At 37.1% G+C, this 576716-nt stretch overlaps 3 protein-coding genes, 1 long non-coding RNA gene and 1 pseudogene across 11 annotated transcripts; 2 read left to right on the top strand and 3 right to left on the bottom strand.

Annotated features, from left to right (window-relative positions):
- Nucleotides 1–10760: 10760 nt before the first annotated feature.
- LOC105478214 (dnaJ homolog subfamily A member 1 pseudogene) lies at nucleotides 10761–12095 on the bottom strand (annotated as a pseudogene).
- An 8145-nt stretch (nucleotides 12096–20240) lies between these two features.
- On the bottom strand, nucleotides 20241–28723 carry LOC139360861 (uncharacterized). Its single transcript, XR_011618412.1, has 3 exons — nucleotides 28605–28723; nucleotides 22589–22689; nucleotides 20241–20305 (listed from the first exon to the last, which is right to left on the bottom strand). It is a non-coding gene; the product is annotated as an uncharacterized lncRNA (long non-coding RNA).
- On the top strand, nucleotides 27236–80098 carry LOC105478213 (small muscle protein X-linked). The gene is made up of 5 exons (XM_011735343.2): nucleotides 27236–27460; nucleotides 31403–31459; nucleotides 41862–41948; nucleotides 48104–48252; nucleotides 79676–80098. The coding sequence occupies exons 2-4, from the start codon at nucleotides 31415–31417 to the stop codon at nucleotides 48236–48238; spliced, it is 267 nt and encodes an 88-aa protein (XP_011733645.1). The 5' UTR covers nucleotides 27236–27460; nucleotides 31403–31414; the 3' UTR covers nucleotides 48239–48252; nucleotides 79676–80098.
- Nucleotides 80099–128192: 48094 nt separating this feature from the next.
- LOC105478210 (kelch like family member 34) lies at nucleotides 128193–132230 on the top strand. Its single transcript, XM_011735338.3, has one exon. It carries the CDS (start codon nucleotides 128734–128736, stop codon nucleotides 130669–130671), a length of 1938 nt encoding a protein of 645 aa, XP_011733640.2. The 5' UTR covers nucleotides 128193–128733; the 3' UTR covers nucleotides 130672–132230.
- LOC105478211 (connector enhancer of kinase suppressor of Ras 2) lies at nucleotides 131823–420020 on the bottom strand. Of its 8 annotated transcripts, XM_011735340.3 has the most exons (22): nucleotides 419449–420019; nucleotides 362024–362187; nucleotides 355768–355970; nucleotides 347192–347279; nucleotides 316579–316620; nucleotides 296630–296749; nucleotides 289426–289485; nucleotides 285671–285739; nucleotides 269018–269164; nucleotides 258653–258786; nucleotides 253573–253784; nucleotides 224050–224139; nucleotides 222144–222358; nucleotides 194986–195034; nucleotides 194408–194580; nucleotides 190239–190312; nucleotides 189885–189956; nucleotides 183693–183760; nucleotides 178494–178594; nucleotides 175455–176001; nucleotides 137495–137691; nucleotides 131823–134203 (listed from the first exon to the last, which is right to left on the bottom strand). In XM_011735340.3, the coding sequence occupies exons 1-22, from the start codon at nucleotides 419510–419512 to the stop codon at nucleotides 133988–133990; spliced, it is 3105 nt and encodes a 1034-aa protein (XP_011733642.1). In that variant the 5' UTR covers nucleotides 419513–420019; the 3' UTR covers nucleotides 131823–133987. The 8 variants fall into 8 exon arrangements, with proteins under 8 accessions (XP_011733642.1, XP_011733643.1, XP_024647445.1 ...); XM_011735341.3 differs by lacking the exon at nucleotides 224050–224139 and having other exon boundaries at nucleotides 419449–420020; XM_024791677.2 differs by lacking the exon at nucleotides 269018–269164 and having other exon boundaries at nucleotides 419449–420017.
- Nucleotides 420021–576716: the final 156696 nt, after the last annotated feature.

Raw genomic sequence — 576716 nt, forward strand, 5'->3', positions numbered from 1 at the left:
ACTGCCAAAACCACCTAGTGCATGGTGACAAGAAGAAAGCAATAGAAGAAGAGTCACGGACTAGGCAAGTGATGTGCCCAAATGGCAATAATGAAGTAAACTGTGTATATTAAGAATGACTATCTTTCAGGTTTTCAAAGCTGATGTTTACCTGGTTCTTATTTCTTCAGGACCACAGGAGTGGCTTTCTAAGGTCTAACTCAAAAACAAACCAAGGGTTTTTTCTGCCCTAAAACCTAATTCAAATGTTAAAGGATAGCAAACCTGTTGGTTCTAGGTGTAGTGATGATTTTAAAAATACACATGAAATAATACTTGGCAGAGAGGAAGAAAGTTCATGCTACCATCTGGTTTAGGCCACATGGCTGTGGCTCCAGTTTTTTGATGATCACAAATACCAGTGTGGGATTAATCCAATGCCAACTCATATCTTGGTTTCTCAGAGGTTTTTTTTTTTTTAACTTCTGGATATTTGCTATATTCAAAGAGTAAATGGTAACTGAAACCAGCCTTGGGTCTAGTGCAGCTGTCCCAGAGTTATGTTTCAGTATTTGTGTGGGCTACATTCATAATACACTTTGTAAGAGCTTAATATAAATTCTTGGAACTCAGATAATACCTCTATGTCTATTAAAAGAAGTTAGAACTTTGGGATTTAAGATGAGGTTGCTTGGCAATAATAACACAGAATAAAGCAAGTCACCTTAATGCAAAGCAATTATTTCTTCTACAAGACAGATTGTCATAATTTAAGGAGAAAAGCTTTCATCTTTAAAAAAAAACTGGAAAAACACAAGTTACCACATGGCAGAATGAATTTTTTAATTTATAAAAGCAAAATTTTATTTCCAATAATTTAGTAAAATAGAAAGCAATAAATAATAATTATGATTCTGTGTTATTTTATTGTTGGAAGTGTTGAAAACTTACCATCCTGTGTTTTTCACTCAATTATAAAGAATTTTTTTGAATGACGGGTTTTTTTCACATGTGAAAAAAACAGTCATTCTCTACAGGGAAAGAAAAAAGATTCAGGAGAATCGAGTGACCCAGGGAACATTTGAATGACTCTATATATCAGATGTTGGCAATCTTCAGCTGTAAAGGGAAGATAGGAAATATTTTAGGATTTGCAGGCCATGCCATTTTGGTTGCAACAACTCCACACTGCTTCTATAGGGATGAAAGCAGCCATAGGTAATAGGTAAATGAATGGACATGGCTATGGTCCAATAAAACTTTATTCACAAACACAGGCAGCAGTCTGTGGTTTGCCAACCCTTGCTATATATTATTAGGAAGAGCTTTATGATCAAGTAATAAATAGTGAAAATAATACAGAATTTGGTGCTTTACAACCTTTTACATAATTTCACATGTATTTTTTTCATTGAAGCACTCTAGATTTCAACACTTTTTTCCATCACTGAGGGAAAAACCTATAATGAACATTGTAGGAAAGCCTCCACCAAACCATGAGTTCCTTGAAGACATGTTTCAAATCTTATTTTCCAGTACCTGGCAGTGTCTATTGAATTGAATCAGTGCATTTCCTATAAACTCCATGTACTTATTGTATTTCCTTGCCTCTTCCTGTCTCAGTGATGCATTTTACTCTCCCCAGCAGCTGTTCCCTTGACCCTGTACACATTTGGAATCTTCCATACTTATGCTGAGTATCTACATGTATTCCTAAAGATATTTCAGTTGACCTAAAGAACTAGGGTGGAGTCAATGGCTTTTCTCCCTCATATCTAACTGGCCTATGTGGATCAACCTCATTGAGCATCTATCATCAGGCACTTAAAAAGGTAAAGGACTATTTATACTGGCACAGTGGACAAAAAAGGAAAAGACAGAATCCCTTATTTCTCTACTCCCCTAGTTTGGAATCAAGGCAGGATGCTCTTTCCATCTGGCCACCTCCCTGAGATGGGAGTGACTGGAGAGGATGAGGTGCTAGTGAGTGCTTTTGGACCCAGTTGTGACTTCTGCTGGTCCCCACTCTGAGTCATTTATTCCTAAGCAAGAAGCACCCAGTTGTAGTAACAGAAAATGGACTAAGACATATATCCACATAAAATAATGTATAATCACATGTGTGTGTGTGTGAACATATATATATATATGTTCAATCAAGTTTTATAATTGTAGTATAAAATAAAATCTTTAACATCCATTTTTAGCTAGATTTTTCCAAATTTAGAAGAGGTGTTTTATCAAAACTTTTTCTTTTGTGTTTATAATAGTCTCTGCTCTGTGTATTTTGACAAGCATCTCTTAATTCTTCAACCTGGTTTGGGGGTGATATTAAGAGGATGAATCTAAGAAAAAATTCTCAAGGAGATTCAGGAATACCCAAATAAATATTTTACTAGTCATTATTGTCCTCCTCCCCGTACCCTGCCAAATATGGTCCTAAAGGTAAATAGATGCACACAAGAGGAAAATCAGGCTGTATTACTTCCTGGGGCTGTGTCTCCAGACTACACTACAAACTCACGGACATCATGCAATATTCATTTGCCTGGGCCAGGCTCACCTAAAAAAATAGTCCTGTTTTCTAAGTCCAAACCTAAGTTTAGTCTTGACCCTCCTAACTGAGGAAGGCCACAGCTTTCCACCTGTGCAGGAGGAAACAAGGTGAAAGAGACAGAGAAAACAAGCTTGTCCCAGGGATTAGAGCTGCAGTCCCAAATTTTTTAATGCAGTGACAAAGGCCCCTGAGGTGGGCTGTCATGGGGAAGACAAGGAAATTGAAAGGAAGAGTGAAAGGGTCAGGGAAGGGGAGACAGACAAGCAGACAGAGAGAGATAGTGATAAAGAGAGGCAGGTGCAGACAGAGCCACAGACAGAGACAACTACGATAGTGGGTGTGAATGTCAGACAGAGCAACGTGGCAGAGAGCAGAGCCAGGGGAGAAAGGAAGCTAGTGACAAAGTGCTCACAGCAGGAAGAGCCAAGGACATTCAGGACAGCAGGACAGCAACTGAAAATTGTTTATTGAGCCGCACAGTGCTATGATCCTCCTCCATTCTTCCCAAACCTACCCACCCCAGAGTTTTGTACATGGTGATTTGGGGGTATGAAGGAAATAGGGGTGATTTGCAGAATGGAGCCTGTGGCAGGGCTGTTAGATATATACAGGGTTGGACAAAGGGCAAGTGGAGCTGAAATCAAGCCAAGCATGTTCCATTTGCCAAGCCCTGTGCCCATGGGGCTGCATCTTTTTGTAGTGGGGGTTACAGTCAAGACACGTTTTTTTTTTTTCTTTCTTTTTTTGAGACAGAGTTTCACTCTTGTTGTCCAGGCTGGAGTGCAGTGGTACGATCTCGGCTCACTGCAGCCTCCACCTCCCGGGTTCAAGCGATTCTCCTGCCTCAGCCTCCTAAGTAGCTGGGATTACAGGTATGTACCACCATGCCTGGCTAATTTTGTATTTTTAGTAGAGACCATGTTGTTAGTTTCACCATGTTGGCCAGGCTGGTCTTGAACTCCTGACCTCAGGTGATCCACCTGCCTTGGCCTCCCAAAGTGCTGGAATTACAGGCTTGAGCCACCGTGCTTGGCCACGTTTTTCTTGAAGCTCTGTCTTTTTGCTCATCTAGGTTGTACTTCTTGTCATTTCCATTGATGTGAAGCAGCCCAGGCTTGAATTATTGAGCTGCTACCATACATTGTTGGGCATTGTGCTGGCTACTGGGGATTCCATCATCTACAAAGCAGGTGTGCTTCCAGACTCATTGTTTTCCACTTTCAAAGGTGAATTCATACCCATTCTTTAAATTCCAGCTTAAACACCATAACATCTTTGGGGAAGCTGCAGCAGCTGGTGTTGATGCTGGCCTCATGTCCCCTGAGCCTTCCACTCTTCTCCAGCATCATTCTTCTCTAATTGAGGGCATTTTTTGGCATTGTGGATCCTTGCTCAGCTGCACATAGACCAGAGGATGTTTGGCAGTGTCTGGAAATATTTTTTGGTTGTCACACTTCGGAGGAGCAGGGGGTGATGCTACTGGCATCTAGTGAGTAGAGGCCAGGGATGTTGCTAAATATCCTACAATGCACAGGACAGTCCCAAAACAAAGGATCACCTGGATCCAAATGTCAATAGTGCTGAGGTGGAGAAACCCTGATGTAGATACACCCAGAAGTGTGTCTGCATGTTGAGGGGGGTGTTAAGGCTCCTGGGAGACAGCCCTCAAGGAATGAGGAACAGCGCCAGTGGATAGATACCTGAAGCTCCTTGGCTTCTGGTGAGAGAATTCTGAGGTGTATTCCACGTAGTTTCTCAAAGGGTCCTCCGCAGGACTGAGCCTCAGTTGCCCACAAAGACAAATTGCTCCTTTCATTGGCTTTTTCTTTTTCTTTTCTTTTTTATTTTTTGAGACAAGGTCTTGCTCTGTCACACAGGCTGGAGTGTAGTGGTGCAATCTCGGATCACCAAATCTTCGACCTCTCTGGGCTCATGTGATCTTCCCACCTCAGTCTCCCAAGTAGCTGGGACCACAGGTGTGCACCCCCACATCCAGCTAATGTTTTGGTGTTTTGTAGAGACAGGGTTTTGCCATGTTGTCCAGGCTGGTCTTGAACTCCTGGGCTCAAGTGATTCTCCCACCTTGCCCTCCCAAAGTGCTGGGATTGCAAGGTTGAGCCACTGCACCCAGCACCTTTCACTGGGTTTTAAAAACATCTTTCCATCTTACTCTCTTCATTTCCTCACTCCTGCTTTTCGGGGTCACCTCCCAAATCAACTAATTGCACTCAAGTCTTTCTCTCGTGGTCTGCATTTAGAGGCACCTGGACTAAGACAGAAGCCTTCCTGGATCCCTAGGTATATCAGGTTTCTCCACCTTGAGTGCTCCTCTCTCTCTTTGAAGTGACTACTTATTCAGTGTTGGTCTCCAGCATAGGCTGTGAACACTAAGGACAATTTCCATGCCTGTCGTGTTCAGTGCTTTGTTTTCGTGGCCTAGTGCAGTTTCTGGCACATAGTAAATGATCAAAAAAGTTTGTTGACTGACTGAATAAATAAAGGAGCAAATTTAGGCTGTTTTCTTCCTTTGAATTCATAGCTCCTTTAATGTGTGCCTTCCTCTATGCTTGAATGGCTTAAGGAGACAACAGGAAAACTTCCAGAAAGAGTGGGAGGGCAGGCCTTGGGTGAATTGATGGCAACATTCTTTGAGCTAAAATGGGGCCATCTTGTCAGATTCTTCAGACTCAGGGGTAGGATCTTGGAATATTAAATAGTCTGAGACCATTCACAATAGATTTCTTTAACAGAGACTCAAGGTCTAAAGCATAATAAGGAGGATTATCACAAGACTCACAGGAAATAGACAAGTTGGAAACAATGGGAGATTTTTGTGAAGGAAAATGAAAGAAAAATAACATTGTGTAGCACCTCCTATATGCCTTGCCCTGTGCTTTAGTTCTATTAGCTCACTTCAAGTTAGGTATTATAATACCCATTTTGCAGATGAAGACATTGAAATTTAGAGATGGAAAATGGCAGACCCCAAATTTGAACCTCGACTGCCCCCTCTCCAAGGCTTATGGTATTTTCTATTACAGTGGAGGGTGGTGGTGGGGAGGTGTCTAGAGACTACATAGATTTGGGGCAAGTGTGGTGGTGGGGGACAGCCATTGGGTGAGGGATTGGATACGGTGCCCTTTCAGGTTCTTTTTTAGTTATTTATAAAGGTTTTTAAAATCTAATTATAAAGGTTTCTTTTTCCCCCATAAGTTTTTGGGGTACAGGTGGTATTTGGTTACATGAGTAAGTTCTTCAGTGGCGATCTGTGAGATTTTGGTGCACCCATCACCCGAGAAGTATACACCGCACCATATTTGTAGTCTAGACTTTGTCCCCCTCCCACTCATCCCCGCAAGTTCCCAAAGTCCACTGCATCATTCTTATGCCTTTGTGTCCTCATAGCTTAACTCACACATATCAGTGAGAACATATGGTGTTTGGTTTGCCATTCCTGAGTTACTTCACTTAGAATAATAGCCTCCAATCTCATCCAGGTCACTGCAAATGCTGTTAATTCATTCCTTTTTATGGATGTGTAGTATTCCATATATATATATGTATGTATAAAGTATATACATATATATGTATGTATAAAGTATACAAAGTATATATAAAGTATATAAAGAAACTGTTATATATATGCTAGTGACAAAGTGCTCACAGCAGGAAGAGCCAAGGACATTCAGGACAGCAGGACAGCAACTGAAAATTGTTTATTGAGCTGTGCAGTGCTATGATCCTCCTCCATTCTTCCCAAACATATATATATATATACACACACACACACCACAGTTTCTTTATATACTCAATGATTGATAGGCATTTGGGTTGGTTCCACAATTTTGCAGGAGTTAATTGTGCTGCTATAAACATGCGTGTGCAAGTATCTTTTTTGAATAATGACTTCTTTTCCTCTGGGTAGATACCCAGCAGTGGGATCAAATGGTAGTTCTACTTTTAGTTTTTTAAGGAATCTCCACACTGTTTTCTATAGTGGCTGTACTAGTTTACATTCCCACCAGCAGTGTAGAAGTGTTCCCTGATCACTGCACCTGCACCAACATCTGCTGTTTTTTGATTTTTTGATTATGGCCATTCTTGCAGGAGTAAGGTGGTATCACATTGTGGTTTTGATTTGCGTTTCCCTGATCATTAGTGATGTTGAACATTTTTTCAAATGTTTGTTGGCCATTTGTATGTCTTCTGTTGAGAATTGTCTATTCATGTCCTTAGCCCACTTTTTGATGGGATTGTTTGTTTCTTTCTTACTGATTTGTTTGAGTTCATTGCAGATTCTGGATATTAGTCATTTGTCAGATGTATAGATTGCAAAGATTTTCTCCCACTCTGTGGGCTGTCTGTTGACTCTGCTGACTGTTTCTTTTGCCATGCAAGAGTTCTTTAGTTTTATTAGGTCCCAGCCATTTTTCTTTGTTTTTATTGCATTTGCTTTTGGGATCTTGGTCATGAAATCCTTGTGGAAGCCAATGTCTAGAAGGGTTTTTCCAATGTTATCTTCCAGGATTTTTATAGCTTCAGGTCTTAGGTTTAAGTTCTTAATTCATGTTGAGTTGATTTTTGTATAAGGTGAGAGATGAGGATACAGTTTCATTCTCCTACATGTCGCTAGCCAATTATCCCAGCACCATTTCTTAAAAAGGGTGTCCTTTCCCCACTTTATGTTTTTGTTTGCTTTGTCAAAGATCAGTTGACTGTAAGTATTTGGGCTTATTTCTGGGTTCTCTATTGTGTTCCATTGGCCTATGGCCTAGTTTTGTACCAGTACTATGCTGTTTTGGTGACTATGGCCTTATGGTATAGTTTGAAATCAGGTAGTGTGATGCCTCCAGATTTATTCTTTTTTCTTAGTCTTGCTTTGGCTATGAGGACTCTTTTTTGGTTCCATATGAATTTTAGAATTGTTTTTTCTAATTCCGTGAAGAATGATGGTGGTATTTTGATGGAGATTGCATTGAATTTGTAGATTGCTTTTGACAGTACGGTAATTTTCACAATATTGATTCTACCCATCCATGAGCATGAGATGTGTTTCCATTTGTTCATGTTGTCTATGATTTCTTTCAGCAGTGTTTTGTAGTTTCCCTTATAGAGGTCTTTCACCTCCTTAGTTAGGTATATTCCTAAGTATTTTTTTTTTTTTTTTTGCAGCTATTGTAAAAGGTGTTGAGTTCTTGATTTGATTCTCCACTTGGTTGCTGTTGGTGTATAGAAGAGCTACTTATTTGTGTACATTAATCTTGTATCTGGAAATTTTGCTAAATTCTTTATCAGTTCTAGGAGCTTTCTGGAGGAGTCCTTAGGATTTTCAAGGTAAACAATCATATCGTCAGCAAACAGCGACAGTTTGACTTCCTCTTTACCAATTTGGATGCCCTTTCTTTCTTTCTTTCTTTTCTTTCTTTTCTTTCTCTTTTTTTTTTGTCTGATTGCTCTGGCTAGAACTTCCAGTACTACGTTGAAGAGGAGTGGTAAGAGTGAGCATCCTTGTCTTGTTCGAGTTCTCAGAGGGCATGCTTTCAACTTTTCCCCATTCAGTATTATTTTGGCTGTGGGTTTGTCATAGATGGCTTTTATTACCTTAAGGTATGTCCCTTGTATGCCGATTTTGCTGAGATTTTTAAACATAAAGGGATGCTGGATTTTTAAAATGCTTTTTTGGCATCTATTGAAATGATAATGTGATTTTTTTTTTTTATTCTGTTTACGTGGTGTATCACATTTATTGATTTGCGTATGTTAAACCATCCCTGCCTTGGTATGAAACCCACTTGATCATGATGGATTATCTTTTTGATATGTTTTTGGATTGGTTAGCAAGTATTTTGATAAGGATTTTAGCATCGATGTTCATCAAGGATATCAGTCTGTAGTTTTCTTTTTTTGGTAATGTCCTTTCCTGCTTTTGGTATTAGGGTGATGCTGCCTTCATAGAATGAATTCCTTCTTTCTCTATATTGTGGAATAGTGTCAAAAGGATTGGTACAACTCTTCTTTGAATGTCTGGTAGAATTGTGCTGTGAATCCATCTGGTCCTGGATTTTTTTTGTTGATAATGTTTTATTTACCATTTCAATCTCACTGCTTGTTATTGGTCTGTTCAGAGTATCTAATTCTTCCTGATTTAAGCTAGGAGGGTTTTATTTTTCCAGGAATTTATTCATCTCTTCTAGGTTTTTTTTTTCTTTTTTTTTTTTTTGAGATGGAGTCTCACTCTGTCGCCCAGGCTGGAGTGCAGTGGCCGGATCTCAGCTCACTGCAAGCTCCGCCATTCTCCTGCCTCAGCCTCCCGAGTAGCTGGGACTACAGGCGCCCGCCACCTCACCCAGCTAGTTTTTTTTTGTATTTTTAAGTAGAGACGGGTTTCACTGCGTTAGCCAGGATGGTCTCGATCTCCTGACCTTGTGATCCACCCGTCTCGGCCTCCCAAAGTGCTGGGATTACAGGCTTGAGCCACCGCGCCCGGCCTCTTCAAGGCTTTTTAGTTTATGTGCCTAAAAGTGTTCATAGTAGCCTTGATTGATCTTTTGTATTTCAGTGGTGTCAGTTGTAGCATCTCCTGTTTCGTTTCTTAGTGAGGTTATTTGGATTTTCTCTCTTTTTTTCTTGGTTAATCTTGCCAGTGGTCTATCAATTTTATTTATCTTTTCAAAGAACCAGTTTTTGTTTCATTTATATTTTGTATTTTTTTGTTTCAATTTCATTTAGTTCTGCTCTAATGTTGGTTATTTCCTTTCTTCAGCTGGGTTTGGGTTTCGTTTATTCTTGTTTCTCTACTTCCTTGAGGTGTGACCTTAGATTGTCTGTTTGTGCTCTTTCGGTCTTTTTGATGTAGGCATTTAGGGCTATGAACTTTCTTCTTAGCACCACCTTTGCTGTATCCCAGAATAGGTTGTGTCATTTTTGTCATTCATTTTGGATAATTTTTAAAATTTCCATCTCGATTTCATTTTTGACCCAGCGCTCATTCAAGAGCAGGTTATTTAATTTCCATGTATTTGCATGGTTTTGAAGGTTTCTTTTGTAGTTGACTATCAGTTTTATTCCACTGTGGTCTGAGAGAGTGCTTGATATAATTTCGATTTTCTTAAATTTTGAGGCTCATTTTATGACCTATCATATGGTCTGTCTTGGAGAGAGTTCCATGAGCTGTGGAATAGAATGTGTATTCTGTGGTTGTTGGTTGAAATGTTCTATATATATCTGTTAAGTCCATTTGTTCCAAGGTACATTTTAAATCCATTGTTTCTTTGTTGACTCTCTGTCTTGATGACCTGTCTAGTGCTGTCAGTGGAGAACTGAAGTCCCTCACTATTATTGTACTTCTGTCTATCTCATTTCTTAGGTCTATTGTAATATTTTTAATTCATAATCTATTTATAAATAGTTGATATATCTATTTATAAATTTGGGAGCTCCAGTTTTAGATGCATATATGTTTAGAATTGTGCTATTTTCCTGTTGGACAAGGCCTTTTACCATTATATAATGTCCCTCTTTGTCCCTTTTAACTGCTGCTGCTTTAAAGTTTGTTTTGTCTGATATAAGAATAGCTACTCCTGTTCACTTTTGGTGTCCATTTGCATGAAATGCCTTTTTTCATGCCTTTACTTTAAATTTATGTGAGTCCTTATGTGCTAGGTGAGTCTACTGAAGGCAGCAGATAGTTGGTTGGTGAGTTCTTACCCATTCTGTGGTTCTGTATCTTTTAAGTGGAGCATTTAGACCATTTACATTAAATGTTAGTATTGACATGTGAGGTACTGTTGCATTAATTGTGCTCTTTGTTGCCTGTGTACTTTGTTTTTGTTTTTCGTTTTTGCTTTTTAACTTGTATGTTTGTTTTATAGGTATTTGGGTGTCTAGGTCTCTAGCAAGGCCAGGGAAGTTTTCCTTGATTATTCCCCCAAACATGTTTTCCAGGCTTTTAGAATTATCTTTTTCCTCAGGAACACCGATTATTCTTAGGTTTGGTTATTTAACATAATCCCAGACTTTTTGGAGACTTTGTTCATATCTTCTTATGCTTTTTTCTTTTTCTTTTTGGATTGTGCTAAATTCGAAGACCTTGCCTTCGGGCTCTGAATTTCTTTCTTCAACTTGTTCAATTCTATTGCTGAGACTTTCCAGAGCATTTTGCATTTCTTTTTTTTTTTTTTTTTTGAGCTTTTATATTTGTGTTTATTCTTCATTTAACTTTTTAAAACACTACTATAGTTAAATATTAAAACAAAACCAAGAGAAAGTAGTGAGCATATTATGATTACAGTCCTTCACTTATTCACTACTGCACATTAAATGCCAGCAGTGAGTGTTATTCACTGGCGCATTAAGAGGTCTGACACTGAACACCACCTCTGGGATGATGTTCATTATCCTCATATGCTTCTCCATTGTAATGGCGCCATCTTTCCTGATTTGGATCAAAGTCCACCAGTTCTACTTGATCCGTCTCATCAGTCTCTTCCATTTCCTTCCTCTCTGGTAGGAGTTTTTCCAGCAAAGACAGTTTATCAGGAGAGAGAAAGCCATTCTCAGGAAAGTTTACCTTAAATTCAATGATTAGGCGACCCTTTTCATATGGTCTATGATAAATTGGCATGCCTTCATTTAGTACACACTTGATATCTCCATGCTTGACAGTCTGACCTAGATGAGAGGTGATGACTATGGTTCGGTTGTCAAGAGTAGATATTGGCTTCTGGAAGCCACACAATGCTTCAACCAGCCGTATGTTCATACACATGAAAAAGTCTTCTCCTCGTCGAGTAAAAACAGATGGTCCTTCTGATCTAACACAATGATAATACCGCCTGGCTCCAGTCCTGGTTCTTGGTCTCCTTCACCATGGAATGTTATCTTCTGGCCATCTTTCATGCCTTTGTCAATATGAACTTCTAGAATCTTCTTCTCTCGAGCTATCTTCCTTCCATTGCAGCTTTTACATCTATCTTTAGGACTGATCTGCTCCCCATGGCCCTGGCACTCCATGCACACAGATTGAATTTGCTGAACCATTCCAGATCTTATCTGATGAATTCTTATTTGCATTGCAGTACCTCAGCAATTGGGGCAGCCCTCTACTGCTCCTTTCTTACCTCCTCTACCTTCACATTTGTCACAAATCACATTCTTTTGCAGAGCCAGTTTTATTGTTGCACCATTATATAAGTCTTCTAGGGTTACTGAGAGCTGATGTACAATATTTTTGACTCTCCTTTCTCTCTGCATCCTTCCTCCTCCTCCAAAAAACATATCAAAGATGTCCATGGGGGAACCAAAACCGCCACTTGCTCCACCCTCTTTAATTGCCTGTTATCCTCCTTTGTCATATAATTCCCTTTTCTTTTGCATCAGAGAGAACTTCGTAAGCTTGAGAAATCTGTTTAAACTTCTCTCCTTCATTTGGATTCTTATCAGGATGGTACTTCAAGACCAGTTTCCTATAAGCCTTTTTCAGTTCTTCCTGAGTAGCATTGGGTTTGACCTCCAAAACATTGTAGTAAGTTGTTTCTTTCACCATCTTCTACTGCTGGTGTGGGCTGAGGCCAGTGTGTGAGGGAGCAGGAAGGAGTGCGGAGCTGTGCGCAGCTCCGGCAGTTACCGCTCCTCTGCCTCTCACTGAGCATTCTGGAAAGTTCCCGCATTTTGCATTTCTAAAAATGTGTCCGAAGTTTCCTGAATTTTTTATTGTTTTTTCTTTAAGCTATCTATTTCCTTGAATATTTCTCCCTTCACTTCTTGTATCATTTTTTGGATTTCCTTGCACTGGGCTTCACGCTTCTCTGATCCCTCCCTGATTAGCTTAATAACTAACCTCCTGAATTCTTTTTCAGGTAAATCAGGAATTTCTTCTTGGTTTGGATCCATTGCTGGTGAACTAGTGTGATTTTTGGGTTGTGATGAAGGGCCTTGTTTTGTCGTATTACCAGGGTTGGTTTTCTGGTTCTTTCTCATTTGGGTAAGCTCTGTCAGAGGGAAGGTCTAGGGCTGAAGGCTGTTGTTCAGATTCTTTTGTCCCAGGCTGTGTTCCCTTGATGTAGTACTCTCCCCCTTTTCCTATGGGTGTGGCTTCCTGTGAGCTGAACTGCAGTGATTGTTGTCTCTCTTTTGGGTCTAGCCACACAGTGAGTCTACCTGGCTCCAAGCTGGTACTGGGGGCTGTCTGCACAGAGTCCTGTGATGTAAACTGTCTATGGAGCGCTCATAGTTTTTGGGGGGTGCCCTGGGTTCTGCAGGCAAAGTCTGCTTCCTTCAGAGGGTCTGTGGATCCTCTCAGGATTGCTGCCCTTTCAGGTTCTTGATGATATTATTATTCACTGACTGCAGTGACTGCAGGTTCTCCATCTAGCCTACTTAGGGTGCTCATTAGTTTTAGCTCAGAGGTAGCAGGAATTTTTATATCCTTTAATTTCTTTTCATTGCTTCTCATTAACTAAGGATTTATCTAGTAGCCATAGCATCCCTGGCATTTCCTGTATTTATTTAAGAAGCTACTGGTTGGATGATACACAGTTATCTTATGTAACCTAAGAAAGAAAAACACTGTAAATATCATTGCAAGGCCCATACATTTTAATGAGTGTTAATTCCAGACATGTTAAAATGTGAAAAATGTGCATCTTAGAATCCACAAACTGTTGCACACTCAAATTCCCATGACCATAGACTCAGTTCTTCTCAAAACAGGAACAATATTCCTGTCTTCTCCCTCTCCTTATCATCAATACACACTTAGTGTATACCTGCTGTGGATAAGGCTCTGGGTCTGATGGTTTGAAAGGAATGTAAGATATCTGGAACCAGAGTCCCAAATTATAATCATGGTGGAGGTGGATATAAAACATGGCCAGAAATTTTGTGACACTTCTACCAGAGAGACGGAGCTCCATTCCTCTTCTCTTGAATCTGTGCAGGCTTGTGACTGCTTGAACCAATAGAGTATGGCAGAGGTGGTGCTATGTGATTTGCAAGGATAGCATAAAAGGCTATGCAGCTTCTGGTTTTATACTGCATCATTTGCTCTCACAGCCCTGAACCTCCATGTAAGAAGTCAACAGTCCTGAGGCCACCACCCTGGAGAAGCCACATGTAGGCACTCTGGTTGATAGTCCCAGCCAAGCCCAGCCTTCCAGCCACCCCTGCCAAGGGGTGCCAGACATGAGTGAAGCAGCCATCTTTGAAGTGGATCCTCCAGCCCTAGCTGATCCAGCTCCCAGAATAAGGGCAATAATTCCATGTATAAGTCAAATAATCCTAGGCTGTGCTTCAGTTAATAAACCCAAATTTCGGTGGCTTTTTATAGTAAAAGTTTATTTCCCACTCATGTTGGAGTCTCATATGGTTTGGGTGATCATTTACCATCCTGTAGTTATGACATCTAGGACCAATGACTGCTAAGTTGCTGCAGATGGGGAAGAAAGGTCTGGATCGCACAGGATGTTTTTAAGGGCTGGGCCTGGAATGGCTTACAAGCAGTGCTTCTTAAACAATTCAAGGACCAAATTTTAAAACATTTTAAATTCATCACAGACCTATACTTTTGTAAAATGCAACAAAAATTAATTACTAGAAAAGGAAATGGTGCTTGACTGTAGTGGCAATATCAAACAGCTATAAAAGTACCTAATTGCTTACTTTTAAATTTCTGTATTTAGTTCACTGCAAACTGGTAACGGTTTGCAAATGGCACTGGTGCATGGACCACACTTTGAGTAGCACTGGCTTAGAGTAATTAGGCTTGCATCTTATTGGTTAGAACTCAATCACATGTCCCCAGTCCAATTGAGAGTGAGCCTGGAAAGTATAGTGCCCTGGGTGCCAGGAAGAGGGGCCATGTGCTGAATTCACTGCATTGTCTCTGTGATATGCTTTAAGTTCAGGTTTTATTCGTTTTTTTCCTCTATGAGGACCCAGTTGTTTACAGGTTTATTGTCTCATTTGTGGCCACAGATCTAGTTGTTTTTTTTTTTTTTTTGGAGACAGAGTCTCACTCTGTCGCCCAGGCTGGAGTGCAGTGGCACATGATCTCAGCTAACTGCCTCCTGGGTTCAAGTGATTCTCTTGCCTCAGCCTCCTGAGTAGCTGGGATTACCAGTGCCCACCACCACGCCTGGCTAATGTTTGTATTTTTAGTAGAGACGGGGTTTCACCATGTTGGCTAGGCTGGTCTTGAATTCCTGACCTCAGGTGATCTGCCTGCCTAGGCCTCCCAAAATGCTGGGAATACAGGCATGAGCCACCATGCCCGGCCAGATCTAGTTATTTTTAAAAGCCTTTGCAGGGCAGGAGGGAAAGGACACTGGGGAAATTGTCCTGCATAGTGTGTGGTGTCACTGTGATTCTCTCCAGTCTTACAGATCCTGACCTTAGGTAAAATTCCAGTGGGGTAAAAATCTGGTTCAAGGGCACACAGGCTGCAGTGATGTTTCTGTGACATTCCAGATCTCTGGTACATGTGCCAGGGTAGCTACTGTTACTGCTTCAGTCCCTGGAGGAGGATCCCCCCTTACCCCATCTACCATGTGTCACCAAAAAGAATAGAATTACCTCATTTTTGAAAAAGAGCCAGATTATAGAGGTCTCACGTAACAAAGCAGGAAAATGTAACTCTAAATATATTTATAGGATGCCTAAACCCTGCAATAATTGTCCATTTCAACACTCATTGGAAAATGACCAATAAGAAACAGATCCCAACATTGCAATGATATAACTTTGGAAGACTGATAGAAATAAGTTCGGCTTTTTCAAAATGAGATGCCATTGTAGTTAAGAACAACTGTGCTGAGGCCCATATGCCATAATAGATAGCTGTGCTGGGGCAGATAATGACTGTAACCTGCCCAGATCTTCTTCCCCTGTTTGTGATCTGTTCCTGGCTTCAGTGTGCATTTGCTTCTAATACCTTAGCTCTCTTTTGGAGGTTTGGCCTAGGGCTTCTGGAGCTATCTTTCCAGCTGGTAAGGAGAGCCAGAAGCTCTGGGAATTTATTCCCCTGGGTAGCACTCAACCAATGACTAATGGGCACAGGAGTATGGTAGCTTCCACTCCTTTGCTTGGGTTGGGACAACTTTATGGCATAACTTATACTCCAGAGCTGTAGGATAAGACAGAAGATATCCTCTGTGGGACTTGAGATTGCACCCTTGTTTCCTGGTTTTTCCTGGAAATACTCTTAAAATAAATCACTTACACACAAATCCTCATTTCAAGATCTGCTTCTGGGGAATCCAACTGAAGACATGTGTTCTTTAGAACCAGTGTCTCAGCAAAGCAGTCACCATGCTGATAGAATAGCTATCTCCAAGGTAGCAAGGCTTCCACCCTCAGCTGGACTGTTAACCACTGCTGGGCAATCCTTTTGGTGTTTCTCTATTCCCTATACCTGATTTCCTCTTCAAGACCCTTAGAAAGTTGAGACAGGCCATCAGGAGACCTCCATTCTCCCTGTTCCTCCTCTGTCAGCTCCATAGACCCTCTTACAAACATTTTGGTATCAGCCTTCTACTTCAGCTCCTTCTCGGAGGAAATAAGCCATCTTCTCGCCTCTGGAGGCTGGATTTCATTCCCTCCTCTTGGCCTTTATCATCCTCTTCACCTTGGCTTATAAACATAGGTAAATATTGCTCAGATTTAAATAAAATACAGCCAAAAACCTTTCTCTCCATTTTGTATATCTTCAAACCCAGCTATTGTCCTTTTTAATTCTTAGTCAGGGGTCTGAGGAGAGATGAATCCACTTGCTGCCTCAACCCTTCATTCACACCACAACCTGCAGTGACCTGGTTTTTGAGCAGCCCCACAATCTATTGAAACTCTTCTCTCAGAGGTCAACAATAACTTTTTATGTCTTCATGCTCCACCTTGAGAGCTTGCTATATGCCAGGCTCAATGTCAAGCACTTAAGTTGTGTTTCAGATTCTCATTGGTACCTCCACTCCTCCCGCAATGTAACTCATTCCTTTAAATCTCATTATCCAAGCCTGAAATGTAAGACACCCACCATTCTCCTTTTCCATCCTACCATATCCCATTCATTAGCAAGGATATTTTGATTCTATTACTCAAATACATTTTGAACCTGTGTTCGTCTCTTTATCTCCACTACCAACACCTTTGTTCGGGTCATCATCATTGCTAGCCTTTTCATCATTCTTCCTTTTTCCTGTTTGTTCTAACACAGTCCATTTTCTATATAGTAGCAATAGTGAGCTCATTAAAGCTCAAGCCAAGCAACTCCACTGCTTAAAACCCTCCAAGGATTCCCACTACACCTAGGACAAAACCAGTACCTCTTGCCAAAATGGCCTACCAAGGCCCTGCTAGCCTCTCCCTAGTTTTCTAACTCATCTCATGCTACTCTCCTGTATGCTCAGGCCATATTGTTTTTCTTTGAGTCCTGAGAACATACTTTTCCATCTCAGGGCCATTGAACATGCAGCTCCCTGTGCCTGAAGTGTCCTTTTCCTCAGTTCCTTCTTAGCCTATCACATCTCAGTTCTTCTTGGACAGATGCATCTTCTGCCACCCCTCTCCCTATTATTCTCTTCCTTAGTCTTTTAAAAAATGTTTATATCACTTAACAGGATTTATAATTATCTTGTTTATTTATTTACTTGGCTTCGTCTCCTCCTATCCCCATGATCACCTCCAAGGGTGGGGACACACTCAGTCTTATCAATTGTCTTCTCTATAGTGACAGTGGGGATGGAACAGTGCTGGCACATAGGTGCTCAGAATTCAGCTCAAACATTTCCTTCTCTGTGAAGCCCTCAGCACCGTGGGAGAGTCAGAGATTGCTTCCTCTGGAGTCCTATAGCAGTTTTTATAGTTACTTTTCCCACAGTACATAAAACTAATAATCACGTTATTGTTTACTTGTTTGTCTCCTCTACCAGACCATGGTGAATACGCTCATAGAGCACGGAACTATATTTTTCTCATTTTTAAACCCTCTGCATCTAGCACAGTGCCTGAATCACAGTAGGCACTTGACAAAATATGTGATGAATGAATGAAATGCTATTCTCATGGAAAACAGTGAGTTAACTAAAAGCAGGGAGTAACTGAGAGGTGGATGCCAGCTTTTTTTTTCTGAAGACAGAGGAGCAGTTAGCATGTTTTTGGAGACGGAGGTCGGAATTCACTTCTGAAGCTAGATAGCTCCTTCATTTTTGGTAGGAAAAAAATTTGGGTTGGGGGAGAGAATAGCTATTGAGCTACACAAATGTGAAAAAAGAGTTCCTTTCTAAAATGAGATGTTTGGAGATAAGGAGATGCCAAACCATTCTGCACAATAACGTAAAAGATTTTTCCTCTGTAACTAGAGTTACAGCTCTCCACATTGCTTCTGTTTAGAAAAAGTATGTTTTCTTTCTGTGGGTACTCATGGAAGTAAGCTAAATTCCCAGGAGGGAGACATACACATGGCTACTGCATCATGGCATAGGACCAGGGGCTAAGGGGAGAAGGAGCTTGGCTCATGTGATCACAGATAATAGTCCAGTTTTGACTTTTTGTTTGTTTTGGACTTTGCCATTATTTGGTTAGTCCAAATCTTTAATGAAGTTTTACTGAATATTAGAATCTTGTCTGGGTTGTACTTTTAGTAATGAAGGGATGGGCCTGGATTTACATTTTGGACAAGGAAGAATGGTAGTTTGGGAGAAGCGGGCTTCAAGCCAGTAGGAGCAATGGTATGGATCCAGGCCATTAGTAAGGAGGCATGTGGCCACTGGAAGGATTTCTTCCAGAAATTCTGGATGAGCCTTAATTCTTGGGGATTCTGAGAAACACTTGAAAATGGGAATCTGACAAAACATGGGCAAACAGAAAGAAAGGAAGGAAGGAAGGAAGGAAGGAAGGAAGGAAGGAAGAGATTGATTCTTCCAGATTGGAAAGGAGAAAGTAAGATGTCTTTATAGACAGATGATATTTTCTTAAGGCAACCCTAAGGAACAGACAGACAGACACACACACACACACACACACACACACACACACACACACACACACACACACAGAGACAACTATTAGAATTGATAAATGAGTTCAGCAAGGTTACAGGATACAAAATCAATATACAAAAATCAGTTATATTTTCATGAACTTAACAATGGACAATCCAAAAGTGGAATTAAGAAAGTAATTCCATTTATAATAGCGTCAAAAAGAATAAAATACTTAAAAATAAATTTAACAAAAGAAGTACACTTGTATAACAAAAACTATAAAAAAATGATTTAAATAAATTAAAGAAGACCTAAATAAATGGAAAGACTTCCCACTTTTATGCATGGCAATATGCCCCTAATCAATCTGCAGATTCAGTGCAAACCCTATTTAAAAATTCCAGCTTGATCTTTCTTTCTTTCCTTCTCTCTCTCTTTCTCTCTTTCTTTCTTTTTGCTGAAAAAGATAAGCTGATCCTAAAATTCATATGGAAATGCAAGGGACCTAGAATAGCCAAAACAAGCTTGAAAAAGAAAAAGAAATTTGGAGGACCCACACTTCCTGATTTCACAACTTATGACAAAGCTACAGTAATCAAGATGGTATGGTACTGGGATAAAGATAAATATCTGGATTGACAGAATAGACTTGAGAGTTTAAAAATAAATCTTTGCATTTATGGTCAATTGATTTTCCAAAGAGTGCTAATATAATTCAATGAGAAAAGAATAGTATTTTCAACAAATGGTGCTGGGACAACTGGATATCCACATTTAGAAGAACAAAGCTGTGCCTTTACCTCAGACCACATAGAGAAATTAACTCAAAATGGATCAAAGATCTAAATGTAGGAGCTAAAATTATAAAACTGTTAGAAAACACATTGGTGCAATTATTTGTGACCTTGGATTAGGCAATGGTTTCTTAGCTGTGACACCAAAAGAACAAGCAACCCAAGAAAAAATAAATTTTATTTAGTTATTATTTAAACTTAAAAAAGCTTTTGTACTTCAAAGGACACCATCAAGAAAGTGAAAGACAACCCAGGTGATACGGTTTGGCTGTGTTCTCACCCAAATCTCATCTTGAATTGTAGTTCCCATAATTCCCATATATCGTGGGAGGGAACTGGTGGGAGGTAATTGAATCATGGAGGCAGGTCTTTCCTGTGCTGTTCTTATGATAGTTAATAAGTCTCATGAGATTTGATGGTTTTATAAAGGGAAGTTCCCCTGTACACACTCTCTTGCCTGACGCCATGTAAGACGTGACTTTGCTCCTCATTTGCCTTCTGCCATCATTGTGAGGCCTCCCCAGCCACATGGAACTGTGAGTCAATTAAATCTCTTTCCTTTATAAATTATCCAGTCTAGAGTGTGTCTTTATTAGCAGCGTGAGAACAGACTAATACACCAAGAAATGGGAGAAAATATTTGCAAATCATATATCTGATAAAGACTTGTATCCAGATTACATGAAGAATGCTTACAACTAAATAATAAAAATGACAAATAGCCAAATACAAAAATGGGAAAATGATCTGAATAGACAGTTCTCCAAAGAAGATATCCCATCAGACAATAAGCACATGAAAATATGCTTGATATCATTAGTTATCAGATAAATATATGTGAAAACCACAATTAGATACTACTTTATGCCTACTGGGTGGCTATAATAAAAAAGATGGACAATAGCAAGTGTTGATAAGGTATAGAGAAGTACAGAACCCTCATCCACTGCTGGTAGGAATGTAAAATGATGCAGCTGCTTTGGAAAAGGTCCTGGTAGTTCCTGAAAAGATTAAACAGTTGCCGTATTACCCAGCAATTCTACTCCCAAGCATTTACCTAAGAGAACTGAAAACATGTTCACAGAAAAACTTGTACATGAATGTTCATAGCAGCACTATTCATGTTTGCCCAAAAGTAGATACAACCCAAATATCTCTCAACTGATGAGTGGATAAACAGAACGTAGCATACCACACAATGCATTATTCAGCCATGAAAGGGAATGAAGTCCTGATGCATACTACCACATGGATGAACCTTGAAAATATTATGCTAAATGAAAGAAGCCAAACACAAAAGGCCACATATTGTATGATTCCATTTATATGAAACGTCCAGAACAGGCAAATCCATAAAGAGAATGCAGATGAGTTTTGCCAGGGGAAGGAGGAAATGGGGAGTACTCATGGGTAGGGGGATTATTTCGGGGATGATGAAAATGTTCTAGAATTAGATAGTGGTGATCAATGCACAACTTTGTGAATGTGCTAAAAACCAATGAACTGTATACTTTATGCCTTCTAAGGGTGATTTTTTTTAGTATGCACATGTTATTTTTTTTTAAAGCATTGAATCTTAAGATGGAGAAGGTACCTCCTCACATGCCAAAGAATAAGTAAGAAGCTGGTTCCCAGAGGCCATAACAAATCCTTCTATGCAGTGATAATGAGAAAGGTGGCTTCTGAGGCACTGGGGACTAAGGGGATGTGGAACAGCAGAGCAGGACTGTGGATGACCTATGAGATACATCTCTCTGTGGGAACCCCTAGCGAGATATAAGGAAGGAGAGTGGAAGTCCTGCCATTTGGCTCATGGAGGGATAGTGAATCACCCACTTGGAGACACACCTTCAAAGTGACTCCTACAGGTGCCACAAAATTATGGTGCCTAGGAGACATTTGAGTCATATTATTTAGCTCCAATCATAGTTAATGCCAGAACACATAAAAATAAATCATTTGGTTGTAGAATTATTGGGCAACGTGCCTTTAGTGACAATGATAATCCATTTATAATCTATAATACCACATGTACATCATGCCTAATACAAAGGGCCCACTGCAGTTATAATTGATTCAAGATGATAATACTGCATAGAGAAATGGGGATTTAGGCATAGGTGAGAGAAAAACAGGAAACAACAATATTGGTAAAAAAACAAAGGATAAAATTATCCTTGGTTGGTATCATTCTAATGATCATATTTTAATCACCTGTATTTTATCTGATAGTAAATTTACTGAAATCCATATCCTCTCTAACTTTCTTGTTCCTAAAAGCTACTGGCCTTGGGAGGGTGGGTAGTGCCATTACCTGATGCTATAATATAGAGAACTGCAACCAATTCCTCAGTCAGAAAGCATCTATCTCATTAGTTGGGTCTTACCAATATTGTGATGTGTTTTATTTTTATTGTTATCAACTGATTATGCCTTATGAAATTTTGACTCTACTCTGATAGATGTTATGGAAAAATTTGAATTATTTTCTGCCAAAGCTGGAGATCTGGCCTGGCCAAGCGAAGCTGTGGGCCAGATGGGGGTGAGGTAGACAGGGTGGGCCACACTTGCACATCACTCTTTTTTTTTGACAGCTGAAATCCTTTATTACATTTTTGTGATGAAATACTTCAAACATACAGAAAATTACACACAAAATAACAAAATGGCACCCATATACTCACAACTCAGTCCTTCCAAAGTCTAATATTTTGCCTTAGTTTAAATTATTTTGAGGATATTAGATATAATGGAAACTATTAAAGTTATTTATGAAATCCTCTTGCTCCCTCTTCTTTCCCAGGGATGATCACTTTTAAAATATTGTGCTTACTTTCTTGCAAGTTTTTACATTGTTAACTCTTTTTGAATTCAGTGTGTGTGTGTATGTGTACATTTTAAATTCAGTTTGATTTTGAAATGTATAAATGTATCTTTTTTGATAAATGTTGCTCTGGCTCACTTTTTTGATTATTTGGATTCAATCAAATGAATAAATCATTATTTATTCTCTGTTGATAGGCATTTAGATTGTTTTCAGATTTTTTCACTATTATAAGCAATACTGCAATGAATATTCTGTTATCTGTCTTCTTGTACACACTTGCCAAAAATTACAAATACTGGCCAAATCATGAAACTGGTCAAAAGATATGCACAACTTTAGCTTCATAAAATATTGAGAAATTATCCTCCAAAGTAGTTGTATGAGTTTATGCTTCCATTATTAATGCATAAGAGTATCAATTTCTTTAAAGATAATGACAACAAATTTTTTTTCCTACCTTGCACATCAGTCTTTTTAAAGGTGCCAGCATCTGCTGGGGAAGGAGGGATGTCATCACGCAGCATGCAACCCAGGGGACAAACCTTGTCACCTGCTCTCCTGGATTAAAAACAGACATTGATTTGATCACAGTCATCCTGTTAGAATTCAAATTGAATATAGAAGTAAATATTATGGGAAAAGTGTTTTCATTAGATCATAGCTAGTTTCTTTTTCATAATTTTTTCTTCCTAGCTAACCATTCTTTATTTGTTATTTTTTATTCTCTTTGTCAGCCTATAATGTTTTTTGGAGGTTACATGTTTATACATAATGGTACAAAGAGTTATCTATTAATTCACTTACAAAATTCTGTAATATGGTTTATTTTACTCTTTGCCCAAACTGTAGGTAGGCCTAAGATTGAGTATAACCAAGCAAAGACAAACCCAAAAGAAGCCTGTAATTTGGGGCACATGCCAAGAGGGCATTCACAGATGGGACAATGGTATGAGCAGCCTGGCTCCTCCTGTTGGTTTGTGCATGGAGGAATAGGGGAAACACATGAAATTTGGAGCCTGCAGACCTAGATTAGAGTTTTGACTAAGCCACTTCCTAGGCATGTGACTTGACCTTTTCCAGTGTGTTTTGTCATTTATAAAATAGAGATAGACAAACAATACCTGCTTCATAAGGTGGTGAGAATTAAATGAGATTGTGTGTGTGGAAGCACATTTTCCATTAAAGCTCTGTATGTGTGTGCACGTTTTGTCTGTGTCACTGCTGTTTCCTTTCTTCTTCATTGCTAAGAGCATCCCAATTTTATATGGGACATTTGATCTTAGCTAATCATTTCTATTCCATCCACCTGTTTCCATTTATTTCTTTTCTTAGCCTCCTTTGCAGCCATGAGACCCAGTTCCAGCCAAAGAGATGTAAGGGGAAGTCAGCTTGGGGCTTCTGGGAAAGAGTTTCCTCCTTGGGAAGAAAAGCCCCTTTTCCCATCATCACTGCTATTCCTTCTTGTTTGGATGCTTGTAAAATGTCCTAACACTTGGAGCTGTGGCAGCCATCTTGGGAACACACGTTAAGAAGCATGAGGATGAAAAGCTGACTTGTTGAGGGTGGCAGAGTAGATCCACCTTCCCAAAGAGGATCTGGGAAGAGCCCGACAGTTTTTGACTTTGTAGAATTTCTGAACCAGCCCATAACTACCTTCCTTTAAGTTCCTAGGTTTGTGAGATGATTAAATGACTGTTGATTGAGCCACTGCTAGTTAGGTTTTCTGTTACTTGCAAGCAGATGCATCCTGTTACCATATTTGTATGTGCTTATGTGGGGCATACAGATGAGTGTGGTTCCTTGAGGGCACTGTGGTATAACAGGAAAGAGCAGTAACTTTGAAAGTCAAAAGCTGGGGATAACTGGCTCTGAAATGACAGTCTGAGCCTTGGCTTACTGATCGATAAAATTGGAAGAATGCCACTGAACCCACAGGGCTGCTGGGAGGACTAAATAAAATAATACAAATGAAAGCACTTTGCAACTGAGCAAGGGTTCTATACATGTAAGATGTTGTTAGATATCCTGCTCTTTGACCATAGGGGAGGAGGGGTGAAGGCATGCAGGTAGGAATGACTTAAGTGAATTTTGATTTTGTCAACACCCCCCCAACCATACCCCTCTTTGTGATCTCCACTGAAATATGCCCAAAGGACTCAGGCTACCCCCTCAATGCCCAGTACCCCCAGCTCTCCATTTTTCATACTTTAAGGCTATGTTTTTCCAACTTCTCCTCCTATCTCAATCCTCTCAAAAAGAAATGGACTCATCTTGTGCCCCATCCCTTCAGGCCCAGTTAATTGTCACTCACCAACCTGGTATGTGTTGGTGTGTGTCAGAGACTTCTTCTGTTACCCTTGTCAAACAACATGTGTTTTTTTTATTTGTTTGTTTTTTGAGGCAGAGTCTCGCTCTGTTGCCAGGCTGGAGTGCAGTGGCATGATCTTGGCTCACTGCAACCTCCGTCTCCCAGGTTCAAGCGATTCTCATGCCTCAGCCTCCCAAGTAGCTGGGATTACAGATGTGCACCACCATGCCCAGCTAATTTTTGTAATTTTTTTTAGTAGAGATGGGGTTTCACCATGTTGGCCAGGCCAGTCTCGAACTCCTGACCTCAAGTGGCCTGCCTGCCTCGGCCTCCCAAAGTGCTGGGATTACAGGCATGAGCCACCGCACCCAGCCAGCATGTGTCTTTTTATGGAGTCTTAAATCAATAACCTGACAACAGGAGTAGAAATTTCAGGCTATTGCAAGAAGTCAAGGAAAAGCACTTGGCTTCTTGGTGCCTCTTGGAGACCCAACTGGGAGAGCTGCTCAGCTCACAACTATTCCCCTTTCTGGGAAGGACCTAATGCACAGGTATGTACCCCAATGGCCTCCTCTATGCTCGGTAACCTTGCTACTAACCAGGAGTGCGGTATTGACTCAGGCTGGGGCAACCAGAGCCCTGAGGTCTTTAAAATTGGAGCTGCAGAAATAGATTCATCATTCTCTAGTGAGGTCCGAGTTCTTGGTTCTGGTAATTGATGAGGTTCACCTGCACCCCTGCCCTTCCTCTCTCAATATGAAACCTTCCTAATAAATTATTTTTTCTTAGTTTGGGTTGCCTCAACTCCAAATGCTGAGACAAGGACTTGGTTGTAGGTGATCTACTTGGGGGATGATCCCAGATAATGCAAGCGGGGGAAGTGAGGGAAAAGAGGAAGCCAATAAGGGTATATTAATGAGCAAATCCCCATGGTGGGCAGCTGGGGCTTGGTCCTGCTGGGGACCTCTGGGAAACTGTAGATCACACCTCAGAATCTTCCGACCACAGGATGAGGAAGTGGGGATGTCTATCGCTCGACTTCCATTCCCATTGGTTGAGGCTTGTCCCTAGGGGTGTTTTTTCCTGGCACTTATGGGTTATGTCTCCTGCTTCTGGATGATATGCAGCGCCCCAGTGTAGAGAAAAAGAGAGAGGTGTGAAGCTGACAGTGTACTGGAAGCTGCCTACAGCTACAGAACTCAGGTGGACAAAAGTGATACTGAGAAAGACATTGACCGTCTGCCACACCCCTCCTGGCTTAAATTAGTTCCCTTTGGGTTACTGTGACTTATGACCAACAGAGCCCTGGTTATGCATCTCACCTTAGTTTTTCCCACAGAGGCAGCCACACTCATATTGGGCCAGCTCTGTGTACAAGGCATTTCTGCCAGGAGCAGTTTCCTCAATGTATACACCATCACTGGGGCAAAAGGACTGTGGCAAAATGCATGGGCTAACTTCAGCACAAGGGGCCAAAAATGGCTCATTGTTGGTCCATGGAGTGATGCCATCATTTGTCTGGTGAAGAGCTCTGAACACACAGAAGTAGCGAAACACTTGGAGAAATATTAAGGTGCTCACTATATTCTCTTCTCCAGTGTATAAATAACTCACTTTTGGCACCATGTGATCTCAAAGGATGATGTCTAAACTGAATTTTAAAGATACAATTCTTTTGAACAGCACATGAACAGAACTTAATGGTGAACCCCAATCTAAAATGAACCAAAATTATCTGTTGACCTCCTAAACTCCCAGAAAGTTGGTTTTCCTTTTACAGTTCTGAAAAAAGCCAACTACTTCCATCTGGAATGCATTCAGCTACAGGGAACAGAAGCCTGATGTCTAGGGTTCCTACAAATTGGAGCTTTTTTTCCTCATGTAACAAGAAGACTGGTAAGCAATGATTGCTGGTAATATAGTTCAGTGGCTTGACCATACTGTCAAGAACTCAGACATGGAGCTCACTTCCACAGTGGATGGATTTTAAGTCTCTCCACTCTGTTTAATGCTTCTACTGAAGTACAACTCTATGTAAAGGTAATTTCAGAGACTGGAGAGGTTAAAAAAAATTAAAAGTAGTGTTAAAAATAATGAGCATATATCTTAGGATTTGGAAGTTTTCTCTTTAAAAAATGTTTTGCCTTGTAACTGCTCCTGGCCCTTGTCATATTTAAAATAGACATTTCTTCTTTGTTCTGTTGTCTCATGTGCTCTAGGGTCAAAATCTTTGTCACTAGTAGAGGCAGTAGAGCAGAGTGGGCAGGGCTCTGGGCCCTGGAAGCTCACCAGCCTGTCGGTCTTGGACCATTTTTGACCTACAAAAAGGGCAATGTCATATAGTTCAACTTAATAGGATAATTATCATTATTTGGTGACCATTTGTTGAGTACTTATTATTAAGTAACTTTAACAGCTCCCAAGTGACCAAGCTAGGATTCAAGCCCTGTTTAATGTCAGTACCCCTGCTGAGAGGCATGGTGCCATGCTGACACCCCCCCCCCCCACAATTTTTATTGAATGCTCATCTTCTGGCATCCAGGTAATAAAGCTAAAGATAGACTTTTCCTACTTTTTGAACTTTGCTATACCCCCTCAGAATATATGAGAAAATGCAGCCAGCATCTTCTGGAAGATTAGGAGGGCACGTAAGATACCATAGCCACCTCCCGGCTGACATTTGAGCCCTGCTTTCCGCACGGTCAAGCCTTTTGGAGGCAGCCAGCGTATGGCTTGTATCAAACTCTATATTTAGGAAGAACAACTGTGAGCTATGACAGGAATTCTCTTTAACACTTAGCCTTAACGGTTTAAGTTCCCCTCCAGCCCCGAGCCAGGAGCAGCTCTCAATACTGGGAGAGGCACAGAGCACTTGAGCTATTTCAGCCACATGAAAAGCATCGGAATTGAGATCGCAGCTCAGAGGACACCGGGCACCCCTTCCACCTTCCAAGGAGCTTTATATTCTTGCATCTGGCTGCCTGGGACTTTCCTTAGGCAGTAAACAAATACATAAAGCAGGTAAGCAGAAGGACCCAGCTCCCGGCAACTGGGTTTTCTAAAGGAAATTTCCTTGATACCTAACTTGAAGTGACTACTTTTAACTTTGTAGGCTTGTAACCGTGAGTATAGCTTCCTTGTAAATTCATTTTTCATTGGTGGTATTGCTGATTCTGTTTATAAATTGTGAGGGGTGAGGGTGCTGAAAGAATATTGAACTAGGCAAATACTGAAGGGCAGTTTTCATCGATAGTGGCAATAATAAAATGTCCACAGTCTAGAAATTATAACTGTGACCTTGAAGCTGTGCTGGCCAGGATTAGTCGGTCAGCTGCAGATTGATTGAAGCCCCAAGCCAAGAAATCATCAGAATTTGGGCCAGAGAAAAGCTATAATGCTAATTCTTTGATTCACCAAAATGCAAATTATTGCCAGAGTTTTTATACAGTACAAGTTTAAAAGGATTTTCTCCTTTCCCTAAGCACCAGGCTTGGTCTTAATGATAAAGTTCTATCAATGATAGAACCATCTTTTAAAATCTTCACTTCGGTCACAGTATTCCCATACTCAGCAGGGTAGAGGGCAGCACTCACTGTCCCTTTCTATGTGGGCACCAGGTTCTGAAGCATGAGAACACTAAGAGTACCTCTTTCCTCTCAGCATATTTAAAGCAGAGTGAATAAGGAGTTAGTCAGTTCAGACAGCTGAACATCTTTCTACACCCTTCTCAGGAATTATTTTTAGCTACAGGACAGAAGATAATTCCCTTTGAGATGGAGCTTTACCCACTTATTCGACCTTTAAAAAGAACAAACAAAGCTCTTATCTCTGAATAGTGATTGATTTTCCTCTGAATCCCTTCTTATTAAATGAGTGATATTACTATTGACAAATTTTTAGTAAGTCAAAGAGTTCTATTTAGAAGTCAGATATTAGGTGCTACCCAATCAAAGACAAGTAGGGATATATCAGGTGACTCAGCATACAGACCATTAATGGTCCCCACCGACTTAAAGAACTGCCAGGAAAACTCAGCGGTGCTCAGCTGGCAAGCGTTTTCATTATATTATAGGCTTTGTAAAAGTCAGTATATGCCTTGTCAAACTTTCCATGTTTCAAAACTTTAGCCAGAATCAGGAGACAATATGAGTGCTGTAAAGAGTACCTCTTTGGATGAAAAGCGGTGGCCCTCATGGGAGTGGAGTGTGTATCTAAGGCATAGTTTTCTTTTCTTGGTCCGGGGATGAAGCATGCAGATGAAGAAGGAAGGTGTGTTCCACACTCTACATCTCTGATAGAGGTGACTGCATGGCCAGGGAAACAGGGAACACTGTCTATTTTTAATTCATCAGTATGCTTTGCCCTGATTTCTCTGAAAATAATGAGGACAGCAGGAACTGCTGCTGAACTGATTTACACAAATGTTATCCAGCCTGTTTGTGAGGAATGAGAGTTGGGATCTGACCAGCTTTTTATAGATGTCTCTTTCAAAGATTGACATGCATGTTAAGAGATTTGTATGCAAATTAGAATATACCAAAATTGTACAGGAGACAAGGCCCATTCATTCTTGAGGTTCAGAGGTTCACACAAAAGCAGCAATCCAGTAGTAAGTTAAATCAGTCCATTGAAAATATAAAATTGGTTTTTAAAAAAAATACAGTATAACATTCACTAATTTAAAAAAATATTTCAACTTGCTATTGTCATAACATAAAGAAATTTTCTAATCCCTGTTTCAAATTGATGTACAATAACTTTTTGGACAAGTTCCCAAGTGATAGTTAAACTTTAGTTGTACACCCACAGAGAATACCATATGCTAAGATATTTAAAGTTCTGTGAAAATTATTGCTTTGTATGACTTCTAACAGCTTTTGAGGAATAAAAACATTAAAAATTAAGCCACCAAGCTTTTCTTTTTGGAATTAAGCTGTGTGTCCTAGATCCACAAATTAAAAATCCTTCATTTCTTTTTTTTTTTTTTTTTTGAGACAGAGTCTCGCTCTGTCGCCCAGACTGGAGTGCAGTGGCCGGATCTCAGCTCACTGCAAGCTCCGCCTCCCGGGTTTACGCTATTCTCCTGCCTCAGCCTCCCGAGTAGCTGGGACTACAGGCGCCAGCCACCTCGCCCGGCTAGTTTTTTGTATTTTTTAGTAGAGACGGGGTTTCACCGTGTTAGCCAGGATGGTCTCGATCTCCTGACCTCGTGATCCGCCCGTCTCGGCCTCCCAAAGTGCTGGGATTACAGCCTTGAGCCACCGCGCCCGGCCTAAAAATCCTTCATTTCTTTATGACGCTGCAGGAAAGACAGCAATCTATTTGAAGCATATCATAGAGAAAAATGTATCCTTGACTGTTCCATTTGTTGTTGCTTTTTAATTTTGTAACCATATTAAAAATAATTCTACCTAGACCCTTATGCGTGGAGGCTAAATCTATATGTTACAAAGACATTCAGGTGAAACTTTTAAAAAAGAGTCCTATTGTTTTCATGTATGTGGCTCCAAAAACTATATATTTGGATGCCCTGAGTATAGAGGTTTTTAAAAAATATGGAATTGTTTAACTTCACATAATAGAGCCTAAGACTTTGGAGATTTCAAAAAACTTTTTTTCACAGAGTTCTTTTCAGATCTTTTATCTCTACAGGTGTTGGGGAACATACCTATAAAAATTATTACTCTGAACTTAAAGCTGGAGATGAGTACAGCACTCCAAAGTCATTAGCTATGGATGATGGTAATAAACAATAAATATTTGCATCATGCTTTACAGTTCACAAGGTCTTTTCAGGAGCATGTATGTCATATGGATTCTTACCACAACCTGTGAAGCAGGTAAAATTTAAAGAAGAGGAAATGGGCTTAGAAATATTGAGTGACATTGCCCAGGTTACACAAGATGTGTGGCAAATGCCAACACTACTTTTTGCATTCTTTTACTCACCAGTGAACACATCACTTACACCAGTCCATAGACCTCGATCAACCTGTTTTACAGTTTGGGTTTAAAACACAGCATGCTTTGAATTCAATGAATTTTTAATTTTTCAGTTGGTCCTGCTGACATTTAATAGGCCAAGCTACAAAAACAGGCCAGAGCTGGGCCATTCCCTTCTCCCCTATCTCCAGTAAGTTGCATCCCACATCCCCTAATGTGCTGTAGTCACTGTGCTCTAAATCAGGTCTCACATGCTTAAAGAAAGCAAAAGTCCTTTGGGAAGGAAGCACTTCTACATCTTGAGGATTTGATATGGTCATGTGTAAGTCTTCCTTGCCTCCTAGAAAGAAAAGTTTACAGGTGAGGCTTGCTGTCTGCCTGTTTACAGAGCCTGGGCTCTGTATGAGGCACCTGGTTGAAAGCATAGGGTAGGGGCACACACAGCAGGAGATGGGACCTACGTCCTCAGAGCATCTCCTAGGTTGCTGGGCAGAACAGATACTGCACAGCAAGTAGAGAGCATTGCAGCAGTTAAGGAAGTGGTACAGGCCATTTCTTTTTGGGTGTTCAACAAAGAGGAGGCACTCCCAATGAACTATAGCAGCCCTGGCAATTATGAATTCAGATTAAAAGTTCAGTTTCAAGCCAAGAACTTCAGAGGCCCAGAACAAAGGTGTTTTATTCCCACAATCTCTTTGCTTTGCTGCTCTTGGCAGAAGGTCAGGAGGGCAGGGAAGGAGATGATAGCACCTTTCAAGTTTCTGATTGTATATCATTAGCATCAGGGGCGAGGCGTCTCACCATTTCTCCTCCTGAATGATTTATCCTGGCGATCTAGTGTTCCCTCACCCGAGGCATTAGGAAGGAGAGTCTCTTAGTAACTTTGGAAACTGAGACTGAAAGAATATATGGCCAGTGAAAGGGGTGACTGCCCAGTTGAATCATGAGTTAAATTCTAATTTATCAAGACTGAGAATCTGAATGCTGCCACCTCTAACAGTTTCTTACTTGTTTTTTTAGGGATAAGACTGCATGAATATGTCGAAACAGCCAGTTTCCAATGTTAGAGCCATCCAGGTAAGTAGGTATATTTGTATTTTAACAACAGCTCTGCAACTTCTTGCCTGATTGCTTAGTAAGTCATATTTCTGGTGATTGTTCACTCCTAGCACATGATGAACTTCAAGAAGAAAATAAAGTTCTTCGTAAGATTTGTAAGGTACAATTGAGAAAGGATATAAAACCAGTTAGGTACAACTGAGACAGGAGAAGTAAGCTATTTTTGTTTAATTGTTCTGAATTATAAGACAATCAGTCTATAAGTGAGAATTAAATTATCTTCTAAAAAATGTAGTGTGTATGTTTTTTGATATGTTTTTGATGTGTTCATTGATAGAGGATATATTCAATTTTATTTTTAATTTCCAATTGATATGTGCACAAACAGATGAGTCACAGTTTGTTGACTCATCTGTTTGAAATATATCTTTCTTTAAATAATATCCTTTTGTAGTTAAGTGTTCTTCCCAGGGCTTGGGTATTTATCTTTTAAAATTCACATGTTATTCGTTCTCCACATGCCCTCCAGCAAACAAATTCCTTGGTTGTTTAAACTGACTTAAGTGTCACCCACAAAAAGGGAAGGAGGAAGCAGGCATTTGGAAACAAAAATACAATTATGAAAATAACTTTCAGTATTTGTTTTTACTCAATACTTAATTTGTTATTTCTCTTAAGGGCTCTGTATTTGACTCTCAAGGGGCTTCCACCCTGAAACTCTGGGCACAATGCTTTATTGTAAAATTCCATCTTTCCATCAACATGGAGCCTGTCTGTGCTTTCTCCAAAGGAACTTTTTCCTTGGACTTTTCTGAATACTGCAGGTCATGTGGCAGTTCCTGAATATTTTAGGCCTGATGTACTATCACAACAGAAACACAGTCATAAATGGTTGACTGTATTATGGAGGGCTGTGCTTGTGGCCAGGTTGTAAACACGTCATCAAGGGGTTTAGAAATCCTAGCAAACACCACTGATAGAGGTAGGTGGAAGGACAGATCTTTACTTGTCACGATTAATACAGATCCTTAAATTGAAGAGGTTCTTAAGTGGCAGGATGTACAACAACCTCTGGAAACATGTCATTGAACAAACCACCAAGGAAGGGCCTATGCATTTGGCAAGATTCCACTCTGCATTGTCACATCCAGCCCTCTGGTGTCTACCTAGTGAGCCTCTGACTTCCCTGACAGTGGTAGTGGAATTATATTTTGTCTCCCAGACCTGTGGACATCCTTGAGCCTTTGAATCTTCTCTTTTACCCAGTGTAGAAGCAGTTAGTAGCATGGGCTCTGAAACTATATTACTAGGGTCCTTAATCCATCCTGGACTGGTGTAAGATCATGGGAAAATTACTCTCCCTAATTGACCTCTCTGCGCCTCTATTTCCACATCTGTAAAATGGAGATAAAATAATAGTATTCACTTCCTAGGGCTACATGTATAAAATGCTTAAAACAGCATAGTAGGCCGGCCTCAGTGGTTCATGCCTGTCATCCCAGCACTTTGGGAGGCTGAGGTGGGCGGATCATGAGGTCAGGAGATCAAGACCATCCTGGCTAACACAGTGAAATCCTGTCTCTACTAAAAATACAAAAAATTAGCCAGGCATTGTGGCACACACCTATAGTCCCAGCTACTCAGGAGGCTGAGGCAGGAGAATCGCTTGAACCTGGGAGGCAGAGGTTGCTGTGAGCCGAGATTGTGCCACTGTACTTCAGCCTGGGCAACAGAGTGAGACTCCATCTAAAAAAGAAAAAAACAAAAAAACAAACAAAAAACAAACAGCATAGTAAGCACACATTGAGTGTCAACCATTATTAGAATTATTATCATCATTCAGGAATACTTTATGTTAAAGTTGTGAGAAGTAATATCTTTTAATCACTGAATTTGAACCTCTGGAAGTGCTAAACATAAAAATTCCTTTTTATTTTTTCAGGACACAAAAACAGTCTTCTCTCGGGCTGCCTTTTTTCCCTCTTACTTTTAAAACGGAAAGTGTGTTGGTTTTTCTTCCTTAATGGTCCCTGGCCTCCCTCAAATCCACACTGAAAATTCACTAGCATTTTATTTACTAATTTTGACCTTGATATATTTTTAGATTTGTAATATTTTAAAAGCTGCGACTGACTGTTCTCAGTAGCCATTATTATATCGCATTACAAAAGATCCATCCATTCTGCCAACAAAGGCAATACAGCGGTTCCTTATAGATGTGGTATTGCCTCTCTCGATATATTTTATGCCACACAAAAGGCCCAATTTAATGCACCTTCAAATGAAATATTATTTCTTGTGGGTAAATAGGATCAGCACTATCTGATATTTTCCTATTATCTTTGCATTAACCTTAAGTAGGGTACATGAAATAAAATATGAACATGGTTACACCATACACAATGGTTTATAGTAGGGACATTATCTAGATTAGTCTTGTCTGGAACAAATAGAAGCCCTGATTAATAAGGGACTCTCCTCACTGTAAATACCATTTAAAGCTCTGAAATGTTCTACTCCATACCTTCTAGTCACTTATTTTTATTAGGATTTTATCTCCAATTCAGTTCATTTGTTATTTCCTGAGTGCATAATATGTGCCAGGCACTGTGCTAAGTGTAGGGTATACACAAAGATGAATTGATCTCTGATTCATGTGTTTGAGGCGCTCAAGGTCTCCAGTACTTACTAGCTGCAAGACTTTGGGAAAGTTATTTAGCCTCTTTGTGCCTCAGTTTCCTCATCTATCAAGAGAAGAATTAGTAACAGTCTTTATCTCATAGGATTACTATGAAGTTTAAATGAATTTAATGCTTGTCAATACTCAGCTCAGTGCCTGGCTCACCGTAATTGCTTAATAAATATTAGCTATTATCATCATTCACCACCATCATCTACTTCAACAGCTCCCAAAGTGTGTTCCTTGGCATACTAGTTTTATGGGATGCTGTTCTAGATTAGAGGCTAATATGGTTTAATGTTTGAAATTTTTTCTCAGAGTCCATAACTTGCGAATGGCATCAAGTTATTTCTAAGAGGGCAGAAACATATGCAATGTTTTCTAAACATATGGGACCTTTTCAGTGACTATTTTACAAGATAGTGTTTTGCAGTGCAAACTTCTAGAAACAATGACTTAGATTTCTAGTGTGTCTGGCTTGGGTGAATTTAAGTTACTTTTGACCATAGTTTGAACAGTCAGGCATTTCAGGAGTTGAATTAATGCACCTCCAGACAACATGGAGTCAAACAGTTACAAATCTTTGCAATGTTAGTTCACCTTTAGTCCACCTTTCTGTAAAATGGGGGCAATCATACTACTTAATAGGGTTATTATAATGAATAGACAAAATAATCTATGGCAAGTGCCTGGTTTATTGTATACAAATTGCTTCAGAGATGGGCCTTCTAACTATCCAAATAATGCATGGAATGGCCTTGGCTTTGTCTTCAACTTATTCTATCTCCTCTGTACACCAGAATAAGAGGGAGGCCAGAACCAGAACCACCCTTACAGGAGGTAGACAGTAGTCTTTCACATCCACACTGAAGAAGAGATGACTTTTGAATTGTAAAGGGATTCTAAGCCTACACTTCTCTTTAGTTGTATTAGTTAAATCTCTGCCAGGGGCATAAAAATATCCTGAAAGAATCAGTTGATTCTTTCTTAGCCTGGAGAGGGCCTTTGTCCCCTAAGCAGCTGATAAAGTTCTATGCCAGAGGTTGACAAATCTTTTATATAAAGGACCAGATAATAAATATTTTAGGCTTTGTGAGTTGTTTGGTCTGTTCCTGCTACTGAGCTCTGCTGTTGTACCACAAAAGCAGCCATAGGCAGTATGTAAATGAATGACTGTGGCTATGTCCCAGTGAAACTTTATTTACAAAATCAGGTGGTGGACTGGATTTGGCCTGTGGGCTCTAGATTGCCAACTCCAGTTCTGGTCTCTCCAGGCTGATTCTTACAACCCCATTGTTGGTGGGAATTGAGCTGCAACCAAGGTAACATCAGCACACTCTGCATATTGGGTCCTCTCCTTCAAATGAAAGAATTTGACATGACAGGTGGTGGGGAAAGCTAGAACTGCTGGAACCTAATCCCATCAGCGATCTGTTTGGTGACTCTCTCTAATGAGACCAAGTGACACCAGCCACTGGCAGCACCTGCCTGTCCTTTCTCCTGAACACACCCACTTTGGGAACCACCACAGGCCTCCTTAGGGCCCCAGTTCACACAGAGCCAATCTTCTCTGGATTGTCATTGATCCTTTCTCTCCACCGTTAATGAAAGTAAGCTGAGTATTATTTGTCCTCTTCCATGAGATCTGAGAACTTCATGGCTAACCAGAAAGAGTCCTGTGCCCCAGTCTTAGCTCTACTGTGTAAATTCACACCCCTGGTCCTTGTGATCTTCAAAGGGAGAGGCTTCAGTTAAATGACTTCTAATCTCTGTCCAGCTTGTAAGTCTGTGAACTTCTTGAGAATAACTTCTAAGGTTTATTATCAGGATGACAATAACAGTTTCAGTTTATTCAAGGTTTACCATATACCTGGCCCAGTGCAGTGGGATTTCCATGGATCATAATGTCAGGTCTAGAAAAGGGAAGTAACTCCCCCAGGATTATACAATTTGCAAGTAGGATAGTCAAGCCCTAACATCAATTATTCAGTCTGATCCCAAAGCTTGTGTTTGGAACCACTCTACAATGCTGTCTTTACTTACTGTCCCCACCATTGCCACAGAGAGTAAGGCTGGAGGAGTGGGTATGGACCATCTTAAGGATAATCATAAGCAGCAAGGCTACTTGAGAGGCAATTACCGTTTTATGGATGCTGGGTGCCTCCCTTTTAAAGAACTCAATATTTAGAAACAGTGTCGGCATATAAGTGAAGAAGATAGTCTATACTGATTAAAGTCACCTTAAGAGTAAGTTGCCTTGGAGTTAAAAGTACAAAGTAAAGAGACTCAATGATAAACACGGTCCTGAAATTCAAACAACCATGGCTAAATCAATGTAAGGCATTTGTAAAACTAAATCTAACTTATCATACATTTGAAAAAAATTATATGAGTCCTGCATCATTAGTGAGTGTGTGGCTTCTTTGCATGGGAAGTTTTCTGTTGCTACCCAATCTATGTGTAGAAGAGAAAGAGAATATTCTGACGCTCCATGTTTCAGTACTTCTTTCCTTTCCCCACTAGTTGTCATTGTTCTTCCACTCTCCTTTATCTAGGGCATAATGTGGAAGAAGAAAGCAGTTTCCATGGAAGATGAAAATATTTACAGATAGGCATTAAAGACTCTAAGTGTTTCCTGTGTAGGATTTCCAGTTTAAAAATGATTCCAAATATATGACAATCATTGGTATAGAGGAATAGACTATCACCATCCATTGTTAATCTGATAGATTAAAGCTAAAAATCATAATGACCATACATGCCTTCTTTCAATATTTTATATAAATTTAAAACATTAAAAATTAACTTTCATTTGCCATTTGTTTTAATGTAGAGACAAGGCCTTTTCTTTGATCATAGATCTACTGTTTCTTACATAAACCACTATAATACATTGTTTATGATTTCCAATGCTGGTTTCTTTTAAGTGTATTAAGAACTGGAATGTAGGAGTCTTACTCTCAAGTGGGTTCAGTATTACCTCCAGCTAATGACCATTGCGGCTCTGCCTAGCTCTACATTTGTGATATGAGGCAAAGCAGTCATACACTTGCAAAAAGATGTCATGTTTTTTTATGTTGACATCCAAAAGCACTTCAGAAATACAACCTACCCCCGACCAATTGTGCACATTATCTTAATAGCTGTACAGTATATTCTTGAAATCTGCCTTTCCCTGGATGATGAGATTACAGTTGAGTCATTCAGGAAATTATTGAAGAGAACAAAAAAGTGTTGAGAACAGAGCAAAAATAAAAACATTTTCAGTGTGAAACATCATGGGTGAAGAACACTGGCAAAGTAGAAGTTTCTCAAAATTGTGTTGTGTGGGAAAGTTTTCCGTGTTTTGAATCTACTCCACATTTCAAGAATCCCTAAGCAGTTATGCATTCCAGTGATATAGAATTTTATTTTAAAATAAGTTGACTATATTTTAGTAGGTAGATATGTATGTGTCTCTCATTTTCTGTTAATATATCAAACAAGAATCTCATTTTCTAATCCGTTATGAAAAAACAAACCTCTTTCTGAAGTCTTCTGTAAAGATGCTATAAATCTCAAAATGTCATATCTTGCTCCGTTCAGAGAACGACTGAGAATAGGAAAGAGCAGAAAGAAATAATGCAAAATGCAACCCCGTAGGATTTCCTCTGCCCATACTACAGAAGAATGGCATGGGGGAGGCTATAGATTCTGGCAGGAGCTGCTGGAATCCTTTGAAAAGTAAAGATCGAATCAGTATGGGGTCATCTGAAACAAATAATGCATTGGGAGGAAACTCCAGAAGCCTCTGAACTGTTCAGAAAACTCACAGTGGGTTCAGAAAAGGAGAGACAGAGTGGGGACAAAAAGGGAGGGGGAGATAAGAGAACAATGGCTGTGGAAAGCAAAGTTCAATAGGAATTGTCAGTACCCAGCCGGCTGGCAGCTATCAGAATCCAACCCACTGGGGAAAGAAGATGTCATTCCATTGTAAGCTACACAGAAAGGGGTGTGGAGGAAATATTGTTTCCAGAATCCTCTGGGCTTAAAGCCCGGAGCCAAGCAAAGAGAACCATACAAATAATTAAGGGAGTAGTGGAATTAACTTACAGGGAATTCTTTCTACTTTTCTTCACCTAGTGAGATCAAGTGTAGTATTAATTTCACATCAGATAGGTCTTCTATCAGGGAACTGTATCCTATTCTGGCAAAAGATGATCTAGTGGATTTTTTTTTCCATTCCCAACTTGGAGGATGTAACAAATTATATATAGCTTGGGAAAGTGATGCACCAGGTCTGCTGCATCAGGGGCATATTTTTAAATCTCTAAAATGAATAAACCTCAAGGAGGGAAAAGAAATACAAAGGATTGCATTACAAAAGGAAAAAAAGAGACTGCTTCCTTTGCATTTACATAGAATCTGTGGGGAGAAGGAAGCCTAACCTAATATCAACTCTAGGTCATTGATGTTAAACATTTTCTGTTTGTTTATTCTTTCATAAAAGTTTAGCTTGTATTTTAAGCCTATTTTGAGTAGCAAATACCATACTCAATTTGTAGGTAGAAAAATTAGTCGCTGAGAAAGTATTTCATTTGTGTTTAAACACAGAGTAAGTCAGTGAAAGAGACAAAATATGACCCAATTTTCTGGCCAATGAAATAAAAACCGAGAGCTACAGATCTACATATTTTTATCAAATTCAAATTATAAGGAATTTTTCTTATGGCTATAATTTATTCTATGACTTGTCACTCAAAGATTACTGCCCTACAATTATACTAATGAAACATCTCTAATCGTCTTGTTAATAGTATAATGCATGCCTCAATTGACAAAGCACGCCTCTTATACTCCCTTATTGGTGCACATTATGATTCAATGTTCGACATATTTTCAGGCTGCTTTGGTTCCTGTCAATATCTGCTGTCAAAAAAAAAAAAAACTCCATTTAGGTTTTTCTGATTTCTTGAGTGATGCTTTTAAAGAAGAAAAAGTGTCAAGTCGGTGAGTTAATGGCTCATTTTTCAATGTGGCTTTTCTTTGGTATCTATTATGAAATTATCCATTTTATGTGCCCCTTTTCAAAGGCCACTCTCAAAGTGTAAGTCTCCAATATCAGAGCTGCTTTAGAGAATTTTAGAGCTGGTGAGAGCTATTTTTGGCCACGTGAAAAGAGCTCTTTAGAGACGGGTTTGAGAGAGTGAGAAGGTCTGTCCCTAAAGTCAGGCAGCTTCAATTTGGAATCTTGCCTTTTCCTGGAACTATATGTATGACCTTGAGAGAATTAGCCTCTCCGAGGATTCATTTCTTCATCAGTAAAATGAAGATGATAACACTAACCTCAAAAGTTTGTTGTGAGGATGCAGGTATTTAAACCCTCTACCTCTGCCTGCTTTGCACTGTATATATTCTTACAGTACTTCATTTGAAGGAAGGAAGGGTTCCCTGGTTAAGATGTTTGAAAACCATTGACACAGCCTAACATTCATATTACAAATGGGGACAATGAGACCCAGAGCAGTTGTTAGTTTTTCAAGCACAGATAACTTGTGGCAACTGCTAGCATTAGGCTCTTTTCACTACTGTAAGCCACCCATGAAACATGGAGAGGCCACATGGGGGCACATCACTAAAATTAATCTCCAAACAGGAAAAGTAGTCATCTCATAACATGCCCTTCACAATATTATATTATTCTGGATGACCTTTACATGTCCCCTTACTAAAAACTACAATCTACTATAGAGCATATATACTTGATTAAATGAGTTAATTTAGCAATCAAGTCTTTCAGAAACAATATGATAACTTGAGCTCACTATTAGGAAGATGCCCCCTGTAGATGCTTAATAAATGGGTTGGGGTAGGGACAATTTAACTAAACTTTTAACTGGTTAACTTTTTCCCCAAATAATCCCTATATTGATTTTTCCCCTCTTTCATCCAAACTGTAGTGATGGAAATAGTCTATTGGTCCAATATGGATTATCTTCTGTATTATTTACACTGTCTTGATCTTCTTTATTCAGGCCCCTATGATATTTCATCCAATCTAAGACGCTGTCAATTGTAAAATACCATTATTTTACATCCTGCCAAAATAAAGCAAATGTGCCAACTAAAATTGTAGGACACTGCTGGTTGTAAGACACATTCTGACCAGAGATATTAAAAGAGATGCATCTTGGAATTCATGAAGTATGGCTCCATATTTGCCACCATATAAGACAAATCTTTCTCCTCTCTTATGCTCCCTCCTCCTCCCACTCTAGGCCACCTGGTATTTCCATTACACGTAAGAATAGCATAGAAAGCTCAGCCTTAGGTTTTTAAAATGCTTTTCTCTAAAGTTGTGCTGGGTTTATATTTTAACATATGTGGTACATACTGATTAAAAATACTCCTTGGCTTGTTGGTACTAGGAATGGCTCCACAATGATGTACCTCTCTGGTTACTTTCCACAAATACTTTGGATCTATTTCTTTCTGTGGTATCAGCATTATTCTAGTAAGGATGGGGTGTTTTAAAGCTCCTGGGTAGGAAAAGTCACCTCCTGCTTTGCTCCTGAAGGGAGCACAACACAGACTTGCCATGTTGCATGAACATGGACACTGGATGCTTCCTGTTTCATAGGGTTAATCATTCCCCTGGCAACAGAGCTTGTACCAGGCAGTTCCAAATGGGACTTACCACACTTCCTAATAACTTCCTTTGGTGTGGTGCCAAAATCATACAATGCATGTCATAAGATAAAAAAATACTTTGCTCCCTTTGTTCAGGCATCATTTACATGCATAACATCTAAACGAAATTTCAACTTTTCAAGCCCACATATCCAATTACTCATAAGGCAACACTTTATCTTCAGTGGAAAAATATTGTATTCTACTTTAAAATGGTATTTGATGGTTGTTTTATGTGAGTGATAATACTGGTTAAAGACATTTTTGATCTGCATTACATATTTTCACCATTTGACATCAAATAAGTATGGGAAAAATTCAAATTTACACATTATCTCACCAAGTTCAAATTACAGTGTCAATATATCCCTACCTAATTTAATGTTTAGAGGATGTCATGAAGGTATTTTATGTTTACCACTGATGGAGATTAGTATGTTATCAACATAAAAGAGAAGAGTCAATGAGTGGTGATACAAAGGGAGCTTGGCCAAGCACCCTCTTTACTCCTTACTGACCCACACAAGTACATGTTGGGAAAAAGGTAGAAGAGTGTCAATTTCAGAGACTAAAGCAATAAAGTGCAGGACATTATGGAAAGGAGGAGGTAGCTTAGGACGTGTAAATGTCTCCCCTCCCACGTGGTAAATTTGAAGGGACTGGAAGGGGGGCTAAGGTGTGGGATGACTTATGCAGATGCTCTTTCCTCCTTGCCTGTCATTATATGTTCCCTCCTTATCCCCAAGAGAGAAAAATAATATGCACCTCAGGAGGGCAACAGCCAGAACAAACTGTCTTCCAATTCTTCCATCCAACAAGAAATTGTAAAATCACTGCACAGACCTAAGCATGTATAATAAATGAAATCTGTAATAAATGTAATCTGTAATAAGTGGAAGTCAAATTTTCCTTTGCATATTTTTATGCTGTCATTACAGCAATTTTCCTGAGATAAAAAGCTTTGAAGATGTACTTTTCAGATGCATTTTTCTTCACAATGATTACTGTCTCAGAATGTCATTGCAATTTCTTACTTTTCTTGAGCTAAACCTACACTGTTTTCTCTTTTAGGCAAATATCAATATTCCAATGGGAGCCTTTCGACCAGGAGCAGGTCAACCCCCCAGAAGAAAAGAATGTACTCCTGAAGTGGAGGAGGTGAGGAAACCTCAGCTCTCAGAACACAGCAATGTTTTTCCTTTCTAAAATCTTCACCAGAGGCGGCAGAGGCAAGGCAAGGGCTGGCTCTCCAGGACAAGGGAGGGGGCAAATGACTGTGTGTCAAGGAATCACATACAGTATGTACGTTTCTTTAGTTGTCTTGCTTAGTCCGCCCTGAAATGCACTGCCTTCTCCCTTCCCTTCAGCCAAATTTAAGTACTGTACCTGGCACCATTATTTGAAGGTACTGAGTTTAACTTCCAGTCTGTTGATTGACTGATTATTTGATTGATTGTGTGTATGCGTGTGTGTGTGTGCACATGTGTGTGGTGGGGAGGATAAAGCCTCTGATAAGTTTTTGGTCTAGCAGTAGTCACTAGATTGGCAAGTTTTCACTTGGGATCATTTATCCAACTGAGCAGGATGTAATAATATTTAGTAGAGCTTCTGATAAGTGGGAATGCAGGAAGTAAGCACATTAAATTATTTGAGGATTCAAATAAACAACAAACAAACAAAAACTCAATCTCTAAATGTTTCCTTTGAAAAGGGTACTTTGCAAGGGAGTCTATCAAGCCTCCATTTCTGTATTTTTCCTCTTTCTAATTCTTTACTTCTCCCCCAAATTCAAGTACCCAGTCTGCTAAATTGGAGGCTACAATTAATAATGAATGCCATAAAAAGGGAAGAGTTTCTTCCTCAGATGTTTTTATTTCTTACCCAATTGTAACTTTTCTGCTGAAACCTGGAAGGTCTGATTCTGAAAAAGATAGTGAAGGTTTTGGAATATTTTATCAGCATAAGACATGGAAAATGGAATCAAATAAAGCCACAAGGCACAGCAAACTATATTTCATCTTTTTAAAAAGGTAAAAAGGCTTTTAAACTTTACCAAGTGACATTTTTGGTATTTGTCCCAAAAGAATATCTATTACCATTTCAAAGGTTCCTAATAAAACTTTGTTCTGCCTGTAACCTTTTTTCCTGTGAATATTCCTGATGTGGTCCTAAATTAGTGGTTCCAGTCTCCTATCAGTAGAAAGATAATTTTTGAAAGGAGCAGATGGAGTATTTGAGTGATATCATCAAGTGCTGGAATTGCAGCCACTAAGTCACTCTTGATGAATACAAATTTTGAACATATCAGTTGGAAAGACCTGGCCCTACTCTGCTTTTATAGTTACATAATCTCAAGTTCTGGTGCTGTTAACTTTGCCATCAAGTTTACTCATGATCATGAGGTCTCCATCTGGGACTTGGGCCAAGCATTTCAGAGTCTGCGTCTGCAAAATAGGATCCCCTCCATTCCTCAGAGGGTCACTGTGAGGGAAGAGGCATGATATAATGGACATAGCATAGCCTAGTAGGTATTCCATAAACTATTTTTCATCACTTGATGTAATTATCCAATTTTCATGAAGCACTCCTGGGCCTATTGTTTTTGCATGTTGTAAGGAAAAGGCATGGGGAGGTAGAAGGGATGGCGGTGGAATTCTTCTATACCTTCATTTATCTGTAATTAGATTTTCTTTGCTTCCTGTGCTTCCTCTTAAACTGTGTCTGTCACTACCATGGCAATCAGTCGGAAGGTAGTTTGACCCACTTTTCTCACTAAATTGACTGATGTAACAGCTGTTTTGGAGGCTCACATTTCATTTTCCACCTGTGGTACAGATGGCCCCTGGTTCTTCTTTGTACAACTGGTACTTTCCTCCACACAAGTGTCTCAGGGGACTGGGGAAGCACTTTGCTCTCTCTTGCCTTGTATCTAATCTGATGGTTGCAGTGCATTCTAAAATAGACAAGAACTGATACAGCTTGGTTTGTGAACAACCACTTTATAATTAACCACATATACAAATGGCCAACTAGTATTTTTCATAGGATGGAGGGAGTGATGTATTCACAAAGATACAAAGACCCCAGGGATGTTTCTTTTTTCTTTTTGTCTTTCTTCCTTTTTTTTTTTTTTTTTTTTGGAGCAACTTATTGCCCAACAGATGGAGTGTTTCTTGAACTGTACCATACCTTTCTCATAGAGCTCATTGGGCAGGAGGGTGGAGCTAGGGATGGTATTTCTTTACCATAAAAGCAGAAATAAACTCTCAGGATTTGTGGAGTCTTGGGGAGGGAGTGGGATCTAATGATTCAGTCTCTGGCCTGGACCTCAGATTAAGTTTCTTAGGAAGACAACATTGTGAGGGGAGTAGTTAGACAGCTTGGCTTGGCCACAGGGTGGGTTAAGCAGGATTTTGCCAATTAGCTTCAGGCCCCAGCCACATTTTAAGGCATAGTTTGAAAGGGAAAATAAAATGTGGATTTGAAATAACATATACATCCACATTTATTATCATTATCTAGTTTGCAAACTTGGAATTGCTTAATTTTGTAGACTTAAAATTCGTTCATTGCCTAGCTTTGCATGAGGATAATTACTGTTTAGAGATCATAACATACCATCTCTGAACAGAACAGATCACCTCTATCTATCACATTCAGTAGGTTCCTCATTTAAACTCAGAAGGATTTTTGATCCTGACACCCTCTCAGATGTGAAGAGGATGTTCCCCAGCAGGAAGCCAGAATGAATCTTTGGCTGTCTGCCAAGGCCTGTGAGCACTGACCCTGTCTTTGGCTCACCTATGGTTCTGGTAAGACATTTGCTCTGCTCACAGAGCTGGAGTACACCTATCTGCTTGGCCCAGCCACAGATGGGCATGTGCCCAACTCTGAGGCCTTACAGCTAAACCTTAATAAACAGGGCTGGTCTTTTGCGTAAGACAATCAGCTGCTTGCTTGAAGTGATTTGAAGGGTATTGACAAGCCTCTACTAAGCTTCCCAAATCTCTCTTTTGACTGAAACACTATCATCATTAAGCCACAAAATAGCATGTTGGGATTTTCTGTTAATTATTTCCCTCTACACCTGGCTCCTTTACAAGATGCAAACATTTAATTCTGGTCTAGCCACTTCCTAGCTGTGTGGCCTTGGGGCAAGTTTCTTAGCCCTTCTTTGCCTGAGTCTCCTCAACTGTAAGACAGGGATGATAATAGTACCAGATTTATATGGTTGAGATGAGGATTAAATGAGTTAGTACATGTAACTTAGAACAGTTAACAGTGTGCCGTTATTATTAAATCTTTGGTGTTTGAGCATGAATGAGCAGGTCAGATTGTATTGTCTCACACAGGAGAGTTTAGGGAAAAACTCAGTAGGATATCTGGCAATAATGAGGGAGATGAATATGGTTCACTATTTTGCCAAGTTTTACAAATACTCTGTGACCCCCAAGGGAAACATTTCCCTTCACAACAGCCATTCCTGAAACTGAGAATGCTGCTGTAGCTGGTAAGGCTTCTTTTACACTCTCTTTATCTAAGCCAAAGAATGTCTTTCATGTCCCTTCTTCATTCAAACATCCACTTACAAAATTAAAAAAGGACTTATTTATTAGCCAAATGGGGCCATCTGGAACCCTGTTTGTTTATGCCTTAACTTACTATAATTCTTACAATTACAAATCCATAAAATAAATGGAATCTGATTCCTGTTATGTTTTTAAAAGATGAGAGAAGTTTCATTTAAGAAAATGCACCATTAACCCCCTTCTTCCTGAGTCAATATCATGTCTAATTACTAAATGTATTGAATTATAATTTCTCATTATATGTGACTTTATCAAATCAAGTGGTAAAAGTCTTACGCTGATAAATTAAAAAACACAATGCATTGAAGTTTTAATAACTTGAGAGGAAGGTACGTATTAAATATTATTAATCTGCATATGTTCACTTCAAAATTTTTGCATATAAACATGTAAGTACAGACATTGGCTTTAATGTGTTAAATGTGCCAATACAGAACATTTTGATGTTACAAAGTTAGTAAATGTGAGTTATCCAGGAACTTAACAGAAGGAATTGGAAACATTTTTCTCTTTCATGCTTCCTTATTAAGATCTACTCACCTAACAGCCGTGGGAACATTTATTTAAGTGAGGAAACATTTTTTATTTCACCACTACACGTATATAAAACACACACACACACACACACACACACACACACAGCACTTTATAGCCTTGTTAAAAAATTCTTTCTGAAAGCATAGCAAAGAACATTTTGGAATATCTAGTCCTCCAAGTGGATGCTTTATGGTTTTAATTATTGCTTCTAAATCTACATTTATAAGTGATAAATTTGTATGCATGACAAAACAAAACAAAACAAAAACAAAAAACCAGCTGCTTCTAGGGCTCTGTACACTGACCCAGGGAAACAGTATTTTCCAGATATTTACAGCAGGTATAGTCTACATTGAAATACTTTATCATTTTGTTTGGGTGAAACGTTAGCTATTTCATCAGCACTGTACCAGATCTAAAGAAAATGACTGTAGGAAAAGCCATTAGCCCTTAGTAGAAAAATAGCACCTCAATATTTTATGTCTACTTATCCCCTCCGATAAACAATTTTAAAACATTTCTATAAAGGACGTGTCTACTAAGCAATTTGTTAGAGTTTGGGGAAGCTTGAATACTTTCTTCCTTTAGGTTCTAACCAATTTGAGAACTAGACATAGGATCCAGACAGGGATTAAAACACACCATCAGCTTTAATACCCAACTGACAGGGCTGCTGGTGGGGGTTGAGGGTAAGGCTGGGGTGGAGGCGGGGCATAGAGCATAGGGCCCACCCTCTCTGGTGAGAGGCAAACATGCAGTTACTTATTTCTTTTCCCGGGAACTGTATTGGTTCACCCAGTTGTTGGCCAAGCAGATGGAGCTCTCCGCCAGTCTGTGTTAGTTTGGGTCCTTCAGGAAACTGACCCAAAGATATTTGCTGGGGAAAACACTTGTAAGGAAAAATGGGAGGGAGCTGCATGAGGCTGGGAGGGAGAGAGGGATAGAGGGTTGGGTGGAAGCATCTCAGACTTCAGTGCTGTAGTGAGGCAAGTTCTCCAGGTGAAGTCGCTCCGCAGACGAGTCCCATGTTTCCCAGGAATGGGCCCGCCTTAGAATTCCTGTCGCACTCACTCATTGGCTACAAGCAGCCGTGGGAAGTGTGACCTCAGCTTGGTGATGGATGGCTGGATTTCAATGTGAAGCAGCTGGAGCCGTCATTCAATTATCCTCTCTGCAGTAAACTGATCCGAGAGGCGCGTTCTCAAGGCTGCCACGGTGATCAAATGTTCTCCAACACCTTTCCCTGGGGCCACAGAGAACAATCCTCCCCTACCCACCACCTCTAGCAAATAGAAGGAAGGGGCTAATAATCAACCTTTTTTCTGTACACATGAGTTGAAGTTCTCGGAGCCACACACAGCAACTGATCTTGTTTTATAGTTACCATTATATGTGTGTTTGGTGTATGCACATAGAGGCATAGATTTTCATTATGGTACATTCTTGGGATTGATCCAATTAAACAACAATCAACAAGTATGCACGCGCACCTCTGTGCCAGACATTGGAAATGCCACAGAAAAGGATAGGATGTGGGTCCTGCCCTAAAGCTGCAACAAAAATATAACATTCAATGAAAGGAAATTTAAAATACTTCTCAAAGCAGGAGAGAGCTGGGCTTCCTCTGCCGCTCTCCCTTGTGGTGCCCATATTCAAAAAGGTTTTGCTTACGTTTGTTTCAGTTTGTTTATGCATCCCAAAGATGTTATTTGAACAAAGACTGGCAGCCACTACACCCCAAACAAAACAGGAAGCTCCTGGACTAAATTATTGTTAGAGCTTGCTATGCTCTAACATTGTACAAATCTTTGCTGTCAGGCATATTATAATTGTATGATTACAAATTAAAGTCAATCTTGTAAGATGTTTCTCTTGGAAACACAAATCCTTTGAACTAGTGGTAATTTTTGTTAGTTATCAGAAGTTGAATGTACTCTAGTGTTTTCTAAGTTATGTGGAAATTACTTGTTTTCTTCTTCCAACTTTATTCCACACTTCACAACAAACTTTAGGAGATTTTATTGAAACTCTAAGGCTGTCTCAACAACACAAGGGACAGTCACTCTGCTAGAAACACACTTTGACATCATTGTTGCTTTAATTTTTTTTTTTTCTGGTTCATGCTCATGGCCCAAAGAGATCAAATGTCTTTTTTGGTGAGTTGGATTTCTTCTCCTTTCTCTTCAGGGTGTTCCTCCCACCTCAGATGAGGAGAAGAAGCCAATTCCAGGAGCAAAGAAACTTCCAGGACCTGCAGTCAATCTATCGGAAATCCAGAATATTAAAAGTGAACTAAAATATGTCCCCAAAGCTGAACAGTAGTTGGAAGAAAAAAGGTGAGTGAGAAACTATCTTCTTTGTCTCAAGAAGGCCTCTGTAAAATGATTTAAGGAAGCCTTCCACTGAAGAAATCTGGAAAATTCTACAAGAGTTCATTAAATACCAGGGGCCTTCAATTTAAGTCAGTATTTCTGGTGCAGTTTTCTGGTAAAGCCAAGTTTTGGGGCCTGTCTTATTCCATCACCAGTCGTAGATCCATTGAGGATGTTAGCCTGCCATTCTCCTTCTGATCATCCTTCTTAGTTGTGGAAGGATGAAGTTGGGAGAGGAAAGATGCTTGGGAAAAGGCCTTGAGGTTTTGATCTTGAGGTCCAGGGAGCCCTCCCTCACTTCATGCTTCAGTTTCCTCACCCAGGTATCACAAAAAGCAACAAGCTATTCATGAGCTAGAGGATCAGAGGATCAAGGAACTGAACAAGTTTGGGAGTATAAAGAGGCAGAGACCCAGGAGTTCAGTCCTTTAATCAAGTAACCCAGGTTTGTGTAAGGCAGACCAAGAGGATGCCATAATGACTCTAGGGTAGGCTCAAAACTTGCATGCTGCCTTACAAGGCACTGCAAGCAGGGCTTGTGATCTTATTTTCATTTTAATTGCATTTGTTCAATAATGATCCCCTGGTGAGGGTTCAGACAACCCTCCACCTGGCTCCTGTGGATTGGTATGGGAATTCTGCCAGCAGGGGAGTGTGGAATTGGCCCAAGTCATCACTCTTTCTCCTAGGAGACCCTGGGAGCAAATCTACCCTTTTCCAACATTACTAAGCCCACAATGTACAATCTATTCCATTTCTTAAGCAGAAATTTAAGTCTAGAGGAGAGGAATCTGTATTGGGAACATAAAACAGGTTTTTATCTGGTTGATTGTCCATTCATTCATTTAGTCACTCACCCATTTATTCAATCAATATTTATTGAGTGTTCACTACATGCTGAACACTAGAAACATTTATTCATCACTTACCATGAGCAAGATATTATGTGAAGAACAATATGTCCATTTTTTTTAAGCCTCATGATACCCAATTATTGCTCTCATTCTTGAGATGAGTCTTAGAGAGATTGAGTTTCCCCATCTATCACGTATTCTAAAAATGGAGTCTGCCTTCAAAGTTAGTGCTATCACCTACTTGTTATATTGCTTCAATCCCTTCCTCCCACCACACCTTACAGATGGATTGCATGCTTCCTGTTGGTGTTGGGGTGAAATCTTCTGACTGGATGGCAGAGGCAAGCAGTGGGGCAGACAGGGCCCTGCTGTATCTTCTCCTCTAGACAGAATAAGGAACAGAATGTTCTGTGAGACAGTCCAATGCATTGTGGCAGTGTTATTTGTGTCACTTACACTGACTTACTTGGATGTTTACAAGTTAGTTCTGCCGAAAAGGTTTCTTTATAGTCAGAGAAAGTGAGGAGCCGTTTTGAGTTAAAATAAAAGAACAGTAACTGGTGCTTTCAGCACAGTTACATAAAAGAACACAGGAGTAAGAGTAAAACAGAGTGGATCTATGACCATAGATTGAATCCCAGGAACCTGGATGGGGACAAATTGATGTGAGCAGGAACTAACCTGACACGTGGCTACATGTACTTGTTACTACTGATGACAGAATGGAACAAATTGATGAGTGAGTATCACATTCAGTCCTGCTTGTGTTGCCAAGTTGAGATGAAATATTTCAGTGTGGTAGGGATGAAGTTTCAGAACTTTCTTGTTAGAAAGCCTGGAGAGGGGAACTTAACTTTTTGTCATATTGATTATCATCACCCAACCAAGGCTGTTCAGTTGGACACATGAATTTTTAATGCAAACTTTAAAGGTTTTTTCTTTTATGAAATCCATGTTGACCTAAATTTAACCTCAGTTCCGGTTTCAGAAGAATTTGGTTTTGAAGACTCAGAGGAATGCTGTTTTAAAATGAGCTTAGAGAGGATCTTGCAGTGTTACTCAGCAGTGGGGTTGATTCAGTAGCCTTGGCTGTGTGATTACAGGGAACAAGGAAGAATAACAACTCAATCAAATATTAAAAATGTACCAGAATATCCAGAACACATTTTTGTTACTTTATTTTCTCAGAGAAGACTTTAATGATTCTTCTCTCCTTAACAAATTCTAATGCAAAACCACTCAGAGAGACCTATTTTTCTTTATTCTTACGGTAATGTGAAAATCTAAGTTGTCAGGGTAATTGATCTGAATTCCAAATGAGTACAGTCATTGTTTTAAGCCAAGGAATGATCTTTACTTTTTGTAGCAAGCTGTTTTGCTTTTGACTTATTTTTCTCCTGCAGATATGTCAGAGATTTCAAGACTTCAGTAGTCATAGTCTGTGGTTACAGAAGGAGAACATTTCTTAACATTGATTGATTCAGTGAACTCATAAGCAGTAAATACCCTGGACCAGCCATCACTTAACCCTTCACTGGTTGGATTGATTATTTTTCTTCTTGGGTCACCACTTTGTCACCCACCCTCACCCTGTGTTGTCCAGTTATTTGATCAAACAGATCATTGGTTTGAAGATTGAATAAGTCCATCATGTCCATAGTGTCAAATGCAGTGAAAACCACAAGGCTCAAGGTCCACATAATACTATCACTATTACAGTACTTTAGACATATAGGACAGGTTAGCATCTCATTTTAGCCAAGATGAGTGCCTCCTTTTATGTGGGATTTCAAATTCTTTCCATGCCCTGTGTCATGGATAGAATTGTTAACAGGAATCAATTAAAAACATTACAGAACAAGAATCAGAAAGGCCAGTGACTACCCCGTTGGGCACCAGAAATGGTGGCTTATGGGAAAGGACTTGGGGCCTAGACCCAAACTGGAACCAGACCAGGCAATATAGAGACAGCACATACCAAGTCAAAGCCAAAAGACACAGGAGTGTCCCAAATGGGGCCTCAGTCCAGGCTGGAACTGGCATGGGACAGGGAAGGTAGGATGTTCAGCCATATAAATTTTGGAATCCTCCTGGCTGTGATTTAAGGTAGCCAGATGGTGACTTAAGAAAGTCCAAGAACCAGATGAAGAGGAAGGACCAGTGGCAAAATCTAGAAACCAGGTGTCCTCCAATACTTCCAATCCTGCTTGTTTGCTGCATTATCAGGAATCCCGCAGGGCCACTATCAGAAGCCACTGTCAACTTGTTTGCTTACAGTTGTAGCAGATACCACCTCAGGCTTCATGGACAAAGGTCTGGGGAACCTGCAGAACTGCTCTGGGCTGGTGTCCAGACTCTGTGTCCATTTCTGTTTGCTCCCGACCCTTAGATCAGAGCATAGGTACTCAGTAAATAACCCTTGAAACTAGCTTCTATACCATGAGCACTTTCTTCTTTCTGTAGTAAAATGTATAGATATAAAACTTGGTCCCTGCTCTCAGGATACTTAAGTCTTGATGGAAAGATAAAATACTTCAAAAGGTAGCTAACAATTCAAAAATTAGATAGCAGCTTAATTATTAAAGATATCCCAAGGCTGTTTATGACCCACTAACAACTAGGCAGTAGAGATAATGCTATGACTTTTGAGGGGCTAAGGTATGATTTGGGGTCAGGGATAATTTCAAAGAGGCAGTGGGAATGGAATGGTTTAAACAGAGGCTCAGAGATCACCTCTGGACATATGGAGCATTCAGGGTATTGTTAATAATTAGACCAGCCTAGTGAGACCAAAGAGTTCCTCTAGGCACTACATCTTAAACTTTTGGAGCATAACAAAATAAAACCCACAGCCCCCCTACATCATCTCATCTCTTTTTCCAGTGGTAAAAGAATTCAGTGATATCAAAGAATTGAAGAGGAACAAAATAAGTATCAAAATGGTAATGATGCATCAATTATAAGAAAAAGAAATGATTAACAAAGGTAAAACCTAAGAATAATTCTACAATGATGCTGATGAGCACCAAGAAAGTTGCAATTGAAAGCCTTGGGACTGATGAAGCTCTAAAAAGAAATTCTCATTCTGAAGTTGCAGGAATCCCTTCTCTCTGTGTTGGACATTTCAGCATGGCCACATGTGTGGTAGTCAGACTTCATGGTTATATACTAAACTAGGGTTTTAGAAAAATGTGAAATTTTAGTGATTCTTGATAGCTCACTTAGCAGGTTTTGGTTGTGTATAGAAGTGAAAATCTATGGAATTAATCCCCATTCGTCATTAGGAACTGAAGAAAGCACTTGCGTTTTTGCATCGAGAAGTCTTTTGAGGTCAACCAGTGGGCCTTGGACCATACTTTGAGAAACATTGCTGTAGGGCAGTAAATGAGAGTGAGTTGGAATGATCTGCAGCGCCTTTTGTACCCATATACAGCCTCATAATATCAAGTTAGTCTCCATCTCATACCCCACATCAGCTAGCCAGCCCTGATTTTGGATTTTGTAGATTTGAAAAGAATCTTTATAATGCCCTGTTGGGGGAGGTGTGCCCTTATCTTAGTCTGCTCGGGCCGCTATAACAAAATACCATAGACTGTGTGGCTAAAACAACAAACATTTATTTCTCACCGTTCTGGAGCTAAAAGTCAGAGATGAGGATGTCAGTATTGTTACGTTTTGGTGAGAGTTCTCTTCCTGGCTTGCAGATGGCCATATTCTTGCTGTGTCCTTTGATGTCTCTTCCTCTTCTTATAAGGGTGCTAATTCTATCATGGGGACCCCACACTCATGACCTCATCTAAACCTAATTAACTCTCAAAGGCCCCACCTCCTAATATTATCACATTGGGGATTAAGGCTTCAACATATGAATTTGGGGGAGGGACACAAACATTCAGTCCATAACAGTCCTCTTCCTCCAGCACTCTGCCCCATCCCTAGCATCTTCTGTTTATCCTGTCACAAACTTACCGAATCGTAATGTATTTATTTTCTTGTTTACATCTTCTTTATGATGCTATTGCATAGCTCCTTTAAAGGTTGCAATTCACATGATACATATTAGGTACACAGGGCAAGTCTGGAGGATGTTGCCAGTGCCCTGACCACAGCAAGTGTGGGATCACTTAGAAATGTAGACATTCCAAGTCCTTGTAATCTTAGGGAGCTTACCACTTTAAAAGAAAGACTTGCTTCTCTCACAAAGGTCCATAGTTAACATTGTTGACGAAAATCAGTAATGGGCCCAGAAATTTGACTTTAAATTAATTGATTGTATTCCTCTGGGAAACTAAAAAATTAAGGAAAATGTCAAATTTGTCTCATATTCCTCAAAAGAGGAGAAAGACGTGTAAACCAGAAGAAAACTTAGTATTCGAGAATTCTTTGGCTTTATTTTTCAAATAACATCTATGTCTAGATAAGACATATTTACCAACCTGTCATCCAGAGAGTTGTCATCTCTGATAGGGGAGAACATAAGGCGCTCATTACTCTTAAATGTTAAGCATTATCATCATTCCTACTGATTCAAGGGCTAATTCTGAGAGTGTTGGCAGGAAGGCAAATTGATATACCCAGACAATTGATAAAAAGTGTATTTAGTATGTAACAACAGACCTCCAAAACACATGAAGCAAAAAGCGACAGAAATGAAGGGAGAAACAGACAATCTAATGATAATAATTGGGGACTTCAATATCCCATTTTCCATAATGGCTAGAATAACTAGACAAAAGATCAACAAGGAAATATAAGACATGGACAACACCATAAACCAACTAGACCTAACATATATAATATATATAATATATACACACACATGTATGTATATATACATACATATACATTATATATGTGTATATATACATATACATTATTTATGTATACATTCTATATGTATATATACATATATACATTCTCTATACATGTATGTGTGTATATATATTATATATAGTGTGTGGATATGTATATATACACACATATAAAACACTGCCCAACAAAGCAGAGTACATGCATACACATTCTTCTCAAGTGTACATGGAACATTGTCCAGGATGGACCATATGTTAGGCCATGAAATAAGTCTCAAATTTAAAAGGATTGAAATCATACAAAGTATGTTCTATGACCATAATGGAATGAAATCAGAAATCAGTAACAGAAGGAAGTTTGGGAAATTCACAACTTGTGGAACTTAAACAACATGCTTCTAAATAACCAATGAGTCAAAGAAGAAATCACAAGGTAAATTTAAAACTATTAATACTTTGAGGCGAATGAAAACAAAAATACAGCATACCCAAATTTATAAGATGCAATGAAAGCAGTACTTAGAGGAAAGTTTACAGTTATAAATGACTATATTAAAAAAGGAGATCTCAAATCCCATAACCAACCAATCAAATCAATATTAGCACCTATTCCATATTTGGGAAACATGCCCTTTATCATCTTATAGTAAACTTATGATTAAATTGATACGTGAATGGAAATATCATTCCTTTTAAATGGTAAGGCATAATAAATGTAATAAATCTATTTGTATAAACACTATAACAATGTAACAGAGGCTGGGAAATAAAAAATGATTGCCCAGTAGATCACCATTTTAGCAAAATACTGACTTTGGTATTTCCCCTTCTAGTCTTTTCCTCTGGGTTTACATGTGGGATGCAATACAACCAAGTTGCTAACAATATGTTGATTTGGGGTTGTGAAGACTTGGTCTCATTTCCTTCTGTGCTTGCAACTTTGCACTCTATGTCTCTATTTTCTTGTTTGGTAAAAGCAGAAAATGGTACCTCTCTCAGTCAGTAGTTGTGAAGGGTTAGGGAGATGTATTTTTGAAAGTATCTCCAAGCACAGTACCTGGGATGGGTAATTACTCAGTAAATAGGAACTGGTTCTTATATATTTTCTTACATAGCATCATTTATAGCACTTGTATAGTTTTGTATCTTGCTTTTTCCACTTTACATTTTATCACAAGATTATTTTTCATGTTGCTTTTCAGCCTTCAGAATTAAGATGATTTATTTCTCATAGTCTTTGACTTATCATGATTTCATAACCTTTTCCTTTTGCCAGAAGACAGAGGACTGATTTATTGTTTTACATAGAACTAGACTTAAAAACACTTCTCCAAATGTCTTCTGTGTGGTTTGTGGAAATTTTTTGTCCTCATTTTTGAAATGTTACCTGCTTTGACCCAATTACAGAGCTCTATTCACTTTCTCTGAAGGAAATGGTTTTATGCTGAAATTTTTCATTCTCTAGTGAAGCCACATTTCTTTTGATTTGTGATGCTCTTTTTAAATTTTTCCTGATCTTCACTTGCTTGGATAAAGACAGGTTCTGCAGTGATTCTGAACTGTATCAAGGTCTTGTTCATTTGTTTTCCTGGCTGGCAAAACTCTTGTTTTAGACCCTGGTTACAGCCTTTGTAAAGGTGGGTGTAAAGGACTCTTGAGAGTGAACGCAAGAAGACTTTGAGTTGATTGTTGCAGTTGCTTTAAGAGCCTCTCAACAGTAAACACACAGAAACTACCAGTGTAGTTTCTATTAAAACAGAGGTTTGGAGGGTGTAGTGTGTGAATTATCAGGAAGAAGTTGGAATTGGTGCGAGAGCTTTTAGGAAGTAGACGTGAGACCAGAGAAACACATTTGCTTCAGCCAGCTTGGTGGAAAGCAGAGGTGACTCAGAACCCAATTCTGTTGATCTTCCTATACTGGCACACACATTTCCATGGGCCAAAAGACAGTTACACCTGGCACCTGTTCTACTGTCAATGTAATGGAACTCATTAATCTATCTAATCTGTTCTCAGTGGGCGGGGGGAGGGTGTGGATTTTTCCTCCCAGGGGACATTTAGCAATGTCTGCATACAGTTTGAATTGTCACAACTAGGGGTGGGCTGCTACTGTCCTCTAGTGAGGAGAGGCCAGGTATGCTATTAAACATCCCACAATGCCAAGGATGGCCTCCTACAACAAAGAATGATCCAGCCTCAAATGTCAGTACTGCTGAGAGTGAGTAACCCTGATTTATCTGCTTGAAAGGTTGATGTCAGGTCCATCTTGCTGCAGACTTTTCTTTCCAAGCAACCAATGCATTGCATTTCACAGAAATTAAGACAGTAATAAAAAGAGTAAAGTAATTAATTGCCCAATATTTATAATCTCTTCACAGTAATCAAGACTTAGGAATGAAGCACTCTTAAATATGATTCTTGTCAATTGGCAGATTAAACATATTTATGGTATATGGTCTATGTGGAATTGCCTCTAACCCAACTATTTTTATAGGTTATCTTTTCATCTCAAATGTATCAGAAAGCAGTAGGTTATCTCAGCAGTTCTTCAAGTCTTCTAAAGTATTAATGTGAAGCATTAGTAGTCACCAGCATCAATATCAATGTCATCATTTTGATTGTCTTCATGAGCATTCCCATTTATTATATGCTTGTGATATGCCTGGTACCATATTTTGTACCTCACATGCATTATTTCATTCATTCCTTGGGCTGATTGCATGAGGTATATACTACAATGCTCATTTTATTTATGGGAGAGTGAAGGCTAAGAAAGTTTATGCAACTTGACCAAGGTCACCCAGATTGTAAGTCACAGAGGTGAGGTGCAAACCATCATCTGTCACACTAAACAGCCAGTCCTTTTAATCACTATCACCGACTGCATTCTTTAAAAATGTTCTTTTAGTTATAGTCTTTGCAAATAATATTTCACCATGTTGGGTCAGAGCAAAGCAAGCAAAGGCTAAAGAGATTACAGAAACTGTCACTGTCACAAAGATGAGCACTGAAACACAACCCTGGCATGTTGGTTGGTGGGTTCCTTTGTTTGCTCATTTGTTTATTCATTCACATATTCATTCTTTTAGTTAGTCAGCATTTACTAAACACAAAAGATGCACCAGGTGCTGAGTATATCAGGCATTAGGGATTCAAATATGCCAGAGCATCTACCCAAGTTCACAGTTTAATGGGCAAAACATTGCATGGCAGCACAAATAATTTGCTGTTTTTAAGGATTTTGACAAAAAGGAAGAGTTAATGCCCATAAATATCAGAGAAAGTATGAGAGAGAAAGAGAGAGAGAGAGAGAGAGAGAGAGAGAGAGAGAGAGAGAGAGAGAGGAAGGGAGGGGAGGAGAAAGGAGAGGAGAAGTGACAGAAAAACACTGATTATGGCAGTGCTGGGGATGACATGGACTTTGCCCAGTGCTGACAAAACTGCAGCAGAGGAATACCAGACCGCTGCAGAGCCCACCTGCCTTTGCTCCGGAGATGAGCAAGGGCTTGTCAGGAGTCTCTGTGTCATTCATGGTGCAGCAGTCTCCGACCCATGAGGCCTTTTCGCTCATTCCCTCTCACGCTGTGTGCAGCCCACGCAGAAAACTGGGGAAGTGAATTCCAGGCTGTCTAATCAGGGTTGGCTGCATCGTGACAATGCTGCTCATTTTAACTCCCTGCACATGCTGTGGCATTTGAGAAGGAGAAGGAATCACGAGGAGCAAATCAAGACTTGCAAATTTAACTTGTACTCCCTTGCCACTGCTCCCTGCCTGTGAACTGATCATTCCACACCCTCTGGTTTAGGACTTTATGCAGATGGCGAGGGGGTGGCTGGTTTAATCGGAGGCAGGGTCAGTCAATTGGCTTCTCACTGAGGGAAATTTCTATTAAGCAGTCGACAGATTGGAGTCTCTTTCGTCTAGGCAGGTGGCACAAAGGTTGCTCAGAACAATTCATCTAGACTGCTGGATAAACAGCAGAAAGCAAGTATGTCCTATTGCCAGAAAGTCATTGGATGCCTTCTATAGGAAGGACAGTGGCACTTCCTTCTACCCTAGAAGATAGTGGCACTTCCTTCCACCTGTCACATTTAATAGAATCCTTAACAAGTAATACACATTTTACTGCCTAGCTCTTACCTGATCCCCCAATTTTGGATACAGATGATAACAATCATGGCTGCAGTTTAGTTTCAGAGGCAACAATTAATTCCTGAAAACTACCCCAACAGGTTTATTAAATTCTGAGTGTTCAATCATCCATCTATTCAGACTGTTTTCATTGCCTGATCATTTTGTACATGGGCTAGTTGGAATTTACCTTGGCCATATTAACCTTCTTCTTCATAATGCAAATTAGCAGCATGAATTGGATTTGAGTGGGAAGGATTAAAGTGCTGGGATAAATTCACTCATTTATGAAATGAACATCTATTCACTGACTGTTTCAGGCACTACTACATTAGAAATAGGTGATACAAGACAACATCCCTCAAGGGACTCACAGTCTAGTTGAGTAAGGATGTGAGAGGGGATATTAGCACATAATGGTTGCAGCAGGAATGGAGAAGAAATGACAAGGTACAGCCTTTGAACACAGGTGACAAAGAGTCTAGACAGGATGTTGGAAAACAGTTATTCCACTGAAAGAAAGGTGGAAGAGAGGTGATTCAAGTGTAGGTTTATACCCTGGCTTTGCTATTCCCTTGTTTTGTGATTTTATATAATTGCTCTGCCTCGGTTTCTTCATCTGAAAAATGAGAAAAATACCTAACTCCCAGAGGCAATTCTGCTGTCCACCCTGAGGAACATTTAGCAATGTTTGAAGACATTTTTGATTGTCACATCTCAGGGTGGGTACTCTTGGCATTCAGGGGCTTGAGACCAAGGATGGTACTAAACACCCTACAACACACAGAACAGTCCTCACAACAGGCACCGATAGTTCCAGGGCTGAGAAGCACTGAATCACATAGTGTGTATATCTAAAGTTCTGTGTACCACGGGAGCTATTACCATTATTAACTACAAAATGTTACCATTAGAATGAACTTAATTTAAGATCGCCTATCTATTAGCAGTGAGTCCCAGGAGCAATGGAATCAAGGTCAGTACCAGTCTAAAATCCCAGTGTCCTATTTCCCAGTTTTGTGTTCCTACTTTATAGGAAAGGCAAACAGTTTTCATTTTGAGTGTTGTATCTGTTTCATTGGTACTGACTGCTGAGAAGGGTTGGGAGCCTGAGTTCTGCGGGAAGAAGTGGGGCAATCATAGCAGAGTGGGCTGTGGCTGTGTCAGGTGGCATGGACAGGCTTTCTGCAGCACATTTGCTCACCTTACAGCAGCCACTGGACACTGGATGTGCTGGAAAGAGTGGGATACACCTGTCCTTCACTTGCAGCTCTGGCACGTAGTAATTCAGTGACCTTGGGCAACTTCCTGACCACTCTGAGCCACATCTATAAATAGGAATAATAATGTAAGTCTTGAGGGGACCGTAAAGATAGTTAATTGACTTAGATAGGGCTCCTGGTACACAGCAGCTTCCAGGAAGTCTTCATTCCCTTTGCTGTTCTCACAGTCTGCCCATACCTTCTGCCCTGTGCCCCTTGCTTCCAAGGCTAGGAGTTGATTGGTTTTTAAGTGAAATACTGTCTGAAGAGTAGCTCTGCACATTTCCCCAAAGAATATGAAGAAAGCTCACTGAAAATTAAAATCCATTAATTATCTTATCTGTAACTAATATGAGCTCACTGAAGCACTTGCAAACATCTGGGAGGATCTCTTTCTCAATCACCTGAATCCTTTGAGCTTGAGCCAGTTCATGAGATGATTTCTAACCTGCAACTATCCTCTTTCTCCTGGAGGAGGCATTGCAGTTCCAGTTTTCAAAACCTGCAGCAGCTCATGTTTCCAAGGCCTTTGTCTCAAGACAGCAAAATTACAAACATTTCACTTTAGCATTTTCATTTTGTTTTGGAGACTTCAAGGAGTTTCCCTCCTCTCGCCCTAATTTTTAACTAGCAAATGCATCTGGTTTGTAATTTCTGATTTTTCTCTGAAGAGAATCAGTTTAAGAAATACTCAGAGAGTTGAGCTGCCATTGCCCTACTCTCAAGGAAAAGTTAAATAATGGACTTTATACAGCATTTTCCTGAGCATTTTGAATGGGCTTTATGGCCAGAAATAGACATTTCACCTTTTTAGTAATCTTTCATACATAGGCTATGCACTTTTGGAGTCTGGTCCAGAAAATAAAATGAGAGCTATGTCGATCTCAACGTCCAGAAGTGCCCTGGGTGTCTTCTCTATGACACCCTGTCCTGGGTTATGCCCCATTCACATTCAATTTCCAGCTATGATCACCTTACAGAAGTGTTTTCTCCCTCTATCTGACATTACTTAATTTGATAATCAAGTTATGTCTACGTTGCAATAACAGGTAGGCAGTCGCTAGTAAATACAGGCGCCAGAGAACCCGGCAGCCTGGAGACTTTGTGAAATGGCTGCTTAAGGGGCATCACACAGGCCAGGCAATGCGGAAATAGGTTTATTTGGAAGTTTTATAACACATACAAAATCACATCTTTTAACTAGGGGATAATAGTAGCAATAATATTAACAAACCCTTGCACTTGATTTTAAGAATTGCAAAGTACTTCCATGTCCATTCTCTCTTTTGAACTTCATAACAGTTCTGTGAGATAGGTAGGGCAGGAATTGACTTTGCAGTTCATTTTTACATGACTTCCAACTTCACAAAGGGTGGAATATTGTGGGTTGTATTGTCTTCTCCCTCCAGAGAAGGTTCATTTTAAGACTAATTATTAATTAAGCCTATTGAAGTCCATCTGTAGAAAATGGTTGTAATCCCTTTTAATCAGAAAAGTAGGATCACCGTGTAGTCTGCAACAGGTGCCAAGGAAGGGGATTAGTTACAATCCATTCCATGGGCCAGAATTGAACAGATAATGGCTCTGCTTATACCCAGATGGACTTTTGTCACTGACATGGAAAGATATTCAAGGTTAATCTACCCACCTTTATCTATAGATATATTTCAAAGGAAATGTATTATCTCAATTTACCTCTATTTACTATTCTACCTCTATTTACTATTTTCTTGTTTAATTTAAAAAAGTCATACTGTAATCTTTATACACATACAAACATACCACATACACACACACTTGCACATACATGCTCACATATGGTAGAGGACAGATTTGATCCAGGATTTGGAAATTGGGTTGAAATGTCTTAATTTCAGAAAGACCAGGTGGCAAACAAATGGGTCTGGGGAAAACTTCATTTCAAGATGTCCCCAAACCATTGCCCTAAAGGTCAACTCTTCTGGAAAGCTCTTCATTTTCACTGACAGCTAAGAAATGGTGTCCCAGACACCCTGCGAGGTCATATACAAAGTTTACTGCTTGTTATCCATCAGGAGAGAGAGAGCCTGGGAGTCATTCTGAGCCAAATCCAATCCAATTATGGGCCAATTATAGACCTGCTTTCACTGCCAGGAGCAGGCCACCCCAGCAACCCAGCTGGTGTCAGAGCTCCTGGTTGGCAGGGATTCCCAGCACATAGGAAGACAAGCTCATGCCCCAGATAAGACAAAACAGCTGATAATGCTCTAGACCAGCACAGATGGCAAATGCAAGTGCATTAGAATGGTTCTTGATCCTCCTTACCACCCTCACTGCCATCCCTTCATAACTGAGTCCAGATTCAGTTTTCTCTCCTGTGTGGCACCATTTTTTTTTTTTTTAACTATGTGATCGAATTCTGAAATACCAAGAGGTGGTAGGCCAGACTTTGCTCCTGTACTCAGGGCCAACCTTCCATTACTGGTTGGATTTCTGAAGCCTATGCTATGGTGCTAACTGGGGTCACAGTGCCTGGATACCCACAGCAGCACTGACAACCTCACTGAACATGTAGGAGCTAAAATGCCAAGAAACTTGAGTTAGAAACTTGACTTAGGTAAAAATAAAGCTATCTCTATTAAAAATCAAAACAATTTTGGCTGGCATTTCCAACCTACGGAGATCATTTCAGGTCCATATTCTAGCATCAAATAGTGTCATTATTCCTGCAGGCTGGCTTTGCATGGATGACCTGCCAATTTGAGAAGCCAGCATTTTTGCATCTTTAACTGAGACTTTGAGGATAGTGGGGACAGGGCAGCACCAAGGACAGCATCCTGTGGGTGGCTGCAAAGGACACCCTTTTCAGATTGGCCTAGAGCTGTGGTTCTCAAACTTTCACATGAATCAGAATCATTTAGACGGCTTGCTGAAACTGAGATTGCCAGGCCAAAGCCCTAGGGTTTTCGATTCAGTAGGTCTGGGATGGGTTCCAGAGTATGCATTTCTGACAAGTTCTTAGGGAATGCTGCTGCTGTTGGTGGTGGTTTGGGATCGCACTTTGAGAACCACTGACCTAAAGCCATCAATCAGATTGTTTAGGTCTGGACATTCAGAAATCCCCTAACTATCCCATCACCTCCTCCACAGTTTTCAGGCTAGTTTCCAAAAGTACAGTGAGAAGCTTGGTCAGATTTCTTTGCTGGAATTTATATATACTAAGCATCAATGAAGCAATAATCACAAATGCTTGTAATAGTGCTTCTAATGGTCAGGCACTGTTGCAAGCACTTTACCTTGTGAGACGTCAGTGAGTTAGTACACGTAAGAGCTCCATTTTACAGATGAGAAGACTGAGGCACAGAGATGTTAAATGACTTTCCGCAAGGTCATACAACTAGATAGTGGGGCAGCCAGGAGTCAAATCCAGGCTGTCTGACTTTTAATCGTTACCCCAGTCTGACTCTCAATGTGGCAGAGAGGTCCAGGGGGTGAAATGAGCTGGGTAAATTATGAGGGACAATCCTAATGTAAAGGATGAGGAATTCTACATCATCTTACCCACCAGTCACTTAACCTTACTGATACGATGTTCATTTCTGTAGCTGTTTAGTAAGTGCTGACACTGTTACAGTTCAAGGGTTGGAAAACCAGAGCCCACAGACCAAATCCAGTCCATCACCTGTTTTTTTCTTAACTTTTTGAGATCGTTCTAGATTTACATGCAGTTGTAAGAAATAATAGAGAGAGATGCCTGGATGAAATGACTGGGAATAATGAAGTCATTTTTTCCAATCTCTAATGAAAGTATTTCTAAATAAGGCTTTGCCAAGGTTCAAATATATGCTGAGACAAAAAAGTTGGGTTTGATAATTTTAATTCAAGTATACTTTTGTGGATCTCTAGGTAGTGGAAGTAAAACACAAAAGATTTTCTAAATTTGAACACTTTTCAAGTCCAAGAAAAGACAGGACCAAAGGATCACAGCTACTTGGCAGGCTGATAGGCAGCTTTATCTTAATTTTTTTAGAGACAGGGTCTCACTCTGTTGCCCAGACTGGAGTTCAGTGGTATGATAATGGCTCATGGCAGCCTTGACCTCCTGGGCTTAAGAGATCCTCCCACCTCAGCCTCCTGAGTAGCTGGGACCACAGGTGCACACACCATCACACCTGGCTATTTTTTTTAGTAGAGATGGGGTTTCACTATGTTGCCCAGGCTAGTCTCGAACTCTTGGGTTCAAAAGATCCTCCTGCTTCAGCCTCCCAAAGTGCTGGAATGACAGGTGTGAGCCACCGCACCCAGCCTGATAGGCAGCTTTATAGCTTTTCTCAAATATTATGACAGAAGAACTGAAGCTAGTTTCTGAACAACTCAGTTGTCCAGCCTTGGGCTTTGGGTGAGAACCATTGTTTTTATTCTAGTTTTCTTAGCTACAGAGTCAGGCAGCAGCAAAACGCTGGATACAGTTAGCTCTATGGTCCTCAGCACTGAGTACACATTAGAATCACCTGGACTTGCTGAGTGCCACTTGCTATCAGTTAATTCTTGGAGGTTGGCAGGATAGGCCTGGGAATGGGTATGTTCCACAGAATCTTCAGGTGATCTTTATGTGTGTCTTGGTCTGAGAAGGACTGAGAAGGTGTTTCTCAGAGTGTCCTTTGATGAACTAGACTGAAATCTTTCTTGCTTGGAAAAGTATTTCTTTGGTTGAATGTTGCTGAGATGAAAGTATCCAACGGTGGAAAACAGCCAAGCAGTCTTGGAAAGTTCATGCAGCATACATGTGTATTTATTTATAGGGTGAACCAGTGGTGAGCCATAGCCTTTATTTGGGATAGACATGGGAAAGAGATACTAAGTTCAGGACTGCCAATATGAGTCCAAACAATAGCCATATTAAGCCTAGAAGGGGCTGAGGATACTCTAGCTCCCACTAATAAATGTGCTGCCTTGTCAGGGTTGTGGCTCGTGTCTACCCAGCAATATGTAGAGTCATATTCTCACAGGTTAGGGGACCATCAATGTCACTTAGTCCAACCGAGACCCAGCCTAATGCAGCAATCTCTCTATACTCACTGCTTTCCAGATATGTACTCTACCCTGGAGAACCATGTGGGTTTAACTATGAACTCAGCAATTTTTAACCCTTATCTAATTCATCTCCCTCTAAAAACTGCCAGGGCCACTATTCCCTTCAGATAATCCCACTTGTACCCTTTCGGAATAACTCATTATAGGGAGAACCCAAGTAAGTCCCCATTCCATTGGAGGTTTTTTTTTTTTTTTTTTTTTTTTTTTTTTTTTTTTTTAACAAGTTCAGTCTCTGCATGTATAAACATAAGTGGGTTATGTTTGTGGTATGACATGCTAAGGACTAATCACTGGGTGCTGAACAGTTGCACTGTAAACTTTGGTTCAAGGTCAGCCAGCTGTGTTGGCCCACTCCCACAAAGCTGAATCCATAAGTTCTCAGGATGCCAGCTCTCTAGAGTCTGGCTACTTATCTTTCTTCCCCATTTCATAAATGCCCAAAGCAATATGGTCCTACCCTGTAGCCAGGATCCAGTTTTTGACATGTCACACTAAACACGAACTTTTCATGATTTCCATCAATTTGCCTATTCCTTGACACATAAAATACAAGAGCTGAGCTTGAGCTAAGGCAGCGTATTAGTTATCTTTGGCTGTGTAACAAATTATTCAAAACTTAAAAGAACAATAAATATTATCTCACAGTTTCTGTGGATCAGGAATTTAGAGTGGCTTAGCTGGGTGGTTCTAGACTAGGGTCCCTCATGAGGTTGTAGTGAGATGTTGACTAAGATTGAAGGATCTACTTCCAGGATGGCTCACTCACATCACTGGCTAATTGGTAATGACTGCTATCAGGAGGAGGCCTTGGTGCCTTCCCATGTGGACCCACCCATTGGGCCTGCTTGAATGCCCTCACAACATGGCAGTCAACTCTCCCTGGAGTGAATAATCCAAGAAAAAGCAGGGCAGAAGCAGCAAAGTCTTTTATGGCCTAGCCTTGGAATTCATACTTTGCCATTTTTGTAACATGCTACTGATTACTCAAGTCAGCCCTATTCTGTGTTGAAGGGGACGACACAAGGATGTGAATACCAGGAGGCAAGAATCACTGGGAGCCATCTTGAAGGCTGCCTACCATAGCCACCTACCCCCCTTGTTTTTTAGATGATAAAACTGAGGTCCAAAGAAGTGAGATTCTCAAAGTTACATAGCTGTGACATTTCAGTATTTGCTTTTCTTTCACCCCTCCTGAGCCTTACCACCCAGAATTTCTTATATTTATTTAAAACACCAAACGTTGTTTATCTTTGGGGAGATTAGGAAGATTATTTCCAAATGTGAAGCCAGTTTCTCTGATGCTTCTAACAGAGAAAGCCCTTATAAATCAGACAGTACACAAGCACAGTGCATAGTGTGAGCACTGAGGAAAGTCTTTTCTTCATGTCCTTGAGTCATTAGTGGGGAAGGGCTCCAAAAGGAGGGATAGGAAGGCAGAACCTCTACAGGGAGGCAAACCCAGAAGTGAACTAAAAATCCATTGTTTGAGTGATACATCTTAGCTTTTGCACACTGTTCCCTCTCCTCAGCTTGCTCCCATATGCAACGGTTTTCCTGCTCTCTCTTTTGCTTGCTTGCTTTTCTTTCCCTCCCTCCCTCCCTCCCTCCCTCCCTCCCTCCCTTCCTTCTTCTCTCTCTCTCTCTCTCTCTCTCTCTCTCTCTCTCTCTCTCTCATCTTTGTCTTTGTCTTTATCTTGTCCCTGTCTTGTCTTGTTTGTCTTGTCTCTTTTCTTTTCTTTTTGAGATGGAGTCTTTATTTCCCAGGCTGGAGAGCAGTGACACAACCTCTGCTCACTGCAACCACCCCCTCCCAGGTTCAAGCGAGTCTCGTGCCTCAGTCTCCAGAGGAGCTGGGATTACAGGCATGTGCCACCACACCCAGCTAATTTTTGTATTTTTAGTAGAGATGGGGTTTCACCATGTTGGCCAGGCTGGTCTCGAACTCCTGGCCTCAGGTGATCTGCCTGCCTTGGATCCCAAAGTGCTGGGATTACAGGCGTGAGCCACTGTGCCCGGCCTGTCTTTTGATTTCTGAGGATCAAAACCAGAACAACAAGAAAAAAGCAGAGGATATTATGAACAATCCAACCAATGGGAGGGAAATCTCTCCTCAGGAGTTGGAGTTCCATTAATCTCAGATGAAAGTGAATGAATCCCAAGTAACTTCCTAGGAGAAGCACAGAATTTTTTTCTGTGAAAACGTATGTTTCTGAAAACACAAACACACACACTCAGGCCAACATACACACATGTTTTAAAGCACAAACCTCAAAATTGTGCTAAATATTATCAAGTTCCTTTTCAGGATCCTCTTTGAAATAGCCATCTTCTATGAAATGAAACAAAAAGAAAGCAACCTCTTGTATATTCTCTATCCTTTTTCAATCAGTTCAAAAATGACAAGGCTTGTCATGTCTGATCAGCTTAACTAGTCAGGAAATGACAACTTTCTCCCCGCCTGACCTATTTTGTCTAATGGGGCCCACTCCTCTGCCCTCTGACAAGCTACCTTCTCTCCTGAGTTCCATTTATAGCAGGGCTTTATTAATGGTTAAATCGTTAGGAATGGAACTGTCTCCCTCACAAGGCTTATTTCCCCTGTTCAATAAATTAAGCCAAGGGATCTGAGAGACTGCCCATTTCTGCTTTATTTAAGCTCAAATTCCTCACAGCCCACAAAATACTGCAAATTGCCAGAAGAGAGCTCAGTATGAGTTCCCACTGCTTGCCCAACAGTATGTGGTCACTTGCAGGTTGTCTTGGATTTACTGCTCAAAGTAATGTTTGTGTAACCTGTGGGAATTTTCCTCAGCCCTCGATGGAAGTTTGAGATCTGGAACTGAAATGCTTCAGTGAGGAGCCCCTGAGCCTTTGCTAATGGACAAGGGACTCCCTTCTCAATCCTCAGGCATGAGCCATTGGACAAGTGCTGTGATCTTCTCATATGTTTGACCCCTCTCTTCACCTTGAAATAAGGTTTGCAAATTTCATTCATCCACTGCATATTCTTGTTGCTGTCACACAGGTGACCTCGCTGAACAATTGGAGCATTAATGGCCCACAGCTGTCAAAGTGGCCCGTGCACTTCAGTACTCAAAGCCTTTTCTCACTTGTTTTCAGTTGCCAGAGCCCTGCAGTCAGCGGATCTTTAAAAAAATACAAAACCAAACCCCACAAAATGGATCGGGTCACTGCCTCGCTGCACGTCCTTCAGCAGCGCCCCATGACCCTTCTGGCCTGTGTTAACTGTCTCAGACTTGGCAGGCTTTTTTCATCTTACATTTCTGCCTGCGCAGGACATTCCTCGCTCCAACCCTAGTGAACTTCTCCCAGCTGATGGAGGTTCCATGCTGATTCCAGGCCTTTACACATGCTCAGAATGTTATTTTTTTATCTTTATTCCCTCCTGTACTCATTATCTGGCTAACTCCTACCCATCATTCAAGTCTCAGTAAAATACTATTTTTTAAAAACTTTTCTGTTGCCTCTTAAACTGGATAAAGCATCCATGGCTCCCTGTGTTTGTCCCAGGATAGCAGCACCCATCACAATGGAGGACTGGATTGCCATTATTTATTCTCTCTGATTTTCCTTCTAGATCTTAAGTTCCATGAAGGGGGTAACTTGTCTGACTTGTCCACTAGTGTATCCACAGTGCCTAATACTTCTTCTAGCATATAATGTAGCCCAAATAAAACTAGGAATTCTGCTTTCCACTTTTAAGACCATTTAAGCATATTTAAGCACAGAATTGTGTCCAAAAGAAACATACATTGATTTCTAAAAATGGCCCCTGTATTAGTCTGTTCTCACACAGATAATAAAGACATATTTGAGACTGAGTAATTTATAAAGGAAAGAGGTTTAATTGACTCACAGTTCAGCATGGCTGGGATGGCCTCAGGAAACTCAATTATGGTGGAAGGGCAAGCAAACACATCCTTCTTCACATGATGCAGGAAGGAGATGTGTCGAACAGAAAGGGGAAAAGTCCCTTATAAAACTATCGGATCTCGTGAGAACTCACTGTCATGAGAACAGCATGAGGATAACCATTCCCATGATTAAATTACTTCCCACCGGGTCCCTCCCACGACATGTGGGGATTATGGGAACTACAATTCAAGATGAGATTTAGGTGGGGACACAGCTAAACCATATCAGCTTCCAGAAGGAATGTAAATCTTCACCTGAGAAAGATTTACATTGTAATCAGGTACAGGGTACACTTCTTTGGTGATGGTTACACTAAAAGCACAGACTTCACTTCTATGCAATGTATCCATGTGACAAAATTGCATTTGTACTCCTTAAATTTAAGCAAATAAAAGAAAAAAAGAAAAAAAAAGATTTACATTGTAAAACACATAGTAAAACTACCTAAAAATATTCTCATTGGCCCAAGATTCCCTCATCCTAGAGCCGTTTTACCTCAAATCTCTTCTTTGTTTCCAAGAAATCGTATTTTCCACTGAGTCCCCAAGCCCTTTTTCTATGTAATTTAGACTCAGTTCACTTTTTTCAGTTCCCTCTCTACACATTTAGATCTCCCCAACCATCAGCACCACAAAGAGCTTGAAGCCAAGATGACAAAGATTGAATCTTGTTTGGAAGATAGAAAAGGAGGAAGGGATGTTTTAATTTATAAGCTCTTTGTGGACCTTTGTCCTTGAATAATAGTAATAGTATATGTTGACTATGTCAGACGCACTCTGCTAAATGCTTTACCATGTTATCCTCCCAACCACCCTGTGAATTTGACACTACTATTTCTCTATCCTTTGAAACACTGGGGTTCACGTTGTTGGGTAAGTTGCCCAAGGTAGCATAGGTGGAAAGCTGGAAAGCTGGGTTTGAAGGCAGAGTGGGCTGTGAAAATGTCTCCACAGTAGGCACTCAGGAAACATTTGTTGACTGCAGAGACAGGGTCCCACTTGGGAACCAGCCTGGAGACTGGCAAGGCAAAGGGTGTAAAAGCAATTTCTCTGATGAATTTATTGGAAACACATGTCAAAGCTTTATTTCAAAGTTGCTTAAAGCGGCTTCAAAAATCCAGTTCTAAAACTTGGAATAGGAAAACATGTGGTTAGATAACACTGTGAGACGAGGTACAAGTGATCAGTAAACTCTGTTACAAGGTGACTTTAGTGAGGCAGGTATATCAGATCTCCCAGAAGGGGCTCTTAATCTTATTGAAGTTGATTAGAAAATTACTAATATGTTTTATCAGCAATGCTTCCCAGAAGGGACCACTTAACACACCAGTGCACAAAGCTCTGTTCTAGCTCAGGTTTGAGATCATTTTCTTTCTTTTCTTTTTTTTTTTTTTAATTTTTACTCCAGTTTTATTTTCCAAAACAAACTGACAATAACAAAAAAGACCTGAAGCAAATATAAAAATAAGCCAACATATTCTGTTTTGGGACAGTGGATTTTTTTTTTTATTATTATACTTTAAGTTCTAGGGTACACGTGCACAACGTGCAGGTTTGTTACATATGTATACTTGTGCCATGTTGGCGTGCTGCACCCTTCAACTCGTCAGCACCCATCAACTCGTCATTTACATCAGGTATAACTCCCAGTGCAATCCCTCCCCCCTCCCCCCTCCCCATGATAGGCCCCGGTATATGATGTTCCCCTTCCAGAGTCCAAGAGATCATTTTCTTTCATCAGAAACAGCTGTCTCTAAACTGGCATTTTTTTTTTTTCCACCTCAGCACTATTGACAATTGGGCCAGACAACTCTGTCACTGGGGCCGTTCTGGGCATGCTAGGATAGTTAGCTGCATCCCTGGCCTCTACTCACCAAATGCCAATAGTACCCTCCCCTTCCTGATTGTGATAACAAAAAATGTCTTCACATGGTGCCAAATGCTCACCACGGGGTGGGGGGCAAAAATCATTCTCTCCCTCTATTGAAAACTACTGGTCTAGAACCTTCATTTTCAAGTGGTCCATGGACCAATAGCAACAGCATTCCCTGGGTAGTTACTAGATATGTGTGGTCTCAGGCCTCTCCCCAGACCTCCTGAGTAAGAATCTGCAGTTTAACAGGATCCCCAGGGATTCATATGGATGTTGAAGACTGAGAAGCCCTTCTAGGCTTTGGTTCTCAATCTTGTCTGCATATCAGAGCACCTGGGAGCTTTACAAATTACTGATCGCACTTCCAGAGACTCTGATGTAATTGGTTTGGGGCAGCCTGGGCTTTGGGATGGTGAAAAAAACTCCCTCCAGGAGATTTAATGTGCGGCCATGTTTGAACTCCCATTCTAGGTGGTTTAAACCCCCATCAGCACACGCACGTGTGCATGTACATACATACATACACACACACACACACACACACAGAGCAGAGTGAGTTACAACAGCCTATAAACAAGATCTCAAATCTCCAAATCAATTATGCTTTCTTCCTTTCCATAAACATCCTTCTTTATTTGGCCTCATCTCTTTTAAGATTATAAAATTAAGTCATCTGATGATAGCTTCAAAAGGTAAGATTTGGATATAAGTAGCTTTTAAAATAATGGTTGGAATGATTTAGAGGAAAAAACGAAGGCATTGATTTAAACTTCCCCGGGTAGCTTTTAAAACAAGAGCCATCAAAATCATCCCTCAAATTCTTGATAATTAAAAAAAAGGTACTTGAAAAAAAAAACAACCAAACATTAAATAGCAAACTCTATCAAGAAAATTGTTTTGCATGAAATATATAATTATAGAAAGAGCCCGTGTAAATTGGAAAGCAAAATGGTAACACCTTAATAGACAAAGGAAATGAACTCACAATTCACAAAAGTGGATGTATAATTAGTAGAGAAGCCTAAGAAAATGTGCAACTTCAGTAGAAATCAATGGAGTGCTCAAGAAAACAGTTACTGATTTTCCTTTAAGTAAATCCACAAAGATGAATAGGAAAGTGATCGTGAAAAAGACATATGCACATTCTCAAAAAATATTGAGTATCTTCTGTATAGCAGGCACACAGTAGTATAAATGATGAGGGTTGGGGGGGTTAATAAATGGAGAAATTCCCAGTCATTGTGGATTTATATCTCTTCCAATCCAGTCGTGTCTTGATGGAAGTCCATTCTAAACAAAATGTTCCCATGGAAAAGGTTGTGTTCATTTATGGTAGCAAAATTGATTAAGAACCTAAGTGTCCAATAATAGGATTCCAATTAAGCAAACTCTGGTGCAGCCACCTGATGAAATGCTATGAATACTATTTGTGATATAATGAATGATAAATAATTTATACAGTATAAAACTGGAAAAATGCTTCAGTGATTGAGTGAATTTTGAAAATGATACAATGGTATGGTCCCCACACCCAACACACACACTATATATTTGTATATTTAAAGTTCCAAGGAGCCCTTAAACTAAGAAGGTTGTTTATCTTTGCTTAATCCAGTGTTTCTCAATCTATCTGATGATTGATGGTTTCCTTTTTCTCCCTCTTTTCCTCTCCCTTTCTTTTCAAAGGAAAACTTGTTTTATCATCTCTTGAAACTAGTATTTCTCAAATGAACAAAACCTCATGGATTTGCTGGCATATACAGTAGTATTTAAGAGCTATGTAAAAATAAAGGCCTTACATGGGTATATACATGGTAAAAAATTTATCAAGTTCACTTAAGATTTGAGCATTTTACTCTATATAAAGTATTTTTAGAAACACTGCTAGATTCTGAGAAGGCAAGAAATATTTTTAAGTGAAATTTTGGTGTTCATTAGAACAAATGCATGAATATTTGTTAAGTCAACGTTTTGGTACACTACAGATACATTTCTGTGTATCAGTTGTTAATGTGTGCCTCTAATGTACTGTCAATATGTACAGATTACTTATTGATATGGTTTGGTTGTGTCCCTACCCAAATCTTGAATTGTAGCTCCCATAATTTCCATGTGTCACGGGAGGGACCCAGTGGGAGGTAATCGAATCATGGGGGTGGGTCTTTCCCATGCTGTTCTTGTGATAGTGAATAAGTCTCATGAGATCTGATGGTTTGATAAAGGGGAGTTCCCCTGCACGTGCTCTCTCTTGCATGCTTGATACCACATAAGACATGACTTTGCTCCTCCTTTGCCTTCCACCATGATCATGAGGCCTTCCCAGCCACGTGGAACTGTGAGTCCATTAAACCACTTTTTCTTTATAAATTACACAGTCTTGAGTATGCCTTTATTAGCAGTGTGAGAACAGACTAATACATGTATGCTAATTTTTACAAGTTTTTCAAAAGAATTTGGTGTAGCAGAAAGAGCTCCAAAACTCATCCTGGATCAGCCAATAGCTAGCTGTGTGATCCTGGACAAGTGACTCAACCCCTCTGGATCTCAATTTCCTAATTTCTAAAATGAGGAGCAATACCAAAACTCTAGTTCCATTTGTCTTTGAAAAAGTTTTACTATTTTAAAAGATTATAAAGCCTTATAGTTACATCTTTGCCTAATAATACATCAAAGGCCATCTTTTTATCTGACTACTGAGTCTTTGGACCACTCATTACCATCACTGTGACTGTGAAAACAATCAATCAGCTTTAAGGTGATCTCTATGACAATGTGCTTTCCAGGAATGCATTATGGGAAGAAGGCAGGGAGGCCTACATTTGTTTCACATGCTCTGTTAGTTAAATGTCAAAAAAATTAGTTTTCCGTTTGGTTGCTCCGGAACCCCTGGCTGCCACAGATCATTGCTGGACAGTTGTAGGAGGATTCTTGGTACTTCTGATATAATCACCATTGTCTCTAGGCCTTGAATGCCAAGGCATAAACAATATAGAAAGATTTTGTCATCTTTAGAAAAGCTGAGAACCTCTTGGTTAAGACAGCAGTCTCCTTGGCTTATTTATCACTTTGTCTACTTCTAGATGTTATTGAACTCTGCCTTGGTAGGGAAATCTTGGGTCAATATTTCTCCAATGAAGTCAGTAGCCCCTTTGAGACAGGGAGGACTATGTTCTGATGGATGAAGAGAAATTTCCCACAAAATCTGGAGCTGCCTATGGTGACTGGTCTTTGATGATGCCCCTTTCTCCACCAAGATCTTACCAAACAAATGTTGTATCTCAGTTGCCAGCCCCTAACTCTGAGTTGATATCCAATATAACAAACTCTCAATACAATAGGATTAATAAAAAATATTTTAATGAGATTCAACCTGGATATGCAATTTGCCTTTTCTTTAAGGTCACTTGAATTCTCCAGGTCCTGCACTTAACACTACTTTAATCTGGATTTCAGGTGCAGGATTTGACCAAGGCAAATATTCTGGTCTTTGTGCCTTCCTCTTCTTCCCTGTTTTTATACAGTTATTGTTAGAAGCATTTCAATTTTCACTTTAACCACCAAAGGCTTTATGAGTTGCAAAGGCAACTTTGGTGGATGTTTCACAATTTAGGAAAAAATGTTCCTAATTTTTACTTAGAGTTTTATTTCTCTGACTTTACGAGTACCTGTTTGGGACAAAAGAAAGAGTTTGGGTTTGGAGTTGTTTGGGTGCAATTCCAGGCTGAGTGCCTCTCTGACCTTGGGTGTGTGTTGTTCCTTACAAACCTTAGTTGTAGCTTGCACCACCTTCCTTAGGGTGTGGTCCTGATGAGTACAAGGGACAATATGTGTGAATGTGCTCTGTAAACTCTAGAAGACTTTACAAATGCTAGGTGTTTGTCTTATTTCTGATGCACTCTAAGGAACTCCAGAGCTTTAACCAGTTTGCTCTGGGTGCATGGTTGGCCATTGCATATGGAACCAGACCATGAGGCACTGCCTTCTCTCAAGTACTTTTGAGTGTCACTGTGTTTATGGCTCTATGATTTAGCACCATGTAGGAGGAAGTAATCATTGCACTGCCCCCGAGTGTGTGGTTAAAGGACCAAGTGCAGACAAGTGTTGAGTGGACTCCATTTCCCACATGATGTATGTGGGGCCACGGCGACTATGAGTAACACAGCTATAAATGGGTCACAGCAAGGCGTAAACATCACATGTTCCTCAGTCTGGACTTACGGTGACACAAGGGAGATATCTGGTGTATCATCCCCACACCAGCCAAGATGTACCCTTCCCAAATGTAAACTAGAGGTTGTGCTTCCATGCCATTTTTGGTCTGGGTACAAAAGGTATGTGGGGTAGCTACAGAAGGACTTTTTCAGCTAGTTGCTGTACCTTCCCCATCATTCTCACAAATGTCTCCTACAGGAGAACAGGGCACAGGAGAATAGCTGACAACTGTTGTCTAGGCAGCAAAGCAGCGTGGCCCTGGAGACAGCCCAATACACTTGCATTCCAACACCCTGACAAACAAGAGTGCTTTACAGTGTGGGCAATTTTAGCTCTGGATCCCTTCCCATTGTTTCTCATTTCTAAATTCGAGCCCTGATGCAGAGCAGGGAGCTCAGGTCTCTAGATTCCCGAATTTTTGTATTCTGGTATCATGCCAGCATCCCGAGCACACGCTGAGTCCCACAAAGCCAAGGATGGAGATTCTTGCCCTCTGGGGACTTTGGACTCTGGGATGGACTATATCTGACCTTATCCATCATTGCCGTCCTGTTTCCAGGCTTGTTGGGCCCTCTTGAATTATACTGGGACCCGGGAGTGGGGGAAGCTGAGGGACAGGGTGATCTGCACGAGGACACCTGCAATGGCTCCTGCTTCATCTGTCACCTCATGCCTGGCTCCTTCTGCAAGGAAGAATCAGGTTTATTTTGTAGGCTGAATAAGGTAGCTGTGTAGTCAGTTGGTGGAGTGCCTGGCACATAGTAGGTGCTCAAAACTGGCACTGCCACCATCAGCTGTTTCTCCACTCCCACGTGAGCACAGGCTGATAGCATTGGCCCAGCTTCCCCCTCTTCACAGTTTTTTTTCAGGTCTCCCTTGGCTCTCAACTGCAGTAAATAAAGAGGAAGAGCAAAGTTCCCCTGGGGCTAATGTTATATTAAGAATTCCATGCATTTATTTTTCTAAATATAGTCGTCTCACAGTAGTCATGGTGGTCTGGGAAAACTGGATCAAGATTTCTCTATTTTTAAAAAAATGCTTACTTTCATAGCTTTTGGGGCACAAGTGGTTTTTTTGTAACATAGATGAGTTGTATAGTGATGAATTTTGAGATTTTAGTGTACCCATCACCTGAGTAGTGTCTATGTACCTAATATGCTGTTTTTGTCCCTATCTCCCCTCCCACCCTTCCCCTTCTGAGGCTCTAAAGTTCATTATATCACTCTGTATGCCTTTGCATACTCATAGTTTAGCTTCACTTATGAGAACATACAATTTTTTGTTTTCCACTCCTATGTTACTTCACTTAGAATAATGCCTCCAGCTCCATCCAAGTTGCTGCAAAAGACATTATTTCATTCCTTTTTATGGATGAGTAATCTTTCATGGGGTATATATACCACATTTTCTTTATCCACTCATTAGTTCTCTGTTTACAAAACTGTCTCAAAGTCAGAGAGGGCTATAAGCTGAACCCAGTCGTGAAGGATATCTTACAGCTCTCCAATGCAAATGGCTCATTCTATGTTTCTCAGTATAGCCATAATTTCACCTATGTATCTGGGACAGATAAAGGATTATCAGAGTCCATGTCAAGCCTGCCATATAAATGGTACCTATTTCTGGGTTGCAGATGGTGCTTCTCAGTCTGGACACATCTTGGAGAGAAATCACACCTCATAAAACATGCTTCAGTGACAATTTCCTATGGATCATCACCCATTCCATGCTGCTCAGAGAAGCCCAAGGAATACCTTGGCTTCAAGGGAAGCTTGTCATGGGCCTCTTACTTAGCCAGAGAGACTGGCCATATGTCATCCAGCACAGTGACCATAGCAGTAAAGTGGCTAGAGCATACCCTGGCCATCATGGGGCCAGAGCTGGAACCTAGGGCAGAACTGGCAGCATAGCAGAAACATAGCACATCAATCCAACACTCCTGGATTTCTGCATCTATGGATCTTCACTCATTACTGCTGCCTCACATTGAAGAATGTGGGTTTGGCTACAACTGCAACTCCAGTTCTTTTCCTATTTTCATTTCTCCAGTAGTCCAACTCATCAATCACTGGACCCCTGCTATGTGTCAGGTGCCATGATAGGCAATGGGATGTAAAAATGAATAGAACATATTTATATCCTTAAAAGATCCCAGCCTAGTGGCAGGGCAGCTATAGTGGGAGACATGAGAGGAGTGAGATGATGCATATAAGCAAATAATCACAATTCAGCATGTTATATGGAGAGTCATGGGGAGGTGGGATTTTAGTCAAAAGTTATAACCAAAGAGGGAGAGGCCCAAAGCCTCTTGTCATTACAGGAGCAAAACGTGGTCTAGTGAACTCAGAGTATAGGGTACCTAAGAGAGAATGACCAGAGATGAGCCTGGATCCTGGTACCCCAGGATGAAGCTGTGAAATTGCTAGTCACTTAGAAACCATGGGCTGGGAAGGAGGTGGTGTCTTACCTCCACTTAGTGACTGGCATGGACTGAAAATTGATAATTTCTTAAAAAAATTAGTAAACAACCTAAATGTCCATTGGTAGATGTATGAATAAAGAAAATGTGATACACACACACTGGAATTTTTATCCTGGAATAAGAAGGAAACTCTGCAATATGTGACAACATGGATAAACTCTGAGGACAGTATGCAAAGTAAAATAAGTCAGTAACACAAGGACAAATATTGCATGATTCCACTTATATGAGGTGGCTAAAATAGTTAAACACGTAGAATCAAAGAGTGAAGTGGTGGTTACCAGGGGGGTAGGGGGAAATGGGGCGTTACTAATCAACAGGCATAAAGTTTCAGTCAAGCAAGATGAGTAAGCTCTAGAGATCTGCTGTACAACATTGTACTTATGGTCAACAATAATGTATTATACACTTAAAAATGTATTAAGAGAGTAAATCTCATATTGTGTTCTTTTGATAATAAGATAAGATGCTGGGGAAATACAAGAACCTATGCTGACTGCTGTTGATAGCATTTTCAGTTTTGCAATCATTAATAACTTCCTACTTTTTCCTCTGGTTCACAAACCATCCATACCCTGTTAGTGGAGTAGAAACAGCTCCAAAGTCAGGACACCTCTGTTAAAATCACAGTTTTTCTATCTACCAGCTATGAGACTTTGAGCTACCTACTTTGATTTTTGAACCTCTATGTATTTCATCTCAACAGTGAGTACAACACAACCTGCATCACAGCAATGCTAGAAATGTTCAATGACACTATGGGCTTTGTGATCTCTAAAGAAATATACAAGAAAGGGAAGCTTTCTTAGACAGATCTCTGCTGTAGACTTCTTCGGGCTCAATGGCCAGAACTGGGTCCCATGGCTCCCCCTAGCTGTAAGAGAGACTGAGAAATAGAGTGTAGTATTTCGCTCACCAGCCTTTGTAGTAGAGAAAAACAAGGATTATGGAGGGTGCCAAACCAGAGTTTCTGCCCCACCAGGGGGAAGATCCTTGTTTATGGAGTTTTCTTTCTCCAGCCATTGGCAATAAAAAAAGGTGAGCATTCTATTTTTAAGAAAAGATTCAGCTCATTCACATAAGTAAAACACACAAGGAATGACACCAAAGACTAATGGAAAACAAATGTGTAAATAGTGTTCAAGAATCCCTGCATTACAAGGGCTTTGAAAAGAAGTGGCACCATATCAGTTAGCTATTGCTGCATACCAAACCACCCCCCAAATTCAATGTTTAAAACAAGATAATTTCTTATTCTAACTCATGTGTTTTGGCCTCAGCTGATACAGGTTGGACTCAGCTGATCTTGGCTGGACTCACTGATGTGTCTGCAGGTCATCTGGGGGCTCTGTTCTACATGGGGCCTGGTTAGGGTGCTTTAGCAGGGGTGGTTCTGCTCCACATATTTCTTGTCCTTCTTCTGGGATCAGAAGGCTAACCTGGGCATACCCTTGTTATGGCAGCAGCAGAAATACAAGAGTAAGCAAAAACATGTGATATCTCTTGAGGCATAGGCTCAAAACTGGTACACCATCATTTCTGCCTCATTCTGTTGGCCAAAGCAAGATGTGTGGCCAAACTCAGGCATGAGGAATTATACCCCACCCACAGTGGTAGAAAACTACAAAGTTACATGGCAGTAGGGAGAGGTGAAGAACTGGAGCCATAAATGCAAATTTACCTCAGGCACCAGTGGTCTTACAAGCCATAATCATAAGACTAACATTATACTCTAATCCTTCAGGAGAAGCTATCCTAATTTAGTTTAGAATTACTTAAATCACTAGAGCCAAAGTTGATGGCCACAGCATCTACCCATAGTTCATTTACATTCATGGAATTGAGAGATGAAGTTTTCAAGTGAAAGTGGGGTCTTCAATTTTGACTTGTTCCTATCATATTGGTTTATAACCTGGAGGACATTATGCTAAGTCAAATAAGCCAGACACAGACAAATATGGCATGATCTTACTTATATGTGGAATCTAAAAACATTGAACTCATAGAGGCAGAGAGTCAAATGGTGGTTGCCAGGGGCTTGAGGGGTGGTGTGAATGGGGAGATGATGGTTAAAGAATACAGAGAATTTCAGATACATAAGGTGAATATATTCTGGAGATCTCGTATTAGTCCATTCTCACGCTGCTATGAAGAAATGCCTGAGACTGGGTAATTTATAAAGGAAAGAGTTTTAATTGACTCACAATTCTGCAGGGCTGGGGAGGCCTCAGGAAATTTACAATCATGGCAGAAGGGGAAGCAAACACGTCCTTCTTTACGTGGCAGCAGAAAAGAGAAGTGCAGAGCAAAATGGGGGAAAGCCATTATAAAACCATCAGATCTCATGAGAACTCACTTGCTATCATGAGAATAGTATGGGGGGAACCACCCCCATGATTAAATTATCTCCATCTGGTCCCACCCTTGACATGTGGGGATTATTACAATTCAAGATGAGATTTTGGGTGGGGACACAGCCAAACCATATCAGATCTGTTGTACAGCATCATGACTATAGTTAATAACGTATCCTTGAAAATTGCTAAGAGATCTTAAATGTCCTCCCCACAAAAATAAGTATGTGAGGTGATGGATATGCTAATTATGGTGACTTAAACATTTTACAATGTATGTGTGCATATATCAAAACATTGCATTGTACACTGTAAATATATACCATCTTCATTTGTCAATTATGCCTTAATGACACTGGACAGGAAAAACTCACGGTTCCTTTGGTTTTTCTTTTGCAGGCTTGATGTGAAGAATTAAAGAGGAGGAAGATGGATTCAATAGCTCACTAAAATTTTATATATTTGTATGACTATTACGAACCTCCTGAACGCCTGAGACTCTAGCAGAAATGACCTGTTTGTACATTTATATCTCTTCCTTCTAGTTGGCTGTATTTCTTACTTTATCTTCATTTTTGGCATCTCACAGAACAAATTAGCCCATAAATTCAACACCTGGAGGGTGTGGTTTTGAGGAGGGATATGATTTTATGCAGAGTGATATGGCAATGTGTCTAATGATTTTGATGAAAAGTTTCCCAAGCTACTTCCTAGAGTATTTTGGTCAATATTTGGAATGCGTTTTAGTTCTTCACCTTTTAAATTATGTCACTAAACTTTTTATGAGTTCAAATAAATATTTGACTAAATGTAAAATGTGAATCTAGACTAAATTAATTTTTATATTTCAGATAGCTACATATTCCCTAACCTGGAGAGAAATGAGATATGAGTCAGCCCAATCCCATATTGCCTAAGTGAGGGCCTCTCATTCTGAATTATTGAGTACCATGGGTAAAACCATGGCTGGCTGATCACTCATATGAAGTTAAATATCACTTGAGGAATTGGATATCATTGATATTCTTCCTCCAAGGATGAAGAGTTTTACAGTGAGTGCATTTTACATCTATAGAGGCTTAGAAACTCCCCTCACCCAGATGGAATAGAGTTCATTATAAGTTAGAAATTCCCCTCACCCAGATGGAATAGAGTTCATTATAAGGCACAATAAAGTAAAGCTGAGCAAACAGAACAAGAGAGGAGAAGAGCCGTCCAAAGATGAAACATGTCTCCTGCTGCTATAATGGAGAGTCTCTATGTCAACTGAATCAATGTCCAACACTATCATAGACCAAAAAGAATCACCTGTGCTCCTCTAGAGTCTTATGATCTTCTGAAAGGCTTGGGCAACTTCACAGTGTGAAGATTTGAGGGACCAGGTTATCAAGAGCACACTGTTTGAAAAGCAAGCATGTCACCTACCTGGTATGCAGAGACCTCAACGTCGTTTCTCAGGCTGAATGACTTTGATCCTTGCTTCAGAGTCAACCATTGTAAAAAGTCAGATGTACTTTGAAATATCCCAAGTGTAAATTACTCTCCCACTTTTCTGTTTCATAGAGCTCAGCTTCGAAAAGCAGGGCTATCATTGCCTACACATGTGACTGGCCACAGAGTCAGCAGTGCCTGATGAGTTTAAGTTTTCCCAAAAAGGTGCCTGTCTGGTCATAGGTCCCATGTGTTTCACCAGACTGTGATTTATCTGGTCATCTATATCTAATATATACATATGGCAGGGGGAATATCAATCAGAACAAAATATGCCAGCCTAATAATCTGTCAGCAGATGAGGTAAACAGGTTCTGAATAGGTGCTAGGTTGCCTCAGACTGTCTCACTCTATACTGATTAGAGTAGTTGGGTAGGGTTACCAAATTTACCTCAGTGTTCACTTTGTTTTAATGTAAATTATCTATGTTCAGTTTCAAAATTAAGTTCTGGTATAAAGTTATAAAAATTGTCTTCATATTTTAATGTCTTCCAAGGCAAATTTGCAGCACAATACATACCAAAGTCATTAGACAAATTCAATGGATTTTTTGAATTTTAAATTTAATATGTATTGTATTTTGTTAAGGCTCAAATTCACTATAGAGGAAAAGACAGTCTTTGCTTTCGATGAAGTTATAATTTTCAAACTTCACACATTCCATGCTAAATGGCTCTTTAAAAACCCATATGTCTCATGGAAACAGCCTTATTTATCTTATAGGTTTATAAACAACCAATCATGCAACTTTTCCATGAAGGAGAAGCAAACTACAAAGAGATGAAGGTTCGTTAGGAGGGAAACAACTCTGGTGTGAATAAGCATAAGGTACCATACCCAGTTGTTAGTGTGCACATTGTAAATGGTATGATAATCATACTCTACTATAAGGAGAGTGTCTTTGAGTACAATACAACTTTCACTCCACCCACATTTCCTGGATGCCTACTATGTGTCAGTCTATATGCTAAGTGCTGGGGGAACACAAAGCATGTTCGTCCAGAAAATCACCTTGCTTTAAAAAAAAAACACAACAAAAAACCATACCTCTCTGTTCCCCCTCCCCCATGTATGGGATTTTCCTATATTGTGCTTGAGGCATGAGTGAAAGAAGGCCCTGCTGGGTCCAGGACCTGCGGGACACTTGGAAAGCTTCTCTGTTTGGAGCAGAAGCCATTAGGAACACATAAGCCTCTCCAGAATTATCTCAAGCACTCATTTTGTATGATCTTTACATTTCAACAGTGCAGACTGAAAGGTAATTAGCTTTGTTTCCAAGGTTACTTACTGAATAGCTGAATGACACAGTAGTTTTCTAAGTTACGCCCAGGGCATGGGAGGTGATAATTATCCAAATGAATCCCTCATTTTTAACTAGAGCAGTTAGAGGATTTACAAAAAGCCTCCCATTATGATCAGGCCTATGTAAGGAACACTACTAATTTTAATGTGCCATCCTGTGAAATCCCCTCTCCTACATTCTTGAGCTGACCTAGAATTAGGGTTCCCCCTTTGGCGATTAGAACAGGGCTTATTTGGATTCCACGACTATGGGTTGATCAATTAAAATTAGTTCCCTTTGAGGGCCTCTGGCATTATCCCATTGCTTTGCAATCTAGCTTGAAATAGAAACTGCATTTAACTTGATAATTGATGCTCTCTTGGGATTTTAACCTGATGCTGAATGTATGCATCTGTGGCCCATCGCTAGTTCTTTGCCTCACATACCATTAATTACATTTCTGTGCTTCTCCAAAGGAGGATATATTACCATAATGTTCATATGCAATCATGTATTCATTCAGCAAGCCATACAAAGAGCACTCACGAAGACAGGAAGCAACCCACCAGGATGTTGCCAGACTAAGAAAATCCTTAGCGGTCATGTATTGAGTTCATTTTTTTCTCTACGCAAATAACCAAACTTGTTTAGATCTTACACTGAAGGCAAATCACACTGTCAAAATATATATATATATATGCCGATTATTAAAAGAGGGGATTCAGCCGTAAAATAAGATTGCAGCCTTAACAACATCATCACCTTTGTGTTCTTCCGAGAAAGAAAAACAACCTCAATTAAGCAATCATTTTCAGACTGTGGAATGCACTTGGCCTCACATCCTTCACCCCTGTGCTTGTTTATTAAAGGAGGAAATCAATCCCTTAACATTTGACTTCTTAGCAAAACAATTCAGTGACACCACCAACTAGGATAAACCACGCTATCAAATAACAAGGCTCTTTTTTATGACCAGCTCTTTCCCTGGCTCAGTGAGGATATATTACAATGCAGATTCTAGAGGGAAGGAGGCTTTCCCCTTGGGCTTCAAATGTCTGCAGATTAGCTGCAAAGCCAAAGCAGGTCTGCACTCTCAAATTGAATTTTTCAAATCTGATTGTTTGTTGGGAGGGCCATGGTTAGAGGAGGTGTGCCCACAGGTTTTATTCCAGTGTGGGGGTAGCTCATGGTCTCTAGACATACAGAATGGGGGTCTAGACTTCTCTGGAAACTATTCCTGCTGCTTAATATTGTTCACACATCAATGGTGCACTAGAAAAGACAGTATCCTGGAGGAATTTCTTTTCTGAAGTATTCGGAACACACCAACATCCAATCCACCCACGCAAGCCATGCTGCTTTATGGCTGATGGCAAGGTTTAGGAAAAACAAAAACAAAAACAAAAAACAGGGAAGGCTTTGTTCTTGATTTATGATTTTATTTTGCTTTGTTTCATACTGTGTCTTCTGGTCCTGACAACACACAGATTCTTGATCTCAGGCAATCCTTACCCTCCTCACTCTGATGGAGGTGAGTTTTCCTGCATTCAATGGGAGAAGAGGAGCATCAGAAGAAGCCAAAGGACACATCTCAACTTGTAGAAGGCCAGACACCCATGAGGGCATGGGATTTCTGCTTAGTATTGGAAATTAGGCCTTTGCTTAGCATTCTAAAATCATCTGGTGGATCCAACTTTATTATAATTTCCTTAAAATGGCATGTTGCATTTATTTAAATTTGCAGATGAGGAAACAGGAGATAGCATAGCTGCCTCCAGTGATATAATAATAGTGCATGGACCAAAACTCCTTATGTCTTTTTTTTTTTTTTTTTTTTTTTTTTTTCCAGATGGAGTCTCACTCTGTCGCCCAGGCTCCCAGGTTGGAGTACAGTGGTGTGATCTCGGCTCACTGAAACCTCTGCCTCCCAGGTTCAAGTGATTCTTATGCTTCAGCCTCCTGAGTAGCTGGGACTATAGGCACGCACCAGCACACCCAGCTAATTTTTGTATTTTTAGTAGAGACGAGGTTTCCCCACATTGGCCAGGTTGGTCTCAAACTCCTGACCTCAAGTGATCCACCCACTTTGACTTCCCAAAGTGCTGGGATTATAGGTGTCAGCCATCACGCCTGGCCAAGACTCTTTAAATCTTGAAAAAACAAACAAAAACTCCAAACTTTTCTTTCTCCCAAATTCTGAATTCATTGCTAGGCATCATGGTTGTGATCGTGATGGCCCAGGAGCGGGAGAGTGGGAGCTCTATTTGGAATCCGGACAAATCACACACATAGGGTAGGGAATTCAGAAGGAAGAATTAACCAGGAGAAATGACCCTTCAAGAGACACCATTGGACTTCAAACTCTGTAGTTAGATCCTGGTCTACTGCAAGAACCCCAACCAATACACCCAACATTTCAGTCCTACTTTGCTTATTGCTTATTTCCCCAGACTTTTATTGACATATTTTCTTTCCTAGCTTGGGAGGGGAGCCATCCCCTCTCTGTTGTGTGGCATTAATTTCCTCGGAGAGCATGCTTTCACTAGAGGATTTACCAATATCTGTCACCCTGGAATCATTGGTTCTATTTGGCCCTGCATATAAACAATAATATCTATTGCTGGCTAGAAAATAAACCGTGGGAACTGGAATGTTTTTCAACTTAACAATAACCCACAACACTTGGACCAACTATCTGGCATGTTTTTCAATGAGAGGTCATTGAGAACAGCACTGGCAATGGCCCGTTGTATCCCCCAGACCTTTCTTTTAGAGGCCAAACAGAAGCAATGATCTTTAACAGATGCACCATTAGGTTAGGCAAGACCTACATCTGAAAGCTTTGTTGATTCAGACACTCAAGACACTCAGTAATTAAGTTATGGGCCAGTGAGCACATTATCTGCAATGAAACATGTCCTTGATCAGCGATTAGATGGGTAAACATGTGACCTCATTGTCTCCACCAAAGGATGATCATGTAACAGTCTCTGGTCCTCAAACATCATGGTTATTTGCCAACTTTTGATCCTGGTAAATAAGCTGAAATCACTTGCTATGGTCTGGAAATCAGATTTTTAGGACAACAGACTCTTCCTCGGGAGGCCTGATGCATTCTGTCTGATTACAGATGTACTGGGAACTTTACAGATGCCCAAATACGAGGTGGATGGGTCATAGGGAGGTGGGAGCTGTGAAGAATGACTCAGGGGCAGTCTGGTGTCACAAGACTTTACCAAAACAAAGACATGTAAAAGATCATCTGTTTATTAAGCTTCAGAGCTTGCTTGCTGCATAAGACATAGTAAAGAGGAAGACATGTAGGAGGGCTAGGGGGAAAAAAAGGGAGGAAGAGAAACAGAATGAGAGAAAGGGAGAAGGGAGAGTGATTTACTCCTAGAGCCCTTTGGTGGGTCACCGAAGGTTTTGTGGCTTCTTTGCAGTCTAGCTGAGCAGAGGAAACCTATCTGCTTCATGCACAATCGAACACTCATCATCTATTTTCTTCTGATGTGTAAGGAGTATGGCAGGAACTTCCAAGTACAGCAAGGATTAGAAGAGAATCTGGCTTGGGGTGACCCGAGACATCTAAATGTCACATAGTCTTGATGCACATGTGACCTGGAACTGCCCTGGGATGACTCGGGCCCCAGCCCTTCCTTAATCCCCATTTGCTCTCCTTCCTCCAGTGACATTAGCATAGCCACAGCCCTCCCACCTGCTTGCAGCTTCTTATGGGCCAGAGCTTGGTCTCTCGCTCAGACTGATCTACATTTTAACCTTGGCTGCCATATTAGAAAGAGCAATAATCACTTTAAATGGCTGCATATGTTTTCAAAACTAAACCCACAGCAAAATCAATAGGCCGTGAGCCCTGATCCAGCACACGGCCATGTGCCATTGGAGGAAAGGATACTACGCTTTCCTTTGCCCAGACACTTCCAAAATAGTCTACTGGAGTTTTGATAAGCATTTTTGAGGGCTACATTGAGGACTATACTTGATGAGTATATGGAGGACTATTTTATATTAAAAAAAGACCAACAATGATTTAAAAATTAATCCATACTATATAGTGATTGAAGTCATGATTTAAATCATTTTGACTTAATTTCAGTATCTTCCATAATCCAGATTTCTCTATCTAAATCAGAAGTTACGATTCAGGCCAAAGTCCAGTGTAGTTAGCACACCAATAAGCTTTTCTTTTCTTTTTGGCTTCTGTCTTAGTTTGCTTTCCCCAGCACCAGACTCTGAGATGAGGGTTCAAGTGAAGGTAGCTTGTTTAGGCAGGAAAGGAAACACCAGTAGGGAACTGGGGAGGTGAGATGAAGCAGGGAAGGCAACTGGAGGGAGGGGCTGTGAAGTCAGATATGACTATGGGTAACAGGCTTAATCTCACCAGGGAAGCTCTGGGAGTCTGAACAGAACATACACCCCAGAGTGATCTCAGCTGAGGAGTGAGGGAGCTGAGGTACTTGTGTACCAACTCCCATCCTTCTTTTATTGAGGACTACCTGCAACACAGGGCAGGCAAAGTGTGCTTTGTGGGACACGGAAAGCCGTTAACAAGGAATGCAGTGGTTGGCAGTTTGGAAGCTGGGTCGTGTGCACTGAAACGTAGTAGCCAGGAGGATATGGGTGAAGTACAGGGCCCATTACAACTTCTACGTATAAATGGCAAAATAAAATACTTATTGTAGCAGATCACAGTACACATTTTCTACTGAAGATGTCACTTGCTAAGCATATGTCATTATTTTAATTCAGGAAGTGAATCAACGTGAATTATTCCTGGTATTTTCCCACTAAAAATTGGTGAGGGGTCTAATACCTGATGGATAGGGAAGTGGCATACTTGTTTTTGCCTAGCAGAGCTCCCATTTTGGAAACAGTATTGATGATGAAAATAATTTAAAAAATAGAAATTTGAAAGAACATCCTATGTCATATAATTCCACAAATATCTCTCCCCTCCTGCATATTTTCCAAACTACATTTTCATCATAATGATGTAGAGATAAAGCCAAGGAAGCATATATTTATCTATCCATGTATCTATATTCACCTAATATCTTTCTGTATAATAACATTACATGGTTGTATTACTAGCTCTTTCACATACTATTAACATATAAGATTACCATTATTACAAAGGCTTGTTTTTATTTTAAAAAATAGATGTGTCCCTAAGAAAACAGTTGATCAGATCCAAATGTCCCTTTGAAAAAGCGGCATGTTTTAATCTATTAGGATTTTTTGAAGGCTTCAATAAAATATCCTTATGGTTAAATCCCACAGTTCGAAAGCATACCAGACTTTCCCTCACTCTTATTTGTGCAAGTCATTACAAAACTGTACACGATTTGGGACTTAAGTATTAGTTCAATGAGAAAGCATCCTTGAATAAATTGATGAAAAGAGCAAAAGAGAAAGAGGACTTGAACAGAACATGTAATCAATATCAATGATTTGGTCGCCTGCTAGGCTCTGCAGTGATAAGGGCAAATGAGGTAATGGCATCGAGAGAGAATTAGGAAATGAAACTATCAGCAATGGAAATGTGGTTGAATAGATTGTCATATGATGTCCTGGGAAGCCCTGGGCTTGAAGGGCAGCGAGCAAGTCTTTCCAGTTGAGCAGCTTCCATACCATGGTGGTTTGGAGGTGATGGGGACATAGAAAAGGTAGAAGGCAGTTTCACCACTGTAAAATGTAAAAATATCTTAAAAGTGGCAGAAAGATCTAGGTGTCTCACAGTATGCATTCTCCCCTTCTTCCTCAGTAATAAAACCCCTGAATTTTAACTGACTTCTTACCAAAAGGAACAACTAAACAGAAAGCCAATTCTCACACTCTACTCCCACCTCTAGAGTCAGATCAGCATGTTCTGGGGGCCAATCACCAAGTCTCCACAGAAGAAGAAGGCTTACATGCCAAAATTATTGCAGGTTGGTGATTTACAATCTATAAAAATCTGGGAAATATATGTGGAAATGGATTCTGAGGTGCTAGAATGAAAATGAAAAAAACCTACAACTCTATATTGGGATGAATTAATCAATATGGGTCCACTTACCAGATATTCTTGATCCAGTAGGCTAACTTGAGGCTGAAAGTAGTTCTAATAGTTTACTTGGTTGCTTGGCTAAAACCTGGAGTCAGTTGTGGCTTATTATAAATAAAGTTGAGATGCAAGAAATTCATTTGCAATAACTCTAAAGACTTACGAACATAGTAATGTTTGAGTTGATTCATTTCCACATTTACACTGATAATGTTAGTTGAGAACCCCCAAAAGACAATTCCTTCCCTCATGGCCTTGAGAAATTAATTGGTGAGGGGAGTGCCTCTCCTCTGTCAACCAGAATTACTGACAGAAGATAATATGTAGAAACAGGCTTCATGATGTTAATGTGTTATGAGTATCTTGACATGATGGAGACCAGCAGGCAGTACTTAATTCCAGAAGCAAGATGATCATGGTTCCTAGACTGAAAATTAGAAGAGTCTAAGCCACAGGGATCTGTGGCAGTAATGGATTGATCATGGGATCCCCAGGTGTGAAGATCCTAGATAGTCTATTAAGCCACTAATTTGGATTCTGTAACACCACCACTACCATTCCATATCTGATGAACAGAGGTTAGACATATGCCAAAAAATAAAAATACCAAGTTGGGACCTCTCACTTACTTCTAAAACCTGGTCCCCGAACTTTCAGACCAGGGCTCCTTGAGTGAAAGGGAGGCTGTGTGCTCCAAGAAATAACACTGCAAACACTTCCTCAATTCTTTCTGGATCTCCCTTCTAGCCCTCATCAGTGAGACTCTACTGGGAGACTCATTTTACCTTAGTAAATGTGCACTGGGAAAGGGAAAAGTGTACATCTTTGGGGGATTATTGAACACTGGCTCTGAGATCTCACTAATTCCTAAGGACCAAGAAAGTTACTGTGACCCATTAATCAGATGGACAGAAGTTAAATGGAGTTTGGACAGGAGTCCACCTAATGGTAGGGCCTGTGGGACACTGAACCCATCCCAGGGTTGTTTCCTCAGTTTCTAAATATTACTGAAACATTCTCAGAAACTGTTTATGGCAGATTGTATTTTCCAAAGATGGTGGCAATGATATCTACAATCTTGATGGTGTTCTGAATGTGACTTTAAGACTCCCTCAGAGACTCCCTCCCTCAGTGGAGTCTATTTCTCCACCCTCTTGAATCTGAGAGGGCTCTATGATTGCTTTGATCAATACAGTAGGATAGAAATGACATGGTGTCAGTTCCAGGTGTAACCCTTATCTGGCCAGGCAGTTTCTGTTTCCTGACTCTTGGAAAACCGCCACCCTATAAGAAGTGAAACTGCTCTGAGACCACCATGCTGTGAGAAGCCCAAGTCTCAAGGAGAGTCTTAGAATATAAGATGTCACATGACAGAGAGGCAACTCTTATTTGACTAATTGGTTTGACAATGAGGATGAGCTTTTTTAGATTGCAGTATATGGCAGGCATCTTGAATGAGCTAAAGCTGCACTTCCAAGCTTTTAATGAAAATAGAATTAAAGCATGTGTTGAAATGAAAGTTCTTTAGAAATAATAATGTAGTCTTTGCTATTGTGAATAGTGCCGCAATAAACATACGTGTGCATGTGTCTTTATAGCAGCATGATTTATAATCCTTTGGGTATATACCCAGTAATGGGATGGCTGGGTCATATGGGATCACTTGGACTCGGGAAGGGGAACATCACACACCGGGGCCTATCATGGGGAGGGGGGAGGGGGGAGGGATTGCATTGGGAGTTATACATGATGTAAATGACGAGTTGATGGGTGCTGACGAGTTGATGGGTGCAGCACACCAACATGGCACAAGTATACATATGTAACAAACCTGCACGTTATGCACATGTACCCTAGAACTTAAAGTATAATAATAATAAAAAAAAAAGAAAAAAAAAAGAAATAATAATGTAGTGACAAATACTTAATGAAAAAAACTTGTGCTAACTTCTCTAAGTACATTAGGCTAAACAACCTGCCTGTTGAGAGACCAGGTATGGTGGCTCATGCCTATAATCTTAGCACTTTAGGAGGCTGAGGCAGGAGGATTGCTTGAGGCCAGAAGTTCGAGACCAGCCTGGTCAACATAGTAAGACCCTGTCTCTACCAATAAAAAAGAAGAAAGAAAAATGGTACCTGTTGGAGAAAAAAGATACATCATTAAAAATAATTTTTGGTTGATAGATTATGTAACATTTAGCATATACTCAGCAAGAGTTCAACAAATTGAGTGACATTTGCATAGCAAAACTCCTCCCTTCCTATATACATACTTGTAAAAGCAAGGTTTCTCAGTGCTTATGTCTACAATAATGTGCCAGTAATATCAAAATAGGGCAATATCAAAGTCATATCAAATAAAATATAAATATAAGGCACCTGCCTTCCAAGAGTCTAGAAGCCGGAACTGCCTAGTCATTTAAGGGTTATTCCTGGAACTGGCACGATAAAAATAGGAATAAATTGCTGAATTGTTGCTGAACCCTGCCTCATTCCAGCAATAAGTCCTATTCATCCATGAATACATGAACTAATTTTTAAAAGTCAGCCCATCCATATTACTAAGAAATGTAATTTCAATTCACTTCTTATATTTAATGATTATTTATCAACATTTATACTTGCACACTGTTTTTGACAATTGTGTGCAAATAATAACGGTAGTGATAATTCAGAAGAATGTTTTTAACACTTAGAGATGAAATTTAAAATTCCAGTTAATATGATGGTAATTATGTCAGGTGATGGATATGTTAATTAGTTTGATTGTGATGACCATTTCACACTGTTTATCAAAACATGTACACCATATATATACAATTCTTATTTGTCAGCCATACCTCAATAAAGCTGGAAACAAAAAAGAAAAAAATTCCAGCTGATAGTTATATATAAACACACACACTGAGAAGTATGATAGAGTACAAATAAAACTATAAAAATTATATACTTATTAGCATAAAATTCTATGGAAATCCAAGTCCAACAAGAAAAAGATGTAAAACTTTAATACAAAAAGCTTGTTTTAGGCTGAGCATGGTGGCTCACGCCTGTAATCCCAGCACTTTGGGAGGCTGAGGCGGGTGCATCACCTGAGGTCAGGAGTTCGAGGCCAGCCTGGCCAACCATGGCCAACATGGTTAAACCCCGCCTCCACTAAAAATACAAAAATTAGCCAGGCGCGGTGGCGGGTGCCTATAATCCTAGCTACTACAGGCTGAGGCAGTAGAATCGCTTGAACCAGGGAGGTGGACGTTGTTGCAGTGAGCTGAGATGGTGCCACTGTACTCCAGCCTGGGTGACGGAGTGAGACTCCGTCTCCAAAACAAAACAAAACAAAAGCTAGTTTTGGTATTTTTTAAATTAATGAAATCATGATATTTTGTTGATTGTCTAAAGAAAATGATGGAGAAAATGTTAATAATGCAGATTAAACTTAAAACCGCATTCTATCTGTAGCCATTAAATTGTGGATAGCACAAAAATTTGAGAAAATATTCTTTCAATATTTGAAAACTCATCTGATTCTGTAAAGCAGTAACTCATATCATTGATGAACAAATGAAGTTCAGTCATATATCTTCATTTTTTTAGTTTCTTCTTACTTGTTAATGCAAACAAAATTATCAACCAATATCCTTGTCATAACTATACTCATTAGTTAGCAATATGAGTAACTTTTTGGCCAAATTGGGTAGTAGGCAAGCCTTTATTTGCAGTCTGGTTTTGTCAGATCATTGTCGAATTGCAAACGTGGGTTGGAGAAAAAAAATTAACAAAAGTGATCTTTGACAGTCACTTGGCTCTATGGAATTTATAATATTTATAATAAAGAACATCATAAATGTTTTTTATGATGTAAATTTTGCACTAAATATCCTTTACATTAGTAAAATTTATAATTAATGTAATCTTTTTTTCTAGAGATCTGATAGTTAAACATTTACCAGCATATCACCACAGCCAGCCAAGATGGGACTGAAGGTAACTGCAATGAAATGGGTGAAAAGAAACTAAGTCAGAATGAACTCATTATCAGGAGCAGAAACTAGGACTACAGGCTCTACTCAGATTTTCTTCCTTGCTGTGCCGTGTACATATTTTCACATTTTGAGTGATTTCTCTTTCTTTCATCTTCCTTTACATCACTATTGTATATTAGTGAGCTGGTGGTGGAGAAGGGATCGTGACAGAAATAGTATCCCTCCGACATCTTGGATGAGGAGCTACAAAAAGTGATGAAATATTGGATTATTTTATTTGGGACTAGGGTAGTTTGCATTATTTGAAATGGGAACATTGCATATATGAGAAGATGAATCTTCAGAGATGTTGACCAGCCAAAGGGGTAGAGAGTTCAGTAAACCTTGCACCTTTTTCTATGTCTGGGAATGATCCACAGTGTAAGTTTTGGAGATGAGAAGAGTCCTGCTGCCTACTAGGGAAACTAAAATATGTGATTTTCCCACCCTTTCGGGCCTAGATTTTTTTTTTCCCCATATTATATAAGCTGAGAAAAATTGCATCCTTTCACTCAGGATTTCAGATCTGGAGAAAGAAATAGGGAACAGTTTAGAATTCTTTGCAGTTTTATCCACAGTAGCTGGCATCCAAAGGTGACAGAGCCAGGGGTAGCATCCATGGCTCAGAGGCAGCTTCTTTAATAGACTCTTTCTATGATGTAATTTTGGCAGTGGATACAACTGCCTGGCTTCCTTTGTTTCCTGCCCATTTTCACAGCTGATTCTCTAACCTTCCTGTTAATTCTGTGAGCTATTCGATACATTGCTATAAATTCATTTTCTCTCTAAGGTAAGTAGAGTTGGTTTCTGTTGTTGGAGCTAATAAAATATGCCCAGAAGGAAGTCTTTGAAAGCATCATGCTGTGATTTCAGAATGCAGGCATTTCCTAACGGGACCCCTGGCTAGCAGCTAGAAATCTGATGCTGGGAAGTTGAGAAGACCATAAAGACTGGGGACGTGTCCAGCTGCTTAGCATAATATCCACGGGCACGGAGCAAAATAAATTGCCCCAAAGTTCCTACTGTTCTTGTAGGTTTATTATAGGAGAGAATTATCTTGATGATGGTAAAATCTCTTCTAAATTCATGCATTTCCTTTCAACCTTTTTTTTTTTTTGCAATAGTCATAGCTTTGTCATGTTTTTAAAACATGGCTAGCCAGACACAATAATTTCTGAAATCCATCAACATTTTCCTTTATAGTGTTTCCGGACCTTTTAGAAAACAACATTATCCAAGTCAGGGTAAATGTTCCAGGAGCAAACTGACCTCCAAAACTCGCCAGGTCACTCATCTCTCAGCTTATGGTCTGTGTTCAGCAATCAAAGTCAATGTCACTAAAATTGCTTATCCGTGGGGTAATAGCTCAAAATTGCCTTGGCAGTTATATTCGTTTTCTATTGCTACCTTAAAAATCACCACAAATTTGGGCAGTTTAAAACAAGACAAGTTTATCATCTCATAGTTCTGTAGGTGAGAAGTCCAGGCGGGTGTCACTGTTCTAGGCCCTTACAAAGCTGAAATCCAGGTGGCAGCTGGCTTGAGCTCTTTTTTGGAGGCTTTGGGGAAAATCCACTTCCAAGATCACTCAGGTTATTGGTAGAACTCAGTTTTTTGCTGTTGTAGAGGTGTTTTTTTTTCCCCCGCCCTGGACTCTAATCTAACCTTTCTCATCTCCTTGAGGCTGTCTGCATTCCTCATCATGTTGCCTCCTTCATCTTCATTCTGGTGATAGTGCACAGAGCCATTTTCATGCTTCATGTCTCTCTGACTTCCCTTTTTGTCACATCACATCTTTTCCGACCCCAGCCAGAGAAGTTTCTCTGGTTTTAAGGACTCATGTGATTAGACTGCCACCCCATTCCATCCCCAGATAATCTAGGCTAATCTCTCTATTTTAAGGCTCATAGCCTCAAACACATCTGAGAAGCCCCTTTTGCCACGTAATATAATGTATTCACAGGTTCTAGGGATTAGGGCATGGACATTTTTGGGGAGACATTCTCCTTATCATAGCAATCCTCTGTAATTTTTAGCCAAAGATTCCAAAGATAAGGTTTCCTACCACTTCTAATAATTTCAATTCAGATTCTCAGGACATTGTAGGGTGCCATGGACTGAATGTGCCCTTCCTCCAAATTCATGTATTGAAGCCCTAACCCCCAGTGTGACAGTATTAGCACCTTTGGGAGGTAATTAGGTTTTGATGAGGTCATGAGGGTGGGGCCCCCGTGATGGGATTAGGACCCTTACAAGAAGAAGAGACTCTAGAGTTTCCTCTCTCTGTCATGTGGGGATACAGCAAGAAGATAACCATCTGCAAGCCAGGAAATGGGCCTTCACCAGGAACTGAGTCACTGGCACCTTGATCTCAGACTCCCAGTCTCCAGAACTTTAAAAAATAAATGTCTATTGTTTAAGCCACTTAGTCTTTGGTATTTTGTTATAGCAGCCTGAACTGACTAAGACATATGGGTAAAGTTTTGTCTGCTGCATTGTGAAAGTAGAATCAACAAATTTTTATTTCTTGGCTATAAAATTGGGCATCTTTAATAAAGCTTATGAAAGAAAGAATGAAGTGTCTGTCTTCTAAACTTTGGCACCTTCCTATCTCCCAGATGACCTGCAGCACAGTATCAGCAGTGAAGGCAGCTGCAGCTGAGACCTCCATCCCTAGTTGGAGATATTTGTCTTTGGTCTCTGGATGGCTCTTCCCATATTCTCTATGGAAGTGCTTTGTACTTTGGAGCCTCTGCCCACTAGCTCTGGAGGGTTCGGGCTTCTATAGACATAAAAGCTGACCCCCCTCGGCCCTCAGCAGAACAAATGAGTGGAAGGGAAAGTCCTCAAGGCCGTGCCTCAACAACACTGTGCTTTGGAATTACCTGGGCATGTTAAAAAAGTACCCATGCACAGAGGATCTGGTCCAATTGGTGTAGAGTGGGGCCTGAGTATAGGTATTTTTTAAAAAATACTTTCCATCACTTCCCTTTACTCCATAGCCACAGTAACTAGATTGAGCCAGGCTACTCTGAGGTATCCATTACAACTTTGATTGGGAGAAGCAATGCCAAAATGTTAAGGTTATTTCCAGAAGGTAGAAATGTGGGTGGTGGTTATTTTCTTCTTGGTACTTGTTTGTACTTTGAACATTTCTGTAGAAAACTCAAAACAAAATATTCTGTAAAAAAACAGAGACAAAATGTTGCCTTCTCAGAGGGGGTCCCCTCTCATTCCCCATTCCTACATTATTGTCTCTAGCAGCATCTTCTTATTTTCCTTTCTCAGTCTGTATCATATGTTGTACTAATACACATTTCATTCATTTGCCTGTTTATTGTCTCTCTCTCACTAGCTATAAGGTCATGAATTCATATTTATTGTGTTGATCACTATATGCCCAGGTACCCAGGCCTATGTCTGCCAGATGGTAAAGTTTTGATTTATCCAGGTATCCTTCATTATTTGAACTCTCACTCCCTAACTGCTCACTATAACAACTTGCAATTATTTTTATTCCAGATTTAATATTTGAAATAAAAATCTGCCATTGCAAATCAGCAAGTGAATGCCAGAAAATCTGTTTAAGTTGCAAGCGAACCCAAGTAAGAGGATGCAGATTGTGTTGCAGGCCCATCTCAGGTACTGTCTGACAGGGATACATGTTGTCTAGATGTACATCATCAAAATCCAGATCAGCATTCCCAATTGTTAAGTGAAAATGTCTTTTCACAAAGTAGAACTCAACTGAGTGCAGTGGCTCATGCCTGTAATCCCAGCACTTTGGGAGGCCAAGGTAGATGGATCACTTGAGGCCAGGAGTTCAAGACCAGCCTGGGCAACATGGTGAAACCCCGTTTCTACAAAAAACAGAAAAAATTATCCGGGTGTGGTGGCACATGCCTGTAGTCCCAGCTACTTGAGAGGCTGAGGTGGGAGGATCGCCTGAGCCTGGGAGGTCGAGGCTACAGTGAGCCGAGATTGCTCCATTGAACTCCAGCCTGGGCCACAGAGCAAAACCCTGTCTCGAAAAAAAGAAATTAGATAAAAAAAGAAAGTAGAACTCATTCAGAAAGTAGAACTCAGTTCATCATCCCTTAGGGGAAAGGGAAGAAGAGAAGCCATGAATACTCAATGCAGAATTTTCAGAAGAAATTGTAGATCATACCCACAAAACCATTGCTATAGCAAGTAAGTATGATCATGACGTTAAAGGAAAAACCACATTCCAGAAATGCAACGACAAACTGGGTCTTATGCTATCAGTAGCTGTATAACATTAAGCAAAAAGAACACGGACAGATGTCCGTTTTGAGAGCTTTTGTGCTCCTCACGCTGTTTCATCTATAGCTTCAGATGATGGTTCAGGGCCCCACCACTTCCAGAGTCTTGCATGCCAATAAAGCTGCCTTTCAGTTCTCTGCATTTGGACTTGGAGGATGTGAGACATCTACTGTTCCACTCATTCTCTTACTTACCCTCAAACCCCGACTGCGACTGAAGCTTCCACTGGTTGCCAGATTCTGCTGGGGCAACTCTCCCATTAGTCAATAACCATTATTTGAAAATTGCCGTATTATTTCATTTCATTCTTGTGAGTGTAATTTGCATTCATCCTTTGTAGTACCTTGAATGTATTACTTCCACTATGGTTATTTATGTTTTGTAATACTCACTGAATGTAGAAGAAAGATGAAATTCATATGCTCTACAACAGTCCATCTCTCAGTGTCCTAAACCAGCAGGATTAGCATCAGCAGGAGTGTGTTAGAGATGCTAACTCTTGGTCCTTACTCCAGACCTACTTTCTCTGAAACTCTGTGTCCCAGGATCTGTGCTTTAACAAACTCCTCAATGGATTCTGATGCATGCCAAAAATTGAAAATCCCTGTCCCACCATATAATGGCATACTGCACACAAATAATTAGGTACAGGAGTAGGTGTTTTAAATGTTTTCCATTATGTTTAAATCTTTGGTGGATGATTACATATGGGTTTAAGAATGTTTTAGTAATATTTGAGAAAATTGGTTGTGGCTTTTGGATGAACTGAGAATACATTATTTTTGCCATTTAAAATAATAGAATATAAGCTTCCTCTATATGAAAATTTGCTATCCAACGTGTTTTCAGGAATGGATTAGATTCAGATAGCATGGATGTTGAGAGATTAAAAGGCAACAGTCAAGAATTTCTTCACAGTATGAACAGCCTGCCTGGTTGAAAAGCTGCTCCACTGGCCAGGCGCGGTGGCTCACGCCAATAATCCTAGCACTTTGGGAGGCCGAGGTGGGCGGATCACCTGAGGTCAGGAGTTTGAGACCAGCCTGACCAACATGGAGAAACCCTGTCTGTACTAAAAAAGTACAAAATTAGTCAGGCGTGGTGGTGCATGCCTGTAATCCCAGCTACTCGGGAGGCTGAGGCAGGAGAATTGCTTGAATCCGAGAGGCGGAGGTTGCGGTGAGCCAAGATCATGCCACTGAACTCCAGCCTGGGCAACAAGAGCAAAACTCCGTCTAAAAAAAAAAAAAAAAAGGCTGTCACATCTTTGCCTCATTTGTAACTGCCTCATGACAGAATGTGTACATAGGCCAGATGGGAAAAACTATGCAGTGGTGATATGAAATACTTGGGAAAATTATGTAAAAGTTTTTTAGGATTTTTAAGAAAAAAGGATTGAAGGAAACATGAAGGGAAAACTCAAGGCTGTATGGAATGTTAGCTCAAATTCTCACTCCAAAAGTGTTATATAGAGAGAATGGCAGTTTGAAAACAGAAATGATGTGAACCAGATTCTTCAATTAACCCAATTTCTTCAGGTCACCATCAACCACAACCAGTCAAGAGCAGGTCTAACAGAAAACTCTGTTCCTAGTGAAACGCCACTTGTCAACCTTCCAAGAGCAGACACCATTAATCCAACAAGTCTACACTCAAGCCTTGCCATTTCTCAGAACAGTCATGAAACAGTCCACTGATTACATAAAGTTCAAAAAGACTCAAACAGCACGGTGATCCAAGAAGATAATTTCTTGTGGTGACAGGTGATCCAGAAAATCAGCTTTACCCTTCTGTTTCAATTATACGTAGTTCAAAACATACACGTTTTTCTTAACTCTGGGAAAATCTCTGTAAGAGTAACTTACAAATGCTTATCCACTATAGGTACGTTACATTTGGTCTGGAGCACTTACAAAAGGACCCTAGACATGTAACACTGAACAGGGCAACAACAGTATTGCTTTTAATCAGGCATTTATAAACCACGGTCAGGGCATTCAAACTTTGTTTATTCCATGACTATCTTTATGGCCCTAAATGATTTCAGAATTTGCTCAGCACATATTGAGTTACTGGAATGGATCAATAGTAACTTTAAAGAAGAGATTGTATTGTTCAGCAAACCTTGATTGCATCAATAGCTGCAAGGAATGAGATGACATGATGCAATACTCTTTGTCTATCTCTGCCTGAAGACTCTGTTCTAAAAACTCTGAAGGTGAGCTGAAATTAGTCCCACTGTAACAATTGAGGCCATATGTCTTGATATTGACAGCTTACCATATGTTCACTGGAAATGTGCAATAAAGGCAGATAATTCTACAAAATCACAAGTTAATATATGAAACTATATTGTCTCTAAAGCAACTTTTTATTTCTTGATACAGTACTTGATCACCATTTCATTCCATTTAAATCAATCTAACTCTATTCATAGGCACAGAATTTTCCTATGTGTACACATACTACTCGAGTGTAGGGTCCAGCCCTACAGGGCTTAGCAGGTGCTCTCCCTGTGTGCGGAGACAAGAGATCATAAGAAATAAAGACGCAAGACAAAGAGATAAAGAAAAAACAGCTGGGCCCAGCGGACCACTACAACCAAGACGCGGAGACTGGTAGTGGCCCCAAATGGCTGGGCGCGCTGATATTTATTGCATACAAGACAAGGGGGCAGGGTAAGGAGGGTGAGTCATCCAAGTGATTGATAAAGTCAAACAAGTCATGTGATCATGGGACAGGGGGCCCTTCCCTTTTAGGTAGCCGAAGCATAGAGGGAAGGCAGCATATGTCAGCGTTTTCTTCTATGCACTTATCAGAAAGATCAAAGACTTTAAGACTTTCACTATTTCTTGCACCATTTTCTTCTAAGAACTTCAAAGAGGAACCAGGAGTATGGGAGGAACATGAAAGTGGACAAGGAGCCTGACCACTGAAGCACAGCATCAGAGGGAGGGGTTTAGGCCTCCAGATGACTGCGGGCAGGCCTGGATAATATCCAACCTCCCACAAGAAGCTGGTGGAGCAGAGCGTTCCCTGACTCCTCCAAGGAAAGGAGACTCCTTTTTGCGGTCTGCTAAGTATCAGGTGCCTTCCCAGGCACTGGCGTTACCACTTGACCAAGGAGCCCTCAAGTGTCCCTCATGTGGGCGTGACAGAGAGCTCACCTCTTGCCTTCTAGGTCACTTCTCACAATGTCCCTTCAGCACCTGACCCTATGCCCACCGGTCATTCCTTGGTTATATTAGTAATACAACAAAGAGTAATATTAAAAGCAAATGATTTATAATGCTCATACTAATTATTGATAATATCCATGATCATCTCTATATCTAATTTGTATTATAACTATTCTTATTCTAACTATTTTCCTTATTATACCGAAACAGTTTGTGCTTTCAGTCTCTTGCCTCAGCACCTGGGTAATCCTTCGCCCACATCAAGTTATTTCCCTTATTTGGAATATCGTCCATTCTTTTCATGAAAACAGATACATCTTCTCTTTCAAATCCTTTAAAACCATTTTCTTTTTCTTAAAACCTTCCCACACTAAACTTACCTGGCTGATCTTGTCAAAATATACTTCTTCAGCATTCACCATGTGGTGGGCACTGAGTTGGACTCCAGGATGGGCCAGAAAGCCCAAGGGTGGCTAATGCAGGGGGCAATGGATAATCCAGCAAGCAAGAGCCACACAATGTAATGGGGTTCAGAACTAAGCAGTACAGGGGCTCTGGGAGCTCTTGTGAAGGGCACTTATCTTTATGAAGTCCAAGGAGATTTTTCCTGATAGCACAGATTCTTGCTAGTGTCCATTTTGAAGACAAGACACCAAGCACCCCACATTCTAAAGTCAAGGAGTTTTCATAGGTTAGGGAAGCCTAAGGGCTTGCTGAGGAGCTTCAGCTTACACCCACCCTGTCCCCCAAGTCTGCATAAGATGACCAAGAGTGGGAGACATCGGAGGCCTTTTGGGTTAGTGCAGTGTTCAGGAGAGGCTAGTTTCTCTCCTTTTTGTGCGTCGAAGCCAAGAGAATCACTTGTACACAGTGTTGACAGTAAAGATGGACTTACCTTTCATCTTCTGGTTGGATTTTGGCTTAGTCACTGGACTTGTCAACTTATCCCTGGCTTCCCTGAACAAGGGCAATGAGAACAGGCAAAAGGTGACAGGGCTAAGCAAGGAGCTGGCAGCAGACCCAGCTGTCTACCCACCATTTGGAATACGGAGGATCTGAGAGTTTCCTGTGGATGGAGTGGGCACCTGGGAAGGTAAGTGGGCCTGAGCCATGTCGCTAGTAACACATTTCCTCTCCAAAGGGGTACCCTGAAGAAAGAAGCTAAAGGGTAGACTGTCTCTCTGGAGGTGATGGGTGGGGGTGAACGTGGTCCAGGTGAAGACTAGTAGCCAAGGGTAGGAAAGAAATGCACTGGGGAAGACCCAATCTGGTTCTGTGAAGGACCCAAGTATGTGCTCCATGAGACTCAGGTATCAGAAGCCTCATGAAATAGGACATCTGTTGTTGGTCCGCCAGTGTTAGCAAGAGAAGCAGGGGAAATCTAATAAGAGGAATGCCAACTTCTTCAGTAAAGAAAAGGGACATTTGCTATTTTCCGTCACTGTTCATCTGCCCTAACACCTGGAGAAGTTAGTCCCTTCAACAGAGAGAAAGAATGTGTATAAAAAGCAGACCACGTACCATCCTCCATTCCAAGCCTGCGCTGGAATAGAGGAATGAGTTTTAAATTGACCTTGAGACTGAAGTTCTAGAACGAAAAGGACTGAATATTTAAGCTGAGTGGAAATTATTCTGATAATCAAAAGTGACAAGTCAAGATGTTTTTAAGGATCTGCTACCCAGTGAGGAAGAAGAGGTAGGTAGCAATTGGACAAAACAAATGAAAACAAACTCCAACAAATTGAGACTCCTAAATAAACTAGTTCTATCTACTTAAAAGGCAAGAGAGGACTTCTCACTAGAAGTATTACCTTCTAATAAATATTAGTGCTGCTAATTGGTAATCCTGGTTTTCAAAAGTCTTGGCACATAGAAATATTTTGTTTATACCTCCCTGATGTTGGGTAGGGCGTTGGCCTTGTGACTATTCTGCAAGTGACATGTGTTGCTTCTAGGCCAGAACAATCACTGGTCAATGTGAAACCCAGCTCTTCTTTTCCACTGCCACAGTGACTGTGGAAGCACGTGCTGATATGGAGATTTAATCCTGAGCCATCCTGAGGGAGAAAGCTGCCCTGGAGAGTTTTCTAGGACTGCAAAGGACTCTGTGAGAAAGAGAAACAAACCCTCATTATTTTAAGCTACTGAGGTGAGAATTGTTTTTTACTGTAGCATGACCTAGCCTATCCTGGCTGATACACAAGTTAACCGAGACCCAAAAGATGAATAGTAGTAGCCAGTGGAAGGATGAAGAGGGGAAAATGAGAAGAAAGTGGGAAAAGTATTGCAAAGCAGTATGTATGAAGTCCAGGGGTTGAGGAAGAGAATAATACACTCTGTGATCTGAGTGAAGTATAGAAAACTACGGATTGTGGGGGTGGATAGTTTGGAGAGATGATACACCAGAAACGCATACTGATGGGATTTGTTAGCCATATTTCAGAGTTTGTGGAACTTTCAGGTCATGATTTCTGTAAAGGCAGGCTACAATATATCTTTCCCAGTGAACCTACTGTGGAGTTCGTTGGGACAGCAGGCAGCAAGTGCAGTAGATTGCTTCACTCCTAAGTTGAATCTTAACATGGTTTTTTTCATGGGTGAAATTTTACTCCCCTTACTAATATTTTTAGGGTCCAAGGAAGGGTATCAGAGACATTTGCATATTGGACATTAATTTGAAAAATACAGCGGCTGGCCCACTAATGGAGACTCCATGAACATTTATCAAATGGATGAGGCCATGAATAAATAGAAGACTGTTTTAATACAGCCACTAAGCCTAATGCATCTCTTGGTTTCACAAATACAAGTGGGGAAATCTCCATTATTTTGCTTTTGGCTAATGCCTCCAACATTGTGCTTATTAAGGCATGGCCCATATGTTATATACATGCACCAATAGTTCATGCAGTTCATAAGAGATTAATAAAATATATCATATCAATGTCACCACAATTGTGTAAAATTCTGTTGAATTGCTCCGCCTCACTAGAGTTGATACTCAGTTTCACCAGATTCCATACTTTGCTGATCTTCATAGCCTGGTTTGTGAAATTACCTCATCCTCTAAAAAAATGTTAATGAGCAATCTTTATCCTTTGAACTTGGAAGTATTGCTCAAACCCACAAAAGCTAAAAATAGAAAATTGGCCTTTTAAGTACCATGAGCACCAGATGCAGGAAGAGAAAAAACATTAGGCTTATGGCTGAGAAATTTTATATACACTTAAAAATAAAAACTGGAAAGGAGAAAATGTCAAAAGAGTGATTATTATACAAAGCTTCACTATGCAAGTTATTTCTGGTGCACCCTCTAAAACCACTGACCCTGGAATCAATTTCTAAATCAATTAGAAACCAATCTCATCCACAATGCATCCCATACATTCTCATCTAGAACCAGCGGATATCTTTCCATTGCTCTCCAATCATCCTTCTGTGAGTTATGTTTCTGTATGTGGAAAAGGGAAGAAAGGAACTGTCCCTTCTCATCTGCCTTCTTCCCAGGTTAGTTTTTAAAAGATATATATCATCCCCATGGCTCAAAACAGGTAGCCATATCAATTCTTTGGTTTTTCCCCCTTTTTAAAAAATATTTTTATTATGGAAAAATGTGAAACATGTACCAAATAGAAGAGTGTAATGATTCTCTGCACACCCAACACTCAGCTTCATTATTATCAACTCATGGCCTATCTTGTTTCATCTATGTCTCCATTTAGACCTCCCTCCCATTAAGTTTTGAAGTAAACCTCACTTCATTTGTAAATACTTCAGAATGTAGAGGGCTCTTCTATATGGGTAAGAAATTCATCACTTTCCTCCCAATTCTCTCCAGATAGTAACAACAGAAGGCTACCTAATGGTGCCAGGTAGGGAGTCTGCTCTTTGCAGGCAGCTCTGGAAGCACGTATCTCATTATGCTACCCACCAGTCTCATCTCAGGAACTCTACTTTTATTTTACAGGCAGGAAGAATGATGACCCACATGTATCTCTCAGCCAGCTTCAGCCTTATTCTAGCCCATGGCAGAATCATCAGGGATCCAAATGCTTTTAGTGAACTGTAAGTTTTTGCTTATTTTTCCTAGTTATATTTCTGTTACCAATTTCTCACTTAATCCATTGTAGTCAGAGAATTTACTCTGTATGATTTCTGCCCTTCATTTATTGAGATTCGTTTATGCCCCAGCATATTGTTCTATTGTGGTTAATGTTTCACATGATTTCTATAAATGTTCGAGGCGGGTGGATCACGAGGTCAGGAGTTCAAGACCAGTCTGGCCAAAATAGTGAAATTCCGTCTCTACTAAAAATACAAATAATTAGCTGGGTGTGGCGGTGTGCACCTGTAATCCCAGCTACTTGGGAGGCTGAGGCAGGAGAATCACGTGAATTCAGGAGGCGGAGGTTGCAGTCAGCTGAGATCATGCCATTGCACTTCAGCCCGGGGAGCCGTGCAAGACTCTGTCACAAAAATCAAATCAAATAAAATAAAAGAATAAATAAATTAATTAAATTAAATAAAAAATCTCTACTGACTTTTCGTACTTGTTCTGTCAATTAATGAGAGAAGTTTAAATTTGGCCAACTAAGATTGTGAATATAACTCTACTTTTAGTGCTGTCAAGTTTTCCTTTATATACCTTGAAGCTATGTTATTAGAGGTGCATTCATATTTAGGATCCTTAGGCCTTCTTGTTGAGTTGACCCTTTTATCATTATGGATTGTCCTCTTTGTTTCTTATAATAGACAGTCACATGCAATTTGTGACTTAAAGTAGTACTGTGTCTGGCATTGATAGAGCCAGGGAATTTATTTTTCAGTATATCTTTTCCATCCTTTCATTTTTAACTTTTCTCTGCCTTTCTATTTAAAGTTTGTCTTTCATAAACAGCATATAATTAGGTGCTGTTTTTTTCATCCAGTCTGCCTTTTGACTTTTCATTGGAATGTTTGGTTTATTATAATTTAATGCAATTATTATATAATTGGGTTTAAATCTACCAAGTTTTCTCTATCCCTAGCCTCCCTCATTACCCCAGAACTCACCAAAAGGCCCCTTGGAGAAAACTGGTAGGGAAAACTGGCTGTATTTTGGGGGCCCCTCTTGATACCAGTCATGCCAGCCCACACAGACCACACAGCTATTAGAAGCTTCTCTGACTTCTTTTTATCCCCACAATGTCTCTCTGCATACCGCAAGCCTAATCTTCAGTCCTTGCTGACACTTGTAGAATACTTCCTGAGAGGAAGGAGGAAAACAGTTACTGATCTCTGCTCACCTAGGAGTAATTCTTTCCTCTCTGGAATTTTATTTAATAATAATAAAAATAAAAGAACACAGAATACGTGAGGCACTGTTAAATAGTCTAATCTGCCATATATATTATACCTATATTCACAAATTGTTTAACATCTTGCCACATTTGCTTAATCTTTGCCCCTCTCCTCCCCAAACCACCTCTCTCTCTCTCTCTCTCTCTGTCACACACACACACACACACACACACACACACACACACACACGTTTTGTTTTGTTTTTGCAGAAAACATCATGGCATATTATATCTAAATGCCTCAGCATGCATCTGTTAAAAACAGACATTCTCCTACATGTGCATAAGACCATTGTCAAATCCAAGAAATTTAATGTTGCTACAATATTATCAAACGTACATTTCCTATTCAAATCTCCCCAAATTTCAGCAAAGTATCATTTAATTCTTTTCAAATTTTAGGATGAAATCTAGGATCACAAATTGCATGTGACTGTCATGGACTTTTGGGGGCTCTTTTAGTCTAGAAAAGTCTCTCCAGCTTTATTTGTTTTTCATGATCATTGACATTTTAGATTTGTCTAATTATTCCTTCACTATTACATTTAGGTTAAATAGTTTTGGTGCATGCATGCTACCTAAGTGATGCTGTGTTCTTCCCATTGCATCATATCAGGAGACACATGCTATCAGTTTGTCCCATTACTGGAGGTGCTAAGTTTGATCACTTGCTTAAGGTGAGGTCCACCAGATCCCTCCAGTGTAAGGATATCTTTTCTCCTTTGTAATTAATAAGTAATCTGTGGGGGTGATACTTTGAGATTGTGTGAATACCTTGTTTCCTAACAACCTCTTACCCATTGGTGTAACCATTGAGGATTTTTACCTGAATCAATGATTGTATTGTTAGATGTGAAAATAGGATTTTCAAATTCTGTCATTCTTTCTATATGTCTAAGTTGACATTCTTTTGTAAAGAAGAGCTTTCTCTCTTCCCATTTTTATGTAGTATTACTGTGGACTTATTGATTTCCTTTTGCTATAATCTATTACTACCATTAGTCATTATGATCCAAAAATTGTCCTAAATTTGACCAGCAGGAGGCCCTTCCAGCAGACCTTATGTCCTTTTGATGTATCCCCATTGTTCTTTGAGCACTTCCTTGCTTTCTACATCACAGGATGCTCCAGGCCCACCTTGATCTTTCTTTGCTCCATCCCTAGAATGAGCCATTTCTTTTTAAGAATTGTGGTGGTCTTCATGGTTGTGTTCAGCAGCTAGTGGTGCAGTGTGTCGATGCCCAGTGGCAGCACTAATGGAGGCTATGTGGTTCCAGTGCTGGGGTGTGATTTGGGGGCATTTTTTTCTGGTTGCTTAGCCTCCATGCCTTATTTTCTGGCTCTGCTGGGGATTTTACAAGCCACCTGATACCATTTAATCATTTCTTGCACATTAGGTGAGCCAGAGTGTCTGTTGCTTGCAGCCAAAGACTCTGATTGATATGAGCACCAAATGATTCACAAAATAAGCCTGAACTTCCTGTTCTTTGGGTGGCAGTAGACAATCCAGAGCCTGTGTAACAGTGTGATGTGATAATGGCTTACAAGAGCAAACTTGATAAAAATGAATTTAATAGCACTTTTCAGGTCCACAGTACCTTAAGCATCATCTTTAATACCCTTGACATGTTTGAGAGATGTATTATTTTCCTCATTTGAAAGATGAGAATTTTAAATAAATGTTATAAGAACACGTATTAGAACTGAATTGTTTGAAGACAAAAGGCATACTGAAAACTTAAATAGAAAAAATAGAAAAATACACCAAAATTTTTTTTTGGCAATCACTTCAAGAACTTAAAGCAACAAAAACATCCAAATGTTACTATCTAAAGCTAATTGCCCTTGAGTGGTCATTTATCTGCAGAGAGTTTTACACTGAATTCATGAAGATACGCCAGCAATAACCAAAAGGACTGTACTGAGAATATAGTAAGAAGAGTCTGGAGTATAAAGAAACAGGATATAAATTACTGAGCTAGAGCTTTAATTTTAAATGGTGGTGGTTTGTCACAGTCGATTGAATTGAAAATCTGATCCACAATAACTTCACTTTCTTTCTGTAAACTCCTCATAACTACTCTTGACATTTTCACATGATTTGTCTTGGCTCAGTGATTCTCCATGAAGGTGAACTGCCTAAAGGTGGCATGTATTAGTGCACATGAATCCAAGCATTAGCATTAGTTATTGCTCACTGCAGATAAATTACCCCACATCTTAGTGGCTCAAAACAACACTAACTGATTGTCTCACAGTTTCTGTGAGTTGGAAATCTTGGCCTGGCTTAACTGTCCTCTGCTTCATGGTCTCTCCCATTGTTGACAGAGGTAAGGATTCCTTGGTTTTGCCTTCTTTTATGAGACACTCTTACTTCCTTTGCCAGGTTTAATTTTCCAAAGATGGCCTCACAATAACTCATACCCCACAGGCTTGTGACTCACTTATAAACAATTGAATGTGGTGAAAGTAACACTGAGTGACTTCTGAGGCTAGGTCAGAAGCTGTGAAGCAGCTTCTGCCCTGCTGTTGAGACACTTGCTTTTGGAGCTGTGAGCTGATATTATAAAAAGTATGGCTACCTCAAGATGGCCATGCTGTGAAGAGGCCCACCACATGGAGAGGCCACCTTAAGTACTCCACTTGGCAACTTCAACTAAGGTCCCAGTGGACAGGCAATAAACACTAAGCACTAGACATTTCAGCAAAGAAGCCTCCAGACGCCTCCAGCTTCCAGCCATCAAGTTACCACCAGCCACAGAGTTTTCTCAACTGAGGCCCCAGGCATTGTGGAACAGAGACAAGCAATTCCAGCTGTGTACTTCTAGCATGCCTGATCCACTGAATTCACAATTAAGTGGCTGTATTGAGACGTGAAGTTTTGAAATAATCTGTCACACAGTAATAGTAACCGGAAGACTTCCCTTAACTGGAAGACTTCCCCCATCTCCCAATCCAGGGAGCTTTGAGAAATAAGAAGGCTCTTGACCTCTTAGGTGGAGTCTATATAGCTTATGCAGCATTGCCTCCAAAGTCCCGACAGGTAGATGAAGTCATTGAACCTTGTTTGGTGAACTACTTGGCAATTCTCAAAATCAGTAAAGCCAGCACAGTATATTAGTTATCTATTCAAGTTATTGCTTGCTGTGTAACAAATTACCCCCCATCTTAGTGGCTTTAATCAACACACGTTTATTATCTCACAGTTTCTATGGATCAGAAGTCTATACATGGCTTAAATGGGCTCTCTGTTTCATGGTCTTTCATGAGGCTGCCCAGGATCTGCCATCTCATCTGAATGTTTGACAGGGGAAGAACACATCTAAAGCTCACTCTGCGGTTGGCAGCATTTCATTCCCTGCTGGCTGTTGGCTGAGGCTGCTCTTAGTTCTGTGTCATGTGGACCTCTCCCACAAAGCTGCTTGCTTTATTAAAACATGCAAGCTGAAAAGTCAATAGATAGAGGCTGCTAGCAAGACACAAGTCACAACTATTTGTAAACTAATCATGACAGGGACATCCCTTCACCTTGGCCATATTTTATGGGTTAGAAGTAAATCACTAGGTCCACCCACACTTAAAGGGAGGGGATTGCCCAAGGGTGTGACTACCAGGAAGCAGGAATTATTGCTGGCATCTTAGAAGGCAGTCAACTACACCAAGGACATTGTTCTGATGGAGTGTCAGGGGCAGTACAAAAATGGGCTATTCTTGGTGAGATGGAAAACAAGTCTTGGGCTTACTGTGATTCAAGGTATCTTTGGATTATTCTTCCTTGACCTAAAAAGTGAGTACCTTGAAGAAACAGTGATTGCCAAATATTTTTGAGGATAGATATTTCTTAAACATACATTTTAATCAGCCAATCATCACAAAAAAGACACTAGGTTAGGAGCTCAATTTTATTCAGCCCAGGATCATATGTGCAGGGAAGCATGGGGCAGGATAGAAGGATGTCCTGCTTTAGTTTTTGCTACATGTAAATATAAAATACGAGGTTTAAAAGTGTTGTCACTGATCTTCCCACCATCTTTCCACTACCCTCTGCTGCATTAGAAATTTACATATTTTCCTGTTAACTAGCACTTACCTATAATTTCCCAATGAAGGGCTTTATACTTCATCAGAAATTTTCTTTATTAGGTGAACTGTTTACTTTTACCCTCTAAAATATCCACATTCTTTTCCTAAGCCATGTTTCCTTCTCTTATAATCTTATTTTTATTTAAAGAGACAAACCCCACATCTGTGAGTTATGAAAGATGACAGAAGAGAAAGAAGCTGTGGCTTGCCTAAAGGGCCTCCAGAAATCTAGAGGGATGCTTTACCTAGTTGGTTGAGAAACAAACAATACAGGGAGAAAATGGAAGTGAAAATAAATTCCCCTCATCTTAAGGAAACTGTCTCAGTCTACCACCAGCACATGAAGGGCTAGTAAAGTAATGCTGGGGTAACTGGTACTGGGGGCTGCAGTGACACACTGGAGAAAGTGGGAAGTGGAGGCCTGGGGGCAGGACCACCAAGAACATCAGGAAGGCCTTAGGAGGAGTTCAGGAAGGATCATTTGCAAGACTTCTCACCTATCCAGTCACTGCAGGTAAGAACGTGAAGGCCAACTAAATGGCCAATGTGAAGAGTAGAATACAACCATCAAACATTGGAAAAACGGGGAAAGAGAGGTGTGATGTAGTGTGAAAGTATTAACGTCCTCATTGCTCATAGCAGGGAGTCAATACTGTCTAAAACTGGAACAGGCAGTTAAAGAATTTCAACTCCAACCACTTAATACTTTTTTAGAAGAATCTTTTAGAAAATAATATCTTGTGGTGAAGAAATATTGATTAGGAATTCTTCTGTTTCACTTTAATTTCTTTTTTCTGTGATATTAAAGTACAATTAAAAGTAACATTTTAAATGAATAAGATTTAGCTATTTTACCCCTATGTTAATTAAGAAATAGCATCTTTTTTTTTTTTTAATGTCAGTGATAATTGCTTCTGGATGGTATTTTGTGGGTGATAGTCAGCTTTCTTAAATTTGTACTTTTCTAAACTATTTGAATTCCTAAAATAAGCATGCACTATGTGGATAAGACTAATTTTTCTATTAAAAGACAAAAAAGAGAGAAGGAAAGATGAGGGAGGAAAGAAAGAAAAAGAAGACAGAGAGAGAGAGAGAGAGAGAGAGAGAGAAGAAAATCCTGGAAGCAAATATGCCAAGATACTGTCAGTGCTTTGTTCTGGATGTGTAAATGTGGGCAATTCTTATTTTATCCTTTATAGTTTCGTGTGTGTGTATGTGTTTTAAATTTTCAAAACCAGTTATCTTTGCTACCGAGGACACAGGAGTTTTTGGTCTTTTGGAGCTTTTTCTCCTACAAGACAATTGTGAAGAGTAGAACCACTATTAAGGGAGAGGTTGTTCAGTATTTTTACTTTGTAAATGATCCTTAAAATGAAAAACGTTGAGAATGAGTGTATGGCACAGCCTGTTTTAAACTACTCATGCAAAATTCCTGAGGCAGTCTATGGGTAAGTTTTATGGGACAAGGGTGTAAATAATTGATTGCTAACATGTGTCACTTCTCGTTGATGAATCACATGCTTGCTGAATATGCTTCCCTTGGAAAGCAGGTGGCCACCTGGGGTGAGAGCCCTGTGAAGCTCCAAGGATATGAGCATATTGGCTTAGAACCAGTCATATGGACACGCTCCTATTTACATGTGAAAATGCAGTGGCCTTAAGTTTTGTTTTTAGAGTCACCCTTTGAGGTTTATACCTACAAAACTTGAAGATATTCAGATGTAAGCCTTGTGTAAATTTTAAATATTCTTGTAAAAACTAAGTAAATGTCAACTGGGAAGTTTCTGGTATTGTAACATTTTCTTTGAAGAAATGTTAAGCTTATCATAAAAGGAATTCTTGTGAGAAGAGAAAACCCAAGTCTGTGCTATTTTTGGAAGGCCACTGCGATCTGTGATAGGGCTTTTGTCTTAAATATATTTTAGAGCATGACAATCTTGATAAAGACCCCCTTATGCATAATTTCCAGTTTAACACATTGCTTCCCTATGGAAGAGTAAATCAGTTAACAAATACATGAAATGCATTAAACAAATAAAAAATTATTTTGTAAAATCTCAGTGCCCAAATCAAAGAAACAGCAGATTCATGATAGCAGATCATATTATGATCAGATCGAATTATGATAGCAGATAAGATTATGGCTTAGCAATAATTTTATCATAACCAAGACTAAAATGGTTCGAAATTTTAATATATTGCCAGGAGAGGCCACCAAGGAGCTGGGGTGAGTCTCAGAAGGCATCACTGGTGCCATCCAATCAGAATGTTGGAGCTGGAAGAACCTCTAGCTGGATACTAGAGGATGAGAAGTTGCTTCCAGCTGCAAATGGAAGGGAGGACTTGGACAAGCTGTCATTTGGGCAAGGTCTTGTGGGAAATCTTGAGTGATGAATTTCCAAGTCCGGGAATAGCTCTTATTTCCTATTTGGTGGTGTAAACTTATTGGAACAATCCAGATATTTAGCAATTTTGAGGAACTTGGTCTCTGTGCTAAATGTATCAAAAACTAGTGATGCAACACCCATTCAGATGGCTCTGGGAGCTGATTTCCTCAAAAAACTAGTGATGCAACACCCATTCGGATGGCTCTGGGAGCTGATTTCCTCCCTACTTTTGGGAGCTTGGGGAAAATCTGGCTCAGTATGTCTGAGTTAGCTCAAGTAACAGATGGGCTGATACCAACTACTGGGTCTGAAGACTTCCCCTTTCTAACAAGGCCATTCTTCCAACCAGGAAGTGTTTACTATGTTACATACTGGCATCAATATTCTGCAGCCTCCTGACCCTAGAACTACAGTAAGCAGAGGATGATAGGGAGGGGAAGGGTGTGCTCTCTCTACTGGAATGCTGCCTACAGTAAGCAATGAGATAATGCAAGTTTGTGGGGATTGCATTTGCTTCATCACTCATCTGCTTATTGACCCCTCAATAGATGCTATTTTTCACATGCACCATGTATCACTAGTGTGCTGACCTCTTTACACAATGGTCAGAAACTTGATTTTTTTGGAGGTTCGTCTTACAGATACATTTATTCACACCATGAGGTAAATTTTGCTTATACAAGTATACAGTGATGTTCCATGTTCCCATCTAACATAGCTTGCTCAGATTTACAATCATACTGACGTTTCATCTGAGATGTGATACAAATAAAGCTGGTTAATGATGACCCGACCTGAAGCTAGCTTGCTTTCTCCTTCCTTCCTTCCTTTCTTCCTTCCTTCCTTCCTTCCTTCCTTCCTTCCTTCCTTCCTTCCTTCCTTCCTTCCTTCCTTCCTTCCTTCCCTCCTTTCACTCTTTCTCTCTTTCTCTCTTCTCTTTCTTCCCTTTCTTTCTTCTTCTTTTTCTTTCTTTTTTTTTCCAGCACATCCCCAGGGCTAGTTGCTTATAAATATGATGAGCTAAGTTTTCTAAAAGTGTAGTCAAAGTAACTGTTCCCAAATGTCATAACTCTACATTTTAAACCTTTGTGTTTTGTTACAGTAATATCAAGGTAAGATATTTGTTATTATTTATTATATTTTAAATAATACTTGTTATTTTTCTATAATATAAAAATAATACATGTCATTATAAAGAATACGTTATATGTAAAAAAGCACAAAGAAAAACATATTCCTTGAATGCTCCCCCAGATATAACCATTGTTTCATTTTAATGCATATCTTTTCAGTATTTTCCCCCCTACTTTTTCTATATGTGTGCAGATTTCACTAGAATAATATTGTAATTACTCTTTTGTAACATGATTCTTTCACTTGACAACAATATATTATGAACAGTTTCCTATGTCACTAAAAATTCCTCTAAAACCAATTTTAAAGGTTATCTAGTATTTTGCTATTTGGATCTTTCTTGAAAATCACATATTTGAAAAAGTGTTTATAAATAATACTGTAGTAAACATCACTGTATATAAGTCTTATATACTCATCTGATTATTTACTTAGATTAAACTCCTAGGTATAGAATTGTTGGTTAATGAGTATGAGCAAGTCTGAGGTAACCTTATTATTTCCCCCCATAGATGCTTTTTGTTGTTTTCCTGGATAATTTTTTTTATTTCAAAATTAAAAAACTTAAAAAGAGAGTATGTCTCAACATTGAATGTTCTGTGTCATCTTTCCCTAGAATGAAGTATAACTTTTAAATCAGCAAATTTATTCATTTTGGGCAGATTTTCTTATATAATACTGATAAACATACCTTCTGTCATTAGTGGGCTTCTTCATTTCAGAGACATCAGTTATCCTTATCTTGGATCATCATTATGTGTCTTCCCCATATATCCAATTTTTAAAAATTGTCTTCATCTCTTATCCTTTATTCTGTATTTCTGTGATTACCCAAGTATTTATCTTATAGCCATAATTAGGTTTTTAGCTGTCCATTTGTTCATTGCTGTTTCTACTTTAGGTATTAGTATTGAAATGATACTAGTTTGATCCTTAATGTTTCCCTTAAAGCTGCAATCTCTCATTTCATTCCATTCTGCTGTTTCATCATCTCGTCTTTGAGCTCTTATTAAACGCATGCTCTCATTAAGTTTTTCTATAGCCTGAAGCAATTGTGAAGAATTTCCTCATATTATTTGTGCTATGTTTTCTTCTAAGTGGAATTCTTGATTTAATTGCATGGAGTACATTTGATCAGTTACCATGCTGTGGGTCTGGATCTGTTCTTATAGAGGATATCCTTGGGATTCCTTTTGTTTCCCTTAATTCAGCATATGACCTTTGAGTCATTATTTCTATCAGAGAAAGAGTAAGCCCTAATGGTCACTTTCCCCAATTCTCTCATTTCCCCCCAGCATTGATTTCCACTCTACTCAGTTACAGGCAAAAAAACAAGGCAGGTCATTTTACTTTCTTCGCATTTAGGGGTTATAGTAAAGATTCCTAGGATATGGGTAACTCAACAGTATGGCATTTGAAGATTGGTGACCATCAGTTTTTGGCCACCAGTGTTTTAAGTATATAAATATCAAAGCATTTAATTTTAAGAAATGGAAATATATGTGTTTCTGCTGTTTTTCCAGGTGTATCCAACAGCAAAACCAAAAGTTTTGTAAAACACTTTAATCTATCAGAAACATGGCTATTTTCTTCAATTTTTCAATAGTTGGCATAATCTCAATAAACACTAATAAAATGTATTTATATGTGATTAATTGGTTTCATTTCTGTATACCCAGTATTTTTGCTTCTAAAAACCTTTTATTTTAATAATATTTCCATGAAAAATTAAAATTGTGATGATAAAATTACCTATAACTCTACGAACATTAAAATATATGAGAAAGAAAGTATAGTCTTATGAAAATAAAAAATATAGATGACAGCACAATTACCTACCATTCACCCAGTTATGATTACTGATAATATTCAGCCTTATTCTCTTCTAGACTTTTATTTGCATATTCAAGTACATATATATGTACTTGAATATATATATGTATATATCCTCAGGAGCTGAACCCACAGGAGGGCAAAGAGGTTTGTACAATGATGTTCATTGTACCTTGGTTTATAGGAGTGAGTATAATCTGAATATACATTAGAAGAAGATTTGTTAACTTTATTATATCTATACAAAAACACTATACAAACATCAGAAAGGATATCTGGTATATATCCATATTTGGGTATTTGGAAATACCACTGTAAGATATAGTTAAGTGAAAAATTTGGCTTAAAAAACACATGTGGTATGATCCCACCCTTGCAAAATTACTTATTATAAACCTATATGAATATATAGTTTACTATGGTGTTAATGGTGGTTGATACAGAAATGGAAAGACTTCAGGTATTTTTGCTTTCTTTCTTATTCCTTTTTGTTTTAGTCAAAATTCTGAAATTTCTATATCCTTGAAAAGAAATTGGGAAAATTAACAACATAGCTTATTTACAAGGAAAACATGTATATGTTAGAAAATGCTATCAATTTTTATCATATATTATTATGCAATGAGTTAATTATAAGAAATGTGGTTCCAAACCCATAAGGACAGGAAAATGTTTGATCTCTTGCACAATTCTTAGTGTGAACACTGAGACAAAAGTGTTATTACCAGGCCAACATAGCTTTGGGTGCACCCTCTAATTAATAGTCACAAATCATTTCAAAATCTACAGGCAAAAATCAGTTGTATTTCTGTATACTAACAATGAACAATCCCAAAAGGAAATTAAAATAATTCAATTTCCAGTAGCATCAAAAATAATAAAATACTTAGGAATTAACTTTTCCAAGGAGGTAAAAGACTTGTTCACTGAAAACTATAAAACACTGCTAAAGAGAAATTAAAGACACAAATACAGAATGGCTATTATTAAAAAGTCAGAAAACAACAAATATTGGTGTGGATGCAGAGAAAATGGAATGCTTATACACTGTTGATGGGAATGTAAATTAATTCAACCTCTGTGGAAAATAGTGTGGTGATTTCTGAAATAATTCAATAGAAATACCAGGTGATCCAATGATCCCACTACTGGGTATCTACCCAAAGGAACAGAAATCGTTATACAAAAAAGACAACTGCACTCATATATTCAAAATAACAAAGTCAGGGAACCAACCTAAGTATCCATGAACAGTTGACTGGATAAAGAAAACATGATATATATATACTCACGACAGAGTACTAGGCAGCCATAAAAAGCATGAAATCATGTCTCATGCAGCAACATGGATGGAGCTGGAGGCCATTCTCCTAAGCAAACTAACATAGGAAGAGAAAACCAAATACTGCATGCTCTCACTTATAAGTGGGAGCAAAACAATGGGTACATAGGAACATAAAGATGGAAATAATAGACACTGGGGACTCCAAAAGAGGGGAGGGTGGAAGGGGGGTGCAGGGTAAAATAACCTATCTGGTACAATGTTCACTATTTGGGTAATGGGTACACTAGAAGCCCAACCCCCACCAATATGCAATATATCCATGCAACAAATAAGCACATATACCTCCTGAATCTAAAATAAAATAAAATGTAAAACAAAATGAGATAAGATAGACTTAAGAATTACAACCTCATGAAGCAACTACTTCTATTTCCGGCTCTATAGTTCAGTTCCAACAACAGTGTACTTATATTTCACACCATACTTTCATCTAATATAGTTAACTTCAAAAGTACCAACTATGATAGACCACCTAGTTGAAATATACGACCCAAAAAATAAAATATTCTTACTAAATACAAGTGTGTTTTTATATAATATTACTTATGGTATGTAATCAATGCAGAACTTGTTAGATAAACAAAAAGTCATCTCTTTTGTTTGAGGTTTAAATGTAGGCTAACAAACTTGCTATTTGTTCTTCTCCTACTGTCAGTGTTTGGTCTTTAGTTCAGATGTATATTAAAAACTATCATGTATAAAAATAAGAAATTAAAGACATAAATAATGGAAAGGAATCTCATGCTTATGGATTAGAAGATTTAATACTGTTAAGATGTCTATACTACCCAAAACAATTGACAAATTCAATGTAATCCCCACTAAAATCCTAATGATATTTGTTTACAGAAATAGAAAACTGCATCTTAAAATTCATAGAAATCTAGGGACCTCTAATAGGCCAAACAATTTTGAAGAAGAAGAATGGAGGACTCATACTTCCTGATTTCAAAACTTACTACAAAGCTACAGTAATCCAAACAGTGTGGTATTGGCATAAAGACAGACATACAGATGATTGGAATAGACAGCCCAGAAGTAAACTTTCAGATATGCTGTCAAATGATCTTTGAGAAGTGTGCCAAGACCATTCAATGGGAGAAAAGACACTATTTTCAACAAATGGTACAGAGAAAACTGGATATTGACCTGCAAAAGAATGAAGCTGGACTCTTAACCTTATATCATATACAAAAATTAACTCAAGCCTGGTCAGGGTGACTCACCCCTGTAATCCCAGCACCTTAGGGGCTGCAGCAGGAGGATCACTTGAACCCAGGAGGTCGAGGATGCAGTGAGCTGTGATTGTGCCATTGCCTTCCAGCTTGGGTAACACAGTGAGACCCTGTCTCAAAAAAAAAAAAAAAAAAAAAAAAAAAAAAAAAAAAAAAAATTAACCCAAAATGGATCGAAGACCTAATTAGCATAAGAGCTAAAACTACACAACTCTTATGAGAAAACATAGGGGAAAAGGTTCATGACATTAGATTTGGCAATGAATTCTTGGATGTGACACCCAAAGCACCAGCAACATAAGAAATAATAAATTGGAATTCATCAAAATTAAAAACTTGTGATTTTCAAAGAACACTACCAATACAGTGAAAGGGTAACCCACAGAATGGGAGAAAATATTTGCTAATCACATATTTGATAAGGGATTAATATCAAGAAAATATAAAGAACTCCGACAACTCAACCCCAAAAGAACCAAACAGTCCAATTCAAAAAACGGGCAAAGGACTTGAATAAGCATTTCTTCAGAGAAGATACACAAATGGTCACTGAGCACATGAAATGATCATATCACTAATCATTAGGGAAACGCAAACTGAAACAACAAGATATCACCTCACACCCATTACGATAGCCATTACAAAAAATAAAACAGAGAACAAGCGATGGCACGGATGTGGAGAAACTGTGCACTGCTGGTGGGAATGTAAAGTGGTGTAGTCGATGTGGAAAACAGTATGGCAGTTTTTAAAAAAATTAAACATAGAATTACCACAATATCCAGCAATTCCACTTCTGGGTATATACACAAAAGAACTGAAAGCAGGGACTGAAATAGATATTTGTACACCAGTGCTCGTAGAAGCATTATTCACAATAGGGAAAATGTGGAAACAACCCAAATGTCAATTCACAAATGAATGGACAAAAGGCGGCATATACAGACAATGGAATATTATTCAGTCTTAAAAAGGAAGTGCTGACACATGTAACTACATGGATGAATCTTGAGACATTATGCTGAATGAAATAAACCAGATATACAAAGACAAATATGATTCCACTTATATGAGGTAACTGGAATAATCAAATTCATAGAGACAGAAAGTAGAATGATGGTTACCAAGAGTGATGGGGAGAGGGAATGGGGAGTTATTGTTTAATGGATACAGAGTTTCTGTTTGGGATAATGAAAACGTTCTGGAGATGGATGATGGTGACGGTTATACAACAGTGTGAATGTACTTAATGCCAATGCACATCTACAAATTGTTAAAATGCTAATTTTTTAAATGTATTTCTTTCACTGTCACTCTCTCTCTCTCTCTCTCACACACACACACACACACACACACACACAAACACACAGAGTCAGGACTGGCCAGGCAAAACTGCTTAGGAAGAAAGGAGGCTGAAGTGCTCTGAACAATGAAATCGTATGTATTTTGGGTTTCTGTGGGACCAGTCTGGGAGAGAGGGGTAGTAGTGGTGGGTGGGGCAAAAGAGGAAAAGGGAAGGAGACAGGGCCAGGGCCAGCAACATGATACGGTGGCCCTGGGGAGGACAAGCTGACAAGTTTTAAAACAGGAATTATTGGTTATTGGTTTTATCTGCTACTCTACACTTTGCTGCTTTACTGTGCCCGTCCAGCCCAAGTCTTCAGTAAAAGCTTTCTTAGTCCTTCACAGGTTGTTTGAGAAATCAAGGGGGAGAATAAAGGCTTGGGACTGTGTTCCATGGGTGACTGAGTGCAGAGTGAAGAGTAGGGAATAATCCCAAGAAGCAAAACATGAGGGAGATAGCGGTGTCAGCAGAAGCCAGAATTAGAGCAGGGAGTTATCAGGAAAAATGTAAGCCCCCAAATTTCCTCAGCATTCTTGGGGCAATACTGAGTTTTGCTGCCATCTATGAGAAGGGAGCTGGTGCCATTTCTACTGAACTATTAAAGGCAGCTGGAGGGTTTGGGGCCAGCCAGGTGGCTGTTATGTTCATCGACTCTTGGAACTGTGGTGAGTGGTCTTCCTACAATGGGCAGGCTTTGGAAGCGCTTGCCCAGTGTCCTCACATTCTGGTGGCAAAATGCTCTTTGTAGGGTGACAGGGCAGGGCAGATCTCCTGCTTGGAGTTCAAACTGAGACTTCCTGAGTGACATGAAATATTGATCAGAAAATATTCACTTGGGCTGTTATTGTTTAATGACCATTTCTTGCTCATGATTGTACAGGTAACTCTTAATAGACACTTTTGGAGAATCTTTCTTAAGAAATAAAATCCTGGACAATCCCAGCACTTTGGGAGGCCAAGGCGGGCGGATCACGAGGTCAGGAGATCGAGACCATCCTGGCTAACATGGTGAAACCCCATCTCTACAAAAAATACAAAAAATTAGCTGGGCGTGGTGGCGGGCACCTGTAGTCCCAGCTACTCGGGAGGCTGAGGCAGGAGAATGGTGTGAACCTGGGAGGCGGAGCTTGCAGTGAGCCTAGATTGCGCCACTGCACTCCAGCCTGGGCGACAGAGCAAGACTCCATGTCAAATACATAAATAAATAAAATAAAAAATAAAACCCTGGACAAGTGGCACAAGATTTTGAGGCTGTTAATATTATGAATATCTTTAAGAATTATATAAGCAGTTGAGAGCAAACTATTCCATGATTTCTCCCCTGTTGGCAAGACCTTGGGTAGAATTTTTCCCGATTAGTCACTGACCAGCATCATTAGAAAGGGGTTCTGAAAATAGCAGAAGCAATTGGCACAGTTGACATATTGGTCATGTGTCAGACACAGGGACAGTTCAGGAAGGAGTATATCTCTGTTGAAGAGTGTTGGTTAAAAAAAAGCATTTGAAGTCCCAGCCTCTGCAACTCCTTAAACAGGTGAGTGATTGAAGACATTTACTAACACTCCAAGGCTGTTCCATGATTATATTTCTGTGCTCAGATGACATATCCGAACCACTTCCCATTGTATGACTTGGTTTGTACTATGCAGCCATTTGAAAGATGCATAAGAGACTCTGATATTGAAGTCAGAGTGTTGTGTCTTTCCAAAGAAAGTCCAACTATCAAAAGTCATGGGCTTGGTTTGTTGTACACATCTGCAAGTGGATGACAGCTGACTGTGGGATACAATACTAACAGCCAAGCCACTTCGCTGTGGGCTGATTTGGGGAACTCGTGCAGGGTGAGACTGGCTGATATCGTATGTTCCACCCCTCTCTAATAAACCCATCAGCCAGGTCCGAGGTCTGGAACTTAACACCAGTCGCTTGGGAACTGGCACTGGAGTCTTCTACTTAGACAGTTTATTGTCTACTGAAGTAGAAGCGGCAAAGACCTCATGAAAGGAACCATAAAGGCTGGATTGTCTTGAGAACCTAGAAGACATACTGAAGCAGCAACATGATATGGAATCCCTTAAAGCTTAAGCTCTTCAAGGGCAGGACCCCTGACTGATTTGCTCATCATGGTACCCTCAGTGTCTAGCAGAACGAGGTCTGCTAAACCATGGCACCTGGAACACAATAGACATATTTTTTGAATGAATGGATTGAAATTCTACATAAGTGGTTCTTAAACTTTAGAGAAATGTTTCTCAAACCTTAGTGTGCATCACAATCCCCTGGAGGGCTTGATAAAGTACAGATGGCTGGACCCCATCCCCAGTGTTTCTGATTCAGCAGGTTTGGGGTGAGGGTTGAGAATTTGCAGTTCTAAAAAGTTCCCAGGTGATACTGATGCTGCTTGTTGGCTGACCACACACACAGAGTAGCCCTGCTTTGGAGTGAGAAACACCTGGGAAGCTTGTTAAAAATTCTGCCACTTCCCACTCCTGCCACACCTGGAGATTCTGATCCAGTTGGTCTAGGGTGGGGCACAGGAACCTGCATCTTAACAAGTTCTGCAGATTCAAATGCTGGTGGTCCCCAGCCACACTGTCAGAAACACACATCCACAGGGAACTGACAAATGGTTTGAATCTCTCTTACTAAGAATGTTATCAAAGTCACCGATTGCCCCTTTGGAAACTACCAGGTACAAAGCTCAGTGGCAGCCAAGCCCTGGCAAGCCACATGCACGAAAACACATGAAAGTAGGACTGGGCATGTGAGCTGTTGTAGAATGAAGAAATGAACATGAGGTCATCCCATGTAGGAAGGAGAGAGAAATATTAGAAGAAAGCAGCTGAACACAGCTTCAAGCCATGTGAGGTGTGGAGAAAAGTTGGGGGTGGGTGTAGTGGGCAGTGGTCAGCCTGGGGATGGGCCAGGGAGGCAGTAACAAAGAACACAGTCAATCCTATAAAGCAAAGACTTCAGGTAAAGTTCACATTTAGATGCTAGTTGCAGATGGGACTTAAGGGGGCAGTGGCTCTCAACTGTGGCATGTTGGGTTTGAAAGGACTCTGGAGTTCATTTTGGCTTCCACAGCAGTCCTGAAAGACCAGAGGGGTGAAGGTCAAGACACCCAGTCTTGTTGTCTTGATTTCTGTGACCAGGTGTGCCACTGAGCTTACATGTCTACCTACACAATATATCAATTTTGTTTTATGCATGTCTGCAAGCAAATGACAGATGGACCTTTGTGGATGTAGTATGTGTCATGCCCACCCCGTGCCCCACCAACCACCTGAAACTGCCAGATGAGAGGCTTGGGGGGCGTTTAGCAAGGCAGGGGTTCCTTCTGAGGTGAGGATTTGTGTGAAAGTGATTTAGTAGGAAGTGTTTCTGGAAAAGATCGATAGGAAGCGGGTGGCAATGTGAGACAGGGAAGGGAAGGGAAGGGGATCAAGCCAATGTATGACACCAAGCATGCTCCCACAGAAGATAACTTTGGCTCAGTCCCATAGGGGAGCTCTGGAAATGGTGTGGGTCACACCTGGAAAGGGAGCTGGGGTGTTTGTATACCTGCTGCCACCCTGCCTGTCAATCGTTGGTTAAGGGAGGCCCCCCTGGAGAAGTATATTTGCAAGTGCTTTTGCTTCTCTTCACATGCACAGGCAAGGTGGACTCCAGCAGAACAGAAGGGTCTGCTCACAAAGTGACGCACGTGCTGGCTGCTGGGAGCAAAAGCCACTGAGATCGGTGGGCCCCCAAATGACAAATGGATCAAGCGTTATGGGCGGGGCTCCAATGGGGTCTGCTAAACCATGGCGCCTTGGACAAGTTCCCTCTCTTCTCCAAGCCTTAGGTAATTCTTCTTATGGACAGTCACATTCTATTTCTTCTACTTGTACCTCTTCTTACAAGATTCTAAATTGGCAAGAGGTCCTGATTTATCCCGTGACAACATTACTCTTTGTAACTTCTACTAACTGGTCCCAGGTCTGCCCTCTGTAGCCACGAGACCACCTCTACTTCCTACCCTTTGGAAAGTTGAAAATAATGAACATTTAACCCCCAGAGGGGCCTTTTCTCCTAGCCTAAAATCTCCAGATTCTTTACCTCCTCCCTAAATGAGGAAGAATGTTTCCAGTCCCCACCTCCTTTGGCTGGCCTCTTAGGGTATTCCCCAATTCATCCAGGAGCCTCTGAAAATGTGGCATCCAGACGGAAAATGGGGGATACAGGTACCTTCTGATTTGAATATTCAATCAAATGTTGTTTGGGAAAATGTGTTGCTTACCAAGCCATCATCTCATGCCTCAGTGATCCACTGTCATCTTGTGGGGGGGGGGGGGCGGTGAGAAGGGCAAAAGAGACCACAGTATATTATTAAGTCATATGACAAGGGGCAGTGGCCACTAATTTTTCCCCTCTAGGTCTCTGACTTCTGATCTTTTGGAACTAGTAGACTTCCTTTCTTTTTGGAAAAACATTGACATCATAGCCAGAACAAGTTGTCACTGAGAATGGTGAATTCAGAATGCAGCAGAAATTATTAATAATCCTCTGTGACAGTGGTTCTTAAACTTTCTCATGCATCAGAATCATGGAGAGTGCTTGTTAAAACAGATTACTGGGTCCCACTTCCAGAGTTTCTGATTTGGCAGGTTTGAGATGAGGCTGAGAATCTATGTTTCATAGCAGGTTTCCAGGTGATGCTATAGGAGGATCACCGACAACCCACTCCTCTATGACAATTCCTGACTGCTTGGGCTCTGGTAGCATGAGTTTTCAGAAGGCTTTAGTCAAGGGAAGGAAAAGGAAAAACTCGCATCTCTTGTGTATACTGTGTGCCAGGAGCAGTCAAATATATTATAATCTTATTTTAACAGTGCTATGAATGTAGGTGCTATGAATGTAGTCTCCTTTTAAAAATAATAAAATGACACAGAATTTAAGTTACTTGTTTTAAGGTCACATGAGGGTAGATCTGGAATTGGAGCCCAAGTCTGTCTGACTCCAAAGCCCAGTTCTTCCCCACTCACCACACTGCTCTTTAAACTGTCAGCTGAGCCAGAATGTCAAAATCCCTCATAATAAAACACACACACACACATATGCACACATACCCACACTCTACCTCTTGAAATCCTTTCACTTGAATTGCATATCACAAAAATACATTTCACATGTTCAAAAAATGGTCTCAGAAGGAGGTGCAGATAACAGAATTTTTTTCTACTGCATGTCTATTATTGTTTGCAATCATGTTTTCACAATAAACTTACTATGTGTCAATTTCTAATAATAGGCTCTCCACAGAGGTTGCCAGAAGCCATGTGTTGGAAAGAAGTATAGTTGGATTGAAAGGAGCCAGTAATGACAGAGGAGAAAGGATTAACCTGCCAAAACACTGCATCCTAAATACCAAACAGGCGAATTTCAGAGTTTTATGGTTTTGAGAAAAGGTTTCCAATATTATCCTTATACAAAGGGTTTTTCTTCCTCAAAAGTGCATTACAATGGATGAACCCTGAAAACATTATGCTAAGTGAAAGTAGTCACAAAAGACTACATATTGTATGATTTCATTTATATGAGATAAGGAGAATCTAAAAAGTAGATTAGCAGTTGCTTAGAGCTTTGGGGATTGGTGATATAGGGAGGTGACAGATAAAGGGTACGAAGTTTCTTTTTGAGGTGATGAAAATATTCTAAAATTAGACTGTGGTGATGGTTGCACAACTCCGAATATACTAAGAACCACTGTTCAATTTAAATGGATGAATTGTATGATATGGAATTATATCCTGATGAAGCCATTACCAAAAAGAGCACATTAAATTTGTAAAAAAAAAAATTAAATGGCCATTATACATGGAAGTTCATAATTTTGGATTTCTATAAACACATACAATTATTTTAGAGGTGGCAAGAACTGTGTAATTTAGATTTAGCTAGGAAGGGCCAATTGGAGAAAAGTGGAGTGCTCTGGCTGATGACCATTGCCGCCTTGATGTGGGAAGTGAGGTGAGTGCTTGGAAGACTTTAGTTCTAGGGTCTGTCACAGGATGTGAAGATGCATGAAGGGATCAGGGACAGCAATTCACTGTCCTGACGAGGGGTAGGGGGTTCAGGACAAATTGCAGGATCTCAATAGGTATTCTGGGGTGAGTAGCTGGGCCTTCAACAGAAGCCCAGCCATATAAATTGGGGCATGGAGGGTGCACTGGGGCAAGAGGGGCACCTGGGCATTTGGGGCCCTGCATCTGGGTAGGAGGAGTAGCAGTATGTGTGCCTGGATGCTGAGAGGCATGTGGGGTTAGACTGGAGTTGCAGGGCTGCACGAGGTAGTAAGGCTTTCTCAAAGGAGTTGAGTCCACCTGGACTCCTTAGTCGGGGGCCACCCATGGTCATCCACTTGATTCCTAGGGATGTAAGCTCAAGACCTTACCAGGATGTGCCCTAAATCCTAGCTGTGTGGGGGAAAGGAGAACAAGAGATAAGGAAGTAATTGTCCCTATCAAGTTTCTTTTAATAACTCTTTACTCCTTCCCTGTATCTGTTCAACTCAACATTACTTATGCCAAAGACCATGACAGAGGCTGCAGCTACAAAGACCAAGAAACAGTCCCTGCCCTCCGGAATTTATAGCCTAAAAGGGAGGGCAATTCATAAGTAGATCATTTTCAACATAATGACCTCATCCTGTTAGATCTGTCTATCAACATTCCTTCAGGTTGGGTCGCAAAGCGTGCTTCTAGGGAATCCAAATCGCTATGCTCTGAATGTATATGTCCTCCTGAAATTCATATGTTGAAACTTAATCTCCAATATGATAGTATTAAGAAGTGTGACCTTTGGGAGGTGACGAGTGTCATTACAAAAAACCCTGAGGGAGTCTGTTAGCCCCTCACCCCTCTGCTATGTGAGTACACAGTCAGAAGGCACCACCTATGAAGGAGAGAGCCCTCATTAGACACTAAATCTGCTGACAATTTGATATTGGACTTAGCCTCTGGAACTGTAAGCAATAAATTTCTATTGTTTATAAATTACCCAGACTAAGGTGTTTTGTAATAGCAGCCGACACGGACTGACATCAACTTAAGATACACATCTACAACAACTTTAAAAAGCACACATTGAAATTTTATTTAGCATACTTAATATTGCACAAATCAAAACAATTGAACTCACGGACACAGAGAGTAGAAGGATGGTTACCAGAGTCTGGGAAGGGTAGTGGGGGCTGGGGAGGTGAGGAAGGTTAGTGGATAAAAAAAAATAGAATGAATAAGACCTACTATTTGATAATACAACAGGGTGACTATAGTCAATCATAAGTGTGCATTTTAAAATAAAAAGTGTAAGTGGATTGTTGGCAACTCAATGGATAAATGCTTGAGGGATGGATTCCCCATTCTTCATGATGTGCTTATTTCACATTGCATGCCTGTATCAAAACATCTCATGTACTCCATAAATATATACGCCTACCATGTACCCACAAAAATTAAAAATAAAAAATGCACAGAAATTAAAATACTTATATTTTTCATACATATTACTCAAAGGACAATGATTTTTTTAGGTAGACTGACAGTTACATTTTCTAAAGAAGGTCTTATAAACACACCTAATATGAAAACATCTTCAGTTAACACAGTTCATCAAACCTTCAATGGCAAAATATGTTAAGGTAGCATGTTGGGTCAACAATAAACACATACTTGTTATGTAAAACTGGATTTTTGATGTTAAGAGTTTAAAGTCTCTCACGGCATCTTTATTCTCAAGTAAGCGTGACATTTTGGATCAATCTGGAAGTGTGGTGATGGACAGATCAGATGGGATAGGATCCAATTTCTGGATTAAATATATGCTGTTTTAAAAACCTACTTAAACAGCTTTAAGTTGAAAAGGGGATAAGTGTACTTCATCACCCTGACTATTTGGCTTAAATAAACTGTGTGTTGCACTATTTTATTTTTATCATACACAAGGTCACATAATATAGTGGGGAGGGAGCCCTTGATTCTAGTACAAACTTGGTAACTTAATATCCAAGTCATCCAGACAAACCGTACTCTCACTGGAGCTTGTTTGTCACATTTGTTTAAAAAGTAAAACAAGATTTCAGAGAAAAGGGACAAAGTTTGACTAAATGATCTCAAAAATCCCTTCTAGCAAAATTCTGTTAGGTTTGGTAAAGGCCATTTGAATTCAAAATGTAGATCTGTGCAAAGTGAACCAAGCTGCTATTTTACTTGTGAATCAATAAGTTTAATGCTAAAACCCCCAAATCCCCACAAAACCAGCACCCGCCCCCCCAACCCAGCTTTAGCTCTAACATTAGGAATTCAAATTGGAGTATTTTTAGCCTCTGGAGTTTAAGGAAGCCCAATTGGAGCCCCTGCCTGCACTTTATAATTTGGCTAATTTAAGTCATAATACAGTTTCATCTTTGACAGCAAAATCATTTTACTAATACTTTTATGCATTTAAAGAATTACTTCTAATTGGAGACTTTGTAAGTACTAATGGCATGCCAGGTAGGAAATGACAGAATTTTATCCTTCCTTGAACTGCTTTTCCCTATGAAATACAACCCCAGCTGTCAGAAATACGAGTTATTACAGATCCCCTCAAAAGGCTCACCTAAAAAAGGCTGCCAGAGGGGTTGCACTAGAAAATAGAAAAATCAATCCCTGATGAAAGCAAAAGAAGTCCCCAAATTGGCAAAAATAAAAAAAAAATAGAAAAAGACCAGTTATATTAATCATTTAGTTATTCAAGAACAGGATGGAGATGGAGAGATGCTCTCCTAATGTCCCAAGATCAGGGTGGTTTTAGTCATTTCCATGTTGGGGTGTTTCTTGTAAAAAATAACTTTATGAGGAAGGGCTCTAAGAAATTCCAGCTTTACCGAGCTTTGCAACCGTACTGCTCATTATTCCGGGATAACATCGAAGATGTAGTAGCCAGTAATTAGATCAGAGCGTGGAAAATCGGGGAGAGAAACTGGAAGGAATCGCTTTTTTTTTTTTTTTTAAAGGAAGTGGTCACTGAGTGGCAGAAAATCCAAGTCAACCACAGTTTCCTTGTTCATGCTGCAAAGGGATGGGTCGGGGGAGGGTCCAAGAATAGGAAGGGAAAACTCAGGTGAGGTCTGGGAACGGGCATGGGAACAAAGGTGAAATGAGCCAGCCTGGGAGACGCGAGCTGCCTCAGGAAGGGCTCAGAGTAGGCCCAGCATCTCGCAAGGGTGAGTCCAGGTGAGGGACATGTTACCTAGCGCTGCTGGCGGGGAGCCTGGGATTCGCCCGGGCGTGGTTCCCGCCAGTGCCTCTTCATCGCGCAGCGGCCTACTGGGTGTCACCGCGCAAAGTCGCAGCTTAATCCTCGCTCCCGCTGGATTAATTAGGGCCTCTTCAAAGCAGAAAGTTGAGCCAGGGCTTCTTTCCCAGACACAGGGGCACCGGGAGGTCGACACTCCTCCTGCCCAGCCGGGCGCCCCTCCGCGGACACTACCGGGTCGAGGGGATCCTGCGACTCGTGCCTCTCCAGTGAACTCCGGCTCCCGCAACCCCAGCCGGGTTCCTGGGACCCTCTGGTGACACTGGTGGCCAGTAGGGTCACTGGAGTCAAGCCCTTGGCCCGGGCTGCTTCACCCGTGCCCTCGGTTCGCGGCCAGCAGTCAGGGCGCCGGGCGGGGCGCGCCCGGGAGGCCGAGGCGGCGCGCTATTCCTGTCACTGTGAGCTACCGGCATGTTATGTGCGGCTCCCAGTCACGCCTTTGACCCGCCGCTCTGACCTGCGCCCTCCCCTCCCTAATCCCCTAGGCTTTCAGTTGATCCTCTGCGCGGAACAAGCTCACCCCCTCCCCCCACCACTGCCCCGTAACCAGTTGTCCCCGGCCTTTGCGGGTGCCCGCAGAACCCGTCCTCCTCGTCCACCCCCGAGAGGTCAGAGTCCTCGCCCTGCACTCCCCGGACGCCGCGTCTGCGCCGTCGGAGATCCAGCACCCCCGGAGTCCACCGCAGCTCGGTCCTTCCAGGTGATGGTGTGCGGCCACCGCCGCCCCTGGCGTGCAGGTGTGGGCTCTCCACATTGGGCCGGGGAGGGGACTTTGGGCAACGCGCTGGAAGCCTCCACAGTCGTGGAAACCAAGCCCCACATTCCCCAGAAGCCTCAGAATTCCGCGCCCTCCGTTACTAGGGACCTACGAAAACCGTTTCCAGACTGGATTTGCTCTGAGAGGGGCACTGGGCGATCTGCAGGTCTGGATGAAGGAGCCCTGGGCTTTAAACTGAACAGGCAGAAATGGGCCCCTGCTAGGGGCTCTGTGGCTTACGCGGGGGTCCCGGGAGTGTCGTGCCCTGGGATGCCTCCGGCCCTGCCCAGCAGGCCTCTGGTCCCGCCAGGCTGCTTCCAGCCCTGGGCAGAATGAGTTACTTCCTGTCTTACTGCAAAGCTCATGGCGGCGCGCTGCTCACCGGCTACCAGGCCCTGCGCGCCGAGGGCTTTCTATGCGACGTGACACTGGAGACCGAGGGCAGCGAATTCCCGGCGCACAGGTCGCTCCTGGCGTGCTCCAGTGACTACTTCAGGGCCCTGTTCAAGAGCCACACTCAGGAATCTCGGGCGCGCGTGATCCACCTGCACGTGCCATCGGCAGCCGGCCTGCAGCGCCTGCTGGACTTCATCTACACTGCCTGGCTGTCGCTTTCCATGGACACTGTAGAGGACACTCTGGAGGCCGCCAGCTACCTGCAGGTCACCGAGGCCCTGGGGCTCTGTGGGCGCTACCTGGAGCGCCAGCTGGCTCCAGAGAACTGCTGCTTCGCCGCCAACGTGGCGTCGCGCTTTGGCCTGGCTCACACGCTGGACGCGGCCGAGCGCTGCATCGTGCGCCACTTGCGGGAACTGCTGGCGCGGGGCGCGGGCCCCGCGGGACTGCTGGAGCTCAACCCTACATCGCTAAGGGCTGTATTGGGTGCCCCCGACGTGGCGCGGGTGCCCGAGGCCCGGCTGCTGGGCCTGGCGTTAGCTTGGCTGCGGCAGGAGCCCACTACTGAGCGCCTGGCACACTGTACAGAGTTGCTGGAGCATGTCCGCTTTGGCCTGGTTCCCGCCGACGTACTGCGACGCGTGTACTCGGGCTCCGGCCTCGTGCTGCCCGCCCGGGTCAAGGGCCTCATCATCCAGGCCCTCAACTACCACACGACGCCCTCCCGCCAGCCACTCATGCAGGGCGAGCAGACCAGCATCCGGAGCCCCCAGACTCGAATCTTGTTGGTGGGGGGGCGCAGGGCACGGGAGGTGGTGATTGAGGAAGTCGTGGCCCCGCAGAGGGCAGCTAGGGGCCGGGTCGCCGCCCCAGAGCCCGAAGAGGAAGAGGAAGAGGAAGAGTTGGAGGAAGAGGAGGAGGAGGAGTGGGAGCTCACCCAGAACGTGGTGGCCTTCGATGTGTACAATCACCGCTGGCGCAGCCTCACGCAGCTACCCACACCACTGCTGGGGCACAGCGTGTGCACCGCGGGCAACTTCCTGTTTGTTCTGGGTGGGGAGAGCCCTTCCGGCAGTGGAACCTCGACCCTGGCCGACAGCCCGCGGGTAGTCACGGCCGAAGTGCACCGTTACGACCCGCGCTTCCACGCTTGGATGGAGGTGCCCGCCATGCAGGAAGCGCGGGCCCACTTCTGGTGCGGTGCGGTGGGAGGGAGGCTCCTGGCCGTCGGGGGCCTGGGCGCGGGCGGTGAGGCGCTGGCCTCAGTGGAGATGTACGACCTGCGTCGGGACCGCTGGACGGCAGCTGGGGCACTACCGCGGGCTCTGCACGGTCACGCGGGGGCCGTCGGGGACCGCGGTGTTGTGTACATCTCGGGGGGCAAGGCAGGAAGAGGCGAGGGCGGAGCGAGCAGCCTCCGGGACTTATACGTCCTGGGCCCTGAGGAGCAGGCTTGGAGTAAGAGGGCACCCATGGGGACCGCACGTTTCGGGCACCACATGGCAGTGCTGCGCGGCGCTGTGTTTGCTTTTCTGGGGCGATACGAGCCCTTCTCTGAGATCGAGCGCTACGATCCCGGCGCCGACCAGTGGACTCGGTTGCGGCCGCTACCCTACGACCGCTTCTGCTATGGGCTGGCCGTGGTCGAGGAGACAGCGTTGCTGCTGGGCGGCCTCAAGTGGCGGGACTCGCGCCAGGTGCCTACCCGCAACGTGGTGGGCTACGACCTTGACTTGGACCGTTGGGAGGACATCGGCTGCGCGTTGCCCTGGGCCTGGAGTGGCCTGCAGTGCGCAGTGCTGCAGCTGGCCGACGGTGGGGACGAGGAGAGGGAGGGAGAGCCTGGAGAGGCGCTAGATTTAGTGCTAGGCTGAATGGGTCAGTCCAGTTTCCTTCCGCAATGGAGGAGAAAGTAGCGCTTGGCTAGTCTTACAGAGCAACGGACAGGCTTTTTTCTAAGAAAGGGACTCTGGGAGCAGAGTGGCTTCTGAAGGTTAACAGGCAAACAAGGCCTTGAGCAAAGAGAAACATTTCTCCTTGAGCTAAGAATGGGAGACAGGGGTGTTCAAATAGGAGGCTGTATGAATCAACTTCAGTGAGCTGGTGAAATAAAATTTTTAGAAAGGCTCACGCAAGGCTAGAAAAGGACTTTCACAAATAAAATATGACCTTATTTTCCCTCTTACAGTTAAAGTGTTTCCCTAGGTGCAAAACAGTGATTACTTATGTGCCAAAAAAGAAAAAAAAAAGGCCAAAAAATGTACCCCAGGAAGCTTATACAAAACTCAGAAAATTGTTGGTTATAAAGGCTGTAATTAAGTCCTAGGAGATGGCATTATCTGAATAAATAGTGAAAGGAGAGTGCCTTGGTTAAATACCATGAAATCATTGTAGGGGGAACTATGATTTTATGATCTGGAGCCATGGTTACAGTTCTGCTCTGATGGTTTGATATAAATATGGAACTGAGAGGGGAAAAAAATCTCTAAGCACTTTTTTTTTCCCTCTAGAAAGTATCCTAAAATTTTTCTGTCACTGGTGTCACCCTAGGCTGCTTTTGCCCTGACTTTAGACAGCTCACTGGTTTTAAGTCACATTTCATCAACCCTTAGCCATAATAATCAGGCTCCTCTGGTTAAGTGGAATGTCTAACCAAAACAAAACAAAAACTGATTTCTTTCATACTCTTAAATGTTCATTCTGCAGACATACTGTAGATTATATTTGTAAAAAAAATTAAGTTTTGGTGGTTACCCCCACTTCCCCCAAAAGAATCACAGAGAAAAGAAAGAGGAATAGGTAAAGTTTTAAAGTTTGTGTCAGGTAAATGGGAAACCAGCTTGATTTTTCAGGGTCTTAGATAAGATACTCATATATACTGAACAGGTGCTGCTTTTGGCTTGTATCACCAATGAGGCAGCAAAGTTAGAACTCGAAACTAGGGTGGGGGGTGGTGGCTGTATAATTAGGTCACAAAGAAATGTGGTAAGGACTTTGCATGAATAAAGTAGGTGCTTTATAAGGATTCATTAAGAGCTGAATTTATTTGACTTCAGTTTACAGTACTGCCTCTCCTAGATTTGAAACGAATGCAATAAAATGTACAGATATTATATAGTGTTAAAAGGTCTCTTTCATGCTAGGCTAGCCACGAGTCTTGTCAAATTCATTAGTTTAATTTTTACCATTTAAAACAACAGAGCTGACTTTACAAAAGTAAAAGCTGCTTAGTAGCAACAGAGCTAGTCTTCCCATCAACTGCTTGCTGTTTACAGGCCACAACCTGGCCACTGTAAACATGACACATCCATCAGGTACATATATTTTTAAGTGAACATACACATTTGGTCTAGTAAACATCAATAAGTCTAAACACCTGTAACAAGCACACTTCATTTTAGGACAAGAGGTTTTTTTTTTTTTTTTTTTTTTTTTAACATATACAAAATCCCACAAATTTAATGTGCGTCAATATCCATGCAGTAAATAAATGTTTTTACAAATAGAATTCTTTGTAAATGATAAAAATATTACACTGGACCCAAAATTCCATACAAACATTAATACATGATTTCTCATCCATTTTGACTAAATATAGGATTACTGAAAATGTGCTGTAGAAAGGCCACTCTCCTGTACAGTTGTGCAAAGTCTGCAAAACGATAGTGATTCAATGGTGGTTTCAAAAGCAAAGAAAAAGATCCCCGCTGTGGAGTTTTTACTTTCTCCTCTACAGCAAAAATATTCACTGGCATATATCTGAACTCTTAAAGATGAAAGTACATTCACTGAGCTGTACAGGCAACAGTATAAAGCTGATTAGAAGTAGATTTTAGGATATAGAATAGTAAAGGAGGTTCCCTTTCTCCTCCTGAAAAAAACAGCAAATTGTGACTTGTACGTTATGCAGCCAGACACTAAAAAGCAGCACAGTCATTTTCATGCTGTGATCACTTTCAAAAACAAGACGCTTATAAATGGAAATATATGAAGAGGACTTTTTCTTAACTTCATCCACTCTACAAAACAATTCATGAAGCTAGGAAAAAAACCTCTAAATTGTTTCTCTCATAATTCAATGTGACATCTCTCCGAATGACCATCACCCGCTTGCTCCTTAGTAGGGAAGTACATTTTTATTTTTCAATGTTGTTTTTTTGTAACACACATCAGCCTGTAACTAAACATATTGTACTTCCCTGCCTGAAGTATAATTACATAAGTTTAATTAGTGGACTAGGGGAAAATTAGAAACTAAGTGGAAAGTTGATTCATTTCAGTTTATACCTTGTTGTCTTTTAAGAGTTGGAGTTTAAAAACATGAGTTTGGGCTGAAATTTATATATATATATATAGCTGTTAGCTGCCTTTCTGGGTGTGTTAAGTCAGTTTTTAAAAATCCCCTCTCAAATTCTTCTGTACACAATCAGCATCTCATCACTACAAAAATAAAGGAAGATTTAAACCAAGAAAATAAAGCAGCTCTATCTTCAATTTTGGTCTTAGTTACAAAAACATCTTACAAAGCTTTGCCCTGATACACCAAGTGTTCTCATAGATTTGGAATAATATTTCCATTAACTAGCTTTCACAAGTTAATAGACTATTAAGACGAATATTAGATACCTGAACTTTTCTTATGTCGATGCTCTTCTATTTTGCTTAGCTCTTGTATGTGCATCTACATTTCACAAAAATAAAACTACAGCATTAAACTTTGTGCAATGTTTAAGAAAATTCTTAGAACATTTTAATAAATATAAAAAAGGTTTAAATTCTTTCCCACCCACAAGGATGTCTGCACCTGAAAAAATGTGATTTACTTTTGAAGTCTTGTTTATATAAAATTAACTTAAAGGGAGAAAAGATGACCATAGATAGAAAACTGCCTTTTGTGGTTTTACTACTTGAAGACCACCTGTATTTAGAATTGTTTGCAAAAGTTAATTTTAAGTCCTTAAAGACAGTTGATTTTGCACATGGTAAACATAAGCTGAGCACTGATTGCATATAAAATATACAAATGCTCATTAAAGATAGTGGTATTGTGACCATATATGGTTTGTTTCATATAGTTTGGTAACATTAAAGTATAGCTTGTCAAGTGTTCCACACATTGATATAAAAAACTACCTTATATATGTGTTCAGAGTACCAGCAGGTACTAGATGGCCTGAAGGCAGAATACATTTACACATGCGTTTCAATGTATGAATGAGTGTGTGTTAGAGAGGAAGTGATTACATCTACTTCAGAAGAAATACTCAGTGGGTCATTTGAGGTGGTATTTTGACAGATATCCAAGAAAAGGTCGAGGTACATCTGCTTCCATTGTTGGAATTCTTTAGAAGTCAAATCTGGATTGTCTAGGACTTTATCGATAATGGCTACTTCCCCTTCTCTGGCCTGAAAAGAAAAAGGAGTCAACAATTAAGACAGGGACAAAGTTTTATTCAAGTTTAAAATAAAAAGTTAATAGGCAAAACATTTAAGAAGCCCATAAGAGATGGCTTTGGATACTCACACCCACCCAGTTCTTTAGACTCACGTCCTAAGTGTACTTTTTTCTACACCCGAGGAATGCCTCCTTTTGCCCACTGTGTGGTTTGCTTTTTCTCTTTGCCTGTCCTTTTGCCCATCTCTGCTATGGAAAGCTTTTTTGTTCTTTAAGATCCAGTTCAAAAGCTTCTCATTTCTTTAAGCTGTGCTTAAACACTCAGAAAAGTTTTCTTCCTCATTTATGCCCCTTTACTACTCCATCACTGCCACTGAGTACATTTGTCATATTCTATTTCTTGAGTTACTTTTGCATGTGTTCTATCTCTCCTGCTTTATGGTAAGCTTCTCATATTTGAAAGAGACTGAGCATGGCCCCCCTGTTACCATAAATACATAATTCTTGCTGTGTAAATGCTATGGCTCCCTTTCTGTAGCACTGGGGGCCTGTAAGGGAGAATGGCACTCCCTTCTACGTTGGAAGCTGGGTCTTAGCTGAAGACTAAGCTTCATTTTGGTATAACTCACCAAGTTAAAACTATCACCTGGGGAAGACGAACATTTCCCAGGTGGAAGGTGGGATGGAGAAGTAGGGGTCAAGACAATCTGAGCAGCTCAGTCCTGCCTTTTAGGGACCCAAGCAAAGCTTAGGGAAGTGTAGAAAATGTTCTGCAGGAATTAAGGCACACACCTCTGGGCCAGCCAGAGTTGGGAGGCAAAGAAAACAGAAAGGTGCTTAAGAAGTTGGTCTGGCCTCACAGACCAGAATATGGAAGAGGGCTGGGACTGAGGATGTTGTGAGTTGCCTGTGGTGGGATCTGAGATCTGTGCTTGTTAAAATTCCAGGAACTAGACACGTCCAGGGTTGCTTGGCCAGCTGTCCTTCCCTAATGAAGGAATCCATTGCCTATTAATTTTCCATGCCAAAAAGCATAGGGTTCTGTAGTTCATTTGTACCAATGAGGGGCATTTTTTTAACAGTGACTTTTCGTTATCTTTCTTGGCCCCAGAGAATCGAGTGGAGCATTCATGTATCTGGTGATTCATCAATACTTAGTGAACTGAACATTGGCAGTAGCCACATATTTTGTCACTGGAAGAAAATACCTTGGGGGACTCTACAGAGCATAAAAAACAGAGAAAAGGGGCTGTGAGATAGAAGGAGAGAAACAGGTCTTTAAGATTCATGAATCTAACCTGCTTCAAAATGCCTGCCTGCCTTCTAAACCAGGCAGTTTAGAACTGAATGGGGGAAGTGGAGAGGCTCTATAAGGTGGGAGGGTGATAATATCTTTGAAGTAGGATTAGTCACTGGAACTATTCTTATGACTATTATAGCACTCTCTAAAAATTCTGCTCTTCCCAAAAGTCCATTATATTGTCCCCTGGATTTGCAGTAGTATTTGCATGACTACCAATTAAAAGCTAATGGAGTCTGAAAACTTTGCTGCTTGCTATCTGAAATTCTTTCAGGTCATTTTCTAGTTGGTCTGTCTCTTTGGTACTCACCTATATTTCAAAATTACAAAACCTCAGCAGCATGCTATGGATCTGAAATATTTCCCAAAGGAGCCCTTTGACCTTTTGTTTCCTGAAATTACTACAGCAATACTCTGTAGTTCTTTTCTGTGTTTTTTTTTTTTTTTTTTAAATTATACTTTAGTTCTGGGATACATGTGCAGAACGTGCAGGTTTGTTACACACGTATACATGTGCCATGGTGGTTTGCTGCACCCATCAACCCGTCATCTACATTAGGTATTTCTCCTAATGCTATCCCTCCCCTAGCCCCCCACTCCCCGACAGGCCCCAGTGTGTGATATTCCACTCCCTGTGTCCATGTGTTCTCACTGTTCAACTCCCACTTATGCGTGAGAACATGCAGTGTTTGGTTTTCTGTTCTTGTGTTAGTTTGCTGAGAATGATGGTTTCCAGCTTCATCCATGTCCCTGCAAAGGACATGAACTCATCCTTTTTTATGGCTGCATAGTATTCCATGGTGTTTATGTGCCACATTTTCTTTATCCAGTCTATCATTGATGGGCATTTGGGTTGGTTCCAAGCCTTTGCTATTGTGAACAGTGCCACAATAAACATACATGTACATGTGTCTTTATAGTAGAATGATTTATAATCCTTTGGGCATATACCCAGTAATGGGATTGCTGGGTCAAATGGTATTTCTGGTTCTAGATCCTTGAGGAATCGCCACACTGTCTTCTACAATGGTTGAACTAATTTACATTCCCACCAACAGTGTAAAAGTGTTCTTATTTCTCCACATCCTCTCCAGCATCTGTTTTTTCCTGACTTTTTAATGATCACCATTCTAACTGGCCTGAGATGGTATCTCACTGTGGTTTTGATTTGCATTTCTCTAATGGCCAGTGATGATGAGCTTTTTTTCATGTTTGTTGGCTGCATAAATGTCTTCTGTTTGTGTTTTTTAAGGGCACAGGGCCTGCTCAGGTGGCTTGTGTGGTGGGCCCTCTCCTTCAATCTCCCACACACACACCCCCACACACGGTGAGCAGGGCTCACTTGTCTGCCTCCTTTTCCAACTTCCTGCCTCTCTGCTCTCCTTTCCTCACCACCTCCCCCCGAACCTGGGGGCATATAATAAGGAGACTGGAAGCAATGTAAACACTTACAGAAATGTATAATAGGAGGGTAACATGTAAGTTGGGAACTGATAGCATAAACAGAATGATTATACAATTTCTACATGGAACACAAATCACCATGGCTTCACCCCAAATGCACTGTAGTTCATGCAGGAAACAATCGTGAAATATCTCAAACTCTTTTAGCACCCACTATTGCATTCTGCATGCATCCTGTGCTCTTTTAATAATGCTAATAATTATACCACATGGTATTTTTATCTTAGAAAATCTATAGACTGAGGAATAACACCAGCCCTGCATTTTTAGAAAACAATTTAAATCACATCCTGTTTTCTCCTAGAACTGAGTAAAATAACATTTAATCAGTGCTTTGAGACGTTAATGAAAAGTTAAGATGATCTCCTCTTTACCAATATACTTATTATGACATAGAAACAGCTCAGCTTCAGGTTCTTACTGCTTACCTCTTCTTCTCCCCAGTCCCCAATTTGTATTTCTTAACCTACAGTATCTGGTAATCCCCTTTTAGAATGAATCTCTTCAAAGAAATTTGTCCTTCCATTTCTTGTCTTACCTTTAAAGTGCTTTTGAGAATTCTCAGCCTGTGTAGTTTTTCATTCATTACAGGATCATTACATCTTTTTATAAATGATAGCTTGTATTCCATCTTGGTTGAAATACGATGTTCTCCTAGTGGTGACAGACTGGCCTGCTCCAGTGCCCTGTATAAATCTTGCAATGAGTCTCCTAACTTTTCTTCTCTACTTTCACCTGCAATGTCCAAAAAAATAATAAAAAAAAAGAGAGACAGAGAGATAAATGAATTCATTGCAATAAAGTTATTTGACACACTGAAAATTTATTAAAATATCAAAACTATCTGAAAAACAGGATAATGAATGACTATGAAAACACTATTATATTAAAAAACAACAACAAAAACCCACAGCTGCTAGTTATATTGGGTAACATTAGCTACAGACAGCTAATTGTTTTAGAATGATCAAATAATAGGATTATTTGATTAACCAAATATACTCTTGATAGCAAATTGCCATATATATCTTGAGTCTAGCAAGTTCAAAGAATTAGAATACAAAAGGCACACAACATGGAAACAATCCTGCACATTATCTTTTAAAATATTAATGAATATCCTTTATCATTATGCTGATAAGCATAGAAATGCTGATTAATAGAGCTTGCCTGGTTTAGCAACACCGAATGAACTTATTTTTACATTTTTCCAGATTTCATAAGATTGAATGGCATTCAATGGAGCATATTTGATTATAAAAATCTTCCAATTGTGCCATAGAGGATTATTAGGTTTCATGTGACTGCCATAGTAATGCCTTGTACATTGTAAATATAATAACTGATCATAAAGTATCAATATTCTAATTAAAATGAAATATGGGAATATGTTTATGTGCAAATATGGCATGTGCTAAGAGAAGATACTTAGTATTTGTAAGACCTGAGGAGAAAATACTCCAGTTAAATATTTTTGAGAAAAAAATGAGAGACTGGCTCAATAAGGATCTTAGACATAGTTGAACAAATAAAACTCCCATCTTGTTTTTTAATTGCCTGAACACTAATGTCATATCTTTCTCAACAATGATAAACAAAGATGAACTAGGATTTTGCTTGGAGTGGCAGATTGGAGTAGGGCTATATCATCTTTTTTTAAATAGATAGCCAGAGTCATATTTAAGTAATTATATTGGCCCAAAGAGTAAATATGGAATGTTGTTCATTCCACAATGGTCCATGTGAATATTTTAGGCTTTCTGACATAGTTTAAAAAAAAGATTCCTTAATTGGTAATGATGCCATTTAATATTTAGATGCGCCAGGCAGCAGGGTAAATGCTTAATCTTTATGATCTCATTTAATCCTCACAACAATACTAAGAGCAGATCTATTTGATCTTCATTTATAGCAGGGCAGTATCTTGCTCAAAGTCACACTTAGTATAAGTGGTGGAGCTAGAATTCTATGTGGGCAGTCTGACCCCAGAATCCACAATTTTAACAAGAATTCTATACTGCCAATTTTTTCAGTTGTCTTTTGAAATGTGTATTTAGCAGTAGATGCCAACAAATGTGAGACTCCCTTAAAATGCAGCATTCAAAAAATTTTTTAAAATGACTGTATGTAAAATTGTCAACAATGCCCAAAATGTACAGTACCTTAACCTAAAAAGATAATTTTAGGATTAAAAAGTAGCTTTATTTAAATTCCGCATTCAACTTTTGGCTCTGCTACTGAAGTTAACAACTAATGGTAGGTATAGTCATTGAGTCCTTCTATTAGAAAATTCTTTGTTATCATCAGCACATGCTATCACTAAGCCTTCTGTGATAAATTTTAACTTCTTAACCATATATCTAAGTTAGAACTATAATCTAAAAACACAAAAATCTCTTTAAATAACAGCTTTTAAATTCTCTGTTGGCCCATCACTGAATATATTCGACACCTAGAGGATTTTGAGGGATGGGGGATGGAAGACTGTAAAAAGGAGAAACTGCTTTGTGGGTTATGAACGAAATGGAAGCAAGATAGGGAATCCTAACTGAGAATGATTTGGAATGAGGAAGGCACAAAATCAGATGATCATTTAGAATAACTAAATTGAATTGTAAAAACAAGGACACATTTAAACAGCATAAGTCTATTTCAGAAAATCATAGGCCAGGAAAGATCCCTGAGGAATTACATAGTAGTTATTGCATTCTTTTTTTTCCTCAAGGCAATACTGCATGTAAAACCAGATGTAATTTCATAGAGTAGAGGGTGGGGTTGAAAATGGGAGGCCTAACAGATGTGAATTATAGTAGTTAAGGTATCAGGTGGCCTAATGTATTATTAGTTTTTTGGTTCTAGAAAGAAGGTGAAGGAAAAAGGGATTCAGATTTTAGTTTTAGGATTTAAGGGAGGCAGAAGTATTTTTACACAGTAATTTTTATTTTAAAAGAACCTTCCTCCATATTACCTAACATTGTAGAAGGGTGTATATATTTTGTTTAAAAAAATTTTGACCCAGTTTTCCCTCAGTTCTTAAAGCTTGTGAAATACTGGGGCAGATGACTGATTTTATAAAATTTTAATGTAGTTTTACTTTAAGAAGGATGAATGAAGATTCAATATATAAAATGACATACATAGGTATTAAACAATAAAAACTGAAAGTTTCTCCCCCTTCTTGCTCTTATGGGGGAGAAAAGCATTCAATCAAAAGACAACATAATTCTACAAAGAATCTGGTTTGACAGCTGTAAAAAGAATTGAGTGTGAATTTATCTCTGGGCAGCACACTTGAACAAGCAATCACAATGAGACGGAACACAGAAACATTTCCAAGTATAGTAATGGGATGGTGTGGCTCCTATCAGAGATAAGTAAGCCACCCCCTACCCCCATCCCCTACACATCATACACATACACTACATAAGACACAGTAGTGGGATGAGTAAGGACGAGGGACTGAGATGCCAGGCTACCACAAAATGCCACCAATTACTTAACATTTTAAGACTAGACAAAGAGTCTTTTTATTTTCAAAAGAGGGGTTGGTGAGGGGCAGAGTCACATTATAAATCTGATTCACTGTGCTCAACAGTCAAAACAACACAGAACTCAACATTCAAGACAAAAACAGACCTTTATTTTCTTTTATAATTTTCAATTGGTTTCCTTGATTTTTCTCAGATGAATACCAATTAAGTCAATTGGGGCTACTGTTGCAACTGAAAATATGAAAGCACCTTTATTTTCTTCTCTTTTTGCCCTCTTCTTCATCTCCTTCTCACTTCTCTTCAGGCTTCTCTCTTTTTTCAACCCTTGCTTTTTCTTCCTTTAGAAGAGGCTTGCTTTGGAAGAGGAGGCAAGCACTTGGTGAGGTCTGCTTCCTGATTGATTTTCTTTCAATGTGCCAGTACAGCCATTGGAACACTGGCTGAAAACCAGCTCTTTTGCAATTTGAATGAATGTTTTCTGAAAGTTGGCAAAGTGTAGAGACCACATTCAAATCACAGGACATATATAGGAACCTTCTGTGATTCCTAATGAGGAACTGTATCACACTATAATGGAATTTTAATCTGTATCTAATTTATTCAGGAAATCTGGGCCTATGCAGAAATAAATTTCCCCCAAAATTATATTTACGTTTACAACATGTAAATTAGTCCTGTGTCAGATTACATACTTTTGAATTCCAATTTTACTGAAGCAAAGAGTGCATATAAAATTTTCTTTCCTACATAAAATTTCATTGATTGATGGATTTGAGGATCATAATTAAGCTATTGATGAATTAACTTGTATTCTGTGCCGAGGGAGGGTCATTTATGGCTGTGTCATACTTGACAGGGTGAAAGAAGATCCTCTTTATTGTCCCTTTTATATTCTGCTCCACTATGAAATATTGTGAATCTAGGAATGTAGAGAGCATCATTATTTGTCTTTTTCAGGTTGCCTATGACCTTTAGGTAGTAAGTGATAAATGAAAGCTCAAAGAAAAGAATAGCTAACGAAAAATACCAGTTTGTTGGAATCTCTTGCAAATTGCTTATTAGAAGATAATAATGCATTTCTCAAATACCAAAAAGTCTTTGCTTGACGTATTTCTTACATTCAGGTTCAGTGGTTTCCAAACTTTTTCTGATTGCACACTCTTATTAGTTAAAACACTTCTGTTTTATAGAATAGAAACTTATATACATGTATTACTCTATAGTAATAAATAGATGTTATAAAACATACACAAAAAGAAATTCAAAAGGATGAGAGATAAAACTCAAGGAAAAATTCCAACGTTTTTTCTTCCTGTACCTTAATGGACCCTTGTGTGCCCTACTTCAGAGACTTAGACTGTGACTTTTCCACGAGTAGAATTTGTCCCACTCATATTTGCATTTCCCATTCTTCTACCTGGCACAGTGCCTCATGCAACCCAACACGTTCAAACAGAGTGATGGTTTTCTTTACTTTATATATGAACTACTCCAAAGAGCATTCCCTAACAGGTGACTGTGTAATTATTAGGACAGTCTATTGTATAATATTGTTCATGAAACTTGGCAACCTAAAATTTTACTCTAGTGTCCTCCCCATTTCCCCATCCCTGCAATGACAATGTTGAAGGAGCATAAAAAATGAAAACAAAACAAATAAGTAAACCAGTTGGGTTCTTGAGGAATGAAATCAATGATGGATAATGAGTTCTGTACATATTTCGGAAGGGATCTGTGATCTTGTATAATTGGACAATGATACCCTTGTGGAAACAGTTGTTCCTTCTGCAATACAGCTGTGTAATGAGCCCAGAAGGTTGGGAAAGACTAAATCACAAATGGGAGAGAAGACTGGACATAGTCAGATTTGAGAGACATTCATTCTTGTACAGCTGCAGAGTGCTTTAAGGCTTCCAGGCTAATGATATCAAGTATGTGAAACACTATTCTTGTCACAAAAGGCAATTAACATTTGCATTGAGAACACCTGAATATTTTCTATGAATATGAATTTACTAGCAAGCCATAATGAATAACTTATTTATATGTAAGGTGACAAAATTTTAATGGACTTAATGTCTTTGGAGGTTTTATGATAAGGATGATTAAGTATTCAGGGGTTTATACTATAATTTGAATGTTTGTAATTAAATACTAGCTCTCTTAATTCGTGCTTTTATATAAGTCAATCAGCTATGCCTACCATTATAAAACTGGGTTTGGGGAAGGCAGTTTGTTATATCAGAAAAAAACATAAGATTTTAAAGATTTTAAAAGCTGGCTTTTAGTCCTCCCTCTGTAATCAACTACTTGTTTCATATTTAGGGGTTATTTATTTTCTTTTAGGCAAAGTAACAATACACAAACATTACTATTGGGCAATACTTTCTCTGAGGAAAGAAAAATCTATTTTAGTGAGAAAAAAACCCTTCTCTTAAAAGAACAGCTTGAGTGACTCCACCAGCATTTGCTAAATGTATTTTTAAAGAACATATAAAGCCCATCCTTGTAAGAATGATAATGTGCTTCACTGAAATCAAGTACTTGTGTCTGTCAATTCTTTCCTTACAACACAAAGTCTTGCTCCGTAAAGATGTGACAAAAGAGATAGAGCTAAAGTTTATTCTATACTTCTTTCTCTGAACATGTAATTTCTGCTAAATTATGCAGTTTAATGATAAAAATACATGACAGTGGTTGAATTTTCAGGGCACTATGGTATTTATGACAAGTAGTTCAGATGGCAAAATCTTGGTGTCCTTAGTATTGATTTATTGCCTCAAAGAAGGGAAGGTTCTTTGAAGGACAATCAAAAATATAAATGACAGAGTTTAGGTTTACCCACAGAATTTAAAAAATTTAACCACTAGGAATATGGAGGCCAAAGTGCTAGCTCTCAGGCAGGAATTCATAAAGGATATAGTTTAAAACCAAAGCTAAGAGATGATTATTTTTGAAAATTAATGTGGAGTCACTATATTCCTTAATGAAAAAAAAAAACCCAATTCTCCAGATCACAAAATTTTACTTGACTTAAACAGGGAGAATGACCCAAGACAATCCCATAAATATTAAATGCCAATAAAATGCGTTTTGATGGATTTCCATATACCAGAACCATCATTATATAGATATTTAAAAAAAAACACATTAAAATGGTTAGAGCACAGAGGCAATTGTAAGGCAGATCAATGTGATTTTATTCACAGAAACAAATTCCATTTGTGAGAAAGAAGCACTGATTACTTCTTTTTAGAAAGATATTTACTATCAGGCATACTTAGCAAATTATTTAGCTATCTGAAAAGATCTGATACCAATTGGTCATATTTTTATTTTTAAGTAATTTATATTTTTACAGGTATTCACATTATGCAATACCACACACTGCGGTGACAGGAAGAAAAAAACATTTCAAAATACAGTGTTAAATTATCTGTTCATTGCACAGTATGAAATATCCATTAATTAGCATTAAAATTATTACAGTGTATCTTATCCAACTAAAGGAAATTTCACATCCACTACAGAAGAAAAATAAGCAATATTGATTGAGCCATAGGGGACCCAGTTACATAGTATTAAATAATATCTGAAGCTAGTTAGAAAGACATCCAGACAAAATACTTTTTCAAAAATGAAACCCACAGCCTATAGATTCAAAATATTTTACAGAAAAGAATAGCTCATGCCTGCCCTAAGAGGCAACACCACTTGTGTACAAGTGCCAAGAAATAAGGAGAAAGTTAGGATTTTAGCTGAAGATTCTATAATAAAGCCTGGCATGAGAAATTTTCTTCATTAATGTCACCGAAAGCAGTCTCTGTGTTGCACCTGAATACACTTTATAATAGAATAAACATATTAAGTTTCAAAGCAAATTGTGTATACCTTGCCTTAATAGATTACACTTAATTTAATACAATACAGCACGTCAAGTTTTAAAAATGCAAAATACACTTAATACATAATTTGCTTTCTCTGCTTTGCCTTAAAGAGGCCACCAAAGAGTCCATTAAACAGCCAGAATTTTCTAGTTATTGAAGCTGATCCCTCTCTTTTCCTGGTGTCAGGAGAACACAACTGAGGTGTCACCACACAGAGCCCTTTCCCAGTTAAGACCCTTTCCCCTTCTGTTCTCCCATAGAAACCGCAGTTTTCTGTTACTGTGCTCCATCTTGATTGGCTTTGATCTTATGCTAGTCCCAATGTAGAAAGCTCGCATTCTTCTTAAGAGTGGCCTGCCCCTCTTATATCCCTTTGGGAGGCCCCCAATCCAAAACACTTGATGATCTAAGCTTTATACAAGTCTGTTTTCTGTTATAAACAGCAAGGACGAGGCCATTTTAGTTGCTTGCAAGAGGTTGATGTTGAGTCTGCGCCGTACCGACTCTCTCCGATCTAAATTCTCTAAACATTAGCTTATCAATCTGTGAGTCCAATGGGTTGAGTGCCAACAGAAGTGGATCCGATTTGGCATGGAGAGGTTCTACCAACTCTCGCAGTGTATTAGCCTAATATGATAAAGCAGTGATACAATATGATGAAAGACCTGCGAGTGCCATTATTTCCAAAGCATATTAGTATTTGTATTAGAAATACCATCATGCAATACCCATGAAGAGAAAGTAGAAAAATATGGCTAGAATTGCATATGGTTTTAATACAATGTCTTTCTGTTGGCATGCAAGTCTACTTGGCCATAAATGGGACACTTTTTGCTTTAAACTTGGTTGTTTGGAAATGTTAATCTCCCAAATATACACAATAACACACAGTGCAGAAAAATCTTTTCCCACCACTATACTTGTATATGTATGTCTATAATTTTAATCAGAATACTTTATGTTAAAATGTTCTCCATATACATGTAAAATTACCATTTCTTTTGAGAAAATTAAAATTATTTCTATACGAATCTTTCCTCAAATTCATCCAATCAAGAAGCAGGAAGAAAACCTTTCTAGTCTTCTGACCAGAAGGGTATTTGATTAACCTGATATATATGCTACTATGTCCTAATCAGTGAGACAGTGGAATAGCCTAGCTAGTATTGCTCCGATGAGGAGGCCGCATGCTTAATAATGCAAAATGCCAAGAAATGAAAAGCTAAAACAGAGTGAATATGATGAAAGGGTGACTTTACACCTGAGCATAAGTCACATGCCAAGGAGTTAAGAAACTGGAAGAGACGGATATTTCTGAATGACCTGAGAAACTAACAACAATTTGGATAAAATAAACTGTACTCTCTTTTAGGTCATTTTATTTTGGATCTTGAGGAATCTAATAAATATTGTCAGCAGCAACAAACCAGCAATATTTTAAATCTCTAGCCTAGTGCAGATTTTTATCTGCAACATCCTGTAGTATCTTTTGAGTTATATTGAGAAAAGAAGAAACAAGTTGGGAGAGAGAATAGAGAAAGCATGTTGTCATTATGTCCTCCCTTAGAAAATGGGGAGGGACACATCTTGCCTATAACACTGATATCTAGCAAACAAGATATAGCATAGTTCACAAATCAGCAGAACTAATTTTTGTCTGTAATATTATACTCTTTTTGCAGAAATGGGGGTGGGAACTGAATAATCTTCATATATATATCAAATGAAACAAAACACAATACTTCAGTTTTTAGAATATTATAGTACTGGAATGCTAGCTTTAGCTTCTACCACTTTGTTTCACAAGGTCATGGAATTTCACACAGCAAAATCAGAAGGAATCCAACCTTGGGCACAAGGTCATTTCTAAGTTTAAACTGTTCTTCATTTATCCAAGCAATTCAAACATTTTGTAGTTATTTTGAACACATCCATTGTTTCCCCACAGAGATAAGGTTACGTGAACCTTTTAATTTCTAGTACACATTCCCTTAATGCCCACTTAACTCATACTAAACTGAACTAGAGCCCTGGTAAGTCACAATTGCTGAATTCTATTGCAAGAGACTGGAAACATCTCCTCAGTTTAGCTCCTACAGGATGGTGGAGGGAGAAGTACTATTTCAAAATGGCTACAACTAGTTACCAGTTAGGGTATGTTAGCATAAGAGAAGGTAACTCCCTAGGGCAAGGTATCTCTTCAACTACTAGTGGTAACAGTACCAGTGGTTACTGAATCTCAGCGTGGAGGTGCTTGTTAAACACAGATTTCTGGGCCCTACACCTTGTCTATTGAATCAGAATTTCTGGGTATGGAACTCAGGAATCTGCATTTTAAACAACTAATCCAGGTGATTCTTGTGCCCACTGCAGTTTGAGACCTCTTGCTTTAGGTCAATCACATTGGCTAGGGCTGGTTGGAGTAACACCAATTTTTGCACTGCATATACGAGTAGTTTCTAAGTCAGAAGCCCTGAGTTCAGGGACTTCACATAGAGCATTTTATTTTTAATCCCATCACCAGTCTGACACTGTATGACATAGCTTAAACAATTTCAGGATTTGTGCTGAGGAATCTGATGGAAGTATCTTTGTCTACTGAGATTATGACAAAATGAAAGAGGGCTTGGTAAATTTTAAATAATTTTTTTACAACTATACTTTTTATGTAGTGTTAAATACTGCCTATTTATATTTGAGGCAAACAAATAACTACAAAGGCACTCCTACACTCAACTCCACTATATGTCTTGGCATGTGCATTATGAATCTTAAGTGTAAGTGTACTGGCAAGCCAGGTGGGTCAGAAGCAAGTGCACAAAGGGCTGCTCGTATATGGCTAATCTAGATGAAATCTCCAAAACACAAAAACCTACTTCATGATACTGCCCTTCTATCTTGGACTTCTGAGAATCTCATGTTTATGTATCTTTAACCGTTTACAAGTCCCATTCTGATTCTGAACACTCTTTCCTTTTCTCTCCCTTTAGGTTTTCACTGGGCTTTTTCTTTCTTTGTGGTCAATTCCCAATTACTAGCCTTCTCCTTTGTAGTGGACAACTTCATTTATCCTGACACAAATATTTAAAACAGTCAAACCGATTGCATTGGGAGTTATACCTGATGTAAATGATGGGTTGATGGGTGCTGATGAGTTGATGGGTGCAGCACACCAACATGGCAGAAGTATACATATGTAACAAACCTGCACATTATGCACATGTACCCTAGAACTTAAAGTATAATAATAATTAAAAAAACAAAAACAAAAACAGTCAAACCAGTTAAAATTATACAGACTAATTTTATTCCTCTTTTCTAAAAGAGCAAATGGAAATTGCATGTTTTTTAGAAAAAGGCATGTTGGGCACAGTGGCTCATGCCTGTAATCCCAGCACTTTGGGAGGCCGAGACAGGAGGATCACTTGAGGCCAGCAGTTTGAGACCAGCCTGGGCAACATAGTGAGACCCCATCTCTATGGAAAAAAACAATAGAAGGCAGAAAAAACATAAATTATATAACTCTTGATTATTTTGTTTTCTTTTGGATGATATAAAAATATTCCCTACTGCTGCTGTTAAAATAAACTTCACCAAGCTTTTAGCCAATTACATTTTGAAATGACAGAAATATATCTATGCTACCACAAAGAAAATCAGTAATGCTTCTGTTTGGCATATTATTTAATAAATATTTATTAAGCTTCTACCCATCACTGAAACTTCTAATTGTGAGGCCACCAGCTTAGGTTAAGAAGAAACAGATCTTGTTTCCCTGTTACTATACTGGAGATCTGAACGATGAACCCAGATGTAATGCCATGTTGAATCGTGTAGAATGACTTATTCCAGTGAGATTCCATGTCCATGCAAGTTCCTTGAGACACAGATTGAATTTGCATAGGAAATCTTGAGGAAGATGTTTCTTTTTCTTTTTGCTTTATGAATTTAAACATTCCCCCAAATAAAATTTGACCACCCAAATAATAAGCAGAAATAGAATTCTGGAAACATAAGTTTTTAGAAATATAATCTGGCTTCTATTAGTGACCTGCTAAAAATAGCTGATGATACTTCAATCAAATGCCTGAGGAGGATTAGATTATAGAGGGGATAAGGGTAGAGGTACGAACATCTTCAAGAAAATGATTAAGGCTGAATATAAAACAGGTGAAAAGAAATATTTTCTTTAATGGATGAGAGAGAAGAAAATATTTTAAAATGGAAGTATTTAAGCCAGATGAGCACTTACAAAGATTCCTAATTCTGTTTGAGTACTAAGACAGAACTCGGTTCCATTTTACTCAGTTCCATAATCAGCATGCTTGAGGGCAAATTTAAGGGCAAAGTCAAAGACTACTTGTCTTAAGCTATTTGTGGATAACAAAGGCCATCAATAGCAGATATTCAAGTCTATCAAGAGTGTTTATTTTGAAAAATTTAAGTTTTTCTTTTTCAAAAACAAGGATATCTAACACCATGAAATGATAGTGATAATTACTTTTCTCTATGTAAGTACTGGAGAAAGTGGGCTCATACCTTGGTTCAGAATGTTCAGACCAAGACAGAGACTTGTTAATTGTGGTTTGAGTATTATCTGTACAAATTTTGAGTGCCTATTTTCTCATAAAAGGTTGACTTCAAAAAGACAGGATATTAAAGATTTTGTTTGTTTATTTTTTAATACCATAGGGAGGAGTTGGGAAATATTTTTATTTTATGAATGTGAAGCAAAATTTTCATGATAAAGTATTATTTTTCTTTTTTTTTAATTTTTCTTTTTTTAAAATTTATTATTATTATACTTTAAGTTGTAGGGTACATGTGCATAACGTGCAGGTTTGTTACATATGTATACTTGTGCCATGTTGGTGTGCTGCACCCATCAACTTGTCATTTACATCAGGTATAACTCCCAATGCAATCCCTCCCCCCTCCCCCCTCCCCATGACAGGCCCCTGTGTGTGATGTTCCCCTTCCTGAGTCCAAGTGATCTCATTGTTCAGTTCCCACCTATGAGTGAGAACATGCGGTGTTTGGTTTTCTGTTCTTGTGATAGATTGCTAAGAATATTTTTCTAAATAAAGTGGTAAGTAGTAAAAGATAATATAGTTTGTGCTTATACTTACAGCACCTATGGAGTTCTTTAATTCACAATTCCAGGTAAAATAAAATATTTGATGAACCTAAGCCATAGGCAAAACAGGTAAGAAAATACTGTTTCCAGATAATTTGAGTGTTCCTCTAAATTCCCAAATCACAATTCCATCCTGTGTGTATAAATCACAAGACATGGAGTATTTCCTTATGAAAATAGTATTTCATCTTAATGTACCTACTGTTATATTATGGTCTTAGAGTGCCATTTATGATTTAATTACTTATTCATGAGTCTATCATACATGCTGACTTTCTACAATCTGCATTAAAAACCACTATCTGAAATTAAGGCAGATCTAAAGTACCCTTTAAATGAAGTTTATACAAAACAACTGAAGACATCTTTCACATTTAATAGTTACAAAAGTACTTAACATGTTATTTTAATTTATAACCAGTTTATTTTCAATGAAGTGTCTATAGATATTTCAGGAAAATATACTATGGAATTTTGACACATGATACTGTCATTGCAAATGTCGCCATTCAGATTTTAAAATGGAAAACGGGAATAATTAATTTTTATAGAAATATACTATTCAGTAAAGGTTTAATGGGTGCCTCTGGGTGTACATATATATATATATATATATATATATATATATATATACTATATCAAATGTTAGGAATAAATATACAAAGATGACAGTTTCGCCTCAAAATGATTATGATATAGTTGTATACCTCCTTTCCACTTCTATCTTAAAATTTGATAGTTAAGAATTATCTACTTTATTTGACTTAATATTTGACTCCTCCATCATACTCCATCCATATTTTAAAATATTTCAGGAGATGTGATTTTGAGGTTATTAATAATCACGTTAAACTCCAATGAGACAACTTTAGTAAAAATAACCATTCCTGGGTAAGGTTTTCTTTCAGCAATGTAGGTGGACAGCAAGCTATTGGCAGATTGGGTTGCTTTTGAAATCCATTTTATGATGAATAATGACTTAATTTAAAATAATCTCCTTAAAGTTCTCAGTTCCAGTTGAAATAGCTATAGAGATGACATAGCTGAAGTCTGAGACATGAACCCCCTACAGAAAATAGTAGACTTTTTTTTTTTAAACTCCCAACTCAAATACTTTAGAGATGAACAGTGCAGGTTTTAAATTTATGTGGATTTTCTACCACCACTTTGTATGTTTGTATTAAAAGGATGTAATTAGATCATATTCAGCCTGGATGATAATCAATGTGAAGTAACTCAGTGATGAGAACTGCCAGTCTGGTGAACAAGTGAGTCATTCAACACTTCATTTGTGACTGTATCTGGTCTGCCAAAATGAAAAGGCAAATTGGGATCAACTCTGTCAACATAGCTTTCTTGCTGATTTCCTTTAATAGGTTCTTTTTGAATTTAGTATATATATGTAGTATAGTATATATATACACACACTAAAATAAATGAATATATAGTTATATTTTATAATATGTATAATATACATATTATAATATGATATATTATACATATAATATATTCTGTTATAAATAACAGTTACATAGATCTTTGTGAACTTTTGTCCTACAGGTCTAGTCCATCCTATTCTTACTCTCATACTAAATTCATATACTATCCTCAAAGTACTGCCATCTTGATTTTGGGAGGATTATTGTTATTTTTATTAGAAGAATATAATTCAGTATTTGCTCCAGTACTAATGGGGGGTGCTGACAGCAGAATAAGAAAATAATTGATTCTTATGCTAAAAATCTAAGATATTATTTCCTCCCATACTGTAACATTCTTTATGATTGTAGAAGCCTGAAATAAACTTCTGCTTACTCTTTATAACTGAGCTTGCAATATTATAAAAATGGTAATATTGATTTTCCTCCTTCAATAACTTCTAAATGTTAATGCCTTATTAATAACCTCCTTGGCACACCATTCTGACATTTGGGATCGTTTGCTTATTAACAACTCTGGCAAGAAGGAGCTGCTTTAGGGGCACTGCCAATTGAATTTAAGGACAATGAAAGATACCTTCCTTAGCAAAGCAAGTGCCAAAGAAAGGTAAGAAGAAAATTCAAGAAACATTTGTAAGAATCTAAAATTGTATCTTGACAGTTATTTGTCATTAAGATTTTTTCTTTATGTCAAATTTGTTATAAATCTAATCTCTCACCTTAACCCATGGTATTTTCACATTCTTTTATTTTCTAATCTAAAATAATTACATCATAAACAATTCTCAAAAATCCCCACTGTTAAGTCATCTGCATATTCCAACATTCAAATTATTATATTTTTAGGCATTCAAAACGTATTGTGTACATGACAAGAAGAAAAACATTAATTTGGTAAAAATCACTATAAAATCATGTTTGTAAGAAATATAGCATAGATGTAAACAAATTAGCATTAATGTTCATCTTAACTAAAAACCAAGTAATGAGGTTTCATATTCAGTCTTAGCTGTCTTAGAAATTGTTGGTTATTAAATTTTGGACCAGCAAAGTCATCTTGGATTTGGGATGGAAAGCTATTGAATCTAACAACATATGTGTTTTTTAAAAATACCCTATTATATATTAATTTTCATTTTTCCCTTCTGACAAAATTATATGGCACTGCCCTTTTAAAGAAAGTTCCACTAAAGAGTTAGAGATACGCTGACTCTCAATGTTCTTATGGAAAAATACAAATGACTTTATAGCCATTGCAAAAGGTTCCCAGCTATATCTGTGTTTAACATTTAGTATCACATGTTGAATTTCACACTCACCAGTGTAATTACAGAAAACTAGAATGATACAGGAACTTCATTGCAGTGAGAGTTCCTCTTGCAAAATTCAAATGTTTGAAATGTCAGAAAGTTCTCTGTATCCTACAACATAATTTGTATTCAAATATAGCAATGGATTGCTAACTTTTTGCTAGTACAAAAACAAAAAATTCATTTATGTTAATAAATTTGTTTCCCATCTGTAAACTAATTTACGGCACCTTTATGGTGCTAGCTTATTCACAATATATTTTAAAAATAAGAACAATTCTATGTTTCATTGAAGTCAGAATTTTTTGGAATTCCTATTTAGTATATGTATTTTATTAAGCAAGGACCATGTTGCCTTCTCTAGGGTAAAAAACACAACCATGAAAGTTGAGAAGTCATCCTAAGTCACTTTGAGGAATGTGCAAATCAACGGGTGAATTTGGGATTCCCAACACCACTTAAGACTTTCTACCATCTTATTTGACTGGTGCCATTTTCTGGGAGGGGATGGCAAAAAAATAATAGCAGCTGTAAAGTATTTAGTATCTCCATAACAAATATGATCTTCAAAGAACTCTGTGGAACTTTGACCCTATTTGTGGTACTAATCCGTGTGTGTGTGTGTGTGTGTGTGTGTGTGTGTGTGTAAGTGTGTATACACACAAACACATATATACACATACTAACATTACAAATTTACATATGCAAGAATATATTAAAAACTGGGCTATATGATCTTCTATAGCTAATTCATCAGATCTATCTGGATATGCTATAACTGGATTTGTAGTGATAAATTACATTAGTTCCTCCTTAAGTCCATGTATACTTATGATCAAGGTTCTAAAATAACTTCTCATACTGATTTTATTGGAAGTGCACAACTAATCTAAAAGATACTAATATTAGATTTAGTGACAAATTTAGAAAATCTCAAACTAAAAGTCACATTTTAAGCCCACCATCAAGTGAACATTAAATGTGTGAACTACTATTTAGGAATATTGTCATATAATTTGAAATGAAACATTATTCCTTAGTAATTGACTATACAGAGTACACACCATGAATACAGTACACACAAAACCAGAACCTGACCAAGGAAAATGTCATTTTCTTTCTCCTTATTTTAAAGCTTCAGCACCAGAAAGTTTGTTTTCTCTTTGTGGAAAATCAATAAACACTTTAAAAGCAGAAGCAGGAACTCTTCTTTAACAAAGCAATATACTTTATAAAAGGCCTTGGGAACCAAGGCCTTAGTTTTAGCCACATGAGGAATGGTTTCACATCTTAGTTGTGTGGGCAGATCTGGTCTCCATGGTGATGAAAAAGTCAGCCAGGAAAGTGGAAAGAACTGTGGTACATTGCTCCCAATAGAAACGGCCAAGCTGAAATCAAATGTAGCTTTTGTATTTAGCATGGACAAAGCCTGAAGCTCCAGTGAACTGGTACTTTACCTCAGGTTGTCATGGCAACCTGCTAAGAAGGGTGGGTTACAGATGCCCATATCAACTTATTACTAAGATGTAAAATCAAAAGCCAGAACATATGGGATAAAAGTAATAAGTTATTCACTAGTTCTGAGTTTGGTTTTCTTAAAGAGGAGCTAGGAATTTAATGGAGGTATTGCTGTTTTTGCAAAATATCATATATTCTAATTAGTATTCTTTTTTCAAGGAATCCTAAGAATTAGCACTGAAAAACCTTTACTCTTCAATTTCGTGTTAACATTTTGAAGGCAAACCAATTTAGCATGTTAGCTCAGTAATAATAATTATGGCACTAACATTTCCATTTCACTTTCTACTTTACAAAGTACTTTTATACGCAATATCTTGAAAGAAGATGCAGGAAATGTGAGAATTTCACTAAAGTTCACTTTAGTAGTGAGTTTTTATTTTATTCTACATACTGCATGAGAGATTAGAAGGAAATAGATTAAAGCATTAAATGTTGCATTCTTTAATAGTTCTTTTCAGATCACATGGATTTACTCTTCAGATTTGTAAGAGGTGATTAGAATTAATGTTTCATCATGAGGGAATATACAGAAACACACAATATATCAGATTTGGCATCTGTGAGTAGGAATTGGTAAAATCAGTGTTATCTCTGAATTTTACTCATAAATCTGCTTTTATATCTCTACCAAATGATAGATAAATAGGCAGAAATATTTGGATTGTTTCTATAAAAATGTATAAAGTAGAACTTTGAAGGAAAAATTGAAATAACTTCTGATTAGTCACCATATGAAATAATTTTCAAACTGGTATCCAGACTTAATTCTTGGGAATTATTTTATTTATTTATTTATTTATTTATTTATTTATTTATTTATAGACAGGGTCTTGTTATGTCGCCCAGGCTGGAGTGCAGTGGTGTGATCACAGCTCACAGGAGGCTCAACCTCCCACCCTCAAGTGATCCTCCTACCTCAGCCTCCTGAGTAGCTGGCACTACAAGTGCATGCCATCATACCTGGCTAATTTTTGTATTTTTTGTAGACACGGGGTTTTGCCATGTTGCCCAGGTTAGTCTCCAACTCCTGGGCTCAAGCAATCCTCCTGCCTTGGCCTCCTGAAGTGCCGGGTGTGAGCCACTGTGCCCGGCCAGTTTTTCTTTTTTTAAAAAAATCCTAATATTAAAAATTAGCTATAAAAGGAATCATGTCAAAGCTTAAAATACTAATAAAGGATTTTGACTCAAGTGGTGGACTCGTTTCACTGTTTATACATATCACAGTACATGATTTTTGGACACTGGTTAAAATTGGAAAGTACACTAATTACAATTTCTACTAATAAAAGGTAAAATGTTGTAAATGTGATTGGAAGATCAGAACAACATTTTTGCTTTACTTGATTAACCATATTAATGGTGCTGCCATAATAAAACCTAAAAATTTTAATTCCTTTTATGTAGGTCATATATATATGTATATGTATGTGTGTGTATTTTATATATATAATGTATGTATTATATATATAATGTGTGTATTATATATAGTGAAAAATATTTTAATAAATTTTAATCTGTATTAGAATTATAAGTCTGAGGGGCAATATACAATCAAGAGCATTCACTCTGCTGTCACAATGTCTGTCTGAATCTCAGGTCTGCTATCAAATAGCTGGGAGTCCTGGATTATGCTATTTAAACTCAGTTTCCTCATCTAGAAGATAAGGATAATAGTATTTCCCGTATAGAGTTGTTGTAAGGATTAAATGAATTATATTATGTAAAGACCTTAGAATAGTGCCTGACACATAGTAAGTACTCATTAAAAATGTTAGCTATTATTTGTAATAGATTAATGTGTTCAACAAACCTATAAAATTTAAACAAAATGCATCACACTATAGGTGTTTTGGCTTTACCTTGAGAAAGGCAATTCTACTTTAATATTTTTATCCATGTGTAAAAATATCTTCTTTTTCTATATGAGAAAAGAATAAAAGATTCAGATTTATGGGCATGCCTAGCTTTGCAGATTGCATTTCAAATCCAGACTATGTGGAATATCTTTATAAAAAAGATAAATCACTAAAATGTCTTTGACTTTAACAGAGAGGTATCATCTATAGAAAACATAAAAAGAGTCTTCCTGAGACAGCAGTGAAAGTAAAAGGACAAATACATATAATTCAGTCATTCTATTCAGAATCCCTTGACATCAAACTTAAAATTATTTTATTCAAAGACTGATCAGTTAATGATGTAAACCTGACTGAAATGAGTTGAGATTTGCTTTAGAATGGAAATAGCAAGTTAAAATAGCTTCAGTTTTCACTTCTTCATAATTCATTATATGTTCATTGAATATATTTCACTAAACAACTGAAACATAATAAATAAATTCTGTTAATATACATGAGATTTATTTTCCCTATCAATGGGTGTTTCCCTCTTGCCATTAGATAACCTACTTCACGCATTGACATGGTTTGGCCCATCCGAATCTCATCTTGTAGCACCCATAATTCCCATGAGTTGTGGGAGGGACCCAGTGGGAAATAATTGAATCATGGGGATGGGTCTTTCCTGTGCTGTTCTTGTGACAGTGAATAAGTCTCAAGAGATCTGATAGTTTTAAAAATGGGAGTGTCCCTGTACAAGCTCTCTCTCTTTACCTGACCCCATCCAAGTAAGATGTGACTTGCTCCTCCTTGCCTTCCACCATGATTGTGAAGCTTCCCCAGCTATGTGGAACTGTAAGCACAATTAAAGCTCTTTCTTTTGTAAATTGCCCAGTCTTGGGTATGTCTTTATCAGCAGTGTGAAAATGAACTAATACAGTAAATTGGTACCAATAGAGTGGGGCACTGCTGAAAAGATACCTGAAAATGTGGAAGTGATTTTGAAACTGAGTAATAGGCAGAGGTTGAAACAGTTTGGAGGGCTCAGAAGAGAGGAAAATGTGGGAAAGTTTGGAACTCCCTAGAGACTTGTTGAATGGCTTTGACCAAAATGCTAATAATGATATGGACAATGAAGTCCAGGCTGAGGTGGTCTCAGATGGAGATGAAGAACTTGTGGGGAACTGAAGCAAAGGTGACTCTTGTTATGTTTTAGCAAAGAGACTGGTGGGCGTTTTGCCCCTGCCCTAGAGAATTGTGGAACTTTGAACTTGAGAGATGATTTAGGGCATCTGGTGGAAGAAATTTCTAAGCAGCAAAGCATTCAAGAGGTGACTTGGGTGCTGTTAAAGGCATTCAGTTTTAAAAGGGAAACAGCATAAAAGTTTGGAAAATTTGCAGCCTGATAATGTGATAGAAAAGAAAATCTCATTTTCGGAGGAGAAATTCAAGATGGTGGCATAAATTTGCATAAGTAACAAGGAACTGAATGCTAATCATCAAGACAATGGGGAAAATATCTCCAGGGTATGTCTGATAGTTTTAAAAATGGGAGTGTCCCTTACATCACAGGCCCAGAGGTTTAGGAGGAAAAAATGGTTTTTTTGCAGCAGCCCCTTACATCACAGGCCCAGAGGTTTAGGAGGAAAAAATGGTTTCATGGGCTGGGCCCAGGGTCTCTCTGCTGTTGTGCAGTCTGCGGACTTGGCGCCCTGTGTCCCAGCCACTCCAGCCATAACTAAAAGGGACCAAGATACAGCTTGGGGCATGGCTTCAGAGGGTGAAAGCCCCAAGCCTTGGCAGCTTCCTGTGGTGTTGAGCCTGTGGGTGCACAGAAGTCAAGAATTGAGGTGTGGGAACCTCTGCCTAGATTTCAGATGTGTGGAAATGCCTGGATGTCCAGGCAGAAGTTTGCTGCAGGGATGGGGCTCTCATGGAGAACCTCCTCTGGGGTAGTGCAGAAGGGAAATGTGGGGTCAGAGCACCCACACAGAGTCCCTACTGGGGCACCACCCAGAGGAGCTGTGAGAAGAGGGCCACCATCCTCCAGACCCCAGAATGGTAGATCCACCGACAGCTCGCACAGTTATCCTGGAAAAGCTGCAGACACTCAATGCCAGCCCGTGAAAGCAGCCAAGAGAGGCTGTCCCCTGCAAAGCCACAGTGGTGGAGCTGCCCAAGATCATGGGAACCTACCTCTTGTATCAGTGTGACCTGTATGTGAAACATGCAGTCAAAGGAGATTCTTTTGGAGCTTTAAGATTTTACTGCCCTGCTGGATTTTGGACTTGCATGGGGCCTGTAGCTCCTTTGTTTTGGCCAATTTCTCCCATTTGGAATGGCTGTATTTATCCAATGCCTGTATCCCCCCAGTGTATCTAGGAAGTAACTAACTTGCTTTTGATTTTACAGGCTCATAGGTGGAAGGGACTTGCCTTGTCTCGGATGAGACTTTGGACTGTGGACTTTTGAGTTAATGCTGAAATGAGTTAAGACTTCAGGGGACTGTTGGGAAGGCATGATTGGTTTTGAAATGTGAGGACATGAGATTTGGGCGGGGCCAGGGGTGGAATAATATGTTCTGTGTCCCCACCCAAATCTCATCTTGTAGCTCCCATAATTCCCATGGGTTGTGGGAGGGACCCAGCGGGAGATAACTGAATCATGGGGGTGGGTCTTTCTTGTGCTGGTCTCATAATAGTGAATAAGTCTCACGACATCTGACTGTTTTAAAAATGGGAGTTTCCCTCCACAGGCTCTCTCTCTTTGTCTGCCACCATTCATGTAAAACGTGACTTGCTCCTCCTTGCCTTCCGCCATGACTGTGAGACCTCCCCAGCCATGTGGAACTGTAAGTCCATTAAACCTCTTTTTCTTCCCAGTCTCAGGTATGTCTTTATCGGCCATGTGAAAGCAGACTAATACACATCCATGTGCAAAGTGTTCCAAAGTTTTTTCTTCAAGATGCAAACTTAAAAGAGTCATATTGAAGAGCTGTTTTGTAATAAGTGCCCTCTGCGTTGAATTCTTACTGTCTAATCCAAAATCAACACACATTTGAGCTTGTCATCATGGTAAGCCACGTCACTTCCTAAATATTACAGCGTTCCCTGAATATAGCTTCCTCTCTTTCCATCTCTTTCATGATATGATGTCTAGTCTTTGATCTTATTAAGAACCAGCCCCCTCCTGAATTAATTTCCTTATCCAATTTGGACCCCTCTGACTAGACCCCTCAATTCCCTCTTGGATATGTATTACATGTACTTGTTCCAATATGTGCTTTCTTACTCCTGCCTGGCCACTGGGCATTGCTAGAAAAAACTGTATATGCACACTGATTGTCACCATTCTAAATTTGTGTTTTCTGACTTCAGGCCATTCAGGGCTACTTGGCAGACCTCTTATTAGTGCCTGGTTAGCCCAAATAGTTGAATTAATTCATATTTACTTTTAGAATACGATGTGCATTTAATTATAAATGCTTCCAATTCTTCATTAGGAGAGCTCCAAGTTTCCATTATACTCTTCAAGACCTACTTTCTATCTGTTGGATCTTCCTCTGAGAAGGTAACGTTTTGCCTTCACATTTGTCAAGGGAGGGTATCATATCTCTCATCTGGATTGTTGAAGTAGTTTTCTAACTGGTATCCCTATCACCTGTATTCTCCCACATCAATACATCTATATTGGCCAGAGTGAACTACTGAAGCTCTCTATCATGTTCTCTGGGATACAATCCAAACCTCTAAACATGACATATTAGGACCTTTTAAATTCATTTCTAACATAAATCTTTGTCTCATCTGTACTACCATATTTCTCTAAATTATTCTTTGTTTTTCTACCTGTCCACCTTTGCTGATGCCATTTTTTTTTTTTTTTTACCACCTAGAATGTACCCTCCTTTCCTTTTTATCCTGGTGAAACCTTATTCATCCAGCTTGAATGTCACATCCTCTGTGAGGTCTTGTCTGATTTCACAAGGTAGAGATAATCAAGACCTCTTAAGTGCTTTCATAGAACTTAATGTGTTCATTTCTCAAAACATCTAATATACTGTACTGTTACGTTTTTCTCTCCCATTAAATAATGAATTTATTGATTCTGTAATTAAAAAATTTTTGTTTTTCCAGCACTTAGCAGAGTGGGTACTCAGGACACTGTGCTGCCTCCATAAATATTATTTAAATTAATTAAATCACCAAAATACATCTTAATTCAAAATCTCAGTATTTGCGGGTACAAGCTGAACACTGAATAGACTTCTATTAAACAACTATGTAAAATGCTTTATACCTCACTAGATTTTCAACCGAAGTGAGAAGATCTACTTAAAGTTTTTGGGGTGAACTATGTAGCAGAGGTGGAAATATTAGGAAGCTAAGTCACTGAAGTCAAAGAATGCTATTTCTAGCACTGCTTGCTATGTCAAGGAAGAATGATTTTGACCTTATATGAAGTGATAGTGTAACCACTACTAAAGGGTGTTTTCTTTGAATGACCTACATTGTCAAGATATTAATATGTCATTAATGTTAGGAGTAGATGAGGTAAGACAAAATCTTAGACTCAGGATGAGATTTTAATTATAAATATAACTTATAAATATACTCTCTAAAGGTCCTTCTCTGTTGATAGGAGCAGATTGATGGAACTACTATAAAAAAAAACCTCACCACCCTACTACTTTGGGGAAACGTTGGAAGGGGCTGCAGACAAATTGCTTGATACAAATTTATTGCTATGTGTAAAACTTTGTCCTTTAAACACATTTTAAATGGCTAGGTTTCTGTACCACATGGATCAGGCAAAATAAATACGATTGTGACATAACCATTAGTTACTGTTTTAACATTTTAAAATGCCATGTTACATGTATTATATGTGCATTTCTATAAAATATTGAAAATGTAACAGAAAAAGTCACCAAATTTTGCCCAAATAGTTGAATTAATTCATATTTACTTTTAGAATACAATGTGCATTTAATAATCTTTTTTTGAAAACTGAGTTTAAATTCTAAAAAAGCATTCTCTAAAAGTATCTGATGCCTTATAATATTAGTGGATAAATTAAATGGCTTTTCTAAAAAGTCAATCATTTCATTAGAGACAATGAAAAACTAAGAATTAGTATTCTCCCTCACTCAATCAAGCCTCATGGCTTTTATCATTTAACTGGGTTACAACCACCTGAATTATGAGCTATTGGGGGATAATATAGAACTATATCAGATATTGTCAATTTCAGATAATCTCTGATTTTAGAAATTGTGCAATGAATAGAATAAAAGTTTGGTTAGGTAGATAAATTAATACATCATAATTCTACCTTTTGGAACAAGTCATGATAGAAAACTTAGGGGCAGGTGGGTGCAGTGGCTCATGTCTGCAATCTTAACACTTTGGGAGGCCAAGGTGGGAGGATCACTTGAGGTCAGGAGTTCAAGACCAGCTTGGCCAACATGGTGAAACCCCATCTCTACTAAAAATACAAAAATTAGCCGGAAATCGCTTGAACCCGGGAGGTGGAGGTTGCAGTGAGCTGTGATCGTGCCACTGCACTCCAGCCTAGGCAACAGAGTGAAACTCCATCTCAAAAAAAGAAGAACAAAAAAACAAACTTAGAGGCAGCCTATTTCTTTTTATATTAGAAAAAGATAGCAGTTTGTGCCCATTCTTTATCCATAGGAATTATGATTTTATAGGCAAAATTCTCATCATTTTAAACACTAAACTCAATTGCAAGTACAATAAATGGTTCTTGAGAGTTTAGGCATTGTTCACATATATGACCAGTCCAGTTTATGATTGTTTTTATTATTCACCTTTGGGATGATAGCTACGCCCTGCTTAGCAGACTTTTGCTGATTGTCAAGTAAAACAAACTAAATTATGTCTTTTTCCTTTGTTTTCTTTCTTTCTTTAAAATTTAAGACAAAAAGTAAAATAGAATATCTCTGCATTTTGTGAAAATTGCTTATCAACTGATTTAGGGCTCCTGATTAATATCAATCATCTTAATATATGAAAAAGGTAGTTCTAAATATCAGTAACGCATAGGATTTCCATACACACTTAAGAAATTGAAGCCTGATTTTATGCCACCAGTGGAAATATTATTGATGTTTAAACAGTGAATCATTTGTGTAATTTGGCTGTCTCAAACTCTAAAAACATGAAAGTAATTTTTAAATTCACTGCTCCATATAATGGAGGACATACGAAATTTTGGCTGGAATTGTAAAAAAGTTATTCCATTCTTTTTAAAATTCTCCATATTATAATTAATTAGAAACCAATTTTTGGACACCTATGCCTTTCTTCTTCTGACAATATGCAGTATTTTGTAAGCTAAAATCCATGAATGAGTTTCATTTAATACTTATTTAGTTTGGGTTCCATGACAATGAAGTACCTCTTATATGTTTTGTTTAATACATATAAGCTCGGTGAATTATAGGCAAATAAATTTTGAAGGGCTAAATCAAGTTTGTTTATTTTTACAATTGGCTATGTTAATTATTCAGTTGGGAGAGGTATATCAGTGGCTATGTGTGAAAATATCAAGAAGCATTGACAATGTGGTGCAACGCTACCCTTTATTAAACCATACATCCTGAAATATTACTATGTACTTTCTAAAAATATACTGAAAGAGATTACCTTTAGCAAACATCCTTTTCTTTTACAGACAGGCAGCAAGTATCTTGCACTAGATAGATTACAGCAAGATAATCTAATAAATACTCAAATATCACCCCAATTTCTATAAGCTCTTTAGAGCAGAAATTGGTAGTACAGTTTTATACTACCAAGTCATTATTACTTTAGGTAAAAGGGCTTAAAATGAAGAAGTCTGAATACAATTTGTTTCTGTAATTTGAAGCTATTATTTATAAAGAATGTAAACTGGGGCATAGTATAGAAATGATAATTCTTAGGAGCCACTGAATAGTTGACTGAAGAATATGGCTGATCAGGGTTAGGACTTGGATCTAACAAAAACAAACCATTAGAAATCTTTGGTACTCTCATTTTCTTACTCTTACTAGATCTGTAAAAGTCCAACCAGGTCTGTAGGGTTCCAATATTCTATACAAACATATTCTGGTATTGATTGAGGCATGCAAGAACAAAGGCTTAAAAATATTGTAAATTGTCCTAATGAAGTCACATAATTTTATAGTGTCACGTTTCCTATTATTTGTAGACTAAAAGTTGAATCGATTTCTATAAAATCTTCTGAAGATGAAAAAATACAAAATAATATAACCTGAACTTCAATATTTTCTGCTGAAGCCACCAATATACTAATTATAGGATTTAATGCATTGAAAATGAGATCAATACCTGTAAGTATTTACTGCATGCATTTAAACCCTGATGATTTCATGTTTCAGAAATACAAAGAAATATGTGGAACCTATTTGGGATCTAATGCTGAACAACAGGGAAGAACTTTTACGGCACAAAGAGAACTAAAAGAAACACATTCTGTAATTTTGCTTTTTTGTTTTTGTTTTTTACTTCTAGTGGTGAAGAGAAAGAACATATAGCTGGATATGGACCCTAGATTATTAAAGATATGATTTTAAAACTTTACAAAGACAAATGGAAAGTTTTAATGATCAGCAGTTTTTAAAAATTAAATTCTAGTAATACAAGCGTAAACTGTCCCAATGAGGGAGGGAAAGGGGATGCAGATGAAGTCAAGGTAGTTACAAGGAGCTTCTTTAGAACAAGCTTTAGTTTAAGGAGGATTTCTATAAAATATGGAATAAGAGGCTATAAGAAATGAAGAAGTAGAAAATAATACCAATTGTTTGTAAGAAAAGCACCACAAAGGCAAATGTTCAGCTGAAGCTTATGAAAAAAACTGAAGATACAAAGCTTTTGTAAAGAAAAATTAAGAAAACATTAATGACAAAAAGCAGAACCATAATGGCTTCAATGACATTTTAGGCTTTTCCTGCAAGAAAAAAAGTCTTCAAACTAGGGCATTAAAACATAAATGCTTCTAGAGACAAGGGACTACTAAGAACCACTCTGTGGTTCCTTTAAACTAGAAGGTTATAATCTTAGCAAGTGAATAAACTTTTTGGAAATTATCTTAGGGCTACTGTCAGCATTCCATGAGACTTAATGCTTAAATCTTAAGAGTCCTCTTATCCAAACAAACAAAAAAAGCATGAGTTCTCCGATGAACATATTGATAAACCTGATATAAATATAAAATTTTAAAAATAGATGATGAGTGGGTGCAATTTTATTTTTTAATTTTGTTTGACAAACCAACATGAATTTAATAAAAAAATGAAGCATTTTAAAATGACTTCTTTTGGGGACAGTATCTCTAAGTTGGAAGGGAAGAGGAAAACCCTGGGCAGTATGTCTTACATAAGATGAAATTTTGCCTGATACCCTTATGAATAAAGACACTGTAATATGGGCTGAATGATGTTAGTATTAGGTGGATCCATATAAGGACTATGAATGACTGAATAAAATTAAAGCATAAAGTTTAAAATTTAATGCTGTAAATCTCTGTCCTTGGCCCTTTCTTCTTTAAAATGTTTTCTTAAAAAATGTGCTTTCCTTGATGAATCAGTTAAAAACATAGAAAGGGTGCTTAGAATTTTGGAGGATTATTAAATGATAAGACAAATGAGTAATATCATATATGATAAAACTGAGATTCCAAACTTTGTAACAGAGTCAAATACTTTGGGTGAAACATGAGAAGCTAAAAATTTAACAGAAATAAATATAAATAGCTGCACTTAGATTAAAAAATCAAGTAAGTGGAATGCTTACCACTTGATAACATTAAAGCATTATATGAGCCAACAGTGAGCACGTTAAAGCTAATGTAATCATGTTAACAAAAGTATAGTGTCTAGATCACTGTAATAGTTCCAACACACTTAGCATGGGGATTCTATAAAGAAACAAGGAGTCCAGATGAGGGTAGCCAGGATGATGCGTTATCTAGAACTCATGTGTCACAGGCATAAAGATACCTCAAGAAGAGACAACACAAATTATGTTTGATAACACAATTCTATTTTAGAGTTTCAGAGATATATACAATGTGCAAGGCATATGGTGAGAGCAAAGGGCAAGACCATTATGCTGAAGAGAACTATAAAACTTTAGAGTTGGAAGAAACCATCAGGTTGAACTTTCCAGCTAACTTGGGAATTCCTGGCTGGTAGCTGATTATTCAGCCTCTTCCTAAACACTCTGAGTAATGAGGAGCCCACTAAACTTATAAGATCAGTTATAAACCTGCAAAAATTGGATTTTTTTCATATCAATCTAAAATCAGCCTCCTTGTGCCCTTTATCTATTATGTTCTCTGGAACTTCAAAGACTATCTTATCATCTTTCCACATGACAGGCTTTCAAATGCTTGCTCTGGATTTTTTGAATTTGCAATTTTAAGATCCACAATGAGTAGAAAGTTTAGCAGAAGTTTGTTTTTGTATCAATACAAGGAAGAACTCTGTAATGTAAGTAAGGCTCTTCAACATGAAATGCCTGCTTTTGGAGGCGGGAGTTCTGAGTCTCTAAAATATTCAAGCAGAGGCTCAATAACAATTTTTAAAATATGCAAAAGCTTCTGTTTTGGGTAAAAAGTGAAGATAAGTGCCTCAAAAACTCTAAGTTCTATGGTGAGAGGGCTATATGCATATTTACATACAGCATGACTCATGTTCCATGCCAAGCCCAATTAAAAACAATTCATCTATTAAATGAACCCGTTTCCTTAACATAAAACATTTTAAAATAGGTACTGTACTATTTGCCAGAGAGATATCACTGACAGTAACACATTAAAAAAAGATGCTTACAAATTTAAAGAAGCATTCAAAGTTAAGGCACGTTTTCAGTTACTTATTCAGCAAAACTATTCAGTATTTCTACAGAATTATTTTTGTAATGATAAACATCTTGCCTACCTCTAGTGCTGAGGCAAAATCCTTCTAATCAAGTTAAAAAAAGTGCATCATGAATCTAAGAACCCAAGATGCTAAATAAAGAGAAGGCAGCCCAGCAACTACACAGGATTTTAAAAAGATAACAGAATTCAAAGTGAGGGGTGGGGCTTATTGTCAGAGTTTGCTTATGTATTATATACTGATTCCAGCTGTCCCTCCTCCCCGTGTGTTTTCTTTCTTTCTTTTTTTTTTTTTTTTAAGAAAAGGCACGTGAACCCCTGTGTATTGGCATTAAGGAACAGGAGAAAACAGTAGAGATGATAGGAAAAAAAATGTGTACAGTTTAAGTCTAGTGACATCAAAGTTATAGGCTATTTTCTCTCACCAAGAATATCAAGGTATATGCTTTACAATGTCCATTTCATAAGTTACAGAATAAACTCTAAATTCAGTCACGGAGCAGTGGAAGGGCCACAACAACAAAAATTAAAAAAAATAATGAAAATGACCAATAAAATTTGGAGGTCTTAAGTGAACAGATCTTAGGCATTAAGTAACTACATTCTACGGATGATTTATCAAAAGAGAAATAGCACAGTAAAAGTAACAGATTCAAAATCATGGAAGATTAGGGATTTCAAATGTGGAAGGAAATGAAAAACTATTTAAAATTTTAAGGTTCAAATTTCCCTAAAATAGACATTCAAAATACAATATAATGTTCTGTATTTAACGCTCTGCTAATATTCCCTATATTAATAGGTTTTCCCAATAATCAAATTCTACAATGATTATAGCATAACATTAAGAAGTGCTTTCTCAATTATAAAAAAAATTAATCTATGGTCAGTATAATATGAAGTTCAGTTCATTGATTTTTAGAATCTGATTTGTGTAATCAGTACAACTGGGTAACCAGAATGCATATTCCTCAACCATGATGTTTAAGGAATAAGCTGAATCAGAAATAGCTCTTTAAGTGATCTCATCTGATTTTAACTAGTCTTATAAATTTTGCATAAGTGATAAGTAACAACATAAAAATAAAATATCTTGCACCATCTCTCAACGAATAAGTTTTATAAAATTATAAACTGGTTACTAGGGAAAATTACTGATACAAGGTAACAAAGATGTTGCATATTTGGAATTACTTGCTGTGTTTCATGTTATCAGAAAGAAAAAAATCTTTTATTTCTTAAAAATAATTTACACATTTCTGTTGTAAGTAGACTTACGTAAGAGCTAGACAGGCTCTTAACATGGTAACTTGTGTGTAGAAAAATAAACAATAAATGCATGTTGAATGCATGAATGCATGTTTGGAACTAATTGGATTATATGTTGATACAGCAAACCATATGTACAATACAGAGATTTAGTTTGCATTTTAGCTGGCTAAATCTAGATATTGAAATGTTAGAAAATCTGAGTAAGAACATTAAAGAGTTTGTATTTCTAAAAGCTCTGAAGTCAATCAGTGAGTTACACAACTGTAACTCTTATTTTCAAGTATTCTAAAATGTCTGCAAAATAATCCAGAACGTTGATTTTATTGGCATATTTTGTGTTTGTAGTAAAAACAAAAATATACAAAATTGTCATTCCTGAGACAAGAACCTGCTATAAGTTCTCAAGTATGAGGTTTAACTATTAATTTTTTAAGATCAAATTTTCCACTTAAACAAACAACCCCATCAAAAAGTGGGCAAAGGATATGAACAGACATTTCTCAAAAGAAGACATTCATACAGCCAACAGACACATGAAAAAATGCTCATCATCACTGGCCATCAGAGAAATGCAAATCAAAACCACAATGAGATACCATCTCACACCAGTTAGAATGGCAATCATTAAAAAGTCAGGAAACAACAGGTGCTGGAGAGGATGTGGAGAAATAGGAACACTTTTACACTGTTGGTGGGATTGTAAACTAGTTCAACCATTATGGAAAACAGTATGGCGATTCCTCAAGGATCTAGAACTAGATGTACCATATGACCCAGCCATCCCATTACTGGGTATATACCCAAAGGATTATAAATTATGCTGCTATAAAGACACATGCACACGTATGTTTATTGTGGCACTATTCACAATAGCAAAGACTTGGAATCAACCCAAATGTCCATCAGTGACAGACTGGATTAGGAAAATGTGGCACATATACACCATGGAATACTATACAGCCATCAAAAAGGATGAGTTTGAGTCCTTTGTAGGGACTTGGATGCAGCTGGAATCCATCATTCTTAGCAAACTATCACAAGAACAGAAAACCAAACACCGCATGTTCTCACTCATAGGTGGGAACTGAACAATGAGATCACTCAGACTCAGGAAGGGGAACATCACACACCGGGGCCTATCATGGGGAGGGGGGAGGGGGGAGGGATTGCATTGGGAGTTATACCTGATGTAAATGACGAGTTGATGGGTGCAGCACACCAACATGGCACAAGTATACATATGTAACAAACCTGCACGTTATGCACATGTACCCTACAACTTAAAGTATAATAATAATAAATAAATTAAAAAATATATATATATAATAATGGGCACTTTTTCCTTACTGAATGACATAGTAGTGGGAACATTTTCCCATTAAAAGAAAAAGTTTAGAGTGTAATAGATTGTGTTATTAAGACCAAATATTAGGCCAAGATGTACCTATGGCACGGCATAAGAAAATCTGAGTGGCTAGTAGTATGGAACTAGTGAGAACAATGGAAATAGAAGAGATTGTTTAGTAGAAGGTTCAGTGTTTTATAACTTGAAGCTAAAATCTGTAGGTAAACTGGTCACCAGACTCAGTGGCTATGAAGCCCATATCCAAGTTCTGCTTTCTGGCTTTTGGAGGCTAGACTTGCTAATTTTTTCTAACTGGCTCTGGCTTGGCTCTTTTCATCACAGAGCTTTGGTATAAACTGAAAGTACTGGAAGATCTTCATAAAGAAAGCGGAGCAAAATTCATAAGGCATTAAGGCATTAGGCAAGTAGGCAAGAGAACTTCTGATATATGAGTCGGGGTGTGTATGAGGGGGTGTGTTGGGGGGGCAGTGTATGAGTGTGCATGTACAGCCAATGCCATTTTTTTCTTCTCACATTTCTATTGTTTTTGAAAAGGTCAACTGCTACATTTTCGAGAGTAATAAATTTTGGGACTGGGCTGGGTTCTAAGGTGCTATGTAAGTTATTTCACAGGATGGTTGCTTACATTATAAACTAATGCCATATCTAAAAAGTTTTACAGGAACTCTAATGGATAATCAACTAAACCATCCTTCATATCCCTAACTCACATTGAGTTACAAGATAGAGATATATAAGGAAAATAAATTCATGCAAGAATTGATTTTTAAAACCTTAACTTTTGACAGTAACTTTGGAGAGTAAAGAAAAGAGAAAGTGGCTTTGCACTTTCATCACTGTACTATTTATTTTGCAATAAGCAAGTTATTACTTTGGAATTACACAACAAAAATAGGGTAGTTAAAAAATCTCCAATGTATGTTTTATGGTGCAATCCTATTAAATCTTAATCTATCATCTTCTGGTAGTTGGTAACCAACCACAGGAGGTAAATTGTGTATGCTGAGGGACAAAAATGAGGCATTTGTGACCTTCGGCCTACTCTAGCAAGGGTGAGCAAGGGAAAAAGAGGCTGTAGGTTCTCATACAATAAGCTAGAAAGTACTCTATGGAGAAATGAACAATATGCTATTATTGAGCTGAAGAGAAGTGATTTCTTTTTTTTTTTTTTTTGATGTGTGAAAATAGTAGCAGATAACAGTGTGGCTGAATCTAATAATCTCTCTTGGTAAGAAAAAACAACATAAATCATAACGTCTTACCTATGCTAGTGAGGGGTTGACATTGTTTTGTGTGAGCTTTAATTCTCTTCTGGCCAAATATTCTGCTGTTGTGACTTGACAGCATCTACAATTCCTTCTTTTGCCATTTACATCTGATGTCATTACTTATTAACACTTTTGAGATTATTTTCCTCGCTGATGCAGGGCTATTGGTTATTTGCCAAAGTACAAGTTACAGTTTCAACACTTTTTACAAACTAATTAAGGTGAAGCTAGGTGATGGATGACTAGGAATGTTAGCCAAGCACTGGTAGTGATTTGAGTTTTCCTTCCTTCTACAAGCAGTGGATTTTGGTGGGAAGAACAACTGCCTAAGAAAGTTGGAAGATCTGGTTTCTAACTGATTTATGACAATGAACTAGTTATTTCAGATGTCATATTCTTGTGGCCTTCATCTTTGAAATGGCAGTGAAACAGGAGGAAATGGTTTCAATAGTAGAGAATGTGACCATAAAAGAGCCATAACGCGAAGAGCAGTAATTCTAGTTATCAGCATCCCAGCTTTGTGGTCTCCAGCATAAAGAGGGTATGCTGAACACATGCAGTCCTGGCTTTCCCTTCACAAAATACCAAAAATGAGGAATTCTGCAATGTTTTGATTTCTTTTATGTCATATGCTGGATACAATAACTTTAGTTCTGTAAATAATAAAATTGAAAGCAAGTTAGTAACAAAAGGGGTTAGCTATTACTCATTCATTCACTCATTCATGCTTTCAATAGTGCCTGGGCTACTTTGGGCCATATACTGTTTTAGGTGCTAGGTGTATAAGACAGGAATAAAATCCCCGCTCTTCAGAAGCTTACATTCTGGTGGGTAGGGATGGAAAATAAATCTGTGAACAATATTTAATATTATACCCATAGTGATAAAGCTGGAAAAAATATAAAACAGGGTAACCATACAAGAGGATGAATGGTGGTGGCGGGTATCTGGGTCAGATTGGGTTGTCAGGAAAGGATCTCTGAGGGGAAAATATTTGAAATGAGACCCAAATGACAAGATCTATAAATAAATATTTCAGTAAATATATCTGATAAAAGTATTGCTATTTGGAATACAAGGATTCTTTTGAGTTCCCAAATGTCCAAAGTCAAAAAGGAAAGGAGTAGTGAGTGATAAGAATGTGAAATGAGAAACATTTCTATTTTAGCTCCCAGAACACAGCTAATATGTTAGGTTGAAACATACAAAATTGTTAATGTTTCATCATTTTGACCTACAAAAGCAACATGTCATATGGTTCGACTCGATGGCTAGAACTGAACAAAGATAGGACATGTAGTAAACATTACTTAATGAGGTTTGCCAGGCCTAATTCACTATTTAAGTATTGTAATTGCCCACTTTGCCTTAATACAAATCTACATAAAATATATATAATTATATAAATCTATAAATAAAACAAATATAAAATCTATATAATTATATAAAATCTATATAACATTTACTGGACAGAATTATAATGTGTCATATATGGATCTAAGGTGCTTTCTGACATCACTTCATTGAATACTCACGCAACCTCAAAAGCTGGGTATTATTACCATATGATTTGAAAATGAAGACATTGAGGTCTCGAGGTGTTAAATAACTTGATCAATCATACCAGTTGTAAGTGGGACAGTGACAAAGCTGGGATTACAGGCTTGAGCCACCAAACTCAGTCTAGATTTTTAAAAATAACCTTAAAATATATTTCTCAGCAGATCTCATTTTGAAAATGTCAATAATATTTCAGCCTGATAATCTAATGTGTACAGTGGCTCCAAGGTAATAGATTTTATTCCCCCTTAAAAGACCTAGGTTTTGCTTTAGATTTCTAAGACCAAGCTACATATATGTGTAAATTAAGTGAGAATACTGGTAGGTAATCTTGAAGACAATGATAAAGGACATTATGACTTCACTGAGTAAATGAAGGCACCACGAATGTGTGTCCAGGAGAGTTCCCTTATAATTGCTTAGGGGAAAATCAGCAGGATTAAGGGATAATGTTTTTCAAATCCTCATCTGAATTGGCTAGTACATACAGCAAAGGAAAGCGAGATTTTCTAAGCTGACTTCAAGCTGTATTAACCAAAATAGCATTTTAATGTTATGGCAGATTATTTCTGAATGAAATATATCTTCATATTTTGTCCCATACTTTCATAATTTATATTCCTTTAAAGTTGCATAGAATGACATAATTTATAATTTAATTTAGCTGATGTCTTATAAGGTCCATACCTAGTAAGGTTTGAAACTGCTAATTGGGATAACAGGAAATTACTTGTCTTTTCTCAAATGTCAGTGAAGTGGGTCAAGATAATTAATATGCAAGCTGACTTTTCAGTCAAAGGAAAACAAGACAGGTCTCATCTGTGTACTTTTAGTATCATCCATTTCAGACTAAAATGAGTTCAGCCTAAGAAAATCACAGTATGACTCAGTTAAATAATTGAATTTCAAAATAAGGCAAAAGGTAGTTCAGCCATGAGAACACAGATTGAAGTCTGTTCTAAGGAAGGCTAAATATACTTATAAGCAGGGCCAAATTCCATATCCATAAGGAAAATGAAAAACAGTTAAGGCATGGATTTAGGTATATCTTGCTTCTTAGATTGCTCTGTAAGCTCATAAGCACTATATAACATATATTGTGATACAAGGTAAGATAAAATATGAATGATAAGAAAGAGGACATAATTCTTCACCCTTAAAGCATATGACAGACTATATTTTCATGTTTTCTTCCATTATTTCTCTTGGCCACTTGTCTGATACTTCCTATTTTTAATTTCTTGGCAAACTGAGAAAAATGTTTGGAACTACACATTAAACTTATAATTTTGTAGTCATCAAGTTCTGTACTTGATTACTACAAATTCACTTTAAGAGGTCAAACTGAATGCTGGCCTGGAACAGCACAGTTAGTAACACACTGCCATTGGACTTTGATTTTTACAAGCACAGGTTGCCTGCTGAACTGGGTTGCAGCACAGTGAGCGCTCTGTGTTGGAGGACATGTACGGGAGGCTAAGGCTAATATAATGGCCACAGCTTCGTTCCCGTGTATAATTTTTGCTCTGCTGACATAACACCAAACAGCTTGATTTGAACAAGCAGCCTGAGAACTTACTCCTAATGGTCAATCCAGGGAAGCCATGAACATGACATCCTATAACTAGACCTTAAATATTCTTTTGAAAACACTGGTTTTTAAAGCTGATGTTTCCTGAATACGGTGTTCATCAAATTGCCTACTCCTAAATATTAGAAATAGCAATGCAGAAAACCATCATTAGAACAAACATACATTTCATTGAATAATAAGCATCTTCCAGGAAAGCATGAATGCACTACTCTGTTACAAACAGTCTGAAGTACATGGAGAAATCAAGTGGCAAGATTTATGGAAAAAATACCCAGAAAGAAATGGGGCCTGAAAGATAGTGCAAGGCCACTTTCAGTGAAGCAGATCTGACTGAAATAGCAAGAAACGTCCCACAATATTGTACTGTAAAGACAAAAAGTACAATACCAAATTTACTGACACACTTACTAGGTCTGTTCTGTCTTATAACAATTATTCTACAGAGAGCCCACTGAAAAAGATGGAAAGCACTGAATAACTACCCACTTAACTCATCTGAAATGTAAAGAAAAAACCCAACCAACTTAGGAGTGCATCTATTTGGCTAAAAAATGCAATCTACTGAACAACAAAAAAGAGACTCTAGAAGAAAAAATTGAACGCTATCTAACTAGAGGTGCTTTGTGTACTACTGGAAACCTGAAGAATGAGCAAGCATGGTGCCATATTTTCCCTTCATGTCTTAGGACACGCTTGCTTCTTTCTAGCCTTCCCTTATTCAATGACCAGGATGAACACTCTTAAGTGCCTAACTTATTCAAAACAAGACAACATTAGTGACTTAACCTGTAGGAATGATGAAATGTTTTCTGAACAGAATTCTCTATTTCAGAGGGCTGTGCCTAATTTCAACACAGTTTATCTTAAAATGCCTGAGATAAAGTGTTTTCTCCAATATGTTTGTAAGAGAATAAATAAACCTCACATACTTAGTCACAGCAGTTGTGTAGTACCTGAATGACAGTTGAAATGAAGTTTCTAACTCATCTTTAAATTTTAGAAGACAATTTATTAATTTTAGTAATCTTTAAAATATTAAACATTACTATTATGCTTGCCAGAACTCCTGCAGAGGACTAACATGGCTCCTAAATATTTCTTCCATAAGTCTTCCATAAACTCTGATAGATGTGAATGTTGAAAGGGCTTGACAAGTAATGAATGGTAATTACTTTTCCTGTACTAACAACATACCTTTTATAGTGTTTCTCATGGAGATTGCAGCTAAAATATACTTCACATGGAAACTGCCCCAGCATATGAATTTTATTACAAGCAATTCTTATATTTTGTTGGTAGATAATATTAAATAGTGCAATGAAGATCCATACCATAAAGGGAGGTCCACTGTATTTTCTTGTCAATCATTTCCAAAGAGACTATCATTTTAAATGAGCCAAGCTTAACACTGACATGGGGCTCTTGACCTGTTGGTAATCTGTGCACTTTGAGATACTTTTCCAGTTGTGATGAAGAACTTACACTAATATATCCTGTAATCAAAGTCCCATATATTTGTAAAATGGTCTGAGGGCTACATTCTGCTTTCATCTTTTAAAAAGAGAAGTCTATTGCCCTAGGGGTACCAAACAAGTAACTGTGATTTCATCACCATTTGCTCAAGTTATCTGCATTAATTGACCGAGACTACATTTTGAATAAAGAGATGTGAACAGTTTTATACTATTTCTTCTATATATTTTGTTTTGGGCATTTTATGTTCAGGACTTATAGCCAAACCTAGATTTTCTTTCTTACTAAAATAACTGAGTTGTAGCCTTTCCCTTAAACCAGCCTGGGTTTCTGGACTGATGTGTCACGTTAGTAATAAACAGAGGCTTGGTATGGCATGTTGAATAAAGAATTTAATAACCAGTAAAGATATTCTTTTTTTTTTTTTTTTTTTTTTTTGAGACGGAGTCTCGCTGTGTCTCCCAGGCTGGAGTGCAGTGGCGTGATCTCGGCTCACTGCAAGCTCCGCCTCCCGGGTTCACGCCATTCTCCCGCCTCAGCCTCCCAAGTAGCTGAGACCACAGGCGCCCGCCACCACGCCCGGCTAGTTTTTTGTATTTTTAGTAGAGACGGGGTTTCACCATGTTAGCCAGGATAGTCTCGATCTCCTGACCTCGTGATCCATCCGCCTCGGCCTCCCAAAGTGCTGGGATTACAGGCTTGAGCCACCGCGCCCGGCCCCAGTAAAGATATTCTTAATGTCAACAAGACAGAGGGTTACTTCATTGACTTGTCTTTTAAGAGTTGATTCACATAAATTGAGCTTTATAATCAACATACATACCAAGAAAGTAGATGGATGCTTTTGGAAAATTGGTTTCTAGAAACAAGTTCAGCTATTTGGAGTTGAAAGAAATGTTATGTCAAATCTCTCCTTGGAAAAAACTATCTTTTGGATTTTTCCTTTAAATCTTCTGACAATAAAAAGGAAAGATAAATATGTATATGTATAGATGTGAGTGGGTGTGTGTGTATATTCATTTGTTCAACCAAGGCTCTGCTAACAACCTGCTTGAAACATTTATAGTTTCTTAACCCAACTCAGGGGGCAACCACTGTGGGCCAGTGAGATGGTGCATGCTAGTGAGAATAAAGTGGATAACAGAAGGAAGGAAAAAAAAACCACCATTAACCTTAAAAGGCAAATGGCTTAGTTGGAGAAAAAAATTATTTGCTCCAGCTGTAGGTATCTTGGGATATAAGCTTCATTACTCATCTTGTTTTCCCAAGTTACTGAAGTTCTGAAAGTAGGTCACCAAGGGAGACCTAACTTACTATATAGCAATACTATTATTTTAAGAAACAAGGGAAGCAAGATTCTATTTTCTTCAAATAAGAAGTTTGAAAAGGTTAGGACTTTGTGTATACAGGCTAAGAATCTCCAGAAACATACTTACTTTTTTCTCCTATGTTTTCCCCTGCTGCCTCCCCTTCCTCCTCCTCCTCCTCCTCCTCTTCCTCCACCTCTGGGGGTTGCACGTCATCCTGTGGGTCACAGGCACTAACTGGAGCATTCAGACAGCAATGGTTGAACCCGCTATCTCGAGGCAGAGTAAAACTTCGAGGCTTGCCCCCATTTCCATTTAGCACTTGCATCCTCTCACTCTCAGCTAAGGGGTACGGCCCATAGTGATCCTGCAGGTGGCATTTCTGAGTTGGCAGGGTAGACTGCCGTCTGTGCTCTGGGGAGATGGCTGCAGAGTCAGAGAAGACAGAATCCTCCAGGGGCAGAGTCTGAAGATAGTGTAAGCCTGAACTTGTCAGTGGCGTCTCAATTAAATCCTGCCAGGAGCGGCGCTGACTGGCTGTCTTGCGAATGGGAGACACTGCACTGCTCCCAGTTACTTCCTGGCGAAACTCCTCATGAGAAGACTGAGACTGAGAAGTCTCCGTGGAGGAAAGTCGGCTATGTTTTGCTTCCACATAAGGACTGGCGCAACTCATCTGTAGAAAGGAGCCCCTGATTAGTCTCTACCAAAATAACAGACCACTTCTATTCCAAGGAACACATTCGGTTTCCACCAGGTAATATTTAAGTAGATGAACTCTTACGTAGTCAAGTTAATGACTAGGCAAGTTTGTAGACATCTCAAAGTTAGGCCCCAGCTTACATTTTAAGAGACAGACACATGGATGTATCGAAATGCGGCTATACCAAGCTTTCATGAAAAATCTGACATATTAATGCATAATTTTACAACAATGAAAATATAAGAGTTAGTGCTTACATAAGAAAATTCAGCGCCGGGCGCGGTGGCTCACGCCTGTAATCCCAGCACTTTGGGAGGCCGAGGCGGGCGGATCACAAGGTCAGGAGATCGAGACCACGGTGAAACCCCGTCTCTACTAAAAATACAAAAAATTAGCCGGGCGCGGTTGTGGGCGCCTGTAGTCCCAGCTACTCGGGAGGCTGAGGCAGGAGAATGGCGTGAACCCGGGAGGCGGAGCTTGCAGTGAGCCGAGATCGCGCCACTGCACTCCAGCCTGGGCGACAGAGCGAGACTCCGTCTCAAAAAAAAAAAAAAAAAAAAAGAAAAGAAAATTCAGCAACTACAAAAATTCCAAAGTTTAAAAACTCTACACATTTTGAGATCTTGAAGTATTGTCCCTGGATTCATATTCCTGATTTCATGTAGCTTGGGGTTGGGGACAAGGAAAGAGTCTTTTGGATATGAGAACAGGTTGCCTATAAAGCGACAGAACCCTTCCTTTTCTTGATAGGAGAATGTCTGCTCCTATGGGTGCCAGAGAAAAGCTGTCTGATGGTCTTACTTTCTATGGGGTTAAAAATGTTAGGCAGGATGAGATTATACCTTGCTGGGGATTACCATTAGCCTTGAGCATAGATGCTGCAGGGCACATAAATATAAAAGAAAAATGGAATAGTTTTATCCCTGGAATTTAAAGTTTGGGACTATATGTTATAGCACAAAACATAACCAAAAAAGGACTGGCATCAAGTGAACACTGTAAAATAGTTGCAGGCACCTCTATTGCCACAAGCCTTACTCTAGCTCTGGGGACTAACAAACACACCAGCCCAGGCTGAGCCTGATTTGTTAAATGTGATCATCACAAACAGGGCTGAGGTGGCAGCCAGGACATGCCTGACTGAGGTGAAGCTGCATACCACCCCTCCTGGTAAAGGAGGAGAAGTTACTTGGCATCCTCTGTGGGCAGTCAGTTACCTTCCCACATGTTAATAATAATATGAATAGTTTTCTTCTTGAAATTCACAAATTGCCATGTTTAAGCAGCTGTTCAGTGAAGATGCTGTTTCCTATTCTTCCTCTTTTATAGATATTTTAAAGAAATTATCCAGATCCTGATGTTTTAGAAAAAGAGAGAAAATATGAATTATCCCCCTGGAGTAGTACTGAGATGGAATTAGGTTGGCTGTTGTTGTCACCTAAATCCAGCTTCTATTTCCTATGTGGAAGACTTAGTCCCAAGATAGGCAGAATTGATTCTATGGTAATGTGACCATGGAATATTATTATTACTATTATTATTTTGAGACACAGTCTCACTCTTTCACCCAGGCTGGAGTGCAGTGGTGTGATCTCAGATCACTGCAACTTCCACCTCCCAAGTTCAAGCGATTCTTGTGCCTTAGTCTCCTGAGTAGCTGGGATTACAGGCGCCCGCTACCACACCTGGCTAATTTTTATATTTTTAGTAGAGACGGGGTTTCACCATGTTGGCCAGGCTGCTCTCGAACTCCTGAGCTCAGGTGATCCACCCGCCTTGGCCTCCCAAAGTGCTGGAATTAGAGGCATGAGCTACCATGCCTGGCCTGACCATGGAATATTATTGTCTAAACTGGAACACTACTGAGACACTCTTGGTAATTCTGATGGGAAAGGGACATAAAGTGGGATAGTCCCAAGTAAACTAGCTGTTTATCCTATTAAAAGATCAAAGTACAGTCTATACACAGAGTAATTTACAGAGAATTGTCTGACACGCCATACGAACATATACATTAAACCAGGTCCCATGGCTGCTGAGAAAGCTACATGCAAAAATATCTTCAATATAGTTATAATATTAATTTTTATGAGTTCATTCTAAAGGACATAGGAATAAACTTTATTAGTGTGGAATAAATAAGGTCATTTTATATATCTTTTTCTAAGAAAACTTTTTTGTTGTTGATTATCTCCACAAAGGCTACCTTAACACAAACAGTATATTTTGTTAATAAAAGTGGTGACATACTTATTCTGCCTGGAATCTGTAGTGACTGTTTTTCCTGGTTAAATATTCTTTGTATACTTAAAAAAATTAGCTTATTGATTTTAGACTCCCAGTTTTCTTTTCCCCTGAGAAACCTGAAGTTTGATATGCAATCTACTGCATATGTTTTTAACATACAAAAGGATGTTTCAGGTCAAAGAATCTGGTGATAAGTAATGTTCTTGTTGCTAACTTACCGAGGGAGGTCGTGGGTATGTATCATATGGGGGTGGAGGGCTATCCTGTTTTGGTGTTGATGGAGTATCTGCTTCTTCCTTGTCACTCTCACTCCAGTAATCTGAAAATTCACAGACATGGATATGTCAACATTCTACTAAATGCTTCTAGTCATATTTTCACAAACATAAACTACCCTTTAAAAAAAGGAAATTTAAATTCGGTTCCGACATCATGTTCCCCAGCACTACCTTACCCTTGGCCTACCAACTTTTATTTTCAGTTGAGTTTTGAGGAGAAAGTAAGTGTACAATCACCTAATTCTAACTTCCTTTTAAAGCAAGCAGTTATATGCAGCCATAATTTTAGAAAGTTAAGAAAAACGTACTGCATGAGCCCAATCAGGTTTAGGGTACCTTAGATTTCAGATCCAATTATTCTGAAGCTTCGATTAATGAATGATACCACATGATGCCTCTTAAAGGTATATAATTTTATCTTAAAGGTACTCAAAGAAAAGCAATACATACATTGCTGTAGATCTCTACAGATATAAACAGCTCTAAAAATAATGCTCTCAATTCTCTTCTCTGGCTTCAGTTCACTGATTATCTAACAATCACTGTTTCCAGACTCATGCCGACATGAATCTCTATAACACCATACTCCCACCTCTCCTTGGAAACACATGGCACATTCTGATTCTTGCCAAATGCAAAAGGGCAAATCTGCTGATGTGGGCTGCAAGTTCTAAACTTCCAGAACTACTTAAAAGGGTAGCGAATGTAAGCAGCTAGACAAAGTGACTTGGCAGACCTCAGGCAAGAGGGAGGGGAAAGAACTCTGAGAGATAAATTCAAATTACTAGAGTAAGTCAAATGCAGCAAAAGGAGGCCAATAATTGGAATCTGTTCCAGTAATATCCCATCCACCCTGTAACTGCTGGTTTTATTCTTTATATGATTTACAAGAAAAAACCTGAAGTATTATCCATCAGTTTCAGATGATAAGAAAAAACATATTATAACAAAAGTCTCCTTATTCTTATGAAAATTTAAATCACAAAAGAATCATCACAAGGCTTAACTAATATTCACACTTAGGCGAACAATCATGGCATGTGTATTTACAGGAACGCCTCTCCACCCATGAATTCCCATACTGTAATATTTTTATACGGTTTCCCTGCAGTGCTGATTAATATTAATGATAATCACAGCAAATATACATTAAGAAATTACTATATATCAAATAGAAAGTAATAGATCTGGGATTTGAACTAAGAAACTGCCTTACCCTAAAGTTCTGGAGACTAAGTTGCTGGGACTCTTTTGTAAAGTATAGCAGAAGAGTTTGATGTGTATATTGATGAACATTTTATCCCCCTATCTCCTCCTGCTATATACCTCTGGCTACTGTGAACATAAATTCTTCAGCAAAGGAAGTTGGAAATAAAATACATTCTCAATTATATTCAGGCCTCAAAATACAAGGACTCTGAAAATTCTATTGCTGCATTAGTTATTCCCTTTGAGTAAAAGATAAGCAAAGGCTAGTTAATCTTAATTTGATACCTATTTTTTTCCATTGGTTCATGCCAGTGATAGCCAGTATACCAAGTGTTCCCTCAAATATGAATTGGCACAGTTGCCCAGAAATGGACCCAGCAAATGATGGTGGAAAAACACATGAACTATATAGTCAGACAGGTGTAGATCTGACTCTTAGCTAGACCAGTTACCATCTTGGTGTTCTTGTGGTGGTTAACCTCTCTGAGTCTGTTTTGTTATCTGTAAAAGGGGTCTAATAATAACTGCCTTTCAGAGTTGTGTGTGTGTGGGCACTAAATAAGGTAATATATATTCAAGTGCCTTGCATCTTGATAACACTCAATAAATATTAGAATTGCTTATCTTCTTGGGTGTATTTGTAGTAGCATGACAGGACAGTGTGACCCAGATCACATAAGCGATAAATGCCTGGTGTTCTTCTTCTTAGACCTGAAGTTTTTCTTGTAGCAAGGCCCAGCAATGAAAAGTAAAATCTGGAGTCCTGGGGCCTGGGTTGGGTAGTTTTGTGAGAGTTTGAAATACTACTGGGAAATCACTCTGTAGGTAAATGGAATAAACAAACCCGCCCCTGCCAAGGAAAGATCACCCTGCCGGTATTCTTCCTACTATTTTTAGGAACTGTGGCACCTGTGCAGAGTACCTCCTTGATGTTTGCACTGATACCTTCAAGGCGTTAATAACTCAAGGGGTCCTTATTAGCACACTAAGGAGACGATCACGATTTTATCAAAGGTTCCATAGCTGTCACTACAAGTGACAGATTTTGGAAGGCTCCTTCTCTACTTTTTCCTTCTCGTTAAATTAGGAAGAATTTTAGTCCCACTATTTGATGGAATTCTTGGTTTATTGAAAAGTATCATCAATCCAAAGTTTTCTTGGGTTGCCTAAGAAAAGGCTGGAATACTACTTTGCAAATTAGTTTTTTTTTTTCTTACACTAAGCTGTGTGTCTCTGAGAAAGCAATGTCAGAGAAGAGGCTACACAGAAATTTTAGTTAGGCTCTTTTGGGTTTGTGTGGAAAATTAGAGACACACTGTTGCTTAGAGGACGAAAACTAGTCTGATTTTTATTCTAATAGCAAATTAATTTATTTTTCTTAGCTGTCTATATAGCACAAATTAAATGGATACTTTTACTGTCTCTTTCAATGATACACAATTTTATAAGCACTCATGAAAAAGCAGTGCCATCACTAGAAGAGGAAAACTTCTACTTTATTTTCTCATGTTGACACAAAAGGATGATTTGAAAAAAAAAAGACTTTTTCATTTAGAACTGTCAAAGAAATACAATATATTTCATTCATTTTTGTGTGTGATTAAGGCTTTAAAAAGACCTTATGTGTGACTGAAAATAATGTCATGAATGTCTTTCTTGAAGCTGGAAAAAATACAAAAATGATCAGTAGACAATTAGCCAAATTATTATCTTGGTGGCTGAATTTAGTGTAATTCTGTTTTCTCTAAGTACAACAATGGATGTTGAAAGAGAACCCCACATCTTTTATACTTCTGTAATCAAAGATAGCAATTCAATAAATTTTTATTTAAGTCAATGAAAGAGTCACTTCTAAGCTGTACTGGCTATTTAGATGGAAACAGTATCTGGCAGCTATGTCCTTGCATCTTGGAGAAATATTCCCAGTCCTCAAACAGCTATATTTTGTATTAAGCTTATCTTCATTACTTAGAATGGTACTCAGAAGATATAACTCTACTCAAATAACTCTACAGAAGTGTGAAGTAGATAAGTGCATCTAGTAGTTTTCTACGTGGAATACCATGCAACCTAATCATTCAAGAGGTAAGAAGTCTAATATGTTTCTGACCTATGCTAAAGTGACTGAGGAACACGCACTCTATGTGGAAATCAAAATTATTTCAGAGATTCTGGATGTATTGCATTAGCAAGATTCTTGTTGCATTAAATTGTAACTACTAGCTTCTGCCTATGATTTTCTACTCACATGATAGACCAATACATCATGAATCCACAGACTAAATACTTTTTGGAACCTGCATGTCCAATATAATTATATAACTTACCAGTTATTTCATCCATAATAAAATTTGGCTATATAATACCAAGTACAAAGGAAATTCACTAAAATCAAGATGAAGCTCAGGTTCATAGTAATGCCAAGTAATAAAATACAGAAGTTAAGCCTAAGAACCAAGCTCCCTTATATTTATGCAAATTGAGTCAAAGATTCATTTTCCTATCAGTACATTGCCCACACAATGTCTTTAACAAATCAGAAAAATATCTATAAACACTTTTAGAGAACTGTTTTATTCCTTTTAAAGAAATTTGTAAAGGAAGACTAATTTCTTTTCAGTACTCTTACCATAAATTTAGGCCTATGCAATATATAGTCTCTACTACATGGCCTGCAAAGCCCAAAATATTATTAGGTTATTTACAGAAAAAATTTACTAATCTGTGCTTAAACATTTGCTGACATACTGGTTTTGGCAACTGGCTGTCTTTTTTACATCTTTAAAAACTTTAGTTTTCAGGTGTTTTTTTAAAAAAGAGTTGGCTGAAGGCCGGGCACAATGGCTCATGCCTGTAATCCCAGCACTTTGGAAGATGGGCGAATCGCTTGAGCCCAGGGGTTCGGGACCAGCACGGGCAACATGGCAAAATTCCATCTCTACAAAAATCAACAAGCAAAAACAAAAACAAAAATTAGCCAGTTGTGGTGGTGCATGCCTGTGGTCCCAGCTACTTAGGAGTCTGAGGTGAAAGGATCGTTGAGCCTGGGAGGTCGAGGCTGCAGTGAGCCAAGATCAAAATCACACTACTGCACTTCAGCCTGGGCACTGGAGCGAGACCGCATTTCAAAAAAAAATAAAAAAATAAAAAAAAAAAAAAACACCTGGTTGAGATTTTACTCTAAGTCTAAAAGGAAACAGAAGGCTTTTAGAATCTCCACATCAATAAACTGGCTATGCCCACTGAAGACACAACTATGAATAGGTTTGTGTTTATAAGTGTGTCAGTCTATGGATTCTTTTAACAGATAATTTCAAAAACCTATTTATGTTTCCAAGGGATGTACAATAAACACCCTTTGGGAAATGTGAAGCCACCTAAGAACAATGACCACAGCTTTTGTTCTTAAGATTTCAATTCTGCACCATAACACTGTGTTTCATAAATCTGAGGTCAGTACCAAGGCAAATTGCATAGGATCACAGAGTTAGTAACAGAGCTGAAGAACATAACCAAATGAGAAAATTTATGAAAGAAAAGATCATTCATCTCATTTATTTGGATAAAAGGCCACTTAAATGTCTATAAAACTGCTAAATAGTAAAAATTGCTCACTGCTAAGGATCTGGACTTGGTTCAATCATAAGACCTATTATAGACTTTTTCCATTTTTAAGATTTTGTTTCTTCATAGGAACAAGACGGGAGGAGGGGGTAACAAATAGGAGAGAACTCCACATTAGCTGCTCCAAAAATTTGAGCATTCAGTTCCTATCTATACAAGTTGTTAAACCTCACTTAAGTGCCTAGAAGAGAAATAAACAAAAATTGACATATGTATTTTCTCTCAAGTGATAGCAATGAATTTCTGTATAGGATAACTGCAGGAAAAAAAGTATAACATAATTATTTTAAAAAAGTATTCCTTTACCTTGTTCCTGCTTAATCCTCTCTCTTTCTGCATATCCTGCCGTCAGCATATTAATTCTGTTAAGCCACCTGAAAAAACAAATATTAAAATAAATAACATTGTAACCTAATTTCTTATATTTTACTTCCTAGAAACATTTATTTAAAAATGTCTAAGAATATATGGAATAATCCTACATATAAGATGTGTTCTTTGCTACTATTGATACATAGAATCTTTAATGAGATACAATTTGCTATAGTACAAATTGCTCCCACACCAAAGATGTTACTTCAATAGAAAAGTCTTGGGCAAAGCTGTTAATATCTGTAACATAAAGGGTTTGGAGATGACCAAAGCCATATTAATTCTATTGTTCCAAATGTAGAAGTACTCCAAATATTCCTGCTGTTCTGTTTCTTCAGAACAAATGCTCCTTTAGAGATATTTAAACATTATCAGGTTCAATTTGTCCTGATGAGAGAAAAAAGTTATGAACCTTGCTTGTCAAAATAATAGTTTTATTACGAAATCATAGTTTTGATTAAGCTTATTTAACAATCTAACAGGAAACACATCTTGGGAGTACTTCAGACACTTGTCTCTAAATACAAGGGAATGGGGTTTTCCAAAGACACAATGAACTTACACAATTTTTAACATCTGTTTAGATCTTGGAAATGTATTTTCATGAGCAAGAGTAATTTAAAAATAAATCTCAGCTCTTTGCTCTTTCTATAGTGCTGCTATTGCCAATGTAGGGACTGCCTAAAGCAAAGCAGTTTTAACATCTTTCTTTTGTCCCATCAGGGCTCTCCTTATGCTCATTATTTCAACTATTTACACTATCAGATTATCTAATCACAAGTCTTTAAACAACATGAAAATTTCCCTTTGGTCAATCCTGAGCCATAACCCATACACTTTCCCAAATCAGAAATTGAGGAAAAACCTGCATTTCAAGCTATCTTGAATATGTCCAGAATCACTAGTATGGTTAATGTCATTAAGTTGTGGAATAATCTGATCTAGATATATTTTTAAGAAAAATTTGTGTTTGAGAACTTTTTCTCCTAAGACCTTTATCTTCCCTGTCAAGTGGAAGATCACATTCTTTGAAGTGACTCATATTTCATCATTTATGCCAAATGGTGTTAACTGTGCATCAGATACTTAGAATATCTTGAAAAGTGGGGAAAGTCGTATCTCTAACAGACAAAATCACATCTATGGAAACTTAAGCTTTAATTGTAAGAATAGGTCAATTAAAACCTAATTTTATTTGAGCAAAACCTACAATGTAATTATCACCTCAGGCACATTTGGGAAGTGGAGAAAGGACCGGAGTAGAACTGGAATAAAATAAAGATTATCAAATGAATTCAGTAGCACGATATGTGTGTGTCTATATATATATAGATAGATAGATACACACACGCATCCAGAAAATTATAAACTATAAATCAAGAAGTAAACTTCATGACAATGTTTTAAAAATGACTCTAATCATTACTAAAAGTTCAGAGTTAAAATTCAGTCTAAGTTGATTTGCAGTGAAAAAGGGGTTAAATTTGTACTACAAGGCATATCTTACCACTCTTGGGAAAGACTGGCCTGGTGCTTTTGGGTGAAAATGATAATACCACTAAAGAAAAATTTATCATTGAATTGTAATCCACTGCCTTGTATTTAGTACTTTAAAAAATATCACTGAAGGCCAGGCGCAGTGGCTCACGCCTATAATCCCAGCACTTTGGGAGGCCGAGGTAGGTGGATCACCTGAGGTCAGGAGTTCGAGACCAGCCTCACCAACATGGTGAAACCCTGTCTCTACTAAATACAAAAAATTAGCCAGGCATCGTGGCATGCACCTGTAATCCCAGCTATTTGGGAGGCTGAGGCAGGAGAATTGCTTGAACCTGGGAGGTGGAGGTTGCAGTGAGCTGAGATCGTGCCATTGCACTTCAGCCTGGGTGACAGAGCAAGACTCCATCACACATACACACATACAAAACAAACAAACAAAAAGCACTGAAATTTCATTTTATCAGAAATGTAAAGAACAATGAGGTCCTTATGAAATAAATCAGGAAACAAAAAAGGGGCTTGCTCAATTTTTCCCTTCAACAGCATTTATTAAGCGTCTGCTATGTGCTGAACAATAAGCTATGTTTTAGGGATACAGAAATAAATAAGACATAATTTCTGCCTTCAATTAACTCTAGATTTACTAAGTTTCATAACACAATTGAAAGAAGAAAAATTTTGTTCACTGAAGATAAATTGCTTAGAAAGTGTGTGGATATACTCAGGCCACTGTATAAGAGCCACAAGAGGCTAAATACAACACAATTGTTGGTGCTATCTTGGATAAACTTATCCTTTAGGCTTCAACTAGAAGATACTTACTGATTTGCTTGTTACAGTTACGATTTGGTATTTTAGGTTATTATGAAAGCAGACACATATGCATCAACTGATTCAAGCAATATTTATTAAGAGCCTATATGTGCCAGGTACCTGGGATACAGAGATAAAACAAAGTGCCTGCCTTCATGATTTCCATATCTTAGTGAGGGAGAAAAACAATAAACAGGGATACAAATAAAAATATGTGAAATAGTAGCAAATGCTATTTAAAAACAGACAAGCAAGCAAGTTAGAAAATTAGAATGTCAAAGATGCTGTGGATGAGGGAAGGCTATTTTAGGTAAGAAGGTCAGAGACACAATATTGAATTTAGAATCTATTCAATATATTTATGAGGAAGTTATTTAATAGCAGGTCTAAATTCAGTCAGTACCTTAACATATCACCAATGCTTTAAAATAGGAAAATATAGGTAAGGGGATATTGAACCTATAGTAAACATGCAAAGGAGATATTCACAACTGACAAAGAATAATGTGTTTAGAGGGAAATAAGAGAAAGAACCATGGGAGAAATGTATAAATAATAATTATCAAATAGGAATTGGTGGGTCATCACAATTACAAGAACATATGTACTGACATGGTAAGGAATATATAGGCCAAACAAATTCAGTAAATAAGTCTTCAGAATACTTGAGTAATATGATGTTTTGTTTTATCCCCATAGATTTTACACAGACCAGAAAAAAATCAGTTTTTAATGTTTCAGTGCTTATTTCTGATGAAACGGATGAATAGTAGTGGGGTGCCTAAAAGTGTTTTTGCAAATTACCTCACAATCAAACTTCCTGCTTCTCAAAATAGAAGGTGATATTTTAATATTCTATGTGTATGTGTATGTATACACATATATATATATACATATTTATTGTGTATATATATGTGTATGATTTTACAGAAGAAAATTAAATGTAAGGATAACTTTTTTTTTTTTTTTTTTTTGAGACGGAGTCTCCCTCTGTCGCCCAGGCTGGAGTGCAGTGACCAGATCTCGGCTCACTGCAAGCTCCGCCTCCCGCGTTCACGCCATTCTCCTGCCTCAGCCTCCCGAGTAGCGGGGACTACAGGCGCCCGCCACCTCGCCCGGCTAGTTTTTTGTATTTTTTAGTACAGATAGGGTTTCACCGTGTTAGTCAGATTGGTCTCGATCTCCTAGACCTCGTGATCCGCCCGTCTCAGCCTCCCAAAGTGCTGGGATTACAGGCTTGAGCTACTGTGCCTGGCCAATAAGGATAACTTTTTAACACCAATTACTAGGTCCTGTCACCACCAGCATTACATTTGTTTTTTTTAAATGAGGAACAGAAAAATATATTTCTCTGAAACATGGTGTATTTTCATAAGAAGTAGGTATGATATTAAAAAATGAAATAATCACATAAATTATGTATTTATAATAATTATTTTTATAAATATATCATCTCTTGAAGACTTAGATACATGCTTCTAAAAGATTACATAAAGAACAAACCAACACTCAGATCATCTTGCTGTTATGTAACAATCAGGTGACTTGACAAAGCTGTAGGTGGGTGTTCCTCCCCGTCGTTAATTCTCTGTGAATATTTTTAGCACCAACTCTTTTCCCCTTCTATTAACAAGTAATTAAAAATTTTCCCATTGAAAGTAGACATTAGGAATAGGGTTACTTTTTAGAAAGCAAAATTCAAAGAAAACAATAAAAATCAATTTTAATTAAATTAAAATAACATTTAGTATTTTGGGACAATTAAATTCTTAAAGTTGTAGTGTGCCATGGCAGCCTTTACATAAAACAGCACTTTTAAGTGTATAATGTGGAGATGGCCTTTTTTATGTTTCACTTTTTTTCTTTGACCTATTGCTTAGAAAACCAACAAAATGAACTGCATAAATTTGGTTTAGTTTCTGCGATATCCCGAACCAGATACAGCCACAAAATATTAGGAAAGAGCAGTGACATCAGCATCCTTTTGAAGCTATTGCTAAAAGGATTTTATAGTTCATAAAATGCACTTTTAAACAGGCAACTTCTAAGCTTAAAAAGATCCCAATTAGCATGTATCATGAATGATTACATTGTATTAATTCTTGGAGTTGGCTGGGTTCTAGTGCATAAGATAGGATACGCTCACGTATGCCACTTAATTTCAGTGTGGTCATGATGAAAATTCTTCACATTTATCCCAAGGGTATTGAGCTTAACATATGGTAAAATGGATAGTAAGTACTAGAACAGTGGAATTATAAAATAATTACAACAGAAAATGGAGTATCACACCTCTCCCTCTCCATGTGAATGTGAATAAATATTTTCATTTTGAGAATAAGGAGAAAAAACTTAAAATTTTATAGCTTAGTGTGAAATTTCAAGGATAAGTTATATGAATTAAGAGAAGATTATGGAAACTATATGAAAGGCTCAATTCCTTTATTAGTAATAAAAGTTTTAATCAAGTGTTCTCAACACCACCTTTATTTGCCATTTCCTTGTATTCATATCCTTGCTTTGAAAAAAAGACATGCTTGTATCCCCAAATGTCAAAGAACAAGATTATTTATAAAAAGACATTAAGTGTTCATTTAGTACGTTCAAGAAATTTATGCAGCTACACAGTTTTGTGCTTAAAAATGCCTGGGTACAATTGTTTTAGAGAAAGGTAAATGGAGTAAGAACCCAAAGTATATAAAAGGAATATATATTAATAGTAAACATTTATATAGCACTTATAATTTAGCAGGCACTGTTCTAAGTCCTTTATGTATGCTTATTTACTCCTTATAAAAGTCTTACTGATAGGTGTCATTATTATTTTCACTTTATTAAAGGGCCAATACCTCAGCATAGAGAGGTTTAGTTTCTTGCCCAAGGTCTCACAGCTAATCAGTATAGAGCTGAGATTGGGCTGATTATTATCCCCACCCACCTCTTGTATAGATTGGACAATACTATATTGGAATGAAGAGGTCGTGTTCTTTGTCCAAGGTTGTACAGCTAGTAAGTGGTAGAGCTGGGATTTAGAGAGTCTGGTTGCAAAGTCCATGCTCCTGACCATGATGCTATGCCGCCTCTCCCTAACTGAAGGCAGGTTATATTTGTAGTATGTACTGGCTAGTAAGTTATAGAAAGGGGAAAAATTTTTAATCTTTAACTCAATTTCTATAATTCTAGAAAAGGAAGAGGGGAAAGGAAAGAGAAAGGAAGAAAGCACAAAATTCATAAAAGCCAAAGTATTAACATGAAGCAGAATGTGGTAGGTGATGAGAAAAGAAAAAAATATATACATATAGGTTTTCCCTGAGCCACCGAATAACCATTGAGCCATCTGATTTGTTGGTTGTATGGCCCTGTCAGGTGAAAGATGAAAAGTGACAGCAAGAAATACTAATTTTTCTTAGGCCTGAATTATTGAGATGAATATTCTGTCGAAAATACTCAGTACTTGAAAAAGTCAGCTTTTTTGGTAGATATCTCTTTTTCCTCCATCTGGGAGTAAATTTTAAGACATATTTTTGAAATGAACTTAAAAAAAATCCCCTTTTTTGGTGGTAGATTTTTGGGGTCTGTATATGGTCTCTATTACCTTTTTGGTAAACTTGACAAAAATATTTAACAAGTTTATTTTGACTTTTTAAACGATGTTCTTTAAAATTAGATATGGCTGCATGGAGCTAGTCTGGGTCTATTTTATTTTAAAATGATCGATCTAAAAACTTCAGTGACATTATTCTGTAAGCATTACTGTAGAAAATTTAGAATTCTAGGACTCACTGACCTTCTACATATTCTGAAATAATTTACCTGTTCATATCATCAAGATGTTCAGCGGCAAAATAAAAGCTTTTGATTTTAGGATGACAGGCTTTGAATGCACTGCAAAAGTAAACAAAGCACATTTATTACAATTGGGAAATAAGTTTGAAACAAATAATTCTGATGGGCACAATTACCTCAACATCTAACCCGAGTTCACATATATAATGCTTCTATCATGGTGACAGAAATCAGTAAAAAGTTCAATTTTCTGCCCACAAAACTGCTTTCTTATTACCTCAATGTGAAAGCATTAAATGAGCAACCTATAATTTAAAAGCTGGAAATTAAAAAAAAAAAAAAAAAGCTATCGTTCCCTCTTCCCAAATAAAATCAACTTACTATTTTTTGCGGCATTCACTGGCTCTATCAATTTTAAATTCAGGCAGACTGATGAATCCTTCTGCTTTTTCATCCTAAAGTGGCAAGACTCTTGGTTAGGTTATTATATACAAAGGTGTGAAGGTAGTGATACTCTATAACTATGGCTTAAATATCTGTACTAATAAATCTGTTCCTTTAATTCCTTAAATTTGATATTTTAGAGATAAGAATTTGATGCTTACCTGTTGTATTCCATAAATTGAAGATATATTTTGAACACTTAGAATACTACTAATTAAAATATGCATAGAACTTCTAAAAAGTGTTTTTCATATTAAAATGAGAATGGAAAATTCTTTAATTCTCAAAGTGGAATGTGTTTTATAACTTATTTTCTGGTACATATAAAATAAATGTAGTCCACTTTTGTAATTCACCATTTTCTATTATTCGTAATGTTCAGATGTAAAATATAGGGATGTTTACTGATTCAATTTTCCTCCAACAAATCTCTTATCAAACTTGATTTTCTCTAATTATATAACAAAGATCTTTTATTTAATTATTTTTAACTTTTAGGTTCAGGGGTATACATGAAGGTTTGTTATACAGGTAAATGTGTGTCACAGGGGTTTGTTGTACAGATTATTTCATCACCCAGGCACTAATCCTGGTACCCAATAGTTATTTTTTCTGCTCCTCTCCCTCATCTCATCCACCCCCCTCAAGTAGACCCCAGTGTCTGCTGTTCCTTTCTTTGTGTGCATTGAGTTCTCATCATTCAGTTCTCACATATAAGTGAGAACATGTGGTATTTGGTTTTCTGTTCCTACATTTATTTGCAAAGGATAATAGCCTCTAGCTCCATCCACGTTCCTGCAAAAGACATAATCTCATTCCTTTTATGGCTGCATAGTATTCCATGGTGTATATGTACCACATTTTCTTTATCCAATCTGTCATTGATATGCGTTTAGGTCGATTCATGTCTTTGCTATCATGAATAGTGCTGCAATGAACATTCACGTGCATGTGTCTTTATGGTAGAAATATTTATATTCCTCTGAGTATATACCCAGTAATGGGATTGCTGGGTGGAATGGTAGTTCTGCTTTTAGCTCTTTGAGGAATTGTCACAATGCTTTCCACAATGGCTGAACTAATTTATACCCCCACCAACGGTGTACAAGTATTCCTGTCTTCTCCGCAAGCTCGTCAGCATCTTATAACAATTATTTTTTGCATTCAAGAGTTTACAAATGAAATAGGTCAATTTGACTTTCAAATATCTGGCTTGGGGTACGTGCTATATATATAAAAAAATATATATATATTTCCAGGTCATTTTTCACCTGGAAAATGGAATAAAATCCATAAAATCCTCCCTTCTCTAACACTGGATGGAAAAACAAGATAGAAGAATTATCTAAACTATTATGTTAGATACGAGTTATCCCAACTAAGCTAAAACTATCTTTTGCTAAATGCTTTAATCATTGTATCCCTTCTCCTGCTCATGATCAAGCTCCTCTGAGTTTTACTATCTCTAACTTTTATTTGATCTGTGCTATATCCATAGCTCCTTATATATCAAGTTCAAATGAGATTATACTCCCATCCACTATTACAGAGAAAAAAAAAGAGATTCTCGATTCTTTTAGAGTATATATTTGTATGAATGCTTTCACTGCTAAGCATCCATGCAAAACAAAAATCTGATGCTACTGACGGTGACTGAATGTGTGTGTTATGAAAAAGAGTAGTATTAAACTTTTTCAATATTTGAATATTTTTTATTCCAATCTTGGAGTAAGGACAATTTATTATTTTTATTTTTTATTTTTTTTTTGAGACGGAGTCTTGCTCTGTCGCCCAGGCTGGAGTGCAGTGGCGCTATCTTGGCTCATAGCAAGCTCTGCCTCCTGCGTCCATGCCATTCTCCTGTCTCAGCCTCCCGAGTAGCTGCGACTACAGGCACCCACGACCATGCCCAGCTAATTTTTTGTATTTTTAGCAGAGACGGGGTTTCACCGTGTTAGCCAGGATGGTCTCGATCTCCTGACCTCGTGATCCACCTGCCTTGGCCTCCCAAAGTGCTGGGATTACAGGCGTAAGCCACTGCGCCCGGCCAAGACAATATTTTTAAATCCTTTTCCCAACTTTAATTTCTATGTTATGTTACCCTTGACAGTCATAATGTAAACATTTAAAATTTTGAACAATTTAAAATATTTTGAGGTAGTTATTATCTCCTCATAATGATGTGATGAGGAATTTTTACATTTCTTCCAAAATATTATCATACTAAAGGTATTTCTTGCAATGTATACTGTAGAATTCTTCACTCATCTCTCACAAGACTAACAGTAACAATAACTTGCTGAATGAAACTTAGTTCAACAAAAAGGGGCCACAGTTTTTCACCACTTAAACTTTGAAAGATAGCATATAATCTAGTATATGGGAGATAAACCTGCAAGTGACCTTACAATAAAGAGAAACATAGAGATACTATATCTTGATAACACTTGATTGGCATATAAAAAGTATTTAATATATATCTATTAAATGAAACTGTAGGTAAAATTATGGTTTGTTTTCTATATTTAAAATAAGACACACTTAGTGAAGCAGAGGATATTTTAGGTAATTGTGTGATTTGCCACAAAAATGTTAAAAGTACAGAAAACAACCAAATATTTTTATATAGGTGATATAGATATTTACATTAAATAGAAAAATATTAATTCAAGATTTTATAAATAAAATGAGAGGTTCCTTTGAAAAATGTCACTAATAGCACACATATTTTTTTGAGATAGGGTCTTGCTCTGAGTGCAGTGGTGCAATCATGGCTCACTGCAGCCTCAACCTCCCTGGCTCAAGCAATCCTCCTGCCTCAGCCTCTGGAGTAGCTGGGACTACCGACGTGCACCACCACGCTTGGCTAATTTTTTAATTTTTTGTAGAGACAGGGTCCCACTATGTTACCCAGGCTGGTTTCAAGCTCCTGAGCTCAAGTGATCATCCTGCCTTAACCTCCCAAAGTGCTGTCATTACAGGTGTGAGCCACTGGGCCCGGCCTACCATATGTTTATTGAACACTTAGTATGTGCCAGGCATTGATTCATTTCATCCATATGGTAGTCCAGTGATAAGCATTATTATTACTCCCATTTTGCAGATGAAGAAACTATGGCACAGTAACTCAAGTGGTGTGATTTCTGAGTCTACTCTTAAACACAACATAACATTATATTATAACCTGTCTAAGGAACATAAAATTATCTAGATATTATGTGTTATAATCATAGGCATAATAATGTTGTTAAATTATATTTCAACAATATTCAAATGCAAATTGATGAATGTCTTAACATAATAGTATTGGACTATTCACCCAGCAAACTACATTAAACCATGTACATTTTTTTTATAAAATAAGGTAATAACAGAAATCATTGTTTTAAAAAACTAATAAAGTGAACTAATAGATGGCTATAGCAAAGGAATAAAAGCAAGCGCAGAATAAAGGGAATATCAACAAATGCTTTTGGCATATCTGTCAAGATATGTAATAGGTTTTGATATGACTACTCTGGATATAAATCTGTTGTACTAAAAACCCCCATAAAATCATAAGAATAATTTAAATGTATTATATATATACCCCTCATTGGGCCAAATGAAATGAATACTTGCAGATTTTCAAAACTAGTCTACTAGATCATTTTTAAAGAAAATGGAAATAAATTCAGGTGATATTAGTTTGCTTAAATTAGTAAAGGGCTTCCCCTTCCCCACTTCTAAAAAAAAGAAAAAAACAGAAAAAAGTGTAAAATTTTGAACAAAAGCAAGATATTTAAAAATTAATGTCAGATTTCCACATGTAATCCTTCTAGTTAAGCTACTGCTTGGATTAGCTTAGCATTTTTATTTAGCTATACAGAATTTTACTACACTTTATCTGTGTTTCAGATATGTTGCTATATTAGCATAATTGAGACATCTATCTTTCCAGAACCCCAACATGCAATCATTTTAAGAGGGTGGATTGAAAAATACCTAGCAGAAGTCTACTGAATTGGCCTTAAGGTGATTATATGATTTTAAAATATAAGCCTCAAAATGGTTCTTTTGATTAAAGATAGAGAATGGACGAGAAAACAAAATGTGCTTTATCTTACCTCCTCATTAATGTACCAATAAAGGGATGCATCCTTTAGGACAAACCAATATTTCTTCCATTTCTGTGAAAAATAACTCTTTGCATCTTTCTTTTTCCAAAGCCAGCCTTCACAGTCACCACGGCCAAGATCTTTGCAAGAAATTCGTCTTTTGCTCTTGCCTGCTATAGGACCTAAAGGGTGGAAATGCTCTTTCAATTTTGTAAAAGATATGAAAGTAGAGGATTAATCTATAGATACCAAAAAGACGTATGAGTACTTCACAACCTTAAAAATTCTTTTTATATTGTATTAGACTAGAAAAATATAAAAATCTTTAATAGTTTTCCCTCACATAAGTGACACACATCTTAATCAGAAATATGTAACACCAGTCTCAAAACTTATTGAGATCATTTGTTGTAAAAGGTACCTTGTATTATAATTGAATTGAAGAAGAAGCTGGCAGCTTTCACACTAGGGGGTTGTGCTCTTCTAAACCACACTGGGCTCAGGCAAGAAAGAGGGCATGGATGAAGTGTGCTGGGGATTATCAAAGAGCAAAATAAGCAGGTAAAGGTTTCATTTCCTTTTCTTACCTTTGTTTTTCTTCTTTGATTTGTGCTGCAGTGAGGACTGCTGAAATGTCTGAAATCAAAGATAAAAAGAATGTTAGCTGATACTCAGGGTGTGATCCAGAGGACCAGCATGCTACACAGAACTCTCAAGAGCCAAATGATGACTCTAAACTCTGTTAGAGGAAGTACTTTTTCCCTGCAAAGCCTCAAAACAAATTTGTATACATCATGTCACTTAACTGCCTAATCTCCTGTGAAGCAGGAAAGGATATTATATTTACCCGTATTTTGTAGGCAGAGAAATCAGGGCACAAAGCATTTGGTAAAACTAAAGGCTTTTATAACACACACTACTTTGTACCTTTTCAGGGATATACTGTGCTTTGTCAGACAGTATCTCATTTGAGCCTCACAAAATCTAACAAAGCAAGCAGGAAAACATGATTATCCCTTGTTCACATGAAGTTCATTCTATTACATAAGCCACCACCACCTACTGATCTCCTACTTCCTTAGTCCCTAAATATTTCAGCACTTGGAACAATATTTTCTTCTAATGCCTACTTCTGTCACTATTATTGGTGACTAATCTTCATGTAGATGATGTCAGCACCCTGGTTCCTCAGTTCTAATAACCTTTACTTCCCCACTCCTGAGCTACCCACCCCCATGATCATATGTGTGATATCTCAAGCACACTCCAGCCACTGCATGTAATACATATGGTTTACATAGTCTAATACCCTCATGTCATCACTTAAAAAAACACTTCATTGAGGCATCCAGTTCAATGACCTTACCACCCTCCTGTGCCTGTATTTCTTTCCTCTTTGTTTCCATGGGATACCATTATAATCGTTCCCTTGACCATGCTCTCTGCATCATACTTGCTGAGCTAAACATCCATCCCAGTTAAACCTACCTGTCTCTTCACTCCATGCTAAGTACCTGAACAGCTTGATATGTCTAGAGAAAAACCCACAACTATATTGATTGGTCTAACTTTCAGTTAATGACTACACATCACTGGCTCCAGTTAGTCTACTAAGCCATATTGTTCACCGGTATAATAAGATTAATTACATTCATATGATTAGCTAGCTAAAAGGGAACAGAGATAGCATGTGAGCTTTTAATTCACAGATATTCCTTCAAAATGAAAATCAGGTTATAGATTCTTCTTTTTCTTTACACAGATATATCTATAAGGGGCAACTGGATTTTGTTTATATAAAATTTGCTGATCTTTTTTCACAATAAATTCATGTTTTGTGATACTTTATTATTTAGTATCATTGCTCATTAAACAACATTCTACTTATATAATAATTTTTGTTCTATATATGATTTATATAAGTCTAACGAACATAGTATTACCAACGAGTATCAGTCCTAAAGATAAGGGTCAGATAATTTGCTGACATACAAAGTTTTCCAGAAATAATCACCCAAGTGTTAAAGCAATATAAATATGTATGTATGTGGTATATGTGTGTGTGTATGTGTGTGTACACATATATCAAACTTTGTAGCACCCATGGTTATAGAAAGTTACAAATTTTGAGAGAAAGCATAAAAGATAAAACCCATTATGCTATGTTGATTTTCTTGAATGCACTTTGCTTCAAAATAATAACTCAAATAATAACTCAGGCTAGTGTGCTTAAGTATAGCTAATTTACAGATAGTTATTTTCCCTAAATAGTTACATGATAAAATTACCGATTGGTTTTTTTTCCCTTTTGTATTTCCGCAAGTAATCATTATAGTTTCACAGCTCATTATTTTGAAAAATGACAAAGATGGAGGTGGTTTGTTTTTAGAAAGCTACATAGATAACAGATAGCTTGAAAGAATTGGGTTATATAATGTACCTTCTATGCTTTTTGCATGCTATTCCTTAGAACCTGAATGTCTACTCTAAAAATCTACATGAAACATATTTTATACTCTCCAGGTTTTCTTTTTAACAAGATTATCTTTTCTTTTCCTATAAATATATTTCCATAAAGATCATGACTGCAGAGTATAATCAGTGCACTGAAAACCTGAAAACTCCTAGACACTAAATACAGATTTATCCATCATTCAAAGAAGCAAAGCCTTAGATGTCTTTTATAGATATTATAAATATTAAAATAAAGTTCTCTTAAGAGAGATTTTATTATTTTTCCAATCGGCTTGACATTTTCTAAAATGAAAAAGTTAATTGTATTATATGTTTTTGGAAGTAATGGGAAAATCTATTAAAACTATACAGGTAGGTCTCTGTGCAGAAAAGAGTTAATATAGCAGGCCTGAGGTTGCCATCTTAGAAAGACCTACTTGCAGTATTTGCCCTTGGTTGGCATCTAGGAACTTGGCTGGTAAACAGTTCCCCATACTGATAAGAAGCTCCCCTAAATGATAAGATTTTTTTGCCCACATGGGGCACTAAATACCTACTTGCCTTCTGGGAGTCTGGAATTTTGGTAGTTGCTAGGCAGAGGATGTCTACATGCCCAATTCAGTATCTTTGGGTACTGAGTCTCTAACCGGCTTCCCTGGACAGAAACACTGCACACATGTGATTACATTTTAGCTGCTGGGAGGAAAGTATGCTCTGTGTGACCTATCATGGGAGGGAGAGAGCACAGGAAGCCTACACACAGATTTCTCTAGATTCCACAGGTGTCTTTTTTCCTTACTGATCTGTCTGTATGTTCCTGCTGTTTCACTGTAATAAATCCTAGCTGTAAGTTCAACTATATGTTGAGTCCTATGAGTTCTTCTAGCAAATCACTGAACATGTAGGCGGTCTTGGGGACATCCAAAACAGCCTCACATTCAAAAAGATCCCTTACATACTTATATTAGAAACTGTTCATTATTCATAAATAATGGACGTAAATAATCTCCAGAAAGGGTTTTCCTTATGTCATCAGCCACAGTGTTATTAAGCACCCCTGAGGTGCAAATTTATCATCCTGTATTGCCTTTTCTAGTAGAACTGATGGAATTATTCATTGTCAGTGACAGAAATTTAATTGGCACATTTTTTTCCAGTTTTAAGATTATGCAAATTTAGTAAGAGCAAGACATTAAAAACAGGCATATGACCATAATTCATAACACAGCTGATCATATAAGGTGCTACAACAACTAACTGAAAAATGAAAGAGGCCTAGAATCTTTGCATTCATAAGTGTATTTCTCATGAGGTAACAATTCATAATATATCTCATTCATGTATATTTCATATTAGCTTCAGATTACCCTTCTTCCAAGTTTATGCTCAAGTAAGTATATTCTTTAGAAGTTCTTTCACAGCAGTCTGTGAGTGGCAAACTCTCCTAGTTTTAATGTTTGAAAATCCTTCCTCTTGAATAATAGCTTGGCTGGGTATAGAATTCTGAGTTGAAAATAATTTCCCTCAGCAATTTGAATATATTACTTTATTTTCTTTTGGCATCTATTTTTTTTTCTCTTAAGCCATCTGTAGTTACACCGTTATTTGCTTGTTTTAATTTGTCTTTAGTTTCTCTGTGGCTTTTAAAATATTTTTCTCTTTATCCCTAATATTCTGCAGTTTCACTATTATGTGTCTGGTTACAATTTATCTAATTCAACTCTATTTGGCATTTTTTGTGTTGTATTGAAAGTGTTATTTAATTCTGAAAATCTCTTCAAATGTTCTTCTTTACTAGTCCCTTTTTTAAACTCTAGACATATGTTGGTACCTCTCAATTTATCTTCCGTGTGTCCTTCTTATTTTGTATCCTTTCATATTTCTGTGATGCCTTTTAGGGGAATTCATTTTACTGTCTTCCAATTTCCTAATTCTTTCTCTGATTGTACCTAATCTAAAGTTTATCTTATCTATAGAGTATTTATTTCATATATTTTACATTTCCAGGATATCTAGTTGGTAGTGGCTCTTTTGAATATGCACTGTTTTAACCTTCCTGTTTTTACTTAAAAATTTATTTTAAGGGCTTTTGTGACTTTCCTGTAATTTGCATTTAGCGAAGAAAATCACCTCATTGTTTAGTTCATTGCCTTTTTAAAAAAAGTATTAATTTTCTCTAGATGCTCTGGAATTTTAGCTTGGGTGTAAGGTTCCTCCTCGGAGGGTGTTTCTTTTTGCACTCATCCCTCTTGTCTAAGCGTTTTGCTGTCTCTGCCTCTATTCCTTGGGACACTAACCAGTCGTTTCAGTGGTGGCAATGGGTTGCAGTTCCATCCATGAAATCAAGTGGGAGAGGCATGGCCTATGGTTCTGAGTATCTGTTTTTGTTACTTGTAGACACCTAGGAATTCAGTTTTATACAAGTAGCTGTATTAACTATATCTTTATTTAACCTCCTTACTCATGAATGAGGAAGCTCTGTTTGCCTTCCCAGTTGGTTACACCTCGTGAGTCAATTTTTAGATTCCTGACATAGCTGAGGTCCATTGGTTCTCTGATACTCATTAGAGAAGACTCTAGGCATCTCTACCTTTTTCTGGACTCGGTGCCTAAGATACGTGGCTTTAGGTCCCAATTATCACTGAGCATTTTTGTTACTTCTGGTACCTGGAGATTAGATTTCATTGTTGACCATGACCATATCTTTTATTTCACTTTATTGCTATGCGTTTAGGGTAGGGTGTGAGGGTGTGTATGTATGTGACTTTAAAGCACAAGCTTGTAATGCTTATTGATCACCAAAAATGGATTTCTCTTGTTAGCATTTTTGAAGTCCAATTCTCTAAAAAAATCCTATTTTCATTATTTCCTAAACCATCATTTATTAAAATCTTTCTAATGCCTTCACTAGCACTTTCTGTTTATTATAGTGAGCATCTGGGTGAAAGTTCTTTGAACTTTCTAAGAATGCTCTATAAATTCTGATCTTTAGCAACTTAAGAATTCATATTACTAGCCAGGACTTCTTGACTGAGCTAAAGCCTGACTACTGAGCGGATTTAATATGTACAAAACTGAGCTCATGATGTCTACCACTTGTCAGCCAAATCTGCTTCTCTCCTACTCTTCTATATCTTATTAAATAGTAATTACATTTTTTTCCTCCCTAGTGGCTCAGGTACAAAACCTTGGAGTCAACTTTAACTCTTTTCCTTCTCTTATACCCCATAGCCAATCCATCAGCAAGTTTTACCAGCTTTGTTTTCACAATGAATGTATTTATAATACGACTTTTTCTCACTAGCTCTATTATTACCACCCTGGTCTAAGCCACCACAATCTCTCACCTGGATAACTGAAATACCCCCTCACAGTTCTCCCTGCTTCTGTTCTTACCCCCTCTAATATATATATACACACACACATATATATGTGTATATATATTATATATATATATACATATACATATACATATATGTATATACACACACACACACACATATATATATATATATATATATATTTATCTTGAGACAAGGTCTTGTGTCACCCAGGCTGGAGTGCAGCGGCGTGATCTTGGCTCACTGCAACCTCTGCCTTCCAGGCTCAAGTGATCCTCCCACCTTGGCCTTCTGAGTAGCTGGGACTACAGGTGCACACCACCATGCCCAGCTAATTTTTTGTATTTTTAGTAGAGATGGGGTTTCGCCATGTTGCCCAGGCTGGTCTGAAACTCCTGGGCTCAAGTAATCTGCTTGCCTCAGCCTCCCATAGTGCTGGGATTACAGGTGTGAGCCACTGAGCCCGGCCGCCTCTAATTTTTAGCACAAGAGCCAGAGTGATCTGGTTAAAATATGATTTAAATCATGCCATTCCTATATGCAAAACTCTTCAATGGTTTCTCATGTCACTCTGAATAAATCCCTATATCCTTTCAAAGATTTGAAGGCCCTACATGATCAGGTCCCCTGTTATCTTTGCCTACTGCTCTCCCCTCGCTAATTTTGTTCCAGCTACCTTTGCTGTTCCTAGATTATGCCAAGTATAGTCCCATCTAAAGACTTTCACCCTTGCAGTTTCTTCTGTCTGAAATGTTTTTTGCCCAGATATTGTCGTGGCTCACTCCCTTAACTCCTTCAGGTCATGACACAAAGGCTTTCTTTGTAGTAAATTCTTCCCAAGCTTCCCTATCCCAAATTGTTATCCCAGTTGCCCTCAATACTTTCTGTTCTTTTTCCCAACTTTGTTTCCCCTCTGAGCATTTAGCATTATCTTAAGTACTTACACTTCTTGTTTAACACCTGGACTTCCTGCAAATATAAACTCCATTAAAAAAGGGCAATTCTGCCTGTTTTATGTATTGCTTTGTCCTCTGCCTAGAATAAGACTTAGCACAGTAGGCACTCAATAAATACTGGTTATGTGAATGGATGTTGAACAAACCATCAGCAAAGAATACAGGTTGTAATCTTAATTAGCTGATTGTTGTAACTTGAAGAAGTCTATGAATCCATGTATAATACATTATTGAAAATTCTGTTCTTTAATAGGCCATTCCTTTTGGTAGATAAGAAAAATTTCCTTTTATCTAATCTCGTTTAGTACTACTTGCACTGAGATTGTCTTAGTGCACTTAACAGTTTAAATTTAAATTCACAATATGCCTGGCAAAAGTACATTAAATCTGTGTCAAAAGATATTTATGCTAATAATTATATGAATTATGAATGAATGTGTTGAAATCATAATTCTTTCCATAAAAATAGAATGTGCTAAAATAAAAGGCCATTATGAAAGTATTTTTGATCTTCTTAACCATGGCGATGCACGCAACAGTATTCTGTTTGGCTATGAAAGATCCCTTTTTCAGACATTTGCCTGAAAAGACCATTTGTCTTTCATTCTGTCCACAGATGTTCTGTTCAAACTTCATTCCCCACTCTTTTGGATGGAGAAGTGTTGGGGGAGGGTAATTTGGGTCATTCTTATTCTCAAATTATCAGAAGGACTTATTTTAATTGTGAAAAAAATCAGTTTCTGTGTTACATTTTGAAAGCTCAGCTACTATTAAATTCTTCTCAAGTTGCAAATTGACACACTTATGGAAAAATTTGCAATCAAAGTATTCTCTTGTTGCAATAATAGCAATTTCCTCTTACTGTAATTTTCTGCAAAGTTCCAAGATTTCTTCAGTGACTAGTCAAACCAATAGCTTCTTTCTTATACATAAGAAAAGAAGGTGCTTAACAATTTGAAACACTTGGGATAGATGATAGCTGCTTCCACATATTTTTTTTAATAAACAAGTAAAACTCTTCGATATTTTAAATATTTTACAAAAAATGTTTTCTCTTAACTTTCTAATTATTGTATGTAGGAAGAAAAAAGTAAATATATGGAAGTGGGGTAAGATGACAATAGAACTAAATATTAAGTCAAAAAATTTCCACTTATAAGAAATAACAGCATAGAACTTAAGTCTGCTGTTGTTGGCGGCCTTCCTCATTCTGGTGCATGAAAGAAAAACTTGGAGTCAATCAGGGTGAAGGATGTGGCACTGCACACACCGTAGGTCTTTCATTAGAGTGGGATGAGGTAGCTCTGGATTCTGTCAGTCAGGTCGACCTGATTTTTTTTTTAACTTTTATTTTAGGATCGGGGTACATGTATAACTGAAAATGGCTCCACACTTACTCAAAAATAAGCATGCTTTATAAATATAAACCAGTAACTTAGCAGTCAAATAAGAACAAAAAAACACTAATTGGGAAGAATCTAGAGAAGGTCAGTCAAACTACTTAGGCTGGGCAGAGTCAATGTTCCATCAAAAAGAATGTCATATGTATCAGATTCTAAAGGAAAGATGTGATTGACTCTTATGCAGGATCCCATAAGGTGAGTCTTCCTGTTCCTATACAGTGGTAAGGTAGGAAGAATGGAAGTGATTACTTGGAAAATATTCAGGAAGGCTAACACGAATCAACACCCTTGGAAATAAGAACTGCCATCCTTAGCTCAAAATAATCATCATTTACTGAGGGATTAAGATGTGTCAGGCACAATATTAAGCATTTATAAGTGCTTATAAGTGATATAATTGATCCATTTAAATCCTTATAATACATCTGTAAAGTGGTTATCATTAACCCCATTTTAAGGAGAGGAAACTGAGACCCAGAATGCATAAATAAGATGCTCAGGATCACACAGGTAGGGGTAGAGTCAAAATTAAAAGCCAGGTCTGTCAACCCCAAAACCTATACTCCTACTACATGCATTACTGCCTCCCAAGTAAGTATTATGTACTCATAGTAACAGTTAGAGAGAAAAAGTGCTTCTGGCACTAAGACATCCATTTATGAAAACCTCTCATGACAGGTGATGCAAGTACATTGCTATGTGAAAAGAAAGGATTCTCCAAAACAGAAAGATACCAGTGAGAAAAACACTTTTATATCAACGGAGATAATTCAAACCAATAACATCTCATCAATCTCTAATTTTCATGCTTTGTCAATTTTATTTTAATTAGCAAGTTACATTGCTCTGTGGGTACAAAAGTTTCTCAGCAACAACTTATAATAATATGCGCATGAAAGGAAGGCTCATGTTAACATCTTAATTTTGCAAGTGAGACAGAAATTAAGGTACAATAATATTATAAGGCCCAGCCTAAGTAGACGGAGATGGGACTGCAATCACATTTCAATACAAGCCTATTAACAGAACTCAGTTCAATTAGAAAACCCTGTGCCAATACTGATGAGAAAATCATGGATCCAGCCTGCCTTTTGACTAATTCTTTACTTTCTTGAGCTGATTCATTGTGTTATGCCATTTTCCACCCAATACACTCCTCAATACTATGCAATGCTTTGAGATTACTTGGCTCACTTTCTGAAGGAATGGTTTTTACCTACTACATTAGTTCTATGAAGGCAAAAACCATTTGTTTAGGTCACCACTCTATACTCAGCTCCTAGCACAGGATGTGACATACAATTATCTGTTGAAGGCATGAATTGAATAGTTACTCACCACCTATGTGTGGGACACTGAGGTACGGGCTATGAGTCATGGCTTCTCATATGCAATCTGTCAGCACATCCTGTCCAGTTACCTTCAAAACATATCCAGAGTCCAACCCCTTTTCGCCACTTCCACTTTAACACCCAAGGTTAAGTCACTCTCATCTCTCACTTGAATTGACCAGATCCTATCTTGTCTCCCTGTTTTCACACTTACTGTTGGCCCCTTCAGGCTATTTTCAATAAATCAGTTGGAGTGATACACTTACAATGCTTATTTTTCAGCAAGAAAGGAACACACATTACCAATGCAGCAACACCATGGTAGGAATCAGGAGACCTGACTTCTAGTTCATATTTCAGTCTATATTCCAGCTCTACGACTTTGATCAAGCTACTGAACTACTCTTGACCTCTATTTCCTCAACTGCAAAATCAGGGATTTGGACCACATGTTGTTAGTATGCCTCATAGAACAACAACTTTCCATGATCATAATTTAAAAATGAATGGAAAACCAGTTAATGATCACCAATGGAGACCTAATTATTGATGTTTTAGGAAATATTATATGTATACCTGTAATCAGTGTTAGTCTTAACATTGAATGCTAGATTATTCATTGAAAATCACTTAGTTTATGTTTGAATTCCACCATGTATGGAAATAACTTATCACCAGCCATATTAGATACAGCTATTTTGGGGTGCCTGATTGATGTGTACAATTAACATAGATTTGCACTTGAGACAGAGGCAGAAAGTTCTAACAGGTGAAAAGCAGAACTAGGGCAGCTCCTACTGCTGACACTTCTGTTTGACAGAAACTGTTGAAATCTAGGTGTCAGAGAAATAAGAGTAGGCTTGCCTGTCTTTTGTGACAAAGAAATGTTTATAACCAGAAAAAATGGAGAGGACCAGATTTGCTACCTGCAGGCTAATGAATGACAAGGAAATAAACTATATGTAAAATAAATAGACAAATAAATAATATAGAAAGAATCACCTCTAATAGAGATGCATGAAACCCAAGAATCTCAAATGAAGTCACAGTTACGGTATGATTGATGATTCTGTCAGCAATGATGTGACTGAATCATATTTACTGAAAAACTTTTCTGGTGTGGACTTAATGGTTTTGTTTGTAAAAGAATCTGAAATCAAACAGTTTTTTCTGATTACTTTAACTTTATTTTTAGGTTGATTTCTCTGATACAACATACATATTTTCTCATTATGAAAGTCTGTGTCAGTATAATTTGTTCCAAGAATGCTAGCTTTTATCTAAATATCTTTATCATATTAATACTACATTTGTCAAAGTCTTATTCTGAGATTTTTGTGCTTATATAATAGACAAGCTCTCCAACACAACTACTTCAAATGTTTCCACATCTTGTAGTTTTAATAGTTTTCTTGATTTACAGACTTTTTTCATAACAAATATTTTTCAAAGACTACTGTATAAAAATAGAAGTTTAAAAAGTTTTCAAAAGTCACTATATGCAATTTATTTTATAATAAAATAATTGAGATATATAATTCAGACTGTTCCTTTTAATACTGAACTATATAGTAAAACATGATTTTAAGACTAAAAAAAGGAAAATTGGTTTTATCTAACAGAAAGGGAAAAAGAACTTGATGGGGAGATATTTTAACTTCTGCACTTGTAGCAGGAATCAAATCATCATTATGCTGTCAATTTAGATGGCATTTTTTCATAGTCCTCTCTGCAGTGCTACACTTGTCTTGTAAATGAGAAAACCGAGTAGGAGAAAGAAAGCAACTTATGCAATCTCAGATATAAAAAAAATAAATTTCTGGAGGGCTTGATGTTTGCTGCCACTTCCTCAGAACTGGTTACCTCAAATGCACCTAGATTACATTTTGCTTGTTCTCAGCCCACTGGTGAGGACATTTTGGTAGTATTGTTGTTGGAGGAAAAGTATACTATTTGTGCACTATCATAGTGCCAGACACTGAATCAGATCTTTACATATACTGTCACCACACAGAGCCAAAGCTTTTACCCAATTATAAAAATATATATGATGGAAGGTATAAAGAAATAGAAAATACAATATCAAAAAACATTCTATAGCAAATGAAGAAGTGTATTTCATATGGCTGTTTCTTGTAATAACCATATGATAAAAATTGAGGACATTATTTTAAAATGCGACTAAGTGAAGAAGATTCAACATTTGGCTAAGATGTATTTCTCAATATATGCTTTGGTAAATTAAAACAAGTAGGCTGTGGAGATGATACTCTCATAGAGGTAGGCTACACTCTTGAATCCACTCTAGATTTATGACAATTTATTATTTTAATTTTACCACTGAACCTCATACATACAATCAGTAGAGAAATTTTCAAAGCAGGTTTTACACAGTAAACACTGATAATGGCCACAGAGAAGGAAACCTCAGTTTGGTAGTTTCCTATTGCATCAATTTAGCTAAGCTGGAAGGAACCATGTGTTTTAGAATTCTTTTGTCTATATGGTTCTAGTTTAGGGTTGGCCACTACGTAAATTTGTGTCAGTTTTGGAGAATACAAGCAAAGCAGCAGCCCTTATGCTCCGAAGGTCAGGGCAAGGTGTCAGTCACTGCTGCAGCTGATACACATTGTTTTACTTTTCTGTTGGCTTGCCTTACTGGTGTGAGTGCAATAGCCAGGTCTACAATTCCTTCAGCTCCAATCGGATCTCCTCCTTAAGCACCTGAGTATTGGACCATGAACCTGTGAATCTCCATGGAGAAGGGTACCAGCTTCTTGTTGAAGGTGGAGGAAATGCTCTGGTTTGTGCTCATGGGTTCTAGTTTGTCTTGTTCTTCCTCACTTCATGTGCAGATTTTCTTCCCAACCACTGGCTCTGCTGAGGCATCTTTGCCAGCTCCTTAACTGAATAAGATCTAGCCCTTTATTCCATGCCACTTAGAGATTCTAGTTCCCTGACTGAACTTCAACGGATATACTCATTAATGCCCAAAAAGAAATGCATTGTATTTTAGTCCTAGAAGGCTTCCTGATTTGCTCATCAGGAGATAAATTCCCTTACATGCAGATTAACTAATTTTCTTTCTATATGAAGTTAAGAATAGTTACTATGTGCTCAGCACAGTGGAAAGAATTTTATATACAATGTATGATTTAATTCTGAAAAAAAAAACAGGTAAGTAGTCTTATTCCCTTTTTGCCTACGAGAAACTGAGGTTCAGAAATGTGCCTAGGTTCTTATAGCTGATTTAAATAAATAGCTGACTTAAATATACAGCTCACATTTTATAACTACAATAATATCCTTGGGCATCTGAATTTTAAAAAAGGCAATTCTCTTCTTAATGCTGAACTCTTATCTGGAGACTATCAGACACAAGAACCATTATGTCTTAGGACCACTCCAGATTTATGAAAATAAAAGAAACCATGGGAAGACAACTTATTCTCCTGTTTACTATGGCAGGAAAGTTTACACTAATTTACCTAAAATCAGTCACATATAAAGAACATGGGTTTGAAACACTGATCTATTTCTCAGCATTTCAGGTTGTTCTGGATTGAAGTCTATTAGGATCCTGTTCCTAAATTACCCTGATATTTGTAGAGATGTTAAGAGACAGATTTAGCAATATCATTTAGAACTGAGACTCTAGGTTGAGCTTATGCACTTTGGCCCATTGCCAAATGCTGTCAGAGTCAAAACCAGTGAAAAATCCATAATGGCTGCAAACAATTTAACATAGTTCTTAGAAAATTTATCTTTAAAAAACTAGAATCTAACAGTAACAAATTATTGTACCTTAATGTCATTTATTAAGAGGAAACCGGATAATTTTAGTATATACAGAAAATCATTATATCCATAGTTTTGTGGAAGCTGAGAGTGCTGAAACCATCAAGGGGGTAATATTAATAAGTTGTGGGAATTAAGTGAAGAAGATAATTTGGTACAGGTTACGACCTTCAATCAGAATAGGCTTTAAAGAATTCTAGGGGTAAGATAATTCTACTTGTAGTTTTATTAAATTCGAGATATTTGATTAAATGAGTTATGGTGGCAAGGTAATATGAGTAGGGTGATTATGGGAGCAAAAAAAAGCCAATTGCCTACAAAATTTGAGGACGTTTTCTGAGGCTATAAAGCTAGGAGACAAACATCTACAACATAAAAGGGAATGGGGCTTCTTTATGCTCTCTGATCAAAGCAACTAAAAAGGCAGGTATGTCCCCAAATAGTTTTTAATTACTGAACTTACCAACCAAGCCAAGAGTCTGTTATTGGAATTTATGTATCTTTTCCCTAAAGGCAAAAAAGGAATTAAAAATAAGACTTAAATTTAGTAATTTTATAATTCAATTCTTCTGCATCATGTTTTACATGGTGCCTCACTAATTAAGCCAAATTTAGTGTTTTGCTTCCTGGCAGTCATTTTCTATCCAGAACTAGCAGACTGAGACCCACATTTGTTCAAATGTGAAGCTGAAAGGGCTGGCTTCAGTTTATCAGTAATCTGGTTTATACAGGGAGCAAAAATCTTTCTCAAGAGTGAGGGCATATTTGTGAATCTTTTTGTTTGTTTAATGTTCAAATTTTAAAACTTAAAAATTGAGGAAATAAAAATTTCTAAACATTTAAACAACATTTTCAAAATTAATAAAATTGATGAATTTAATCAGTATCTTAGGAATTCCATTAAGTTACAAGTCTTGTACATCAAATCTCTCATAGGCTTCCAACACTTTAAAAGCAGCACAGAACATAACAATGAAAGCAAAATTGGTTATTCCCACACTCAATCAATACAAAAATATTAGTACTGTGGTTTCGCTTCTTTTGTTTTAAAGTATTTCTGTATTGATATTTTGGAAATTTTCATAGTTAATTAAATTTCTTTAATAGTTATGTAACTATTCAGATATATTTCATTTTGGGCGAGTTTTGGCAGTTTGTATGTTTTGAGGAATTGGTCCATTTCATCTGAACTGATAAACTTACACGCACAGAGTTGTATTTCTTTAGTATTCTTTTAATGTCTATGAGGGTTGTAGTGATATTGCCTCTTTTATTCTTGATATTGGTCATTTGAGTCTTCTCTCCTTTTTCCCTTTATCAGTCTTGCTAGATGTTCATCAATTTTTTAAATTAAAAAGCTCCATAGCTTTTGGTTTGATTTTACCTATTGTTTCTCTGTTTTCAACTTCACTGAATTCTGTTATCTTTATTAAATCTTCCTTCTACTTTTTTTTTTTTGTTCTTTTTCTAATTTCTTGAGGTAGGGGCTGAGATTATCGACATCTTTCTTCTTTTCTCATATAAGCATTTAGTGCTATAAATTTCCTCTAAGCATATGTTTTTATTTTCACTCAGTTTCATTTTCCTTTATACTTCCTTTAATCTATGGATTATTTAGAAGTATGTTCTTTAATTTCCAAGTGGCTGGAGATTTACTTGTTATCTTTTTGTTATTGATGTCTAGTTTGATTTCATTATAATCAGGGAATATATTTTGTATTATTTCAAGTTCTTTTAAAGTTAAGGTTTGTTTTTTGACTCAAGATCTTTTCTATTCTGATGAGTATCTCATGCACGTCTGAAAATAATGTGTATTCCGCTGTTGTTGGGTGTCAGAAACTGCTGGTGGATAGTCATTCAGTACTTCTGTACCCTTGCTGGTGTTTTGTTTAGTGGCTCTATGAATTACTGAGAGATGGATGTTGAAGACCCCAACCTTAATTGTAAATCTTTCAATCTGTCCTTTCAGTTCTGGGAGATTTTGCTTCTACTGTTTGAATCTCTGTTATATGGTGCATATATGTTTAAGATTGTCATGTCTTTTTAGTGAATTGAACCTCTTTATGCCTGTTGTGGTGGAGGAAGAGAAGCATGACTTTTTTCATGGTTTCTGCCTTGAGAAGAGGCAGGTATTGTTAAAGTATTTCTGTCATGTTGGGCTAAAGAGAGTCCATTGGCTGAAGAGAGAAGGCTTTTTGAGGGGCTGTATTTTGTCTGTGCCTACTGATGTTTTCAGGTTGCAGGCTTTTATAGCACCCAGGCCAGGTATACAGGAGGCAAGTAAAAAAGCCTGGGAATTCACAGCACTTCCTTGGGTCTAGAGGTCCCTAGCCTGTCTGCCTTCTTTTTTTTTTTTTTTTTGCACCTTTCAGAGTCTTCTGGTAGATGAGTTAATGTATTTTCTCCAGGTAATTTTTGGTTGTGAGTAGCAAGAAAAATAAAATAAAATGTTTGTACTCCATCTTATCTGGGACTGAAAGTTTATATTTATGAATTTTTAAACCTTCAAAGAGTAATTCTACTATTAAATCCTCTAGTCTGGCCAGTTCTAAGTATACCAGTTTGTGGTGAATGAGAATATGGGGGTATGGGAGGAGTACTGATAGTTGATTTTAAAAAAAAAAACAAAAACAATAAACCTTCCTAAATATGAAAGCAAAAAGAACCAATTATATAAATAAGTCAGAAGTACAAGTGAACTAATTTTTTTGTGGACTAGCTTTCACCAAAACTGTTTCATATTTATAACCAAGTAAAGCCAATATTTTTTTTCTTCTTCTTTTAACTATATATCTGTATCTAGGCAGTGGGTTTCCACATTTTTTGACTGTGGTTCCCTGAGACAGGCCAACAGATCCCTTGGGTCTATCTCTTTATCTCTACTTTTCAATGAAAAAAGTAACTAGGTATACCAATAGACTATTACTGTATAAGTACTGTTGGATATGCATGATTTACAGTATCATTCTTGAAAAATTATAGGTAAATATGAATCACTACATACTAGAGGGTAAAGCAAGCAACCTAAAACAAACTAAAATTGATAGTGATGAAGTCTAATGATAACTTATAATGAAAATAAACAGCAGCTAAAAACTATAGGTTACTTTTTAAAAAATCTCAATGATGTATCAATATAGCATTCTTCCTGAAAACCATAGAAAACTGTGCAATATGAACATGACTGCATTGTCAGGGCTACATGGGAACCAGGCGGATATGGTTTGGCTGTGTCCCCACCCAAATCTCATCTTGAATTGTACCCCACATGTGATGGGAGGGACCCAGTGGGAAGTAATTGAAGCATGGGGGCAGTTATCTCCATGATGTTCTCATGATAGTGAGTTCTCATAAGATTTGATGGTTTTATAAAGGGCTTTCCCCTCCCCTTCACTCTTGGCTGTCACCATGTGAAGAAAGACATATTTGCTTCTCCTTCTGCCATGATTGTAAGTTTCCTGGGGCCTCCCCAGCCCTGTGGAACTGTGAGTCAATTAAATCTCTTTCCTTTATAATTACCGAGTCTTGGGTATGTCTTTATTAGCAGTGTGAGAACGAACTAATACAGTAAATTGGTACCAGTAGAGTGGGGTGCTGATATAAAGATACCCAAAAATGTGGAAGTGACTTTGGAACTGGGTCACAGGCAGAGGTTGGAACAGTTTAGAAGACTCGGAAGAAGATAAGAAAATATGGGAAAGTTTGGAACTTCCTAGACACTTGTTGAATGGCTTTGACCAAAATGCTGATAGTGATATGTACAATGAAGTCCAGGCTGAGGTGGTCTCAGATGAAGATGAGAAACTTGTGGGGAACTGGAGCAAAGGTGACTCTTGCTGTGCTTTAGCAAAGAGACTGGTGGCATTTTTCCCCTGCCCTAGAGATCTGTGGAGCTTTGAACTTGAAAGAGATGATTTAGGATATCTGGTGGAAAAAATTTCTAAGAGCAAGGTGTTCAAGAGGAAGCAGACGATAAAAGTTTGGAAAAGTTACAGCCTGACAGTGCAATAGAAAAGAAAAACCCATTTTCTGGGGAGAAATTCAAGCCTGCTGCAGAAATTTGCATGAGTCACAAGGAGCCGAATGTTAATCACCAAAACAATGGGGAAAACGTCTCCAGGCGATGTCAGAGACCTTCATGGCAGCCCCTCATGTCACAGGCTGGGAGGCTTAGGAGGAAAAAATGGTTTTGTGGGCCAGGCTCAGGATCCCTCTGCTGTGTGCAGCCTAGGGACTTGGTGCCCTGCATCTCAGCCACTCTAGCCATGGCTAAAAGGGACCAAGGTATAGCTTGGGCTGTGGCTTCAGAGGGTGCAAGCCCCAAGCCTTGGTAGCTTCCATGTGGTGTTGAGCCTGCATGTGCACAGAAGTCAAGAAATGAGGTTTGGAAACCTCTGCCTGTATTTCAGAGGATGTATGGAAATGCTTGGGTGTCTAGGCAGAAGTTTGCTGCAGGGGTGGAGCCCTCATTGAGAACCTCTGCTAGGACAGTGCAGAAGGGAAATGTGGGTTCAGAGCCCCCACACAGTCTCCACTGGGGCACTGCCTAGTAGAGCTATGAGAAGAGGGCCACCATTCTCCAGACCCCAGAATGGCAGATCTACCAACAGCTTGCACTGTGCTCCTGGAAAAGCTGCAAGCACTCAATGCCAGTCCATGAAAGCAGTCAGGAGGGGGGCTGTACCCTGCAAAGCCACAGGGGCAGAATTGCCCAATGCTGTGGGACCCCACCTCTTGCATCAGTGTGACCTGGATGTGAGACATGGAGTCAAAGGAGATCATTTTGGAGCTTTAAGATTTGACTGCTCTGCTGGATTTCAGACTTGCATGTGGCCTGTAGCCCCTTCGTTCTGGCCAATTTCTCCCATTTGGAATAGGTGTATTTACCTAATGCCTGTGCCCCCATTTTATCTAGGCAATAACTAACTTGCTTTTGATTCTACAGGGTCCTAGGCAGAAGGGACTTGCCTTGTCTCAGATAAGACTTTGGGCTTGGACTTTTGAGTTAATGCTGGAATGAGTTAAGACTTTGGGGGACTGTTGGGAAGTTATCATTCTGTTTTGAAATGTAAGGACATGAAATTTAGGAGGGGCTGAGGGTGTAATGATATGGTTTGGCTGTGTTCCCACCCAAATCTCATCTTGAATTATAGTTCCCACAATCCCCATGTATTATAGGAGGGTCCCAGTAGGAGGTAATTGAATCATGGGAGTGGTTACCTCCGTGCTGTTCTCATGATAGTGATTTATCACGAGAGCTGATGGCTTTATAAGGGGCTTCCCCTCTCCCACTTTGCTCTGCACTTTTCCTTGCTGTTGCCATGTGAAGAAGGATGTGTTTGCTTCCTCTTCTGCCATGATTGTAAGTTTCCTGAGGCCTCCCCAGCCCTGTGGAACTGTGAGTCAATTAAACCTCTTTCCTTTATAAATTACCCAGTCTTGGGTATGTCCTTATAGCAGTGTAAGAATGAATTAAAACACAGGTATACTGAAAAAATACTAAATTAGAAGATTCAATAAATTCTATGAATATATTATTTTATGATTATTCCATTTGTAACCTTTTAAACTCATTTAGTAGGTTACTAGTAAGCAATATCTAGTCACAAGTGAAAATGGAAGTCTGTGATGTGTTATTTGCCCATAAGAATCAAAGAAAGGACTGTCACTTCTGGGTCAGACCTCAGTCATCAGAGCCGTTTGCCAAGGATGGCCTGTATTTTGGGAATCACTGCTGTAGGGAAGCAGACCACTGGGAAACACTTTTCATAGTGCAGACTGTTCCCATGTAGGGCTTTGCAAATGCTATTATGAAACATTTTAGAAATAATAAAGTCATCCATAGGAATCAGAGAATATACAAATGAATATGATAATATTTAGTGTACTGTTATACTCCACCATGTCTAAATGTACCTTGATTGGGAGAAACATCATGTCATTCTGTACTACAGCTGTCTTCTGGGTGAATAAAGTCAAAACGGAGAGAATTGGTTGTTATAAATAAGTGTTGGCTTAGAGGTGGCTTCTTTGCCACTAAAATAACTGATCTCTTCTTTTAATTACTTTTATCCTGAAAGAATGCAGCTAAGTCAGGCAGCCATTAGACAAACCAACCTTTATAACTTCAGGTAAATTTAATTATGAATGTTTATATGTTAATAATATCACAGATTTTCCATTATTGTGATAATAATAGCTCTGTCTTCCCTAATAGATGATAAAATCCTTATGAGCAGAAATGGCTTTAGTCACAGAAAGGTGTGAATTTTGGAGTCAGGCTGCTTGGACTCATTTCTAAACTCTGCTATTTTCTAGCTCTTTAAGGTAAGCTCTGTGTTCCAGTTCCTTTCAGTTCTGCAGAATAGAAATAATGATATCAACCTCATAGGATCATTTTGAAGATTCCAAGAGATACTGTATTTAAGTTCTTAGCATAGGAGCTTAGTAAGTAATCAGTAAATGTTAGCTATTAGTAATATTAGCAGTGGAAATATTATAGGGATACCTCCTTTTACTGTGTTTCAATTTATTCTTTGAAGATTGCAATTGTTACCAATGGAAGGTTCTGGCAATCTTGTGCTGAATGAGTCTATTGGTACAATTTTTCCAATAGCCTGTGCTCATTTCATGTCTCTGTATCATATTTTGGTAATTCTCACAATATTTAAAACTTTTTCATTATTATTATATCTGTTATGGTGATCTGTGATCAGTGATCATTGATGTTACTACTGTAATTATTTTGGGATACCATGAACAACAGTACACTAAATAACACATTTTCAATATAGATGAAACAGCCTTATAGTGGAAGATGATGCTATCTAGGACTTTCATAGTTAGAGAGGAGAAGTCAATGCCTTGCTTCAAAGCTTCGAAAGACAGGCTGACACAGAAGAAAACAGAAGAAAGTTTAAGTGGTCTGGATAGAAGATCAAAACCAGCTACAACATTCCCTTACACCACAGCCTAATCCAGGGCAAGGCCCTAACTCTCTTCAATTCTATGAAGGCTAAGAGAGGTAAGGAAGCTGCAGAAGCAAAGTTGGAAGCTAGCAGAGGTTGGTTCCTGAGGATTAAAGAAAGAAGCCATGTAAAACAATAGACTTAAAAAATGTTGTGTCTGTTTTTACTGTTCTACCAATGGGCTGTTCTCCCATCCCTTTTCCTCTCCTCAGGCTTCTCTATTCCCTGAGAAACAACAGCATTAAAATTAGGCCAATTAATTAACCCTACAATGGCCTCTAAGTGTTCAAGTGAAAGGAAGAGTCACATATCTCTCACTTTAAATCAATGCTAGAAATGATTAAGCTTAGTGAGGAAGGCATGTCAAAAGCCAAGATACACCGAAAGCAAGGCCTCTAATACAAAATGATAGGAAAATGAAACAGCCTTATTGCTGATACGGAGAAAGTTTGAGTGGTCTGGATAGAAGATCAAACCAGCCATAACATTCCCTTAAACCAAAGCCTAATCCAGAGCAAGGCCCTAACTCTCTTCAATTCTATGAAGGATCAGAGAGGTAAGGAAGCTACAGAAGAAAAGTTGGAAGCTAGCAGAGGCTGGTTTATGAGGTTTAAGAAAAGAAGCCATCTCCATAACAAAAAAGTGCAAGGTGAAGTTAAAAGTGGTGATGGAGAAGCTGCAGCAAGTTATCCAGAAGATCTAGCTAAGATCATTGATGAAGATGGCTACACTAAACAACAGAATTTTCAGTACAGATGAAACACCTTACAGTGGAAGAAGCTGCCATCTAGGACTTTCATAGCTTGAGAGAAGTCAATGCTTAGATTCAAACCATAAAACAGGCTGACTCTCTTGTTAGGGGCTAATGGAGCTGATGACTTTAACTTGAAGCCAATGCTCATTTACCATTCTGAAAATCCTAGGGCCCTTGAGAATGATGCTAAATTAACTCTGCCTGTACTTCATAAATAAAGCCTGGAAAACAGCACATCTATTTATAGCATGGTTTTCTGAATATTTTAAGCCTATAATTGGAACCTGCTGCTCAGAAAAAAAGATTCCTTTCAAAATATTACTGCTCATTGACAATGTACCTGGTCAACCAAGAGCTCTGTTGGAGATGTACAAGGTTAATGTTGTTTTCATGTTTGCTAATATACCAGCCATTCAGCTGCCCATGGATCATGGAGTAATTTCAAATTTCAAGTCTTATTATTTAAGAAATACATTTTGTGAGGCTATAGCTGCCATAGATAGTGATTCCTCTGATGGATCTGGGCAAGTGAAAACCTTGTCGAAAGAATTCACTATTCTAGATTCCATTAAGAACATTTGTGATTCACGGGACGAGGTCAAAATATCAAGATTAACAAGAATTTAGAAGAAATTGGATCCAACCCTCCTGGATGACTTTGAGGGGTTCAAAACTTTAGTGGAGGAAGTCACTGCAGATGTTGTGGAAATAACAAGAGAACTAGAATTGGAAGTACAGCCTGACCCCAATTTTGAATGAAGTTCTACTGTGGGTATAATGCTGTTAAACAGCATCTCATGCTGCTAATAAATCTTTTGTGAAAGGAAGAGTAAATCGATAGAGCAAACTTTGTCATTTTGTTTTAAGAAATTGTCATAACCACCCCAACTTTCAGCTACCACCACCCTGATTAGTCAGCAGACATCAACATTGAGGCAAAACCCTCCACCAGCAAAAAACAAAAAACAAAAAACAAAAAACCACACATGCACAATAATAATAACTTGCCGAAGGCTCACGTAATCATTAGCATATTTTAGCAATATTTTCTAATTAAGTTATGTACATTGTTTTTTAGACATAATGCTCTTGTGCACTTAGCAGACGACAGTATAGCATAAACATAACTATTATATGCACTGGGAACCTAAAAAATCTTGTGTGACTTGGTTTATTGTAATATTCACTTTATTGTGGTTGTCTGGAACTGAACATGCATTATGTCTGAGATATGCCTGTATTAGTTTTTGTATATACCACTGCACTTAGACTGGGATTTACACATGGCTGCCACTACTACAACTTGTTAGGTTTCTGTTAAATTATGGTATTTTTTGAGGGGCAATATAGTATGCTAAGAGCCAGACTTCAAATGTTCAAATCCTAGCTCTACCACATAACTACCTAATTAATCCATGTGCCTCAGCTTTCTAGTCTGTAAAATGAGGATAACACCAGCAACTGAGCTTCCTCACAGCATTATGAGATTTAAATAAGATAGTATTTGTAATCAGAATAGTATTTTCATAATATTTACTTGCTAAATTTTAAAAAATAAAAATGTTTTTTAACAGTTCTACCCCCTCTTCCCTCCATCAAAAAGAGCCACAAAACCTCACAAATTGGCCAGAGTGGCTGAAAGTACTTATCAGACATAAAACAATTGAATGTTTGCCATTATATCCTAAAAAAACAAAGACAGGCCACCCAAATGTTTGAATGTCATGAAAGGAATTATCCAGATTTTTGAATACATACTAAAAGTCTGTTTTTAATCATCCAAAATTACATCAATATTCAGTTTATGAAAGTATACCTACATACTGCTTGAATCTATAATCCAATTTTACTTGTTCTGGCATCTCAGGCATGTAGACTTAAAATAAATGACTATTATTATTATCACTACTATTTTTGGAGACAGTGTCTCACTCTGCAACCCAGGCTGGAGTGCAGTGGTGCAAACATGGCTCACTGTAGCCTAGACCTTCCAGGCTCCAGCGATTCTCTTGCCTTAGTCCCCCAAGTCACTGGGACTATAGGTGCATGCTACCACATCCAGCTAATTTTTGTATTTTTTGTAGAGATGGGGTTTTGCCATGTTGTCCAGGTTGGTCTCAAACTCCTGAGCTCAGGCAATCCACCCGCCTTGGCCTCCCAAAGTGCTGGGATTACAGGCATGAGCCACCATGCTCGGCCTAAGTAATTATTTTGTATATGAATTTAGTTTAGCAGCTTTAACGTGAGAGCAAGTTGTCATATGCACATTATATTGGGGAAAAATAAGTCACACAAGATTTAAAGATGAGATTTAGAATAATTCAGCTATTCTTTAAAGACTTTTCTTACCAAATCTGAATTTCACACACACACACACACACACCACACAAACTTCTGTCTGCCTTTTCTTCATGTACTCTCAGGTTAGATGAGGGTTTTGGCAGCTAACAGCTTCCACATTTTCAGACAGAATCAGTAAGTAGGTAAAATAAAGTTATGCTCTTTTGAAAAATGTCATAACATGCTTGGCTGATGGGCATATTGGGACCTTTGTAATGAGATGGCAGGGAAAGGAAGCAAGCAAGAATTAGCTGGAACTGAAGTTTTCAGCTGGAGTGAAGGAGGTAGGGTAGGGAATGTGAGGCAGCTAACCCTGTTGCACTGTTGGCCCCTGTGGGGTTGGCTTAGGAGATGGAGGGGGCTTTTTTTGCAGGTTGAAGACACTGAGAAAGTCACTGAAGTTCCTGTCAAATTTACTCACTCACTCATTAATTCACTTACTCATACCATTTTTATTGAGCGCTTATAAGGTACTACATTTGTACTAGGTGCTGAAATATAGTACTGAACAAAATGGAGAAATTGTCCCTGCTTATCATCATGAACATGGGCATACCTGTCCTACCATGTACAGGAGAGAAAGACACTAAGCAGATGTTCACATAAATATATCATTAAAAATCCCAACAAAGGTTTTGAAGAAAAACTACTGGATGATAAGAGAAAATAGGAGAACTGATTTATTTCAGAGGCTAGTGGTCAGGGAAGATCTCCTTGTGATTTCAGGTTAAGATAGGCAGGAATTCTTGAGAGAAAAAAGAGATAAAAGCATTCTCCGTAGCAGGAATAGCATGTTGAAAAGGAAAGTGGTGGCAAAGAGCTGGTCAATGACTAGGGTAGCTACAGCACTGTGAATACTTTCCTTTTAAATAAATTTAAGAAAAATATATATAAACTAGAATATCAGATATGTGGAATTAATAAAACACATATTTTATAATCCCATACACTTCTAAATCTTCATAATAAGATAATGAGTTGAACCCTGAAGCCAAACAATATTTGTCTTGCTTTGTGTATTTTCACTGGGCTGTTTTCCACAACAGAACAGTGAAGATTATACTCTAGGTGTGCTTATAAGGCATACTATATACATGCATGCACACACCCCTTTACTTTGCTGTTTAAGGGGGTTTGATGATGATATTATCTTGCTATTAAATTCATACTAAATTTTCTCTAACTTTTAACTCAAAATCTTTAGATTACATAGAGCTAGTATTACAGCAGAGATAGAAGCCCATGAAATGCAATACTCAACCTTCATAGTCCTCTTCCACTTAAGTCCTATTCCATTAAACATGGCCATGTTATCCAAAAGAGCAACTGGCAAAAATGAAGATCAGTGGTTCATCATGAAAGCGATTAGATTACAGATTGATACTGACATTGTGTTTTCAGGAAAATTTACCATAAGAAAAAAGCCTTTCATTTTTAAATAAACGTATATAAACAGGTAAAAATAAAGCAGAAATTCCTGTGAAATATAAAAAGTTATTATTTAAGTATATGTTGTTTTGTCTCCAAGGTCCAAGCATTGTTAACTGTAATATTCTGTTGTCCCAGCAATAGATCAAGCTAAATAACTATTTGTGTTTTATAACAGCGGCAGCTCAGTATGCTTCCCCTAACTTGATAAATAGTAACATAAAGTAAAATACAATTTTGGATAGAAATCAATCCAGGCACTGAAAACATTATTAACATCAACATATGAGGACACATGTTTTTTTAAGTCAAGCTTTTCAAAATGCACTCATTTATTCATTAAAGCACAAATTCCTCTGTATATGGCATGTGTACCATGCACGAAGCAATAGGATAGAGTGCGGAAAGACCCCTGGAGTAGGTGATTTGGGTTCTAGTCCTGACTATAGTACTTACATTTTTTTTGCAACACAGCTTTTGTAAATCATTTCTGAGTTTGGGTTTTGTTATTTGCACATTGGGTTGTTGTGAAGTTCAAAAGACATATTAAATGTGGAAACTCCCTTGCTAACTGTGAAAGCACTAAATAAGTGCAAGGTGAGATCCTCAAGGGAACTCAAGAGCCTAGTAAAAACCCCACCGATTAGAGTTCTCTCTTTTAGAACATTGGTTATAGATATCCAACATGCACTTGGGGGTTAGCGATATTTTCTTCTTCTAAACCTAAGAAATGAGTTAGGAAGTACCCAGCCCTCTACTCTGGAATTGGTGTATCAGCATTACAGGGGAAGATCTCCCCCAAAGTTAACAATATTCCTTACTCTATCCTGGTCCTCTGTCAAAAATTAGTTGAGATAGATGTCATCTATCTGGGAAATACCATGTTACAGATCCAAGACATACAATAAAAACAGGAGGCAAAAGTGGACTCTGATTTCTCTCTTAGAATAAATTTCTAGAGGTGAAGTTAGTAGACCAGATTCTTGATATACATAACTAAATAATGTCCTTCAGAGAGGTGGTAACAATTTATACTCCTCAAAAATATTCGCAATATTCCTGATTACCAGTTTGGCTCACCTTTTACTGTCTTTCCTAATTTAATACCTCATAATTCACAAGACTTAACTACTTTCCTTCCCCACACAGTGTAACATCTGTCAGGATACGCATGACAGAATGGAACAGGCTGAGTATTTAAATGTGCCTTCAATGGCTCACTACTCTCAGGATAAATCCAAATTTTTAATAATTTGTACACTCTGAGTCAAAGTGATGGTCTCTTCTTCCTTCTCTAGGTTCATCTCTCACTACCAACTACCCTCTCGAATAGGCCATCTGTCCCTCATCTTCAAACTTTTGTTCAGGGTATTACTTATGACTGGAACACCAGATTCTAGAAGAAGCTCAGTGCTCATACAGCTCTTCTGAATAGTGGTAATAACAAAAGTGGTCCCCTTTCAAACAACTAAGAGTGCTGATTTCAGGGTGACTCTGAATGTTTAGGGAAAAAAAAAATAATTCAATAGATCAGTCATTCAATGGAGCAGATTCTGACACAGGCACTAGTGTCTTAGAAAGAGACTTGAGAGTATGTAACTGGGGAGAAGGGAGGATAAAGAATGAGGCACCTAGGAGTGCTAATGACACTACAGTCCAAATAAAAACAATTTTCTACACTCTAGTTTTATGAAAGAGCTATAGAATAAGTAGATGATTTAAGAGATTTGCTCAGAGAAACAACTCAATTGTAAGTTATTAAATCTTTCACATTTTGAATGCCTAGATGGTATACCTTCTACAGCAGAAGCAGATTAAATTTTTTTTGATATTTTAAGCATTAAGCACAGTAATTCAAATTACTTAAAAACTTGCAGTCCATGTTTTTCAAGGGCTCCTAGTAAGAAGCTATAGTTCCAGTGACACAACAAACTCCTTTTGACCAAAATGGTTTAAAATGCATAATTTCGTGGATTGAATGTTCTTGCTGACATGATTCTCAGCCTCCACATGGCCATTATCCTAGTTTCTCATCATCCATATGGCCTGGACTTAATGGCCCTGCTTTTGATCTCTCAAATGATGCTCTGCACTAGAGAGATTCAACAGGCCGATTTGATCATGCAAGTTCCCAGTTCAAAATTATTCAATAGCTCTTTATTACTGCAGGAAAGAACCTAAGTACTTTATCATACAATTCCTGATCTAACCTTTACCTGTGTCTCCAGGCCCATCTACTACCCCTTCCTCATGCCACTTCCTCCAATTGTTAATAAACCAGCAATTATAAGCCACACGAAATCCTAGGAACATGCCACATTCTTACACATTTTTAGTGTACCTGCATATGCCTTCGCACTAAAATACTGCTACTTATATTTTATTCTTCATTCAAATGCTCCCCACTCTGAAGCCTTTTCTCACTTCCCCTAAAGACTAAGGCTCTATTTCTCCTATGTTCATCTTCTACTTTCTGCACCCACCCATTACAACAGTTAAGTTATACTGGGACTCTCAGCATGTCTTTCTCCCCATATAATGGTGTGTCATGTCTTCCCATTTTACCTCTAGCTCTCCTCTTCATGTCTAGCAGATAATAGATGCTCATTTTTCAAATGGAATCATGACTATATTAAAACTGTATCTTTAATGTTGAATTTTGCAGCTATCTGTGCATTGCATAGTATCACACTGATGATTAATCAGCTATTTATTATTGTTCTCCATCAATTTTGTGCATATTAAGTTATGCCATTAAAAATCCAACATGCCATAACTATGGACTCATTGAACACATAAACTTAGGAAAATAATCAATTACCCATCATTTTTTTAAGGGTATAAACTTTAAAGTTAGGCTCTTTTGTGAAAATCTAGTAAAAGGATAAAAATAACCTAGACTTTACCCAAAAGAGTCACTTGCCAGTCTCTCAACAAAAACTGTATCAAAGAGTCTTTGAAATTTTACTTACATGGTATAGTGTGGTCTCTGGCACAGGAGTGCCCATGATGTCTTGTCTCAGTGCATCCATTTGTAAACTAGGTAGCAATGAATAGTGAGTTGGGCTATTACTCTTATCACCCTTCTTTTTTGACTTCTTCCCTGTGTCCTTTTTGCTGTTTCTCTGAAACATGTATTCTTCTTGAGCAATCTTTTCATTGCTCATATACCGAAGTAGAGAGTTTTCTATATAAAAAGAGATAAATACACCAATGTAAATACACAAATACACCAAATTTACCATTCTTTCTCAATTGTGCTATTATTAGGTTGGTGCAAAAATAACTGCGGTTTTCCCATCCCTTTTAATCGCAAGAACCGCAATTACTTTTGCCCCAACCTAATATATTTCATTTCAGAACTTTAACTTGATTTAATTTATAAAATATGTAGTGAAATACGATATATCTTAATTATTTGGTATGATAAGACAATTAAAAGTAGACAGTCGATAGATTATTTATCCAAGTTTTAGCTTTGGACCAACTACATTAGAATCATCTCTGGAACTTGAATCAGAAGTTCTAGGTGTGTGGCTTATAAAATTTGTAACAAGCTCCCTCATGGGGATTTTGCCAAAGCCTGATAACAAACACCGGCCTGTGGTATGCAAGGTAGCATGCCTGGAGAAGTTGAGGCCCACACTGAGAACCAGTAGTCAGGAAATTTCGTTCAGGAATTCTATGCTTAAATTGGTAGTCAGCACTTAGTACTTCACATGGTCCCCCTCCCCACCAACAAAAGTCACTAAAATATGAAGTCTCAAAACAGTGACTCTGAGATAGCATGCGATAAGCATTTCTCTTTTGTATTTTTCTTGATTTATTCTATAGAACAAATGAGATTAGAAATTGAAGATTGGAAAATGGAGTGAATACACAGATATAAAGGAATCTGTCAATTTCTGTATTTATCAACATTTTCAGAAATGCTCACTCCATAAAACAAGTATTAAGAAGACTAATGAACCAGATATTCATGCTTGCTTTTCCATATGGTCTGCGGATCTGTGCAGTAATAAAATAAATTCTGTAAACTGGCTAGAAGTAACAAGAAAACGGGTCAAACATATCATGAAGGAAGCTTAGTGAACTTACATTCTATGAATAGTTTTTTGTTTTGATTTGTTTTATTTTCCACCTATGACCTTACAGCTCTCTACTGCAGAAAGTGGAAGTAGCAGCATGACCCACTGGACCCACCATACCCACACTTGATCAAATCCTATTTAGTAGGGAAACTTTCAGTTGCTTTCTATTGCTTATCTCTATAGCAGGATAAGTGAACATAAAAACTTACTTTTGGTAGATCCTTCAAGAGTAGCCCACCCCCATGTAAGAAGATAACTCTGAACAGCAAACAGAACAGGAAAAAAAAAAGCAAAGTTTTTTTTTTTTTTTTTTTTTTTTCCTTCTATTTCTACATGGTTTTTGTTAGAAGTCACTGGCCCGGTTTCCATTAGTTTTTAACCCATGTGCTTCAATGCTCATTTTTAGGTTGATTCCATACAAAATTGGTGAGGTTGCATTGCAGACTGATGAGGACTGATGATAAACTCTTCCTATTCACTGAACCTATTTTATGCAGTTTCACACTTCCGACCTTGTGTTTCAAATATTAACTTTCAAGTAACAATCAGATATTTACTTTTAACACCGTACTTATGTGCCTGGAATCCCTTAGTAGGCATTCAGAGACAATATCTGTTTAATAATGGGTCAAGATAGTCCAATGTTGGTCTTACTTGGTTTTGTTGCATAATAAAGTCAATGATAGAATAAGTTTTCCACTGAAGCCATAACAATCTATTTATAGAACATTTAAATTTGCTTATTGTTCAAACAACCCAGCCTACACTGAAATTCTAGAACACTTACCTCTTCTACTATCTCTCTTCATCTTATTTGGATCTTCATAGTCCCCCACCCAATTATATTCCACTGGCATAGATATAGGTCGTAGCTTGCCTAAACACAGAGAACAAAGTTCACATCACATTGTTTTTCTTCCCCATGTCTGCTCAAACTTACACTGATTTTTAGCTAAGGTCTACCAAACACACTCACTCTTATGCAACATTATGGTTGGCATTTGTGTAGATGGAGAAAATGTGTTTTGAGCCAGAAGGTGAAACTGCCTATTGGCCAGGTGATAAAGCAAACTTAAGATACTTTTTATAAATAATAATTAATAGCCTAGGTTAGCTCTCTCAGGAACCCCAGACTTTTTAAGGGTATAGTTTTTTTTTTTTTTTTTAACAAAGAAGATAATCATATAAGTGATTTTACTCAGTAACTGGATCTCTATCTTATTTCCTAGTGCCCAAGTGTCTATATCTTGATAGCCAACCTCCAAGATGGTAGCTTTCTGTGTTTAACCTGACTACCAGTCATTAACCCACTGTTTCATGTTGGAACACCACAAGAATAACTTTATATCTTTGCTGCTTCCTATCTCCTATCACCATACATTTTGGACACCACCATGTCTCAAAAATATGGTTAGATTCTCTTTCATGTCCTATAGCTGAGTCTGCTGCTAAGCATCTCTTTTGCTACAGTAAGCCTGTCCAGTATATAGATCCAAGTAATCACAGCTTTGGTTTGTCCCATTTCCCCCTGGGTCTGTATCCTTACTAAACAGCATTTCACTTCAGCAAGGAGAACTCATGGCAAATACTTCAATAATAACTTTTATTTTGGTGAGGCTGCAGTATATTATTTCTGTTCCACTTGAAATTCCTGAAGCCTAAAACAGCCAAAGAAAATAATTCAAAAGTTTTAACAGGATACCTAGCACAATGCCTGGCATGAAATAGTTGCTTACTGAATTTCTAGTGAATGAAAAGCAGAGACTCACACAGGACTGGATCGTACAAATAATAATGGTTATTATGATTATGATAATAGTACAAACATTTATATGTCATTTGCCATATAGCACATAGTAACAGTTTTATAAGGATTAAATTGTTTACTCTTGATAATTCAGAGAAATATACTATCATTATCCTCATTTTAACTGATGAGGAAACTAAGGTTATATAACTTGCCGAAGGACATATACTTGTTAAGTACATAGTATCAGGATTCAAACCCAGGCACTCACACTTACTTCTGTCATAATTCTTGGTGACTTCAATATTCACCCTCTGAGAGTCTGGTCTTTCAGTTTCTTGAGGTTCTCTCTCACACTCATTCCTATGGTCATATGCTTAGTCTCATCAGCAAAGGCTGCAATCCCTTTAAATATCCAACTTACCAACTACCACCTTTTGTATTTCTAGCACACTACCTACAGTACTCCAAGTCCAACAATTCTTCCTCGTTTAATGTATTAATACCTATCATACTACTTTTCAGTAACTATCAGTCACCTTCTGTCCCTGAAACTTCCCTCCTTGTCCAGCTAAATTTTATGATTATTATAATCATTCAATATGTTTTAAAAAATTCTGTTAGGAGAATTCTAATTCTGTTCTTAAGGAAAATGTATCAATCTTATGGCTTCTTATTGTTAACACTGATACAGTTTAGTCTGTTTTGCTAAGCTCTTTTAAAAGATTAACTAGACATGATAAAATTATTAATGAGCCAAAAATGTAGTATTTAATGGCTTCCTTTTAAGGTATGCAAACAACTTTGTAAATGATCACCTAATATTCCAAATTCTCCATCAGTATATCTCTGCTCTTTTACACAGAGGGAATTTGAGTGAGATGATCTGAGGCAGGATAGGTAGTCAAGGAAGTAAACATGTCCTCACACGACGACCATACAGTTAACACAATAAGCCCCAGCATTCACACTGTAGTCCAGCTCATTCAAACACAGCTATCTACAGTAGGGAATTTCCCCTGCAGGGAGCACATGCATTTTGATTACACCTGTCCTCAGACTGACCCTTTGCTCATTATAATAGTAAACAACACACCCCTGGACAGAGATTTAAGATGCTAATGAGACATGCAATGTATGAACAAGCATGTACAGCTACTGTGCATGTGCACCCAGAGGACCACCAAGATTATGCTTACTAGCAACACCTCTTCCCATTCCTTTATGAATAATTATGTAAGACTCTCATAAAGGGAGTCTCCCTAGTGCCAGTATTGGTGGTCTCATCCTTAGGAGCAGCTCGCCCTGAATCCTCTCTCAGGGTGTACTGTCTATTCTGTACCTAACTTTCATAACATTCTTTGTCCTTTGCAATAAATTGCTCTATGCTACATCTCCTTTGCTGTGGGTCTCTCATTTAAATTCTTTTAAGCTAAGAAGAACCGAAGTCTCACAACAGCCATCTACAGATCCAGGTCAATATTCTGCCCATCGAAAGTAGGGTAAGGGTTTGAGGGAAGGTCTCCTTTTGTTATGTCTATTCCCACCACTTTGCATAATCAGTCCTCCAGATTTTCAATGTTATGAAGGTTGTATTTTCAAAATATCTACAATTTATTTCTTTAGGATCTGGTTTTAAAAATAAACTCTACTTCAGCATGGGCACTGAAACTGAAGCAATTAACAGCTCTAGCACTGTTTTTACATGTCACCAAAAAATCCTTTGAAAAGTGAAAATCCAATATACAAGCAGTTAATTGTTTTACTTGCTCTATATGTTATATATATTAAAAAGCTAGTTAGATATTTTTTGAAAATTGGTTGTTTGGAATCAAACATATATGCACAAAAACAACAAAAAGAAACATACTTCACACACAGAATATGAAATACATAATTGTATTCATTGTATTTTGTGTCATCTCTGAAATTCTAATGGAGCTAAGTCATTGAAGAATGTAATTAAGCCCTTGATATGTCTGGTTATATAATTAGCCATAGAAACAATTATGCAGAAGATTTTTAACACTGACTTTTCCGGGGATGACTTTTTTTTTAAACAGAATTATACTGTATACTACTAATGCACAATTGAAGGAAAACATACTAAATTAGAAAAAAATTGAGAGAAAAAGCTTTACTGACATTTACTTTTGGAGAACATCAAGGTTTTGCTTTTATTAGTTATAAAACTATAGATTCAGCAATGCAAATAAAAATAAGTATTTTTTAAAATAAAGTATATTATTGATTTAGGTAGAACAAATAATGTTGCTTATAAGTACTGATTTTTAATTGTCCTAAAATATTGAAGTAGACTTAATAAAGCAGTTAAACCAGTAACATAAGGTAACATTCTTGTAAAAATATCAGTCCATGGCAGATTGAAAAATAGACCATGGCTTAAATTATTTCTAATTCCAAATATACAGATCATTGATTACAGCTTGAAAATATGTTTGCTACTACATGTATATACAGCAGCATTTTAATTTCACAGGACAGCAAAGTTCAAATGGAAAGATAACTTTATGATTCAATGTTTTAGTGCTGTTGGTAAAAAACAAGTGAAACAAAACACCAAAGGTAAGAGTACTATAAGCATTATAGACTTAAATCAAATATACACTATTATTAATACATGCAAAATATTTTTATACTCATATGACTTTGTAAGGCTTTAATACAAAGCCTTACAACGGATTGGTTGTATCCATTGGTTTACAATGGATTGGTTTAATAAAATTAAATACATCTGACCCATTCCTGTGTAAATGTACATAAATAAAACACAAATCTCTGAAAAGTAATCTGGAAAAGTTTAAGACATGTCTTTACATAGTAATACTTATATTGGTTTTTGAAGTTGTAAAGTTAAAATGACTAATTCATGATAAGAATAATAACAGCAAAGAATATAATCAAGAAAATGAGGATTAGAGCCCATTTAACAATTTTTGCTGACCACTTCTTAATGTTTTATTCCTTTAAGTATAAAGCATGTATTAATTGCAGAGTTCATTTGGCATCCTATCATAAGCCTTGTGATACCACTGTGCTAGTGCCTCATAATATAACCATTATTTTATTTGGTTTTTAATATCTGTTGCACATCTAGAGTTTTTTAATTGGTGCCTCCATAGAGGCAGGAATTTTGTGCTGTATTTCTTACTGTATTCTAATAAATGTGGTAAAGGTAAAAGATAAATATTTTTATAGAGGCACACAGAAAAAAAGATAAATATTTTTTGGATTTTGTCTGAATTTTATTATGATATTAATGGCAAGCAGCTTTTTAAGAATTATGGGCTATATTCAGCTGCAAGTAAGCAAATGGAACACAAAACACAATTTTAAGAATATAGACAATGATGAAGTGCTATATAATGATATATCCTAATTACTGTATTTTAATTCAAAATTGCTATGCTTGAATGTTACTGTACAACATTGCTTGAAAATAAACTAATTTTTACCTCAGATAACAAAGCATTTTAGGTGATATCACAAATGCTACAATCCCCTTTGGCAGAGTTAACTGCTCACTCTGTTGGGCTCCCTAAGCTTTTTCCTGGTGCCTTTAGCATATATACAATACTTATTATGCTGTATTGTGACATTAGGGAGATCTCAAACTACTGGGTTGCTCATTGGATCCTATTCCCTCTGACCTACTCAAGGGCATGCCTTGAGCAATCCTCCCTTCTTTCTCCTGCATCATCAACTTTTCTCTTTCTACTCAGTCATTCCTATTAGCATATAAACATGCTGTAATTTCTCCAATTGTTTTTAAAAAAGTAACTCTCCTCACCCCACAAACCTCTACCCAGCTACCACCTTATTTTTTGTTCCCCTTTACAGAAAACCTTGTAGAAAGCTTCTTTATATTTGTAGCCCCCAATTCTTCTCCTCCTCTTCTCTCTTGAATCTTCTCTGATTAAGCTCTTGCCCCCACTATTCCATCAAAACTGCTATTGTCAAAGTTTTTAGGGCCCCCATATTGCTAAATCCAATAGACAATTCTCAGAGTCCTTGACTTTTCTGATGTATCTGTAACATTAGCACCGATTATTACTCCTTCCTTGAAACACTTTCCTTACCCGGCACCCTAGGACTCTGTCTTCTGGTTTTCCTCTCTTCTTATCATAAATTCACATGCATCCTTCAGAGCTAAGCAAAAATGTCATTTCCTTAGGGATACAATCCTTGGCCTCTCATTCTAGGTCAGGATTCTCTGTGTTTGTCTCCTTTCCTCTCAAAGTTCTTCTCTGTAGCATGACAATTATAGTCACATAAGTATTTATTAATTTAGTTACTTGAATTCTGTCATCCTTCTAGACTGTAAATTTCATGGGGGAAGACAGACTTTTCTACTGTCTACTGTGGTATCTCCCACACTTAGCACAGTACCTTAAACACAGTAACTGCTCAATATTTAACTGATTGCAATGTTAAGAAAGTAAATAGGGGACTTTCCTCAGACACTAGACCAAAAAGGATCCAAGCTATATCATTAGTTTCTATTTTCACAGTTTCTTTCCCTTTCCTTCCTTCTAATTTTCCATTTCCTTATTTTCCTCCCTCTTCCTTCCTTCTAAGGCAGGTATGTTACCCTCACCAATTCTCTTCATTTTTTTGACAAATTGAGCTTTACAGAACTGTTTGGCAATCAAGTCAGAACTAGTTCTGTCTCTTGATTTCTTATCTACAAACATTCCCATGTTAAGTTGTCTGTTGAAACACCACTGAATTGCTGTCTTTTTCATTTGTATCGCTTTTAAAAACTCTCTAAAAACATGCTAGTCATTACGTTTCGGAGTAATAAACAGCACCTGAGAAGCAATCTTCTCTTACAGTTGTCAAAGGTTTAAAAAAAATTTCAAAGAAATTTCTCCATAAGTCTGACATGCCCTTTAAGGCTCACAACAAAGCTTTCTCTAGAGTCTCAGAAAAAGTATACGCATATACACATCTGTTCTGAATATTTTAGCCAATATTTTGATGAAAATGAGTATAGTAAGTAAAGTTAAGCTATATGCTTGTCACATATACCCATCAAAAACCCCACATACCAGACAGAAAAATTACTTTCAGATGGCTGACTGAATTTCTAGGAAAACACCCTGGGGTTATTTAAGGTAGAGAATCACACATTTAAAGAGGCAGTAAAACTGAATTAAATGGAAAGTCAGTAATTTTTAAAGGATAATGGTAACATATCTGGATCCAGTAAAATAAGTAAGAATGAACAATCTGATCTTTATAGCCATGTTTTTAAAATTTCATCTCTGGATAAAAGAGGTTGAAGAAATTGGTTTGTAAACATTTCAATGTGAGGATTATTTAAGGATTACCTTTAATGACTTATAAACAATACAAATCAAATATAAACTCTGTACCGATTAACTTAAAATCTTTTCGGTTTCACTGATGCAGAACAAAACCAGTTAAAATCTCATTTCCAAAATAACCCCATAAAAAAAGTTGGCAAAGGGCATGAACAGACACTTTTCAAAAGAAGACATACATGCTGCCAACAATCATATGGAAAAAAGCTCAACATCGCCAATCATTAGGGAAATGCAAATGAAAACCACAGTCATCATCTCACACCTGTCAGAATGGCTACTACTAAAAAGGAAAAAAAAAAAAAGAAAAACAGATGTTGGTGAGGTTGTGGGAAAAAAAGGAACTCTTATATACTGTTGGTGGGGTATAAATTGGTTTAGCCATTGTGGAAGACAGTGTGGTAATTCCTCCAGGACCTAAAGACAGAAATACTATTGGACCCAGCAATCCTCTTACTGGGTATATACCGACAGGAATAGAAGTCACTCTATTATAAAGACATATGTATGTGTATGTTCATTGCAGCACTATTCACAATAACAAAGACATGGAATCAACATACATGCTCATCAATGATAGACTAAAGAAAATGTGGCACATATAAACCATGGAATACTATGTAGTCATAAAAAAGAACAAGATCATGTTCTTTGCAGGGACATGGATAGAGCTGGAGGCCATTATCCTTAGCAAACTAACACAGGAACAGAAAACCAAATGCTGCATGTTCTCACTTACAAGTGGGAGCTAAATGATGAGAACACATGGATACACAGAGGGGAACCACATGCATTGGGGCCTTTTGGAGGGTGGAAGGTGGGAAGAGGGAGAGGATCAAGAAAAACAACTAACGGGTACTAGTCTAAACACCTGAGTAATAAAATAATCTGTACAACTAACCCCATGACACAGGTTTACCCATGTAACAATCCCACACTTGTACCTCTAAACTTAAAATAAAAGTTAAAAAAAAATCATTTCCAAGAATAAGCTCCATTGTGGTTGTGTATTTTCCTACTGCTTTCTAAAAGTGATATATACCTTAAATGGGGAATAACATGAAAGAATTGCTAAAGGAGAACATACTAAACTGTGTCAAAAATTATGTGGCACTTTTAACACTTAATTCCAAGGCTAATTATATTTTGAACCAAATTACCTTTTGTAAGTATTCCACCAGAAGAGGAAACAAGCTATACATACACATTGGAGTTTGGAAATGTGTTGAAATAGTTGAAATGTTGTCTCCGTGCATAGAGACAATTTCTCTACATTAGAGGGTTGTGGGAGGAATGAGAAAGGATTTAGATGATTTAAATACTGTTTAAGTGGCAAAAGAGTTCTGGGTCCTCTGAAGGCTCTGGTTGGTATAAAATGAGCTAGGCTAAAATACTTGTCTCTTTGCTGTGCTCAGCATTGATATAAATGTGAACAACAAAGATGACAGAGGCATGTAAATATTATTGGTTAAAAGCATGCAGTTCTCAAGTTAAAGAACTGCAAATTAAAGCAGTCTAGTTTTAAAAAATTGTAGTAGTGTGTCTTGCAAATCCTATCAGCATATGGAAGACAGTCACTCTTTCTCATGAAAAGTAAAAAAAGATAATAAGGTAACTAGTTGAATATTATTTGAAAATAAATGACATCTTGTAATAACTTTACAATTCCTTTCACCTATTTTTCTGAGACCATAACTTGTTAGTGAAGCCAGCAAGAAAGGTAGAGATGAAAAACTTAAGACAGACCAAAGTTGTTTTTCTTTTTGTAATGGAAACATCACTTTTATTGATAATTTAGGGCCATAATGGACACGTTCACAGAACAAAAATAAGACAATTCGAAGACAATGGAGTGTAAACGTACAGTACACAGGTTAATACTCTTCACCCTCATCCTCTCCCTGATTTCACAGATAATCTGATTTCACAGATATTCAGTGAAAAAAAACTGTAAAGAAGTTTCAGGGTAATAAACAGTTGGAGTCAGTCCATGAATACAGACTTTCAAGTTCCTATCCCAGACCTCTTTTCACTACATCAAATTGCCTCAGTGATGTATCATTCAAGACCATTAGACAAAAATCCAATTAATTTTTCTTCAAAAATTTAATGGCATGTATGATTACTGTTTTTTGTTTGTTTGTTTAAGTGTCCTCACAGCCAGTTTGCAACTCTTGCAAAATACTAAGGCTATGTGAACAACTAATGGAGGATTAGAGCATAAACTGTGGATGCAACTTTTTGTTTGTGGTACAATACCTTAACAATGATGGCAAATAAATTGGTATGACATGATGTGTTGCTTATAAAACAATGCTAAGTTGTCATATGTACATTTTAAAATGGTTGTATACTGTTTTAATTATTTGCTCTAATGTCTCCAGTGATTATTCAGTGTTTAATTTTTACTTATCTCTTTTTGAACACAGAATATTACACCTGACATTTTCTATCTCCAAGGGTCTACTTCTTCCATGATTTCTGGCAAATTGTTTTGCAGTGATAGCAGTAATTCCACAAGTGACTTGAAGTATAGAACACCATGTAATGATCTTTCTAGACAGTTTTTCTTACTTTCGTTTGAACTTTCATCATAAACAAGATTTACTCTAGAAAGTAGTTTACATATGGCTTTTCTACAAGATAAGAATGAAGAATGAAGATGACATTCAATAATCCAACTGCTGGGCAGGCTTAAATATTGAGAACAGAGGTTGTTCTATATGCTTATCTGTAAGTCAGCTGTTTGGAACCTAAGACACAAAGAAATCGTATCATTGGTAGTTGGGTCTTTCAGAAGAGCTGCAAAAGTCTTTTACAATATTTTCCAAAATACATTCCATAAAACATTAGTTCCATTGGGAAGCAGGTTAAGTATTATGTGACCAAAAAAGGGATTTAATATACAAACACATTTGGGAAACAGTAAATTAACCAAAATTCAACAAAACTTTCAAAGATGTAGTATGTGAATGTGAATTTATTAATCTCCAAGAGGGGCCTAAAATATGTAAAACTTCCCAATCTTATTTAACGATATAACCTCTTTCTTCTATAGGTTATCTTTCAGAACTGGTGGTCTGAAGAACATATTTAGGAAATTGCCAGATTACTTAAGTCATATTGTGATCTGAAAGCTAACATGAATAGCCCTATTTAAATTTTACCTAGATAGCATTTATTATAGTTTTTTCTTTTTTCTCATGGGGGAAAATGTATTCTGATTTTGACTAGGGATAAACATATTGTCTCTTGCTCCAGGGGATGTCATGATTAGATTTTCTATTGTAGAACAGGTTAGGTAATCCCAGACGCTCACAACCTTAAACAAATACTTCCGTCCAGAGAAAATGCTAACTGTGAATAAATGTTGGTGTATCCTTCCAGGGCAGTAATTTCCCAGGTTCTTTCAATTAAAAAATTATAAGGCAATCAGCTCTGTGCTATACAAGGTCTCTGACTTTGATTTTCTAGTATCTGCTTCTGTATTCAATTTATTTGTAAATTGATTCTTAAGTTAGCAGGGTTTCTCAGACATTTCAGGCCAGATCATTCTTGTTGGGTGCTGTCCTGAGCACTGCAGGATGTTTAGTAGCATCTTTGGTCTCTACCCATTAGATGCCAGTAGCAACTTCCCACCACAAATTTGACAACAAAATTGTCCCTGGAAATTGCCGAATGTCCCCTAGGGGACAATACTGAACCCAGAGAATCACTGAGTGAGACTGTTTCTCTTCTTGGCTTTCCCATTCTGTTTATAAGGGAACACTATTTCATCTAGTTGGTATCCTTTTGATTAATTCATCTGAAGAGGTTCCCCCCACTTATAGTTACATCAGCTATGTTTATTTGGTTTGCTAATCCTTCTATTTTATATACATATTAATACCCTCAAACTTTATTAAAAGTTATTTTTCTTTCTTTTTTTTAAATTATACTTTAAGTTTTGGGATACATGTGCAGAATGTGCAGGTTTTGTTAAATAGGTATACACGTGTCATGGTGGTTTGCTGCACCCATCAACCCGTCATCTACATAATGCTATCCTTCCCCTGGTCCCCCACCCCCCGAAAGGACCTGGTGTGTGATGTTCCCCTCCGTGTGTCCGTGTGTTTTCATTGTTCAACTCCCACTTATAAGTGAGAACCTGTGGTGTTTGGTTTTCTTTTCCTGTGTTAGTTTGCTGAGAATGATGGTTTCCAGCTTCATCCATGTCCCTGCAAAGGACATAAACTCATCCCTTTTTTTTTTTTGAGACGGCATCTCGCTCTGTTGCCCAGGCTGGAGTGCAGCTGCACGATCTCAGCTCACTGCAATCTCTGCTTCCCAGGTTGAAGCAATTCTCCTGTCTCAGCCTCTCAAGTAGCTGGGATTACAGGCACATGCTGCCACACCTGGCTAATTTTTTGTATTTTTAGTAAAGACAGGGTTTCACCATGTTGCCCAGGCTGGTCTCAAACTCCTGAGCTCAGGCAATCAACCCACCTCTCTCTCCCAAAGTGTTGTGATTACAGGCGTGAGCTACTGCACCCCGCAAACTGATCCTTTTTTGTGGTTGCATAGTATTCCATGGTGTGTATGTGCCACATTTTCTTTATCCAGTTTATCATTGATGGGCACTTGGGTTGGTTCCAAGTCTTTGCTATTGGGCATAGTGCTGCAATAAACGTACGTGTGCATGTGTCTTTATAACGGAATGATTTATTATCCTTTGGGTATATACCCAGTAATGGGATTGCTGGGTCAAATGGTATTTCTGGTTCTAGATCCTTGAGGAATTGCCACACTGTCTTCTACAATGGTTGAACTAATTTACATGCCCACCAACAGTGTAAAAGTGTTCCTATTTCTCCACATCCTCTCCAGCACCTGTTGTTTCCTGACTTTTTAATGATCACCATTCTAACTGGCCTGAGATGGTATCTCACTGTGGTTTTAATTTGCATTTCTCTAATGACCAGTGATGATGAGTTTTTTTTTCATATGTTTTTCTGCCACATAAATGTCTTCTTTTGAGAAGTGTCTGTTCATATCCTTTGCCCACTTTTTGATGGAGTTGTTTGTTTTCCTGTACATTTGTTTAAGTTCCTTGCAGATTCTGGATATTAGCCCTTTGTCAGATGAGTAGATTGCAAAAATTTTCTCCCATTCTGTAGGTTGCCTGTTCACTCTGATAGTAGTTTCTTTTCGTGTGCAGAAGCTCTTTAGTTTAATTAGATCCCATTTGTCTATTTTGGCTTTTGTTGCCATTGCTTTTGGTGTTTTAGTCATGAAGTCTTTGCCCATGCCTATGTCCTGAATGGTATTGCCTAGGTTTTCTTCTAGGGTTTCCATGGTTTTAGGTCTTACATTTAAGTGTTTAATCCATCTTGAGTTAATTTTTCTATAAGGTATAAGGAAGGGGTCCAGTTTCAGTTTTCTGCAGATGGGTAGCCAGTTTTCCCAGCACCATTTATTAAATAGGAAATGCTTTCCCCAGTGCTTGTTTTTGTCAGGCTTGTCAAAGATCACATGGTTGTAGATGTGTGGCATTATTTCTGAGGCCTCTATTCTGTTCCATTGGTCTATATATCTCTTTTGATACCAGTACATGCTGTTTTGGTTACTGTAAACTTGTAGTATAGTTTGAAGTCAGGTAGTGTGATGCCTCCAGCTTTGTTCTTTTTGCTTAGGATTGTCCTGGGCATATGGGCTCTTTTTTGGTTCCATATGAAATCTAAAGTAGTTTTTTTCTAAGTCTGTGAAGAAAGTCAATGGTAGCTTGATGGGGACAGCGTTGAATCCATAAATTACTTTGGGCAGTATGGCCACTTTCATGATATTGATTCTTCCTATCCACGAGCATGGAATGTTTTTCCATTTGTTTGTGTCCTTTTTGATTTCCTTGAGCAGTGGTTTGTAGTTCTCCTTGAAGAGGTCTTTCACATCCCTTGTAAGTTGGATTCCTAGGTATTTTATTCTCTTTGTAGCAATTGTGAATGGGAGCCCACTCATGATTTGGCTATTATTGGTGTATAGGAATGCTTGTGATTTCTGCACACTGATTTTGTATCCTGAGGCTTTGGTGGAGTTGCTTATCAGCTTAAGGAGATTTTGGACCGAGATGATGGAGTTTTCTAAATATACAATCATGTCATCTGCAAACAGGAACAAATTGACTTCCTCTCTTCCTATTTGAATACCATTATTTCTTTCTCTTGCCTGATGGCCCTGGCCAGAGCTTCCAATACTATGCTGAATAGGAGTGGTGAGAGAGGGCATCCTTGTCTTATGCTGGTTTTCAAAGGGAATGCTTCCAGCTTTTGCCCATTCAGTATGATATTGGCTGTGGGTTTGTCATAAATAGCTCTTATTATTTTGAGATACGTTCCATCAATACCTATTTTATTGAGAGTTTTTAGCACAAAATTCAGCATGCTGAATTTTATCAAAGGCCTTTTCTGCATCTATTGAAAAAATCATGTGGTTTTTGTCACTGGTTCTGTTTCTGTGACGGATTATGTTTATTTATTTGTGTATGTTGAACCAGCCTTGCATCCCAGGGATGAAGCTGACTTGATCGTGGTGGATAAGCTTTGAGATGTGCTGCTGGATTTGGTTTGCCAGTATTTTATCGAGGATTTTCGCATCAATGTTCACCAGTGATACTGGCCTGAAATTTTCTTTTTTTGTTGTGTCTCTGCCAGGTTTTGGTATCAGGATGATGCTGGCCTCATGAAACGAGCTAGGGAGGAGTCCCTCTTTTTCTATTGTACGGAATAGTTTCAGATGGAATGGTACCAGCTCCTCCTTGTACCTCAGGTAGAATTCGGCTGTGAATATGTCTGGTCCTGGGCTTTTTCTGGTTGGTAGGCTATTAATTTCAGAACTTGTTATTGGTCTATTTAGGGAGTCAACTTCTTCCTGGTTTAGTCTTGGCAGGGTGTATGTCTCCAGAAATTTATCCATTTCTTCTAGATTTTCTAGTTTAATTGTGTAGACGTGTTTATAGTATTCTCTGATGGTAGTTTGTATTTCTGTGGGATCAGTGGTGATCTCTCCTTTATCATTATTTATTGTGTCTATTTGATTCTTCTCTCTTTTTTTCCTTATTATTCTGGCTAGTGGTTTATTTTGTTAATCTTTTCAAAAAAAACCACCTCTTGGATTCATTGATTCTTTGAAGGGTTTTTCGTGTCTCTGTCTCCTTCAGTTCTGCTCTAATCTTAGTAATTTCTTGTCTTCTGCTAGCTTTTGAATGTGTTTGCTCTTGCTTCACTAGTTCTTTTAATTGTTATGTTAGGGTGTCGATTTTAGATCTTTCCCGCTTTCTCCTGTGGGCATTTAGTGCTATAAATTTCCCTCTACACACTGCTTTAAATGCGTCCCAGAGATTCCGGTACATTGTGTGTTTGTTTTCATTGGTTTCAAAGAACTTATTTATTTGCGACTTAATTTCATTATTTACCCAGTAGTCATTCAGGAGCAGGTTGTTCAGTTTCCATGTTGTGCAGGTTTGAGTGACTGTCTTAATCCTGAGTTCTAATTTGATTGCACTGTGGTCTGAGAGACTGTTTGTTATAATTTCTGTTCTCTTGCATTTGCTGAGGAGTGTTTTACTTCCAATTCTGTGGTCAATTTTAGAATAAGTGCAATATGGTGCTGAGAAGAATGTATATTCTGTTGATTTGTGGTGGAGAGTTCTGTAGATGTCTATAAGGTCTGCTTGATCCAGACCCGAGTTAAAGTCCTGAATATCCTTGTTAATTTTCTGTCTCATTAATCTGAATAATACTGACAATGGGGTGTTAAAGGCTCCCACTATTATTGTGTGGGAGGGGAGTCTAAGTCTCTTTGTAGATCTCTAAGAATTTGCTTTATGAATCTGGGTGCTCCTGTATTGGGTGCATATATATTTAGGATAGTTAGCTCTTCTTGTTGCACTGATCCCTTTACCATTGTGCAATGCATTTGTACTTTTGATCATTGTTGGTTTATATCAGAGACTAGGATTGCAACCCCTGTTTTTTTTTTTTTTTCTTTCCATTTGCTTGGTAAATATTCCTCCATCCCTTTATTTTGAGCCCATGTGTGTCTTTGCACGTGAGATGGGTCTCCTGAATACAGTACACCGACGGGTCTTGACTCTTCATCCAATTTGCCAGTCTGTGTCTTTTAATTGGGGCATTTAGTCTGTTTACATTTAAGGTTAATATTGTTATGTGAGAATTTGATCCTGTCATTATGATGCTAGCTGGTTATTTTGCCCATTAGTTGATGCAGTTTCTTCATAGTGTTGATGGTCTTTATAATTTGGTATGTTATCGCAGTGGCTGCTGCCAGTTTTTCCTTTCCGTATTTAGTGTTTCCTTCCAGGAGCTCTTGTAAGGCAGGCCTGGTGGTGACAAAATCTCTCAGCATTTGCTTGTCTGTAAAGGATTTTATTTCTCCTTAGTTTATGAATCTTAGTTTGGCTGGATATGAAATTCTGGGTTGAAAATTCTTTTCTTTTAGAATGTTGAATGTTGGCCCCCACTCTCTTCTGGCTTGTAGGGTTTCTGCCAAGAGATCTGCTGTTAGTCTGATTGACTTCCCTTTGTGGGTAACCTGACTTTTCTCTCTGGCTGCCCCTAACCTTTTTTTCCTTCATTTCAAACTTGGTAAATCTGATGATTATGTGTCCTGGGGTTGCTCTTCTCGAGGAGTATCTTTGTGGTTTTCTCTATATTTCCTGAATTTGAATGTTGGCCTGTCTTGCTAGGTTGGGGAAGTTCTCCTGGATAATATCCTGAAGAGTGTTTTTCAACTTGGTTCCATTCTCCCAGTTACTTTCAGGTACACCAAAAAAGACCCAATGTAGGTTTGGTCTTTTCACATAGTCTCATATTTCTTGGAGAGTTTGTTCATTCTTTTTCATTCTTTTGTCTCTAATCTTGTCTTCATGCTTTATTTCATTAAGTTGATCTTCAATCTCTGATATCCTTTCTTCTGCTTGATTGATTTGGCTACTGACACTTGTGTATGCTTCACGAAGTTCTCATGCTGTGTTTTTCAGCTCCATCAGGTCATTTATGTTCTTCTCTAAATTGGTTATTCTAGTTAGCAATTCCTCTAACCTGTTTTCAAGGTTCTTAGCTTCCTTGCATTGGGTAAGAACATGCTTCTTTTAGCTCAGGAGTTTGTTATTACCCATCTTCTGAAGCTTACTTCTGTCAATTTGTCAAACTCATTCTCCATCCAGTTTTGTTCCCTTTCTGGCAAGGAGCTGTGATCCTTTGGACGAAAACAGGCATTCTGGTTTTTGGAATTTTCAGCCTTTTTGTGCTGGTTTTTCCTCATCTTCATGGATTTATCTACTTTGATCTTTGATGTTGGTGACCTTTGGATGGGGTTTTTGTGTGGATGTCCTTTTTGTTGATGTTGATGCTATTCCTTTCTGTTTGTTAGTTTTCCTTCTAACAGTTAGGCTCCTCTGGTGCAGGTCTGCTGGAGTTTGCTGGAGGTCCACTCCAGACCCTGTTTGCCTGCCTATCACCAGCAGAGGCTGCAGAACAGCAAAGATTTGCTGCCTGTTCCTTCCTCTGGAAGCTTCATCCCAGAGGGGCACCTGCCAGATGCCAGCCGGAGCTCTCCTGTATGAGGTGTCTGTCGACCCCTGCTGGGAGGTGTCTCCCAGTCAGGAAGCACGCGGGTTTAGGGACCCACTTAAGGAGACACTCTGTCCCTTAGCTGAGCTTGAGTGCTGTGCTGGGAGATCTGCTGCTCTTTTTAGAGCTGGCAGGCAGGAATGTTTAAGTCTGCTGAAGCTGCACCCACAGCCGCCCCTTTCCCCAGGTGCTCTGTCCCAGGGAGATGGGAGTTCTATCTATGAGCCCCTGACTGGGGCTGCTGCCTTTCTTTCAGAGATGCCCTGCCCAGAGAGGAAGAATCTAGAAGAATCTAGAGAAGAATCTAGGCAGTTTGGCTACCGTGGTTTTGCTGAGGTGTGGTGGGCTCCACCCAGTTCGAACTTCCCAGAGGCTTTGTTTACACTGTGAGGGGAAAACTGCCTACTAAAGCCTCAGTAATGGTGGATGCCCCACCCCCCACCATGGTTGGGCATCCCAGGTCCACTTCAGTCTGCCGTGCTGGCAGTGAGAATTTCAAGCCAGTGGATCTTAGCTTGCTAGGCTCCATGGGGGTGGGATCCGCTGAGCAAGACTACTTGGCTCCCTGGCTTCAGCTGCCTTTCCAGGGGAATGAACAGTTCTGTCTCGCTGGCATTCCAGGTGTCAACGGGGTATGAAAAAACTCCTGCGGCTAGCTTGGTGTCTGCCCAAATAGCCACCCAGTTTTGTGCTTGAAACCCAGGGCCCTGGTGGTGTAGGCACCTGAGGGAATCTCCTGGTCTGTGGGTTGCAAAGACTGGGAAAAGCATAGTATCTGGGCTGGAATGCACCATTCCTCGTGGCATAGTCCCTCATGGCTTCCCTTGGCTAGGGGAGGGAGTTCCCCGACCCCTTGCACTTCTAGGGTGAGGTGATGCCCCACCCTGCTTCTGCTCACTCTCCATGGGCTGCACCCACTGTCTAACCAGTCCCAATGAGATGAGCCGGGTACCTCCGTTGGAAATGCAGAAATTACCCACCTTCTGTGTTGATTTCACTGGGAGCTGCAGACTGGAGCTGTTCCTATTTGGCCATCTTGCCAGCCACCAAAAGTTCTTTTTCTTAATCTTACTGTTTTATCCATTACCTAGTACCTTGAATTCTTTCAGAATGATCTTTTCTTCCTAGGTTTAATTTCTTTAAGGCTCTTCATTTTATTTATTTTATATATTATATTATTCTTCCATTTTTTAAGCAACTAATCAAAAACTTTAAAACAATGTGGGGGCTGAACTGTTTTCAGATTCCTGATGCTGAGAGGTTATAACTGGGCCCTTCTAATCCAGCATATGAGCTAATGATTTTTATACTGGAGCTTAAGAGGATTTGGTTAAGGGCAATTTGCAATGTTATTAACTATTTGAAAGATCTTCCTTCTGTTTTGGTTTGAAAAATCAAACCAAAAGAAACCAAAAAGCTCTACTTATATTTCATTTAACTGCTATAATTTAAATGGCCAGTTATTGGCTTGGTAGAGGGACAAAACATGTGGAAACACTTATAGTCACTTTGTCCTTTACTAACTTTGTCTTCTTCTAAGTAAGTCCTTCCACAGAAGACTTGAAAAATCTTTGGGACATTTTTATTGATGAGTAGCAAGCATTTATTATACCATCTAAGGCATCATTTCTTGAGTACTTTCTATGAGGCAAGAACTCTGCTAATTAGCCAGGCATGGTGGCGCATGCCTGTAATCCCAGCTACTCGGGAGGCTGACGCAGAGAACTGTTTGTATCCAAGAGGCAGAGGTTGCAGTGAGCTGAGATCGTGCCATTGCACTCCAGCCTGGGCAACAGGGTAAGACTTGGTCTCAAAAAAAAAAAAAAAAAAAAAAAAAAAAAAAAAGAAAGGAAAAAAGAACTCTACTAAGTACTTGACATATGTTGTCTAATGTAATCCTCATAAAAAAAAAAACACCATGAGTAGTATTACTATTCCATTTTACAGATAAGAAAACAAAAATACAGGGAAGTTAAGTCTCAAGCTCAAGGTCAATTAGCTATTAAAAACCAAGCTGTGATAGCAAATTCAAGTCTGTTTGACCTCATAATTCATGCTCTTCTATATCCATCAGTAAAACTGTACAAATTAAGGAAGAATGCCTTCCTTAGATGATTTCTCCAAGTTTTACATTAGAAACATACTACTTTCCAAGTCTATGTCAAAATATTGTTGAACTGCTTTTCCATCAATTACATGGTTCCTTACCACCATCAGCTTGATGCTCAAAATTATTTTGTGAGGCTAACCAACATGTAGTCTTTATGAAATTTATTAAATAAGTCTAAAGGAATAAGAATTCCCATGAATATAGTGCACATCCCATATTTCTTCATTTTTGAATCACTAATTTCTATTTCTATGGTTAGTTCTTCTTTGGAAATCATACATTTTACTTGAACACAAAAATTTCCCATGGGTAGAATCCTATTTTCTTTTGTCTCCAGAATAGCTGATTAATGACAGCTGAACTTTTACCTGATAAGGAAGATTATTTACATTTTAAAATCATAGGACAGAGAGACCCTGGGACCTACAGACACTATCCTAACTTCACATTGATAAAACTCAGTTTATGATGTCATTGCCCATAGGCCCTTCATCATACTGCTATAAGTCATTCAAGCCATTTGCTATTTATGTGGATAAAAAGGACATGGCATTTGATTTTCTCTTGTCCCAACTACTCGGGTAGAAAATGTTCAGGTATAATGTTACAGAAATTAATTTTCCTCAATGCACAATGTGTGCAAATAACATTTATGAGGATAATTTCTAAAATATCTACTGGACATTCATTCCCGTGCTTTTTGTGAGGTCCTGGATTTTCACTAAATCAGAAAAGGTCTGGATTCCTACCTTCAAACCAATACTATTTGGTGATATTATTGTTAAAAGATATGTTTTCCTCCTATTCTTATAAAATATGACCATTCATGGCCACAAAGGGACTCAGCCAACTGTGTCTACCTTTTGGCATGTTTCTATGCATAGAAATGTGTTATGATGAAACAGCAAGGGCAAGGAGTCCATGTACAGCAAGACGGAAAAGCTGATGGGAAATATTACCATTTTGAAAAGCTGCCAAGCAACTGATCTCATCAAATTTGAGCCTTTGCCTTTGAAGCCTGAGCAATGAAACCCTATATAGTTAAAATTATTTAATGCCAACTTTTCGCTGTTTCTATTTTCATGTTAAAGCTTCTATGTAATAATGACAATAATGAAAACAAACACCCAACATACTGGGCACTGAAGCAATTTACAATGTCTTATCACTAAATTCTCACAAAACTCTACAAGGCAGATATTATCATATTCATTTAATAAGAAAACTGAGGCCCAGAGTAACATCCCCAAGGTCACACTGGAATAATTAGATGGCAGACAAAATTACCAAGTATGGCTGATGCTACAGCCAATGCTAGTAACCACTAATCTAGATTGCTTCTGCTACTGGTATCCATATTTACAGAAATTATTCTTGTCTATCTGTTTAGGAAAGTAAACCTATTTTATGCTCTCTGATTTAAAAAGGATATAACACATTGTTGTTCATTTTACATCTCAGTTTAGCAGTCTTTTCCTAAGACCTGTCAGGTTCATATCTATGATCTATGTAAATACATGCTCATTACAGTGTTAGTAAATCCAAAACAACATACACAAGAACATATAAAATCAGACTTAGTTCTGCTTGCTGGAATCAAATTCTTGAATTTAGAATGAGGGATGTAATTTTTGGAAATTATTTACCTACAATTACAAAAGTATTTTCATCACATTTAGCTAGCATTACCTCTGGTAAAGGTCAAAAAAATATTCATGAGTACTTAATCCTAGCTCTATCACTTACTAGTTGGGTAAGTTATTTAACCTTTAAGTTTTTTAGATTTCTCATCTGTAAAACAAATATTTTATTAGTACATACCTCATAGGGTTGTTGTGAGGATTAAATGGATTAATGCTTTTTAAATGCTTAGAACTGTGTTTGGCATACCTGAACACTCAACAGGTATTACAGTAAGTCCTCACTTAATGTTGTCTCTAGGTTCTTGGAAACTGGGACTTAAAGTGAAACCACAGATTACAAAACCATCTTCTTCCTCATTGTTATAAGAAAATGACATTGAAGGAAATGGCATTGGGATCAGCTGTGCATCATTTTGCTTAAAGTCCCAGTTTCCAAGAACCTGTAGATGATGTTAAATGAGGGCTTATTGTATTTACTTATTTTCTAGAAAGGCCATCTACTGTCAATCTACATCGTATTTGTTTAATTGTTTAGGGTAAATACCTGTACTACTTTTTACTCATTCTTAACAACTAGAGGGTCCATGGTATAACATAAGAACCTTGGTTAAACAACATACTTTAAAAGCCACTATTAAGATATTTTCAGGCCGGGCGTGGTGGCTCACGCCTGTAATCCCAGCACCTTGGGAGGCTGAGGTGGGCAGATCATGAGGTCAAGAGATCGAGACCATCCTGGCCAACACGGTGAAACCGCGTCTCTACTAAAAATACAAAAATTAGCTGGGCGTGGTGGTGTGTGCCTGTCGTCCCACCTACTTGGGAGGCTGAGGCAGGAGAATCACTTGAACCCGGGAGGTGGAGGTTGCAGTGAGCTGAGATCGTGCCACTGCACTCCAGCCTGGTGACACAGCGAGACTCCATCTCAAAAAAAAAAAAAAAAAAAAAAAGAAAAAGAAAAAGAAAAAGAAAAAAAAAGATATTTTCAAATATTTTTCTTTATATCTGTGTTTGTCACTGTGTTTAATAACAGAATGTCTCTATTTTTCTATTATATATCTAAATTTAGAATATGAATGTACAAGGAAAATATAGCAACTACATACACATTCAACTGAAAGCACATATGAAGAACTGTGTCATATCTCTTTTGCTTCTCAAAATCCTACCCATATTCTTATAATCTTAACTCTAAACTCTCTTTGAGTTTGGGAAGTTAATAGGAGAGAAATGGTGGCTAAATTCACATACTTCGAGGTAAGGGTTTTTGTGACCAAGAACAGAAATTGAACACTCTAAGGATAAAAGACTTACACAGTGCATTTTAAGGTATCACACAAGTGCTAAGAGGTTAAATTACCATTATTTCCAGAAAATGTCAAGTATGTAGTTTTTTGTACTTTAGGTTTTTTTAAAACAATATATTTCAGCAGGATTACATACTTTCGTTATCATTATTTTCAAATACAAGATAATATTGTTGTACTTGGGAGTCCAGGTAATGGGACTATTTTGTAGGTTAAATAAATAAGTTGTCATTGATTATTGCTTATGAAGGTTTGAAGTTTATTTCTGTTAGGGTCGTTAGGGTCTGGGCTGAGATATTTAGACAAACCTTCAGATCTCAGACACAGGTTTGAGAAGGTACCAGGTATTTGGTGGGATGACTAGCATTAAAAAACCCTGGATGAAATGGCTATTCATCATTTAAAACCCAGCATAAATGTAATGTGTACTTATTTGATTTCCAAGGCAAACTATGAGGCTTTATTTCCTAGGTTACTACAGCACTTGGTGCACACCTTCCAACTTACCTGAAGTGACTGTGATGCATCTATTTACTTGTTTCTTCCCTTTGGGTAATTAGGATTTATGGTTTTATTCATTTCTGTGTCCCAGTGGCTGGCTGACTTTATGTATACAAGTATTAGTTGAATGACTTAACAAATAAATTGTTGGGAAAATTCTGGCCACACAGTCCTGTGCCTGACATATAGGTTTTATTATTTAACATTTAATTTTAAAAAGGTAAATGCATTAAACTGCTATTTACTTGAAACAATCTTCAGGTTATACTGAGAAATCTCCAGTAAAGTATCTACAAGTATCTACATTAAGGTTATATTTGTTTCAGGTTCAAAAGTTAAAAAAAAAAAACTTTGGAGAATATAAGAGTGACTATAGTCAAATAAATCATATGGAGACTACACTACTGTGCACACACACAACCAAAACAAAGCACCCTACCCAATTGACACTATAGAATGCAAATGCATAAAAATGTCTTTCCCTATGAAAGCAAACCCATAAAATTAGAAGAAGTGACTGCTTCACCAGATGCACAGATATCAATGTAAGGTCATAAGAAACATGAAAAAGCAAGGAAATATGACACTTCCAAAGGAACACAACTCCAGCAATACACCCCAAAGGAAAAAAAAAAAAAACAAAAAACAACTGTATGAAATGCCTGAAAAGCAATTCAAAATAATGATCCTTAAGAAAGGAAACTCAGATAGAAGAGAATACAGACAATTCAACAAAATAAGGAAAGCAATTCATGATCTGAATGAGAAATTCAATAAAAAATAGATATCATACAAAAGAACCAAACAAAAATCTTAAAACTGAAGAATTCAATGAATGAAATAAAAACATACAACTGAGAACTTCAACAATAGACTAGATCAAGCTGAAGGAGGAATTTCTGAATATAAAGACAGGTCTTTTGAAATAATCCAGTCAGAAAAAAAAAGAAAGAAAAAAGAACAAAAAAGAATAAAGAAACCCTATATGACAAATGGGACACCATAAAGTGACCAAACATTTGAATTTAAGTGTTCCAGAAGTAAATTAAATGGGCAAAAGCATAAAAAACCTATTGTAATAGTTAATATTAAGTGTCAATTTGATTGGATTGAAGGATTCAAAGTGTTGTTTCTAGGTATGTTGGTTAGGGTGTTGCCAAAGGAGATTAATATTTGAGTCAGTGAACTGGGAGAAGAAGACCCACCCTCAATGTGGGTGGCACCATCCAACTGGCTGTCAGCGTGGCTAGAAAAACCAGGCAGAAGGAGGTGGAATAAGCTGGCTTGCTAAGTCTTTCGGCTTTCATCTTTCTCCCATGCTAGATGCTTCCTGCCCTTGAATCAGACTCCAAGTTCTTCAGCCTTCGGACACAGACTGAAGGCGGCACTGTTGGCTTCTCCACTTTTGAGGCTTTGGGACCTGGACTGAGCCACTACTGTCTTCCTTACTCCTCAGCTTGCAGACAGCCTATTGTGGGAGTTCACCTTGTGATTGTGTGAGTCAATTCTGCTTCACAAACTCTCTTTCATATATACATATATCCTATTAGTTCTGTCCCTCTGGAGAACCCTGACTAATATACTATTTAACAAAATAAGAGTTAAAAAATTCCCAAGTTTTGCAAGCGATATAGTCATACAAACATACAGGAAGCTCAAAGTACCCCCAAAAAATCTTCTCCAAATCACATTATATTCAAACTGTCAAAAGTCAAAGACACAGAAAAAATTCTAAAAACAATAAGAAAAAAGTGTCAGATCACATAAAAAGAACCTTCATCAGAATAACAGTGGATTTCTCAGCAGAAACCTTACAGACCAAGAAAGAATGGGATGATATACTCAAAGTGCTGAAAGATAAAAATTGTTGGCTAATACTACTACATCCAGCAAAGCCATGATTCAGCAATGAAGGAGAAATAAAGTCTTTCCCAGATAAGCAGACTGAGGGAATTCATTACCACTAGACCAGGCCTAAAAGAAATGCTTAAGGGAATCCTACATCTATAAGCAAAAAGACAATAATTCCATCATGGAAGCACACAAAATAATAAAGTCACTGGTAGAATAGAAACACAAATGAGAAAGATAAATGAATCAAACCTTATCACTACAGAAAACCACCAAACTGCAAAGATAAAACAAAAAGAGAGGAAGAAAGCAACAAAAAATAAGCAAAACAATTGCCTAAATGAAGGAGTAATTCCTCCCCTATCAGTAACAACCCTGAATGTAAATGGTTTAAATTCCCCAATCAAAAGATAAAGACTGGGTGAGTGGATTAAAGAAAACAAAACGAAACAAAACAAAACAAGACCCATCTCTATACTGCATACAAGAAGCTGACTTCACCTGTAGACACACACCGACTGACAGTAAAAGGATAGAAAAAGGTATTTCATGTAAACAAAAACCAAACCAAGCATCAGTAGGTATACTTAGATAAAATAAACTTTAAGTCAAAAAATGTAAAAAGAGACAAAGAAGGTCATTATATAATGACAAAGGAATCAATTCAGCAAATGAATATAATAGATGTAAATATATATGTACCCAACAAAGGAGCACCCAGAAATATAAAGCAAACCTTACTAGAGCTAAAGGGAGAGACAGACCCCTATATAATAATAGCTATGGACTTAACACCCAACTCTCAGCATTAGATAGGTCATCTAGAGAGATAATCAAAACAGAAATGTCAGACTTAAACTGCACTATGGACTAAATGGACCTAACAAACATTTACAGAACATTTCATTCAACAGCTGCAGAATATACATTCTTTTCATCAGCACAAATAACATTCTCCAGGATAGACCATATGTTAGGCCACAAGTTTCAACAAATTTCAAAAATTGAAATTCTATCAAGTATCTTTTCAGATCATAATGAAATAAAACTAGAAATCAACAGTGAGAGAAGCTTTAAAAACTGTACAATTATATGGAAGTTAAACAATATGCTTCTGAACAACCAATGGGTCAATGAAAAAATTAAAAAGGAAATTTAAAAATTTATTTAAGCAAATTAAAACAGAAATACAATATAGAAAAACATGGGATACAGCAAAAGCAATACTAAGAAAGAAGTTTATAGCAAGAAATGCCTACATCAAAAAAGCAGAAAGATTTCAAATAAACAATCTAACATTGCACTTCAAAAAATTAGGAAAAAAAGAAATTGGAAAAGCAAAAATAAACTCAAAATTAGTGAAAGAAAAGAAATAATAAAGATCAGAGAAGAACTAAATGAAAGGGACAAAAAAAGAAAAAAAACAACCTACAGAAGACAAACAAAATGAAAAGTTGGTTTTCTGAAGGGTAAACAAACTATTGGCTAGACTAAGAACAGAGATTACCCAAATAAAGTCAGACATAAAAAGGAAACTTTGCAGCTGATACCACAATAATGGAAAGGAATATAAGAGACTATTCTGAACAACTATAAGCCAACAAATTAGAAAACCTAGAGAAAATGGATAAATTCCTGGACTCATATAATGTATCAAGATTGACTCAAGGAGAAATAAAAAAAAAAACTGAACAGATCACTATCTAGTAATGAGATTGAATCAGTAATAAAAATGATCCCAACACAGAAAAGTCCGGGACCAGATGACTTCATTGTTGGCTTCATTGCTGAATTCTACCAAACTTTTAAAGAATAACTTATACCAATTATTCTCAAACTATCTGAAAAAATAGTACAGGAGGAAATTCTTCCAAACTCACTCTATGAGGCCAACAGTACGGTACTACTAAAATCCAACAAGAACAAAACTAAAGAAGAAACTACAGACCAAAAAATATCCCTCATGAACATGGATGCAAAACTTCTCAGAAAATGAAATCTAACAATACATGAAAAACATTGTATACCATTATCAAAAGAGATTTATCCCAGAGTTGCAAGGATGGTTCAACATATGCAAATCAATAAATGTGATACATGAACAGAATGAAGACAAAAACCATATAAACATCTCAATAGATACACAAAAAAAAGCCACTTAATAAAATTCAACATCCCTTCATGATAAAAACTCTCAACAAAGTAGGTATAGAAAGCAATACACCTCAACACAATAGAGGCCAGATATGACAAACCCACAGCTAACATTATATTGAATGGAGAAAAGTGGAAAGCTTTTTCCCAAAAAACTGGAACAAGACAAGGATGAGCATTTTCACAACTCCTATTTAACATACTAGAAGTGCTAGCCAGAGAAATTAGATAAGATAAAGAAATAAAGGGCATTCAAATTGAAAACGAGAAAGTCAAATTGTTCCTGTTTGCAGACAACATGTTCTTATATATAGAAAAACCTAAAGACTCCACAACAAAACTCTTAGAACTGATTAACAACTTCAGAAGTTGCGGTATACAAAATCAACATACAAAAATCAGTAGTGTTTCTACATGCCAATAACAAACTATCTGAAAAAAATCAAGAATGCAATCCCCTTTATAATAGCTACAAAAATACTAAGAAAGAAAGTTAACCAAGGAAGTGAAAGATCTCTACAATGAAAACTACAAAACACTGATGAAAGAAACTGAAGAGAACACAAAAAATGGAAAGACATCACATTTTCATAGATAAGAAAAATTAATATTGTCAAAATGACTATACTACCCAAAGCAACCTACAGATTCAGTGGAATCCCTGTCAAAATACCCACGACATGCTTCACAAAAATAGAAAAAAAAGTCCAAAATTTGTATGGAACCATAAAATACCCCAAATAGCCAAAGCATTTGTGAACAAAAAGAACAAAGCTGAAGGCATCAAACTGACTGACTTCAAATTATACTACAAAGCTGTAATAACCAAATCAGCATTGTACTGGTATAAAAACAGACATATAGCCCAATTATTTGATTGGAGAATTATTTGAATGGAGAATTCAGAAATAAGTCAAGTGATTTTTGACAAAGGCAATAAGAATACACACTGGGGAAAGGATAGCCTCTTCAATAAATAGGGTTGGGAAAACTGGATATCCATACTCAGAAAAATGAAACTAGAACCCTATCTCTCACCATGTACAAAATCAACTCAAAATGGATTAAACGCTTAAATATAAGACCCCAAACCATAAAACTACTAGAAGAAAACACAGGGGAAATACTTCAGGACACTGGTCTAGGCAAATATTTTTATGGCTAAGGCTTACAAGCAACAAAAGAAAAAAACAGACAGATGGAATTATATCAAACTAAAAATCTTATGTAGAGCAAAGGAAAAAATTCATCTGACAGGGAACTGATATCCAGAATATGCAAGGAACTCAAACCACTCAACAGCAATAAAAGAAATATTTTTATTTAAAAATGGGCAAATGATCTGAATAGACATTTCATGAAAGCAGACACACAAATGACCAAGTGGTATATAAAAATGCTTAATGTCATTTATCATTAGGGAAATGCAAACTAAAACCACAAAGAGATATCATCTCACCCCAGTTAGAATGGTTATTATCAAAAAGACAAAAATTAAGAAATGCTGGCAATGATTTGGAGAAAAAGGAGCTCTTATACAATATTGATGAGAATGTAAATTGGTACCATCATTATAGTAATTAGTATGGAGAGTCTTTAAAAAACCAAAAACAGGACTACCATATGATTCAGCATTCACATTACTGGGTATATGTCCAAAGGAAAGGAAATCAGTATGTCAAAGAGATATCTGTACTCCCATGTTTATTGCAGCATTATTCACAGTAGCTAAGATATGAAAATTAACCTATATGTCTATCAACAGATTAATGGATAAAGAAAACATTATATATATATATATGAATATTATTCAGCTCTAAAAAAGAATGAAATCTTGTCATTTGCTGCAACATGAATGAACCTGGAAGACATTATGTTAAGTAAAATACGTCAGGCCCAGAAAGATAAATACTGCATGTTTGCATTCACAAGTGGGAACTAAAAACTTTGAGCTCATAGAGAGTAGAACTGTGGTTACTGGAGGCTGAGAAGGGGAGGGGTGAGTGAGAGAGGGATTTTGAAGAGACTGGTTAATAGATATAAAATTACAGCTACATGAGAGAAGTAAGTTCTGGTATTCTATAGTGCTATAGGATGGCTATAGTTAACAATAATTTATTATATAATTTCTAATAGCTAGAAGAGAAGATTTCGAATGTTCCCAGAACAAAGAAGTGATAAATGTTTAAAGTGAAGAATATGCTAATTACCCTGATTCGATCATTACCCACTGTATACATGTATCAAAATATCACTCTGTATCCCATAAATATGTACAATTATTATGTGTCAATTTTTAAAAGTTGAAAACAATACTGAAGGAAACAAATAACTCTGCTTACTTCTCTCTTTTAAGTATGTATATATTTCTTTTCTCCTAAGTTGTTTACAAAAAGATATCAAGTATTTATAGGCTATCTAAATTTTCTAATATTTAAAAAGTATTCTATTTTAGTCAGGGGAGATTTGTGGCACATGATGGCATTAGGTGCTTTAAACTGTAGTCCGAAGGGACAACCAATTTATAGCCATTCAAGTAAGAACTTAGTAAACATTTTTTAAAATAAAGTCATCAGTAATCAATCACTTTCATTTGGTGACTATAATTTCTCTTAAACACTAATTACTTACTTCAACATAAGTAGAAAATAGCCAGATAATACTGGGACACAAACAAAGAAGAGTTGATATACATTACTGCCTATCCAGTAATAGGCAGTCAATTAGTATGTGTGGAATGAATGAATAAGAATAAAAATTTCATATTATTTCATGGGGCAAAGGTAGGGATAGCAAAGATTACAGGCCTCTATACTCTATAGTATAGGTTTACAATATAGTAGAGGAGAAAAGTAAAGGTTCAAATATCTTCAATACTTAGCAGTTTAATTGCCACTAGAGTAGTATAGTTGAGAAGTTTATGTTAAAATGTATTATTTATTCTTATGATTAAAAAGCACATGTACAGAGAATAACACAAAGTAAGATAAGTATGGCTTCTACTATTTAGGATCATTTTGGGGAAAATTTTTCTTTCATACTTATTACCAAATTGCTGAAAGGAAATAAGACATGTATATGAAGACATGTGATGACTGCTCTTTTGAGACCAAAAGAGGGAGGTATATGGCCATGACAGACAAGTGAGGGGTAGGAATAGAAAGGAAGAGCTAAAAACAACTTTGCTTCTGCTCAGCTCCCATTGATCAAGTTTGAACTAATTAGCAAGGATGCTGTCCTTCCTCAAAGTATAAGCTCCTCACTAAAAATGATTAATTTGAAAAGTGGAAAGGGAGGAGCAGAGACTTTCAACTAAATTCATTCATTCTTGCAAAAGAACCACAAGCTTTACTACTTTAAGCAACTGTATCTGCAAATCTTTCAGATATACTATAACAATTTTAAGTATTTGTGACTGGGTTACTTTTTTGGTCAAGAATCAAAGATTAAAACAATCCTGTGCCCATCATAACTCTAGGTCCATTTTTGCCTTAAATACAGTATGTTCAATCCATTCTATTTAAAATCCACTTCCACTCTAATGTCAAATAAATTTTACAGATTCTTTAAAAAATACAAAAACTGAGGTGAGAATTTCCCTAGAAAATTATATTTCTTAAAATCCCTGAGGAAATGGAGATAATTTTATTTTAAACAAGTCATGTTAACAGTAAGTATTCATTTAAAAAACAGAAAAGGAAAAAAAAAAAAACAGTTGAATTTTTCCAAACTGGCAACATCTAACACACAAGAAGTACATGTGATGCTAAAAAGATTTTTATAAATCATTATGAACTAAAATGTTACCTACTGTTCTTTCTTATCTTTTGAAAATCTTGAATAATGTTTAATATCATGTCGCATATCATATAGAAATTCCACTTAGAAGCACATGAGAGAGACAGATCAATTATAAAGATTCAAAAGCTCCTAAGTAACTTTCACAACCCGAAAACTTATTAAAGGAAATTGAGATTCCCATGCCAGAAATATATTCTTACATAAACATAAGAGAACTCTTACCATAAGTTGGGGTGCTTTCTCGTCTTCCTTGACTACTTGATCTTCCTTTTTCATATTCATAGCAATATAAGACAGTATCTTCTTCGACAATATTAAATCTCTTTCGATATTCCTGATCCAGAAATGAATTTGGTGATTCAGATCCCTTATGCACTGGCTTGCCCACCATATGTCCTCTGAGGTCTTCACAAGGAAGGTTTCCTTTTTCATCCCTAAAGAAAGGTTAGAGTCAAGGAGAAGGATGTAGAAACATGTTAGGGTAGTAAATGGCCGAGGGTCTAAAATACTAATAATTTATTCCCACACAATATATCTCCTGACCTTTCCAAACTTTCTTTGAGATTTATAGGGCAATTTGTAATTATTCTTATTTTGCTGAAAACAAAATGGTGAGTCTCAGAAAGGCTAAACAACTTGCCTCAATGTTACACAGCTAACAACTGACAGAATTTGAAATAGGCCATGAAACATTTTACTGTTGCCCAAGTCCATTTTTCACCATACCATGTCATATATAAATTGCTTTTAGTGTTCAAGAGAGTAGGTATAATGCTAGTAAAGTTAACTTAAGTATATAGCTTTCTTCTGCCAGTTTACCTTTGCATATAAATTGCTTTTAGCGTTTAAGACAGTAGGTATAATGGTAATAATGTTAACTTAAGTATAATGCTTTCTTCTGCCAGTTTACCTTAGCACATAAATTGTTTTTAGTGTTCAAGACAGTAGGTATAATGGTAGTAATGTTAACTAAAGTATAATGTTTTCTTCTGCCAGTTTACCTAATTGATTCTTGGTAAAAATTTGCACTGCTTAAAAATAAAGATGTGTTTAAGAACTATCATAAGGAGCACTGTAGCCTTAGGAACCAAATTAGCATGATATAAACTTGTATTATAAGAAATTCACACAACATGTAATTAATTTTAAATAAACCTTAATAAAAAGAATTATTCTCAGTATTCAAACTCTACGGATCTCATTTAAGAGTAAAAAGACATATTCCTAGAACTCATTCTAAATGAATATATCAAAATTTCATTATACATCAATGTTTCTTGAGGAGAGAAAGTAAAATAATTTGATAAAATACGGAGTTTAAGAATGGAATTTAGGGTGATGGCAAGTTGATTTTTTTCTTCTATAGGATTCTAGAGAAAAACATCTCTAATAATTTATGAGCTCCCTAAAACCTATTACTCACACACTGTAATAGGTAAATTAAGCCCCAAAACTATTTTGATAGAAATAGTTCATTTGCTATTTGTTAAATTGAATCTTGTTTATTTTATGAAATGTTTCACTGATTACCTATGAACTTTTTGTCAGCAAAGCTTGTCTTCTAGAACATGACTATGAATGTAAATGCAATGTTTTTCCCCTTGTGGACCATTAGTTAAATTTCTTCCCTTTTCTTAATTGTTTCTGGTTACCCTAAACAGTGCCATGAATAAATGCTGTCAAACAAGAAAAATAATTTAATTTTATGTTAAGTGATAAGACTAAAATCTTAAATTCATAGAATAAACTAAATTATAACAAGACAGATAAAAAGAACAATTTTTAAATTAATTCCTATTATACCTTTTAAAAGGGTGATGAGCTTATAAAAGTAATGTGAATTCTAAAATATGAGCCCCAGTCTGGCAAAAGCCTGTTATTTCTGCTTCTGTGTGTAAATGTTTAGATTAGGTTTGTCCAAATGTAGAAAACTATATTCCCAGTATTTGAAATATGCAGAAAGTAGCAAAAAACATTCTCCAGACTGACAATCAGTGAGTTTTCTTATCTGTTTAACCCATCACAAGGTGTTGTTGCCATTTACATTACCATTTACTCTTTTATTTTCTAAAATAAAAGTATTGCTTATTACCAAAATAGAACTATATAAATAGTTCTTAGGCAACATGAAGGAAATAAATATAAAATCCAGGCAGAATTTTATTTCGGCTTGCTGAAAACTTTTCCTGAACAAATTGCCCGGTTAGTCCACTATCAAAAAGAAATTGACGCTGCAACTAGCTTGGAAGCAGCCCTAACGAATTTGTGGCACTGGAGTAAGGTTATGCCTATCTGTAAATGAACAGACCTCGCGCTATGAAGCTTGTGACATGAATGTTAATGCAGCTGAAATCAGAGGGTGATTTAGCCCTATTAATACACCATGCTATATTTATATGGAAACATCTTGTGGCAGGAAATTGAAAGGGATGGTATTTCCTACTGTATAATAACATAAGGGAGGGACCTTATATCAACAGGGTAGATTTTTAAAACAAATCTATATAGAATGCAGTAAAATACTGTTGAATTGAGAAAAGTACCAAGCAAAACCAAACTTTTCAGTAGAATGAGTAGATACATGTATTGTGTATGTAAATGTGTGTATGTGTATGTGTATGTGTGTGTGTGTTAATGTACATATTCATGTCATGAGTCCCTGGAGAATTCAATGTGTTAATTCATTCTGATGTAAAGAGTTTTTACACCTTTCTTAATGTTGTACGTTTATGCACATAAGTAATAAATCTGTGCCTTTGCTCTAGAAAGGATTTAAGGAAGAATTAAAAGAGCATTGATTTGCTGAACTAACTTTATATTTAATGGCACACAGTAGAGTTAATAAGAGAAATTAGTGCTTAAATGTCATAGTTGCTCAAAGACCTATAAATTCTTCATTTTCATCATAGAAAAAGAAATTTGGTTAAGTATAGAAATGTACTATATATAATGATAATGAAACTGTGTATAGTCATAAGACATATAATAAAATGCCAGCCAAATTTCACTCATTTCACAAACGAGTGTTTTATCTTTTAGAGAGAAAGGCACTTTTGCAATAACTTTTTTTCTGGAATAAATGTGTTCAAAAAATTGTAACCACATGAAAAATATTCTGTCTAACTTGAAAACTAGTCCTATCATTTTTCAAGTCTGTTTTCTTTTTGAGAGAGGTTTTATTATTTGCAATCCAAATCAAACATATATGTTCACATACCACCAAAATGCCTATCCTTTATAAACAAAGTTTTTTAATATGGGGGAAAATGTTCAGAAGAATTAAACTAGGTTCGCAACATTCATCTTCAAAATGAGAAAATGGGGAAAAAATTGCCAAGGCTGTATCTATAAAAATAATCACAAATGTAAAAAGTTTTGACTGTCAACTTAACATCAAGCCAGAAAATGCAGACACTTATATAAGGCTGTGGTTCAAAGGGGCTTTGATGCATGGATTGTTCTGACTCCTATATTGAAAGATTTTATGACTGGTTAAGTAACAATTTGACTCAAAATGTATTTAGAATATTCTGTTAAATTATACACTGACCAACTAAGAATCACTTATGGCAATACAGTAAACACTATGAATTTTACGGAAAAGTATGGAGCTTTCAAGCAATACTGACAAAACAAGGGTCACTATGTTGATATTTCAATTTCACATTCTCTAATATTTTAAAAGAGCATTTTCAAGCTTTTTATTGGCTTCAATATAGAGCCTTTATAATATGTCCATCACACTCAGAAGACAGAACTGGATCATTTTACTCTTTTGTCCTCTTAAATGTATTTTAAATATTTTCTGTAGAGGAGACACTTTCTTTGTAACAAGCTCCTCACCACTGAAGAGGAAAGAACATTTTAAAACTACAGAGATTTGATAAAAATAATCATTTGATGTTTATCTGTATATGTAGACCTCTGAAGAATAAGGCCTTTTAAATAATTATTTGCACTGAAATAAAAATCTTTCCAATTAAAATGTAAACAAATCATAAAAAGTCACTTCCTGTTTGGAACACACATACTTTCACTGCTCCTCATGCAAGAGTATGTGGAAAATCTGACACTGTCTTAATAGAATTAAAATGCAACTTGCATTTTACTAGGATACTGGATGGATTTGTATATTTGCTTGTAAATTGAACAAAAGATTGTAAATTATATATTAGATTTATGAAATGTCAGCTTAGTAAACCATATCTTATAAGTCATGTTCCAATGGCTATATTTAATTCTCAAAGAACTAAAATATACATAAAACTGACTATAGTTATATTACTAGATGACAACATGGTATTTGCAGATAAACCATATTGCCATGCAGCATTTAGATCATATAATGTCAGTAAACCATCATGTCTAATAGAATATAGATTTCTGAAACACTAAGTGTACTAAAGAATAATGGAAATTAAACACAGGGAATTCAGTTCTTTTATATATGAAAGAAATTTAATACTAATTATGGCTTGAAAACAAGAGACCTTAAATTATTGTTTTTGAATGCAGAACTAACTTAAAAATTGAATCAAGTTTTTTGTGATTGGTATTAATGATCCCCATTTAGTGCTAGTCCTTTTCCACAATTTTTGTATTTCACAAGGCTGGATATTAGAATGCTTTTAGGAAGAATGCATTATGACATAAAGCTGTATTCTTCTACATCTGCAAGGAATTTCAGATAAGAATCAATAAATGAAATAGAGATACAGCCTCAAGAAATCTAGAAAATAGACTTTAAGAGTAATTCATTCCCTTGTAAACTCTACTTCCTGAAAGAAACATTAATGAATTAATGAAATAAAAATTTCAGATACAGGATTATTAGGGGAAAAAAGACAATCTCCCTCATAATCATTATCAAATAATATCTTCCTCATTACTTACATTTAAGAAAGCATAAAAGTCATCTATAGCATGTTTTTTTTTTTTTTAAATGTATGAAATGCTTCAAAGTAACCAGAAAATTTCTGGGGCTTTTTAGCCAAAGAACCTCACTTATTCTTTACTTATTAAAAAAATCCTAATTGTTATTTAATATTACTTTCTTCTTCTTTCCTATTATGAGATAGTATAAAATACTTAATGCACAGCAAGTATTTATATACAAATTAGTCATTATTACTATTAACCAACATGCATTCTCTATAATGGGAATGATTTTGCAGAATGTGTTCAGAATTCCTAACTGTGAGAAAATATTCAAGGTGTTCCTTGAGAATTGACTTTGCAGTTTATATGCTGTTAAGTTTACCTTTAGCTAGAAGCTGCCTAGGACAACGTGATAGTTTTATACCTGGGAATATATGGTTCTGCAGGAGGAGGGGGAATGTAGAGATCCTGGAGGGCAGAACTGTCTCTTTTGGTGGGTGTACTGATGGTGCTGGAAGGCGTGGCAACGCTGCTTGTGGGACTTCTAGGTATAAGAGGCTAGTTAAAATGAAAAAGAAAATACATACGCACACAAACAACACACAAAACAACAACAACAACAATGACACATAGTTATCATTTTAAAATTATCTATTTCTGCAAAGTTTTTGAACTTGGCTGAAATCAAGAAACATGTTATTTAGTACATGGATATTCCTTTCAATCTCCAAAAACAAATAGTATGGTAAAGGTTTCCACTTCACTCCCAACTCACCTTAATCTATGGTATAACCACTGAAATACTATTTCTAAAGCAAAAATACCATGCAGTGTTTCAAAATGGGAAGACTTATCTCACAGTTAGAAACTTATTTAAATTAAATTAACTTTGTCAGAATTCCACCCTTAAAAGAACAATAATGATGAGTAACTCTGAAAAGAATTAGCTCACTCACATCCTGATTGATGTATGAGAAAGCTATTTCAGATCTTCTCCCAAAAAAGATAAACCATATTTCTAGGTTAGTAAAATGTTACAGATGCTCAGAAAAGGTTACAAAAGTGGGAGTATGAAAGGCCAATACGAGAGTATTTGCTAGAAAAATGTACTTTTTTTCTGTCAAAATAAGCATAGCTGTCTTCTCAAAGCCAGTTTATGGTATATCATCAAAAGTATGGTAATTATGTAACACAATCATTTCACCATTCATAGGCACACACATTTATCTATCATTTAAAATAATCTTTAGTTGCATATATAGATCTCATTTTCAGGCCTGTATTTAAGTATTAAATAGGAGGTTATTTTCTTAAAGTTAAGAAGTTAAGATAATATACATACGGAATTAAGCAGTACATGAGGATGCATTAACTTAAGAGCACTCCCAATTCCAAGCTTCACAGCATTTGAAAATAATCTAGTGGTTTGTGAAATTATCCTGAAGTGAAACTAAAATTCACAAGTTTTATGTTTATCTTACAGATCTTAATGATTAGCTATGTATACAATTAACATATTAAAAATAAAATTTTAATGTAATCACAAACACAAAAATAATGATCACAAATGAACTGTATCTTCACATGACAAGATGTTGCCATTTTAGCCAGTATGAAAACTCTCTTAGCATATTTATATAGACTCACAGTTCTATTGTTTTAATATGCATTGCTAGACACTCAAAAAGTGGCATATTACAACTATTTTATATTGTGACAATACTTTTGTACAGATAAACAAAATTTGTTTAAAAAGCCAAGCATAAATACAATGGAAAGTACAATGTAAGTCACTGGGGTAGGCTACACAATTTAGGACTCAGTTCATGGTTTTGACCTTCCCTGTTACACAGCTCACCTTAATAGCTTGAAATCACACATCCTACCAAAATGACAGTTAAATTTTAATGTAGTGAAGTAGAAATTAAAGAAAGAGAGAGAGAAAGGGAAAAGGAATGATAATGTAATTTGGGAGTTTACAATATTCCACCTTATATGATATTTTAAAAAAGGTCAGAAGTTTTACACGTTAATTGAAGAATTGTAAGATATTATAAAATTACACAGTAAAGATTATGTTTTACTATGCTAATTTTGGCATAGGGTCCAGTTCAACTATTCCTGTCTTTTAGAAACAAAACTTGAGGCAATGGAAAATCCTGAGATTATATAGGTAATCATAGGAGTCACCTGTACTGATGAATACCATAAATCCCAAGGAAATAAATAATTATTTTATTTCTAAGGATGCATTTCATGCCTCTACAACAAATCCTTGAATGGCAGATTCAACAATACATACATACAATCACTGTGATGTGACTCTGTTTATAACTGTTTTCCTCTCTGTCAGGACATCTTGGTTTTAAATACAGATGATGCTAAACAATAAATCTGACCAAAATTTTACCATAATAGAAATGTAGCAAAGAAAACATTCATTTAACAGAATATTATTTTCCAATTCTTTTAAACAGATACACCGTGAGAGAAAAACTAATATTCAGTATACTTTTAAAATGCTCTAATAGCTTTCTTACTTTTAAATATCCTAACACTGTAAATGAACTTAAAATCAAGTTCTAAAAACATAAACATGTAAACATAATCAAACTTAAATTTTTATTGTCTTCCCGCTCTCGTGGAGTCACTATTCTATTTTGAGGACTTTTCTTCTTTACTTTTACCATCTACAGAACTAAGGATAATTTTTCCTGGTTAGTACCTACCCTTCTTCTCCCCAAACAAAAAGGAAGGAAGGAAATAGTAGCAGTTAATGGTTACAAGCACATTTTAAAATAGATACACCTGAAGTGTGAGGTAATGACCAGGGGAATATTTTATTCTGCCTGAATTACCAGCATTGTCTACCTAGGGTACCTATGTCTTTTCCCTTCCAAGAAATGTAATTATTAGCCCTCAATTTCCTTCAAACTGCTATTTCTCTAGGTTTCTATTTTTAGCAAACAGTCCCTATCAATGTCATCAGTTAATGTTATTAGCCAAATTAGCACATACATAGAGGGAAAAGATTCTTAAATATGCTTAAATACATAACAGGTTTGATTATGCCATGCTGGTTCAATTAATTGAACTGGTTGAAAAAAATATTACTTCAGAGAAAAAAGAAATTAGTCAATCCTGTTGCTTAACTCACCTGGCTTGTTATTTTATTGACTGGTAAGTCACAGAAAATATTTCAAATGGTTTATCATGGAAATACTATCTGGCTCATCAGTATGCCTTGTGCCAAGTAAAGTTCATTGTAAATATTCAATATATTCAGTATATTTCTCTCTACTAATTGTGCTCTTTTTAACAAGCTAATCCAAGCTAAATAATAAACATTCGTTTTGAGATTCATATTTAAAAAACTAGACATTAAGCGATGGAAAAATAAAGTTTAGTAAAGTACAACCTTCATGGGAAAATAAAAATAACTACTTAACCCAAAGGGGTCTTTGTGATAATTTAAAATTATAATCTCTTTAAAAATTTTCTAACTTTGGACAAAAATTGAAAGAGCAAAAACTCAAATGACTAAATGAATGAAAAAGGCATTAAAGAACATTAGAAAGACAAGTAAAATGTGACCAAATCAAGTACAGAATAAATGATGTAATTAGCTAAAATTATCAGTGAGAAATTCCTAGTTGTAACAAGAGGCATTAAAAATACACCTACCACCAATAGCCACTTAAGTTTGTGAAAATGCACAGAAAGTAACAAATTTAGCTTCCCTCAACTCAAAACACAGAATTCTTTCAGCACAGGCATACTCCTTAGATTGAAAAAAAAAATCTAATGAGGAGGATGTAATACAAAAAGATAGCTTCTCCTATCCTGGCAACATTTACTTATAATCATTTGTTTAGAATACAGTATATGAAAAGTAGTTACTGTTGCACTACAAATAAATTTCAATTTAAGAAAAAAAGTAGAATTAAAGAGTAACATTCTTTTATCATTTTGACTTTCTCCTGTATTGACAAAATTTGAATGGGAAGAAAATTAGAACTATCAACACTATGGATAAAATGGATACAATACAAGGGGATTGTTTTAGGATTACATCTTGTTATTTAAAGTAAACATGAAGCTTCAGCATAACTTGATCTTCTGTGGTATGTAATCAAGTATGATATAGATCCATTTTTGATTCCATCCAAAGGGGTTTATTTTCTGGAAGGACTTTGTCATACCATTTAGTTTTCATTTCAATGGTCCTTTTGAGATGAAGCTCTCCTTCCACATATTCAATGAGACTCCAACAGGAAAGACACATTTGCATGTATGTTGTGACTCTTGTAAAACAAGTCTATGATAGATTTCTGGGGGCACTGGCATGCATCTCTTAAAATGTCCAAATCCTAAATAAAATGATCATATGTATCTCTTCAAACATATATTTATAACCTTAGGTCAATTAAGGATAACGTACTACTGTCAATTTGCTACTGTTAGAAATCTTCTAGGTAAAACTTATATTTTTCATATTGTCAGTTTGAATGTATAAATACTTCAAAATTGTGTCCTAAAATAGGGTATGACACAAACTTTCCTCTGAATTATTAGTGATAACTTCAGCAATAATATCCTACTCATCCAGCTTAAACATCATTGGAAGATTGTGATTGCTGTAAAATAAAATTTTGTAAGCTAAAGCTTTAAATCCTCTGATGGTTCAGGTCTCACTTTAAAGCCTCTGATTGCTGAGGTCTTTTCTTTGTGTGCCCCAATTTTAACATCTCTAAGGTAACTGAGCACATATGGAAGGTATTCGTGTACCTGTGAAATCTCTATAGTCTTAAAGACCATGAGAAAAGAACTTCTATACTTAAGAAACTACATTTGACGTTGAGGTTTTCCTCAAAACATTTTACATTTTAACATCTCTGGGCAAGCATATCTTAATTTAGTTGTCCCTCTTTCTATCAAGTGACCCAGCTTTGATAGAGCTTGAATGAAACCAATGGCATAAAAACAACACCAACGTTAAAAGATTAAAACAGTGCATTACACATTTATGTAGTTAGCTCTAAAATTCACTAATGCCAAGATCACACAGAACTTGCTTTGCCTTCCAGTGGGGAAATACCCACTGAAATACAAATAATTACATCAAGTATAAAACCTGGCCATTTATTTTATTCGCTCTTGGGAATAAACACAGACTCAAATGGATCACAATACCCCATCATTCTAGCACAGAACATTCACATAAGTCCTTACTCAGTTCAAACACATTTTTAATTCCCAACACTAGTACAAGAACATTATTTTATATTGACTCTCTAATAATCTAAGCAAACGCTTCAGAGAAAATGTATCCTGAATTTTAAGCGGCAAGAATTCATATATAATTTTGTAGTTTCTTGACCATGTAAAGAAGGTTAAATCTAATTTGGAAAATTATTGAGAATACTTTTTTCTGGCCAAGCTTTTCATAAGTAGTCAATTATTTGAAAAGAACTGAAGCAAGGGAAATACATATATTCAAAATTCTCCCACTCTCAGTTCTTTCACAGCTTTTTCTAGAATGCAAATTTATAAATACAAAAGGTTTGAGTCTCCTTTTATAAGCATATAATTTTTCCTTTCCTGTCAGAATACAGAGAAAACAAGTGTTTTTTCCAACCACAGATTTGATCAGGAAACCATATCTACCTAGATTTAAAAATACAGATATATATGCCTAAAATATGTATTACTTATACAGCATATAACTAATAAAGACTTAAGAGTCACATTATAAAATGGCTTTTTCCATCAAATCATGAAATATTGCACATTGTATTGAGGCTAACACTAGTGTCTTTAATCCTGCATTGTCCAGCCTTATGGGCATAATTAAACAGCAACATTAAAACTGGACTTCCATTTTTTCAAATTACAGTAAACATCATTTTTGGGATGTTAACTAAAGAAAGAATGGACAATTTCTACATTATAGGTGATTATCTGTAGCCACTATTAAAATCTTGAAAGCATGTGGCTCAAAAATACAAATGTGACTTAGGTCCTTTGACTGATTTGCTTAAACACTGGTGAGCTAAAATTTGACAATTACTTACAGCTATTTACTCATTTGAGTATGTAAAACATACAGTTGTTTCTGGCTCCCAGTCAGCACAATTACATTTTTAGTTAAAATTTTATTTTCTTCACTAGGGCCATGCCTAATACTAGTTATTGCTCTCTTTAAAACAAAACTCTCAGAAACATATACATTTTTTTGTCACTAATTTTTTTTTCAGTCACATCGACCTGCAACTTGAATATTAAATTTTATTGTTACTTATGTATTTTGATTTTTCCAGAATGACTTTAATCATTCATATCTGTATGTATTTGAAATTGAATGCAATCAACATTCTCCAGTTGTTACACCAGCTGATAGACAAAATCGACTGTTATGACTCTTTTCTATTTATTTTCTGCTCAAAGTTATTTAAATGTGCTGTAAAAATGGCATCAAGGTAATGCTAAACAATAAAATTTAAATGGAAAAACACAAAATCGTACAAGTAACTATGGCATCAATTGAGAGATTTATAAATGAGAATACAATTTAGGAACATAATTATAATGTTACAGCTTGATGTTATTTTATATAAAAATGTCTTGAACAATATATGTCATTATGTTGAGAATTCCAGCACTGATCTTAGTGATCATTTCTGAGATGCATTCTCACCAAAAAAAAAAAAAAAAAAAGCTGGGTTTTTAAATGTTTTAAAAATCATTGATTCCCAGTGATGATTCCAAGAAACATTCTTGGCAGTGTCCAGATAATTCTTCCACATATCTCTCATAAGAAGAAAGGGACACCACCCATCTATGCTCGTGGCCTACACATATTAATTTAAAACCACAAACATCTAAACGTATACCTTGAGGTTTATCCACAGTTCTCTGAGGTTTTTTTTTTTCTTTGAATTAGAAGAAATTGATGATAAGCAATCACCATGCTTACCAAAATGCAGAAAATTAGTAGAGTGCCACTAAAAAGATGTTTTGAAAAGCAGCTCCCAGAAAGCAAGGAATCCCTGGTTTGTTTTCTTAGAATAACAGATTCTATCTCAGATGAGACATCTCTGCTTTTTACAAATGGGTGAAAATGACAACAGAATTAAAGGTTCCAGATATTATTAAATTTGCTTGTAGTATCTAAGGGATGTTTAAGTCCTTCCGTTCTATCACAAAATATTTGAGAAATCAGGAATTCATCAAAAGAGTTGCCAATTTAATGAAATGTACTAATGAAATTGCTCTGTGAGTATGAAGTTGAATTGTATGCTTTTGTTTATTTGGCTATAATTTCATCAATGAATTTCAAAAGAAAATCCAAATCAAAATTCATCACCGTAGTTAATCAATATTGGAAGTCACTATGCTTTTAGTATTTTTAGAAATAAAACTACTACTTTAATTAAAACATGTGATATTCTTTGACAATCTTCTACCTTAGGATAGATAAGGTTGTTTTATTTGTATAGCTAAAAACAATTCCTTATAAGTTTAAAAAATTATTATTCCTTATGTTAGGATAAACTTGTTCATTAAAAAGATACATGTATTAGTGCCTACCTTCATACTACTACAAACTTTCCTATATTTTATCTATAAATGCTATCAGGTAAATTAAGCCTGGGATAGTATTTTCAAAAAGATTAAATAGACATATTGAGTTAAATAAATGCCACAGATTCTTTCCTTTTGTATCCTCTATTTTAAATAATTCTTGGTAGACTACTGGTACACCCTGTGAAAAAAGAAATAACCTCATTTCCATTTTTTCAAGTTTGAATGCTGAAGATTTATGTTTGAATGAGCTGATGGGCATTTTGGCTCCAGTGTATTTCTGCACCTACCAAAAGGAAGAATACAATAAAAATGGCACTCTTGTCTATGCAGAGGATTGTTACTACGTTTAGCAGTTACATTTCACGTCTGAGGTAGTTCCTTAGGTACTAGGAAGAAAAGGTGACCTGAGATAAAGTAATGATTTTATGCAAAACTGCCTTCGAGATCTTCTCATCTTAGTATTTCTTTAACTTTTCCCCCTCTGGAGACAGTGTACCTTCATCCTCCAGATCCTGGTATCTTGAGATTTTGTCTATCTTTTGTATCAAAATCTATGATCTATAAAAATTTTGACTAGATAGTTTTCATTATGTTTTCAGGTGTCTTTGCATTTTAGCATAAGCCAGAACTTTAAGATCAATGAAGAATTCTGTAATGGTTCAATTTCAGGTCTTCTTCAGGGAGATTCGGTAGTGGTGTGGTATGTTAGAGGACTTATCCATTGTCCTCACTCCTAAGACCTTGTTTTAGCCACTAGAAAATATTTAATTAATGCCAGTACTCTTTCCTCTGCTCTGTAAAAAGGCAACAACTGAAGTAATTTTCAAAAATGTTAGAAGCAGTCTCCCCTCCCCCAACCAATAGTATTATTTATCTATTGGTGGCTGACTTTGGCCAATAGATTTTAGGTGAACCAAATTCAGCTGAAATGACAAATTTACAAATATGTCAATAGATATAGCACTTATATAATGCTGATTTCCTCCTTTTCAGATTTCAGCACTGTGAAAAAGTAAATTTACAAATACATGCAGCATAGCTGAATAAGCAATGACGAATAAAAATAATTAGTGATCTGATGAGGCACATTTCTCAGAATTTGGAATGGATCTAGAAACAGTGCCTTAAGAGTAAGGCACTTACAGGGTAAGGAATGATATGAAGGTAATTTTTAAAATTCAAGTCCTTTTTCTCTAGGTTTGAATACATATACCAAATGTATATGTAACAAAAAAGTTGGTCTTTCAGTTATTTTAGCATTTTATATAAAAACGATTCTTAACTGGGTACTGCCATTACCTTAACTCTCCACTTCAGTTTGTGCATGTGGAAAAGAATATAACAGGGGAATAGATTACAAACGCATGTGCTAGAGATAATCCTTCAGAGTGCATGGATCAACAAGAAACTAGGGTATTTTCGGTGTTTAATGTGAAATATGAGGGACTAAAGAAGAGGTATTAAATTTCACCTCATATATATAGAGAAGATAACCTAATGACTGAAAGTACAGGCCTCTTTTTCAGGGTTTCCACACCCTTACACTTTGAAGAAGGATCTTTGGGGAAGACATGGCAATAGGAAACTCCAGGGGGAACAAAGCAAATTATAACGCAGTGAGAAAAAAAATGATGTAATGGGAAAGTCTGATCTACTCATCTATGACTTCGATAATGAGGCAAACACCGACCTCTGAACTGTAATGATCATCAAGTATCTTTTAAAATAAACATATATGCAAGTCAAATGGATTTGGACATGTTAATTCAGTTTTACATATATTAACTTGAAAAACAGATTCACATTAAAATGTTAAAGGCCTTAATGTTGACACATATATGCGTTTTTATATTACTTAAGTATAATGCCAACGGCCAATAAGTAGTAAAGTTTCAAACAATGAGAAATCATTATAATCTATAAAGCCATTCATGTATAACGGAGAATTTTGATTCTTAGGAAAAAAATCTATGAATAATAAAAGGTACTAATATAGAGCTTAATAACAATTTACATAGCAGTGACAATAATGCATTTCATATACTGCTTTCCTTTTTAATATGAATAATGGGCCATGTTCCAGTTCAATGAGCAATCTAATTTTTTTTTAATTAACTTCTAAGAAAAGGTAATAGTCTCATTTTAAAAATGCACATTTTGTGAAGGACAAAAATTACTTAAGTTTAAAAATTATATCCTGACTGAAGTAGAAGAAAATTCATTACATCCTTGCCTTTCATCAATCAGAATCGTATTTTTATAACTTTGAAGATAATGCTTAATAAATATGTTATCAATGTTAAGAGCAACATTTCATGCTGAAGAGTGATGTTTCATGCTGAAGAAAAATGCAAAAATTCTAGTGCAACAATTTCCTTATTTTTGCCACCTTACAAGGTGGAAAGAGAAAAACGATCAGTCAGGAGGAATGTACAAGGCACATTTCTTTTTAAGAGATGGAGTCTCTGTTGCCCAGGCTGGAGTGCAGTAGCATGATCATAGTTCACTGCAACCTCATACTCCTGGGCTCACATGATCCTCCTGCCTCAGCCTCCCAAGTAGCTGGGACTACAGGCGCATACCACCATGCCTGGCTAAGTTTTTAATTTTTTGTACAGATGGGGTTATGCTATGTTGCCCAGGCTGGTCTTGAACTCCTGGCCTCAAGTGATCCACCTGCCTCAGCCTCCTAAAGTGCTGGAATTACAGGTGTGAGTCACTGCACCCAGTGTGTACTAGGTGCATTTTAATTACTAATATAAAATTTCATTTTCCTACTGTTTATAAATTACTATTACTATTTAATGAACTGATTTAAAAGAATTCTATAAACTATCACTTAGCTTCTTCTAAAAGAGTATGTGGGTATAACAAAAAATAGAAGATCATATCATAAAAATGAACCATCTTATTTTCATTCTATTCATATTTTGGAATGAAATAAATTGTGACCTTTTGGAATTATGCTTTAAATGTTTACAAATTAAGGCAGAGTTGTTTTTCATTTGGGTTTTAGATACTCTCGGATTTCATCACAATTAAGCCTATTAGAATAGCTGTGAAGAGATCATTTCACAAACAACTTTTCAAAAGCATACAAGATTAATCCATATGCTGCTGAGATGAGGCACAATAAAGAAGCATTACTGAGATAATCTATGGCTAAAATGATGGTGTATGACTTATGATTAAGCTTCATTACCTGCAGAGCAAGGGGCTTCCATCTCATATTTTTCAGTAAAGCTGGTGCTGAGGTAAGCATGCTCTGAGGTCGCTTTTTCAAAGTTAAGATAACACCACTCGGGTCCTCTCGTAGTGCATTCACCAAATTTTTCAACTGCCACCCCACCTGGTAACCAGCAAAATCATTACAATAAAATTGAGGTACAGTATTCAAAGATTTAATGTTCTCCCCCTTTAATAAGATTAGTAAAAAAAAAAAAAAAGTCACATAATTGGTGTACCATCCTATCAATTTTCAGGAGATACATACTCAAGAAATTTTATCTTTGAATTGATTAACCATGTTATTGCATTAGTCCATATCATTATGAGACAACATAATGGACATTTACCATGTCAAAGCAAAGACTAAAATGGTATCCTACCAATGGAGTACTTCAGAATGTAATGAAATTATGTCACCATTAATGCGGCTCAGCTGCTAGGTCTAGATCCAAGCTCTGTTCACCAGTATAGTTAAAAATCTATATGCCTGAAAACAAGGATTTGGCAATGTCCTCAGCTTACAAACTACACCACAAGCTTACTCATCACCATCTTTTAGAGATAAGTGGTACCAGTGTCTCTAAATTAGACTGATATTTTACTACCAATAGCTGGTACTGACATACCAAGGCAACATTCTTATGCATGGACAAGAGCAGCAATACAATAAGCCTTTTACCATGCTATAAAGACAGAACAAAAATAACAAGGTAACACTACTCCAATGAAGCAGCTATTGGAAATGTGTTCCAAACAACCCTATAAACTTAAAATATAATGTGCTAAATTTAATGAAGTCATCCTATTTGAATATCACCTAAAAACATATTGTGTAATTAAAATCAAAGTACTTGATAAATGTCTTGAAATCGGGCTCAACTGCATCCCGTTAAAATTACTTCACTCTTCATCCTTTTAAAATTCTGAACATAGAATAAATTTTGTTACTTTGCTTTGAAAACGGACTAGTGATGCAGTATCAAGTAACTGAAATCCTAGAAACTATGCTTTAAAGAAACACATTAAAATGTCTATTATTCCAAGTTGTTTTTTTAAAAAAAAATTTTCACATTTAAAAGAGAGAAGAACCTTTTATCCCAAACCCTAATGGATTATACTTTTCCAGGATGTGTTATATAAACACACTAGGTCAAAATTTATCCTGAATTGCACGTAGGATTTAGCAAATGGTCTGAACAGTGATACAGTTTCTTCCTAGGCATCCAAGTTAAAGATAATTAGTGCCTTCTGTCTTTAATAATAATCATGTTTTTGACTGGGAGATATTTGTCAAGCCGGAGAGAATGAGCACTTCCACCAAAAGCAGCATAGACCAGACTATGAAGAAGAGGTAATCTGGAATGCGGCTATTATGGAATGGGGACTTTTGTATATTTAACAAGCATTCATCTAAATTGCAACATCAACTATAGCTGAATTAAGTGTTGGTGAAGTTAGAACAAACAAGAAGTGAGATGTTATAATGCTTAAAATCTCAGGGGGTCTCAGATATGAATCAAAATGATCATTATACTTGGATAACCTGAATGAGACTGCCAGTTTTTTTTGTTTTGTTTTGTTTTTTTAAATCACATTAATGTGGATCAACTACAGTAATGGAACTGGTCAAATGCCTCCCCTTACATGTAAGTGGGGACTATTATGTGCCCAAAGGTATATTACATTGATTCTGATTCCTCTGATAGCTGTGTAGTATCTGTACAGCCAAGAGTTAAAGCAAAGGGAGTTCAAATCCAAGGGTTCATTTTGCTTGCCAAAAAAAATATGAATGCACATTTTGAATTACAAGTTTGGGGGGAGAAAACATACTACTTATACAAAGAGTTTGGGAACAACTTATTAATGATAACCACATTTTATTATTTAATTATTCACTCAAATAATTGCTAACTATACTAAAGTGGTCAATGTGATGGCCATAATCTTTTTTCCAGCACATCTATTCTCGATTTACACATTGATTTCTACTCACCAATTTCTTTTCATTTTACTTATTACAAAATTTGAAGATTTTTAAGGCTAGATGGTATTTTCCTATGAAATTTTTAGTGCAATTTGATTCATCCTATTCTTTCACACTTTCTATGTGCTCTTTTCAAGAAAACAATTCCAAAAAATAGAATTGCTTTTTTTTTGACAGAGTCTCGCTCTGTCGCCCAGGCTGGAGTGCAGTGACACGATCTTTGCTCACTGCAAGCTCCGCCTCCTGGGTTCACGCCATTCTCCTGCCTCAGCCTCCCAAGTAGTTGGGACTACAGGCGCCTGCCATCACGCCCGGCTAATTTTTGTATTTTTGTATTTTCAGTATTTCTAGTAGAGACGGGATTTCACCGTGTTAGCCAGGATGGTCTCGATCTCCTGACCTCGTGATCCACCCACCGTGGCCTCCCAAAGTGCTGGGATTACAGGCATAAGCCACCGTGCCCAGCTTAGAATTGCTTTTCTATCAGAAAGTAGAATTGGTTTCTGATAAGAAAATTCATTCGGGTGGATTTTAATTTTACAGCTGAAAGTTATTTAATGGCAGAAAATTTGGGTATCTAATTTTACTATTTTTAAATCAGCCTTTTATTATTTACATGACATTAACAATGTTTAAAACAAAAGCAAAGAAATATACATCAAGACTGTATATTACATATCTTTGGCTCACAAATTCTACTTCCACTACCTTAAGGAAATGATTGGATAAAAGCACAAAAATAAATGTGCAACATATATGTCACAGTACTGTTTAAATCAACCAAAAATTGTACATTATGTAAATGTATCCATGAGTAAGGGATATAAAAATTGTGTAAAAAAAAAGTAAGTTCCAAAATAGCAAACATAATTTAATTCCACTTTTGTTAAAGAATGTACATAAATATAGAAAACACCATTAATGGTGGTTCAATTAAAGGGAGTAAGGACTTGCAATATATACTTTCTTCTTTATACTTTTATTTCCTAAACTTTTGGCAATAAGTGTGAGTTACTCTTGTAAACAAACAAAACCAACAAAATACATGAACCTAGTCTATGAATAGCAACATTCCAATTAGAAAATAATAAATTGTATGAATTACCTAATCAGGACTGTTTGATATGGATGGAAAATTTCTACCAAAACTGCAGAACCAGAAAGGCAACACTACTATTTAAAACACAAAAAGGTGGTGACGGAGAAGTAAAATCTGCTCTATGCATTTATAAATATAAATTTATTATTCAGGTGTACTCAGTAAGTCAAGAACTATGCTATCCACTGATTTTTGATTCAGTGAATGATCTCAGTAGATACTCCACTTAAGTATTAAATCAGTTTCACTTAGAAATTATTAAATAGGAATGAAGCCTACTGAGTAATTTACAGCCTATGTGTAACATTTTTCTTAATAACATACGTAGGTTTTAGCTATATCAGTCTCATCCTAGTACTTGTATACACATAAACAGCAACCAGAGCTGCGCCTTTCTCATTTGAATAGTCCTTTTTTTCCTTAGTCCTCTCTCAAACTCCTTAAATTTGAATCATTTCTATCTTCTTTACCAAATATAACTCTTAACACTTTCCCCCCATTTATTGGTTTTGGTCATGTTCTACTAGAAGTCAAATATGACATGGTGCTAGAGCTCCAGTACAAATAATTCCAGTCTCTGGGATATTCTAACACACCTTTAGCCATATAAAGGTAAACATACCTTTAGACATATAAAATATATAAATACGTGTTAATCATTTTTCTTTTCTTTTTTTCTTTCTGGTTTTTTTTTTGAGACAGAGTTTCACTCTTGTTGCCTGGGCTAGAGTGCAATGGTGCGATCTTGGCTCACTGTAACCTCCGCCTCCCGGGTTCAAAGTGATTCTCCTGTCTCAGCCTCCCAAGTAGCTGGGATTACAGGCATGCACTACCACACCTGACTAATTTTGTATTTTTAGTAGAGACAGGTTTTCTCCATGTTGGTCAGGCTGGTCTCAAACTCCCGACCTCAGGTGATCTGCCAACCTTGGCCTCCCAAAGTGCTGGGATTATAGGCGTTGAGCCACTGTGCTTGGCCGTGAATCATTTTTCTAGGTTAGTTTTCCATTTTTTCATTTAAGTTTCTGGTTGTGGTTTAAAAATATTCAGTGTGTGAAACTTAAATTAGAAACCATGTAAAGATTTAACAGTAATACATAGAATGGCTGTAAAGTACTCTTTCCACTGGCTGTAATCAAAGTATATACTAGCAGGTAGAGAGAGTTTTGAAAGAAGGAAGAAGAGGTCCTAGTGGTTACTAATATAATAATAACTAATAAAAGAGTGTAAGCTGCTAATATTGGAAGGAATTAAATAAGGTGCAAAATTTAAAGAATTTTTTTTTTTTTTTGAGACAGGGTTTTACTCTGTTGCCCAGGCTGGAGTGCAGTGGCACCACCATGGCTCAATGCAGCCTTGACCTCCCAGGCTCAAGCAATCTTCCCAGCTCAGCCTCCAGAGTAGCTGGAACTACAGGTGTACACTACCATGACTGCCTAATTTTTATTTTTTTGTAGAGATGAGGGTCTCACTATGTTGCCAGGGCTGGGCTCTAACTCCTGGGTTCAAGAAATTTCCCCATCTTGGCCTCCCAAAGTGCTGGGATTATAGGCATGAACCACCACATCCAGAGATGAAAAATATTCTAATAGTCAAAGATATCCAAAAAAGAATTTGGCTGACTTGTGAAACAGATCAATATCAAGAGATGTTTCAATATTCTTGCATAGGTCAAATAATTAGGTAACTTTCAGTCACAATACATTCCAACTTTAAAACACAGAGTGGGTAGGAACATGAAAATAGATGATAAAGATTAGTTTGAGTAAAATAACATGGTTCTGTTACATCTCTGCCTACATCTTTACATCTCTGTTACATCTTTTCTTCCTCTTCCCTACCAATAAGTGTACCTGTTTCCTCTAGGCTAAGTGTTACACACCTTTCTAATACTTCATGCTGTCTTCTTACAATAATCTCTGTCAAAAGCTTTCACCAACAACTTCCTGCATGATTCCCAAATCTTTCTACCATTCCTGCTTCCTATCAATAACTCTAGAGTTACTTCCAACTGCTTAGCTTGTCCACGTTAATAGCTACTGAATAATCGCAAGCATCAACAATTCACTGTGCCAGATTCTTCATATCTATGTTACATTCTTTTTCTTTATATTTTCATTCTTACAAAAGCCTAATGAGGTAAACTATTAAACCCAATTTACCTGTGTAGAAACTGAAGCAAGAAGAGATTGTTTTCTTGGCCAAGATTACAAAAATAGTAAGCGGTGAAGCCAGAACTTACATTAATGTCTTTTCAATTCTAAAGCACAGTATTTTCCCTTGAATATCCACTGGTAGCTCACATGAATACAAGACTTTAAAAATGAAACTCATTATCTCTTTACTTTCATTCACCAGAAAAACAAACAAACAAACAAACCCAAACAAACCAAAAAACTCCCTGTCGTACTCTAAAGTTGGGAGTTTGGAGTCACCTGTGACTTCTCTCCTCTTCTTAATCTATTTTGTGTCCTAACAAATAGATCCTAGCAACTAATGCCTGTTCTCACTGCCATAGTTCTGGCTTGAATACCTACTGCTAGACTGAAACCAGAATCTTAACCTGTCTTTCTGCTTCTAGTCTTTTGCAACTCCAAAATACTGCTACAGTGTAAAAGTTTTCTGTTTCAAAACCTTTAATAGCTCTCCAAAGGCCCAACTAAGGAACAAATAACCAATACTCAAACAGGTCCTTTGTCAGTATGGTTGATTATAGCTTTTTCAGATTATTTTTCTTCAATGTGGTTCTCAAACTTTAGCATGTGTTAGATTCCTTGAAGCCTTGTTAAAAGAATGCTGAGTTTTAACCCCCAGGGTTTTTGATCCAGTAGTTCTGGAGTCGGGCCTGAGAATTCCTCCACCCACCCTTTATTTCCTAATACAAGTTTCCAAGTGAGGCTGATATTACTGGCCTAAAGAACCACAATTTGAGAACCTCTGTAATAGATTATGAGCTCCTCGAAGGCAGTGACTTGCCCATGTCTAGATCAGTTTAGGTTTTTCACATGTTTCTGAGACTAGATATAACTCATAAGTATTTATTGTGTGTCTTCCACATAGTATGAATACAACGGTGAATGCAGCACAGCCTGTGCCTCGTTAAGGAGCAATAAACAGTTACAATGCAGTAAGTACCTCAATAGGGTGAATACAGGGTGCAATAGGAGCCCCGAACAGGGGCACCTAACCCATCCTTGAGGGTCTAATGAAGGTTTCCAGTGAGTTTAAGCCAAATTCTTTGGGACTTGGACAGGTGAAGATGTGGAGGTTGAGGGGGTAAACAAGGCTCTGAGGCAAAGTATCACTGGTTTGAGCAACTTTCAGTAGTTCAGTACACATAGATGACAGAACAAGGGAAGGAGTAATGAGGCAGGAGAAACACACAGAGTTCAGATGAGTATAAGAGGCTTTTAGAAAGTTGATAATTAAATGAGTTAGTTGAGTAATGAATATACGTTTCCTTCAAACACTGTGCTTTTCTCTTTCGCTGTATCTTTGCAAAAGCACTCTTCCCTCTGCTTGTAATTTTTCTCTCACTTATAAAATCTTACCTATCCATAAAGATTCATCTTACATGCAGTACCCATTATAAAGCCTCTTTTTAAAGGTGACATCATATTTTCCTCATGTGAATCTCACAGCATACTGCATAACTTGACTAGTGAGCTGATATGGTGACATGATGATGTAAATGTTTCAGAAACAATAAAGGGCCTTGAAACTCGAAAGGAGGGTTTAGTTTTGTACATAAAACCAAGATGTAGTATTAAAATATTCTTTAAATGTAATATACTTAAAATTTGTCACATAAAAGATTAAATGACCTCTCATCCAAAAAAGTAAAACACTTGATACTAAAGCTGCAACATTCTGTACCCCAAATTTTCAAGTAAACTTTCTCCTTATAAATGAACCTTTGAAAAAATATTTCTATCTTTAATACTCCAGACCTAAAGTCATAGCGATGTGATTAAGACAAGGAAAGGAACAGTGGGTATAGATCCTATTTGCCCTAGAAAAATTTTACTTTATCATACACATCATATAAACACTGTTATGAAGGTGTTTTTTTCAGAAAAATATTTTGTAGTGCTTTTTCAATATTTTCATAGATTAATTCATTCACATTAATTTCATGGGCTAAAATGAATCTTTATAAAACCACCATATGCATTTTTACACAAAATGTCTTATTATTAGCTATAATGTTTTTCACATACACTGAACTACTATTATCTTCCTCATTATCCAAGGTAGCAGAAGTCAGTGTCTACAAGCAACAGCAAATCATATAGCTTACTAATTTATATATAATCCCCAACATGTACATTAAAATGTATTTTATACACAACACAAACAGGATTAAAATTTCCCAAGAAGGTCATTAAGGAATCCCAAGTGCTAAAAGCCAGAGGTTCTGCTTTCTTGTGGATGGGGCTTGTAATTGTTTTGATCAGGCTGAAGCAGACAGCAGGTGTTCCTTTGTGAAGGACAACATAAGTGGGTAGGTCCTGGAAAATTGGTTGCCTGGATTAGGTGCACAAGAGGCTTTGGGGTTGGTGCTGAAGAGATGATAGGCTTCTTTTCCCCTCGGTACACAGAGGGAAGAAGTTGTCTCTGACCCCTTTAGAACTTGCCCTGGTCTGCTTTCCAAATAACAGCTGGTGAATTATTTGACTAACATATGAAAAGATAATTTCTACTCTATGGTCCCAAGTAGCCAGTTACAAATAAACATAAAGGTAAGAATTTAAGCCTATCAACCCAGACCTTCTTTACCTTTTTCAGGGCTATATTTGGAGTTGCAAGAGAGCATCTTTATACCCACAAGCAGGAAGATAGAACATTTCTTAAAATATTTTCAAAGTTATTACCCTACACAAGACAAAGAAACAGATTCATTATCAACATTTACACACACTCCTGTGTTTACACACACTGTTACTCACAGGTTGTAATGTATAAATGATACCTTTTCCCAAACGAAATTTTAGAGACTAGAAGTATGCCTGTATGAAGGTCTGATGAGTCATGCTACACCCAAATATCCTCCTGCTCTTTTTAAGAGCACTGAAGAGACTTAATTCGATACACAAGCCATCATGCTGCCGCTAATGACACTCTCTGTCTTTGCCTATTTTTTTGGTGCAGACATATTTATTATCATGTTCTGTTTCTTTGTGTTACTAAAAAGATACTGAAGTATCTAATAAATTAAACATTTTATACCAATGACTACCTCTTTCTTTGGGAAAACAATCTATGTGAAGGAAATAGCATACTGTTATAAACACTTCAGAAATAATGAATTTTGATATACAATGCCTTTCAAAGATCCTAAAACTATTAAATAATGAGTACCAATCTACAAAATCCACCTTCACCTAATTTTTTCCCACAAAATATTAATTAAAAAGTCTTACAATATTAAAGTCTACTACATTTGAAGATATCTTAATTTTGTTCTTTCACAGTCATTCATTCACTGAACAGAAATAAAGAATTAGTCATGGTTCAGGTACAAAGGAATATAAGCTAATGTGTATGCAGTGGTTAAGGAACTATGCAAATAAGTGATTTTTAACCCTAGCTTAGAGTAACTTAAATAGGCAACTCAGAGTATTCAGAAATGCCTCAAGGTTTACCTATTTTAAATAAAACTTTAGTGTTGATATTTTTATAAACATGATTCAAAGACAGTCTTGGGAAAAGATAAAAGGAACAAATATTTGAAAAGAAGAAATATGGGAAACATTTTATTTTCATTAGAGAAAAAATGCCCACAATTTAATGTCTTTATTCATTGACCCATTCTTCATCTCACATCCTCCTGATCTTTATATGGCACTTATCCACTGAAATAAGAGTATGTCAAGGCATTTGGTTTTTTAACGTGACTTAATTTCAACGTAAAACTTAGACCATGTTGAGCTGCTCACAATCTGAATTTACATATATCTTTTTAATACTTAATATTTTCATGTGAATTTCACAGTTATGAATATGTGTGCATATATAATGTGTGAATAACTATATAGTATTTAAAAAGAAAGCATTAACAGAGAACATAATTTCTCACAGCCAAAGATGGACAGGGAGTCCAAGACAGAGAGCCAACTCACACACTACAAGAAGCTAGCACTTTTTTCTCCCCTGGAATCTTTTTCCCCCACATTCAAGAAGTTCTGAGAGCTAAATCAGAATTTCTTGATTGACTCATAATTAAGTTCATGGGAGAAAGAAAATAGTGATAATAATTTTTCATGTAAGTTTTATGAATCACCCACATAGTTTTACCAAAGGTGGTGACTTTTCATACCCTGTTACTTGCACTATCTCCTGTAACCTATCACTTATATTAACTGCGGACTTTGCATAGTTGGTGTCTTGACTTTTGTGACAAGCTGATTCCAAAGCTGTGGGTATAGTTCAGCACTTTGAACATACAGCTCACTTTCCCTTCTCCCCTTCCAATATGGCATTTGGTAATGTTGTGGTCTTTCAAAGTTAAAGGTTTATTTTGGAGACTTCATGGTTTTCATTCATATACGCTACAGAAAACTAAAAGCCAATTTTGCTTTTATTTCAGCATCATTCATAATGTCCTTTTACTTCATCAAAACATAAAACTGAATGGGTCTGAAAGCTTTTGCTAAAGAGAGAAAAGGAGGAAGACAATCACATTGTAGTGAAAGGTAGAGCTGTAATGTAAACCTCTGATCATACTGTAGAACCTCAGTCCCCAAAAGAGCAGTAACATATTTTAAAATAACCACAATAATACAGGTTCTTCTCTTTTTGAGACAGGGTCTCACTCTGTTGTCCAGGCTGGAGTGCAGTGGAACCATCATAGCCCTCTGCAACCTTGGAACTTCTGGGCTCAAGTGATCTTCCTGCCTCAGCCTCCTGACTAGTTTGAACTACAAACACATGCTGCGACACCTGGCTAATTTTTAAAATTAGACGTGGTCTCGCAATGTTGCCCAGGCTGGTCTTGAACTTCTAGCCTCAAGCAATCCCCCTCCACCCTGGCCTCCCAAAGTGCTGGAATTACAGGCATGAGCCACCGCCCTCAGCCACCATACAGGCCTTTAACTAATTTTTTAATCAAGATATTTGCATGGGTTATTAAGTTATTAAATTTCAGCCATTCCTTCCTATATTTCATTTCTGTTCTTCTTACAAAGATGCTGGAAAAATATGTATTTTGAAATAAAAAGAAAAGACTCCCAGTCACCAAAGCCAAAGAGTAAAATGAAGCATCCTTATCTAAAATGTTAAAGCTCCCATTTATAAGAATTTTGGGGAAAATCTATACTTATAAAAAATTCATGCTTAAATTTAATTCAGGAACCTAAATGACAAAATTAAAAAGCAACTCAAACCCTAGTATTTAAAAAGTAATATGTTTAAAAATGTACAACTTTGCTATAAATGATTTTAACAATGTCATTTACTAGCAGACATGTAACAAAAATATGCTTATTTGAAAATTTAGCAAATACTGCAATATATGTATATATTTATCAAAACACAAAACTAAAGCACATATATGTGTACATATATATATATATAGCTAAAAGCATTCTAAATCTTTATTAATAGAAATTGTAGTAAAAAAAAAAACACTTCTGTAATGGCCCTAAGTATTTTCACTGTAGAAGTTACCTTTAGAAATCACTTTACCAAAATTCCAGCAACTCAGACAAAAAAGAGAACTCAATGTCAGCTCCAAATGAGATCACAGTGAACTTCGAATACCATTTTTCCAACTTTTAAAAATCCTTTATTGTCCACTATTAGGATAATAAGATGCAGAAGGGACAGTGTGAGAGGAAATGTAAAAGTGGCTATATTACCTACAATTTGAGCTACCATGCCAATCAGAATATTAATTTAGTGGATGAAACCTATGCTTGAGTCCTAGGGCTAAATAAACTAAAAAGAACTTAAGATTAATGCCATTATCTATTGAATTTCCAATTATATGGTGGTTCTATAGTGTTTCCCTTTCATGTGATGATTTTTTTATTGAGCAGTTAAATGTTATCTACTGATTGCCTACTCCTACTATGAAAAGGAAGTGGATTGGGCAATTGTGACTGGCAGACTCTTGCTTTTTTGAGAGATTACCAAAAAAACAAAAACAAAAACAAAAAAAAACCACGTGGGGGGGGGACTGAGGATGATACTGATTTGCAAATGAGCTATACACTTAATAAGTTAATAAGCCAGAGTAGCTGAGAACTTCAGCCAACAGATACATTTTAAACACATAAAATAAAGTTATAAGGAAACTAAAAATTCCATGTAAAATAACTAGATCATAGTAACCACACATTGAAACTGAAAGATAAAGTTTAATCATAAAAATGAAACAGTAACCATTTTAAAAAAGCAACTACTCTTCCTGATAAAGCTAGTAAGAACTGCACAAATAAGAAAGAAACAAATCAGGATGCACAGATCTGCAGAGAAAATAAATTGGTTAACAGGAAGTAACTATTATTGATATATCATACAATTTATCTCCTTTATATAAGGACTTAAGATAATAAATTTTAGTTTGATGACAGAAACATGAAATATATTGGATGATAAAGTAATAAATTGATTTCTCTGTACAAAATAAAAATACAGTTTATATCAACATGTATCACTTCAAAACCAGTTTCCACACATTCTCATCAAATCCATAATGTTCAATGTGAAATAAAAGAAAAACAATCTATGAAGCTCTCATAAACTATCTACTATATATGGTAGAATCTGAAAGAAAATATTATTATGAGTAACTGAAATCACTGATGTATTGTTTCCTTAATTTCTGGTAAATGTCTCTTCATAATTTTTCCCCCTTCCAAAAGAGAATGATTCACTTGTTCTATTTTAGAATACCGATTTCATAGAATTCTAACACAGTTATTTTAGGCTATTATAAGAACCCATTATTTATTAGGCAATATGTTAAACACCATGCTAACATAATTAATCTCTGTAGTCCATAAACATGTGTGTTTACAGGAATAAGATGTAGGGTACACCAGAAATACTGCCCTTTGTGGTCTCAGTTTTCAATACCTTAGGTGTATGGAATTATATGATAAATACTTTCTACTCTGAGAAAGCAGAACAGAATATGCAAGAATAAATAAAACTTAATGAGATGAAGAGTGGAGGAGAAATAGTCCAGTGAGAAGAGATGAGAATGATAAAGAAAAGAAAATGGAATTAGAAGAAAATCAAAAAAATAAAGACAACAATTTAGCAAATTAAAAAGAGAAAGTAAGTACATCTGCTGTTAAGACATCATCATGGTATTGATTCCACTCAATGACTCATTCATTTCTGCTGAAGTCCAGGGAAGGAGGTAAACTGAGATGGAGGGAAAAGGAGAGATGAACATTAAGGGGTTACCACACTCTCCATTCATTCTGATTATGTTGGCTTCTCCTTTGAACAATATTCTCCTGTTGTTCTGGGGTTGAAGGAACAAGAGAGTGAGGACAGAGTCCAAAATGAGAGACAAGAGTGAGAGTAAGGGAGACACATAAATGAAGTTAGATGAAGTTTTGAGATAGTCCTTCAATCTGTTCCCTCCTCCCACACTTTCTGCCATCCCTAGCCTTGCTCAACTATGTTTATCATTTTGGAGGTAGCAAAAACCACTAGCTTATAGTACTTATCTTCCATCTCTCACTAATCAATGTAGAATATCCTATTTGCTGCAGTCTATCTTCTTCTTGACTATCCCAACCTGGTTATTTTCCATTCCAGTATCCTTTATAGCCTCATCTATTGAACCATTTCTTGCCATAATGTAGTCGTCAGGTTCCAGAATACCTTTCAAAATAACAGTGAATAAGTTTTAATATTTATACAAAATAAAAGGAAAAATTTCCAAATGTTATTAATAGATTCAACCATCATATATGCCACTCTTTTCAAGTGATATTACTAAGAGACTGTTTTCAGTATGGATAGAATCTTTAGAACCCTTGCACACCAAAAAGAGTATTAACATGAAATTGAACAGATTATAAATATTCCCCAATATTTTTAATAACTATAAGTAGTCTCATCAGCTAAAAAAAAATGTGTTAAAAGTGCATCATGAGGGCAGAGTTGCTGCATCAAACTATGCCGAGGTATCTCCCAGAGAGAGGGATGTAGTGGCAGATGAAGTGGAAAAAATCTTGGGAGATTCCAGCAGCCTTTGAGGAGTTGGATCTTCAATGGTGGGGAAGACATGTAATAAGACTCAGTCTGCTTTGCTTGGATGTTCATGATTTTTTCTTCTTCCTATCTGGCAGCCACAGTTTCTCAGCCATAGAAGTATGTTGGTTTGAAAAACTTAAAAGCCACTTATAATAAAGAATATAGCAACATGAAAAAGGACATAAAACTTCCAGTTTCATTTCAAATAAGAAAATACTTTTTAAAAAGGAGCAAACTAGAAACATAGACATCTAATTAGACATCTTGAAGATATACCATACTAGCAATGTAAAAAAATAGTATTTGAATTCATCTGATTTATTCAACTTTCTCAGACTCTTAGGGAAATATTTAAAATAATTTTTGTATTTATCTCAAGTAAAGAAAAATATCACATTTTATATTTTACATTACTACCTATAGTCATAGGAAATTTTAGAATTACAGAAAAATACTAACTGGGTTAGTATCATCCAAAATTATAAGATTTAACATTGTTCTTTTCATTAATGAGTCTAAATTGGTATGGAACAATACTGGCAATCTCACTATTCTAGTCAATTAATGGATTAGATAATTAATATTAATTATGTATTTCAAATTTATTAGGCCATACTTTAATGTAACTATTATATCATAACCAAACCCTATGGTAATGAATGTAGGGAGAGAAGGGATAATTGCAGACTATAAATAATTTATACTTGTTTCAATTAAGAGAATTTCCATTTCACCACCTCTGTATATTGTCTAATGAGATTAAATGCATTGTACAGATCACAATACAGGTAACATCAAGAAAAAGAGAGCAGAGTAGGCTACATTTAGTGAAATGCATCGGTTTTGCCCAAATATGCCTCTACTTGAACACAAAAAAAACCTGGCAACTGATCATATTATTAAAAAAGGCTACTTTCATGAAATTCAACATACTATCCTGTCTCTGTTACATTCCAAAATCAATTTGTTGGCTCTAGCAGCAGTATGCCAAGAAAGAGGATTCGAATTGGTCCAACTGCTGTAGCAGGTAAAAGAGAAGAAAGGAGGTAGGAAAGTTAATTGTTATTGAGCTCCTAATGTGTGCCCGACATTATGATAGGTGTTTTACATATCTTACTTATCTGAGTGAAAGAAGCAGAGTGAGGAAGTGGCAGTAAAGTTAAGTTTCAACCCTATTTCTAATTTCAGTTCAGCTGGCTCGCTAGCCCAGCTACATAAATTCTCACTTCCTTTCTTCTTCTCTTACCCTTGGCCCCACTTAATCTTTCATTGAATCCTGAGATTTACTTACATGCTTGTTAGGATTCTTCCTCTTTTATTGGATAGTTACACAATTTTTGAGTTTTGGGAGGAAGTATAATAAAATTGAAGTAAGAATATGGGTCTTAGAGTCAAAGAGCTTTGAGTTTTGGGTGAGCTGAATAATTATTCTGAGTCTCAATTTCTATATATACCTTATTTGCAGGATTATTGCATAGACTAAATGAAATAAAATATGTAAAATACTTAACATGATGCTTGGCACACTGTAAGAACACAATAAGTGTTAGCTATGGTTATTATCATTAGAAAAAGGTAAACAGATGCAGTTACCATGACTCACTTAAAGCCATAAGTCAATTTCAGAGCAAGAACTGGAACCAAGTTTCCCCAAACATCATTCTATGTAGTTTTCAATATTTTAGAATATTCCTGTGATGTAAAGAAGCATTTACACATTCTAGGTGTATTAAATGTCACCAATCCACATAGATTTTATTAGTTTATTTGTAGGCTTTTAAAGGCTTTCATATTCATTTCATAAACACCAGTATCTTTGTTCCACAAACAATATCCTTTAAATAATTTTATTTTTATTAGAGACTAATATCTATCTTCTTACTGACCATCTGGAAATGCATGCTGCAACTACTGAACAGATGTCATGTTTGTTAAGGTCACATGAACATTAAAGAGGGAAAAGCTACTCGTCTACTGAAGCAGCTGCTTTATCCCACTGCCCAAATCCTCATCCTATGGGACAGGAAACTTCAATCAGAACAACCACTTTGTACAGTTTCTAGTAATCAGAAAAGAAAGCCATCAAAACTGTCACAGTGTGGAAAGGCTTTGTCTACTACCAACACTCTATTATTCAGTGTCAAAGGTGCACCCACGCATTTAATTTTGAAAATGTTTACCAACTTTTGCTTCACTTAGATAATGAACTTGGAGATATCATGGCTTTAATTATCAGAGTTTAGAAGCCTTTCCAAAATACCACAAACTTCTCAAATTATTCAAAACAAAAATTGAAATGTCATTTGCCTTATGATTAGAATCATTGAGAAAAATCAGGCTTTTCACAAATTTTCTTCCATCACTAGGACATGCAAGAGCAAATTTAGTTAAATTGTGTAATAGGAAATAATTACTCACTCTGATGAGTTAGTGAGAAGGAATAGAATACTAATAAAAAATCTGCATTTTTTCAAATGAGTTATGATATTAATAATTCTAGATTATTTTAACTTTTTAAGATAACAAATATACTTTATTTGGCAGAGAGAGTGGAAAAAAGTGAATCAACTGAGACATATAAAATAGTCCAAAATGAAAAGCATATAATGTTCATTTTCTAAATCTAAGATTAAGAAAAATAACCCTTAAAAATCTAGAATAGGCACAGAATCCCACTATCACAAAAAATGACAGTGGGATTCTGTGCCTATTGTAGATTTTTAAGGGTAGATAACAAAGGGATTTGTGAGGTTCATAGGGCAAGAACATTTTTTAAAACTAAAACTGCTGTCCTCTTTTAGGAAATAAGAAGCTAATTCAGCTATTAAAAATTTAAAAATTTTAAAAGATCTACATTTAAAATACTCCCCCCAAAACCACCAGATACTTTAATGAACTTTGAGTCAATGTTAGATAAATGGATGTATGCTGTTATAAAACATCTACTAGGTAATTCAATAATTTATAAAGTGAAACTTTTTAAAAAGTTGTATCAAGAAAAGGTTGAATTTATTATATACACTGTCACTTTAATTTCTATTCTAAAATTGTTATTCCAGTTCATGGAATATGTACTATTACCTAGTACTTGTCCATATAGAAATGTATATATAACCTCAACCATCACCAATCCTCTTCATGTTCTTTTAAAAAAATGCTTTACATTCCATCAAATAATTAAGAAGAATCAATATTCAGTTATTTTTTTCAAAAGGCTGTTCAATATTTTGTATACAAACAGGAATTTCATTTCATTGGCATTCTTTTAAAGCTTTAGCAAATCAAAATTAGTTCCTCCCACTGACTCTTAAGGTAATTATACATACCACAGTCTGATGATTAACTTGAATCACTTCATCGCCAGCATGGATTTTCTTGCACCGATCTGCAGGTGACTGAATTTAATATAAAAGAAATGATAAAGAACATAAATTTTATCAGTCATTTCCTGTCTCTGGAAACACTACAAAAAGTTCATCTCCATAAATTAGATTTAAAAATTAATTAAAAATTTCAATGAATCAAACTAATAAAAATGATTATTAGTATTTAATACACTGTTTTTACCTTCTGAGCCAGTTAAATTAATACAGAAAGAAAAAATTAATAAAAAATAGTTTGCATCCTATGCATAGCTAATGACAACAACCAGAAATGCAAAATAACATACAGATATTTGTTATAAAAGAATAACACGTTTCTGAGAGCATTATGAAAAAATGATAATTGGTATTAACTTTTGTAAACTTTATACAAGCAACTCTCCTAGGTTCTAGTGAGTAACTGCTTCAAAAATGCATTTCAAAAAATTGTATCTTTTTGTATTTTGATCCTTTCCATTTGATATAAATAATTCACATTAACTTCAACAAATCGATATTTTCAAGTACATGAATATGATCAGCATCAAATATTTGAAGTTTGATAATTAAATTGCTAATTTATTTCATCAGTAACACCAATTCTCAATAATCTAGCAAAGCAAATTAAAAGATGGACAGCAATTAGTTCAAATCATATTACATAACATTCTAAGTGTCTACTTGTAAGAGGATGCTATTTCTCATGTTACATATAGTGTAATACACTGGACAGTAAAACCACATTCAATAAACTAATATTCCTATAGAATGTAATAATCTAACACTTTTTTCCTTTATTCCCATAAGGGATTAAAAACAAAAACAAACAAAAGAACAACCTGATAAGCTAATACTGACAAGTTTTAAGGAGTTTTTAGGAAATTAAAATGAGATTTAAGATAGAAATTTTATATTGCAGGTCTGAGTAATGAATTTAAAATATTATATTTTTCTTCTGTTAGCTACTAATTATTGATTACATGCATTTTAATATGCTTTTGAACATACACAAAATCTATTTTTATAAAAATGTATTTGTCTAGATAGATGTGCACGTGTTTATCTATCAAACACAACCATAAATGCTGTGATACTCTTCATTATTATCTACTGAAAGCTAAAGAAAAATAATATGGTAATATAATCTGCAAAGTAAAATGCTACTTTTGAGACGCTGGAGTAGGACATACTTTAAAAGTGATTTCCAGTTACTTTTTTATTCATTTCCAATTATTTTTAAAACATATAAGTCTTAAAACAATGTTAACCTCCATTCAACACATTTTTAAAATTCAATAAAAATATTTGTCATAGGCTATAATTCAAGATAAGACAACATACCAGGGAGGTTCTAGTTACTGAAGTAATAACACAAGTACATTATTAAGGGGATAGATTAATCTACAATAAAAACTCTAAGAATAGTGTCATAACAATAATATTTTTATCTCACAGCACCTTTAGGAGATGGACATATTACCAAGTCAGACAAGTATCATGAAACAATTCTGAAAAGACTGTAAATCATTAATATATTTGTAACTATAGTTGGTTCCTGTGGTATTTAGTTCACAACTGATCTTTTTAAAGGAAAGTATAGAAAAAGTATCCAGCAAATGGCTCTAGTCATTATGTAGAAGAAAATGATAGTACATAAAATTCAAAGAAACTGAAACATTTTGCACAGGTAAGTAAAGAAGTCATATAAATTATAGACTTTTAGTTTTAAAAGACATCCTAGAGATAGAGTTTTGTCCAAATGTCTCATTTCACATATAAGAAAACCAAGAAACTAGGGCACAGCAAGGCATAATAACTTACCCACTCTAGTGAGCAGCTTTACTAAGACTCAAGACAGATATCCTAATTATAAATGACTGAGGTTACCAAAAATACTTAAATATTTTTAAGAAAAAAAAGAATCCAAAGATGAACTATTAATATATGGTTCATATCTGAACTACTCTCGGACTCAATCTTTATTTTGATCACTTATCTATTCATCAAACATTACTGAGTAATATGAGCAAGACATAGTGCTCAACACATTTTTGCAGACCCCAGACAATATAGAGAGATCCATTCCTACCAATTCTTCAAGACACAGTTCAAAATAACCATTTCTGTGATTCTTTCTCTGATTTCACTTGGCAGCATTTATTATTCTTCCCTTTGTCCATCCATGCAAATTACACCACTGTTTATAAAGATGAACCCCCACATGCTCTCCACACCTTGATGGCACCAAACTAGTTTATTTTAAAATTCTTCCAATACCTAGCACCATGCCTGAAACATAGCAGACATGAAGCAGAGGTCTGTTAAATGAACAAATGAATAAATGAATGAATAAATAAATCAGAACGAACAATCGATGACAAGCATATAGTTTGTAGCATCTTAACTGCATTTAAAATTGTTAAAATCTTTGTAATATGCAAATTACTGATAGTCTTGATCCTTTAAGACTCTCATATTTAATACCAAATGTGAAGCTGCTCCTGCACTCCAACTGCAAATATATATTATGTGTTTCACCTTTCACAAGAAACCAAAAGAAGCAGGGAAAAATATCAGTAAGTGATTAAATAGGGGAATTAGATGAAAAGAAGGTTGATTTTCAAAAAGCAAATGCTGGTAAAATGTTCAGATCAATAATAATTTGAGATTAAACTAATTCCACCTCAGTCTTCTTTAAAATAGCACAGCATAAGCATGCAATTGTCGGAATCTTTAAAAGAAAAAAAAAATTAATACATTCAAAGCTCAGTACCTGCTTATATAATAATAGAATGGAAATCTGAAATAACCAAATGCAAGAATAATGATGTATTATGCTGTTCAACTCTATCACACTGATCATGTTAATAACATCCAGCATGATCACTTCATGCTTCTCTCTCTATAACACAGATAGTTCTCTACAGCATGGCCTTTCTTAGCTTATTTAATTTTCATTACAACCTAGTGAGGTATGTAGTGCAGATAATTTGTTTCCAATTATAGTCGAAGAAATTGAAGCAATGAGAGGTTAAATGTCTTGCCCAAAATTATACTGCCATTAAGATGCAGAACTGGTTGTAAGACATAGGCCTGTGGACTTCTGACCCACTGCTTATGGTGGTTTGCAAATATGCTTCAGATTCACTTGTTAAAATAGAATCTCTTATTAAGAAATAGGCTGGTCTCCAGAATTTCTGATTTAGTAGGTCTGGGGTAGCGCCTGACAGTTTGCATATATAGCAAGTTCCCAAGGGAGGCTAATACTGGTGTCCAGGAATGTCACTGTGAAAATCACTCAGCTACCATGCTGCCCTTCCACTGAATTAAGCTGAGTTACACTGGAAGTATTCAGAAAACCTGACTTATCTGATATTTATTTCTTACATGAGTTTAGTTTCTTTAAATAACCAAATCATTTGACAGATGGAAATGAATTCTTTCAGATGTCACAATAACTTGTCATGAATCAGAAAACACAAAGACAAATCTCTGGCTGAAAACACCTGATTTACTTTAAGTAAACAGCTATTCTAAACAACAAAAAAGTGAAATTTGAACAGAACCAATACGACTAACTCAGTATCTCTTTTAAATTGTATCTACTATCTGTTCATGTCCTTATCCTTAGATGTTAACCTCAATCATGTGAGATATGTAAATTGTTAGCAATGAAAGGGAAAAACGCACATAAAAATTTGAAAGGTTAAAATACTTACATTTTCTGTGGTTCCAGTAATTACATGGAGGCCATCATATGTAGATTTAATATACATACCCTAAGAAAAAGACAGCATCAGAAAATAAAGTGAAGCAATTGGAGAATTTTCAAGTACATTATATCCTCGTTTATATAAACAATTACTCTATCAAATTAAAACTGCCATGTGCCCCAGAAATAAATCCATGAAGACAGATGCTATCTTTAAACTGATGAGAAATTACTATCTGAACATTCTGGTTTCTAAAGTTTGTCTGAAGAAGCCATCTCAATTAAATAACTACTTGATAAATGAATTGCCTGTGAGACTTATAAAATGCAGCATGGTAATTCAATATTCCTAAGAAAGAACATCTCTCACTCCCCCCAAAAACCCATACTACATATTCTGTGGCAAAATAAAAGTTACAATGGGAAATTAAAATATTGGTATGTTATTAACTTATTATACTTGATATATTATACAATGGAAGGTAGTTTTCTTATGAGACACTTCAATTATAACTGGAGCCAGAAGAGTGATAAAATATAATTTACATAAATTTTCTCCTTCTATTTTGTAGTATCTTGTATTTTCCACCTTTCTTATTGATAAAGTTTTAATAATTACAGCCAATAATCTCTACATCAATAACTAAAAGGTAGTGTGTATCTGTAGCAATCCCTTCCTCCAGTAAAAAGGACAAGATTCTGCTTTCCATTTAAATAGAACCATTTTTAGAAAAAAACTTCATTAAAGTTTAAAAATTATACAGAAATCCTGAAACTATATAAACTTTAAGAGCAAATGGAAACTTTAAATTATGGATAGTGATGGAACTTTAAAGGAAAAAAATCACAATAAAGGATTCACATTTTTAATATTAAATAATTTAAGTAAACCAGAACAAACTAGATGATTCAGTTAATGAATTTTTGTCCCCTCCAAGGAATATTGTTAGTTTAAATTCATTTTTGGGGAAAAACTACCCGAATTTTACCTATAAAAGTGGTTTGCATTTCAAAATACTGACTTCATAAATAAAAATACTAATATTAACTCCAAATCTGAAATATAGATTTAATAATAACAACCAACAATACCATTTCAGAAAAAGCATACATTTAGTACTTATATGAAGCAATTGCTACAATGTTAATTTCCTATACCTTTGTTAGTTATATATTTGGATACCTGAAAATACATCTGTTTTCACTGAAAATAAGAGATTAGAAAAATAAGTAGTAAATTTCGGAACTATTGAGAAATCACTGAGTAGACTTTAATTCTAAAAAGTCATTTCAGTAATATCATATGTCTAAAATGGCTGAGCCTAGATTGCTAATATGAAACAAAATGAATGCTTATCACTTTATATAAAACAAATAACCTTAACAAAAGTACAATCAGAATTTAATTAATGGATTGGCCAGTAGGTTTTGGCTATGACAACATGGTAATATTCAGACTTACACTGGTAACAGGTATATAACATACTTAATTTGAAGCTAACATTTACGCCATCATTTACTGATCGGTAAATATAACGATACTATTTTAGAACTTAGAGGAGGACAAGATCTTCGCAAATATTTTTCATTCAGGAATTAACAAGATTATATCAGATTAATAAAGGATCTTAAAATACAGTCATGACGCATAATGACGTTTTGGTTAATAATGAACTATATATACGATGGTGGTCCCAAATAATTATGTAATGATATTTTTATTATACCTTTCCATTTTTAGATATGTTTAGATACACAGATACTTAACACTGTTACAATTGCCTACAGTATTCAGTACAGTAACATGCTATACAGGTTTGTAGAGTAGGGGCAATAGGCTCTATCATTTAGCCTAGGTTTGTAGTAGGCTGTACTACCTAGATTTGCGTAAGTACACTCTATGATGTTCACACAATGATGCAATCGCCTAAGGATGCATTTCTCAGAATGGAATCCCGTCATTAAATGAAACATGACTGCACATTTGTAAGAGCTAGAGAGTACATTTTTTGTGGGGTTTTTTTGTTTGTTTTTTTGAGACGGAGCTTCACTCTTGTCACCCAGGCTGGAGTGCAGTGGCAGGATCTCAGCTCACTGCAACCTCCACCTCCTGGGTTCAAGTGATTCTCCTGCCTCAGCCTCCAGAGTAGCTGGGATTACAGGCACTCGCCACCACGCTCAGCTAATTTTTGTATTTTTAGTAAAGACGGGGTTTTACCATCTTGGCCAGGCTGGTCTAGACCTTCTGACCTCAGGTGATCTGCCCACCTCAGTCTCTCACAGTGCTGGGATTATAGACATGAGCCACCATGCCCGGCCAACTTTTAGTTTTTGACATATATGGGTTGTGAGAGGATAAAGAGGAAAAAGTGACCAAAACAACGTATACTGTTTGGACACACAAAACAATTATCCATCATTATCTAGCACCATCATTAACATCTACTTGTTACAATGTACCAGGGATTCTTTTAAGTGTCTTGTACTTATTTCACAATAGTCTATGTGGTGGAAACTATCATTATCTCTGTTTTAGAGATAAGGAAATTGAGGCTCAGAGAGGCTAGGGAGTCTGCCCAAGGTGGTGAAGCCAGCTTTCAAGCCCAGGCAGTCTGACTCCAGAGTCCACACTCTCAACCACTGGGCTCCTGATTTATGGATTTATTTACAGTTAGGAGAGTTGTACACCTTAACTTTTCTTATTAGAATATTTGACAACTGTAGATATTAAAGTCGAACATTCACTTTTTAACATCTGTTCTAAAAGACTAAGACCACTTTAGCAAACATGTAGTATGTGAAATGTAGCTAAAAGAATAACTGGGATTGACATTTTACAAATTCATTTCAATTACCCATCTCTCTTTCAGGCAGGATAGGTAGCCAAGGAATTAACATGTGCTTGGAATTTGGCAACTGTGGCGAATGTATGGTTAACACAGTAAGCCCCAGAATTCACATTGTAGTCAAGTTCATTTAAGCACAGCTAGGAAATTTCCCCTGGAGGGAGCATGTGCATTTTGATTTTACCTGTCCTCAAACTAAGCCTTTGCTCATTATAATAGTAAAAAGCACACCCCTGGGTGGAGACTTAAGATGTTAATGAGACATGCAACGTATGAACAGGCATGTACAGCTACTGTGCACGTGCACCCAGAGGACTACCCAGAACATGCTTACTAGCAACAGCTCTTCCCATCCCCTTATAAACAATCATGTAAGACTCCCATAAAGGGAGTCTCCCTAGTGCCAGTCTTGGTGGTCTCATCCTTAGGAGCAGCCTGCTCTGAATCCTCTCTCAGGGTGTACTGGCTGTTCTGCACCTAACTTTCACAATATTCTTTTTCCTTTGCAATAAATTGCTCTATGCTACATCTCCTTTGCTGTGTTTCTCTTAAGTTCTTTTAAACTAAGAAGAACCGAGGTTTCACAACAGCTGTCAACATCTTGACAACTAAGCAGAAGTTGATTATATTTTTCTCCACGTATCTTTCAATACTGTGCACTATTACTACGAATTAAAGGTGTCTGACAAGAGTTCTAAATGATTCTATAAATGATGAGGTCATAAAGAAAGCCTAATATTTAAAGAAAAATGTTTAGAAAAGACACTGTAGTTATTGGGATAATAAAAAATCATGGAAACAGCATAGCTATAACTCTACATTCATCTGTGTATAATTATTACAAATAACAGGAACTTAACCAAGAATTCTAAGCCAAAGACAGTATCTAGTAGTTATAGGAAGAGGATCTCATCATGACAACATTGCAGAATTTATATTAAAGCTAATTTTTTCAGATGAATAAAATTTCTAAATGCTTAGAGATGTATCTACATATAGACATAAAGCAATAGGGTAGAAATAAAACAAATTTTTAAATGCCACAAGAATAAAGATATTTTGTTTTATGTAATATTTTCATTATAAACTCAATAAACCATGTTGTAACTGCTTTCAATAATCAAAATTGACTTCTTTGTCTTTTTTAATGTCCCTCTCATAGTAGTAACGAGAAAAATGGTCAGAAGTCAGGCACCAAAAGAAAGAGAAGAAATAAGTTGCTTGGTTGAGTTTCAAACTAATCATCTTCTGAATAAGAAAGGGTCCACAGAAATACATCTGATTCGTTGTTCACCTCTGAGAAAGGGCCAAACAGCAGGAGGACATGCAATTCAAATGGCTCTTTTTCTGGAACCACGACAAATACGGCTTTCCATTTCATCAAAACCTTCATTCCTCCTTTTCTCTCTTTTTAAAAACCCATTAATTAATTCTAGAGCTGACTTGCACAGCTCCCTCTCTCCTGCTCAGGTTGCCAAAATGACATTTGCTTCATTCTGTCTCCAAATGTTGGTTAACCAACAGGAGCCAAAACAACCTCTCAGTCAAGTTGGTAGAATAAGGCATATTTGGAGATGGTCCAAGTACCTAAATAGAAAAATAACTCCCTGAGGCCAAGAGGCTTCCCCAAGGATGATCCCAGTCCCTTCCTCTCTATTAGGCTCATGTTTTGGCTCTGATCCAATTTTGTTGTTTCAATAGCTCTCATTTTCCTTTAATTTTCTGCTAATTGTTGTCTTTAAAAGCACTTTAGAAGAAAGTTTCATATGGTTCAATCATAACTAAGGTTGTTTCTCACCAGTCCTTACAATGCTTTAGGACTGTCAACCCTAAGAAATTCTAGGAGATTTGACTAATTAGAAAGCTGATAAACGATGTATCCAGTTTATCAGCAGGAGAACCAGTTACCTTTTGCCTATGAGACATGTTCTGCCCTAAAATTGGAAGAACACTTTCTGCAGATATTTCTAAGCTAATTAAATTTCATTAAATCTTGGTATTCTCCCACCACTTTCTATTTCTTTTCTTCATTTATCATTTAGACATTTACTATGGCTAATTACCAAAATCCTAAATCAAAATCCTAAAATTGGCTTATTTCAAATGTGACTGACTAAACTTACTTAAACATGACTGAGTTTTAAAACGATACCTTGAATAAGCCATGTAATTCCTCTGTTTAGTACTTTCTCTTTGATATGAATCACAAAAAATAGTTTTGTACTTAACTCTTTCTATTAATATTCAACATTTTAGGTTTTTCTTTTCCTTCCTTTCAATTCCCAGTGAAGTGCTGCCCATTGTCCTTTAAAAACAAATTTCTCTAAGTAATTTCAGCTTTAAAGTCATCCTCCTAAGCTTCTCATACCTCTCTTTAGCAATTCAAAATTTGAATGTGGAATAATAAAAAAAGCTTTGTTCAGATGTACTTCATTTAGATTTACCTAGACTTAAACCTTGCCTCTGTTATTTATTACCTATATGTGATACAGAGCAAACTAGTGAATATGTGCAATTTTATTTTCTCATTTGCAAAATGAGAAAATCAATATCTAGTCTATAGAGTTGTGAGAAAAATACCTGGCAAATGGTGGGCATTCGTTTCTTTTCTAGCTTTTTCCCAGACTGTTTAACTGAATCTGGTTCTTAGCATTTTAAGTTCCCAGATCTACCTCTTTCAAATGAAAACAATAAAGGACCTGTCCAGGGCTATACCTTCCTTAAAAAATCAAGATTTCATAAAGCCCATTAATTAGCATTATTTTGACTTACTTTATAAGGTTATTTCTCCCAATGATTTCAGTGGAAATTAGAGAAAAAAAAAATCAGGCTTTTTTCTTTTTAGAACCACAGACTAAGAGCCAGAAGGAGCTTTAAAGATGATTTCCTCCTCTCCCTCACCTACATGACTAGATCAAGGCCAAGGTGGTTAAATTTACTCTCCCATCTCTTCAAGATCACTCTCGTAGTTATATTTTATGTAAGTTATTTGTATCTGGGTGTTCTGACTTCTAGTTTAATACAATGTTGTATTAGTTCATAATTTTTCACTCTAAAAATCATGCTTAGGGGACTTCCTTTCCCTTATAACTACTAAAAGGGGACATATAGAAAGGACCATCTTTAATGCTATAGATTGAAGTGTTTTTAAAATAAAACCGGACTTTGTAGAGGTAACTAAAAGGAATAAAAAGAATTTTAGATTATCATTACTTAAAAGAAGTTCATAAATGTAATCAGCATTAGATATAACACTTACAGATTACAATGATGGCATGCTACGTCTGATATGCTGATTTTCATCATATTCCTTCCCAGGAAAACACCCATAAAAGCCACAACAGCACTAGGAACTACAGATAACCAGAATTAATTTGCCACATATCCGGAGAAAACTTACTCTCTAGGAGAGATGGCATCAAACTGAAAAATCAGTGGTAGTCAATAAAGGCTTTGCCTTCTGAACAGTTATATAGACGTATGAAAAAGAAAAGCCACAGAAAAAGTTAAACTTGCTTAGAAATCTTAAAGAATATATTATCTTAATTCAATTATTAATGCTAGTTGCCAAAATTTCTATTTTCCAAAAGATCATTACTTGGTAAATTCATATACAAGGAGAAAGTGGAAACACTATAGCACCAAACCAACATGTAATAGTAGTGTAGTAGTTAAGATATTCTCTAGCCAGTTTCTTGTTTTTTGTCTCAATATCAATTTTTATATGCTTTCTTCCTTAAGACTTATTTTTTAAAAAGTCTCTCTCTTGGGTTAAATCTAGAACCAATACACTTTTTAATCAGGTGAACAAAATATAAAACACGATTATATTTATTATTACATAATAAAAAATACAACTCATAGACATCTAGTGTTGGCAATATCCACTTGCTTACTTACTCTTCTAAGAATGAATGTGACTTATAAAGAGTATCAGAGAATATTGTTTAGCTAACCCACCCTAGGGGAAGGAATAACTATTAAAACCAGGACAAACCAAAGTAAAACAAACAAAACACCTACTTCATGAGCAGGTAACACTGTGGTGTTTATTATAAAACTCTTAAACTTCCTTTAAACCTAAGGAACTTTGGTGGGGAGGGAGGTGAAAGAATGTAATTGAAGCTAAATGAGTATCAAATTAATTCAGAAGTCACCATTTTCAACTCTCCTTCATTTTCATTTATTTTAATAAAACTTCTTATGCAACACAAACTTCCACTACCATAACTCCTCTAGGAAAAAAATACCAAAATGTTCAGTGTCTGTTGAAATTCATAGATTCCCACATTCAGAGGCTGCTTTGTCCACATCACTAGCTGTCTACTGATGGATGGTGGTTTTGATAAACATAGTATCTCTTACCAGCCCTTCGCTTGGTTTGATGTTTGCTAGTTGAATCACTTCCAGGTGAGCAGACTGTGAAACCAGAGGATCTGATGACAGGGATATGATGTGGTCACAGACTCCAGAAAGAGTTTTACACTGGTAGCACAAAAAGAAAAATAGCTGTAGTAAATACGTGTTGTAAGTAACATATAAATCACCTTTTGTAATAATGTTTTTACAAGGAAAAATAAAAGAAACAGTAGAAGAAAGTAACTGGCATTTTATTCTGTAAAATCTGTACAAAGAAATTCAGGTGAAATGAAAACACATTTACACACAACACACCTATATTCTAAATTATGAATGTAAGAACTATATGCCAAAATATTCATTAGTTATGGTTATACTGTTTCTATTATTTGACTTACCATACCTACAAAAAATGATGGTTAAACAAACTTAATCTGAGAACCTCTTGATTACAGCCATAAGATTGAACTGAACACTATAAAAATCTCGACGTCTTTTAATTCATGGTCAGAAAAGTTAAAAAAAGTCTGGCCAAGATCCAGGAAAGATGAATCTTCCAAATATGCTTAACAAACTCTTCCTACTTATTTATCTAGACTTTCCTGCTCAACTTTGTATAAAGTTTCCCACCTCTTCCAGGCAAAATCTCAATCCTGCTTTCTCAGCATTCTATGAACAATCTGAAACTGTGAAACTATTTTATTCTGAATCCCTCTGAGGCAGGTACCATGCCCTACTCATCTCTGTCTTCTTATCTTTTTCCCTCCACCTCTACCTACCACCTAGATCAGGTAGACAAATCCTAGAAAATACAAAGCATTCAATAAATATTAGTTGAATGAACTGAAGAGCAAATGAGCTTAAACAATTAGTAGAGTGGCTTTACTAAGGACAGAAAGCTAGTGCTTTTGTCAGGATAAATCCATTCATGCTAACTGTATGAAATAATAAATTTAAAATATGTGTTACAGCTATCATGGTATTTTAAGGCTTACAAATGGCAAAATCATGAAGAAAGTGGAACATGAATGAAGAAGCTTGAACTATACTGCCCTAAAATATGCTGGCCCTCAGATGCTTCACAGACTCTCATTGTATTTACTGAAGCCCAGTCTTCACCATCTGAAACTTTTTTTTTTGCTCTAACTATAGGAGGAACTACTATTTTGCAATCAAGGTATTATCATCTATCCATCTCCAACATGTTACGTTTGTTCTGTAGCCACTGTTATTAGTCTACTGTGAGGTAGACAGTGTGAACTCAAAATATCTGAGACAAATCTCGGTCAATTTAGGAAGTTTATTTTGCCAGGGTTAAGGACATGCCCATGACACAGCCTCAGTAGGTCCTGATGACATGTACCCATGGTACATGCTTCAGCTTGCTTTAATTTTAGAGAGACATGAGACATATATCAATATGTGTAAGATGTACATTGCTTCGGTCCTGTAAGGCAGGACAACTGGAAGTGGGGGCTTCCAGGTTAGAAGTAGATAAGAGGCAAAAGGTTGCATTCTTTGAGTCTTTGATCAGCCTTCCACTGAATACACAATTTAGTCTGGCTCAGTGAATCTGCATTTTTATATAAGCAAAGAGGGCACAGGAAGCAATCAGATATGCATTTGTCTCAGGTAAGCCTCAGAGGAATGACTTTGAGTTCTGTCTGTCCTTTGTCCACAAGGTATTTCCTTGTGGGCAAATTGTGAGGGAGGTATGTAGCTTCTCATCTTTGTAGCTATCTTATTTAGAAATAAAATGGGAGGCAGGTTTGACTGACATTGTTCCCAGCTTGACTTTTCCCTTGGCTTAGTGATTTGGGGATCCTGAGATTTATTTTCCCTTCACAACAGTTTCTCCTGTCTGGTCAAGATAATAAGAACTCTCTTTTTAATTTACTATGTTCTGTCTTTGGTCCATGGCCTCACTTTGTGCTGGGCTCAGCTTCTTTACACTAAAGAAACTGTCATGTTAAATTTCCCTAATTGTGCTAGTGCTTTTGGCATCTGCTTCTCAAGTCTGTACGTTTATTGTGTCTATCAGCCCCTAAAGATAGACACACAGCCTCATGGTACCAATACCCATGGAATGGACATGGGCTTCATCTGAAGACAGATGTGGGCAATCACCACACTGCCAATGATTGCTGTGTGACTATAAACAAGTTATTTTATATCCTTGAGATTCACCTTCCTCAGATAGAAAATGAAATGAGCTAATAAAGATTACTTTATATGGCTGACAGGCTAAGACATGATAATGCATTAAAAAGAGTCCAATATGGTTCCTATCCAAAAAAGACACCCAATAAATGCTTTTTCCTCCTCTGTTGCTTTCTCAACCCTCAAAATGCTGGAATCCTACTCATGGTATGAATTATCTCATTATTCTTAATTGAATTACCTTGCTGACCATCTTACAATGATCAGTAATTACACTGGTTAGTCTAGCTGCATGGCCATGATGGAGAGTTCACATCTGTTTACTCTCTCTGATGTTCAGGTCTCAATGCTCTTAGATACAATGAAGGTATTTCCTCTGAAAAGCTGCTAGGCAAAGTGCCAACAGGAAGATCATTCCCCTGAAATAGGGAACCCTTCAGGGCCAGCTTTGTGGGAAGGTGACTTGTGCAGTTGCACATGGGCCTACACTTGGTTTTATGCTCTGCTGTTGCAGAAATGCTTGGCATTTTCATTTTGCACTAGGTCTCACAAATTATGTGGCCCATCCTGGAATCCCATTCTCTGTATTTTTAAAAATTTGTCTTAAAAATATTCATCAGTAGCCATGGAGAAAGGACAGAATGGCAGTACTTAACATATAAAAACTGGCTGCAGTTCAAATTCTATGTTTGACAGGAAGAAAAATACTATGGCAGAATTAAATCTTTTAACTATTCCTTCCCTTCCCTATGTGGTTCTATTTTCATTCTTATTTTCTCTTTATCTCAAGTGGGGGAGATAACATTGTGAATGCTGAAAGGTTTCTATACAGGATACTTGGATAGCATGCTAATCTGAAGGGTACAAAGTCAGTATGTTAAAAAGAACCTTTGTGGTTTCTACAAATTGAAGCATATTTCAAAAGAGTCCAATATATAAATAGGAAAGTAATGGACGCATATAAATGGTGCTCTCTCTCTCTCATATATATATATATTTCTTACAACATTTAAGGCCTCATACAATACTCTTGTAATGAGCAATAGTAGCTCTCCTATTCAGGCACTGGTAGTTTTATAGAAGTGAGGTGGAAAAAGGAAAGGCAGAAATACCAGACTGTAGACATTTTAGGGAAAAGAAAATACCAATTAAATTCATCATATTAACTTGTAAAAATGTCTTCTCAGCTTTCTCTTGAGTAATTTTGTTTGCCAAATGCTTGCTATGTGCTAGGTGCTGCTAGAAATGCAAAGGTGAGTAAAACACATTGAGTTTACCAGCAAAGCTATCAGGACTTAATAGATTAAAGATCTTAAAAAATAGAATTAGAAAAGAAATCCCATTAGAACTTTGCTTCCTGTTTTAGAGATAGTATACTAGAACCTTTATATTGTAGCATTTGGCACTTAACTAAATAAGGCAATTAGAAGGGGTATAAAATGGCCTTGTTTTACATGCTAATTCTATGCTCATTACTGCATCATACATCAAGTTACTGCAGGAAACCACATTAGCAGTTCCAGGGAAGTTATTTAACGTATCTTATAAAAGCTGAATTTGGTCAATGCTACTCATTAAGTGAAATCATGTGAGATATTATATTATTATAATTTATATTTTAAAACACAATATTATCTATTACTACCTAAACATATTCTAGAAAAAGAAAATTATAAAATAGCAAGAAAAATACATTTTTATTATAATTCAACATTATTATTAGATATAATTTGTAGATCACCTACCATGTGTCTGGCACACTGCTAAATACTTCATATTTATTATCTCATTTATCCTAATAACAACTTCCTAAAGTAGGTATTATAGCCAGTTTAACAGATGTGAGAAGGAAGCTAAATAAATAGACCAAGGTCATTAACATGGCAGAAAGACTTGAATTCCTAATCATTATTGTGCTAATTCTGTTTCTATGCTTAGCTCTGAACTTCTTTTTTTGATCAATTTCATTTTGTATTGTTTAAAAATCAATGTCTGCATTAGATGGATGTTATATAACATGTTTAAACTACATAGTATAACAAAATATAAGGCAGGCTTGCAAGTGTTTTTGCAATTCAGAATGTAGTTTAGATAAGGAATATTAGAACTGAGACTGTGAAAGACATGGCTCTCTGGGAAAACTTAAAGCAATTTTACCAGCAAAAGGACAACTCTATGCTAGCTAGAAGATGACTAGTAACCATTGTTTAAAGAGGATTATTTGCTATTTTTGCAATATTCATACCAAATTATTTTATTTTTTACTTTATTTTATTTTTGAGATGGAGTCTCGCTCTATCGCCCAGGCTGGAGTGCAGTGGTGTGATCTTGGCTCACTGCAACCTCCGCCTCCTGGGTTCAAGCAATTCTCTTGTCTCAGCCTCTTGAGTAGCTGGGACTACAGGCGCATGCCACCACGCCTGGCTACTTTTTGTGTTTTTAGTAGAGACGGGGTTTCACCATATTAGTCAGGCTGGTCTTTATCTCCTGACCTCAGGTGATCCACCTACTTCGGCCTCCCAAAGTGCTGGGATTGCAGGCATGAGCCACCGCGCCCAGTCCCCAAAGTATTTTAAATTATATTTATCTTTATTTCTAAAAATAGAAGAAAAATTTGTACCTAAAAATAAAGACTAGTAAATGATATGCCTTAAATAAAGCTACAGAGAACATGAAATGGAAATAAATGTTTAACTGACTTTCTGGATTCTGTTATAAATTACCCAAGGTGACAAAGGATTAATGACTGAATAACAGTTAACAGACAAGGGTAGCCATGACTTAATCTTTTAAAACTGAAGAGTTTCATATGCTGAATTTTATGGTATTGTGTGATATTTTTCTCAGGTAGTTTATATTAATTTCAAACATGAATATAATACATCATATTCTCAGGCTGAAATGCAAAGTTTTTGTATTCTGTTCTATACTATCTATCTGTGCACACACACACACACACATATATATACACACACACATATACTGGTTTACCTAAATATGAGTTTTAAAGGGAAAAAAGATCTGAGCAGAGCATATTTAGCATAAAATAAAGCAACATTTTAATGTGGGGATTCAAAAATTAATAACCCCACATTAAGACATTAACCAATAATAAGATAGCATTCTTTCATTATGTCTGAATAGATTTCTTTCATTATCTCTGAATTTATCAGATACTTTTAAGATTAATACATGAAGTTTTAGCTATTATTATTATTATTTTTTTGAGATGGAGTCTCACTCTGTTGCCCAGGCTGGAGTGCAATGGCGTGATCTCGGCTCACTGCCACCTCCGCCTCCCGGATTCAAGCTATTCTCCTGCCTCAGCCTCCTGAGTAGCTGGGATTACTGGCGCCTGCCATTACACCCAGCTAATTTTTTTGTATTTTTAGTAGAGACGGGGTTTCACCATGTTGGCCTGGCTGGTCTCGAACTCCTGACCTCATGATTCGCCCACCTCTGCCTCCCAAAGTGCTAAGATTACAGGCGTGAGCCACTGCACCTGGCCAGCTATTGTTTTTTAAAAAAAGAAATGCAGAAAGTGTTCTAAGTGCAAACAGTGGTAAAAAGATAAGGGACAGAAAAAAACTCTCACATCAGTCTGGAAGCCCACTTAGGCACTATTGAGCTACTTAAAGTATTTTTATTTGCTTTTCTAAATAAGTGGGGTACTGTTCAATTATTCTTCCAAGTATACTGGAACAAATGAATAAAAATATCTTTAGAATAAAAAATCGAAAAAATTCATTTGATGCAGGAAAGAACTGAAGGCTGATAAGGTTAAAAAAAGCTTTACAAAAGGAGATATATACTTTTTGGGTATATACAAGGAAGAAGGGTATAAAATATAAAATCAAGATAAATTAAGGAAGCAACAGATGGATATACATCTTAAGATGGCAACAATGATGTGAAAGTTACAATTTAAATACAGTTTAAATAATTCAGGCTTATTAGCAATAGCATGGAAAATAGTAATGAAAGTTTATTTTGATAAACAGTGTAAACATGTTTAAATATTTATTGATATAGTATTTCAATTAAAATGTCTAAAGAATAAAGTATTGGTTTTTTGATTTTTTTTTTTTTTGAAACGGAGTCTCTCTCTGTCACTAGGGCTGGAGTGCAGTGGTGTGATCTCAGCTCACTGCAACCTCCGCCTCCTGGGTGCAAGCGATTTTCCTGCCTTAGCCTCCCGAGTAGCTAGGACTACAAGTTCATACCACTATGCCCAGCTAATTTTTTGTATTTTTAGTAGAGACGGGGTTTCACTGTGTTGGCCAGGCTGGTCTCGAACTTCTGACCTCGTGATTCACGTGCCTCGGCCTCCCAAAGTGCTGGGATTACAGGCGTGGGCCACTGTGTCTGGCCAGTATGTTTTTATTTTATTGTTTTATTTGAATATTAGTATAATTCAGTATTATAAGTTCTGCAATTCTGTGCCAATGTAGGATGACATTTGCATTGTACTGGGGGAACAAGGGAGGCTTTATTTTTTACAAAATATCATACATTTATTCTGATAGTAAATTGTGAGAATTCTAAGTATACACCTCACTAAATATAGTATGTTTAGTATCTTAGTACTTTACAGATCTCTGTTGAGCTAGAAATTTTGCACTCTTATGATGGTTCCCTAACAAGACACAACTGTTGAACAATCGTAGGTAACTCTGAAAGAGTAACATTCACAAACAGAATTTAAATTAGTATTTAAAATTATTATTCTATATACAAATTATCCAACACGGGAAGAATTTCTTGTTCATACGAGTACAGAGAATTGAAGGAGAAACAACTTTTTAAACTTGAAAAACTAATGTAATAGAATAAAATTCCAATTTTAACCCAATATTAAAATTATATTTATATACAGCAAAGATTAAGATTTTCAAATAGCTTCAGAAAGCAAATAGTTGCAAGTAAATAAAGGTCATGTGAACTTCATCCCAATAAGGCCTGGAAAACTCCTACAGTCCCTTTACATGTCAAACTCTCATGATGGGGAAAAACACAACAAAAATCACCAGCCTTCATTAAGCCATTCATACCTTCAACAATCACTAAATGTCTGTTACATGATTCAAATGCCAACTACCACACTCAAGGATTTCATAGCGTGGGACAGTGTTTCTGCTAATGTATTTGGTTTTGTGCTTAACATCACTGACATTGAGCATGCTGCCCTTGTGTTCCTGATAACAGAAAAGAAGCAACGACCCCTAAGAGCCTATTATGCATTAAAATTAGTAAGTCAAAATTTATTATCTTAAAAGCATCACTTCCTCCTAATTTCTTACATTTTCCCACATTAAAACTTAAAGGTCCTAAAGTTTATTGACAGTGTTAGTCCTGTTACTACAAGCTTCTAATTACTTAAATCCTTATATTCATAGAATTTTGAGACAGATGATTTGAAATCATTTTGTTCAATCTTCCTGAACGACACTTAGGGATCCATGAGAGGTTAAGTGACATGCACAAGTCACACAACAAAGTTAATGGAAAAGTCAAGACTAAAACCCGGAAGTGCTGATGTTTAGCCAAATGCTCTTTTCACAATGACACGTTGTTGCCTTTAGTCAAAAAAGTCTTTATAATAAATAAGACATGAATCAAATAAGTTACGAGGCAATATAGTACCTTACATTTAAATTCTCAAAAGAATTGTTTTTATATTTATTCTCTGCTGGCTACTAGTCTCTTATTGGCTTTAAAAAACGCATTTTTGGGGCCAATTTTTAATCTCTGCTGCCAGAGAGGCCCTTTCTGCTAATAGATAGAAACTCTTTTGCTCAACTTATGAATGACTTGTAGTCTTTTGGATATGGTTGACCTGAATTGGACTGAACTCCACCATATTCCAGCTGAGTGGGTCATTACTGGAATGAGACATTTGCTCTTCAGAGAACAACTTTATTTTTATTTTTTTCTTGGGATGGAGTCTCACTCTGTTGACCAGGCTGGAGTGCAGTAGTGCGATCTCGGCTCACTGCAACCTCCACTTCCTGGGTTCAAGTGATCCCCCTGCCTCAGCCTCCCGAGTAGATGAGACTACAGGCAGGTGTCACCATAATTTTTGTATTTTTAGTAGAGACAGGGTTTCACCATGTTGGCTGGGCTGGTCTCGAACTCCTGACCTCAAGTGATCTGGCCTCCCAAAGTGTTGGGATTACAGGCGAAAGCCACCGCGTCCGGCCAGAGAACAACTTTAGAATGAAGGAAATACGCAAAAGAACATCACATCAAGGATCAGCACCACACTACCCAGGAAATACACTAGCAAATTGTGCAATGGAATCAAATCCACACTTTTCTTTAGATTCTTGCAACTGTATCATATGTAATAGTATCACTTTTTCTACATTTTGGTCAAATAAATTTTTACATAAACTACAAAAAAAATGCATTTTTTGTTTTTGTTCTTTTTGAGTTGAAATTTAAATTAATGATACTGTATTAGGTATCTATAGCTGTGTAACAAATTACTACAAGGTTGGAGGCTTAAAGAAACACATATTCTCTCAGTTTCCATGGCGCAGGAGTCCAGGCACTGGAACCAGTTCCTGGTCTCACAAGGCAGAAACCAAGGTGTCAACTTGGCTGTATTCCTACAGGGAGGTGTAAGTAAGGAAGAATCTGCTTTCAAGTTCATTCAGGTTGTCAGCAGAATTCATTTCCTTGTGGCTGTATGACTGAGGTCCCCACTTTCCTGTTGGCTGTCATTTGGAGATTGTTCTCAATTCCCAGAGGCCGTCCTCGGGTCCTCACTGTGTGACTCCCTCCACAGGCCCTCTCACAACATGGCAGCTGATTTCTTCAAGGCCAGCAAGAGAATATCTGCCTCCTCTGAATCTTGTTTTAAAGGGCTCACATGATAAGTTCAGGCCCACCAAGATAATCTCCCTTTTAAGTATATTAAAGTCAACTGACAAGAGACCTTAAATATATCCTTGAAATTCCTTCACATTTGCCACAGATCAAAACCTAATCATGAGAGTGAAATTCATCATATTCCCTGGTCTCAACCACACTGAAGAAGAAGGCAATTATATACCAGGGGACAAGAGTCCTGGGGGTCATCTCAGAATCCTGTCTACCATGAATGCCAAAGGAAAATTACCAATAGAAAGACATAAAAGAAAGTCACTGAAATTAAATGTCTATAATTTATGACCTTAAAATTAGATTTCGAGGTCATCTATAGAGTCAGCTATAGTATAGTGATTAAAAGCCTCAGACTGAATAGTAACTTCACCACTTACTAGCTCCAAGATCTGGGGAAAGTTGCTTAATCCTTTTCTGTGCCTCAAGTTTCCTTATGTATACAATTGGGATAAAAATAATACTGATCTCACTGTATTGTGAGGATGACTAAATGAAACAATAACTGATATTTATTGAGAGCTTACTATATTTTAAGTATTCTTCTAAGTCATTTACACGTATTAACAAATTTAACCCCCACAACCTCCCTAAGGTAGCGATAATCTGTACAATTATCGCTATTGTACAGATGTAGGAATGGAGGCACAAAGATGTTAAAAACTTGCTCAAGGTCACTCAACTTTTAAATGGCAGAGCCAAGTTACAGCCAGGCAGTTTTGCTTCAGTTCCTGCTTGCTTAACCACTGTGCTTTCAACATTGGCATGTAACTATGAAATATTTTAATGCCTAATAAGCCCAACATTGAGATAATAATACAGCCTAAAAATTGCACTTTAAAATAATAATCAACTAAGAATAAGGTCAATGCCAAAACAGTGAGAAAATGTCAGTCCCAAATGTACACCTCCTTTGATGAGCAAGAAGTGGACCCATGACACTTCCAACCTGCTTTCAGCTACTTACCTGAAACAATCTGGTATGAATTAAGAGTTGGGACAAGAGGCTCCACCACTACTCTCCCTTCTGATAGGGAAATAGAGTAAGCTGGAAACCAGAATTGGATCTGGGACAATCTCAATTCTATTTATCTGCTGTTTCATAGGCAGGAAACAGAGACAAGCAGACTTGTGGCAGGTTCCAAAGAAGATGAGAGATCACTCATTAGAGGACACACGACTTTCAGGTTCAAGAAAAAGAACAGACTGGACATATTGATAGCTCATCTAAGATGTAGGTTATTAGAAAAATGTTTTGATTTTAGTTTGGATTTTATATTCAAAAAGCAAGAGTGAAGCAGTTCATTATAATTAGATAAGCTTCTGGAAATTTAAGGCACTATACATAGATATATATATATATATACACACACACACACATACACTTTATGGATAAATAGGGAACAAACGGCAGAGACCTGGGAGCGATGTCTTCACTTACAGTTGAGAAATGTGAAGCAGCTATATGTAGTTTTATGGAGGTAAGAGCTAACCACACTGTGTCAGTTATGAGTTTTGTGGCTCTCAGCTCTAAATTCATCCTTTAGAGATTGCTCTGTGACAATGGATTGGACTCTAAGCATTTATCTTGTACAGTAAGCACAATGTTAAGTTTTTGTCAATAGAGGGCAGTGGAGGGACACCGCAAGGAGAAGAAGGCTTCTAGGTTCCCATGGGCTTTCTTTTATTTTTTCCTGCTCCTATTGCAGGGTCCACTAGCAGTACATGTGTGTGGGGATATCGGCAGTGCTGTGCCCCAGCCGCATGTCTAGATCATGTAGTCCCACAGTGACGTTGCAGCCTCAGCCTGGGCTCAGTGATCACCATCCTGAGGCTATCTCAACATGCTCTCCAGACCTCTTACTCACAGCATCATCCTAACTCTTGCTGTGAACCTTCCCAGCAATATCACTTGCCTACATCCTTGAAGGCTGTCTTCCACTTGCCTGGCAACTGAGGATAAGCTCTGATCTAGGCAACCCAGTGAAGCTGCAGCCACACCTTCTCAGCCTTGGGAAGGGTGTTCCACTTAAAAGATATCCTTCCTTGGGTACTATTTCTCAGTTGTAGGACATGGTTTAGGGCGTTCTTTACCTGTTCGCAGGTATTTCTTATCATAATTTATAATTATTTATATCAAACTTCCTTTAAGTTACTGTGTGGCTTCTGTTTCCAGACTGATTCAATTACCTTGTTAAAGAAATCTTTACATTGACAGTGACTGTAACTGTACTTTAAAAAAATGTACAGCATTGATCCAGCTATCTCACTACTAGGTATCTACCCAAAGGAAAATAAATCATTATATCAAAATTCACAACAGCAAAGATAAGGAAGTAAATAAGCTAAGTGTCCATCAACAGACTGGATTAAAAAGTGATATATATGTGTGTACATATATGTCTCTGTGTGTGTGTGTGTGTGTGTGTGTGTGTGTGTGTGTGTATACACACCATGGAACACTACTCAGCCATAAGAAGTATAAAATCATGTCTTCTGCAGCAACATGGATGGAACTGGAGGCCATTACCTTAAGTGAAATAACTCAGAAAGAGAAAGTCACATACCACATGTTCTCACGTATAAGTGAGGGCTAAAAAAAATGTATACATGTGGACATAGACTGTGAAATGATAAACACTGGGGACTTAGAAGAGTGGAAGGGTGGGAGGGGGTAAGGGGTGAGAAATGACTTAATGGTTACAGTGTACACCATTCAGGTTATGGCTACACTAAAAGCCCAGACTTCACCACTATGCAATATATCCATGTATCAAAACTGAATATGTGCCATCTAACTTTATTTTTACAAATATATAGTGTCCTTGGTCATATATAGAGTGGTCTCAAATAAAGACAGTCCTTCAATTTATCACTTTATGTGGCCATACTGCTTTCTAATGATCTTATGAATTTGTCATCTAAGAATTATGGCATTTAGACCTTAAAAGTCACAGATACTCCAAGGCCTCAACTTAGTCAGAAAGGCTAACTTAGCTTGTTTACAGCTAGTAAATGCCAGAACGGGGTCAGGACACCTATCCTTTTAACTCTCAGATTGGTGCTCTTTCTACTATATTATTCTACCTCACTTGACTCTCCAGCAAAAATGAATATTACTGTGAGGACAAGAATTGTACTCTCAGAGTCAGTATGAATATGAAAGCATTTTGCAATGCATAATGTGTTCAGCAAATGTAATGTTAGCAAGAACACCTATATAAATAAATACACTGCCTTATAAAATGTTTATCTAAATCATAATCAGAAACAGTAAAACCAGATTATTTTAATTCTTCGTATAGGCCACACACATTTTCTTTTTGTCCCAGGAAAGACAAACATTTTCTACCTCTATCATGTTATATCTGGATTTCTCCTTTTTCCTTTCCTGCATGAAGCATCATTGTGGAGAATTTATAGTTAAAATAATTTGCAATGCAATTAACCGCCAAAGTGTCAAAATCTGAAAATAATGTAATATAACACCAAAGAGTCCAATGCCTATTTCAGCAATATTGTTAGCACATTTCTTCAGGCTAACCGCAAAGATAATAAAGGGGGCTGAGATAGAAGGGTCACCTTAACTTCGAAAACATAAAGCAGCATCTTACGCTTTTCATCTATAAAACTCAGTATTAGAGTTGATGTTTTAGTGAGACTGACCATAATTTACATGTTCAAATGCTACAGTTACCACCAAAATCTCAACCATACTGAAAAAAAATTCAGTTTGCATTTGGACCAAGATCATAGCTTTTAGAAGAGTCTGGGCTACAACTGGCAAAAGCTGCCTCATCACAGCATCAGAGACCTCCTGAAGACCAGTTAAAATTATCTTTAGGGATTTTTAAGTCACTAGAGTACCACTGTTTTCAAGAAATCTCTAAAGGTAAGATATTAACATTAATATGATCACTTTTATTTCATTTTGGGGCATGCTGCTACCCTAGTACTTAAACATATCCTCAAGGTTTTGATCCATCAGAATAGGAAAGCTATACTTCTATAAATGATATGATATAGATGTCAGGGCAAAGATTAAAATGAGCCCTTTACTTTCTCCTCCACGCTCCTCTCTTACATCTAACTGTTGGCTCTATGCAGTTTAAGCTATTTCCAGTCTGGATAGCACAGAAGACATAATAATCTCACTACAGATGGAGTTTAAGGGCAAGGAATTCATAAATTTAAAGAAAGGAAAAAATTACACAGAATGTTTATGAAATAAAACAAATACTTAACATGCTAAAATAAGCCTAATTCATGATCAAACCTAAATTAACAAAAGAAAAAAATAGCTTGGAGGAAAAAAAAAGAGAGACAGAAAGAAGAGAAGAAAGCATTCCTGAGAATGTTCTGTAAACTGTAAAGTACTATATAATTAGAAGATAATATTAGCACTAAAATAATAAAATAGGTATTTGCTATATTTATTATAGTTACAAAAACAATGGGGTAAAATGCTAAAATACAAAGTGCCATATACAAGGTCATACCTTTGGCTAATGTAAAAGGTGTTTTTGAGCTCAGAACAATCTGATTTAAACAATGTGACCTTAATGATTATGCCTGGCCTGGGATTTCCATGAGTTTAATCAAAGCCGACAAGTGTTCCAGGCTCACCAATGAGAGTGGCAGGGCAGAGACAAGCAGAGGAAGTCTGCTAAAACACAAGCTCTGAAATGACTTCTCAGGAGAGCTTATTACTCCAGACTGAAAGGCTGTACTGAAAGGCAGGAGTGAGGAGTAAGTAGAGTACAGAACAGAAAATTCCAGATTCTCTGTAACTCATTTATTATATAAAACAAGGATCTGCACAGAGCAAAACAGATGGGCTCCAAACTGCCAGAGAAAGTGTAATCCAGAACAAAACCTAACTGGAATGAAAAGATCAGATCAATAGAAGTGAAACATAACATTATCTTTAGTCGATAATCACTGAGATATATACTACATTGATAATCTGTATTGCCTTTTGTCCTTTATGATTGTATTCTATTGTCTGTTCCATTATACTTAATGGCAAATTCCAAGGAAACCCAAGCTGTTCAGTCTCCTTTTATTCATTCTCACACTTCATATTAACAGACATCCCTGTCCAACACTGCAACCAATCTCCCTTCCCACCAGGGATTTTGGTCTTCACAGCCTACTTCTTTCTGATTTTAAGCAGGAAGACTCTCTCTAATTTTAAAGGTGAGGAAAGTGAACGAAAATCTAGCCTAAGGGTTGTCCAAGTCCCTTCTGACTAGTTCAATATATGTAACATAAAATCATCCATTAAAAGCAATCAGAATTCTAACTATACTGGAATAAATATATACTTTTATACTTTTTCATTATGAAAGAAATGCAAATTAATTGAAAAAAAATTGGGAAGATACATGCTTTCTCCATGGTTTATTTTCTGCTTCCCTGTTGTTAGTTTAATGTACTATTTTCTTAGTTCATTTGCTCTCAGTTTATAGTGACCTTACCTTCTTTATAGTATGGTATTCTTATTTAACACAGGTAATATCTTTTGGCTCATAATATAATTAAACAAGTGTTCATAATAAACCTACTTCATGTGGAAGGATTTTCTTCTAATATGTTAGAGGATACTTCCTCTACTCTTTCCCATTCTTTTTCTTTACTCATCCTTAAATACAGATCTATTTCAGGGAAAGACACACCACCTCACAACCTCAGCTCTCTCAGTTTGCTCACGTGTTGAAAGGCACTCTGATGCTTGTACAGGTTGAGTATCTCTAATCCGAAAATCAGAAACTTTTTGAGCACTCACATGATGCTCAACAGGAAACACTCATTGGAGCATTTTGGTTTAGTATTTTCAGATTAGTGACACTCAACTGTTAAGTATATCATGCAAATATTCCCAAATCCAAAAAATCTGAAATCCGAAACACTTCTAATCTCAAGCATTTCAGATAAGGGACACTCAACTTGTACTGCCTTGTGGAATTCCTGGGCTATAACAAGTTTTCATAAGTGATAAGTTCTCCTTCCTCTTGAAAATTGCCTTCCCTATCCTCTGGACAAAATAAAGATTTAGGGGTAGGGTTTAGGCTAAGACAGTTGATGTTCTAGTGCCTATCTCAAGCTACTATAATCTCTATTCAGTAATCTGGGGTCTCCTTGTTCCTTCTAAACGGCAGCCATCACTGGGGATGTTCTAAAAACCTATTTAACTCACAGTCCAATGTACTAAAGTGAAGAGGTTCCTAAGAACTATTAATATATTACATAGGATTCTAAATCTGCCTGGCATTAGAAAGATTTCAGCCATGTTCTTTAGGTTAGTCAATGGTTGGCTACTAGCACTGTTTTCACTCCTTACCCATTTGAAACTCTTACTCATTTGTTAAAAATACTTATCTTTTAGAAAAGATTTCTGGGTACATAGTAGGTATGCATTAGGTATTTATGGAGTACATTAGATATTTGGATACAGGCATACAATGTGTAATAATTACAACAGGGTAAATGGGGGTATCCATCACCTCAAACATTTATCATTTCTTTGTGTTATGAACATTCCAGTAATACTCCCTCAGTTACTCTAAAATGTACAACAAATTATTGCTGACTGTAGTCCCTCAGTTACTCTGTTGTGCTATCAAGTAGTGGATCTAATTCATTGTATCTAACTATAAAATACTCATTTTTAATCTAGATTTTGGGCTGCTATTCAGGCATTTCTACAGATATTTTAGTACTTTCTTTTTCTGATTAACACATATTTGTTATGCTATATTTAACCATTATACAAACACATAATTTAAAGTTAATGCCCCTAAAATTTATCCTATTCCTTGCAAAGGCAACCAACATTAAGTCTATTGCATAGTTCTTCAAATTTTTTCTTCACTATAAATACATTGCTTTTTTACACAAATGTTATGCTATATCTATTGTTTTGAAGCTTGCTTTTGTGAGTTATGCAGATCTTGATGTCAATCACTATCAGGATACTTTATGTGATCCAAAATACTTTAAAATTTGGATTGCCACTTAGAGGCGCTTCATTGTACTAGACTCCCCACTCAGCCCACTTTTTCTCCAGCTACTGCTGTGGCAATCTGCTTCACTTCAGTTGTACTACCTTTGCTTTCTGTCCTAGAGGTCTCTGGTACCTCCAAAAACCTGGTAGTGTGAGAGTTAACATCCCAAGGAGCAATCTTTGACCAATGGGATAATTGGATTAGTGCCAGCAGATACATTCTCCCTCTTCAATCTTTGTCAGTCAGGTTGGACAATTCTGAGGCACATTCTACAGGGCTTCTCAGAAGGTCCTGATGGGATTGAACTTCAGTTCCCTATAGTGGTGAACAATTCTAGAATCCATATTGATTCTCCTTCCCAGTGTCTCTTCTGTGCCTTGGGATAACTAATCAACATAAACTATCTGCATTCAAGCATTTGTTGTAGGCTCTGTTTTCCAGAAAGAACCCAGGCTAAGATGCTCATATAGAATACATATTAATTCATCTTTGAAAAGGAGCCATTATAAATCATATTGTACTTAGAATATTTGAGTATCACAGAAACAAGGAAAACATTAAAACTAACTCACAATTTCATCCTAAACAAGCTATATAAAAACTCAGGCTTTTGATTTTCTGGTGCATATAAAAAGGAGAGAAAGAGGAAATTAAAAACCATAAATAGGCCGGGTGCGGTGGCTCATGCCTGTAATCCCAGCACTTTGGGAGGCCGAGGTGTGTGGGTCACGAGGTCAGGAGATCCAGACCATACTGGCTAACAGGGTGAAACCCTGTCTCTACTAAAAAATACAAAAAAATTAGCCGGGCGTGGTGGCGGGCACCTGTAGTCACAGCTACTCGGGAGGTTGAGGCAGGAGAATGGCGTGAACCTGGGAGATGGAACTCACAGTGAGCCGAGATCATGCCACTGTACTCCAGCCTGGGTGTATAAGCTCCAGCTTGAGCAAGACTGTCTCAAAAAAAAGAAACCCAACCAACAACAACAAAAAACCTAAATAATGAGATATAACCTAAATAAATAAATAAATACTAGAAAGAGGACTACCAGATTATAAAGCTCTGTCTAGAAAATTTACTTTTTTCTCCTAGCAACAATCATTCATGAAAGATATTAATATCCCCATTTTACATAATTAGAACAAACTCTCAAGAACATCACTTGATTCAGCTCACCGAGATAGAAAACGGTAGAATTAGGATTCAGACACGGGTTTTTAGACTCAAAGTTATTTCTTCTACACTATAGAGATCTGGAAAGATACTTGTTCTAGAAATTTTCTTTAGCATCATATACTAAGTGGTACTGTATACTATTTTATTATTCCAAAAAATTAACTATTCTTGTGAGAAAAGTAATATACAAGTATACATACAACCTTTTAGTAAAGGCTGGGTAATCTTTGTATAAAACGGTCAGGATGGGAAGTAGAAGAATAACATGAAAAGACAAGTGCTTTCTGAGACTAACTGATTTGGTTAATGCCATTCACTGTTGCCATCATCATCAGACAGGATTTTTAAATTCTCACTAGCTGGAATGCAAAATTGCCAAGGTAAACATACGGCATTCATTTCTAAACTCCTTCAGTACTATTTACGCTGTTACTTATTTCTAATAGCAAGTAGCCCAGAATCTGACTTCTAAGAAAGATAAGTCAATATGAGTCAATTATTAGGAATTTATTTAAGAAACTAAAAATTACTTATTATTTTAAAATTATTTAAAATTAAAAATAGTGATTAAGAACTTTTAAAATTTGGCTATTACTTATTATGGTTTTTATTTAATAAAATTTCAATCATCATTTTATAACCCCAAAGAGATTTTTCCTTAGTCTAATTAATTAAAATGATATTTAAGGTCTTTAGTACAAGAGAAATCCCACAGTATTTCTTTCATCATTTAAATTTATTTCTGTTATTCTGTCATATGGTGGAATCTGAAATTTCCTCAGAAATAAAATTTCATATTTTTTACAGTTCTCTAGAGATTCTTTTTCTATAAATTATTTACATGTCCTTTGTTGATATCTGAATATTGATCACAAATGTGCATTTGTAACTGGAACTATTCCTCCACAGAAAAGGCTACATTAACAGATGTAAAAATATATACCATACATAAATTAATTGAGAAAAACAAGGCAAAAAGAAATCAGGTATATAAATTAGAGCCAAGAATGAAGCTAAATACAAAACAAATACCATGAGATGCACTTGTCCATTATGAGCCACAAATTTTAATCTTAAGTTCGTAGCAGCCAATGCATAAAGAAAAGTACAGCTCTTTTTGGTACTAACATCAGGGAGAGATTACTCCTGAGAAATCTGATAAAGAAAAAAATGTTAACACACACTGACCTCAATAACAGCCTTGAAGTAAACACAATGAAGAACCCACAGCAGTGTACCAAAGTCGAATTCAGTAAATTCAATACTTCAGAAAGAACAGTCATTGTCACAGAAAATTCAACGCCAAAGAAACAGTCACTCAGAGAAAATAAAATGTAGGTGGGAAAGGCTCTGTGCATGCTCCTTAGTTATTGACAAAATAGGCACAGCTAGACAGTAGCCCTGGGTTTCATGGGAAAAAAGATAGTACAATTTGTAAAGCCTCAGGGAATTAGAATTGGTAGCAACTGCCAGATCTGGAAAGGGCATGGGCTTTGGTATGAGATTCTGTGTTCAAACTGAATAGTTGAACAACTTAATATTTGTGACCCTTAGTTCCACCATCTGCAAAAGTAGGATTAAATGAGAGAATACACTTATAGAAAGTAAGCTAATACTTGAAATATATAGGCCCTAAATAAATATTAGTGTCTTTCTATTCTCCAGGCCCTACAGGTAGATCGACATGAGGGAGTTGTAATTATTTTCCCTCTTGGACTAATAAGGAGAAAAATACATTAATTATCCACTCCTGAGACTATTCTTATAAACCACAAAGGGCATCCCTACTGCACAATGAGGGGGAGAGGATTAGCAGAGGATTATTCAGTACCATTTCTATAGTAGATAACAAAAAAGGAATAGGGATGCTGTACTGCTGATATTCTGATTTCCCTCCATACATACATTCAGACGTTTTAAAAGTATTTACTTTTCTAAATACAAAATAGTATTCTTTTATAAATATTCAAACATTTCAGAAACATAAAACTTATAAACTGATATTAGGAATAAATGAGGCAAATGTCCTTTTACAGACATATGAATCTTCACCGCCTAGTACCTGGCAGATGCAGAAATGACATGATTTCACACACACCAGAGGTGAAGAAGTTATTAGGACAAACCAGCATTGATCAAGACATGCATTTACAAATAAAAGCGGCCAACTGTTCATTAAGAAGACAGGAGATGGCCTTTCAACAAAGTAAAATGTATCCATAGTCCATTTCTAGTAATAAAATATATGTAAAGTCATTAACTGATTCAAAAATATTGCCATATTACCATTTGAAAGGTTATCTGGTAAGTATAGAATTGGAGCAAAGGAAATTTGATTTTTTTAATAAAGTATTTCATCCAAATGATGATAGAGATTAATTACCCATTATAGAACAGAATACCTTTCTCTGATCTTTTTTTTGTAACAGATGAACAGTAAAAGAAATTCTCATTTCAAATTCTCCTTGCTCTACATTATTAATTTTTTATTACATTCCAACCTTGCTACATATTACAATTTAAAAATATTGTATCTTTTTTTCCTATTAGGTACAATAGAATGGTTATAACTAACGTAATTTGTTATGCTTTGATTCTTTTGTAGATTTCCTATAAAAATACACTTAACTGATATGGTCAGTAGATTTTTTTCTTATGGTTCACTTCTTCTAGTTGATCAAGGAAATATTCTCTAATAAAGATTAAAATAAATCCAAGTGTACTCACCACGTGAAGAATTTTATTCTCTGTTTCATATACAGTACAATCCTGAAAAAAAGAACCATACACATTAGATTCAAAATACCAAGCATTCTTTTAAAATATTTTCTTAGAAATTACACTATAATTTTAAAAGTCTTAACAATTCAAGCGAAAATAATAGGAAAAATCTGGGATGCTATATACCAAAATATTAATAATGGTTAGCTCTGATGGTCACTAACAGAGGATATCCTTATTTTTGCTTAACTGTATATTCTAATTTTACTACCTTTAAATGCATACTAAAAGACAATATACATTAAGTAGACTTTTAAAAACAAATATTGAAAAAATATTGTAAACATTTTCCATCTAAGCTTTTACACGTGATAAATGTATTTTGTTGAAATGTCCCTAACATTTCAAATACTAATTTATTATCGATTAGAACATTAAAAAACACACTAACATTTATTTCAATAGTCCTATCAAAATCTCAAATAATTTTATATTTTTAACTATTGCAAGCTATTAAATATACTTTATAGTACACATTTAAAATTAATACATCTACTAATAATAATTACCCAGTTCATAGTTCTCACCTAAATTTAAGTACCAGGAATTACAAAAAATTCTTTCAAAAGCCACCATGGTCTTTTTTTTTTAACCTGCAGTTACTGGATATACAATAAGCAGCAATACAACAAACTGATCTTTGCTTAGAGACAATGTTTCTATGGCACAGTTTCCTCACGAAATTTATAAAACGGGCATATTGGTAAAACTGTTGTAAGAATTAAGTGACAAAATGAGATAAATCAATAGAATCTGACATACATTAAGTGATAAATACATTTTAACCATGTATTAGTGTCACTATTTTAGTTTTTTTTTTTTTTTTGGAGACAGAGTTTTGCTCTTGTTGCCCAGGCTGGAGTGCAATGGCGCAATCTCGGTTCACAGCAACCTCTGCCTCCTGGGTTCAAGCGATTCTCCTGCCTCAGCCTCCCGAGTAGCTGGGATTACAGGCACGTGCCACTATGCCCCGCTAATTTTGTGTATTTTTAGTAGAGACAGGGTTTCTTCATGTTGGTCAGGCTGGTCTCAAACTCCCAACCTTAGGTGATCGGCCCAACTCGGCCTCCCAAAGTGCTGGGGATTATAGGTGTGAGCCACCGCGCCTGGCCATCACTATTTTAACTTTAAAAAACTAACTTTACTTCAAAAAATAAAATTATTATTTGGCTAATTTTGAAGAAGCAAACCCACCCATTTCCACAGTACTGAATATTTTAAGAAATGATATTCCAGTTCATTTTTTCCCGAATTTAATTTTAACAAAAAGGAATGTTGTTCAACACAATTTTTGATAATGCAACTTCACCACAATGCCTTGTCAGAAGAAATACATACTCAGATCAGGGGCAAAGGTTTAAAAATAAAACTTAAGTATATTTTACAAATTCAAAGAAATACTTAAGATTTGGGTCTTGTCTTTCTGAAGGACTCATATGCCAAAGGAGAGATAATCTGGGAAAAGTTGGTAAGTTGCCCAGTTTCTGCATGCTGCTTCTATAGCTTGCTTCAGCTGCAATGTATGCAAATTCCATTATTTGTCTACCTTCCAGAATCAGAGGGTATGACTAAACATTCAAAGGGATTCTCTTCAAGGAAAAAAGTAAATATGATCTGAATGTATACTCTAGCAGTGGATAATAATCATACAGAAAGTAACTATTTCAAGTATCTTTAAAATATAAAAATTTACTAGCCCATTCCTAGTGTGATCCAACAAAAAGAACTGTTAAAATAAACTGTTTTCAGTAATCATATGATGTTAGATGGTAGTGTTGTGATTATTGTCATGCAGAATCTGTTGTGTGTGCTTTGTAAGATGAATAACTGAACAATTATATGACTGCCATTCTATCACTCCAGTGTCATTGTTAAGTATTTTTAGCATGGGATAAAGCTGACACATATATAAGATTGAAGAAGTTAAATAACATGCTGGCGCCTCTTGAAGTATTATCTATTGTACATACATATATATATGTATGCATGTATTTCTTAGCTCTGCAACCTGAAAAGGCATAGGAACAATGACCTAGCTAGTAATGATACACTTCCCAGAGTTTATGGTCTGAAAACCACATTTCCCAGGCTTTCTTGGAAAATGGCTGATTTGAGATCTGGAATAGGAAATGTACAAGATGAGCTTGGATTATACTGTGATACAAGACAGAAGGAAGTTATCAAAGACTACTAGGAGTAGCGTATCAAGACTACTACTACACAGGAGTTGACTCTTGTGTTAGTAGGACTCAGGACTCAACAGGAAGAGATTCCCCCTGGCCAAACATGAAACAATCTGAGCATCTAAAAGGATAATAACTGCAATGTATGGAAACACAATAAATAGTATTAAATATATGTTTGATGCTATATTAATATTACATTTTAAATATGCTACCTATATCTAAATATAGTAATATTTAAATAATGTTGAATATATTAATTAGACAATATAAAATAGACATATTTTTCGCCTTGATTCAGCAAATATTAATCAACCATACTAGGGATAAAAGGATGAATAAAACATGGCCCCTGACTTTAAGACAAGGGCTGTTCAGGGAGATAGGAATTCACACAAATAAGTTAAAACACAGAATTTAAAAGTACTCATGCTGTTTTAAGTGTTTTTAACTTCAGAAGTATAAATGATACACAATTACACAAATCAATAGATAAAAGGCAAATTATTTAAAATTTCAAGATATTAATATATTTTTATTAAAATTCAACAGGAAATCAAATTCAACATATAGTATACTGGATTGTACTATACATTGCTCTAGTCAAATTTCAAACTTTTTAAATGTGGTTTTCAGACCATAAACTCTGGGAAGTGTATCATTACTAGCTAGGTCATTGTTCCTATGCCTTTTCAGGTTGCAGAGCTAAGAAATACATGCATACATATATATATGTATGTACAATAGATAATACTTCAAGAGGCGCCAGCATGTTATTTAACTTCTTCAATCTTATATATGTGTCAGCTTTATCCCATGCTAAAAATACTTAACAATGACACTGGAGTGATAGAATGGCAGTCATATAATTGTTCAGTTATTCATCTTACAAAGCACACACAACAGATTCTGCATGACAATAATCACAACACTACCATCTAACATCATATGATTACTGAAAACAGTTTATTTTAACAGTTCTTTTTGTTGGATCACACTAGGAATGGGCTAGTAAATTTTCAAACTACTAGCTGCGGGTTAGTGACAGAAAGGATGACATCTGTGATCCTAGATTTAAGATTATTTGAAGAACAAAATATTGGTGCACACTCAACTATTTTGACATGACCCTGAAAGACAAAGTTTAAGGGAGATATATGAGGTGATTGAGGTGGTCAAGTTTTTCTACCAGTCCAAAAAAACGTCACATATGAATATTAAAATTAAGAACTTGTTATTTAAAATAAACAAAACTAAATGTTTGTAAAATGAATTTAAATACATTTTAAATAATGTTTTTGATAAGTTTGCAGCACTTATGTATGTAAAGTTAAGTTTAAATCTGCATTAAGAGATTTGGGATACTCTTGATTAGTGTAACAAAGGCACAATTATGGGAGCTAGAGGAGCAGAGGAGGAAGAAACTAAACTCTGTGTGAAAACAAATCAAGAAAGGTGGCTTTTAACTGGGTCTTGGAAACAGTGGGTCTTCAGAAAGAGAAAATAATGGCATCATTGCAAAAGCAATCAATGTAATCTACACTCAGTTAAGTAATTTTCAGATTTTACTTCTGCATTAAGAATCATTTGAGGGGTAGGTTAAAATGCAGATTCCCAGAAGTACAGATCTAGTTGATTCAGAGTGAGGCCTCCAAGATGATATTTATGAAGATGGTATTTTAAGAAACACTTGATCTATTTTATAGGATTACCATGTGATACAGGAACACCAAAGTTATCCCAAAATTATCAAATATATAGAATTCATAAACTGGTAACCTTTTTATAACATTATCTGCCAGCTCACTCCAAATAGTTCTCAGATCCACAGAATTGTATGTTTGATTACACTTTCCCCCAATTCATTGATTATTTTTTCCTATTAAACTTATTTCCTTCTTCAATAGCTTACTATGTTGAACAGTTGCTTCTACTTGTCTGTATCTCTATCTTCTTTCAGCAAGGTCGGCTTGTCAGTTATTGAAACCCAGAGGCTTTCCACAAAGGGTGAGGATGCAGCATATTAAAAATAGAAGCCAGGCACAGTGGCTCATGCCTGTAATCCCAGCACTTTGGGAGGCCTAGGTGGGCGGATCACTTAAGGCTAGGAGTTCAAGACTAGCTTGGCCAACATGGTGAAATCCCACCTCTACTAAAAATACAAAAATTAGCTGGGTGTGGTGGCACATGCCTGTAATCCCAGCTACTCGGAAGGCTGAGGTAGGAGAATTGCTTGAACCTGAGAGGTAGAGGTTGCAGTGAGCCAAGATCGCACCACTGCACTCCAGCCTGGGTGACAGAGCGAGACTCTGCCTCAAAACAAAAAAAAAGAACAACAAAACCAGAGAGAGTGCATATTAACCTGCTACTTTATATTAGGGAGAAGAATAGAAACTAAATGACTATGTTATATTTTGTTAAGCTATAATTTTATGGCATTCATTTTATCATGCTAAATATTTAAACAGCTCTAGGTACTTTGGGAGGTTTATTTATTAGTAAGTTATTTTACCTCCATCAACAGATGATTTTAAAATACTTGCTTCTAAAGTATGGGTTTTATTAATACTTGGGGCCAAATCCTTTCCCAAAAGATATCTCAAGTTTTAAAGAGAAAATAGCATTGCATATGGATAAATCTATACTTTACAAACCTATTCATGCTGTGGAAAGGTACACCTCTGACATTCTAGTTATTTTTAGGTTAGAATTAAATTTAGATTTTAAAGACTGGGTTTACAGCCACGATACTATATACTCCCAGGAATTCTCTCCAGTAGCTCAAGCTTTTATTGTACATGCAAAAAAAAAATTTCATTTCTTCTTTATCCTTTTCCATATAATGCTTCTACAAACTATGTGATGCATTTACATGAGCCAAATTCCTAATGAGAAAATATTCATAAAAATGAGGCGTGTTTCTTGAATTCTGATCACTAAGTATGCACAGAAACATCCTCCCACAGATGAGCTATACACCCACACAGGATCATAATGTTATCCTTTCTGTGAAACAATGATGCAATTGCTATAGTGAGCAGAATAACAGAACAATTTTTACTCCTACATATTGCCACTGATGTTCCATACTTTGTCAACAAGTTTTAAGCACCTGGTGGGTCACAATACTCAGAACAAGTAATATTTCTCATCAACTGTATAATAAGAACAGTGCATATGTTATTAATAGTAAATATATGAAGAGAGATAGTGAAGGGAAATAGTGTATATCTCTAATAATACCATTATATTTCATGAAATTTTATAAATGCCATAAATTTCCATGTCTTATTTTTGTGTATATATTGTATTCTTTTACAAATAATATAAAATATTGTTTTACTTAGAAGTAATATATAAATAATCCATCTATGTAAACCTTTGATAATCGTACTTTCATACTCAACACTTCAACATATTCTATTATTATCAAAATGCCTTTACATGCCTAAGGGGCTAATTTAAGCAATGAGTATTATACTTTTCCTTTCTTTTATTTTCTCCTCCCTCCCAGACTTCCTCTCTTCCTTCCTCCCTTCCTTGCATTCATTTATTTATTGAAGTCACAATTCAGTTCACCAACATGTTTTTTGTGATCTCCTAAATGCAATTCAGTTCCAGATACTATTATGTGATGACGGATAAATTACCCTTGGTATTTGGCCATCGTGATTTCATTAATTAGGAGGGGAGAAAACATTCAAATACAAATAAAAGGTAGACAAGATAAATTCTAACAAAAGATCCCATTAAAAAGGAGATAAATTCTGATAATCCTGGATTAACTATGTGGGGGAAATGATATTTTACCTGGCCCTAAATGGCTTTCAAATCTGGAATTTGAAGGTTTAGGGAGAAAGAACATTTCAAACTGTGTGAACACACTGAACAAATGCATAGTCAATAAGAAGTAAGCAGACTGATTTGGTTAAAATTTAAGCTACATGGTGAAAATGCAGTGGGAAAGAAAGCAGAGAAAATAATACGGGGCATATTATGGAGAACTACCAAAGCTAGGTTGAAGAAAATTTTTGTTTTTGTTTTAAAAGAAAAGCAATTTCAATTTTTCTATAACAATTTAATTTCCATTTTGAATCTCCTTCAAAAACTTAACTCAGTCAGTTTATAATTTCTCTTGACTTTCCTTTGGGAAGAGTTGAAGTCAAGGCAGTCTACCTAATATAATAGTTGATTATACACAGCAATATGAGTTGTGAGTGAGGGTTGAGAGGTCTGTGGAGATGAAATGTTCTTGTCCAGCTAACAACTCCCACAGCCATCTCTTGTTCCGTTCTTCATAGTCCCTTAGGAGTAATTTTTGTGCCATATCTCAGTTATGGGAATCTCTGCAAAGCTGTGTATCTTCCTAGACATACTAAAGTGGATGTTTTATCTGTAGAAAGGGTGGAGGAGTGTGAACTTTGTTCTGATACAAGGGGGTGTTCACAGATAACTGAATATGAGAAGTATGTGATTAAATTTATGTTTCATGAAAATGATTAGAAGAAGCTAGGAATTTGGAAGGGAGATAAACTGGAGGCAGGAAGATCAGTTGGAATATTCTTTCATTAGGAAATGTGATATGTAATCAGGGCTTGAACTGAGGTTATGATAGTGGAAGGGAGATGAAAATAAGTGGATGCCATGAAGATAAGATTTGAAAAAATTAGGTAACTGATTGATCAGATACAAAGAATAATGGGTGGGGGAGAGGGACAGAGCAAGATGGCAGAATAGAAGCCTCCACAGATTGTCCCTCCAGCCCCCAACAAGGACACTGATTTAACAATTATCCCCACAGAAAAAAAACCTTTTCCATAAGAACCAAAAATCAGGTGAGTACTCACAATACCTAGTTTTAACTTCGTATCATTGAAAGAGGCACTGAAGAGGTAGGAAAAACAGTCTTCAATTGCCAATGCCCCCTTTCCCCTGAACCTGCGCAACAGCTGCCTGGTGATGAGAGTTTCTATGCACAGGGGAGAAAGAAAGCCAGTAATTCTGAGGCATTAAACTCAGCGCTGACCATGTTATAGTAGAAAACAAAACTGAACCAAATTCAGCTGATGTTCACCCACGGAGGGAGCATTTAAACAAGTCCTAACCAGAGGGGAATCAATCACCAATCCCAGCGATCTGAACTTGAGTTTCCACAAGCTTTGCCACCATGTGCTACAGTGATGTGGGGCCCCAAATAAACTGCAAAAGCAGTCTAGGCCACAAGGAGAGCAACTCTTAGGCAAGTCCTAGTGCTGAGTTGGGCCCAAAGACAGTGGACTGAGGGGGCGGCACACAACTTACTGACATACCAGCTGGGATGGCTAAAGGAGCACTGGCATTAACCCTCCCCTAACCCCAGGTTGCATAGCTTGTGGCTCCAAAGAAGGCCCCTTCCTTTCACTTGAGGAGAGGAGACAGAAGAGTGGGGAAGACTTTGTTTGCATCTTGGGATACCAGCTCAGCCACAGCAGGATAGGGTACCAGTCAGAGTCCTGAGGCCCCCTTTCCAGGCCCTAGCTCCTGACAGACATTTCTAGAAACACTCTGGGTCAAAAGGGAACCTGTTGCCTTAAGGGGAAGGACCCAGTCCAGGCAGCATGCATCACCTGCTAACTGAAATGCCCTTGAGCCCTGAATAACTAGCAGCAGTGATATCCATCCATGACAATAAATTGGAAAATCATAGACAAATTCCTAGACACATACAACCTGCCAAAATTTAACCATGAAGAAATCTAAAACCTGAGGAGGCCAATAACAAGCAATGAGATCGAAGCCATAATAAAAAATATCCCAGGCCAGGTGCGATGGCTCACGCCTGTAATCCCAGCACTTTGGGAGGCAGAGATGGGCGGATCATGAGGTCAGGAGCTCGAGACCATCCTGGCTAACATGGTGAAATCCCATCTCTACTAAAAATACAAAAAATTAGCTGGGCGTGGTGGCAGGCGCCTGTAGTCCCAGCTACTAGGGAGGCTGAGGCAAGAGAACGGCGTGAACCCTGGAGGTGGAGCTTGCAGTGAGCCAAGATCGTACCACTGCACTCTAGCCTGGGCGACAGAGTGAGACTCCATCTCAAAAAACATAAGATAAAAAATAAAAATAAAAAAATAAAAAGTCTCCCAAAAAGGAAAGCTGGGGACATAATGGCTTCATTGCTGAATTCTACCAAATATTAAAGAAGAACTAATACCAATCCTACTCAATCTACGTCAAAAAACAGAGGGGGAGGAGGGAACATTCAAACTCATTCTACAAGGCCAGTATTACCCTGGTACCAAAGCCAGACAAAGACATACCAAAGAAAGAAAACTACAGGCCAATATCTGATGAATATTTATGTAAAAATCCTCAACAAAATACGAGCAAACCAAATTCCACAATATATTAATAAGGTCATTCATGATGACCTTATTAATCATCATTCAAATGACCAAGCATCATTTATTCCTGGGTTGCAAGGATGGTTCAACATACAAAAATCAAACAGTGTGATACATCATACCTAAAGAAGGATGGACAAAACCACAGGATCATTTCAATTGATGGTGAAAAAGAATTTGATACAATTCAACATCCCTTCATAATAAAAACCCTCAAAAGACTGGATATAGAGCCAGGCGCGGTGGCTCACGCCTGTAATCTAAGCACTTTGGGAGGCCAAGGTGGGTGGATCACAAGGTCAGGAGATCGAGACCATCCTGGCTAACACTGGTGAAACCCCATCTTTACTAAAAAATTAGCCAGGCGTGGCGGCACACGCCTGTAGTCCCAGCTACTCGGGAGGCTGAGACAGAAGAATCGCCTGAGCCCAGGAGGCAGAGGTTGCAGTGAGCTGAGATTGCATCATCGTACTCCAACCTGGGTGACAGAGTGAGACTCTGTCTCCAAAAACAAAAACAAAAACAAAAACAAAAACAAAAAAAACTGAGTATAGAAGGAACATACCTCAACATAATAAAAGCCATGTATGATAGACTCACAGCTAGTATCATACTAAATTAGGAAAAACTGAAAGCCTTTCTTCTATGATCTGGAACACAAGGATGCCCACTTTCACCACTACTATTCAACATAGTACTGGAAGTCCTAGTCAGAGCAATTAGGCAACAGAAATAAATAAAGTGTATCCAAATTGGAAAGGAATAAGTCAAATTACCATTCCTTGCAGATGATAATGATCTTAAATTAGGGAAAATCTAAAGACTCCAAGAAAAAACTATTAGAGTTGATGATGAAGTTTAGTAAAGTTGCAGGATATAAAATCAACATACAAAAATCAGTAGCATTTCTACATGCCAACAGTGAACAATTTGAAAAAGAAAACAAAAATAATCCTATTTTCAATAGCTACAAGTAAAATTAAATATCTAGAAATTAACATAAAGAAGTGAAAGATCTCTGTAATGGAAACTATAAAACACTGATAAAGAAATGGAAGAAACCACCCAAAAAATGAAAAGATATTGCATGTTCTTAGATTAATCAATATTGTTAAAATGTCCACACTACCTAAGCAATCTACAGATTCAATGCAATCGCTATCAAAATACCAATGACATTCTGCACAGAAATAGAAAAAATAGAAAAAAAATCCTAAAATTTATATGGAACCACAAAAGAATAGCCAAAGTTATCCTAAGCAAAAAGAACACAACTAAAGGAATCACAACACCTGACTTCAAATTATACTACTGAGATAGAGTATCTAAAACAGCATGGTACTGGCATAAAAACAGACACAGAGTCCAGTAAAACAGAGTATACAACCCAGAAACAAATCCACACACCTACAGTGAACACATTTTCAACAAAGGTGCCAAGGACATACACTGTGGAAAGTATGGTGCTGGGAAAACTGAATATCCTTGGGCATAAGAATGAAACTAGACCTGTATCTTCTGTCATATACAAAATTCAAATAAAAATGGATTAAATATTTAAATCTGAGACCTCAACCTATGAAACTACTGCCAGAAAACATTGTGGAAGCTCTCTATGACATTGGTCTTTGGAAAGATTTCTTGAGTATTACCCCAAAATCACATGCAACCAAAGCAAAAATGGACAAATGGGATCACATCAAGTTAAAAAGCTTCTGCACAGCAAAGGAAACAATTAACAAAGTGAAGAGACAAGCCACAACATGGGAGAAAATATTTGCAAACTACCCATCTGACAAGCAATTGATAACGAGAATATGTAAGGAGCTCAAACAATGCTATAGAAAAAAATCTAATAATCTGCTTAAAATATGGGCAAAAGATTTGAATAGACAGTTTTCAAAAGAAGACATACAAATGGCCATCAGGCATATGAAAAGTATTCAACATCATTGATCATCAAAAAATTGTAAAGCGAAACTAAAATGACATAGCATCTTACCCCAGATAAAATGGCTTATATCCAAAAGGCAATAACAAATGCTGGTGAGGATGTGGAGAAAAGGGAACCTCATACACTGTTGGTGGGAAGGTACATTAATACAATCATGATGGAGTACAGTTTGGAGGTTCCTTAAAAAACTAAAAATACAGCTGCCACATAATCCAGCAATCCAACTTCTGGGTATATACCCCAAGAAAAGGAAATCAGGATATTAAAAAGATATCTGCACTCTCATGCTTTTTGCAGCTCTGTTCATGACGGCCAAGATTTTGAAGCAACCTGTGTCTATCAACAGATGAATGGATAAAGAAAATGTAGTACAATGGAGTACTATTCAGCCATTAAAAATGAGATTCAGTCATTTGCAACAGCATCGATGGATCTGGAGATCATTATGTTAAGTGAAACAGGCCAGGCACCTAAAGACAAACATGGCAGGTTCTCACTCATTTGTAGGATCTAAAAATCAAAATAATTGAACTTATGAAGATAGTAGAAGAGAGTAGAAAGATGCTTACCAGAAGCTAGGAAATACAGTAGGGGGGTGGAGGAGAAAGGGGGATGTGTAATGGGTACAAAAAACATACAGTTAGAAAGAATTATAAGATCTAGTATTTGATAGCACAATGGTGTGACTATAGTCAATAATAATTTAATTGTACATTTAAAAATAACTTAAAACATATAATTGAGTTGTAACATGAAAGACAAATTCTTGAGGGGATGCATACCTCATTTTCCATGATGTGATTATGAATGCATTGTATGCCTGCATCAAAACATCTCATGTATTCCATAATATATATGCTTACTATGTATCCACAAAAAATTCAAATATGCAAATTAATAAACAAGAAATAATGGAGAAGGGAAAGTTAAACATTACTCTAAGTGTTCAAGCCTAAGAAAATGGATGGATGAATGGTACAGTAGAGATGGAGAAAGGAAATTGAGGAGATTAAAACGATTTTATTTTGTGCACATAAAATTAGAAGTGGCTGAAACAGAATGTGTTACATCCAATTGTATAGCAAGCATTTGATAAAACTGAATTAGAATGGAAATAGAGCCAGATCTTGGAGATACTGACATTGAAGGGATAGTTAAAGCTACAAGAAAACAACAATGATGACTTCACCAGAAGAGAGTATGTATGGTGAGAAGACAGCTGAGGATAAAACCTCAGACAATGCTTGTTTAGGAGCCAGAGGAAGAATTAATCCCATGGCCAGGATTAAATGAAGAAAGTGATATTATTACAGAGATAAGAAAAGAGTTTTGGAAAGGGAGAAGGGAAAAACAGTGTCTAATTTAAGAGTCTGAGAAAAATGACAGCAAGAAGCTTTAAAAATCAGTTTTAATTTAATAATGGAGATGGGGTAGTTGAAAAAGACAATGTGAGGAGTTTAGATGTACAAGTAACAGTACTAATATAAACTGTTCTTCTAAGAAATGTTTCAAGGTAGGAAAGGAACCATAAGCATAGTTTTTTGAGAAGCAGGGTCAAAGTGATGAAAAAAAGAAGATAGGCAGTTTAGCATTTATCATGATATGGTTAATTTACAAAAATCCAGAGAAGCACATTTATATAACTCAGCCGATGTAAAGACTTTAAATGCAAAGAATATATAAGTATGCTCTATATAACATGATTCTTGTCATTTTTGTTGGGAGACTGTATTAGGAGATGGAAGATCTAGTATTATATACACACCAAGCAGAGCGTATCATTAGAGGAGTTGACATGAGAAATTTGAAGAAAGGAGAATAGCTAACTGAAGTGTGATACCAAAGGCAAAAACAAATGAATCAAGAATATATCTAATACGGAAAACAGTATGGCGATTCCTCAAGGATCTAGAAATAGATGTACCATATGACCCAGCCATCCCATTACTGGGTATATACCCAAAGGATTATAAATTATGCTGCTATAAAGACACATGCACACGTATGTTTATTGCAGCACTATTCACAATAGCAAAGACTTGGAATCAACCCAAATGTCCATCAGTGACAGACTGGATTAAGAAAATGTGGCACATATACACCATGGAATACTATGCAGCCATCAAAAAGGATGAGTTTGCGTCCTTTGTAGGGACATGGATGCAGCTGGAAACCATCATTCTTAGCAAACTATCACAAGAACAGAAAACCAAACACCGCATGTTCTCACTCATAGGTGGGAACTGAACAATGAGATCACTTGGACTCAGGAAGGGGAACATCACACACCGGGGCTTATCGGGGGGAGGGGGGAGGGATTGCATTGGGAGTTATACCTGATGTAAACGATGAGTTGATGGGTGCAGCACACCAACATGGCACAAGTATACATATGTAACAAACCTGCACGTTATGCACATGTACCCTACAACTTAAAGTATAATAATAATAAATAAATTTAAAAAAAAAAAAAAAAAAAAAAAAAGAATATATCTAATACTTTCCGTCTTCTTAAAACAGTATAATAAATGTGGCAAATTTATCAGTCAGGGGCAAGGAGGTACAAATCTGGTGAAGCTTAAGGATAGTCGGGCGTGGTGGCTCATGCCTGTAATCCCAGCACTCTGGGAGGCCGAGGCAGGTGATTCACTTGAGGTCAGAAGTTCAAGACCAGCTTGGCCAACATGGTGAAACCCCGTCTCTACTAAAAATACAAAAACTAGCTGGGTGTGGTGGTGCACACCTGTAATCCCAGCTACTTGGGAGGCTGAGGCAGGAGAATCGCTTGAACCCAGGAGGCTGGCGTTGCAGTGAGCTGAGATCGTGACATTGTACTCCAGCCTGGTGGACAAGAGCAAAATTCCATCTCAAAAAAAAAAAAAAAAAAAAAAAGGATGAGGATGAAGAATATTGTCAGGAGTAGAAAATGTTGAGAGGAGCTGCTTATTCCTCAGAGGAAAAATATACTATGATATAGTATTGGCCACAATTAATGAGCTGGAGAACAACAAAAGCAAATTTTGTTTTGTTAAAAGAAAACTAACACAGGAACAGAAAACCAAATACCACATGTTTTTACTTTAAGTGGGAGCTAAATGATGAGAACACATGGACACATAGAGGGGAACAACAGAAACTGGGGCCTATTGGAGGGTGGAGGGTGGGAAGAGGGAGAGGAGAAGAAAAAATAACTAATGGGTACTAAGCTTAATATCTGGGTGATGAAATAATCTGTACAACAAACCCCCATGACACATACACTATGTGACAAACCTGAACTTGTACCCCTGAGCTTAAAAGTTAAAAAGAAAGGAAAACTTCAGTTTTTCACCAGTTTTAAGTCATTTTATAGTCTTTTACATTTAAAAAAAGTTTCTAACAACTTTTCCACAGGGGAGAGGGACTATTCCATTTTTAGTAACAAGCTAGCACAATCCTCATCCATTTACCACTTATTGTCAGTCTGATTACTTTTACAGATTTCTGCCTTACAGCATCCCAACTTAAGTACTGACAGATGACAACTTCATCAAGATGCATACATATAGCAATGGTCTAGAACAGCACTGTCCAATAAACCTTTCTGAGATAACAAAAATGTTCTTTGTCTATTCTGTTCAATTTGATACATGGCTACTGAGCACTTGAAATGTGGCTCACGCAAATGAGGAACTGAATTTACTTAATTTTAATTGATTTAAATTTACATTTCAATATCCAAATGCAGCTAGTGGTTACTGTGGTGTTAGATGTAGTGCAGGTCTAGAGAAATATACTACAGTCCACCCAACGGTTACAAAACAGGAAGCCATTTAACAAAAATTCCAAACAAATAACAGTAAAGGCCACATCTGGAAGAAAACATGAAGGGATTCAGCTGTATTAACAAGATGCGTCCCTTATTATTCCTTCAGCAAACAGCAGATTCCAGTCTATTATGAAATCTACAATAGCAGCACAGTACAATAAAACCAATTCTCTTTGTAGAGTTGCCATGAGCATCATAACAATAACAACTCTGTTGAACTGCCTGTGAACATCAAGTGATATGGAAATGTTTTGTAAATTACAAAACATGTAAATGTTAGCTGTTATCATGATCCACACACAAATTTCAAAAGCTGAAATAAGATGACTCCTAAGTTCCCTTCCAAGTGAACAAGGCTCTGACTCCATAATTCTGTACTTGAAGTGTCTCCACACCCACAACTGTAGTAATTTTCCACCTACCACATACACTGATATACTTGCGTCTGCACATTTACAGATTATCATTACCTTTGAAATGCGTTATATGCTTGAATCGCTATAATACATTAATCAGTATCATGATGTATCATACAATGATGTTTAACAAAAAACATCAATGCATCTTGCCTAACTACAAAAGAGTAGCGAAATGTTCTATTCTTGGCATGGCATTTATTGATTATTGACTTCTTACCAATATATTATGCCAAGTTATATGTTATTTTACTTAGTGGTCTAGAGAAAAATATGCACAGACCATCCAAAAGATACAAGGATAGAAAAATACCAAAATAAAATTCCTAAGGGAAGAAGATGCAAAGAGCTCAAAGGGTAGCAGGAAACAAAAATCACATAAATGTGTATATAATACAATATAAATTGGTAGTCACAGGCAACAAAAGCAAAAATAAACAAGTGGGACTACATCAACCCAAAAAGTTTCTGCACAGCAAAAGAAAGAATCAACAAAATGAAAAGGCAACCTACAGAATGGGAGAAAATATTTGCAAATCATATATCCAATAAGGGGTTAGTATCCAAAATATGTAAGGAACCCACACAACTCAACAACAAAAATAGAAACAAATAACCTGATTAAAAACTGGGCAAAGGACCTGACTAGATGTTTTCTGAAAGACAACATACAAATGACCAATAGGTATATGAAAAAATGTTCAAAATTGCTAATCATCAGAAAAATGCAAATCAAAACCACAATGAGATATCATCTCACTCCTGTTAGAATGGCTATCATCATAATGTCAAAAGATAAGAAGTACTGGCAAAAATGTAGAGAAACCATCATTCTCAGCAAACTATCGCAAGAACAGAAAATCAAACACTGCATGTTCTCACTCATAGGTGGGAATTGAACAATGAGATCACTTGGACACAGGAAGGGGAACATCACACACCGGGGCCTATTGTGGGGAGGAGGGAGGGGGAGGGATAGCATTAGGAGATATACCTAACGTAAATGACGAGTTAATGGGTGTAGCACATCAACATGGCACATGTATACATATGTAACAAACCTGCACGTTGTGCACATGTACCCTAGAACTTAAAGTATAATAATAATAATAATAATAATAAAATGTTCCCATAAAAAAATGTAGAGAAGAGAATTCTTGTCTGCTGTTGGTGGAAATGTAAATTGGTACAGTCACTATGGAAAATAGTATGGAGGTTTCTCAAAAACGTTAAAAATAGAATGACTATATTATCTAGCAATCCCATTCTGAGTATATATCCAAAGGAAATAAAATCACTATCTTGAAAAGATATCTGCTTTCCAATTGCAGCATTACTCACAGTAGCCAAGATACAGAAACAATCTAAGTGTACTACGTAAGATGAATGGATACAGAAAATGTGATACACACACACACACACACACACACACACACACAATGGAATATTAATCATTCTTTAAAAAGAAGGATATTCTCCCACTTACAACAACATGGATGAACCAAGAGGACATCATACTAAATGAAATAAGCCAGACACAGAAAGACAAATACTGCGTGATCTCATTTATATAAGAAATCTAAAAAATGAAGTCAAACTCATAGTAACAGAGAGTAGAATGGTGGTTACAACGGACAGGGTGGGAGGAGATAATGGTCAAAGGGCACAAACTTTCAGTTATAAGATGAATAGTTCTGGAGACCTAATGTACAGTATGGTGACAGTAGTCAATAATAATGTATTGCATACTTGACATTTGCTAAGAGTGTACATTTCAAGTGCTCTTACCTCACACAGACACACACACATATACAGGTAACTATGTGAGATGATGAATATGTTAATTAGCTTGTTTGTGGTAATTATTTCACAATGTGTACATACATCAAAGCATCGTGCTGTATATCTTAAATCTGTACAATTTTAATGTGTCAATCATACCTCAATAAAGTTGGAAAAATATAAATTGGTAGCTCTAAAGAGAGACATGGGTAGAGGGTGTTAAGGAAGCAAAGACCACCACCTAGGTAAGCAGTCTGAGAAAGGCATTTATTTTAAAGAGAAGCATGAGTAGAATCTGGAGGAACAAACAGGAGTTATCCAGATAAAGGCTGAGGAATAGTCAAGGTAAGGGGAATAGCATGATTAAAAAGGCATAGGGCTGAGAACCAGATGTATGCAGGGAGCTAAACATAGTTCTTACTAGAATATGAATTGTAAAGCAAGAAGAAGTGAAATAAGGCTGATGAAATAGGCTGGCACTCGACCATTTTGAAAGAGCTTAAAATTTATCTTGTACATTAAGGGGTACCCCTGAAGGGATACAAGCCAGAGTGTTATAATCAAATATGCCACTGACATCAATCTCTCTGGTGGCAATATGATTTAAGGGGAATAAAAAAGAATGAGGGAGAATTTTGCCAATAAGGTTTTCTACAAAGATTTATTTCTGACTTGCTTTCATTCAATCTGTTACATAAGGTAATCTTCATTACAGAATGGCTTTGGGTACAAAAGTTTCATTTACAATCTCTTGGGTAAAGCAAACATCTTTACATAAAAATGACTTACTGGTTATATACTGAAACTGTGGAAAGAAGACTCTGTAGAAGCTTTATGCAAAAATGTCACATAAAATCATTAATATAATTTTGTTGGCTTAATCATTAATAAATTAAAAATAGTCGGATTTTCATGTTTTCTGAGACTCAAATTCAATACTTTAACACTTTTATCTCACTATAAAAACCTAGAACATTATTGATGCCAAAAAGTCAGAAAGTAGTAAGAATGAGTATATACACACTCTCAGGTTTGTAAAGGTTCTAGAAGATATGTAAGAGAGAAAAACCCTAAGGTTACTTTTTTTCTTTGGAAATATAAAATCCATTGATTTACCAGTCAGTTGGAAGATATATTCTAATTGCACTATTGCTTTACTTTGATCATCATGAACAAGCATTCAGGTTAGGAATTTTCAGTGACAGAAAGAACTATATTGCTCTACAGCCACAGATAAATTGATCCACAGGTTTCCATATAGAGAGGTTATTTAGAGTCAAAAGATGTGGACTTGAGTTCTAGTCCTGCCTTACTGCCACATAACTTTGCAGGTCATTAACCTGTCCCAGCCTGTTGCCTTATATCTGAAACTTAGACAAAAATATCTGCCTCCCAAGTGTATTATAAGGACCAAATGAGATGGTATATTTGAAAATACTTCATGAATTGTAAAATATTATACAAACAGATGTACCCTTAGACATAGTTTGTATTCATGTTTTCCCTCATCTGAAGATCCACTCTGTTATACAGTGAGTGCAACACACAGGAATAACTTGATCTTCATGTCCTTTTGGGTCGGAATTGCTCATCTCTAAGTATAAACTTAGAGAAGGCAAGGCTTTTGAATAAGTAATTTTATACCATAAGAAACTAGGTTAACATTGATTTTTTCATTAAACAAATATTTATTGATCAATATCCATGTTCCAGGCATTGTCCTTGTTCTGGGGATAGGATGTTGAACAATACATAATTCCTACCATCAAATTGTTTACAGTCTAGTAAAATGTGCAGAAAAATAATAAGATTATTTAATAAGCACCATAATGGGTTAAGAATAGACTGCTGTGCAGTGCTAAACTACTCACCAAGCAAACAAGAAACTCGATTTTGTGAAATAAACATGATACTCAATACCTCAAAGAATAAAATCATCAAAATAGTCACTACTAGGAAACCAAAATTTCAGACTTAATTGCACTTAATATTGTGTTTATTGTGAATAATACGGTGGTAGGGCAACAGTCATATATCTTATATGACTTTTAGTATTTGAGACTTCTAAAATGTCTTAATTAGGCTCTGCTGTCATATTTTGGAAGGATCAGAGGTAACTTCCCGAGGAAGTGATGTGTAAATTGAGGTTGGAAGGATGAGAGGAACTGAAGTTGAAAGAATTCTATTGGGCAAAATAAATATATAGAAAGGCTTTGGATATGGTTTGGACTTGTGTCACCACCCAAATCTCATGTCAAATTGTGATCCCCAATGTTGGAGGAGGCGCCTGGTGGAATGTGATTAAATCATGGAGGTGGATTTCCCCCTTGCTGTTCTTGTGATAGTGAGTGAGTTCTCATGAGATCTGGTTATTGAAATGTATGCAGTACCTCCCCTTGCTCTGTCTTTGTCCTTCTCTGGAAATGTAAGATGTGCCTGCTTCCCTTTCACTTTCTGCCATGATTGTAAGTTTCCTGAGGCCTCCCAGCCATGCTTCCTATACAGCCTGTAGAACTTTGAGTCAATTAAACCTCTTTTCTTTATAAATTACCCAGTGTCAGGTAGCTCTTTAAAGCTATGCGAGAACGGACTAATACAGCTTTAGAGACTGAAAATTTTAAAAACTTAAAAGGCACTATGGCTGAGGCATACAGAGCAACAAGGGCTTGAGATTTGAGAGATGAATGGAAGAGGGAAAACTTTGGAAATCTAATAATGTGTTGCCTTGAAAGTCAGTTAAAGAATATGAGTTTTATCCTGAGGCTAATAAGCAAGCCATCAAGGAGTTTCAAGCAGGGTCTGATATGACTACTATATCAAACTTCTGAAACACTTTAATTATCCTATCATAATCCTACATCCTTCTGTTTAAACTTCATGATGTTTCATTGTTGACTAAAATTGAGAAGTAAAATATATTGTTTCTGCATATATGTATAGCAAAGTATATAAATATCAACTAAAAGGATACATGCCAATGCTCAAGCATGCCTCTGAGGAAGGGGCCTGAGCAGAAATACAAACAACTTTATAAAAAAGTTCTGATGCAAATATGACCAAATCTTAATATTTATCAATTTGAAGTGTTGGTCCATGTGTGCTTGTTACATTATTCTCCATTTCTTTCTGTCATTTAATTTTTTCCAAATTATAAAATAAAAGAGGAAGATATTATTACTCACATTTTCCAGGACAGTATATAGAAATTGCTCTGGAGGAGTGTGGCCTGAGAACTACTATGGGTAATTCAAAAAGGGCAACAGAAACCATGTATTGCACAAACTGACTTTGGTAACATTGGTTGTCTCTTGTTGACTAGTGGTTACACATCATTAATTAAAAATTAGGGAAATTATTATTATTACAGAAATGTAGTTCAAAAGCCTTAAATTTTTTTAACACAAGGGGTCTGTAGACAAGGTGTCTTGAGACAAGGCCTAAATGGTTTTGAATGGTCTACCAGATAACTCTACTAGCTTTACATATTTTATGTTTTCATCAGTTATTTATTTGCTAGTTTTATAGTCTTTCCCATTATATTGTTAATATTTTCAAAGAAGGAATCCTATATTCAACTTGTCTCTTTACTTTCTCAAGGTTCTCTGTACTCTATAAATATAATCTTAATTTATCTGTTATCAATATTTTATTGCAATGATTCTCTAATTTCACTTTCCATAATAAACATTACACATTTCTTTTACATATGAGGTATTAAAATGCAACTCATAAAGCCATATTGTTGAAAATAAAATCTCTAATTGCAAAGTACGGTACACTTAATTTCTTCACACTTCTATTTTATACAAAAATTGACTGAGTTTCACAGTTTTTAAAACATTTTACATGTGAGTTTGGTTTTAAACTTTAATCTGCATGCTCTCAGAAGATATATTTAACAAAAATAGTTGAGCTTTTACTGCAAGATTTGTATTATAGAAAAGATACCAAGAACTTTATAGTCATAGAATGAGGCTAACATTTCCTTGTAATAGAAAGTCTCTCTAGCTTCCAGATATTCAAGTTGCTTATGATAATGACCACCTACTATATCACAAGGAAAGGAAACTCTATAGGGTCTAAGCAATGGGAGGCATTTTTTCCCTTGTAACAAACTCAAACAAAGGGTGCAAAGCAAAACTAAAATCAAATACTATCATAAATAAAAATATAAACATTCTTTAATTCAAGATTATTCACTTGGCTGTCAGAAAATAGGGATGGTATGGTATATAATTTCTAGTATTAGTTTAAAAAATTCCTCAGGCCCTATACGTTTGTCTCTTTTATCTATTTTGATTGCATTTTCTTGCAAAAAAAATGGAATCATTTCTTTTCAGTAATTGTGTGCAGTATCTGAAAAAGCACCAGTTATATTCAGGTATGCAAAAAATAGTTTCAGATCATTGATGATGACAAGATATAAAAATCCTAATAAATACTAAATTGTCCAAGTAATAGTCCTATCTTAAATCTAGGCTTAATTTGGTACACCTTGAAAAGAGATATGCCATAGAATCCATATCCATTTAAGTTTCCTAGTACTAATGCTGAGTAGTGAGTGATTATTAACCAGAATTTTGTGCTTGGACAAAACCCAACAGGTCATTTATTGCCCCCCACCCAAACCTACTAGTCATATTCCAGCAGATTCTACTTAAAATACCTACTTATCCTCTCTCTCTGTGACACACACACACACACACACACACACACACACACACACACACACAGAGTACAAACACACTTCAATATTCAATATTGAGGAGAGAGGGGTTATATTCAAATAAAAATATTGTTGTCCTCAAAATTCTAGTATAATGCTATACCGGAATTCTTCATAGATTGATTGTTGTGGCAGACTGTATTATGATTTCCAAACATATACTGCCATTTTTTAAAGGGAAAAGTAAACTTCCTTGAGTCACTGAAGTCAGTCATGGCTATGTGACTTGTTTTGACCAATGAATTCTAAGTAGATGTGCTAGGTCTCATTTTCATGCAGAAGCTTTAAGAGCCAGTGCATGGTTCACCATGTTCTCTTTTTCCTCTGCCATGATGACCAGCAATGTTCTAGAAGAGACTACTCTATCAGCCTGGGCTTTGAAGTGAATAGGGTATAGAGTAAAGTTATAGCAACCCAGGATGCACATGGAGCATGGGCATTCAATATGAGCATTATTGAAAGCCACTAATATTTTCAGGTTGTTTGTCACTGCAGCATAATCTAGTTTACCTTGACTGATACAACTCTGCACCAATAGAAGGGAAACATAAGACAGATGTGCATATGAAGACCTAACCAAGGCAGATTTTAATGCAATAACCATTTCATTAATTTTCCAGGCTGTATCTCTTAATTTCATGGGATATGAGAGTTATTTTTTAGCGGTGCTATGTAAAGCCTCACATATTGTTACCCACAATCAACCTCAGGTCACATTCTGCTACCTTCTTGCAAATCTAGTCTTTTCCAATCTGTTTTTTTTTTTGTTTTTTTTGTTTGTTTGTTTGTTTGTTTTTTTGAGATAGAGTCTCATTCTGTTGCCCAGGCTGGAATGCAGTAGTGTGATCTCAGCTCACTCCAACCTCCGCCTCCTGGGTTCAAGTGACTCTCCTGCCTCAGTCTACCGAGTAGTTGGGATTACAGGCATGCACCACCATGCCTGGCTAATTTTCGTATTTTTAGTAGAGACAAGGTTTCACTGTGTTGGCCAGGCTGATCTTGACTCCTGACCTCAGGTGATCTGCCCACTCTGGCCTCCCAAAGTGCTGGGATTACAGGCATGAGCCATCGCTTCTGGCGCAATCTGGTTTTAACAGATAAATTTTGACTCATTTTATAAGTTTGATTTGTGCTCACTTATCCTAATTACTTGATTCTGACCAGTTCTTCAACCTGCTGCTGTCATTTACAATTTCAATCCATTATTACTTGTGTTAGGGCCTAATTTTATTTGAATTACCTATCTGATGTTGGTGGTCATTCTGACCCAACCTAAGCAGACTGGGATGTTAAAAACTACTTATTCAGCAGAAGTGAAATACCTTAATAAATCAGTGCTTATAACTATTAGGTTGTTGCAAAAGTAATTGTGATTTTTGCCATTAAAAGTAATATTAATATTATGACATATGACAAAAGCAGTAATTCAGAGTGTAGGAAGATAATGAAAGTACAAGACATAATAAGCATTAAAAGTAATGGCGAAAACTGCGATTACTTTTGCACCAATCTAATAGTAACTATAATCTATTTGGTTTGCTGCTTTCATCTTATGTAGGTATGAAAATCTATGTCATGTAATTCATATAAGGTAAAATATGATATAATAAGTGCTTACAACGTTACTAATGATTATTATTGCTTCTTGTTTTACTAACTTTAGTGCCTTCCCCTGTCTACTACCTCCACACCAGTTTCTAGCACTGGTTCTACCTTTCTTATTACAAGTGTGCAATAACCACTTTTTAATTAATAACTTAAATTTGATGTTTCAAAGAACAAGCCTAATCCTTTTGGATATGTATTTACTACAGAGGGACTATAACCCACTAGTAACTACAGTTATAAATTGAAAACTAACCAGACTCCTTTATAAAAGTATAGGCTCTGGGCTGTTATCACCTATAAATAAATGAACCTCCTGATCCATACTTCTCAATAATTTAGCCGGTGGTAAAGTCTAAAGAATCTGCATTTTTAGTACGTCTCCTCAGATGAATCATGGTCCATGGAAACATGGTCCAGTGTTTCCTTCGGGAAACACTGTTCTTAATTACATGCATTTTTTCCCACCTCATATTTGTCTCCTTCTAAAGTATGAGTACAGCACAATTGTTATTAACTTTGGCTTCATATTTGAACCACTTGAGGCATCACTTCAAAAATACTGATGCCAAACCCCACCACAAAGAGTCTAATTTAATGGGTCCTAGATGGGGTTCAGGCATCAGTGCTTTGAAACAGCTCTTTACTTGATTCTAAACTCCTAAAGTTTCTAAATTTCCGTAATCATTTTTGGTGAACTTTTAAGGGAAAAATAATTATATCATTCTTTCAACAAACACTTATTTGCCAGGCACTGGAGACACAGAAGTGCACGGGGCCTACTCCTGCTTCCAAGTCTGTCACAGCAAATCTTTTCTTAAATGAACTATTACTGTTGGCTTGGTTCTTTAAAAAGAATAGTCACAGTACATCACAAATGGTAGCATATCAGGGACTCACCTCTGAAGTTTATTTTATCACTCATGAGGGTCAAAAATAGCCTAACCCACCTTTCTACATCTGTATCCCTATATGTAATATAGGAATAAGGGTAAAAGTTACCACTTCTTAGGGTCTTTGTGAGAAAACTATAAAAGCCTCTTCAAAGGTGAACTGCATAATAGGACTCAAATACAGTAATTCAGAGAGTAGAAAGATAATGAAAGTACAAGACATAATAAGCAATAAAATTTTGAGAACATGATATTCACAACTGTAAAGATGAGCATGTGCAAACTGTGTAATCTAGTAATTACACTCCTAGGTATATACTTAAATGTAGGTATATACCCAAATGTCCATGATCAGAAGAATGGATAATCATATTGGGGTATGCACATAATGCACAGAATTCAATATTATATGCAGTGAAAATGAATGAACTACAGCTACAGAAGAAAACATACATGAATTCAGAAATACATCAATTAAAAAAGTAAGAAACAGAGTGACAGCATGTTACAAGCTCAAAGACAAGCATAATCAAATGATACATTTAGATAAGTATATTAAACTATTTTAAGAAAATAAAAAATGATAAACACCTTGAGGAGGTAAGCTGATGAAATGGGGGAGGAGCTCAAAAGTAACTGAAACAATACTGGTAATGCTGTAGTTATTAAATTACAGGGCAGATTCATGAGTATTTATTATTATTATTCATAACATACATATATGCATTCTTTTGCATGTAAGTTTCATAAATTTCAAAATGTAATACAGTGAAGAAAGAAGATATCTGAGAAATAGGATCTACCATTTGCTAGCTAAAAGGAATTGATGAGTTTAGTACACCCTCATCTATTCTCTTTCTGAGATTATTGATGGTGATAGTATCTTTAAAAGTGCTTTGGCAGAGTGACTCTGATAACATGCAATATAGTCTTGGTTTATAAAAGAATAAACCTATGAAAACAATCTATTTCAGCATCCTCATTAATATGATACACAGTAAGTCTTTAAGTTTTTGCTCACAAGCCAGGCCAGTATCAGAAAGCTGCAAGAATAGTAAATTATTATGCCCCACTCTTCTAAAGAGTCCTTTGCTAAGTATTAGTACGCAATGATTTAATCACTCTTATCTCTTCATTCTGAGCCTTCAGAAATATGCAGCTGCCAATAATTAGGTGTATTTAACATCATGAATAAGAATTTCTTGTATGTGTATTTGTATCTATTTTGATAATACTCTCATACATACACCTTTGAAAAGATACAAGTGCACACATAACATATCTTCAGCTTTGAAAACTATATATTTTTAGTTTTACATTTTTATCAGAAAAAAAGTCTTCAAGTTATCTGGGTATTATCTCTGATATTTTTATATCTAACTTCTAACTTACTATATTAGCATTATATGGAAAATTTGAAAAGACGTTGCTTCTTTATAATTAAAGTAAAATGCTGAAGAAAAATTAAAGGATAAAGTATAATTGCATTCAATTAAAAGTATTATTTGTTTAAACAGAAAGGAAATGAAAAAATACTGTTGGTAGGAATGTAAATTAGTGGAGCCATTATGGAAAACAGAATGTATATTTCACAAAAATAGAACTATCATATGATCCAGCAATCCCACTACTAGGTATTTATCCAATGGAAAGCAAATCGGTATGTCCAAGAGATATCAGCATCTCTATGTTTATTACAGCACTATTCACAACAGCCAAGATAAGGAATCTACCTAAATGTTAATCAACAGATGAATGGATGAAGAAAATCTGGTATATATATGCGCAATGGAATACTATTCAGCCATAAAAAGAATTAAATCCTATAATTCACAGCAACATGGATGAGTCTAAAGGACATTATGTTAAGTGAAATAAGTCAGGCACAGAAAGATAAATATTACATGTTTTCACTCATATGCAAAAGCTAAAAAAATTGAGCTCATAGAAGTAGAGAGTAGACCGATTATTAGACGTTGGGAAGGGTAGGAGAGAGGAGGGGATAGGGAGAGATAAGTTAATAGATAAAAAATTACAGATAGATGGGAGGAACAAATTCTAGTGTTCTATAGCACTGTAGAACGAATATAGTTACCAATAATTTATTGTATATTTTCAAAAAGCTGGAAAAGAGGATTTTGAATGTTCCCACCCTAAAGAAGTGATAAATATTTGAGATGATGGATAGGCTAACTACCCTGATTTGATCATTACAGATTGTATACATGTACTGAAATATGACTCTGTACTCCATAAATATATACAATTATGTGTCAACTAAAAATAAAAGAAAAAAGTGAAAAAACAGAATCACCTTTTATATTGCCTTCATTGAGTATGCTAATATAATCCACACTGTTTTAAAAATGCATATAAAGCTTGTCCTGTTTTTTGGTCTGAAATGTCCCAGTTTCAATCTCAAGAGCCCCAATAAAATTTTCAGGTCACCTAGAATGTCTGATTCAGGAAGGTTTAAACACTAACTCTGAGTACATAGTAAAAATAGTATTTAAAGTTGTGTTTTAAACATCTGTAAGACCATCCTGGACAGGCTTTTCATATGCTTTCAACACTTACCGTATTAATGATAGAATATATACCTTGCCTACTCCAGCATAATTTATATCCCCATTTTACACCTTTACATGTATCTACTACTTGAACTTGAATGTGTGAATAGAGATGATATATCCCTGGGTAATCAAAATTAATTTCTGCATTACATTTGAACATGAATGTTTAAACATATCTTGCAGAAAATGAAGCACAGTAATGAATTTGCATTAAAATCTAAAGAACATTCTGAATTATACCAAAATCCTTTTTTAAAAAAAAATCTCTCATTTTAGAAATGAGATCTTTCTTCATTGCCACTCAATACCAAAAGTAAGCAGAGCATCACTCCTTGAAATTTTCTGTGGAGCAAGAAACTAGCTGAGTTTAGCATTTGCAAAGGCTCCTTTGTTACACAAAATAACTTGAGTGGCCATTTATTAAGCTCCCACTATATGCCAGATGGTGGGCTAAATCAGTTTCAAATATTTACAACAGTTCAACAATAATCTAAAAATGGTAGGGATCCACTTTTACAGAAAAAGAAAAATAATATCAGAGATATGAAGTAATTTGGCCAAGTTTATACTGTTTGTTGAAAAGCAAAGCCAGGATGATGAACTTGGATCTACTTCATGTCAAAGCCCACTACACTGTTTTGTCATAAATTATGAAAGTTAATTATATGAAATGTCAACTAAGAAGGTAAATGAAGTACTATTCATATACATGAATGTAATTAAGTAAAATATAATATATATAATCAATAAAACTGCAAGCTAAATTTCCTTGAATAAATCCTTAATGAAACTAAAAGTTACTTCTGGGCTATTAATTTTAACAAAATTTTGTAATCTTTCTAAACAGTATTTACAAATTTGTGCTCTAAGCATTTAAAACACAAATCCCAGATCAATAAGTCCTAAAAACTCTTATTTTCTCAAGTATTTACCTTGAGCAATTAACAACTTGATTAAGATAAAATAGATAAAATGGTTAAATTACATTTGAGCAGGAATATATTTAAAAAGGGCTATATACTCAATATGCTCATTTATATCTTTATTTTAAGATGCAGATTTAGAGGATGTTTCATAAATTGTTTACTTTTATTTTCTATATTTAAAATATTATAAAGGTAACACAAGTGAATAGAAAGCACATACACATAATTTAAAGGAGGCTGTCCATCAAAAATAAACATTTTTAATACTGATCTTCAAAGAATATTTTTCCATTTAATTGAATAAAGGTTTAGAAAATAAAATACATCTGACAGGTAAATATGGAACAAAGTAAAACAAAAGAACTGACAGAAAGTCAGAATAACAACTTAAGTAAAGACATTTATTACAGGAAAGACCAAAGCAACAGCACTAATTGTTTCTGCATAATTCAGATTGGATTATTGTAAATATTCTTACTTATAGTTTTTTGTAAAATGTTTTTAACACTATTCAGACAACCAGTGATAACCAATAACATGGAAAATGGATCTAAGAAGGTTAGAAATGAACAGACCCATAAACAAGCAGAAAAAGATTTTTAATAAATACAGTTTAGAGAGGACCAGTTCAGGTAAAAAGCATATTGTCAAAACTTGAGTATTAAGAAGACTCTGTATTTAACATTTCAAAATCTGATTTAAAATGTTCTTCAACATGTTTGAATTTTTCCCTCAGCACCTAATTCAGATTTCACCGTAAATGCAGCTCATGAAAACTAACACCAAACGGAGAAAAAAATCTCTGACATTTATTTTTCAAAACAAAGTTCCTGTTTCACTTCCTTTTACCAAGTCTCTTTATTCCTTACCCATTTTTTGTAAATAATATTACTTTCATCTTTGTTTTTCACTTTACATTCATCAGCTATTTTTATTTTATTTTACTTTTTAAACTTTTATTTTAGGTTCAGGGGTACATGTGCAGGTTTGTTATATAAGTAAATTGGGTATTATGGGGTTTGCTGTATAGATTTCATCACCTACGTAATGAGCATAGTACCCGAAAGGTAGTTTTTCAATCCTCACCCTCCTCCCACCCTCCACCCTCGAGTAGACCCCAGTACCTGTTGTTCCCTTGTGTCCATGTGTACTCAATGTTTAGCTCCCACTTACAAGTGAGAAGATAATGGTATTTGGTTTTCTGTCCCTGTGTTAAGTTTGCTTAGGATAATGACCTCCAGCTCCATCCGTGTTGCTGCAAAGGACATGATCTCATTCTTTTTCAGGGCTGCACAGTATTCCATGGTGTATATATACATTGTCTTTATCTAGTCTACTATTGATGGGCATTTAGGTTGATTCCAAGTCTTAACTATTTTAAAATAAATCTCATTTGATTCTTACAAAAACTTTGAGGTAGATGTGATTACTTTTGTTTACAGAGGGTGAAAGCAATGACACAGTTTGTCCAATGTGGAATCATCATGAAACAACAGGGCTGAGTCTCAAATCCTCCAAGATTACCACCATGACCTATGTATTTTAAACTTCAACAAAGTTTCATCTTGCAAACCAACACTTTTGTGCTTATTTCTTAACTAGTGACAATCTAATTCACCATTTTTGTGTTTGAAGTAGAGAACATAAAAATGGTACAGTAGAATAATTTTAGGTTAAGTTGATATCCATTAAGGAAGGCATCACGGCAATTATTTCAATGCTGACAAGTAGCGTGTGGGTACCTGTCTCATTGTTCTGATTCAGTTGCTGACAGTGTTCTAAATGAAGCTTCAGTTCTTTGTGAGAATTCTATTTAAGATTTTAAAACCAGTTTCTCTTTTTTTTTCAAAAGTGTTGTTATAACCAATCTTATGTGACGAAAGTGTTGGGGAGGGGAGGAGAAATCTCTTTAAATGGCTTCAAATACAATGATCGAAACCCATCACAACTGGGAATAAGTAAAATAAATATAGTAGATTAAACAAATTCCTGCAAATGGAGGTTTTCAAAAGAAACTGACATTAACTTTCTCCAATTTTAGTATTATTTTAAATATAAGTGGCTAATATCAAGCAGCACTTTCTTTTTACTTCATAGTACCACCACTTTGTGTTAGAAAGGGGAAAAAAGCCATTGGTGACAGTTTATTTTTAGATATTGATTATCTCATCTTGCTGCAAAGGGAATAAAAATAATTAAAGCTGAGTGAAAAATAATTTGAAGCACAGCATATTTCAAAGCATAACCATCATCATAACTGTTCAGATGAGATTTCTTGAAAGCCTGGTAATAAATGCATGCCCTAGATATTTTTTAAAGTCTACACCTTGCTTATTCAAATTGGCCTCTTTTACTGGCAGCTTAAGTTTAATTTCTGTCTTCAGACACTTCATACAATTCCAATCAAATGCAGTGATTAGTATGTATATAATGGCTGAATTAGATGATTAGATGAACATTAACTGTTTGTAAGCTAGGTAATTTATTTTGAAGTAAAATTTAAGTATTCGTCTAAGCTGTGTTCCTTTGGCAAACTTAAAGAGGTATTTCTTCAATGTACTTAACACTCTTTTTTGTTTTCTTGATAACTCAAATTCATTTTAGAAAATAAAAATTCATTTGGAAAATATAGAAAAGTAGAGTCTAAATAAAATCACCCATAGCTTTGCCATAAAGAAATAAACACTTAACTATTTTATTTCATTATTTTACCTATTAATCCTTATTCTTCTTGCTACTACAGGTAGCAAGAGACCACAGAGCCCAGAAAAACTTGCTACTGAAAAGAGATATCATCACATCACAGTAGAAAAAGAACAGATTATTTAAGAGATAATTTACAACCACAGATATATCATGCCTATAATTACATTTCCTCTAAAAGATATGTTTGGATATGTTCTAGTCAATTCACCCAAGTCTCTTCCATTTCTCCTTGCCTTATACCAGACTTAATTCAAACGTTTATATTAGCTGCTGGACCCTGAAGGCATCTGGTGTGGGGATCCCTGGCTTAGATAATATTCGAAGTGGAAAATCAGTTCAGGTAATTAGATCATTGTTAAAAGCTATTAGACACATTTGTTTGTATGTGTACAGGTCAGGTTCCTTTTATATCTTCTGGTAAGTTAACTGAGCTATATGCATAGTTTCCCAATAAATAATTACACATTTCATTTCTTTAGAACGATTTGTCTTTGAGAAACTTCTAAACCAGTATCTTACAAACTCTTGGTACATAGGATACTTCCCATTGTTGGAATATGAAGTTGCTAATAAATTAACAGAAGGAAAGTTTGTCAGCTAATACCTGTTGCACAATTGTTGTTAACTCCAGGCAGAGTTGTATGACATTATTTCTTGTAACTGAATAGTCTGTCACAGCAGCAAATGGTGACCTATAAAGGGAAAAGGAAAATTGTGATTACTAGTAACAGCTTTTGAAAAGTCCCAAAATATAGTAGCCTGAGTTTTTCAATAATATGAAATAAGTTGTTCTGAAATTTGCATACTGACAAAAATATTCAGGACTTATTTCAAGGAAAGTTTTGAAAGAAATGATTGGAAAAGCATTAAATTCAGGAAATATAATGTTTGCTTTCTACCAAATTTCTCTCTTTTTAAAGTTCTTAATTATTTAGAAGTTCTTTGGTTCTTACAAGGTATTTTCATTATATCTAAAACAAAAAAGGAATACTTTAGGCAAAGATAACATGTTAGTTTATTTTCAAAAGAACCCAAGATTCTGAGTACAGTATCTATTTAGAATATTCACAATTAAGAGCTAGTAATAACAACTGCTAAGGTTCACTGAGGGCTCACTATGTGCCAGTTACTATTCTAAATGCTTTACATGTATTAGATAATTTAATCTTCACAACCATTATGAGATAGGCACTATTATTATTCTCATTTTACAGATGAGAAACATAAGGTAAAGAAAGATTAAGTGACTTATCTAAGGTCACACAACTAGTAAGTGGTGGACCTGTATACTTCATACTTGATATATTTTCAAGTGTTTGAAGCAGCTCATTTAGTCATGTGTATAATTCTTTTTACACATGGTTATATTTAGTTTGGTAATATTTTGTTGAGGGTTTTAACATCTAAGTTCCTGCAAAATATTGGTCTGCAGTTGTTTTTTGTTTTTTGGGGGGTTTTTGTATCAGGATAATGATTGCCTCAAAAACTGATATAGGAAAAGTTCCCGCCTTTATTTTCTGGAAGAGATGGTGTAGAAATGGTGTTATTTCTTCTTTAAATGTATAAAATTCACCAATGAAATCATTTGAGCCTGCAGCTTTTCTCCACACCCTGAGGCGTTTCTAGGTAATATTCTCTTTCTTCAATAGTTATAGGATTATTCAGAGTATCTATTTCATCTTGGGTTATGTTTTAGTACTATTTTTCAAGGAATTGGTCTATTTCATCTGAGCTACCAAATTTATGTCTGAAGTTATTTGTAATATTCCTTCATTAACCTTTACATTTTGATTGACTTCTCTGTTGTTTGTTTTCAATTTCACTAATTTCTGCTCTTATCCTTAAGAGGATCTTATTGCTCCGTGCTTATTTTGTTCTTATTTTTCTATTTTCTTGAGATGGGAACTTAAATGATTGATTTGAGATCTTTCTTTTTTTCTGATATAAAGCATTCAGTGCTTCTGATATATTTACTACATATATTCCTGATATATTTTGAATATATATATTTCTGATATATATAAGCATTCAGTGCTATACACTTCCTTTTCAGCACTGCTTTAGCTGTGTGCCGCAAATTATGATTTGGTCTTTTTTTCATTCTGTTCAATGTATTACTTTTTATTTTCCATGAGACTTGACCGTTGGATTACTTATAAGTGTGCTGTATGAGTTACTAGTTTCATTTTATCATCTGATTTCAATTCTTTTAAACTTGCTGAATTTTGTTTTATGATACAGATACAGTCTATCTTGGTGAATATTCAATGGGTACTTGAAAAAAATTTTTGTTCTCCTGTTGTTGGATGAAGTGCTCTAAAAATGTCAACTTTTTTGTTGTTAGGTGGTGGTGCTCAGCTTTTCTAATCTTACTGACTTTCTGTTTAATTTTATCTATTCTTGAGAAAGAGGAAATGAAATCTACAACTGTGGATTTGTCTATTTACTCTTTCATTCTATCAGTTTTTGCTTCATGCACTTTAAAGCTCTGTTGTTTGATATATACATCTTACCAATGATTTCTGTTTCCTCTTTTTTGATTTACCTACTTATATGCGCATCTGTTACATTCTGGTGGGTTTTGTTTTTTATCAATATGAATATTCACATATGTTCATATATGAATATTACACATTACACATTAACCCTCTGCTTTTCATGTTTGTTGCAAATATTTTTCCCAGCTTGTCATCTTATACTTTGTTACATTTTTCATTTTTATGTAGTCAACAGTACATTCCTTTGTATTTTATTCCATTTAAAAAATACTTAGAAAGTCTTTTCACATCTAGAAATCATTTTTTTGCCTATATTTTTTCTAGTTTTCTTGTAAATTTATATTTTCTTCTTAGATATCTGATATATCTAAAATTTATTTTAGTGAAGAAAAATAGTGCTCTATCATTATCTATTTTCTAAAGGCTTAACCAAGTGCCCCACTACAATTTACTAAATGGCCCTTTCTTTTTCTGGTGGTTTTAACATATTGTTTTGTAAATGATTTTATATACGGTCATGTGCTGCATAAAATGACGTTTTGGTCAACAACAGACCACATACACCACAGTGGTCCCATAAGATTATAATGCTTTATTCTTACTGTACCTTTTCTGGGTTTAGATATAGAATAAATCCTTACCATCGTGTTACAATTGCCTATAGTATTCACTACAGTCACATGCTGTAGAGTTTGTAGCCTAGGAGCAACAGGCTATATATACCATACAGCTTAGGTGTGTAGTAGGCTGTACCATCTAGGTTATGTAAGCATACTCTATGATGTTTGCACAACAAAATTGCCAATTCTTATCATTAGCAATGCATGACTATACCACAGTGTATTATAGGCTCTCTTTCATGAACTTATCTATTCCTACTCCAAAACCCAGTATATTTTTTCAAGATAATTTACTTAAATAAAAGGAGACATAAGAATTTTAAAAACTGAATTAGAAAAAAATGTGATTAATCAAAATTCTCAGTAAAAAAATTAACCTCTTTAATTGTAAGCATAAACCAACTTTTAAAAATCCATCCTAATGGAAGATTTCTAAGACTGGATTGTAAAGGTGGTTGTATAGGTGTTATCAAAATTTACTAAAACTCATCAAATGGTATACTTAAAATAGGTTAATTTATAGAAAATAAACTAGGCCTCAACAAAAATATTTTTTTTTCGACAGGTAAAGAATTTATTTTTATAATTCAAAAGTTCTTTTAAGGAGAATTAAAGAACACAAAATTCATTCATAAAGAGAATTTATAGAATTAAATGAGCAAAAATGAAAAATTATTTTATCCATATTACAAATGCCTCTATAGGATAAGACCCAGGGGAAAGACCCATTCAAATCTGGGCTTTCCTTTCCCAAATAAAGTGTTTGGCACAACCAACAAGCTGTCATAAGACTGACAGGCCTGACAGTTGAAAGGTTTCTAGAAGTAGTCCCATGACTTTTCTGTGGAGCTTCAACATAGTGTACACAAGAGGTGTCTTAACAAGCTGCACAAACTCAGGCTGAACTACGCAGCACACTGTTCCAGAAAAGTTAAACTGAAGGGAAAAAAAAGGTCCACATGAAGTAGGTCTCCTATTGCCACAGGTTAACTCTGTCGTTTCTCATGGAAAATTAAATTCACTGGCTGCCCAGGACGTCAGTGAAATCCTGATCTCCTGGGGGAGGTGAGAGCTGGAGAAACAACTTGAATTTAAGCATCTCTGGGCCAGGTGGGAAGGAGACAATGATGACCAAGGATGCTTTCTAGGTGACTTAATAAAAATATTTTTTAATGAAAAATATAAGCACTTCTAGGAGAATATCATTATTTTTTAAAAATTACTTTGGGAGGCCGAGGCAGGTGGATCATGAGATCAGGAGTTCAAGACCAGCCTGGCCAAGATGGTGAAACTCCATCTCTTCTAAAAATGCAAAAATTAGCTGGGCGTGGTGACGGGTGTCTATAATCCTAGCTACTCGGGAGACTGAGGCAGAAGAATTGCTTGAACCTGGGCAGCAGAGGTTGCAGTGAGCCGAGATCATGCCACTGCACTCCAGGCTGGGCGACGGAGTAAGACTCTGTCTCAAAAAAAAAAAAAAAAAAAAAAAAAAATTACATAGAGACCATTTTTGCTGCATTGAAGCATAAAAACTCGCATTTTAAACTAAGAATTCAAAAATGCTTCTGGCATGATTAGAAAAGAGTTTCGATTCCTAGGTTTGAAAAGGTCAGAGTCTGTTTATAAAATCTTAAAATTTCATTAAGAAGTGATGAGGTGATACACAGAATGTTTGTTTCATTTTGTTTTACCATAACTACTTAAAAGAATCTCACTTGATTTTCAAATACAGAAAAGAAAAACCCTATTTGATCACTAAATGCTTATAGCAAACTGAATTCCAAGGCATGTTTTCCACTTTCCTGACCATTCATATTTTAAGTAGGACAAGCTTCTCACTCAAGATTAAATTTCAAGAAAAAATGAAAAGAAAAATCTAAACACATACTAAGGAAAACAGATTTTATTTTATAGTGATTTAGAATTATCCTAAAGTTTTTATCTTAGAGGCAAATCACATACAACTGTACTAACAGCCATTCTTAGCCAGCAGATTTTAAGGTTTGGTATGATGATTTGGGCTGCATCTACATACAAATAAGGGTAAAAGGTCAGGTGGCGTTCCAGTCTTTGTGCGTTACCAAAGATTATCCCTCAGTCATGGCTTAATGATCATCTATGAGAGTAAAAACAATAGATCTCTGTAGAATAACTGAACATGATCCGCATGCATGCACACACACACATATACAAAAACAAAAAATCAAAAACAAAAATAAAGAAACTGTTCTTAAGTCTGAAGAAACCCTCAAGTAGAGTTCAGGGTACTTACAAGAAGAACACAATAACTCTAATTAAAGGAAATTAAATTCATAGCAAGAAAGCTTTTCGATGCCAGAAAGAGAAAAAAAGATAAAATCCTTGGATCATTGCTAAGTGGTTGTTACAGGAATTATCCTATTTAGATCTTAAAAATTAAGCAACTGTACTCCTTAAATCATCATATAGATAATACGATGCTTATATTTCTCTCTGGCGCAAAAGTTTATGACCCTATAAGAAATTATTCTTTGTACATGATAGCTAAACAAAAGCATTACATTTATAAAAAGGTTATTAATGGTTCAGAAATCCTAAACAAATTAGAAACTAATAAGGAAAGCTAAGAGGTTAATAAGGAAAATCTGGAATGCCTTACTATTTCTCAGGTTGGCACTGCTGAAACCTTAGGGTAGTCCATGAATAATAGTAGTGCTAATGTCACTGCTCTTCCCTGGAATAATTAGTGCCAAGTGAGAAGCAATGAGCACATGAGAGAAAATAAGACCAAACAATGAATCACACTATCTGGTAGTGTTTAATGTAGTTTTCTTGGTCTCTGTAATATTTTTCCTGGTATAAAATTAATTTGTCCTATAGTTTCTTATCATGAAAGAAGAAATTAGTTTAACAATTTTCTTACATAAGACAAAAAATTTCAAAGAAATCTTAACAAAAATTTCCTAGTACCTTAAACTCTTATGCCTTCAATATGTAAAAGGTTTTCAAAGATATAAAGAGATCTCATTGATCCCATCAAAACAGGATGGCCTTAAAAAGGTATTTTATAAACTATCAGAATGGGGTATTACTGGTAAAAATGAAGGAAAAAAAAACTTTTACTATGGAAGGCAAAATAAACTTTGTTTAATAATAATTTTGAACATTATTACTAATGTTACTGTACAACGTAACACTTGTAGTGATCTGTAAACTTCTGAGTATAGATCGATTTGGCAAAGCCACAGAAAACTGCAAGAAATATAAGGTGTCAAAAACAGTAGGATGTAGGTTAAAAATAGACAAGTAAATCATGCATTGAAAATAAACAGTAAAGCTACCAACTGTAATTCACCTCTGAGACTATTCCTCTGGGAAAGTCTGGTGTTTCACTGAAATCAATATTTTAAATAGGAGAAAAAAACGGAATTGTGTTAACCTTAGATTTTATCTTATTTAGGAAATGTAAGGAGCTGGTCTTTGAAAGTATATCTCACTTAAATGGAAGCTCCATTGATATTATTTTCCTAGCACACTATTATGCCTTAAAGACTTAAAGGTTTTTCAATGATAAAAAAAAAAATCTCATTGACCCCTTTAAAACAGAATAATCTTGAAAGGTATTTTAGAAACAATTAGAATTAAATACTAATGTTAAAAATGAGATAAAACAGTAAACTTTTACCATAAACAGCGAAATAAACCTTTTCTATTAATGAAGTTCTATGTAGCAATTTCAGATACTGAGGCCCAAAACAGAAAAGTGGTAGTCTTATTTAGCTTTTGAAGATAAATAGCAAAATGTAAATAAAGGTTTATATGCCACATCCCTTCCTCAAAATCCTCAAGAATTAGTCAGCATTCAAAACAAGGTGTAGCATGACAAAGGAACATGAACGAAAAAATAACAGGACTTCAGTGTCAGACAAAAATTGATTCAAAGTATAACTTTCATACTAGATGAATGACTTTAGGCAAGTTATTTCACATTTCATATGTAAAATGGAGATAACGATATCTGCTTTGTGAGAATTCAATGAGCCGAGAGTATATATGTATGTATAAAGCATCTAGTTCAGCATCTAGAATAAAATTAAATTTTTTTTACCTATTTTTTATTTTTCTTTCTCCTCTTTCAAGTGACATAAAATAAAAACTGTAATAAACCCAAATCATATTGCTGTGGATGCACATTTTCTCCAAAATGTAATAAAAATTTTGTAATGCCATAAAACTTATAGGTGTTTAAAAATGAAAACAGCTGCTTAACATGAAATTAATCCTATTTAACGGGCAAAACTTTTATTCTTCAACTAAAGTACTGTATATCGAAGGAATAAACTAAAGTTAAAGATCAAATGCTTGGCAGTATTCATTTGCAGGGTTCATTTTAAATCCCCCAAATTAAAGCAAATCTGCACTGACACACTGTGTGTGTGTTTATGTGTTTTTGTAGGTGTGTATGCACATATGTGTTTTGTAGGTGATTTGGCACTCACCAAAAGCATTTTATTACATAATGAAAGTAATGCCACCATAAAAAAATTGGTACAATAAAATCTCAAGGACTACTATAGTGTGGGAAATGTGCAATTTTATAAATAGCCATATCTGTCATCAAGAAGTAAAAACATTCTCTATTCACTCTAACAATTTATCCATCTAACAAATACTAGGGTAAAAAATATATAAATGAATTTACTAAATGAAAATATCAAGGCTGGGCAAATTTATAATTATACGGAAAATGAGAGTAAAAGAAGATATAATTATAATCAAGGATGTGTTCTTTAAGCCTTCTGATTACTGTGAAGCCTACCAAAACAAACATATTAATAGTACTTAAGGACTAAGCCATATTTTACTTACTGACCATTCATAACTTTTGGAATGTATATATTTAAAATTCAATTAATTTAAACACTTGATAATGTGGTTTAGACAATTATGAATATTACATTTTAATAATGTTATAATGCAAAAGAAACATGCAGTCCATTAATTATCAAAAAGCTAGTAATATATAGTTTAGTGTTTCATATTTGGATTTAGTATCATCACTTTATATTATGTATAAGTATATATAAAATTAAGGAAAATTATCTCAATTTTCACCTTAAAAATACAAAAGCTTTACTTTTAATATAAGGCCTCATGTTTCTAAAATGCCAAAATGTAATACTGGCGTGTGTGTGTGTGTGTGTGTGTGTGTGTGTGTGTGTGTGTGTAGGAACACATATGGATATCCTACTGACATTTATTCAAGAAAGAATTCTGATAATGTATATTATCAGAGTTTCTTATGAGAGACAAAGAGCATTTTTTAAATTTGATTATTTAGCCATTAAACATAGTACATACCCCTTACCAAAAATTCCAAAACTGAAAGAAGAGAAATTTAGTTTTTTAATAAACAGTTGCAATGTGTCTTAACATTATAATGTTTAACCACATACAGTATATAATGTAAATCTAACCTTTCCATTTCATCTTACAAGACTTTTATACTATTTTACATGTTCCAAAACAAATGAAAGTCACCTAAACTTAAAAAAGTCTAAAAGTGTGTTTATGACATCCAAAAAAGTACAATGTAATTAATAACAGAGAACGAATGAAGTGAGGCCAAGAAGACACACAAGGCATGCTAGGAAGGTGTCAGTGTCTAATTACCTATTTAAAAGAGTTTATAGCATCCCCATGGTCATTTCCTTAAGTAAAACCAATTAATATGAATAAGGAACATCAGGATACAAAGCAGTAGTATAATAAACAAAAATTTATAAATTTTATTATGACAGCCAAATAATGATTTTGCTTATAAAGCAGCAAGGTATTTTACAGTTGTCGGACTAATTATTGGTTGGCTACTTAGTTGGATATCAAATTTTATAAAGGATTAATATCTGTTTGATACCCCTATATTGTGGGGTATTAAATCTAAATGTCTGAATCATCATTAGACATTTATTAATTGGTACTCCTCTGCCTGTCCAATCCTTTCACAAGAAAATGCAAAATAATGTTATATTCAAACTGGTGTCTGAGGAGAGGACACTTATGAAACACGTGGAAGACTTTACCTGTCCAACCATGCAAGCAGACTCTTGGCTGCTCCAATCAGATCCACAACTGAGGTCAGAAAGTCGTTTGGCAATTTTCGGCTGGTCCTCCCATCATAATGGCCACTCCTTCTCCTTCCTGTTATAAAATTCTGTAGATTTTTGGCAGATGCATTCAACTTGTGAGAAAGGGTTTTTAGATTTTCTGTTTCCAAGCCATAATTCTGAATTATAAAAAAGAGAGAGAATATACTTAAAGTCAATTTTATTCATTCGTGAAAATATTTACTGAATACTTTATTATGCACAGGCAATGGGGTAGCATTAGAGTTACAGATGAATTAGATAGGATTCCTGACCTAGTGGAGCCCACAGTTAAGTGACTATTTGGGGAGATGTCATATAAAGAAATTATAACAAAATGTGTTAAGTACTAACATGAATAAAGAAAGATAAGGGCATTGTATCTTAGAACTATGCTACTCAAGATAGCAAGATTGTAAGAAATAATAAATTTGTTTTTTAAAACGAAAACCTAAGTTTATTTACTTGTGAAATTAATTATTATCAACAATTATTTTTGAGTATATATTCAATTAACAATACGCATGGTCAGGAATGTAGGTACTAGGAATAATTCTGCTTCCCCAAAGTTAGGAAAATAAACACAACCAACAATAACAAAATGAAAAAGCAAGAAATAAATCAGGTAAATAAATCAGATTAAAAAATACACGTACTCTACATAATGATGCATAAAAAGTTTCTTTTATAATATGACATCAGGAAAAACTCTGCTTCCTCAGGGGAACTAACACACATTCTCCTTTTTGTAATACAAATTATGAAACTAAAATTATTTTTGTTTTTGTCCTGGCTATATTAGCTCACAACTAAACATGAAGCACACCAAAAGCAATCATAGTGACTTTTTGGTAAGTGTATTTGTTTTCTTCTTTTCTTTGTTCTCACATTTCAACTAATATTTGTTAATTCATCCTAAATATCTTGTCTATTATATCTTATTGCAGAAAGGGGTTATATGAATAAGTATAATAAGCCTTTTTACTATCTTCAAATAGAAAAAGATTGTAGGATCCCTTCAAACTTTGGGGAAAGTTTTCATAAGTTACAATTAAAATGTAAAGCAGCTAACTGTGAGTTGCAAAACACCCCTTAAAAAGGCTGGTTAATATTATCCAAGGATAATCTTGATTAAATCACTTAGCAGCATGTACATTACAGTTGTGTGTAAAGTTAAAATTATTACCACCTTACTGAAAATGGCAAAACCCAAAGAATGTAAGAATTTGCTTGGGCCTGGGAGGCTAAGTTTGACTTAACCTTTTCATAGTTGGGGAAACTGAGGTATGGGAAGATTTCTTTTTTTTTTCTTTTTTTTTTTTTTTTGCTTAAAAAACTCAGTACTTAAACTAGACAGAGTTCAGAATGGAACTACAGGTCACCAGGACATCTGTGAGTGGATATGTCTACCACATTCCTTAGCATCAATATTCTACTCCTACTCTCAGAAACATGGTAACAATAATTAAATCAAAGTGTAAGATGAAGAGTGAAAAAGGAAATTAAGTCATACAATAAATTAAGCTATATTATTAAGTCAACAACCACTGGGTACCTACTTTGTACAACATTTAGGTGTCTTTTTTCCTATGGCAATTTAAGACAAGAGAAAACTTAGTGGAGACAAAATGAGGGGAGAGGAAGGTTCTGATGTCTAAACATTAAATACCAAGTTATGTATGTTACCACTACAGATTTAATGGTGATAAAAGTCTGCTTGTCTTTTGCTTAGAATTTACATATTAAAAGAACACTTTCTTCTAAAGTTATAAATTTTTCTAAAATAACATAGTATTAATATGTTAAATATTCACTGCTTAATTTGAACTGTAATATTCTTCTCTCAAGTTAAAAGATTTGGCTTGTGCAAATAAAACAACATTCTATTCAAATTATATTGCATCTGAGAATGAATTATTTGTGAAATGTGGGAGAGTTTGTTCAGCTGGTCACTATAGAATGAAAGAAATCCTCTCATGTTTATAAAAGATGCTCTCTAATGACTAGATAAGAACAATTTATAACTATACAAACTAACTGTAAATGATACTTCTGTAAATGTAATTGTAAATGAAAATACTGAAAAGTATTTTTAGAAGTTTTCCCTGTGTTAAAGCATTTTTCTAAAGTAAAAAATGATGGCATTTTTCATTTTTGTGTATAAATGATTTTAATAAGAAAACATTTGTCTGCCAACAAAATATAGTAATCTCTTAGAGAAGTTCAAATTATAACAATTAGAGAGAAGCCTACTCAATCAACCTGGTAACTGATATTTCACTCTGTAGCCATTAGCTTTCATAAAAGATTATTTTAAATTATTTCTCTCTATATAACACTAGCATCTCAAATGATTTATTAGGAAAGGTAAAATAATATTAGTCTTCTTATAAATAAAAATCCAAAGGCAAAGTAAAAATATTTCAGAGTCTCCAAAATTTAAGAAACTAAAATTATTATTTTTCATATGACTCAATAATTAGGGAATATAATAATCATCCAGACAAAACCTGGAAGGATACTCTCAGAAGGTCTAACTTGGAAACCTCCTAAAAATACATTATGCAGAATAGAGGTGAAAAATGTGGAGGACAGAGAAATGTAGAGGCAAAAAGAATCTTTAAAAGATATGTAGCAGAGGATGGGGAACGATATTCTTAAAACTTGTTCTAGTCTACACTAATAATCCAAAAACATGTTTAAAAAATTTAGAAGAGTATAATAGGTTAGAAGCTCATCTGTATGTAAACAGATTTATGTGCTACTATTTTAACAAAAAAGATTAACTGATCTCTGAAGTTAATTTTTTAATTTTTAAAATTTATTTTATTTTTTGATACAAGGTCTCGCTCTGTCACTCAGGCTGGAGTGCAGTGGCATTATCACAGCTCACTGCAGCCTAAACTTCCTGAGCTCAAGCGATCCTTCTACCTCAGCCTTCTGAGTACCTGGTACTACAGGTGTATGCCAGTACTTTAAATTTTTTGTAGAGATGTGGTCTTGCTACATTGCCCAGGCTGGTCTTGAAATCCTAGACTCAAGTGATCTGCCCTCCTCAGGATTCCAAAGTGCTGGGATTCCAGGCATGCCACCATGCCCAGCCTCAAGTTAATTTTTATCATTACAATTCTCAATTACTACCAATACAGATACCTTCTGGCTATTTCTTTCATGTAAGTGGATGGTTTGTTGTCACTTGGTAAGTCACCAGTACATCACACACTCTTACCTACCATTTAAAGAATCGACAAGTAAATCAAGCACCTTTCGCTTTAGGCCAGGGGTACGGAGGGCACTGCATCAACTTTTTAAAAATGCAGGTTTATTCACTACAGATTTGCTTTTTATTGGATATGCATAGCAAAACTTGGTATTACTATTAGTATAAAAAGGACTACCTCAAGAAAACAAAAACTTAGACATGAAATGTACTTAGCTGCTGTGTTTGTCGTATATGTTACTTATTTGTTCATATACTTGGCCATTACCATGTGCCAGAACCAGTAGTGACTTAGAACTGATCGAACACAGCCATTTAAGTCTTAATGAATTTGTGCTAAGTTCATATCAGCCTTCTCTTTCAATCATATGCATGTAAAAGCATTTGAAAGAAATAAACATACGCATTTAACATTTTAGAAAAGTAACGTCAGCTATATCCTCACCAGTGGCAAAATTTCACTAACCACTTAACTAGAAATACTTAATATTGGCACCACATATTTTACAATGTCAATGCCATTTTATTCAGAGTTCTTTTTTTTTTAATGGCTGCATAGTATTCCATGGTGCATATGTGCCACATTTTCTTTTTTTTTTATTATTATTATCATTATACTTTAAGTTCTAGGGTACATGTGCATAATGTGCAGGTTTGTAGAGTTCTTAATTTAAATACATCGTGTAGCAGGTTTTTAGCTTTATAATACATTGCTTTATAAATACGAGTGAGTCTTAAAAGGCTTGCTTTAATGAATTTTTTTGGAAAATAAATTATTTTAAGATGAATGAACCAAGCAATTATGTTGCAAAGAAACAAATCCCAGCAATTGCAAACATCAAATCTTTCATGCAAAATGCCTGAAATTATAAGTACATGAAAAATGAAATGAAAACTGTTCTTATCCTGTCATAAATGATTTATTTACAGTTCCTAATAAAAAGTGTATTGTCAGAACACAAATCAAGGCCCATACATTAAGCTCTACATATATATTTTATTTATGTTTTTACTCTTTCAGTTAATAATTCTTTGCTCTCTATTGAAGCATACTAAATGATAGCTTAATAGCTTGAAATATTATTACACCTCCAAATCATGAACAGCTTACTTCTTTCTAGAATAACATGATGCAAACAATATATCTGATGCTTAATAAATATATGTTGCATGAATAAATAAGTGACTAAATAAACCTTTGATTCTCATCAGCTGCCATAAACATTTATGCACATAAGGAATAACTTCAAGACAAGGTAGATGAAAATACAGTATAGCTTAAAGAAACAAAAGGAATCTGCTAATTTTTCTATGTCTTCCTTATTTGAGGAACAGAAACCTCAAAGTCAAAGGCTGCGTAGGCAAGAGAAAAATTACGGTTCTTTGAAGAAAGACAAGAGAGTTTAATTCAGCAAGATAACATTAATTTAACATCTTTTATGAGCTTAGCACTGGGCAGAAAGCTAAATAAAAAATATGAACTAAACAAAGGTGTCTTCCTTTGAGGAGTCCAACATGAATTAAAGGATAAAAGAACCTAAGCAAATAATTGTAATGTGATACAAGGTGTTAGGTGTTACCTTTTTTTCTCATCATTTCCCATTCTACACAAACTAAATGACAATTCTCAATTTTCTCTGAATATTCCATATTCTTTCACAATTCTGTTTTTCCACATGATATTTCTTCTGCTTAGATAACTTTTCTCCAACTTTTTGTCTGGCAAACATCTAATCATCTTGTAAGACCAAATGCATACGTTACCTACACTTTCTGAATCCCTCATTTCCTTCTACACTCCCCTGGAATTTTCTTTAAATCTATGTTGTCTTCTAATGACTACTGTCTTTCTTAATGGACTGTATATATTTTAGGAGTACAGACTGCATCTTTTTCATCTTTGCATTCCCAGCGATAGCACTGTTTGAGCAGGAATATGTAATTGTTGAAAAAGAAAAGAATACAGTAGACATAAGGAAAATGTAGAATGGCCAGTGAAGATCAGAGAGACAAGACTTAGCAGGGTAAACCAAAATTCGAAGAGCAGTTGGGGACAGAGGGGAAGGAGGTAAAGATACAGTCCCAATAGTACAATTTCCTGGACTAGTCAACTCAGCTTGCTGATAAGGAATCTCACCTCCTGATTTCATAATGGTATGTAGAAGAAAATCAGAATTCACGACCCAGAAATTTGCTTTATATTCCCCAGAAAGCATCTGTTGCATAAACTGAAATGTATCTGTACTTCTGACTTGTTGATGTATATCCATTACATTAGGAAGGGGTAAGAAGGAAGTTTAACATTTGACTTCTTTGGGGACTGCAACTAAGGAACTGCTCAATAAACAGAAAAAAAAAGTTGGTGTTTAAATTTATTTTCCGCGTTAACTTCCAGAAGAGCTCAATCACGTAATGAAGCATCCAAATGACATGACTTTAAACCTGGTGCTTAAACCCAGAACTGTACAGGGATTAAAGCTCAGCATCTGAAAGGATTCACCACAGCTATATGGTTCAAACTTAGAAGTGGTCTAGACATCTATTTCTGATGCCATGCTTTTAAGTAGGTTTAGGTCAGCAGAGCCTTGTTCATAGGTCAAACTTCAAATGTCTAGACTGTATGTATATAACACTATCAACCATCAATATTCTTTCCTTTCTCAAAGTGTGAGAGCCTAGCACATGAGTGGTTCATCTATGAAGAGTCCTGTTTATGAGACATACACTCTGGACTTAAGGTTTTGATATACCCAACTCTTACTGTTATAAAAGATGTTACAAACAGGGAACGGTTATTTGGCACTAACATCATAAAAATTTAAGGAAGGAAGAAAATATCAGGTCCAGTTGGTTGAGAATCAGGGTTTTTTCCTTCTATTTGCATTTCAATTATCAAAAGAAGAGAAGAAAAAAGGGAAAAGTAACAAAAGAAGAAAAGGGAAGTTTCCCTCTTCACCAGTTTTATGTCCTTACCAATGCACACAGAAGGTCAACTGCTTCCAAGATCAGTTCCTGATGACCAATGCGGCTGACCCCCAGATCTTCTAGCTCCTGATGTGTAATGCGCAGCAGCTGGTCCCCACTGATCTTCTCCCTCTCAAAGTTCTTAATATACTGCTGCAAACAGTCATCAAGACCTACAAAATACAAGTATGAAAGACCACAATGAAAACATGGCCAAACCAAACAAACGTGAAGGGTGGGAGAAGCAAGCATTAGTGCTACCATGTCACAAATTAAGTTCATTTTAACTCTGAACTAGCCAAATCCTTCACCCTTTCTTAACCTACATATGGGCTATGGTGAAAAAGAAAATCACGTCATCATACTCATAGTTGTCAGGTACCTAGTTGAATTTTCCTCAGCATGTACTGGAAATCTTTATCTCACGTCTGTGCAGTTCTCCTTGCTGACTATTTCATAAAGTATGCCAACAGGCAGGTTCCCCTATTTTTAAATTTATGTGCATCACCTTCTTACTTTCTTATTTAAACCCCACTTCAGAGGAAGAGGTGTCTTTCCTATTTAAAGCTAATCTATCTATCTGTACTCTGCAGTCCCATCTCCTGCCACCTTAAGATGACTTCAGTAACTAAAAAATTAAATTCTCTTTGTTTCAACTATTTTCTATTAATTGACTCATTCTATGTTCAAATCTCTGCCATCTTAAAACAAAACACAAAATCCTTATTTTGATTTCACTGATCATGTGTGCTCCTCACTAGTCTGTCACCCTCTTTGGATTCAAGCCCTTACCCTTATTTCCTCACCTGTGATGCATTCCTTAATCCATTATAATTTGGATTTTACTCAAATCTAAAAGTAGAAATCAGGATTACATGGGGCAATTCATACGTGATTGGCTAGGCTATAGATTGAGTCGGTTTCAATCATCTGTGAAGTGGCTTGATACAAATGATGAACTGGACTAATAAAACTAACGCTCTAGAAATTTAAGTAAAGAATACCAAGAAAATGAGGCAATTAGCTGAAACTAAGAGGTCCTCATTATGTCAAGGAGGGAGACCAGAGGCTATAATGGGCTACATTCCAGCTGAAGTTATGGAGGAGCAGAAATTATAAAAAAATAGAAAAAAACAGAGACGAAATTAGAAAAGATGTACAAAAGGAAGTCAAGTTTCCAAACAGAGAGATTATGCAGCCATTGAGAAAGAAAATGAGTCAGTCCTAAAAGCACTGTGATTCCTGACAGGGTCTAGTATAAGGCCACAGATGTCTTTACTATATTCTCAAACTTCCTTAAAGTAACTAGAATTACTTTGTAGCCTCTCTATACAACCTGCTTTTTCTTTCATTCTCCATTAGTATGTGTATACTGCTGAGGGCTGAAATGTTCTCACTGGATACAGCAACGTGAAAGTCACTAGTGACATTCCTGAGAGTTGTTTTCACAGTGATGGCAATAAGCCAGCACCGAATGAGTTGAGGAATCTTCAAAGCAGTCAGGCTACATAAGAGAAGAAAAAAATAAGAGGATATCGAGTTTGTTTTTCTTTCTTAAAGATGCTAAGACTTGAAGATATTTAAATGTCGATAAGAACTGTACATCTCTATTGAAAAAGGAGGGAAGGAGCAGATAGATGCAGGATGTAGATGCAGGTAGATTAATAGTCTGTGAGTAAGATGAGGGACTCCCTGCCTAATAACTATAAGACAACATTATGGATCTGTGTGAGAGTTCACTGAGATATTTGTAAATAAAATACACATGTAAATCGATACCATTACAAATATGTGCTGAATACCTAAATGGAGTTGGTACTAATTACAGTGCCACATAGCTAAACAGGATTTATATTTTAAAAGGAAGACTCCAAAGTCAGGAACAAGGGGAAAAATGAAGGAATTATTTGTCAGACACTGCTGTGAATGCTGGAGATAAAAGGGTAAATAAGACACAGACCTCAAGGAATGCAGTACTTGTATTAGGTATTATATGTAACCTAGAGATTATTTAAAGTATACAGGAGGATTTCATAGGTTATATCCAAATACCATACCATTTTATATAAGGGACATGAGCATTTGCAGAGTTTGGTATCTGTGGGGGTTCCTGGAACCAATCTCCCTCAACTGTATAGGGTGAAAGGTATAGTGGTCCATAAAACTTGAGGGTTGATCAGACAAAGCAGCATCTAAGAATGAAAACAAAAATGGATCAGAGGACAAGGTAATAATAAGGAAGGCATGACAGACAAATGTTAAATGCAGCACAGCATTCTAGTAAGATAAGGACTAAAGCACTCTGAGAGTTAAGAGATTATCAATGATTTTAGCCAGAACAGTATTAGAATAATGCAAAGAGAAGCCAGACAGACTACGGGATTGAGCAGTGACTGGGAAATGAGAAAGTGACGGCCTTGCATGTAGAATATTCCTTTAGAAGATTACAGGATAATGGTGAGGATGGGAGTAAACAGAGAGATGCCAAGTAGTGTCAAAGAGACTACTGTTATACCAATTTCAGAAGTGAAGAAACTAAAGGTCAGTGAGACTAGGTAACTCTCTAAGTGTACACAGTAAGTAACTGACAGGAAAACCAAGAATTGAAACCTGGTCCCAGAGGATCCAAAATCTAACCTACTTTGACTATATCACACCATCTCAAGACCAAAAAAAAAAAAAAAAAACAAAAAACACATCTCAACAATAAAGTGGATTCATACCCTTGCAAAAATAAATGAGTAAATGGAGATAGAAACATACAGTTATTAAAATGAAAAATAAGAATAACATAGAACATTGGCTAATGAAATCACACTCTTCTAGACCTACCAGAAAAAAAATTAAAACTACCAAGGACTAAAGTCCATGCTAGCATACTCTTGATGAATTCAATACTGTGTAGAGTACCCAGATGGCATTCAATCTGAAGTTGCATTTGAATGAATGAAAGGGGAAACATTGCAAATAGTTTTTAGATACCACTGAAACCAATATAATACATGTTGACCTAGAAACCCCTGTTCTTTATGTTCTTCAAAGGCATCCTTAACAGTCATCCTCCTACAAGCAAGTAGTTGCTCTATAACAAGTAGTATATGATTTGTTTTCACAAGGATTCTCAAGGAAACCAAATAAAATTTTAAAAGGAAGGATAATTTTCTTCTGGAACTGTTCTCATTTACTCTGTCCTAATTTATTTTGAAAAAGGCTACACTTTCAATAGTTTTATATCAATTCTATATAGAAGAACTGATGCTGAATAATAGTAATACCTTCTATTATTTATGAACTGTATATCATTATCTTGATTTTACAGATAAAAAAATTTAAATTTAGGGACCATGCCTGGGATCCCACAGCTTATAAATGGTAAGGCAAGGTCTAAACCCAAGTCCATCTGACTCTAAATCCATGCTCTTAAAGACTATGCAGAATTAGGAGTGAGGGAGGAATGGAAAGGATGGTTTCCAAACCTCTAGACTGTTTGTTTGTACCATACCAAAAGTCATTATACCAAAAATGTTTTTCTATTTTCCATTTAAAACTTTAAGGTCTTTGTTTAATATGTTTTTATTTAAATTATGCTTCGCATGAAAAGGCATTTAAGTATATTGTTTACACACACACAATTCAGGAGGGCAATACAAATTGAAAGTAGATGAGAAAAATATGGTTAAAGGAAGATACGGTTAGTCATAAAGTGGGAGCCAGAATAATGAAAATATAAAAAATTCATACAAATGAAAAATACTAATAGTTTAAAACATTCATTAGATAACAGCAAGCCAGTTTCTCAGAGAAGTCCATCCAGTTTTTTCTTAAATTGATATATAATAATTGTATATACTTATGAGATACATGTGATATTCTGATACATTCATGTGAAGTATAATGATCAAAACAGGGTAATTGGAATATCCACCACCTCAAACATGCCCATCCATTTTTGACACTAAAGTCAGCAAAAAGGATTTCTTGTGGGAAGAAATCCTTGTGTAATGTAATAAACAACACCTTCAACAAACTCTTTTGATAAACACAACTATAAGTTCCCATTGGACTGTTTCTTACAGTAAGGCTGAAAATACATTTAAAAAATGTTACATTGTATTGTAGACCAAATAATAACTGATTATCATGAAGATAGAAACATGTTTATCTTTGCTGGCTTTAAGGATGTTACAATCTATCAACAGGGTTTATAATTCCAGGGAGAAAATAAGTACATAAGTGAAAATAGGCCCCCACAGTAGGAAAGAGCATCAGGGGCAGGGATGTGGGGAGGAGACCAGGAAGAGACTGACAGCTGAGGCCAAGATTTAGCCACGGTGAAGGTTAGGAAATTTCTTGAAGGTGCAGGAAGGAAGGTCCAGGGTGACTGAGGGAAACCCATGCAGTAGCTGCTGATCCTGCTGGCCCTATGGCTGGGCACCATGGGATTAGGCAGGGCTGAGCTCCTAAGGGCCTAGGAGCAGGGCCTGCAGGTGCCCTGGGGAAATTCCATAAGCATCCACTTATGCAGTGAGGCTTCAGGGAGACCAATATGAGCAGTGCTATGGATACACTCTTCCCAGCAGGAACCTTTGTGAGGCTAGAATTTAAGCTCCAGTATACAAGTTTCTGGAAGAAGAATTCTGAGTGCAAAGTCAAGTCCAGTGGAAAGAAGCAGAAATGCCTGGCCTACATCAAACTTGAGGATAAAATTTTAGGCCAGATGGTCCATTGCCCCACACAGATGCAGGATGGACAGGAGCCTGAAAAGCATCAGGAGATTCAGTGCAGTAGAGTGGAGCAGGCCAGCCATGACCCTCACAGCTACTACTTCCCTGGACAATTTGCCTTCTTTTTAAGGCCCTGCTCCCCAGCACAGAACCCTGGACTGAATTTTATCGTGCTCCCCAGACAGCTGCACATGGTAACCAGTGGAATACCCTGCCCTCCTAGTGATGATCCCATTATATCCCGAGCTAATAAAACTACTCTCCAAAAAACAAAGAAAAAAATATAAAAAAAAAAGATTACCATAGAACTCAGCAATTCCACTTCAGGGTATATACCCAAACAAAATGAAAGAAGATATTTGAAGAGATAGTTGTACACCTATGTTCATAAAAGCATTATTCACAATAGGCAAGAGGTGGAAGCAACCCAAGTGTCCACTGATGTATAAGTAGACAAAGAAAATGTTGGAGGAGGTGGAGCAAGATGGTAGAACAGAAGGCTCCACTAATTGCCTTCCCTAGCCTCTGACAAGGACACCAATTTAATAATTATCTACACAAAAAAGCACCCTCATAGGAACCAAAAATCAGGTGAGCATTTACAGTACCCGGTTTTAACTTCGTATCGCTGAAAAAGACACTGAAAACCTAAAAAAAAAAAAATTAAAAAAAAAGTCTTAAGCAGTGATGCCATATCTCCCTCAAGCCCAGGCAGTGGTAGGGTGGTTACTAGAGTGTTCCTTTGTGCTGGAGGGAGAGCACAGCAATTTGTGAGGCATTGAACTTACTGCTGTCCTGATAGAGCAGAAAGGAAAACAAGACCAAACTCAGCTGATACCCACCCACAGAGGGAACATTTAAACCAGCCCTAGCCAGAGCGGAATCGTCAGTCCTGGCAGTTGGAACATGAGTTCCCACAAACCTTGCCACCATGGGCTAAAGTGCTCTGAGGATTTAAATAAATGAACTTGAAACACAGTCTAGACCACAAAGACTGCAAATCCTAGGAGAGTCCTAATGCTGAACAGGGCCCAGAGACAGTGGATAGGGGTGACATGCAACATACTAAAACACCAGCCAGAGTGGCCAAGAGAGTGCTGGTATTATCCCTTCCCTAACTCCAGGCTTTACAGCTCATGGCTCCAAAAGAGACTCCTTCCTTCCGCTTGAGGAGAAAAAAAGGGAAGAGTGGGGAAGACTTTATCCTGCATCTTGGATACTAGCTTGGCCCAGTCAGAGTCATGAGGGCCCCTTTCCAGGCCCAAGCTCCTGGATGACATTCCTAGACATACCCTTGTCCAGAAGGGAATGACCCTATCCTGGCACCATTCATCACCAGCTAACTGAAGAGCCCTTGGGCCCTGAATAAGCAGCAATGATACCCAAGTACTACATCAAGGGTCCTGTGTGAGACTGTGAGACTTGTTGGCTTCAGGTAAGACCCAGCACATTTGCAGCTGTGGTTGACTACAGGGCACAATTCCTTGTGCTTCAAAAAAGCAGAGGGAAAAGGAAAGGGGACTTTGTCTTGTACCTTAGGTACCAGCTCATGCATAGGGGGGTAGAGAACAAAGCAGGTTCTTGGGGTCTACAATTCTAGGACTTGGCTCTTAGATGGATGACATTTCTGGACCTGCCCTGGGCCAGAGGGGAGCCCACTGTCCTTGAAGGGTGAGGCCCAGGCCAGGCAGCATTTGGTACAAGATAATTGAAGAGACCTTGGGTCTTAAGGAAACAGCAGTGGTAGTTTGGCAGTACTCACTGTGGTTTCGTGGTGATGGTGGCCATGGAGGGAGGGGGTTCCTCTGCCTTTGGAAAGGGGAGAGAAGAGTGGGAAGAACTACATCTTGTGGTTTGAGTGTCAGATCAGCCGCAGTACAACAGAACAACAGGTGCACTTCTAAGGTTTTAAATGCTAGTCCCTGGCTCCCAGACAGCACCTCTGGACCCACCCAGGGCCTGGGGAAAATTGCTGCCCTGAAGGGAAGAACATAAGCCCGTTGGCTTTGGCATTTGCTTACTGTAGAGCCCCAGGGTCTTGAGAGAACATAGGCAGTAGCCAGGGAGGGGTTAAAGCAGGCCTTGAGCAACACGTAGTGCTATGTTGGCTTCAGGTATGACCCAGCATAGTCACGGTGGTGGTGGCCACAAGGGTGCTTGTCTCACTCCACCCACAGCTCCAGGTGGTTCACAACAGAGTGAGAGACTGTTTATTTGGGAGACAGTAAGGGAAGAGAACAAAAGTCTCTGCCAGGTAGTCCAGAGAATTATCCCAGATCTTGTCCAAGATCATCAAGAAGGCCTCTATGAGTCTATAAGAACCACAGCATCACTGGGCTTGGGGTGCTCCCTGAAGCAGGTACAGCTTAGATCATAACACCTAAGTCCTTTCAAATATCTGGAATGCCTTCCCAAGAAGGATGGGTACAAACAAGTCTTGGCTGCAAAAACTATAATAAATTCCTAACTTTTCAATGCCCAGCAACAGATGAACATCTATGAGTATTAGGACAATTCGGGAAAACATAATCTTATCAAATGAACGAAATAGGCACCAGGTGCCAATCCTGGAGAAACAAAAGATATGTGACATTTCATGTAGAGAATTCAAAATAGCTATTTTGAGGAAACTTAAAGAAATTTCAAGATAATGCAGAGAAGGAATTCAGAATTCTATCAGATAAATTTAACAAAGAGATTAAAATAATTTAAAAGAATCAAGAAGAAATACTGGAGCTGAAAAATGCAATTGTCATACTGAAAAATGCATCAGAGTCTTTTAACAGCAGATTTGGTCAAGCAGAAGAAAGAATTCGTGAGCTTGAAGACTAGCTATTTGAAAATACAGTCAGAGGAGATTTAAAAAAAGAATAAAAAACAATAACCCATGCCTACAGGCACCTCAAAAGGGAATATCTAAGTGTTATTGCCCTTAATCAGGAGGAAGAGGAAGAAGTCAGTGGTAGAAGGTTTATCGAAAGGAATAATAACAGAGAACTTCCCAAACCTAGAGAAATATATCAATACCTAAGTACAAGAAGGTTATAGAACACCAAGCAGAATTAGCCCAAAGAAGACTACCTCAAGGCATTCAATAATCAAATTCCAAAAGAGTCAAGGATAAAGGATCCTCAAATCAACAAGAGAACACAAACAAACAACATACAATGGAGCTCCAATACATCTAATGAGAGTTTTCAGTGGAAAACTTACAGGCCAGCAGAGAGTAGCATGACATATTTAAAGTGCCAAAGAAAAAATCTTTTACCCTAAAAGAGCATAAACAGCAAAAATATTCTTCAAACATGAGGGAGAAATAAAGATGTTCCCAAACAAAAGTCATGATATTTCATCAACATGAGACCTGCCCTGCAATAAATGCTAAAGGAAGTACTTCAATCAGAAAGAAAAGGACATTATGAGCAATAACTAGTCATTTAAAGGCAAAAAACTCACTGGCAATAATAACCACACAAAAAACACAGAATATTATAACACTGTAATTGTGGTGTGTAAACTCCTTTTATCAGTAGAAAGACTAAACAATGAACCAATCAAAAATAAAAACGACAGCTTGTCAAGACATAGACAGTACAATAAGATCTAAATAGAAACAACGAAAAGTTAAATAGTGGGAGTATGAAGTTGAGGCATACAGTTTTTATTAGTTTTCTTTTTGCTTGTTTGTTTGTTAGCACAAACAGGGTTAAGTCCTCATGAGCTTAAAATAATGGTTATTAAGATAGTATTTGCAAGGCTCATGGGAACCTCAAACCAAGAAACTAAATCATTTCAAATGGGGAAAATCACTTTCACTAAAAGGAAGATAGAACAGAAAGAAAGAAGGAAGAGAAGACCACAAAACGGCCAGAAAACAAATAACAAAATGGCAGGAGGAAGTCTTTACTTATCGACAGTAACACTGAATATAAATGGACTAAACTCTCCAATAAAAAGTCATAGAGTGGATGCGTAAATTTAAAAACAAAACAAAACACAGTGAACTGTTGCCTATAAAGAAACGTACTTCACCTATAAAGACACAAATAGAGTGATAATAAAGGAATGGAAAAGATATTCCATGCCAATTGAAACCCAAAAAGAGCAGGAGTAGCTATACTCATATCAGGAAAAATAGATTTCAAGACAAAATCTATACAAAGAGGCAAAATAATAGAATCATAAATGGGTCAATTCAACAAGAGAATTTCAAATATATATGCAACCAGCACTGGAGAACTCAGATATAAAAGCAAATATCAATGAAGCTAAAGAGACAGAGAGTCCCCAGTACAATAATAGCTGAAGACTTCAACACCCCACTTTCGGCATTTGACAGATATTCCAGACAGAAATTAACCAAGAAACATTGGACTTTATCTACACTATAGAACAAATAGACCTAACAGATATGTACAGAATATTTCATCCAAAGACTGCAGAAGACACATTCTTTTCCTCAGCAAAAGGATCATTCTCAAGGACAGACCACGTTAGGTTACAAAACAAGCCTTAAAACATTCAAAAAACCGAAAATACTCTCAAGCATCTTCTTTGACTACAAAAAGCATAAAATTAGAAATTGATGACAAGAGGAATTTTGGAAACTATACAAATACATGAAAACTGAACAATACATTCCAAAATGACCAGTGGATCAATGAAGAAAGTAGGAAGGAAATTGAAAAATTTCTTGAAACAAATGATAATGAAAACACAACATACAAAAACCTATGGGATACAGCAAAAGCAGTACTAAGAGGGAAATTTATAGCTATATGTGCTTACATCAAAAAAGAAGAAAAACTTCAAATAAACAACCCAACAATGCATCTTAAAGAACCAGAAAAGAGAGCAAACCAAACCCAAAATACTAGAAGAAATAATAAAGACCATAAACAAATGAAATTGAAATGAAGCAATACAAAAGAGCAATAAAAGAAAAAATTGGCATTTTGAAAAGTTAAACAAAATTGACAAACCTTTGGCTAGACTAAGAAAATAAGAAAGAAGACCCAAATAAATAAAATCAGAGGTAAAAATGGACACATTACACTTGATACTGCAGAAATTCAAAGGATCATTAGTGGCTACTATGAGAAACTACATGCCAATAAACTGGAAAATCTTGAAGAAATGAGCAAATTTCTAGACAAAAAGAACCTACCAAGATTGAAACATAAAGAAATCCAAAACTTGAATATGCTAATAACAAGTAACGAGATTGAAGCCATAATAAAAAGTCTCACAGTAAAGAAAAGCCTGGGAGCTGATGGCTTCACAGGTGAATTCTACCAAATATTTAAAGGAGAACTAATACCAATCTGACCCAAACTATTTTGAAAAATAGAAGACAATACGGCCAAACTCATTCCACGAGGCCAGTATTACCCTGACACCAAAACCAAAGACACATTGAAAAAAGAAAACTACAGGTCAATATATCCCATGAATATTGATGCAAAAAAACTCAACAAAATACTAGCAAGCCGAATACAGTAATATTAAATACTTTAAAACCATAATTCATCATGACCAAGTATTTATCCCTGGGATGCAAGAATTGTTCAACATATGCAAATCAATCAATGTGATACATCATATCTACAGAATAATGAACAAAAACCATCTGATCATTTCATTTGATGCTGAAAAAGCATTTGATAAAATTCAACTTCCCTGCATGATAAAAACCCTCAAAAAACTGAGTATAGAAGGAACAAACCTTAACATAATAAAAGCCATATATGGCAGTCCCACAGCTAGTATCATACTGAATAGGGAAAAACTGAAAGCCTTTCCTTCAAGATCTGGAACACGACAAGGATGCCCACTGCCACCATCATTATTCAACATAGTGTTGGAAGTCCTAGCTAGAGCAGCCAGGCAAGAGAAATAAATAAACAGCATCCAAATTGGAAAGAAAGAAGTCAAATTATTCTTATTTGCTGATGAGATGATCTTATATTTAGAAAAACCTAAAGAATCCACAAAAAAAACTATTAGAAGTGATAAATTCAGTAAAGTTGCAGGATACAAAATTAACACACAAAAATCAGTAGCATTTCTACATTCCAACAGTCAACAACCTGAAAGAGAAAATAAAGTAATTTAATTTATAATAGCCCCATATAAAGTTAAACACCTAGGAATCAACTTAACCAAAGAAGTGAAAAATCTCTACAATGAAAACTATAAAACATTGATGCAAGAAATGGAAGAGACCACGAAAAAAAGGGAAAGATATTTCATGTTAATCAATTGGAAGAATCAATATTGTTAAAATGTCCATACTACTCAAAGCAATCTACAGATTCAAAGCAATCCCTATCAAAATACCAATGACATTCTTCACAGAAATAGAAAAAAAAAATCCTAAAATTTATATGGAACCACAAAAGATCCAGAATAGCCAAAGCTATCCTAAGCAAAAAGAACACAACTGGAGGAATCACACACCTGACTTCAAATTGTACTACTGAGGTATAGTAAACAAGATAGCATGGTACTGGCATAAAAACACACAGAGACCGGTGGAACAGAATAGAGAACACAGAAACAAATCCACACACCCACAGTGTACTCATTTTTGACAAAAGTGCCAAGGACATACACTGGAGAAGGCCAGTCTCTTTAATAAATGGTTCTGGGAAAACTGGATATCCATGGGCAGAAGAATGAAACTAGATCTGTATCTCCTGCTGTATACAAAATTCAAAATTGATTAAAGACTTAAATCTAAGACTTCAAACTATGAAACTACTACCAGAAAACATTGCAGAAACTCTCCAGGACATTGGTCTTGGCAAAGATTTCTTGAGTAATACCCCACAATCACAGGCAACCAAAGCAAAAATGAACAAATGGGGTCACATAAGTTAAAAGGCTTCTGCACAGCAAAGGAAACAGTCAACAAAGTGAAGAGACAACCCACAAAATGGGAGAAAATATTTGCAAGCTACACATCTGACAAGGGATTAATAACCAGAATATGTAAGGAGCTCAAACAACTCTATAGGAAAAAAAATCTAACAATCTGGTTAAGAATGGGCAAAAGATTTGAATAGGCAGTTCTCAAAAGACATACAAATGGCCATAAGGCATATGAAAAGGTATTCAGCATCACTGATCATCACAGAAGTGCAAAGAAAAACTATAATGAGATAGCATCTCACCCCAGTTAAAATGGCTTATATCCAAAATACAAGCAATAACAAATCCTAGTGAGGATGTGGAGAAAAGGGAACCCTCGTATACTGTTGGTGGGAATGTAAATTAGTACAACAACTATGGAGAATAGTTTAGTGGTTCCTCAAAAAACTAAAAATAGAGCTACCACATGATCCAGCAATCCTACTGCTGGGTATATACCCCAAATAAAGGAAATCAGGATATCAATGAGATATCTGCACTGGGTCCCAGAAGACCCAGTGGCTATTCTGGGTCTTTTGTGGTTCCATATAAATTTTAGGATGGTTTTTTTTTATATTTCTGTGAAGAATGTCATTGGTATTTTGATAGGGATTTGTTGCAATTCTGCAGTTTGTCGCAGTTCCGTTCACAATAGCCAAGATTTTGAAACAACCTGTGTCCATCAACAGATGAATAAAGAAAATGTGGTACATATACATAATGGAGTAATATTCAGCCATAAAAAAAGAATGAGATCCTGTCATTTGCAACAACATGGTTGGAACTGGAGATCATTACATCAAGTGAAATAAGCTAGGCACAGAAAGACTAACATCAAATGTTCTCACTTATTTATGGGATCTAAAAATTAAACAGAGTAGAAGGATGATTACCAAACGGTGGGAAGGGCAGTGGTGGGGGGAGGTGAGGGGCAGGTGGAAAAGGTTAATACATATGAAAATATATTTAGAAAGAATGAGTAAGTTCTACTATTTGACAGCACAACCGAGTGACTACAGTGAATAATTTAATTGTACATTTTATTATAACTAAAATAATATAGTTATATTGTTTGTGACACTAAGGATAAATGCTTGAGGGATGGATACCCCATTCTCCATGATGTGATCATTTCACATTGCATGCCTGTATCAAAACATCTCATGTATCCCATATATACACACCTACTATGTACCCATAAAAATTAAAAATTTTTAAAAATGTTGTATATATGTTTTAAAATGTGTATACATTTTTATTCAGCCTTAAAAAGAAAGTGCTGATACATGGTACTGCATGGATCAACCCTGAAGACATTATGCTAGCTGAAATAAGCCATTCACAAAAGGACAGAAACTGTATGATTCCACTTATATGAGGCATGCAGTTGTCATGCAGTCGTCAAATTCAGAGACAGAAAGTAGAATGGGGCTGCCAGAGGCTGAAAGGAGGGATAATAGGGATTGTTGTTTAATGAAGATTTTCAGTTTTGCAAGATGAAAAGAATTCTGTGAATGGATGCTGAGGTCAGTAGTACAAAAGTGTTAATGTACTTACTGCCAGTGAACTGTACACTTAAAGATGGTTAAGATAGTACATTTGATGATATGTGCATTTTACACTTAAAAATGCAATTGTTAAAATAAAATGGCAAATTTTGTATTATCTATATTTTAGTATAAGAAGAAGTACAAATTAAGCAACAGATTAACCTTAAATAGCCTAAATTTGCTCCTTTCAAATTTTAATTAGACCTAAGTATTTTGGGAGGCATATGGGTATGTGAAAGCCACAGCTGTAAGTTACCATTATATATATGATTACAAATGCTATGTCTATCTATGTGTAATCAAACTTCTCTAATAGAAATACAATTTTCTTTTCTATTGAATACAAAAAAAATCACTGGTGGCAATGATTTGCTAAATTTAGTATATTCTACCTAGAAGTCATCAGTATGATGTCTTACCCAATCTTAATTCATCATGAAAAAATTGCCTAATCATGATGGGACTTAATACGGTTATCTTTTTAAATATTTTCATTTAATATCTAAGAAATATTGAGTGAGGACATGCTGAAAATTGTATGCTAGACATATCAAGGGAAAAAAGAATTTTGTATCTAAATGACATCTAGATGAATTTTAAAGTAATTAGTGTCATGAAGAATTAGTCAGTCATCTTTGCCAAGGTGCTGGGAGAAACTATCTTCTCCAAAGAGGACTTGCCCACGGGCAAGAGGAGACAGTTTTCCAGGTGGGAGGTAAGAGGAAGTGGTAATGAGAACAATGCTAGAGACTTGCCATTGTAAAGGGCAAAACTTGTTGATCCAACTTTACTTCTGAGGACACATCTAATCTTGGCTTATCTCAGTCCCAGGATTCCCTAATGCTCCTGATATTTTTAGATTTAAACTAGGTTCCAAAGTCAATAACTGCCTGTTCTTAATTCTTCTACAACACAGACTTCTATATGATTTTCCTAAGGAATGCCTCCCTTCCTGTCCCTAGTATCAGGATGCTCGTCTCAATGCTTTTCTAATTCCTGATACCAACTTTTATTTATTAACTGAACAAATGTTTGTTGAATGCCTATTTTTGAGCCAGGCATTATTCTATGGAATAAAGAAGAAAAGTGAGCAGAAACGGACATGGCCCCTGCTTTCACTGAGGTAACAGTTTATTGAGAGAGAATCATGTTAAGTAAGTAATCACACAAACAACCCTAACAAGTAATAGAAGGAAAGTAAAGGTACCTGGCATGGTGCTCTAAGAGCCCATAATATGGTGATTTGACCACATCAGAGAGATCAGGGGTAAGTTTTCTGGGAGAAGTGTGGCAAGAACTGACATCTAGAGATGACTGGGAGTTAACTAGCCAAAGAGAGAGGAAAGAGTATTAGACTCTGAAAACAGCAAGGACTCAACAGCTTGGAGATAGGAGGGAGAATATAAGGCATTGAAAGAAGACCACCACGACTGAAGGCTGTGTTCAGACTCGTGTTCTGAAAAACTCTTCTCCAGTTTCAATGTGTAGAACAGTGTCTTGTGGCCAGTTTGCCTTTTGCCGCAGAAACAATCATCTTTGGTAGGAGTTAATCTCCCTGCTTAGCACCTTCACTTGGTTCACTATTTTAGCTATGCGAGTTGAAGCTTTTCTACACATGTTCTTTCTTTGGACATTTTATTCCTCTATGACTATCTAAAATTCCTCTTACTCTCCTCTTAGTAAAGGAAGTTAAGGAAAAGATCTACAAGTAGAACTTACTTCATACATTATTTAGAACTATATCCATTGTCTCCTGAATAAGAATTCAAAATCAACAGAAAAATGTGGTAAAAGGTAAATTACCTTCAAAAATGGTAATTCTAGAAAAAACTGTATAGTAATAAAGGTATAGCCGATCATATTAATTCAGACATATGCATCTTATTAAATATGACTGAAATAATTTCCACAAAAGAAAATTTTAGCATAAAAGTACTGCAGAAACAAAGGGTACCATCTACTATTAAACTTAATCTCAATATATCTCCTGTGATCCTTCCCTAATACAAAACAAATCTTATTCATCATTTCAAATCCACACACACACACACACACACACACACATTTGCCCACTACAAATGAATGTCAGCATTATTAACTACTCAATAAGTTTACAGAGTCAAACACACACACACACACACACACAAAATCCTTTGGTGCTTTAGAATTTTTTGACTCTTAAAACGTGTTCTAAAATACTGGGCTAATTTAAATACTTAGTCAACATGTACTTTGCATCTAATCACTAAACTATCATTACTTTTATTGAATATTAAAGTTAAAATAAAGCTATGAATTTTAGTATCTTGTCACAAGTAAGGATTTAATGTTAGGATAAAAAGAATCCCACATTTATACAACTACAGTCATTTCTGATTATGTTTCCTAAAAATAATGTAAGTGGTGATATTCAATTTTTTGTTTTGTTTTATACATCAGAATCAATTTGTAGCATAGCATAATGAAATTAAAAGCCAAATAATTTCTTTTCACCTATGAAGTAAATTTTACTTGATCCAGGAAAATGGCCTATTTTGAATGCCTGTTTTTTTCTCCTAAAATGTATAAAATTTTTCTCAAAATAATTCCAATTTTATTTTAAAATTATAATTTAATTACAAATTTCTAATTACTACTCAAAACGTTGTCAGTTTTCCATTGCTTCTCAAATTTTATGTGTATATAAAACATTTGGGGATCTGATTAAACTATAGTAAATTTTGATTTAGTTGGAGTGTGGCCTGAGATTTTGTATTTCTAACAAGCTCCAAAATATTAACATTACTAGAGCAACAATTATCAAAGGCAAAAAGAGACTTTATTTTTTTCAATAACTGATGAAGTCATCAAATAGGACAATAATGATGACTGGTTTTATATATATATATATTTATTTATACACACACATAAGCTTATGTTTCTAGATTATCTAGCCATGCCCTTTTTGCAACTGCCAGCCCCAATTAGAAAATATATGATACTCAAGAATTAACAAATATTTCTCAGAAATCTATAGAAAACAAAGGAACTGTAAGCTAGACAAATTATTACAACTAAATGGAGAGAAAAACTCTATTCCAAAATAATTTTAATTATGTTTATTTGAATAAATCCCTAATTTCATGTTTTATGGATACTCAGAGAACTTCCTCATTTTCCCAAAAGTGAAGACTGTGGAGAAATTCACCAGGCTAAATGAAAAATTAGTCTCAACCTGCACAATACTGTTATTAATTCTAAAAGAATGTGGCAGAAGTTCTTCAAAAAAGCAAAGAAACCACAAACAATATAAGCTTATGTTCCTTATCAAACATTTCTCAAAGAACTTTGAAAATATGTCTTCTAATATTTTTTAGAATTCCTCTCTACTCAGCAAAATTCTCCTGAGTTATGACAGCATTTTACTATGATCAGCGTTCATTGAGGAAGTGGGGTTTCTCCTTTCACCAATCAAACTGGAAGATGTCAGTTGTAACCACTGCTTTCCCTTGGTTCCCTCTAGACTCCAAATTTTACAAGTGGATAGGAATCAGAAGAAATACCTGAAAGTCAGAAAGGAAGGAGTAAAAAGTTCTGCAGATGCATTTGAATCAGGATGGTGGGGAGAGTGGATATCAAAGCCTTGACTAATACTGTGACTAAGAAACAGCTTGACAGACATATATATATATATATTTTATTTTTTATGTAAGGTTTTCTTTTATTTAAAAGATCATTCACAAAATATCATATCCAAAGGTTTACTTTCTGTCGTATAGCTGAATGTGTTAAGTGTTTGGAATTCCATTCTTACATTTAAAAGTCAACTGGATTGCCCAGAACCTGTACTCATCTCTTACCACAGAGACATTTCTTCTCCAGTCACAAATTAACCTCCATAACATCTGTTTCTTAGCACAGCGTAATTGCTTGCCAGGAATTTAAGAACTAACTTTTAGATGACATTTGCAAAGTACAAGTCATGATTTAATACCACATTCATATTGTTGGCAATCCAACAGTTAAAGGAGCTTAATGTTCTTACGATTCTCCTGTGATTACATTACTGCTGAAAAACCTAGTTTCATAGATAGGAGTCTATAAGAGGACAAAAATATATGGACATCATCTTCATTTAGGTCTCAGAATTTAAAAAAAACTATCTAACATGATATGTAATTGAAGGTCCTTAGATACTGATGTCACAAATCTTTTTTAATACCTTCACAAGACATAAAAGGGTAAACAAAAGCTCTTCTCCTAGGGAAAGGAGACTAAGCAAGACAAAAAAGAATGTGGAGTGGAGTGGAGTGGAGGCTGGGGAAGGTTAGGTAAGGGCAAAGATCCAACACATGTAATGACTTTATATTATGTAAAGCACTATCCAAGAAACTTCTGAGCTTAGCTCAACAAGCGTATTTTCACTCACTTTCCTATGAAACTTTGGTCACTGCCTGAAAGCAGCTGTGCAAACAATCTTTTAGTAAGCTCTCCACTGCGTGTTTCAATGAGAAGAACCTGACGGATGCAAGATTTGTATACATATAAATACACTACCATTGCCTGCTACACAGAATTATACTCAAGACAGCTGTAAATCAACCTGTGAAAGAAACCAACTTACCGAGACTCATCCTGGGTAGCCATAGATTAACGGGAATTTCCTGCACTATCCTGCAAATGTTATAAATATAAAAAGTAAAAGCTAATGTTGATAAGAATTGCAAATAATCATGGAGAAAGGTATAGAAAATATTGGTATACATTTCTAAATTAACGTACATGGGAAAGATGATTATTATCTATTTTAAATGTATAGTTGGATCAAAATTCTCATTTCCCAAAGGCAATAGTTCACCACTCATAACTTTAAACAGCAGGCTTCTGAATTCAAGGTATTTTTCTAGAAATGAAAAAAATTTCTAAGATCCTAGAGTGAATAAGAACTTTTTATTTTAAAAAAAGAAAATAAGAAATATACTAAAATATGTAACAACACAAGAAAATCTACAATTACTTTTTATTGTCAGCAGCCTCCCAGGAAACATGTTCCTTTGGTTATAGCACTATAGATTAAAAGTCATTTAAGAAGTGTGTGATTCATTCAATAACGATAAAGGCAACTTTAAGTTCCTGTTAAGTTTTACACACTTTAGTTATGAACAAAGCACTCTGATCTTGACCTACCAGTGCTATAATCCAAAAAGGTAAAGAATTCAAAATGGAACCTTGCATTTCTATTCAAAACTGAGTCATGCCATCCATGGAAAATTTTATATATAAAAGAGCTGATTTCATTACTTTTCATGACAATCCCAAATTTTGCCAAGGAGGAGGAAAAAATGACCAAAATTTCTACTTGAATAGGAGGGGGCAAGGGGTTCTTGATAATCTTGTGAGAACACAATAGAAAAAGAAAAAGAAACTAGAGAACAATAAAAAGCATAGCATAGGAAACAGAATAGCTGATCTTGAGAAACTAGTGTTCTCTGGAAGAAAATATGGCCCAGGTGCATCTGTCTTAACTACCAAATGTTCTACTATGGCATCTATTCTCCAACACACAGAGTATATTCCAACTTTGAGGTTAACGAGTTCAACTTTGGGCAGTTAATGAATACTTAATTTGGAGACATTTTTTCTGTAATAAAATTTATTTCTTTTGTCCTTCACTTCAATCTTCTAATAATTCCTGAGTACAACATTAACTACAGTTTTATATTTGCTTCCAAATATCTTACAGCATTAAGATTTATTTTACAAATACTATAGTTCTAATCTATATTCCAAAACCAAAAGCCTTACCTAGTCTGTCAAATTGGAGAAGAGTACTTTTACTCTATGGCTATAACCTACTAATGTCACCAAATCACCAACTGTTACAATGAGGAGCAGAATCAATGAAACTTTTCAACTTATGGTTGTTTCATGGTTTAATTGTTAAGAAAAAAAGAAGATAGCACAAACAACAACTTTTGTTTTTTTAAAAAAACAGGACTTACATTAGCTAATGAAATAAAAATATTTCCTTTAAATATGTACAGGGAAAGTGATCTGTGATTTGGCAACAGGATTAATATTCAGAAGACCTCAAGAAAATTACAAACTTGTATTTCAAATCATGATTTCTACAAACTAAAGAGATATGATATTGACTCCCCTACTCCTACCTCTTCTTATCTTGACACAAAGGAATGGAGAGGTGAAATCATAAACTTTACGGAATACTTTTTGGCCCAGCTAGGAGTGGTCCAGTGATCACATCTCTCAAATTCTTTATTCTCAGAAGCTTACTTCCAAAGGAATGCATGAAACAGTTTTCAGAAAATTTCTAAATAATGGAGATACATAGACTCCTTAATAGTTCAATAAAATGTTAATTATATCATCAGTACATATACACAAACTGCTATCAGCTCAAAATAGAATTAGATGTTTTATGGCAAAAACTACATTTTTATTACAAGATCTGAAAGCAAGTCACTTGATAAACTATGTCACCAAGCTTAAATAAAAGATGAAAACTCATCCTCTACATCAGTAGTCCCCAACCTTTTTGGCCCCAGGGACTGGTTTTGTGGAAGACAATTTTTCTGCAGGAAATGGGGGATGGTTTCGGTATGAAACTATTCCACCTCAGATCATCAGGCATTATATTCTCATAAGGAGTACACAACCTAGATCCCTCACATGCTCAGCGCACAACACGGTATACATTCCTATGAGAATCTAAAATGGCACCGGTCATCTGATAGGAAGCAGAAATCAGACTGTAATGCTCGTTCATCAGCCACTCACCTCCTGCTGTGCCGCCCAGTTGCCTAACAGGCCATGAACCAGTACAGGTCCACAGCCCAAGGGTTGGGGACCCTGGGCCTGCTATGTAGAGTCTACATGCTACTCTGCTATGTAGAATCTATATAGCAAGCTAAACCCTTAAGCCTCAGGAATCATGAATGATTATTTTCTAAAACTAACTTTTCTGAACCATTAGGATTTTATATCTTTATTCAGACTGGAGTGCAGTGGCGCAATCTCGGCTCACTGCAAGCTCCGCCTCCTGGGTTCACGTCATTCTCCTGCCTCAGCCTCCCGAGTAGCTGGGACTACAGGCGCCCGCCACCACGCCCAGCTAATTTTTTGTATTTTTAGTAGAGACGAGGTTTCACCGTGTTAGCCAGGGTGGTCTCGATCCCTGACCTCGTGATCCGCCCGCCTCGGCCTCCCAAAGTGCTGGGATTACAGGCGTGAGCCACTGCGCCCGGCCTATATTTATTTTTAATTACAAAACTTAATTACAAATTTGAAAGTTAATATATCAATTAACCAGACCTTGTCAAATGCAGAGCACATTTAGAACAATTCAGAATCATCATAATCAATATAATAGTGAAACTCAAGCAGCATTCTTACTAACTAATTTCAAGAATAGTCAACATTGAGCAGTGGTCCTAGCAAATGCAGACAGGGAAGAAAAAGAATTATGGATATTAGATGATTAAAAAAACTATCAACATAGGCATAATATTATTTTCTTAGAAATACCAAGAAAATCAACCAAAGAAAATTTACCAAGAAAATCAACTGAAAAACTTAGACAAATAAGTAAGTTTATTAAGGTAGTCAAATACAAGAGCAGTATTCAATAACTTTCCCATACTCAGCAAAGCCAATTACAAAATGTAATGAAAAAAATTCTATTCACAATAGGTAAAAAAACCAATAAACTATCTAGGAATAAACCTAAAGAGAAATGTAGATGGCATTTATTTTTTAGAAAACTATCAAATTCCACTGAAGGATATAAAAGAAGATCCAAGTAAGTAAGAAAGTATAGCACATTCCTGGATAAGAATGCCCAATAGTATATGGATATTAATTTTCTCTAAAGTAACCTATAAATTCAATGAAATCCTAGTCAAGATCCTAATGAGATTATTTTTGTGTGAGCCTTGATAAACGGAACCTAAATTCCACGTGAAAGGAAAAATGGGCAGTAATCAAGAAATATTTGAAAAAGCAAAACATAGGGGTGGGGAAACTTGCCATTCAGATAGCAAACATTCTATAAAGCAACAATACTTCAAAATTCCACTGAAATAGAAAATGGATAAATGCATCCAAAAAGGAAGAATCCAGAAACAGACCTATGCATGTGTATTTTAGTTTACATCACTGAGTTTATCATTTTGAATTTTTATGAAGTTAGCATTTCAAATAAGTGAGGGGAAAATTACCCCATAAGTTGTGTTAGAACGCCTGGCTCTCCATCTGGGAGAAAAAAGTAATGTCAGATCCTCTACTTTACATTGTACTTTTTTTTTTTTTTTTTTTGAGATGGAATTTTGCTCTTGTTGCCCAAGCTAGAGTACAGTGGCACAATCTCGGCTCACTCCAACATCTGACTACCGGGTTAAGGCGATTCTCCTGCCTCAGCCTCTCGAGCAGCTGGGATTACAGACACGTATCACCATGCCCGACTAATTTTTGTATTTTCAGTAGAGACAGGGTTTCACCATTTTGGCCAGGCTGGTCTTGAACTCCTGACTTCAACTGATCCACCTGCTTCAGCCTCCCAAAGTGCTAGGGTTACAGGTGTGAGCCACCGTGCCTGGCCAGAATATACTGCACATTTTTTAAAATTACATAATAAAAAGCTGACTAAAGGTTTTAAGAAATGAATATATTGGGACAATATATAGGAAAATATTTATATAATATAGGGATGGAAAATGTCTTCCCAAGCAAGATACAACGAGTAGCCACAAAAGGGAAAAAATGACAGAACATTAAAATGTAAATATTGTCCTGTTAAAAGACACTTAGAGGACTTTTAAAGAACTGTACACATATAAACCCTAGCTTCTGATAAAATCTCATCATCCCCCTTTCTCCCGCTTTACTCCTTAAAAAGTTATGCTTCAGTGAGCCACTGTTTCTTATAGAAGCATGTTGCATCTCTCCTATATGGATCCCAGAATAGGCTATATTTTTCTTCAAAGCAAATTCTATGAAAGGTAAGTGATTAGGTACACTGGATCTTTCAACTAATTAAGCTGTTCTTGCAATTTTGTTTACTTTAGCTACATATTGCTGCATGTTTCTATTTATGAAAATAGAAGCTGCAATGAAAGACCCTATGTGGAATAGTTTGTTACACAATGCTATTTTTTGGAAGTAGTTATTTAAAATGTACTGTAGTTTACCCTTCGTTCTGCCAAGTAGCATGCGGTATACATGAAATATAACATGACAGAGCAGCTGTATAAAGAACAGAAACGTATACATTGGAGTCAATACCCCTAATTTAGGATAAGATTCTGCATTTAATTATCAGATACTTATTAATACTAAGACCAGCTATGGGACTAAATGCCATTTTTGTATTTCCAGAATAGAATCTAGTTCACAGAAGGTATTCAATACAAGCTGGCATAATGAGTATCCTTTCTGCTTTACTTTAAAATTCAATAAAGATTTAAAGTTACTTTTGTGGGTTTCTATAAATTTTATGTAAGATCTTTTCCTTCCAAAACTTACATTTAGTGAAGAATCACCAATTAACTCTTTTCTCTCTATAACTAAACTTTACGATCATCAGTCATAATCACAGTAGAATTTAACATACTTTCCATATCTCACCATCATGAAATCTGAGTCACCTCTGATATTTTATGAAGTTAGACTAATTGACACTAAAGTTCATATGATAAAATTTAGAGTAGAACTGTTTGTTAATGTATATAAACAAATCACGGTAATTAGGAGTGAGTCTACTCTTAAAAGGTGATAACAGTATAAATTTATAATTCTGCCAGTGACGTTTTAAAGAGAATACATGTAGCTGGTGACAAGACTGAGAATACTGATGGAGAATTGGTTTCCCCTATAACAGTTACCTGCAAATAATCACATCTGCCAAATGAGGTGGGGGAGAACCTGCCATATCAGAAGAAAAGTTTCCTATTGTAAGTGAAATTTTCCCTAGAAATATATACCAGTGTAAAAATCTTGGGTTTTTTAGTACTTTTGTGGCTTCAATTTTTACACTTAGATCCCTAATCCACTTGGAGGTTATTCTTGTGTATGCTGCAAGGTATTTAATCGTATCTCCTTCCAAATGGCAATGGACAACCATCTTTTCCCCAATGATCTGAGATGCAAACTTTATCATATAGTAAATTTCTATATGTGCCAGGATCTAGTTCTAGGCTTTCTATTCTATTCCACTGGTATATCTGTCTATGCATGGGCCAGCACCATACTGTTTTTATATAGAGGTTTTATAATACTTTAATGTCTGGTAAAGCTGATCTTCCCTTATAGTTTTTCAGTGTTTTCTTCGCTCTTCCTGTTCATAGGTTTGATGAACTTGTTAATAGGTTTGATTCAATCATGAGCTGAAGGATTCAACAGATCAATTTAAGAATTATGTCCTAAACATAATTAAAATGGTAAACCAAGCACAAAAAGTTATGTCAAATATATATAAAAATCTTTATTTACTATTTTAGCATTATCCTCTCTTTTAGCGTAAATACTTAGGAGCTAACTAAATGTCAACTAGTTTCTCATTCTAACATACTAAAAATGTATTATTATTTATAAAATGTTGTAATTTACATGCTCATTTGCCACGAAAATTTCTATTAGTTGCTAGATTAAAAATGAAAAAAATCTTACAAACATATTGTTTTAAAATATTAAACCTAAGTTGTTCATAACTTCAAATATAGTCTTCAGCATAAACATTTGCATTACCTAACTAAATATAGAAATTTAAAAATCATTTAAAAATATTAATAATCTATTCTAATTTTCTGAATTCTATTGAATAAACAAAAATAGGGGTGTTATAAAGGGTCCTTTTACTTGCCCTAGGTTTGCAACTCTATATCCTTATTTATCCAACAACACAGCATAGAATTGTGGTTATGTACTGCTAACCTACACAACCATGTATGGATGTGGCAACCCTGTTTTTATCCTTCTTTGATCAGTAGAAAAGCACTTCTTTGAACTCAGGTAAGATGAACTAGAGAAAAGTAAGGGTCACTATTGGGTAGGTGTTCTTATTAAATTTGGGAGACAATATGCTTGAGGAAAAATGCATGGTATGCTGCTTCAGAGGACCCTGGGTTCTGATTTTTGAATCCGTCATTTACTAGGAGGTCATTTAATCTGTTTCATCTTCAAAATTGGTTAATAACATCTAACCTAGAGATGCTGCTGTAATGTCCAAATCAAGTCAGTATGAAAAGTGGCTGACACTTAATAGGAACAGTGTGAATAGTTACTATTTGTACAAGTATCTAGTTTTACATTTATTGTACATTAGAAGTTTCCCAGGATCAAAGACCATGCCATTTCTGTTTCTTTTTTTCTTCCAGAATGAGCTGTGCAGTGAGCTAAAAACAAAGGTGGTAAAAAAGAAAATGTTTGCTCTGACCGATTCTTAAAATGAAATTAACCAAAAGATAGAGATTGCTGTATGTTATATAGGTTTCTCTACTCTAGACAGTTCTTAGTACACTACTGAAATAGGCACATAGGTGCACATGTATACACATACATACTCTCACTCCAGGACTACATAATTATGAAAGGAAAGGGGAAAAACGGGCAACTGAAAAATGATGTGCCATGAACCCACAAGTGGTATTTGTTTGGCTTTGAAAAAGGCCAAAAAATTATTTTAGAGCCAGATCTTTGTAGCTCATGCCATCACCATTTTGGTTAAATGTTTGCACACTTAGATAATGATCAAGAAATACAAACCCATATTACTTCCGATTTTAAAATCCACTTTTTTTTTTTTAACCACATAACATTAAAAAGTCAAAAGGTTGCTATCTACCCTTACAGAAAATTTTCAGCTATTTTAAGATTCTTTATAGTGGACTATCCAACCTCCTTACTTTCTTCCTGATCATTTCTTAACCCAGTTTTCTAAGCTCATTTATTCTAATACTATTAGTATTGCTGACATCCTGGCTTATAACAGAATTCCTAATTTAACAAATCACTGTTCAGCAAAGATATATCTTGGCCAAAAGGAACAAGCTTGAACAAGGTATAGTTGTATGTTTAAATTCCTGGACTTAAAAGCTAAAAAGGACTAAAATCTTTTAAAACTCTACTTGCATACTTCTAGCACTGCAAAACACTTGTAAGGAAATAAGAAAGAAAGGAGTCATTGAAACATAAAATTTTTAAACGTGATCTTTCATCTGCCCTTTCAGCCCATCCATAATGAAACTTCTAAATTTATACCTGCTGTAAACGACGAGTTGATGGGTGCAGCACACCAACATGGCACAAGTATACATATGTAACAAACCTGCACGTTGTGCACATGTACCCTATAACTTAAAGTGTAATAAAAAAATAAAAAAATAAATAAATTTAGGCAAGTTTGTCCAAAAGGAATTAAGACATTTTATTAATTGAAAAATATTTTCTGTATATATTTTGATTTGGTTTTTCATTCAGGCAACAACCTATGAACTTTTTGTTCATAGAACAGCTTTCAACAGAAATGTTTAATCTATACAAACATATAAAAAGGAAATACCTGATATGAAACAAAATGTATCTTTCTTAGGTTTTGAAAAGGAGGAAGAGAAAAAAAAGGAGACCTACAATATTTTTGGCTCTGACCCTAAATTTACATATGACACAAAAGTTTAAGAGTAGTTAGTAGCAGTTGCCTGAGATCAGGTTTTATTAACTAGGGTGATTTCCTTCATGTATTCATTTGAGAAATATTTACTGTGCCCATGTGCCAAATACTATTCTTAAAGTCTTCCAAAACTCAGACATTGCTAAGTCCTAATAAAATATCATGTATAACCAAATGGAAATTATGTGGAGTTCTACATTTCAGAAGTATGACTTTTTTAAATGATCAGAACGGGGCATCCAAGTATATTAAGGCAAAGCACTCTACAGTCAGAAATTTTTGTATGAGCAGACCATGTTGAGTTCAGCTGCCCATTCTTGGATTCTTTATTTCTATGTACATTTTCTCGGTAATCTTTTATTTTTCTCTAATTTCGTTATGTAATTTCAGTGAAATTAAATTAGAATGGCTCAAAAATACATTATTTCATTGAACTTAAATTACAGTATTAATTAATTGCAGGTTACTGGCATGATGCCTGGTTATAACAATAATTAGCTTCTACTATGATCTTTGCATATATTATCACCCTCTAACTACAACTCTTCTTTATAGGTGGTGGTGGTGGTGGTGTGGTACTAACAATAGCCAACACTGACCTAGAAAGAACTAAGCACCAGTGACTTAGTACAACTTTAACATAGACTACATCACTTAAACCTCAGTACTCTTTGAGGTAGGTGTTATTTCTTCATTTTAAAAATGAGAAAATTGAATAACTCAAAGAGCTTATTATGTATCCAAATCCATACAGCCAATAAATAGCAAAGCTGGCATTTAAATATAGGTGTATTTGGCTTCAAAGTCCACACTTTTCCACACTGTAATAGAGTGATGATGTATGCTGGTGGTAGTTAGTTACACAATAGTCATGGGAGACAGCCCTGACAGGCCTATTCTTTGGAAGTACAAGTTAACGTTACTTAAAGATTCTAATAAAACTAAGAATGGGGCTATTCTGATCCCCTAAGGAAAAGAATAACTGCACTATCCTAAGAGGTTTTTATAATGGACTAAACGTTTAGAGAAAACTTTTAAAACATCTAAGTACGTAGCAATGTATTTTATTTTACTATTAAAAAACTAACTCACATACAAATAAAAATATTACCCAAACATACAGAATTAGTGCTGTTATAATTAGTAAACTATGTGTTTCAGGTAAGACTACAAAGATAGAGGGACTACTGACTCTAAAATAAATTTCCTTTCATTTGAAGAATATGCAAGTTACTTCCATATAAAAAATACACATAAGGGGTGGCGCCCAAGATGGCTGAATAGGAACAGCTCCAGCCTCCAGCTCCCAGCGCCAGTGACACAGAAGACGGGTGATTTCTGCACTTTCAACTGAGGTAGCGGGTTCATCTCACTGGGGCGTGTTGGACAGTTGGCGCTGGTCCACGGGTGCAGCCCGACCAGCCAGAGCTGAAGCAGGGCTAGGCATTGCCTCACCAGGGAAGCCCAAGGGGAAGGGAATTCCTTTTCCTAGCCAAGGGAAATTGAGACACACAATACCTGGAAAATCGGGTAACTCCCACCCTAATACTGAACTTTACAAAGGGTCTTAGCAAATGGCACACCAGGAGATTATATCCCACACCTGGCCCAGAGGGTCCCACGCCCGCAGAGCCTCCCTCATTTTTTCTAGCACAGCAATCGGAGATCTAACTGCAAGGCGGCAGCGAGGCTGGGGGAGGGGCGCCCGCCATTGCTGAGGCTTAAGTAGATAAACGAAGCTGCCAGGAAGCTCGAATTGGGTGGAGCCCACCACAGATCAAGGAGACCAGCCTGCCTCTGTAGACTCCACCTCTGGGACAAGGCATAGCTAAACAAAAAGCAGCAGAAACCTCTGCAGATGTAAAACTCCCTGTCTGACAGCTTTGAAGAGAGCAGTGGTTCTCCCAGCACGGAGGATGAGATCTGAGAACAGACAGAATGCCTGTTCAAGTGGGTCCCTGACCCCTAAGTAGTCTAACTGGGAGACATCCCTCACTAGGTGCAGACCGATACCTCACACCTCACACGGCTGGGTACACCCTGAGACGAAGCTTCCAGAGCAAGAATCAGACAGCTACAATCGCTGTTTAGCAATATTCTATCTTCTGCAGGCTCTGCTGCTGATACCCAGGCAAACAGGGTCTGGAGTGGACCTCAAGCAAACTCCAACAGACCTGCAGCTGAGGGTCCTGACTGTTAGAAGGAAAACTAACAAACAGGAAGGACACCCACACCAAAACCCCATCAGTACGTCACCATCATCAAAGACCAAAGGAAGATAAAACCACAAATATGGGGAAAAAGCAGGGCAGAAAAGCTGGAAATTCAAAAAATCAGAGCGCATCTGCCCCTCCAAAGGAATGCAGCTCATCACCAGCAACGGAACAAAGCTGGACGGAGAATGACTTTGACGAGTTGAGACAAGAAGGTTTCAGTCGATCAAACTTCTCAGATCTAAAGGAGGAACTACGTAACCAGCACAAAGAAACTAAAAACCTTGAAAAAAGAATGGATGAATGGATAACTACAATAATCAATGCAGAGAAGACCTTAAAAGAACTGATAGAGATGAAAACCATGACATGAGAAATACGTGACAAATGCACAAGCTTCTGTAACCGACCCGATCAACTGGAACAAAGATTATCAGTGATTGAAGATCAAACGAATGAAAAGAAGTGAGAAGAGAAATGTAGAGAAAAAAAGAGTAAAAAGAAATGAACAAAGCCTCCAAGAAATACGGGACTATGGGAAAAGACCAAATCTACATCTGATTGGTGAGCCTGAAAGTGAAGGGGAAAATGGAACCAAGTTGGAAAACACTCTGCAGGATATCATCCAGGAGAACTTCCCCAACCTAGTAAGGCAGGCCAACATTCAAATTCAGGAAATATAGAGAACGCCACAAAGATACTCCTCGAGAAGAGCAACTCCAAGACACATAATTGTCAGATTCACCAAAGTTGAAATGGAGGAAAAAAGTTAAGGGCAACCAGAGAGAAAGGTCGGGTTACCCACAAAAGGAAGCCCATCAGACTAACATATCTCTCGGCAGAAACCCTACAAGCCAGAAGAGAGTGGGGGCCAAATATGCAACATTCTTAAAGAAAAGAATTTTAAACCCAGAATTTCATATTCAGCCAAACTAAGTTTCATAAATGAAGGAGAAATAAAATCCTTTACAGACAAGCAAATGCTTAGAGATTTTGTCACCACCAGGCCTGCCCTACAAGAGATCCTGAAGGAAGCACTAAACATGGAAAGGAACAACAGGTACCAGCCATTCAAAAACATGCCAAAAAGTAAAGTCCATCAATGCTAGGAAGAAACTGCATCAACTAACGAGCAAAATAACCAGCTAATATCATAATGACAGGATCAAGTTCACACATAACAATATTAACCTTAAATGTAAATGGGCCAAATGGTCCAATTAAAAGACAGAGACTGGCAAATTGGATAAAGAGTCAAGATCCATCAGTTTCCTGTATTCAAGAGACCCATCTCACATGCAGAGACACACACAGGCTCAAAATAAAAGGATGGAGGAAGATCTACAAAGCAAATGGAAAACAAAAAACAAAACAAAACAAAAAAAGCAGGGGTTACAATCCTAGTCTCTGATAAAATAGACTTTAAACCATCAAAGATCAAAAGAGACAAAGAAGGCCATTACATAACGGTAAAGGGATCAATTCAACAGGAAGAGCTAACTATTCTAAATATATATGCACCCAATACAGGAGCACCCAGATTCATAAAGCAAATCCTTACATACCTACAAAGAGGCTTAGACTCCCACACAATAATAATGGGAGACTTTAACACCCCACTGTCAACATTAGACAGATCAACGAGACAGAAAGTTAACAAGGATATCCAGGAATTGAACTCATCTCTGCAGCAAGCAGACCTAATAGACATCTACAGAACTCTCCACCCCAAATCAACAGAATATACATTCTTCTCAGCACCACATCACACTTATTCCAAAATTGACCACATAGTTGGAAGTAAAGCACTCCTCAGCAAATGTAAAAGAACAGAAATTATAACAAACTGTCTCTCAGACCACAGTGCAATTAAACTAGAACTCAGGACTAAGAAACTCAATCAAAACCATTCAACTACATGGAAACTGAACAACCTGCTCCTGAATGACTACTGGGTACATAACAAAATGAAGGCAGAAATAAAGATGTTCTTTGAAACCAATGAGAACAAAGATACAACATACCAGAATCTCTGGGACACATTTAAAGCAGTGTGTAGAGGGAAATTTATAGCACTAAATGCCCACAAGAGAAAGCAGGAAAGATCTAAAACTGACATCCTAACATCACAATTAAAAGAACTAGAGAAGCAAGAGCAAACACATTCAAAGGCTAGCAGAAGGCAAGAAATAACTAAGATCAGAGCAGAACTGAGGGAGATAAAGACACAAAAAACCCTCCAAAAAATCAATGAATCCAGGAGTTGGTTTTTTGAAAAGATCAACAAAATTGATAGACTGCTAGCAAGACTAATAAAGAAGAAAAGAGAGAAGAATCAAATAGACGCAATAAAAGATGATAAAGGGGATATCACCACCGACCTCACAGAAATACAAACTACCATCAGAGAATACTATAAACACCTCTACGCAAATAAACTAGAAAACCTAGAAGAAATGGATAATTTCCTGGACACGTACACTCTCCCAAGACTAAACCAGAAAGAAGCTGAATCCCTGAATAGACCAATAGCAGGCTCTGAAATTGAGGCAATAATTAATAGCCTACCAACCAAAAAAAGTCCAGGACCAGACGGATTCACAGCCAAATTCTACCAGGGGTAAAAGGAGGAGCTGGTACCATTCCTTCTGAAACTATTCCAATCAATAGAAAAAGAGGGAATCTTCCCTAACTCATTTTATGAGGCCAACATCATCCTGATACCAAAGCCTGGCAGAGACACAACAAAAAAAGAGAATTTTAGACCAATATCCCTGATGAACATCCATGCAAAAATCCTCAATAAAATACTGGCAAACCGGATCCAGCAGCACATCAAGAAGCTTATCGACCATGATCAAGTGGGCTTCATCCCTGGGATGCAAGGCTGGTTCAACATACGCAAATCAATAAATGTAATCCAGCATATAAACAGAACCAAAGACAAAAACCACATGATTATCTCAATAGATGCAGAAAAGGCCTTTGACAAAATTCAACAGCCCTTCATGCTAAAAACTCTCAATAAATTAGGTATTGATGGAATGTATCTCGAAATAATAAGAGCTATTTATGACAAACCCACAGCCAATATCATACTGAATGGGCAAAAACTGGAAAAATTCCCTTTGAAAACTGGCACAAGACAGGGATGCCCTCTCTCACCACTTCTATTCAACATAGTGTTGGAAGTTGTGGCTAGGGCAATCAGGCAAGAGAAAGAAATAAAGAGTATTCAGTTAGGAAAAGAAGAAGTCAAACTGTCCCTGTTTGCAGATGACATGATTGTATATTTAGAAAACCCCATGGTCTCAGCCCAAAATCTCCTTAAGCTGATAAGCAACTTCAGCAAAGTCTCAGGATACAAAATCAATGTGCAAAAATCACAAGCATTCTTATACACCAGTAACAGACAAACAGAGAGTCAACTCACGAATGAACTCCCATTCACAATAGCTTCAAAGAGAATAAAATACCTAGGAATCCAACTTAAAGGGATGTAAAGGATCTCTTCAAGGAGAACTACAAACCACTGCTCAGCGAAATAAAAGAGGACACAAACAAATGGAAGAACATAACCATGCTCATGGACAGGAAGAATCAATATTGTGAAAATGGCCATACTGCCCAAGGTAATTTATAGATTCAATGCCATCCCCATTAAGCTACCAATGACTTTCTTCACAGAATTGGAAAAATCTGCTTTAAAGTTCATATGGAACCAAAAAAGAGCCCACATTGCCAAGACAATCCTAAGCCAAAAGAACAAAGCTGTTGGCCTCACGCTATCTGACTTCAAACTATACTACAAGGCCACAGTAACCAAAACAGCATGGTACTGGTACCAAAACACAGATATAGACCAATGGAACAGAAGAGAATCCTCAGAAATAATACCACACATCTACAGCCATCTGATCTTTGACAAACCTGACAAAAACAAGAAATGGGGAAAGGCTTCCCTATTTAATAAATGGTGCTGGGAAAATTGGCTAGCCATAAGTAGAAAGCTGAAACTGGATCCTTTCCTCACTCGTTATACAAAAATTAATTCAAGATGGATTAGAGACTTAACTGTTAGACCTAAAACCATAAAAACCCTAGAAGAAAACCTAGGTAATACCATTCAGGACATAGGCATGGGCAAGGACTTCATGTCTAAAACACCAAAAGAAACGGCAACAAAAGCCAAAATTCACAAATGGGATCTAATTAAACTAAACAGCTTCTGCACAGCAAAAGAAACTACCATCAGAGTGAATAGGCAACCTACAGAATGGGAGAAATTTTTTGCAATCTACTCATCTGACAAAGGGCTAATATCTGGAACCTACAAAGAACTCAAACAAATTTACAAGAAAAAAGCAAACAACCCCATCAAAAAGTGGGCAAAGGATATGAACAGACACTTCTCAAAAGAAGACATTCATACAGCCAACAGACATGTGAAAAATGCTCATCATCACTGGCCATCAGAGAAATGCAAATCAAAACCACAATGAGATACCATCTCACACCAGTTAGAATGGCAATCATTAAAAAATCAGGAAACAACAGGTGCTGGAGAGGATGTGGAGAAATAGGAACACTTTTACACTGTTGGTAGGACTGTAAACTAGTTCAACCATTGTGGAAAACAGTGTGGCGATTCCTCAAGGATCTAGAACTAGAAATACCATTTGACCCAGCTATCCCATTACTGGGTATATACCCAAAATCATGCTGCTATAAAGACACATGTACACATATGTTTATTGCAGCACTATTCACAATAGCAAAGACTTGGAATCAACCCAAATGTCCATCAGTGACAGACTGGATTAAGAAAATGTGGCACATATACACCATGGAATACTATGCAGCCACAAAATAGGATGATTTTGCGTCCTTTGTAGGGACATGGATGCAGCTGGAAACCATCATTCTCAGCAAACTATCGCAAGAGTAGAAAACCAAACACCACATGTTCTTACTCATAGGTGGGAATTGAACAATGAGATCACTTGGACACAGGAAGGGGAACATCACACACCAGGGCCTATTGTGGGGAGGGGACAGAAGGGAGGGATAGCATTAGGAGATATACCTAATGTAAATGACAAGTTAATGGGTGCAGCACACCAACATGGCACATGTATACATATGTAACAAACCTGCACGTTGTGCACATGTACCCTAGAACTTAAAAGATGACAATAAAAAATATACATATAAGGTATAACTTGAGGATATATACTCAGAAAGTAGCCATTGGATTAAAGATTTTGCTTTTCACAAGGTACTTATTTTAAGCATGTTGAAATCATATTAAGAAAACACTTTTTAACAGCATTTATGCTTTCAAGTTATTTATTTGAGTGGATGGTGGTGGGCAGTTTCTGTAGTTCCAAATTTTATTGGTATTTATGAAGGGTAATCAACCAAGTTTTCTAATATTGTATTACTGGTCTGTATAATTGCATAAATACTTTAGATATACATATAGATTCCAAGTCCAACAGAGATCTAAGTTAAATTTTAACAGCAGTATCTTACAAAGACAGATAGGAAAAAACATTATGGGGCATATTCCAGTGCTACCTAGGTTGAGAGTGGTTAATGCAAATAAAAAAAATACAGTAACAAGACTCAATTCTTGAGTTCTTTACTGTACAAGGTGCTTTCATTTTAACATATCAAGTTATAATTTAAATTTAGTTAAACTAAATCAGAATTACAAATGGGTGAAACAAGCATAGCTAAATTAAGAATTCAAAACCGCTGGTTCAATATAAAGTCATAGATTTCAGTTTTTATACTACTTAACATTAATTTTTCCAAGGACTTAGGCATTTGAGAAATATTTAAGTTACACTGTGTGCCAGTTTGCCATTTGCCATGGAACACGAAGAGCTCAGGCGGCTGCCAATGATGCTAACTTTTCCTAGTGGCCCCAGAAGTATGACTCAGTGCTGTCCTGAGGTGACCACACTTCTTATGGTGGCAGGAAGTGTTATTTTATCTTTGACAGCAGCTATCAGAAAATGTGCATAATGACACAGTTCATTTTCAAGTGATTAAGTTACATGTTTTTGCCCTCCTTAAAGGATGACAAATCTTGAAAAATGCAATACCTAAAAATTAACATGCAACAGAAAGTAGTTTGTAAAAGATAGTGCCATTAGAGAAGATACGTAAAATAAAAATCATACAATAGCATTATAGTGGTGAAAAAAGTATTTTATATTTTCACTTACTGAATACTTGACAGCACACATAGTACAAGAGACCTATATAAATATTAAATTTGAAAAATCTATTAATGTATTTGTTTCCATTTTGTTCAATACTTTTAGTTATTAAAATAATTACCAGAAATTTCACTATGATCCGTACAATGCACATATCTTATCAAAACACTGATAAATGCAGATATCACACTGCTATAGTTACTCTCACTTTAAATAAGTATTTTTTTAAAATCTGAGATTCCAATTGTTGAGGCTTTATAACACTGGGATGTCGGAATGTTGGAAAGAGACAGAAATGAGAACAGTTTAAATGATATTAAGTTCACTATATAGAAGTAAGTAATATGTACAATAGGAACAAAAGAGGACATCAAAATAAATAAGCTTTCTGAATAAATTTTAAAATAATCTGGCAGCCTTGATCTTTCAAAATGCACTTTTTAAATTGACATGTAATAGCTGCATATTTATGGGGTACAGAGTGATATTTTTATACATGTATACAATGTAATGATCAAATCAGGGTAATTAGCATATTTATCACCTTAAATGTTGATCATTTCTTTGTGTTGGAACCATTCAAAATCCTCTCTTCTAGCTATTTGAAAACATAAATTATTGTTAACTATAGTTACCCTACAGTACTATAGAAAACTAGAACTTATTCCTACTATCTGGCTGTAATTTTGTATCCATTAACCAACCTCTCCCAAACCCCTATCCCAATTCCCCATCCCCAATCCCCTTCCCATCCTCCAGTAACCACAATTCTACTCTCTACTTAAATGCATTCAATATTTTTAGCTCCCACATATGAGCGGAGAACATGGGGTATCAAATGTACTTTTTTGGTGTATCAAAGACAGCTACTTGTATTATAAAATACAAGGAACCAATTTATTCTAATATATTAATTCCAGTAGTATGAATGAGGTTACTTAAATAATATAGACAGCTAAAGGTTAAAGAGTCAAAAAACTCACACTTAGAGTTTTAGGTGCATGTATATTGCTCATAATTAAAATGGAAAATTATTAAAGTGAATTACAATAAATTATTCAGCACAGCAAACCACTTATTCAGCTCTAAACAGACCTCAAAAAGTACTCTGTGTTCAGATTTGTGTTTAATCCTGTTGCACTGGGCTATGCTAACAATCTGCAAAGCTTTAGAAAATGAGATTTAAAATCATTGAGTCATAGCCCACAGAGATTAGAAGACTATCAGGAGAAGATTTTCTAGCAGTTAATAGCATTTTAACTATAAATGGGGTTTGGCATTTCAGAATCTTACATTCAATTGTGATAAAATGAAATATAAAACAAACATTTCTAATAAGGGGATTATTTTGTGAAGTAGGTTTGCTGCATGTGTTAATAAAGATGTGCTCTAACTTTGACACTAGTGATCAAAAGAACTCATTCTCTTGTTTCTAATAGAGGATGTCCTCACAACAATGAAAAGATCTATGCAACATACTATTTCTGAGCTTTCATATTGGGTTCTTTGTCATACTAATTTTGCTACTAGAAAGATATATGAATTTAGAGAGTCCTTTAACCTCTCTGAGTTCAGTTGCTTACAAGTAATATGAGGGCATAGGACCAAGAGATTTCTAAAAGTTTGTTCTCATTCTAGCTATCAATTCATCTCATAGATTGTGCAGAGAACAAGAGTGTCAGTGTGTAGAGCATGTTCTTTTATAGAAGAAAATGTTACAAACTTTTAAATGATGATGTGTTTCAATAATGGACACAAGAACTGTATTTGAGTTTGTGTTTCAAATTTGCCCATTAAATATTATAAAACCATACATGTTAAAGTTTGATAAAAATAGGTATAAATTTCGCTAAGAACTTAAGGGTTTTACTTAAACTCCATGCATAAAACAAATCTGTTCGATGCATTCACAGACATCTAGATAAAACTTACAGACCTATCATATTACACAGACTTTTGATTTTAAAAGTATGATTTAAATATGACCACCAAGAACAAAAAGTACTGTTTTTTTCAGATAGTCCATATCAATGTACATATACCACATATTCTAATTTATGTTTTTCTTGGTCTTACAGGTGTATTTAGAATTCAAATTTTTGTTTTTAATATACTAGGGCTTCAGCCACCTGAAACTTTTTTGTATATTACCAAGGGGCAGGCAGAGAAGACAGTGTGAATAGTTAGACTCTCCAAGAGGCTGGAGGGCATTTGCTCAGTGATATGCTTGCTAACGTGTAACTTAAAAGTTTTCAGTCGTGAAAGATTATAGAAAAAGGAAAAAAGAAAGAAAAAAGAGAGAGGAGAAAGATTTGTAACCTAATGTCTTAGGAATTTGCCAAACTGAATTTGTAAAGGTAAACTGGCATTGGTGGCCTAGACCTGTGGGCATTCAAATCCACCTAAAACATAAAAAATACACTTTCTACTTTTGTTACATAGAAAGTCTTTGTGTAAAGCATATGCAGTTTCGTGTTTGGCATTTAATTACCGGGTAGAAAAAAAATCAAACTGAAAAATTCAGAGGGCCCAACTGTCACTGCTGGTCATAAAAGTAGATGTAAAGAAAATCAAGAATGTTTATCACTCATCACTTACGAATCAAGTATGAACATGAATTTAAAAGCTTATAATCACCAAATCTTATACTTTTTAAGATCATATCATCCAACTTTCTTTTATAGGAAAGAAAACCAGAAATCCAAATTATTTGCCCTATGTAACCCTGACAGAAGTAGAGCTGTCTCAACTACAGGATCTCTTTTTTTTTTTTCAAGGCATTCATTTACTTGAAGACTTATGTGTTTTTAACAAATGAGTTATGAATGGCTCAGAGCTGATCATCCCAAAAAATCCAAATGGTCTTCAAAGTCTGAATGAAAGATAAAATCTGACATCTTATTATCCACTGTTGTTTAGAAGCATGTCAATATCAAAAAGATTGAATAAGTAGCAATAACAAAATCATGGTGAATATTTCTGAAAAGCTTTAAGGTCAACATTGTTACACTATTATACTGTTTAAAAGAAAGTTCTTAATACATTTGTGTATTTTTTAAATTCCTCAAAATGAAGTCTTATATATGAGTTGACATCATTTACACAGGATGTACTAATTGGATAGATAGAGCATTTTTATAAGGAAAACACAAATGCAGACCAAAACGTAAAACCTAAGGAAAACAAAACTGCTAGTAATAAAAAAATTAAAAGCTGGCATAGGAGCTTTGGGAAAGTACACTTTCAAACAACCATTCTACACAACTTGGGAACTAATTTGCAGTCTTAATGCTTCTCAATTGTCCTCACTCCAAATACCACTTGCTTGTGACACATGAATGAGAAAAGGCATTGTTTTGCCAGTGATTCTCTCTTGTTTTCAGTGATCCAAGCTGAAATGAATTGGTTCATTTGTTTCTTACAATTGACTGTTTTTCCTATGAAAAGTCAATACATTTCTATCACTTAAATGGAGCTCTAGTGCTAAGTACCTATCATTTTCATTGCACAGATTCAGTGTTTAATAATAATTTTGATCACCATGTATAGTAATAAACCTGTGATAATAAAACTCTTATATTCCAATCTTCTGACAAGATTTGAGAAATAAAATTTAAATAATCATAAACCTTGTGATAAAATAACGCTGAGAAGTACTAGGGGACTGTGATATACAGGGTTTACTACTGAGATGAGGCCTATACTGATTCAGGCCTTAGCCAGGTTTGGTGGAGCCATCAACAACAATGCCTTAGGACCTTTGTATTGAGTTCCCTGGCAGGAAAAATGGAATATACCATTCTAATAACTAGGCTAAATTAGTTAAGTAATCTTTTGACTCAAATAAGTAAAAACATTGATTCGGAGAGAAACACTCCAATACAGCTGTTAGAAAAAGAAGAGGCTACATGACAGAAGTTAGTAAAAGGGAAACAGTTTCCAAAACAAAGCCAGCAACGTGAAATCTATACCCCAGATGCATTTTAAAATCAGTATAATCTTACTTTCATGCCATATCATAAGGCAGACACACGTGAGCTATATCTAGTAATTTATTTCTAAACTGGAATACTTAAAAAATTCTTTTCCATTAAGATCATTTTAAATTCTGTACAGTAATAAATTCTTTTTGCCAGTGTCAGAATGTTACTACATTTCTGCCTGGACTGTATATTAATTATTCCTCAGCTATTCTCTATAAAACACATTTTAATTATCTCCATTTTAAAATAAAGGGTTTGAGAAGTAAAGACATGAATTGAACACACATACAAATACAGGATAGAATGTGGGATGGACCACAACTTCCAATCCCAACTTAGTACTACAGATCATTTGTATTGTCTTCTATACACAGTGCTTCCTCCTAGTATTTATCCCTTTAATTTTATTTATCTGCATAAAATCTAGAGACGGAGGAAGAAAGGGGAAGAAGAATAGGTCTTTTGACATGACTACAGGTGATAAAGATATTTCCCACAGCCTGGAAAGTCATCATCTGGCATTTTCATTTGGGAAAGTAGAATACTAATTTCTTAGCAGCCTACAAGACAGTGGTTACTATACAATGACTACTTCTAATTAACTTCACTGAAGAACTTGTGTACATCTGCACCCTGAAAAAGCTTCCAAGTCTACTTCTCACCATCTGTATTTCATAAGTCATGCGAATCACACAATTTGCTTCTAACATTCTGTCATTAATGACTGTATTACTGTAATAGCTAGCCACCCTAAATCTGTGAAATTTTATGAAAAGTATTACTGGAAAGCATTGAAACAACTTTAGTCTAAACATTGCCCACCTAACCCAAGATAAATTCTAAAGTTTTAAGATACTGGAAATTCTTTTGAAAAGTCAAACCATCCTTTCTGGTCACATATTCAAAACTAGTTTCAAACCCTTGATATTTAATGTATAATTGACACAGGTTGTTTTTTGAAGCTTTCTTTAAATGTAAAGCATTCTTACCTTACTGAAACAAAACAACCCGTCCTTCATTCCCATGAGCATAGTTTAAGAATAATTTGTACAAAAAGCAGAAGCATTTCACAGAGAGCACATTAATGCATAGCTAGGCTGGTCCTCACAGAGCATAAATCAGAAAAAGACATTTGGCAGCAAATCAGGGCAACACTTTTAAGACATTCCCATCAATAACATCAACAGAACTTCACATTTTTACAGAGAGATTAAAATCAAAGAATCAAGTAAGTTGAAATTGTGACAATTATAACATTTCAGTTTTTTGTGGAAAGAAAAAAAGTATCAGGTTAATGCATTAAGTTTTCTGTCAGTTTCTTCATCTACTGATTACCAAAGACTGAGCTTTTTAGAATTTTCACACCAGTAAATCAAAAAACAAGGAAGACTTTAATCAGAAAGGCACAAGAATTAAGGGCAAGTATTAAAGTAGTTCTGTTTTGAAACTTAATGTAATTTCTTGGAGATGTGACCAAAGGAGGTCTTAAATTACAACCCCTTATAACCCAAACTCTTCTACTAAATGCACTACATGGACTCATTATAAGATGAAAATAAGGTACCACATTTAATGGCAAGAAGAAAAACATTGACTTCCTTGCAGAAAAACAATCAGAAAAGGTCTTTGAGTTATATTCAAAATCAGCAAAACTGCTTGGTACGGTTTGGATTTCTGTCCCCACCCAAATCTCATGTTGAACTGTAATCCCCAGTGTTGGAGGAGGGGCCTGGTGGGAGGTGACTGTATCATGGAGGCAGATTCCCCCTTGCTGTTCTTGTGATAGTGAGTGAGTGCTCACAAGACCTGATTGTTTGAAAGTATGTAGCACCTTCCCCTTTGCTCTTTTCCTCCTTCTCCAGCCATGTAAGGCATGCCTGCTTCTCCTTTGCCTTCTGCCATGATTGAAAGTTTCCCAAGGTCTCCCTAGCAATGCTTCCTGTACAGCCTGTGGAACTGTGAGCCAATTAAACCTCTTTTCCTTATATATTACCCAGTCTCAGGTAGTTCTTCATAGCAATGTGAGCATGGACTAACACAAAAAAATTGGTATGTAGGAGTGGGGTATTGCCATAAAGATACCTAAAAATGTGGATGCAGTTTTGGAACTTGGTAATAGGTGGAGGTTGGAACAGTCTGGAGGGCTCAGAACAAGACAGGAAGGTGAGGGAAAGTTTGGAACTTCTTAGAGACTTGTTGAATGACTGTAACCAAAATTCTGATAGTGATATGGACAGTCAAGTCCAGGCTGAGGTAACCTCATATGGAAATGAGGAAATTATTGGAAACTGCAGTAAAGGTCACTCTTGCTATGCTTTACCAAGGTAACTGGTAGCACTGTGCCCCTGCTCAAGGGATCTGTGGAACTTTGAAATTCAGAGTGATGATCTAGGGTATCTGGCAGAAGAAATTTCTAAGCAGCAAAGCATTCAAGAAGTGGCCTGGTGGCTTCTAACAGTGTATGGTCATATGCATGAGTGAAGAGATGGTATGAAACCGGAACTTATATTTAAAAGGGAAGCAGAGCATAAAAGTTCAGAAATGGCACAGTCTGACAATCTGGTACAAAAGAAAAACCCATTTTCTGGGGAGGAATTCAAGATAGCTGTAGACATTTGCATAAGTAAAGAGGAGCTGAAAGTTAATAGCCAAGACAATGAGGAAAAGGCCTCGAAGACATTTCAGAAACTTTCATAGCAGCCCCTCCTGTCACAGGCCCAGAGGCCTAGAAGGGAAGAATGGTTTTGTAGGCTGGGCCCAGAGCCTGGCTGCCCTGTACAACCTCATGACACTGCTCCCTGTGTCCCCAGCCACTCCAGCTTCAGCTGTGGCTAAAAGGACCCCAGATACATCTCAGGCTGCTGCTCCAGAGGTGCAAGCTGTAAACCTTGGCAGCTTCCACATGTTGTTAAGCCTGTGGGTGCAGAGAGGGTAAGAGTTGAGGCTTGGGAGCCTCTGCCTAGATTTCAGAGGATGTATGGAAATGTCTGGATGTTCAGGCACAAGTCTACTGCAGGGGAGGAGACCTCATGGATGACCTCTACTAGGGCAATGTGGAGGGGAAATGTGGGGCCCACACAAAGAGTCCCCACTAGGACACTGCCTAGTGGAGTTGTGAGAAGAGGACCACCATCTTCCAGACCGCAGAATGGTAGGTCTACCAAAAGCTTGCACCATGCACCTGGAAAAGACGTAGGCACCCAGTGCCAGTCTGGGAAAGCAGCTAAGGGGCTTGTACCTTTCATAGACACAGGGCCAGAACTGTCCATGGCCTTGGGAACCCATCCCTTGCATCAGTGTGGCCTAGATGTGAGACATGGAGTCAAGGGAGGTAATTTTAGAGCTTTAAGATTTAATGACTGCCCTGCTGGGTTTCAGACTTGCATGGTCCTGTAGCCCCTTTCTTTTGGCTGATTTCTCCCTTTTGGAATGCATGTGTTGACCCAATGCCTGTAACCCCATTGTATCTTGGAGGTACCTAACTTGGTTTTGATTTTACAGTGTCATAGACGGAAGAAACTTGCCTTGTCTCAGATGAGACTTCGGACTGTAGACTTTTAAGTTAATGCTGAAATAAGTTAAGACTTGGGAGACTGTTGAGAAGGGATGATTATATTTTGCAATGTGAGAAGGACATGAGATTTGGGAAAGGCCGGGGCAGAATGATATGGTTTGGATTTGTGGCCCCACCCAAAACTCATATCAAATTGTAACCCCCAATGTTGGAGGAGGGCCCTGGTGGGAGGTGATTGGTTCACGAGTGTGGATTTCTCCCTTGCTGTTCTCGTGATAGTGAGTGCTCACGAGACCTGGTTGTTTTAAAATGTGTGGCACCTTTCCCTTTGCTCTCTTCCTCCTTCTCTAGCCATGTAAGATGTGCCTGCTTCCCCTTCACCTTCCGGCATGATTAAAAGTTTTCTGAGGCTTCCCCAGCCATGTTTCCTGTACAGCCTGTGGAACCATGAGCCAATTAAACCTCTTTTCATTATAAAGTACCCAGTCTCAGGTAGGTTTGTATGCCAGTAATGCAAGAACAGACTAATATACTGCCCTAGGTAAGTAAACATCTGCCCTAAGTAAATGTGTGTGCATATTTATACACACATTTATATATACAGCTGATTATCAATTATAAACCACAAGATTTATTTACTTAAAAATTATCATGCCTTGCTTAACATTCCCACACAAATTGCCTGCAGGAAACAGAAACTACAATTAGAAGGAACACTGGGAGTTAAGCTTTGTTAACAATGTTTAGAATAGCACACACTTCTGTCTGAGAATTTAACTGCAAATTGTTTAGCATTAAGGTAAAATGAGACGATAGAGCTAACTTTTGGTGGTCTCCATCCTATCCATGTACATTTAGTTTCCTTTTCTTAAACATATTTCCTGATTAGCAAAAGGTAAAAAATGCTAATCAAATAAAAGAGCAAATTTAGTAGAATGAAAACAAAGTATAACATTCATTCAATAAAATTATTTTTCAAATCACAACAATATGTATCCATAAAATTTAAAAAATGTTCACGCATGGAAAAGTACAAGGTTTACAAAAAAGAGAAGTGGTAAGGCCAGGGTTCGTGACGCCAGGCCAGGGCCAATATTGTTTCCTGGGAGCATTTTGAGAATTATGAGTAGTACTGGATTATCACAATGATTAGGTTACTGAATGATTGCTAGATCCATGGATGGAACAATCCCACATAGTGAAGAACATACTCTATATCTCAAGTGCCCTTTTTTATTTGAAAGACTTTATTATTAATACTTCTAGAGAGGCAAAACAAAATTATACATATATGACACATAGCTTATCTTTTGGTATTACCAAATTTGAAAAATACTGTAATTTTTTTATTTGAACAACTTTTTAAAAATTTCAGAATAGTTTTACATCTACAGAAAAGTTGCAAAAAATAGTATAAAGAGTTCCTGTATACTCTTCACCTATATTCTTATTATTAACATCTCACATTACTATGGTACATTCACTACAACTAAGGAACCAACCTTATTATATTGCTAATAAGCTAAACTCCACACTTTATTTGTATTTCATTAGTTTTTTCCTAATGTACTTTTTCATTCCAAGGTCCTATCTAGAATGCCATAATATAACTATGTCTCCTTATAACTATATCTCCTCCATAATATAAATATATCATGTCTCCTTAGCCTTTTCTGGTTTTTGAGTTTCTCACATTTTCTTTGTTATTGGTGACCTTGACAGTTTTGTGGAGTTTTGGTTGGGTATTCTGAAAAACGTCCTTAAATGTGGGCTTTTCTAATGTTTTTCTCATGGTTAGAATGGGGTTATGGGTTTGTGGGGAGTAAGGAAAGACCATAGAGATAAAGAACCATTCTCATAATATCATATCAATCACATCACAACACATCACATCATATCACGGGTACATGCTATCAACATGACTTATCACTGACGATGTTAACCTTGATCACTTGGCCAAGGTAGCAACTGCCAGGGTTCTCCACTATAAAGTTATATGTTTCCCCTTTTTCACACTCTACTCTCTGGAAACAAGCCACTAAGTGCAACCCACAATCAAGGAGTGGGGATTTAAGTACCACCTCTTTGTGGTGGGAGTTAGGGAGTATGTATACAAATGATCTGTAATTCTCTACATGAAAGATTTGTCTTTTCTCCTCCATTTCTTTACTTATCCAGACATTTATTTATATCAGAATGGACCCATGAATATATTTATTTTATATGTTGGGTTATAACCCAATACTATAATACTTTATTGTTCAAATTGTTCCAGCTTTAGCTTTTGGAAGCTCTTTCGGATTGGCTTTTGAGTATTTTACATGCCCTCATCATTGTGTTTTTTGAACACTTCTTTACTTTATGGCACTACAGGATGCTCCAGGCTCTTCTCGCATATTCCCTACCCTAGCCCTAGAATATAATATTCTCCAAAAAGCTGTTTCCTTCACTCATAACTTTCAAATGGTCAACGGGAATTACTAGAATGGCTTATCAAATGAGTCTGGTCCATTAACACTTCTCCTACTATTTGTTTTTACTTCACTGTCTATTCATTCACCTGTTCTTCCATTTTCTTGTATACATTCCATGGAACAACTTCTGATCTTAATGCTTCTTTTAAATCCAGATATGTTCATTAAAAGTAGGGGAAAATATCAATTATTTTCCTCTTGTATAGTCATCCTGGGTATGTACATACAGAAACCCATATTATTTTATTATGTATTTCTCTTTTTATTACAATAAGGACATTTTAGTGAGTTTTTAAAAATTATGTGAGTAGGTAAGTTATATTATCTGTGCATTTTATTTCAGGAGGTATTACATAACATCTGTTATGTAAAACATCCAAAAAGATTGACATAGGAAAAAAGAATAAGCTAGAATCCAATGTGTGCACCTGATTTGGATTATGATTGAAGAAAAAAAATGAAGTGTCTGACATTTACGAAACTAGAAATTTACACAAATAGATATTGATATTAAGGAATGAATGGACAGTGGTATGATAATAGTGTTATGGTTCCTCAGCTATTATTCTGCTGTATTTCTTTTCTTTTCTTTCTTTCTTTCTTTTTTATTTATTTATTTATTTTTTTGAGACAAGGTCTCATTCCATCACCCAGGTTGGAGTATAGTGGCACAATCACAGCCCACTGCAGCCTCGACCTTCCTGGTTCTGGTGATCCTCCCACCTCTGCCACCTGAGTAGCTGGGACTACAGGCATGCCCCACCATGCCTGGCTAATTTTTGTATTATCTGTAGAGACAGGGTTTCATCATGCTGCCCAGGCTGATCTCGACCTCCTGAGCTCAAGTGATTTGCCCATCTCAACCTCCCAAAGTGCTAGAATTACAGGCATGAGACACTGTACCCAGCCCACTGCTGTATTTATTTTCTATGTGCATGCATTATTTTCCAGTATGCATATGTTTAAGAACAAGCAGCTTCATTTGAAAAGCTAAAATATAAGAAACCACTGCCTTTAAACATTAAATCAGATACATCTTAAAATTAATGTAGACGGAGATTCACAGTATTACCATATTTAAACCAGATTGTTTTTTAAAACAAGATGTCAACAATTATTTCAAAGAAAGTGATGAAATTCTCAAAAACATCCCCAAATAAAATTAATTCTAATTTATATGAATTTTAAAGGATAATAAGCAATTTAGGAGAAAAAGGTGCTTTATATAGTCAGAGAGACAAGACCAAGGTAACTTCAAACTAGTTGGTAATTTACCACAGTTCACAATTTTTTTTAAGGTTCTATTGTCCTGGGTATTGTAATAGCTTTTATAAAAAGTGAGAAACTTCAAACCATTCTCTCCACAAGTAAAGAACAATTTAAGTTATTTTCACTTATTTTAACACTTCCAGTCTAAAGCAAACTCACCTTAACTCTTTCTATTAAAAGAAAGCAAGGAGAAACAGAAAATATCATCTTTGCATAACTTTGAACAAATCCTACTTTAAGTTCCCACATATATACTAGAATATATATTTTTAAAACATATGGAAAGTTATGTGTATCACTTTAAAATATAATGTATGTGGAATTGTGCCTTTCATTACCATTTTACAAGCACTCCATTGGTCAAATATCTAATTCAACTTGACCACTCCATATTTTGCATTTATTTCACAATAGTTTTTTTTAACTAATTATGATTAAATTTCCTCTAGCATTTAAATTGCTTTCGTGATTCACTTAGCTTTCCTATCATATCACAATTTGGTCTATTATAAATGTTTCCAAACAAAACAATTTGAGGAGATGAACTGACATTTTGTAGGTATATAAGGGTTTCAGATCTACAGGAACACACCAAAAAATGTCTGCTGTTCAAAGAAACACTAATGAAATGCAGGTAGCAAGGCTAACCACTTCTGAGTAAATCTGAACAAATTATCATTATTTTTGGTAAAATGTGACATACTTATGAATGTCTATTATCAGGTACCACATACTTTTATTAGCAATCCTTTGAGAACAAAACATCTCAGCACTGGGTTCTTGGCAGTAGTGCTCAGAGTAGGCTTTTTTTAAATTTTGCCTAGGTCCAGACTCAGCAGAGGGGAGCATCAAACTCTAGGGGTCACTTCAAAATAGAAAAGCTGTCACCAAGACTACAGTAATATGTGGCATCTTTGTCACTAATGAAAGCCCTATCCTGAGCAGTAGAAACAACTCATCGTGCATACACACACGCACACACACCTCACTAGAAGCCCAAAGGACACAAAAACTATAGCCCACCTTACCAGATACTAGAAAAGGTAGGTTTGATGGAGAGGACATAACATCTTTGAAAAGTATTTCCAGGATTCCTCTCATGTCACATCTACCTCTGCTAGAAAAGCAAGGTGGAAATATTAGGTATTTTTGAACCAATCAGAAATCAATACTTAAAAGAAACACCTGCTTAATAAATATACAGGTATATAGGACAAGTCATTCAACATTTCTAAGTAAAAATTTCTCTAGGCCAAAGTTCCTTCATGTGTAAAATAGGGATTAAGTCCAACCTTTCAGGGCTAAGATAGGCATTAAATGTAATGTAGGGAAAGCACCTAGCACAGGACACAGTATGTAGGAAGCACTTAATAAATATAATCTATTATTAGTTCTGCCTCTGAATATTGCCAACAGAATATAATCTCTTCCTTTAAAAAAGTTGACATTTATATTTGCTTACTATATACAAGGCATCGTTTTAAGTATACCACAACAGAAAAACGTGGTAAAATGTAGAAACACCTTTTAGATTGGTAATTGTAGGTAATACCAGCATCCCCATTTTATAAAAAGGAGAAAACTTGGGAAAATTACTTAAACTCTTCCTAAGATCACACAAGCAAAGAAGTGATAAAGTCAGGACACAAACCCAGGTATCTTGATTCCAAAGTGCTCTTACCTGTACTATATTACATACTATGCCAACTTTTAAAGGGTAGAAAATTCAGAAAAATTTTTAAAAGGTCAATTCTGAAAATCATTGTGTACATATCTGAACTGTGTCCTTTACTCACTAAATTGTAAATCCAATCCAGTAGGGGAAAAGTTGACGTCAAACCTAATTTCACTGAACAGCTGTACAATCTCTGTTGAGCTGCTTAACTTCTCTGTACTTTACCTATAAAAAGGTGTTAATAACTCTCCCTTATCTCACTTTTAAAGATTATTCGTAATAATATAATGTGAAGTACATGACCTTTCTAATTTGGGTGAATGAGAAGAACCAAGCTATATTAAATAACGTTTGCAAAATACTCCAAAAAACAAAAAGTGATAATTCTAAGTATACAGAAATTCTAAGTAAAAATACAACTCCTTTCTAACTAGCATATTTCCAGTATGTAAGTGGCTCCTGGCAAAGTATAATACAAAAACATTGTACTCTCCCAGGTCAAACAATTTCTTTCCAATCTTGTTTGCATTATTAGATTGATCAGCAAACTTTTCCTTCACATATTAACAGAATCTTCAATAGGAGCACAGTGAAATTATCACAAATCCCAAATAAAAAGAATCTGAATTAACAGGTTTTTACCATAAGTAAACTCAAAACATTATGTCTAGGGCCACTGGAAAGAAAAATCATCTAACCCAAATATTTCACAGAACAAACTACTCTGTGTGTGTCAATTCAACATCAAACTGAAAGTCTCTGGTCTGACTGCTAGAAGGCAACAGAGCAGGCTTCTGGATAAAGAAGCTTTGTTCCTTTGATTTAATGTAACATTGGTGCCAACAGAGACTGCCACAAAGCTCATCCTGACACCAATATAATGGGAACTGGGGAAAGAACATCTAGCCCTGCCATATCATGCTAGCTCTATACCACATCAAACTTGGTTTCTATGTAGGTTCCAGCAGGCCAGAAGGAAAACTAGCAACTGGACTACTATATGTCTGTTTTGAGCACCATGAGCAAAATCTCTACACTTTCTCTGTTATATGTATTTAATATCCCAAGGCCTGTTTTGAAAACCAAAATATAAATGATTTTCACAACATTAAAATATCAATTTTCTGAAAAAATATACCAAATAAACTCCTATATACATATAAAAAACACATCAAAATTAAAACAAAAATTCAGCTAGTATTAACATTAATCATTCAGCAGTATTATTTAATGCCAGAATTTTAAAGGTTTTTACTAATAAATTACATTGTTAAGTACAACTAACGACTTACTAGAAAATAGATTCTTTTATCATCTTTGGTAAATACATTGATAAAAGGAAAATCCAGGATCTAAGCCAAGCTTCCATTGATTTGTTCCAGTTATTACTTAAGAAAACATGTTGCAAGCCTGTTTTAAAAATAGCAGATGTATTTGAAACAAAATAAAAAGTTCAAACAAACACCAAAAAAAAAAAAAAAAAAGATATTGGGCAAAATCTTAAAAGGCAACTAATTTAATGAGGTTTCTTCTTATCTACCACTGTATCTAAAGACTATCCAACCTATCTAATTTCTAAGAACATTAATGTCAAGTAAACATATAACAGTCATGCATGCTACACTTGATATTAGTTATGTAACAATATTTTTATCATGGCAAACCATCCTATATTGGTGTCAGTGCAACTTTTGGTTTATTAAATAAATATTGGTTTTTCAAACAATTTTATGTTGTGGTAAAATAGTCAACAGATGAACAAAGAAAGCTAAAACAGTTATTACTGCACTTTAGCAAAATTTAAAATTCAGTGCATTTATGCAAATAGCAACAAACTCTTTTTTCCTGAAATTGCAAGAGTAAGATAATGAAAACTTCCATTAGAATTAATGATTGTAATTTAAATTAAAATCAAACCATAAATTAAATACACCTTTCAAGTTTAAAAATTCTATCTTGTAGAATAGTTGTTTGTAAGTCAAATCAGGGCACAATTGCAATCCATTGTTTTGCAGTACTAGCTAGGGCATTTAAGCCTGATGGTGTTTTATAAAGAGTTAACAAACTGGCATGCCTATTAAGATCTTCACAATTTCACTTATTCTGATTTGTATTTTAATGATTCTAAATTGGGAGGAGGCAGGCTTTATTAGAAAAATTTCAGTAATTTGCCTACTAGTGATTACCTAGCAGCATGTAATTCATAGAAAATCCACTTGAGGCACCTGTATTTAGCAAACTATGTCTTGCAATAATTCTGTACATATGTTCTTAAAAAGTGCCCTTCAAAAGTTAGTAACGATAAACTTACATCTAGTTTTTAAAGTTTTATTTTTTTCAAAATCAGAGGGAAGGATGAAAAATTACACAAGAAAATGCTACTTTAAGATGCACCTTTAAATACCTTAATTGTATTCCTATTAATAAAAATGCAAATTGAACACTAAATATAATAAATAAGATAATGGTTTCATTAAGCTCAAGGGTTGTTTTTCCATTTTATCGTCCCAATTAACAAATAAAGGATATCTTAACAGAATAATGCATTTTAATTTTGTATATGAGCTTTTTGTTTTTATTTTTATAAGAGGACAAAACTAAGACATTTGATCAATTTCACTCTATCATGCATTCTAAAATATATAGAGTTCTTTAAAAAATACCCAAATGAAGAAACAATTAGAAAATTTGAATGAAGGGAAATAAATGCTTAGGAGGAGTGTGTTTTAATGTTTTAATAAGTATTTGCTTATCATGTTGTCTTACTAAGTGATGTTAGTAAATAATATTTATACTATCTATAATATTTATGGCATAAATACAAGTGTTATTAATTTACTGAAATTATTAATATTTTATAACAAAATGAGTTTAAACCATGATTCGTATCTTTGAATTGGCTAGAGCACCACAACTATGAGAAATGGATAAAGCAACCCTACTTCTACTGTATCCTGGCACACAATATGTAGGTTGGCACTGAAGTATCCATTAGAGCATTATAAGGGACTTTACGTGCATTGTCATTTAGGAAAGCAGATTTGCTGACAGACCAGTAATCTGTGAATACATTAATTTATTCCTTCCCTCAACAAATATTTTCTAAGTGCCTATTTTATACCAGATACTTTTTTACACACTGGTACAAGAAACAGACGGGGTCCTTGCACTCATCTAGTGGGGGAGCTGGAGATCAATCAAATAACCATCCAAATTAATATAAAAATAAAACTGGTGAATGGGACACAGGAGATATACATGGTACTAGGACAGCATATAACTGAGGATTTGATGTGATTTAACAAATCTGGAAAGGCTTTCCTAAGGTGGATGAGAAAAAGCATAAGACCTGAAGGGTGAGTAGGACTTAACTAGGTGAAGAGAATGAGGGAACATATTAAGTGCAAATGCCCAGTGGTAGGCAAAAAAGAAGGACGGTGAGGCAGCCTGTATACTTGGTGCTGTGCATGACACTTACCTCATAGGCAATAACCAAACCTTCAAGGGTCTTATAGGCCATGTTAAGGACTTTGACCTTTATCCTAAAAACAATGAGAAGTAATTAAACTGTTTTAAACTGATAAGGGTAAGAAGTGAGAGAATGAGATCAGATGCAATTCATTTTCAAGGAATTCATCGTGACTGGAGGTGTATGGATCAAACAAATAAACAAAATTAAGATGCTACAATTATCATGACCTCGACTGAAAATGGTCATATTTTGTGCCTTGTAGCAAAAGGAAAAAAAGGGAAACAGAGTCCATTAATTTTACCTTTTTTAAACTCAACCACCACTTCTCCAACTTTTCCACTGATGCATCTGTAATTGCTCAAAAGAGTGTATTCAACCCTGGGAGGTCTGGAGAATAGAGCTTTAAACAGCCAGCTGCAAGCCTAAAATTCCTGTTAAGTCTCTGGTCTCATCTTTGAAATAATGCCAATTTTGATTTCTACATCATGAATATAATATCCATGTTTGTTTTAATATAAAAAAGCTTAGCAAAACACACACACACACACACACACACACACACACACACACACAAAACACCTCTTTGGCTTCTTTGGATCATTTGGCTTCCACAACCACAAAAATATACCATTTTGTGGAACACAGGCCTATGCTATTCATGAAAACTGTGAATTCACTCACTGAATGTAATTCAACACAATGATTCCACGTTGAAGACTATACTTGTTGCTTTTAATCAGACACTAAACAATAAAAAGCCATAAACAATTAAAACTTTTAGACTCCATTTTTTTCAAATTACTTTATACTCCCTTCCCCCGCCCTTTTTGAAAACTAGTACAGATGATCCATTCTTTTAGTACTATTTTTAGAAGCTAATAACTTTATTCTTCACAATAACCCTATGTGTGAGGTATTGCAGGGAAGACACATAGAAAGCTAAACGTCATTAAGAACAAATTGAGGTCGGGTGCGGTGGCTCACGCCTGTAATCCCAACACTTTAGGCGGCCGAGGCAGGTGGATCACTTGAGGTCAGGAGTTCAAGACCAGCTTGGCCAACATGGTGAAACCCCATCTCTACTAAAAAAAATACAAAAATTGGCCAGGGGTGGTGGTGGGTGCCTGTAATCCCAGCTACTCGAGAGGTTGAGGCATGAGAATCACTCGAACCCAGGAGGTGGAGGTTGCAGTGAGCTGAGATTGCGCCACCACACTCCAGCCTGGGCAACAGAGTGAGACTCTATCTCAAACAAAAACAAAAACAAACAAAAACAAACAAAGAATAAATTGAGCCCTAATCTAGGGTTGCTTTGTTATAAATAAAAATGATAATTTATCATTGCTTTAGGAACAGTATTAATACTTAAAAGTCTATTTCCATTCTTCGTATAAGAACTTGGTTCAGTAAAATTAGAAATATCTAACAACATAATGTTAATGATTTAATTAATCTTCAAAATAATTTAACATTATTTTCAAATCATTCCTGAGAAACAGATTTGAAACAGCTGTACCAATTCAATACACATTCTTTGTGGGCTTATTTTTGGCAGCTGAAGTTTTATAATGTGGCATTTATTTAAACTCAGGACATGATGAGAGTTTTATGGTCTTTGTGAAATGCAGATTTGTTCTTGTACTTTTGTGCCACCTACTCATGCTCCTCCCTCACTTTCCCTCTACTGCCCACCTCTCTCCTTCATCCAGACAAACCTATATACGACCCCCCTTTACTTAATAACCCCATCTCAACTCTAGAGTTTCTTGCTGTGCTGCTACATTTAGTATACATCCCTCTTAGATTATGCCTTAAGTAAATAAGTAGCTTAAATAGTTGCTAGAACCCCACCCTCCTCACAGACCCCTTTCTGATTCAATAAAATTATCATCTTCTCTTTCCAATGGTGCTCATATACAGCTTTTAAAAAAATTACTACGTGTGCTAGTTGGTACCTTTCTCTGTCTTTGCCTAAGTTTGTCAATGTCACTACCATGCCTTACAGAGGCTAATTTCCCCAAAGCAGAGAATAATTTAAAACAATCCATTAAAGTACCTTCCATGCAGAAGCACTGAGAAAATAATATCTATGGAGCAAATATATCTACATAAATATACTCCTTGTTCCTAATCTGCACTAAATCATGAGTGTTACATTAAGGAGCAAATGTTAATAACACTATAAGAAAAATAACATGTCTTCTGAATGAAATTCTACGTATGGAAAAGATACATTCCTTCTTTACATAAAATGACAAGAATTCCTGTTCCCCAAGAAAGTCAAATCCAAAGTAGATGATTGTTGGTGCCAATTTAGTCACCTTTCAATTGAAAAAAACACCCTAATTTTTCAAAAGGAAGTGATACAAACAATTTGATCACTTAAGCTTACTTGTAGTTCCTGCCAGAAAATTATTTCCAATCTCTCTCTCAAGACAGTTGAACTCAAAATTCTGACATTTTCTTTATTTAATAAAGACAAATTTCAACCTCAGCTCTGGGTCCTATGATGGGCAAAAAGAATTACTAAAGAGCATTGTACCTGTCAAAACATCTCTGCCTTATCAAATACATTCTCCTTTACAGCATTAAACTTTTATACTGACTAGACTTTATATAATCACTACATTTTCCTCTACTATAGGATTGTATACAAAACATTGGTTTTGCTTTTTATACCTAAAAGAATGTATTTTATTTTCTATCCTCAAGACGGCTGAGTCATCACGACAGAAATTAGAAGTCAGAGAATGCCTCTTGAAGAAATGATTTATAGTAAACAGGAAAGGGTAGAGCAGTTGATTGTGGAATGGGTTGAGAAAAGGCTATCTTAAAAATTTAATTATTTTAGGAATCATAATAATACAAAATTGGTTGGAGCTAAATCACAGAGATGTTTAAAGACCAGCAAAATGGGGCCTATTGGTTAACTCTGAAAAATCATAATCATTTTATCTGACCCAGAGAGATTAAAGATTACTGGAAGAATGTAATGTAGGGAGCTGAGTCCTAGAAAAATAACTGTCTTAGTCATGTGGATATTTTGAACGAGTCTCAGAGTTGGAAAAGATGTAAGAAAAAAATTGGAATGACTGGGTGTGACATGGACTAGGAAAATTAATAATAAAGTTAATAACAGAGGCCCTAAAGCATTCAGGGTTTTTTGTTATATTTCAGTGGGCAAAAAAGTAGAGAAGGTCTGCAGACTCAAACAACTGCAGATTATTTCCAGGCCCTGCAAGGGGACAGATAGGAGCTGAGAAATGACTTATTTTTGAATAACAGACGGAGGAAAAATTAGAACAATTACTGGCCTACTTTTCTGCCTATGGCTTTTTCCAATAACTCATTTGTCTTTATTTAACTTGAAAGGAGTTTATGTTTTAAAATATAAAAACTACAAGAGGATTGGATGCAATTTCCAACTGAAGGTTAGTTTCAAATGCTAATTTATGAGTATTTGGTTTTCTCCAAAAACATTTTTATAAGATTAATTTTAAAAATTAATTTGAAGGTCTAGAAGATATCTCCAAATAGCCAGAAGTACTATCAGGATAATTTGTGATATAGCTACTTATTTCACTGACTCACAAAGAGTTCATGTATTTACTGGAAATAACATTGACACTGTGTTATATTCAATTTTTACTGTCAGTAGAAAATTTGGTATTTGATTTTACAAATAATGAAGTTGGTGAGCAAAAGAATACAAGGATTTCCTTATATTTTTACTACTAACAATATATAAATTTTATATTTCCATCTCCCTCAAATATTTTAATAAAAATCAATCTAAATGAATCCATTTATACATTGCACCAAAATTGCAATGTATAAATCGTCTCTCATAAATAATCTTTAATATATGCCACTAAAGCTTAATAATCTTGTCAGCTTTTTTTCCCTGTTCATTTCCCTCTCTGGGACTGAGTTTCTATACCACTTCTACAAATTGTCTAGAATCATAAATATATGGCCACTCCTATTCTTATACACTTAATGATTCTTTTTCTGTTTAGTGAAGAGAAAAAATATCCTAGAAAGTACATAAAGAATGTACCTTACTTAAACAGAGTTATAACTATTTATGATTGTGACCAGCAGAAAGCATATACTATATGTTTTCAATGTTAAGGATGATGAAACTGTCTCATTAGGAGCATCCTCTGAAGAACTCCCACAGTGTTGCAGTTGTTCAAGACTCTTGTTCATTCTTTGGTACTGCCTTTACAACACTACATATTACACAACACTAAATGAGGTTTAGCCTCTCAAAGCTACAGCCTAAATTAGCAGGTGACTTTTAAATATTACTGCATTACTGCAGGATGAAAAATATTTTTAAAATGTCCTTTGTTAAACTTTATTTGGGGAAAAGGGCAAAGAGAGAAAAATTAAGGTAACAGTGTAAGTTACAAGTTGAGGAAATGTTGTTTGTTTCATGCAACTATTTTTTTAAATCTCATTTTCTGATAATATCTCAAATCAAATACATATGAATATTAAGGAAATTTCAGCAGGAAGTAGTTTGGGATTTGAAATATCATTCATTCTCTTCCAGTCATATGTGTATACGATACACAAACTCTATCCTGGCTACCTAATTCATCTTTTCAAATAGCTCTAAAATGCGTCACCAACAGGTATGAAACAAGGTATTCGACTTATGTATTAAAAAAAAATTCAAATCACAGCTAACAATGTTAACCTAACTTCAAAGAAGCCACATTTTAGGCTGGAAAGATTTTTAAAGGACTTGTGTACTGAACAACTAATAATGTGTGTCAGAATATTTGCATCATATATTCTACTTGCTTCAGTGGACCTAAACTATGGAGAGAGGGGAAACTGCAAGAATGTAACTGGGAGGGTGGGAGGTGGAGACTGAGTATGCAGCACTCACTACAGGCATCATGGGAATCTGCAAAAGGTAGTCTATGAAGGTAATCAGACTCCCATGGAGCCAAGATAGCTTGTCTTTTCATATTTCAGCAACAGACTCAAACTACAGTAACCTTTTAGAAAAATTCAAAGAAAGGGGTTTTAAGCATTGTTGCTTCCTGCATATACTCTGGCTCTTTCTTCCATCACTGAGAAACAGAGAAGAAGGTGGAGAGTGAGGAGAATTGGTGGGAATCTAAGATACTGGAATTTCAATAGCAAATATATAAAGAGAAAAAGCAGCAGCAAAGATGAGCCACTGCAGGACTTTGTCTTAGTCATCTTTATATCCCCCATGGCACCTTAGCACAATGCACTGCACACAGGGGGGCAGTAGATAAATAATGTATTGGGTTTAATTCAATTCACTCACATTTGTACTGTGCTTAGCAGTTACAAAACAGTTTCCACATATTAGAAAAGAAAAGCAAAGTAAATGAGGAATAAAGGGGCAAGTAAGGGAATAAAATGAAAGCAAAATAAAGAAAAATCCACAAGAATAAGCAAGCGGCCAAAAAGGCTGGGGAAAAGAATGAGCAAAAAAATTCAGTTTCTCCCTGTCACTCTCAATCCCTTCCAATCACCTCACCTCTCATTCTAAATTATCTGGAGCTTAGAAAGTCTGACTGTTAAGTAAGCCCAAGAAGGGGCTCCTTCATCGTAGGAACGGGCATTTTCAGCGATAATAAGCCTTTGGTCCCTGACTGATCTACCTAGAGTTTGCTCAGGTATGACCTCGAGCAAAACGCTAACATTTCCCAAGTGTGGCCACGGATTCTTTATTCCATTCCATCCCATCTATCCCCTCTTCAATTCCCAAAATCTTAGGGAAGAGTTGGGCCTGGGAATCCAAGGGGTTGGTGGGTGGGGGAGTCCTCTACAAGCCCCTTAACTCAGACAACAGAGGGAGGTAGTGAGACAGGAAAGCCCAGGGATTAGAGAAAAAGCTCACGTTTGCGATTAGGAGGGCGATTGTCTATAACTGTGGTTATTATCAATCGCCAGGGGCAAAAAGGGGGGAACCTTCAAGATGGAAGAAATGTGAAGGTACCTGAATGCGCATCACCTTACACCTGGCGTTGAGCCCTTAAAAAGCCGTGAGGTCCAAAACCTCGACTGGCTTGAAAGGGAGAAAGCAGGGAAGGGAAAGGATGTGAGGGGATGCGCTGGAGGCAGCCCACAGATACCAGCAAGGATGCTGTCCCAGGGGAAGCATGATGTCCTCACCCCCAAAGTAGCACGTACCCCCGCCCTGGGCATCCTCAGCCAAACCTGGGTGTGGGGGGATGCCAGGCTCCAAATGGGGGCGGCCGAGTCCTGACCCCATTATGCGGGCTAAAAGTTGCTTGGGAGAGTTGGCGCTGGGGAAGGCGGCTGGCAAGGGCGGCCGCCGAGGGGGCGTCAGCTTTCCCAGGAACAAAGGGGCCAGGGAAGGCGACCAGGGGAGCAGGTCCTGGGGGAGTCCACCCTGAGCTAGGAGATAAGGGTCGCCACGTCCTCCTGGCCCAGGGGCAGTAAGGGGAGCGGGGAGTACGCAAGATGTGCCGGTATTCCGCCTCCTGACTTCCTGCCTCCAACCGGGTGGCGCCCGCTGCCCTCTAGCTCTCTGGCCGCTCCGCGCCCCTCTAGCTGGAGACAAAAGGAGACCGGGGACCCCAGGCCCCTGCCAGTCCTGGAGGACCCCCGCCCCGACGCGTACGACGTACGCCAGTGGAAGCCGCGGTGGCGGGCTCTGGCGCGACGGGCGCCCCCTCCTAACCTCGCACTGGTGCCCCGCGCCCCAGTGCCGCCTCACCCTCCCCGCAGCGGGCATTACCTTTCATCCAGTCCACTACTTGACTCGGAGACCATTTGCTCACGGGCTCCATTATCAGAGCCATGGGTACGGGGTCGGTTCCGTGCAGAGCGCGGAGCTCAGACACAAAACGAACTCAGCAGTCCGAACCGCTCTCAGGTGGGGTCCCTTGCTGACCGCAGCCTCTCTGGGCGGGCGGCGCGTTGAAAGCGGCTTTTGTGTGTCGGGTCTCGCGGCTGTAATGTCTCTTAGCCAACCGCTGGCAGGAACGGCGACGGGGAGGGAAACGTGCAGGAGTCGTGGCTCCGCGCCGGGTCTGCTCAGTTCCCGCTAAGGCGGCGGCGGCGGCTGCTGCTGCTGCTGCTGCCTCCGCCGCTCCGCTCGGGTCTCCGTCCCTAGGGAGCTTCAGTTCATGGCTTGAGCTGCTGAGGGGGTCGCGTCACCGAGGGAAGCAGCCTCTGCCGCACGCCCTCAGCCAACTTGCCCGCTCGCCTCACGCGCGGGAGTGAAGCCCCCAGCACGACTAGCTGCCCGGCGGAAATGACGAGGGGCCTCCTGCCACCCAAAATATCTCTCCGCAGCCCTCGGGTGCGGGGCGCGCGCGCCACGAGCCCCCCGCCCGCTCGCTGCCGCGCGGTCCCGCCCTCAGGGCCGACGGCAGGCGCGCGAGGCGCGTGCGCGTGCCAGCACGAGGCCGAAGCCCAGGGTCTGTCTGGCAGGCAGACAGGTGCCAGCAGCTCGCAGCCTGGCGTTCCCGCTTTGGGGCCGTCCGGGAACAGAGGCGCGCGAGGTGCGCGTGCGCGGCAGCGGAGGCGGTGGCGGCGCGAGGCAGAGCCAGAGCCCGGGGTCAATCAGGTGCGGGCGGCTGGAGTATGGCTTTGTGAGGCCTCTGAGGGGACCCGGCGGTGGCGGCCACGGCGAGACGGGCCGCCCACCAGTTGAACTCCGACAGCTGAGGCGGCTGAGGAGGTATCCGCGGCCCCACCACCGAGGGGAGGGGGACACCACTGAGTGCGGGGGTTACAGGGAGAGCCCGGGCTTTCCTGGCTCTCGCTTTCACCCTCGGCCTCCCGGCTGCTGAGGGGTCTCCTGAGGTGATTCCCGAGACCCGCGTACGCCTGCAGAGACGAAGGTGTGGACTGCCGTGGACGAGAACGAGGCTCCGCCTGCCAGAAGCGCAGCGATGATGAGGCAGGAGGGCTAGTGCTGTCGGGTCTTCCCCGGGTGATGAGCGGGTCCTGGGAAGTCAGGCGTTGAGGCTGTTACCTGCCAGCTGCTGGTTGTGGGATCCTGAGACAGGTTCTGCCCTATGTACCATTTTAAAAGGCTCTTTTTCAGGTTTTCGGCCAACTCCTCTAAAGTACCTATTTTAGAGGATGTCATTTTGTGTTCGATATTCTTATATATTAATAAGAACCAAAGGGCAACAATGGGATTTAAAATGCGTGACAAATTTAAACATTATTTTTCAAAACTCATTTTCTTCAAAAACCATACACAGGCTACTATGCAACCGTTAGTAAAATACAGTTTGCCTAATGAGGTTTCACTTTAAAAGGCAAATATTCCTAGAGTGTAGATGCAAACTCTCTACCACCACCGTTTTAGGCGTTTTCTCTGTATCATTCTTAAATAGGTCCATTAAGTAAAAGGGAAACTTTTTAAATAAGCATTCCAGTAATGTCAATAGGTTTTGCCAGTTACTGTGGTAACCCACTTTCTCTAGTCCAATTTTATAAGATGCAGAAATGCCACGTTCTTTAACTGGCGTGAGTTGATGACAACCCCCCCCCCCCCACACACACACACACAAACAGCTAAAACCACAGTAGTTAAAATATTGTGACGTTTTTAACTGCTGATTTCAATGCTAGTGATAGAGAACAAGTAAAATTTAAGATGGCCTGTATTTAGGCTTCTTTGTTTTTCTAACTATCCAAACTTAGAAGTATATGCAGAATTTTGGAAAGACATTTAGAAAATTATCTAGACAAGCCTACACTCAGAGGACACAGATACAACACCTTACTTTCACAATCCAGATCGTGGTTGTGACTTACAGTTTTTTCTTGGCTGACCAGGTGTGAAAGGTATTGTAGTTTGGAGTGCTTACATTCCAATAGAGTCTAAGAACATTACATCAATGTTTCTAGAAAAGACCGTTTTCAGTGTCAGTAATTGAAGGAGTAGCTTTATATATATAGGATACATTGTGACGCTGCAGTCACAGGGAGATGTTAAAAGTAATTTTTTGTCAAAATAATACTGCTAATAATAACAATGAATATTTATTGAGCATGGTGCTAAGTACCTTACATATGTTTTATCCTCCAGAACAGCTCATCATTAGCCACATTTTACAGATAAGAAAACCCTACCTATCACATTCACTTCCTATCTGCAAACCTATTACACATAATTCAATAAATGTTGGATAAATTAATGAATAAGGCTTAAAAAGGGAAAGTAATTTGTCTGCCATGTTGCACCAAGTTAAGGTGATTCCAGAATGTGAACCTTTAAAACTAGTAAAAAGAGTTGTATCAGTGTCACAAAACGAACAGTATGAGTGATGGAAAGCCCATTGTGTTAACAGAATATGTCTCATCAGAAGTAACTACAAAGAAATGTGAGAGTCACCCTGAGTGTTCCTAACCAGAACCTAAACAGCAACTCTGAGAACAGCAACTCTGTAGAAAATGACTAAATTTGACTGACACACCAAACGGCACCTTGAGACTGGGCTTGCAGGACAAGCAACCATACTGTGCAAGCAGGTCCAAAGTGAGATGTTGCTTGCTTAATGAGTGGAATATCAAAACAAATGTCAAAGACCAGGATACAGTAAAAATAAAATAGATGTGTATTTCATGAAAAGACCAGTGCCAAAGAAGATGGGAAAACAAGATCCCCGAGAAAGATTTTGAGGCAGACCCTAGGTCAGAATTCAGTCATATATATTCTCCTCTTATTTATGTTAAAGTAAGGAATTCATTTGGTCTAATCACCTAAGATTATTTAAAAAATAAATCTAAGAACTAATAACGACTGAAACAAAATGTAGGTGTGGAGTTATACTATCTAGTAGATTTTACCAAGGCCTTAAATATTTGCCCTAATTCCTTCTCCCTGAGGTTTCCCCTACAAAACATAGCATTTGCCTTTGATTTTGACAATACAATGGGCATTAATTACTTCATTTAATTTGTTCAGAACATAAGTGGCTTTTTACTTCAAATATTCTTGATTTGGGGGAAAGAAAAATAAACGGATTAAGTCTTCATTGACTTCACTCTTTTTTTCTTAACTACAAATGACTCAGCTAAAACTTTCTTGCATTTTTCCTTTCACAACTTTTCAAATAAACTAGGTTTTATTTTATTTTTTTTTTGCTTGTTAGTCAAAATGTTAACGCCTCGCTCCATTTTTGTAAGTGTAGTGTAATGTGATTACATACAGACTTTAGCAGCTTAATTTTGCCTTCTCCTAATGCAAAATACAGTCTCAAAGATTAGGTGAAAGTGTATTGTGATAAAATACATACTAAAACATAATGCAGTAAATAGTATGATGTCACACTTCAATAGTCTAGACATAAAAGCAAAACTGATCTTTGGAAGCAGCCTTAGATTCTTTTTGGAAGCAGAGTATAAATATTAAATTAATTGGAAACGTAACTTGTGAGATATTTGCACCCATATCAAAATGAATCACTTTAAATGATCTTTTTATTTTAAAAATAATCTCGAGTCAATTTATGGCACTAGTTGTTATAGTTTGGTCTTTTCTAATCTTCTCCCTCTAGATTTCACTAAAAAAACTCTCTTGACCAAAATATTCTCTTAAGATTTTATAGTAAAAGAAGTGATTCTAATTGACTTCAGATATGGAATTTACAAATGGTTTCCTAAGTAGAAGCTGGGTGCTCAAAGGATCTGACTTTCAGAGGTTAGGTCAGATAGGGAGGGAGCATTCCACTGGAAGAAAGACCTTCAAGCCTTTGTCCCTTTGTGGCCAAAGTAAGGAGTAAAAAATAGGAATGTTTCTTCTTGAGCTGCAAGCTTAGTATCTCTGACCCCTACGTTGTCCAACCTAGGCTATCTTATAGGGGCCATAATCTTCACTTAGCGTTTTTTCCTGCTAAAATGCTTGCTCTGCATCAGACCTCAGACTTGTCATATAAGACATATTTTAATGTTTTTAGTTACTTAACATTTATACAAAATGTCTTGCAGAGTCGTTTTGGTAATTTTCCCAGTTCACTTAGATTTAGTATTTTTTGCTATAGCTGTCTGTCTGATTTTTAGAATTCTTGCCATTTTAATGAGTAATATTTTATCAAACTATTTTCTCCCTTTTATCTGTTGTCTTTTAATGGGTAGTGAGAAGTGACAACACAGAACAGCTGTGAGGGTAGTCCATTATCTAAACTAGAGGAAAGGATAGGAGCCCCTTTTTTCCACTTATTTTTGCCCAGATCTTTCCTATAATTTCAAAAACTGGTGTTCTATGCTTGCCCAAACTATACCCCTTGATCAGGAAAAATTAGGCATTTCTGGTAAGACTAGTTAGCAAAACACATTATTCCCAAGAACAATATGTAAAACTTGCTCCAGGGAAATCTCAGCAAAATTTCTGAAACAATTTCTTTGCAGTGTAATCCAACTAACAGCTATGAATTAAGTACCAAAGCCTCTGATATACCCAACCACTTGATAGCAATCTGTCTAAGCTTCCAATCATCAGCGACACAAGTAGAGAGAGGCCTTAACTGTAAATGGGCCTTCAGTGCACTGCTCTGGGCCAAATCTCCCTCTAGATTAACAGGGAGAAGCACCCAGAGAGGATAATTAAATTAGGAGAATCCTTTCTTTGCTGTTCTGCCTCTAGGGTAAACTGTATTAAATTCAGTCATGTCCTTTCTTGACCAACATATACAGCAATACTCCCTGGGTGAAGAGAAATTGGCTTGAGTTGAGGTTATCCCAATAGGGTTTTATAGGGCTCTTTCCAGGGCCCCTCCCTGCTGCATTAATCACAGTCTGATAAAAATCCCAGAGCCCACCAAGATTAGGAAACCTAGTTTTCTTAACACATAAAGTCCTAGCCCACCAGGGAAGTTTTCAGTGCACTTGTCAGCCATAAATAGGCATATAAACTCGTTATTCAACAAACATTTCTTTGCCACAATGTGCTGCTCAAGTTGTATCCTTTGATCAGAAAAATTAGCTTGATTTTGTGGATTCAAAGATGACCAAGATTTTCATAGACTGGTAGCAGAAACAGAAACGTGTAGTTGATTTAATAGGATAATGTGATAAGTGCAATGATAGATGTGTCCAGTGATATGTGAAGAGAAGTACCTAACAGCTGGGAGGAAGACTATATGGAAAGGATAATGCCTGGTTTAGATTTTAAAGGACGACAGCCAGGCAATAATGCAGAAGCAAGCTTATAGGCAGAAGGACAGTGCAATCAAAGTTATAGAGCACCATGTATAGGTACCTGGATTACTGGCATTAAAAACCAAAGCAAGAGGTGACAGGAGAGGAGGTGGGAGGGATAGGCAACCACCAGATTATGGAAAAATCAAACTGTCCAAGATAGAGCCGTCTAAGGATTTTAAGAAATGGAGTGACTTGGTCATATTTATATATTTGTGTTTTATATGGACTACTCTGGCACCAATGGAGAAAACAGATTCCAGAGAGATAGGATGCAATTCAGAGGATGTGGCAATAGACCAGTGAAGAGATGACTCAGGTCAGAAATAGGGCAGTGGAGGTGGGGATGGAGAGAAGAAGATATATTTAATAAATATACAGGAGAACTTGGTTATTGATTAGATACAGGAGATTAGAAAAAGAGCAATATCAAGAATGATTCCTGGGATTCTAGCTTGGGTAAATGGGTAAATTGTTTCTCTTCCATATAACATAAAAAATAAAGGGTGCTGACTTGGGAGGGGGAAGTGATCTGAGATATTAGTTATGTTTTGGACATTCTAAAGATGAAATACCTATAGGGAAGTCCAGAAGAGATTTCCAGTAGGTAGCTTCTGTGCTCATGTGTAGGAATGTGAAGCTGAGTATGGGCTGAAGATACATGTTTGAGAATTACTGCTAAAACAAGAAGACAGGGAGGATGTCAGATGCCCCATTGAGGAAGCCCACAGAAGAGAAAGAGAAGGTTTGTAAATTATAAGAAGAACCAAGAGAATGTAGTGTCATGATACCTCAATGAACAAAGAATTTCAGGTAGAAAGAAGAAGTGAAAAATTGTGTGAAGTGCAAAAATGATGCTGTTCCAATAAGAACTGATAAAAAGAATCTGGTAGTTTTGTCAGTTTTTATATCTTTTATGGCATTATTAAGGTCTGTGAAAGAACTGGATGTCAGAATAGGGAGGCTTGGTATATAGGGCATTACTTTTTTCACAAGTTGATTTTCCTTCTATCTTTCCCCATAGCCTATCTATGTGTATATTTTATTCAGATGGATCCACAATGAATGACTACAATTATTCTCCAATTTACCCACTACCACTTGAATTAATCTTTTCTGATGAAATCCCAGACACTAATAATGACACCTACTCTTATTTGATTATATTTTACCACTTCTAGTAGTATGACGGCACTCTTTAAACTGGACGGCTTTGAAATCACCCCTCCATCAGCAGCAGGGGAACAGCTTTGCTGTGGCACCCTGGGATCTTACACATCTCCACATAAGCCATGTAGGCAAAGATCAATTGCATTGTGACACATGTTTTGGCAGAATGCTCTACAATCTTACCTGGAACATGGCAAGACAGTCAGTCTAGTGAAGAACTATCCCAAGCCAATTTCTCATCTGCCACCCTGGTTCCAGTGAGGCATGGGACTTTCTGTCCTACCCAAACTTCAGATACAGTTTCAGACTAAAAATGATTTAGCTATAGTTTAAAGTTGGCTCTTCAACAACCGAGTGACCCAACATCTTTGTCTTCTATCATCTGTCCCTTAGGATTTGGTGTTGTCCTATGGGACTAGGGACATGGGGAGCCGACACCATGCTGATTTTGCACTGCTGTCTGTGTAAATAATAAACTTTCTCAATCTATTAGGAGTTTTCTCTTTACTGGCCGAATCTATGGAAGTGTAACAAGCCCACTTAGCAGCTGCCACCATGCTGCTGCATAGGTACTGCTTGACCACTTGGCACAGATCTGACCTAGGAAGCCCATAAATACTCCCAAAAGGAGTGAGATCTGCTGAACCTCTGCCTGTGGATAAACTAGGCCAGTCCAGCGTGGCCTAGTAAATCAGCAGCAGCAGCAGGAGCAGCAGTAGCAGCAACTCAGTTTCAGATTTGAAAAGACTACATTTTTCCTAATGATTCGGGCTTCCTAAGATAACCCATAATTAATAAAAATTCTGTGTTGATATTGCAGGATAGGAAACAAAGGAAAGACTCTGATCTAAAGCCTTTATTCTGAGCTTTAATGTTATTTACAAGACACAGAAATTTAGGGATTGCTCTGACATTCAAGATTATAGGTCCATTTTCATCTGAACATTTAGCAGTCTTACTTGGAAGTGGCAAATGTAAACTGGCAAAATTCATGCTAGATAAGCTGAAAGGTCTTGTTTATAGGTTAACTGGTACATCTCTATAGACAGATAAAAAATTTTAATGAAAAAGTGCTTAAGGTAAGAGAGCAATTGTTTAATATTTGGCTAATAATTGACAGACTACAGAGTATGAAAGATGCAGAATGGGAAAGGTAGTCTCCCTTCTCTATAGGTTTTTTTTTTTTTTTTCCTCAAATAGGTCTTATTTACTTCTTCTTGTAAGATTGGGTAACTTAGGATGCTCATACCAAGTTGGAACAAAATCAGTTTTTCCTACTGAGCAGGAACTGTATCCAGAAAGAGAGAGAGGCATGTGAGTGTGTCATTGCTTTTGACATTTTCTTGATTTTGAAAGAAAACTGTTATTTCGGTAATGTAATGAAAATATTTTGGTTTAGTTACTCTTAGGAAATATTTCACATATTTTATAATACAATGCAAGCTGTCATGCATTGATTTTTCAAAGTGAGCATCTACTCTGTATAGGCCCTGTGCTAAGCACTATCAATACAAAAATGAGTAAAACATGGTTTCTGTCCTCAAAGCCTGTAAACCATAAGAGCATACAAATATATATTTTTGATATAATGTAGCAAGCGAAATGACAGAGACATACAAAAGTATTATGAGTGTATGTTACAGTATGAAAATATAAGTGCATACCAAATTAGTAAATAAAAAAGCATCTATCTCTCTATATTAGAAAATGGCAATGGAGAGCAATCAGGCAAGAGAAAAAAGTAAAAAGTATCCAAATAAGAAAAGAAGGAGTGAAACTCTCTCTCTTCACTGGCAATAGGATTCTATACTTAGAAAACCCTAAAGACTCCACCAAAAGGCTACTAGAACTGATAAGCTATTTTAGCAAGTTTTCAGGTTAGAAAATCAATGCACAAAAATCAGTAGCATTTCTATACACCAACAATGTCCAGGCTGAGAGTCAAGTCAAGAACATAATCCCATTTAGAATAGCCACAAAGAAAATGAAATGCCTAGGAATACAGCTAACCAATGAGATGAAAGATCTCTACAAGGAGAACTATAAAACCATGCTGAAAGAAATCAGAGACAACGCAAATAAATAGAAAAACATTCCACATTCATGGATTGGAAGAATCAATGGCCATACTACCCAAAGCAGTTTACAGATTCAATGCTATTCCTATCAAACTATGAACATCATTCTTCACAGAATTAGAAAAAGCTATTCTAAAATTCATATGAAATCAAAAAAGAGGCTATATAGCCAAAGCAATCCTAAGTCAAACAAAACTAGAGGCATCACACTACCCAACTTCCAACTATACTGTAATGCTACAGTAACCAAAACAACATGGTACTGGTACAAAAACAGATGCATAGACTAATGGAACAGAATAGAAAACTCAGAAATAAAGCCACACACAGCAAAGACATGGAATCAGCCTTGGTGCCCATCACTGGCGGATTGAATAAAGAAAAAAAAGTTGTACATAAAACACCATGGAATACTGTGCAGCCACAAAAATTATGTCCTTTCCAGCAACATGGATGGAGCTGGAGTGAATTAATGCAGGAACAGAAAACCAAATACTGCATTTTCTTACTTATAGGTAGGACACATGGACATAAAAATGGGAACAATAGACACTGCAGACTACTGGTGAGGAGGCTTGGGTTGAAATACTATGTATTGGGTAGTATGCTTACTATCTAGGTGAAATATACCCATGTAACAAACCTGCACACGTATCCCTTGTATCTAAAATAAAAGTTGAAATTTTAAAAAAGAAGATGGCAATGTAATTTGTGTATTTTGTTTGGTCTCCATTCATTCAGCAAACATTTATTAAACAGTTATTGTATACCATGTAAAATGTTTCATCTTCATTCATTCAACAAACGTTTATTAAATGGTTACTGTGCACCAGGTACTGGGCTAAGCACCATGGGTAAATCAGTGAATATAATGGACATGGTTCCTGACCCTATGGAGCTTACAAACCATGCAATATACTAGTAAACAAAAAATATATATTAACTCAAATTATGAAAAGCACTGGTATGAAATGTACAAGGTATAGTGATAGAAAACAACTGGAGTGAAGGAAAGAGGAAACTCCCTAAGATGATCAGAAAATACTTCTCTGAGTAGGTGACTTGCAGGCACAGTCTTGAGATACAAGAAGAATATAGGCACGAAAAGACCAGAAATAGCTCATTCGAGGGAGAAATAAAAGCATGTGTGAAATCTCTAAGGCATAAAGAATTTGAGATGACTGAGGAACAGAAAGGAAATTAGCATGGCTGAAACAGTGAATGGGCAAAGGCATAAGAAGAGGCTAGAGAAATAGGCTGGAGTTAGAGAAAACAGGGTTGTAATCTATGTGATAACTATCTTAAAGTGCAGTGACAAGCCATTGAGGATTGTAAGCAGGTCAGAAACATGATATGACTTATTTTTTAAATTATATAAGGAGGTCCACTTCTAGAAAGTTGCAGTAGACGTGCCTTTCCCTATTCCTTCTGTTAAGTACACCTAAAAACCCTGGACATTATGTATATGTATAACATAAGAAGACTGGAAGGCAGAGAGAAGAAAGCAGACCAAGAAGTTAACTCAGAACCAAGGAAGAACATTGTGGTAAGTTCTTCAGATTTTTAATTTTTTGCCTCATATCTATCAGATTTTGAGCTGTAGAAGCCAGAAACCTGGAAATGCCAAAGATGCAGACAAAAAGGGTCTGAGAAAAGCCTGCTCTCTCTAGCAAAGTAATCAGGAAAGGGGCTGCTGAGAAAGATAGGAAATGTTCAGACAATAACCACTCTACTCCAACCACAGAAAAAACTGTGGCCCTACTTCCACCCATGCCAACAAAGGCAAAGTAGGGAGCCTAGACTTCCACCTTTGCAAGGCTATATCAAGGCACCCAAACACTACTGCCTTGGTGGACAGAGTCAGAGAAGGACAAGTAGGAACTGGGACTTTCATTTTTTGCCAGGCAGTAATGAGCCCCCTACTCCTCTGCAGTGTCAATGGAACCTGGACTTCTACCTCCACCCAACAGCAATGGAGTGCCCCCTTCTCCACTGGGATGGTGTCAGAGGAGTCCCTGTGGAGAGTTAAGACTCTGACCACTGTCAAGCAGTAATTAGGCCACCTCCCACCCCGTGATGTCAGCAGAAACCAAATAGTGACCTTAAGTAATGAACCACTCTTACCCATCCTAGCCAGGGAGGTATTTGTGGAAGCCTGTAGGAAAGTCGGACCTCCAACCATGGTTCATATAGCTCAGCAGTAATGAAAAGCCCCACCTTAGGTGTCAATGAAGACTGAGTGGGGAGCCTGGACATTTACTACACCTGGCTGAAAGAAGACAGTGCCCTTGCTTCTCTTGCTGGATCTGTATTACAGAAAGACAATTAAAAGAAGGTTTATATAAGATACAAAGGCTTATAACATAATACCCCCAACATCTAAGTTTCAACCGAAATTCACTTGTCCGACTAATAACCAGGAAATTTTCAAACTGAATGAAAGAAGATGATCAATAGAGGCCAACATGATTATAGAAATATTAGAATTATCTGACAAAGATAAAAGTTAAATAGTGGTTACCAGGGGCTGGGAGAGGGGAAAATGGGGAGTTGTTGCCTAATGGGTAAGTTCTGGAAAGGGATAGTGCAGATGGTTGTATAACATTGTGAACATACTTAATGCCACTACATTTTACATGTAAAATGGTAACTTTTGTTATGTATATTTTACCAAAATAAAAAAAAAATACTAAAAAAGGCAAAAACGAGGAAGCCATAGAAAGGAATGGCACATTTTTCAAGTGTTGAAAAAAAAATACTGTCAACCCAGGATTCTATATTCAGCAAAAATATTCTCTAAGAATGATAGGTAAATCAAGATATCCTCAGATGAAGGAGAACTAAGAAATTTTGCCAGCAGATATACCATAAAAAATGGGTAAAGGAAGTTCTCTACATAGAAAAGAAATCACAAAAGGATGAATAATGAAACATTAGGAAGAAAGAACACAGGAAGCAAAAATATGAATAAATACAATATAGACTTTCTCTGCTTTAGTTTTTTAAATTATGTTTTATGGTTTCAGCAAAAATTATAACATTGTCTGATGTGGTTTTCAATGTATGTAGATGATATATATGACTAGGGAGTATAAATGGGGAAAGTAAAGTCATGTAAAGAAAGGTAAGCTTTCTAAACTTCACTTGAACTGGTAAAATAATGACACTAGTAGACTATGATAAGTTATGTTTGTATAATAGAATACCTAGAGTAACCACTAAAGAACTATAAAACAGATACACTCAAAAACACTGTAGATAAAATGAAACTCTAAAAAATATTCACATAACCCATAGAAAGGCAGAAAAAAGAAAACAGATGAAAAACAACAGAGAAAGATAAAATGGCACACTGAAGCTCCAACACGTCAATAATTATCTCAAATATAAATGGTCTAAGTACAAAAAAGAGTGCAGAGTGGATTTTAAAACATGACCCAACTATACGATGCTTACAGGAAACTCTAAATATAATGATATAGGTTGAAAGTAAAAGGATGGAAAATACATACTGTGCAAAATTTTTTTAAAGGAGTATCTATATTCACATCAGATAAAAAAGACTTCCAAGGGGAAGAAAACTAAAGAGGTAAAATAGAAGGCTGGTATACTCATTTTATGTGGTGGAAAGTTAAGGGATACTTTACATAGTTGATGGAAAAAATCATCTAAATACATTCCTTAAAGTTACAATGGTAAGCACAAAGGGGCTGAAAATAAAAAATAATAATAATGACATGGGGGAAATGAATGAAACAGTAGAGGTATGATGTAAGTTAGCTAAATATCCTTATGCCATGACAAAAATCCTTGGATAATGCCCTAGATTAACACATCTACTAATATAATCAGCTTAAATGAAGTAAAAAGGAAGTGCATAAGGATGGGGCAGAGGACTATGGTTTTTTCATTGTAAGTCCTTATAAACAATTTGATTAATAACTCATATGTATTACTTTAGTAAACATCTTTTAAATATTTTATTTTATTTTTTAGAGAGACAGGGTCTTGCTCTGTCACCCAGGCTGGAGTGCAATGGTATGATCATAGCTCACTGTAACCTTGAACTCGTGGGCTCAGACAATCCTCCCACCTCAGCCTCCTGAGTAGCAAGGACTATAGGAATGCACCATGCCCAACTAATTTTTTAGCACCATGCCCAGCTAATTGTTTTGTAGAGGCAGGGTCTTGCTGTGTTACCCAGGCTGGTCTTAAACTCCTAGCCTTAAGAAATTCTCCCACCTCAGGCTCACAACACACTGAGAATACAAGTATGAGCCACCACGCCTGGCCTAAAAATATTTTAAATAAAATAAGAAGTCTCTACTGTGACTTACTAGAGCACAAAGACTGAAGTCCCTTGCATGGTCATCAAATCATTTACAGGATGACCTCAATCTAGCTTTACCTCTCTATTTCTAATCATACTCTTAGCACAATTTATGTTTTAGCTACATCAAGAAACATAGTCTTGCTTCTCTTGTTTATCTGTCACTCAAGCACCATTTTAACTCATCAAGACTCTATTGAAATGTATCTTCCTCTCCGGAATCTTTTCCAAATCAACCACTCACTCACTTCCAAGGGTAGAATTCTTATCTGCTTTTGAGCATGTTTTATTTTCATTCCATTTTTATATGCAATGGGTATACAGTATACTTTTTGAGTGGAAGTAAAATAGAACATGAACTCTCTAAATTCAAAATAGAAAAAGTTTCACATATTCATACGTAAGAAGCAAAAGAATTTACATATAATATGAAAATATAGGGACATCCACATTTAAAAAGGGTTGTTAGTTCATTCCTGATTTGGCTCTCTGTTTGTCTGTTACTGGTGTATAAGAATGCTTGTGATTTTTGCACATTAATTTTGTATCCTGAGACTTTGCTGAAGTTTCTTATCAGCTTAAGGAGATTTTGGGCTGAGACAATGGGGTTTTCTAAATATACAATCATGTCATCTGCAAACAGGGACAGTTTGACTTCTTCTTTTCCTAACTGAATACCCTTGATTTCTTTCTCTTCCATTCACAATTGCTTCAAAGAGAATAAAATACCTAGGAATCCAACTTACAAGGGATGTAAAGGACCTCTTCAAGGAGAGCTACAAACCACTGCTCAGTGAAATAAAAGAGGACACAAACAAATGGAAGAACATACCATGCTCATGGATAGGAAGAATCAATATCGTGAAAATGGCCATACTGCCCAAGGTAATTTATAGATTCAATGCCATCCCCATCAAGCTACCAATGAGTTTCTTCACAGAATTGGAAAAAACTGCTTTAAAGTTCATATGGAACCAAAAAAGAGCCCGCATCTCCAAGACAATCCTAAGTCAAAAGAACAAAGCTGGAGGCATCACGCTACCTGACTTCAAACTATACTACAAGGCTACAGTAACCAAAACAGCATGGTACTGGTACCAAAACAGAGATATAGACCAATGGAACAGAACAGAGTCCTCAGAAATAATACCACACATCTACAGCCATCTGATCTTTGACAAACCTGAGAGAAACAAGAAATGGGGAAAGGATTCCCTATTTAATAAATGGTGCTGGGAAAATTGGCTAGCCATAAGTAGAAAGCTGAAACTGGATCCTTTCCTTACTCCTTATATGAAAATTAATTCAAGATGGATTAGAGACTTAAATGTTAGACCTAATACCATAAAAATCCTAGAGGAAAACCTAGGTAGTACCATTCAGGACATAGGCATGGGCAAAGACTTCATGTCTAAAACACCAAAAGCAACAGCAGCAAAAGCCAAAATTGACAAATGGGATCTAATTAAACTAAAGAGCTTCTGCACAGCAAAAGAAACTACCATCAGAGTGAACAGGCAACCTACAGAATGGGAGAACATTTTTGCAATCTACTCATCTGACAAAGGGCTAATATCCAGAACCTACAAAGAACTCAAACAAATTTACAAGAAAAAAACAAACAACCCCATCAAAAAGTGGGCAAAGGATATGAACAGACATTTCTCAAAAGAAGACATTCATACAGCCAACAGACACATGAAAAAATGCTCATCATCACTGGCCATCAGAGAAATGCAAATCAAAACCACAATGAGATACCATCTCACACCAGTTAGAATGGCGATCATTAAAAAGTCAGGAAACAACAGGTGCTGGAGAGGATGTGGAGAAATAGGAACACTTTTACACTGTTGGTGGGATTGTAAACTAGTTCAACCATTATGGAAAACAGTATGGCGATTCCTCAAGGATCTAGAACTAGATGTACCATATGACCCAGCCATCCCATTACTGGGTATATACCCAAAGGATTATAAATTATGCTGCTATAAAGACACATGCACACGTATGTTTATTGCAGCACTATTCACAATAGCAAAGACTTGGAATCAACCCAAATGTCCATCAGTGACAGACTGGATTAAGAAAATGTGGCACATATACACCATGGAATACTATGCAGCCATCAAAAAGGATGAGTTTGCGTCCTTTGTAGGGACATGGATGCAGCTGGAAACCATCATTCTTAGCAAACTATCACAAGAACAGAAAACCAAACACTGCATGTTCTCACTCATAGGTGGGAACTGAACAATAAGATCACTTGGACTCAGGAAGGGGAACATCACACACAGGGGCCTATCATGGGGAGGGGGGAGGGGGGAGGGATTGCATTGGGAGTTATACCTGATGTAAATGATGAGTTGATGGGTGCAGCACACCAACATGGCACAAGTATACATATGTAACAAACCTGCACGTTATGCACATGTACCCTACAACTTAAAGTATAATAATAATAAATAAATTTTAAAAATTAAAAAAAAAAAAAAGGGTTGTTAGTAGGAAAGTATAGTCTGACCCCTGGAAATTCTAATGGATCACATTTTATGACAACTTCTCCTCTCTCCCTGACTTCATGAAAATTCACCATATGTCTCCTAAGTCAGAAACCATATTTTCAGAACAATACATTATCTCTAAGCTTGTCTGAAGCAGCACATCACTTCTCATCAGAGAAAACGTCCTATATCATTCAATTATAAATTAATCCAATTTTTCTGAGATTTACAATCTGATAGTAGAAATAGAAACTGGTTGATAATGAAAATGTGACAGCATTTTCTTGCTTTCCAGGCAAATCATTTAGCAAAAATCCTATATAAGGCATAATTACCAAGCTCTTTTCCATTAACATTTGGCTACTTTTAATTTTCAACAAAACAATCTTATTTTTGTTTTATTTCATGGCAGATTATGGCCATTATGAGAAGGAGTGCTTACTACTTTTTTTCATTTTGAATGTGTCTAGATTTTTAAATTGGTATCAATGACTGGTTGTTCCAATACGATGACTCTTATGATACCAGATGTCTGGCAATTTGGAAATAAAGATTTATGGCTTTACATCTGCCTAGCTATTAATCTGAATATGTAAATTCAAAAGGCAAAAGTAAGGATGGTTTTAGTAGCAAAACCTCTTAATTTTCATTGAAGTATATGTCCTCATCAAAATTATCTCATAGAGCTAGCTGCATAAATTACATTCTTATAACTTATATGAAAATAAATTTTGTATAAAAAATCACAATTTCACCAGAACATGTAGAATTGCAAAGCAATGTGATATACTTAGAGAGAGCTAAATTAAGGGTGAGAAGAGTTGGAACTTACGTCTAATTTCAAGTTTAGGGCTCTATAATATTGGGTAAATTACATAACCCCACTAACCCTTGCAATTTTTATTGGAAATATGGGGATTCCTATCTCTTAGAATTGTCATGAGGCTCAAGTGAGAAAATTTATCAAAAATCATTGTAAACTGTGCAAATGTATAGTAATGCTGTTATGCAAGCTGTGTAGCATTCATAGTATAAAATTCCAAAATATCCTCAAGATTGGATACTCTTTAAGGTAATCTTTAAGGTTATCTTTGGTAGTCAATACCCATTTGAAACCAAGTCTACCCAGTAAATTTGATGCTCCAACTAGCTGACACTGTTTTTGGTTAAATTTAAAAAAAAGAATAGCTATAAAATAGACATTTTAAAAGTCATGCCACTTCAAATTACTGAAGACAATGTTTAAAAGTTCCTGAATATTTCGAATTATATCAACGTTCCAAAAATAACAATTTTGAGTGCTTAACACCAATGGATTGTATTTCTTTGGTTATGTTTCTCACAAGAATTTGTTTATCTGCATTTTACGAAGATTTCTGCATAAGTTCCTAGATTATTCTATCTTCAGTCTATATGTTTGGTTTAAAATACTACTCTACAAAAAATTAGAGTACAAAATAACCAAGTATATTTGTTTGCAAAATGAGAAATCGAAAATATTCACTCATTTGCTGTGCAGAAGCTCTTTAGTTTAATTAGATACCATTTGTCAATTTTGGCTTTTGTTGCAATTGTTTTTGGTGTTTTAGTCATGAAGTCTTTGCCCATGTCTATGTCCTGAATGGTATTGCCTAGGTTTTCTTCTAGGGTTTTAATGGTTTTAGATCTTAGGTTTCAGTCTTTGCCCATGCCTGTGTCCTGAATGGTATTGCCTAGGTTTTCTTCTAGGGTTTTTATGGTTTTTATGTCTTAGGTTTAAGAGTTTAATGCACCTTGAGTTAATTTTTGTATAAGGTATAAGGAAGGGGTCCAGTTTCAGTTTTCTATAAATGTGTTAGCCAGTTTTTCCAGCACCATTTATTAAATAAGGAATCCTTTCCCCATTGCTTGTTTTTGTCAGGTTTGTCGAAGATCAGATGGTTGTAGATGTGTGGTGTTATTTCTGAGGCCTTTGCTCTGTTCCGTTGGTCTATATATATGTTTTGGTACCAGTACCATGCTATTTTGGTTACTGTAGACTAGTGGTATAGTTTGAAGTCAGGTAGCGTGATTCCTCCAGCTTTGTTCTTTTTGCTTAAGATTGTCCTGGGTATACGGGCTCTTTTTTGGTTCCATATGAAGTTTAAAGTAGCTTTTTCTAGTTCTGTGAAGAAGACCAATGGTAGCTTGATGAGAATAGCATTGAATCTCTAAATTACTTTGGGCAGTACGGCCATTTTCATGATATTGATTCTTCCTATCCATGAAGATGGAAAGTTTTTCCATTTGTGTGTGTCCTCTCTTACTTCCTCGAGCAGTGGTTTGTAGTTCTCCTTGAAGAGGTCCTTCACGTCCCTTGTAAGTTGTATTTCTAGGTATTTTATTTTCTTTGTAGCAATTGTGAATGGGAGTTCACTTGATTTGGCTCTCTATTTGTCTATTATTGGTGTATAGGAATGCTTGTGATTTTTGCACATTGATTTTATATCCTGAGACTTTGCTGAAGTTGCTTATCAGCTTAAGGAGTTTTGGGGCTGAGACGATGGGGTTTTCTACATATACAATCATGTCAAGAAACTATCATCAGAGTGAACAGGCAACCTACAGAATGGGAGAAAATTTTTACAATCTATCCATCTGAGAAAGGTCTAATATCCAGAATCAACAAGGAACTTAAACAAATTTACAAGAAAAAAAAATAAACAACCCCATCAAAAAGTGGGTGAAGGATGTAAACAGACACTTCTCAATATAAGACATTTATATGGCCAACAAACATGAAAAAAAAGCTCATCATCACTGATCATTAGAGAAATGCAAATCAAAACCACCATGAGATACCATCTCATGCCAGTTAGAATGGCGATCATTAAAAAGTCTGGAAACAGGCCAGGTGTGGTGGCTCATGCCTGTAATCCCAGCACTTTGGGAGGCCGAGGCAGGCAGATCAAGAGGTCAAGAGATCGAGACCATTCTGACTAACAAGGTGAAACCTCATCTCTACTAAAAATACAAAAAATTATCTGGGCATGGTGGCACACGCCTGTAGTCCCAGCTACTTGGGAGGCTGAAGTAGGAGAATTGCTTGAACCCAGGAGACGGAGGTTGCAGTGAGCCCAGATTCCACCACTACACTCCAGCCTGGGTGACAGAGCGAGACTCCATCTCAAAAAAAAAAAAAAGGTCTGGAAACAACAGAAGCTGCTGAGGATGCAGAGAAATAGGAACACTTTTACACTGTTGGTGGGAGTGTAAACTAGTTCAACCATTGTGGAAGACTGTGTGGTGATTCCTCAAGGATCTAGAACCAAAAATACCATTTGTCCCAGCAATCCCATTACTGGGTATATACCCAAAGGAATATAAATCATTCTATTATAAAGACACGTGCACATGTATGTTTATTGCAGCACTACTTACAATAGCAAAGACTCGGAACCAACCCAAATGTCCATCAATGATAGACTGGATAAAGAAAATGTGGCACATATACACCATTGAATACTATGCAGCCATAAAAAATAATGAGTTCGTGTCCTTTTCAGGGACATGGATGAAGCTGGAAACCATCATTCTCAGCAAACTAACACAGGAACAGAAAACCAAACACTGCGTGTTTTCACTTATAAGTAGGAGTTGAGCAGTGAGAACACATGGATACAGGGAGGAGAACATCACACACCAGGGTCTGTTGGCGGGTGGAGTACAAGGGGAGGGATAGCATTAGGACAAATACCCAATGCATGCGGGACTTAAAACCTAGATGACAGGTTGATGGTTGCAGCAAACCACCAGGGCACATGTATACCTATGTAACAAACCTGCACATTCTGCACACGTATCCCAGAACTTAAAGTATAATAATAATTTTAAAAATGGAAGAGCATGTTGATGTTAGCTGAAACAAAATATTGTGAGACACTTGTTTGAGTAGTTGTTCTCATATGAATATATCACATATGTAAGCATTAAAATGGTTGCCAATACTTCTGTTTGGGGGTACCCCAGCTTTACTAGCACCTTCAGCACCTCCTAGTCATCAGTTAACATTAAATATTAAACCTTTAGTACTAATTTCAGCTTTTCCCACAAAGTGGTGAATTTTAAAATGCATTTTTAAGTTTTAAAAATTGCTGGTTAAAAGATCACTGTGCTTCCTTCTTCATAAAAAAAGTTCAGGCCATCATGTACTGTTTTCTTGAATGCCCATCATAACCCTAATAAGTAGATTAAAGTTCAAATACATATGTTAGCCTCCAAATATATGCAAAAAAGAATTTGGCATAATTAAATATTCAATCCCTATTTAAAAATACTAATAAGTTATAATAAAAATATTGCTTTCTCGAAATAATCTTTTGGGTGGCTTCTTGTTCTGTCAAGATGGAATAGCCCCATTCCTTCTAGGTCCTTCACTCACAACTAAATAACCTAGATCTAACAATATAAACAGGCATAGGAAGACTCTGAAACATTGAAAGAAGCAGGTTGACAGCCTAGGTAATTTGTTACTTCAGGAAATACACAGTGGTGAGTTTCCTGAATTTCCTTATTACTTCCTATATATCCTGGACAGAGTAAGGCAGAATCCTTCTATCCAGAACTGCCAACAGGGAAAGACAAAATAAGTTCCACGAAAAGCCAGTCTCCCCCTCCCACCAAGCCAAACGATCGGGAAAAATGTGGCCTAACATCAGAAAACCTTTTTATCAACACGTATGCTATACAAGACAAACAACAACGGAGAAACAACACCTCACTTCACCATAGTTTCAGTGATATTCCATTTGATGCAAGGGAGTAGCACTCTAATTTCTGCACTGTCAATAAGCCGAATGGGGATCTGATCTTCCAGTCCCTGCCCAGTAGTAGCAGACAGCAGTTATTTGATTCCCCTGTAGAAGTAGTATTAATTGGACCAAGCAGGCTGCGGATCTTCCACCCTCTGCATGGTAGAAGTATGTAGTGCTCTATTCCCTTACTGGAATACGATTGGTTGTGCTGGGATGGGAGAGAGGAACTTCCATTCCCCGCCTGGCAGGAGCACGTAATGTTCAGACTTCCCCACCAGAGTCATTTCAGTGGTGTTCAGTGGTGAGCTAAACCTTCTAGCAGCAATAAGATTAATGAGGTGGTCAGGGTTGGTGCTTGCCCCCAGTAGGCTTTACTACCCACCACCCTCTCCATGTCACAGGGCCCAGTGAGGGGCTGCACTTTCACTCCAACCTGAGATTAATAAGACTGAATGAGGCAGTGCTTGTCAGGACTAGTAAGCACTAACTTTCTGCCTACCCCTGGTGTCGACAAGGCCAGTGCAGAGCTGAACCTCTAAACTTGCCCAGCAGTAATGAGACTGAATGGTGTGGTATTAAGGAAGGTTAGACGGCTCTTCTGTTCCTTCACTGAAGATGTCAAAGTGGTCCTGTAGGAAGCTGAGTTGCTACACCCACCTGTCAGTGTCCCATTTTCACTAGGAAGTTATCTGTGGGAGCTGAGAAGGAGCTTTTATTTGCACATCTTCCATGAGGCAGTGTGAGTAAGTGGCCCACTTTTGCCTGGGTGGTGTTGGCAGGACATTCACCCCAGCTGTCATGGCAGCTACACCTAAACAGATGGACTGTCTGTTAAAATAAAGAAGATTAAATAGGATGCATAGTTTCATAATATCATATCCAGAATGTCCAGGATACAACAAAAATCATCCATTATAACACAAACCAGGAAAATCAAACATAATCAAGAAAAAACAATAGATGTCAACACCAAGAGAAATTAAATATTGGAATTATCTGACAACGTTTTTAAAGCAGTTATCATAAAAATGTTTCAACAAGAAATTATGAATTATTTTAAATAATGAAAAATTGGAAAGAAATTAATTTTCTATTTTTCACCAAAGAGCTGTAAGAGATAAATAGAAATCATAGATATAAAATTAAAATAATCAAAATGAAAACCTTGCTCAATGACTCAGTAGTACAGAAGATAAAAAACAAAATAAATGAACTAGAATAAGATCAATAGAATTTATGCAGTCTAAACAACAAATTAAAAATAGATTAAAAAAAATATGAACAGAGTCCCAGGGACTGATGAGACAGTAGCAAAACAGATCATTTCTATCATCAGAGTTCCAGAAAGAGAGGAGAGAGATAATGGCAGTGAAATATTATTCAAGTAGTAACAAAATATAATAATGGCTGAATTTGTTTTCACAATTTATTATTATTTATTGAGGAGTCCGGCTCCACGTAAAAATCTTATGTGTGATCTTTCAGGCCCGGTTATAAGCAAGCCTGATTGGGGAGAAGCTGCTTCCTCATACTACACTTGCACCGTCAATGGATTGCAATTTTCTGAAGGGAGTTAAGGACTCAGCCTTTCTTTGTGCCACCCCAACGAGCCATGCTCATATGCATATTTAAAATCCTAGACTTGGTGCCTTCATTCATTGGTCTCCCTTTTTTTTTCAAATTTTATTTTAAGTTCGGGGTACATGTTAATGATGTGCAGGTTTATTATAGGTCAAGGTGTGCCATGGTGGTTTGCTGCACAGATCATCCCATCATCTAGGTATTAAGCCCAGCATCCCTCAGCTATTCTTCCAGATGCTCTCCCCTCCCACACACACCCTCTGACATGTTGCAGTGTATGTTATTCCCCACCAGGTGTCCATGTGTTCGCATCATTCAGCTCCCATTTATAAGTGAGAACATGTGGTGTTTGGTTTTCAGTTCCTGCGTTAGTTTGTTGAGGATAATAGCTTTCAACTCCATCCATGTCCCTGCAAAAGATATGACCTTGTTCCTTTTTATGGTCGCATAGTATTCTGTGGTGTATATGTACCACATTTTCTTTATCCAGTCTATAACTGATAGGTATTTAGGTTGATTTCATGTCTTTGTTATTGCAAATATTGCTGCAATAAATATATGCATGCATGTATCTTTTTTTTCCTTCTTTCCTTTCTTTCTTTCTTTCTTTCTTTCTTTCTTTCTTTCTTTCTTTCTTTCTTTCTTTCTTTCTTTCTTTCTTTCTTTCTTTCTTTCTTTCCTTCCTTCCTTCCTTCCTTCCTTCCTTCCTTCCTTCCTTCTTTTTTCTTTTCTTTTCTTTTCTTTTCTTTTCTTTTCTTTTCTTTTCTTTTCTTTTCTTTTCTTTTCTTTTCTTTTCTTTTTTGAGACAAGGTCTCCCTCTGTTGCCCAGGCTGGAGTGCAGTGGCATGACCTTGGCTCATTGCAACCTCTGCCTCCCGGGTTCAAGTGATTCTTCCTCATCAGCCTCCTAGTAGCTGGGGTAACAGGTGCGTGCCACCATGCCCAACTAATTTTTGTATTATTAGTAGAGGTGGGGTTTCACCATATTGACTGTCTCCTAAAGTGCTGGGATTACAGGCGTGAGCCTGGCCGCGTGTATCTTTATAATACAATAATTTATATTCCTTTGGGTATATACCCAGTAATGAGACTGCTGGGTCAAATGGTAGTACTGCCTCTAAGCCTTTGAGGAATCACCACACTGCCTCCCAGGGATGAAGCCAACTTGATCACGGTGGAGAAGCTTTTTAATGTGCTACTGTATTTTGTTTGCCTGCAATTTATTGAAGGTTTTTGTATCCATGTTCATCAAAATTATTAGCCTGAAGTGCTCTTTTATTTATCGTATCTCTGCCAAGATTTGGTATCAGGATGATGCTGGCCTCAGAATGAGTTAGGGAGGAGTCCCTCATTTTCAACTTTTTGGAATAGTTTCAGTAGAAATGGTACTAGTTATTGTTTTTTTATCTGGTAGAATTCAGCTGTGAATCTGTCTGACCCTGAGGTTTTTTGTTTTGTTTTGGTTGGTTGGTAGGCTATTTATTACTGCATCAATTTCAGAACTTGTTTTTGGTCTATTCAGGGATTCAATTTCTTCCTGCTTCAGCCTTGGGAGGGTGTATGTGCCCAGGAATTTATTCATTTCCTTTAGAATTTCTAGTTTATATACATAGAGGTGTTTGTAATATTCTCTGATAGTTGTTTGTATTTCTGTGGGATCAGTGGTGATATCCTCCTAATCATTTCTGATTGTGCTTATTTGATTCTTCTCTTTTTTCTTCTTTATTAGTCTAGCTGTCAGTCTATTTTATTAACTAAAACAAAAGCAGTTCCTGGATTTTTTGATTTTTTGAAGTTCTATTTGTGTGTGTGTGTGTGTCTGTCTGTCTGTCTGTCTCCTCCAGTTCAGCCCTGATCATGGTTATTACTTGTCTTCTGTGACCTTTGCGATTTTGTTTCTTTTGGTTCTCTACTTCTTTTCTCTGTGGTGTTAGGTTGTTAACTTGAGATCTTTCTAGCTTTTTGATGTGGGCATTTAGTGCTATGAATTTCCTTGTTAATACTGCTTTAGCTGCGTTCCAGAGATTCCAGTACATTATCTCTTTGTTCTCATTAGTTTCAAAGAACTTCTTGATTTCTGCCTTGATTTCGTTATTTACCCAAGAGTTACTCAGGATCACGTTGTTCAGTTTCCGTGTAGGTGTGTGGTTTTGAGTGAATTTCTTTATCTTGAGTTCTAATTTGACTGTGCTGTTGGTCTGAAAGACTTTATGATTTCAGTTCTTTTGCATTTGCTGAGGTGTGTTTTACTTCTAATTATGCAGTCAATTTTAGAGTAAGTGCTGTGTGGTGATGAAAATAATGTATGTTCTGTTGTTTTTGGGTGGAGAGTCCCATAGACATCTATCAGGTTTACTTGATCCAGAGTTGAGTTCAGGTCCTGAATATCTTTGTTAATTTTATGTTTCAATGGCCTGTCTAATATTGTCAGTGGGGTGTTAAAGTCTCCCACTCTTACTGTGTGGGAGTTTAAGTCTCTTTGTATGTCTCTAAGAACTTGTTTTATGAATCTGGGTGCTCTTGTATGGGGTGCATATATATTTAGGATAGTTAGCTCTTCTTGTTGAATGGAACCCTTTACTATTATGTAATGCCCTTCTTTGTCTTTTTAAATATTTGTTGTTTTAGAGTCTGTTTTGTCAGAAACTAGGGTTCCAACCCCTACTTTTTTTCTGTTTTCATTTGCTTGATAGATTTTCCTTCTTCCTTTTATTTTGAGTCTATATATGTCTTTGCACATGAGATGAGTCTCTTTAAGATGGCATATTGATGGGTCTTGGCTCTTTATCCAGTTTGCCATTCTGTGTCTTGTAATTGGGGCATTTAGCCTAATTACATTTAAGGTTAGTATTGTTATGTGTGGATTTGATCCTGCCATCAAGATGTTAGCTGGTTATTTTGCAGACTTGTTTATGTGGTTGCTTCATAGTGTCACTGGTCTGTGTATTTCAGTGTGTTTTCGTAGTGGCTAGTAACAGCTTTTCTTTTCTGTATTTAGTGTTTCCTTCAGGCAAGGCAGGCCTGGTGGTGACAAATTCCCTCAGCATTTGCTTGTCTGAAAAGGGATTTTATTTCTCCTTCACTTATGAAGCTTAATTTGGCCTGATACAAAATTCTGTGTTGGAAATTTTTTCTTCTAGAATGCTGAATATAGTCCCCCAATCTCTTTTGGCTTGTATGTTTCTGCTGAGAGGTCTGCTGTTAGTCTGATGGGCTTCCCTTTTCAGGTAACCTGGCTTTTTTTCTTTCATTTTGAGTTTGGATAATCTGATGATTATGTGTCTTGGGGTTGGTCTTCTCATGGAGTATCTTACTGGGGTTCTCTGAATTTCCTGAATGTGAACGTTGGCCTGTCTTTCTAAGTTGGGAAAGTTCTCCTGGACGATATCTTGAAGAATTTTCCAACTTGGTTCCATTGTCCCTGTCTCTTAGTTCAATCTCTTTACATAATCCCATATTTCTTGAAGGTTTTATTCATTCCTTTTCATTGTTTTTTTTTTTTTTTCTATTCTTGTCTGCCTGTCTTATTTCAGAAAGATAGTCTTCAAACTCGTTGATTATTTTCTCTGCTCGGCCTGTTCTGCTATTGATGCTTGTGATTGCATTGTGAAGTTCTCATAGTCCGTTTTTCAGCTCCATCAGGTCAGTTATGTTCTGGCTATTCTGCCTGTCTGTTCCTGTATTGTTTTATCATGATTGTTAGCTTCTTTGTGTTGGGTTACAACATGCTCCTTTAGCTTAGGAAAGTTCATTATTATACACCTTCTAAAGCTTACTTCTGTCAATTCAGCCATCTAAGTCTTGGCCCAGTTCTGTGCCCTTGTTGGAGAGGTGCTGCAGTCATTTTGAGGAGAAGAGGTGCTCTGGCTTTTTGAGTTTTCAGTGTTTTTGTAGTGATTCTTTTTTTTTTTGTAAGTGATTCTTTTTTCATCTTTGTGGGCTTATCTACCTTCAGTCTTTGAGGTTGCTGATCTTTGAATGTAGCTTTTGTGGAGTCTTTGTTATTGTGGTGGTTTTCACTGTTTTCCTTTCAACAGTCAGGCCAGTCTTCCATAGGGCTGCTGCAGTTTTTTAAGGGACCACTCCAGACCCTAGTTTCCTCAGTTTTTCCTGTACCTGGAGGTATCACTAGTGAAGCCTGCAAAACAGCAAAGATGGGAGCCTGCTTCTTCCTCTGGAAGCTTCGTCCCAGTGGGGTACTGACCTATTGCTGGCCTGAACATGCCTGTAGGAGGTGTCTGGAGACCCCTGTTGGGATATCTCACCCAGTCAGGAGGAGCGGGATCAGGGACCCACTTAAAGAAGCAGTCTGGCTGCTTTTTGGTAGAGCAGGTTTACTGCTTTGTTGGGGTACCCTTCCTTGTTTGAACCATTTGAACTCTCCAAAGCCAGCAGGCTGGAATGGCTGAGTTGACTGAACCACAGAAATGGCAGCTGCTCCTCTGTCCAGGAGCTCCATCCCAGTAAGAGATCACAGCTCTGTCTGTATAATCCTGGCTGGAGTGGCTGGAGCCCCTGCAGGGAGGCCCTGCCCAGTGAGGAGGAATGGATTGGGATCCTGCTTAAAGAAGCAGTCTGAGCCAGGTGTGGTGGCTCACGCCTGTAATCCCAGCACTTTGGGAGGCTGAAGCGGACAGATCATGAGGTCAAGAGATCGAGACCATCCTGGTCAACGTGAGGAAACCCCATCTGTACTAAAAATACAAAAATTAGCTGGGCATGGTGGTGCATGCCTGCAGTCCCAGCTACTCAGGAGGCTGAGGCAGGAGAATCACTTGAACCTGGGAGGTGGAGGTTGCGGTGAGCTGAGATTGTGCCACTGGCCACAATCTGGCAAAGCAGCTGTGCTGAATTTGGGGGGGACCCTTCCTCATCCAGACTGTTTGTACTCTTCAAAGCTGGCTGGCTGGAATGGCTGAGTTGACTGAACCACAGAGATGGTGGCCACCCCTCCCTCTGGGAACTCCATCCCATCTCAGGCAGACTCTAGCCTGTTGCCATTGGTTGGTAGGAATTCCAAGCCAATGGGTGCTGTCTTTTGAGGTACTATGGAAATGGGGCCTGCAGAATGATGCTGCTTTGCTCCCTGGATTCAGCCCCCATCCTAAGGGTATGTATGGATGGACCTTCCACCTTGCCAGGGATCCCAGGGCCACAGTATATAAAATTCCTGGGTCTTTGTGTGTGCCTGAGTGGCTGCACTGTGGAGACTCTACACAGCTCTGTGTATCAGACCCAAGGCCCTGGTGGTGTGGGCTCACAAGGGGATCTCCTGACCCATGGGTTTCAAAGATCCATGGGAGAAGCATGGTTTCCCGGATGGGGTTGCACAATCACTCACCACTTCCCTTGGCTGTGGGTAGGAGGTCCTTTGGCTCTGTGTTGCCCCTGGGTGGGCCGTCACCCCACCCTGCTTTTCTTTGTTCTCTGTGGGTTGAGTTGTTTGCCTAATTAGTCCCAATGCAAGAACCTGTATATTTCAGTTGAAGGTGCTGATTTCACTCACCCCTTTCATTCCTCTCCATGAGCACCATGCACCACAGCTGCTTCTCATTAGTCATCTTGGTCCCACTGGTCTCTTTATTGGGGGCTGAAATTTTGACCACAGAAATAGACCTACAGATTCAAGAAGCTAAGCATACTCTAAATAGGATAAATTCAAAGAAATCCACACTAACACAAATCGTATTTAAACTTCTGAAAATTAAAGACAAGAAAAATATTTTGAAAGCAGCCAGAGATAGATGCTGCATTATTTATAGGGGAACACTGATTGCCAAGACAGCGAATTTCTCATCTGAAATTATGGAGATCAGAAGTAAATGGCACAACATTTTTCAAGTACTGAATGTAAAGAACTGCTACTGAGAGTTCTATATCTGGAGAAAATATATTTTATGAATGAAGGGGGAATAAAAATGTTCTGATACAAAGGAAAATTAAAAATTATTTGCAAGCAACAGTTCTATTACAGATTGCTAAAGAAAATTCTCTATTCAAAAAGGTAATAACAGAAGGCTTGCAACTTCAGAAAGGAAAGAAAATTGGAATGTGTAAAAAATAGGAGTAACTATAATAGATTATCCAGCTCCTCATAAGTTTTCTTATTTATTTATTTATTTATTTAGAGATGGAGTCTTGCTCTGTTGCCCAGGCTGGAGTGCAATGGTGCCATCTCGACTCACTTCAATCTCCAGCTCCCAAGTTCAAGGAATTCCCCTGCCTCCGCCTCCTCAATAGCTCATAAGTTTTCTTATTTATTTATTTATTTAGAGATGGAGTCTTACTCTGTTGCCCAGGCTGGAGTGCAATGGTGCCATCTCGACTCACTTCAATCTCCAACTCCCAAGTTCAAAGAATTCCCCTGCCTCAGCCTCCTCAATAGCTGGGATTACAGGCACCTGACACCACGCCCAGATTTTTTTTAATTTTTTTTTTTTTTTTGTATTTTTAGTAGAGCTGGGGTTTCACCCTATTGCCCAGACTGGTCTCAAACTCCTGACCTCAGGTGATCCACCCACCTCAGCCTCCCAAAGTGCTGGGATTACAGGCATGAGCCACCATGGCTGGCCCTCATAAATTTTTAAAATTATATTTGAAGGTTGAGGCAAAAATTATAACACCAGTTGATGTGGTGCTTAACATAGGTAGAGGACATACTTGAAACAAATATTTTTTTAAGTGGGTAGGATAAAAGGACATAAATGGAGGTCATGTTTCAATATTTTACTAAAAATGGTATAATACTAAAACCAGTACGTTATTATATTTACATATTCCTATTATAATACCTAGAGCAACTATAAGAAAACTATATGGACAAATTTATTCAAAAACACCATCAATTTGTCAGGATAGAATCTTTAAAAAATTTAAAACCAACAGGGATATAAGAAAAGAGAAGAAGAAGAATGAGAAACAGAAAACAAAGAGAAAACAATATGATGGCTGACATAAGACATACATAGCAATAATTAACTTAAATGTAAATGGTTTGTCCACATCAATTAAAAGAAAGATTGGCAAAGTGACTGAAAAAAACACCCACAAAATACACTTATTTGTAGTTTCTGGTCCAACATGTAAAGAGTTTAGAAGTCATCATCCATTCATCACAAGCAAAAAGCTGAATAAACAGAAAATCAACAATTCTTCTTAGATCCATTAGAGAATGGTGATCACAAGGAAAACCACTGCTCTGAAAACTGGAAAGGTGGAAATATAGTGAATCACAACTTACCAGAGCAGAAACTGCAGTTGGAAACTGGTAGAAACACATAAATCGTAATTGGTGAATTACTTGAACCTAAGTATGGGCTAAGCTTGAGAGAGAAAAATTCCTAGGCACCTAACCTTTGGGAAGTTTCCTACTTTTGTGATTGATTTACACCTCCAGAAGCCCTAATAGGTTGTCAGGGTGAAGATCAGAGAAAATCCACTGTTGTTTTTAGCAGGGCAAGGGGAAAGTATTTCAAAATACGCCAAGAGTATTCTGTTCTCATTAACGAACGTCTGTCCTAAACACAAACTATTTTAAATTCTTTTAATTTTTAAGTTTTTTGGGTACATACTAGGTGTATATATTTCTGAAGTATGTAAGATATTTTGATAAAGGCTTACAGTGCATCAGGGTTAATAGGTATCCATCACCTCAAGCATTCATCATTTGTTACAAGCAATCCAATTATACTCTTTTATTTTAAAATGTACAATAAATTATTGTTGACTGTAATCACCCTGTTGTGCTCCCCATATACTAAACCTTATTCATTCTATCTAGATATATTTTTATACCTGTTATTAATCTCCATTCCCTCACACCCCCACAACACTTCCCAGCCTTTGTTAATGATCATTTTACTATCTCCATGAGTTCAATTGTTTTCATTTTTTGATCAAATTATTGAGAACATGTGAAGTTTGTCTTCCTGTGCCTGCCTTATTTCATTTAGCATAATGTGGTCCAGTTCCATCCATGTTTTTACAAATAACAGGATCTCATTCTTTTTTATGGCTGAATTGTACTCCATTGTGTATATGTACCACATTTTGTTTACTCATTTGTCTGTTTATGGACACTTAGGTTGCTTCCAAATTTTGCCTATTGTGAATAGTGCTGCAATATACATAAGACTGCAGATGTTGTTTCAATATATGAATTTCCTTTCTTTTGGGTATATACTTAGTAGTGGGATTATTGGATCATGTGGTAGCTCTATTTTTAGTTTTTTGAGGAAACTATACTGTTTTCCATAGTGGCCATACTAATTTACATTCTCACCAATAGTGTGCAAGGGTTGCCTTTTCTCAACATCCTCACTAGCATTTATTATTGCCTATGTTTTGGATAATGTATTAGTAAGTTTCCATGCTGCTGATAAAGACATACCCGAGACTGGGAAGAAAAAGAAGTTTAATTGGACTTACAGTTCCACATAGCTCAGGAGGCCTCAGAATCATGGCGGGAGGTGAAAGACACATCTTACATGGTGGCAGCAAAAGAAAATAAGGAAGATGCAAAAGCGGAAACCCCTGATAAAACCATCAGATCTTGTGAGACTTGTTCACAACCATGAGAAGAGTATGGGGGAAACCACCTGTATGATTCAAATTCTCTCCCACCGGGTCCCTCCCGTAACATATCGGAATTATGGGAGTACAATTCAAGATGGGATTTGGGTGGGGACACAGAACCAAACCATATCAGATAAAAACCATTTTTTCTGGGGTGAGATGATAACTCATTGTACATTTGATTTGCATTTCTTTAATGATCAGTAATTTTGCACACCTTTTCATATACCTATTTTCCATTTGTGTGTCTCCTTTTGAGAAATGTATATTCAAATCTTTTGCTCATTTTTATAATCATATTACTAGTTGAGTTTTTGATCTCCTAATATATTCTGGTTATTAATCCCTTGTCAGATGGATACTTTCCAAACACTTTCTCCCATTCTCTGGGTTGTCTCTTCATTTTGTTTATCATTTCATTTGCTGTGCAGAAGCTTTTTTAACATGCTGTGATCCCATTTGTCCATTTTTTCTTTTATTACTTGGGCTTGTAGGGTATTACTCAAAAAATCTTTGCCTAGCCAAACGTCCTACAGAGTTTACCCAAAGTTTTTTTTGAGTTGTTTCATAATTTGAAGTCTTAGAATTAAGTCTTCAATCCATTTTGATTTGAATTTTATACATGGCAAGAGATAGGGGTCTAGTTTAATTCTTCTGCATATGGATATCTAGTATTCCCAGTACCACTTATTAAAGAGACTGTCTTTTCCCCTGTGTATGTCTTTGGCACTTTTGTCAAAAATGAGTTCACTGTAGATATCTGGATTTATTTCTGGGTTGTCTATTTTGTTCCACTAGTCCATGTGTCTGTTTTTATGCCAGTACCATGCTGTTTTGCTTACTATAGCTCTGTAGTATAATTTGAAGTTAGGTAATGTGATTCCTCCAGTTTAGTTCTTTTTGCTTAGGGTAACTTTGGCTATTCAGTATCTTCTCTGGTTACTCATAAGTTTTAGGAGTTTTTCTATTTTTGTGAAGAATGTCATCATTACTTTGATAGGGATTGCATTGACTCTACAGATTGCTCTGGGTAGTATAGACATTTTAACAATAGATTCTTTGAATACATAAACATGGAATTTTTAAAAAAATTTTTGTGTCCTCTTCAATTTTCTGCATCAATGTTTTATAGTTTTCATTGTAGAAAATCTTTCACTGTTTTGTTTAATTCCTAGGTATTTAATTTTATTTGTAGTGATTGTATCTGGGATTACTTTCTTGATTTCTTTTTAAGATTGTTTTAAGATTGTTTGCTATTGGCATATAGAAATGCTTCTGATTTTCGTATGTTGACTTTGTACCCTGAAACTTGACTGAATTTGTTCATCAGTTCTAATCGTTGGTGTGTGTATGTGTGTGTGTGTGGAGACTAGGTTTTTCCAAAGATAAGATCATATCATCTGCAAACAAGGATAATTTGACTTCTTCCTTTCCAATTTGGATGCTCTTTCTTTTTTTCTCCTGTCTGATTGCTCTAGCTAGGGCTTCCAGTACTATGTTGAATAACAGTGGTAAAGTGAGTACTCTTGTCCTGTTCCAGATCTTGAAGGAAAAGCTTTCAATTTTTCAGTATGATACTAGCTGTGGGTCTGTCAAATATGGCTTTCTTCATGTTGAGGTATGTTTCTTCTACACCCAGTTTTCTGAGGGTTTTTTTTTCCATGAAGGGATACTGAATTTTATCAAATGCTTTTTTCAGTATCGATTGAAATAATCAGATGGTTTTTGCCCTTAATTCTATTGATATGATGTATCACATTGAGCGACTTGCATATGTAGAATCATTCTTTCATCCCAGGGATAAATTCCACTTAGTCATGATAAATGATCTTTTTAATGTGTGGTTGAATTTGGTTTGCTAGTATTTTGTTGAGGATTTTTGTATCAATGTTCATCAGGGATATTGGCCTGTAATTGTCCTTTATTTTCGTGTATCTTTGTCTGGTTTTAGTATCAGTAAAACTGGCCTCATAGAATCACTTTGGAAATATTCCTTCCTTTTTCAGAATAGTTTGCCTAGGATTAGCATTAGTACCTCTTTAAATGTTTGGTAGAATTCAGTGGCGAAGCCATTGGGTCTTGGGCTTTTCTTTGCTGGGAGATGTTTTATCATGGCTTTGATCTCATCACTTGTTACTGTTTTCTTCAGGTTTTTTTATTTCTTCATGGTTCCATCTTGATAAATTTTATGTGTCTTGGAATTTATCCATTTCTTCTAGGTTTTCCAATTTATTGGCATATGGTGGCTCATAGTAGTCTCTAATCATCCTTTGAATTTCTGTGGTATTAGTTGTCCTGTCTCCTTTTTTTTTTTTTTTTATTGTTTAAAAACTTTTATTTTAGGTTCAGGGCTATATGTGAAGGCTTGTTATATAGGTATATTCGTTTCATGGAGGTTTGATGTGCAGATTGTTTTATCATCCAGGTACTAAGGCTAGTACCCAATATTTATTTTTTCTATTCCTCTCCTTCCTCCCACTCTCCACCCACTGGTAGACCCCCAGTGGCTCTTTTTCCACTCGGTGTGTCCCTGAGTTCTCATCATTTAGCTCCCACTTGTAAGGGAGAACATGCAATATTTAGTTTTCTGTTTGTACCTTAGTTCTCTAAGTATAATGGCTTCCAGCTTCATTCATGTTTTTGCAAAGGACATAATCTCATTCTTTTTTATGGCTGCATAGCGTTTCATGGTGTATGTGTACCACATTTTTAAAATCCAGTCTTCCATTGATGGGCCTTTAGGTTGATCCCTTGTCTTTGCTATTGTGAATAGTGCTGCAGTGAACATCCCCGTGCATGTGTCTTTATGATAGAATGATTTATATTCCTTTGGGTATATACCTCGTAATAGGATTGGTGGTTGAATGGTAGTTCTGTTTTGAGCTCTTTGAGAAATTTTCACACTGCTTTCCACAATGGTTGAACTAATTTACGCTTCCATCAACAGTTTATAAGTATTCTCTTTTCTCCACAACCTTGCCAGCATCTGTTAATTATGACATTTTAGTAATAGCCATTCTGACTGATGTGAATTGGTATATCATTGTGGTTTTGATTTGCATTTCTCTAATGATCAGTTATATTGAGCTTTTTCCCATATGCTTGTTGGCTGCATGTATGTCTTGTTTTGAAAAGTGTCTGTTCATATCATTTGTTCACTTTTTAATGTGGTTGTTTTTGTCTTGTAAATTTGTCTAAGTTCCTTATAGATGCTTGATATTAGACCTTTGTCAGATGTGTAGTGATATGGTTTGGCTCTCTGTCCCCACCTAATTCTCATGTTGAATTGTGATCCTGAGTGTTGGAGGTGGGGCCTGGTGAGAGGTGATTGGATTACGGTTCTGATAATTTAACACCATCCCCCTAGTGCTGCAGGGTTTTTGTAGTTTCTGGTTTTACATTTAAGTCTTTAATCCATCTTGAGTTAATATTTGTATACAGTTAAAGATAGGGTTTCAGTTTAAATCTTCTGCATATGGTTACCACTCATCATGACACCATTTATTGAATAGAGAGTCCTTCTCCCATTGCTCATTTTTGTTAGTCTTGTTAGAGATCAGATGGTTATAGGTGTGTGGCCTTATTTCTGGGCTTTCTATTCTGTTCCATTGGTCCATGTGTCTGTTTTTGTACCAGTACCATGCTATTTTGATTACTGTAGCCCTATAGTATAGTTTGAACTCAGGCATCATGATGCCTCCTGCTTTGTTCTTTTTGCTTAGGATTGTCCTGGGTATTCAGGCTCTTTTTTGGTTCCATAAGAGTTTTAAAATAGTTTTTTTCTAGATCTGTAAAGACTGTCATTGGTAGTCTGATAGGAATAGTATTGAATCTGTAAATTGCTTTCAGAAGTATGGCCATTTTAACAATATCGATTATTTCTATCCCTGAGCATGGAATGTTTTTTCCTTTTGTTTGTGTCGTGTCTGATTTATTTTGTAGTGTTTTGTAATTCTCCTTGTAGAGATCTTTCACCTCCCTGGTTAGTTGTATTCCTAGGTATTTTATTCTTTTTGTGACAATTTTGAATGGGATTGCATTCCTGATTTGGTTCTCAGCTTGGCTAATGTTGTGTATAGGAATGCTAGTGATTTTTGTATATTGATTTTGTATCCTAAAACTTTGCTGAAATTGTTTATCAGCTTAGAAAGCTTTTGGGCTGAGACTATGGGCTTTGCTAGGTATAGAAAATGTCCTCTCCAAACAGGGATAGTTTGACTTCCTCTGTTCCTATTTGGGTGCCTTTTATTTCTTTCTCTTGCTTGGATTCCTCTCGTCAGGACTTCCAATAGTATGTTGACTAGGAGTGGTGAGAGAGGGCGTCTTTGTCTTGTGTTGGTTTTCAAGGGAAATGCTTCCAGGTTTTACCCTTTCAGTGTGATGTTGGCTGTGGGTTTGCCATATATGGCTCTTATTATTTTGAGGTAAGTTCATTCAATACCTAGTTTGTTGAGAGTTTTTAACATGAAGGGATGTTGAATTTTATCAAAACCTTTTCTGCATCTGTTGAGATTATCGTGTAGTTTTTGTCTTTAAGTTCTGTTTATCTCACAAATCACATTTATTGATTTACATATGTTGAACCAATCTTGTATCCTGGGGATGAAGCCAACTTGAGCATGGTGGATTAGCTTTTTGATTTGTTGCTGGTTTCAGTTTGCTGGTATTTTGTTGAGGATTTTTGCATTGATGTTTATCAAGGATATTGTACTGAAGTTTTCTCTTTTTCTGTATCTCTGCCAGGTTTTGGTATCAGGATGATGCTGGCCTCATAGAGGGAGTTAGTGGGGGAGTCTCTCCTGTCTCTCCTCCTCAATTTTTTGGAATAGCTTCAGTAGAAATGGTACCAGCTCTTCTTTGTATATCTGGTAGAATTTGGCTGTGAATTTATCTGGTCTTGGGCTTTTTTGGTTGGTAGGCTATTTATTATTGTCTCAATTACAGAACTTTTTATTCATCGGTTCAGGGATTCAATTTCTTCCTGCTTCAGTCTTGGGAGGGTGTATGTGTCCAGAAATTTATCCATGTCTTTTAGATTTTCTAGTTTACGTGCATGGAAGTTTTCATAATATTCTCTAGCTTGTGGTCTATTTTGTTAAGTTTTTTTTTTTCCCCCAAAAAACCAGCTCCTGGCTTTGTTTATCTTTTGAATGGCTTTTTATGTCTCAATCTCCTTCAGTTCAGCTATGATTTTGGCTACTTCTTGTCTTCTGCTAGCTTTGGGGCTGGTTTGCTCTTGCTTCTCTATTTTTTTGGTTGTAATGTTAGGTTGTTAATTTGAGATCTTTCTAAGTTTTTGATGTGGGAGTTTAGTACTATAAATTTCCATCTTAACACTGCTTTTGCTGTGTCCAGAGATTCTTGTATGTTGTGTCTTTGTTCTCACTATTTTCAAATACCTTCTTGATTTCTGTCTTAATTTCATTTTCACCCAAAAGTCATTCAGGAGTAGGTTGTATAATTTTTATGTAGTTGCATGACGTTGAGCAATTTTCTTAGTCTTGAATTCTATTTTTGTTGCACTTTGGTCTGCTAGAGTGGTTGGTATGATTTTAATTCTTTTGAATTTGCCCATGATTGTTTTACATCTAATTGTGTTTTTGATTTTAGATCATTTTTATGTGCAGATGAGAAGAATGTATATTATGTTGTTTTTGGATGGTGAGTTCTGTAGATGTTTATCAAATCCATTTGGTCCACTATTGAGTTCAGGTCCTGAGTATATATATTTTTTCTGCCTTGATGATCTGTCTAATACTGTCAGTAGGGTGTTGAATTCTCCCACTATTATTGTGTTGGAGTCTAAGTCTCATGGAAGGTCTCTAAGAACTTGCTTTCTGAATCTGCGTGCTCCTGTGTTGGGCACATATATATTTAGGATAGTTAGTCTTCTTGTTCTATTAAACCCTTTACCATTATGTAATGTCCTTAATTATCTTTTTTGATATTTGTTTGTTTAAAATTTGTGTTGTCTGAAATTAGGATAGGAACCCTTGCTGTATTCTATTTTATTTTTCTTTTCTTTTTTTTAATTTAATTTACTTAATTTATTAATTAATTTATTATTATTATTATACTTTAAGTTCTAGGGTACATGTGCATAACGTGCAGGTTTGTTACATATGTATACTTGTGCCATGTTGGTGTGCTGCACCCATCAACTCATCAGCACCCATCAACTCATTTACATCAGGTATAACTCCCAATGCAATCCCTCCCCCCTCCCCCCTCCCCATGATAGGCCCCGGTGTGTGATGTTCCCCTTCCCGAGTCCAGGTGATCTCATTGTTCAGTTCCCACCTATGAGTGAGAACATGCAGTGTTTGGTTTTCTGTTCTTGGGATAGTTTGCTGAGAATGATGGTTTCCAGCTACATCCATGTCCCTACAAAGGACACAAACTCATCCTTTTTGATGGCTGCATAGTATTCCATGGTGTATATGTGCCACATTTTCTTAATCCAGTCTGTCACTGATGGACATTTGGGTTGATTCCAAGTCTTTGCTATTGTGAATAGTGCCACAATAAACATACGTGTGCATGTGTCTTTATAGCAGCATGTATTCTGTTTTCTATTTGCATGGTTGATTTTCCCCCATCCATTTATTTTGAGTCTATGTGTGTTGTTGCATGTGAGATGGGTTTCTTAAAGACAGCATACCACTGGGTCTTGCTTCTTTATCCACCTCGCCACTCTGTGCCTTTTAATTGGGGCATTTAGCCTGTTTAAATTTAAGATTATTATTGATATTTGTGAATTTGATCCTGTCATCGTGTTGTTAGATGTTTATTATGTTGACTTGTTTGTGTGGTTGCTTTATAGTGTCACTAGTTTTCATTCTTAAGTGCATTTTTGTATTGACTGGTAATGGCCTTTCTTTCCACATTTAGTGCTTCCTTCAGGAGCTCTTGTAATGCAGGTGTGGTGGTAGATAATAAATTCCCTCAGCGTTTGCTTGTCTGAGAAGGCTCTTATTTCTCTTTTGCTTATGAAGCTTTGTTTGACTGGATATGAAATTTTTTATTGGAATTTATTTTCTTCAAGAATGTTGAATACAGGCCTCCAATCTTTTCTGGCTTTTCTGCTGAGAGGTCCACTATTAGTTTCATGGGCTTCCCTTTGTAGGTGATCGGTCCTTTCTCTCCAACCTGCCTTTAATATTTTTTATTTTATTTTGACCTTGAAGAAGCTGATGATAGATGTCTTGGGGATGATCTTGTGAAGTGTTTTTTTTGTGTGTGGGGGGGTTCTGTGCATTTCCTGATTTTGAACGTTAGCCTTTCTAGCTATATTGGGGAAGTTCTCATGGATGATATCCTGAAATATGTTTTCCAAGTTGCTTCCATTCTCCCCATCTCTTTCAGGGATGCCAATGGGTTGTACATTGTCTCTTTGTATAACCCTAGACTTCTCTGAGATTTTGTTCATTCCTTTTCATTGCTTTTTAAATTATTATCTGACTATTTTATTTCAGAAAGCAAGTTTTCAAGCTCTGAAATCCTTTCCTCAGCTTGGTCTATTCTGCTGTTAATACTTGTGATTGCATTATGAAATTCTTGTAGTGTGATCTTCAGCTTTTTCAGGTCAGTTACCTTCTTTTCTATACTGGCTATTTAGTCTTTCATTTCTTGTATAGATTTTTTGCGATTCTTATCTTCCTTAGATTGTGTTTCAACATTCTTCTGATTCTTGATGATCTTTATTGCTATCCATATTTTGAATTATATTTCTGTAATTTCAGCCATCTCAGCCTGGTTAAGAACTCTTGCTGGAGAACTAGCGTAGTAGTTTAGAGGAAAGAAGACACTCTGGATTTTTGAGTTGTCAGAAATCTTGAGCTGTTTCTCATCTTTGTGTGCTGATGTTTTTTCAGTCTTTTAAGTTGTTGTCCTTTGGATGATTTTTTAAAAATTTTATCCTATTTGATGCTATTAGGTGTTTGACTGTGGTATAAGGAGTGTTCATTTGACTGACTTCATTACTGGGAGATTTTAGGGGGCTAAGGCTCAGCTTAGGACTCCTGGAATACATGCTCTAACTCTGGGGAACTAGTATTGGGTCTCAGCTTTGTTCTCTGACTTCTTGAAGTTAGGAACTTGCTGTGCTAGAGGGATCAAGGTGCTCCCAGACTGCTGGTCACAACTTTCTAATTGGTGGTGCCTGCCAACACATTTCATAGAGTGGTGACAGCAGGATCTATCTTCGTTCACACATACCAGCAGCAGTGGCAGTGGCAGCATAGCAGCATGCAAACTTGTTGACTGCGGCAGGGTGCTATTGGGTGCTGGGGTGCTGGCCTCTTTGCAAGCATTTGAAGAAACAGTGGTAGCAGTACATATTGATGGGATGGCGGGAGACCTCTGCCAGTGACTGCGCATACTTTCACACTGGTGGTAGTGTTAGCATGGGGGAAGGGTGCTCGTGTGCACAGGACTGTGTGTGCCCTCTGGTTGTTCACATTGGTGGTAATGGCTGCTCAGTCTGTGGGTGGGTTTACAGTTTTCCATGCCTTGTTTTGCACTGGCAGCAGTGTTGCCACAGGTGCAGGGCACTGGTGGGTATGGGGTGTGTCGGAAGGGAAAACAAGGTCTGCCTGCACACAAATGTGCTGGCACATGTGGGAGGTGGCCATGGGCGAGTGCCTGCAGGCAAAACAGCACTGTGGAGGCTGCAGAGCAGGGAGGGCACAGGCAAGTTGGTACATGTTCCTAGGGGCCTCTTTGCTGAAGCACTCTGCTGGTCATGTGCAGGAAGTACCTGGGGGCTGCACTGCAAGCAAGGCATGATCAGACTGGGGCCCTGGGAGAGACCAGCAGACCAAGGATTACCCCATCTCTTGGGCAGGACCACCTTGCAGAGTTCAGGTCTGACAGTTCCCCTAGGACTGAAGTCTCCTATGGGAGCAAGTTGAGCCTAGGGGATTGGGCATCCCTGGCCATGCTCCACTACAGACATTCTCACACCAAACCCTCTGGGTTCCACTCTGTCTGGAGTTCTGCCCTTATCACTTCTCTAGGCAGCTTTTTCTGCCAACTCAAGTGTCCTTGGTGGTTGAGGGGTCTCCTCCTGCCAGAACTTCAGAGGCCTGTGGTGAGATTGGGTTGCTCCTTGCCTGTTCAACTCACCCCTTCTGCAGGAGTCACTGGGGGCAAGGAACAAGTCCTAGTCATTGTGGCCCCGTGTCTCCTTTTTCATCTTTGATCCTGTTTATGTGGATTTTTTTTTCTGTTTTCTTAGTTGGGCTAAAGGTATGTTGATTTTATTTATTTTTTCAAAACACCAACCTTTCATTTCATTGATCATTTATATTGTTTTCTTTATTTCACTTTCATTTATTTGTGCTCTGATTTTTACTATTTCTTTTATTCTAGTGATTTTGGATTTAGTTTGCTCTTGCTTTTCTAGTTCTTTAAGACACATCGTTAGGTTGTTTCTTTGAAGTTTTTCTTCTTTTTTGATGTAGGAGCTTATTGCTATAAACTTTCCTCTTGGTATTGCTTTCACTACATGCCATAGGTTTTGGTATGTTTTGTTTCCATTGTCATGTGTGTCAAGAAATTTTACATTTTCCTTCTTAATTTCTTCATTGACTCACTGGTCATTCCATAGTATATTATAAAGTTTCCATGCATTCGTATACTTTCCAAAATCCCTCTTATTGATGTCTAGTTTTATTCCAGTGTGGTAAGAAAAGAAAACTGATATAATTTCAATTTTTAATGCTTTAAGAATAGTTTTATGACCTAACATATGGTCTATCCTTGAGAATAATTCATGTGCTGAAGGAGAGAATGTGTATTCTGCAGCCATTGGATGAAGTGTTTTGTAAATCTCTATTAGGTCCATTTGGTCTATAGCGCAGATTAAGTCTGATGTTTCTTTGTTGATTTTATGTCTGGAAGATCTGTGTAGTGCTGCAAGTGGGGTGTTAAAGTTTCCTGTTATTGTATTGGGGTCTATGTATCTCTTTAGTTCTAATGATATTTGCTTTATATATCTGGGTGATTTTGTGTCAGGTGCATACATATTTAAAATTGTTATAGCCTCTTGCTGAGTTGACCCCTTTATCACTATATAATGGCATTCTTTGTCTCTTTTCATAGTTTTTGTATTGAAATATATTTTGTCTTATATAAATTTAGCTACTCCTGCTCTTTTGTGGTTTCTATTGGCATGGGATATCTTTTTCTGTCCCTTTATTTTCAGTTTTTGTGTGTCTTTATAGGTGAAGTGTGTTTCTGGTGGGCAACAGATCAGTGGGTCTTTTTATAAAATCCATTCAGCCATTCTATGTCTTGTTTGGAGAGTTTAGTCTATTTACATTCAGTGTTATTATTTATAAATAGGGACTTACTTACTACTGCCCTTTTGTTACTTGTTTTCTGGTTGTTTTGTGATTCCTTCCTTCCTTCCTTCCTTCCTTCCTTCCTTCCTTTTTGTGAAGATGATTTTCTCTGGTGGTATGGTTTCATTTCTTGCTTTTTATTTTTTGTGTTTGTGTTGTAGGTTTATTGACTTGAGATTACTCTGAGGCTTGCAAACAAAAGCTTTTAACCCAAGGAGAAACTATTTTATCAGAGCCTAACCCATGTGGGTGTTACGAGAGCTTAACCAGTGTGGAAGAAGGGAAATACCCATCTCTAACCATCTAGCCTTTATAATGGGGGAGGAGAAATATGCAACTCCAGCTCCCTCTAGCCTTCCTTTCTCACATAAGGAAGGGAAAAAGCTGAGAAGCACTTGTGAAGGTTACAGCACAGGAGCACTGGCCAAGTAAATGATGGAGACTTATTCACAGCAATATAAAATGCTTCATCTTCTGCCATATCTTATAAGAATTCAACAAGCCTCTTGTATAATAATAGAGGATTATAGTTGAATAGAACTATAAGGTCTAGGCTGCATTTGAGAAAAAATATCAGGGGAAACCCAAAAGCAATGTGGGAGACAAACAACAAGGACACTAGAGGAAATTTTAGTCTCTGACATCTGCAGTTATGACGAACAGTAACATAACCTAACTCTTACCCAGATAAACATAAAACCTCACACTAAAGACCTATTTTTCTCAATACATGTCCTGATACATCATGTCTAGCTTTAAACCAAAATATTTTAAAAATTGAAAGACATGCTAAATAAAAGGTAAAACAAAAAGCCTGAAGAATTGGACCAAGCATCAGAACCAGATTTAGATATGGCAGAGATTTGGGGATTTTTAAAATGGAAATTTAAAATAACAGTACCTATTATGCTAATGGTTCTAACAGAAGAGCAAACAACACACAAGAACAAATGGGTATTATCAGTAGAGAGATGAAAACTCTAAGAATCAAAAGGAAATTCTAGAAATCAAAAACTCTGTAAGAAAAATGAAGAATGCCTTTGGTGGACACATCAGTAGACTGGAACCAGCTGAGGAAAGAATCAGTGAGCTTAAGCATCTGTTGATAGATACTTCCTAAACTCAAAAACAAAGACAATAAGGAATGAAAAAATGCAACTGGATATGGGACAATTATAAAAAGTGTAACATGTACAAAATGAGAATACCAGAAAGATATGAAAGAAAGGGATAAAGGGATAAAGAAATATGTGAAGTAATAATGGCTGAGAATTTTCTAAAATTAGTGACATAAACCAAATTGCACATTCAGGAAACTAAGAGAACACCAAGCAGGATTATGTTCACCTTGGCATATCGTAATCAAAGTGCCAAAAATGAAAGACAGAGAAAATCTTGAATGCAGTCAGAGGGAAAAAAAATCCTTATGATTGAAGAAAAAGGTGTAAATTATATCAAACTTTTTCTTCAGAAACTATACAAGCAAGAAGAGTGTAGTGAAATATTTAAAGTGCTGAAAGAACAAAACTCCTCCAATCTAGATGTCTGTATTCAGCAAAATTATCTTGCAAAAGTGAAGAAATAAAGACTCTCTCAGACAAAAATAATTCAAGGGAACTTGTTGCCAGTAGGCCTGCCTTTCAAGAAATGTTAAAAGAAGCTCTTCAAAAGGAAGAAAAATGATGTAGGTCAGAAACTCAGATCTTCATAAAGAATGGTAGAGTATTAGTGAAGGAATAATTAAAGGTTAATTATTTTATTTTTCCTTTCCTAATTGATCTGACATATCATTTTCCTAAAGTAGTAACAGCAACTATATATTGGATGACTATAGATTATGGGTAAGTGAAATAAATGAGAGCAATGTTGTAAGGGACAGGAGGGAGGAATTGAGAATACTGCTATAAGGTACCCACAGTACATGAGAATTGGCATAGTGTTATTTGAGCCTATACTTGGGTTAGTTGTAAATATATATTTCAAACTCCAAGGCAACCACTAACAAAATTTTTTGAAGTATGATTTATATGCTAAGAAAGGAGAGGAAATGGAATTATGTAAAATGCTCAATTAAAACCAGGGAATGTAGAAAAGTGGTGGAAGACAAAAAAAGAAACAAAAGATATGGCAATGATTAGGAAACAGTTACAAATATGGTGAATATTAATGCAACCATATCAATAAGTGCTTTAACTGTAAATAATCTATATACCAATTAAAAGACTGTGACTATAAATTGTATAAAATAGTAAGAACCAACTATATGTTAGCTATAAGAAATCTTTAAATATAAAGACACAGATAGACTAAAAGTAAAGGTATAGAGAAAGATGTACCATGCTAACACTAATCAAAATAACCTGGAGTGGCTACATTAATATGAGACAAGGCAGACTTTAAAGCAAATAAAATTATTGGGGATAAAGAGAGGCATTACATAATGACAAAGGGGACAGTTTTCCAAGAAGACAAAACAATCCTTAATATGTATGTGCCTAAGAACAAAGCATCAAAATATGGGAGGCAAAAACTGATAGAACTGCCAAGAGAAATAGACAAGTCTCTCATTATATATAGTAGGAGATTTCAACACTTCAACATATTATATGTTTGAGGATAGGAAAACTCAATGTTGTTAAGAGGTGAGTTCTTCCCAAACTGATCTATAGATTCAACACAATCCCAATCAAAATTCCAGCAAAATATGTTGTACATACAGACAAACTGACTCTAGGGTTTAATAGGAGGGCAAAATACCCAGAAGAGTCAACACAATGCTGAAGAAGAATAAAGTCAAAGGACTGACACTACTCAAGTTCAGGACTTACTATAAAGCCACAGTAATCAAGGCAGTATAGCATTGGCAAAAGAATGCATGGCTAGATCAGTGGAACAAAGTAGAGAGCTCAGAAATAGACCCACAAAAATATACTCAACTGATCTTTGACAAAGGATCAAAGGCAATTCAATGGAGAAAAGATAGGCTTTTTGACAAGTGATGTTAGAACAACAGGATATCCACATGCAAAAAAAAAAAAGTTAGACACAGAACTTAGTTTTCACAAAATTATCACAAAATGGATTATAGATCTAGATGTAAAATGCAAAAGTGTGTAAAGTATCTAGAAAATTAACAGAAAAACTATCTGGATAACCATGGGTTTGGTGATGACTTTTTAGCTACAACATCAAATGCATGATTCTTGAATGAAAACATTGATAAGTTAGATTTCATTATAATTAAAAACTTCTGCTCTATGAAATACACAATGAAGAGAAAAGAAAATAAACACATTTGGAGAAAATATTGAATAAAAGACTTGTAATGAAAATACACAAAACTCAGGCTGGGTGAATCCCAGCTCTTTGGGATGCTGAGGCAAGAGGATCACCTGAGGTCAGGAGTTCCAGGCCAGCCTGGTCAACATGGTGCACCACTAAAAATACAAAAAATTAGCAGGACATGGTGGTGCACGCCTGTAATTCCAGCTAGTCAGGAGGCTGAGGCAGGAGAATCGCTTGAACCCTGGAGGCAGAAGTTGCAGTGAGCCGAGATGGTGCCACTACACTCTAGCCTGGGCAACAGAGCCAGACTCCATCTCAAAATAATAATAACAATAATAGAAGGAAATACACAAAAACTCTTAAAACTCCACAATAAGAAAACAACCCAATTTTTGGCCTGGTGTGGTGGCTCATGCCTGTAATCTTAGCATTTTGGGAAGCCGAGGTGGGTGGATAGCCTGAGCTCAGGGGTTCGAGACCAGCCTGGGGAACAGGGTGAAACCCCGTCTCTACTAAAGTACAAGAAATTAGCTGGGGATGTTGGTGTGCCTGTAGCCACAGCTACGTGGGGAGGCTGAGGCACGAGAATTGCTTTAACCTGGGAGGCAGACACTGCAGTGAGCTGAGATCCTGCCACTGCACTCCAGCCTGGGTGACAGAGTGAGACTCTGTCTCGGAAAAGAAAGAAAGAAAGAAAGAAAAGAACAGATGCCTCACCAAAGAAGATATACAAATGGCAAATAAGGAAATGAAAACGTGTTCAACATCATATGTCATTAGGGAATTGCAAATTAAAACAATAATAAGCTATCATCACACACTTGGCTAAAATTGAAAGCACTGACAACATCAAATGATGACAAAGATGCAACAGAAACTAGCATTCGTTGCTGGTAGGAATGCAAAATGGTATAGCCACTTTGAAAGACAGATGGAAAGTTTCTTACAAAACTAAACATACTTTTGCCATATGATTCAGCAGTCATACTTTTTGGTATATACCCAAATGAGTTAAAAAATAACTTATGTCCACATAAAACACTGCACTCAAATAATTATATTAATAGCACTGTTATTCTTACCAAAACATAGCAGCAACCAAGATGTCTTTCAATAGATGAATGATACACAAATCATGGTCAATGGACTATTACTCAGTGATAAAAAGAAATGAACTATCAAGCTATGAAAAGACATGAATGAACCTTAAATGCACATGACTAAGTGAAAGAAGACAGTTTAAAAAGCCTGTATACTGTATGATTCCCACTATATGACATTCTGGAAAAGGCAAAACTATAGAGACAGTAAAAATATCAGTGGTTGCCAAGGATTTAGGAAGAGGGAGGAAAGAGAGAATAAATAGGGACAGCACAGGGCATTCTTAAGTTGGTGAAAGTATTTTGTTTGATACTATAATGATAAATACATGATGTAACTCAAAGTGTGTGATGGGCTTAAATGTACAATGTAAAACTATAAATCTTTTTAAAATCTTTGGAATGTCAAGTTAAGTAAGGAATTCTTGGACTTGTCACCAAAATCATGACTCATGAAAGGTAAAATTAATAAATTGGGCCTCATCAATATTAAAACTTTGATCTGTGAAAGACAATATGATGAGGATGGAAAGACAAAGCTGCAGATTGTGAGAATGTATTTGTGAAGCACATATCCAACAAAAGACTAATATCTATAATGTATAAAGGACTCTCTTTGTCTCAAAAGTCAAATGCAAGAAAACAAACAATGAAATTAGAATATGGGAAGATATATGAAGACAACAAGGAAAATACACAGAAGTCAAAAGCAATGAAATGATGGCAAATATTACTGGTCATCAAAGAAGTGCAAATTAAAACCACTATGACATACCACTAAACATTTATCAGAATGGCCACAAAAAATCAGGAATAAAAGAAGGAACACTATAGGCCCTATAGATGTCAAAATAATGAAGTAGTACTAAAAACAGCTCTATGTTCATAAATTTGACAAATTGAGTGTAATGAACAAATACCAAGAAAAACACAAATCAGAAAAATAGAAATAACAAAATTGGAGAACACACATTTCAATTCAGTTTTGAGGCTAGCATTATCTTAATATCAAACACAAATAAAGACATTACAGGAAAACAAAATCACAAACTGATACTCCTCATGAATAAAGATACAAAAATCCTCTACTAAAGTGTTGGCAAATTGAATCCAGCAATACATAAGAAGAATCATGTATCATGACCAAGTGGGATTTACTGCAGGAATGTAAGACTGGTTCAACATTCAAAAATCAACCAATGTAATTAACAGTATTAATTCTATTAAGAGATCAGAGAAGAAATATCATCCCAATAGAACCAGAAAAAGCATTTGACAAAATTTAACATCTATTAATGATTTTTTGAAAAAAATCTCAGCGTGCTAGGAATAGAAGGCAACTCCCTTTGCCTGAGTTACCCACAGCTAACATCATACTGAATGATGAAAGACTAATGCTTCTCTATACAATGAGGAACAAGACAAGGATATTTGCTCCTCCTACTCTTGTTCAACAGCTTACTGGAAGTCTTATCCTTGTGCAGTAAGTCCAGAAGAAGAAATAAAAGACATCCAGTTTAGAAAGAAAGAAACAAAACTATTTCTATGCTCAAATGACATGGTTGTCTATACAGAAATCCTCAACAAGTCTACAAAGAAACACCTAGATATGATAAATGAGTTTAGCAAGTTTTCAGGATACAAAGTCAATAAATCTAAAAATTCAATTTTATTTTATTAAAAAGTCAATTTTATTTCTATATATTAGAAAACAACAATTGGAATACAATATTGAAAGAACAATACCAAAATACTGAAGTGTATAGATTTAAATCTAACGGAATGTGTGCAGAATCTGTATGCTAAAAACTATAAAACACGATGAAAGAAATAAGGACATTGATATCGTTTGGCTGTGTCCCTACCCAAATCTCATCTTGAACTGTAGCTCCCATAATTCCAATGTGTTGTGGGAGGAACCTCATGGGAAATAATTGAATCATGTGGGTGGTTTCCCCCATACTGTTCTTGTGGTAGTGAATAAGTCTCGTGAGATCTAATGGCTTTATAAGGGATTTCCCTTTTCACTTGGTTCTCATTTTCTCTTTTGTCTGCTGTCATGTAAGACATGCCTTTTGCCCTCCACCATGACTGTGAGACCTCCCCAGCCATGTGGAACTGTGAGTCTATTAAATCTTTTCCCTTTCTAAGTTACCCAGTCTTGGATATGTCTTATTCAGCAGTGTGAGAACAGACTAATACAGTAAACTGGTACCAGGAAGCAGACACTGCTGTAAAGATACCCAAAAATGTGGAAGTGACTTTGGAACTGGTAACAGGCAGAGGTTGCAACAGTTTGGAGGGCTCAGAAGATAGGAAAATGTGGGAAAGTTTGGGACTTCCTAGAGACTTGGAGGGCTCAGAGACAGGAAGATGTGGGAAAGTATGGCACTTCCTAGAGACTTGTTGAATGGCTTTGACAAAAATGCTGATAATGATATGGACAATGAAATCCAGGCTGAGGTGGTCTCAGATAGAGATGAGGAACTTGTTGGGAACTGGAGTAAGATCACTTTTGGTATGTTTTAGCAAAGAGACGGTGGCATTTTGCCCCTGCCCTAGAGATTTGTGGAACTTTGAACTTGAGGGAGATGATTTAGGGTATCTGGTGGAAGAAATTTCTAAGCAGCAAAGCAAAAGGTGACTTGGGCGCTGTTAAAAAGTATTAAGTGTTAAAAGGGAAACAGAGCATAAAAGTTTGGAAAAATTGCAACCCAACAATGCCAAATAAAAGAAAAACCCATTTTCTGAGGAGAAATTAAAGCTGGCTGAAGAAATTTTCATAAGTAATGAGGAGCCAAATGTTAATTACCAAGACAATGGGGAAAATGTCTCCAGGGCATGTCAGGTGTCTTCATGGCATCCTCTCTCATCACAGACCTGGAGGCCTAGGAGGAAAAAATGGTTTTGTGGGCTGGGCCCAGGGCCTTGCTGCTTTGTGCAGTCTCAGGACTTGTTGCCCTGCATCCCAGCCCTGCCTAAAAGGGGCTGATGTAGACCTCAGGCTGTTGCTTCAGAGGATGCAAGTGCCAAGCTTTGGAGGCTTATGCATGGTGTTGGGCCTGCAGGTGCACAGAAGTCAAGAATTGAGGTTTGGAAACCTCTGCCTAGATTTCAGAGGATGTACGGAAATGCCTGTATGTCCAGGAAGAGATGTGCTGCAGGGGCAGAGCCCTCATGGAGAACATCTGCTAGGGCAGGGCAGAAGTGAAATGTGGGGTGTGAGTTTCCACACAGAGTCCCCACTGGGGCACTGCCTAGTGGAGCCGTGAGAAGAGGGCTACCATCCTCCAGACCCCAGAATGGTAGATCTATCGATAGGTTGCATCATGCACCTGGAAAAGCTGCAGATACTCAATGCCAGGCCATGAAAGCAGTCAGGAGGGAGGCTATACCCTGCAAAGATACAGGGGTGGAGCTGCCCAAGACAATGGGAACCTGCCTCTTGCATCAGGTGTGATCTGGATGTGAGACATGGAGTCAAAGGAGATCATTTCGGACCTTTAAGATTTGACTGCCCTGCTGGATTTCGGACTTGCATGGGGCCTGTAACCCTTTTGTTTTGGCCAGTTTCTCCCATTTTGAATGGCCATATTTACCCAATGCCTGTACCCCCATTGTACCTAGGAAGTAACTAACTTGCTTTTAATTTTACAGGCTTATAGGCAGAAGGGACTTGCCTTGTCTCAGATGAGACTTTGGACTGTGGACTTTTGGGTTAATGCTGAAATGAGTTAAGACTTTGGGGGACTGTTGGGAAGGCATGATTGGTTTTGAAATGTGAGGACATGAGATTTGGGAGGGGCTGGGGGCAGAATGATATGGCTTGGCTGTGTCCACACCCAAATCTCATGTTGAATTTTAGCTCTCATAATTCCCACGTGTTGTGTGAGGGACCTGGTGGAAGATAATTGAACCATGGGGGTGCTTCCCCCATACTGCTCTTGTGGTAGTGAATAAGTCTCACGAGATCTAATGGTTTTATAAGGGGTTTCCCTTTTCACTTGCCTCTCATTTTCTCTCTGTTATCTAGCTACTACATGCCTTTTTTTTTTTTTTTTTTTTGCCATCCTCTGCTACTCTTTTCTTCACTATGCTTCAGTGACACAAAAGTGTTTGTACTTCCTCCTACACACCACATTCTTTCTGCTCTTTCTGTCTTTGCTTAAACTGTCCTTTTGCCTGACCTACTTTTTCTTTAAGACTCAGCCTAGGAAACTTCCCCTGAGCTCTCTGGGCTGGAATAGGGGCCCTCTCTTTGCTGTCTCATAATATCCTGCAGTATAACTCTATATTGCATCACAGGAATCTGTTTGATCAACTAAATTATGTAGTCTTTTAAGATTTGAACTTTTCTGTTATTCATCTTTGTATTCACAACATTTAGCACACAACTTGTTATTCAACAAATGTCAAATGAATTGAATGAGTGGTTGTTTATTTTACTTCGAGAAGCTGATTTATAAGAGTAACTGAACCCTTAACAACTTTCATTATTCTGTAATAGGTCTCATTTCTTGGACATTAAGGGATACAAAGCATAAGATAGTGACTTCGAAATTAAGGTTATGAACACCACTGTTCTAAATGGCAATATGAGTAAAAACTCAATTAAGAAAGTATTTTCACCTCATATATTTTTCTAAGAACTTGGTTTAGCAGCCTGGTCAAATAACTGGTATTGCTCCATAAACAGTCTATTCTGAAGCTTAGGTGATCCACTGTACAAATCAACATTTATTGAGTACATTATCTAGAAACTAGGAATACAAAGAAAAACAAGATTAATTCTCAAAGGAGTTCACACTTTCCTGGTGATTAAGAGAAATGAGCAAATTTTGAAGATTTTCTTATTTTGGCTATGGGGTAGGGAGGCAATGTTGATAGATTTTTTTTTCCTTATTGTATGCCTATTTAGCATTAACGTGTTTCTAGCTACAGACCCACCACAATAAATCAATGCTTTGGTCAGGAGGAAAACAGCCAGGGATTATGGATGTATCAGAAAAAAATTTAAACTCTTCTGGAAAAACAAACAAAAATCCCCCACAAACCAAAAACAAAAACAACTCCCCACCCCGACAACCTTGGAACTCATGTCTTATAGATAGTGAGTCAGTAATATTACCTTTTTGGATGAAGGACAGTTTCTGATTAATCAGAGATTATAGTGACAAAGAAATGCTGGTTTTGCTAATGAAAGCCCCAAATTAAACTACAAATATTAGAATCTCTGGTTTGGACTTTTTTGAGGGGTATGAGTTATTTCCCAAGGTTGAAACAGTCATCATAAACTCCATGTGGAAGAAATACAGAAGATGAATAATTATTTGACTCCTTTTTTCTAAAAGACAATTATTCAGCTCTGTCACCAGTCATTACATTTCTCTTTCAATTAGGTCAAGTCTCTGCAGAACAACCAAAACACACATTCATTCATTTTGCCAATAAACTTGCAGAATGGTTACATAATCTTTTCATTTTCTAGTCCTCTGTTTTAATTTTGAAGAAAATAAGGTTATTATATACCAGACAATTTTTTCCATTAAAATGTATTTCTTTAAAAATATAATTTATGCCAAGTCAAACAATCTGTCTCTATCAAACAGGCAATTTGATTTGTAATATATTTATTTATTAGAACAAGAAATCAATTGGACTTTTTATTTAATTAGTTCTAAATAAAACTACTGGGACTCTGAAAACTTACCTTTATTTTTATATTGGCTGTGCGTAGGGAATTTTTATTAAATCTCTTTTTAAAAGTGTACTTTTAAGGTAAGGAAGAAAGTTTCATTCTGGTAGCCATCCAGATCCCTTAGTTCCTATGTGTAAAGGTTACCATTTAAATCCCTTATTGTTGTCCAAGTTCAAATAGCTAGGCCAGTATATCAGACAGTGACATCTTCCCTCCCATATAGCCTCCAAAGCAACTGTGGCTCCTCATCACTTGCCCACCATCTTTCTACCATCATTTATAGTTCTTGAAGTCCTGGGAGGACTACCACATGAAATTCTGAGTTTCTGAAAATTGACATGCAATATGTATAGTGAATTTTATTGTTATTATTGTTAATAAGAAATTAACACAGAATAGATACATAGCTTGGGGGAGGGGTGGTGGAAGTATAATGCAAAACTATAGTCAGTGACCGAGGTCTGATAAGGAGAGGAGAGAATAATGTGTCAGCTGGGGTTCACTGAATTCAACAGAAACCATGCTACATGTTTAAACTGGAGATTTAATATAGAAAAGTGTTAACATAGGTGTTGGAAAGCTGAAAGAGCACAATGGGATGTAGAAATAGCCATTCAGAAAATAGCAACACTTTTTAATTAAAATAATACAGAAAAGAAGAACAAATGATAAACTAGTTAATATACTCGTAACAATCAAGGAAGTAATATGCATAGCTGCTACATTCTTGTTTCTATAACTGATCACAAGGCCATAGTTGATCTTTCTAATGTCTTCCTTCTACTATCCTTTCCATGTTTGCTTTACTGTCAGACAGAAAATCTGTTCATTGAGTCTTTACATGGTGAGATGATCCCAAACTTAATTCCTGAAGGATATGAGTCCTTAGTAGTCCTTTCTTATTTGCATTACTCTGGTTTTTAAATTTATTTTTAATATTGGATATCCAATATGAAAAGGTGCCCCAGAGACTCCCTTGAGATTTAGATATAGCCCCCCCATTTTGTAGGAGCAACCCAAATTTCCCTTGATAATAGGGATGGATCACCCTCACCCTTATCTGCCTTTTGGCTCAGTGGTATGAGGATCCTCAAATGAACAGGTGATCACCTCAGCTTCCAATTAAATGGAAATATCGTCTTCTCAAGTGGAAGCATTTCTTCCTTGGGATCTTAGACTTCTAAGCCAGCAGAACACAAAATTATGTTATTAGATGTAAGAGAAATAGGATCTACTCTAATTGCCACCTGTTGTGATTCCTGAATCCATGTCTTTTTGGCTATGGAAGAAAAAGCCATGTATTTGTGACTGGTTCAAAGCATATTTCACATCTTGTAGAATAGAGTACTAATTTTTCCAGGTGTTTTTATCCAACTAGCACTGTAACTTTCAACTGGTGCTGTAGCCTTTAGTAGGTCATTGCATTCAGGTAAAGCATATTAGTTTTCTATTGCTTTCAAACAAATAATCACAACTTAGAGGCTTAAAACAGTACCCATTTATTAGCTCACCGTTCTGTAGATCAGAAAGCTGGCAGGGAATGACTGAGTTCTCTGTTCATGGTGTCACAGACTGAAATCAAGGTGTTCTCTGTTCATGGTGTCACAGGCTGAAATCAAGGTGTTGGTTGCACTGAGTTCTCAGCTGGAGGCTCTGGGGAAATTTCTACTTTCAAGCCCATTCTTGTTGTTGGAAGAATTCAATCTCTGCAGCTGCAGCTATAATACTGAGGTCCCTATTTCCTTGCTGGCTATGAGCCTGAGGGTGTTCTGAGCCCATAGGGGCTGCATGAATTCCTTACCATGTGGTTCCCTGTATCTTCAAGTCAGCAGCTACATGTTGAATCCTCATATTTTGAATCTCTGACTTCCTCTACTGCCACCAGTGGTAGAAAACTCTCTGCTTTTAAAGGGCGTAATTAGGTCAGGCCCACCTTGCTTTTATCTTTTTCTTAAAGTCAGCCATGCCATATAACATAAATAATTATAGGAGTAAAATCCGTCATGGTCACAGTCCTGGAGATTATACAGGGTGTATACTCCAGGAAGTGGGGATTGGGAGATTTCTTAGAATTCTGCCTACCACAAAAGGCAAATCCATATCTAGAGTTTCTATTCTAGTTAGAGATATTGCTGCTTTTTTTCCTGATGGAAATGGTCTCATATAATCACCTGCTTGCTGATTCAACTGAGGAATGATGCCATGTTGGAAACTCAACATTGGTTTCTGCTGTTGGCAAGTTAGGCACTCAGTAATGGTGGTAGCCAGATCAGCATCAGTGAGAAACAAGTCCATGTTGTTTTACCCATCCATAACCTCCATTTCTGCCAGCATAGACATTATGTGCATAAGCTCATTGAGCAAGTATCTGGGTGTCTGGTGAAAAGGCAGACTGAAATCCACAGGACAGGCTATCTTGACCTTGACCATCTACTATTGGGAAACTTCATCTACATAATTTTCTCCAAGATCTCCTTATCACCAATCTACCAATCATGTGTTTTCCAGGCCCCTGATCATTTAAGTCAAAATATTAGCCCACTGTCCACAAATCAGTTTAGATCAACACTTCTGGCCACTTCTCCATCCAGGAAGAGTAGAAAAGCTAAAGTACTGATCAAAGTTCTGGCCACTGAAAGGATTTCCCTTCACCTCTGTCTTTCAAGAGGCACTCTTATAACCAGGGACATAATGCTACAGCAGTCTGTTTCTGGTTTGACAGAATAACATGGAGAATCATCTATAAGCCAAGCCCTAATTTATTTTCCTCAGTCAACTGAAAATAGGTAATTTTCCTTGAGGCCATAGTGTGTGTGTTAAGGGACAGTTGGCAATGCAGTGGAGTCTGAGCCAACTTATCTGTACCTTCAGGACCCACTGGGACTTTCTCCTGATGTTGGATTACTGCCTTGCATATCCAAAGTTACAGCTTGATGGATCAGATAACATCCAGTTTGGGCAGCTTAGGTCATATGGCTACTTTTTGGCCTGTGGTTTGGGTATTTGGTCTCTACCAGAGCTGAGTAGCAAAGTAGGAGTTGTTTCTTGAAAGGAGATTGGTTATCTGTGGGGCACTTGGTTTTGCTCAAGGCTGTAGTTATCTTGTTGGTCTATGCAGCATTCTTATTTACCACAGACACTTATAGTATCATTGGATCTTATGGGTCATAAGGCTCAAGTAGCAAAGCAGCTTGGGCAGCAGTACGGTTGCTTTGGGGACTTCTCTTGCTTGGGATCCTATTCAGAATAACAGCCTTACAGGTTACACAATAAATTGGCAGGAGCAGCACACTCAAATGTGGCATATATATGTGTGTGTGTATACGTATATACATATATATACGTATATATACATACATATGTATGCCACATTTGAGAATATATATATATTCTCTCAATATATATTTTTATTTATATATATATATAATCTCAAATCCAAAGCATTGTGCCTTTTTCTTTGTTATAGGAGATGCTAGGTACAGCAACTTGTGTTTCATTTTGAATGAGATATATTGTCATGCCTCAGGCCACTGGACCCCTAAAAACTGAGAAGACAAGCCCACATGGGATTGGTGTTTGAGCTTCTGAAGAGGGCACTCCAGTTTAACACCCAAACCTTTGTACAGGAGCACCTGGCAACTATTGTCCAGATTTCTGAGTAGGATGACCTATGGATGGGGTTTGGACTTTTGGTGGCAGGTGCCCTGTATTAGGGTTCTCCAGAGGGACAGGACTAATAGGATAGATGTATATATGAAAGGGAGTTTATAAAGGAGTATTGACTCACAGGACTGCAAGGTGAAGTCCCACAATAGGCCATCTGCAAGCTGAGGAGCAAGGAAGCCAATCTGAGTCCCAAAAGTTCCAAAGTAGGGAAGCTGACAGTGCAGCCTTCCGTCTGTGGTTGAAGGTCCAAGAGTGCAAAAGCTGAAGAACTTGGAGTCCGATGTTCTAGGGCAGGAAGCACCCAGCACAGGAGAAAGATGAAGATTGGAAGACTCACAGTCTAGTCCTTCCACATTCCTCTGCCTGCTTTTATCTTAGCCATGCTGGCAGCTGATTAGATGGTACCCATCCAGATTGAGGGTGGGTTTGTCTCTCCCAGCCCACTGACACAAATGTTCATCTCCTTTGGCAACACCCTCACAGACACACCCAGGAACAATACTTTGCATCCTTCAATCCAATCAAGTTGACTGACATTCAGTAGTAACCATCACAAGTCCCATAGCCAGTGGTCAGCTGGAATGGGAATCTGGGAAATGTAGATTGCAGAATCCATACCCCACCTTCACAAAACAATTTATAAAGGAATAAATGTGGGACTGAATGATAATAATTGAATAGCCATCATTATTGTAAATGTCTTATGTTAATAAGGGAGAAACATAGACTCTTTTTCATATTTTTCAGAGAGGATTTATAATGCAGCATAATGTCCCTCTAGCATTACTCAAGCATTGTGTCCCATCTACTGTTACTTTATTTTGAAGGTTCTGCTCTTATTCTTTCTCCCTAGCTCAGCTTAAATTCCCCTTAGTTATTCACCTCTAACTACCTGCCTAGGTCTTCAGCCTAGTGAACAAGTTTCAACTTTCTTTTATAAGTGGGCACCTTCTTCCTATACAGTGAAGTTTATACCTGCCAAAATAATGTGACTAATCATAATACCTTAAACATGCAAATGAGTGTTATTTCCAAGCAACTGAAGATTTTTTTTGCTACACATTTTTTTGCCCTGTGTTTTTTTATCAGTAGTTTTATAGCCTCAGTAGAGGTATAGATCCAGATTAAATTAAGTTTTCTAATTGGAATAGTCTAGATTATGTTACAGTAATAAAAATCTCTCAAATTTCAGTGGCTTAATCCAGAAAAGCTTATTTCTTGTTGATACTAGATGTTGAACATGAATTGATGGGGGAGCTCTGCTTATTGCAATCAGGGATCCAGTTTGATGGAGGCTCCATCTCAACATGCTTCTATAACTAAGGCTGTTGAAATGGAGCACAGCAAAGTGCACACCAGCTCTTATTCCTGCCCAGAAGTGGCATGTTATTTCCTTTTGCATCTAGTTGGCCAATGTAGGCCACATGTTAGGCCTAATTTGAAAGTGGGTGAGTAAGTTCAATGGTACCATCTTTCTAAAATAAATGAAATTTGTGTACAGTTTTAATGAATACCTACATTTTCTTGTTTAACTTATGACAATAATCTTGAAGGCCAAGGCAGGTGCCTAGAATTTTTGTGGAAAAAAGGGGGAGGGATTGAATGTCAAAAGTCTAAAAGACTGTGGACTCAGCATGAATTTAGCATAAGAGTTGGTTACCACTGATAGAGAAAATGAAATTGATATTGAGATAGAATAAAAAGATGAAAATGAGAGTTAGTTTTTGGTTTGCATTCTTATACACAATGAGGATATGGGACTCTTGTATCCTGCTCCCTCCAAGTTGAGAGGATTGATAAAAACACAGGTAAGTTTGACTGGACCCACAATACAGAGGATCTGGGTCATGATGTTCTGGCAACTGTCCTAGAGATCAGTGTAGCATGGTGCTGATAGGGAAGAGAGTATTGGCTGAGGGGTTTGGCAGGATAGGCAGCCTCACTGAGTCACAAGCATTCCAGCTTGGTGTGGTAAAGCTGCCCAGGATTTCTCTGCATGTTAGCATGGTTGTGGGGGGTGCTAAATTGCTGAGAGGAGTCTGATATCAGACTTGGACATAGAATACATGGATAGACCTAATGATCAGGTGTCACTGGTGAGCAGGCAGACATCAAAGTTGCCAGCACACCTTTGAAGAAGACCAAATGACATGGGGTATAACTAAGCAGAGGCCAGTGAAGACAAAGGATGGTTTTTGAATCACATGTCCCATATCTCCCTGATACTAAAATCGTATTTATATATGTCCCTTCACCTTCTCCAAGAACTTAGATCATCTCCTTTCATCACTAGCTTCTTTAATCACTCTGAACCAGATGTAAGAAGAAGGGGAAGAGGGAGCTTAAGAAACATTATAGGATTACCAGTACCTTATAAGCCTAACATATATCCTCCCTGAATATATATATTTTTCCCTTCAGAGGAATCCCTTTGGTTCCTTGGAATTAATCATCCCTTGGACATAGGTGGCATATAAAAATAGGAGCATAATTCCTAGGTTGCAAATTTAGGTATCTGATAAAGAATGAAGAACTGAAGGTAAGAAAAATCTGAAAGCAATTGAATTAGCAAGATTAAGTTTTATGCCATTAATGAAACTGGAGAACTAGAAATCTAGATTCTGTTTAGTTTTAGAAAAGTAAATGAAGTTTCATGTTCACATACTTGAGTTCTGTAACTGTGTGCATTTTTAGCCACTTTATATACAGTGTGTGGATTACTATGGATATTACCACACATGATCTTATAAAATAAACAGGGTATGTGTTACTTCCCCCATTTTATACAATTTATAGAGAGGTAATCTATGGCTCAGAGAGTGTGAAGGACTATGCCATGGACGTAAAGCTATAAGTGCTAGAGACTAGACCAGCTCTTAGACACTGAGATTCCTTCCATTAGACTACCAGCTTCTCAGGAGCAGATAGAATATTACTCATCTATCTTTAATGTTGGTTAAAATATATTTTTGCCATTATAGAAAATACTTATTAAATTAACTTTGGGAGAATTTAGACAAAATAACTTCTTGCCTGGAAATGTTTGAGGAGGTCATGTCATATAAGATAGTAATTAGATATTTGCCTAGTCCATGGTATATGTAATGATGATATAAGACTGCATATATAATTGGCATATTTTCATTGTCTCTATTCCCGCTGCTGCTATTCTATTTCAGGCCCTATTACTTCTCACTTTAGGTAAGGTAAACTCACAGGCCACCCTTTCTCTATTCTCTTCCATTCTTCTCTCTATCCTGTACCTCTTCCATAAATTCCCTATACACTGCTGTCAATGTATCCCCCTAAAACTACAATTTTAATCATATAACTTTATAACCCTGCTCCTAAATTCCAGTTGTTCCCACAATTCATCTATGTAAAGTTTAAAATCCTTTGTATAGCAAGCCATTTCCAATTTTACTTGAAATTACTTTTCTAGTGTTATCTTCAGAACATATATGCCATTTATACCAAATTGTACTACTTACTTTTCCACCAAACAAAAGTTAAGATCCAGTATTATGTAAGATGATATAATAAATTTTTTTCAAAAAATTTAATCTCTCTTCTCAATAAAGTGTGTTTCTTTATATTTCTCATTTAACTTTCTTCATATTTCACTATATAGGTAGCAGGAAAAAAGTTAAACACTTCAACTGAGATGTAGAAAAAATAATGCACGTACATTTATTTGCATTATTTTTTCTACATCTTAGTTGAAGTGTTTGAAGTTGAAATAATATACCAGCGTAATTCAGAGGCTTACAAATAACTCAGTTTTACTTTTAAAAAACAGTGTAAATTCCTCTGGCCTTAACATGTTTTTGTAAAGAAAAATAACAATACTCTAAAATAAGTGAAACATTCTTTTTCTATGGAGATGTACTAGGTTTTCTGTTGATTTTTACTCTATCACATTTCTGTGTGTACTCCTCCCCAGATTTGAGCATTTCCTCATACAGGTTTAATAATTTGTCTAGAGATTTATTTCCAAAACTTAATGAACGTTAGAAAACCATTTGTCAATTCAGTGGTGAAATGATGGCACTCTCAATGTTTTGTAAATTTTCTTTCACCTTATCTTAAATTTCTTTGAATTACTAGTGAGGTGATTTTGCTATGCCTGTGAGCTGAGTTGCTCTTAAACAACAACAACAATAACAAATAAACAAAACTAAAAAGTATACTGTAATTTTATGGATTTTAGAAGAGCTCAAAATTTGCTTCTTTTATTTCCTCTCTACAATAATTATATTTAAGGCATTTTTCCCTGTCAGATGATCTCAGTAGTAGGTACCTTCAAAAGCACAGAAGGATAGATTTCTATATGCTTTGACTTGTAAGTATGGATAGGTTATTTTTCTCTATACATCCATCAACAGGTGAAAAAATGAATAAATTCTGGTACATTTATAACTGAAATGCTATAAAGCAAGGAATGTGAATCAGCCATTCTTATACCCAACCTGGGTTTATCTCACAAACTACTCAGCTTAAGAAATATTATAGGATTACCAATACCTTATAGGCTTAACATATATCCTCCCTGAATATATATATTTTTCCCTTCAGAGGAACCCCTTTGGTTCCTTGGAATTAATCATCCCTTGGACATAGGTGGCATATATAAATAAGAGCATAATTCCTAGGTCATAAATTTAGGTATCTTATAAAGAAATCCTGCTGCTGGGTGGCACCATCTCTTCCATTGATCCCTTCTGCCCTAGAAGTGGTAGAAGCTTCCTGCTCTTACGTCCTCCCAAACCTGCCTGCTGTTTGGCTTATCAGCTATTCCAATACCTTTGCTATTTGTCTTTATATTAAACTCCCTCTTTGAACTTTTTGGCATGGGCTCTGTTTCCTGACTGGACCCTGGCTGATATACTTCATATTTCTTTCTATTTCTTTATTGTGTGAATCAGGATCTCCAATACCATCAGATTTCATGAGGAAGTTTAAAACCTCATTGACTATAAGATTTATTCTTATTTTATGTACCACTTCCAAGGAAAAATGCTGCACAATTAAACTGTGACCCTGTACGTTCTTCTGAATTTTTATTTTACATTTTTATCGAAAGCATATTCCTTTAGAGTTAATTAGACACAGGCTTCTATTATATATTACTCTTATGCATAATACAAAGAAAATCCTGGTGAACAAATGGTTAAGGTCTTCCAAAATTGTTTATATTAAGAGGATAACTCTTCTTGATAACTTTTTATTTAAAAGTGGTAAAACTGTATGCTTTCTCACACAATATTATAATTTGGTCATCAGGAGTGTTAGTAAATTTTTTTTAAATCCATAAAATAAAAGTCATTGTTGCTGTGCTTGTTAGCTACGTTTACATTGATATTAGAAATAAGAAATCATTCATAAAAGCAACAAATAATATAAAGTAGTTGAGATTCAACTTAGCTAGAAGTACTTCATGAATGTTTATTTCTGCTTTGGGAATTTTGAGAAATACTCTTATTCCATACTTCCCCCTGTACAACCATTTGGTTTGCAAGGGTTAAAAGAGTGTTTTACTATTGTCTGTAGGACTTTCTTCCAAGTCTCTGACTCTCTTTCTATAAGATTTGATGTTGGAGTTTTTGGTATTCATGCATGAATAAGCGATCACAGCTATATTACAACTACTGCCAGTTTGATATACATTATTAAATACCTGAATTGTGAAATTCACTTCAATTTCAGAGATGTATAACCTGAAAATATGTGTTTTAGAATTGATGAGATTGATAGTTTTACTTGAGTTTTATTTTTATCTGTGAGAATTCTTTGCGCCTGAGTTGATGTTGCCTTCTTATAGAGAGGATTTGCCAGTTGCCTAGAGCCACCTCCACCTTGAAGCACTTTAAATTATATACTTTGCTCAAGATATTTTCTGGCCATGCAGGTAGTATGAATTTGGACTATAAATTCCTGGGAGGAGCCAGCTTGTGGTTATAAATGTGTATTCTTAGGGGAGATTTTTTTTTCCCGTTCTATCCAATATCAAGGTTGAGATCAGCAAGTTTTTTTTTTTAATTTTTTTACTGTTCCTTCTGTATGTTGTTCTTTGTGTTGTTTGGCTTTCATTTGATTTGACGTTTCTTTCCTATTCACTCTTACACCTTTGGGTCTCATCTTTATGAGGGGTTTTCTCTTATATCCACACCTTGGGCAGCTAGGCTTTATCTGTTGATTCCCCTTTCATACCCACACAGTTATTGTAGAAACTGAAATCTCCAGGATTTCACAAAATGTCTCAGGGTGAGGCTGACTTTGGTGTTGACTTAACTCCTAGGTTTCACTTTGACTTCTGCAGAATTCTTCCTTTTGAGTCAGCACAGCAGTACGTTAAAAAAAAAAAAAAAGGTATTCTTTTTAGTTGAGAGAATGATTAGGGTAACTAGTCTGCTATCTGACTACCCTGGGAACTCCATTCATTCATTCATTCATTCATTCATTCAGGATGATAGCTTTAAGATGAAAACAAAGTGTCATTATACAATTACAGTAGTGACACGTTAACTATTCTGAGAAATAAATGTTTCATGTATTTCATTAATTTGAAGGACTACCTTAGCCTTATTCTTGTCTTCCTGAGTTCTAGCTTGGATATCAAAGTCATTAATGGAAATGGAAAACCTTGAGACAAGAAATTTCAATATTTTTTTGAGTTGAAATTTATGAAGGCAGGTTTTCATGACTTATTTTAACATTTGGAGTCAATTAACATTTTCTGAGACAGAAGAGATGGTCAGTACTATCACAATTTTTGTTTATATTAATTATCACATATTTAAAAGCCTTTTGGTTTACAGTTTACAGTAAGTCAGACTACATACTGTCTCTTATAAAATTGCCACATCCCTCAGAATACCTTTCTTAAACGGAACAATTAGCAGAATCTGGCTTAATAAATAATTCTACCTAATGTCAGTCATACTAAGAAGGTTTATTCTATCACATATTATTCAAATGGATAGAATATCAAACTATGCAACCACAAATTATAATGATGAGGCAGCATAACTGTGAAATGTGAGGTGTCAAGAGAGACAGATAAATATGGGTTGCTGCAATTAGACGTATGAAAAGGTTTTTGTGTGCTGGTTTGCTTGTTTGATTGGCTAGGTGTAGAATTCTAGGCTTGATTATTTTAAACATGCATAAGAAAAACAATGGGTCTTAGGCTATACCGACATGGAGTGAAAAGCACAGTCACCCAGAAGTGAGTACAAATATTGTATTTCTGAATGGTTAATATGTTTACTTTGAGACACACTGTATGGTTAAACTAGGCAGTGAAAGTAGATAAAATTTGTAGTGCTGTTTGCTGACTCATGGCATGCTATTTCCATAAGTAGATATGTTAGTTAAAGAGACAGCTGTGAATAGCAATAGGTTCTGCATTTATGATTAGATTAGGTTAAATCATTTTGTTATTTGCTCTTCCTCTTTTAGTATACTCATCAAGCTTATAATAATGTTACCACTTTTCCCATTGACCGTAAAATCTATGAGGGGAGAGCAATTGGCTATTCTTTCTGTAGCTCACTGCCTGTCAGATTGCTGTTTTTTGAGTGTATACACACACACACACACACACACATACACATATATGTGTGTTATTACATATAAACGCAAATATACATCCATATGTTTATTGACATTTTAAAATTCATTTGTTACAGCTGAAAATTGAAGAACAGTTTTTGTAGACTCTAGCCAGAGAAAGTACTGTTTATTAAGCATCGTTTCTTTTTCTGAATGCTGCCCCCTCCCCAACACACACAGTTACAATGAGCGTGATTGTCATTCAGTTCAGAAAACAAGACAAAACACTCAGTTTTGATTTTTCAATGCTAAGAATGAATTTGAACTGGCATAGGAAGATCCTGAGCTTTGCCAGTAAAGGACTTGCAGTTTCAAACCAGCAAACCAGAAGGTAACTCTAAGCACAAACTATTTTCCATATCCAATCCTTAGTTCTCTCACCATAGAATAAAACATTCAAAGAATATACATCTGGCAGCAAAGTAAATGCCATTTGGTTGATGACATAATTTCCCTATTAGGCAAAAATTCTAAAGGCAATTGGTCTAGGGTGAAGTAAACTTTTAAAGAACTCAAACAAATTTACAAGAAAAAAACAAACAACCCCATCAAAAAGTGGGCAAAGGATATGAAAAGACATTTCTCAAAAGAAGACATTCATACAGCCAACAGACACATGAAAAAATGCTCATCATCACTCACCATCAGAGAAATGCAAATCAAAACCACAATGAGATACCATCTCACACCAGTTAGAATGGCGATCATTAAAAAGTCAGGAAACAACAGGTGCTGGAGAGGATGTGGAGAAATAGGAACACTTTTACACTGTTGGTGGGATTGTAAACTAGTTCAACCATTATGGAAAACAGTATGGCGATTCCTCAAGGATCTAGAACTAGATGTACCATATGACCCAGCCATCCCATTACTGGGTATATACCCAAAGGATTATAAATCATGCTGCTATAAAGACACATGCACACATATGTTTATTGCGGCACTATTCACAATAGCAAAGACTTGGAATCAACCCAAATGTCCATCAGTGACAGATTGGATTAAGAAAATGTGGCACATACACACCATGGAATACTATGCAGCCATCAAAATGGATGAGTTTGTGTCCTTTGTAGGGACATGGATGCAGCTGGAAACCATCATTCTTAGCAAACTATCACAAGAACAGAAAACCAAACACCACATGTTCTCACTCATAGGTGGGAACTGAACAATGAGATCACTTGGACTCAGGAAGGGGAACATCACACACCGGGGCCTATCATGGGGAGGGGGGAGGGGGGAGGGATTGCATTGGGAGTTATACCTGATGTAAATGATGAGTTGATGGGTGCAGCACACCAACATGGCACAAGTATACATATGTAACAAACCTGCACGTTATGCACATGTACCCTACAACTTAAAGTATAATAATAATAAATAAATTAAAAAAAAAAAAGAAATTAACAGACCTGTTAATCTTTACTACCCTTCTGGAAATTTTCTTATTTTTCTCTCCTGTGCAGATTCATTTCTTGGATCGCATGTCTTTCTCTTTCCTGGTTTATTCCTCTGCTTTGGTGGTGCATACCCTCTGGTAGCTTTTGGAAAAAGGGCACATGAGAGGTTAATTTTTTGAGTTCTTACGTGTCTGAAAATGTCTTTATACAACTGTCACATTTGATTTGCTATGTATAGAATTCAAGGTTGGAAATAATCTTTCATCAGAATTTTGAAAGCAATGTCTACTAGCTTCCAGTGTTATTTTAAGAACCACAATGCCATTCTAAATTCTGATTTTTTGTAAGTAAGTACACTGTATTTTCCCTTTGAAGCTTAATAAATCATCTTTTATCCCCAGTGTTTTGAAATTGTGCTATAACATGCTTTGATAAAGGTCTCATATATTGTGTTGAGCACTTGTTGGATACTTATTACTCTAGAAATGTGTGTTCTTCAGTTGTGGGAAATTTTTTCGTATTATTTATTTGATCAATTTTTTCTCTGTTTTCTTTCTTCTCTCTTTCTGAATCTCCTAATTTTTCGATAGTAGGCTTTTGGCTTGGAATCTCCTTCTTTTTATGGAGTAAAAATAATGTTTATCTGAGTCTCCCTTATAATCCTATTACTTAGTGAGAAACACTTTTAATATTTTGCTATGAAAACTATAGTGTGTGTGTGTGTGTGTGTGTGTGTTTAGTCATACCGTGTATATTACTTTGATATTCAATAACAATGTATCTTGGACATTTTCAGGTCTCTATTTTTTTTTATTATTATTATACTTTAAGTTCTAGGGTATATGTGCATAATGTGCAGGTTTGTTACATATGTATACTTGTGCCATGTTGGTGTGCTGCACCCATCAACTCGTCAGCACCCATCAACTCGTCATTTACATCAGGTATAACTCCCAATGCAATCTGTCCCCCCTCCCCCCTCCCCGTGATAGGCCCCGGTGTGTGATGTTCCCCTTCCCGAGTCCAGGTGATCTCATTGTTCAGTTCCCACCTATGAGTGAGAACATGTGGTGTTTGGTTTTCTGTTCTTGTGATAGTTCGCTGAGAATGATGGTTTCCAGCTGCATCCATGTCCCTACAAAGGACACAAACTCATCCTTTTTTATGGCTGGATAGTATTCCATGGTGTGTATGTGCCACATTTTCTTAATCCAGTCTGTCACTGATGGACATTTGGGTTGATTCCAAGTCTTTGCTATTGTGAATAGTGCCGCAATAAACATACGTGTGCATGTGTCTTTATAGCAGCATGATTTATAATCCTTTGGGTATATACCCAGTAATGGGATGGCTGGGTCATATGGTACATCTAGTTCTAGATCCTTGAGAAATCGCCATACTGTTTTCCATAATGGTTGAACTAGTTTACAATCCCACCAACAGTGTAAAAGTGTTCCTATTTCTCCACATCCTCTCCAGCACCTGTTGTTTCCTGACTTTTTAATGATCGCCATTCTAACTGGTGTGAGATGGTATCTCATTGTGGTTTTGATTTGCATTTCTCTGATGGTGAGTGATGATGAGCATTTTTTCATGTGTCTGTTGGCTGTATGAATGTCTTCTTTTGAGAAATGTCTTTTCATATCCTTTGCCCACTTTTTGATGGGGTTGTTTGTTTTTTTCTTGTAAATTTGTTTGAGTTCTTTGTAGGTTCTGGATATTAGCCCTTTGTCAGATGAGTAGATTGCAAAAATGTTCTCCCATTCTGTAGGTTGCCTGTTCACTCTGATGGTAGTTTCTTTTGCTGTGCAGAAGCTCTTTAGTTTAATTAGATCCCATTTGTCAATTTTGGCTTTTGCTGCTGTTGCTTTTGGTGTTTTAGACATGAAGTCTTTGCCCATGCCTATGTCCTGAATGGTACTACCTAGGTTTTCCTCTAGGATTTTTATGGTATTAGGTCTAACATTTAAGTCTCTAATCCATCTTGAATTAATTTTCGTATAAGGAGTAAGGAAAGGATCCAGTTTCAGCTTTCTACTTATGGCTAGCCAATTTTCCCAGCACCATTTATTAAATAGGGAATCCTTTCCCCATTTCTTGTTTCTCTCAGGTTTGTCAAAGATCAGATGGCTGTAGATGTGTGGTATTATTTCTGAGGACTCTGTTCTGTTCCATTGGTCTATATCTCTGTTTTGGTACCAGTACCATGCTGTTTTGGTTACTGTAGCCTTGTAGTATAGTTTGAAGTCAGGTAGCGTGATGCCTCCAGCTTTGTTCTTTTGACTTAGGATTGTCTTGGAGATGCGGGCTCTTTTTTGGTTCCATATGAACTTTAAAGCAGATTTTTCCAATTCTGTGAAGAAACTCGTTGGTAGCTTGATGGGGATGGCATTGAATCTATAAATTACCTTGGGCAGTATGGCCATTTTCACGATATTGATTCTTCCTATCCATGAGCATGGTATGTTCTTCCATTTGTTTGTGTCCTCTTTTATTTCACTGAGCAGTGGTTTGTAGTTCTCCTTGAAGAGGTCCTTTACATCCCTTGTAAGTTGGATTCCTAGGTATTTTATTCTCTTTGAAGCAATTGTGAATGGAAGTTCATTCATGATTTGGCTCTCTGTTTGTCTGTTACTGGTGTATACGAATGCTTGTGATTTTTGCACATTAATTTTGTATCCTGAGACTTTGCTGAAGTTGCTTATCAGTTTAAGGAGATTTTGGGCTGAGACAATGGGGTTTTCTAAATATACAATCATGTCATCTGCAAACAGGGACAATTTGACTTCTTCTTTTCCTAACTGAATACTCTTTATTTCTTTCTCTTGCCTAATTGCCCTAGCCAGAACTTCCAACACTATGTTGAACAGGAGTGGTGAGAGAGGGCATCCCTGTCTTGTGCCAGTTTTCAAAGGGAATTTTTCCAGTTTTTGCCCATTCAGTATGATATTGGCTGTGGGTTTGTCATAAATAGCTCTTATTATTTTGAGGTACATTCCATCAATACCGAATTTATTGAGCGTTTTTAGCATGAAGGGCTGTTGAATTTTGTCAAAAGCCTTTTCTGCATCTATTGAGATAATCATGTGGTTCTTGTCTTTGGTTCTGTTTATATGCTGGATTATGTTTATTGATTTGCGAATGTTGAACCAGCCTTGCATCCCAGGGATGAAGCCCACTTGATCATGGTGGATAAGCTTTTTGATGTGTTGCTGAATCCGGTTTGCCAGTATTTTATTGAGGATTTTTGCATGGATGTTCATCAGGGATATTGGTCTAAAATTCTCTTTTTTTGTTGTGTCTCTGCCAGGCTTTGGTATCAGGATGATGTTGGCCTCATAAAATGAGTTAGGGAGGATTCCCTCTTTTTCTACTGATTGGAATAGTTTCAGAAGGATGGTACCAACTCCTCCTTGTACCTCTGGTAGAATTCAGCTGTGAATCCATCTGGTTCTGGACTTTTTTTGGCTGGTAGGCTATTAATTATTGCCTCAATTTCAGAGCCTGCTATTGGTCTATTCAGGGATTCAACTTCTTCCTGGTTTAGTCTTGGAAGAGTGTAAGTGTCCAGGAAATTATCCATTTCTTCTAGATTTTCCAGTTTATTTGCGTAGAGGTGTTTATAGTATTCTCTGATGGTAGTTTGTATTTCTGTGGGGTCGGTGGTGATATCCCCTTTATCATTTTGTATTGCATCTATTTGATTCTTCTCTCTTTTCTTCTTTATTAGTCTTGCTAGTGGTCTGTCAATTTTGTTGATCTTTTCAAAAAACCAACTCCTGGATTCATTGATTTTTTGAGAGTTTTTTGTGTCTCTATCTCCTTCAGTTCTGCTCTGATCTTAGTTATTTCTTGCCTTCTGCTAGCTTTCCAATGTGTTTTCTCTTGCTTCTCTAGTTCTTTTAATTGCGATGTTAGAGTGTCAATTTTAGATCTTTCCTGCTTTCTCTTGTGGGCATTTAGTGCTATACATTTCCCTCTACACACTGCTTTAAATGTGTCCCAGAGATTCTGGTATGTTGTATCTTTGTTCTCATTGGTTTCAAAGAACATCTTTATTTCTGCCTTCATTTCGTTATGTACCCAGTAGTCATTCAGGAGCAGGTGATTCAGTTTCCATGTAGTTGAGCGGTTTTGATTGAGTTTCTTAGTCCTGAGTTCTAGTTTGATTGCACTGTGGTCTGAGAGACAGTTTGTTATAATTTCTGTTCTTGTACATTAGTTGAGGAGTGCTTTACTTCCAATTACGTGGTCGATTTTGGAGTAAGTACGATGTGGTGCTGAGAAGAATGTATATTCTGTTGATTTGGGGTGGAGAGTTCTATGGATGTCTATTAGGTCTGCTTGCTGCAGAGATGAGTTCAATGCCTGGATATCCTTGTTAACTTTCTGTCTCGTTGATCTGTCTAATGTTGACAGTGGAGTGTTGAAGTCTCCCATTATTATTGTATGGGAGTCTAAGTCTCTTTGTAAGTCTCTAAGGACTTGCTTTATGAATGTGGGTGCTCCTGTATTGGGTGCATATATATTTAGGATAGTTAGCTCTTCCTGTTGAATTGATCCCTTTACCATTATGTAATGGCCTTCTTTGTCTCTTTTGATCTTTGATGGTTTAAAGTCTGTTTTATCAGAGACTAGTATTGCAACCCCCGCTTTTTTTTGTTCTCCATTTGCTTGGTAAATCTTCCTCCATCCCTTTATTTTGAGCCTATGTATGTCTCTGCATGTGAGATGGGTCTCCTGAATACAGCAGACTGATGGGTCTTGACTCTTTATCCAGTTTGCCAGTCTGTGTCTTTTAATTGGACCATTTAGTCCATTTACATTTAAGGTTAATATTGTTATGTGTGAACTTGATCCTGCCATTATGATATTAACTGGTTATTTTGCTCGTTAGTTGATGCAGTTTCTTCCCAGCCTCAATGGTCTTTACATTTTGGCATGTTTTTGCAATGGCTGGTACCGGTTGTTCCTTTCCATGTTTAGTGCTTCCTTCAGGGTCTCTTGTAAGGCAGGCCTAGTGGTGACAAAATCTCTAAGCATTTCCTTATCTGTAAAGGATTTTATTTCTCTTTCACTTATGAAGCTTAGTTTGGCTGGATATGAAATTCTGGGTTGAAATTTCTTTTCTTTAAGAATGTTGAATATTGGCCCCCACTCTCTTCTGGCTTGTAGAGTTTGCTGAGAGATCTGCTGTGAGTCTGATGGGCTTCCCTTTGTGGGTAACCCGACCTTTCTCTCTGGCTGTCCTTAAGTTTTTTTCCTTCATTTCAATTTTGGTGAATCTGGCAATTATGTGTCTTGGAGTTGCTCTTCTCGAGGAGTATCTTTGTGGCGTTCTCTGTATTTCCTGGATTTGAATGTTGGCCTGCCCTACTAGGTTGGGGAAGTTCTCCTGGATGATATACTGAAGAGTGTTTTCCAACTTGGTTCCATTTTCCCCCTCACTTTCAGGCACCCCAATCAGACGTAGATTTGGTCTTTTTACATAATCCCATACTTCTTGCAGGCTTTGTTCATTTCTTTTTCTTCTTTTTTCTTTTGGTTTCTCTTCTCGCTTCATTTCATTCATTTGATCCTCAATCGCAGATACTCTTTCTTCCAGTTGATCGAGTCGGTTACTGAAGCTTGTGCATTTGTCACGTATTTCTCGTGTCATGGTTTTCATCTCTTTCATTTCGTTTATGACCTTCTCTGCATTAATTACTCTAGCCATCAATTCTTCCACTTTTTTTTCAAGATTTTTAGTTTCTTTGCGCTGGCTACGTAATTCCTCCTTTAGCTCTGAGAAATTTGATGGACTGAAGCCTTCTTCTCTCATCTCGTCAAAGTCATTCTCTGTCCAGCTTTGATCCATTGCTGGCGATGAGCTGCGCTCCTTTGCCGGGGGAGAAGCGCTCTTATTTTTTGAATTTCCAGCTTTTCTGCCCTGCTTTTTCCCCATCTTTGTGGTTTTATCTGCCTCTGGTCTTTGATGATGGTGATGTACTGATGGGGTTTTGGTGTAGGTGTCCTTCCTGTTTGATAGTTTTCCTTCTAACAGTCAGGACCCTCAGCTGTAGGTCTGTTGGAGATTGCTTGAGGTCCACTCCAGACCCTGTTTGCCTGGGTATCAGCAGCAGAGGCTGCAGAAGATAGAATATTTCTGAACAGCGAGTGTCCCTGTCTGATTCTTGCTTAGGAAGCTTCCTCTCAGGGGTGTACTCCACCCTGTGAGGTGTGGGGTGTCAGACTGCCCCTAGTGGGGGATGTCTCCCAGTTAGGCTACTCAGGGGTCAGGGACCCACTTGAGCAGGGAGTCTGTCCCTTCTCAGATCTCAACCTCCGTGTTGGGAGATCCACTGCTCTCTTCAAAGCTGTCAGACAGAGTCCTTTGCGTCTGCAGAGTTTTCGGCTGTGTTTGTTATTGCCCTGTCCCCAGAGGTGGAGTCTACAGAGACAGGCAGGTTTCCTTGAGCTGCTGTGAGCTCCACCCAGTTCCAGCTTCCCAGCAGCTTTGTTTACCTACTTAAGCCTCAGCAATGGCGGGCGCCCCTCCCCCAGCCTCGCTGCTGCCTTGCTGGTAGATCACAGACTGCTGTGCTAGCAATGAGGGAGGCTCCGTGGGTGTGGGACCCTCCCGGCCAGGTGTGGAATATGATCTCCTGGTGTGCCTGTTTGCTTAAAGCGCAGTATTGGCCTGTAATCCCAGCACTTTGGGAGGCCGAGGCGGGTGGATCACAAGGTCAGGAGATCGAGACCACGGTGAAACCCCGTCTCTACTAAAAATAGAAAAAATTAGCCGGGCGCGGTGGCGGGCGCCTGTAGTCCCAGCTACTCGGGAGGCTGAGGCAGGAGAATGGCGTGAACCCGGGAGGCGGAGCTTGCAGTGAGCCGAGATTGTGCCACTACACTCCAGCCTGGGTGACAGACCGAGACTCCGTCTCAAAAAATAAAAAAAAAATAAAAAAAAAAAAAAGCGCAGTATTGGGGTGGGAGTTACCCGATTTTCCAGGTGTTGTGTGTCTCAGTTCCCCTGGCTAGGAAAAGGGATTCCCTTCCCCGTTGCACTTCCCAGGTGAAGCAATGCCTCGCCCTGCTTCAGCTCTCGCTGGTCGGGCTGCAGCAGCTGACCAGCACCGATCGTCCGGCACTCCCCAGTGAGATGAACCCAGTACCTCAGTTGAAAATGCAGAAATCACCGGTCTTCTGTGTCGCTCGCCCTGGGAGTTGGAGACTGGAGCTGTTCCTATTCAGCCATCTTGCTCCGCCCGATTTGCGTATGTTGAACCAGCCTTGCATCCCAGGGTTGAAGCCCACTTGATCATGGTCGATAAGCTTCTTGATGTGTTGCTGGATCCGGTTTGCCAGTATTTTATTGAGGATTTTTGCATAGATGTTCATCAGGGATATTGGTCTAAAATTCTCTTTTTTTGTTGTGTCTCTGCCAGGCTTTGGTATCAGGATGATGTTGGCCTCATAAAATGAGTTAGGGAGGATTCCCTCTTTTTCTATTGATTGGAATAGTTTCAGAAGGAATGGTACCAGCTCCTCCGTGTACCTCTGGTAGAATTCAGCTGTGAATCCATCTGGTCCTGGACTTCTTTTGGTTGGTAGGCTGTTAATTATTGCTTCAATTTCAGAGCCTGCTATTGGTCTATTCAGGGATTCTACTTCTTCCTGGTTTAGTCTTGGAAGAGTGTAAGTGTCCAGGAAATTATCCATTTCTTCTAGATTTTCTAGTTTATTTGCGTAGAGGTGTTTATAGTATTCTCTGATGGTAGTTTGTATTTCTGTGGGGTCGGTGGTGATATCCCCTTTATCATTTTGTATTGCGTCTATTTGATTCTTCTCTCTTTTCGTCTTTATTAGTCTTGCTAGTGGTCTGTCAATTTTGTTGATCTTCTCAAAACACCAACTCCTGAATTCATTGATTTTTTGGAGGGTTTTTTGTGTTTCTATCTCCTCCAGTTCTGCTCTGATCTTAGTTATTTCTTGCCTTCTGCTAGCTTCTGAATGTGTTTGCTCTTGCTTCTCTAGTTCTTTTAATTGTGATGTTAGGGTGTCAATTTTAGATCTTTCCTGCTTTCTCTTGTGGGCATTTAGTGCTATACATTTCCCTCTACACACTGCTTTAAATGTGTCCCAGAGATTCTGGTATGTTGTATCTTCGTTCTCATTGGTTTCAAAGAACATCTTTACTTCTGCCTTCATTTCGTTATGTACCCAGTAGTCATTCAGGAGCTGGTTATTCAGTTTCCATGTAGTTGAGCAGTTTTGATTGAGTTTTTTAGTCCTGAGTTCTAGTTTGATTGCACTGTGGCCTGAGAGACAGTTTGTTATAATTTCTGTTCTTGTACATTTGCTGAAGAGTGCTTTACTTCCAACTATGTGGTCAATTTTGGAATAAGTGTGATGTGGTGCTGAGAAGAATGTATATTCTGTTAATTTGTGGTGGAGAGTTCTGTAGATGTCTATTAGGTCTGCTTGCTGCAGAGATGAGTTCAATTCCTGGATATCCTTGTTAACTTTCTGTCTCGTTGATCTGTCTAATGTTGACAGTGGGGTGTTGAAGTCTCCCTTTATTATTGTATGGGAGTCTAAGTCTCTTTGTAAGTCTCTAAGGACTTGCTTTATGAATCTGGGTGCTCCTGTATTGAGTGCATATATATTTGGGATAGTTAGCTCTTCCTGATGAATTGATCCCTTTACCATTATGTAATGGCCTTCTTTGTCTCTTTTGATCTTTGATAGTTTAAAGTCTGTTTTATCAGAGACTAGTATTGCAACCGCTGCTTTTTTTGTTTGTTTGTTTTCCATTTGCTTGGTAGATCTTCCTCCATCCCTTTATTTTGAGCCTATGTATGTCTCTGCATGTGAGATGGGTCTCCTGAATACAGCAGACTGATGGGTCTTGACTCTTTATCCAGTTTGCCAGTCTGTGTCTTTTAATTGGACCATTTAGTCCATTTACATTTAAGGTTAATATTGTTATGTGTGAACTTGATCCTGCCATTATGATATTAACTGGTTATTTTGCTCATTAGTTGATGCAGTTTCTTCCTAGCCTCAATGGTCTTTACATTTTGGCATGTTTTTGCAATGGCTGGTACCGGTTGTTCCTTTCCATGTTTAGTGCTTCCTTCAGGGTCTCTTGTAAGGCATGCCTGGTGGTGACAAAATCTGTAAGCATTTGCTTATCTGTAAAGGATTTTATTTCTCCTTCACTTATGAAACTTAGTTTGGCTGGATATGAAATTCTGGGTTGAAAATTCTTTTCTTTAAGAATGTTGAATATTGGCCCCCACTCTCTTCTGGCTTGTAGAGTTTGCTGAGAGATCTGCTGTGAGTCTGATGGGCTTCCCTTTGTGGGTAACCCGACCTTTCTCTCTGGCTGCCCTTAAGATTTTTTCCTTCATTTCAACTTTGGTGAATCTGGCAATTATGTGTCTTGGAGTTGCTCTTCTTGAGGAGTATCTTTGTGGCGTTCTCTGTATTTCCTGAATTTGAATGTTGGCCTGCCCTACTAGGTTGGGGAAGTTCTCCTGGATGGTATCCTGCAGAGTGTTTTCCAACTTGGTTCCATTTTCCCCCTCACTTTCAGGCACCCCAATCAGACGTAGATTTGGTCTTTTTACATAATCCCATACTTCTTGCAGGCTTTGTTCATTTCTTTTTCTTCTTTTTTCTTTAGATTTCTCTTCTCGCTTCCTTTCGTTCATTTGATACTCAATCGCTGATACACTTTCTTCCAGTTGATCAAGTTGGTTACTGAAGCTTGTGCATTTGTCACGTATTTCTCGTGTCATGGTTTTCATCTCTGTCAGTTCATTTATGGCCTTCTCTGCATTAATTATTCTAGTTATCAATTCTTCCACTCTTTTTTCAAGATTTTTAGTTTTTTTGCACTGGGTGCATAATTCTTCTTTTAGCTCTGAGAAATTTGATGGACTGAAGCCTTCTCTCATCTCATCAAAGTCATTCTCCTTCCAGCTTTGATCCGTTGCTGGCGATGAACTGCATTCCTTTGGAGGGGGAGATGCGCTCTTATTTTTTGAATTTCCAGCTTTTCTGCCCTGCTTTTTCCCCATCTTTGTGGTTTTATCTGCCTCTGGTCTTTGATGATGGTGACGTACTGATGGGATTTTGGTGTGGGTGTCCTTCCTGTTTGTTAGTTTTCCTTCTAACAGTCAGGACCCTCAGCTGTAGGTCTGTTGGAGATTGCTTGAGGTCTACTCCATACCCTGTTTGCCTGGGTATCAGCAGCAGAGGCTGCAGAAGATAGAATATTTCTGAACAGCGAGTGTACCTGTCTGATTCTTGCTTTGGAAAGTTCCTCTTGGGGTGTACTCCACCATGTGAGGTGTGGGGTGTCGGTCTGCACCTAGTGGGGGATGTCTCCCAGTTAGGCTACTCAGGGATCAGGGACCCACTTGAGCAGGCAGTCTGTCCGTTCTCAGATCTCAACCTCCGAGTTGGGAGATTCACTGCTCTCTTCAAAGCTGTCAGACAGAGTCATTTGCGTCTGCAGATGTTTCTGCTGCTTTTTTGTTGTTGTTGTTGTTTAGCTGTGCCCTGTCCCCAGAGGTGGAGTCTACAGCGACAGGCAGGCCTCCTTGAGCTGCTGTGAGCTCCACCCAGTTTGAGCTTCCCAGAGGCTTTGTTTACCTACTGAAGCCTCAGCAATGGTGGGCGCCCCTCCCCCAGCCTCGCTGCTGTCTTACCGCAAGATCGCAGACTGCTGTGCTAGCAATGAGGGAGGCTCCGTGGGTGTGGGACCCTCCCAGCCAGGTGTGGGATATAATCTTCTGGTGTGCCCATTTGCTAAGACCCTTGGTAAAGCACAGTATTGGGGTGGGAGTTACCCGATTTTCCAGGTGTTGTGTGTCTCAGTTCCCCTGGCTAGGAAAAGGGATTCCCTTCCCCCTTGTACTTCCCAGGTGAGGTGATGCCTCACCCTGCTTCAGCTGTTGCTGGTCGGGCTGCAGCAGCTGACCAGCACCGATTGTCTGGCACTCCCTAGTGAGATGAACCCAGTACCTCAGTTGAAAATGCAGAAATCACCTGTCTCCTGTGTCGCTTGGGCTGGGAGTTGGAGACTGGAGCTGTTCCTATTCAGCCATCTTGCTCCGCCCCCTCCAAAGTCTCTATTTTTAAAATGACTGCACAATATTCCATTTTATGAATGTACTATTATTTAATTATTCCTTTATTGAAGATTATTTAAGATTTTTATATTTTATTTATATAAAAATCTACAGTGAAAAATTCTTTTGTATATATCTGTGCATACTTACATGATTGTATCTGTGGGATAATATTCTGGAATTGCTATAATGAGGTCAGTGAATAAAGTACTAGATTTTTAGGTTTATAGCATACATTTTATAATGTTTTAATAGTCACTTTGCTGCTTTAATTGCTACCTAGGATGTTATCAGAATTGCTTTTTCTTGTAATTAGGATTGTACTTATTCTTGATTTTTTGTTGCACAGCAAGCAGTTGCCATAGTTATAATCTTAATTGGTTATGAATCAACTTATGGGCCTGCAGAATGTTTATAAATAAAGAGAAAGACAGACCAAATAAGCCATGACATGACTAACTCATTGTCCTAATGGCATAAACTTTACTATCAAACGTACAAATTTTACATATCCCATTTAGCTACTTCATCAGCCCAGAAATAAAACACACAGATTCGTCAAGATAACGGGAATAAGGATTGTCTGTTTCCCAGATTACTCCCAAGAAAAGAATGTGTCAGAAGTTGTGAATAATTGCCGTGCAGATGTGTAGAAAGCTCACTTTTCCTAGGATGTTAAGACATCATTCACAGAACCAAGGTTGTTCCTGACTTCATAAAATTCTAGTCTGTCTCAGGGATTTTTGGGTAGATGACATCCTATGCTCATATGCCAGGAACTCTAGTCCCCATTAGTCTATTTTATGATTTCTAAAATATGTGTAGAGTACTAACGTACTTATATGTATTATTTGAGAAATAACTAATCAATATGATTGTCCAACACGCCAAAAGCGTAAAGGGCTATACAGAAACAAACACATTTCTTCTAAATTAAACCTTATTCTGTTTAGAATGTGAGAAACAATCAACTATATATATTTCACTTGGCACTTAGTTTATTGTAGCTTTCAACAAATAGTAAACACTAATTGTCATTGTTATACATGTATTTTGGTGTTCAGAAACATGTTTGAGAATAAGCTCAAGAAATTAATGAAAACATGCAGAGTCCTATTTAATATCACTTGAGTTATAAAATATAGCAAACTTTAGAAGTGAATAATAAGAAGTAGTGGCTGAAAATGAATATAGATAGCACAAAACTTATTAATTACAATCATAGTGGATTATTAGGGCAGATTAGGATCAACTGTGAACATGTTTCTTATATTTTGAGGACGATGACCTAAAAATACCCAAACGTTCCATTTTGCCTGTGCCAGAGAGAAAGTGCACAGTTTTCTGGACCTTGATACTAAATCCTTTGGCTATTTCTTTGCCTGATCATTTTGTTCATTTAGAATAAATGACCCATATCTTGTTTATCCCATGAGTATTCCATACTCTTGATGAAAACAAAACAAAACAAAACAAAAAAATTCCCTTACTCCTTCCTGACATTTACTTTTTCATTTCCTGCCTCTCTCTAGAGCTCAGAGACCCAAGTTCAGGCTCCACTCTGCTATTGACTTGTTCTACTTGTCATTTTAAGTCTCTAGGCTTTATTGTCCTTATCTCTTTAATAAGATATTTAAAGAAAATGATCTCTATGGTCTCTTCCAGTTTTATATTTTGAGATTATAAAAAGGTAAATCCCTCTATAACCCTTCAGTGGCTTTCTACTGTGCTAACAATAAAATCAAACCTTTCTTCCATGGTCTATAAGACTTTATATTATCAGCCCTGCCTGTATTTCCTATTTCCATCTCATGCTACAACACTACAAGCCAGCCACATGAGTTTCCTATTCTTTTAAGAATCATCTCAAGTATTACTTTCTCAGAAAAGTTTTCCTTGACTCCTTTATTTACTTAAGCCACCTTTTAAATTTCTCTCGAACTCTTTATCACAACCAGTTATTATCTTTGTTTCTTCTCGTGCCAGATTAGGATGTTAGCTCTATAGTGATGGCACCTGGTTTATCTTATTTATCACTGTATTTTCAGTGCCAGCACACTATCTGACACATAAAACGTATTAAAAAAATACTTGCTAAATGTTTGTTGTTGGAAAGAGACTGATATGTATAGAAATGATATATGAACTAAAAAGAAGGGACAAAGGGGCCCTGTGGTATGTTGTAGTGTTTACAATTGTCAATAAGACCCTGTAGTCTACTCACAACCATATAGCCAAACAGTCAATCTAAATTGACATCCCAGGCGGCTCTGGTATAAACCATAGGAGAAATTGCAACATTTGATGACTTTTTCTCAGGAAGATAGTCCTGTTGAGAGGCTTGAGAGTGCCTTGGTGTATTTATAGGACCTCATTGTTCTCTAACCAGGGCTTTCTTCTTTTCTCTTCTCAGATTAGACTCCAGAGATAATGATATTAGGAAATCTAAACTGAAATGGACCCCAGAGCAATTGAAGAAAGAAAGAGTCAAGGTGAGGCTTTATAAAATAATTTATTACTGAGTTTTCTGTTTTTGTTGTTGTTGTTACAATAGTGCTAGTGTATAGGACTAGAAAAAAGGTTTTTTAAAAAAACAGAATTTACAATTTAGTCAATTGTCTATGTGATTTAGCCCAAACCCTAGGAGTAAAGAAGTTAATAACTTTTTTCAAAAGTAATAAAACCAAACACATGCAAACACACACAAACACACACACACACACACACACACACATAAAATCAAACGTATTATTATAGAATATCTTTAGATAAATAGATTTTCTCCCAAAAGTGTATCCACAACATTTACAGTATACAACTAAAATAAGTCCACAATACTTTGTCTGTTGAAATGAGAACTAAATGGGCACTGAAGATGACTGAATTGATCTCAGAGAAAAGGTATTTTTCTTTTTCCCTAGATATCCAACAGGAAGTGTTTTATTTTAATATTGGCTTTGTCACTACCCACATTTATATGGATAAATATGATTGATTGTTATGAAATTTATATCATAGCTATTTTTCCTACTTTGAACAAAGTGCCCTTTCTCATTCACATTCACCTGCTATCTTCCATGTGTCACAGAGGAATCTACTGCCATGTGAGAAATGAGCCATTTATCCAAAGAAAATTGCAGCCTGCTAAGACCCATTCTTTAACTTAACTCATCTTACCATAGAAGTTAATGACAATGACTAAGGTGAGACTGTTTACTCCGGCAACATATGCAGATGCATCTTATTTATACTTCTTACTGTAAATAACAGTCATGTTAATCAAATAACACCACAAAATTTGAATTGCTTTGTGTTATGCCTGAGATGGGCATCGTACTCACCACATGCTTATCCATAGTGTGGGGAACTGTGGTATGATACCAGTTGGAAGACAGAGGTGCCATGGTTGGAAACAAAACCCTAAATTGCAAGGAGGAAACAATTGCCTGAAAAGAGACTCCAGATGAGCCCTGTAACTAGAGCAGTTTTGAGGGTATAAGATATATACAAATATGAGCCTGTAGTCACATAGGAGGCTGAGGCGGGAGGATTGCATGAACTCAGGAGTTAGAGCTGCAGTGAGCTATGATTGTGCTACTGCAGCCTGGCCTGGGCAATAGAGGCCCCTCATCTCTAAAAAACAAATATATGAAAGAAAAAGAAAGAAAGAAAGAAAGAAAGAAAGAAAGAAAGAAAGAAAGAAAGAAAGAAAGAAAGAAAGAAAGAGAAAGAAAGAAAGAAAGAAAAAGAAAGAAAGAAGAAATAGTTGCACATTAGTTATAGATTTTAAAGTTATTTCATATTAATTCTCTCATTTGAAGCTCATTAGCTGAGGAGTTAACAGGGCAGTCATATGATTTGTTTTTAGTGATGAAACAAATGTATTGTTTTTTTGTTTTTTTGGGTTTTTTTTGGCAGAGTCTCACTCTTGTCACCCAGGCTGGAGTGTAATGGTGCAATCTTGGCTCACTGCAACTTCCATCTTCCAGATTCAAGCAATTCTTCTGCCTTAGCCTCCCAAGTAGCTGGGATTACAGGCACCCACCATCATGCCCAGCTAATTTTTGTATTTTTAATAGAGACGGGGTTTCACCATGTTGGCCAGGCTGGTCTCAAACTCCCGACCTCAAATGATCTGCCACCTCGGCCTCCCAAAGTGCTGGATTACAGGCATGAGCCACCGCACCCAGCCAAATGTATTGCTCTTAATAGACACTCAATTAGTGGTTAGTGAAAGTAAGGGGACACTTCACTTTGGCATTTACCGATATGTTTACATTATAACATAATTAAAGAGATCTCCACTGATTTATTTTCTATATGTCTGGGTAGAAGGATGACGACCATGAGCAAATAAATTTTGACTCTGCTCTTTTGGTATTTTAACTGACTACATATAATATTAGAAATTCAAGGTAGCTTCATGAAAGTTATCCAATACATTTTGTTATTTTTCAAGTATCAATTTGACTCCTATCCACCTTGGTTAAAAGTTTACATTTTATTTCATATTTGGCACATATCTAATTCAGTTTAAACTGAATGAAAGCATGGTATAGGGCATACGTTATTTAAAAGGAAGCCATTTGTCGTTGCAGTGAAATTTGGTCATGAGAATTGTGGCAGCTGTCAGTTCAATGAAGTGCTGCCCACTTACTTTATCTTTGAATCATTTCATTTTTCTATGTTCACACCTCCATTATTCATGCTTATTCCCGGGGACTAGCTGCTATTTTGTTCCACAATAAGGGGCATAGTTTTCAACTTTCTCTACTTCTAGAAGGCACACTTTCAGGCCAGGCACGGTGGCTCACTCCTGTAATCCTGGCCGTTTGGGAGGCCGAGGCGGGCAAATCACCTGAGGTCAGGAGTTTGAGAACAGCCTGGCCAACATAATGAAACCCCATCTCCATTAAAAATACAAAAATCAGCCGGATGTGGTGGCAGATGCCTGTAATCCCAGCTACTTGGGAGGCTGAAACTGAAGAATTGCTTGAACCTGGGAGGCGGAAGTTGCAGTGAGCTGAGATCGTGCCACTGCACGTGACAGCAGGAGATTCTGTCTCAAAACAAACAAACAACAACAACAAAAAAACAAAATCAGAAGGCACACGTTCTTGTAAGTCAGTTTATGAACAAAAATGATCAATGCTTATTATTGTAGTGAAATCAATACTCTGATTTCTTTGCAAAAAGTTATTAGGACCAATTCTTTGTACCCTGAAAATTAAAAACTCACTTTTTAAAATTCAACAAAAACATTAACACATTCCTTTTATCATCTTTAAGCAGCTTTCAGCCATAATATTTTAAATTGAATGAACATCTCATGGGATAGGACACTTAAATTTGTTAGTATTTCTTATGTTTTAATGAAATATTAACAATAACAGCCCTCCACATTTCTTTTAACATTCATTAGGTCACTTAGGCCATATAGTACATGAAGAAATAATTATCATCAAAACGCTGTCTCTTACTCAATATGAAAAGCATTCTGATTCAAATTTAATCAAACAAGTATTGAGGACAATGCTAAGGGAATGAGATGTATCTTTTTATTTGTGAAGACTAAAAATAACCTCTTTGCTGTGGCTAGGAATGCTTTATCCAAGGATGGTCCGAGAAACTCAAGAGAAGTCTCAAGAAAACCTGTGGTTTTAGTAGCCTAATGAAAGAGCAGAGCCTTTACTTGAAGAACTGTAATTATAAAGACCTACAATTATCCTGCTAAATCAGGATGGGGAATTCTGAGCAGGTACATGACCTGAGGCAGGGCGAGCTTCATGGGGGTGTGAGCTGTGCAATTGCAAAGGGCCAAAGACTCAGAAGAGCCCCATACATGGTTTAATGTTCTGCTTTTGCTCTTTTTGAATGCTTACTAATTTTTCAATAAGGGGCTCCACGTTTTTATTTTGTTCTGGGCCCTGCAAATATGTAGTCAGTCCTGACTCAAGGCCATGTGAGAGAGCAGTACTTGGATGAGGTACTTGGATAGTGAAAGACTCATGCTAGCAGTTTCGCCAGCTGGGTACACTGAACAAACCAGAGCAGAGAGCAGCAAAACACTTTTAGGAGGGTAATACTGATTTGGAGCATAGCGAATATTTTTGGAGGACTTGTGAAGAGAAAAGGGGGAAGAATGAAGAAGGATGTTCCCTTTTGGTACCTTGTGTCCTACATTATTTTAAATATATTTTCCAACTGGCTTTCAGTATCACCATTTTCCAAACATTTACAATTGCCCACTCCTATCAAGGGTAAACATGCATTTCTCCAATACAAGTTTCCTGTTTATTAACTTAAAACTTACATACTGTATTACTATAAAATGGTTATTTATCAACATTATCCAATAGAAATATAGTGTGACCCACAAATGAGAAGCACATATGTATTTAAAATACATATGTAGTAGCTAAATTTAAAAAAAGAAACAAGTGGAATTAACTTTAATAATGCTCTTTAATTAAGCCAATATATAAAAATATCATTTCAACAGGACATTAATGTAAAAATCATAATGAAATATCTCACTTTAAAAATTTTAAGTCTTTAAAATTTCTTGTACATTTTAAACTCCTGGTGTCTTATTTCAGACTTGCCATGTTTCAAGTATTCAATAGCCATGTGTGGCTAATGGCTACTACATTCAATACTGCAGTTTTATATATTTTAAAATATATAAAATATAAGTTAGAGGTCTAAGAGAACAAAATAAAAGTTCTAAATTTTAATATTTTCTGCCTATATCCTAGTAGATGGCCTTTCAGATCTCCTGGGTGTGGAAATCTCACATTGAAAACTAGTGGTCTAGAATAATGAGGATTTTTCAAGGTTTTAGGTATGACAACTCTAAAAGATGAAGTGATATTTTTATACCGTGATTAGCACTGACATAAGTATAACACACACACACACACACACGCACACACACACGTGTACGCACACACACACATGCACACACACACATTTCCTTTAAGAGAAGAGAACCTCAGCCCTACTCCTCGATAGAATGTTTATCAACTTTCACATTGAAGAAGAGTATGTGGGTTGGGATATATTTTGGCAGCTATCTTTGGAAACTACAGTCTGCCACAATTACTTACCACTGTGTAAAGCTGAAGCTCTAGGAAACTACACTATACTGACTCCTCTAGCATAGAACTCCATTACTTCTATGCACATCACATTTCTGTTTGGGAAGCTCAGAAACAGATGTGAGAAAACTCGAATATTAGTTAGGATCCATCGGTTCATGGAAGACTTTTTGTGCCATGCCATGAAGCTTGAACTTTATCTCATTTGGTGATTATTTTCAGCCAGGGAATAGCATAATCAGAGTTGTGTTTTTAAATAGGTTCCTTTGACTGCCACAGGAGGATGGATTTAAGAGGCCAACACAGGGCCTAGGGCAAGTAGAGAACAAACTAGTGTATTATAACAATGATCTCAGCTTGCTCACCAAATCTCATCAGATACACATGCTTGCTTATTAAGATGTTCTACTTGGAGCACTTGTCAAGTGAAGTTCCAAAAATAGTAAGTTAGAAAGAAGCAATTGAAAAAGCCTGTAGTGGCCAGGAGCAGTGACTCATGTCTGTAATCCCAGCACTTTGGGAGGCCCAGGCGGCAGATCGCTTGAGGAGTCTGAGACCAGCCTGGGCAACATGGTGAAATCCCATCTCTACAAAAAATCCCAAAATTAGCCAGGTGGTGGTGCATGCTTGTGGTCCCAGCTACTCGGGAGGGTGAGGTGGAAGGATCGCTAGAGCCTGGGAGGTGGCGGCTGCAGTGATCTGAGATCACACCACTGCACTCCAGCCTGGGTAACAGAGCAAGACCCTGTCTCAAAAGAAACAAAACAAAACAAAACAAAACCCTGTCATGAAATGTTAAGTGTTTGAATCTTAAGGACTTCATTGGAGCCTACACTGACGTTGTCCACTCCTTTTTCCTTCTCCACATTGCCCTTCTGCTTTCCTACAAATTCAAACAAAGGTAATTTATTTTAAATGAAAGAGATTCTAAGTGAAGACACCTTCAGCTATCTCTACAGTGCCCATAAGTCCTAAAGAAATCTAAGGCCTAGAGAGTAGGGGTGGAGATGGTTGATGTCAGGGCTATGCTGGGATAATTGAGGGACGTTCCACAAATGTCTCTCAGAACAATTGATCTATACTTTTCAAAATGTCAATACCATAGAAAACAAGCAAATTGTTCTAGATTGAAGGATATTTAAAAATATGATAACTAAATGCAATTCTGAATTGAATCCTGGATTGAAAAAAATTACTATAACAAACATTATTGGGACCACTGTAGAAACTTGAATGTGGACTACGTATTGAATAATAGTATTGTATCAATATAAATTTCTTAAATTTAATAATTTTAAGATAATTAGATAAAAGAATGCTCTTATTCTTAACAGATGCATGCTGAAGTATTGCAGTGTGAAGGATCATCATATCTGTAACTTAAGCTTACTCTTACATGACTCAGCAAAAATAATTGAAATATACTTACATATATATTTCTCTATTATGTAGAAAATCATAAAGCAAATGTGACAAACTGTTACCAGTTAAATATCTTAGTAAAGAAGTACAGGTATTAATTTAATTATTTTTATAATTTCTCTGAGGATTTGAATTTTTCAAAAAGATCTATTGTAGAGATTCATAAATAGTTACAAATATAGTAATATGATGTCTGAGAGATCTGCTTCAGAATAATGGAAGGTGGGGAGTGAGAGTGGGTGGAGGTACAGATGAAATAATTATCAAGAGTTAAAGATTGTTGAAGCTGGGTGATGGGTACATAGGAATTCGTTTTACTATTCTTTCTACTTCGGTGTGTGTGAAAATTTCAATTCTAAAAGATTTAAAAAGAAGACAATAATTAGAGGCACTAAACAAGGAAAAGTATGGTACCCTATTCCCAAAAATAAGTAAAAAGAAACAATGCTAATGTTAACGGAAGAAATTCCATTAAATTGTAACTTTGTCTGCCAATTCTACTTTAATGTGTTGGAGGGAGCAGATATTAAATATCACATTCTTTCATAAACAATTTTTGGATGATGCTGGTGTATTGGTGCCTTAACATATATTTAATTTGCCTATTAGGTAATGCAGCATTGATTAAAGTATGGAGAGAAATTAAAAAGAAAATTAGGGAATTGTATAATAGGTTTATTCTGGTTGAAAAGTTACATGAAAAAATGAGAAACTTCCTGCAGGGTCTCTATTTTTTCTAACCCTAGCTTGTACAAGTATTGATCCATATAAAACTGTGAAATAAGTTGTTAAAAATCTAAATACTTCCATGCTTTATAAAAGCTTTAGAGACTAACAGTTTTCTAGCACAGCTGTTTTCCTTTCATGACCCCTCTTAATCAAACAACACGGAAAATTTCGTCTGCCAAACATTTGTCAGAAATAATTCATATAAAATCCCAAATTCTTGATGAGGTGCAAGCGCTCATTTCACACTTGCAGTGCTTTTACAAAATTTCCTAGGTGACACTTCCCCAAACACAGATCTACACAAAAATAAAAAATAATTCTCCCAGAATTATGAGTTCTATTATGAGATCAGTTATGAGGGCCCTTGAACAGCACACAAAAACACAGGATACTTTGTGTTATATTATGGATTATGAAGGGATTAACACTGGTAGAGGGCTTTAATAGGGGTGAAATGTTGTGAAACACACCACAGTGAACACATAAGTCTCTTGTTCATTCCGTTGTCTAAGAGATTTACACTCACCTTCAAAAGTGAAGTATCTACATGCTATTTTACATTTTCAGTTAACATCAGAGAATTTCATATCATATTAACAAACCCTGTACACTGCAGAGGCTGTTAGTATTAGAATAAAGTAATTTTAATCCATTCTACACAGGCCTTACCTGTTATAGAAAAAACTGTCCACCAATTTCAAGGGTGATGTGGAAAAGTTCATTATCAGCAATAAGTAGGGTAGTTATAGCACAAATATATACATGGTATATAAAACCTGCTTGGCTAGTCTTACAGATATTATTTTACATATTTTTATTCAATAATTAAAATACAGAAGTAGTTAATATCATTAGGAATCTCATCAGAAATACTGAATATAGGTTTTGAATCCTAACAGACACACATATTCATAACCATCAGATAGTGTGATAAATTCTGACCATATATATGATATTATGTATTGTGAAGCTTCTTTCATCATTCAAGTATAAAAATTAAAAAAGTTTCTTAAATTTTCCTGTTGTTAATATAAACATAGAGGTATCCTGAGAACCCCCCAGATGGCAGGGTGTGTGACCCCACCCACCCTCGGCACTGGTAGCCAAACAGGCAATGCCTGTTGCAGCTTCTGGCCCAGTGGTCTTGCTTGTGTGTGGACTCAGCCAGTGGATGCAGCCTCCTCTTGCCCTGGAATCGCTCGGACAGCAGGGTGAGCAACTCCATCCAACCCTGCCTCTCATAGCCAGACAGCCACACCTGCTAGAGCTTTGAGCCAGAGGTCCCATTTCTGCCTGATCTCTGCAGGCAGGTGCAACCCTGTATTTGCCTGGGAAGCACTCAGATGGAAGATTAGGACTGACCCAGCAAGGAAACGGCCTGTCTGCCAACAGCAGTCCCTGCCTGAGGGAGCTCCGTGGAAGAGAACACCCAACAAAAGAGATGCAAGCATAGAGACAGTAATTAGAAGGGGCTCATCCAAGATCCAGGAGTGGATTAGAATCAAAGCCAGTCTGCTAAACTCACCTTATGCGATAATCAAACCCTCAAGCATCAAAGAGGAAAAAAGCAAAAAGTTACATCCAAGGGGCAGCAATTTCTTTTTTATTATTATTATACTTTAAGTTCTAGGGTACATGTGCATAACGTGCAGATTTGTTACATATGTATACATGTGCCATGTTGGTGTGCTGCACCCATTAACTCGTCATTTACATTAGGCATATCTCATAATGCTATCCCTCCCCTCTCCCCACACCCCACAACAGGCCCTGGTATGTGATGTTCCCCTTCCTGTGTCCAAGTGTTCTCATTGTTCAATTCCCACCTATGAGTGAGAACATGTGGTGTTTGGTTTTTTCTCCTTGCGATAGTTGGCTGAGAATGATGGTTTCCAGATTCATCCATGTCCCTACAAAGGACGTGAACTCATCCTTTTTTATGGCTGCATAGTATTCCATGGTGTATATATGCCACATTTTCTTAATCCAGTCTATCATTGGTGGATATTTGCGTTGGTTCCAAGTCTTTGCTATTGTGAATAGTGCCGCACTAAACATACGTGTGCATGTGTTGTTATAGTAACATGATTTATAATCCCTTGGGTATATACCCAGTAATGGGATTGCTGGGTCAAATGGTATTTCTGGTTCTAGATCCTTGAGGAATCGCCACATTGTTTTCCACAATGGTTGAACTAGTTTACAGTCCCACCAGCAGTGTGAAAGTGTTCCTGTTTCTCCATTTCTTCCCGACTTTCTAGTTTATTTGTGTACAGGTGTTTATAGTATTCTCTGATGGTAGTTTGTATATCTGTGGGATCGGTGGTGATATCCCCTTTATCATTTTGTATTGCGTCTATTTGATTCTTCTTTCTTTTTGTCTTTTTTAGCCTTGCTAGCAGTCTATCAATTTTGTTGATCTTTTCAAAAAGCCAGCTCCTGGATTCACTGATTTTTTGGAGGATTTTTTGTGTCTCTATCTCCTTCAGTTCTGCTCTGATCTTAGTTATTTCTTGCCTTCTGCTAGCTTTTGAATGCATTTGCTCTTGCTTCACTAGTTCTTTTAATTGTGATGTTAGGGTGTCAATTTTAGATCTTTCCTGCTTTCTCTTGTGGGCATTTAGTGCTATACATTTCCCTCTACACACTGCTTTAAATGTGTCCCAGAGATTCTGGTATGTTGTGCCTTTGTTCTCATTGGTTTCAAAGAACATCTTTATTCCTGCCTTCATTTCTTTATGTACCCAGTAGTCATTCAGGAGCAGTTTGTTCAGTTTCCATGTAGTTGAGTGGTTTTGAGTGAGTTTCTTAATCCTGAGTTCTAGTTTTATTGCACTGTGGTCTGAGAGACAGTTTGTTAAAATTTCTGTTCTTTTACATTTGCTGAGGAGTACTTCACTTCCAACTATGTGGTCAATTTTGGAATAAGTGCAATGTGGTGCTGAGCAGAAAGTATATTCTGTTGATTTGTGGTGGTGAAGATAATTTGACTTCTTCTCTTCCTATTTGAATATCCTATATTTCTTTCTATTGCCTGATTTCCCTGGCCAGAATTTCCAATATTGTGTTGAATAGGAGTGGTAAGAGAGGGCATCCTTGTCTTGTGCCTGTTTTCAAGGTGAATGCTTCTAGCTTTTGACTATTCAATATGATATTGACTGTGGGTTTATCATATATATGGCTCTTATTATTTTGAGGTATGTTCCTTCAATACCTAGTTTGTTGAGAGATTTTAACATGACGAGACGTTAAATTTTATCAAAGGGCTTTTCTGTGCCTATTGAGATACCTGGTTTTTGTCTTTAATTCTGTTCATGTGATGAATTACATTTATTATTTTGCATATGTTGAACCACCCTTCCATCCAGGGTATGAACCCAACTTGATCATGGTGGTTAAGCTTTTTCATGTGCTGTTGGATTTTGTTTGCCATTTTATTGAGAATTTTTGCATCCATGTTCATCAGGGATATTGACCTGAAGTTTTCTTTTTTTGTTGTATCTCTGCACATGGCACATTTCTAAGGTTAACCACACACTTGGTCACAAAACAATTCTCAACAAGTTTGAAACAATTGAAATCATACCAAACCCACTCATGGGCCACAGTGCAATAAAAATATAAATCAATACAAAGGAGATCTCAAAACTTTAAATTACATGGAAATTCTACAAACTGCTTCTGAATTACTTTTTAGTAAATAATGAAATTAAGGCATAAATCAAGAACTTCTCTGAAACTAGTGAAAACAAATGTAGAGCCTGCCAGAATCTCTGGGACACAGCTATAACAGCATTGAGATGAAGTTTAATCATGAATTTCCACATCAAAAATTTAGAAAGATCTCATCATAAAAACCTAACATCACACTTACAGAAGACAGGACAAACCAACCCCAAAGCTAGCAGAAGACAAGAAATAACCAAAATTACAGCTGAATTGAAAGGATTTGAAATGTGAAAAATCATACAAAAGATCAACAATATAAAAAGTTGCTTTATTGAAAGAATGTGTAAGATTGATACACTGCTAGCTAGACTGATGAAAGAAGAGAGAGAGAGAGAGAGAGAGAGAAAGAAAGAAAGAAAGAAAGAAAGAAAGAAAGAAAGAAAGAAAGAAAGAAGGAAAGAAAGAAAGAAAGAAAGAAAGAAAGAAAGAAAGAAAGAAAGAAAGAAAGAAAGAAAGAAAGAAAGAAAGAAAGAAAGAAGGAAGGAAGAAAGACAGACTCAAAGAAACACAATCAGGAATGACAAAAGGGACACTACTATTGTCCCCACAGAGATACAGATGGTACAGATGGTATCTCAGAGACTATTGTGAACTTCTATGTACACAAACTAGAAAACCTAGAACAAAGGGAAAAATTGTTGGAAACCTACAACATCCCAAGATTGAACCATGAAGAAATTGAAACCCTGAACAGACCAATAATGAGTTCTGAAATTCAATCAGTGACAAAAAGCCTACCAACCGGAAAAAAAACCCCAGAACCAGATAGATTCAAAGCATAACTCTACCAGGCAGGTGAAAAAGAGCTAGTATCTTTCCTTCTGAAAATATCCCAAAAAATGAGAAAAGAGAACATAGATGCAAAAATTCTCAACAAACTACTAGCAAACTGAGGCCAGCAGCACATCAAAAAGCTAATCCACCACAATCAAGTAGGCTTTATCCCTGGAATGCAAGATTCTTTCGACATATGCAAATAAATAAATGTGATTCATCACATAAACAGAACTAAAAACAGAAACCACATGATTATCTCAATAGATGCAGAAAAGGCGTTTGATAAAGTTAAACATTCCTTCATGTTAAAAAAAAAAACCCTTAACAAACTAGGCATTGATGAAACATACATCAAAACAAGAAGAGCCATATGTCACAAACTCACATATTGGATAGGCAGTTTCTTATTCCAGTTCTCAAGGAGAGGATGACTTGAGCCCAGGAATTTGAGACCAGCCTGGGAAACAACAACAACAACAAAATGTCAGGCACAAATAAAAATATTGTAATGTGTATAGAACAAAGAACTTCTCTTAAACAAATAAGAAAACAGGTATGGCAACCATTAAAAAATTGAGCAGAAGATGTGAACAGATAATTCTCAAGAGAAAAAAATTGAAAATGGTTAACAAAACCACACTAGTAATAAAATCAAACTATAAGCATGGGCAAAGATTTCATGACAAAAACTCCAAAAACAATTGCAACAAAAGCAAAAATTGTCAAATGGGATCTAATTAAACTAAAGAGCTTCTGTACAGTAAAAGAAACTATCATTAGAGTGAACAGACAAGCTACAGAATGGGAGAAAAGTTTTGCAATCTATCCATCTGACAAAGATCTAATATCCAGAGTCTATAAGGAACTTAAACAAATTTATAAGAAAAAACCAAACAGCCCCATTTAAAAGTGGGCAAAGGACATGAGCAGACACTTGTCAAAAGAAGACATTCATGCAACCAACAAACATGAAAAAAACTCAACATCACTGATCATTAGAAAAATGCAAATCAAAACCACAATGAGATGCCATCTCACTCCAGTCAGAATGGCAATTACTAAAAAGTCAACAAACAACAGATGGTGGCGAGGTTGCAGAGAAAAGGGAACACTGTTACACTGTTGGTGGAAGTGTAAATTTGTTCAGCCATTGTGGAAGACAGTATGGTGATTCATCAGAGATCTAGAGTCAGAAATACCATTTGACCCAGTAATCCCATCACTGAGTATATACCCAAAGGAATATATATCATTCTACTATAAAGATACATGTATGCATATGTTCATTGCAGCACTATTCACAATAGCAAAGACATGGAATCAACCCAAATGACCCTCAATGATAGACTGGATAAAGGAAATGTGGTACAAATACACCATGGAATACTATGCAGCCATAAAAAGGAATGAAATCTTGTCCTTTGTAGGGACATGAATGGAGTTGGAAGCCATTATCCTCAGCAAACTAACACAGCAAGAGAAAACCAAACACCACATGTTCTCACTCATAAGTAGGAGCTGAACGATGAGAACACATGGACACATGGGGAAAACAACACACACTGGGACTTGTTGAGGGGTTAGGGAGAGGGAGAGCATTAGGAAGAATAGCTAATGGATGCTGGGTTTAAAACCTAGGTGATGGGTTGATCTGTGTGGCAAAGCACCATAGAACACATTTACCTATGTAACAAACCTGCACATCCTTCACATGTATTCCTGAACTTAAAGGTTGAAGAAAAAAGAGAAAAAAAAGATACGTTCCATGTGCAGATGAGAAGAATGTGTATTATATTCTTTTTGGGTGAAGTTTTCAGTAGATATGTTAGGCCTATTTGGTCAATTCTCGAATTTAGGTCTCGAATCTATCTTTGTTATGCTTCTGTCTTGATAATCTGTCTAATACCGTCAGTGGGGTGTTGGGAACTCCAGCTATTATTGTGTGGTAATCTAAGTCTCTTCATAGATCTCTAAGAACTTGTTTTATGAATCTGGGTACTCCATTGTTGGGTGCGTATATATTTAGAAAAGTTATGTCTTCTTATTGAATCAAATTCTTTATTATTATGTAATGCTCTTCTTTGTCTTTTTGATCATTGTTGGTTTAAAGTCTGTTTTGAATAAAATTATAATATCAATCGCTTCTCTTTTTAGTTTTTGTTTGCTTGGTTGATTTTTCTCTATCCTTTTACTTTGAACCTATGTTTCCCCTTGTATGTAAGATGTATCTGTTGCAGATAGCATATGGTTGGACTTTGCTTCTTTATCCAACTTGCCACTCTGTGCCCTTTAAATGGGGCATTTAGCCTGTTTATATTCAAGGTTAATACTGATGTTTGCTTGTTTGATTCTTTCACCATTTTAGTTCATTGTTATACAGACTTTATTGTGTGATTGCTTTATACTTTCAGTGGTCTATGTACTTAAGTGTGTTTTGTGGTAGCCAGTAATGGTCTTATATTTCCATGTTTAGTATTGGACCTTCAGGGACCTCTTGTAAAGCATGTATGGAAGCAATAAATTCCCTCAGCATTTGCTTATCTGAAAAGGATTTTATTTCTCCTTTGCTTATGAAGGTTAATTTGGGTGAATAAGAAATTCTTGGTTGGAATTTCTTTTCTTTAAGAATGCAAAATATAGGTCCCCAATCTGTTGTGGCATGTAGCCTGTCAGGGCTCTCTTTGTAGGTGACCAGACCCACCTTTTTAACTGCCTTAAATATATATATATTTTTCATTTTGTCCTTGGATAATCTGATGACTATGCGTCTTGGGGATGGTAGTCTTGTATAGTATCTCAGAGAGGTTCTCTGAATTTCCTGAATTTGAATGTCGACTTCATTAGAAAGTTTGGGGAAATTTTCCTGAACAATATTCTAAATATGTTTTCCAAGTCATTTGCTCTCTCTCCTTCTCTTTCAGGGATGTCAATGAGTCATAGATTTGGTCTCTACTTAAGCTCATACTTTTCAGAGTTTTAAAAAATTATTCTTTATTCTTTTTCCTTATTTTTATCTGAGTTTGTTGATTCGAGGGACCTGTCTTTGAGCTCTGATATTCATTCCTCAACTTGGTCTATTCTGTAATTAATGCTTATAATTGTATTATAAAATTGTTGTAGTGAGTTTTCCCACTCTGTTAGATCAGTTTGGTTCTTTCTGAAAAATGGCTATTTCAGCTTTTAGCTCTTGTATTTTTTTATTGTATTCCTTGTTTTCCTTGGATTGGGTTTCAATTTTCTCCTGAATCTCAATGATCTTTGTTGCTATCCAGATTCTGAATTCTCTGTGTGTCATTTCAGCCATTTCGACCTAGTTAAGAACCATTGCTGTGGAGTTAGTGTGATCATTTCAAATTAAGAACACATTCTGGCTTTTTGAGTTGCTGAAGTTCTTACACAGTTTGTTTCTCATTTGTGTGAGCTGATATTTCTTTAATTGTTGAAGTTGCTGTCCTTTGGATAGGGTTTTTTTTTTTTTCCTTTTAGAATGTTTGGTGCCCTTCAGGGTTTGGATGTGGGTATAAGTTTGGTTCAATTGTCTGACTTCATTTCTGGATGATATCAGGGGGCCAAAGCTCAGCTCAGCATTCCTAGGCTGTGTGTTCTAACCCTGGGGGGCTGGTTCCTGTACCATGGCTTTGTTCTCTGACACCTCCTCTTTAAGCACCTGGTATACCAGAGAAGCCAAAGTGTTTTGTTTTGTTTTGTTTTGTTTTTGTCCACTGGCAACAACATTCCAATAAGGGGTGCCAATAGAAGTGTGTCATCAGGGTAGTGGCTGAGGGATCTGCACTCACATGTGCATGCTAGCTGCAGCCAGGTAGCAGGGATTGCACCTGTTTGTTTGCCAGCAGTATGGGCAGCATGGTGGGGTACATGTGCTCCAGCAGGGGCAGGGCAGCAGCATCTGTGTGCATGCTCCTGTGGGGTTGGTGTGGTGGTCGCGAGTTCCATGGGCATGTGCACTGGGAAAGCAGTGGGGGGAGGTTTTAGGTGAGTGCACACCATCAAAGCAATGGGGTGAACCTGTAGGTGGGTATTCACTGGTGAAGGCCCATCTGCTGAAGCTCTCCAATGGTGGGGCCAGGAAAGGATCTATGGCAGTGGCTTCCCAGAAGATACTCGGTTTATGCATCCGAGGCTGTGCTGCAAATGTGCACAGCCTGACAGGGACCCTGGGAGAGGCTGACAGGCAGGGGTGTGCTCAATTTAGACTGGCCCCATCCCACAGGCAAGACTGCCCTGCGCTGTCCAGGACCAACAGTCCACAAAGCCCAAAGTCACCTAGAGAAGCAGGGCAAGCCTTGGGGGATTGGCATCCCTGGCCATGCCCCACTACAGTCATTCCCACACTAAACTAAGCTCCACATAGGCTGAAGTCCTTTACCAGTCACCTATCAAGGCAGCTTTCTTTTCAACTCAAATATCCCTGGGGGTAATGGGGTCTCCTGCAGCTATTATTTCAGGGGTCCACAGTGAGAGAGGGACATTTCTCATCTATTTAACTAATCCTTTCCCCATGAGCTGCTGGGGGCCAGAAATGAGTCCTGGTGCTTGGCAGCCCTGTGGAGGATTCACAACTTCCTCCCCGTTCAACCCATGTGACCCTTTCTCAGTCCACTCTCAATGCCTTCTATCTGCAAATCTGCTTGAAGTGTGCTAGTCTTTTTGTTGGTCTGGGCTTTTGGTGGGAGATGACCTTCCTGGCTCCATCTACTCGACTATCTTGGCTTTTGTCCTGTTTCTGGCTTTTGAGTCACACTATCACCTTAAGATTAGAAAAGTCTTCTATATTTTTATACTATTTTACACGTTATTTAAAAATTCTAAATATGTTATTCATCTTGAATTCATTTTAAGGTAAGGAATATTTTAATATGTATACCTAATTCTTCAATGCTCAGACACAGATGAACATCTGCAAGTATCAAGACAAACCAGGAAAACATAACCTCACCAAACAAACTAAAAAAGATGCCAGGCACAAATACTGGAGAGAGACATCTCACCTTCCACACAGGGAGTGCAAAATAGCTGTTTTGAGGAAATGCAAAGAAATTCAAGATAACACAAAGAATTCAAAATTTTGTCAGATACATTTAACAAAGAGGTTGAAATAACTAAAAATCAAGCAGAAATTCTGGAGCTGAAAAATGCAATTGGCATATGAAGAATGCATCAGAGTCTTTTAATAGCAGAATTAATTAAACAGAAGAAAGAATTAGTGAGCTTGAATATAGGCTATTTGTAACTACACTGAGGAGACAAAAGAAAAAAAGAACACAAAGCAATGAAGCATGCCTATGGGATCTAGAAAATAGCCTCATATGGGAAAATCAGAGCGACTGACCTGAAAGAGAAAGTAGAGAAAGCAGTAGGAGTGAAAAGAGAATGGGATAATAGCAGATTGCTTCCCAAACCTAGAGAAAGATATCAATATCCAAGTACAAGAAGGTTACAGACACCAAACAGATTGAACCCAAAGAACTCTACCTCAAGGCATTTAATAATCAAACTCCCAAAGGTCAAGGAAAAAGAAAGGTTTCTAAAAGAAGCAACAGAAAAGAAACAAATAAAATGCAATGAAGCTCCAATGTGCCTGAAAACAGACTTCTCAGTGGAAATCTTACAGTCCAGAAAAGAGTGGCATTATGGGGCATGCCCAAGATGGCCGAATAGGAACAACTCCAGCCTCCAGCTCCCAGCACAAGTGACACAGAAGACGGGTGATTTCTGCATTTTCAACTAAGGTACTGAGTTCATCTCACTGGGGAGTGCCGGACAATCGGTGCTGGTCAGCTGGTGCAGCTCGACCAGTGAGAGCTGAAGCAGGGCAAGGCATCGTATCACCTGGGAAGCGCAAGGGGGAAGGGAATACCTTTTCCTAACCAAGGGAAACTGAGACACACAACACCTGGAAAATAGGGTAAGTCACACCCTAATACTGCACTTTACCGAGGATCTTAGCAAATGGCACACCAGGAGATTATATCCCACACCTGGCTGGGAGGGTCCCACGCCAACAGAGCCTCCCTCATTGCTAGCACAGCAGTCTGAGATCTAACTGCCAGGCGGCAATGAGGCTGGGGGAGGGGCGCCCACCATTGCTGAGGCTTAAGTGAATAAACAAAGCCAACGGGAAGCTCGAATTGGGTGGAGCCCACCGCAACTCAAGGAGGCCAGCCTGCCTCTGTAGACTCCTCCTCTGGGGACAGGGCATAGCTAAGCAAAAAGCAGCAGAAACCTTGGCAGAGGTAAATGCCCCTGTCTGATAGCTTTGAAGAGAGCAGTCAATCTCCCAGCACGGAGGTTGAGATCTGAGAACGGACAGACTGCCTGCTCAAGTGGGTCCCTGACCCCTGCATAGTCTAACTGGGAGGCATCCCCCACTAGGTGCAGACTGACACCTCCATGGCAGGGTACACCCCTGAGACGAAGCTTCCAGAGCAAGAATCAGACAGCAACACTCGCTGTTCAGCAATAATCTATCTTCTGCAGCCTCTGCTGCTGATACCCAGGCAAACTCCAACAGACCTACAGCTGAGGGTCCTGACTGTTAGAAGGAAAACTAACAAACAGAAAGGACACCCACACCAAAGCACCATCAGTACGTCACCATTATCAAAGACCAAAGGCAGATAAAACCACAAAGATGGGGGAAAAAGCAGGGCAGAAAAGCTGGAAATTCAAACAATCAGAGCACATCTCCCCCTCCAAAGGAACGCAGCTTATCACCATCAATGGAACAAAGCTGGACAGAGAATGACTTTGATGAGTTGAGAGAAGAAGGCTTCAGTCAATCAAATTTCTCAGAGCTAAAGGAGGAACTACATAACCAGTGCAAAGAAACTAAAATCCTTGAAAAAAGAATGGATGAATGGATAACTACAATAATCAATGCAGAGAAAGCCTTAAAAGAACTGATAGAGATGAAAAACATAACACGAGAAATACGTGACAAATGCACAAGCTTCAGTAACCGACTTGATCAACTGAAAGAAACATTATCAGTGATAGAAGATCAAATAAATGAAATGAAGCGAGAAGAGAAGTGTGGAGAAAAAACAGTAAAAAGAAATGAACAAAGCCTCCAAGAAGTATGGGTTTATATGAAAAGACCAAATCTACGTCTGATTGGTGTGCCTGAAAGTGACGGGGAAAATGGAACCAAGTTGGAAAACACTCTGCAGGATATCATCCAGGAGAACTTCCCCAACCTAGTAAGGCAGGCCAACATCCAAATTCAGGAAATACAGAGAATGCCACAAAAATACTCCTCGAGAAGAGCAACTCCAAGACACATGATTGTCAGATTCACCAAAGTTGAAATGAAGGAAAAACTGTTAAGGGCAGTCAGAGAGAAAGGTCAGGTTACACACAAAAGGAAGCCCATCAGACTAACAACAGAACTCTCAGCAGAAACTCTCCAAGCCAGAAGAGAGTGGGGACCAATATTCAACATTCTTAAAGAACAGGATTTTCAACCCAGAATTTCATATCCAGCCAAACTAAGTTTCATAAGTGAGGAGAAATAAAATCCTTTACAGACAAGCAAAGAGACTTACAAAGAGACTTAGACTCCCATACAACAATAATGGGAGACTTTAACACCCCACTGTTAACATTAGACAGATCAACGAGACAGAAAGTTAATAAGGATATCCAGGAATTTGACTCAACTCTGCACCAAGTGGACCTAATAGACATCTACAGAACTCTCCACCACAAATCAACAGAATATACATTCTTCTCAGCACCACATCACACTTATTCCAAAATTGACCACATAGTTGGAAGTAAAGCACTCCTCAGCAAATGTACAAGAACAGAAATTATAACAAACTCTCTCTCAGACCACAGTGCAATAAAACTAGAACTCAGGACTAAGAAACTCAATCAAAACTGCTCAACTACATGGAAACTGAACAAACTGCTCCTGAATGACTGCTGGGTACATAACAAAATGAAGGCAGAAATAAAGATGTTCTTTGAAACCAATGAGAACAAAGGCACAACATACCAGAATCTCTGGGACACATTTAAAGCAGTGTGTAGAGGGAAATGTATAGCACTAAATGCCCACAAGAGAAAGCAGGAAAGATCTAAAATTGACATCCTAACATCACAATTAAAAGAACTAGTGAAGCAAGAGCAAACACATTCAAAAGCTAGCAGAAGGCAAGAAATAACTAAGATCAGAGCAGAACTGGAGGAGATAGAGACACAAAAAACCCTCCAAAAAATCAATGAATCCAGGAGCTGGTTTTTTGAAAAGATCAACAAAATTGATAGACTGCTAGCAAGACTAATAAAGAAGAAAAGAGAGAAGAATCAAATAGATGCAATACAAAATGATAAAGGGGATATCACCACCAACCCCACAGAAATACAAACTACCATCAGAGAATACTATAAACACCTCTACACAAATAAACTGGAAAATCTAGAAGAAATGGATAATTTCCTGGACACGTACACTCTCCCAAGACTAAACCAGGAAGAAGTTGAATCCCTGAATAGACCAATAGCAGGCTCTGAAATTGAGGCAATAACTAATAGCCTACCAACCAAAAAAAGTCCAGGACCAGATGGATTCACAGTTGAATTCTACCAGAGGTACACGGAGGAGCTGGTACCATTCCTTCTGAAACTATTCCAATCAATAGAAAAAGAGGGAATCATCCCTAACTCATTTTACGAGGCCAACATCATCCTGATACCAAAGCCTGACAGAGATGAAACAAGAAAAGAGAATTTTAGACCAATATCCCTGATGAACATCCATGCAAAAATCCTCAATAAAATACTGGCAAACCGGATCCAGTAGCACATCAAAAAGCTTATCCACCATGATCAAGTGGGCTTCATCCCTGGGATGCAAGGCTGGTTCAACATACGCAAATCAATAAATGCAATCCAGCATATAAACAGAACCAAAGACAAAAACCACATGATTATCTCAATAGATGCAGGAAAGGCCTTTGACAAAATTCAACAGCCCTTCATGCTAAAAACTCTAAATAAATTCGGTATTGATGGAATGTATCTCAAAATAATAAGAGCTGTTTATGACAAACCCACAGCCAATATCATACTGAATGGGCAAAAACTGGAAAAATTCCCTTTGAAAACTGGCACAAGACAGGGATGCCCTCTCTCACCACTCCTATTCAACATAGTGTTGGAAGTTCTGGCTAGGGCAATCAGGCAAGAGAAAGAAATCAAGGGTATTTAGTTAGGAAAAGAAGTCAAATTGTTCCTGTTTGCAGATGACATGATTGTATATTTAGAAAACCCCATTGTCTCAGCCCAAAATCTCCTTAAGCTGATAAGAAACTTCAGCAGTCTCAGGATACAAAATCAATGTGCAAAAATCACAAGCATTCTTACACACCAGTAACAGACAAATAGAGAGCCAAATCATGAATGAACTCCCATTCACAATAGCTTCAAAGAGAATAAAATACCTAGGAATCCAACTTACAAGGGATGTAAAGGACCTCTTTAAGGAGAACAACAAACCACTGCTCAGTGAAATAAAAGAGGACACAAATAAATGGAAGAACTTACCATGTTCATGGATAGGAAGAATCAATATTGTGAAAATGGCCATACTACCCAAGGTAATTTACAGATTCAATGCCATCCGCATTAAGCTACCAATGACTTTCTTCACAGAATTGGAAAAAACTACTTTAAATTTCATATGGAACCAAAAAAGAGCCTGCCTTGCCAAGAGAATCCTAAGCCAAAAGAACAAAGATGGAGGCATCACGCTATCTGACTTCAAACTATACTACTAGGCTACAGTAACTAAAACAGCATGGTACTGATACCAAACAGAGGTATAGACAAATGGGACAGAACAGAGCACTGAGAAGTAATACTACACATCTACAGCCATCTGATCTTTGATAAACCTGACAAAAACAAGAAATGGGGAAAGGATTCCCTATTTAATAAATGGTGCTGGGAAAACTGGCTAGCCATAAGTAGAAAGCTGAAACTGGATCCTTTCCTTACTCCTTATACGAAAATTAATTCAAGATGGATTAGAGACTTAAATGTTAGACCTAAAACCATAAAAACCCTAGAAGAAAACCTAGGTAATACCATTCAGGACATAGTCATGGGCAAGGACTTTATGTCTAAAATACCAAAAGCAATGACAACAAAAGCCAAAATTGACAAATGGAATCTAATTAAACTAAACAGCTTCTGCACAGCAAAAGAAACTACCATCAGAGTGAACAGGCAACCTACAGAATGGGAGACAATTTTTGCAATCTACTCATCTGACAAAGGGCTAATATCCAGAATCTATAAAGAACTCAATCAAATTTACAAGAAAAAAACAAACAACCCCATCAAAAAGTGGGCAAAGGATATGAACAGACATTTCTCAAAAGAAGACATTCATACAGCCAATAGACACATGACAAAATGCTCATCAACACTCGCCATCAGAGAAATGAAAATCAAAACCACGATGAGATACCATCTCACACCAGTTAGAATGGCAATCATTAAAAAATCAGGAAACAACAGGTGCTGGAGAGGATGTGGAGAAATAGGAACACTTTTACACTGTTGGTGGGACTGTAAACTAGTTCAACCATTGTGGAAAACAGTATGGCGATTCCTCAAGGATCTAGAACCAGAAATACCATTTGACCCAGCCATCCCATTACTGGGTATATACCCAAAGGATTATAAATCATGATAGTATAAAGACACATGCACACATATGTTTATTGTGGCACTATTCACAATAGCAAAGACTTGGAATCAACCCAAATGTCCATCAGTGACAGACTGGATTAAGAAAATGTGGCACATATACACCATGGAATACTATGCAGCCATAAAAAAGGATGAGTTTGTGTCCTTTGTAGGGACATGGATGCAGCTGGAAACCATCAATCTCAGCAAACTATTGCAAGAACAGAAAAGCAAACACCGCATGTTCTCACTCATAGATGGGAATTGAACAATGAGATCACTTGGACACAGGTAGGGGAGCATTACACACTGGGTCCTCTTGTGGGGAGGGGGGAGGGGGGAGGGATAGCATTAGGAGATATACCTAATGTAAATGATGAGTTAATGGGTGCAGCACACCAAAATGGCACACATATACACATGTAACAAACCTGCACGTTGTGCACATGTACGCTAGAACTTAAAGTATAATAATAAAAAGAAGAGTGGCATTACATATGTGAAGTGCTGAAGGAAAAAACCTTTTACCATGAAACAGTGATATGGTTTGGCTCTGTGTCTTCACTCAAATCTCATGTTAAATTGTAATCCCAGTGTTGGGAGAGGGACCTGGTGGGAGGTGATTGGATTATGGTGGCGGTTTCCCGCTTGCTGTTAACATGATAGTGAGTGAGTTCTCATGACATCTGATGATTTTAAAGTGTGGCACTTCCCTTGCCCCTCTCCTTTCACAATGTGAAGAAAGTCCTTGCTTCCCCTTCTCTTCTGCCAGGATTGTAAGTTTCCTGAGGCCTCCCACTGATGCTTCCTGTTAAGCCTGCAGAACTGTGAGTCAATCAAACTTCTTTTCTTCATAAAATGCCAAGTGTCAGGTAGTTCTTTATAGTAGTATGAGAATGGACTAATACAGGAAATTGATACTGACAGTAGGGCACTGCTATAAAGATACTTGAAAAATGTGTAAGCAGCTTTGGAGCTGGATAATGGGCAGAGGCTGGGACAGTTTGGAGGGCTCAGAAGAAGACAGGAAGATGTGGGAATGTTTGGAACTTTATAGCGATTTGTTGAATGGTTTTGACCAAAACGCTGATAGTAATATAGACAATGAAGTCTGGGCTGAGGTGGTCTTAGATGGAAATGAGGAACTTACTGGGAACTGGAGTAAAGGTCACTCTTGCTATGCTTTAGCAGAGAGACTGGTGGCATATTGCCCCTGCCCTACAGATCTGTGGAACTTTGAACTTACGAGAGATTATTTAGAGTATCTAGCGTAAAACGTTTCTAAGCAGCAAAGCATTGAAGATGTGACCTGGCTGTTTTTAAAAGTGTATGCTCATATATTTGAAAAAAGATTATCTGAGACTGAAACTTATATTTCAAAGGGAAGTAGAGCATAAAATTTTGGAAAATTTGCAGGCTGGCCCTGTGGCAGAAAAGAAAAACCCATTTTCCAGGAAGAAATTCAAGCTGGCTGCAGAAATTAGCATAAGTAACAAGGAGCCTAATGTTAATAGCCAAGACAATGGGGAAAATGTCTCCAGGGCATTTTAGCAATCTTCATGGCATCCCCTCCCATCACAGACCCAGAGGCCTAGGAGGAAAAAAATGGTTTTCTGGGCCAGGCCCAGGCTGTGCAGCCTCAGGACACAGCACCCTGCATCCCTGCCACTCGAGCAACAGCCTTGGCTAAAAGGGGCCAATGTACAGCTCAGGCCCTGGCCTCAGAGGGGCAGCCCCAAGACTTCATGGCTTTTATGTCATGTTTGGCCTTTGGGCACACAGAAGGCAAGAGTTGAGGTTTGGGAACCTCCATCTGGATTTCAGAGGATGTATGAAAATGCCTGAATGTTCAGGCAGAAGTCTGATGCAGGGGCAGAGCCCTTATGGAGAACTTTTGCTAAGGCAGTATGGAGGGAATATGTGGGGTTGGAACCCTCACACAGAGTTCCTGCTGGGACACTGCCTTGGGGAGCTGTGAGAAGAGGGACACCATCTTCCAGACCCCAGAATGGTATTAGTATTTCCACCAACAGCTTGCACTGTGCTCTGGATATGCTGCAAGTGCTTAACACCAGCCTGTGAAAGCAACCAAAGGGGTGGTGGTAGCCTGCAGAGCCATAGGGCCAGAGCTGGTCAACACTTTGAGAGCCCACCCATTGCAGCAGCAAGCCCTGGATCTGAAATGTGGAGTCCAAGGTGATTATTTTGGAGTTTTATTATTTAATGACTGCCCTGCTGGGCTTCAGACTTTCATGGGACCCATAGCCCCTTTGTTTTGGCCATTTTTTCCCATTTGGAATGGGAACATTTACCCAATGTCTGTACCTCCATTGTGTCTTGGAAGCAATTAACTTGTTTTTTATTTCACTGGCTCATAGGCAGAAGGGACTTGCCTTGTCTCAGATGAGACTTTGGACTTGGACTTTTGGTTTAACACTGGAATGAGTTAAGACCGCGGAACTGTTGGAAAGGCCTGATTGGTTTTGAAATGTGAGAAGGACATAAGATTTGGGAGAGGCTGGGGGTAGAATGATATAATTTGGCCCTGTGCCCCCACTCAAATCTAATATTGAATTGTCATCCTCAGTGTTGGGTTAGGGACCTGGTGGGAGGTGATTGGATCATGGGGATGCCTCCTCCCTTGTTGTTTTCATGATAGTTGGTGAGTTCTCACAAGATATAATGGTTTAAAAGTGTGGCACTACCCCTTCCCTCTCGACTGGATACCTTCTTTCAAAGCAGTGGGTTCTTTTCTGGTCCAGGGTGTATCTAGAAATGTCATCCGGAGATAGGGCCCTGAAAGAGGTTCTCACAGCTCTGACTGGTGCCCTATCCTGCTGTGGATGAGCTGTTATCCAAGAAACAAGACTAAGTCCTCTGCAGTTTCCCTTTTCCTCTCCTCAGGTGGAAGAAAGGAATCTCCTTTGGACCCATAAGCTGTGCAGATTGGGGTTAGGGGAGGCAATGCCAACACTCCCTTAGCCACCCTTGCTAGTGTCTTAGTAGGTAACTTGCCCCCAGTCCACTGTTTCTTGGCCCAGTTCAGTACTTGGACTTTTTCAGCAGTTTCAGTCCATGTGGTCTAGACTGTCTTTCATGTTTATTTACAGCCCCAGAGCACTGTAGCCCATGGTGGCAAGGCTTGTGGAACTCAAAGTCTAACCAGTGGCATCAGCGATTCCTCTCTGGTTAGGGCTGGTTTAAATGCTCCCTTGGTGTGCAGGTATCAGTTGAGTTTGGTCTAGTTTTCCTTTCTGCTATAACAGCACAGCACTGAATTCAGCGCTTCACAAGTGCTGTGTTCTCCCTCCTCTAGCACACAGAAATACTCTCTCTACCACCCTGTAGCTGCCAGGGAATGGGGTAGGGATGGCATCAGCAATTCAAGGCTGTTTCTTCTACCTTTTCAGTGTCTCTTTCAGTGATAAGTTAAAAACCGAGTACTGTGAGTGCTCACCTGATTTTTGGTTCTTATGAAGGTGTTTTTTGTGTGTAGATAGTTGTTAAATGCTTGTTTTTGTAAGGAATGATTGGTGGAGGCTTCTATTCAGTCATTTTGCTGCATGTTCCACCTACCAGCTCCTTTTAAACAATCTAGTTTCACTGTTTTAATAAATTTTTTCCAATTTTTTTATTGTGCTAAAATACTCATAAAGTGTACCACCTTAGCTATTTTTAAGTGTACAGTTCAGTGACATTAAATGTGTTCATAATGTTGTGCGACCACCACTACCATCTGTTTTTCTAATTTGGATATTTCTTTGGATTTCTTATATCAAATAATTCATGGTTTTAAATTTCTATAAGACTGAAAAAAGTTTTTGTTAATTTTTTCTGTGTCCTTGAATAATTCCTCCTTTAATATGTATATAATTTATCTTGTATAGTACTTTTGAAAAAGTTTTATACTGCTCTTTTCAGCTTATTATTTTTGTAATTATGATGCAATAGTACCCAAGATTTTAGTCACTGGAAAATATTATAAATTATCCTGCTTGATCATAATATCTTTCCTGGGCAAAATCTTGAATTATTCTGCTAGGAGGGAGGTATGCATTTTTTGGTATAGTCATTTGGCTGTTTGCAAAACAGGGCTGGTGAGCTAAGGCAGCAGGTGGTACATGCATGTAATTCAAATTGTTCCTCACCGAAGTTTTGGAGTCTCTATTCTCTGCTCCAGATGATTATTCAGTACTATATTTGAGGCAGGTGGGAAATAGAAAAGCAAATTTTGTTTCTCTAGGTTCTTATGTGAGGACTTTATGCTCCAAGACATTTTGTTTTTGTTTTGTAGTTGTCTGTTTCATGTTATTCATCTCCGTTCGGTAAACGTTGTCAAGCAGCTATATATTTTGACTATAAGATTATCGTTGTCTCTCTTCACCTTAATCACATTTCACTTAGTTAGCACATTGCTATGTCCTCATCTTTTTCTCTCCCACCTCTGGGCTATTCTAATTGGCTCAAAACAGAATATGGAAAAATAAAAGTAATATAACCACTTGGTAGACTTTCCTTTAGCCCTAACTCCCCTATAATGCTGCTGGGTAGAAACTGACTCCCAGTGGAATGTTTCCACAGTATCCTGCCAACATGTCTTAGTCGTTATTTTCAGGTTCAGGAATTTTGGTATGGCTCTTCAATAGTTTTGCCGCTTATTATCTAATAATTTCACCCTATACTGTGTATCAGTCTTGGAATCCTTCTTTAGTTTGATCCAAATTTTATTTTATATGAAAGATATTTCTCTGAAATCAGTGATAAAGGGATTGTGAGGGCTTCCGTTGCTTCACTTTTGATGGGATTTTCTTCTTAGCTTTAGTTTCTTTTATTCATTTCTATGCATTTCTGAGAAATTATGCAAATATGCACTCATTTGCTAATAGTGTTTATTTTCTACAAACTTAACCATTATAGATTAATAAAAAGATGAGCAATATTCATTTGATATCTTCAATTTCAAGGAAAATAAGTATTGTTCATATTGAGAAAGAAATCTAGCATTTTTTATTTGGTTTTTTGTTTCATAAAATATACTCCTAATCAATTAACCCTTAAGTCATTACATTACATATAGATTTATTTTCTTGTTAAAAATGTGGAAAAGTAAAACCTCTAATTATATTACTACTTTTAATGAAACCATATTTGAAATACTATGGAGTTGCTACCTACAGGTGTTTTAAACTAATGATGAAATCTTTCTCCAACAGAAAAATGAGTTACTAGAAAGCTCATGAAAACCAAAAAAAAAAAAAAAAAAGAAAATGTGTTCAATCATTTTTTACTAAATTGTTTATAAATGATATTTTTAGAGAGATAAAAATAAACAGGATCTTTTTCCATTTGTTTGTGTTGTCTATGAATTCTTTCATTACTGTTTCATAGTTTTCCTTTTTAGAGATTCTTCACCTCCTTGGTTAAATATATTCCTAGGTATTTTATTTGTTTGTAGCTATTGTAAATGGGATTGCATTCTTGATTTGGTTCTTATTTAGATTTTTATTGGCATACATAAATGCTGCTGATTATTGTACACTGATTTTGTATCCTGCAACATTACTGAATTCACTTATCAAATCTTAGAATTTTTTGGTAGAGGCTTTAGGGTTTTCTATATATAAAGTCAAATCATCAGTGAACAGGGATAATTTGACTTCCTCTTTTCCAATTTGGATAATTTTTATTTCTTTCTCTTGTGTGATTGTTCTGGCTAGGACTTCCAGCACCATACTGAATAAGAATGGTGAAAGCAGGCATCCTGTCTTGTTTGAGTTCTTAGAGTGAATGCTTTCAACTTTTTCCCCTTTAGTATGATGTTGACTGTGGGTTTCTCGTATATGGCCTTTATTATTTTGAAGTATTTTTCTTCTATGCCTAGGTTTTTGAGAGTTTTTTTAATAATGAAGTGATGCCAAATTTTACAAATACTTTTTTATGCATCTATTAAGGTATGGTTTTTGTCCTTAACTCTCTTTATGTGATGTATCACATTTATTGATTTGTATATGTCAAACCATCCTTGCATGCCTGGTATAAAACCCACTTTATCATGGTGTATTGTCTTTTTCATGGGCTCTTGGATTTGGTTTGCTACTATTTTGTTGGAGATTTTTGCATCTATGTTCACTGGGGTATTTGTCTGTAGTTTTCTTTTATGTTTTGTTCTTGTCTGGTTTTGGTATCAGGGTGATACTGGCTTTGTAGAATGACTTAAAGAGCATTCCCTCCTTTTAGACTTTTGAAACAGTTTCAGGAGGATTAGTATTCATTGTTTTGTTTAAGTCTGATAGAGTAGGAAGAATTAATATTGTTTAAATGACCATACCTGCAAAAACAATCTACAGATTAAATGCAACCCCTATCAAAATATCAACATTATTTTTCACAAAATAAGAAGAAACAATCCTAAAATTCAAATGAAACAAAAAAGATCCCAAATAGCCAGAGCCATCCTAAGTAAAAAGAACAAAACCAGAGGCATCACATTACCTGACATCAAATTATATTACAAGGCTGTAGTAACCAAAACAGCATGATAATATTATAGAAATAAACACATAGATAAATATAACAGAAGAGAACCCAGAAATACAGCCCCAAATTTACAATTAACTGATCTTTGACAAAGTCAATGAGAATATACACTGAGAAAAGGACACCCTTTTCAATAAATGGTGCTGGGAAAATTGGGTTACCATATGCAGAAGAATGAAACTGGACCCCTATCTCTCAACATATGCAAAAGTCAACTAAAAATGCACTTAAGACTTGAAACTATAAAAATACTAGAAGAAAATCTAGGAAGAACTCTTCTGGACATTTGTCTAGGCAAACAATTGAAGACTAGGACCTCAAAAGCACAGACAACAAAAACAAAAATAGACAAATGGAACTTAAACTAGAAAGCATCTGCACAAGAAAAGAAATCATCAACAGAGTGAACAGACAACCTACAGAATCAGAGAAAATATTTACAACTACATATCTGACAAGGGACTAGTATCCAGAATTTACAAGGAACTCAATTCAACAACAACAAAAATAAAACAAATAACCCCATTAAAAAGTGGGCAAAGAACATGAATAGACATTTTTCAAAAGAAAACATAGAAATAAATTGCTAACAAGCATATGAAAAATGCTCATCATCACTAATCATCAGAGAAATGCAAATTAAAACCACAGTAAAGTATCATCTTACACCAGTCATAATGGCTACTATTAAAAAGACACACACAAAAAAATAACAGATACTGGTGAGAATGTGGAGAAAAGGGAATGCTTTTACACTGTTGGTGGGAATGTAAATTATTACAACGTCTATAGAAAACAGCATGGAGATTTCTCAAAGAACTAAAAATAGAAGTTCCCTTTGACCTAGCAGTCTCCTTACCTGGTATCTACCTGGAAAATAAGTCATTGTGTCAAATGGACAACTGCACTTGTATGTTTACTGCAACACTATTCACAGTAACAAAGATATGGAATCAATCTGTGTACATCATTGGATGATTGGATACATAAAATGTGGCATATACATTGAGGAAAATAGTATGCAGTCATGAAAAAAGAATGAAATCATGTTATTTGCAGCAACATTGATGGGACCAGAGTTCATTATCTTAAGTGAAACAACTCAGACCCAGAAAGACAAATACTGCATATTCTCACTTGTAAGTGGGAGCTAAATAATGTGTACATACATACACATGGACATAGAGTGGGAAATGATAGACAATGGAGACTAGGAAGGGTGGGCAGGTGGGAGTGGATGATGAGAAATTACTTCATGAGTACAATGCATATTATTCAGGTGATCAATACCCTAAAAGCCCTGATTTCACCACCAGACAAACTATTCAGGTAGCAAAATTACTCTTGTACCCTATAAATGTATACAAATAAATAGACAGATAAATAGAAAGATTTCCATAAATATACATTACATTTGGGGGATTTTAATTTCACTTAGTTTAGCTCTTTCACTGCTGTCTTCCATTTCTCAGCATGAAGCTATTCTCTGGGCCAAATTTAAGGCCAATGTGGCTCAATCCCCATCACAATATTGTCAAGTATGACCTAAAAGTTGAAAGGCTGTGATATAATAAATGGTGTGAGAGAAATAATCAAGCAGCTAAGCAAATATATTTTGGATAGAATTAGCAGTCTTTGCCTTAGAACAACATAGCACTTGATGTGATATTTTGGAGTAGAATAAGGAAATTTCTTGGAAAAATCCTGAATATATACAACATACACAAAAATAACAAACAAACCCTTGCTGAAGAAATATTCTCCAATGGATGATGTTTACCTGATTTGGCCATCAAAAGGCTTCCTGTTTGTAATTAGAAGATTCGAATAAGGTTGACTCAATCTAGATATTGATCTATAACTTTAGACAAGACTTTATGGATATTAAAAACAGGTTGTTAAATCCTCATAATTGCATGAGATTATATATACTTTTTCATACAATAAATTTCAACATAAACAATATAGTATAAAAGATATGTGGGCTACAAGGAGAGCTTTTGGAATACAATTTTTGTTTTTCCTTGGTAATTGGTGAAAATTGTTTCCCAGGTTTTCTGAGGAATTTTCTGTTTTTGACCTGGTCTGGATTCCTGGAACATAGCATACTTTTCCTTGCTTTTGAATCTGAACTCATGCTGCCAACTCTTTCTGGAATGCTCTCAACCCCCACATTCACCAACACACATATTTACCTGCATAATTATTTCTCATTCAACAAGATTTTCCCTTCAGTCTGGTATATGTACTTGTGCATACCTGTGCATACTTAAAATTGTAGCTATCTGTTTAAATATCTTATTCGTCTTTGTAATTCCAGTGCCTAGACAAAATGGTGTTCGACTGAATGATTGTTGAATAAGTGAAGCATCCACTTTGTTTGTAGAAAATGTCTAACATGGTACTAGATTTCTTGCTTATTTAATATTTCATCTTATGGTAGAATATTCTGTCATAAATAATTAATCATTAACTTACCAAGTAAAACCTATTACTTGCCATTTGAAAGCCACAAAAAAGGTATGTGCCTTTTAAAACCAGTGGAGTCATTGCCTAAGGGACTAGGATGAGATAGCCTATGTATGAGCACTTTCAATTCTGGAATCATTTTCTTAAAGATTAGGCATTTTCATTTGTCTGATTTATAATAAATAATCTAGTAGTTAGGAATAATAATCTAGTAGTTAGGAATAAATAATCTAGTAGTTAGGTCTGAGCTCTGTAACTAGAGGCTATTGTTGACTACAACAATATGACTCTTGAGTGGCTGAATCCAGGATTAGACAAATTTCAAAGTAATTCAAAAAGCTTATTCTCATTATTGTTAAGGATCAAGCTAACTTTTATGAATCATGCATTAAAAAGTATCTCCAAAAGAATTTTCAAAATATCACAAGGACTCATATCTTTTCACCACATGATGACAGACAACATAAAAATAGTTGGTAAGAATTACAAATATTCTACTTACTATTCTGCTTTTTAGTCTCTTAGATTTCTTTTTGTCTCTTCTTTTTCAACAATGTTTGATTTTTTGCCATTGTGAAAATGCTTAGTGCTTCATCAGGATGTCTTAGAGAAAAAAGTGAATGTATTATCATTGATGCTCATAAGTTGTAATAAATACAAACAAATTTCACTGAAATTAAGGATAGCATTAAAGAACACTGATATTGTCTATATTTTCAGCAAAAGAGCTTTCCATTTATGTTTCGGGAATTTTCTGTATCAAATTTAGGCTCTTCCTTCACACATCTACATAAAACTCCTGTACATCCTATGAAAACAGTGATGGAAATTTAAATCCAGATAATCAATCACTGTCAACATTTATGTCATCACCTGCCAAAAATACTTGTGAAGCACGGATCTTTGTCATTTTAAGAATAGAAGAAAGATAGATTGCAAAAATTTTCTCCCATTCTGTAGGTTGCCTGTTCACTCTGATGATAGTTTCTTTTGCTGTGCAGAAGCTCTTTGGTTTAATTAGATTCCATGTATCAATTTTGACTTTTGTTGCAATTGCTTTTAGTGTTTTAGTCATGAAGTCTGTGACCATGTCTATGTATTCAATAGTATTGCCTAGGTTTTCTTCTAGGGTTTTTATGGTTTTAGGTCTTACATTTAAATCATTAATCCATCTTAATTTTTGTGTAAGGTATAAAGAAGGGGTCCAGTTTCCATTTTCTGCATATGACTAGGCAGTTTTGCCAACACCATTTATTAAATAGGGTGTCCTTTCCCCATTGCTTGTTTTTGTCGGGTTTGTCAAAGATCAGACAGTTGTAGGTGTGTGGTGTTATTTCTGAGGCCTCTGTTCTGTTCCATTGGTCTATATATCTGTTTTGGTACCTGTACCATGCTGTTTTCGTTACTGTAGCCTTGTAGTATAGTTTGAAATCAGGTAGCATGATGCCTCCAGCTTTGTTCTTTTTTGCTTAGGATTGTCTTGGCTATGCAGGCTCTTTTTTGGTTCCATGTGAAATTTAAAGTAGTTTTTTTTTTTTTTAATTTCTGTGAAGAAAGTCAATAATAGCTTGTTGGGGATAGCACGGAGTCTGTAAATTACTTTGGGCAGTATGGCCATTTTCATGATATTGATTCTTCCTATCCATGATGATGGAATGTTTTCCATTTGTGTCCTCTTCTTTCCTTGAGCAGTGGTTTGTAGTTCTCCTTGAAGAGGTCCTTCACATCCCTTGTAATTTGTATTCCTAGGTATTTTATTCTCTTTGTAGCAACGGTGAATGGGAGTTTACTCATGATTTGGCTCTCTGTCTATTATTGGTGTGTAGGAATGCTTGTGATTTTTGCACATTGATTTTATATCTTGAGACTTTGCTGAATTATGAAAAAAAAAGCTCATGATCACTGGTCATTAGAGAAATGCAAATCAAAACCACAATGAGATATCATCTCATGCCAGTTAGAATGGCAATCATTAAAAAGTCAGAAAACAACAGATGCTGGAGAGGATGTGGAGAAATGGGAACGTTTTTATACTGTTAGTGGGAGTGTAAATTATTTCAACCATCGTGGAAGACAGTGTGGTGGTTCCTCAAGGATCTAGAACCAGAAATACCATTTGACCCCGCAATCCCGTTATTGGGTATATACCCAAAGGATTATAAATCATTCTACTGTAAAGACACATGCACACGTATGCTTATGGCAGCACTATTCACAATAGCAAAGACTTGGAACCAACCCAAATGCCCATCAATGCTAGACTGGATAAAGAAAATGTGGCACATATACACCATGGAATACTATGCAGCCATAAAAGAGAATGAATTCGTGTCCTTTGCAGGGACATAGATGAAGCTGGAAACCATCATTCTCAGCAAACTAACATAGGAACAGGGGAGACTGGGCATAAGTGGAAGTTGAACAATGAGAACATATGGGCACAGCGAGGGGAACATCACACACAGGGGTCTGTTGAGGGGTGGGGCACAAGGGGAGGGATAGCATTAGGAGAAATATTTAATGTAGATGACGGATCGATGGGAGCAGCAAGCCACCATGGCACATGTTTATGTTTGTAACAAAGCTGCACGTTCTGCACATGTATCCCAGAACTTAAAGTATAAAAAAAAGAATAGAAGAAGGGATTTTAGACAAATTTACAACAGAAGAAAATTCTCAAAGCCTTATATGTTAGTTATCAATCACTGCATAACAAATTACTCCAAAAATTAGTGTCTTAAAACAACATTTGTTATCTCACAGTTTCTGTGAATCATGAATCTGGGCATAGCTTAGCTGGGTGACCTCTGGCTCAGAGGCTCTCACAAGGCTACAGTCAAGATGTTGGGCGGGGGGGCTGCAGTCATCTGAAGGCTCAACCTGGGAAGTACCTGCTTCCAGACTCACTCAAGTGGTTGTTGGAAGGAGTTAGTTCCTCACAGGCCATTGAACTGAAGGCCTCAGTTCTTTACTGATTGTTGGTCATAGGTCTCCCTCATTCCCTTGCCAAGTGAACCTCTCAATAGAGCAATTTACAATATGGTAGCAGTCTTCCCTCAAAGCGAGCAAGCAAGAGAATGAGAAAGGAAGAGCAAGATGGAAGAAGAAATATTCATAAAATCTGACTTCAGAAGTGACAACCCATCACTTTTGCTGTATTCTATTCATTAGAAGTGAGTCATTAGATTCATTCCACTCTCAAGGGGGAGGGTATAGATATGAAGAGGCAAGAATGATTGGGGACCATCTTAGAAGTTGCCTACCACAGTTTGCTTTAATGGAAAGAAAATCAATCACTTTCAATTAAACTTTTGATCTTACAACTTGGTGTAAAAGAGATCTCAAACCCCAATCTCATATCCTTATTTAGCTTTTATCTGATAGGGCATATAGAGAGTAGTTCATGGTTATATTGTAATTTTAAGATTATACCTGAGGGATTGCAATTGGAAAACCCTTCCATAGGGAAATGCCATATTGTAATTAGGTCAGAAATTTTTCCAAATAAGAACTCAAATCAGAGTCCTGGAAATGAGGAAACAGTACCAGTCCAGAAGGATTCCTGTAATGTGGTTGTCCTTACTACTCTAAACTCTTAGTCCAATCTAGCTGTCAGGCTTCAGAGTTAAAGGGATGTGGGCTTACCTAAATATTCTTTACTGAACCGATGCACCCATTCCCCAACTTTTGTGAATGTCGGTTGCTAAAGGCTCACAGATGCACAATTCTATGGAAGGAATTGATCTTGTTAGAGGGGAACTGCCTTGCCTAGGGGAGCAACACCCCACCTTATGGGGGGGGCAGCCTGCAGCCAATGAATGAAACTGTGGGATACCAAACCCTACCTATCTTATCTCAAGGTACAATCCAACCTTTCAGCTTCCTATGGGATCAAGCTGAAGCCACTCTACAGCTGACACCACAGCTTCACTTGGCTCTTTCCCTGCTCTATTTTGATTTCTTCACTCCTTTATAGGATCTTTTTGAGAACACACCTACAGTAAGTCACTTACACAGGAGTTTATATCTCAGGCTCTGCTTCTAGAGAACTTGATCTAAGACCTTGGTCAACTGGAATTCAAATGGGAGACTGGGCAATGTTTTTCAATATCAATGTTGGAAAGTAAGAACTCACTTTTCTTCTAAATTAAAACACGAATAAAATGGCATATGGTAACAAGTGTTCATGGAATGCCCTTCTCACAAAGTTCTCTGGGCCAATATCCTTCATACTGGCAAATATTGCATTCTCAATCCATCTACAGAACACAAAAGAAGTGGCTAAATTCCTAGTTCAAGACATTCTTAATTCAAGATTATTGAAAAGCAATTAACAGAAAAAAATAGAGTTATCAATTTCATGTTTTCGCAAATACCCTACCCTTAGTTCATGTACACTAAATAAATCCCACATTTTTGGGGGGAAAAAGGGAAAGAGGAGGTAGTAATTGTGGAGTACCTGCTGTTCTAGAGGCCAGAGGTTGTGTGCCACTGACTGCTGAGCCTGTGGGCCCTCATTTTTAGTAGGTGCCTTTTAAATTAATACTTTAACAATGTTGACTTGCTTCCAAATCAAGGAGATATTCTGCAAAGCTCATATTTTCATGATCTGTGGATTTTTTTTTTTAAAAAGATAGTCATTTCTACTCTTGGTACATTTCTGATTGTCCCTTGCTTGCCACCCTTCATACATATTTTTTCCCCAGCACAACTTCCTGTACTATTTTGCCAGCATGCTTTACTAGCAGCAATGATGGCGAAAACAGGTCACTTTATGTTTCATTAAAAGCCACTCAAAAACACAAGCATGCAAAATAAACAAACAAGAAATTTATTTGAGACCAGGAGTAAGTCACTCCAGTGGTGGGATCATGGCTCACTGCAGCCTCCAACTCTGGAGCTCAAGCAATCCTTCCACCTCAGCCTCTCAGGTAGCTGGGACCACAGGTGTATGCCACCACACTCGCTAGTTTTTTTATTTTTTGTAGAGACATGATCTCCCTTTGTTGCCCAGCCTGGTCTTGAACTCCTGGGCCCATGCAATCCTCTTGCCTCTGCTTCCAGAAGTGTTGGGATTACAGGAATGAGCCATGCATCCAGACTCAAACAAGATCTTTTAAGTGAGTTTAAAATTGCCCTAATTAACGGACAAATGTTTTGTGAATATCTTTAATAACAAAGTCCTTTGTGGGAAGAACTTTTCAAGGGCACGGACTGTCTGATGTTCCTTTCAGGGTTCTCATTGGTGCACCAATGAAAACTGCTTACAAAGAGCCACAAGGGTTACTCAAGAGCAAGAGACATTCACATTTGTGCTCTTGAATGACATGAGAAAAAAAACTGCTACCAATGTGAATTCTCAGCTCTTCTTTCCAAACAACAGCTATGCCATTTCACATGCCATCTTGTCTTCTGGAGCAGCAGCTTCTCTAATTAATTTCATAACAATATTGTTATAACAAGGATGGGCTATTTGTTCTGGATGGGCTATATCATTCTGAAAAATTTGAAAGGGCAGAGTGTTTAAATGAAGAAGTTTAAATTTTGAAAAATATGAAAAGCAGAGTATGGTGATATGAAGGCACACGAATAGAATCACCAGTGCTTCCCTGAGGCAAAATTGAAATATAGGGACAATTTGCCTCCATCTTTCCTCTATCCTCCTTTTCAAATATCTCCCTTGCCGTTGAGAAAATGGGTCCTTACACTTTACCATGTCTGCCTGGAGTCTGTCCATTATGTAACACCATCTGGGTTTGCAGCCACTGAACCAGGCCTCATCCCTTGTCTGCTCTGCTTCTATCAAAATATACTTGTTTTGTGTCGTGTCTTACTGTAACGAAGAGACACACTCATTTACTTGAATTTATGGACTAAAAATAATTGATGGTTTACTATTTTTACCTCTTGGAATTATTAGTACGTTCACAGGCACTCCAGGGAAGATAATTTTTAACTCAAAGGGAGAACTGTGATTTCAAGCCATCGCTAGGTTAGTGGGGTCAATGTTTTGGAGAGGGAGGTGTAAGTCTGTAACAGAGAGGTTGCCCTCTTTGTTTATGTATTAGCTGGCCCTGTAATGTGGCCATTATTTTGGTAAATAACACAATACAAATATCTTCAAGGTATGCAAGCAAGTGCATGCTATAGGACATTTTCTGTTGGAAGAAAACTATGCTTTTGCTGAGAATAACTTTTCTACATTATGTTCTTTTCGTGAATTATTATTTACAAAGAGAATGAAACATCTCTTCCATCTTCCTTCAGCTTCACAATCAGAGTATCCATTTTTGTTATGCTCAATCAGCTCTAATCATGACTTTGAAAATCTGAAATGTGTTAACCCAGGTACATTGCTCATCCTGCTGACTCTATGAGTAGCAAATTTATCAGTTCTACCATGTGCAATGTTCAATGCTATGTTGGTTGCTGCATGCAACTAATTTTTTTTCTTTTTGGCAGAAACTGGCTGACTGCTATTTAATCAAGGGAATGTAGTGGCAGCTTCAAGTTTAAAATATTTTGAAATGATACAAGATCGATTCTCTTCACTTGGCTCCAAGGTTGTCTGATCCTTATAAATACATTTACTCAAGTCTATAGTTTTAGAGGTTCAGTAGAATGGACATTAAGTAAATTATTAATATTTTTATATATTGCTGGCAAAATCTTTCTATTAAATGCATGAACATTTTTACAGTTGAATCAGAAGAGAATTGCCAATGGGGGCAAAGCATTTCCGAATAGATGTATAATTTGTCATCATAATACAGCTAATACTTCTTCCTTGACTTGGCACTGAACAGGACATAATCTGTAGCACATTTTGAGACTGTACTATTTTCTACCTTCCACATCTTATGACCTTTTTCAAATTCCTTTGCTGAATCAGTATCTATAAAATACTACAAAAAGCATTTGATGTGTAAGCCATTAAACTGGGCTGAGGAGCATTTTCCCCCAAGAGGCCTTAAATAATAGTTAATTGTTGATGTCATTGTTATTATTACTGTTATCATTCATTCTTAGATGAAATTTCAGTCCCATTAGCACCGTAGGATTAATAAGCAACCCAACTTCCCAAATCCAGCTTTTTGCGTACTTGGTAGCTAGAAACTAAATCAAAGCAGGCTCCATCTATGTTGTCATTTTTCTAAATGTTTAAAAAACTTACTTGAGCACGAATGGTCTATATGGAAACATATGTAGGGAAACATACTGAGTATTTAATAAACACAATTGTTAAGTGCATTTTTAAATAAATGAGTGATGGATTGTTAAATGAATGAATAAATGAATGAGTCAATCAGTTAATGATTGAGCAATGAATGAGCAAAGCATATATATAAAATTGTGTTTTGCGTAACAGGCCAGATAACACATTTCTTTTAGAAGTGGCAGAAGTGCTTAAAGATCTTGTAGTCTAACTCCTAATTTTTGCAGTGAAGAAACAAAAGTAAAATAACTGGCTTGAATTCACACTGTTAGTTGGTGATGGCCCCAAACTCTTAATGATTTCCCCACCTTCCACGACAAAGCAGATAGCTGTTTTCCAATACACCATAGACCCTGGGAGCTGTGTAGAGTGTTACAAAGAACATGGACTTGAGAGGCAGAGAAATTTGGGTTTGGAGCTCAGCTTTGCATTTTCCAGCTGTGTATTCATGGGCAATTCCTTTAACCTTCCAGAATCTTAATTTTTCATTAATGATATAACAACTACCTTGCAGGGTCATTGTAAAGATTAAGTGATATAATTTATGGAAAGTATCAAGCAAAGAGTAAACATGAATTGGTAATTCCTTCTCCTGCCCTAGATGTAGCATACTATAAAAGAATTGTGTGAATGGGGGTACCAGTTTACTGGGCCTTTGAATTCAAAACCAACACCAGAGCTGATCTTACCATGTCACTAGCTATCTGAAGATGGGTGAGAATTTTCTTTACCCAATATAGAAAATCTCATTTTACTGTTTTTCCATCTAAGATAACACCAATAATAAATTGTTTACATTATAAATTGTTAAATATAATTTGAATTGTCTTAACTGGTCTTCCCTGTAAAAAACACATGGAAGCTGGAAAAATAATCTCTTACTAGAGTTAGACACTTTAAATTTTTCAAAGAAGTTTTTTTTTTTTGTACTCTAATTATACCTGTCATATCATTAGCTTTGAACAATGTATCCATTTTGCCCCATTCACCTGTTTGCTAATATTCTGTAGGATATTCTGTCATTCGATACTAAGAGTCAAACAGTACTGTCTTCAGTCTGCATTCTAGCATAACTACCAGTCTCCTAGAAAAGGAGATATTGTATCTGGAGCAGGTATTCATAGACACGAATCAAGAAAATTTAAAAAAAGATAAAAATTCAGTTCATCAATCACATTTGCCAGTACTTTTTTCTGGGGAAGTGGATTAAAACATTTCTCCATGTTGGGAAATAAAATGAAGAATAGCGGTATGACTCTTGCTTATTTTACTTTCTTCATCTGAATGAAAACAAATTTTTAAAAAATCATGATGACAGAATGACAAGAATTATAATAAAAATTAGTGAGTAATTAATATGTACTAGGGACTTGTGTAGTATTATCACAATAGTCACGTGGTCTAGGGAAACAGAGTCTTAGAGGGTTAAATAAGTTCATCAAAACCATACTAGGAGTAGATCTAATATTCAAATCCAGGTCTGCTCTTAACTCCTATTTAACATTGCCTGAATATTTACCAGCCTACTCAAATGGTTTTAAAACTGCAGTGGAAATAAAAGTATAATAAAAATATGGATAGATTTACCATGCTCAGTGGAACAAGCTGACCAGTAAAAATCAATTTACCAAATGCCATTTTGCTTAAAGCTAACTGGTCAAATTACTCTTTTATCAAATGGACCATTTGTCAAATTTTCCAAATTTCTAGGAATTTACTAAAAAATATGGTTTGTATTCCAAAACCAAGAATAAGGCCCAATGCGGTGGCTCATGCCTATAATCCCAGCACTTTGGGAGGACAAAGCAGGAGGATCACTTCAGGCCAGGAGTTCAAGACCAGCCTGGGTGGCAGAGTGAGACCCCATTGCTACAAAAAATAAGAATAAGAATATATTTTAAGCGTGTGTACTTATGAATATATCCTTCATTAATATATTTTAGCTTGAGAATATATTTAAAACCACTGCATATTATTCGTGATTACCTTCATTACAAATATGTTGGTAAAAAGAATAACTTTGTTAAAAGACTATTCTATGCTATGACCCTTAGCTTTGGACTGAATATTCTTTAAAATGCTGCTAAGGAGAATATAGTTATTGAATATATTAATTGCACACATTCAAGACTGTTCCTTAAGACATGCTTTTGGTAATTTGATAAAATTAGAAAATTTGGCGAGGTGGTCATGCAAACTTTAATGTGAATACAAATTGCCCAGAGTAGTCATGTAAGTCTTAATGTGCACCATTTGGGGATTTTGTTAAAATGCAGATTCTGAGTCTGTAGGTCTAGGTGGAACCTCAGATTCTGTATTTCTAACAAGCTCCCAAGTGATGTTGATGCGGCTTGTTTTGGATCAAATTATGAGTAGAATGGATTTACGCAGAGTTAGATTTCAGTGAGTTGATATGGGGTTAACTGAACTAAAATTGCATACATTATACTTATTTCACTTCCTTAACTGCGTTGACTTTTGTTTCAGACATCCTGTATAAAGGGGATTTTGCTTGGCTGTTAATATACGTAAATCTTTAAATTGATACAGATGTAGGTAATGATACAAAAGCAAAAAAAAAAAATGCTGTATTATTGTGTCTGTAATCTAAACAGTTTGAGCAAAGCCATGATACCATCTGCTGTGTCTAACTCTGCCTGAGCTCTCAGCATAAAATATGTCCATAATTTTTGGCAGTTAGAAACATGCATACTTAGAGTTGTATAATGATGGAGCTTTAGCAATTCACTCACAATTTGAAGTACCCATTTTTATTGCATTTAATTAAAAATATGCATGTCGTATTTTTTTAAACTGTCAGAAATATTATATATTATAATTCTTTGACCTAAATTATTTTGATAAAATAAGTATTTATTGATATTAGGAAAAAAATACATATTATCACCTATAGCTGTGGAAAATATTTTATTATACTGACAGAACCACTTTTTGGTTGGAAAAAAGTCTCTTTCAAATATTTACTTTAAATATCCATTAAATATGTTTGGTAACACATTGAATTCCAAGTTTTGTTTAGTGCTATAGGTCTCAACCTAGGCTTTGTCTTGGAATCACATGGGGGGCTTTTAAAAGTCCCAACATCCAGGCCACTCCTCAGATTAGCTATGTCTGAATCAATGGTATGTATATTTAAATCTTTCCAGGTGACACTAATGTACAGCTAGAGTGATGATGCTTTTCTTCCTGGCTTTATATAATTGTCTCTTATTTTTTCATCCTGAATTATATTCCATTATATAGAAACCACTTCCAATTCTTCCTGTTCTTTTAGTTATTTGCATGTAGGACCATCTGCTAAGATGGCATAATTCTTGCTTATAAATTGGACTAAAGCATAAATTCCAGACAAAGACATATAAATATATGGGTAACTTTTATAAGCCCATTATTTATTTTGTGACAAAAATGGGATCCCCTAAGGCAATAATTATTATTTGAACCTTATGTCTTTGACTTGGTGACATGATTTGGCTGTGTCCCCACCCAAATCTCATCTTGAATTGTAGGTCCCATAATTTTCACATGTCATAGGAGGGACCCAGTGGGAGGTAATTAAATCATAGGGGCGGGGCTTTCCTATGTTGCTCTCATGATAGTGAATTAAGTCTCACGAGATCCGATGGTTTTATAAAGGGAAGTGTCCCTGTACGAGCTCTCTCCTCTTGTCTGCCATGATGTGAGATGTGCTTTTCACCTTCTGTCATGATTGTGAGGCCTCCACAGTCACGTGGAGCTGTGAGTCCATTAAACCTCTTTCTTTTGTAAATTGCCCAGTTTCAGGTATGTCTTTATCAGAGCGCAAAGGCTGACTAATATACCTGGGTTTATATATAATAACTGAACACCAAATAAGCCGATGAGCAGTGGCAATTTGAATTGAACTAGACATGCAAGCAATTCAATTCATTTCAGTTGACAGTATCTTCATGGCATGTAGTTTAATTTTAAAGTTCTGGGTTTGGACACCTATAGACACTTTTCAGTTTTTTTTTCTTAAAGATTATACTGAGTTTCTGTAAATAAATTATACCACAATACTAAGAACTGAAAAACTGCGTGAAAAACTTATGTGCTTGTGTTTGGGCGTTTAATGATAATGCTATGTGTACAGATATCATTATCTTCTCCTTATTTCTAGGGTATGGATTTCTGTAACCAGGAGAAGAAAATCCTTGAAAGCATAAATTGGGATTGTTGATTTTTTTCCTTCCCCCGGTGTTTAATATTTGACATAGCATATTAATAAATTTGGCTGATGTACTGGAAGATAATTTGGGGGGAAACTCAGAGAGGGTGAATCAGATAGAATAAGGATGCTTTTTCCCAGTGGAATTATCTTAATTCAGAGGATTACAAAGCATAAACATTCAGTAAGAAAAAATAGGACCAGTTCAAAAATAGGGAAATCAAGTAAGGAAAACATTCAATGACAGATAAATACAAGGAACAACAACAAAAAAACCCCAGAAAGTCTGACTGTAAGCACTCATATTCTAACATAATTGAATAACCCATAGAATGTGTTCTCTATTGGACCAAATACAGATTAGCTCTTGTTTTCTCTGAAAGATCTTTTAACACACAGTGATTAGAGCTAAGACATGAATATGATAATAGTAGCTTAGAGAAGGGAAGGCATGAAGAAAAGAGGCTAAAAAGCATTTTGTAAAAAGCATAGTTAAGGGAAAAATTATTAACACTTGAATTAGTGAATTGAGGGTAGACTAGACATTTATCAATAGCACTTCATTAAATTTGATTTCATTAATTCACAATTATAAATTGTCAATCAAGGGTTGATACTTGTATGTGTCATTTTTAGCTAGAAAAATAGTTGGAAAAGAAAGAGAAGGATTGCATAGAGAGTTTTCAAACCTGTCAAAATTAGTATTGTTTTTATAACAGCTATTTTTGTAAATATTTGGATGCTTTTAAAATATTTTACAAAAATGTTTTACACAATTATTGTAAAATGTTTGTTACCTTTTAAAGTTTTTGGTACCATTTTAATACCTCGAAATAAAATTCATATATAACTTATATAGATGTTTTTAAAAAGCAATAGAATATCCAAATTGTAATATAAAAGAGAAATAAAAGGAATTTATAAAAAATATTTTAATCATATGTGTTTCACAACAGGTAATGTGATTCAATATGTGTTTATTACATAAAATAAATTACATAGAAATATGTAATTTATGATATGTTTCAGTATGTGTTCAGGCATGACAGTACTTTAAGACATAATGTCCGTTGCTTGCACCTATTATTCTAATCAGTGTGGACACAAGAACTACAGCTGCAGACTGATACAGGTGAGTTGTATTGGTGACCCAAATACACATGTAGCATTGCCTTTGAGATATGATTTTTGTGAATGGTATACAACCCTTGGTAAAGTTTAGAGCAAAACGAATGAAAGGAAATACAGTCTTCCTTTAATTTATACAGTGGTTGCAGTTCTAAAAACTTCAGTGCAAATTAACACCTTACAGAGAACACTTTGTGTGACATGGAGTTAGATTCTAGGTATAAACACCTATAAATGGGATTTTCATTTACATGGCTGCATTAAGACATTAGAAATTCATGTGGGATATCAAACTTTTTTGTATGTCTTGCTCGTTGTAGGGTATCTGTCAACCCTGACTCACCAAATGCCAGTACCACCCCAAATCATTGTCAAAATAAAAAAGTTCCTCTCAAGTTTTCAAAATACTCCTTAGTGGCTGTTCTGACCTTGGTGAGTGTGGGAGTCAACCACAGATGGAGGAAATCAACATTAGTCTTTAGTCAAAATTTGTATTATTTCCAACAGTAACATTCTCTGTCCTTGGGCAAGTCACTACATCTTTTTGAGAGAGAGAGAGAGAGAGACAGGGAGAGAGGGAAAGAGGGAGAGAGGAAGGGAAGAGACAGAGAGGGAGAGAGAAAGTGTGGGTGTGACTATCAATGCAGGAAGAGACTGGAGATGGTATTAATCATATAGCAGCTTCAAGACTTCTTGCTTAGCTGCTAGCGCTTTTGGGAGATCTTTGCCCAGCATTCCTCTGGGGCTCAGGTCTCACTGTTCTCAATTTTGAGGGAGTTACCCTTGATACAGTGTAACATTTTCTTTACTCATGTGACCCTTGTTTTATTATACCACCCAGTTATTTGAGAAAATCAAGGCTAGGAAAACTTTTTGTGGTTCTCATCCCTTCATACTATTTGATCCCCATACCCTACCCCAAACATTAAGTATTCTTACTGCATCTCCAATTCCGAGCCTCTTTCCCACCTTACAGCTTCGAAGCTGTGGGATGTCAGCACAGGCCATTTGATGAAGCCCTCCAGGTCTCGGCAGGAAGAAAGAATGAAGAGATCATTAAAACCGAGAGCATGTTTCCAAGATCCAGATTATCACTCTCCAAAAGCAACTTGAGACCATAAAACTCCTTCAACCTATACTGGGGTAATTCTAGTTGCCTTTACTTTGTTCTCTTTATAGTACTAAGCAGACATAGATGATATTATTTGTTTACAATTGTTCTTCCCCTCTCTGCCTTTACCATGGATTCTCCATGTGTAGAATAGACTTCCCCAATCCAAGTGATGTTTGGATTGTTTATATGATTTACTTTGGCCAGTGAAATGTGTACACAATTGAGAGTATGACGGTTTTGAGTTAAAAACCTCAAAGAAATATGGAAAGTTTCTGCCAATACTCTTGCAAATCTATACTCTTTCATGAGAAGAATATTAACTGTTGAGCAGCTGCTGGTTCCAGAATGAAGAGACATGCAAAATGGACATGCTGTCAATTGTAGCCAGGAGCCAAGCCAGGCAAGCCCACTCAAGTCCATTTGACCAACATCTGACCTGTAGATCTGTGAGAAAGAAATACATATTGTGGTTGTAAGCCAATGAGAATTAGAGAAGGGTCCTTGTAAGGCAGCAGTAATGTAGAAAATCTGAGTAATATAGCAGAGTAGTTTCACAGTGATGGTCAATATCCAGATGGGCTCCTTGGGAAAGAGGCTCTGATTTGGTGATGCAGTAAAGATACTTATGGTTTTGAGCAGAGGGTGGGGTTCAGATAGTATGAGAAGATGAGTACCACAGAGAATTTGTACCAAGGGTAACTCTTGAGAACAATAATATCTGAGCCACAGAAGAATGTTAGGCAAGAGCCCCCCCAAAGCACTGGTAGCTAAGAAGTCTTGAAGCTGCTATATGATTAAAACCTTTTTCAATCTCTCTCCTCTTCAAAATTATTTCATTCAATGGAATGACTGAAAAAGAGGAACTCCAAAGGAAACAGTTAAGAATAGCAGTAAAATGACACTCCATGTGTCTGAAAACAAATTGAGAACAATCTGAGGGAGATAGAAGCAGTTTACTATGAATTGTAATTCAGCCCATATTGAAGAGCAGTTTCAAAGTTAATTAGCACTTAGAGACTTGGTAATGAAACCTGGACAGTCATACTGGAATGAGGAGCATCATTTACACAGCTGAAGGGAATGCGTGGATTGCCAATTGAAGTTACCATGGAGAACTTTATTAAATTAGGTCTAATGAAGGAATGAGATGAAACATTATCAACTATACCTTCATCAACATTCTAAATTTCATAGGATCATAGACTATTTTGAACTGGAAGGAACCTTGGGGTTTGGTATAATGCTTTTATTTTTACCAGAAAGTTGAGATACAAAAAGATTGAGTAGTTCTGCCCAAACTCACAGATAGTAGCAGATTTGAGACTAGACTCCAGGATCCCGAGTCTACTGCCTCTTTTTATCTTTTGTTCTTTGTCTTTTTTTATTCTAAATTTCAGTCGCTGAATCAAATTATCTTAGAAAAAAGTAAAATATAAAGAAAAAAATTTTCTTGAAATTGCTACCTAATCTGTTCGTTGAAAGTTTGATATTTTGCCAAAAGAATATGGGCAGTTGATTTAGACCCTTAGCTTCTTTACTTTCTACTGACAAGGTATTTGAAGATATTTTTCTTTCTGCTATTATTATTTGGAAATTTTAATACTTCGAAGCCTTATGTACATTTCATTTCATATAGGAGATGCTGATAAAATACAAGTGGCACCATGAGAGGCTTTATAAAAATGCTAAGGACATATACCAACAAAAATATAGGTCCCTGTTTAAGGGAGAATTAAGAATGCCTATATTACTTCCCACTTGTTCTAAGTGAGTTTAGAGTCACATGCAGTTGTAAGAATAGTAGAGAGAGCCAGTGTACCCTTACTTGGTTTCTCCAAATGGTAACATCTTGCAAACCTGTCATACAATATCACAAAGGATATTGACATTGATACAATCCACCACCAATCTAGGTAAAAATTTTCCAGTTTTACTTGTATTTGTGTGTGTGTGTGTGTGTGTGTATTGCATTCTATATAATGTGCTCATGTATCCACTACTTAAGTTGAGAAACAGAACAGTTCTATCATCATAAAAATCCCTTGTGTTGCCCACCTCCCTTCCTCCCCATCCCTGTCCTGGTCCCTGACCACAGGTAACCACTAATCTGTTCTCCATTTCTACAATTTTGTCATTTCAAAATGTTATAATGGAATTATATAGTATTTAAATTTTGGGGATTGGCTTTTTTTCACTCAGCATAATTCCCTCGGAATGTGTCCGAGCTCTCTTGTGTATCAATAGTTTATTCTATTTTATTGCTGAGTAGTGTTACATTGTATGGATACACCATAGATTATTTAATCATTCACCCCTTGAAAGACTTCTGGGATGTTTTCAGTTGTTGACTATATGAATAAAGCTTGTATGAACAGTAGTGCACAGGTATTAGTTTGAAAAAAAGTTTTATTTCTCTGAAATAAATGCCCAAGAGTGAAATCGTGTTATATGGTAATCACATGTTTAGTTTTTTTTTTTTTTTTTTTTTTTTTGAGACGGAGTCTCGCTGTGTCACCCAGGCTGGAGTGCAGTGGCGCGATCTCGGCTCACTGCAAGCTCCGCCTCCCGGGTTTACGCCATTCTCCTGCCTCAGCCTCCGAGTAGCTGGGACTACAGGCGCCCCCCACCACGCCCGGCTAGTTTTTTGTATTTTTAGTAGAGACGGGGTTTCACCATGTTAGCCAGGATGGTCTCGATCTCCTGACTTCGTGATCCACCCGCCTCGGCCTCCCAAAGTACTGGGATTACAGGCTTGAGCCACCGCGCCCGGCCTCACATGTTTAGTTTTAAAAGAAATCGCCAAACTGTTTTCCAGAGTGGCTGTACCATTTTACCAGCAATGCAAGTAATCTACTTTCTCCACATCCTCATTAGCATTTGATGTTGTCACTATAATTTTATTTTAGCTGTTCTGACAGGTATATAGTAATATCACATTATGGTTTCAATTCGCATTTCCCTGATAGTTATTGATACTGAATTACCTTTCATGTATTAGATGTGATGTGATTTACGAAGTCTCCTGAAACATTTATCAAGTTTCTTCTTTTGTGCATTGTGCTTTTGGTGTCAAGTATAAGACTCTTTGCCTAGCTTTAGAACCTGAAGATTTTCTCATAATTTTTTTCTAAAAGTTTCATAGTTTTATATTTTACATTTAAGCACAGTATTCATTTTGAGTTTTTTTTTTTTTTTGTATAATTTGTGAGAATTAAGTCAAGGGTTTTTTTTTTTTCGCATTTGTGTCCAATTGCTTCAGTACTATCCATTGAAAAGGCTGTTCTTCCTCCTTTGAATTGGTTTGCATGTACACCTTTGTCAAAAATTAAACATATTATTTTAGGACTTTTTCTAAGTTCCCTATTCTATTCCATTGATATATGTGTCTATCCCTTTGCCCATACAACATTGTCTTGATTATGTAGCTATAAGTAAGTCTTAATATTGAGTAGAGTGATTCTTCCCATTTTATTCTTCTTTTTCAAGATTGTTTTATATATTCTATGGACTGTGTCTTTTCATACCAATTTTAGAATACTACTATTGTTGATATCTACAAAAATATTATTGGGTTTTTGATAGGAATTACATAAATAAATTTGGGGAAATTTGACATCTTTGCAATGTTGACTCCTCTAATACACGAGCATGAGGTATCTCTTCACTTACGTAGGTCGCTTTTGATCTTTTTTATCACTGTTTTGAAATCTTCAGTATACGTAACCTGTACATATTTTGGTAAACATATACCTAAGTATTCACTTTTCTTGGGAGTGATTGTAAATTGTATCATGTTTTTAATTTTGATTTTCATATGTTCATTTTTAGTATATAAAAATGAGATTGATTCCCATGTGTTAATATTGTGTCCTGTGACCTTGCCAAACTCACTTATTAGTTCTAGCATTTTTTTTTTGAGATTCCTCATGATTTCTTTTATTCTCCTCATGATCTCTGACATAGATAATAATGTCATCTACAAATAGGAATACTTCTATTTTCTCATTTTAAAAAACTGAATGTCATTTATTTGCTTTTCTTGACTTATTGCAGTGGCTCTAACTTCAAGCACTATTTTGAAAAAAAGTGATGTGAGTGACTATTCTCCCATTTTTATCAATTTTAGGAAAAAAAATTCAGTCTTTCTTCATGAATTATGATGTTAACTGTAGGGTTTTTTAAATAAATACACTTTATCAAGTTTGGGCAATGCCCTTCTATTCTTAACTTGATAAGAGTTTTTCAAAAATCATGAATGACTATTGGATTTTGCCAAATACTTTTTCTATGTTAATTGACATGATCATATGACTTCTCTTCTTTAGCCTGTTTATATAGTGGATTACTTTGATTGATTTTCAAATGTTAAACCAGTCTTACATACCTGGAATAAATCCTACCTGGTCATGGTATGTACATTTTTTAATACATTTTAAAATTCAGTTTGTTAATATTTATTTTTTGAGAATTTTATGTCTAAATTTGTGGGAGATGTTCTTCTGTAATTTTTTTTTTTTTTTTTGAGACGGAGTCTTGCTCTGTGCCCCAGGCTGGAGTGCAGTGGCGCGATCTCGGCTCACTGCAAGCTCCGCACCCCCGGGTTCACGCCATTCTCCTGCCTCAGCCTCCCGAGTAGCTGGGACTACAGGCGCCCACCACCTCGCCTGGCTAATTTTCTTGTATTTTTAGTAGTGACGGGGTTTCACCGTGTTAGCCAGGATGGTCTTGATCTCCTGACCTCGTGATTCGCCCGTCTCGGCCTCCCAAAGTGCTGGGATTACAGGCTTGAGCCACCGTGCCCGGCCGTTCTTCTGTAATTTTTTATAGTTTTTTGTATTATCTTATTTATTTTGTTATAAGGGTAATACTGGCTTTGTATAGTGAGTTAAGAAGTATTCCTTTCTCTGCCTTCATCTGGAAGAGATTGTGTAAAACTGGTGTTAATTCTTCCTTAATGTTTTGCAGAATGCTTCTGTGCAACTATCTGGGCTTAGAATTTTCTTTTTCAGAGCTTTTAAATTACATATTCAATTTTGTTATTAGTTATAGCATAATTCAGATTATCTATTTCATCCTGGTTAAGTTTTGGTAGAAAGTGGTCATTTTCCTTCTAACTGTCATATTTATAAGCATAAAGTTGTTAATATTTGTATTAATTTCCTAAGGCTCATGTAATAAGTACTACAAACTGGATGACTTAGAACAGAAATTTCTGTGGGATTAGTTGTGATACCACCTTTGTTATTTCTGATTGCACTTATTTAGATCCTCTCCCTCTTTGTCTTTGCTAATCCTGTTAGTGGTCTCTCAATCTTGTTAATCCTTTCAAAGATCCAATATTTCATTTCATTGATTTTTATATATATTTTTGGTCCTCAATTTCATTTAGCTCTGCATTTATTTTAGTTATTTCTTTTCTTCTGATAACTTTGGGTTTAGTTTATTGTTGTTTTTCTAGTTCTTTCTAGGTGCAAGATTAGGTTATTATTTTGAGATTTTTCTATGTTTTTGATCTAGGTGTTCAGTGCTAAAACATTCCTCTTAACACTACTTTTGCCATATCCCAGAGGTTTTGGTATGTTGTGTTTTTATTTTCATTTGTTTCAAAGAATGTTTTGATTTCTGCCTCAATTTCAATGTTTACCCATTTGGGAATAAGTTGTTTACTTACCACGTATTCGTGTGGTTTTGACAGTTCCTCTTGGTTTGATGTATATTTTTATTTCATTGTGGTCCAAGAATATACTTGGTATTATTTTGATTTTTTGAATTTATTGAGACTTGCTTTATGACCGAGCATGTGGTCAATCTTCAAGTATGGTCCATGTGTGGATGTGAAGAATGTACATTCTGTGGTTATAGGATGGAGTACTCTGCAGATGGTTCAGTTGGTCAAGTGTCAAATTTATGTCCAGAAATTCTTTGTTAGTTTCTGCCTTGGTGATTTGTCTAATGCTGTCAGTGAGATGTTAAAATCTCCCACTATTATTGTGTGCCTGTTAATATTTTCTTAGGTCTAGAAGTAATGGTTTTATGAATCTGGGTGCTCCAATGTTGGGTGCATATATATTTAAAATAGTTAAATTTTCTTGTTGAATTGAATCCTTTATCATTATGCAATGCCTTTCTTTCTCCTTTTATAACTGTTGTGAGTTTAAGGTTTATTTTATCTGATACAAGAATAGCAACACCTGCTCTTTTTTGTTAACCCTTTCATGGTAGATCTTTCTCCATTTCTTTATTTTGAACACATGGGTGTCATTACCTGTGAGATGGATCTCTTGCAGATAGCAAAAGGATGAGTCTTGTTCTCTCCTTTTTTTTTTTTTTTTTAATACTTTAAGTTCTAGGGTACACGTGCGCAACATGCAGGTTTGTTACATATGTATATGTGTGCCATGTTGGTGTGCGGCACCCATTAACTTGTCATTTACATTAGGTATATCTCCTAATGCTATCCCTACCCCCTACCCCCTCCCAACAATAGGAACCGGTGTGTGATGATCCCCTTCCTGTGTTCAAGTGATCCCATTGTTCAATTCCCACCTATGAGCGAGAACATGCAGTGTTTGATTTTCTGTTCTTGCGATAGTTTGCTGAGAATGATAGTTTCCAGCTGCATCCATGTCCCTACAAAGGACACGAACTCATCCTTTTTTATGACTGCATAGTATTCCATGGTGTATATGTGCCACATTTTCTTAATCCAGTCTGCCACTGATGGACATTTGGGTTGATTCCAAGTCTTTCCTATTGTGAATAGTGCTGCAATAAACATATTGGTGGCATGTGTCTTTGTAGCAGCATGATTTATAATCCTTTGGGTATATACCCAGTAATGGGATGGCTGGGTCAAATGGTATTTCTAGTTCTAGATCTTTGAGGAATCACCACATTGTTTTCCACAATGGTTGACTAGTTTACAGTCCCACCAAGAGTGTAAAAGTGTTCCTATTTCTCCACATCCTCTCCAGCACCTGTTGTTTCCTGATTTTTTAATGATTGCCATTCTAACTGGTGTGAGATGGTATCTCATTATGGTTTTGATTTTCATTTCTCTGATGGTGAGTGATGATGAGCATTTTTTCATGTGTCTGTTGGCTGTATGGATGTCTTCTTTTGAGAAATGTCTGTTCATATCCTTTGCCCACTTTTTGATGGGGTTTTCTTTTCTTGTAAATTTGATTGAGTTCTTTATAAGTTCTGGATATTAGCTCTTTGTCAGATGAGTAGATTGCAAAAATTTTCTCCCATTCTGTAGGTTGCCTGTTCACTCTGATGGTAGTTTCTTTTGCTGTGCAGAAGCGCTTTAGTTTAATGAGATCCCATTTGTGAATTTTGGCTTTTGTTGCCGTTTCTTTTGGTGTTTTAGACATGAAGTCCTTGCCCATGCCTATGTCCTGAATGGTGCTACCTAGGTTTTCTTCTAGTGTTTTTATGGTTTTAGGTCTAACATTTAAGTCTCTAATCCATCTTGAATTAATTTTCGTATAAAGAGTAAGGAAAGGATCCAGTTTCAGCTTTCTACTTATGGCTAGCCAGCTTTCCCAGCACCATTTATTAAATAGGGAATCCTTTCCCCATTTCTTGTTTCTCTCAGGTTTGTCAAAGATCAGATGGCTGTAGATGTGTGGTATTATTTCTAGAGGCTCTGTTCTGTTCCATTGGTCTATATCTCTGTTTTGGTACCAGTACCATGCTGTTTTGGTTACTGTAGCCTTGTAGTATAGTTTGAAGTCAGGTAGTGTGATGCCTCCAGCTTTGTTCTTTTGACATAGGATTGTCATGGCAATGCGGGCTCCTTTTTGGTTCCATATGAACTTTAAAGCAGATTTTTCCAATTCTGTGAAGAAACTCATTGGTAGCTTGATGGGGATGGCATTGAATCTATAAATTACCTTGGGCAGTATGGCCATTTTCACAATATTGATTCTTCCTATCCATGAGCATGGTATGTTCTTCCATTTGTTTGTGTCCTCTTTTATTTCACTGCTCAGTTCACTTTGTAGTTCTCCTTAAAGAGGTCCTTTACATCCCTTGTAAGTTGGATTCCTAGGTATTTTATTCTCTTTGAAGCAATTGTGAATGGGAGTTCATTCATGATTTGGCTCTCTATTTCTCTGTTACTGGTGTATAAGGATGCTTCTGATTTTTGCACATTGATTTTGTATCGTGAGGCTTTGCTGAAGTTGCTTATCAGCTTAAGGAGATTTTGGGCTGAGACAATGGGGTTTTCTAAATATACAAACATGTCATCTGGAAACAGGGACAATTTGACTTCTTCTTTTCCTAACCGAATACCCTTGATTTCTTTCTCTTGCCTGATTGCCCTAGCTAGAACTTCCAACACTATGTTGAATAGGAGTGGTGAGATAGGGCATCCCTGTCTTGTGCCAGTTTTCAAAGGGAATGCTTCCAGTTTTTGCCCATTCAGTATGAAATTCGCTTTGGGTTTGTCATAAATAACTCTTATTATTTTGAGGTACGTTCCATCAATACCGAATTTATTGAGAGTTTTTAGCATGAAGGGCTGTTGAATTATGTCAAAGGCCTTTTCTGCATCTATTGAGACAATCATGTGGTTTTTGCCTTTGGTTCTGTTTATATGCTGGATTATGTTTATTGATTTGTGTATGTTGAACCAGCCTTGCATCCCAGCGATGAAGCCGACTTGATCATGGTGGATAAGCTTTTTGATGTGCTGCTGGATTCGGTTTGCCAGTATTTTATTGAGGATTTTTGTAACAATGTTCATCAGGGATATTGGTCTAAAATTCTATTTTTTTTTGTATCTCTGTCAGGCTTTGGTATCAGGATGATGTTGGCCTCATAAAATGAGTTTGGGATGATTCCCTCTTTTTCTATTGATTGGAATAGTTTCAGAAGGAATGGTACCAACTCCTTGTACCTCTGGTAGAATTTGGCTGTGAATCCATCTGGTCCTGGACTTTTTTGGTTGGTAGGCTCTTAATTATTGCCTCAATTTCAGAGCCTATTATTGGTCTATTTAGGGATTCAACTTCTTCCTAGTTTAGTATTGCGAGAGTATAGGTGTCCAGGAAATTATCCATTTCATCTAGGTTTTCTAGTTTGTTGGCATAGAGGTGTTTATAGTATTCTCTGATGGTAGTTTGTATTTCTGTGGGGTCGGTGGTGATATCCCCTTTATCATTTTATTGTGTCTATTTTATTCTTCTCTCTTTTCTTCTTTATTAGACTTGCTAGCAGTCTATCAATTTTGTTGATCTTTTCAAAAAGCCAGCTCCTGAATTCACTGATTTTTTGGAGAGTTTTCTGTGTCTCTATCTCCTTCAGTTCTGCTCTGATCTTAGTAACTTCTTGCCTTCTGCTAGCTTTTGAATCTGTTCACTCTTGCTTCTCTATTTCTTTTAATTGTGATGTTAGGATGTCAATTTTAGATCTTTCCTGCTTTCTCTTGTGGGCATTTAGTGCTATAAATTTCCCTCTACACACTGCTTTAAATGTGTCCCAGTGATTATGGTATTTTCTATATTTGTTCTTGTTGGTTTCAAAGAACATCTTTATTTCTGTCTTCATTTCGTTATGTAACCAGTGGTCATTCAGGAGCAGGTTGTTCAGTTTCCATGTAGTTGAGCGGTTTTGATTGAGTTTCTTAGTCCTGAGTTCTAGTTTGATTGCACTGTGATCTGAGAGACAGTTTGTTATAATTTCTGTTCTTTTACATTTGCTGAGGAGTGCTTTACTTCCAACTATGTGGTCAATTTTGGAATAAGAGCGATGTGGTGCTGAGAAGAATGTATGTTCTGTTGATTTGGGGTAGAGAGTTCTGCAGATGTCTATTAGGTCCACTTGGTGAAAAGTTGAGTTCAATTCCTGGATATCCTTGTTAACTTTCAGTCTCGCTGATCTGTCTAATGTTGACAGTGGGATGTTAAAGTCTCCCATTATTATTGTATGGGAGTCTAAGTGTCTTTGTAAGTCTGTAAGGACTTGCTTTATGAATGTGGGTGCTCCTGTATTGGGTGCATATATATTTAGGATAGTTAGCTCTTCCTTATGAATTGATCCCTTTACCATTATGTAATGGCCTTCTTTGTCTCTTTTGATCTTCGATGGTTTAAAGTCTGTTTTATCAGAGACCAGGATTGTAAACCCCGCTTTTTTTTTTTTCCATTTGCTTGGTAGATCTTCCTCCATCCCTTTATTTTGAGCCTATGTGTGTCTCTGCATGTAAGATGGGTCTCCTGAATACAGCAAACTGATGGGCCTTGACGCTTTATCAAATTTGCCAGTCTGTGTCTTTTAATTGGACCATTTAGTCCATTTACATTTAAGGTTAAGATTGCTATGTGTGAACTTGCTCCTGTCATTATGATATTAGCTGGTTATTTTGCTCGTTACTTGATGCAGTTTCTTCCTAGCATCGATGGACTTTACATTTTGGCATGTTTTTGCAATGGCTGGTACCTGTTGTTCCTTTCCATGTTTCGTGCTTCCTTCAGGATCTCTTGTAAGGCAGGCCTGGTGGTGACAAAATCTCTAAGCATTTGCTTGTCTGTAAAGGATTTTATCTCACCTTCACTTTTGAAACTTAGTTTGGCTGGATATGAAGTTCTGGGTTGAAAATTCTTTTCTTTATTTTTTATTTTATTTTATTTTTTTATTTTTTTATTTTTATTTTTTTTTATTATTATTATACTTTAAGTTCTAGGGTACATGTGCACAACGTGCAGGTTTGTTACATATGTATACTTGTGCCATGTTGCTGTGCTGCACCCATCAACTCGTCATTTACATCAGGTATAACTCCCAATGCAATCCCTCCTCCCTCCCCCCTCCCCATGATAGGCCCCGGTGTGTGATGTTCCCCTTCCCGAGTCCAAGTGATCTCATTGTTCAGTTCCCACCTATGAGTGAGAACATGCAGTGTTTGGTTTTCTGTTCTTGTGATAGTTTGCTAAGAATGATAGTTTCCAGCTGCATCCATGTCCCTACAAAGGACACAAACTCAACCTTTTTTATGGCTGCATAGTATTCCATGGTGTATATGTGCCACATTTTCATAATCCAGTCTGTCACTGATGGACATTTGGGTTGATTCCAAGTCTTTGCTATTGTGAATAGTGCCGCAATAAACATACGTGTGCATGTGTCTTTATAGCAGCATGATTTATAATCCTTTGGGTATATACCCAGTAACGGGATGGCTGGGTCATATGGTACATCTAGTTCTAGATCCTTGAGGAATCACCATACTGTTTTCCACAATGGTTGAACTAGTTTACAATCCCACCAACAGTGTAAAAGTGTTCCTATTTCTCCACATCCACTCCAGCACCTGTTGTTTCCTGACTTTTTAATGATCGCCATTCTAACTGGTGTGAGATGGTATCTCATTGTGGTTTTGATTTGCATTTCTCTGATGGCCAGTGATGATGAGCATTTTTTCATGTGTCTGTTGGCTGTATGAATGTCTTCGTCTGAGAAATGTCTGTTCATATCCTTTGCCCACTTTCTGATGGGGTTGTTTGTTTTTTTCTTGTAAATTTGTTTGAGTTCTTTGTAGGTTCTTGATATTAGCCCTTTGTCAGATGAGTAGATTGCAAAAATTTTCTCCCATTCTGTAGGTTGCCTGTTCACTCTGATGGTAATTTCTTTTGCTGTGCAGAAGCTCTTTACTTTAATTAGATCCCATTTGTCAATTTTGGCTTTTGCTGCCATTGCTTTTGGTGTTTTAGACATGAAGTCTTTGCCCATGCCTATGTCCTGAATGGTGCTACCTAGGTTTTCCTCTAGGATTTTTATGGTATTAGGTCTAACATTTAAGTCTCTAATCCATCTTGAATTAATTTTCGTATAAGGAGTAAGGAAAGGATCCAGTTTCAGCTTTCTACTTATGGCTAGCCAATTTTCCCAGCACCATTTATTAAATAGGGAATCCTTTCCCCATTTCTTGTTTCTCTCAGGTTTGTCAAAGATCAGATGGCTGTAGATGTGTGGTATTATTTCTGAGGACTCTGTTCTGTTCCATTGGTCTATATCTCTGTTTTGGTACCAGTACCATGCTGTTTTGGTTACTGTAGCCTTGCAGTATAGTTTGAAGTCAGGTAGCGTGAGGCCTCCAGCTTTGTTCTTTTGACTTAGGATTGTCTTGGAGATGCGGGCTCTTTTTTGGTTCCATATGAACTTTAGAGCAGATTTTTCCAATTCTGTGAAGAAACTCGTTGGTAGCTTGATGGGGATGGCATTGAATCTATAAATAACCTTGGGCAGTATGGCCATTTTCACGATATTGATTCTTCCTATCCATGAGCATGGTATGTTCTTCCATTTGTTTGTGTCCTCTTTTATTTCACTGAGCAGTGGTTTGTAGTTCTCATTGAAGAGGTCCTTTACATCCCTTGTTAGTTGGATTCCTAGGTATTTTATTCTCTTTGAAGCAATTGTGAATGGAAGTTCATTCATGATTTGGCTCTCTGTTTGTCTGTTACTGGTGTATACGAATGCTTGTGATTTTTGCACATTAATTTTGTATCCTGAGACTTTGCTGAAGTTGCTTATCAGCTTAAGGAGATTTTGGGCTAAGACAATGGGATTTTCTAAATATACAATCATGTCATCTGCAAACAGGGACAATTTGACTTCTTCTTTTCCTAACTGAATACTCTTTATTTCTTTCTCTTCCGTGATTGCCCTAGCTAGAACTTCCAACACTATGTTGAATAGGAGTGGTGAGAGAGGGCATCCCTGTCTTGTGCCAGTTTTCAAAGGGAATTTTTCCAGTTTTTGCCCTTTCAGTATGATATTGGCTGTGGGTGTGTCATAAACAGCTCTTATTATTTTGAGGTACGTTCCATCAATACCGAATTTATTGAGCCTTTTTAGCATGAAGGGCTGTTGAATTTTGTCAAAGGCCTTTTCTGCATCTATTGAGATAATCATGTGGTTCTTGTCTTTGGTTCTGTTTATTTGCTGGATTATGTTTATTGATTTGTGAATGTTGAACCAGCCTTGCATCCCAGGGATGAAGACCACTTGATCATGGTGGATAAGCTTTTTGATGTGCTGCTGAATCCGGTTTGCCAGTATTTTATTGAGGATTTTTGCATCGATGTTCATCAGGAATATTGGTCTAAAATTGCCTTTTTTTTGTTGTGTTTCTGCCAGGCTTTGGTATCAGGATGATATTGGCCTCATAAAATGAGTTAGGGAGGATTCCCTCTTTTTCTATTGATTGGAATAATTTCAGAAGGAATGGTACCAGCTCCTCCTTGTACCTCTGGTAGAATTCAGCTGTGAATCCATCTGGTCCTGGACTTCTTTTGGTTGGTAGGCTATTAATTATTGCCTCAATTTCAGAGCCTGCTATTGGTCTATTCAGGGATTCAACTTCTTCCTGGTTTAGTCTTGGAAGAGTGTAAGTGTCCAGGAAATTATCCATTTCTTCTAGATTTTCTACTTTATTTGCGTAGAGGTATTTATATTATTCTCTGACGGTAGTTTGTATTTCTGTGGGGTCGGTGGTGATATCCCCTTTATCATTTTGTATTGCGTCTATTTGATTCTTCTCTCTTTTCGTCTTTATTAGTCGTGCTAGTGGTCTGTCAATTTTGTTGATCTTTTCAAAAAACCAACTCCTGGATTCATTGATTTTTTGGAGGGTTTTTTGTGTCTCTATCTCCTTCAGTTCTGCTCTGATCTTAGTTATTTCTTGTCTTCTGCTAGCTTTTGAATGCGTTTGCCCTTCCTTGTCTAGTTCTTTTAATTGTGATGTTAGAGTGTCAATTTTAGATCTTTCCTGCTTTCTCTTGTGGGCATTTAGTGCTATAAATTTCCCTCTACACACTGCTTTAAATGTGTCCCAGAGATTCTGGTATGTTGTGCCTTTGTTCTCATTGGTTTCAAAGAACATCTTTATTTCTGCCTTCATTTCATTATGTACCCAGTAGTCATTCAGGAGCAGGTTGTTCAGTTTCTATGTAGTTGAGTGGTTTTGATTGAGTTTCTTAGTCCTGAGTTCTAGTTTGATTGCACTGTGGTCTGAGAGACAGTTTGTTTTAATTTCTGTTCTTGTACATTTGCTGAGGAATGCTTTACTTCCAATTATGTGGTCAATTTTGGAAGAAGTGCGATGTGGTGCTGAGAAGAATGTATATTCTGTTGATTTGGGGTGGAGAGTTCTATAGATGTCTATTAGGTCTGCTTGCTGCAGAGATGAGTTCAATTCCTGGATATCCTTGTTAACTTTCTGTCTCGTTGATCTGTCTAATGTTGACAGTGGAGTGTTGAAGTCTCCCATTATTATTGTATGGGAGTCTAAGTCTCTTTGTAAGTCTCTAAGGACTTGCTTTATGAATGTGGGTGCTCCTGTATTGGGTGCATATATATTTAGGATAGTTAGCTCTTCCTGTTGAATTGATCCCTTTACCATTATGTAATGGCCTTCTTTGTCTCTTTTGATCTTTGATGGTTTAAAGTCTGTTTTATCAGAGACTAGTATTGCAACCCCCGCTTTTTTTTGTTCTCCATTTGCTTGGTAAATCTTCCTCCATCCCTTTATTTTGAGCCTATGTATGTCTCTGCATGTGAGATGGGTCTCCTGAATACAGCAGACTGATGGGTCTTGACTCTTTATCCAGTTTGCCAGTCTGTGTCTTTTAATTGGACCATTTAGTCCATTTACATTTAAGGTTAATATTGCTATGTGTGAACTTGATCCTGCCATTATGATATTAACTGGTTATTTTGCTCGTTAGTTGATGCAGTTTCTTCCTAGCCTCGATGGTCTTTACATTTTGGCATGTTTTTGCAATGGCTGGTACCGGTTGTTCCTTTCCATGTTTAGTGCTTCCTTCAGGGTCTCTTGTAAGGCAGGCCTAGTGGTGACAAAATCTGTAAGCATTTGCTTATCTGTAAAGGATTTTATTTCTCCTTCACTTATGAAACTTAGTTTGGCTGGATATGAAATTCTGGGTTTAAAATTCTTTTCTTTAAGAATGTTGAATATTGGCCCCCACTCTCTTCTGGCTTGTAGAGTTTCTGCCGAGAGATCTGCTGTTAGTCTGATGGGCTTCCCTTTGTGGGTAACCTGACCTTTCTCTCTGGCTGCCCTTAAGATTTTTTCCTTCATTTCAACTTTGGTGAATCTGGCCGTTATGTGTCTTGGAGTTGCTCTTCTTGAGGAGTATCTTTGTGGCGTTCTCTGTATTTCCTGGATTTGAATGTTGGCCTGCTCTACTAGGTTGAGGAAGTTCTCCTGGATGATATCTTGAAGAGTGTTTTCCAACTTGGTTCCATTTTCCCCCTCACTTTCAGGCACCCCAATCAGACGTAGATTTGGTCTTTTTACATAATCCCATACTTCTTGCAGGCTTTGTTCATTTCTTTTTCTTCTTTTTTCTTTAGATTTCTCTTCTCGCTTCATTTCGTTCATTTGACCCTCAATCGCTGATACTCTTTCTTCCAGTTGATCGAGTCGGTTACTGAAGCTTGTGCATTTGTCACGTATTTCTCGTGTCATGGTTTTCATCTCTTTCATTTCGTTTATGACCTTCTCTGCATTAATTACTCTAGCCATCAATTCTTCCACTTTTTTTTCAAGATTTTTAATTTCTTTGTGCTGGGTACGTAATTCTTCTTTTAGCTCTGAGAAGTTTGATGGACTGAAGCCTTCTTCTCTCATCTCGTCAAAGTCATTCTCTGTCAAGCTTTGATCCATTGCTGGCGATGAGCGGCGCTCCTTTGCCGGGGGAGATGCACTCTTATTTTTTGAATTTCCAGCTTTTCTGCCCTGCTTGTTCCCCATCTTTGTGGTTTTATCTGCCTCTGGTCTTTGATGATGATGGTGACATACTGATGGGGTTTTGGTGTAGGTGTCCTTCCTGTTTGATAGTTTTCCTTCTAACAGTCAGGACCCTCAGCTGTAGGTCTGTTGGAGATTGCTTGTGGTCCACTCCACACCCTGTTTGCCTGGGTATCAGCAGCAGAGGCTGCAGAAGGTAGAATATTGCTGAAGAGCGAGTGTCCCTGTCTGATTCTTGCTTTGGAGGCTTCCTCTCAGGGGTGTACTCCACCCTGTGAAGTGTGGGTTGTCAGACTGCCCCTAGTGGGGGATGTCTCCCAGTTAGGCTACTCAGGGGTCAGGGACCCACTTGAGCAGGCAGTCTGTCCCTTCTCAGATCTCAGCCTCCGTGTTGGGAGATCCACTGTTCTCTTCAAAGCTGTCAGACAGAGTCGTTTGCATCTGCAGTGGTTTCTGCTGCTTTTGTTGTTGTTTACTGTGCCCTGTCCCCAGAGGTGGAGTCTACAGAGACAGGCAGGTTTCCTTGAGCTGCTGTGAGCTCCACCCAGTTCGAGCTTCCCAGAGGCTTTGTTTACCTACTTAAGCCTCAGCAATGGCGGGCGCCCCTCCCCCAGCCTCACTGCTGCCTTGCCGCGAGATCGCAGACTGCTGTGCTAGCAATGAGGGAGGCTCCGTGGGCGTGGGACCCTCCCGGCCAGGTGTGGGATATAATCTCCTTGTGTGCCTGTTTGCTTAAAGCGCAGTATTGGGGTGGGGGTTACCCAATTTTCCAGGTGTTGTGTGTCTCAGTTCCCCTGTCTAGGAAAAGGGAATCCCTTTCCCTTTGCACTTCCCAGGTGAGGCGATGCTCGCCCTGCTTCAGCTCTCGCTGGTCTGGCTGCAGCAGCTGACCAGCACCGATTGTCCGGCACTCCCTAGTGAGATGAACCCAGTACCTCAGTTGAAAATGCAGAAATCACCGGTCTTCTGTGTCGCTCATGCTGGGAGTTGGAGACTGGAGCTGTTCCTATTCAGCCATCTTGCTCCGCCCGCACCGAAAATTCTTTTCTTTAAGAATGTTGAGTATTGGCAGTCTCTTCTGACGTGGAGAGTTTCTACCGAGAGGTCTGCTGTTAGTCTGAAGGGCTTCCCTTTGTGTGTAACCTGACCATTCTCTCTGGCTGCCCTTAACATGTTTTCCTTCATTTTAACTTTGGTGAATCTGACAATTATGTGTCTTGGAGTTGCTCTTCTGGAGGAGTATCTTTGTGGTGTTCTCTGTATTTCCTGAATTTTTATGTTGGCCTGCCTTACTAGATTGGGGAAGTCCTCCTGGATCATATCCTGCAGAGTGTTTTCCAACTTGATTCCATTTTCCCCGTCACTTTCAGGCACACCAATCAGACGTAGATTTGGTCTTTTCACATAATCCCATACTTCTTGACATCTTTGTTCATTTCTTTTTATTCTTTTTTCACTACATTTGTCTTCTTGCTTCATTTCATTCATTTGATCTTCAATCGCTGATACTCTTTCTTCCAATTGATCAAGTCAGTTACTAAAACTTGTGCATTTGTCACGTAGTTCTCGTGTTATGATTTTCATCTCTATCAGTTCTTTTAAGGTCTTCTCTGCATTGATTATTCTAGTTATCCATTCATCCATTCTGTTTTCAAGGTTTTGATATCTTTGCGCTGGTCACGTTGTTCCTCCTTTAGCTCTGAGAGGTTTGATCAACTGAAGCCTTCTTCTCTCAACTAGTCAAAGTCATTTTCCGTCCAGCTTTGTTCCATTGCTGACGATGAGCTGCATTCCTTTGGAGGGCGAGATGTGCTCTAAGTTTTTGAATTTCCAGCTTTTCTGCCCTGCTTTTTCCCCATCTTTGTAGTTTTATCTGCGTTTGGTCTTTGATGATGGTGACGTACTGATGGTGTTTTGGTGTGGGTGTGCTTTCTGTTTGTTAGTTTTCCTTCTAACAGTCAGGACCCTCAGCTGTAGGTCTATTGGAGTTTGCTCGAGGTCCACTCCAGACCCTGTTTGCCTGGGTATCAACAGCAGAGGCTGCAGAAGATAGAGTATTGCTGAACAGCGAGTGTTGCTTTCTGATTCTTGCTCTGGAATCTTCGTCTCAGGGGTATACCCAGCCGTGTGAGGTGTGAGGTGTTGGTCTGCACCTAGTGGGGGATGTCTCCCAGTTAGGCTACTCAGGAGTCAGGGACCCACTTGAGCAGACAGTCTGTCCATTCTCAGATCTCAACCTCCGTGCTGGGAGATCGACTGCTCTCTTCAAAGCTACCTGACAGGGCCATTTACCTCTGCCGAGGTTTCTGGTGCTTTTGGTTTCGCTATGCCCTGTCCCCAGAGGAGGAGTCTACAGAGGTGGGCTGGCATCCTTGAGTTGCAGTGGGCTTCACCCAATTCGAGTTTCCAGGTGGCTTTGTTTACCTACTTAATCCTCAGCAATGGTGGGCGCCCCTCCCCCAGCCTTGCTACCACTCTGCAGTTATATCTCAGACTGCTGTGCTAGCAATGAGGGAGACTCCGTGGGCGCTGGACCCTCTGGGCCAGATGTGGCATATAATCTCCTGGTGTGCCATTTGCTAAGACCCTTGGTAAAGTGCAGTATTAGGGTGGGAGTTACCTGATTTTCCAGGTGTTGTGCGTCTCACTTTCCTTTGGCTAGGAAAAGTAATTCCCTTCCCCCTTGGCTTCCCAGGTGAGGTGATGCCTTGCCCTGCTTCAGCTTTGGCTGGTCGGGCTGCACCCATGGACCAGCGCCAACTGTCCAACACGCCCTAGTGAGATGAACCTGGTACCTCAGTTGAAAATGCAGAAATCACCCATCTTCTGTGTCACTTGCGTTGGAAGCTGGATGCTGGAGCTGTTCCTATTCGGCCATCTTGGGTGTGCCCTTGTTCTCTTTTTTTAATCCAATTTTATGTGGGGCATTTAGGCTGTTTCTGTTCAAGGTTAATATTCCTGTGTGAGATCTTATCCTGGTAATAACGTTATTAGATAGTTGCTTTGTAGTCATGAATATTTAGTTGATTTATAGGGTTCATGCACTATGTACTTGTGTGTACTTTTGTGTGGTAGCAAGTATTATTCTTTCTAGAGGGAATGAATAAATTCCTGGAAACACACAACCTCCTAAGATTGAACTAGGAAGAAATAAAAATCCTGAACAGAACAATAATGAGTATCAAAATTGAATCAATAATAATAATAAAAATAAACCTACCAACCAAAAAAGTCCTGGACCAGATGAATTCACAGGTGAATTGTTCCAGACATACAAAGAAGAGCTGGTACCAATTCTACTGAAACTATTCCAAAATGTCAAGGAGGAACACCTCCCTAACTTATTCTGTGAAACCAGTATCATTCTGATGCCAAAATCTGGCAAAGACACAACAAGAACTACAGGCCAATAATGCTGATAAACATAGACACAAAAATCCTTAACAAAATACTAGCAAATTGGATCCAGCAACACATCAAAACATTAATTCATCATGAACAAGTGGGCTTTATTCCTGGGATGCAAGGATGGTTCAACATATGCGAATTGATAAATGTGATTCACCACATCAACAGAATTAAAAACAAAAATGTATTGATCATCTCAATAGATGCAGAAGTAGCATTTGATAAAATCTAATGTTCCTTCACGGTAAAAACCCTCAACAAACTACACATCAAAGGAACATACCTAAAAATAATAAGAACCATCTACAACAAACACGCAGCCAACACCCTACTAAACAGGAAAAAGCTGGAAGCATTCCCTTTAAAAACTGGAACAAGACAAAGATGTTCACTCTCACCACTCCTATTCAGCATAATACTGGAAGTCCCAGCCAGAGCAAAGCAATCAGGGAAGAGAAATAAATAAAAAGCATCCGAATAGGGAAAAAGGAAGTCAAATTATCTTTCTTCGCTGATGATATAATTCTATACATAGGACACCATAAAGATCCTGCCAACAGTCTCTTAGACCTGGTAAATGACTTCAGCAAAGTCTCAGAATGCAAAATTAATGTAAAAAAATCAGTAGCGTTTCTATACACCAATAATGTTCTAGCCAAGAGCCAAATCAGGAATACATTCCATTTACAGTAGTCACACAAAAAATAAAAAGCCTAGAAATATACCTAACCAAGGAAAAAGGTCTTTATGAGGAGAACTACAAAACACTGCTCAAAGAAATCAGAAATGACACAGATAGATGGAAAAGCACTCCATGCTCATGAGTTGGAAGAATCAATGTTTTTAAAATGCCCATACTACCCAATACAATCTACAGATTTGATGCTATTCCTATCAAAGTAACATCATTTTTCAATGAATTAGAAAAAAACTATTCTAAAATTCATACGCAACCAAAAAAGAGCCCAAATAGCCAAGCTAATCCTAAACAAAAAGAACAAAACCAGAGGCATCACATTACCTGACTTCAAACTATACTACAAGGATATGGCAACTAAAAAAAACATGGTACTGAACAAAAATAGACACATAAACCAATGAAACATAAACAGACCCCTGAAACAAAGCCACACACCTACCACCACCTCATTTTTGACAAAGTCAACAAAAATAGACAATGGGGAAAGGGTACAATTTTTAATAAATGGCTCTGGGAAAATTGGCTAACCATATGCGGAAGAATGAAACTGGACCCCTATCTTTCACCATATACAAAAATTAATTCAAGATGGAATAAAAGCTTAAATCTAAGACCTCAAGCTATAAAATTTCTAGAAGAAAACCTATAAAATACTCTTCTAGACATTGGCCTAGGCAAAGGATTCATAATGAAGACTTCAAAACCAAGTGCAACAAAGTAAAAAGTAAACAGATGAAACAAACTAAAGAGCTACTGCATAGCTAAAGAAACTCTCAAACAGATGACCCACAGAATGGAAGAAAATATTTGCAAACTATGCATCTGACAAAGGACTAATATCCAGAATCTATAAGGAACTTAAGTGAATCAATAAGAAAAAATAACCTAATTAAAAAGTGGATAAAGGGCATGAGTAGACACTTCTCAAAAGAAGACATACAAGCGGCCAACAAAGACATGAAAAATATTGCTCAACATCACTAATCATCAGAGAAATGCAAATCAAAACCATCATGAGATACTACCTCACACCAGTCAGAATGGCTATTATTAAAAAGTCAAAAAATAGTAGATGTTGAGGTTGTGGAGAAAAGAATACTCATACACTGTTGGTGGGAATGCAAATTAGTTCAGCCCACATGGAAAGCACTTTGGAGATTTCTCAAAGAACTAGAAACAGATCTACCATTTGACCCAGCAATGCAATTACTGGGTACCTACCCAAAGGAAAATAAATCATTCTACCAAAAGGATGCATGCATTTCTATGTTTATGGCAACACTATTCACAATAGCAAAGACATGGAATCAATTTGAGTGCCCATCCCTGGTGGAGCAGATAAAAAAAATGTGGTACATATACAACATGGAATGAAGCCATAAAAATGAATGAAATTATGCCCTTTGCACCAACACTGAGGCAGCTGGAGGCAGTTACCCTAAGCAAATTAGCACGGGCACAGAAAACCAAATAACACATGTTCTTACTTATTTATGAGTAGGAGCTAAATCATGGGTTCAAATGGACATAAAGATGACAATAGACACTGGAGACTCTAAAATGAGGGAGGAAGGAAGAGGGGCAAAGTCTGGAAAACTTCCCATTGGGTATTATGTTCACTATAAGGGTGATGGGATCAATAGAAGCCCAAACCTCAGCACCACACAATATACTCTTGTAATCAAACATGCACATGTACCTCCTGAATCTAAAATAAAAATGGAAATTAAAAAAAAAGAAAAACAGATATTTACTGTCTCCTATGAGAGGCTAGAATTCCAGAACCAAGGCATCAGCAGGCCATGCTCCCTCTGAAACCTATAGGGGAAGAATCATTCCTTGCCTTTCAGTTTCTAGTAACCCTAGATATTCCTTGGCTTGTGGCAGCATAATTCCAATAAATGCTTCCATCTTCACATGGCATTCTCCCTGTGTCTCTTCACATTGTCTTCTCTCTATACATGTCTGTTCCTGTATCCAAATTTCTCCTTTTTATCAGGACACCAGTCATATTGGATTAGAGCTAACTCTAAAGACCTCCTTCTAAGTTGACTACCAGTGTAAACACCCTATTTCCAAGTAAGGTACCATCCTGAGGTACTAGGGGTTAGGACTTAGACATGTCTTTTAGTGGGGAGAAACAATTCAACTCATAACCTTATTATTTCCTTTTTATTATTCTAATGGCTTCAAAATCTCTGGTGAGATCCTGTTTCATTCCTAATATTTGTGATTGTGTCCTCTTTTAAAAATTTTGTCTGTCTTACTAGAGCTTATTTTATTGATTTCTTTTCCCAAAGAACAAGCTTTTTATTTTATTGATTTTCTCTATTGTTTAATATTTTCAATTTCATTAGTTTTTGCTCTTTATTATTTAATTCCTTCAGCTTGCTTTGGGTTTAGTTTGCTCTTTTTTTCTGTTTTTTTTTGTTTTTTTTTTTTGCAGTAGGAATTTGGATTAATTGATTTTCTACCTTTCCTAATTTCTAATACAGTCATTTGTTGTTTAATGAAGGGATGTGTTCTGTGAAATGCATTGTTAGGCAATTTCCTTGTTGTGCAAACATAATAGAGTATACTTACACAAACCTAAATGGTATAGCCTACTACAAAACTAGGGTACAAACCTGCACAGCCTATTGTTGTACTGAATACTGTAGGCAATTGTAACACAATGCTAAGTATTTGTGTATCAAATATATCTAAACATTAAATGGTACAGTAAAAATATATTAGGTTAATATATTCAAACTGTACTACCTAAGGGTATACTAACAGTATAAAAGATACAAAATGGTGTACTGTATGGTACACTGGCCATAAATGGAGCTTGCAGGACTGGAAGTTGCTCTGGGTGAGTCAGTGAGTAGTGAGTGAATGTGAAGGCCTAGGATATTACTGTATACTACCTAGACTTTATAAATACTGTGCAATTAGGCTACACTAAATTTATAAAAATATTTTTTATTCTTCATAATAAATTAACCTTAGCTTACTATAACCTTATTAATTTATAAGCATTTAAAATCTTTTTAACTTTTGGCTCTTTTATAATAATGCTTAACTTAAAACACAAACACACTGTACAGCTGTACAAAAATATTTACTTAAAAATATTTTTATTTTTAATTTTTGTTGTTACATAGTTGGTATATGTATTTCTGGAGTATATGAAATATTTTTATATAGGCATACAGTGTATAATAATCACATTAGCATAAACAGTGTTTTCATCACCTCAAGCATTTACTGTGTTACAAAAAATCCAATGATACTCTTTTAGTTGTTTAAAAATGTACAATTAAATTATTATTGACTATAGTCACCCTGCTGGGCTATCAAATACTAGGTGTTATTCATTCATTTGAACTATTTTTATACCCATTAACTATCCCCTCTTATGCCACATGCACCCACTATCTTTCCCAGCCTCTAGTAACCATTCTTCTACACTCAATCTCCATGAGTTCAATTGTTTTGAATTTAGGTCCCACAGATAACTGCAAACATGTCAAATTTCTCTTTCTGTGCATGGCTTATTTCGCTTAACAAATGTCTTCTAGTTCCATCCATGCTGTTGAAAATGACTGGATCTCATTCATTTTTATGACTGAGTAGTATTCCACTGTGTATATTTGCCACAATTTCTTTATCCATCCTTCTGTTGATGGACACTTAGGTTGCTTCCAAATCATAGCTTGTTATTTTTTGTGTATTTTATGTATTTTTTTTAAATTTTAGGTTACTGTGAGGCTTGCATATACTATTTTATAGCTCATTATTTTAAGCTAATGACAAGTTAACACTAATTACATAAACAGAGAAACAAGCCAAAAGTGAACTGATGAAAACTCTACACTTTAACTTCATTGCCCAACTTTTTAACTTTTTGCTGTCAATATTTATATCTTATTGTGCTATGTCTTGAAAGGTTTTTGTACTTATTCTTTTTATTGGCTCAGTTTTTACTGTTTCTACTTGAGTAGTTTACACACCACAAACACAGTGTTATAATATTCTGTGTTTTTCTGTGTACTTACTGTTACCAGTGAGTTTTGTACCTTCAGGTGATTTCTTATTCCTTATTAACATCCTTTTCTTTCTGATTAAAGAACTCCCTTTAGCATTTCTTGTAGGGTAGGTCTAATGTTGATGAAATACCTTAGGTTTTGTTTGTCTGGAAAAGTCTTTATTTCTCCTTTGTGTTTGAATGATATTTTCACTGGATATACTAATCTAAAAGTTTTTTTTCCTTCAGCACTTTAAATGTGTCATGCCACTCTCCTCACCTGTAAAGTTTCCACTGGGAAGTCTGCTGCCAGGGATATTAGAGCTCCATTGTATGTTATTTGTTTCTTTTCTCTTGCTGCTTTTAGGACGTTCCTTTATCCTTGATCTTTTGGAGTTTATCAAATGCCTTGAGGTAGTCTTCTTTTTGTTAAATCTGCTTGGTGTTCTGTAACCTTCTTGTACTTGAATATTGATATCTTTCTCTAGCTTTGGGAAGTCTTTGTTATTATTCATTTGAATAACCTATCCACCCCATCTCTTTCTCTTCCTCATCTTTAAGGCCAGTAACTCTTAGATTTGCTCTTTTAAGGTTATTTTCTACATCTTGTAGGCATGCTTCATTCTTTCCCGTTCATTTTCTTTTGTCTTCTCTGTGTATTTTCAAGTAGTCTGTTTTCAAGGTCACCAATTGTTTCTTCTGCTTGATAAATTATTCTATTAAGAGATGCTAATGTATTCTTATGTTAATTGCATTTTTCAATTCCAGAATTTCTGCTTGATGCTTTTAAAATATTTCAATCTCTTTGTTAAATTGATCTGATAGGATTCTGAATTCCTTCTCCATATTATCTTGAATTTCTTTGTGTTTCCTCAAAACAGCTATTTTGAATTATCTGTCTGAAAATTAACATATCTCTTTTTCTCCAGGATTGGTCCCTGGTGCCTTAGTTTGTTTGATGAGGACATATTTTCCTGCATGGTCTTAATGCCTTAGATTTTTGTTGGTGTCTGGGCATTGAAGAGTTAGGAATTTATTTTATTTTAAATTTTATTTTATTTTATTTAAATAGTTTTTGGAGAACAGGTGGTTTTTGGTTATATGCATAAGTTCTTTAGTGGTGATTTCTGAGATTTTGGTGTGCCTGTCACCTGAGTAGTGCACACTTAGGTATTTATTTTAGACTTCACAGACTGGGCTCTTCTGTACCTGTTTGTCTTGGGAAGGCTTTCCAGGTATTGGAAGGGTCTTGGGTATTGTAATCTTAGCCATATCTGCATTATGGGGCATCCCAAGCCCAGTAACACTGTGGTTCCTGCAGACATGTAGAGGTACCACCTTGGTGGTCCTGCATAAGATCTGGAAGACCTCTCTGGATTACCAGGCACAAGCTTGTTCTTTTTTTTTTATTACATTCTCCCAAATAGAGTCTCTATCTCTTTGCTGAGCCACCTGGAGCTGGGGAAGGGGTGACAGAAGCACCCTTGTGGCCACCACCACTGGGACTGTCCCTGATTCAGAACTGGTATAGCACTGTGTCTTGGCCCAGGCCAGGTGTAACCACTAGCTGACTACTGCCTATGTTTGCTCAAAGCCTAAGAGCTCTACAATCAGCAGGTGTTAAAAAGCCAGTTATGCATTTTTTCCTGCCCTTTAGGGCAGTGAGTTCCACCAGGCCATGGGTTTGCCTTTAGGCAAGGCAGGGCCTGGAGTAAAGAACCATATAAACCTACCTGTTGTTCTCTTCTACTATGGCTATGCTGGCACTCAAACCACAAAATAATGTCCTTCCCCTTTCTCTAGGCAAAGGACCCTCTCTCCATAGCCACCACCACCACAGACTCAGAGGGAGTACTGCCAGACTACCTCCAGTGATCCCTTGAGGTCCGATGGCTCTTCAGTTAGCTTATGGTGAATATTGCCAGGCCTGGGACTCAACCTTCAGGGCAGTGGGTTCCCCTCTAGCCCAGAATAGTCCCAGAAATGTCATCTAAGGGCCAAAGCCTGGAATCAGGGACCCCAAGATTTTGATTTTTGCTCTACCTTTCTGTGGCTGAGCTGGGACCTAAGGTACCAAACAAAGTCCCCTTTACTTTTTTCCTCTGCTTTTCTCAAGCAGAACTAATCTCCTCCCATAGTCACCACATCTAGGAATGTGCTGAGTCTCACCTGAGACCAATAAGTATCAGAGTCTCACCCAAGGCCAATGATTTACTACCTGGGTATCACTACTGATTATTCAGGAATCAATGGCTCTTTAGTCAGCAGGTGATGAATCTTGTCAGGACTGGATACTTCCCTTGAAGGTGGCAGATTCCCTTCTGCCCCAGGGTGTTTCTAGAAATGTCATCTGAGAGCTAAGACCTGGAACTGGGGCCTCATAACCCTACCAGGTGCCCTATCTTACTGTGCCTGAGCTGATGACTGAACTATAAGACAAATTCCTTTTCACTTCTCCCTCTCCGTTGATTTTCAGAAGGAAAGAATCACTTATGTTGCTGGAAACTGCTCTGCTTGGTGTTGGAGGAGGGATGGCAGAAGCACTCCCTCAGCTGCCTCAGCTGGTGTCTCACTAGGTCACATGCCTCCCAAGTCCACTGGCTCCTAGCCCAGCACAGGACTAGGAGTGTTGGATTATCAGGCACAGACTCTTGTTCTCTTCCCTTACTTTCTCCCAAACAGAAGAAATCTCTCTTTGCTGAGCCACCTGGAGCTAGGGGAGGAGTGACGCAAGCACCACTGTGGCCACCACCACTGGAACTGTCCTGGGTTGGAACTGAAGCTGATACAGTACTGGGTCTCATCCAATGCCTGCTGTAACCACTACCTGGCCTAGGAGTTTTAATCCTTGTGGCCCAGACTGCCTTTCACATTTTTTTTATGACCCCATAGCACTGTAGCCCATGGTGACAAGGCTTGCCAAAATTCAAGTTCTCATCCCTGGGATGGGCAATTCCCCTCTGGCTAGGGCTTTTCTAAATGCTCCCTCCATGGGCATCAATGAGTTCAGCCTGTTTTTGCTTTCTGCTCTGAAAGGGCAGCACTGAGTTCCAATGCAAATTCCCATAGTCACTGTGTTCTCCCTCCTCCTAGCACACAGATTCTTTACCTGCACCATGCAGCTGTTACTGGTTGATGGGTGAGGGGTGGCATTGGCAACTCAAGACTGTCTGTCTGACCCACTTCAGCGCCTCTTTCAGTGATATGAAGTTAAAATCAGGTACTGTAATTGCTCACCCGATTTTTGGTTATTATGCACGTGCTTTTTGGTGTGGATAGTTGTTAAATTCTGTGTTCCTGCATGGGGAATCATCAGTGGAGGCTTCTATTCTGCCACCGTGCTCTGTCCCCACCTCCCCAAAATATTTTATTTTCATCCCTGTTTTATGAGCTTTTTCTAATTTAAATTTTTCTATCTTTTTACTTTTGAAAGGTTTTTGTTAAAAAGCAAGACACAAACACACACATTATCCTAGGCCTATGCAGGACCACGATAATCAATATCACTGTTTTCTCTCTCCAGATCTTGTCCAACTGCAAGATTTTCATGGGTGGTAACACTCATGGAGCTGTCATCTCATATGATAACAATGCTTTTTTTCCTGAAATACCTCTGAAGGACCTGCTGATCATGCTTTACAGTTAACTTTTTTATATAAGTAGGAGTACACTCTAAAATTGCAATTAAAAGTCCAGTATAGTAAATACATAAACCAGTAACATAGCATTTACAATCATTTTTAGGTATCATGTGTACATAGTTGTATGTGCTATGTATTTATACATCTAGCAGTGCAGAAGTTTCGTTTATACCAGCATCACCACAAACACATGAGTAATGCGTTCTGCTATGTATTATGATGGCTAAAATGTCACTAGATGATAGGAATTTGTCAGATCCGTTATAATCCTATGATACTATGATTGTATATGTGGTCCATCATTGACTGAAACATCATTATGTGGTGCGTGACTGTATAAGCATTTAATGCTATAAATTTCCCTCTCAATACTACTTTAGCCACATCTGACATACTTAGACATGTTGTATTTTAATTTTTTTATTTATTTTTAAATTTCCTTTTTGTTTTCCTCTTGGATCTATGGATTATTTAAAATTGCAATATTTAGTGTCTATGAGTTTAAATATTTTCCTGTTGCCTTTCTGGTGTTGGTATGTAGTTTGATTCTATTATGGTAGGAGAACAGTCTACATGATTTCACTTATTTTAAGTTTATTGAAGTTTTTTAATGACCCAGAATATAATTTATCTGGTGAATTATTCCATTGGTGTTTAAAAAATTGTGTATTCTGCTGGTTTTCAGTGAACCATGACATAGATGTATATGTAATGCATGTCTGTGTGTGTGTGTGCGTGTGTATATATATGGTCTTGTTGACTAAATGTTTTTTTAATTATTATTATTATTATACTTTAAGTTCTAGGGTACATATGCATAACGTGCAGGTTTGTTACATATGTATACTTGTGCCATGTTGGTGTGCTGCACCCATCAACTCGTCAGCACCCATCAAGTCGTCATTTACATCAGGTATAACTCCCAATGCAATACCTCCCCCCTCCCTGCTCCCCATAATGGGCCCCAGTGTGTGATGTTCCCCTTCCCTAGTCCAAGTGATCTCATTGTTCAGTTCCCACCTATGAGTGAGAACATGCAGTGTTTGGTTTTCTGTTCTTGCGATAGTTTGCTGAGAATGATGGTTTCCAGCTGCATCCATGTCCCTACAAAGGACATGAACTCATCCTTTTTTATGGCTGCATAGTATTCCATGGTGTATATGTGCCACATTTACTTAATCCCGTTTATCATTGATGGACATTTGGGTTGGTTCCAAGTCTTTGCTATTGTGAATAGGGCTGCACTAAAAATACGTGTGCATGTATCTTTATACTATCATGATTTATAATCCTTTGGGTATATACCCAGTAATGGGATGGCTGGGTCAAATGGTATTTCTAGTTCTAGATCCTTGAGGAATCGCCACACTGTCTTCCACATGGTTGAACTAGTTTACAGTCCCACCAACTGTGTAAAAGTGTTCCTATTTCTCCACATCCTCTCCAGCACCTGTTGTTTCCTGACTTTTTAATGATTGCCATTCTAACTGGTGTGAGATGGTATCTCATTGTGGTTTTGATTTGCATTTCTCTGATGGCCAGTGATGATGAGCATTTTTTCATGTGTCTGTTGGCTGTATGCATGTCTTCTTTTGAAAAATGTCTGTTCATATCCTTTGCCCACTTTTCGATGGGGTTGTTTGTTTTTTTCTTGTAAATTTGTTTGAGTTCTTTGTAGGTTCTTGATATTAGCCCTTTGTGAGATGAATAGATTGCAAAAATTTTCTCCCATTCTGTAGGTTGCCTGTTCACTCTGATGGTAGTTTCTTTTGCTGTGCAGAAGCTCTTTACTTTAATTAGATCCCATTTGTCAATTTTGGCTTTTGTTGCCATTGCTTTTGGTGTTTTAGACATGAAGTCCTTGCCCATGCCTATGTCCTGACTGGTATAATCTAGGTTTTCTTCTAGGGTTTTTAGGGTTTTAGGTCTAACATTTAAGTCTCTAATCCATCTTGAATTAATTTTCGTATAAAGAGTAAGGAAAGGATCCAGTTTCAGCTTTCTACTTATGGCTAGCCAATTTTCCCAGCACCATTTATTAAATAGGGAATCCTTTCCCCATTTCTTGTTTTTGTCAGGTTTATCAAAGATCAGATGGCTGTAGATGTGTAGTATTATTTCTAGGGGCTCTGTTCTGTTCCATTGGTCTATATCTCTGTTTTGGTACCAGTACCATGCTGTTTTGGTTACTGTAGCCTTGTAGTGTAGTTTGAAGTCAGGTAGTGTGATGCCTCCAGCTTTGTTCTTTTGACTTAGGATTGTCTTGGCAATGTGGGCTCTTTTTTGGTTCCATATGAACTTTAAAGCAGTTTTTTCCAATTCTGTGAAGAAAGTCATTGGTAGCTTGATGGGGATGGCATTGAATCTATAAATTACCTTGGGCAGTATGGCCATTTTCACGATATTGATTCTTCCTATCCATGAGCATGGTATGTTCTTCCATTTGTTTGTGTCCTCTTTTATTTCACTGAGCAGTGGTTTGTAGTTCTCCTTGAAGAGGTCCTTTACATCCCTTGTAAGTTGGATTCCTAGGTATTTTATTCTCTTTGAAGCAATTATGAATGGAAGTTCATTCATGATTTGGCTCTCTATTTGTCTGTTACTGGTGTATACAAATGCTTGTGATTTTTGCACATTAATTTTGTATCCTGAGACTTTGTTGAAGTTTCTTATCAGCTTAAGGAGATTTTGAGCTGAGATGACAGGGTTTTCTAAATATACAATCATGTCATCTGCAAACAGGGACACTTTGACTTCTTGTTTTCCTAACTGAATACCCTTGATTTCTTTCTCCTGTCTGATTGCCCTAGCCAGAACTTCCAACACTATGTTGAATAGGAGTGGTGAGAGAGGGCATCCCTGTCTTGTGCCATTTTTCAAAGGGAATTTTTTATTGCATCTATTTGATTCTTCTCTCTTTTCTTCTTTATTAATCTTGCTAGTGGTCTATCAATTTTATTGATCTTTTCAAAAAACCAACTCCTGGATTCATTGATTTTTTGGAGGGTTTTTTGTGTCTCTATCTCCTTCAGTTCTGCTCTGATCTTAGTTATTTCTTGCCTTCTGCTAGCTTTTGAATGCGTTTGCCCTTGCTTGTCTAGTTCTTTTAATTGTGATGTTAGGGTGTCAGTTTTAGATCTTTCCAGCTCTCTCTTGTGGGCATTTAGTGCTATAAATTTCCCTCTACACACTGCTTTAAATGTGTCCCAGAGATTCTGGTATGTTGTATCTTTGTTCTCATTGGTTTCAAAGAACATCTTTATTTCTGCCTTCATTTCGTTATGTACCCAGTAGTCATTCAGGAGCAGGTTGTTTAGTTTCTATGTAGTTGAGTGGTTTTGATTGAGTTTCTTAGTCCTGAGTTCTAGTTTGATTGCACTGTGGTCTGAGAGACAGTTTGTTTTAATTTCTGTTCTTGTACATTTGCTGAGGAGTGCTTTACTTCCAATTATGCGGTCAATTTTGGAAGAAGTGCGATGTGGTGCTGAGAAGAATGTATATTCTGTTGATTTGGGGTAGAGAGTTCTGTAGATGTCTATTAGGTCCGCTTGGTGCGCAGATGAGTTCAATTCCTGGATATCCTTGTTAACTTTCTGTCTCATTGATCTGTCTAATGTTGACAGTGGAGTGTTGAAGTCTCCCATTGTTATTGTATGGGAGTCTAAGTCTCTTTGTAGGTCTGTATGGACTTGCTTTATGAATCTGGGTGCTCCTGTATTGGGTGCATATATATTTAGGATAGTTAGCTCTTCCTGATGAATTGATCCCTTTACCATTATGTAACGGCCTTCTTTGTCTCTTTTGACCTTTGATGTTTTAAAGTCTGTTTTATCAGAGACTAGGATTGCAACCCCTGCTTTTTTTTTGTTCTCCATATGCTTGGTAGATCTTTGTTTTATTGTAAGGTCTATTTTTGATATGTACGTATTTAGGATTACTGTATCTTCTTGGTGTATTAATCCTTTGTCATTATGTAACACATCTAAATTTGTCTCTTATAGTTTTATTTGTCCTGAAGTCTACTTTATCTGATATCAATATAGCTACTTCGGCTTGTTTTTGATATTTGCATGGGTTATCTTTCCCATCATTTTACTTCCAACCCACATATGTTGAATTTGAAGTTAGTTGCTTGTAAACAAAATGGAGTTGCGTTATGCTTTTCTTTAACTTTTATTTTAGATACAGGGGTATATGTGCAGGTTTGTCATGTAGGTAACTTGTGTGTCATGGGGGTATGGTATACAGATTATTTTGTCATACAGGTAATAAGCATAGTACCTAATAGGTAGTTTTTCAATGCTCTCCTTCCTCCCACCCTACACCCTCAGGTAGGCCCTGGTGCCTGTTGTTCCTTTATTTGTGTCCAATACGTATGCAACATTTAATTCCCACTTATAAGTGAGAAGATACAGTGTTTGCTTTTCTGTTCCTGTGTTAGTTCACTTAGGATAATGGCCTCCAACTCCATCCATGTTGCTTCAGATAGTATGATCTTGTTCCTTTATATGGCTGCATAGTGTTCTGTGGTGCATATATACCACATTTTCTTTATTCCATGTCTTTGCTATCATGAACAATGCTGCAGTGAACATATTTGTGCATGAGTCCTTATATTAGAATAATTTATATTAAATATATGCTTAGTAATGGGGTGTCTGTATTAAATGTGATATACCACGTAAACAGAATAAAATCAAAAATCATATGATTATCTCAATAGATGCAGAAAAAGCATTCTACAAAATCCAGCATCCCTTTGTGATTAAAACTCTCAACAAAATCAGCATACAATGGACATACCTTAATGTAATAAAGCCATCTCTGTCAAACTCACAGTCAACATAACACAGAATGGAAAAAATTGAAAGCATTCCCTCCAAGAACTGGAACAAGACAAGGATGCTCACTCTAACCACTCCTCTTCAACATAGTACTGGAAGTCCTAGCCAGAGCAATCAGAAAAAAAAGAAAGAAATAAAGGGCATCCAAATTGGTAGAGAGGAAGTCAAACTGTCCCTGTTTGCTGATGATATGATCTTTTACCTTGAAAACCCTAAGGACTTCTCCAGAAAGCTCCTGGAACTGATAAAATAATTCAGCAAAGTTTCTGGATATAAGATTAATGTACACAAATCAGATTTCTTCTGTAAACTAGCAGCGAGCAAGCAGAGAATTAAATCAAGAACTCAACCCCTTTTACAATAGCCTCAAAAATAAAATAAAATAAAATAAAATAAAATAAAATAAAATACTTAAGAATATACCTGACCAAGAAGGCAAAAGACCTCTACAAGGAAAACTACAAAACACTGCTGAAAGAAATCATAGATGACAGAAACAAATTGAAACACATCTCATGCTCATGGATGGGTAGAATCGATATTGTGAAAATTACCATATTGGCACAAGCAATCTACAAAGTCATACAATCTCCATCAAAATACCACCATCATTCTTCACAGAATTAGAAAAAATGATTCTAAAATTCATATGGAACCAAAAAAGAGCCCGCATAGCCAAATCAAGATTAAGCAAAAAGAACAAATCTGGAGGCATCACACCACCTGATTTCAAACTATACTATAAGGCCATAGTCACCAAAACAGCGTAGTACTGGTATAAAAATAGGCACATAGACCAATGAAACAGAATAGGGAACCCACAAATAAACTCAAATACTTATACAGCCAACTGATCTTCAACAAAGCAAACAAAAACATAAAGTGGGGAAAGAACACCCTTTTCAACAAACGGTGCTGGGATAATTGGCTAGCCACAGTAGGAGAATGAAACTGTATCCTCATCTCTCACCTTATACAAAAATCAGCTCAACATGGATTAAGGACTTAAACCTAAGACCTGAAACTATAAAAATTCTAGAAGATAACATTGGGAAAACCCTTCTAGACATTGGCTTAGGCAAGGATTTTATGACCGAGAATTCAAAAACAAATGCAACAAAAACAAAGATAAGTAGCTGGGACCTAATTAAACTAAACAGCTTTTGCACGGCAAAAGGGAACAGTCAGCAGCGTAAACAGACAACCCACAGAGAGGGAGAAAATCTTCACAATCTGTACATCTGACAAAGGACTAATATCCAAAATCTACAATGAACTCAAACAAATCAGTAAGAAAAAAGCAGACAATCCCATCAAAAGGTGGGGTAAGGACATGAATAGACAATTCTTGAAAGATACACAAATGGTCATCAAACATATGAAAAAATGCTTAACATCACTAATGATCAGGGAAATGCAAATCAAAACCACAAAAGCGATACCACTTTTACTCCTGCAAGAATGGCCATAATCAAAAAAATCAAAAAACAGTAGATGTTGGCATGGATGCAGTGATCAGGGAACACTTCTACACTGCTGGTGGGAATGTAAACTAGTACAGCCACTATGGAAAACAGTGTGGAAATTCCTTAAAGAACTAAGAGTAGAACTACTATTTGATCCAGCAATAGCACTACTGGGTATCTACCCAGAGGAAAAGAAATCATTATTCGAACAAGATACTTGCACACTCATGTTTATAGCAGCACAATTCACAATTGCAAAATCGTGGAACCAACCCAAATTCCCATCAATCAATGAGTGAATGAAGAAACTGTGGTATGTATATGCAATGGAATATTACTCAGCCATAAAAAGGAATGAATTAACAGCATTTGCAGTGACCTGGATGAGATAGGAGACTATTATTCTAAGTGAAGCAACTCAAGAATGGAAAACCAAACATCGTTTGTTCTCACTGACATGTGGGAGCTAAGGTATGAGGATGCAAAGACATAAAAATGATGCAATGGACTTTGGGGACTTGTGGGAAAGAGTAGGAGGGGGGCGAGGGATAGAAGACTACAAATGTGATGCAGTGTATACTGCTTGGTTTATGGGTGCACCAAAATCTCACAAATCACTGCTAAAGAACTTACTCATGTAACCAAATACCACCTATACCCTAATAACTTATGGAAAAATTTTTAAAAAGAAAAGAATGTAAGAGTTTATATTAAGCTAAAGTTCAGGAAAAAAGTCTTACTTTACTTTTCAGAGGTTTAGCTAATTGAGAAATGTAACAAGAGAACAACCGACTCAAGGCTATCACTCAATTATATGTTTTGGATTCCTTATTTTATACTGTCAATGTAAGTATTGATTTGCCTTTTAATGCATTTTATTATAGATACTAATATACTAATCTTTAAAGACTGTATTTTGCCTTTCCTGATTCCCTCTAGGTTAGACCTGTTGTCTTACTGTGCATTTAGTACTATGCAAACATGTTTCCAATCTTCTGTCTCTCCTTGCATCCACAGCTTTTGCACCATTACTTTGCTGCTCCTTCCATTAAGAGGTGGAGCCTATATCCTTTCCCATTAAATCTGGGTTGGCCTTGTGACTTGCTTTGGCCAATAGGATGCAGTGGGAGTGACAGTGGGTCAGTTTCAAGCTTAGGTCTCAAGAAGCCTTATGCACTTGTTCTTTTGCTTCTCTAGGCTGCTGGAGGATGAACAAGCACAGGAAGCAGAAATAAGTGTTTTCTGCTAGGCTCTCAGACTATGCATCCCCCAGCTGGCCTGCCAGTTTACTGCATACCTATCTTATTTTCTAGACACAAGCTTTTGGAGGGTTAGGATCATGTATTTGTATATTCTTTAAGTTTGGGAAAGTGTCGACTGCATAATAAGCAATCAGCAAATGCTAATAGAAAGGATAAATAAGCAAATGGTCAACATTGATGAGATCAACACCAAAGAAAGCAGAAACAAATGTGTTATTGTGCAATGATAATTTATTGCCAATATAATATTAATTTTGTATTGGACAAAAGTAATGCCAAAATATGTTATTAAACTGTGAGACTATTTAAAATAAAGAATTTTCAGGTACAT

The sequence above is a fragment of the Macaca nemestrina genome, chromosome X, assembly GCF_043159975.1.
Source record: "Macaca nemestrina isolate mMacNem1 chromosome X, mMacNem.hap1, whole genome shotgun sequence".
NCBI lineage: Eukaryota > Metazoa > Chordata > Mammalia > Primates > Cercopithecidae > Macaca > Macaca nemestrina.

What these genes read in the sequence shown, in the direction of transcription:
- LOC105478213 (XM_011735343.2), top strand. Translation starts at nt 31,415, where the DNA reads ATGAATATGTCGAAACAGCCAGTTTCCAATGTTAGAGCCATCCAG. An exon ending in CCAATGTTAGAGCCATCCAG is followed by an intron (nt 31,460 to 41,861) that starts GTAAGTAGGTAT and finishes TTTCTCTTTTAG; the next exon opens with GCAAATATCAATATTCCAAT. An exon ending in GTACTCCTGAAGTGGAGGAG is followed by an intron (nt 41,949 to 48,103) that starts GTGAGGAAACCT and finishes CTTTCTCTTCAG; the next exon opens with GGTGTTCCTCCCACCTCAGA.
- LOC105478210 (XM_011735338.3), top strand. Translation starts at nt 128,734, where the DNA reads ATGAGTTACTTCCTGTCTTACTGCAAAGCTCATGGCGGCGCGCTGCTC.
- LOC105478211 (XM_011735340.3), bottom strand. Translation starts at nt 419,512, where the DNA reads ATGGCTCTGATAATGGAGCCCGTGAGCAAATGGTCTCCGAGTCAAGTA. An exon ending in CTGCTTGCATGGTTGGACAG is followed by an intron (nt 347,280 to 355,767) that starts GTAAAGTCTTCC and finishes TTCCCTTTATAG; the next exon opens with GTCACCATTTGCTGCTGTGA. An exon ending in GAAGAGAGATAGTAGAAGAG is followed by an intron (nt 222,359 to 224,049) that starts GTAAGTGTTCTA and finishes CTTTTTATATAG; the next exon opens with AAAACTCTCTACTTCGGTAT.